Here is a 575,134-nt window from a genome sequence, read left to right as displayed (position 1 = left end):
ACCTCCCACAACTCGCCGCCACTATAGGCACTTCCTTCATAGGGAATGCGGCTTTGGGGAATTTGGTTGTACAGTTCTTCTTGTACTATTATGGGTTGTAGAAAACAGAGCAAGACCACCCCGAAGGAATATTAGACAGCATCTTACTGCCGGAAGCCACACCTGTCCCCAAACAAGATTCAACATCAAGCTCTCATAGCATTTCTGTCACCTCTGCTTTTGGTAGACAAAATTCTGCCTTGCTAGGTGGTAAGTGACAACCCCCGCTACGATGGGTTTTCCGGTAGAGCTCCTAGGAGAAAGGTGTGTGTGTGTGTGCGTGTGTGCGTGTGCGTGTGCGTGTGTGTGTGTGTGTGTGTGTGTGTGTGTGTGTGTGTTTAGTGAGTCTACATTTGGGTATAGTGGGTCTACATTTGGGCTGTCCACATCTAGCTTGAGTTCACAGGTAACATTCTAGAATGCCAGCCTGTTTGCTTGGGTATACGCAGGCCCATAGCCCTTGGCAGAGGGTAGAAAGGAGCAGGAGGCATCTTGCTTTCTTCTGCATGCAGGACTGTGAACACACAACACAAAGAACAACACACAAACATGATCTGAATTCTTTAAACAGAGACCCAAAATAATTTTAATGCAAACGCCAAACATGGGTTAGTCTGTCTCTGTCACATGCCCCACCCCATGAATTACAGTACTTTATAAAAATGTTGTAAGATGCGCAAACTAAAGTTCCTTTAAACACAGTGACAGGTTTGGTCCTAATACACGCTTCTTGGATATCCCAGCTGGCTTTGTCATTTGCTCTTTGGTAACTAGTGATAAGCACCAATTGAGAGCTGATCCCACATAGGAGAAAAGTGGATCTGTTTTCCCTCACACCCTCATCTCTTTCTAGCATCCCAAATGCAGGGCACAGAGCAGGAGAGAGGCACCTCTCACGTCACAGGTAGATGTGAGCACTGAATGTTGGCCACAGTGTAAGCAGCCAAGACAACCCAGGGGGCCATTCCCACCCCATCGGATGGTTCACTTCTGCAGCCCTGGGTTTTCTGAGGTGGGAGTTCATGCTGGCTTGGGCCCTGCTTTCATGTCTGTGGTTTGGTCTGTTTGTTTCCATCATGACTAGCAGAATGTTATGACAGAAAAGTCCCCAAGGGGAAGGTGCAGAGGACACTTTAGACAGGCCTCCCTCTGTGAGCCTCACAAGGCATTGAGCCAACCCTACAGTCTAGCCAACAGTGAGCTGTGGGAGTTCTCCATCAAGGCAAGAGGTGGTCATTTGCCATCTCTGCCCCAGGCCACTGTGGCTTCGCTGGGTCTGAGCTAGTGGTAAATGACCCCTCACAGAAGCGCACATGCAAATGTGTTTAAACAACACAGATTTACACACCCTGTCCCAGAGTCACCTCTCCAACTTGATGCTCAAAAATGGAAAAGGTTACCAAGGGAGAAGGACGCCATCATAGAGCTCTTGAATCTTTGGTATGGCACGTCACTCCTCCAGTGCTACTAACAACCTTCCCATGGCCACATTTATCAGGACATCCTCAGGACTGACTGGAGTACGGCTGGGTTCTCCTTCGATACCCATCTTGATAGCCATGGCTCTGGGAATCCTTTCCTGCTGTCTCACCGTGGGAAGTGTAGAATCCTCCACACTGTGTGTAGAGAAACCAGAGGGCACTACCCAACAAATGGCATCTGTTGGAGCTGAATGATACTCTGTTTGGAGCAGTGCAGACACCTCAAGGCACTTAAAGGCCGGCATGCAGAACATGGGCTTCCTCTCACCCTGGGAGGTTTTGAACCTCTGGTGGCAGCCCTGCTACTCCATCACAGTTGGTAGTTTTTCTAATTGGTTTCTGATGTGTGTTCTTCACTAGCCTGAGTCTCACAAGGAATTGTTTGGAAAGGTATCTCTTGCACCTGACATGCGGCAAGACCCATCCATATTGAATGATGGGTGGATGAGTCAATGGAAATGGATCTTCTGAGGCTCCAGAAATAGAGCCCCATTGGAAGCACCCACCTCAGAAAGAAGGCAGGAAGAAAAGGGGAGACCTTCCAGGACAGGGCAGGGAGGGGGCTGCCCAGGCCGCCTCCCAGGGATAGGCCTAAGGCTTGGGAGTGGGGCATGGTGGCCCAGATAAAAGCAGCTTTGGGAGAAGCAGCAGGAGCTGGCGGAGGCCAAGATGTGGCTGGCAGTGGGGCCATCTCGGTGTGAAGAGACTGCTAACATTTACAGGGTGGCTCTGCTCCCCTGGATCTAGGACTATGACCCCCCAGCTTTAGTGCATCTAAGCATATTTCAGGGAGCTCATCGCAAGTTCAGACATGCAGGCCCACCCCTTTGATGAAGGATTCTGAGGGTCTGCGAAGTGGACTTGAGAGCCCGCATAGGACAGATGTCCTGAGGAATTACCTATGGAGACTCAACACCTAAACATGACACCCAGGTTGAGGGTCACTGTCCTTAAGGCCAACAGGAGACTGTCAGAAAGTCTGTACGATGACCTAACGCACTGAAGGGGAACTGGGACTCTGGGTCCCACACAGACAGAAACCAGGCCTCTTCTTACACGAACTAGGGGTTAATATCTGAGGCTAGAGATCCTTCACTTGGGCCCCTCATCATCCCACCTGTGGTTGTCAGAGTGCAGTGGGCAGGGGAGTGGGCAGGGCAGGAATCTACAGAGAGCCTCTCCCCAAGACAGGCTTTTCCCGCCTTTGGCCACACCCCACCCCAGGTCCTTGGGTGAGAAGCATCCTGTGGATTTCCACATTGCTGGATCTTGCTGGGCCTTGCTGAGACTTTGAGTGGCCTTGTATTCTCAGTGCCAGCCATTGTGGTCTGGTCTCTGATCCCAAGAATGCCGAAACTTTCTCTCTCTCTTCTCTTCTTTTTTATAAAAGCTTTTAAAGGAAACAATACGTTTGCTAGAAAAACCACAAAAAATGATTATATACAAAACGGTTACATGAACGTGTATGCCATACTGTGGGGAGAGTGGCCGGGCTCCTGAAACCTATTTGCGCTTCCTCAGGATCAAGTACATGAGGCCGCTGATGAAGGTGAAGGAGAAGGACACCCAGGCTAGAATGAAAGAGTATCCATAGCTGCCTTCTTGCGTCAGGTAATAGACTGCGTAGTTCTGTTGGTGAAGGTCTTGGCGCCGGTCTGTATAAATGGAAGCCCCGATCATGACACACAGACCTGTCAGGAACCAAGCCAGGGGTCAGATATATTGCCAGACCATGGTGTATCCTGGAACTAGCCTAACACTTGTTAATGGATTCCAGCAGTTTAGGATACAGACCTCAAGTCCCTCCCACAGCTTATGAGACCCCATTTAGCCTGGCTCCTCCTCATTCCAGTTCTCACAGCTCTGGGTTCTTCATCCCAGGACTTCTACCTGGCACACTGTTCCTTCCACTGTGTACCCAGACAACACACTGTAGACTGCATTGTTATTCTCATGAAACCCAAACTTCATGCTTTGGGGATACCTTCCCTTTCTCCCCAACTAAATCCAAACTCGTCCACATTAAGCGTGTGGCCAGCTTCTCCCTTCCGGGTATCCCCTGACTTCCCTCCTTCAGCCATTTTGATGGGAATACAATGCAGGGCCACAGCATAAGCTCCATAAGAAGAGCATGTTTGAGCTTCCTTCTGCAGGAAGGAATCGGTGTGGACATGCTGCTAATGGGCTGCTTGTTCTGAGTTAACCGTCAATCTAGATGTCATCCAAATTGGTGACCGAGAAGGAATGCAAGACTTCGTGGCCTTGGTGTCTGCAAGAGAGATGACAAGGGAAAGGGGAACCCCAGAAACAAGAGCTACCCAGCCAGAAGGATATGCCTGACTTTGGAATTGACTTTTTGTTTGCTCTGGCTCTCCACAAGAAGGAGCCCGGGAAAAAGGTCAGGAGGCAGGCTTTGCTCTGGCTCCCAAGACTGCCAGCTACCCAAATAACGTACGATTTAAAGATTCGGTTCTTTTTTTTCCTGAGACATTTTGTTTCTGTGGCAGGCAGCAGATGGCTTCCGGTTTCACTTACATGACATGAGCTGAATGATGGCCGTCAGGATGAACCTCTCTCCCTGCTTGAGGCGGAAGAGCTGGAGCAGAAAGATGAGGAAGGAGATGCAGCAGAGGATGGTGGAGAGGATCATGGTGGCCTGCACTGCCTGCATGATGGAGTAATCTGTGGGTAGAAGGCGAGACATGGCTGAGGACTGAGGAGGCATCACAGAGGGGGTCACAGAACTGACTGCCTACAGTCAGGCATGTCCATCCAACCTTTGGACCTGGCAACACAACACTGTCACCTATAAACTTCACACTGAGATCCTCACAGTCAAGGGAAAACTCACGTCCTAAGCAAATTTACAGCATTGGTCGGGCCCCCTGGACACTAGTTGTGGGCCACAGGCCGCAGATTGGATACACCTGGCCATCTGGCTGCTCGTGCTGCTGTGGATTTTCCAGACCACCTCCCTCTAGTGGCCAGCTAGGCACGTGACCAAAATACCAACGTGGCCAGAAGATGGAGCCAGAACCTACCACTCTGACTTCTTCCTGCTCTGGGCCACAGCTCCAACCTGTCTGGCTCAGGAACAGGAGACTTTGAAAAGTACAACACCCCAGAGCTCAAGCTGCAGCTCCCAGTCTGCCTGAAACCGGCTGGAGGGAGCAGAGCTTGTAAAGGCTCCTGAGACATTTACAGCGACAGATCCTAAGGGCATCCCAGCTGCACATCAGGGCCCAACGCCTGGCCCTGCTTCCTGGTTCTTTATGGTGAACAAGCATATTCTCCAACACAAATACATCACCTGACTCCATTCCTCAGAGGCCAGGACCAGGTACAGAGAAGATACTGGGGAGAAGTGAGAAATAGTTCTGCCGGGCACGGTTCCCTGGGGACGAATGGGCCAAAGGACCTTGTGGGGTGTTAGGAATGTTCTCTATTAGTTTTCAACTGTGGTTTGCTAGGAGTATATTCAATTGTCAAAACTCATTGAGCCAAGGAGCCCTTAAGAAGTGTGTATTTTTGTATGTTTGTAAATGACAGCTCTATTCTAAAAAATACTACCAGACTTCACTGAGACAAAATGAACCAGCGCACCAGATGCTGAGAACACTCATTTGGGGGCTTCTAGAGCCCCCTGGGGAATTTCAAAGTGGGCCAAGGTTATGACCCTGTGGCTCTGAACATTACTTATTAAATTTTCCAAGGAGCCATCTAGGACAGCTTTTTTAAGCTGCCATTACTCTGGGGTGGGGACCAAGAATCTGTATTTTTAGCAAGTATCCCAGGTGATTCATGGCTTGTGATGAGGCCAACGTAGAAACTGGTTCTGTGAGGGAAAATGACTCTGTGCTTTTAGAACAGGGTTTCTTGGCATTGAGTTGCAGAGTGTGCCACTGGTGGCCCATGCTGTCAGCGGGGGTGGGTGAGGGGGTGTTGGGGGGTGTTGGGGGTGGTGGTGAGCCCGGCAAGGCACCGAGAGCAGAAACTCAAGAGTGGTGGGAGGCTGTGACCTTGCTGTGTTTCAGCATTCCTGGAGGCCTCATAACACCTGCTAAGATAGTCCTCCATATCCACAGCTTCTGCATTCTTGGACTCAACAACCATTTTTGATGTATGTAGATTGGAGGAGAGCCCAGAAAGTTCCAGAAAGCAAAATTTGAATTTGTTATGTAGCAGACCAGATCCACACAGATGAAATGACATACAGAGACTGTATTTGATGTCATAAGTCATCTAGAAACTAAAGCATAGAGGAGGGTGTGCATAAGTTCCATGGAAATTTGTGCCATTTTACATCCTCGTGGGGTCTCAGAAGCAGTCCCCTGCAGCTCCAGAGGAGCAGCTACCACTGCATTTGGGTTGTTTATATTTTGTTTTAACACAAAAAGAATTGGGGAGGGGGCGGGCTGGAGAGACAGCTCGCCACTGTGCTGGACAACCTGAGGTGGAAAGAGCTCACTCCCACGGGTGGTCCTTTGATGCCCACGTGTGTGCCATGCCCTTTGATGCACAGGGCCAGAGGGAGCCGGTACGGTCAGACCTCACTGAGGGTCTCTGGCTTTTCATCTAGCATTTTCTCCTGCTTTCATGGCACACGATACCAGTTTACCACTGATGGCAGGACTCGAATAAATTAACAATAAATTTACGTGTGGGAAAGTCTGAGCTGGCAGGATTTTTTTTTTTTTTCAGGAAAGAGTCGGACAATAAATAATTCAGGCTTCTGGTCACATTTCTTTTTTTTTTTTTTTTTTTGCTTTGTTTTGAGAATTTTGTTCCTTTCACAACTCTTTTAAAATGTCAAAACCATTCTTAGTTCATGGGCCATCCCAAACAGGCCTTGGGCTGAGTTCAGCTGGTAGTACACAGCTCCCTGATTTAAAGAGCAATAAGACCGAAATAATCCCACATGGAGAGCATGGAACACAAACAGCAGAGCCCCCAGACCACTGCCTCTGGGCACAGCCACTGTCCTGGCTGACCCTGGTTACCACCACAGCCGACTCTTCCCGGGGCTCACGTCAGCATGACATACAGGGAGCAAGAGGAGCGACCCAGACTTGCAGAGGGGGTCCTGCCTGGGTCTGCTCTGGGGGACACGGGGCCCCGAAGCTCCGCTCACCCACACTCACCTACATACTCACTGTCACTCAGGTCACTGATCTCTGTACAGTTTGTGCTGTTGGTGCACACTCTCCAGATGTCCGCTGAGAAGTCTTCTCCTACCCACCAGGCCTGCAAAGGGAACAGGAAGCTGCTGGTTAAGGACACAGAGCCTGAGTCCTGCTAGGCTGAGGAGTAAATGTGAGGCCTACTCGAGACTCACTGTTTCTCAAAGGGCAGACCACAGGTCTGGAGACTTGGCTCAAATGTGCACTCAGTCAAGAGGCCTCAGGTCTGTTCTGGGTCTTTACTGAGTCCCATGGGATTCCAGGCTGCAAACCTTCAGAAGGATCTGAGGTGGCCCATGCTCTCGTGACCCATGGGGGACACATACTGAGTTAGCAGCCATCAGAGTAAATGGAGAACAGTTCTACCAGAACGGCAGGGACAATGTGTAAAAGAAATGATGGCACCAAAGGGACAGCCTGCCACAGTAGCTGGGGAATGGAACCAGCCTGGATACTAAAAATGTGGTCCATGCACACAATGGAACTAAAATAAAACCGCAACATTTGCAGGGAAATAGGTGAGCACACCAGGCTCAGGAAGACAAACACCCGTGGTTTCTCTTATATGAAGAACTAGATTCCCAATTGTGTATCTGTGTGTGTGTGTGTGTGTGTGTGTGTGTGCGCACACGCGCGCGCATGGGCCATGAGACCAGAACTGGGATCAGAGCCAGGAAGCAGGACTTGAGAGAGGTGGGGAATAGAAGGTAATGGACTTCACGTGGTAAGAGAGCAGGAGACTAACTGGGGAAGGAGACAGAACCAGCTGGAGGGCAGGGGCCAAGGGAGGGCAGTGGGGGAGGGGACCAAGGAGAACAAAGTATGGCATCACATGTGTATGACCATTCCTCTGCATGTTAACCTAGAAATTAATTTCAGAAAAGTATCCATGGGCTGGCAAGATGGCTCATGAACGAAGAAAGGCTCTCGCTCCTGAGCCTGATGACCTGAATTAGGTCCCAGGACCCACATGGTGGAAGGAGCGAACCAAGTCTAGAAAGTTGTCCTCTGACCTCCACACATGTACCGCAGCGCCCCACAAAAGGAATGAAAAATACGAATGTTTACATTTTTAAGTACTCAAACAATAAAAAAAAAAAAAACGAAAATGAAAATTAGCAGGGGCGTCCTGTGATGAGCAGAGAGGAGGCTGTCTGCCTTAGCCCAGTGCCTTCCCTTTCCTTGAGTTTCTGTCCCTGCCCCTTCTCTTGGTGGCCTACCTTCTGCTTTCCATCTCTCAAACGCTCCTTCCCACCCACTGGGCCCACAAACACCCTGGTGTTCCCACCTCACATCCAACCTCAGGGCAAGCTCGATTTCAAGCGCATACGGAACACGACTGACTCACTGGCTGGCACGCCTCCGTCCATCCGCCCTAGTGAGTGCTGTGCTAATATAAACACCTGAGTGTGGGAGCACATTCCAGCCCCGTGCCCATCCAACCCTTTCAATAAGCCTCGGACCTCTCTGGGATCCTAAAGGACCAGATGCAGGAAACACATACATACATACACACCCCAACTCTAGAAGAACCTTCAGTCCATTTTTTCCACACTATGGGCCCTTTCCTTGGAGGCTCCAAATACTTCAACGCAGCACTTCTATGTGACCACAGCCTGGGCCACTCAGCAACTCGGCAAGACCCTCTAGAAGGCTAACTGTGTTCATCTCTTCTGGCAAGAGTCTAACCAGGAGCCTCAGGGATGGTTCAAGTCCTGACTCTGCCTCTTACTACAGTGTAGACTCCGGCAAGGGCCAGAACTGACTGGAGGTTCAGTCCCTTCTCCTGGGAACCACCAGAGGCCAGCCCCTGCCTCCCAGATAACCCAAGATGATGCATCCACGAGGGCTGAATACTGCCAAGGGGATCCCTGGAGTGACAAGTGTAATAATTAATGTTACCATTGTTATGATTAATCAGGAGGTGAAAATGCAGGCAACACACGGCGGCACCGGGAACCATGCGCACACCGTGGCACGGGGGTGGGGGGGTGGGGGTGGGGGTGGGGGGGTGGGGGTGGGGCGCGTGCGCACACCGCGGCACCGGGAACCATGCGCACACCATGGCACCAGGGGGCCTGTGCACAGTGCTCTTGGGCTTCGTGAATGTGGCTGTCCACCTGGTTAGACTAAGAGATGACGAGAAGAAGCTAAACACACCTCTGTGTGTCTAGGAGGGTGTTTCCAAAGGGGGAGAGTAACGGGAGAAGACATCACTCCTCTGAATACGGGCAGTACTGTCTACCCAATGAGCTGCTGGCCTGGATGGGAGGAGGCTGGAGGAAGGCAGTGTAGTTTGTGTATGCGTCTGTCTGGTGTGTGGTGTGTGGTGTATGGTGTGGTGTGTGTGTGTGTGTGTGTGTGTGTGTGTGTGTCTGGTGTGTGGTGTGTGGTGTGTGTGTGTGGTGTGTGCCTGTCTGGTGTGGTGTGTGTGTGTTTGTGTGTGTGTGTGATGTGTGTGTGTCTGTCTGGTGTGTGGTGTGTGGTGTGTGTGTGGTGTATGTCTGTCTGGTGTGGTGTGTGTGTGTGTGTGTGATGTGTGTCTGTCTGGTGTGTGTGTGTGTGTGTGTGTGTGGTGTGTGTGATGTGTGTGTGGTGTGTGGTGTGTGTGGTGTGTGTGTGTGTCTGTCTGGTGTGTGGTGTGTGTGTGTGATGTGTGTGTGTCTGTCTGGTGTGTGTGATGTGTGTGTGTGTGTGGTGTGTGTGGTGTATGTCTGGTGTGGTGTGTGTGTGTGTGTGTGATGTGTGTGTGTGGTGTGTGTGATGTGTGTGTGGTGTGTGTGTGTGGTGTGTGTGTGTGTCTGTCTGGTGTGTGTGTGTGGTGTGTGTGATGTGTGTGTGGTGTGTGGTGTGTGGTGTGTGTGTGTGTGGTGTGTGTGTGTGGTGTATGTCTGTCTGGTGTGGTGTGTGTGTGTGTGTGGTGTGTGGTGTGTGTGTGTGTGGTGTGTGTGTGTGTCTGTCTGGTGTGTGGTGTGTGTGTGTGATGTGTGTATGTCTGGTGTGTGTGGTGTGTGTGTGTGATGTGTGTGTCGGGTGTGTGTGGTGTCACATTGTGTGTGTGTCTGGTGTGTATGTGTGTGATGTGTGTATGTGTGTGTGATGTGTGTGTCTGGTGTGTGTGTGTGTATGTGTGTGTGTGTGTGTGTGTGTGTGCAAGTGCTTTTCTTCCTGGGTGATGCTGTCTATCACTGACACCATCCTTCACTGCCATGGGAATGCAGTGTCTTTGGCCATCCATCATGGACTGAATAGCAGCAGCTCTCCAGGGTCCTCCAAACTTCAGTGCCAGACTGGGGCTGCTGAGCAGCTACGGGGTTCTTCACCTCTCCAGTGTGAGAGCTGCTGTTGGACTACTCGGCTCACGTCAGCCCATCTAAATCACACACACACACACACACACACACACACACACACACACACACTCCTAGAGATCCCCAACTGACTTGGCCTTCTGAGCAGTTTTCTTCTCCTTAACGGTCTCTGTAGTTTGAAATGACCAGATGAAGCCAGGCCTTGGGGGCAAGACCAGGTCTCCGTTAGATGCATCGCCTCCTGCCTGGGCCAAGGGGGTATCAAATGCTCTCTTGCTAATACAGCTCCAGCTGGACCCTGAAGGGGCAAGTTACATGTCAGGGGCCTGTGGAGAGTTTAGACATCTCCCCTCGTGAAATCTGACAGGTAGTCTGTGAGTGAGCTGGTGACTCGGTGCCTGGCTAGTAACACAGGTGCCTGGCTAGTAACACGGTGCCTGGCTAGTAACACTGGTGCCTGGTTAGTGACTCGGTGCCTGGCTAGTGAGAAGATGCAGCGGACAGGGAGGAGGTGGCCTCGATGGGTCATTTTGACCTCTGTAGGACAACTATCAACATCTGGAGAAAACACCCCTTTAACTTTGGAAGCAAGACTGACACCTAGTGACAAAGGCCAGGGATGAGGCTAGGCCACTGCAAGGTACAAGATGGCCGTTGACACATAGGAATAATGTCATTAGCCACCGTGAAGAGAGCAGCAATAAGCACGGGTGTGCAAGCAGACCTGTGGTCGGATACAGGGCCTTTGGGAACACACCCTCCTGGGTGTATAGTACAGTTAGGCATGTAGCAGTTCCATTTTTAGTTAATTTTTACCTCATTTTAAACATGAATCAGGACACACAGGATCAGGTCCCACTATGCCACTGTCAAAGTAAATTTGTTCTTGCTCCTTCTCCTCCTCATTTTCCTCCATCCCCCTGACCTGCCCCTCACCACACCACAGCCTCCTTCCCCTCCCACCTCACACATATCCCATCATGGTCCTCCTGACCTCCTCAGAACCTTGAGGGGGGGGGGGTTGTTGCTTGTTTTTAAAAAATTAGTTGACTATTTCATACATGTATACATGTATTTGGGGTCCTTAGCCTCCATCACCGTCCCCCATCACTGTCTCATCCTCTTCCATGCCCACAGAACCCGCCTTCTTTCCAGCAAGTCCCTTCATACTTTCGTGTCTTTCCCACTGAGTGTAATTGGTGGTGTCTGTGAGCGTGGGTCATGGTTATTTTCTGGAACACAGGCAACTTGCCAGCGGCTACACCACGGAAGAGAATGTTGTCATTTGTTTTCTTGATGGTAGTCATTCTGATGGAATCTCACAGCAGTTTTAATTTGCACTACACTGACGGCTAAGGATGCTGAACACTAAAAAATATTTACTGGCTGCCTACATGTATTTCTTTATTTTGAGAACTATCTGTTCAGTTTGTCGGCCCATTTATTAACTGGTTGTGTGTGTGTGTGTGCTCCTGTGTGTGCACTGCATGTGCACGTGATTGCTTGTGTGGTGTGTGTGTGTGTGTGTGTGTGTGTGTGTGTAAGTTTTGCAGCTCTCTCTCTCTCTCTCTCTCTCTCTCTCTCTCTCTCTCTCTCTCTCTCTCGCTCTCTCTCTCTCTTTTGGTTTTTTGAGACAGGGTTTCTCTGTGTAGCCCTGGTTGTTCTGGAACTCACTCGGTAGACCAGGCTGGTCTCGAACTCACAGAGATCACCCGTCTCTGCCTCCTGAGTGTTGGGATTAAACACCACTGCCTGGCAGGTTTTGCAGGTTTTTTTTTTTTTTTAATGTATTTAAGATATTAACTCCTTGTCTAAAGTATAAGAGGCAAAACCTTGGAAAACATATTTTGTATTCTTATTTTTAAAATAAAATAGGAGCTGGAGAAATGGTTCAGAGGTTAAGAGCATTTGCTGCTCTTACAGAGGATCCAGGTTCGATTCCTAGCACCCACATGGTGGCTCACAACTACCTGTAACTTCAGTCCCAGGGGTCCAAGGTCCTTTTCTGATCTCTTTGGGCAGCAGGCATTCACAGCATGTAGCATTCACAAGCATGTAGGCAGAACACCCATACATACAAAATAAAGGAAATAAATGTAAAGAATAAAATAAAAACACTCAATAGAAAAAAGAAGAAATATCTAGCTCTGAATGACAATGGTCCTGAGGCTGAGCGCCGCAGGGAGCTGGACTTACCCTCAGGGGCTTCTGGCAGGCAAGCATCACATCACCTAACCGTGTCTCACCAGACCTCATCCAAACCTGAGCACAGGGTGCTCCTAAAGTTCCAATCCCAGGATGGGAGCACCCAGGTCTGGGCTGGGGAGGTGCCTTAGCAAAGAGGATACCCCCAGATCACAATCACACCCTCCCCGTTCTCCACCCTGATCTGTGGTCTCCACTGCCCCAGGACTCCCAGGTGGTTGACGAGAACAGGAACGTACATTGTCGATGGCTGAAATGAACAACAGCACCAGAGCGACCATGTGGAAGACGATGATGAAGGCGAGAACGGCCAACATGTTCACAGCGCAGTGAGGGCCGATGGGGCAGCTGGACAGTCCAGAGAGGGATGAGGAGCCCAAGAGGATGGGAGAGACAGACCCAAACCTGTCAACAACAAGACAAACTCAAATCAACAACGTTTAACAGGATCTCAGAAAATTTAGGACAGCTCTTCCCATCTTCCTGCCTCACAGGCCAGATGCTCTGCCCTGCTGGGTCTAGGTGGAGCAGGAGGGTGAAGACCAATTAAAATCTCTAATTCAGAGGCGGGACAGTAGCTTGACTTGTAGAGTGCTCACTTAGCATGCATGGGGCCCTGGGTTCGATTCCCCACCATATGTAAGCATGGGGGCACATGCTTGTAATCCCAGCACTTGGGAAGTGGATAAATCCACGTACTTAGCAACATAGTGAGTTAGAGACCAACAGGCCAACCCGAGTTACGAGAGAACCTGTCTCGAATGCAACCAGGGCCAGACACATGGGTCTACAAGTACTTGTCCCATCAACAATGTAAGCCTGATGACCTGAGTTCAATCCCTGGAACCCACTTACAGGTGGAAGGGGAGAACAACTCCACAATGTTGTCCCCCGACCAACACGTGTGCTGTGCCATGCACACCCCCACATGTCACACATCATATTGTACACATGTACATTTTGTTTTGTTTTGTTTTTTGAGTCAGGGTCTCATTATGCAGATCAAGCTAGCCTGGAACTCACAGAGCTCCACTTGCCTCTGCATCCCAAGTCCACTGATTTCAGTTTACTTACACATTTGAGCAATGTTGGCTCCTGAAAGATACATACAATGTATGGCAGACAGGTGTGATTTCATTTCCTCTCTGATCCCACAGGATGACTACACTCTCAGAATCCCTTGCACTTAGAGTAGGCCAGTGCAGCCAGATGATAAAGCCTCACACCATGGACTGAAATTACGACTGACAAGACTTTGGATGTTCCACTCCTGAGATTTCTGGGTAATTTTTTAAAACTCTAGTAGGACAATCTGAATAACATAGAACAGGAAGCAACTGCAAAGTGAAATCAAAGCGCTGTGCCACACTCAGGAAAGGCAGGCCTGCTCAAGGGTGAGGAAGACACTGTGTGTGTGAGAGAACCTGTCTGAGCCGGGCGAGAGAGTAGACGCAGGTGCTGTGTGAAGTGGAAAGAAAAAAGTTTTCAAAGGGATGATTTGAGTATTTCGGGGTTAAAGGTCACATGTGGGAAAGCCGATGAAACCTTTGAAGAGTTTTACAAACACGATCGTTGTGTTGGTCAACAAAACTCAAATGTCACGTGAACATGTCACATTAATGGGGTTGGAAAAGTTCACCCCTCAAATCAATACATGGCTCCTTCTTTCACGTCAATAATTTGCTACCTGATTCTATTACTAAAATCTGTAGGAAATAAAATTAACTTCTAATCTCATTGTTTAAATACAATGCAGACCAGGCCTCGTTTATGCTGAGATGAAATCTTAGTTTTTAGTGAACTAATACACACATAAGTGTGTATACACCTAAGTGTGTGTGTATGCACACTTGCATATACACACTTTTTCTGAAATACTTGAGAGTAAGTTGCTTAAACCAAACCTTTTTATCTAAATACTTTACTGTGTATTTTTGAAAAATGAAGATATTTCCTTACGTAGCCAAAGTGTGATGGTCATAATTAAGAATTTAATACAAGGGCTGAAGAGCTAGTTCTGTGTAAATGTGCTTGCCAGGCAAGTGTGAGGACCTGAGTTCAAATCCAGATCCTAGAAGCTGGACGAAGTAACACAGCATCTGTGCTCTTCCTAGGGGATGTGAGGCAGAGACAAGGAATCTCTGGAAGCTCAGGAACTAGTTAGCCTGGCAGAAAATCAACCAAGAGACCCAGTCGCAAAGAAGGTGGGAACTGAGGACTGAGAGCTGAGGTGGTCCTCTGACCTTAGCATGATATGGTGGCACACATGAACTCACGTTCACATACACAAAGCCTGCACATGTATGCACTCACCACCAAATCTACCGTGACACAATGACATCATCTCATTTATCATCCATACCATACATCTCCAGATAGCCCAGTCACATCTCTGTAAGTTTTTTGTACTCCAAGATGATGGTCTCCATTTTGCCCCTCAATCTCTTCAATCTAGAGTGGCTCCTCATTCTTTTTCATGACGGTGACAGGATTTAAGAGCACTGGCCATTTTTGTGGGATGTCTGCCATGCTGGTTGCTATGGTTTGAATATGAAGTGCTTGGCTGCCAGCTGGGAGGCATTTGGGAAGTGACTGGGTTTTAAAACCTCTGGCCAAAGGAATGGATTCATAGTAGATGGCATTGGGATATGGAAACTTTAGGAGGCAGGGCCTAGCTGGAGGAGATCTCAGGGAGTGTGTCTTTGGAAGATTTACCTGTCCCTAGTCCTCTCTCCTCTGTTTCCTGTTTCTGGAAGATCCTCTTCCTCCATACACCCTTACTGCCACAATGTTCTGTCTCACCATGGACCCATAGTCAACAGAGCTACAGACAGAGGACTACATCCTCTGAAACCAAGCGCTCAGATGAAGCCTTCTTCCTTCAAGCTGCCATCTCGGGCATTTGGTTACATGCCTGACCAACACTCCTGACGCTTCTCCAGTTTAGTTCCTTTTCCTGTTGCTGTGATAAAATAACAAAAGCAGTTGATATGGCTCACAGTTCAAGGTTGTAACCCATCACACAGGTAAGCCAGAGGCAGGAGCACCAGGGAAGGAGCAGAGAGGGATGGATACCGTCCTTAGCTCACTTTCTTCTTTTCGTGCAGTGGAAGATGCATCCCAGGGAATGGTGCCACCCAGAGTGGACACCTCTTCCCACCCCAATTAACCTAGTCAAGATAAGCCCCACAGGCACTGCCAGAGGCCTGTCTCCCCAGTGATTCTAGATGTCATCGAGGTGATAGAGAAGACTGCTATCACACTCAGGATTCAACCAGGCTGTTTTCTTAGCAGGAATGCTACATAAGGGATGTGGCTTCAGTACACTCCACCAGCAGACTCAGAGTGTCAGTCTGTCCCACGGTTGATGGGGCAGCTGGTGAGCTGGTTATGGCCTGTCACATTCTCTTACTTTTCCTTTGTAATCATAAAGTCTTCTGGGGCTGGAGGTCTAGCTCTGTGGCAGAGTGCTGACCCAGATGTGCCAGATCCTGGAGTTTGAGCGCTAGCACTGTGTGTGTTTGTATGTATGTGTGTGTGTGTGTGTGTGTGTGTGTGTGTGTGTGTGAGAGAGAGAGAGAGAGAGAGAGAGAGAGAGAGAGAGAGAGAGAGAGAGAGAGAGAGACAGACAGACAGACAGGCAGACAGACAGATAGAAACAGAGAAACAGTGAGAAAGAGACAGGTATAGAAAGACACAGCAAACAGGACCAGGAGAGGGAAAGGAGAGAGGAGAACAATGAAATGCTCCAGGAGTCATCGTCAGCCAGGGAGCTGCACAAGCTTGAGGACTTGAGCCCAGATCCACACAAAAAGGTGGGTGTGGTGAAGTGCACCTGCTAACCCCACACCCCCACACCATATAATGGGAAGGAGAGGGCCAGATCCTGAGGGTTTCCTGGCCAGCCAGCCTAGCCAAAATGGTGAACTCCAAGTGTGAGAAATCCTGTCTTGGAAAATAAGGTGGAGGAAGACAACTGATACTGACCTCCGGCCAATACATGTGTGCACATACACAGGTGAGTGGGTTCACACACACATGCGTAACACACACAATTATTTTCAGGGAAAGATGCTTTATTGTATAAAATATGAACAAAATATAATTTGCCCCTGGTGGCATTGCTGTGGGATGGTCTGTATGTCAAATGTGTTGCTGATTGGTCAATAAATAAATCACTGATTGGCCAGTGGCCAGGCAGGAAGTATAGGCGGGACTAACAGAGAGGGGAATAGAGAGAACAGGAGGGTGGAAGGAGACACTGCCAGCCACTGCCATGACAAGCAGCATGTGAAGACGCCAGTAAGCCATGAGCCACATGGCAAGGTATAGATTTATAGAAATGGATTAATTTAAGCTATAAGAACAGTTAGCAAGAAGCCTGCCACGGCCATACAGTTTGTAAGCAATATAAGTCTCTGTGTTTTCTTGGTTGGGTCTGAGCGGCTGTGGGACTGGTAGGTGAGAGAGATTTGTCCTGACTGTGGGCCAGGCAGGAAAACTCTAGCTACATGGTATTATGTCTAAACACCATGTCTCCATTACCACTACTCAGTTCTAGCATGGCCCGTCACTCTAACAGGAAACTTAGCCATTATGCAGCCATCCCTCCCCACTCAACCCCAAGTCTCTGGACTGGTCTCCTGTGGACACTAGATAATGGAATGGAACAGTTTGTGAGCTTTTGTGTCTGGCTTCTCCCCTTGGCTTTGTATTTTCCACATTATAACGTGGACACAGAGGTATTCAGAGATAAAGTAAGGACCCAGCTTTCATGAAGCTTCCACCTCAATAGTCCGAGTGCCCACGAGTGTTTGTGGAACGGAATTGTTCAAAACTGTACTTTTCTGGTACCACTCTCCTGCTGCCTCCTCGGGGGACACACCTCAGAAAAGCCCTCCACCCAGCTCTGACAGCCCTCCTCTCCTCCATCAGTCCCTCGGGGACTGACCGAGGGTCATGGGCTCACACAGGGGCTTGTCTTTGAGAGCAGAATTCAACACATGAGTCAGGAGTTGTGTGGCAACAGACACATTTGGGGAGGCCCAGGCAGCCATTCTTGAAGCAGCTGGCTCACCAACTCAGAGATTCCTCCAATTCTTTACTAAGGGACAAATTCCCCTTTGTTGAGATCTGCATCATGGCCAGTGCCACCACACACTGCCTCCAGAGAACTGCACTTCTGACCTTCCAATAAAAGCTCACTAGCCAGACTGAATGCCACAGAACTGTCATGCGCCCAAAGGCCCGTTCACCAGGACAAAAACTTGAGACTGTAATGGTGGTCTTCAGTGTTCTGCTCACAACATACATACATACCAAGCTGAAAACTCCTAAAAAAGAACGAAAGCTTTAACCTGTATCCTTTCAAACAAACCCATTCAGGTTTTAAAACAACTAATTGAAGAAAACAATGGATGTTAAGCTTTTCATTCAGGTGAAGGTAGGAGGACCAGGAGTTCAAAACCAGCTTTGGCTGCATAGATAGTGAGTTCAAAGCCAGCCTGGACTACAGGAAAGCCAGTCTCAAAAAACAGAGGAGGAGGGGGAGGGGGTAAGGAGAGAGGAGAGAGAAGAAGGGACTGAAGGAGGAGAGGAGGGAGGGAAGGGAAGGGAAGAGAAGAGATAGGGGGAGTGGAGGGGAGTGGAGTGAAGGGGAGGGGAAGGGAGGAGAGGAGAGGGCAGGGGAGGGGAGAGGACTGGAGGGGAGTGGAGGGGAGGGAGGGGAGTAGAGGGCAGGGCAGGGGAGGGGGGGACTGGAGGGAGGGGAGTGGAGGGGAGGGAGGGGAGTAGAGGGCAGGGGAGGGGAGTGGACTGGAGGAGAGAGGAGGGGAGTGGAGGAGAGTGGAGTGGAAGGAAGGGGAGTGGAGGGGAGGGAAGGGGAGAGGAGTGGAGTGGAGGGGAGAGGAAGGGAGGGGAGGGGAGTGGAGTGGAGTGGAGAGGAGAGGAGGGGAGTGGAGGACAGGGGAGCGGAGGAGAGGGAAGTAGAGTGGAGGGCAGGGGAGTGAAGTAGAGGGGAGTGGAGTAGAGAGGAGTGGAGGGAAGTGGAGGGGAGGGGAGGGGAAGGGAGTGGAGGGGAAGGGAGGGGAGGGGAAGGGAAACTGCTGAACACTGGGATTACAGCTCCTGACTGGTTTTTCTGTGATTCTGGGGATTTGAACTCAGGTCCTCATGCTCGCAAGGCAAGCTCTTACCCACCGAGCTGTCTCCTCAGCCCCCTTATTAAATTAACTTCCTTTTTAAAATGCTTGTTACATTTATTTATTTACTTTATGTGTGACTGTGGGCATGTGCTTGTGGAGATGAGAGGGTAATTGTGGTGGGCGGCTCTCTTTCCACCATGTGGGTCCTGGGCTCAAACTCAGGTAGTCAGGACTGGAGGCAATCACCTTTACCCACAGAGCCATCTTGACAGCCTGCTGACTTCTTTGTGTTGCTGCTGTCTGTCTGTCTGTCTGTCTGTCTGTCTATCTATCTATATCTACGTAGTGTATTGGATGCACATATGCTGGTCAGGGACAACTTTCAGGAATGGGTTCTCTCCCTCCACTGTGCTAAGTCTGCCTCATTTCTGCTGCACTCAATGCCCCGCCCCTACACACACCCTTATTAACTTCAAGGCCCCGCCCCCTACACACACCCTTATTAACTTCAAGGCCCCGCCCCCTACACATACACCCTTATTAACTTCTTGCTTAAAGAAGTGCTCCCCTCTCATCAATTGTCCCCCCTTCTCCTGTCACCTAAGTGTCTCTATGTAGGTGACAGTCATCATTGTCTGGTCATCATGTAAACATTCTGCCCTCTTTCTACCCGAGAACGCTGTCCCCCATCTCTCTGCCTCTGTACCCCATCTCTGTTCCCCCATCTCTCTGCCTCTGTCCCCCATCTCTGTTACCCCATCTCTCTGCCTCTGTACCCCCACTCTGCTTCCCATCTGTCTCTGTACCCTGATCTCTGCCTCTGTACCCCATCTCTGTCTCTGTATCCTCATCTCTCTGTCTCTGTACCCTGATCTCTGTCTCTGTACCCTGATCTCTGTCTCTGTACCCCATCTCTCTGTCTCTGTCCCCCATCTCTGTTGCCCCATCTCTCTGTCTCTGTCCCCCATCTCTGTTGCCCCATCTCTCTGCCTCTGTAACCCCATCTCTGTACCCCATCTCTCTGTCTCTGTACCCCATCTCTGTTCCCCCATCTCTCTGTCTCTGTCCCCCATCTCTGTTGCCCCATCTCTCTGCCTCTGTACCCCATCTCTGTTCCCCAATCTGTCTCTGTACCCTGATCTCTGCCTCTGTACCCCATCTCTGTCTCTGTATCCTCATCTCTCTGTCTCTGTACCCCATCTCTCTGTCTCTGTACCCCATCTCTCTCTCTGTTCCTTCTATTTTCCATGTTTCTTTCTATGTTCTTCCTACATTTCTTTAAAATCACCCCAGGGCCTCGGTTGCAGAGCCCCAGATACAAATCCCCCTCACACAGTGCATTCCCATTCTCCCTGTTCCTCCCCTGGCTCCGCCCTCCCAGGCTCCTCGCCATTTGCAGCCTCAGCAGCTGCTGCTGCCTCAGGCTGAGCCATCCACACATGGCATTCTTCAGGGAAGACCAGCAAATCCCACTGTAGGCGGCTAGAACTCTAAGATCTGTAGGAGCTGGAGCAGATTCCAGGAGATGGGTGCCCAGAGGGGTCACCTCCATGAAAAGCAGACGCACTGTGATGAAGGGAGATGTGTTTACACGGCGTGTCTTGGTGTTAAGCTTCATGAAGCTAGCTGAGCAAGGGCTCATTATCCCCATTTCACAGTTGACAAACTGAGGCTTCTGAAGGCTTCAGAGCAGGACCCAACTCTTGGTTTTCCAATTCTAAATCCAGGGCATTTTTCTGCCCTTCTGTCTTCTGCTCTTTCACATATTCAGGGACTAAAAGGGCTGCTGAGTCAGTGGCCCTCCCATGCCCAGACACCACACTCATCTTGCCAAGAATTGTGGGATACTGCTAGCAGGGTTCTGAGGAGGAGGAGGGTTCAGGATTGGCCTATAGGCAGCCTGGAGTCCCCTCCTGTCCTTCCTTCACATAATCCCCAGGGCAGGAACCCAGGACCTCAGCTTTCGCCAAGAGGAAGTGGCTTTGGCACAGGCCGCATCCGCTCACAGGAGCCAAAAGTGTAGGGAGGTCCTGCTGTTTGGATGGCTGCTCTGTCCATCCAGCTCCATTCTGCCACACCTTCCTATAACTGACCCTGAGGCCTGGGCTAGGGCCAGTCCCAGAAGGACAGACACAAGGACAAGCCAGAGGTGTGGGGCCTTCTGGCAGACCTGAGCTACTCAGTCAGGACCCCTCGACCCACAGTCCTGGGCACTGGCCTAGCTGGGGAGATGCTGGGCCACACTGATTGAGGAAATCTGATACTCACCCTGGAGCTGGTGCCTCCACCCATGTCTGCCTAGAACCCAGGCCTCTGCCTTTCCTTCAGTATCCAGCCGAAAGTAGCTTGGGCCTCTGTTTTCAGGAAGCCCGAGATCAACTCAGCCTCCTGTCTTGGTATTTGGACGCCTGCCAGAAGGGAATACTGAGGCTTCCGGGATGCACTAGGGACAGTGGAAACCCATGGATCCTGGGCAGCCCAGCTTCATGCTCAGGCTTCACTCTGGGGCTCTGGGCTAAAGGCCAGCACTTGGCTGTGTCCGGAAATGGCCACAGGCAGGACACTGGAATTTGGCAGAGCCCCAGAGCAGAGGACATAGAGAATGAATGACTTGTCTGCACCCCTGCAGGTCTTCCAACCCAGTGGCATAATAACCAGGACATCAATGATAAAGGCAGCCAGTGTGTATTGCCTAGAGTGTACCAGACTCCCTCAAAGGAGCCATTACCCACTCAGTGAGCACTGATGGAGTACCTGCTGTGTACCAGGCCACTGGGACACATGGATACCTGAGTACAGTGCATCCTAGGAGCGTTTGGGTCCAGGAAGTTCAAGGGTGTATAAATACACAGATGTGGCTTGGCAGCATGTGTAGCGGTATGGCAGGCCTGGGTGAAATAAAGAACACTCCAGCACGGTCTCCGAGGTGAGCAGTATTCCAGGCAGAAGCAGAGAATGCCCACGATGCCAAGACGTACCCATGCAAGAGGAGCATGTGCCCAACAGGAGCTGAACCTTCTGTTGGCAGAAGCGTAATAGGCCTGAAGAGCTGTGGGGCAGGCACAGGGAGAAAGCTCCAGCCCCAGACAGCCTCACATTTAAAGGAGAATAACCATAATTCCAGGAACCTGAAGAGGGGTCAACAACCCTCACTACCCACTAGTCAGTCTGTGAGGCCAACACGACCCTGATCACTAACCAGACAAAAACATTACAAGAACAATCAGCCCTTAAAACATACATATACAAGTAAAACTATATGGGCTGAACAGGTTATATTCAGGAATATATGTATATACATATACAAATACAGTAACAATTAGTGAATAAAGAGGCTATGAATTTGAAGGAGAGCAGGGAGGGTTTAGAGAGAGGAAATGAAAGAGAGAAATGTTGTAATTAAATTATAATCTCAAAAAAAAGTGACAGGCCAGAATCCCTTACCTTCATGAAGGAAAAAGGTGAACATTTCTGTTGTGTGATATTTCGATTTCATCCTGACACTCCCAAGACTGATAAATGAAGCTTGTTTTGAATCAGAGGACAGAGCTAGCTATTAGCTGACCAAAATTAACCATAGAGGTTTTGGAGGACTGAGGACAGATAGAGACTGGAAGTAGTAGGGCGGGACTTAGAGAGGGTCTCAGCCCTTTTGGATGGAAGAATGAGGTGGCAGGGGTGGGGTGGGGTGGGGGGTGGGGGGTCATGGGTCACTTTCCTGCCACTTTTCTGATCATTCAGGTTCTTACCCTGACATCTGACTCCTGAGTTTTTATTGATAAAGGATAATTAGATAAACACATCATCTGGTGTCCAACTCGGGGCACGAACTCACGAGGTGGCAGCTCACCCCTGACTTGGCAGCCACCAGAGCTGCCACTGTGGCTGGCTTTCTCTCCCTCGCCCCAAGCCCTCTGAGCAAGCCTGGGACTTTCCTGCTGCAGCCTCTCGACAAGAGCTTCCAGCTGCCACCCAGCCCCAGCCCCAACCTCCACAGGCCCTCTCCATAGTGCCTGGGCTCCAAACGCTGCTGGAGTTAGCCACCCACCACTGGCTGGCTCTGCCTTCAGGCGGCCCTGTGCTCTCACTTCCCACCACACATGCTTCTTCCTCATGTTCCCGTGGCCACTTTTCAGGCAGCTGACTCCCTCTCCCCATGGGTTGAGGGCTTCCCCTGGACCTCCTTGGGCCTCTGCCACACAAGGTCATCCACTGCAACACCCACTTGGGCTTCTATTGTTACTGCGACTGCCACACACTCTCACCCCCTTACTATGTGTGAGCTGCTGCAGCTGTCAGTCAGGCTGTGCAACTTCTGTGTTCTCTGCCCAGCCATGCTACATAGTGACAGCCAAACTCACACTTCACTGTCATCATCAGCATATCTTGTGAGACACCTGGGAATTCTTAAAGGGGAAAATTAGTTTAAAAAAAGAAAAAAGAAAAAATTTTCCCCACATTGAGAAATAATATGATGCAGGGAGTTAGGTCTCTCTATAGTTCTACAGTGGATGGTTTGAAAATGTAACAATTAAATGAAGAGATAATCAACTTAGCTGAGACCGTCATAGTATCAATTATAATCATTATCAGTTTTGTAATTCATGTTTTATTCCTAAAAAAGTTGTTTGATATTGGTGCCAAATATGAAAATTGACTGATAAGATACAATCTTTAGAAAGACATACTAATAAAACTAGGAAAAATATTCACACAAGGACAGAAGAGTTTAGAGCAGAATCTACCACACCATCACATTATGAAACAGAAAAAGAGAGGCCCAAGGCTATTAGAAACCAACCTTAATTTATCCAGTTACCATTCAAGAATGACCACCAGATGATAGGCACCCAAAAGGCTATTCAGAAGTTAGCTGGAATCCTACAGAAATGTTAGATTTGAAGAGATTTAAGGAAGCAATAGTTTCATACGGTATGCATTCACCTTTTGTAAAGCAGTTGTTAAATTCATGGACCATTCAGAACAGAATTATTTCACAAGACTGGAAAGATTTAGTTATAGAAGTGTTGGAAGCTGGTCCTCAGTTACAAGGGAAGACATGGTGGAGAGAGGAAGCTAGGGTCATAGAACAATGAAGTAGGGCTAGAGGTATGGAAATTTCCCAAGAACAGCTTCTCAGTGAAAGCCAGTATGCTGATTTGCAAAGACAGATTACATTTGATGATCACACCTTGGCTCTATGCCATATAGCAGCTTTAATACTTAAGACAAGGTTGAAGAATCAGGAAAGACTGAGTCATTTACTAAAATTATACAAGGCCCAAAAGAAGCCTTCACTGACTTTTACAAAGATTTGACTTCAGTTGTAAATAGAATGATACTAGATCCAGAAATTAGACAAATATTAATTGAATCTTTGGCTTTTGAAAATGCTAACTGAGAATGCAAAAGAGTGATTAGGCTTTTAAAGGCAAGATCAACACCAAAAGATGAATGGATTAGAATACAGCTGACATTGGATCTCATGCTTATGATGATACTTGGATAGGAGAAGTGATTTTAAAATTTTTTTTTTAAAAAAAAATCAAAAAGTTAGATGTTTTAATTGTGGTAAACCAGGTCATCTGAAAAGGGATTGTAGGCAAGGCATTCCTAGGAACAATGTTTTTTCTAGAGATAATCTAAACAAAAGCCCCAGCCTTCTGGAATATGCAGAAGGTGTGGCAAAGGCCGGCATTGGACCAATGCATGGAGATCAACATGAGACAGCAAGGTAACCCTTTGCCATTGGAAAACAGTCAGGGGGCCTCTTGAAGGCCCCCGTGTCAAATTTGGTTCAATCGTTCCCTGTCAACATTGGGGAAACTCCTCCACAGAGCAATTAAAGACTTAACAACTGTTGTTAAAAGTCATACTGCTCTGAATGACAGAACAGCTTCATTTAAAAAAACAAAATCTACAGGAGAGACCATAAAACAAGTATTTTGGCAAAATGCTATGAATGATCAAAGACCAAAGTTAAAAATACAAATAAATGGCATTGAAATTGAGGGCTTAGTAGACACAGGGGAAGATGTAACAATAATTTCACCAGAATCTTAACATCCAGAGTGGCCTCTTCAGGAGGTAAATGTCCAACTTCTAGGAATTGGAACTTTATCTCAGGTAAAACAAAGCACAAGATGGGTTGAGTGTATAGGGCCAGAAGGACTGAGAGAAAAATTAAAGTCGTATATGGCTAACATAGCAATGAATTTATGGGGCCATGTTTTGTTACAGCAATGGAAAACTCAGATTAACATTCCTCCAATCTCAAAAACAAACATAAAATAAAGAATGCTTCTGAGAGAAATACTAAAGGTATTACAAAAACAGTCATAGACTGTTCAGGTTGTACATAAATAGGACAAAATAGCTGCTGATTTTTCAAAGGTACAAACAGCCCTACCTTTAAAATGGTTAACTGATAAACCTGTACTGGCCTTTGACATCATAAAAATTACAGGTATTAGAAGAGCTAGTATTAGGAACAGCTAAATGCTCAACATATTGAAGAATCAACCAGTCCTTGCAATTCTCCTATATTTGTCATTAAAAAGAAATCTGGAAAATGTAGAATGGTAACATATCTAAGAGCTTTAATAAGGTGATTCAGTCAATGGGCTCTTTACAGCCTGGAATTCCCTTGTTTTCTCTATTACCTAAAGGATGGTCTATTATAGTGATTGATTTAAAAGACTGCTTTCTTACTATACCTTTACAAGAACAGGATAGAGAAAAATTTGCCTTTACAGTGCCTACTTATAATAATTCCCAGCCTGTTAAAAGATCTCAGTGGAAAATTCTTCCACAAAGGGTGTTAAACAACCCCACTTTTTGTCAATATTTTGTATAACAGCCACTGGAAATAATTTGTAATCAGTTTCCTCAGTCTATAATTTATCTTTATATGGATGATATCTTACTAGCTGATTCAGATGCAGATACCTTAGAGGAAATGTTTGAAGAAGTAAAGAATATTTTGCCTTGTTGGGGATTACAAATTGCTCTTGAAAAAAAATACAAAGAGGATATTCTATTAATTGTCTAGGATATAAGATAGGCTTACAAAAAATTCAATCACAGAAAGTACAAATGTGGGGAGATCAACTATGAACTCTTAATGATTTTCAAAAATCCTGAGAGATATTAACTGGCTATGGGTCACAATTGGATTGACAACTCAAGAACTAAGTAATTTATTTCAAACCTTACAAGGTGATAAGGACTTAAACAGTCCAAGAAAATTATCAGCTGAGGCTAACAGAGAATTGGATTTTGGTAGAAAAGAAATTACAGGATGCACATGTGGATCATTTGGATCCAGAGCTTGGCTGTACTCTGGTTATTTTACTTTCTACACATTCTCCTACAGGAATTCTTATGCAGAGGGACTATTCTATTGCCATTAATCTCATAATCCTTTTGTTTTAATTTGACTCTTTAAAACTTTTCTTAAGGTATAAATATTATCTCAAAATTTATAAGATTAATATATATATATAAACTTTCTGATGTAATATTAATGGTCATATAGAGTACTAATTCTAGAAAAAGGCTTAACCTAGCTTCCTGTACATGATTTTGAGCTTCAATCTTTATCAGGTAACTAGGAATTAAGTTTGTGTACTCTAGATGTACTTAACAAATTGTGGTCCTTTAACCACTATGAGATCTGCTCCATATGACATTTAAAATATTTAAGTTTTCTACAGTGAACCATGACTGTTCCTAAGTCTCCAAAAGGATGATGGGGCCCCACAACAACAATTCCACCTGGATTGTGGTAACACCACTAAGCTGACAAACACCATTCAAAGATGAGCTTCAGACTACAAACTTCTCAGGATAATTTCAAGGTGGCTAGCTGAAATGATTCAGCCTCACAGACTACTCCAGCCAGGACTCCAGATGAGCCCTGCATTTTCCCATTACACAGAGACTGGCAACAAATGATACAGAAGCTCTCCCAGGACTTGACTATTATCTCAATTTTCTCAGCATCTGCTAGAGATGCCATCGCCCCCGAGACAGCAGGAAGCAACCTAGAGAACACAATACCACCATTCCCAAGAGGTAGGGTGGGTAGGTTTTTTTTTTTTTTTTTTTTTTTTTTGGTTTTTCGAGACAGGGTTTCTCTGTATAGCTTTGCGCCTTTCCTGGAACTCACTTGGTAGTCCAGGCTGGCCTCGAACTCACAGAGATCTGCCTGGCTCTGCCTCCCGAGTGCTGGGATTAAAGGTGTGCGCCACCACCACCCGGCAGGGTGGGTAGGTTTTGGTTACTCACTGGGTAATGGATATTTGTCATCATTTAGGGAGGTTGGTTACAAGTTGTCATTGGTAATGGTCAGGAAAAAAAGCTGAACAAATAAGATTAGATTCAGGGATCTCATTCTGAAAAGAAAAAGGGGGATATAGAAATGATAGAATAAAAGGGTAGATTATTGAATCTACTTTTAAACTAAAAAAGCAACTACTAGTCTTAAATATTTCATAATGGTATGGATTTTTATATATTGATACAAATTTAAGGTTATTTTTGTTATACTGTATATACATTTCTATTCTTGTTTAAATATTTTTGTGTATTGATACAAATTTAAGGTTATTTTTGTTAGAACATATTGTACATACACTTCTACTCTCCTTTAAGGTATTGTACCTATGCGTCTCATTTAACAATGAAATGTAAATTTCTAGTCCTTGAAAGTTATTATTACAAACTATTTAGGATAATAAAGAAATGCAGGTTGGTAGTTAGTCACCTATTACAATCAAACTTGTAGTCATGTTAGGTAAGTTTTCAAGATCAAACAGATGTATTTTAGACAGGTGGTCTTCAAACACTTCAGAGATCTACAGAATATGACATTTAAGATGTTTAATAACATAAGACTTTTCATGACAATGAGACACGCCTGCTCCTGGCAGCACTGATCTACTTCAGATGAGATGATGGGCATAGAAGAATCTCCACATGGAGCTTGCTTTCTGTGTGGCAAAAGTTAAAAGCCACTGGGCAAGAAACTGCCCCTGCCTCAACTGCTGACAGTATAGTGTCCAAATTGGACAAGCAGGACATAAATGAAAGTAACTGCCGAATGTTGCTAAGACAAGGTAGGACAGTCCTTCAAAATTCCTGCTTCACAGAAAGTCTGTCAGATATTCTAGGCCTGTAGGTTGAAGGTAGAGGCCCCAATGTTACAGAGGAACCTTAGGTGACTGTCCAAGCACCCAGCTGTTTCTGTCATTTCTATAGTTTTGGAAGTTGTTTGCTCTGCACTTCCTGTTTACTCAGGTAATATTATATCCTTCTCAGGTCTGTGACAGAGTTGAAGACTAGATAGTTATAGCTTTCCTTATTACCAAATTCAGAAAAGAAATTCACAAAAGAGGTGTAATGTGTATAAGGTTAAGAGACATAAAAGTTTAAATTGTTTATCTAAGAAAATGTTTGAGGTATAAAAAAATAGTTTGTGGTTGGTAATACAAGTTAGGTTAGAAAGTGAAGTAGGTAAAAAAATTTTGGACTCACCAACACAGGACAGATAATGGAGTATTTTCTCTGAATTTGCCAAATGCAAATGGCAAATTTGTGACTCGACATTGTGAATGTAATTCTTACCTGATAATTGTTTTTCTTGTATATATTTTTTCTATGTCAGAGTTAAAACCTTCTGTTTTTATTTACACAAAAAGGTGGAAACATTTTGTGATACTTTTATTGCATTCTGATGTTCCCGAGACTGCCAATAAAGTTTGTTTTGAATCAGAGGGCACAGCTAGCTATTAGCTGACCAAAATTAACCATAGAGGTTTTTGGAGGACTGAGGACAGATAGAGAGACTAGAAGTAGTAGGGCAGGACTTAGAGAAGGTCTCAGCCCTTTTGGATGGAGGAACAAGAGAGAGAGGGGGTCATGGGTCACTCCTCTGCCACTTTTCTGACCAATCAGGTTCTTACCCCAATATCTGATGCCAAAGTTTTTATTGATAAAGAATAATTAGATAAACAAATCACATTTCAGAACACTGCAAGTGTGTTGGGGCTACAGCCTGGATGCTGGAATGCTTCTTAGCAGTGCACAGAGCTCTGGGTTTAACCCCAGCACTGTATAACTGGATGGGGTGACACCCCTGGAAGCCCAGCACTCGGAAGATGGAAATGGGATGATCAAATGACCCTGCCCCCATGAAAAAGCAGCACTATTGATTTTATTAAAACGGCTCTCACAAGCCCATATTGCAAATGTTTGGTCTTGAGCTAGGGACATTGTTTAGGTGAGCTCTCTGTGTGTGTGTGTGTGTGTGTGTGTGTGTGTTTATTCATTCGTTTGTTTATTTATTTATTTAGTGTGTGTGGTGTTTGCATGTACCACAGTGCATGTGTGGAAATTGGAGAACAACTTTTGAGTCAGCTCTCTCTTTCCATTGTTGGGGCCTGGGGATCAAACTCAGGTCACCAGGCTTGGTGGCCAGCACCTTTACCCACTGTGTCACCTCGCCGTCCCCAGCTGCGGGATCTTTAGAAGGTGGGTCTGGCTAGAAGAAGGTAACAAAGGTGGACCTTCATAGGTGAGAGCCTGGCCCCTGGTTCCTCCACTCTGTCTGCTTCCTGGTCCACTAGGACCGAGGAGGCCTGCCCTGTACAGGTTCCTCCTGCCATGCCCTCCCCTCTGCACAGGTTGAAATCGCTCTGACATCGTGGGCGGGACCTTCCTCCCCTTAGGTTGTTTCTGTCAGGAACGCAAAAGTAGCTGAGACAGGTGGGATGTCTCCCACCACTGAACCCCGCTGACGGTGTGACTTGTTATATCAACAAAAGCTGACAGAAAGAACGCTGCCCCAGTTCTGACGGACAGCTTTGAGAGGTGCACATGTCCCCACTCCTTGCCCTCTGTGCAGAGACCACAAGAACAAGACCAGACTGGCCGGTTCACAGACAGGCTATTCCAGAAAAGACTACCCAGCCTCTATCTGAGCACAGAGACTCAGAAACTGCCCCCTAGCTTTTCCCCTCCCAAGAGACCAACTGAACACAGTCCAAAGTGGCCACCTGGAGAATCATAAACTGAAGCCATGTTCTGTTGAAGCTGTAAATTCCAGGAAGCTTTGAATACAGCAAGGCCTGAGTGATACAGTAGAGACAACACCGCATTTTATAGTCAGAGTTCCTCAAGAACAGAAACCACTTCTCATCTCCTCCTGTGTCAAGGTTGCTCAGGAAATACTTGTTGAGCTTATGTGGAGGTTCCAGCAGGGAGCACAGCTACTTTATCCTCTTAAGTGAAGGTCAGCCTTCCTCCATCAAGGAAGAATGTCCTCTTCTAATACGGGTGAAGCTTCGAGGGGGTAGCATGGAACACGAGGGAGGAAGGGGATCTCCAGCAACCCAGGATGACAAGGATTACAGCCAGATGACCTCACATGCAATACTTGTCAAATGTTCGTGAGTCTGCGCAGAACAACTAATTACTGTTATTCCACCAGTAACTGCTTCCTGCCCCAGACAATGACAGAGCTCATCCCTGGCTGTGATCATCCAAGGGGGCTCCCTGTAATTAACACTACTCAGTAAATCCACCAGACAGCCCAGAGAGGGTGCTTATAGCACACAATGTGTGTGTGGGGGAGCCTGACTGGGAATAGGTTACTAGGGGTGAGGAAAGTGTCAGATTCAGGACGCTCTCAGTCCGTGTACCCATTAGCAATATTCTTTTCTTTCTAGAGCATTCTGAATTAGTGACTTGGAAGTAATCCCAGATGAACTCAATTTAATGGCCACTTTCTCTTTCATACAGACAAGAGCTGTCACTTCTGTAGATGGATTTTTCAGGCAACTCATCCAGGAAACCAAGGTCCCATCCGATTAACTAGTAAGTTAACAGAGGACAGAGCCAGACTAGGAGCAGGAAGTAATTTTGGCAAAAAGAGGTACGAACATAGGCTGGGCTGGGGATTTGGCTCAGGAGGAAGAATGCTTGCCTAACAAGCACAAAGCTCTGGGTTTGGTCCTCAACACCACACACAGCTGGCCATAGTGGCACATGTCTGTGAACCCAACACTTGGAAAGGGGAGGCAGGAGGATCAAGGACTCAAGGTCATCCTTGGTTACATAGCAAGTTTGATGCCAGCCTGGGCTACAGGAGACCTGTCTTTAAAAAAACAACAAAAAAGCCAAAGGCTGAAGCCAAGCAGACTGGATGGGTCTAGCCGCACAATCGCTGTGCCTTAGTTTCCCCATTCAGAATAGTGGGGATGGCATGAGTACCCACACCTCCTGGGACTGGGGGATAACGAAAGTGTTTTGACTAGAGCCTGGTACAGTGAGGTGCTATGGGCCTGTGCTCATCACCAGTCAAGGGGTACACCCTTGTGAGCAGAGGGCCTGTGCTCATCACCAGTCAAGGGGTACAACCTTGTGAGCAGAGGTGCCAGAACAAGGCCACCCCCATGGTAAATATCCCACAAGGCTGATTGACAAGAGTGTAGAGAGTAGGAATGTGGCAGGTCCAGAGCCAAATTACTTTGCTGTCTTTAGTCCCCTTAACCATTCATTGCCACCCTCTGTGTTGGATCTAACATCCTGTGACCATCAGATAAATCTTTTTGGGACATATAAGCTTACCAGAGCACTAGCCACCAGCCACACAAGCTAAGATTGTCCCCAAGCAGCATTCGAAATCTCTGCTCTGGCAGAGATTTACTGCCCCCTCCCCAAGCACCCACCTGCTGCCCTCACCCGTGTACCTGAAAAAATGCCTTGACGTATGACCTTCTGTTCTGTGACTACAGAAAGCGTACTAACTGCTTCCATGGGGAAACATTTCCTCCAGGGCAGCTAAGTCTGTGTTCCCTGGGCCGTGGCTCCCATTCCCTTTGACCTAGACTCCTCAGAATCTCCCTTCCGCACCCCACCCCGTCTCCCCTCTTCCCCACCGCCAATGTTCTCTCCAGCCAGCCACCACCACTCTTGCAGGGCAGTAACCAGTAGACATAAACCCCGTGAGCTGTCTCTAGGAGGAAGAGAAACCGGCCGCTGTTGGATAACGAGGGTGTTTAGGAATTACCCAGGTGGCACTGCTGAATGAACAGTCATTTGCTCACTTTAAACCTGCAGCCTTGGAAGAAGTGTCAGGTCCCTGGAGAGTCAGTCTCGGCCACCATCAACAGCGTGTGCTGGCAACGTTACATGGAAGCAAGCCACCTATGGGCATCTGGCCCCAAGCCCTCACTGTTGAAGGCTCCAGGTGCAAGGCCACCTAGTTCTCTGTGTTAGCAAGAAGCCAGTATTTCTTCTTGAAGGGGTCGAAGGGGAATTGAAAAGGGATTTTGCTTTATTAATGCCATGTACATGGTCCCACCGAAGTGCTTGCTGGTGGGGGGCCGGCGAAAGGGCTCAGTGGGTGAGGACACTGGCCCCATGCCTGACCGTTCTAGTTCAATCCTCAGAACCTACACAGGGGGTGGAGAAGAATGACTCTTACAAGTTCTTCTCTGACCTTCACACATGTACCTTGGCAAACATGCACCCACCCATCCACATCCCACACACATAAATAAGTAAATGTAATCAAAGCAATGTAATCAAAGCAAGTCAGTGGGAATTCAGTTTCTGATGTTATTTTGTGGTACTGGGGACAGAATCGACCCTATGCATGACAGGCAAGCACTCTACCACTGAATTACACCCTCAGCCTCCCCCCCACCCCCCCCCACCCCCCCCCCACCCCGGCTTAAAAAATTCTGAGATATGGTCTCACTAAGCTACTTAAACTAGTCTTGAACCAAAGCAGTGCGTCCCCTGCTTCAGCCTCCTGAATAGTAGAATTTCAGGCCTGAGCTACCAGGTCTGGCGAGAGCGTGCTACAGGTCAGTCTGGCTGGGTGTTGCTGGGAAGTACTTGGGATGAGAACCATCACATTGGAATCCATGGGCTTTGGAGCAAACAGATGGCCTTTCCTGATGTGTGTGGGTCTCGTCCAATCAGCTGAAGGCCTGAGTAGCCCAAAAGGCTGACCTCCTCCAAGAAAGCAGGACATCTGCCAGCAAAGAGCTCTCAAAATCAGCAAAGGCATAGGCTCCTCCCTGGGTTTCCTGCCTGCTGCCGCCTCACCCTGCAGACTTACATGCAGGTCCTAACCATTGTGAGCCAGATCCTTAAAGTAAATCTCCGTCTCTCTCTTTCCATGTATACATACAGTAGACCCGCCCTTACCCATAATTCCACTTGTACTTGCAACTACCCTATCAACCAACCACAGCTTGAAAATATTAAGTGGGAAATTCGAGATATAATTCATGTTTTTAAGCTTGGGCTCCCCTCTGAGAGGCTTGTTGAAATCTTAAGCCCTGTGTCCAAAGTGATTCTTCAAATCACCCAGCAGTCATTTGGAAAGCTATTAAAGGAGAACTTCTGTGAGTTCAAGGCTAGCCTAGGCTACAGAGTGAGACCTTGTCTCCATACCCCCATCCTAATATCACTAAACAGTAAACATCCATTGCTATTTTCTTTTTCATCTTGATCTGTTTCTCCCGGTCCCGTCTCTCTGGCCCAGCAGCTCCCTAAAGGTGACACTCACATCCATCTGTTTGTCTGGTCATTGATGGTTCTCCAGGGCTTCACACACAGCACATAGTCAGGAGCACTCTTCTTCCCACTCAGGCCTCCCATGAGGTGCTCCCATGAGGCAGCCTCACGGCAAAGGAAGACACTGCTCTAAGAAGCCCATGGCCCGCTGCTGAGACATGCCACAGAGTGCATTCAAATGCCCTCAACCCATGCCTGCACAGGCAGTGACGTTGCCCAGGATGGGGCGGGGCTCCAGACGGCACACCAAGGCCAGTCCACAAATAAGCCCTGAGGGAAGAGCAGCAATGGAGGTCCAGGCCAGCCTCTGGCAGGATGGAGCCCTGGGGCTCTGAGATCTGAGTTCCTGTGAGGACAAAGATGAGGCACAGAGAGAAGGCTGGGTTCTGTGTGGAGGACCACAGGCTAGACCCATTCACACAGCAAGCAAGGGTCTTAGTTCACCATCACCATCACCATTATTTTATTTTAAGACAGAATATTGTGGTGGCGCATGCCTTTAATCCCAGCACTCGGGAGGCAGAGCCAGGCGGATCTCTGTGAGTTCGAGGCCAGCCTGGACTACCAAGTGAGTTCCAGGAAAGGCGCAAAGCTACACAGGGAAACCCTGTCTCGAAAAACCAAAAAAAAAAAAAAAAAAAAAAAAAAAAAAAGACAGAATATTATTTTATTTTAAGACATCTGGCCTTAAACTCACAATCCTGCCTTAGCCTCCCAAACGATGAGATTATAGGCTCTCACCACTACAGCTGGCTCAAAGGTCTTCTTTTCTTCTTTCTTTTTCCTTGAGCTAACGTCTTATTACATAGTCTAGGCAGGTTTCCACTCCTCACATTGTGGTAAGCCTTCTGCATCAGCCGCCCAAGGTTAGGTTCACAGGTTTAAGCCATCGTGCCTGACATCAAGGATTTTTTATTTTATTTTATTCCCATCCTGATGCCTACCAGGACTGTATGTGGGCTTCTCCTGTGTCTGGCATGAAAATCCAGAAAAACCAAAAGGCAAATGAAGAATGGAAGCCCTAAGGACAGTGTTGAAACTGGAATCTCCTGGGGGTCATTCCCACACGCAGTTCATTGATAAGAAAACAGAGGGGTGCTGTGGATGGGAGTCCAAGGTCAGGCCAGTGTGCATGGAAGGAAGGGCTGGGGCTCCGCAGTTAGACCCTGGACCCCCACAGGGCTGGGACTCCGCAGTTAGACCCTGGACCCCCACAGGGCTGGGACTCCGCAGTTAGACCCTGGACCCCCACAGGGCTGGGACTCCGCAGCTAGACCCTGGACCCCCACAGGGCTGGGGCTCCGCAGTTAGACCCTGGACCCCCACAGGGCTGGGACTCCGCAGCTAGACCCTGGAGCCCCACAGGGCTGGGACTCTGCAGCTAGACCCTGGAGCCCCACAGGGCTGGGACTCCGCAGCACCCTGAAACCCCACAGGGCTGGGGCTCCGCAGTTAGACCCTGGACCCCCACAGGGCTGGGGCTCTGCAGTTAGACCCTGGACCCCCACAGGGCTGGGACTCCGCAGCACCCTGAAACCCCACAGGGCTGGGGCTCCGCAGTTAGACCCTGGACCCCCACAGGGCTGGGACTCCGCAGTTAGACCCTGGACCCCCACAGGGCTGGGACTCCGCAGCTAGACCCTGAACCCTCACAGGGCTGGGAATCCCCAGTTAGACCCTGGACCCCCACAGGGTTGGGATTCCGCAGCTGTACCCTGAACCCCCACAGGGCTGAAATTCCGCAGCTGTACCCTGGACCCCCACCTCTCCTACAGAAGTGAAAGGACAAAGAGAAAGACTCAGCAAGCAGCAAGGCCTGGACCCCACCAATGTGTGAGTCAATAAGAGTTATAGAAAAGCCAGGCTGGAGCCAGAGAGATGACATGGCAGGTGGGTGCTGCCACCAAACCTGAAGAACCGAGTTTGGTCCCTAGGAGCTGCATGCTGAAGGAGAAAACTGACTCTACAGGTTGTCCTCGGACGATACTTAAAAAGCTTATTACATTAATTACCGTGTATGTGTGCGCGCGCCACAGCACACGTGTGGAGGTCAGAGAACAACTTGGTGGAATCACTCCTCTTTTACGTAGGATCCAGGGATTGAACTCAGGTCACCAGGCCTGTTCAGCAAGCGCCTTTACCCACTCGGCCACCTCACTGGCCCTTACGCAGTAATATTTCAGTATTGTGAACTGAGGTTGAGTTTAGAACGTGTGTACAAAAATAAACAGAATACGTTTCAATACGCTATATATAAAAGAAATCTCACTTTCTAGGCATAGTTTTCTCTTGAGACTCAAGGAAGGAATGCTGCCTTCTGGGAGAGGAAATGGGTTTCTTTGCAAGGCAGCGGGTGGAATTCCGGGCCTTCCCTTGCTAAGCAGGTCCATGTCTGCTGAACTGTATTCGTAGCTCGTCCCACTGTTTTACTACATCGCCCAGGCTGGCCAGGAATTTTCTCTGTAGCCCAGACTGGCCTTGAACTTGCCATCCTCCTTGTCTCAGCCTCTTAACAGCTAGAATTACAAGTTGGTACCACCAGGCTTGGCTTGGTTTATGTTTCTAATACCAAGACCCATGGATAGGATGGTGCACACCATACCATTAACACTGTCAGGGGAGGCAAGCTCGTTATCTGGGCTTCCTTCACCTACTTTTCCCTCCAATCAACTCTGTCACTGAGCAACCTGTGCAGACTGCATCTGCTAAACTAAGTGGGCCTGGACTCCTCAGCAGAATGAAGGGCTGGAGGCAAGCGGCATGTCCGCACGGCAGTCCCTGAGAGGCAGCAGAGACTGAGGCCATGGAGGCAGCCCGTGAGATTTTTCTCCTGGTGGCTGGCTTTTTGGTGAAAAGTGACAGGAAGCGAGGAGAAGGTTGGGCTTCCTGAAGATCTCCCTTTGCCAACCCTGCAGGGGCTCCAGAGGTGAGGAACACCGGAGGTTTGTCCTGCCCTGAGACCCAGTGCCTGGGCCTTACTCCTGTGTCCCACAGCAGTTTGTGGAGGGTAGACCTGGGTCAGGGAATGACAGTTTCCCAGAGGGTGGATGGGTGGCAGGGAAGCTGTGAGGCACAGCCCTGGCCCTGGCTGTCATCTCTTAGGTCTTCCCAGCGTCCCCTGCTCCTGCCTCCCCTCCCATGCCTGCAGCCTGCAGCCGGCAGCTTCCAACTCCCTGTTCTCCCAGCACACACAGCCTGTCTTCTGAGACTCCTCTCCACCGACCCGTACAGGCTGGATACCTGCGAATCCTGTGAGAGCTATTGGGATGCAACTCAGCGGACAAACAAGGTCCCTGTGCTTGTCATCCCTGGCCACTCTTAAAGCAATGCCCCTGAAAGTGACCGCAAAAGAACGGGTCTGAACTGACCTGGGAAGAAGGATGCCACGAGGACGGTGAGCCTCAGAAGGAGAACACACTGCTCACAGAGAGGAGGGAAGGAAAGCAAACAGTAGAAGCAATGGGAAGAGGGATCAAGACTTGCGGGAGGGGCTGATTGGACAAAAGGGTGTACTTCGGGACACACCACAGCTCCCAATGCCACTAGGGCGAATTAAGAAGTACTGGAAAGGCAGGAAAGAAGGAGGATTGAGGTGTTTTTGTTTGTTTTGTTGCATTTTTAATTAATTTGGGGAAGTTCTTTTGGGAGGGGATGATGCTGGGGTGAGGGGCAAATATGGAGGGACTGAGAGGTGAGCAGGATTGGGGTGCATGATGTGAAATTCCCAAATAACCAACAAGGAATTATGTTATAAAAGAAACAAGAAAAGAATTGAAGCCTGGTGGTGGTGGCACACGCCTTTAATCCCAGCACTCGGGAGGCAGAGGCAGGCAGATCTATGTGAGTTCGAGGCCAACCTGGTCTACAGAGCGAGTTCCAGGACAGGCTCCAAAGCTACACAGAGAAACCCTGCCTCGAAAAACTGGAAAAAAAAAAAAAAAAAAAAAAAAAAAAGAGTTGGAGAGCCTGCAGGGGCCTGTAGGGTCTGGGGATGTGACTCGGTGGTAGAGTCCTTGCCTCATTAGCATATCCCAGGTATAGTGTACATGCTTGTAATCCTAGCACTCCAGAGGTGGAGATCGGAAGATGACAAATTCAGGGCCATCTTCAGCTACATTGGAGTTTGAGGGCAGCCTGATCTACAGTTGAATTCCAGACACCATAGACTACAGGACACCTTAAGAGTTAGACCCTATAATCTCAGCTCAGGAGGCTGAGGCAGGGGACTGACAGTTAAAAACCAGCCTGGGCAACTTACATCCAGTGTCAATTTTTTAAAAAGCAGAAAGAGGGCTGGGGACGTAGCTCAGTGACAGAGTCCTTGTCTAGCATTGAGGAGCATTGGTTTGATCCCCAGCATCACCAAAAAGAGTCAAAGGAACTAGGTGAGGCCAGGTGGCCAGAGCGAGAAGAAGGTCAAGGGTAGAATGACAATAAAGCTGAGGAGTTTGGGGAAGGAAGCAGTCCTGTGCCCAGCCACACTTGGGGGACCTGAAAAACTACCTGTGAACGGCCCCACCCTCCTGCGAGGCTGATGTCATTCTCTCCAGGTGGGGACTGGGAATTGTATTTTATCACAACTCCTTGGGCGGTTCTGATGGGCAGCCAGCCAAGGACCTTGGCGCCAGATCATGCAAAGCCTGAGATGATTTTTTTCCTCTTTATTTTAGGAGCAATTGAAACCACTGAAGAGTCTTTAAGTAGGGTAGGTGAGAGCCATCTAGCTAGTGTGGCTGCTGTCTGATCCTTCTGGATGAATATGGAAAATGGATTTCAGGGCCATAGTGGCTGAGGAGACAATGGTCAAAGAGTTTGGATGGTTATCAATAAAAAAGACCATGGTGGTCTGGGCCAAGATGGTGTCCAGAGCATCTCATCTAATGACATTAAATGTATTCAGACATACATGAAGGAGAGACTGGGAGATGGCTCAGTCGGTAAAGGGGTTGCTTTGCATAGGAGGACCTGAGTTCAATCTCCAGAATTTGTGAGGCTGTTTTTTTTGTTTTGTTTTGTTTTTGCTTGTTTATTTGTTTTAAAAAGCCTCAAATACTGGTGCATGCATGTAATCCCAGTGTTGGGGAGGCAGAAACAGGTGGGTCCCTCGAGCTCTCTGGCCATCCAGCCCAGCCTCCTTGGAAGGTTCCAATCCAGTTAGAGACCCTGCTTCAAAACCAAGGCAGAAAACAGAGAAGCAGCAATAGCAGAGGCTATCTTCTGGCCTCTTGTACATTTCCAACATGAACTCACACACACTTTCACCCACAGAGTACACTAAGGAGCAGGGGAAAGAGGTGACTCATGTCATCTTGTCATAGAGGGCCTTGGAGGATTGAGACCACCAATTTTGAAGGAAGCATATTCAATATCCAGAAAACCCATCAGGACTTCTGGACCAAAAGAACCTTCTGGACCCAAAAGACCAGGATTATTTCAAGAAAAGAAAGCATATGTTGAGTTTTGACAAGAAGAACAGAGGGGTTCGGTGTAGCTAATGATGCCCAGGAGTTCCAGAAGCAGATCCTAACTTGCAAGCTGTGAGATTGGAGCACGTTCCTTAACAGGCTCATTTATCTCTGAGAGCAGAGATAATAACAGTTTCTACCTTTAAATGAGTGCAGGGAGGTACTGCACGTGGCCAGCAAACTGCTCCAAAAACAGCGATGGTAATTACTGTCATTACTGCTGATAACACTGCTAAGTAGGGGCCATTTTCTCCTGCCCTAAGTAATGTCAAGCTAATGCATAGTGAAGACTCAGGTCTTCACCCATCTGCTTGAGTTCTCCGCCAATCCCTGGATACCCAGTCCTGATGTTATCACCTGCCTGGATGACCGCTCATGACCATACTGCTTGGTCTTTTCCGAACTACTGCTAGCATAACCCACAGCACCCAGAACAGAACTTATTTTATGCATTGGGCATCCACTATGTGCCATTCCACAGAGTGGATAACACCTCAGCTCACTGTCTTGTACCTGGATGACTGTGACTGCCTGTGGTCCAGCTGATGCCCCAGAGCCATGAGCACCCTGTGAAGCTTCCACCCTCACACCTTCGAAACACCACAGCTTCCCCAGTGAAGGAAAGACAAACTCATTGTTACTGCAGTTCAGACACAGAGGTAACTCATGCATTCACTCCCTGTTATAGATGAGCTGGGAAGTCCTTCACTCGTTCAGGCTACACCAGTTCCTTGGCCTCCCCTTTCATCAGTGGTAATCATGTTCATCTAACTGATGCATCCTGTGGCCATTGTTCCTTAAATGAACACAATTCATATGGGGACACAGAGCATGTGAGGAGACTGTTGTTTTTTTTTTATATAAATAATACATTTTGATATACAGCTTTTTTTGTTATTTTCTTCGTGTGTGTATGTATGTTCAGTGAGGTGGGTATATGCATGCCACAGCATACATGGGGAGGTCAGAAGTCAACTTTCAGGGTTGGTTCTCTCCTTCCACCGTGGGTTCTGAGCATCCAATTCAGGGTGTCAGGCTTTCACAGCAAGTGCTTCTCCCAGTTAGCCATTTTACTGTCCCTCACATGTAGTTTTGATAATCTGCATATGTGTGTTCATATGTGTACAAGTGCAAGTGGCTCATGTACACGTGAAGGTCAGAGGACCTCAAGTGCATTTTACTTCTTTCTCCTCCCTCCCTCCCTCCCTCCCTCCCTCCCTCCCTCCCTCCCTTCCTTCCTTCCTTCCTTCCTTCCTTCCTTCCTTCCTTCCTTCCAGGTCTTTCACTAGTCTAGACTCAGCAGTAGTCTAGGCTGGCCCACCAGCAAGCCCCAGACATCTATTGCTGTCTGCCCAGCACTAGGATTGCAAGAACACTCCATTTGGGCTTTTTTAAAAATCATGAGTCTTGGGGGTCAAACTCAAGTCTGTTTTTGTTTTCTTTTGTTTGTTTGTTTGTTTGTTTTCTGACCCAGCTATCACGACTACATCCCAGTAATTTAAAAAACAAAAAAAAAGATTTAATAATGCAGGCCAGTGGAAGAGCACCTTTCCCCATGAATCAACTTGACATCCCAAACCTTGTTCTTCTTAATGCTATAAAATGTTCTGCAGAATGACTGAAGGATATTACAGTAACTTCCCCAGAAGTGTGGCTACTGGAGAATACTGAAGGGCCTTCCAAGTCCATGCCCAGCCCCACAGGCTTAAGGCAACCCTTCCCCACTGTACTCCAAGCTTCTCAGAAATGGAGCCCAGCAGTCAGTCCTGGAGCAGGTACATTTGGACTCAGCACCCCCGACTAGATGATAATCACCTTGGAGGACAGGGACTCCCCTCCTGCTCATAGCAGACAGTTGCTTAATAATATTCGCTAAGACTGACGTGGACAAGCCCGTCTTCCTCAGCCTCACAAACATCTCAAGATGCTTCCTCAGACATCTACAGACCACCTCCTCTGACCCCAGAGCAACCAGTGAAGATCATGGGACCCTCACTGAAGATGGCTCTGTCGGGCACTAAGTCGGTGGTCCCTGTCTGAAGCTGAGTGTGGGGCTTTGCTGAAGAGGAGAGTGTATGGTAGCTCCTGGGTGTGTGTGGGTTAGTTCTCTCATCAAAAGTGTCTCCAAAAATATAAATAAGCAACATAAAAATGTGAAGTGTGAAATGGGGCCATGGGATGACTCCCTAAGGGGTGAAAGTGCTCGTGGAACAAGTCTGACTTACCTGAGTGTGATCCCCAGAACCTATGGTAGAGAGAACCAACTCCCAAAAGTGTTCCTCTGCCACATGCACATGGTGACATGTATGTGCCTTCACACACACACACACACACACACACTCACTCTAATAATAATAAATAATAAATTATTTAAAGTGTGAAATGATCAAAATACAATGTATGCATGTATCAAATTCTCAGAAAATTAGTGCAAATGCTATATTAAATATGTGTGAAATGCATCCATTCCAGTCCTCATTGGAAAACACTTTCCTAAAAGGCAGTCAGTTACCCTGCTACTAAGATTTTTGCCAAACTTGAAGATCACCTGTGGCTTATTGGTTATTTTAATTAAAAAAATGTTTTAGAGTTTAAAAACATTAAGTTTTATTTGACCTTAGACAGCAGTATCTGTGAAACTATAGGTTCATGTGCTGTTTGCAATTTTTTTCAAATGCCAACCAAGGAAAATACATAATTAATCTTTCTTCTTTTATGTCAGGCCATAGATTTTTTATTTTAGAATCAGCCTGGGCACCAACAGAAATGCATAACATTTGCAAGAAAATTCATTAATTCAAATGAACGAGATCATCTCATGCCATATTGACTCGGTGAAATGTTTAAAAATTCTTTCATTTTCAAGAAAGACAGGGTCACAAGACGAGTTTGCGGCAGCACATCAGAAGTGAGCATTGAGAGCCGGCATGGTGGCTCAGTGGGTAAAGCCCTGAGTCCAACCCCCAGGAGACGGGGGCAGAAGGAGAGAACCGACTTCTGCAAGTTGTCCTCTGACCTCCACACATGTACGCCATGGCATGTGTACATGCCAACACATACATACATACATACACACAAAATAAACAATAACATTTTCTAAAAGGAAGAAAAATCTTACTTGAGGGACTCTGCTACCGGGGAGATCGTCTTAGTCTCTGAGCAGTTTGCAGTGAGGAACCAAGCTGTGCACCTGCATCCTGCATCATAACAGTTCTTTTGCATCCCAGATTTCTGAGGACAGTATTAATACCAAATATCACACTGGTGACTCTTCACTCAGCTCTGAACCCGAAGTCCTAGGAAACTTCTAAAATCTGGTGCAGTCAAACCTGGCAGGAATGCAGTAGCCAGGCTAGGCAGTGGTGGCGCACGCCTTTAACCCCAGCACTCAGGAGGCAGAAGCAGGTGGATCTCCCAGCTTGAGGCCAGTCTGGTCTACAGATCAAGTCCCAGGATAGCCAGGGCTACAGAGAAATCCTGTCTCAAATAAAGAAACAAACAAAGAAGAACAGTGCAGGCTTCTCTTCCCTGTAGAGCCCTCAGCCCCCATGAACAGAAGCCTGGCTGCCCAAGGAAATGAGGGCCCGGGAGCTCAGGTCCGCATCTCACGGGTGCTTACTAAGCAATAGGTATCTCAGCTGGGAAGAAGAAGGACCATTCACTTGGCTTCTTTCCAGCCTCCCTCCTCCCTACATCCTGCCCCAAGATGAGCCAGCTAGCTTCTCTAGAGCCCAGCAGCTGGGTCTGAAAGTCCCCAGATGCTCTAGGGAAAGTGACCCGCTCCTTGAGAGTGTCTTGCCCAATGCTCGCTCCTCTGCCAGAATACTAGATACACGACATATGACATACGCTACAAAAGTCCCTCAACCCAGGAGGCTGGAGCCCCACTGACACTTCCTGATCTCCGTCCAGAGAGGCCTCGGCCTGCCACCAGCTTGCTGTACAGCCTTGGACAACTCACGGCACCTCTCTAGGTCTGTGCCTAGCTCTAAAAAATGGAGCTTTCTAAATTCTTTAGGTTCCAAAATTCTCCAATTTTTGCCCATGCCAGTGAACGCAGAGAGCTCTCGCCCTTTGCAGGCATCTGTCCCCAGGTTGGCTAGCCTGGAGGAGTCCAAGTGGCTCTAGAATCCAGAGGTCCTATGTTGTCATCACCATCTGTCACAGCCACCAGCCACACTTGGGGTGTTAGGTTACTAGCCGTCATTCTGGCTGGGTGGCAGCCCTGCCTCTGATATTTTTAGAGTCTTCCTGGGCCTGGCCCTAACAAGAGTCAGATGTGTTCAGTCCCCGACTCTGCCAAGGCCTGCCTCCATACCACCTAAATCATACTCTCAGGGCATCACCTGCAGGGAGCAAGACAACAGCTCGCCAGTGATGGGGTGAGGAGGGGGTACCTCCTCTTCCCACCCTCTCACAGGTACTCCTTCCCTTCCCAGGCTCAGACGCCTCTTCTTTCTAGCACATAGGAGCACGTGTTCCTGCACAGCCTCTCTCTCTCTGCCAACCTTTGGCTCACTCTTCTAAGAGAGTTTCACTCCCCAGTCCCAGGACAGGGACCCAAGCCCACATTTGGGTCTCGAATGCCCAGCCCCCCACTTGAGTCACCCTTGCCTTAAGCACCTGCCCCTCCTAAGCTCTTGAAACGTGTGTCAGAGCCCCCACCGGACAGCAGACATGGGTATCAGCCACACATGGCAACATACACGTATACAATTAGCTGTCTCCTAGGAGGTGACTGGCCTCCGGTTTCCTAGTCAGCCTCAAGCCATCCATGTGGCCTGGAGAGGTATTTATATAGTTCTGTCTCGACAGACTTCCTTTCCTGTAGTGTCCCTTGGAGTTAAGTTCACTGTGACAAAGAACTGCCTTCCAATTGTGCCTTACAGATGAGCAGAGAGGCTGTGGGAAGAGGAGAGGAGATCACAGGCAGCAGAGTATTGGTTTGTACCTGAGCATAAACAAAAACACTGGCAAACTTTCCCACTGTGCTTAGTACCTACTATCAAGATAAGACAAAGGGAGAGAAAGAAATCTAGATGCCATTACCTGTAAGGAGGGTGTGTGAGTGTATGTGTGAGTGTTTAAGTGTGTATGTGTGTGTCTACGTGTGTGCACACGCACTCCCAAGTGCATTTGGGGGCTGCTAAATAGACACGCTCTGTATTTCCAATTAAATTCTCCCTTGGGGCAGTGTCAGCTTGAGAGGGGCCTCCCCTGTAGGTGGGGCAACGCCACCCAAGCTAACGTCTTCTCAGGACTGTTTTGCCCAGCTTTGCCTTCCCTTCCTCCTCCCTGCTGGCTCCCTCCCCAGCTTCCCACGCAAACACCCTTGCCCAGATTGCAGGCCAGCCTCAGCTTCTGCATTTGAGGGACAGAGAAGGCTCCGGTCTGTGTGACCTGCTCTTTCTGCCTCCCAGTCAGACTCCTCAGTTCCTGTGGGGGTGGTGGTGGTGGTGGTAAGGATCCAAAACCCCTTGGAGGAAAAACAGGTTGGGCACCTTCTGGCCACCCCTAGTGCCTCCCTAGGCTGTGGGCTGGGCATCTATCTGCCCACATACCTTGGAGGGCACCCACACCTCTTAAAGGGTCTCTCCCCACTTTCTGCAGCCCACTGAGGTATCTCCTGGTGGGAATGAAGGAGGACACAGGGAGACAGAAGTTCTGGCTCCACTGCCTTGAGTACCTAACTCTGCCAGGTCTCTGGGCCAGGTTTCTCCACCGCGTGTGTGCTGTGCTGTGAACAGCCCAGGATAAGGCTCCCTGGGAGGAGGGGAGGAGGAGGCGAGGGCAGGAGGAGGCGAGGGGAGCCCATGGCATACCCCCACGGGCTTTCCACCTCCTCTTCCCCTGGGTTTCCCCAGTAACCTGCATGGATCTATTCAATGGAACTTCCACCCTTACTTGAAAGTGACATTCCAGGGAGAGGTGGGCAGCCTCCATGCCTGGGTTTTGGGATTTCTCTTTGATTCAGAATGACCAAGCAGAGGTGGCTAAAGGTGTCTCTCATACCTCTCATTGTGGTAAAACACACATGGTATTTATGATTTAAACCATTTGTAATTGTACAAGCCCATGGCCCGAAATGAACCAGCAATATTGAGTAACCCTCACCACTACCTATACTCAAAACTTTCCATCATTCTCAACCAAAACTTTACCTGTTAAACATTACCAAATCCCACTCATTTCCATCCCCTGGCAACCACCACTACCCACAAGTCTGTCTTTGAAGTTGCAGATTCAAGGTGCCTCATAAGTGTGGGGACCTCCTGAACTGAGGCTAGAAGCTTCAGCCCTTCTCCAAGACCGACATGCACATTCAGTTATACCTCCTCTTTGCGTGGAATCATGGATGGCATGCCTCCTTCCCTTTAAAGTCCTCAGATCTGCCACAGTAGGTAAGAGCAGGCAGAGGGTCGTCCTTGGTGCTTCCCCCCAGCCAGGACACGGTTAAGAACCCAAGGAAGCTGCCCCTCGCCGCTGTGGGGCGCCACGGAGCCCAGGTCCGGAGGAGCGAGCGGCCCACGGGGACCCACGGACCCAGGATCTGTGCGCAGCAGATCTGCTTGATTAGCACTGCTTGGAGATCTGACGCTGAGTACCACAGGCGACAAGTGGGCTGGCTACCCTGGACTTTCAGAGCGTTGGGTCAGAGGTGGTGGAGAGGGGAGCCGCCCTGACTCTTCCCCAAACTTTTCCCGCCCGCTTGGGCGCAAAAGGCGACGGATGCCACCCAGGAGTGGCACGGTGGCCTTGGGGGTCCGAAAAGGGAGGCCTGCGCCCCATAGGTCTAGAGAAAGAGCAGCGGGGCTGCCGCACAGACCGCACCCCGGCCCCTCCCTGTCACCCACGGATCCCCGGGCCTGTCCGGGTGCCTAAAGAGGACGGACCGCTCCCCTGTCAGCCCAGAACCCCGACATCACTGCTGTCCCCGGGTGCGCCCCCAACTCACCGGGCGCGGGCGTCTGGACGCAGTGGCGGGCTGTGCGCGGGGTGAGGCGCCGACTGTTTTGAAGCCCGGGCTGGGACGGCTCGGCCTCCTCCGCCCTCCCGGGCGCCGAGCCTCCTCCCCGCCGCCCTCTCCGGAGCCCGCCTCCCGGGCCGTGATGTCAGGAGCCGGCCGATCCGGGGGGCGGGACCGCGGGAGACTGCCGGGGACCCCCAGCCCCTGCCGGCCGCCCTGCGCCACTCACAAAGTTCACGGGAGCTGGAAGTCTCCTCCTGGAGACACCGCTCTCCTCCTCATCTGTCCCCCTTCTCCTCTGTCAAGGGTTGGGACCCCGTGATTCCCGCTTCCTCCCTAGCACCCCTCTCTGTTTCTCTTACTAACTTACCGTGCTGTTTGTTAATGTCTCCTGCCTCAGTTTCCTCTGATGGAAACGGAAGGCATGCTGGGAACTTGTTCTGAGGCCTAAAAGCAATACTTATGCTTCCCTGGGCTCCTGGAGAGGCTGCGTAGCTGTAACTGAAAAATCAGAGTTCCTCCTCTGAGGTAAGACCATCATCAGGACCAATCTTAAGATTTTTGCCAAGTCGGGCTGGAGAGATGGCTGAGGTTAAGAGCACTGGCTGCTCTTCCAGAGGACCTAGGTTCAATTCCCAGCTGCTGCTCACAACTGTCCGTAACTCCAGTTCCAGGGGTTCTGACACCTTCACATAGACACACGTGCAGGCAAAACACCAATACACATAATAAAAATAAATAAATCATTTAACAAAAAAAAAAAGATTCCTCCAAGTCTGGCCAGGCCTGTAAATCCCAGCTACTGAGAAGTAGAGGACCCAAGTTCAAGGCCTGTGTGGACCACACAATGAATTCAAAGCCAGTCCTTGATACTTAGTAACCCTGACTCAAAAATTAAAAAGAAGGCCGGGGATGGGATTTCATGGTCCCAGGCTTGCCTGGAACATGGGTTCCACCCCAATAACCCCTCTTCCAATTCCTCTCTGCAACCTCCCCAAACTAATACATGTACATACACCCTCACACAAATCACTCCCAAAGAACTTACTATTCCTGAAAATAACCAAAAGACCCATAAATGCCTCTTTTCTTTGCCTTAGTTTCTCATCTGGACAGTCCAGAAGGCTCTTAGGAGGCTCTGTAAATAAGCCAGGGGCCTGAGCCCCATTCTATGTGTTGAAGGGGATGTTTTAAAATTGAAAACATTCAGATTCAGGGTCCGGATACAGCGTCGTTTTAGATGTCTAATTTCACAGGTTTGTGTTCCTTGTACAAACCAAAAATAAAAGACATCTTGATTTTGCCTCTGACAACAAACGGGATCTTACACATGATTGTGTGGTCTCGATTGTCACTGTATTCTTTTTCTCTTTTTCTTTTTAACACCTTTTTTAAAGCTCTGTGAGTGTGTGTGTGTGTGTGTGTGTGTGTGTGTGTGTGCTTACACATATAGAGGACAACTTTGTAGAGTTGATTTTCTCCTCTATGTTGTTTCTAGGTGTCGTCAAGCTCAGTGGCAAGTGCCTTTACCTGCTGAGCCATTTTTCTGGTTCACTTATTTCTACCTGTTTCCGATATTTTTATTACATTTACTCATTTATTTATTCACTTGTGTGTGTGTGTATCTCACACATGGAGATCAGAGAGAATACCCATACAGATCCTGGGTATAGAACTCGGGTCCTCACACTTAGTGGCAAGTGCCCTTAGCCTGTTGCTGTGATAAACACCAGGACCAAAAACAACTTCCAGGAAAGGGTTGGTTTCACCTTACACTTCAGGGACCAGTTCATCACTGAGGGACACAGGAGTTCAGGGTGGGAACCTGAGGGCAGGAACTGATGCCGAGCTATGGAGGAACCCTGCTTGCTGGATTGCTCAGCTACCTTATTTAGCCTAGGCCCACCTGCCCAGGGATGGCACTGCCCACAGTGATGGTCAAGAAAATACACTACCAACATGACTACAGACCAATCTGATAGAGGCAATTGTCCAGTCACTATTCCTTTTTCCCAGTTTTCTCTGGGTTTGTGTCAAGTTGACAGCTGAGCTAACTATGACAGCCATCTTGTCATCCCCCTAATTTATTTTATTTGTTTATTTATTATTTTTTGAGACAAGGTCTTGCTATATAGCCCAGGCTGCCCTTAGACTCTCAATCCTCCTGCTTCTCAACCTTCTAAGTGCTAGGGTTACACATGGCAAACACCACCACCCCTACCACCCTAAGCCAGGTTGTCACGTTTCAGTGTTCATGAGTATCGTTTTAAAATCTGGTTGCAGAGCTCTGTAGAGGGAAGCTCTCACTGGGTCTAAGTTAGGGATCCTTGCAGGACATGAGACCCCACATCCAAAGGGTCACTCCTTCGGGCCTCCAGCTGATACAGTTGGTCTAGGATCTCACTTGCATGGGCAAGGCCAATGAACTCATTCCCTAAGTAAGAGAGTCCCGCATGGGGGTCAGGAGGCCCTGCTTAGAGCTGAGCCACAGTCATCTGGAAAACAGAAAACCCAAAGGTTTTACCAGAAGGGAGAGTTCCCGTGGTTACTATCATTTAATAAGCATTAGCCATGTGTCAAATACTTTACCAACATTAGCTTATTATTGTTGTTATTGAGACAAGGTTTCATGTAGCCCAGGCTGGTCACCAACTTGTTACTATGTAGCCAAGGATGACCTTGAACTTCCAATCTCCCAGCCTTTACCCCAGAATGATAGGCGTGCACCCCATGCTCCGTTTATGTGCTGCTGGGGATGGAACCCAGGGCTTCAGGATATTAGGCAAGCCCTCTGCCTGCTGCTCTGTCCCCTGCCTGGCAAACATCAGCTGTAATGCGACACAACAGCCCTGCAACAGACAGGCTCATTTTACCCAGGAAGCTGAGACTCGGGGGGAAGCTATAGAAGGACCCTGTTCAAAGGCTCTATAGGAATGACAGAGTGTGGATCTGAACCCAGGCGACTGCATCAACCCCCCTTTTACCCTTTCTTTGCCAAATAACATAAACTGTTTATTTGAATATATTGATTTGAAAGGAAACTCCACGTTGCCAAACAGGAAGCCAGTGGCATCCTCCAAAAATAGAGGAGAAACTTACAAATATAAACACACCAAAATAAAAGTGTTAGTAAACTGTAGCCAGATGGTGTTGACTGGAGGACTACAAGCCCAGGCGGGCCTAGCTATCGGAGCTCAGGCAGAATCGCTGCAAATGGACCAAGACCTCACCGTGAGAGAGAGTTGGGTGTTGCCTCCTCCCTGTATCATCTCCAAGGCCTCCCGCTGATGGGTGTGCCCTGAATTGGGAAGAACCAGAACAGGATGGAAGAAAGGAATGGGCGGGCTGAGTCTCTTGGCTTACTTTTCCGGACCCTCCGAGGAGACCCACCCACCCGTTTCCTTCACCTGCGGCTTGCTGGTCTTTATTTTCTCTGTAACCACACAGCTCTCTTCAGGGGGCAGGCAGAAGCCTGCCTTATAAAGGCTGTACACTTGCTCCTGGTATTTCAATAACGAACCTGAGACCACAACATGGTGTGGGGGAGAAAGTGAAGGTGTGTTCCAGAGAGTTCTCACTCCCAACACTGATGATGTAGGACACATGCCCACTCTCGCTGCCTTAAGTGGGCAGGGCACATTCTTCCACCTGTGACTTATGCTTGAGCTCCAACTGGACCACGTGATTTACTTCAGCCAATGAACAAGTCACTTGGGAAAGCTGGCAAGCCTTTGGGCAGTAGATTGCTCCTGTCAGATTTTTGCCATCTTCATGAGTAAAATAGCATTCTGGTACCCAACTGACCCCAGAAAAATGAAAGCTGCTTGGAGTATAACTACCCTGGGTAAGCTGCAGGGTTCCCCACTGAGGCCCAGAGCTGGAGAGAGGTGGGTGACATTCACGCAGCCATTTCTGTATGCCGCTACGGCTTCTTGGCTACTTGTCAAGAGCTGGTTAATAACAGGATCATCTTGCTTGGAGATAGGGCATCGAAAGATGTGGAAAGCCGTGGAGAATGACAACGTGAGATGTTGGCTCAGAGTTGGGAAAAGATAGAGAGACGAGAGATAAGGCTCAGTGGTAAAGGGCACCTAATCTACAATTATGGGGACGGGAGTTTAGGTCCCAGCACCCATGTAACAAGCTGGGTATCTCTGGAAACGCTTATAACCTAACCCTAACCCTGCAGCGCAGAGGGTCAGAGACAGGAGGATTGCTGCGGGTTGCTGGCTTCTAACCTGGCGAAAGCTCCAAAGGAATAGTGGAGAAAGATAGAGGAAGACATCTGACAGCCTCTTCTGGCCCCTCTGTGTGTCCTTACACACACGTGCACATACACATACAGAGATAGATGCACACACCACACACCACACCACACACACCACACCACACACCACACACCACACACCACATACACACACACAGAGCACACCACACCACACACACACACAGAACACACCACACCACATCACACCACACACACCACATCACACACACACACACACACACACACCACATCACACCACACACACACACCACACACACACCACACTACATCACACACACCATACCACACACACCAAACACATATACACACACACCACACCAAATACACCACACATATACACACACACACTACACCACAGCACACCACACACACACACCACACCACACACACACACACACACATACCACACACACACCACACACACACACACCACACCACACACACCATACCACACCACACCACACCACACACACACCACACACACACACACACACCACACCACACACGCCACACACATCACACCAAACCACACCACACACACCACACACATCACACCAAACCACACCACACCACACACACACCACACACACACACACACCCCACACACACACCACACCACACCACACCACACCACACACATTTTCTTCTTAAAGAAGGGACCATTCGGGCTTGGTGGTTCATGCCTCACATCCCAGCCGTCAAGAGACAGAGGTAGACGGATCTCCATGGCTTTGAGGCCAGTCTGATCTACATAATATGTTCCAGGCCAGACAGGGCTACATAGTGAGACACTATCTCAAAAGAGAGAAAGAGAGCTAGAGAGTGCAGCGGCCTCTCACTAGTCGTGTTCCGGCTGACACATGGAAGAGGCCTGTCAGTTTCTTGTCCGTGTTTCTGTTGGCTCTTCTGCACGGAGTTATCCACGCCTGGGGCAGATCTGATTATGGCCTTCAACAGCCCATATTAGTTACTTGTCTTGTTGCTGTGACAATATGTGACAAAACAACTTAAGGAAGAGTTTGTTTTGGTTCCCAGTGCAAGGTAATATTACCTACTAAAACAGGAAGTGCAAACAAGCGACTTCCAAAAAAATGTGAGTTGACAGAAATAGCCAGCTGCCTGGACAGTCACCCGAGGTTTCTCTACACCATTGGGGCGTCATCTTCAGCCTATAGGCTTAGCATATCTGACAGACTCATTTGTGAAGTAGGATGTACACAAGGCCTACAATTCGACCTCACATTCGGTGTGAGTATTCCATGTACCAGATAAACCTGAATTCCACCAATTCCACCAATGTCCTGTTATGATTCAGGATTTTAAATTCTGAAAATTGTTGGTGTTTTTGGAATTCTGCTGTTCATTCTTCTCGGCTTATGGGTAGCTTCATCTCTTTTATTAAATGCTAGTCTACCATTGAGAGGTTAGGCTCCATTAGCCTAGTTACTCTTTCAAGAACAACTGTTTCAGCTTCTGTTCCACTGCACACCAGAAGCCATCGGTCCATTGCCTGTTCAGCTGCCTTCGAAGAAAGGGGCACTGTACCTTTTCCGAATTGCAAAGCCACACAGTGATGGTGCCATAGTGTCCTGGCCTCAGAGAATGCCTGTTGCTAAAGCCGCAACCACACTTGTCTTGGCAAGGATCAGTAGTCCTTTGTTTTGTGTCCTGTCTGTCCATTTTGGATAGCATACTGTCAGCAGTCGATTCAAGGGCACTTTATTGCCCAGTGGCTAACTTTTGCCACAGTGAAAGTTAACTCCAGATGCAGTTTTCTTCAATGCCCATATCTTCTCTGAAGTAGATTGGTGCTACCAGGAGCCGATATGTTTCATAGTCATAAAAAAGAAAAAAAAACTAAGTTATTAAAACATTTTAAATGTCATATTCTGTAGATCTCTGAAGGGTTTGAAGATGACCCATCTATCTAAAATACATCTCTGCTTAACCTTGAAAACACCTAATGTGACTACAAGTTCAATTGTAGTGACTAAACACTAACTTTGATTTCTTTATATCCTAATAGTTGGTAATAATAACATTTAAGGACTAGCAAATTGCATTACGTTGCTAAATGAACTGTCTAAGTACAATATCCTGAACAAGATTAGAAAAAAATACATACAGCATTTTCTAACAATATCAATCTCAATATATAATTTGTATACAATACATAAAAATCCAATCCAATGTAAAGTATTTAAAACTAGTAACTGTCTTTTAAAAATAGATTCAATAATCAACCTTTTATCTATATCACATCTATATCCTCTCTTTACTTTTCAGAGTAGATTCAATAACCTACCCTCTATTCTATCATTTCTATTTATCTTTTTTTCAAACAAGAACCTTAAATCTAATCTCCTTTGTTTAGCCCTTTTCCTAACCATTAACAACAACAACTTGTAACCAACCCTCCTAAACAATGAAAATTATCCCAAATCCAAAATCCACTGAAAGACCAAAAACCACCCACCCCACTCCACCTCTTTGGGAATGTGGGTGTCGTGTTCTTAAAATTGCTTCCTGCTGGTTGTGGGTGAAAGCATCTTTATTCTGAAAAGAAAAATGTTGGGTTAATTGTCAAGTTCTAAAAAAGGTAGCTATATCATTTGTTGTCCAGTCTCTGCATAATGCCAAAGTTCAAGGCTTGTCTCAAGTCCTTGTTCGAGGAGCCTGTGAAACTGGATCATCTCAACTAGCCATCTGGAAACTGCCATGATGGGGAGTCATGGCAACAGGAGCGTGAGGCAGCTGGTCACACTGAGCCCTCAGTCAGGAAGCAGCAAGAGGTGGATGCTGGTGCTCAGTCCCCTTTCTCCTCTGTATTCAGTGTGGGACCTCAGCCCACCAAGAGGTGCTGCCTACATTCAGTGTGGGTTTTCCTGCCTCAGGTAACACAATCTAGAAAGTCCCTGACAGGAATGCCCCGAGGTTTGTGTCCTAGATGGTTCTCAGTGCCATCAAGTTGGTCATGAGTAGGAACCATCACACAGACTCACTAGCAGACTAGCTCTTGGGGAAGACAGCATAGGTCCTTGTCAAAAAGGACGGATTTTAAAGTAACTGGGACTTAGGTTCATAATGTCACTAGGGAATAATCAAATATGAGTGTGGGTCAAGCATCATGGTTGGGGAGTTGAGTCCTCGCAGTTGCCATGCAGGGACCATTTCTTTGGAACAGTTTGGTGTCTAGGCTGCTATGCTGACCTCTGATGCCCAAGGTGCCTGGTATTCATGTCCATGTGCATGCATCTTCCCCAACAGCAGACTGGATATTATGACTTAGTTCTAGTGAGCATACAAATGTGATGGGCGTCACTAGGCTAAGTTGCAAAACACTGTGACATCTGTCTCGCCAGTCAGCTCTCTGCTGCCTTCTAGGCTTGCATGCTTCTGAGCTACCTTGTTAGTGATCCCTCTTGGTAAAGATTGATGGATGCTTCAGCCAACACCTAACCAAGAACAGTTAACCACCCTATTCCCTTTTGTAGTTTTTTGAGACAGGGTTTTTCTGGGTAGCCTGGCTGTCCTGGAACTTGCTCTGTAGACCAGGTGGTCTCAAACTCACAGAGATCTGCCTGCCTCTGCCTCCCAAGTTCTGGGATTAAAGGCGTGCACCACCACTGCCCAGCCAGCCCAACCCCCTTAAAGGACCACAATGCCCCAACATCATGTGAGCTTTGGAGTGAATCCTTCCCCACCTGAAACTTCAGATAAGACCCCAGCTGTGGCTAACATCTTGATGGAACCCTTGTGAGAAACTGAGGTAGAGGGCTCAGCTAAGCCCTGCTCACACACTCAAACTGTGAGATAATGGACATGTATTGCTTGGGAAATACTAAATTGTGGGGCAATTTGTTACACAGCAATAGATAACTGACACACAAAGAATAGAATAAACCCCAGTGACTCAGATCTGGAGGCTGAGTTCCAGATGTTGCCTTTGCACCCATTGACATAAGCAAGATTGTACATCCCAATCCTAATCGCTCACGAGTGTCCATACCTCCTGCATGTGTCATGTGTCCCATGTCATGGATTGAATGAGACACATGGTCGATGTCTACTTAGCTTGGGAGCAAAGGCTGGTTGTGTCCATTACTTCTCTCTTTGCTGTAACAAGATGTCTGACAGAGCAGCTTAGTGGAGGAAGGGTTTATTGGGATCACAGTCTGAGGTATGACTGGGACATAAGCCGGCTGCCGGTCACCCTGCATCCAGTCAGGAGTGTGAGAGAGAAATGCTGGCACTCGGCTCCCTTTTCTCTTTTTAATCGGCCCATGGGACAGTGCCACCGATTTTAAGGTGACTCTTCCCACTTCAGTTAACCCAGTCTAGAAGGTCCACCACAGATGTGCACAGAGGTTGGTCTCCTGGGTGACCCTAGAGTCTGTCAAGTTGACAGCTGTTCTCAATTATCACATGATGGAGCTACCTCTCTCTGAAAGCCACCCAGTCTCAGGGAAGAGGGAAGCAGAGCTGAGGAACCACCCTCTGTACACTCACGTTTCCTCAGCCATGCTTGCACAGGTCTCCCACTAGCTCTGGTCTTTGTTTATTTGTTTTTGCTTTTTTGAGTAGGGACGCACGTAGCCCAGGCTGGCCTCTAACTTCCTCTGTAGCCAGGGATGATGTTGAGCTTCTGACCCTCCTGCCTCCACCTCCGGAGTGCCAGGATTGCAGGCAGGCATGAGGATGCCCAGTTTCTGTGGTGCTGGGTATGGAACCAGGGTCCTGTGCGTACTAGGAGAGCACTCTACATGCTGCGAGGCACTGTAGAGCTGGCAGTTTAGGTAACACTCATGGGAATGGGCGACTGTGGGGGTTTGGTTCTGAATGGCTGTTTTGTGATTTCCCCCCCCCATAAAGTTCAGAAATTCAATCAGAAAGATTAACGGTATGATATTGCCTGCTTGACTTATGACAAAAAGGTTTGATAATTTTCAAAGACAGTGATTGCAGAATTTCCCAGCTCCTGGAGACATAGCCTCAAAGCATGCTGCCTTGGGCTGGTTTGTGTCCTCTAAAGCTATGACAGTAACAGATACAGGACACACGTTTACTGTGAAATGCAAGCGGTATCCAGGGCTTCCCTGGTGTCGTCACTGGGCACATGTACCCAAAATACCTGCTGCTCTGACTCTGGCTCCCACATTTATCAGCATCTTTGGCACCATAGGGCCAGAGCTTAGACTTCTCCCTGACTTCAAGTTCTCTGAAGTAGAGAGGATAGCAGGAAGCAGGCAGTGGGTCTGAGGTGGCCTGTCCACCACCATCAACCTCACTACGACACAAATATCTGGAGACCAGGATGGCTTAGGATAGGGAGCCCCAGTGTGTCCCTCAGCCCAGTGAGAAGGCTGTTTCTTTGAGAAAGAGCAGAGTACAGTGTGATACTTAAAGTCTTGAAAAAGAAAAGAAAAAAAAAAACCTAAGCTGGGGATGTGACTCATTAATAGAGTACTTTATCTGGCATGCATGAAGCCCTGGGTTTGAGCCCTACAGCCCATAAACTGTGTGTGATGGCACATGCCTGTAATCGAATCCCATAAGCTGTGGGGTTTGGTGCATACCTGTAATCACATTCCATAAGCTGTATGATGGTACATGCTTATAATTGCATCACATAGGCTGTGTTCACATGGTGCATGCCTGTAATCTCATCTCATAAGCTGTGTTCACATGATACATGCCTGTAATCTTAGAACTTGGAGGTGGAGGCCTTAGGATAGAACCAAATGGACATTTTCTGCTACATAGTGAGTTTGAGTCCAGCCTGGGATCTGGGATACATGAAATTCTGTCCAAAAAAAAAAAAAATGTCCAGGAGTGGGCAGTTGCCATCTAGACATCTTTGGTACTATCGTGAATGTACTTCCTTCAGCCTGTGAGAGTATCCTTTGTGTTCTGTAAATATTTCTAATTTTTCAAAACAAATACTTCCGTCTATCAAACAATGTCTCAAGGAAATGACATTTTGCCCACAGTCATTCACTAAATGTATACCTAGTGTGACTCCTCTGTGTGTCTCACACTGGGACCACAGTAGTGAATAAATGCATCCCCACATTTCTTATCTCATGGAACAAGGTAACCAATGCCGGAAAGTTCTACTTGTTACCCTGCTTGTTGCTACATGTGTTTTCTTTCCAAGATCACTGGGGAGCTTTGCATTATCTCTTAGGCTCTAAGGCCATGGAAATCTCCCTCAAACAGCCAACCTCAGGTCCCCTGGGCAAATCTAACTGTAAGATCTGGGCTGGACTCATGAGTCCTAATGAAGCTTTGGATATGAGCAGTGTGCTGGTAAGTTTTAGTTGTCAACTCAACACAACCTAGAGTCACCTGGGAAGAAGGAACCTCAACAGAAAGATTGCTGCAATCAGGTTAGCCAGTGGCTGTGGCTGAGAGAGACTGTCTCGGCTGATGATTGGTGTGGGAGGGCCCAGCCCATGTAGTGCCCTAGGAAGGTGGGTCTGAGATTTATAAGAAAGCGAGTTGAGCATGTGCCATAGAACCTAGTAAGAAGCCTTACTCTGTGCTCCTACCTGAGTTCTTGCTCCAACTTCCCTGAATGATAGACCTGGAAGTGAAAGCTGAAATAACACTTCTCCCCATCAGCTGCTTTTACCACAGCATTTATAATCAAATCAAAGTACGAGGCAGGTGGGGAAGCCCCTCCTTTTCAACAGGAGTCACCCTCCCAGCCCACTTGAGAGTTCAAAGGTCACAGCTTTCCAGGGCTAGATGAGATCTATGTGTTCTCAGTTCAACCATCCCCATGCTTCTGAGCAAACAGCTACTGAAGCCCTGATGACGAACTAACCCCTTGATCTGCAAAACATGTCTGCGATCCATTCCTGGATGGGGCTGAAGTACTTCTGTTTACAGTCTGGATCTGTTTGCTTTCTTTCATTCCTTCCTGAAATGCTTTCTCCACCGCACCCAGAGGTTAGGGATCCAGAATTAGGTAGCCTTGGCCTCCAGACTCCGGCTTCTGTCTCCAGCAGCTGGCATATGTAGGGTGCCCATTCAAAGGACTTTTCTTCTCTAAAACTTGAACTCTTCCATTTTTCACAACTATAACAAAGTACCTGAGGTTGGATAATTTATATTTTTAAAAGATTTATTTTGCTTGACTTTTTGTCAACTATACCTGTATTCATCCATTATTCATAATTTCATGAACCATCTGAGTTTGGGTAACATAATGAAAAGATGGTTTATTTAGCTCACAGTTCTGGAAGTTCAGGGCACATACAGGTACCAGCTTCTCATATTGCCACACTGGGGTTAGAACATCTGAGACTTCATCTCTTGAGGGTACAGACCACATCTGAACATGGCAACACTGTTCACAGCCTGTAATTATCTACATGATGTCACACACACACACACACACACACACACACACACACACACACACATCATCTTCACTCCCCAACAGAAAATGCACTTCCTGAGAGCAAAGGCCTTGTTTATCTTACCATTTAGTCATCAACATCTGATGCATGGTGGATGTCAAGGTCCCAGTCATCTTTAGATAGAAGGATGATGGATGGATGGATGGATGGATGGATGGATGGATGGATGGATCCATGATGGATGATGGACTAATGGTGGATGGATGATGAATAGATGATGGATGAGTAGATGGATGATGGATGGATAGATGGATGAGTAGATGATGAATGGGTGGATAGGTGGATCGACAGACAGATGGGTGGTTGGTGGGTAAATTTCAAGTTCTTGGGGATATGTGATTGTTTTAAAACGTGTCTTCATGTTCTCTGACATTCAACCTATTGAGAGGTATGCTATCAGTTGGCTTCTGGTCTACCAATAGAATATGGTTGATATGACCATATGGCTCTCTAAGACTGAGTCATAGGAGGTGAAGCAAGCTGATCTGGTTCTCTGAAGGACTGCTTACTGGGCACCTTCCTTCTGGCACCAATCCAAGCCTGGGACTCAGACAAGGATCCCTCTACTGCCTCGTAGCTGGACCCTTTATTGGACCACAGGTGTGTGCAGAAGTGTCCAGGGAAACTGAAATACGTACTCACCCCAGAGGTAATGAATGATAATCCCTCACCTACACATGAACACAAATGACAGTGTGCATTGACAAAAAGGAGCCCAGCAGTTTATAGGATGATGTTAAGAGAATTTCACTCCCTGTGCTAGCTACCTGTCTCACTGCTGTGATAAAATAGCCTGACAAGAGCAATTTAAGGAGGAAAGATTTGTTCGGGCTCACAATTGGAGGGGAGTGTCCATCCTGACAGGGAATTCATGGAGGCAGGAGCATGAGGCAGCTGGTCACATTGGATCTGTGGTCAAGAAGACACAAGAATGCTGGCACTCTGCTGGCTGTCCCCTTTTATTCAGCCCTGGACCCCAGCCCACAGAACGGTGCCACCCCCATTAACCCACTCTGGACAGCCCCTCACAGCCATGCTCACGTTTGTCTCCTAGGTGAGTCTAGATCCTGTCAAATTGACCAGTCAATATTAGCTGTCAAACCCAACTCTCCATAGAATATTAGGGCTTCCTCAAGGCAGCTGTGCTGGAGGTTAGGTCTGGCATCTGAAGGGTAAGTGGGAGTTGGTTCAGAACAAGACGCTGTGGGTGCAAAGGCCCCGTGGGAAAAGGTGTGGTCGATAGACCAGAGGGGACACAGCAAAGACAGGGCTGCAGAGATGATCAAGAGAAGGGAGGGTGAGCAGCTTGTCCCAAGTATGATGGATCTTCACAGAACTGCTATGAAGAGAAGGCTAGTGGGGGGTGAGCTTGGACTCATGGAAAACTCTAGATGTCTGAAACAATCGTAACCCAGAATTCAAGATCCAGTCACACTTTATTTCGCTTACTTTAGGTTTGGTTTTTTTTGTTTGTTTGTTTTAAGGCAGAGTCTCATGTATTCCAGGCTGGCCTCCTACTCTCTGGGCAGCTGACGATGACTTTAAACTTCTGACCCTGAGCCTCTACCTCCCCCATGCTAGGATTATAGACAAACATCACCACACCAGGTTTATGTGGTGCTAGGAATTGATCCCAGGGTCTCGTGCAAACACTGTCAGCGGAGCTACATCTCTAGCCCCCATTCACACTTTGGAATGATTCTGGGTCTGGGAGAAGAATAATACAAAGAGATTCAAAGTTCTCAGTGACCAGAATGTCTAGAGAAAATCATATTATTTGCTGGGGGTCAGATGCAATGGACACTTCTCTGGGGCAAATGTGAAGGCATGGCTCTCCTTTGGGTGCGTCTGATGGTGTAGGATGCTTCTTGGATTCAGGTCTCAAGACCCACTGGCTTAGCGGAGGCTGTAGGGAGATGTGTTTTGCTAGTGGCTTAGCTGACAAAAACACAAGGTTCAGGGTATCTCCATGCAACACCTGGTCACATGAGAAGCTCATGCATTCACTCCTGTCTAGACTCCAAAGGGAAGCTTAAGGCAGCTTATGATCAAAAACAGAGGCACAATAGAGTGGACACAAAGGGAACACAACCTGAATAGCAGGGAGGAAAACTATAAGCGCTACACACCTACAAATGCTCCTATGAGTCATCAGCCATGCAAATTTCTCGAGCCTGTTTCCAAGGATGCTGCTGAACTTTCCAAGAGTCAGGGGTGAAGCTCAGGGATCTGCATATCTAACAAGCCCCTCTCCTCTGCAAAGAGGGATTCTGATGTGGTTGTGCGCTTGAGTGTGTGAGTGTGTGTGTGTGTGTGTGTGTGTGTGTGTCCATGTGTGAACAACTGTGCACGTGGAGGCCAGAGGTCGAGATCTGTGTCTCCCTCAGTCACTCTCCACCTTATTTACAGCATCTCTCATGTAACGTGAGCTCACTGGTTCAGCCAGACTGGCTGGAAAGCAAGCTCTAGGGATGCTCCTGTCTCTCCTCACTCCCCAGCACTGGGATTACAGGCCCATGCCACCCCTGGCCTTTTCTGGGTACTGGGGATCCAACTCTGATTCTCATGCGTGCATCTTCCCAGCCCCTAGGAACATTTGGAGGAAACCTTGATTTAGTCCTTCAAACAAATAGGAGCACAGTGATTGAGCATCAAAAGTGACATGGGGAGATTGACACTGGAGCTAGAATTCCAGGGAAAAGGGTTTCTTAGAAGAAGAGGGGTCAGTTACCACACATTCCCACAGAGGTGGGTGATGGGGGATGGGCCGAGTCATCTGCTGTCCAGCTACCTTAAACTTGGGTTGTATTTCATTACTGCTGGGGAGAGCTATGAGACTGGGGACAGGGGTGAAGGTGGGGATGGGCTGTGCACGGTGAGCCTGGCACAGGAATGATGATGACCTGTTAAGGGGGGAAGCCAGACAGTCCAGCCCCGGGAACAGTTGGTCTTCCTCCATGCCGGAATGGGAAGCTCCGGAAGGTGAACTGTTAGGCTCAGGTCGGCTTCCAGGGCCTCTGCTTTGTGCTCCGCTGCCTCTCTTGCTACCTGGTTAACTCCATTTGGGTTTCAGTAGCCCATCTCTTGCTTTTGGAACTCCTGAATCTTCTGAGCAGTGGGAAGGGAGAGAGGAGGTGGTGAGATGGACAGCCAGGTAGGACGAACTTCACCCAGGTCACTAGCACTGAGGGTGGGATCTACAGGTGGACGCAATGCATCCTGGGCCCAGTTATGCTGCATCAGAATTTGCTTTTTAATAAAATCTTCAGATGACTAGTGTGCACACAAAAGTTTGAGAGGTGCTGCAAGTCAGTATTTCCTTATCCAACATCTAGTTAGGGTTTTCGATGGTCTATGTGAGTGTGTATGGGTGCCCACAGAAGCCAGAAGAATGACCGACACTCTGGAGTGGGAGTGACAGGCTGTTGTAAACTAACTGATGTGGGTGGTGGGAACCGAACCCAGGTCCTCTGGAGGAGCAGAAAGCACTTTTAACTGCTGTCATTTCTCCAAGCCCACCAACACCACTTTCATTTTGAGACAGGATCTCTTCTACCCCAGGCTGGGGTAGAAGACGCACAGTGCAGCTGAGGATAACCTCACATTTCTGATTGTCCTGCTTCCATTGCTCAAGGGCTGATATTATTGCTGTGAGTTACCACATGCAGTTTTTGTATCACTGGGAATTGAACCCTGCGCTTCTGGCAGGTGAGGATTCTACCAACTCACTCGCACCCCTAACTGGTTAGTTTTGAGGTGAGGTCTCTGTTTCTCAGGCTGACCTGGAGCTCCCGCTATAGCCCAGATTGGCATCAAATTCATGATCCTCCTTGCCTCCGCCTTTTGCATGCTGGGATCACAGGTATGTACAACATACCCTACCCAAAAGCAGCTGTTTATTGAGGGCTCCTCCAAAGACTCAGCTTTGTTTTAGTGCGAGGAGTCTAGTGATGAATGAAAACTATTTCATCTCTGACCCAGTGGAAGGTACAGTCGGGCAAGGGAACTTGAGCAAAATAAGTAAAGAAATAAACATACATACACTGGCAAGAATAATTTATGATAAAGGTTACATGATAAACAATAGATGTGGGAGAGATTTGTAGTAGACAGAGTAGCTGCAAGGTTAACAGGAAGGAAATGGTTCCTGATATTTAGGGAAGTCTTTTCAACTTGGAAGGTGGATTGCCCTTGATGGGGTGGTCAGAGAATTCTAGAATGGATGCCTTAGTCTTGTCCATGCTGAACTAGAACCTGAAATGACAGGCTCAGGACTCAGGTAGAGATCCCTGGAGAGACTACATGGGCTATTCAGCAGTGGTGGTCCATACCTTCCATCTGTATGGAGCAACCCTGTGTCGTACCCACTGCCCCCGTCATCATAGTGTTGACATCTGCGCAGGCTCCCCAGGCCACCCACTCTTGGCTCAAGGGTTCTCAAGGATGTGACCTCTCAAGGAAACAATGACCCCAGGAAACTGTCAAACAAGCTTTGAGTTAAAGATAAAAGAAACAGAATATTGCTTGGTTTCCTGAGATGACTTCTAAACACTCTCATTCCCAAGGTTCCTGGTCACTTCTTGAAGCACCTGCTAGAAGTACCTCTGTATGTGTGTCTTCCTGTGTGTTCAGGTGCACGTGTGTATGCTGGTGTATTTACGCATGTGCAGAAGTCAGAGGATAACTTGGAGTCACTTCTTGCCTTCCACCACATGAGTCTGTTCCCAGGACTAGAACTCGGGTCATCAGGCTGAGCCACCCTGCCAAGCTGCTGTTGTGGATTTGCTGTTGTTGTTGCTTGGTTGTTTTCTTGTTTTGGTTTTGAGAGACCGTCTCTGACACTGAGTAGGTTAGCATGGCTGGACGACGAACCCCACGGAGCCACCCTGTCCACCTCCTCAGAGCTGGGACACTGGCACACACTGCCGCACCGCCTTTTTATATGTGCTTTACAGGTGGAGTCATCTTCCCAGGCCTGTACTGTTTGCTTTTTGATCCCCGGGCCCCAGCACTAGGCAGGAACAGCTCAAGGGAGCAAAGATTCATTCGAGCTCAGAGTCTGAGAGGGGTTTCAGTCCATCGTGGGTGGAGAGGACATGGTGGAGTTCATGGCAGAGGGAGTGTGTGACAGCGAATCCTTGTGAGCAGAGAAGCCGAGAGTGGCTGGAATTCTGCAGTTCCAACCCTCCGAGGAGGCCCACCTCGTGATCTACTCCTAGCAGGCCCCACATCTTAGAGGTTCCACAGCCTGGAAAACAAGCACTGTAAACATGAGTCTGTGGGGACACTCCATCCTCAAACAATAACAGAGGGCTTGGCCGGGACCAGGGCACCTGCTGTCTCTTCTCTGCGCTCAGACGGAATCAGTCCCCTCTGCTTACCTCAAGTCCCCTGCCCAGAGTGACAAGGCATTGGGCAGGAAGCGGCACTCAACGCTAAGGGAAAACAGTGAGGCTGGAGGGGGGACAGGCGAGGTTCTAGAGACCACAGTGAAGGGTGACCACCTGGTAAGGCTGAGAGGTGGGAGTGGCCAACAGCTCACCTTCCACATCCCAGGACTGCCAAAGGCAGGCGCCAGCGGTTAATTTTTACACTTGTTCATGGAGCCCCAGGTGACCCTGTGACCAGATGAACTGGATCAACATTAACATGGAAGGAACAAGCCCAGAGACAGGGCTTCGCTTGCTCACAGCTGCAGGGCAGGGCCAGGGTGAGAGCCAAGGGCCTCCGTGCTCCTGAGGTGCTCTGGCAGCTTTGAGAGCCGTGCTCTGGAGGAAGGACCTGCCAGCCTCAGCTCAGCGGCTGGCTGGCCTGCAGCCTCCAGATGGAATCGAGGCTCATTGTTTTGCTCTGGTTGTATTTACTTTTCTGATTTCCTCCCATTCAGGCTGGATTTCTATGTGGAACCTGACGAAAAGTTTCATGTCAGGGCTGGCGATGCAGCTCAGTGGCAGAGCATGGGTTCCGTCTTCAGCACCTTCCGTAAAGAAAAGAAAACGGTCCATTTTAAAGGAGAGTTTTTTACATTAAAAGCATAAGCTGGGGCTGGAGAGATGGCTCTGTGGTCAAGAGCCCTGCCTGCCCTTGTGTTCCCAGCGCCCTCTTGGGTGGCTCACAACCACCTGTGACCCCGCCTCCTTCTGGCCTCTGCAGGCACTTGCATGTGCTGCAGGTACACATACCTAAAAACAAAATAAAGTGTTTTAAAATCATATAAATCCCACGGCCAGGGGCTGTTTTGTTTTGGTTTTCCTTGGTTCAGGGTGGTTTTTTGAGACAGCATCTCATGTAAACCAGGCTGGCCTTGAAGTTGGTATGTATCTAAGGCTGGTCTTGAACTCTGACTATCCTGCCTCTACCTTCCATGTGCTGGGATTTTAATTATGTGTTACCACACTCAACTACCCCAAGCTGGCTTTGAACTCTCAGTCTCCTGAGTATGGGAACTACAGAGGGGCTTTTGTTTCTTCAATAAAGTAGAACTAAGCATCAGCTCATTTTTTCTGAAAAGGGCCAGAGGGCAAAAACAGCCTTAGCCACAGACAAGCTATAAGGAGTGGGGGAGTTATAGTCTAATAAAATAAAACTCTTTGTAGGGCCTGAGGATGTAGTTCATTTGGTAGAGTGCTTGCTTAGCATGCAGAAGTCGTGAGTTCAATCCCCAGCACCACATAAAACCATGGTGGTACACACATAGTTCCATGTTTTCATTATTTTTTTTATTGCTGTGACACCATCACAAGGCAACTTCTGAAAGAAAGCACTTAATTGGACTTACCATTCCAGAGGGTTAGAGTCCATGATGGTGGAGCAAAATCATGGCAGCAGGGGCAGCTGACAGCCCACATCTTGATCTGCAAGCAGGAGGCCGAGAGTACAGTGGGCATAGCTCAAGTCTTCTGAAACCTCAAAGCCTGCCTGCCTCCTGTGACATACACACCTCCTTCAACAAGGCCACACCTCCCAATCCTTCCCAAACAGTTCTGCCAACTGAGGAACACACATACAAACATACCAACCTTGCCTGCCTCCTGTGACACACACACCTCCTTCAACAAGGCCACACCTCCCAATCCTTCCCAAACAGTTCTGCCAACTGAGGAACACACATACAAACATACCAACCTATGAGGGCCATTCTCATTCAAACCACCACATCCTAACACTAGGGAAAGTGGAAATAGGAGAATCAGGAGTTCAAGGTTATCCTTGACTATGCAGTGAAGCTAGCCTGGGCTACACGAAACCGTGTCTCAAAAGTAAATAAGTAAAAAATTAAAAATCTGAAGCTCTCTTTACAAAAGCAGACATGGATTCAGCTGCAGCCTGCAGGCCAGTTTTGCAATCTCTGAAATCATCACGGAGGCAGACGGTCCTCAGATGACGCTTCCCGCAGCATCTGTTCCCATTCACTTCAAATAGTGACAGTAATGTCAGACCAAAGAAGCCATTCTCTCCAAGCCCAGCATGGGGAACTAGTGAGCTTGCTGAGATGACTTATGGGAACATGGTAGACTTGAGCCTCAGCACCACCAGACAGCGCTCTCCAGCGTGGGTAACAGTGCAGAACCTGCATGCAACTGCACTACCCAAGAGACCCTTTCCTGCACTTGTTCCTGCTCTTGCGTCCTCAGGGAGAGGGCTAGTGAGTCCTGTGAGTTTCGTGAGCCAGGAGGGATGTTTCAGACCCCAGAAAACAGCTCCACGACAAAAGCACAGATACAGGAGCCTGAGAGATAGCTCAAGTGGGAGACGGGAGTTTGGATCCCCAGTACCCATGCATGGCCTTGCCTGTAATCCTGACACTTCAGAGACCAAAACAAGATAGCCCAGAGCAGCTGGCTAGTCGAGTCGAACCACAGAGATCTGGTTTCAGCAAGACCATGTCTCAATAGATAGGGTGGAAAGTGATCAGGAAGACACCTGACATGAACTTCTGGCCTCCACATGTATGCATGCACACTTGCACATGCATCTAACACATATACACATGGGCTCATACACATGCATATACAGCCCTCCACACACAAGTACAGACAGTGCCATGAAGATGGTACTGTGGGTTCAGTCCTCAGCTCCGGAGAGGAGGAGGAGGAGGAGGAGGAGGAGGAGGAGGAGGAGGAGGAGGAGGAGGAGGAGGAGAAGAAGAAGAAGAAGAAGAAGAAGAAGAAGAAGAAGAAGAAGAAGAAGAAGGAGAAGAAGAAGAAGAAGGAGAAGAAGAAGAAGAAGAAGAAGAAGAAGAAGAAGAAGAAGAAGAAGAAGAAGAAGAAGAAGAAGAAGAAGAAGAAAGGACCCCCTTCTGGATACATTATGAGAAAAGGCCACATAGAAGGAGGCAGGAATCTTGGGGCCTCTTCCCATGCAGAGCCCTGGGGACCTTGTCCTTCTGTGGAGGCTGATGAGTGAGTCATATGATTCCCAAGGAATGTTAAGGCTTTAATTCCCATCATCCCTTTTCCAGGGTGTCCAACAGTGCTCCGTCTAATATAACCAAGGCTGAATGAAAGGGCCATCAGGAGAGATGGGGGGCTCAGGACACCTCCTTTAGCTCAGACTTCCTTCTCACGCTGTGGTCCCCTCCTCACTTTTAGCTTCTACAAAAAATGTTCCTTTGGCTTCTCATACTTTATTCACTGTTTTGTTGGTTGCAAGGCAGCCATTAATACCTTAAACATTCTCATAGCTTGGCTTATTTTTTTTGAAACAGGATCTCACTGTGTAGCCCTGGCTGGCTTGGAACTCACTGTATAGATCAGGCTAGTCTTGAACTCACGGAGATCCGCCTACCTCTGCTTCCTTAGTGCTGGGATTAGAGGCGTGCGCCACCACACCTGGCTGATGCAATCAGCTTTTAAGTAGACGTAACAGATGGGTCTAGAGGGTACTGGCTCATCTCTGCATTTCTTCTTTCTCTTTTTCTTTCATTTTGCTAAATCTATCTACGAGGAGGTCAGAGGGCAACCAGCAGAAATAGGCTTTTCCTTCTGCCACGTGGGTCCTGGGGATTGAACTCAGGTCCTCGGGCTGGCGGTAAGTGTCTTTGTCCACTGAAGCATCTTGCTGGTCCACCATCTGTGCATTTTCTAGAAAAGTGAACCTTAGCAAGGACACACGGGAGCAATGCAGTCCTCATATTGCCCTTAGCTCCTCCCTTTTATGAAAAAATATGTGAACCACTGTTAGGCACTAAGTACTTTTCATGCCCAGGTTCTTAAATCTGCACAATAGCCCTCGGAAGGAGAACCTATGATCTGACAGAACCAGGATTGTAAAAGCCAGGCCTCCAAGACTGTGGCCCTACATTCCTGATGACCACACCCAGCTCTCTCACCGCCCCCCTTTGGGGATCTTCTTCTAATGGCCTCCAGGTCCATTTCTCTTGACCCAGCTTCTGCCTGTCTAGCCCTGAATGTCTGACCTCATCCTCCACCAAAAGGACAAAGCTGTTGGGAAGTCCTCGATCTTGCTCCGGGCACCTCCCTGGGCTTGGAAGGATGCCAGGGTTCTGTGGGGGCTCTGGAGTGGGTGACCCCAAACCCAGAATCAGTACTGACAAGAGCTGAGGACAGCGCAGGAAGCAGGTGTCTATATTGAAGGCCCTCTGTCTCCACAGATCACTGGTTTCTACTCTCACCAGGCCACACCCTCTACTCACCCGACCAGTCAGGCCACACCACCCACATGCCAGCCTGATCCGTTTGGATGGGCACAAGGCATGACCCAGCCTGTCTGACACCCGGGCCAGTTGCCACTCCCTGCCCTCCTCCTCCCAGGCCTCCAGGTTCAGGTCTGCGAGGGCATACTCGTCCACTCATGGGGGTGCTCTGGGCAACTCAGAAAGACAGAAGCACAGGCTCCATTCGGAATGCACTGTGCAGGACAAAGTGTGGCTTATCAGAGCCTTCCCGGCCCCCTGGGTTGCCTTGGCTCACAATATGGGAAGTCACCCCAGAGCCCAAGCACTCTTGCGGCTGTGGTGGCAGGGGGGTGGGGGGGGTGGGGAGGGGGGGACGTTGAAGAACTGTCCCACAGGAAGGCAGACCAGTAGGTTTATTTCTCCACTGCAGAACAAGACAGCGAACTCCTCGCTGTCACTCTGACATACCCGGCAGGAAGATTCTCTGAGCACTCCATAGTCACTTATTTACCTCCTGCCCCATATCAGCCAAATGCCAGGAACTCTGCCCAGCCCAGGGAGGCGACAGAACAGAAGCAAAGCTCTCAGAGAGGGATGCATGTCTATGCTGGATAGCTTTACATCAACTTGACACAAGGTAAAGCCATGAGAGGAGGGAACCTCAACTGAGAAGATGCCTCCATAAATCAGGCTGCAGACAGGCCTGTGGGGCGTTTTCTTAATTAGTGACTGTGGGCGGGGCCACCCCTGGGCTGCTGGTCCTGGGTTCTGTACGAAAGCAGGCTGAGCAGCCATGAGGAGGAGCAAGCCAGTAAGCAGCACCCTGCACGGCCTCTGCATCAGGTCCTGACCCCAGGCCCCTGCCCTGCTTGAGTTCTGTCCTGACTTCCTTCAGTGCTGAGCAGTGCTGTGAAGTGTAAGCCAAATCCACCCTCTCTTCCCCAAGTTGTTTGGTCACGGCGTTTCATCCTAGCGACAAGAACCATCACTAGGACAGTGTCAAAAAGAGGGGTCGGTCAGCATAGCCAGTGAGAGGGCTCAGTGGGTAGAGGGTCTTGCTGCCAAGCCTGGCGCCCTGAGTTTGACCCCCAGAACCCACATAGTGGAAAGAACTGACTCCTGCCAGTCCTGGGAGGGACATATGCCCAGTTATGTTTCCCCCTCTCTGCTGGTTTCCTGGGACGGTTTGGAGAGTTGTCTGGAGACAGCAGACCCCCCTGGACAGGTGTCGGACGGGCAGGAGACAGACCCACAGATGGGCACGATGAACCGATGCACTGTGGTGCTCCTGGGCCCAACCCCTGCTCTGACTCCTGTCTCTGCATCGGAGCCCCACCTCAGCCATGGCCCTCCTCCACCCCACAAACGTCTGTGACGTTTTGGTGTCACTCAATAGAGCCCATCCTGTTACACTTGTAGATGGGGAAACTGAGACACGCTGTGAACCCAGAATTCCGAGGGACACTTAGTCCTGTCTCCAGCCTTACTGCCTTCTAGTGGGTGTGGCCATGATTTAATACCCTTTTTCTTCTCTTCCAACTCAACTAAGTAGTGAGCCTAAGACTCTGCATTTCCCCACACAGGGAAGCTGCCTGTGCCCAGACTAGATGGGCTGTGTGACCCTGAACAGGTGGTTGAACCCCTCTGTGCCTTCACTTTCTCACCTGTAAAATGGGAATACTCCTGACTAGCTCACAATTAGGCCCACATCCATGAGGCATTTAGAATGACCTTTGCCACATATCATGTTCGGAATAGTGACATATAATTTCTGGACCCCTTCGGGGCCATGCATTTCCGTTGTTAAAGTGATCTGTCCACTTCTTTTGTTCGTTCATTCATTCATTCATTCATTCATTCAACAAACACTAACTGAGCTCAGCCAAGCCCAGATGAGGAAAGACCTGAGGTACACAGGAAGGATGTAGGCAAGGCACACAATATCCTCAGTGGCAGAGCCCTGCTCACCGGCCAGCATCCGCAGGGCTCTGCAAAACCCTACGGTTCTGGGCAGATAACTGAAGCCCAAGTTGCCCCACCCGGAACTCCAGGCCAAGACCATCCGGGCTCCACCAGCCCTGCCAGAGCCCAGCCTCAACCCCACAGGCTGGCCCCCTTCCCACCTCCGGGGAGGGCCCAGGACAGAAATCCGGCCCTGCCCACCTGCCTGTGACCCGATAACCCCTGTGAAGGGGAAGCCGGTTGTTTGGAAGGAAACGGTGCAGAATGAGCGCAGCCGAGCATCAGATGGACTGTGCTGGGGGCACAATGCGGTCCTGGCCTGAGAAGCTGCGGAGCCTGACTCCTGCCACATAGACACTCGGGCACAGGATGCTCCCCCCCCCCCCTGCCCCCCGAGTTCAGCGGGGCTTCGGGGTGGGTGTGGGCACAAGCCCGCAGAGCACCAGACTGCACCAGACCATGGTCCTTCAAAACCCCTTATAAAGAAGAAAACGGCCAGCGGTGCTGTGCACACCTTTATCCTCAGCACTGGCAGGGTGGTGGTGGTGGAGGAGGTGAGACCCACAGACAACAGGCGCGTCCCCAGAGCTCGAGAGTCAGCCAGTCTAGCCAAACTGTCCAGATCTCAAATAAATAAGGTGGAAAATTAATGGAGAAGGCATCCTAATGTCAGTGCCTACACTCTCACCCACACAGATAAGGGCACCTGAGCGTTCAGGAGCATGCGCGCGCGTGTACACACACACACACACACACACACACACACACACACACACACACACACACTCATGAACACAGGCTAGCCTTGAACTCACTCTATAACTGGGGATAACCTTGACGTTTGAATCCTCCTGTGTCCTTCTCTCAAGTGGTCGGATTACAGGTGTGTGCCTACCTACTACTACCTATGTCTCTCCCTCCCTCCCTCCCTCCCTTTCTCCTTCTCTCTCTCCCTCCCTCTCTCCCTCCCTCCCTCTCTCCCTCCCTCCCTCCTTCCCTTCCTCTCTTCCTGCCTCTTTCTCTTCCTCCCTCTTTCCCTCCCTCTCTCCTTCCCTCCCTCCCTCCCCCACTTCCCTCCCCTTTCTCCTCCTCCTCTCTCTTTTTCTTTTTCTTCTCTGTCACTAGGTATGGTAGTTCTGGCCAGCTTAAAATTCCCAGCCATCCTCCTGCCTCAGCCTCCCATGTGCTGGAATTATAAGCATGTATCACCATGCCGGGCTTCCTCCTGGCATTTTCTTATCCACAGTCTACAGGAGTTGAGGATTTTAACTCCCTGGCTGCACATTGATAGCACTTGAAGGATATTGAAAAGATAAAGCTGCCCGAGTGTCACCTCTGGCCCCTTCCATCAGGCCCTGGGGAGGGGAGCTGGGTCAGGGCCTTAGAAATAAATGGTCTCCTCAATGGTCCTCATGGTACCCATGTTCTTGCCTGGCCACTTTAGGGAGTTTCCAGTCTCATAGCTGACAGTCTCCTGGATGGCTCTGTGATAAGTCCTGCTCAGGCCCCACCCTGGAGTAATGGAGCCTGGGCTGCTATGGCTTTCTAAAGTATCCCAGGTGATCCCCAACGGTGACCGCAGTGGAGAAGCTCCCATAATCCAATCTCCCAGGTGTGCTAATAGGGAAACTGAGACCCAGGGGAAAAAAGCAATAATCTGTCTAGGGTCTGTGGCCAGCTACTGGACATGCAGAGTTCAAAGCCAAGACCTCAGATTCCCAGGCTAGCTCAGCCCTGATGGGGAGATGTCAGACTAGAGCCGTGTGAACGTGGGGGCAGAGCTGCCAGTCTGGAGCTGTGTGAAGACCCTCCTCACCCCCACTGATACCCTGCACAATTCCTGGAGTGGGTGGAGCTTGTGGGTAAGGTGGAGGTTGGGGCTCTGGGCCAGCACGTTTTAGTAGAGAGTAGGGACCGGAGATTGGATGACGGGAAGGAGCTGTCGATCACAGGGTCATGACAGACAGGAAGAGTACGGTCAAGAGATCTGTGCTACCAGGCCTGGGAATGGGCCTAGAGTGCTTGCCTAGCATGCACAAAGCCCTGCATTCCATCCCCAGCACTGCAGAAACTGGGCGTGGGGACACACACTTGTGAACCCAGCACTCTGGAGGCAAGAGAATCAGAAGTTCAAGGCCATCCCTGGTTACATAGCAAGCTCCAGGGCAGCCTGGACTACATCAGGCCCTGCGTTAAAAACAAACAAAGGAGATCTGTGGTACAGAAGGGCAACTAGTTAATGAAAATGTGTTGGCTACCTCTGCCCTCCCTCTCTCTCTTTCTATCTCTCTTTGCTTTGATCTCTTCCTTGCATATCCTAGGCCAGGGCTCTAATATGCTCTCAGTCTTCTCCCCCACTCTCCCTTTTAACTTTGGGAGGAGGTCTCACTAAGATGCTTGCCTGGCCTTGACTTCATTCTGTAGCCCAGGTCAGCAAGGCCTGCTTCAGCACAGTGCATTCCTGCAGTGTGCTGAGAGAGCAAGTGTTGTTTCCACCACAAAATCAATGCCTCTGCGAAATGAATAGAAGGATTTTACCATTCTAATATATATAAGTACTTCAAAATATAGGATAAAATGTGAACTGTTTTGTGTATCAGTTAAGTAAGTAAATTTGGGAGGGGTGAGGTAATGTCTCCTCTGGCTGGTGGCAGGAGAAATGAGAGGCAGGCTCAGCAGAGGGTTAGGCGTGGTGGCTGTGTGGAGGCTGAACCAGAGCACATGCACCTGGAGAGGAAGAAGGGGAGGGGAGAGGGAGGGAAGGAGGAAGGAAGGGTAAGAGAGGGAGAGAAATATGAGACCAGAGAAGGACTCTATGGGCTCTTTGAAGGTGATAGGTCCACATGAGAAGGCATTCTAGAAGGTTCCATGAACAGAGAGTGGCTCCCACTGAAAGGGAGTGAGGAAGTGAGGTCTTCAACCAACAACTGTAGCGAATGGGGATCTGCCAACAATCTAATGGTTGGCTTTTTTTTTTCCCAAGACAGGGTTTCTCTGTGTATCCCTGGCTGTCCTGAAACTTGCTTTGTAGACGAGGCTGTCCTCTAGCTCACAGAGATCCTCCTGCCTCTGCCTCCCAAGTGCTGGGATTAAAGGCGTGTGCTCCACCACTCCCAGCTTTCATTTATTTTTTAACAGCAGGAATTGAGCCTTGCATGTGCTAGGAAGTGCTCTCTGCCACTGACCTGCAACCAGCCCTCGGTCTCTTTTTCTTTTGAGACAGAGTCTCAGTAAGTCTGGCCTTGAACTTGCCATCCTCCTGCTTCCAGAGGTAGGGCTGATGAGCTTGTGCCATCAGTCTAGGCTCTAATGGCTGTCTTTGGAAGCAGATTCTGCCCCCAGATCCAAGGGACAGGAAGCCCAGTGACACCCGAGGAGCCTTGCGAGGGAAGAGCTGCACCCCCAGGCACAGCGCTCAGACCTGAGGCTTACAGAGCTGTGAGCTAACGTGAGTGACAGACACCTATACACTTGTACTAGCTGAAGAGGGCTGCAGGGTCAAACGCAGAGTACCCCATCTACCCAGGGAGGTTGGAAATGCCCCCAAAAAGCTGAAGCCTGGTGCCCTGGGAGGCGAGGCTGAAGGACCTGCCAAGGGGACAGGTGCAGATGGGGTCAGAGAGTCCAGCAGGACCCTAAACTGAGTGGTGCCACAGCATCCTCCACTGCCCGCGTGCCCACCTTGCCTGGTGACCTGGGAGCCCTCTTGGCTCATAGCATGCACACAGGGTTCTGCAGGCAGGGCATGAGGAGTGAAGAAGAGATTCGGGATTCTTACCATAGACCACTGTGTACCAGTGGAGGGCAAGACCCAGCATTCCCCTGGGAATAAAGGGTCCCAGAGTGCAAGGTGTGCAGAGTAAGCTGCGACCTCTCAAACTCTGTATGGCATGAAATGGTGGCTTTCAAGACGTGTCTTGCCAATGGGTGACTCTATTTTCCAAAGCAGCATTTGACTTGAGGCAAGATTGCTGTGGGATGGTCTGTATGTCAAATGTGTTGCTCTGATTGGTCAATAAATAAAACACTGATTGGCCAGTAGCCAGGCAGGAAGTATAGGCGGGACTAACAGAGAGGAGAATTGAGAGAACAGGAAGGTGGAGGGAGACACTGTCAGCCGCCGCCAGTAAGCCAAGAGCCACGTGGCAAGGTATAGATTTATAGAAATGGATTAATTTAAGATGTAAGAACAGTTAGCAAGAAGCCTGAGCCATTAGGCCAAACAGTTTAATTAATATAAGCAGCTGTGTGTTTATTTTATAAGTGGGCTGTCGGACTGCCTGGGCTTGGCGGGACCCGAAGAGAAAACTCTCCAGCTACACAAGGTAATTCTGCATTTGTTTGTGCACACCGACATCACCACCTGTCCAGCACCTCCCACAAGGCACTGTTGTATGACTCTACTCCTGAGGAGACATGAAAAAAACTGGAAACTGATGACAGACTAAAGTAAAAATACTGCTGAAGCCCAACGTTGTGAACCAATGAGTTTTATTGGGGTTACTTATCCGAGCAGAAATGACACAAAGACAGGGCGTCATCAAACACCACAAACACCACAAATCTGGAGCACACACCTGCAGGCAGCTCAATAGACCCAAGAGCATCGCTGGTGGTCTGAATGGAAACGGCCTCCATAGGCTCAGAGGGAGTGGCACTGCTAGGTTCGATCCCCAGGACTTACACTGTGGACGGAGAGGACTGATGCACAAATGATTTAGAAATTTTTTAAAATTAAAATCGAACCCTATTGGAAAAACTTTTCCTGGCACCCACTGAACACAGAGTCTGACGTTAGCAGTGCTCTCATCCACAGTTTGATGACAATGGCCGTAGACCCGTCAAATGACGACCCCGTGCACACATGTAACCACCAAGTGATGCACTCCCTTGAATCGCCTTTGTCTGTCTGAAGTCTGTCTGGACCCAAGCTTGCCCTTTCCAACAGTGCTGCACCTCCATAGTTCAGCTACGGGAGCCCCCGCAGCTCTCCACCTGGGCTTATTACTGTCTAACTACTCAGTAATTCTTTTTGACTTTTGATTTTATTTTTTTTTTTAAGACAGGGTCTTGCATAGCCCAGGGTGATCTCAAAACACAATATGCATCAGAGGATGGCACTGAACCTATGATCTTCCTGCCTCCACTTCCTGGATCCTGGGATCGCACCGGTTTATGTAGCACTGGGGCTGGAACCCAGAACCTCATACACACTAGGAAGCACCTTACCACTGACTCAAATCCTCAGTCCTGCGTTGACTCTTCCATCTGTGATGGTTTCTGTCTCCGCCTCACTCCAACACATACTAACATTGTGGACAGGAGACACAGGTGTGTCTTTCCAGCATAGAGCACTCGGGACAGGGTCACTGGCAAGAAGACAGTTCTCTGCTGGGACATCCCCTTTGTGTTTCAGCCGAGGATCCTTAGCTCCACTGAAGCATGCTGGGATTCCCAGGACTTCAAAGAGACACACCCACACCGTAATCCGAGGAAGCTGGTAGGTCCCCAGTGCTTTTCAAGGTCCGAGACAAAAGGAAAGAGGTAATGCCAGTGGCCCAGACACATCCAGCTCTGGAGAGCGCTTTCCTGTTGCAAAGTTCCTAGCTCAGAGTTTTTTAGACCATTTGTAAGGAAGGGCTAGAAACCCAGCTGTCTGTGTTTAATTTCAGTTCTTCCTTACTAGGCAAGAGCCATCATGGTGCCTGCACCACCAGTACAACAGCCAATCCCATGAAGATGCCCCATGACAACAACCAATCCCATGAAGGTGCCCCATGACAACAACCAATCCCATGAAGGTGCCCCATGACAACAGCCAATTCCATGAAGGTGCCCCATGACAACAGCCAATCATATCTTTCTTCCTTTTTTTTTTTTTTTTTTTTTTTGAGACAGAATTTTACTACGTAGCCTAGGCTGGTCTGGAACTCATAATCCCTCTGCCTCGGCCTCCTAAATGCTAGGACAGCAGTCGTGAGCCTCCATACCCAGCTGCCATGAAGATTCCTAAGCATTTGTTCTCTGGGTCAACTTGGCTCTCCGTGAAGAACAAAGAGATAGACAGAGTCACAAATGGGTGTGTGAGTGTTGACTGCTACAAGGCCCAGCTGTCTGCCCCAGACAAAGTGCTGGAGCAGAGGGTGTGGGGGGCACCAAGGCAAATGCCTACTGTACAGCTGTGCCCCCTGACATAAAGTGCCAAGCCTGGGAACCAGGAATGGGAGGGTCCTTGGACCACAAAGCCATTGAGGGAGGCAGTGGTGAAGACCTACCCTGGACCTGGGCGCTGGGCCTTGGACCTTCTCTTGTTCAGGATCACCTCACTGTGGGAGGGGAAAATTTGTTTGACTCAAGGCCACACCTGTCACCACCATGCCACTCTGGACTACACTTCTCTTGAGATGTTTGTGTTGTTCCTGTTGCAGATTCCAGCAGGGAAGGAATGCACTCTAAAAGCATGGGTCAACGTCAAGGGCCCCAAGTCTGTGGACCCAGCCTGGGGACAGCTGGCCTCAGAAGGCCAGGCATGAAGTGATGACAGGGTGGGGCAGTGATACTGTCCCAGCCCAGCATTCAAGAGATAGCAGCTCAGATTGCCTGGCCCTGCCCCTCTCAGGTCCACAAGGAGCCCACAAGGAGGGAGTGGAGGGAGTGGAGGAAGTGGGGGCGAAGTGCCTCCATTCCTTGTAGAGTAGGCCCACGCATGCTCCCTGGGTTAGTGCCACAGAGCTTCAGGGCTAGAGTTCAGGAATGCTTCAGCCCCAAGTCCTGCACACAGTAGGGTGTCCCACACACAGTAGGCACTGAAAATATTTGCTGAGGACATGTACCCCAGCAGGCCTTGGCTAGACTCCTGACACCGCCCACTCTCCAGCCTCATCTCAGGCTCGCATTGTTACATTCCTCCAGGTTTGGAATGTCTCTGCTCACAGTCAATGTCCGCTGGTTCTGAGGACACCCAGATCCAGAGCTCTGCTAGGGCCTTGTAAAGGACACAAGGCTCATCTAGAGAGGAGCAGATCACATGTCGTCCTCCCAGACCCCTTCAGTGGGTGCCATGAGAGAACCCCAGTCCAGGTCTGTTGTACTCTGAACCCTGGAACCCCATAATTAGGTGGAGGTTGGCCAGCAGAAGCAGAGGTGCTGGAGCCTGCAACCTCCCTGCCTGGCTTCCCAGCCCCGTCCTCCACACCCTCGAGGGCCCTCCCCTAATTCCTGTCTCTACTTCAGCAGACATCTGCCTGACATCTCAGCTTTGTGTGAGATGATGAGTTCGAATCTTTCCTCTGTCTAAGGCTGTGCTACCTTTGGTGGAGTCACTAAACCTCTCTGTGCTTCTGTTTTCCCATGTGTAGATTGGAAAGTCAGGAACATGTCCCTTATCTTCATCTTGGAAACATCGTTCTGCCTCTGAAGATTTCCCTGGGAGGCTGTCATGTGACTTTGTACTTGCTAATGTAGAAGAATTCGGAACTCAACTTCTCAGCCCCACTGCTCCGTGCCAGCTTGTCCTTCGGTGAACATGGCAGCAGAGGCAGCTGGATCTTTGGGACAGTGCCCACTGAGCTCCTGTATCTGCAGGGACAGTAGTATGCTTACTAAGCACTCCCAAAGAACAGCCACAGTGCCGCCTCTAGCCATCTCCCATGTGTGTCCTTGTCCTCGAACCCTGAATTCAGTGTAGTGTGTGTGTGTTGGCGGGATTGGGGGAGCATGCCTACATGCTTGCTTCAGTGTAAAAAACAGCAGCAATCTGGGGAGATAGCTCAGTGGTTAGTGTTCTCTGCACACGCATGAGGACCTGAGTTTGGCCCCCCAGCACGTGTGTAAAAAGTAGTGTATGGTGGTGCACAACTGTAATCTCAGCACTGAGAGGTCGAGGCAGGAGCCTCAGGCTTTAAGCTGATCAGTGAGCTCCAGGTTCAGTGAGAGACCTGTTTAAATAAAATAAAATAAAATATGATTGGAGAGATGGCTCAGTGGTTGAAATCACATGCTGTTCTTACAGAGAACCTGAATTCAGTTCCCAACACCCACATAGTGGCTCACAACCATCTGTAACTCCAGTTTTAGGGGATCCAACATCCTCATCTGGCCTCCCTGGATACCAGGCATGCACATGGTACACATATGTGGTGGTTTGAATGAGAATGGCCCCCATAGGCTCATGTGTTTGGTCCCCAGCTAGTAGAACTATTTGGGAAGGATTAGGAGGTGTGGCCTTGTTGGAGGAGGTGTGTCACTGGGGGCAGGTTTTGAGGTTTCAAAAGTCCACTCCAGCCTCTCTCTCTCTCTCTCTCTCTCCTGCCCACAGATCAAGATGTAGCTCTCAGCTACTTCTCCAACACCCTGCCTGCCTGCCTGCCACCATGCTCCCCACCATGATAATAATGATAATAATGGACTAACTCTGTGAAGCTGTGAGCAGCTCCAATGATATGTTCTCTTCTATAAGTTGCCTTGGCGGTGGCTTCTCTTCACAGCAATAGAAAAATGACTAAGACAACACGCATACATGCAGACACTCATAAACGTGAATTTCTTTTTAAATGTGACGTGCAGTGTTCACATCCAGCCTTCACAGAGGCACGTATGAACAAACATATCCATATATTAATGTGCACGCCCATGCATACACCACACACACACATCCACAATATATAAATACACTTATATACATCTCTCTGTGTATATTTATGAATATACCAGACAGCAATGAGATCAATCATGGGTAAGAAGTCTCAAATAGGCCAGGCATGGTGGTGCACACCTTTTATTCCAGGACTCAGAAGGCAGAGGCAGGTGGATCTCTGAGTTCAAGACCAGCCTGGTCTATAGAGTGAGTTCTAGGACAGCCAGAGCTACACAGAGAAACCCTGTCTCAAAACAAACAAACAGACAGACAGAACCAACCAAACAAAAAAGTCTCAAAGAGGCTCGAGGTACAAGTGAACCAAAAAAACTGTAGCTGCACCTTGGTAGCTGTATCTGCCAGCAGTCAGAATGCCCCTCTGTGGTTAAGTACCCTTGAGGCTGCAGACTAGCTGTCCCATCACATCAGAAACTAAGGTGCCAGGACATTCACCCACACATGTGCTCTAGTGAACAGCCCGCATCCTCAAAAACCCCGGCTTCTTTACAGTATCATTTACATTGTGGTTGTGACCCTCCTTGTGAGCTATACTAGAGGATCATGGGAGGAAATACTCTAAAAGGGTGATACAGTCCACCATGGTTTGGGAGGGAAAAAGAGTCACTTTATTTCATGAATATGCCACCCACCTAATAAATATTCATAAAAATCTTTCTACTCCACAGACTCACAACACAGATCCCACTGTGCTGCCCCCACGGTGGAGCAGCCCACTCCCGTCTCTCTGGAGAACTTTACTAAAGAAACTCCTTAGACTGTCTACATTTCTCGGCTGAATTCTTCCTTGTGAAGAAACAGGAACAGAGAATTTCCTACAGCGCCAGTACTGGGTTGAACAGCAGCCCTAAATGTCGCTTAGACTGTCGAGACTTGTCACAGTGGTTGGCGCCTGTCTTCTCTTATTTGCATTTCGTTCTTGCCTCACACACACTGGGCAAGCACTTACCCCTGGCTCACAGCCCCAACCCCTGTTCCCGTCTTGTTAGGTGATGGCCAAAGACAGTGCAGGTGTTGTCTTTCTAACCTGGACCCTGCATGCAAAGGAAGACGAGTCACCTGTCCCTTCCATCCATGCTGTGTGTAACTTCAAGGCAACCAGGAATACAGTTAGGAAATTTCCCATACGGAGGTCCATGGGGCAAGTGATGTCAATAGGAAGAAAGTGCCCGTCATAAACGTCATTTTATATTTTCTAACAGTCACAGTAAATAGGCAAATGGGTAAGGTGACTTCAGTTCCTGCTTTTGGGAGCCTAAGGCAGGAGGATCAAGGGTTCAGGGCCAGCCTGGGCTATATATTAAGATTTGAAATTAATTTCAGTGTGTTTTCTTTAGCTCATTATATCCTGAATGTTATAAGTATAGTATATAAAAAATACAGAAATATATTCTTTTTTATCTGACAATAACACTTGAAAACCTAGAGTTAGTTTAACACTCAGAGTCCATGTCAACTCCAAATGGTGCCCAATAGCTGTATGTGCTGAGTGTCCCATATTGGACAGCCAGGCCAGGCCTTCTTCCTAAGGGCCAAAAGCGTCCCAAACTGACTGGGGCACACCCAGTTGTTTGACCAAGGATCTTCTGAAATAAAACTCACTAGGACATGAAAGAGTCTAAAGTAAAAACCCTGAGGGACCCCTTATGCACTGTTTTCCTCATCCATGAGATAGGTCCATTTCAATATCCCACCTCGGGTATTTTTGCTTGTTTGTTTTGAGATAGGGTCTTGTGTAGCCGAGGCTAGCCTTACTAGATAGCCGAAGATGACCTTATTCTCCTCTCTCCACCTTCTGAGTGCTGGGATCACAGGCCATGCACCACCACACCCACTTTTATTTGGTGATGAGTACCAAACCCAAGGCCTCATGCATTCTGGGCAAGTACTCTACCAACTGAGCCACATCCCCAGCCCACCCTCAGGGCTTTGTGAAGACATACTGTGATTTGAGCATGTGAACCCTAGATGTTAGGAGCAATAAATGAAGGAGCTGACACACATACACAAAATACCCTTTAAAATGACCAAAATGATTATCGTTAGGAAAGAGATCCTCATCGTGGTGGGGACATTAGTATCATATCCAAGGTGGAATAACAGGATTGGAAAGGAGAACGAGCCTTCCCTTCAAAACCCAAAGAGAGATGGCTGCCATGCATAGATGGGGATGGAGCAGGATGAAGGGAAGCCTTCAAGTCCCTTGAACAACAGGCTTTTCTGACATGTTCTCAGAAGACGGTGAGAAGCTCACACCACGTGACTCAGCCCGGCTTAGCTCATGTGCCAAGGGGCACAGAGGCAGGTACTAGGAAGGACTATAGAGTGTGCAGTTGCAAGAGAGAAGAGCTGGGCTGGCATTTCCCTGGAGCCTAAACATTCTAGCATGTGCCTGTCCTTTGTTGGTCTAAAGACAGGCTGCAGAGGGCTGTGGTCATACTTTTCCCAGACTGCCACACCTGGTCTCACAGTGTCAGGTCCCTGATCTTAATGAGATCTTAAAATCGGGCCTGGAGAGATGGCTCAGAGGTTACAAGTGCTTCCTGTTCTTGCTGAGGACTTGAGTAGTTCCCAGAACTCACCTCAGTGACCCTCTACTGTCACAACTTCACCTCCAGAGGAGTCAACATCCTCCTCTGGACTCCAGGGGCAACTGTACTCATGTGCACACGTGAACACGTGTGGACATGCTTGTGCATACACACACACAGTTAAAAATAAAATAAAATGTAGAAATATTAAGAAAGTGAAGAAACTCAGTCTACGTTATGATGGGCCCAAGGGCAGCTGATATCAGAGAGTGCTTAGGGGAGGCAGCCATGTAGTCTTCACTTCTATCTACTTAAGCACGGTGGCACACAGATGCAATCTTGGCACTCAGGAGGATTTCAAGTCTGAGGCTAGCCTGGGCTATGCAACAAGATACTGTCTTACAAACAGTGAGCTTTTCAGTTCTCTTCTGCAGTTAGGGGCCTAATCATGTACCCAGAATCCAGCTCTTCATTTGGTGGCTTTATCTGATGACCTATAGTCATCACAGGAGAGTAACACAATACAATACCAAGGGTGTGTCCCGTGGGCGTCCTGCTCCACCATGCTCTGAGTTTGAGATTGAATCTCCTACTCACACCCAGTGTGACTCCTCTTCCAAACTCAGTGTGTCTCGTCCAGCAGTAACAAGCCAGTTCCTCTCCTCTGGGCCCATGAATTCCCTCAGCCACAGCAAGGCTGCGTGCAGTTCTGTGCAGCACCACAAACCAACCCTTTGCGTTGTGTGGGTGTGATGGAGTGCTGGGGTGAGCTGTGGCCAGTGGGGCTCTTGGGAAAAGTGAATGGTAATTTCCCTCCTCTGACATCAAGCCCAGCCCAAGCCATTTCATTCAAACCTGTGTGATAAGCAGGGAAACAGGTTTCACTCAGGCCTGGCACTGTCAGCTACAGGGAGAGACTGAGCAGCTGTCCTTAAATCTGTTGGGACAGAAACCCAGATGTGTGAGCCTTGGCTGAAGCCTCCAGGAAGACACAGGATTTCATTGTGCAGTTCAGGCTAGCCTGCAGCTCACGGGCAACCCTGCCTCAGCCTCCTGAATGCTAGGATTGCAAGTATGAACCATCAGGCCCAGATTCTTAAATTGGGTGCATTTGGGACAGATTTGTCCGTGGTCAACAGGACTCATGGGTAAGACCTGGGCCTTGAACTCTCTTTCGGGCAGCACCCGTTAGGGCACCACAGTTATTCTGAGTGTCCAGGGACAAAGGTCACATTCCTGAAGTGTGGTTCAGGAGGAGACTATACGGTATGACACAGTGCATTTGATTCCAGGGCAAGACTCCTGGGAAGGACACAGATTCCTGGCCCTCAGGGAAGATCCTGCTTTGGACCCCCTGAAGAGAGGTCTAAGAAGCTGCACATTAACTAGTTCCCCAAATGATAGTCAGACAGAGTGACAATCCACACAGGAAAATGTATAGATTTTCAGCATGCAATTTATCATGTGACCTTTGCTGGCTTCTTCCTGAGACTCAAAGTCCATGTAGGGTTAAAAAAATCTGTTAGAATCAATTTCTAAATGGCTTTCTAATCATATTCTCCCTTTCTTTTTTTCCTTTAACATTTATTTATTTGTTTGTTTGTTTGTTTGTTTATTCAGTGTGTGTGCGTATGCTATGTCACACTGTGGAGGTCAGAGGACAGCCTGTGGGATTGCTCCTGTCCACCCACCATGTGGGCCACAAAGACCAAACTCAGGTCATCAGGCTTGTGAGCAATTGCCGTTATTCAGCCAGCCATCTCAGAGGCCTATCTAACTCTATTTTCTATGTCTGTGTCTACAGAGCAAGTATCCTCCTGGAGTATGAGACCAAAGTGATATGTAGCCAGCAGGAAATGGAGACAGTAGCCATTAATGAGACATCTGTTGTTTCCCTGGATGAGTGATGCCTTACTGGGACCTAAGGATGTGGACCCAAGCATCAGTACTTCTGAATTTACAGGAGAGAGCCACAGAGCCAGGTTTATATGGCAAATCTCTGAAGTTATACATTAGCATCTGTGGTGGTTTGAAAGAAAATGGCCCCCAAAGGGAGTGGCACTGTTAGGAGGTGTGGCCTTATTGGAGGAGGTGTGTCACTGTGGGGGTTGGGCTTTGAGGTCTCATATATGCTCAAGCCATGTCCAGGGTCTTAGACCACTTCCTGTTGCCTGAGGATCAAGATGTAGGACTCTCAGCTCCTTCTCCAGCACTCTGCCTGCATGCCACCATGTTGCATCATGATGATAACGGACTAAACCTCTGAAACTGTAAGCCACCCCAATTAAATGTTTTCCTTTATAAGAGTTGTTGTGGTCATGGGGTCTCTTCACAGCAATAGAAACCTTAACTAAGACAAAAATCTTTAATTTTAAGCTTTGTATAAAGAGTCTCTAGATGCTGCTATCCTCGTTCTTTCTCTCTATATATAAATATATATTTATTTATGTAATATATAATATATATTAATTTGCATGCGTGTGTCTGTGCATGTGAGTTCAGATGATCGCAGAGGCCAGAAGAAGGCATCAGGTCCCCTGGAACTAGAGCATAAGTGGTTGTGAGCAGGTGGCAGAAACAGAACTCAGGTCCTCTGCGGAGCAACATGCAGTCTAACCAACTCTCCAGCCTCAAACCTCACATTCTTACGACGTGATTGTCTCATACCTGATGGAATGATCATCTCCAAGGCAGGTTCCCTTTGCTCTACTCTGTGACACACTCCCCTTGGTTTTTGAGGAGTTGAACCATGACTCGAGTAAGTGACTCAGACATCTGGAGCGTCATTTCCTCATCTGTAAAATAGAAATAGTAGTAATTCCTGCCTCAAAGGGCTGCTGTGAAGAATGAGTGAACTGAGAGCTGAAGAGATCATTTAGCTGGTGAGGTGTTTGACACACAAGCGTGGGGCCTGTGTTCAGATCCCCAGCACCTTCTTTAAAAAACACACTTGACTACATACACCTATAATCCTGGTAGGTGGAGACAGGGGGATTCCTGGGGCTCACTAGCTAGCCAGCCTAGTCGACCCAGAGAGAGACCCTGTCTCAAAAAGACAAGGTGAAGAGTGGTTGAAGAAGATACCTAACATAGACCTCTGACCTCTACATGTGTATGCATGCACATACACAAACATGGAAACGCTTTATACAAATTGAAAAGACTCAGTGAATTAATATGGAGAAGTTCACAGAGTGCTCGGTAAATGTTAATCTATTCTTAGTTGCCAGGGTTTTTTGTTTGTTTGTTTGTTTGTTTGTTTGTTTTTTGCCCAGGCAGCTTGAAGTGGAACATTCCATACCATAAGATACCTTCAGTGCAGGCCCTTTGGAGTCCCGTGTCCCATTTCTCTATCCCCAGGTCCCTCCTCCCTCTGCAGGCTCAGCCAGAGACTTTAGTCTTTGCTCAGCCCTCCAGCTCCAGCAAATGGGTTCAGCTGGTCCTGATCCTGCCCAGCCGGGTTCACAGCCCTCACAGAGGGCATGGCATCCTGCTCTTGGTGTGGTCGGGATACAGCCTTCCTGAAAATGTGCTCCAGATCTACATTTGCCCGAGCAATTGTTCAAAGCTAAGAGTCTGGAGGCCAAATGGTTCAGGTTCTCTGTTGAACAATGGATGGGGGAGGGGCGGGCTTCCCAGAGGAAGGGGAAGAATGGGCTACGGGTGAGTTGGAGGTATGGCAGAGACTGAGAGCCAGCTGACTGGACACTAGCCTTCCAGTGGCCCACCTTCCCATAGGTCAGCTCTCCTCACAGTAAAATCTTAGGGCTCTTGTTGGTCACCATTTTCTCACTCCATTGGGTGGAAGGAGACACTCCCGACCCCCCTGGGTGCCTCTGCCCAAACTGCCCCTTCCTAAGCTGACGTGCCTGGAGCTGCCTTCCAGAGAAACCTTCTCCTCTGCAGCCATCTAACTGCACCTGCTTCTCACCCTGCATGGAGCCACCTGCCCGCCCTGGGCTGCAGCGATGGCCCCGCTGTCAAAGTGCTCGCCAACTGTGAGGACTTGGCTCCCTGCCTGTGCTGTAGCGCATCCTCAGAGACTAGGGTTGCATCTGTGTGAATGCTGCCTGCAGACCGGGGAGCACTGCCCTGCTTCTGGGGTCCAGGGACCCTTGCCCAGGTTGCTTTGTTCTGCCGAAGGACGCAGAATCTAAGAGGATGGGAAGAAGGAAGCATGCTAACCACGAGGGGACATTGTTTATAAACAGAGAGTGGAGCTCGGGCCTGGAGGGTCTCCAGACCCCGCTCTGGACTCCTGTCAAAGATCCAAGGCCAAGCCCTGGGCCAACAGGGAACACCCAGACAATGCAGGGTGTGTGCGAAAGCACAGTCCAACTGCGTTCCACAGAACGGCCCTGGAGAGCAGACGTGGGATGCCCTGCCCTTGGCATTCCACACCGCGAGATGGGCACTGTGAGCCCTCCTCCTGCTCTCGGAGTCCTTCCTCCTGGGAAGTGGGGAATGAACAAAGGAGGAGCCAGTGGACAAGGTCAGAACTCCAAAACTTTTTGTAGTGCACCTCATCTTCATTGGCCTCCAGGAAGCATTCGCCGCCCCCCCCCCACACACACACTCACACACATAGTAAATAAAAGCACCATATAAAGTGGGACTAAGCCAGGCGTGGAGGCCCATACACGTAATCCCAGTGCTCAGGAGTCTGAGGCAAGAGGATTACCATAAATGCAAAACCAGACTGGGCTATGCAGTGAGACCCTGTGAATGTAAGACAGTTGGTAGACCACTTGCCTATTATGCACAACAACATCTCATCCCCAGAACACCATAAACAAGCACGTGGTACACACCATAATCCAGCATGTGATACACACCTGTAATCCAGCATGGTGGTACACACCTGTAATCCAGCATGGTGGTACACACCTGTAATCCAGCATGGTGGTACACACCTGTAATCCAGCATGTGGTACACACCATAATCCAGCACGTGGTACACACCTGTAATCCAGCATGTGGTACACACCTGTAATCCAGCATGTGGTACACACCTGTAATCCAGCATGGTGGTACACACCTGTAATCCAGCACGTGGTACACACCTGTAATCCAGCATGTGGTACACACCATAATCCAGCACGTGGTACACACCTGTAATCCAGCATGTGGTACACACCTGTAATCCAGCATGGTGGTACACACCTGTAATTCAGCGTGTTTGGACAATGTGGCTGAGGGCATTCCCAGCTCACAGAACCCTAAGAACTGGGAAAAGGAATGGCTGCAATGAGCAAACAGAATCAGCACCAGCGTGGTGTGTTGGCACAGCCAGGCTGAGCAGCAAACAATGCCGCGGAAGAGCCACACCTGCTAAGAGCTGCCCACCACCTGCTTTCTCTTGGTCTTGGAATAGGTTTTCCAGAACCTCTCAGGAGCAGACTGGACTGAGAGTTGCTGTGCTCTGGGAGGATATGTTTGGGCCTGCCCATGCCCTCATCCCCTTGCCACCTCAAGTCACCCTTGGCCAGCACCCTGCTTCCAGGGGGTGGGGCTGGCAGAGCCTTAGCCTTCCTTACCTCGAAGGTACTCTGTTTACCAGACCTGGCAAAGTCCAGGGGTTCTAGCTCACCCTGGTCCCTCCCCACTCTTCCCTAAAGGTCACTACCCAGGGACCCATGCCCTTGGGGGCATGCGCACAGTGGCCACAGGGATGTGCGGGGAGGTGCCTGGCATAGGCATTTGCATAAGGGAGTAGCCGCAGGGTGTTCAGCAGCCCAGGCCTGTGGGCGTCAGACAAACAAACCATCAGTGTCCAGTGCAGCCCACCCAGCCGAAAACAGTCCCTTCTGTCCCCTGGAGGTGGAGCCTGACAGTAACCCTGTGGTAATAGGGGGCAAAGGCCACATGACCATCACCCCCTCCTCCCACCCTAGCCCTCTTTTGTAAACCTACCCTCGCACACCCTAGGATGAGGAACCTTAGTGGATCCAAGTGTCTGAGTACTGGCTGGCTGGTTTTTGATGGTAAAGACAGCATCCATTCAGTCAGGCAGGGCACTGGGAAACCCTTGGTCCTTCCCTCCCTCTCTGTCCATTCCTGACCCCTGCATAGTAAACTCCAGGCAGGCAAGCAGGCCAAGCAGGCAGGCTTGCAGCCAAGTTCAAGATCCAAAGAGGCAGCAGCACCCTTGTGGGTGCCCAGCCTGGGGGAAGGGTGCCCAGGAAGAGGAGAGCTGGGCTGGAGTCACTGTTCCCTCCTGTCCCCGCCCTTGCTCTGCCACTCCACTCCAGTCCTCCAGGGCATTCAAAATGTTTGCAGAAGTCTAGGCTGGGGAGGTTCCTCTGTGGAGAGGTGAGCTGTTAGAAAACCATCCCAGCTGGACAGAGCGGGATCACCGGGCAGCATGTCTGCAGCAGCCGGGGGAGGGGAGGGTGCAGGTGGGAGGCTGTGCAGGGGGAGGTGCTCAGGACTGCTGTTGGCTGCACTGATTGTGCAGGGCTTCCAGCAGCACCTAGTGTGGCTGGATGCTGGAAGTGTCCACTGTGATGACCATGGAGATGGGGGGGTACTCACTCTGTGAGCTTGGTTCCCCTGAGTGTAAGCAGTTTCCCAACCTCCAAAGAGTTGGGGGACATTTGCCTTTCCAGAGGAAGAGGTCCATTTGGCTTCAGTACAGTGCCTACCACCTAAGGAGAGTTCCCAGCCTCCCCTTTGCCTCCAGCCTCAGGTTGGGTTTTATTAATGTCCTGGTCCCTCTCCTAGCTCCAATTCCAAGGGACTCCCTCTCTCCATCCTGCATTCTTGTGGGATGCTTGTCTCCTGTGGGCAAGGTAATAATAAATGCACCCAGAACGACTGTACAATTACCTAGTACGTGATGCCGCTCACCCTGGACATCCATTCATCTAACAAGAATGTCCTGGCTGCCTGGCTGGAGTGTATGGCTGTAATGCCAACATGCAGAACTTGAGGCAGGAGGATTGCTCCAAATCCAGGGCTAAACTGTGCTATATAGTGAGTTCAAGTTTTGCCTGAACTACAAAGTGAGTCCAGGACAGCCTAGGCTACATCGGGATTTCAAGGCCAGTTTGGTCTATAGGGTGAGATCTGTCTCACTTTCCCTCTCCAGATCTCCGGAAGTTGTACAGGAGGAGTAGTTGCAAAGTGAAAGAAAAATATGGCCCCAGGCTCACGGCACTCACATTAACCGAATCTGGCCTTTGTCCTGGAGTTTCTGACTCTACAGATGGGAAAGGCTCAAGAACTTTGCATGTGTTTGGTTGGTTTGGTGTTTGAGCCTGGGTCTCGTGTAGGCCAGGTGGGCCTCAAGTTCACTATGTGGCCGAGGCAGGTCATTCATATGTGTTTGTATGTGTGTATATAGTTAGTTAGTTAGTTAGTTAGTTAGTTAGTTAGTTAGTTAGTTAGTTAGATAGAACGGGTAATTTTGTACTAGAGTAACTGACTGGGAGCTAAGCAGGCAGTTTTGGGCAGGACCAGTGTTACCGGGGAAAAGCAGAGCATGCGCAGCTGGTGTGGTGGCAAAGCAGAGCCCAGAGGAACTGGGGCAGGTCAGAATTAAAGCCTCGGAGTCCTGCACAAGAAGCTGCGATGATTGCTGTGTGCAAAGGTTTTAGACTGAACAGAGACCAGCTTTGAGCCTCAGGCTTCTTGCCAGGTTTGGGCAGATTCAAACCTCTCTCCCAACTCCCTGCTCCAGCTCTGGGCCCAGACAGTTGGGAGGGGAATTCCGAGACAGGCTTGAGTCTGCCCAGCTTCATCGGCTCGGAAGCTCCATCATGCCTGTGGCTCCTGTCTGCTGAGTATCTTAGCTTCCCTTCACTCCCAGTGGTAGCTGGAAACCTGTCATCAGATGCCATGGCCAAGATGTCAGTGCCTTCTTGCCACTAGAAGGCAGGATCAGAACCTCACAGGCCCTCCACCCACCTCTTCCCGCTCAGGAGTGTGTCTGCCTAGATGCTGACAGAGAAAGCACAGGGACCTGAGAGCAGAAGAGCCGGGGCCCTCCAGCCATCCGAACACATGGCTCAGCCAGGATCCCCATCCGCACCGGATCCCCATCCGCACCACCTCACAATCCTGCAGCTCCCCTACCCCTGAGGCTGCTGGGCAGTAAGAGGCAGTGCAGGGATCCATGCCCAGGGCCCACTGTGCTGGAAAGTACTCAGCTTTTACTCCAGGACCTGTCAGGGTGTGGTGCAGGGGCCAGAAGAAGAGGGTACAAGGTGTACTTCATTTGTGTACAGTGAGGAAGGCCGGGGCCTACTGACGCCATTCTTTTTTTTCTTTTTTAAGGTGATGAGTGTGTGTGTGTGTGTGTGTGTGTGTGTGTGTGTGTGTGAGAGAGAGAGAGAGAGAGAGAGAGAGAGAGAGAGAGAGAGAGAGAGAGTAAACCAGAGAATAATGAAATAGGTCCTCTCCTTAAATCTTTACGTAGGATCCAGGGATTGAACTCAGGTCACCAGGCTTTTCAACAAGTGCCTTTACCTGCTGAGCCATTCTACTGGCCCCAAATGAACCATTTAAAAGTATGTCATTGAGCCAAACCTACAAGGTCATGTGAGTCACTTCTAGCCAGCAGCAAACCCCACTCATCACCCAAATACCCATACCTGTGCCTGGTGGACAGCTGTCCTCTACCTCCCTGCAGAACTTTAAGAACCAAATGAGGTTTGGGCCAGAGAGTTGAAGTGTTTGCTACACACGCCCAATGATCTGAGTTCAGTTCCCAGAACCTGTGTAAAGGTGGAAGAGAGAGTCACTCTACAGAACTGTCCTCTGACCTCCACAAATAAGCCACGGGCGTGTGCTCCCCCCATTAGTAAATAAATAAAACAAACATTTAAAAATGAGCCAGGTGAACCTGACCCCAAGGGACAATAGAGTACATTGTGTGAACAAGGTGTCTGACCTCCCTACCTGGTTGTACCAGGTCTGTCCCTTCGTGGCAGGTAAAGACAACCCCAAATGTGGAAAATAATTTTCTCTTCTCACTCGTAAATTCTCAGCTAATGGGTCTCCTTCACCAGACATCACTGAACCCGAGCCTAGCACGGGCTTATGTGACACCCCTATCAGGACACACATGCCACCAGCTGCAACCTCACCAGCTGTATGGCGCTGAAGGGATGGAGCCAGCAGCTCCTTACATGCCCATCTCAGCTGTCCTGGGTTCTCTCCGTGAGTGCCCACACCCCAAGCTTGCCCTCAGAGGAGTGCCAGGAATGCCAAGTAGTACTGCTGGGTGGAGGGAGAGTTGGCCACATCTCGGGGACACAGAGAATTCCATCCATGGGCACGTCTGAGATCACATGATACCGAGAAGGTGCAAGCAGGGACTGGAAGCCCAGCCCCCCTCCCATATCAGACCAGGAATGTTCTGTATGTCTTCAGAGAGGAACAGAAGGAATCCGCAGCAGCCCTTAGGAATTTCAATTGTGTTCTGACCCCTCCATCCAGACTGCATGAGGGGGGCACTTGTCGAGAGCACTTTCTGACCCACAGGAGTGAACAGCTGAGACTTTGTGTGACCGTGACGCACTGGCATTTCTGGGCCAGGCTAAACAACGCGGGCACTTTACTCTCAAAGCCTATACCCCAAATAACTAGACGCGGGGTGGGTATTTGAAGTACCCAAGTGAAGCCACGGCCAGCTCATCTCCATTGTTGCAGTGGGCAAGTGGTCTCACCTCCCTGTGCCTCAGTTTTCTGAACTGTAAAATGGGGCGGACAGTGCCCATTTCATGGGGTGAGTGTGGGGTTACCTGGCCGAGTGCAGCCCTTGGCATCCTCCTCAAAGTCTGGCTGTTATCACTGCTGGTGACTAAGGCCTCTGGAGGCTGGAGAAACACTTTCTCAGGTCAGCGGCTGGGTAGGGCTGTGGTGCCCTGCTCCTGTAGGGAGCCTGTGTAAGTGCAGGTTGTAACTGTGTAACAAACCGTGTGACTACAGTCTGCCAGCAGCCTTGCAGACGGTCGGCCGCTGGCTTTTATTTGGGAAGCTGAGATCAGCGGTTTAGATTGCGGACACGTGTATCTAGGTTGGACTCTTATCTCCCTCATTTATTTACTGTGACTGTAGGTGAGTTCCTTGCTATCTCTGTACTTTAGTTTCTGTAGTTTTGTTTCTTAATTACAGTTATCTATGTGCGTGTGTGTGCATGTGTGTGTGCCAGAGTACACATGTGTAGTGGTCAGAGGACAACTGCAACCACGTGGGTCCAGGGATTGAACTCAGGTCATCAGGCTTGGCAGCAAGCACCTCTGCCAGCTTAGCCATCTTGCCAACCCTCTTTTTTTTCTGATTTACCACCAAGTTTTACCAGTGTTCACTGGCTCTTTTCCACGGCACTACGGAGAGCTTGGCTTCCTCCTGCGGGCTCAAGAGGGGTGCAGGCTCCTTCTGTCTGCAAAGGCTCCTCCCACTGCTTGCTTTCTCGTGCCTGGAGAGTTACAGGAACCTGTTTTCTTCTTTGACTTTAGGTTCTGCAGACGGCTTTGTGGAATATTGGACTTCTGCCCTCTTAGTCTGTCCTTGGCCACTGTCTTCACAAGTGCTGCACGTGGCAGCTCAAAGAGGACACCGGCATGCACACGGTTTCACAGAGGCGCACCTTGTAAGCATGCTGGAAGTCACCGTCGGGTTGGCTCGCCTTTCCCCTTCATTCCCATCAACCCAGGGAGAGAAAAGGTGTTTGTCCAGACGGGCAATGGAAAAGAGAGTGAATGGTGGCCAAGTTCAGGAAAGACAGGAGGGCAACGCCAGTGGGACTTCTGACAGACTGATTCCATTAGGGTGTGAGAGAACCACAGAGCACTCCACACTGGACGGAGTGACTAGGCTGCAGTGCGTTTTCGTCACTGCTGTGATAGTTTGTGAAATGTCCCCTCCAGGCTCACGTTTGGAATGTTTGCTTCCCCAGTTGGTGACAATATCTTGGGAGGCTCTAGAACTGTGGGAGGTGACACCTGGTTGGCAGACATACATCATTAGGATGAGACCTTCCAGTTTGGCTGGCTCCCTATTCCCAGGTCCACCATGATGTGAACGGCTGCTCCACAGGCTCCCGGTCCGGGCCGTCTCGTCCCTGCCATGACGGGCCTTCCCTTCCACGAGTCAGCCTCTTCTCAGATGTGTTCGTCACAATGGTGTAAAAGTAACTGATGCACAGCACACAGGAAGGGACTCTGGGTCAGGGATCAGATGTGAAGGCTAGGCCTGGGTTCACACTGGGTCCGGTGAGGCTTCCCTGGAGGAGAGCAGGCTGAAACACATCGTGGAGTTTCAGACCTGGTGTCTTTCCTCTGACTCAGCCATTGACAGAAGAAAATTCACATCACCAGGAGATGTGTGTGTGACATCCATCTGCAAGGAGAGCCCCAGGGTGCCCATGAAGTTCAAAACAGGGCATCACTTCCCCTCGAACTGGAGTTATAAACGGTTGTGAACCACCATGTGGGTGCTGGGAACCAAACCTAGGACCTCTGGGAAAACAAGCGCTCTTAACAGCTGAGCAGTCCCTCCAGACCCTTAAAATGTCTTGTCTCAACTCTCAGGACTTCAATTTTCCAGAGGGACCAGGGGTTTCCACTACTTCTCTCTGCCTGCTCTTTGAGACAGGAACTCATATAGACCAAGCTGGTGTCAGACTCCACGTGTAGCTGATGATTTTGAACTTCTGATCACCCTACTTCTACCTCTTGAGTGCTGGGATTAAAGGCATGCTCCCTACACCAGCCCACTTTGTGGTGTGTGTGTGTGTGTGTGTGTGTGTGTGTTGCATGAGTTCATGAACACCACATGCCCTCAGGCAGAAGAGGAGGACATCAACTCCCTTGGAACTGGAGTTACAGACCCTGAACCTCGATGTTGGTCTGGGGAACCGAGCCCCTGTGCTCTGCAAGAGCAGTATGCTCTCTTAACTGCCGAGCCATCTCTCCAGACCCAGCATCCCCAGTTTTATGCAGTGCTGGAGGATGGAACCCTGGGCTTCATGCATGCTAGGCAAGCTCTCTACCGAGAGAGCCACATCCAGACTCAGAGTTCCGAGTTCTTATAAAACCACAGCAAGAAAGGCGTGTGCATGCCAGCGAGTGAGGCCTCTGAAGCAGGACAACCGGGAAGCGTAAGAAGTGGGGAGGCCCACGGCAGAAGCAATGCTGCCGACCCTATCAGCCACGCCAGAGAATGTGGCTGGAAGGTAGACAGGTAAACCCTTCTTTCCCCGCCACAGAGCCCTGGATAGCCTGGAACTCGCTCAAACTCACAGAAACCTGTCTGCTTGCCTCTGCCTGGAGTACTGAGATGGAAAGTGTGGGTCACCACAACCAGCTCCTTCTTAAAAAAAAGGAAGAAACTCAATGTGCGTATACATGCACATACATGCAGACTTCATTATTCAAGTGCCAGAAGGGATGTGATGGCTTCTTAAGCCTCTACAAATAGGGCCTGGTCCCATACCCACCAGCCTCCTCAGTCCCCATACTGTGGACTTCGTCTCTTTCCTCATGGTTCTTCACTTTTCTCTCTCACCAAAATCCCCTTGAGTTATAGCACCAGTTCCAGTCTTCTGGACATGCTAAAACACTGGGTTCAGACACACACACACACACACACACACACACACACACATACACACACACACTCCTTAGAGACTGGTGTTTCTTGGAGTCAGCTGGACAGCAAGCACCCCTCCTGAGCCAACTAGGAAAGTGGGTCAGCTGGGAATTCCTCTATAGCCTGTCAGCCTGTTCTTGGGCCTGGCATGGGGCCAGCTTTGGGGTTGTTGCTGAGATTTCCTGCCATAGGCCCTGTCAGCAGCAGGGGCACCACCCTGTATAACTGGTTAGCAGCACACTAGCTTCTGAGAGCCACAGTGTGTGTGTATGGGGTGGGGTCCACCATTATCTGGTCCTTCACTGTATTCGGCAGGTGGGTCTGGGGCTCACTTTGCCCACCCTCAGTACGACCACACTTCTTCTCAGGTATTACCTACCAAACGCAGGATGGAGTCCTATACATTTGTATACACTGACTGGCCACTTGCTAGTCACTCAGTGAAGTATTTCTGACACACCACTGTGTGCAGGGACTGAGGTCCAAAGATGACAGAAGTCTCAGGCACCCTGGCTCCCTCTGCTTGGTCTTTTCCCAAGTTCATCCAAAACCTCCTAAGCACCTGTTTCTCAAAACCCTTATGCACAAGCCTCACACTATGGTTTCTACTCTATCATCTACTAGATCAGTGGTAACCCTGCGACCCTTTAATAGAGTTCCTCATGTTGTGCTGACCCCAACCATAAAATTATTTTATTGCTACTTCATAACTGTAATTTTGCAACTGCTAATAATGTAATATTTTTGGAAACAGAGGTTTGACAAAGGGGTCAAAACCCACAGGTTGAGAACTGATGCATTAAGGATGCTTGACTCCCAATCTATAGGACACAGCATCAGATTAGAACTCAAGGTGTACTGTAAAAACATGGTCAGTCCATGCTGCTAGTGCTAAATTGAGGAATGGATTCATTAGGGGAGCCAAAGGGGATTGTGCACATACACACACACACACACACACACACACACACACACATACACACACTAGCACTCAGGTGGCAGAGACTGGATCAACAAAATTTGAGTCTAGCAAGGGCCACATATCAAGACCCCTATCTCAAAGAACAAAACAAAAATTTGTCAAAATAAATAAACAAATACATACATAAATAAATAAGATAGATCCATTCTAACCCAGTGGAATGTGGATTGGATTCTGGACCAGAAAGAGAAAGTGGATGAAAAAAATCGGTGTGAGCTAATAAACTCCGGAATTTAGTAGATTGAAATGCATGGATATTAACTTCTAAGTTTGGCAAATTCTCTGTAACATCTAAGATGCCAGTAATCAGAGAGCTGAGTGTGGTGGCCCAGCCTTTAATCTCAGCACTGGGAGGCACAGGCAGGAGAATCTGTGAGTTAAAGACCAGCCCAGGCTAAACAGCGAGACTCTGTGGCACCACCTCGTCTGGCTTTTTAACGTCGGTCCTGGTGATCTAGCTCAGGGAAGCAGGCTTATGCAGCAAGGGTTCAGCTGAGCCATCCATCTCCCCTGCCCAGCTCTGCTACTGTGCACTTGTCTGTATAATCTGAAACTACTAGGGATGAACCTGGCATCTTAAGCATGCTAGTCAGAGAAGTCTGATTTTAAGGACCAAGTCTGATTGATCCCCAGCTCATATTCTGAATTCTTAATAGTGAGGAGAGGAAGGACACAGAAGGGAACAAAGGAGAGAAGAGGGAGGAGGAAGGACGTCTCCTGCATTCTTGGGGATGCCCCAAGGTTCCAGGTTCGGTCCTTGAGGAATCCCATCCTATCTCCCAGGACCTCCCACCAAGCCTTAACCCCCGGGAACTAGCTCAAAGAGTTTTGATTTACTTCGGTTCTGTATCTTCACATTTTCATGAAGACAGGAAAGGGAGAAAACCACTCTTTTATTTTCTTTTTCAGCTTTTTTCCAACGTTATGCCATTTAACACACCTGCGTAGAGCAGGAGCCTGGGCAGGAACAAGGTGCAGAACCGCCACGGCCGGAACCACATGGGGCGGAACCACCGCAAGAGGCGGGGCCTCCACAATGTGCCGCGCCTCCGCAGGAGGAGGACCCGCCGCAGGGGGCGGGGCTGCCACAAGGGGCCAGGCTGGCGCAAGGGCCAGTGCAGGTGTAGCCCACCAGGCGAGGCGTGCTGGGGAAGGTCTTGCGCATGCGCATGCATTTCTCCTTGTCGATGCATAAGGTGTTGGCCTTGATGGCCAGCTCGTGCTCCAGCCGGGACTTGGTCATCACCAGCAGCTGTAGCGTGTCTTGCGTCTCCCGAAGCCTCAGCTTGAGAGTCTGTAGGGTGTCGTCTATGGTGAAGACCTCGTTCACGAGCCTGGGGTGGGGCAGAGAGAAGCCTTCGTGACACACCTTTCAGCACAACCACCCCCCTGCGCGGCGAGGAAGGTTCCCCTGGGTGGCCACAGAAGTGCAGTCCTCAGTCCTGGAGGGGAGGACAGATGGACCAGCACCTCTGAGAGGGTCACCCAGGCTGACAAAGCATGAAGGAGGCAACAGATGGAACGAAGGGCAGAATTTGACAATAATGTAACCCCGAGTCTGCCCCCAGGACGGGCAGTCCCGCCCCTGCTTCTCCAACCCCAACTGAAGACAGGTGTCCACACCAAGGGTCCGCAGCAGCGCTGTCCACCATGGCCCAGAAGAGGGAAAGACAAACTGTGGCACAGTCACACTGAAAAACTACTCACTGTAATACAAGGAACGATTCATTCTGTGTGGTTTTGTCTCTAAGATTTGTCATTATGCTGGCCGTAGTACATTGTCTCCACTCTAGTGCTCAGGCTGTCCTCCTGTCTCAGGCACTCAAGCACACCTGGCCTATTATGTGACGTGTTTTGCCTTGGCCACCCCTTTCCTGTCCTAGGCCCGCATAGTCCAGGCTGACCTCAAATTCTCTACACACCCTGAACACCTCATCCTTCTTCCTTCGCCCCCAAGTGCCACCACCACCTGGCCATGTCAGGTGTATTTTAAATGAGTGTTGGCTACTTTGAAAACATGGTCTCTGCTGGTAACAACACTCAGGGCTAGCCTCATTTACATATGAGATGGGGTATACGGTGGCTTTTGCTCAGGTCCCTTTTCCAGCTGGAGCACACATCCATGCTGTGTTAGCTCTTCTTGGCTCATAGGTTCACATCTCAGAGAATTAGGGCTCCTAACCAGTGGAAGCCACTTGTCCTGGAAGAGAGACCCTCCCAGCAACCCACAGCCATTGGCCATCTGACTCGGATACTGAAGACTTTCACTACAGCACAGTGAAAAGACCCCTGGAGTGGACTGTGTGCCTCCGAGATGTGAGGGGGTGGATCTGAGGACAGCCCCCACATTGTCCCATGCCTTACCCTATACCCCAGGATCTGCCTCTGCAGAACTTGCCAAAAGTACTGGAAGGGGCTCTGAGGGGGGAGTTTGGAGTACAGAAAAAAAGATGAGATGAATGGGTCGTGTGGGGACCAAGGAGGAAAAGTTTCAGGGCAGTATTGCCAAAAGGGACTCTGAATTAGCCATGCTGTCTGTGTATGATGAGCCCAGGAGCCACAGGGGCTGAAGAACACCTGAAATGTGACCTCTTGATTCAGAAACTGATAAAACAAATAAAATAAAACTCTCTATTCACTCTATTCATAGTCTACATTTTCAATTAAACTTTAAAAACTTTTCAAGACAAGGTCTCATGTAGCCTAGGCTAGCCTCAAGCTCTATGTAGCTAAGGAAGACCCTGAACTTCTGGTCCTCCTGCCCCTACCTCCTGAGCATTCTATGCATTGTGGTGTTGGGGCCCAAACTCACTAGGCAATCACTCTACTGATTGAACTACATCTTCAGCCCATTTCATTTAGTTTAGAATACGTTCAATTTAAGGGGACGTGGTTTAGTTGGTCAAGTGCTTGCCTAGCATGTGTAAGGCCCTGAGTTCAATCCTCCGTTCCACATAAAAAGAAGAGTAAGCAACCAAGCAAGCAGGAAACGAAGAAGAAAGAGGCCCAGGACAGAATGATAGTCTCTGATGTCATGGGCTCCAGGACTGTGGAAGCCACTGGAAGCCAGAGAGAGGCATGACCCCCTGCCCTATGCTCCTGAGCCCCCTTCCTGGAGACTCCCATGAGCTTTGCACCCTCTCCTGTTGTCCACAGAAGCAAGTCCACTTAGTTAGCAGGGTAGATGGGTCTAGCCAGCCAGGAAGGACTTGGGCTCTTTGCAAAGAGAGAGTTTGGAGAGGAACAGGGATGCAAGCAGGCACCTCTCCCATCAGATCCTGGAGTGAGAGATGCTGAAGGAATGAGAGGCCAGAGCTGTGTCTGTCTCTGCTGGCAATGTCTTCTTGGCCTTTCAGAGGAGGCAGGAGGTTCCTGAGCAGACATGCAGTGCTGAGGGGTGGAGGAGCTTCAGAGAGAGACAGTCAGGATAGAACCCTGAGATAGAAAGCTGAGATGTGGGACTGGGTGTCCTAACTCACGCAGGATCTGGTTCTCAGACCCAGGGTTCCTACTGCAACCATATTCTAAAGAGATGCTGCATCCCTCACTTTGGCTACCACACGATTAAATTACAGTTCCCAAGAAACTGAAGTCCCCTGCCCTAGGAGTTCATGATGAGGGAAGGAAAAGGCTGAAGACAGAGGAGGAGCACAGGACATTTCCCGCAGTTCCAATCATCTTATCAGACCACCTTGCAGGAGAGATAAGAGCTCAGTGATGGGTCAGACCACACCGTGACCAGGGCTGCTATGCAGTCCTCTTGTCCTCTATTTAAACCTAAACCTCATGACGGGACCAGAAATGGGCACACTTGGTAAGTCTCCCGTCTAATTGGCCTGTTAGATGAGTAGACAAACCCAGCTTGTTAGAACTGCCAGGGTGAGCCCAGGCTCTGCCACCAACTCCAGTAACAGTGACGCTTCTGAGACCCCACTCTTCTCTTCCTGGACTCCAGCAGTCCCACCACAGCTCCACTCACTTGAACTGTGGTATGTCCCTGCAGAGCTCCACGTTGGGCCGTCGGGTCCTGCATGCCAGCCTGGTCTGGGCCACCTTCAGTGGACACTCCTTGGCCATGATGGCCCTCTCCAATAACATGATGGTGTTCTCTGCCTGGAAGATCTCCTGCAGTATCTGTGGGGACCAGAAGACTGTTACATCTCCCAGAATTCTCTCACTTCCTCCTCTTGGGGAAGGCAGGGAGCTGAAGTCACCTCAGGGACCTCTAACCTAGCCTTTAAATTCTTCCTTGTCCAACCCTGAATGAACACCTTTGGGGCAGGGACTGGGACTGGGATGACCTTGAGAAGCTGTTGCTGCCATTACTGCCTGTCACCATGACACTGAGCGCTGGTGCTGGCCCAGTACCAAGAGGAATTTGGGTTTTGAAACTCTGCTGGAGTGAGCCAATCATTGTTCAGAGGGAAAAGAGGGAGGGAGGGATGAGGGAGGGAAGAAGGGGGGACGGAGGGAGGGAAGAAGGGAGAGAGGAGGAGAAGGGAAAGGAAATAAGGAAGAAAAGATGTGTACTTGGGGGGGGGGGGTTCTAAAATCTACGCATAGACACAGGTTCCCCATATAATGCCGCCTTTGTCCCACTCTGTGGAAAGGTGGATCCCAGCAGAGGCAAGAGGGAGCCCGTTGGGATGAGAAATGTTTCATGTCTTGATGTGTGTAGAGGTTTCAGAGGTGTGAAACTGGAAATCTCATTAAAGCTCACTGGCTGTACACTTTCTTTTATCAGACTGTTACACCTCAGTAGAGAGGCTGGGATGTAGCTCGGTGCTAGAGGGCTTCCTCAGCATGCATGAGAAAATCAGAAAAAAGCCACACAGGAAAAGATTGGTGAAGAGCTGACACTGATGGTGGGTTCGTGGAAGTCATTCTGTCTCTTTCTATACTTCTATGTGTTTGAAAATTTCCACAATGAAAACAATAAAAGAACAGGAACTGAAAATGTACGTGCAAAGCCCTGGCTTCCATCCCCAATACCACATAAAATGGGTGCTAACACACTCCTGTAACCCTGGGGACTCAGGAGATGGAGGCAAGAAGTTCAGAAGTTCAAGGACATCCTTAGCTACAAAGTAAATTTGAGACTAGCCTAACCTAAAAAATTAATACACAAATAAAAATAATATAAACTAATGAGTGTGACAATAAAGAATGGGCATACCAGGCTGGTCTATTACTGAAGGAACTTGACCTTGCCCGGGCCATCCTTAACCTGGCTTGGACTGAACGGATGGTAGTACCTGCAATCTCCTCACTGATGGAAACAACCACCCTCCACCCTCAGTCACACGCAGTCCTAGATCAAAGCGCAGCTGTTTCCCATGGGCCCTCTCCTGTGAGAAGGCTCTCTGGGGACGGGTTGTACTGACACCCACTCCAGCCCTGGAATTACCCAATGCCAAGGATGCACTCATTCTATTCCTGCCAAGCCTAAAAGCAATGCTCTCCATGATGGCTTTATTGCCAGAATGTTCTGTAATTGCTCATCACCACAAAGAGTTCAGTTTCATATGGCCAGAGATTCAATAATGCTTAAAGAAAAACAAACGCAACATCTCTGCCACTAACTAGTCTCAATCAGGACATTATCTGACCCTGCTTGATCCAGCTTTACTGTAAATAGACGTTGGCTTTGTGTGGGGCCATCTTGAAATCAGACCAACTGGTAAGGGCTGTTTACTGTTCTTACTCTGCCAGTCTAATGCGTGAGGCGCATAAAAGCCAGAGGAACTACTAATAAAACAGGCTGGGAAAGTCGTATCATCCAAACTGTGGGGTCTGGGAAGACACAGACAGAGAATCAGTGCTGGGAGCTGACTTCAAGAAGAGTGGCCAGCTAAAGCACAGGACACCTGGTTACATCTAAATTCTGGATACACAATGGCATGTGTCCTGCAGCAGAGTGACTGACTGCCACCACTTTCCAAAGTGCATGTGTATGGAAACCCTCTCATGGTGTGCTGGCTGCTGAAGGGGCCCATTTGGAGACTGAATAGGTCACCTTTCTGTCATGCAAGAAACAAGAAATCAACAGTTTTCTAATCCACCGGACCGTGGCCAGGCTGACTTTCTGATACAGGCCTCCCAAACTGTGACTTTCATTGTTTGGGTGTGATTTTGTTTATTTGTTTTGTTTTGACATAGGGTCTTACTATGTATACTGGCTAGCCTGGAGCTCACAACCCTCCCATTTTAGCCTCCCAAAGGCTGGGAATACAAGCATGTGGCACTGCACCTGAGTAAAATCCACTGTTTATAAAGGACCCAGTCTATGCTACTTTATAACAATAGCCCAGTACAAGACATGCCCCAGTGACTGCTGGGACACTCTGACACTCAGACACTTAAAGTGACACACTGTAACATTCAGGTGTAACAGGGTGTCCTATGCTTTCATTTGCTAAATTCGAGAAGTCCACTCAGAATGCAGACTAAAGGAATGACTGTAGGTCTGAAGTCTAGACTTGTTGCCAATGATTCCCTCTTCTGTTTTTACCTTTAGCAAGGTCTTAGCATACAGCCAGGGTGGGCCTCGGATTCATGATCCTCCTGCATCAGCCTCTGGAGGGCTGGATTACAGGCATATTCATGCCACTGTGTGGGGTCTTCCTTACACATCCTCTTTTAAAGACAACCTCACTATGTAGCTCAGGCTTCCCTCAAACTCAAGACAACCCTCCTGCCTCAGCCTTCAGAGAGCTAGGATTACAAGCATGTGCTAGTGCACCTGGCCCATAAACTGGCACTTCTAAATAAATTATTAGTTTAAAGGTTGAGGTTTATTTACACTATTTAAACTGAGGTGCACAGTAGTTAACAATACAGATGGTATGACAAAACAGGTAGAGTGGCTGGGGTGGCTGGATCTGGGACCCCTTTTCATGGGCACATAAATAAGGCAGGAACAGAGTCCATCAGTGATGACGCCGGAGACAAGGGTGTGAGTGATAGGAGGGTGTGTGGATCGCTTTCCTCCTGTCCCCTCCCGTCCCCTCCTGCCCCCTTCTGTCCTTCCTCAGGATCAAGCCTGGAGCCCACGGTTGCTCATTTCTTCATATACCTCTCCCCCTCCTGGCTACATGTCTTGATCAGACCTGTCTGTGGGTTTTCCAGAACACTGGGGTTTTCCAGAACCTTCTGCTACGGCCCACTGATGATTCACACCCAGGGCACATCTGCCCAGGTCCAGGTGGGTGTTCCTGCTGCCAAAAATTGTTCCCCACAGCCTCTTATCTAGGTTGTCTTCATCCAAAGGGAGAATAAAAGCCCCGCAAGTTCCACTGAGGTACAACCCCTTCCCAAGCCCTAGAAGCCTGTGGGTCTCCAGAATCCCCAGTGGGTGATAGAACCTTTAAAATCCATGGACTGTGATCCCCAAAGGCTGGAAGGTAAGCAGCAGTGTGGGCTGGCCAGTGGCAGGGCTTTCTGCTGAAGAGGAAGCTATCAGGGCCGTTACCCAGAGCAGGAGAGGGTCCTGATGCGGCCTTCCTTCCTAGTGAACCAACTACTTTATCAGAAGGTCTGTCAAAGGTAACAACTACAGTGCCATTCCGCTTGAGATCATCACCAATCTAAGCATGAAAATATCATGTCTATTTGTAATGACATATTAAATGAAGACTCACATATCAATAATCAAAATGGACATCCTGGAGCATAGAGAGAGAAGCTAGTACTACAACACAGTGAGAAAGACGTGAGCTGTCAGGTGCTTCACATGAGCAATGTGTGCCAAGAGTACATACAATAATAAAAACATCATGGCCAAAAGAAAAAAGCCTCCCACGGTCCCAAGAGTTTCTTTCAGCTGGGTGTTGTGGCCAATTCCTGCCATTGAAGCATTGAGGAGGTGGAGGTGGGAGAATCAGGAGTTCAGGGTGATCCTCAGTGAGGCCAACGTGGGCCACTGGGCTACACAAGACACACACACACACACACACACACACACACACACACACACACACACACACACAGGTTCTAGCCCTGAGACCCTCACAGGGTCCAAAGGGAACTCGATCCCCAAGCCCTCTGATCTCCACACATGCACCATGGCATGTGCACACATACACACAAAATAAGATGAATGTAAATGAAAGTTTCCTTTTACAAAGAGTCTACAGTACAAGGGGGAAATACCATCTAAACAGTAAGTCAGTCCTGGCTTCCCTGGCTGAACACTGGGATGTTCTAGAGAGTCTTCAGAACCGGTGTTCAGCTCTGAGGCTCTGACCTTGTGGGTGTGGGACTTCACAGAAACCCGAGTGACTTAGAAGGTGCAGAACCACAGGGGTGAGGAGGCCTCAGCAGGAAGGGGCTGTGTTAACTGCTTCGCTGCAGGTGGGGATGTGGTAGTTAGCCTAGGCTGTTTGTCCCAGCACGGAGTCCCAAGCAGGGTAGAGTGAGTCGTGATTTTCTTTTTCTTTTTTCTTTTTTTTAAAGATTTGTGAATGGGGACCCAGGAGGTCCTGCAAGGGAGCTGGCCCTACCCAGGGCTTGCAGGTTTCTGGAGAAATGTAGACAACTTTGAAAATGAACGCCCAGAGTTGTGCTCTTTCTCCAGTGGCTCAGACTCTGCAGACACCCCCAGCACCTCTGGGAACCCAGGAGGCTTCTAGAGAGGAGAGCCTGGGCAAGTTGGCACATGCTCCTGAGTGCAGAGCCTCAAATTCCAGGTACTTGCTAAACATATGTAACATATGCACACGTACACGCAAAGTGAGCGTCTCAAGCACTACCTCCTCTGAAGCCACCCACCCACCTGTCCCCAGAGCTGTGATATCCCCACATTATGCAGCAGGTAGCAGGGCGCTTCTGCAGTCCCAGCACTCCAGATGATCGCAAGTCTAGGTTCTGCCTGGGCTGTTCTGAAAGCTGGTCACAACAAAAACAAAGAAAAACCTAGGCAGGCATTTATCACCGGGCCTTTGCAGGAACTGTCCCCTCGCCTGAGGGATTCCTTCTCAGATACACACAGGCTCTCTTCGTGCATCTTATTGAAGCTGTGGCTAATATGCCCAGGAGGCTTCTTATGCACCCCTTAAATAAAGCATCAGAATTTTAACAAATGTGAGTCGCTTTCTTTCAGATACAGACGTGGCAAGGTCCACTTGGATTTACAGCCATACTCAGAGCAGAGGTGGATGCCCAGCAGTTCCCACCCCCGGCCCGATTTTACTACATACACGTGTGTGCACACCCACACCCACATGCACGCGCGCACAAGCACATACACTCTCTCACATACACATGCACGCACACACATACTCTCTCCTCTCTCTCTCTCTCTCACACACACACACACACACACACACACACACACACACACACACACACGTGCGGCTGGTTGTCTGGCATCTTGGCCCTGAGGGGCTCTGAGGGGCTTCCCTGGAACGTTCATCTTTCCGTTCCCAAAGCTGGGGAAAGAGCCTCCAGGGCCCAGTTTGGCTCATCCCAGAGGCTGGGCGGGGCCTCTGGGGATTGGGCTCAGGGGGTCACCCCATGGGAGGAGTCTTGGCACACTGGGTCAGGCGGCTGCCAGGCCTTTCTGGCTCTGGCTGGGAGCGGGAATTCAGTTGGGAAAGGGCGGTGTGAGAGAAAGGGCCCTGCTTCACTCCTCCGCATCCCCAAAGGCAGGGTGCCTGCAACTCAAAACAAGGAGCCCAGGAAGGGAGTGTCCTAAGTCTCATCAGAGGGTGGACCACTCCATGTCTCTGAAACTGCGAGGTGTTGCAGTCACACACAGCTTCATAGCCCAGCTGCTGCTCTTACTTGCTGTGTGACCCTGTGGGGTCCCCAGCCTCTCTGAGCCCAATTCAATCTGCACTCAACATCTGCAGAGCCCTTCCAATTGCCAGATCCTTCAGGGTTCCTTTTCTTTATCAGCCTCATTACAACCCACTCAGGTTAGTGGGCTAAATGAGATAATCTGTGGTGTGGTTAATTCTAAGGCTGATGGGTCTGGACTGAGGGTGTTCAGAGAGCTGATAAAAACATCGCAGGATGTGTCTGTGAGTGGGTCCTAGAAGACAGTCCTGGGGATCAGTGGGCCCCATCTCATCCATCAAAACCCAAACTGCATAAAGGTACAGAGAAAGGGAGCGTTCCTCCTCCTCTTGAGCTCCGAGGCCGGTGTCTGCCTGCACCACAGGTCCTTGCTTTGAGACTCAAGTGGGATTTTCATTGGTGACACAAACCCATTTCTTACTTGTAGGGGAATAAAAGAGGGTTTACTCTGAGCTAAATATCAAGTGACCACGGGCCGGGGACCATGAATTCAAGTTACACAGTGGAAGAAGTGTCTTCATAGTCACAGGACAAAATAGTCATGAATGTTATTGTCAAGTTCATCGCTGGGGACACCAGGTTGGCAGGTCCCAGCCCAGAGGGAAGCCTCCCCTTGGGTTTGCAGACGCTGCCTGAGGGCCACTTCAGCGGCTGGCCTGGGAGAAGCTGGAGGTTTGCTAAGCTGGTGCATTCCGAAGGCTTCACCTGATCGTTACAAGGATGTTAGGTCAGACGCCTGCTAAGGGATTAAAGATAGTCCAAGATTATTGGGCTCTGGACCTGAAATTCCAGCTCTCCACAATCACAGAGCTCCAATCAATCCGCCAGGTGTGGCTGTGCTCTGGGAACTCCAGTGCCTGTCACCCTCACCCGGGGTAAGCTAATCACAGTGCTCCTGGGCAGTTCTCTTTTTCTCTCTATTTTCTTTTACACTTTTTTTACAGGGTTTGGGGGCGACATTGATGTGAACCTCAGCACTAATAAACAGGGAGGTCAGAAGACAACTTCTGGGAGTCAGTTCTCGCTTTCCATCATGAGATCTTGGACTTGAACTCAGGCTGTTGGGTTTGTCCAGCAAGTGTTTTGCCCACTGAACCATCTTTCTGGCCTTTCTATTTTGAGACAACAGCTCAATTCTGTAGTGTGGGCTGGCCTCAAGTACTGAGGCCACAAGTATGCACCACCATATCTGGCTGTATTTTCTTTTTAAGTCTTCAAGTCGGCCCCCTCCAGATGGCTCAACTTGGCCTGTGTAGTATAAGGGCTGCCAGACTGCTTGGAGATGGGTGTGGCTGTGTTCTAATAAAACTTTACTTATACAACCAGCTAGGAGCCAGAATTTAGCTCTTGGCCTATTAGTTTGTAACTCTCTTACTACAAACCATCACAAAGGGGGTCATGACCCCCCTATGCCACAAGGCTGCTGCTCCTCAGGCTTCTGAGATTCAGAGAACAGTTTTTCTAGAACAGTGGTTCTCACCTTCCTGATGCTGCGACCCTTTAACACAGTTCCTCATGTTGCAGTGGCCCCTCAATCATGTAATTATTTCTGTTGCTACTTCATAACTATGATTTTGCTACTGCTATGAATCATAATGTAAATATTTTTGGAGCTAGAGGTTTGCCAAAGGGGTCACAACCACAGGTTGGGAACTGCTGCTCTAGAGCCTTGCAACTCAAAGTGTGAGCTAGAGACCATCGAGCTCTGAAAGCTTGCTGGAGAGGGCAGACTGTCTGACCCCAGCCTAGAGCTGCGTCAGGATCTGCACGCTAACAAGGCCCTCAGGTGACTCACCTGCAGGTCCAAGGAAAAGGACAGGGTCTGGTGTGTGGTTTGAGGCCAATCTCTGGTTACATTTGCCAGACAGAGGGACAATTCAGGGACAGGAGGACTCACACCAGCGTGGTAAGGAGAGGCAGGAAGAGTAACAGAATGTCTGAAAGGCACAGACTGCAGAGTGAGGTGGGGCTGGAATCAGAATGATTGCAGCTTGCCTACCTACCAAAATCCAAAGGAACCTTCTAGAAGAGAGGCCTTGGAGCCAATAAACTATACCTATATGGGCACCACTTCTGCTATGTGTGGTCTTGGCAAAACCTGAACTTTTCTCAGCCTCAGTTCCTCCGTCTGCACCTGGGCAACAGTGACAAGGCTAAGGAGTCTTTGTGTTCTCCCTGTCCCCAGCAGGAAGACCCACCAGCACCCTGTAGGGGATCGGCTGTCGGCAAGCTCCCCAGGAGTGGGAAAGGCGGAGTCAAAAGCTGTAATTCCATGGCAGAGTGCTTGCAGAGCATGCACAAAGCCCAGGTTCCATCTTGGCACTGGGGACACTGTCCGGCCCTGTACAGTGTGCAAGGCAGAAATCCTGGCAGCCTTAGATGAAGCAGACCTTGCTGGGTAGAAAAGTGCGCTGCTCTTCCCAGCTGGAATCTAACCTGCGGCACTGGCTTTGAAGGGGTGGATGCGTGTGGTAGAGCTGCCTGCCTCCTAAAGCTCTCTGTCTGCATCTTGTCTTGTGACAGCAGAGCAAGCCTCCAAGGTCAGAACTGAGTTTTAAAGTGGAGAGAGGGGCAGGTCTAGATCCAGCTGGCTTTTGGCCTCCACCAGCTTTGCGCAACCTCACAAATTTATTGTTTTCTAAGTTGCATGAAGCCAGGGGTTTCCAAGGAGATGCCAGGCTTGATCCAAACTGACTCCCCAGCTCCAGAAAGGGTAAAGAAACCTGGAATAATTGGGGGGTGTCAAATAGTGGGACATTTTCAATTTCACCCAAGCCTGGGAGCAAAAAGTGAGAGAGAAGGGTTCAGGAACACTGCCAGGAACTCAGGACATGGATGGTCCTGTACCAGGGTCCTCCAACTTAAGTTCTTAAATGTGGGCATTCAGGGGTAGGGGGGAGGTGACTCAGTGGCACTTGCTGCATAAGCCCAAGGACCTGAGTCCAGATCCTCAGCACCTACGCCTCCTGTAAGCCCATGCTGAGGTGGGCGGAGACAGGAGGCTCTGTGGGACTTGCTGGCTGTCATCTCAGTGTCAAGTCAGTCAGAGACTGTCTCAGGGGAATACAGTGGATGGTGACAGAGCCAGATGCCCTCAGCAGTTGTGACAGGACAAAACGTATCCACACTTTGACAGGCACGGCCAGGAGTAGATTTGGGTTGTAAATGCCTGCTCAAATGGGCATACTGAGAAAGCCCTGACCACAGCAATGCCAGCAAAGCACAAATGTCAGCTGTTAATAGAGTCTCCGGTAGGGGTCCCCAAATCCCTGGGAGACTTTGGAAATGAATTGGGGTGGGGCCCTACAAGAAGGTTTAGCAGGTAAAGGTGCTTGCACCCAAGGCTGAGGACTGATTCCCACAAGTTTTTCTCTGACCTCCTTAGACATGCTATGGTGTGCCCCCTCCAATAAATAAATATAACACCAAAAAGAAATGGGATGAGGGTGCTTTCTACTGCTCTGGAGAAAATTCATGGAAACTCACTATCTCAAGCCTTCAAGAGAATCTCCTTAACATTTTCCTTCTCTCTCATCTCCCTCCCTCCTCTCTCTCTGTCTCATCTATCTATCTATCTATCTATCTATCTATCTATCTATCTATCTATCTCTTTCTATCTCTCCAGGATCTCACATAGCCTAAGATGGTTTCAAACTTATACAAACAGAATGATCTTGAACTTCTGATCCTCCCAAGCGCTGGGATTACAGGTATGAAAGCGCCACCCCATCCCCCCCACACACTTTGCCTAAGTTTTTTGTAGCACTGTGGATCAAACCCAGGCTTCCGTGGACACTGGGCCAGCACTCCACCAACTGAGCCAAATCCCTGGGGTTTGTGGAAGGACTCCAGCAGGCCACACCTGCCCAGCTGTGGTGGTTTGAATGAGAACAGCCTCCATAGGCTCACATTTGAATGTCTGGTTCCCAGACTGTGCCCTACTTAGGAAGGATTAAGTGTAGCCTTGTTGGAGGAGGGTGTGTCACTGAGGGGTGGGCTTTGAGGTTTCAAAAGCCCATGCCAGGCTCAGTTTCTCCTCCCCTCCCCTCCCCTCCCCTCCTCTCCCCTCTCCTCCCCTCCTCTCCCCTCTCCTCCCCTCCTCTCCCCTCCCCTCCCCTCTTTTCTGTCTCTGTCTTTCTGTCTCTCTGTCTCTCTCTCTGCCTCCAACGTGCAGATCAGGATGTATGCTCTCACATGTTCCAGAGCCCGCCTGCCTCTTGCCTGCCGCCATGCTCTCCACCCAATTAAATGCCTTCTTTTGTAAGTTGCCTTCGTTATGGTCTCTCTTCACAGAATAGAAAAGTAACTGAGACACCGACTCAGTGAGACGACTCAGTGAGACTCCTGGAGGTAGAGCTGGCCATCTTTATTCCTCCAACACATCGTTGCCTGTCTGTCATGCCACCTGCCTGCCTGTCACCTGCCTCCAGAATCTTCTCTTGGATTCCTATTCTGCACAGCTAGTAACATTATTCTTTCCTGCTTGTTCCCCACTTCCTCCTCCTCCATTTGGGCATATATATGTGCATGCAGTGTGCGCTTACATGGGAACGCTCATTCACATATGTGTGGGTGTATGGGTGTGTATGGTGGCCTGAAGGTCATGCTAGGTGCCTTCCTCGATTGTCCTCTACTTCATTCATTCATTCATTCGGGTGGGGTCTCCTGCCACATGCTTTCATCACTCTGTGCCAATTGCTACCACACAGATTTGTCTTTCTACCTTTTTATTTATTTTTTAACCTTTGTGTGCATGGGTATTTTGCTTGAATAGATGTCTGTGCACCACATGTATGCAGTGTCTGAAGAGGCCAGAAAAGAGTGTCAAGATTCGTTAAGTCTAGAGTTACAGATGTTTGTGAACCAGCAATGTGGGTGCTGGGACTTGAACCCAAGTTCTCTGGGAGAGCAGCCCATGCTCTGAACCATTAAGCCACCTCTCCAGCCCCTTTCCACAGTGTTTAGAGCTAAGACTCATCTCATATGGAGTGTGGTGTTTAGAGGCCAGGCAGGGCCAGGCCAGCAGCTCTGCTTCCCAGGACTTGGCCAGATTTAGAAAACAGCCGTCAGTAGTTCGGCCCTTCACCCCAGTGCTGGAAGGGATCGGGCTGCTCAAAGCACACAAGCATTTCCCATCCACAGAAATCTTGCTGTCAAACAGAGGCCAGCAGCTAGAGCTGGGCCTCAGCTCCCACTGACTGTCAGCCCTCAGACTCCCCACTTTCCCGCCCAGTTCCCCTGCAAAGAGGTAGTTTTGCTGATGCTAATAGCCATTTAAAAGTCAAAATGCCAAGGACTTCAGCAGAAAAGAAAGCCTTTTAGGGTTTAAACTCACAACCCTCTGTGGTCTGGTTAAACTCTTTCCATGACGAGTAAATTTCTTTCTCCTTTGCTTCCTCCCTCTCTCCCTCCCTCCCTTCCACCTCCCGAGTGTTGGGAGTGCTGGAGTTGTACCACTGTGCCCAGTTTATACAGCACTGGTGACTGAACCCAGAACTTCATACATGCTAGGCAGGCAGTGTACCAATGGAAGCACACCCCCAGGCCTCCGTCAGAAACTAGCAGAGCTGAACATTTTCTCTCTGCTACATAGCCATCGACTCAAGGCTTCAAGGCCCTCCAAACTAATGGCCAATTGATCAGTGGACTCTAAGGCTTGAAATAACAAAGGGGGATGATCTCAGAAGTACACAGAGGAGGCAGGAGACCACAGCAGTAACCCAGGCAGAACAGGGAGGTGACCCCTTCTTCCAGAGTAGGGGTGGAGGACTGTGTGAGCCGGAGCAAGATGGGATTTGGTAACGAGGGCATGCAGGGTGGGAGACAGAGGCAGCCAGGCAGACTCTAAAGTTTGCACCCAAGCCCTTGGAAGTTGAGGCCCCAGGAAACTCCTGGAACCATCTGGAAGTTTTTACTACTACATAGAGATGGGGAAGGCTCTCAGGGGAGCGAGCAAGAGGGTGAACGTCCTGGAGACGGGTTTGGAGCCTGTTAAGTAGAAAGGCCTCTTAGACATCCAAGTGCAGGTGTGGGGTGGTTCAACGGGCAGAGTGTTGGTCCACAAGCATGGGACCTGAGTTTGGACCCCAGCACCCAAGCAAAAAGGTAAGAATGACTATAATCCCAGCACTGGGGAAACAGAGAGGGGAGGACCCCTAGGGCTTGCTAGCTGAATAGGGGAGCTCCAGGTTTGATGGGAGGTCCTGCTTCAAAAGGTAAGGTGGAGAGTGATCCAGGAAGATACCTGATAATGACCTCCAGCTTACACATGCACGTATGTCTGTCCATCTGCACACACACACACACACACACACACACACACACACACATACACACGCACACACATACATGCACACACACAACACACTACACATATGAATGCACACACTATACACACACACACCATACAATACACATACACACAAATGCACACACTATACACACACTGCACACACCACACAGACATACACGTAGAAAAAGACATCAAGTGCAGGTGTAGGCATGCAGCTGGGTGTGGGACTTGGCAAAGCAAGGTCTGGCTGGAGATGATGTGACTCAGCAGCCAGGGCTGTAACAGGCTACGGAAAATAATCTCCTTAGGAAGCAGGGAGAAGGATGTAAATATAGTGCTTATACTAAAATTCTCAAAAAATAAAGGAAAAAGGAAAGACTCATGCAAGCCTATCTGTGACACATGCCCCGGATTCTAGAATTTGGGAATCTGAGGCAGGAAGATCATAGTTTAAGGCCAGCCTGGACTACATAGCAAGTTCTAGGCAGCCTAGGCCGTACAACGTATCTCAAAGAGAAAAGATCATTTCTCTTTTCCCTGGTCATCACATGCTCCCCTCAGTGATGGTCACACCTATCTGTCTGTGTCTCCTCTGTGTCCACTGACTATAGGCAAGCAGCAGCATTGTCTGCTGGGAGGGAGCCAGCAGAGAAACAGCCTGACCTCTGACAGTTGATGGAGGCTGGGGAGCCGGCATGCCTGGCTCACCTTTGTGCCCACCTCCCGATGCCACACCTCTGACCATGGCAAGGGGGGAGTGATGTTTAGATCCAAAGGCTGCAACATGTTCCGGGCAGCAGAACCCAGAGGGGCATTCCGCATGTCTGCACAAATAAGGCTAGGTCTACGTGGCAAGATGGCCTGGCCTGGTCCCTCCAGGAAGAGCGAGAAGGTGAAGGGAGGGGAGAAAACAGTTGCTTTGAGTCCATCCAGGTCAACACATATTGCTCTTGATCTTCCCAGGCAGAGCGAGCAGCGGAGGTGGAGGTGGCAGCCAGCAGTTCAAGAACTCATTCAGAATGCAGATTCCCAGGCCCCCCACTGGCTCAGCTGGAACCACACACAGGGAGTGCACAGTGCGCAAGTCTGTGCCACCTGTTTCCACCTCCCCCACACTTGCGCCTCCATTTTTGCCTTACTGTATACAAATGAGGGTTAGGGATAGCTTAATCTTTCTCCAAATCCATTCATTTTATTTTATATGTCATTATTGTTAGGCTTTTTTGGTTTTGGTCTTTATTATTTTTAATAGCATTTATTTGTGTATGTGTGTTGGGGGGAGGGGATACAAAAGCATGTGCCACAGCCAGCTCCTGTGGATGTCAGAAGGCAGCATCAAAGGTCAGCTCTTCCTTCCACCATGTAGGGCCTGGAGATGGAATTGGGTCAACAGGTTAGACAGCCTTTACTCGCTGGCCATCTCCTTAGCCCAAGTGCTTTGTTTTTGTGGGTTTTGTTGTTTTAAAAAAAGGGTCTCTGTATCCCAAGCTGGGCTTGAACTCACAGCAATCCACTTGCCTCAGCCTCCCATGCACTGGGGTTACAGGGATGAGTCTTCACACCCAACTCAATTAACTTTAGAAAGAAAAGAAAGTCTCTATTTTAAACCGAAACTTTCTATCGCTATCATTGGCATAAATCAAATAGCATTGCTGCTTGTCAAAAGAACATTAACAATGCATAAAATGAGACAAAGGCTGTGTGCCGCTGGAACTCCAGCCGGGTACTGTGGCCTACCTGCACCTTGAGAGGGCTGCTAAAGGATGGAAGGGGCCACGTTCTTACTACTAAGCACACTGATACTAATGGTCCCCTGGCAGAACACATCAGATGTCATCCTGCCTACCAGAATCTGCCTTCCACACCTTCAGAATAAGCACTTTTTGTTTTTCTTGTGAAGACAGAGCCTCATTAGCCCAGGCTAGCCTCCAACTCCCTATGTTACCCAAGGATGACCTTGAATCTTTGATCTTTTTGACTCTACGTCCTGACTGCTGGGATCTTCACACATCGAATAATGGAATAGCGTGCCATCGTGCCTGGTTCCAAACAGGCACTTTCTATACCAGGGTCCCTGCCCCCAGACACCCTCCTCATAGCACAGCTATGGACCTATTTCCCCTTTCCCTGCATTGAGTTCTACCCTAACACATTCGTGTGGATAACTGGATGTTGGAGAGGGAGCTATTTACACGTAGGCTCCCAGGGCCTTGGCCAACAGAGAACTCAGCCCACTGAGGCCAGTACCCTTTCCAGCTCTGGGGCCAGCAACTGCTTTCATCCAGAATGGTCTCTAATCCCTCTCCTAGCAATGGCCCAGAAGATGGCTTAAAACCTCAATGTCCTCCTATAAGGAGCAGACCCCAGGGCAGGTCACAGGTTTGGGGCATCAAGATGGCTTAGCCAGTGCAGACATTGGTGCAGAAAGCCTGGCGTACACACTTAAGCACACATTATATATGTGTATATATACACACACACACACAGAGAGAGAGAGAGAGAAAGAAAGGGAGATGATAAACGAAATAAAAAATACCCAAGCACTCAGGCTCGAAGTCCACACTCTACAAATAGTATAGGGAGGTGAGAGCAATGGATGACAGTCTCTACTGCATCTTGCTTTGTTAAATAATGTTTTATCATAATTTTTGCTTCAGTGACTTCAGGGTAAAATAAAAATCCTAAACTCTGATATCAAATTAAAAAGAAAAGAAGTCCCAAATTCAGTAGCAACCCAAGGACAAGTGATCCTAAGAGGTCAGGAAGGAGGAAGTGCCTCTTGAGATAAGTTCCAGGGTATGGATGGAAGTGCAGCCAATTAGCCAAACTTGGTCCACAGTACCACTGTGTAAATAAAGTTTTATTGGAAAACAGCCATGTTCATTTGTGTATGTGTTATCCATAGTTGCCTTCATACACATCCTCAGGATGCAGTAGCTGTGACAGCAACCGTATGGTCCACAGACCTGAAGCTGTTCGTTATCTGGCTCTACAGGAAAACTGAAGATTCATAGGGAGATGTTCTGAGATTGGGGGTGGGGTTGTGCCAGCTCTGCCTTCTCAGGCATCTAAGCCTCCCCTTCCCCGGTCGTCTCCCATGTCACCCCTTGTGTGGGCAGCCATTCTCTCTCACCAATGCCTCCCCGATGATCTTCCTATGTCTGTTCTTGACCTCTGAAGTCTTCTTCTACCAGAGTGAGTCTGGACCCAACATCTTTCTCTCAATGCTCTCTGCAGGCTCCCCTGCCTCAGAGGAAGCCACAGCCTTACTCAGGTCCTTCTAGGACTTGAGTGTTCTAAGCCTGTTTTCCTCCAATGTCATCCCATGTATCTTCTGAAATTCTTCCTTCTCCCTATCCATCTTTGGCCTGCTTGACTCCCTATCCATTTGTGTGTGTGTGTGTGTGTGTGTGTGTGTGTGTGTGTGTGTGTGTGTGTGTTTCACATCTGTGCAGGCAGGCACAGAAAGGCCAAGGGAGGAAACTGGGTGCCCTGCTCTATCACTCTCCACCTTATTCCCCTGAGACAGTCTCTCACTGAGCCCCGCACTGGGATGACAGCCAGCAAGTCCCACAGATCCTCCTGTCTCTGGCCCCTTGGCACAGGGTTACAGCAGGGAGGAATTTGTATGACTTGGGATGTTCAGGGTAGGCTTTGATGATAAGTGATAGTTGAAGCAAGAGTTAAGGGTCATTTTAAGAGGTTGTCCAAGAGGATACCTGGGGAAGAGTACTCCAGGCAGAGGAGAGAGCATGCAAAGGTCCTGAGGCAGGCAGTGAGCAGATGTGTCTGGGGACACCGGGGACGTGGGAGGGGCTGCAGTAGCCAGGCCGGGAATGAGGCCAGAGAGATGATGAGAGCCAGAGTGTGGCAGGCCTGTGTGCTGTCATCCAGATTTTCCTCAGAGGGACACAGGGAGCCAATTCAGTGTCAGAGCAGTGAAGGGCCTAGATCATTCCCAAGTGAGTACAAAACCCTACACCAACAGCTTCCCTCTTGCAACATCATGTTGAATTCAGCCACATTCTGGAGCCAGAAGTGGATGTTGGGTGTTGTCCCCAATCGCTCTCCACCTTAACTTTTGAGGCAGGGTCTCTCATTGAACCCAGAGCTCAGCCGTCTGGCCACACTGGCTGGCCTCTGCTCTGCCAGTGTTGGGGCTGCAGGCACTCACTGTTGAGTCCTGTCTTTTTACGTGGTGCTGCAGACTGAACTCAGACCTTCACTCATACAGCAAAGCTTTGCTGACTGAGCCACCCCCCCCCCCCCGCCTCTCAGTCTGTTTTGCTGTAAACACCCCTCTCTTCTGCTGCATCCTTGGAGGACCCCCATTTCTGACTCATTCCCTGCTACTTCCTTCATTACAACTTGCAATTATTTTCTAGAAATTCGTTTTGTCTGCACACCTGGGCCAAATGCATTCAGATGTGGGCGTAAATTGCCCCAGTAACCCCCATCAAGCTCTGTCTGCAGCCCACTACACGCTGGCAGAGAGGTACAGAGCAAAAGGGCTGCTTTGCAAACAGAAATTCAGGGCTAGTCCCTCCTGCTTCCCCACACCCTGCAACAAGATTGATACCCCTAAGTCATTCTGTGTAAATTCCATACCCACCACTGCTCCCCAAATTGACATAAGCCACCTGCAGATAGGCAGCATGTTTGGAAACCCACCCCCTGCTTGCTTTATCCCTAAGGTCCAGTGTGGCCTCCAGCAGCCAGGCTGCAGAATGCATTTGTGTTGAGCAGGGGATATCTAGTTCATGCAGGAAGTATACCCCAGAGGTGTGAACTGACATGATGTGGCCCAGTTACAGAGTAAATAGAGGGTGTGTTGTCTTGGAAGAAGAGGAGGTAGTGGGCAAATTGGGCAACCCTCTAACTCAGAAAGCACCCCACCCCTCTACAGGGGGACATCATGCCACAGAAAGCCAAAAGTTGTCTTTTCAAAGATGTGCTGTGGCCAACAGAATGTGCTGGGACCCTCAGGGACAATGCTGTCCTGGTCAAACTCAGCTACACGGTCTTCAGACAGAGAAGGAAGGGTGCCAGGAGCCACAACAGTGTCCCAGGTACGGTGTCAACAGCCAGGCCAAACTCCAGTTTCCATCATCAGGTACCAGGGATGCTACAATCACCTGGGAAGCTCACAGCCCTCTCTTGGATTAGACAGGCTGCAGCCCACAACAGGCATGGACCATTTCAGCACCTTGGATGGACAATGCATCTGGATGCAGCACCTGCTTACCTTAGCCAGCTGTGTCTGCAGCTTGTTCTTCACATCTGTCTCCTCAGAGATACGCGCATTGAAGGCCAGGTTGGTGTTGGTGAATTGCCTCCACATCTGGTCCGACAAGGTCTCGAACAGGTGCTCTGCCTCCTCTCGCAGCCGGATGGAGTTGGCCCGCATGTTCTGAGAGTGTCTGATGTTGTCATTGCTGAACTTGGCCCAAGTTTCAGGAACAGAGACCCTGCAAAAGTCCAAAGGCAAGCTGAAGTCAGGTGGGGAACTGGGGAGCTGCTGACAGGTCTTAGAGACCTCCTCATTCAGGGGATCCTCAACCTTGATGTGAGGTTCCTTGATGTTCCTGTGCATCTGAGGGTAAACCTGACCTTCACTCTTACCCCTCCAGGAGCTCCCACACACAGCCTCAATGACCATAAATGTCCCTGAGGCCAGAGGAACATGTCTATTCCCTGTTGAGGACAGTTGCCCCAATCCATCCCTTGTTTTACAGGGGCTCCAACATTTTCAATAAGGCACTCAAGAGTGGATGGACTGGTGGTCCTTCAAGGAACTTTGCCCTCTCACTTCTACCAAAGACATAACCAGGCCAAGAAGCAGACAGGAGGGCCCAGACTGGCCCAAGTGCCCCCAGCCCAACGACAAGCATGTGGCTATGTTCACTCCATTCACTCAACACATGTAGGGTTTAGTTGGTGGGTTTTTTGTTTTGTTTATTTGTGTTGCTTTCTGGGTTTTATTTTTCAGCACCAGGACAGAGCCAGGAGCATCACACATGCTAGGCAAGCATTCCGCTGCTGAGCCACACCCCTGTCCTAAGCATTATGTTTTCAAAGTCCACCATGGGCCAAGCCTTATTCTAAGCACAAGCAATGGAGCTGTGAGTAAGAGTGACGGCATGCAGGCCCCTGGGTCCAGACGAGGAAAAGGAGGGTAAACTAAGCGGGTACTCACACACTCAGGTGTGTGCCTGCAAGGACTTTAGAAGCAGGTGACGGTGAGGCAGGTCTACATTTCAGTCACTGAATTCAGCAGAGATATGGAAACATCACATGGAAACTTCCAGAAACAAACAATTTATAAGTTTTACTTTATTTATCAACACCTTTTAATTACATTACATTTATTTATTTATTTATTTATTTATTTATTTATTTATTTATTTATTTATTTATTTAGTGTGGGCGTGTGGAGCCAGAACAGTCTGCAGAAACTGATTCTCTCCTTCCACAGTGTGGGTTCCGGAGATCAAACTAGGGTCATCAGGCTTGCTGGCAAGAGTCTCACCCCTGAGCTACCTCAATGGCCTCAATTCATCAGTTTTAATGACTTTCACTATAACATATTGTTGTGATTATTCTATTTTATTAGTGGTTATTGTTAACCTTTGCCTCACAAGCCAATCCTTATCATAAGTATGTATGAATGCATTGAAAACAGTTGTCTAGCCAGGTGTGATGGTGCACAACTTTAATCTCAGTACTACTGAGGCAGAGTCAGGCAGGTCTCTGTGAGTTCAAGGCCAGTTCTAGGACAGCCAGAGCTGCACAGAGAAACACTGTCTCGAAACACCCTGGAATCCTGGGAGGCTGAGGCGGGAGAATTGTGACCAAAATCAAAAACCAAACAAGGACCTATTATGTATAGCCCTTGGTCTCCCCACGTTCCCAGGCATGAGGAGGTGTGTGTGAGAACATAACCCATGAATCTTCAAGGGCTGGACTGGGAGACCCTGTCTCCACAAACCAAATAACAAATGTCCCCGTGAGCATATACTAAGAGAATGTACTCCTGCTAAATGAGACGTAATCACTGTCACCAGCAGTAGACGCCACACCCCTGCCTTCCCCTGGAGCAGGCAGCCGAGAGATTCCCCAGGGAAAACAGCAGCCTCACCTCCCTCTCCCCGGAGGAAGTCACCACAGGCGGCTTGTCTCCTCATAGGTTGTGCACCTCAGTATCAGGGGTGTACTTCCCTGGAGCCCACGTCCTCTAAAGGCAGAAGGTGGGGCAGGCTTCGGTGCAGAGGCAGGATCATCACTGGACAATGTAACATGAATCTTAAAAGATCTTATTAATAAAACCCCAGGAGCCAGATATTGGGGTGAACGTTGAAAGGTCAGAGGAACAGAACAGGCCACAGCTACCTCACCTGCCAGTTGCTCAGCTGATCCTGTTTCCTCAGACTGGAAGCCTATGAGTCCTCATCCAGAATGAATCTCAGCTGAACTACTGCTAAAAGCCTAAAAGCTTAACCAGACCTAGTTCCTGGTCCTCACACCTTATATTCCTTTCTGTCTCCTGCCATCACTTTCTGGGATTAAAGGCATGTGTCATCATGTCTGGCTGTTTCCAGTGTGGCTTTGAACTCACAGATCCGGATGGATCTCTGCCTCCCAAGTGACAGGAGTAAAGGTGCGTGTGCCACCATTTTCTGACCTCTATGTCTGTCTAGCGGCTGTTCTGTTCTCTGAGCCCAGATAAGTTTATTAAGATGTACAATATATTGGGGAACACAATATCACCACAGGACAACACCTAGACTCTGTGTCCAGTGTGGACTCAAAGCTCAGTTCTGCCAGCCGCTGTGTGAGTTGAGGTCAGCTGCTCATCTCTCTGAGCACTGGTTTCATCAAATGGGGATAATTATGGGGCCTATGCCCAGGGTAAAATCCCTATCACACAACCAGACACTCAGGAAGCATTTGTCAAGTGATTATTATTCATAAGATGTTGCATGCCAAGCTCTGGACACAAAGTCTAACATAGCAAATGTCACCATCACCACCATCACCACCATCACCACCATCACCATCATCACCATCATCACCATCATCATCACCAGCACTGTGATTATCACTACCATCACCATCACCACCACCATCATCATCATCACCACCATCACCACCATCACCACCATCACCATCATCACCACCATCATCACCATCACCACCACCATCATCACCACCATCACCACCATCATCACCACCATCACCACCACCATCACCACCATCACCATCATCACCACCATCACCACCATCATTGTCACCATCACCACCATCACCACCATCACCACCAGCACTGTGATTATCACTACCATCACTGTCATCATCATAACCATCACCATCATCATCATCATCATCATCATCATCATCATCATCATCATCTGTTAACCCAAGCTGCTGAGAACTGCACTGAACAGAGACACTAAAATCCAGTCAGTCACTAAACATCCTCTCTTTACTCTGCCTCAAACCTGGAAGACAGCGTCCTGAGTTCGAACATCTGGGGAGTAATTACTGGCCACAAAGAGCAGCTCTGAGAGTCCAGTCAGATGAAGTAAAGCAGCCTCACCCAGCAATGAGCAGCTTGGCAGCCAGGCTTAGGGGAGGCGTTCACACAGGTGGAGGGACCCCCTGGGTCTCCCTGTGCAGCTGGGCAGCTGTGGCTACAGGAGCAGAATTCCCGCCTTACTACTCCAAGGCCTCAACCCTGTGGAAAGAGGAGCAAGTCCCAGGAAGTGACATGACCAGAAATCCCAAAAAGGTGGGATTTGCCATGTGGCTAAATTCAGAAGATTACTCTAGGGATGGTCCACAGAGCCTACCCAGGGGCTTCTCCCCTTCTCTCTTCCTCTCCTTGGTTCTTTCATTCCAGAAATACCTATTGTGCACATAGTGCCCAGTACAATTCTATCTGCTAGAGATAAAAGGTAGATAGTGCGGAGTAGACCCAAAGGAGACCCCACCCTGTACCCAGAGCTTCTCTCCCGACCCTCTTCTCAGACCCCAGGCTGTGGACAAGGAAAGCATGTATTATTCTATCTGACCCTCCATGATATGGACATGCCCTCCAGAGTGTTATGCACACAAGAGGCACCTGTGCTACTCATAGCTGCCAGGGTGAAAGAAATTATGCTACACAGCTTCATCCAATCAATGTCCTGTCAAACACTAGGCTCTGTGTTCCCCACATCCTGTGTCCATCTTTTCTTCCTCACAGAAACCCAGGGAAGTAGACACTATTTTTCCCCATGACGTTGATACAGAAATGTGGCCCAAAGAGTTTAACCTGCCTTAACTTACCCATAGTGTGTACATGGAGGCTGGAATACAGCAAGCCCAGCCTGGCTGTAGAAGCAGTGCATGCGTGTGTGTGTGTGTGTGTGTGTGTGTGTGTGTGTGTGTGTGTGTGTGTGTGTGTGTTAGTACTGAGAACTAAAGTTGGGCTTCACACCTGCTAGGCAAGTTCTGAGACGTATTCCCAGTCCCTAAGAACCTACTCTCTCCCAAAAATCCCAGTGCTGGTGGACACTACTGTGTTGGGAGCGGCCTAGTTTCAGGCCAGTATGTGATTGCTTGTCTAATGGGTCTCCAGATGAGGCAAAGCCCACAGGGACAGTCTGACTTGGCAAGGACCAAGGACTTCAGGACAGTGCAGAATACCGCTGGGCCCGCACGCATGCGCGGCCAGCACGCTCTCTTTTCTCTTGTAATGTTGATGATTCTCTTGGCGGTGTTAGTGTCATTTTGTCAATCATGCATGGGACAGACATGATCATTCCTGGAAACCCCTTTTTTCTCTAGTATTTTTCCCTAAAATTCCTTGGGAGCTGATGCTCCTCAGCTCCTCAGCTGATGATCCTCCTGAGGATGGCAGCTGTCACATCAGACCCCGGGAGCTGTTCTGATTCGGAGCCGACAGGAGGCAGATCACCCCTGTTTCTGTAAATATGTTCTGAACGGGATTGTTGTTCTTGCAAGTGTGTGCCCATGTCAATCATCTTTAGTTTTGTAGAGAAAGGATGTACCTGGCCAAGCTAGCAAAATAAGTGTTGCTTTGGGTTTAAAGATGTTTTGTTGGAGGCCGGGCGGTGGTGGCGCACGCCTTTAATCCCAGCATTCGGGAGGCAGAGCCAGGCGGATCTCTGTGAGTTCGAGGCCAGCCTGGGCTACCAAGTGAGTTCCAGGAAAGGCGCAAAGCTACACAGAGAAACCCTGTCTCGAAAAACCAAAAAAAAAAAAAAAAAAAAAAAAAAGAGAACTGCAGTTTTGCCGGGCGGTGGTAGCGCACGCCTTTAATCCCAGCACTTGGGAGGCAGAGCCAGGCGGATCTCTGTGAGTTCGAGGCCAGCCTGGGCTACCAAGTGAGTTCCAGGAAAGGCGCAAAACTACACAGAGAAACCCTGCCTCGAAAAACCGGAAAAAAAAAAGATGTTTTGTTGGGAAAAAACATATTTGACCTATTTGGTTTTTGCCAGGGGATGGGAAAAACTTATTTGTTAGTATGGAAAAACATGCTTGTTTTTGATGTATAAATAAAGATGGCTGGAGCTATTCGGGGCTGGCCACTTGTGTGAAAGTCATCTGGTGGTTGGACACTTCATTTCTTTGCTCTGACACCCCTTCCCTGTTTCAGGACCTGAACCCAGGCTGAGCACTACTGAATGGAGTTCCTGCTCCTATTGGTGCAACTGCCATTGGAAGTCTCCCAGCATGCCCTACCACTGTGGCAGTGGCCCTGGGACTCTCAGCTAAGCCAATCACATGATTTGGATCTTGAGAAAGGTGGAACATGGATGGAAAGATGGCCATGTAGACATGTAGCCAGTGCCTCCCACCCGAGGCCACACAGCAGGTGGGTGCAGAGCCAGAGCTGCAGGGCAAGCACACAGACCCCCCAGGACACAGACCAGTAGCTCCCACTCCCTGGCTCTCTCTGACAGCCAGAGCCTTCCCCTGCAGCCTTCCACTTGACTCTGGTGCTCCCTACAGACTTCCAGTAAACTCTTCTCTTAACCTGCTGGCCAAACCAAGATCCAGCCCCTTGCAACAGAGGATCCCATTCAAACACCACTTGACCAGCACACAACACCCTTTCTACACCTTGCCCTTTTCTCCCACTGGACCTGGCCAAAGACAAGGAGAGAGAGCTGGGTACTTACGTTCCGTCAAACTTTTCCATGCCGTGGAAGAAGCTGATGCTGTCAGATGTGTTTCTGAGATTGAAGCACCTCTCGTCAATACACTGGGCTGAGCTCTTGTCCTCAATGTCCCGCTCTAGGGCGTGTTGAGCATCTCGGTTATCCCTGTAGGAGAAGCAATGTGTGGTCACCGCATCCTCCACCCACAGCCATCGCTATGCGTCAGGTGGAGGCAAAGCCCAGGCTGCAAGCCCAGACTCCCAGGAAAGTGCTCTGTGCACACTTAGAGGTTGCTCATCTCTGTTTCCACTTGGTGTCAACACCTCCTACTCAGCCACTATGGCTCACTCCAGGACAAACACACCTGTTGTCTGTAAAAGAGACGTGAGCCAGGCCAGCAAGATGACTCTGGAGGTAAAGAGCTGCCACTCAAGCATGATGGCCCGAGTTGATCCCTGAAGTCACAATGGAAGTAGAGAACTGACTCCTGAAAGTTGTCCTCTGACGTCCAAATGGCATGCAAGTGTATGCACGTACACACACACACACACACACACACACACACACACACACACAAACACGAGTAAAATACACATTAAAAAAAAAAAGGCTAAGTGGTTAATACCTCAGGCTCTGAGTGATGGGCATCTCAGTTGCATCCACTCAACCAGTCACAGGGAACCTGTAGGTTCCTGGCATGACTTTGTTTTGGCAATAAAGAACACTGACCAGAGGCTGAGTTCAGTTCCCAGCACCCACATGGCAGCTCACAAGCATCTGTAGCTCCAGTTCCATTGGATCTGATACCATCTTCTGGCCTCTGCAGACATCAGGCACACTCCTGGTACACATATGTACATGCAGGCAAACACTCATATACACAAAATAAAAATAAGTCTTTAAAAATCTCTGTATTTATAAGAACAGATTTAGAAGATACCAAACCATCTTTAGACAAAGTCTGTATGGAGTCACTTCTATCACAAACGCATCGCTGTGCAATGGAAGGTGCTTCTGAACACAGAGTTAAAATGTAGAGAAAGACACTCACTGCCTTCAATTTATATAACTAAATACAACAAAAATAAATATGATGAGCATGGTAAGGGGAACTGTGGGGGCTTTAAAAAGACAGCAAATAACACAGTGGAGGGAACCATCAAAGCAGGCAGAGAGAGTAAATACGGAGGACTTCCCATGTCTGAGTCCATGTCTGAGCTAGGTGCTCCTATCAAGTAGGAAAAGGCACTATGGACAAAGCTGCAGAGGTGATTTAGAATTTCAAACTAACACAAAAGCAGAGAAGCTAGAAATAACCAGGTTTTCAGGGGTCAGGGACCAGCTCAGAGTCAGGGGCTGGGTGGAGGGGGTTCTGGGTGGAGGGGGGTCTGGGTGGAGGGGGTCTGGGTGGAGGGGGTTCTGGGTGGAGGGGGTCTGGGTGGAGGGGGTTCTGGGTGGAGGGGGATCTGGGTGGAGGGAGGGGTCTGGGTGGAGGGGGTTCTGGGTGGAGGGGGATCTGGGTGGAGGGAGGGGTCTGGGTGGAGGGGGTTCTGGGTGGAGGGGGGTCTGAGTGGAGGGGGTCTGGGTGGAGGGGGATCTGGGTGGAGGGGGGCCTGGGTGGAGGGGGGTCTGGGTGGAGGGAGGTGCTGGGTGGGTCAGAGACGGATCAGGTGAAGAGGAGACAAGGGGTGGGGAGGGACTTGAGCCTGGACTGTTGGAGTCAGAGCTAAGAAGCCTGGCTAAAGCCACCGTTTCCGGGCTCCAAACCGCTGGCAATGGCAATCACCTTCAGAGTTCTCACCAAACTCCAAGTACCTGCTCCTTTATTTGCTGTTTTCCATCTTTTCAAATGATGTCTAAAGTAAGAGTGAATGCATCTTGAAAGGGAAATTCAGATTTTGGTCTTTAAAGGAAAAGAGTAACTCTTGGCTATTAATAGGTTGTTTCAGACCTAAATATACCAAGTAGACACTAATTCTTAGCTTGCATCTAAGAAGCCTCTAAGCCTAAACCTCTCCCTGGGTTCTCTGTGGGGCGAAGGTGAATTCTTGCTGATTGCTCGCGGGCAGGGTCAGATCGGTAAGGCAATGACTTCACTTAAGTCTTCAGCCAGAGACCAGCTACGATGGAGGGCTGGCTCCCCCTTAGCCTCTCCGTCTCCTCCCTTCCTCCCTTTCCTCTCCCCATGGGTCTCTCTACTCAGTTTCTCTCCCTTTGTTCCTCCTCTCCCCCTCCCTTGTGGACACGGTTGCTGTTGGGGTGGAGGTGGGGCTCTAATGACTCAGAAGGAAGAAAATGGATGTCCCCAATAGTGGGTGCTCACCTGTGAGGACACACAGGAGATCCTGTCGGGACCCCCCACCGGGACCCACCCTGAGGCCTTCAACATTGAGCTGGATAGAGAAGTAGGGCTCTGTCTCAGCTGATGCACTGGGGTGTCATGAAAGCCAGAAGGTGAGAGGTCAGAGCACTGGGGTCAGAGCACTGGGGTCAGCGGAAGCTCAGAGAGCAGCTGGCAGTACTGCTTGGTACTGATGAAGCCTGGAGGAGGAGGAAGAGGCCCGGTTCCCCTTTTTGTCATCCCCTCACCCTGCTGTCAACCCACCAGGAAGGACCCAAGCTTGGCTCCCCCCAGTCAAGAGGAACCTTTTCTATTCTTTTGGGGTGCCTATACCATAAGAACACCCTTCTTCCTGGAAGCAAATCTCAGTCCTGGCCCAGAAAATCACAAGCCCTCATCTGTGGCCACCTGAGCGGGTCAGCCTTAGAGCCTCTCCAGCAAGCTAGGTCTGAGCATTTCCACACTGCAGGCCACCCTGCTGGCCATATCAAGAAGGGCAGCCCCAGCTGTGCCCTCTGTGACAAAGAAGAAAAACCAGCAGAGCGGCGTGCCCCGGGACAAGGAAGGGTAAATGCTTAGCTCTAATGCCACGGGGAACCGTCTCATGGGAGCCGAGGGGCCCAGGGGCTTAGCTAGGGGGCCCAAGCCCAGCAAAACACAGACCTCCCTTTAATTACGCGAGGGGCCCTGCCTTGGCATGATACCAGTTTACATCATGGTCTAGGAACAAAAGCCAGTGCCTTTTGAAGACTCTCTGCTCAAGCGTCCACCAGCACCCTTCCGGAGATGTCCCAGTCCCTTGCCTTATTGCCTAATGTCACCACGTGCTGCTCCTCCCAATTTCAGACATCGCCTGGGGAAGCCGTGAAAGCTGGGTGTCGGGAGGCTGGTGCCTTCTGTCGGGGCCAACAGCAGCTGGGGATGAGCTAGCTCAGGAGAGCAGACTAGCATCCCTGGATGGACTGGTCCATTGACAGAAGCACCTTCTGTTCATTGACAGAAGGCAAATGGGGATGCACCTTCACCCTTCCCACCCCACAGAGCTGGTGTTAAACATCTAACAGCACACTAGGAACCTCAAGAGCTGCTCAGAGACAAGTGGATCCATCTGGCTGTTCCCCAGAAACCTGGTGAACCCACAAGCAATCCTGAAGGAGAAAGGCTCCCTTACCGCATCTGGAAATCGATTCGTTTAGCTAATTTTCTCATCTGATCTTGGCAACATTTTAGTAAATCCACTTCCTGAAATGAAAAAAAATGTCAGACATGACAAGAGCTGACATGGTTGGAAATTCACTGGTCAGAGCCCTCATGCAGGAGCCCCATGCCAGGAAATACCCGAGTGGGGATCCCAGGACCACTGGGGCCAAGAGTAGATGATAGAGGCCTTGAACTCCGGATCCTCCTGCCTCAGCCTCCATAATGCCTTCTTATTTTTCCTTCTCTTCTCCTCTCCTCCCTTCTACCCCCATTCCCTTTCTCCTTTCTTTCTTCTTTCTTTCTCTCTTTCTTCTTTCTTTCTTTCTTTCTTTTTCTTTCTTTCTTTCTTTCTTTCTTTCTTTCTTTCTTTCTTTCCTTCCTCCCCCTCCACTCTCTCTCTTTTTTCTCTCCCTCCCACTCCCCTCTCTCATGAGCTAGACAGGCAATTCTACCACTGAGTTATCTCATCCCCTCTTCTTATTTTGAAACAGGAGCTCACCGATTTGCCCAGACTAGCCTTGAACTCATTTTACAGCCCATGCAGGCCTTGGCTTGGTGATCCTCCAGCCTCAGCCCCCTGAGTAGCTGGTATTACAGGCATGTGACACTATGTCTGGCTTCTTTTCTTTTTATGTACTTAAAAATTAAAATAAAACTTAGCACCCAACTATGTGTAGAGTGCTCACAGATAATTTTTTCATTAAATTAAACCATGTACTGGAAGTGGTATACATATACAGTGTATATAGTATATGATTAATATACGATCAGGAGTGTGGTTTGTCTAGCACATATGAAGACTTCAGTTGGATTCCCAGCTGTATAAACTGGATATGATGGTGTATGTCTGTAATCCCAGAAATCAGAAGGTAGAAGCAGGAGGACCAGGGGTTCAAGGTCATCCTCAGCTACATAGTAAACTTGAAGATAGCCTGGGATACATGAGACTCTGCAAAAATGAGCAAAAATAAATATACATGGGCCTTTACTTTTATTATCATGGTGCCATCCATATGGTCATTTTGAAAATAAAAAGATTGAGATCAAATTATCCCAATCCATTCCCGTTTCCACTTCTCCCCATTCCTACATGAGGACATCAGCACCCTACAGTGTTCTCTGAGCTCTAACTCTATAAGGCATCATATGTGACTTCTGCTCCGGACAAACCACTCAACCTTCTGACCAGCCAGCTACCCTCTCACCCACTCCCAGAGGGTACTTTACCCGGATAAGGTTTTTCTCCACGCTGTCATGGACCAGGTCAATCCCGATCCTTTTCTCCCGATTGTACAGACACTCCAGGGCCACCTATTGGAACAATGGGAAAGACTGTGTCCTGTGGAGGCCTGGGCAGAACCTGAGTGTAGGCAAGTGAGAACCTATGCCTCATCTGCTCTGTTCTGTTTGGTACCTGGGTGTCCCATGGGGCCTCATTACTGTGCTTTTGTGCCAGGGCCACTGCAAGCTCATGCATTCAAATCAGGACAAGGATGTGTCCCAGGAAGCAGTATAATTGGGAGGGAGCCTGTGATGGTTCACCCTGAACTCACCTTGATGGGGCTAAGAAACACCTAAAAATCAGGTGTGGTGTCACATGCCTTTGATCCCAATACTTGGGAGGCAGAGGCAGGTAGATTTCTTTGAGTTCCAGGCCAGCCGTACATAGTGTATTCCAGAACAGTCAGAGCTATATAGTGAGACCTTGTCTCAAAAGAAAAGAAAAAGAAGCAAAGAAAGGTGGATGGATGATGGATGGATGGATGGATGGATGGATGGATGGATGGATGATGGATGGATGGGTGGATGGGTGGATGGATGGATGGATGGATGGATGGGTGGATGGGTGGATGGATGGATGGATGGATGGGTAGATGGATGGATGGATGGATGATGGATGGATGGATGGATGGGTGGGTGGGTGGATGATGGATGGATGGATGGGTGGATGGGTGGATGGATGGATGGGTGGGTGGATGGATGGATGGATAGATGGCCCCTTGTTCCATTACATCTTCACCAACTTTCTACTTTTGATGGTTGCCTTCACTGACTAAGGTGTGCTGTTCTGAAACTTGCTCTGTAGCCCAGGCTGGCCTCAAACTCAGAGACCCACCAGCCTCTGCCTTCCCAGTGCTGGGATTAAAGGTGTGCCCCATGACACTCGCTCTAAACTTTTCTTTGATTCCTTTCCACAAGTTGGAAACTTAGCTGGGTGGGATCTTGCCCTGAGGTAACCACTCCCTTTATTCCATTTCTTAATCTGTTTATCTCCTTAACCACAGGACTTAGCTCCATTCCACTTCCTGGTGCTCCTTTTCTCCTCAAATTTTACATTTTCTTGTTCCTTTTCATTATAAGTCTGTATAAGAGTGACCAGTAATAATCACATGACAGAGTCTATACTAGGCTGTTTTGAGATTTCCTCTGCCAAAGCAATTAATCCAAATCTCTTCACTTTCACCTCAGGCAGACTCTTTGAACAAGGGCAAAAAGCCACCACTTTCTTTACCAAAATATCACAAGATCCATCTCTAGGCAACATACTAAAATTCTCTAAAATTTCTTGAGCCAGCCCTCTACAGTTCAAATCACACTCAGCACCACTGTCTTCCATGCTCCTACTAGTATGGCCCATTAAGTAGCACTTAAATCATTCCACTGCTTTCCAAGCCCAAACTCCCAAAGTCCAAATTCCTCCAAACAAAACATGATCAGGCCTATCCTAGCAATATTCCAGTCCCTAGTACCAACTTCTGTCTTAGTTAGGGTTTCTATTGCTGTGAAGAGACACCATCACTATGGCAACTCTTATAAGGAAAACATTTAATTGAGTTAGCAGCTTACAGTTTCAGAGGTTTAGTTCATTATCAGCATGGAGGGGAGCATGTTGGCTGGGAGAATGGTGGCATGCAGGCAGACATGGTATTGGAGAGGTAGATGATAGTTCTACATCTTTCACAGGCACCAGGAACTCAGACATTGGGTGGAATCTTGAGCATATATGAGACCTCAAAGCCCACCTCCACAGTGACATACTTCCTCCAACAAGGTCACACTTCCTAAAGTGCCACTCCCTTTGGGAACTATTTTCTTTCAAACCACCCCAAGGAGTATATCTCACAAGCCCTGGTCTCTTCTTGTGTTTTTTTCTTTGCTTCCTGTCTGCCAGGAAGTGAGCAGCCTCTACCACACATTCCCACTGCCATGGTATTTGGACCAGGTACATGGGGCCAATCAATCATGGTTACAACTCTCTGACACTGTGAGCTGTTATTGATGGGTATTTAAATACAGGGGTAACACCCCTTCCTACAATCTCTGCAAGTTGTCCCTAAGCTTTCCCAAGCTATATTAATAAGTAAAGCCAAGCTATCATTGTGACATGATGTGTCAGCTGCTGTCCTCCTATTTCTTGGTAGTCTATTTATTGGGTTCAAATTCAGGCTTAGCCACTTCTTACTGTGTGCACTTGGACATGCTGGGTTACCTCTCAGATCCTCTGTGTCTTCATCTATACATGGGCTCAGGGTTGGTGCATTATCTCACCAATCAGGTTTGTTAGCAGATTATGTTCACCAGCAAGTGTGAAGACCTCATGTAGAACCCCATCTGTGATGGATTGTCTTCACTGTCAGCTCTGAGTGTGGATGTCAGATCCTGAGCTCGAGTCTCAGACTGAATACAAGGAAAAGAGAGCTGAGCAACAGCATTCATCTCTCTCTGCTTCCTGGCTGCAGACACTGTGTGACCCGGTGCCTCACACTCCTCCACCGTTCCCTCCCCACCATTATGGGGACTATTCCTTCAAACTGTGAGCCAAAACAAACTCTTTCCTCAGCTGCTTTTGCAAGGAATTTTGTCATAGCATGAAAAAAGTAATTTGTCAATGGACCCTGAGGTGCTTTGAATGAGAATATCCCCCACATCCATAGGCTCATATATATACATATATGCAACTTAGTTCCCAGCTGGTGAACTATTTAGGAAAGATTAGAAGTGTGGCTTTGATGGAAAGCCACTGGGGGTGGGTTTCAGAAGCCCACAACAGGCCAACACTCTCTTTGCCTCCTGCCTGTGGGTCAGGATGTAAGGCTGTCAGCTACTGCTCTGGCGCCATGCCTATCTGCTTCCCACCATGATGATCATGGACTACTCCTGTAAAACTGTAAGCAAGCTCCCAATTAAAGTCTTTCTTTTATAAGATTTGCCTTGGTCAAATCAGAACAGCAGAATAGTAACTAAGACAGTCCCTACGATTATCTGTGTACATTTTTCTTTGTTGCTATTCAAGTAGAAGGCAAGCCATAGGAAGGGGGTGGGGCCTTGTGAGACTACCATAGTATAGCCACAGTTCCTGGCCTTCTTTCCAACTGTCTCAGGGACCTGAGCACAACAGAAGGTAAGAGAATGAGCTGTTTGCTTATGGATGTTCTTATGGAGCTGAGGGACAATGGTGATCAGCCACCAGTCTGCCTGGGACATCATAAAAGCCAAAGGAGCAGAGGGTTCTGGGAGTAAAGGCACCAAAGAACGCAGAAAGGAGGGGGATCCGGTGACTTTCTGCTCAGGCGTTTGGAGGTCCTCCTCTGGACTCTGCTTGATTGAGGTGCTGGAGTAGAGTACAGTAATTGCACAGACAGCCCTGCCACAACAAAGTTTGCACTCCATAGAGTGAAGAGAACACACCTAAAGAAATCTGAGACGGTTTAGCAGGTAAAGGCACTTACTGCTAAGCCAAATGACCAGATTTAATCCCCAGGAACCACATCGTGGAAGAAGAGAGACAACCCTTGCAAGTTGTCCTTTGACTCCACATGTATATCATGGTGCACACTCATGAATACACACAGACACACACACAAATATAAAATATAAGATTTTCATAAGGGGTGCAATGAAATAAGGCGTCCTTGGTGGGTGGGGGGTACCCAGTGGTCAGGGAGGGAAAGACAAGTAGGGACATGAACCACGAGAAGGAGAGGCAAAGGTGAATAGGAATGATGAAGAGGCTGCTGCAGGTGCAAAGGAATGGAGAGAGGAAGGCCAGAGCTTTAGTACAGGTTATGGAGGAAGGGTTCAGGAGTTAAGATGTAAGTGGGTCTGGGGAAATCGCTCCCTTGGTAGAATGCTTTCTTCACAGTTCCCAAATACAGCAGAAACCTAGTATGGTGGTGAATGTCTAATCCCAGTGCTTGAGAAGTGAAGGCAGGAGAATCAAGAGTTCAAGGTCATCCTGGGCTATACAGTGATTTTGAGGTCAGCCTAGGCTACATGAAATAGCACCTGCAGTGGTTTGAATAGGAACGGCCCCCATAGACTCATGTGTTTGAATGCTTGGCCCATAGGTAGTGGCACTATTAGGAGGTGTGGCCTTGTTGGAGGAAGTGTGTCACTGGGGGATGGACTTTGAGGTCTCAGATGCTCAAGGTCAGGCTCAGTGGCTGACAGTTCTCTTCCTCCTGCCTATAGATCCAGATGTAGAACTCTCAGCTCCTTCTCCAGCACCATGCCTGCCTGCATGCCACCATGCTTCCCACCATGATGATAACGGACTAAACTTCTGAACTGTAATCTGGCCTATGGTGAACCACAAGAATATGAAATAGGGAGTCCAGCTGTATATAATAAACTATACTTTGACCGACCAAGGGTCCGTCAAATAGGAAGCCATTTAAATATGGTGTTATACAGCTTTAATATTCAGCTGCTCCTCATTATGAATTTCTTGTGCTCATAATTCCCATAGAACGTGTATATGTGAGCATCCTGCTTGGGCCAGTACTTGGATAGGTCATGTAGGCAGGGCCTTCTGCCTCTGAGCTCCCTGCTCCCTTTTCAGCATTTGAATTGGGTATCTGCCTTTTGCCTGAAGCCCCTGAACTAAGGTCCTTTGAAGCAACCTGGCTCCTAGATCATAGCTTTGTTTCTTGTGTAATGAAGCTCAGACCCTCCCCTTCCCTCAGGCTAGGGCATGGCAGACAGACTGACTGAGGACAATAGGGTGTTTTACATAACCAGGTGCAGTAAGGACTGGAGCGGAATTCCAGGGGCAGAACCACGTGGCCAGAGAAAAGAGGAAGACAGAGGTTCTGTAGAGGGTAAGGCAGATCTCTTGTAGAGTTTATCAGAGCCAGGAGTAAGGAGCCAGGAAGGACAGATGGAGGACGAAGGAACAGGGGACGAAGATGAGACCAAAAGCGTAAGGGCTCAGTTATTACCAGGCCTTGAGGGGACAGGAAAAATGGGTACAAAGAGGAACTGAGACTCAGGATGGAACTGAAGCTGTGTAGACAGAATTGTGTCATAAAGGAATAAAGTAAATGGACAAAAGAGCATGGTGTATGTAGATTCTTTTCCCTCAGATAACCCTGCTCCGGATGTAGCATCTTCCCTAGGACTCTGGGAGAGATTTTCTCAGGGCAGGTACTTGGGAAAATCCCATTACTAACTAAGACAGAAGTTGGTACCAGGGAATGGGGTATTGCTGTGATAGGCCTGAACATGTTTTTGTTTGAAGGAATGTGGACCTTGGGACTGAATTAGAAAAGCAGTTGAAGGCTTTAAGCCCTGTTTAGTGGGCCATCATAGTAGAATCATAGAAGACAGTGGTGCTGAGGGTGATTTGAACTGTGGGGGGCTGGCTTAAGAGGTTTCAGAGGAGAAGAATATTAGTATGTAGCTAGAGACTGTTCTTTTGCTATTTTGGTGAAGAATGTGCCTACTTTCTGCCCTTGCACAAAAAGTCTGCCTGAGGCTAAATTGAAGAGCTTTGGATAAATTGCTTTGGCAGAAGAAATCTCAAGACAGCCTCGTATAGACTCTGTCATGTGGTTATTAGGGTTCACTCTTATGCAGATCTACAATGAAAAGGAGTAAGCTGAGGAAGTAAAAATACAAAATGCACTGACTGAGGAGAAAAGGGGCACCAGGAAGTAGAATAGAGCTAAATCCTGGGTTCAAGGAGATAAACGGATTAAAGAAAATCCTGATGTTAAACGCAATAAAGAGAGTCAGGGCAAGACTCCACCCAACTCAGCTTTCAATTTGTGAAAAGGAATTAAAAAACAGTTTAGGTCCAAGCACGGTGGTGCACACCTTTAATCCCAATATTCAGGAGACAGAGGCAGGCAGATCTCTGAGTTCAAGGCCAGCCTGGTCTACAGAGGCTTCCAGGACAGCCAGGCCTAGGTAGTGATGGAAAACAGAAAGCTGGTGAAGATGTAATTGAACGAGGAGGCCATGTTCCAGCCCCAGCAGGCAGCAGAACTCGGCAGCTTCAGCCATGTGGTTCTGGCTTTAGAGTCAAGGACAGAAGAAAGGGGTTATGGAACATTCCTCCTCGACTAAGGAAAGCTGCTGAGGCCAGGCATGTGTCAGGGGTGTCCCTGCATGGAGGCCTAGAAAAGCTATTGCCTTGAAGACCCCAAAATATTGGAGATGCCAGAGCCATGAGACATCTGCTGAGGAGAGCTGCTAACAGGGAGTGAAACCAGCCCGAGAGAAAGAAGTGTGTTGCAGTCAACAAAGCCGAAAGGAGTTGGAGATCTGAAGAGTGGTTTGACATCAGACGTGGAGATGCAGAGTGTGGAGTTTGCCCAGCTGGTTTTCAGTCTTGCTTTGGTCCAGTATTTGCTCCCTTTCCTCCTGTTTGGAACTGTAATGTATATCTTGCACCATTATATGTTGGAAATATTTGATTTTATTTATTTATTTATTTATTTATTTATTTATTTATTTATTTATTTATTTTTGGTTTTTCGAGACAGGGTTTCTCTGTGTAGCTTTGCGCCTTTTCCTGGAACTCGCTTTGTAGACCAGGCTGGCCTGGAACTCACAGATATCCACCTGGCTCTGCCTCCCGAGTGCTGGGATTAAAGGTGTGCGCCACCACCGCCCGGCTTGATTTTTTATTTTAATTTCATAGAGGATTACAATTAAGAGATTGCCATGAGTCTCAGAAGAGACATTGGACTTTGTACTTTTCAACAGGGTTGATAATGTGATAGACTATGTGAACTACTGAAGTTGGACTGAATACATTTTTGCATTATGATATGGCTACAATCCTTTGGGGGCTAGGGAGTGGAATGTGGTTTGAATAGGAATGGCCCCCATACACTCACACACTATTAGGAGGTGTGGCCTTGTTGGAGGAAGTGTTTCACTGGGGGGGGGGGGGGCTTTGAGGTCTCAGATGCTCAAGGTCAGGCTCAGTGGCTGACAGTTCTCTTCCTGCTGCCTGCCAATCCAGATGTAGAACTCTCAGCTCCTTCTCCAGCACCATGTCTGCCTGCATGCCACCATGCTTCCCACCATGATGATAACGGACTAAACCTCTGAATTGTAAGCCAGCCCCATTAAATTTTTCCTTTATAAGAAAGAGTCACAGGGGCTGGAGAGATGGCTCAGAGGTTAAGAACACTGGCTGTTTCTTCCAGAGGTCTTGAGTACAATTCCCAGCAACCACATGGTGGCTTACACCCATCTATAATGAGATCTGGTGCCCTCTCTGGCATGCAGGAATATATGCAGTCAGAACACTGAATATATAATAAATAAATAAATCTTAAAAAAAAGAAAAAGAAAGAAAGTTGCTGTGGTCATGGTGTCTCTTCACAGCAATAGAAATCCTAACTAAGACGCCACCCCACGAAACACTCCCTCCAAAAGACATTACATTTAAGGATGCCATTTAGGAGCCATAGGAGAGAGGTTCAATCTAGTTTGATATTTGGTTGCTGAGGGTAGAGCCTGGGAGAAGAGGTCATTTCTGCCCCTAAGAAGCAGCCTGGACTGTGGTAGTCCAGGAGACAGGGAGAAGCAGATAGAATTCAGGTGTGTCTGATTCCTGACTCACCCACGCACAGGCAGAGCTGGGCTTCCAGACAAACAGAGAGAATACAAAAGAGAAAAAGATAGAGAACAACAGACTTCCCTTATCTTGGGTGTCTCTGCCCAACTCCTTGGTAAGGAGTGAGCCGGGGAGGGAGGGAAACAGTGGAGCACTCCCCAAATCCAGAGTGATGAAACCTATACCATGACCTTTCCTGTCGATGTCCCAACATTGAACATTGGTGCAGATACAGCTGTCAGATGTAATAGGTTTCCAGACAACACCCCCTGTATGCTCCAGCGAACCCCAGAACTAATTCCCACAACTGTAGGCAGATATTGTCCCTACCCTATACCCAGCTTCCCTACCCAATAACCACTTAATCCCCTCCAAACTTTCTCCAGAAAAACTTTCTCTTACCCAGATTCCTCCACAGCCAGGAGGCCCCTGTGAGTTCTGGCAAATAGGCTAAAAAGGAAGACATGGGACTCTTGAAATGCGGCCATTCCTTGCTAGTGTGAGACAGAGTTGATGGTTTATCCTTAGTCCTACCTCATTTCTTGCCTCACATGAGAATATCAAATGCTCCCTGCATGCAGGAGCTTGTCACTCAAATATGATCCCTCCTTTTAGCGTTAGGACAAGAGCCGCATGCTGTGGGTGGCAGAATGGAGAGAGAAGAGCCTTGTCCCTGGCAGAGTGTTGGGTCTGCATTTGTCTCTGGAGTCCTCATCATGACAGAAACACAAACCATGTGGCTAAGCCACAGCTGCTGAGTATCTATTACCAGACATCCTAAGGGACTCAGGGCTAGGAGTCTCAGAGGCCAAGGAAGGGTCAGGAATATCCACATGAAGATATATATTTACTTATTCAAAGGCATTCATTGACTCCTACAGCCACCATGGAAAGCAGTATGGAGGTACACACACACACACACACACACACACACACACACAAAACAACAACAACAACAACAACAACAAAATAAAACCTGGAAATGGAACTAACATGTGATCCAGCTATACCACACTTAGTATACACTTGAAGGACTTTAACTTAGCATCCCACAGAGATACCTACATCTCCACGTTTATAGCTGCATTATTCACAACAGTTAAGAAATGGAACTAGCCTAGATAAAGAAAATGTAGTATATTCCATGGTGGAATTTTATGCAGCCTAAAGAAAAATAAAATTATAGCATTTGTAGGGAGATGGTACTAGAAATCAGGCTAAGTGAAATAAGCCAGGCTCAGACAAATAGATGTTCTGCTATATGCTAGATTTGCAATTACATGTGGGGTGTGTGTGTGTGTGTGTGTGTGTGTGTGTGTGTGTGTGTGTGATCGGTATTTCTACTGTGTACTGAGATGAGCTAAGATGTAAAAGAGGATCATGAGAGGTAAAGAAGAGGTCTTAAGGAGGTGGGAAACAGAGGGCAATGGCATATGTTTGATAGGAAAGCTGAAGGGGACCATGAGAAAAAGAAGGGGACCTGATGGAGGGGGAGGAGGCACGAGGGACGGTGGTTTACAAGAGGGCTGCTGTGGTAGTTTAGGGCTAGGAAGAGTGTCCTTGGAGGATGTGTCACTGGGGGTGGGCTTTGAGGTTTCAGAAGCCCACAGCAGTCACTTTCTCTGCCTGTTGCCTGTGGATCAGGATGCAAAGCTCTCAGCTCCTGTCCTAGTGCCATGCCTGTCTGCTTCCCACCATGATGATCATGGACTAACCCTCCAATTGTAAGCAAGCCCCAAAGAACTTCTTTCTTTTATAAGAGTTGCCTTGGTCATGGCATTTCTTCATAGCAGTAGAGCAGTAAGTAACAAAGACAACTAGGGACCACAGATCAGTGGGTAGCTACACTTGACCAGTACATATGAAGTCCTGAGTTCAGTCACCAATAGCAACACACACACACACACACACACACACACACACACACACTCACACACTCACACACTCACACACACTCACACACTCAATCTTAGCCTGGGAGTTTATCCAAAGGATTGGCTGCACAGCAGTCAATCAGTACAGACATAGGTTGCTAAGGACACAAGCAGACACCAGGGCAAGCAGCAAGCAGGTACCACTCCTGAACACACCAGTGAGAAGGCAAAGGTTCTCTGCTCTGGTGGAGCCTAATCCAGTGGACACAGAAAACCAAGCAATAGAGACTGTGGAGACAGCTTAGTCATGAGATTACCGTGCAAGCCAGAGGACACACAGTCTGATCAGAACTCAGCCAGACACAGCAGCACATGCTGTAATCTCAATGCTGGGGAGACAGAAACAGCATCCCCAGAGGCCAGTGTCTCAGAAAATAAACTGGAGAGCAACTGAAGAAGAAGGAACCCGATATCTGGCTTCTGACGGAGACCTCTGATCTCCATGTGTTGTACACACAACCAAATATACACATGTACACATATACGCACACCATAAAAAGACAATTATAGTGTCAGTTAGATGTTATCTTAAATGTCCTAATGACCACAGTGTGTGTTCACATGTAAGCACAATCAGGCACACAGTGTTTTGATGGGACCCCTAATGTGTTGATTGATGCTGGTTGCCAGCTGGCTCTAGCATCGGCTGAGAGGCTCTGGGAAGGTGTGTGAGAACACTGATTAACCGAAGAAGGGAACCTTCCCCCGGAGTGGGCAGCCCCTGGCTGCTGAAGACCCGCATATGAAGAGCATTGGGAAGGGAGCAGCTTTTGCCTGCCTTCCTTCATTCCTTGCTGGTGGGTCCATCTGTGTCATCGAAGACGCTGTCGCTGCTGTCCTTTGCTGACATCAGAACTCAGCTCCTTCAGCCCTCGAACGTGGCCTGGAGGCCTGCAACTCTCCCGGACCCCTCCAGGCACCCATCACCAGACCATGAAGGCTAAGGTATCCAACCTATTGCTTCCAGCAGCTACAGGGTTACCGGCACCTTCAGACAGCCATTGCTTCAGTCCCCAGCATGAATCATGTCAATCACTCCAATAAAACCCTTTGTGATCTTTGTGATCTATATTCATTCTGCTTGCTTTGCTCCACTAGAGAACCCTGACTAACACACCTAAGGAGAGGAGAAATTGATCCAATATGGGAAACCCCATCTAACTGAGGCTATTCTGAGTTGCCTGGGTTTTTTTTTGTTGTTGTTGTTTTGTTTTTTTAAAGATTTATTTATTCATTATGTATACAGCATATGTGACTGCAGGCCAGAAGAGGGCACCAGATCCCATTACAGACGGTTGTGAGCCACCATGTGGTTGCTGGGAATTGAACTCAGGACCTCTGGAAGAGCAGGCAGTGCTCTTAACCACTGAGCCATCTCTCCAGCCCGCCTGGGTTTTTTTTTTTTTTAAGATTTATTTTTATTGTATGTGTATGAGTATTTTGCTTGCTTCCATGTCTGTATGCCACATGCGTGCAGTGCTCTAGGAGGCCAGAAGAGGGTGTGTGGTCCCCTGAAACTGGAGTTACAGGCCGCTGTGAGTTGCTGCCCTGTGGATGCTAGGAACTGAACCCACAGGTCCTCTGCAAGACTAACCAATGTTCTTGCTCCTGAGCCATGTATCTCTCCAGGCTCCGATCATTTTCACCTTAAAAATCTGATCATGGGCTGGAGAGATGGCTCAGTGGTTAAGAGCACCGACTGCTCTTCCAGAGGTCCTGAGTTCAATTCCCAGCAACCACATGGTGGCTGACAACCATCTGTAATGAGATCTGGTGCCCTCTTCTGGCCTGCAAGGACACATGCAGGCAGAATACTGTATACATAATAAATAAAATAAATCTTTAAAAAAAAAATCTGATCATAAAAGAGAATGCAATTCAACCCACCTGCAAGGTGCCTGTCACCCTGACTCAGTGACAGTAGGGACAGCAGTGTCTCCTTCCCCTACTCACCTGCAGGGGACAGTTCACCTCCTGGGCTGCGCACTCCAAGCGCCTCTTGATGGTGTCCATGCCGTTGTTCTCTGTCAGAAGCCTGTCCAGCTCATAGCACAGCTCGGACTTCCAGAAGCCGATGTCCGACAGCCTCTGGCCCAGGTTCCGGGAGGTCCCTTCCTGCATCTGACGTGTCAGCTGGTCCTTATCCTGCATAATCCGCAGGGAGTCGCTGGTCAGTCGGCTGGCCCAGAGCCGCGAGGCCTCTGCGCCCCGGAGCTGCAGCTCGTTGGAGCGGTCCCAGTCGCGTGGGGTGTAGCGACAGAAGAGTGCGGAGCGGAGCGAGGGCAGGATGGTGGGGGGACGCCGGGAGCCTTGGCATTCTTCTGGGCATGTCTGGGTGGTGGCGATCTTGTAGAAGACGCTGGGTTTCCACGCATTCAGGTAGCGGTACCCGGGCAGATGAAAGGGTTGGTAGCACTCCTGTACCACAGGAGCCTGCCCACCAGGGGGCGGCCCCTGCAAGCCACAGTCTTTCTTGGGTCCACAGTAACTGGCTGTCTGAGTGGTTCCAAGAAATTCCATCTTTCCCCATCAGCCCCACGCGGGCAAAACTCCGCCCAAGGAGCCAGGGCATCCCAGGAGCCAGAAGCCACAGGGCCTCTGTGACTCAGTGCTGGTGTCATAAAGCGCGGGAGAGGGTCTTTGTGCCAGGTCCTCCTTCTCCAGGTAGTTGGAGGCCCTATGATCCAAATAAAAAGCAGTCAACAAAGAGAAGCGCGTTTAAGGGACTGGAGAGACTGCTTGGCGGTTAAGAGCAAAGGACTCGAGTTCCCAGTACCCACGCACGTCACAGCCGCCTGTAATCTAGCTCAAGGAGATCTGATTCCTCTGGCCTTCACGGGAACCCACGCACACAAACACAAATGCACATAACCAAAAAGAAAATAAAAACAAGCCCCCTCCCTTTTTTTTTTAGTTTGACAACCCACAGGTTTGGGGTTGAAAGAAACGGCAGGTGTCTGTCATTCTGGAACAACAATGTCTGCCTTTCTAGAGCTGGATCAGTGGGGGTGGGAGGGAGCGGGTGGGGGAGGGGGTAGTGCCCCACCAGCTGAGCCAACATTAACTGGTTTTCTCTTTCCTTGTTCCCAAGGTAACATGAAAATGGCCCAACCACGCCTGCAATCCCGGCACTTGGGAGGTGGAGGCAGGAAGGAGATGAACACATGGCCATCCTCAGTTATATGTGCTTTTGTTTTGTTTTGAGACAAGGCTCTGTGTACCCAGGCTTGCCTCAAACTGGCTATGTGGCTAAGGACGACCACGAACTTCTGATTCTGCCCTGTGGCTGTCCTAAATGTTGAGATTATGGGCCTATGACACCGCAGGGTGTGTGCGGAAGTTTGAGCCCAGGGCTTCCTGCATGCTAGGCAAGCATTCTACCACCCACATCCCAAGCCCTTGGTTCATGAGTTTAAGGATAGCCTGGGCTACATGTGACTGATTCCAAATATCAGATACTTTAAAATGGCCCGTGCAGAGCACAGAGTGGTTCTCAGCAGGTGTGTTCACACCAGCAGGAATCGTCTTGGAGGTGCTGGACTAAGTGTGAGCGAGCATTCAGACTGTAAAACCTAACTCGGAGTGACGGCTTTTGCATGACATTCGAGCAGGTAAAACAGATCAACAAAGACAAGCAAAAAAAAAAAAAGGTCCTTTCCCGGTACAGTGAATGGGAGAAGGTGGGTTAAAAATTGGGGAGATGGAATGGGGTGATTGAGTGCTCTGTGTCTTTGATTGTGGAGGAGATATACAGCTATTCATATTGTCAATCCCCATGAACACTCCAGTAAAACTGAATCAGGGCCCGCGAGAACGGCTCAGTGGATGAAGACATTTGCCACCAAGCCTGACGACCCAATTTCAGTTCCCAAGATCCACATGATGGAAAGAGGGAAGCAGCTTCTGAAGTTGTCCTGTGACCCCTGCACAAGTTTTGTGGCATGTGTATACACCCCACCCCCCACACACTTTAAATTTTTAAGTGAATTGTACATAAATTATACTTCAGTGCACTTGAATTTTAAAATATGGAGGGAGGACTTTGAGCCTTAAGATGCTAAAGCTGTGCTTGTTTTCTTTATAATTAAACCCCTAGCATCCTGCACACTATCAAACATCTAAAATGAGACCCTCACTTCCCTGTTTAATTCTATTCTATGGCAATTTTGTCCCATCAAGAAAACTCCTCCACTCTTAACTATTGAGTTTAACAACAACATAGTATTGAACCTAGAATGAGAAGAGTGCTGATGGGTTGGGCCTTACCCTCTTTGGGAACATAGAAGAGGAACCTGAACCTCAGTGGTTCTGGTTAGTGGGTGTATCAGTCAGCTTCCATGGACTACCTCAAATAAATGCCCGAGACTGTGGATGGAACAGAATAGGAGGTTTATTTGGGCTCATAGTTCTGTAGCTTCCAGTAGATAATTAAGTATCCCATTGCTTTGGGCCCCTGAGAAGTGGTACCTGAAGAAGTACATCATGGCTACAGCGAGTGGTGGAGGAATACTGCTTATACCATGAGCAGGGAATCAAAGGGAAGAGAAGAGGCAGGAGCATGGGACCCTCTTCAAGTACCGCCCCTGTCCCTAAGCACCTTTCGTTAGGCTCCACCCCCTGAAGCTCTCACCGGCTCTAACAGTGATGCCCTGGGTACCAAGCCTTCACCGTGGGCTTTAGGGAACAGTCAATATCTGAAATACAGCAAGTGAGTTTGAAGCTGGATGGTCTGCCCCAGTTCCCGGTGAGGAGTGTACATGAGCAGCTGAGGATGCCGAGAAATGGCAGTTATTAGGCACTTGTGGCAGCGGAATGTGCTGTTTTATATTTGCCAGTATAGCCTTCCATGGTGAACCACAAGGAAAGCTCAGTGGGATGGGCCAGCAGGCTCTGGTCTGTTGCATTTACAGAGTGGGATCCTCTAAGGCAGTGGTTTTCAACCTATGGGTCGTGACCCCTTTGGTGAGGTTTAAGGACCCTTTCCCAGGGGTCTCCTAAGACCATCAGAAAACAAAGACATTTACATTATGATTCATAACAGTAGCATAATTACAGTTATGAAGTAGCAACAAAATAATTGTATGGTTGGGGGTCACCACAACATGAGGAACTGTATCAAAGGGTCACAGCATTAGGGAGGTTGAGAACCGCTGCTCTAAAGTGAACTGTCACTTATGATAAGTGCCTCACAAGGACCAGGGGCCCAGCAAATACACTGAAAAGATTGTGAGTGTGAGCCCAGGCCTTGGAGGACGCTAGGGACCCAGAGAAGAGACACACTGTGGCCTCCATGGAGCAGCTGGGGCAGATTCCCAGAGCTGTAGCTGATGACCCATGGGGGGTGTTGTCTGTCACCCTGCTTAGTGTTGCAGGGAGGGGCACTTCCAGGGCCCTGCACAGAATGGGAAATGACTGCAGTTCCGCCTCATTAAACCTGTCCCAGAAGCACCTGAGTGGATAAAACAAATTTAAAGCAGAGTGTCCAGGATGGCTGCGCTAGCAGACCAGGACATGTGTCCCATGTGCTCAGAAGCTGGAAATATTCACACCCTAAGAACAGACACTTTCCCCCCAAAATCCAAAAGGAAGAGACAGAAGTTTCTCTAACCACTCAGCTCAATTTGATTTCTTTTTCTGATTACTTTGATGATGTCGGGGAACATCTCCACCTAGTGGCTGATTCCAGGATTCTATCCCTTCGAATCCTTTAAAAAATTATACCAGGACTTATTCCGGATGCACGAACTGGCTTTCTGGAGCCCATTCCCTGTGGAGGGACACCTTGCTCAGCCTTGCTGTGGGGGGTGGGGGGAACAACACTTGGTCCTGCCTCAGCTTGGTACGCCAGACTTTGTTGACTCCCCAAGGGAGACCTTACCCTCTCTGAGGAGTGGATGGGGGGGGGGCAGGAGAAGGGGAGGGAGGTGGAACTGAGGTTGGTATGTAAAATGAAAAACATTTTTAAATAAATAAATTTACACACACACACACACACACACACACACACACACACGCACACGGATGGTGATGAGGAGGACAGAGTATCAGGCACCATAGGGCACACAGAGAGAGGTCAAAGAGCAATTTGCTGGAGTCTGTCTTTCCTCCCACTCTGTGGGTCCTCGAGACTGAATTCCAGTTGTCAGGTTTGACGGCAAGGGCCTTTACCTGCTGAGGTGTCTCAGCAGCAGCCTTTCCTTCCTCGGTTTCTCTCTCTTTCTTTCTTCCTTCCTTCCTTCCTTTCTCTCTCTCTCTCTCCTTTCTTTCTTTCTTTCTTTCTTTCTTTCTTTCTTTCTTTCTTTCTTTCTTTCTTTCTTTCTTTCTTTCTTTCTTTCTTTCTTTCTTTCTTTCTTTCTTTCTTTCTTTGTTTTTTAAAACAGGGTTTCACTCTGTAGCCTTGAACTAGTGCCTCAAATTACAGGCACCAAGCACCACACACCAGATCTTCTCCTCCTTCCCCTTACGTATCATCTTTCTCTTACTTTTCTTCTTCTTTTTAAAAGATTTATATATTCTTATTTTATGTGTCTGGCCGTTTTACTTGCATATATGTCTGTCTGTGCACCACATGCATGTCCGGCGCCCTTGGAGGCCAGAAGAGGGTGTCGGGTCCCCTGCAACTAGGGTTACAGATGGCTGTGAGTTGCCACGTGGGTGCTGGGGATCGAACCTGGGTCCTCTGAAAGAGCAGCCAGTGCTCTTGGGTGCTGAGCCATCTCTCCAGCACTTCTGATCAGCACTTCTTAACCGCCCCTATTCTGCTGCCCCGGAAGCTGAATCTTGAGCCTTTCTGCCCCGGCTTCTAGCCTTTGTTACATCCACTCATTGACAGTGTGATCGGTGAGCCTCCTGATACTGGCCCCGGTTGGTTTCCCCTCTGTAAATAGGAGTTCAGGACTTGATCTCTCCACAGTTCTCACTTACACTTGCTCCTGCTAGCTCTGGCTTGATGTCTTTTTAAATTTTTTAAATAATAAAAAACACAAAAGTATTTTAAATTATATTTACTTAATGTCTGGGGGCACACATGTGCCACAGTGGGTATATGGTGATCAGAGACAACTCGTGACTCTCTCCTTCCACCATGTGTGTCCCAGGGATAGAACTCTGGTCATCACACTAGGTGGCCAGCACCTTTACCCATGAAACTATCTTGCCAACTCCCTGTGTTTGATGGTCCCCAGCTGACTTCCAGAGCAAATACATTTGAGAAGACTGAGGCTTAGAGATGGGAAGTGGTTTATATTATCCAGCTTCAGAGAGCTGGGGGTCAGTCTTGCATACATGTCTGACACTAGATGTGAGCCTGCAAACCCTGAATATTCTTCCCTCATCCTCTTTACCTATCTTCACCCAGAAGTCTTCAATGTCACTGCCCCAAACCCTCAAGAGTTTTGTGGTTATGCCCAGACTCTACTCCAAGATTCTGGTTGAGAGGTTATGCAGTAGGAAGACCCAAGGCCTAGGATAGGACTTGCAAAATTACCCAAGTGACTATAGTGTCTGTCTGGGTAGGGAAGCCCTGCTTACTACAGAAGGTAGATCCAGGTCCTCTAAAACTTTGAACACAAATGAAAGCTTTAATAATTTCAATATAAGTCTAGGGGCGTAGCTCAGTTGGTAAAGTGCTTGCCTAGCATGCGTGAAGCCCTGGGTCCAACCCTAGCACCACAGAACCTGATGTCTGTAATCCTAGCATTTGGATGGTGGAGGCAGGAGGATCAGGGGTCCAAGAACATATTGAGTTCGAGGACATGTGAGAGCCTATCTCAAAACAAAACCCACTACATAGCAGGTTAATTTGTTACACAGCACTCGGTGACAGCTGCAGAGGAGAAAGAGAAATCCAAGAGAGGCTGATGGCTTGACATGTTAGTACCGGAGTGCTGTTTTCAGGATAAGAAATCCAGGAGCAGGAAGCAGCTTGAGAGTTCGTGAGCGCTGGTTATGCGTGCGGGTCACAAACGACAAAAGATCCAATGGCAGGGAGATAAAATGGAGCTGGAGCTGGAGGCCAAGAACCATTCACCCAGGATAGAGAGGCTCACCCAGACAGGACACGACAAGTGCCTAGAAGTGACCCAAGAACAGAGCCTCTCGTGGGCACAGGCCTTCAGATAGCCCTGACGATCTGGGAAGATGGTTCAGTTGGTAAAGCGATTGTTACCTGAGCAGAGGGAACTGAGTTTAGAATAACCACGCTTGCCTGTAATCCCAGCCCTAGGGTGGGTGGAGACCAGAGGATCTCTGGGCTCACTAGCAAGCCAATCCAGCCAGCTCAGTGAGAGACTCTGCCTTAAAAACTAAGGTGACAAGCTAGTGAGGTGGCTCAGAGGGCAAGGGTGCCTGCCACCAAGCCTGACAACCCGAATTCAATCCTGGGAATCATGGTGGAAGAAGAGGGTTCGTTTCTGAGAGCTGTCCTCCGACCTGCCCACTCGGCACACGCTAAATAAATGAACGCAAAACCTTGAAATAAAACAAGGTAGAATGTGAGAGACGACACCTAATGTCAACCTCGGGCCTACACACACACACACACACACACACACACACACACACACACACACACACACACACTGCTCTGCCCTGCTTGAGAGAGTAAGACACAGACTTACACAGAAAAAACACTCTGCTTCCTCTGACTTGCACACCTAGGCATCTGCTTTGAACCCTAGGTTCTGTGTGCCCTTCTGCTTGAATAAGAAAGATGGAAAATTCCATTCCAGATGGCACAGGCATTTGGTGGGAAGAGGACACTTGGGGCAAGACTAAGACAAATATTTCATTTTCTGCTACTTTCTAGTGCATCACACTTGCTCACTTTTCCAGCCTTCGAGGAAGGAGGGAAGAGAGAAGAGAGATTCGCTGATTGCTGCTGAACGGGTTGGAACATGATGTGTCCTTTGGCTCCACTGAAAACGGACAGTTAGGTGGGCCTGGTTCTGTGCCCAGGGACATCAGTGAGAAACAACCCAAGGGGTCCTGTCTCTGGGCTCTGCAGTGTGGAGGAGTGAAATCATCCCATGGTCTGGATAGTTCCAGAAGAGCCTGCTGTCTGTGTGACAAGCCACTAGTCCTTCTGAGTCTTGTAGTAAAAGGAGAACAGCTTGGACTTTCCCCGCAATAAAAGCAGTGTTAAGAGCGCACACCCTATGTCAGACTTGGTCGGAATCCTGGGGTCTTGTCACTTCCCTTGATGATAGATGAGTCCCTCTCTGGCCTCCATATCTCTGCTGATGCTGTTTGTTCATTTTGAGAAGCCCCCGTCACTCACCTGTCCCACGCAGAGAATGATCGGAGACAGCTGTGCTTTTGACTTTGAGTGAGTTTATTAAGTATACAGCAAGCAGGAGTTAAAGACGAGAAAGCATGGGATCAGGCAGCAGAAAGCCACTGGAGAAGCCCTGGGAACCCAGCAGCCAGCTGGAATTGACAGTCCTGGTTGACAAGAGGGTCCCTGAGGGAGACTTCCAATCAGCACTGTCCCCCACAGGCATTGTTTTATGCCACACAGCTGAGTCTTCTGCTTTGGAAGGAAGACACTGGGAGTGATTTGTCTCCCAGCTGTGTTCAAGGACATGTTTTACTCTATTTACCTGGCTTCTGCCCCCCTTTTCACCCTTGGGCTGTTTTACCATGCCCATTCCCGCTGCTCTCAGTGCTGGGCGTGGGGTGGGAGGCAGCCCATCTCCACACAAGCGGTCCGGCAGACACTCTGAGATACACATGCTTGGGTCTGAAGTACAGGAGAGGCAGAGCCACCTGCAAGCCAGCTTCTGCAGCTCAAACAACCTGCAACAGGATACTAATACACTGTGTATCGTGCACCCTGACACTGTGGCTCCTCTAGGAATCTCTCCCTGCCCCCATCACCCCGTCCTTTTCTGTCATAGCATTTATCACACTGCAATCACACAACTGTCATGGTGACTGCACCCAGCTCTTTGCTCAGTTTGAAAATTATTGATCCTATTAGTCTCGTGACCTAAGGGAGGAAGTTTGTTTTGTTGTATTTGAATGAAAATGAGGACATGATGCTCCTAGGTACAGTTAAGGGGAAGGTTTTATTGTAGATGTGAGGGAGAGAGCAGCCAGAGGCATCGGGAAGAGTCCAGACTGAGCCTGACCATGAGAAGAGGGAAGAGAAAAGAGAAGAGAGATGGAGCCAGAGGAACCAAGAGCGTGTAGCCGAAATGACTGAGTTATATAGCAATCTGAAGGTGGAGGAAAGGAAGACCAGCCTCCGGGCTGAAGAGGTTTAGGGTGGGGGCGGGGTGAGAAGTGCTGGGAGGGGCCACAGGTACCGAGTGAGACTGGTCCTGGGTTTCTGTGGGGCCTGACAGTATTTTATATTTATTTGTATGTATGTTTGACATAAGTGTGCTTGCCTGTGTGTGGTGTGTGTGTGTGTGTGTGTGTGTGTGTGTGTGTGTGTGTGTGTGTGTGTCCATCCCCACAGCGGTCAGAAGAGGGGATTGGATCCCCTGGAGCTGGAATTATAGGCAGCTGTGAGCTAGCTGCCTGACAAGGGTGCTGGGAATGGAACCCAGGTCCTCTGACAGAGGAACAAGTGCTCTTGACCGTTGAGTCTCTCCAGCTCTTTGTTTTGTTTTGAGACGGTCTTGCTACACCCTGGCCAGTTGGACTGGCAATGGAGTCTGGCTACCTTCAGCCTACTCAGGCACTAAGGATTATAAAAATCCATTTTACCAATAGCCTCTCCCCACCATTACCAGCATTTTGTTGCACATAGATTTGCTGGCTGTTGTATGTATGTTTTTATGTGAGTTTCCTAATCTGTGCTTCTTAGCAATCCTTTGTTCTGGCTCCCGCTGCCCCAACTTTTGGATGATAAAACTGGTGTTTAAGATAATTAAACTTCCCAGGTATGGTGGCACACACCTTTTTTTCCCCCTAATTTAACTTTTTTTTTTTTTTTTTGGTTTTTCGAGACAGAACTTTTTATTGATTCTTTATGGATTTTACATCATGCATCTTGATCCCATTCATCTCCCCATCCCTTCATATCCACCCTCTGCCCTTGCAACCTCCCCACCAAGATAAAACAAAATAATATTTAAAAGAAAAAAAAAAAGAAAAATCTCATCATGGAAGCTGTAATGTGACACAGTGAGTCACACAGTGTACACTTTAGTCCATACATCTTTACTAGCAAGTGTTCACTGAATGAGTCATAGGTCTAGTTCGAGGCCTCTGGCTTCTGCTACACTGTGGACACTGGGCCCTCACTGAGACTCCTATTGGATTTCCTGTTGCTGTCCTGTGTCCTGGAGATCCTGTAGCTTTGGATCTGCAGGTTCGGCCCCTTCATGTGCTCCAGCAGATCATAGATGGGGTGAATATTGGGATGGGCCAACTCACAGGCCTGGTTCTGGGCCTGGGTGGTAGGGACAGACTATTGATGATATGGGTTTCTACATCCTTAGTGTCTGGGCAGGTAGAGTTTGTACTTCCATTAAAACTGTGTCAACACATACACTGGCAGTAATCAACAGTTCTCTAATTGGAATTAAGGCTCACTCAGCAAGAGGGAGACTGTTATGCCCAGATCATGACCCCAAAGAGACCACCAAAGACCATAGGTGTCCAGAATGCAACAGCAAGGTTTATTCTGTAGATACAAGTCTAGACAGGGAACTCATTCCTACACCCAATACAGTGAGGCAGGGAGGAGTTGCTCTTTCTTTGTGAGGCTAGCTATTTAAAGGCAAAAACCGCAAGCCCTTCAGGGTGGTTGGGGGTTTTGCATGGGTGCAACTCGGATTGGTTTATTTTTATCTCTGTTCTCTTTTAATTGGGTGAGGGTATGTAACCTTTGAATTTACTGGTTGGTGGTTACAATTATCACTTTGGGGGCAGTCCAGCACAAGTTCCAGGCTTTGTCCTTGAGCCGCCATGGGGGCTGGCTGGCCAAGCACGTACTGACTGTGGGGGCTGGCTCAGTGGTCCAGGCTCTGTCCTTGAGATGCCATGGGGGCTGGCTGGCCTAGCACGTCATGCACATAACTCTAAGTTGGTGAGGGGCCCCAGACAGTAAATATCTGGCTGAACTTTGAGCAGTCAAAGTACGTGCAGAAAGGGAGCTACTGCAAGGACTATGTCTTTTGTTCATGGCCCTCCCAGAAACTGCTTGCTCAAGTCTCAGGAAACTGAAATTGAGGCCTGATCTCTGAGAGAAGACTGAGCAGCCTGTTATGGCATCTACTTGGTCCTTTCAAGACCATGCCTGATACTGGAAACCTAACCAACTACCCAGGGCTAGTGACGTCATGGATCTTAGAGGACAACCTACAAGCGCTGTCTTACTAAAACCAGCACAATCACTAAGAACAGTCTAATATCTGTCCTTATACCCACAGATAGTGTAGTTCTCACCCTTAATCAAGGAAATTTCTCTTTTCAACAGATGGAGACCATTACAGAAACCTACAACCAACCAAAATGCTGAGTTATGGAGCCTGGTCCCAGTGGATACATTTACAAGACACCTCTGCACCTAAGGCTCAGGAAGTATTGCAGAAGAGGCAGCAGAAAGATGTTAAGGGCAGGAGGATCAGGGAGTTTGCTGTGAGACTGTGTCTGAAAGGGTTTTTCAGTGCAAGGGTATCTTAGCAACCTCACTTCTTGTCATCACTAAAGGCCAATTCCGTGTTTCCACCATCACCACTGTGTCATATTTTCCCTATGCTCATGTTCCATATCCCCAATAAAGCTCACGTTGTTAATGTTAGCATTTCCGGCATCATTTAGCCAGCTCCAGGGTCCTATGGCTGCATATGCATTGTCAATACTCAGTACTTAGTCAGCCCAGGGTCTTATGGCTATACATCACCACATAATCTGCGCAATCACTGCGTGGCTACTTAAGCCTCTGTACACATGTGCTAAGCCCCTCTTTAAAAGCTAGTGCCACCCGCTCCTTGGCTCTGTCACCAATAAACTTAAAACGTGGGGTTTGTTGTCATGGTTCATTCCTGCCACTGTTAAACTACAATTACAACCTGCTCTCTCCTCCTCTCCGCTCTCTCTTCTCTCCTCCCTCTTTCTCTCCATCCTCACTCAGATATGGCCTTTTGCACCACCCCCAATCATTCTCTTGCATGAGATCTGTTGTGTTATGTGACCCTGATCGCCAGGATACCCTTTGCCACAAAACCCTTTCAGGCCTGTTACCCTACAGTATTTCCTACTGATGTCAGAAGCCACACTCACAGTCCCACCAACATGGCTGCCTAAACTTGAAGAACAAGGGTGACACCAAGAGACATGAACTATAGCATTCTACAGGAATGCTGAGAGTGGGAGAAATAGTCTTCCCCAGGGAAGAGCACACTAATTGATTATCCAATACCAAATGGTCATCCTTAAAAACAGACATACAAGTAACATTATACAGACTGTCTGAGTTTGGGATTTTATTGCTGTGAAGAGACTCCATGACCACAGCAACTCTTATAAGGAAAACATTTAATTAGGGTGGCTTGCTTACAGTTTCAGAAGTTCAGAACATTATCATCATGGTTGGGAGCATGGCCGCATGCAGGCAGATATGGTGCTGGAGCTGAGAGTCCTACATCTTGCAGGCAACAGGAAGTCGACTGAAAGTCACACTGAGGGAAACTGAGGGAAGCTTGAGCAAAAGAGTCCTCAAAGACTCTTTTGTCACCCTCACAGTGACATACTTCCTGCAACAAGGTCACACCTCCTAATAGTGCCACTCCCTTTGGGGGCCATTTTCTTTCAAACCACCACACAGATGGAACAGGTTTTGTGTGTGTGTATAACATGTATGTATGTAATATATATGTAATAACAATAAAAAAAGATGCCATGAATTTAGTAGACAGCAAGGAGAGGTAAATGGCGAGGTTTGGAGGTAGGAAAAGAAAGGGAGAAATGATGTAATTATAATCCCAAAAATAAATGAAAAAAATTGTTTAGAATTCTTCAATTAAAACAACAACCACCACCTTGTGCCGAAGGTGGCTCCCATGGCTGTGAGCGTACACAGGATGTCTGCATGGTGCCAAAAACACTGCTGCCCTGAAGCAGCCAGGCTCCTGGGGAGATTGTTACAGTAAGGACAATGGGAGCTTCAGCAAGTGAGGAAAGCTGGGGAAAGCCCCCAGAAGCTGGGCTGGGCATCCAGAGGACACAGGAGTGGGTTGGAAAAGGTTTCACTGGACAAATTTAAAGGGAACATAATAAAACAGAACAGATTATTATCATTAATAGCATAGAGATTGTAAGAGCGTCTTTTTATTTTTTTAGCCCAGGAGCCAGGAGTGGTAGTGCACATCTGTAATCCCAGCAGCTGGAAGATGGAGGCAGGATGATCAATGAGACCTTGTCCTGCTGGGGACTGAATTTATGAATTCAATTTATGAATAATATGAATTTATTTCTCAACTTGTTAAGACAGGTACTCTACCACTGAGCTACACCCCTTGGTACAGCCTCACCTCTTGGCCAAGCATGGCAAGAAAATCATTAATTCAGGTCAGCCTAAGCTACGAGAGAAAGAAAGGGAAGGGGAGGAGGAAGTGTTTTGTTTTGTTTTTGCCGTGATGGAGACTGACTATAGGGTCTCAAACATAATAGATTAAGCACTCTACTAACTGAGCCACGGTCCTAGCTGGTAACAGAATCCAGGGAAGAGCAGAAGGTACTTTTTTAAAAAAAGATTTATTATGTATACAGTGTTCTGCCTGCAGGCCAGAAGAGGGCACCAGATCTCATTACAGGTGGTTGTGAGCCACCGTGTGGTTGCTGGGAACTCAGGACCTCTGGAAGAGCAGCCAGTGCTCTTAACCTCTGAGTCAACTCTCCTCCACCACCACCACCCTTTAAAAGAAAAAAAGATTTACAGACTGTACTTTTACTAGTAGTAATTGCATCAACACTGAGGTCATGGAGAATAACATTGACAGAAGTCATACTTTAAAAAACCGTATTACTGTGCGTATGTGTATGTGTCAGAGGACCGCTTTTAGCGTCCGTCCTCTTTCCACCATGTGAGTTCTGGGAATCGAACGCACGCCGTCAGACTTGCTCAACAAGCGTCTTTAATCGTAAAGCCACCTCACCTGGTCAGACGCCGTACAATTTTTACGACTGTCTCAGCTCAGTTTTGGAGGGAACCGAAATCGGAGCCCCACCCACTGTGCACAGGGTTTTGCGCGTGCGCGGTCCTAGTCTGGCGAGACAGTTCACACGGCCGGAGGGTCAGATTGGACCCGCGAGGCGGAAACCCGCCCCCGGAGTTCCGGCTAGCGCAGCCCCGGCAAGCGTGGCAGCATGGAGGAGGCGCCCCACGGTGAGCTGGCGCGGGCCGCGTGGGTGGCGGGCCGCTGGGACCGAAACGCTCTGACTGTGCCCTTGTCTCCGCGCAGGCTGCCCCGGGGCCGACAGCGCCCAGGCGGGCCGAGGAGCCTCGTGCCAGGGATGCCCCAACCAGAGGCTGTGCGCGTCGGGCGCCGGCGCCGCACCGGACCCGGGTGAGGAAGTGGCCGGCGGACCAGGAAGTGGAAGGGGCGGGACTTGAAGGATAAATGACAGCGGCTCGCAGGCCGACTTGTCTGGGGCGGGGGGAGGGGGGGAAGGGGGTGGTGTAGTGGGCGGAGCTTGAGGAGCGAGGGGCGGCTTTAAAGGTCAAATGGCAGAGGAAAGTGGTGGAAATGGAGGCTGAGTCTGACCTATGACAGCCAGGAAACCAAAAAGGGCATCAAAGTCAGCTTGGTGGCTCAGGCCTGTTCCCCCGGCACTCTGGGGGTGGGAGGTAGAAGCAGGAGGATGACCACAAGTTAGAATCCAGCCTGGGCTACATGATGAGACCCTGTATAAATGAATGAACATTGGGCCGAGTGTGTTGGCACATGCTTGTAATCTCAGCACTTAAGACGTTTTCACTTTTAGAAAAGAATCATGAGTTCAAAGTCATCCTTGATTATATAGCGAATTAGAGGCCAGCCTGGGCTTAGATGAGACCAGAGCCAGGCGGATCGCTGTGAGTTCGAGGCCAGCCTGGGCTACCAAGTGAGTTCCAGGAAAGGCGCAAAGCTACACAGAGAAACCCTGTCTCGAAAAAAAAAAAAATCAATAACTGAATAGGACTTTAAAGAAGGCTAGGATAGGAAAAAGTGATGTAGGACAGGGCAAGGGCCTGAGTGACAGACACTGGCCTCACTATACACAAGGCCAAGCACAGGACAGATGCTGAGGTCTGTGACAGATCACTGGGGCTCTGGCTGTGGTAGGGAGAAGAACCCTTTCATGGAGTGAGTCCACCACTTGGCAGAAATGAGTGTTCCTTATTGCAGTGGAGAGACAGCTGTGAGAATGAGACCAAAGTGGGGGAGAGAAGCAGGAGCAAACAGATTAAACCCTTCAGGGCCAGCTCCAGGTGAGGAGGGCTGAGGTCCCACCCAGAAGGGGCTTGGAAAACAGGAAGCTGGGAGAAGGAAGGCCCTGGTACTGATTGTTGGGTTACCTGCAAACTGTGGCATTGAGCGAAGTTCCTGATTGCCTTCGTCATGAAAAAGTTACCCCACTGTGTCGTTTTTAAAGATTTCAAGGGGATGAGATGTTAGTTATTGGGATGGGTACTCAGCTGTGAGCCTGTCTGTCAGGATTTCTTATCCTCAGCACTAGTGACGTTTGAAGCTGATCATTCCTGGTTGTTAGGGCTGCCTGTGCTTAAAACACCTAGCATCATCCTACACGCCACTAGTGGTCCCTCCTTGTGACAGCCAAAGAATTTCTGCAGATGTTGACAGATGTCCCCTGGGTTGTAAAGCTTTGCTATCTGCAAGGTTCTGATCAGGAGTCTGAACACCTTACCCTCCTGCGAGCCCATGTTCTAGTAGATGAGGCAATGCATAAATCAAACAAGACACTCTCAGGGGTGGTGGTAGCCACATTTTCTTCCTAGCATTTATTATTATTTTGCTGAAGTGGTATCGCACAAGGAGTGTTAGAAACAGCTTAGAGAGTGACCTTTCCAGCCCTCTGGGAAGAAGGCCACTCCAAGCCAAGGCAGGGAGGTCATCGCCTCAACTGCTTCTTTGCAGCCGTGGAGGAAATCAAGGAGAAAATGAAGACGGTGAAACACAGAATCTTGGTGCTGTCTGGGAAAGGTGGCGTCGGGAAGAGCACATTCAGTGCCCACCTCGCCCACGGCCTGGCAGAAGATGGAGACACGCAGGTACGACTCTGGGCTGTGTGGGAGGTGCTCTTGTGTCAGAGCCCCCGATGGCTTTAGGGAGTGATTCTCAGTCTCCAGGGAACCAACCTCTTTGACTGTCTTGACTCTGCAGAGAGAATGAGGAGCTGCCTGGCCACCGGGTTCTCTAACCAAGAGGGCAGCTGGTTGTCACGTTTCACTGGGGCCTCTTCTACCTGCCCCTCGTAAAGCTCTTTCTGTTTTCTTGAAGTCCATCTCCTGTGAGTGAAGATTGGTATTTACATATTTAAATGGTTACTTCCCAAGTCACACAAGCACCTATACATTATTCTTGTTTTTGTCCATAAAGCAGGAAACATTTTCTGTGCTCGGTCATTCATCTCAAGTGTACAGACATGAAATTGGAATCACCTCACCAGGCCATGTGACACATGCTTGTAAATCCCAGTATTTTGGAGCCTGGGGGCAGGAGGATGTTTGAATTCAAGGCCAGCCATGTCTACAGAGTGAGACCCTGTCTCAAAACAGACAAAACTAACTCAGATCCCCAGCGCTCTGCAGGAGTGCCAGCTTTAATAAAGGGTGGTGCTAGCCAAGGGCAGCGCAACTTCATGTCCCAGCTCTACCCACATCACTGCTGATGCCCAGGCTGGTTGCCAGACTCTCTGCCTTCATTTTCTCATCTGTGAGATGGGGCTCAGAGGCCTGGGTGAGAGGGAGCAGTTAAAGTCAAGTACTGCTCCTCCCGCACAGTGTCCTGGAAGTGTCCCCGACATCCGTCCTCATCATGGCTGCACTTTGCTGACTGAAATTCAGAGGAGGATTGCTTTTAGAGCAACCTACCTAACCCACAGGCCAGAGCAGGTCAAATGTTCTGTTAGGGGATAGTCTCTTGCCACCAAAGGGTCAAATTTATATTGCCTAGTACAGTGCAGTCTTTTTGATCACATTGCATTTTCCATAAGGGGCTGGGACTGCAGCACAGTGGTGGAGCATATGTTTGAGAATCAGTCCCTGCCTCCCACAAAAAAAAAAATTCTAACAACAAAAATTGACCTGTATTGGCCAGAATAAGTTTTGGCTCTAGAGCTGTTGGGAATATTCTTAGGCAGCTGTGTCTACACAGCTGTGTCTACAACAGCCTCTGCCCCAGCCAGGCATGGGGAGCTAAGTTCATGTGCCTGTCCTCCATACAAGTGTCTTGCTACACACCTGTCAAGACCTTCCAGTATGCAGTTCAGTGTGGAGACAGGACCTGACAAGCTGTATTTCTTCATGCAGTTAGAGTTATTTAAAAAAAAAAAAAAAAAAAAAGACGGTGAGCTGGGTGTGCTGATTCACACCTGTAGTCTTGGCACTTGAGAGGACTGCCACGAGTTCCAGGCCAGCCTGTGCTACAGAGTGAGCCCCTGTCTCAAAACTGGAAGCAGGCTTTAGGGAAGCCTGCATTCTCTGGGCGGCGTCCCGGCAGTGACTGTAGGGCCATCTGCCGTGCGCAGTGTAGACGTGGTCACACTGGATGGAGCTTGATGAGTGTCGGGAGCGCAGTCTCTCCAGCCCTCAGGCTGCCTTCTGTGACCAGTAGAAGCCTGGCACTCGACTGCTCCAAGCTGCTGTTTGTCATCTTGTTTGGAAAAGACCTAGGGTAAAGACAGCAGAAGTGGAGTTGAGTCCTGACATCAGGCAGAGGAAGGAAGGTGTATGTAAATGAGGAGCCTTTGTAGTCCAGGCCAAGGGCCTAGGAGGATCGCTTGCCAGCTTCCATTGCACATGTCCAACTCCTGCACAGTACCATGGATGATCTTGGGCACCATGGATGAAAGGTGAGCAGCATTGGTACTGTCAGTTCAGGGCGTGTGAGGAAGCACCTAAGACCCTTCCCTGGGTTTGTAGACTCCACAGCTGGAGGAGCCTTAAACCCTCAAACTCATTTCAAAGGCCAGCAGCTCGGATAGGCAAAACCGAGGCAGTAGCCTTCATGTGAAGTGGCTTGGAAGGCCCAGAGTTAGAACCAGGACCCTGTTAGGGAAGAAAGTTCACATTTTAAGGGGGGCAGAGTTGAAGGCCACAGCATGTCCACTCCCCATTTACTGTGAGAGGGACTCCTCACCATCAGCCAGCTGGGAGGTCCTGTGGATGGACAAACAGGCCTGGTTTTCAGCAGGCACTCACTAGCCTGACCTAGGCTGAAGAGGGAAAAAAATCAGTGATGGTGATTCAGGTGTCATCTGCCACAGGGAACAGCCCAGGGAGATCCTGAGCACAGCTCTCACTGCCTTCCTGGACAGTGAGGTGACTGTCAATGTGGGTATTGCATCCTGGTGTCACTTGGCTCAGTTCCTTCTCTGGCTTGTGGGGAAAATCTTTCCTCAGAATGAGCTGGTGAGACAGGTGGCTGGAGACCTGCTAGAGCTGCAGAGGTTCTCTGCTTTCCCATGTCATGGACCCAGGTCCCATCCTCAGGTGGCAGATGTCCCTGTGCTGCACTCTGGGGCCAGGCCGGCAGAGGACGCAGGAGGCAAACAGGGATCTCAGTGATGAAGTTCTCTGTGTCCCGGTACACACCGGTACCACAGTCAGCCAGCATGTAGAGGAAGTAGGATGGAGAAGGAGGAGAGAAGAGAGCATGGGGCAAGTTCCAAAGTTCCCCAGGGGTGCTTCACTCCAGTTTCCAGACCACCAGTTCTCAAGATGAATGGCTGCCCTTCACAAGGCCAGCGCGTGCCGCCACGGGCCAGTTGTCAGGAAGGGTGGGGACAGACTTAGGTACAGTCTCTTCTGAGACTGCCTAAGTCCCCAACAAGAACTTCCCAGATTCCTTTCATATTTTTAAAGATTATTATTTGCATATATATGTATCTGTGTGACTGCCATGTGTGGCCAAGTGCCTAGAGAGGCCAGAAAAGGGTGTTAGATACCCTGGAGCTGGAGTTACAGGCAATTTTGAGCTGCCCAACGTGGGTATTGGTAACTGACTGCCTTTTTAGAGGACCAGGTTCAATTCCCAGCACCCATATGGCAACTCACAACTGTCTATAACTCCAGGGGATCTGATGCCCTCTTATGGCCTACATGGACCGGGCATGCATGTGGTGCACAGATACATAAAATACAATTTTATGTACACATAAAATACAATTAAAAGGATGTGTTTGTGGGGAGTGTGCATGAGTGCAGTGTCTGTGGAGGCCAGAAGGGGGCACCAGATCCCCTGAAACTGGAGTTCTGATGGTCTTGAGCTGCTGGACATGGGTGCTTTGAATTGTGCTCTGTTGAAGAGCAGCGTGGTCTCTCAGTGTCTGAGCCCTCTCTCCAGGATCTCCTTTCTTACTTTAAGGCTCTTTGGGAAGTTTGTTGTCAACTTGGTCACAGGAAAATGGTGCTTGCCTAGAGGTCAGCCAGAATTTCTATTCAGACCTCCTCCCCTCCTCTGTAGGCCTGAGAGTGTCATGGGAAGAGCACTGGCATTGGGAACTTTGACTTTGTCCTGTCTCTGTTCCTTACACACTGAACAAGTCCCCAGACCTCTGAATCTCATCGTCAGTGACCTTCCTCTTCTCATTCCCAGGTCGCCCTTCTGGACATCGATATCTGTGGGCCGTCGATTCCCAAGATCATGGGCTTGGAAGGAGAGCAGGTGATGGCTGTCAGAGAACTTGACTGGTTCTCTGTGGGCGAGCACATGCAGTAGCCCCTGTCCTTCCTCAACGGCTGTGGATTTGGGGGTGTGGGATTAGGCATAAAGTGCGTCCACGTCTGTGAGAAGCATTGGTGCCTTCGTGGATGGGGGAGGGAGACAGCCAGCAGGATGCAGACGTGAGAGGTGGAAATTCAGCTCTGAGCGCTAACTCGGGGCTTGAGTATGCATGGGTCTGCATGGAAGCTAGGGACCCTCAGTGCTGTGGTCTCCTCTAGGGAGCTGAGACCCTGCTTGTGGGACTGGAGAATGACAGGGCAGGAGGGACCCTTGGCGGTGTGCAGAAGCAGGGCAGGGGCTCAGAAGCTCCACGTTCTCCTCAAGGCACACAGTGTCAAGCAAGGCAGAAAATGGGAGGGCAGAGTGGAGGGGCTGGCTCCCCAGTACGGAGACCTAGCGGAGAACACTAGCTGCAGGCAAGAGCAGGAGCCTTCAGCCTCAGTAAATCGGAAGGTCACCCAGGCTACTCTTGGTTGTACTGCTGAGGCCTTGGGTGTGCTCGAGGATGTGAGTGTGTGCAGGGTCACCCATGTTGAAGTAAAACGGGATTCTTCCCTGGTCAGTGAGCCCTTGCACAATACACACCCCAACCTAGGTGTGAGCTGCTTATAGTACAAGCATGATTTATGAAGTAGAAATTTGGCCAGGCATGGTGCTACAAGCTGTAGTCCAGTCACGTGTGAGGGTGAGTCGGGAGGATCACTTGGTTAGGGGGCCACGGGGTGTTGGACCCTGTCTGGAAAGAGGAGAAGCACCGTCTGATGTGTAGGTGGAAGTTGCTTAAGTTCAAGTTTCATAATAAACAGAACAGAGCCCAGCCCTGGGGGTCCAGGTCCTGAAGTAGCCCCATGGGACTTCCTGGTGACTTTGGGCCCTTGCCCTCTGTGGATAGTATCATGGAGTCAGGGCTCAGGCCACTTACTGGGGCAGGTGTTTTTCTTTCTTTCTTTTTTTTTTTTAGACTTTTACTGGGTAGCCCTGGCTGGCCTGGAACTCACAGAGATCCACTTGCCACTGTCCCCTGAGTGCTGGGATTAAAGGTGTGTGCTATCATGCCTGGCCTAAGGGCAACTTTTAAAATTGTATTTCATTTCATTTTGTGTGTGTGTGGGGGGGTGTTTTTCCTGCATGTATGTCTGTGCACCACATGCTCACATTGTCCATAGAGACAAAGAGGGTGTCAGATTGCCAGAAACTAGAATTACAGACAGATGTGAGCCACCACCAATCAGATGCTGGAAATTGAACCCAGGTCCTTTGAAAGCATAGCCAGTGCTTTTAACTGCGGAGCCATCTCTGCACCCCTTTTGGGTAGCCTTGAATCAACCGTGGCACTAAAGGTCCCAGGTAGTAGATCCCTTCTGCTCCTGCATTGTGACCTGGCTGCCTTCCATGTGCCTGAAGAAGCAGCAGCTGGCCAGCCTCTCACTCTTTTTAAACACCTCAAAGTTGTGCCTGAACTTGAATGGTTTTGGTTCCTTGACAAGAACAGACAGGGATAGAGGGTTTGTGTCAAATAAGGTCTTCATTTCTCAACCCTCCATTAAGAACTCAGCAGCTAGCAGATGAAGGTGCTGAGGACTGAAATCTGTTCTTGGGATCCACACAGTGGACGGAGAGTCCTAAAGGTTGTCCTCTGACCTCTGTGTGCAGTCAGGACACATATACACACACATGCATGCACGCACTAAATAAATATAATTTAAAAACCTTTTTTATTGAGTGATGCAGTACAGGATGGTGAATCGCACTGTGTGAAACCATCCTCTTTGGACACTTTGTCAGTGATGATGTGACCAGAGTGCACAGTGATAAGAATGACTGCCATGTCCCCACAGGTTCACCAGAGTGGCTCCGGCTGGTCTCCAGTGGTGAGTTAGCCTTCTTGGGGGGCAGGGTGTGAGATAGGTGTATCTGATGGAGGTGGGGTTGGCAAAAATATTGCTCAACTTGAACGTTTACTGAGGCTGTTTTCCAAGCATGCAGATAAGATCAAGGACCAGCAGACTTTGTCTGTATGGGGCCGATGGACCCATGCTCTCTGGTTCCATGGCTACGAAGTGGTGTTGTGAAACTGAATGACCAGTGTGTCCCAGTCAAACCTCACCTCCAAGACCGGACTGTGAGGTCTCTGCTCATCCAGTTAGGACACCTGAGGAGACGGTGTTTGTTTTAGCTTCGTTAACCTGTCGTTGAGGCACAGGCCAGACATGGCCTCTTGTAGATCTCACCATGGCCACCTAAGGCTGCAAAGGCAAGCGTAGGTGTGAGGCACATGATACCTTCATCTTGAAATTTTTTTCTTTACCAGATCCCCTGGGAAGTACCCACATGTGGTTTGTGTAGGTGTGTTGTGACCCTGTTCCCACAAGCAAACGTGTTTCTCCCCATTCCCTCTGCAGTACGTGGAGGACAACCTGGGGGTGATGTCTGTGGGTTTCCTGCTCAGCAGCCCTGATGATGCTGTCATCTGGAGGGGACCAAAGAAAAATGGTTTGTCACTTTGCTCCTCTGGCTCAAATTCCTGGTTCTGCCTACATCCAGACTAGACTGTCAGGGAGACTGCATGCATGGCTTCAGTGGTATTTAATGCTATTGCTTTGGTACCGGGGACAGAGCCCAGGTCCTGCATTCTAGTGCTTGACCTGGTATGAGAAATGCCAGTTTTCAGTGTAGACATTTTAGTATCTGTTACGAGCTCTTCTGTTCTTAAGACTGAGAATCCTGAAGTTATTCGTAGTGTGGTGTCACGTGGCTGGTTTGTGTCAAGGAAGGAAGTGTGAAGTGAAACCCCCTTGCTGGGTCAGTGTGGGGGAAACAAGGGCATACAGAAAGCATGGCCTGGGGCAGCCACCTTCTCTCATTACTGACACTTCGGTCACATGAGTCTGTTGGGGCAACATGTCCGTACCATATATAACATAATGATAGTAGTACTCCTGACCTCATGGCCACCCAACATGTCTGCAGGCCTCACCTCTTGCTCCCTGGGGACAACAGTATCACTTGTTGAAGGCCCCTGCTATGAAGTATAGGAATGCTCCTGCAGACTGAAAGATCCTTCTGGACATGTGTACAGAAGGAGGGCACACACTCAGCCTTGCTCCCTTCCAGGCATGATCAAGCAGTTCCTCCGTGATGTAGACTGGGGAGATGTTGACTACCTCATTGTAGACACCCCACCCGGCACATCCGATGAACACCTCTCTGTTGTCCAGTATCTGGCTGCGGCACACATTGATGGGGCGGTGATCCTCACCACCCCTCAGGTGAGTGATCACCAGGCCATGGTCACGTTCCCCAGCACTTGATGGTGTGCCCACAGTGTCACGGCCATCCCCTGGACCACACGTGTCTTCCAGTGCCCTGTGGCTGTGGGATAACTGCTTTGTGAACTTTGCCAGGAGGTGGCCCTCCAGGATGTCCGGAAAGAGATAAGCTTCTGCCACAAGGTGAAGCTGCCCATTATTGGTGTGGTGGAGAACATGAGCGGCTTCATTTGCCCCAAGTGCAAGGTGAGGGTCCCAGGGGTGGGGCCACTACACACCCCCGTCTTAGTGGGGAAACAGCAGGGTGCTTCTCTAGGCTCTGCTCTCCCTGCTGTGTCAGGAAGGGAGGGGTCTCCGTCAAGCCCTCCTCTGCCTGAGTGAAGATGCTTTGGAGTTTCACATCCAAAAATCAGCCACTGCTTTAAAACATCTGGAAACTAGTGTGTCCTAAGATACAGAAGCAGAGTAAAACTTCCTCCTTTTTCTGCTTCACAGAAAGAGTCTCAGATTTTCCCTCCCACAACTGGGGGTGCAGAGGCCATGTGCCAGGACCTGAAGATCCCTCTCCTGGGCAGAGTGCCGCTGGATCCACTCATCGGTGAGTCTGAGGGTTTATGTTGTTTGCACAGCTGTCACAGGAGCTCGAGGGCTCGGAACAGCTGTGGTGGGTCAGAGCGGGACCCACAGAGTTCCTTAGAGGCTGCAGCCACAGTGAGGCCTGGGGCAGGTACCTCAGATCCCCCTCCATGAAACCCCAGCCACATGCCCCTAGGACTGCAGGACCCCTTCGTCACCAGCAGGCGCTGAGACAGCCCACTCCATGCCACTTGGGTGGGCACTGATAGGCTATAGGGGACCATGCTGGGTATCGTAGGATCCTGACATTTGCACTCTGAGTGGCTTCAAAACTGGAGAAGGAGTACACACTTATCTCCATCCCAGGCTCACCCAGGATATCAGCTTGCGGAGGGAAGAGGAGACAGGCAGGGGCTCAGCTTCCCCTAGATTTCAGTTCCCCAAGATAAAAGTTGAGCTTGTGTGAGTGCTGAGTGCCTGTGACAGGACTCGCCTGTGAGTGGAGCAGTGCCGGGTGCCTGGGTCTGAGAGGGAAGAGCCTGACCAGATTGGGCTCAGCTGCAGGTGGACGTGCGCCCAAGTGTGGGAGCTGGCCTTTCCTGGCAGGGACGCCGGGACTGGGATGTTTGAGCAGGGCCTGGTGTATGCCAGGCAGCAGCATGGGGACCTGGGCACAAGGGAGGTTCACAACCAATGAGCTATGTCTCCCTGGGTCACATATGGTCCGTGTGTGTGTGTGTGTGTGTGTGTGTGTGTGTGTGTGTGTGTATGTGTGTGTGTGACAGATCCACCCCAGTGTGGATGACCATAAAAATGAACTGATACAGGGAGAGAGCAGAGGGTAGGGTGTGTGCACTGTGAGGCCTGTTCTAAGCACGAGAGGCTGTGTGTGTTCTACATTGACATGTGCATTTCTGGGGAGATGCTCCGTTCACCCTGCCTGCATTTCCTTTCTTAGTCCTTAGGTCTTGCTACACACACACTGTCTCTGTTGATTCCCTTCCCTGTATTCTCATTTTCCTGGGCTGCTGGTTAGTGGATCTAATGCAGATTCCTGGGCGCGCCCAGAGCAGCAGACACAGTTCTTTGGACCTGGAATCTGCATTTGCCATGTACTGCCCGGCTGGCTTGCGGCAGCAGCAAAGGGAAGTGAGGGTTGCTAGGGGCGGGACGCAGCCGAGGCCTCAGTTGTGTTCCCCAGCTCTGCTCTCCTTGAGTGTGGAGCCCCAGGTAGCCATGCCACAGCAAGCTCCAAGAGTGGGGCTTTCACAGGGTCTCGTGTTCTGTCTCTTTAAGGTAAGAGCTGTGACAAAGGGCAGTCGTTCTTTGTTGAAGCCCCAGATTCACCAGCCACAGCAGCCTACAGAAGTATAATTCAAAGTAAGTGTTTGAGACAGCTACTGGCAGGAAGTACCTAGAGGGGTGAAGTGAGCAGAAACAGAAGGGTGCTGGCGCCCAGAATGATCAGCCTGGCTCCTCGGGAGACTTCTCCCCATGTGTCCATGTTGTGTTCTTAGTTTGAGAAACAGGGAGGGTGAAGTTGATAGCATGGGAGGTACAAGCCGTAAAGGCCAGTAACACTGATTGAAATCCTAGCTGTGGAAGGCCAGAGCGAGCTATGGCAGCTGTGGGCCTGGTCCTGCAGAGGGGACAGGTGAGAGCTCACCCCTCACTTATTTTCTAGGAATCCGAGAGTTTTGTGGTTCTCATCAGTCACCTAATGCGAACCTCATCAGGGGACAGGACCTGCAGGCACAGGTCAGCGGGGGACAGGTGGGGCCGTGGCCAGCAGATGCTGACAGGATTTGAAGTCACTTCCTTAAGACTTTAATCACCTATCTGCCTGTCCTCCAGATCAAAGGTATAGGTACTCTGCATACAGGTGCCATTCATCGTAAAATAAAACTGTCTCCTTGAACCGGTCCCTTAGGGGCTGCTTTCTGGAGTCCAAAGACTCCCAGGAGCTCTTTCTGCCTCAAGTATAAACCTAGGGAGGGACAGAGGGAGGCCTGTGGCTCCCTCGGGTGGACGGAAGTGACAGCGGCCCCAGCCCACTCCAGCTCTGGGATCATGCTTTGGCTAAGGGCCATCAACCCCCTACCCCCAGAAAAGCCCAGAAGTCACCCATAGGGTGGTGAGTACCCTCAGGACATCCAGTAATTCCCAGGGTCCCAGGCAAACTCTTTCCTGGTGCTTCTGAGAGACTGGTGTAACTCTCCTGACCTGAGACTGAGTGAGACATAGGAACTGAGAGCTGCTGAGGGAAGTCATTCCAGATTTCCACACCACTGTGGTGTGGCAGGAGAAGGTGGGCAACCCCCGCCCCTGTCCTCTCCTTCCCCTTTACACACGTACTGTTGGAATGTGCTGGGGTCTCTGTGGGGAAGGTGTGACCTTTCTGAAGGTCAGTGGTTCTGGACAGGCCTAAACTTCAGGGCTCCAGCTTGGACTTGCTCCAGGTCAGCTTAGAGGACTGAGGAGAGTCCCCTAGACCTCGGGCATAGCTGCCCAGGGGCTGCATGTCCCATGAGTACCCAGGCCTCAGGCCTGCATCCATTGCTCACCTAATGCTGGTGGATGTCCAGTCCTTCAAGCCTGGGCTTCTGAATGTCACCTGGGGATGCCTACGAGGCAAGAAGAGCCATGACTGCCCCAGTGAAGAGCGGCTGACTGACAGAGCCATTGCCACAAGCAGCAGCATTGAGACCACTGCACACTGAACCTGTCAGACCAAAAACTCCTCCGTCCCTCCCTTCCAGAAATATTCCTGGGGCTGGAGAAATGGCTCAGCAGTTAGGAGCACTGGCTGCTCTTCCAGAAGACCTGGGTTCAGTTCCCAGGACCCACATGGCAGCTCACAACTGTCTTTGACACCCTCACACAGACCTGCATGCGGGTGAAACACCAATGCACATAAAATGAAAATAAATTATTTTAAAAACTATTTCCTGGCTTCAAAACAAAACAGATGGCTTCGTCACTCTTTCCTCAATTCTGCGGGGTGGTTTTTCTTGTTTTTTCTTTTTTGTATGTGTGTGTGTTTAGGTGTGTGCAGGTTTGTGCATTCCATGATGCACCTATGGGAATCAGAGGACAACTTTTGGGGAACTAGTTTTCTCTTTCCACCCTGTTTTTGAGGCAGGGTCTCCCCCTATCTCTGCACTGTATACTCCAGGCTATGCCCATGAACTTCTATATCTACCTTTCATCTTACTCCAGAACTATCATGATTATAGATGTATGCCACCACATCTGGCTTTTGTGGATTCTTGGGATTGAATTTAGGTTGTCAGGCTTACACATCCAGTGCTTTTATCTACTGAGCCATCTCCCTGGCCAATTCTGTAGGTTTTTATTTTAATTTCATGGGTGTGAGTGTTTTGCCTGAGTGAATGTATGCATGTATTAATGTGTGTGCTTGGTGCCTGTGGAAATCACAAGAGGGTGTCAGATCCACTGGAACTGGAGCTACAGATGACTGAGCCACCATGTAGGTGCCGGGAACCCAGTCTGGCTCCTCTGCAAAAGCTTTGTTCTCTAAGCCGCTGAGCCATCTCTCCAGCCTCCAATTCTATAGTTTTAAATATCACTTAAAACTAAACAGTAGGACTGGAGAGATAGCTCAGCGGTTAAGAGCACTGGCTGCTCCCCCAGAGTTCCTGAGTTCAATTCCCAGCAACCACATGGTGGCTCACAACCATCTGTAATGAGATCTGGTGCCCTCTTCTGGCGTAGAGGTGGACATGCAGATAGAGCATTCATATACAAAATAAATAAATCTTTAACAAAACAAAACAGTAGTCACAAACTCAGATTCTGACTGTGCTGATTGGAGCTGTCAATCCCTTACAGACAGGATGGTGGTGCCAGCAGCTAGGGACAATGGAGCTAGTGTCTAAAGGACCAGGCTCCTGTTGGAGGTGAGAAGGTTTTGGAGCTAGACCATGGCATCTGCACAGTGCTGTCCTAGAACTAATTTACCTATTATGCTTTTTATTTATTTATTTGCTTATTTATCTATTAAGACAGGATCTTACTATGTAGCCCTGGCTGGGCTGGAACTCATTTAGACCAGGCTGGTCTCAAACTCAGAGATCCACCTGCCTCTGCTCCCGAGTACTAAGATTAAAAGTGTATACCATCAGGGGCTGGAGAGATGGCTCAGAGGTTAAGAGCACTGACTGCTCTTCCAGAGGTCCTGAGTTCAATTCCCAGCAACCACATGGTGGCTCACAACCATCTATAATGAGATCTGGTTCCCTCTTCTGACCTGCAGTCATACATGCTGTATACTAAATAAATAAATCTTTTTAAAAAAAAAAATATACCATCATGGCGAGCTAGAACTATACATTGGAAATAGTCAATATGGTAGATTTTACATATACACAGTAAAAACCATGGTTAGCCAGCTGGTAGGAAGACTGTTAGGAATTGCAGTTGCCAACAGATGCCCTTCACTTTGAGCACCTGGGAGGGAAGAACTTGGTCACTCACCATCTGGAACACCGTCTGGGACAGAAAGCTGGCCGCAACTGTACTGATGTCACCCTCGCCCCCCATCTTACAAAGGATGTAGCCATAGAGGTTGGCAGCTTGGAGGGAAATCCCAGCGATCACAAGAGCCTGTATTGGGCAAAGCAAAGGGAAGCCTGCTGAGGGTGTGGACTGAGTGGGAAAGGGTAGCCTAAGCAAACGGGGAGGAGACAAGCTGAGAGACAGAAGCTGCCCAAAGCCATGGAGCTGGGGGGGGGACGACCTGGAGGGGCAGTGTGGAAGCCAAACCGTGGAACCCACTTACCATCATGGTGCTGCTACTGTGACCTGTGTTCTGTGTCCCCAGTGAATGGACAGCCCTCCCAAATAAAACCTGAGTACTGTCAGCCTTCCCACCCAAGAAAGGTGGTCTGTTAATGGATACTGTACTTTTTAATAAAAACTCCTTCCTGGGGGGTCGAGGATGTAGCTCAGTGGAGTACTTGCTTAGCATTCACACAGCCCTGGGTTCCTTCCCTGGTACCTCAGAAACAACAATTTCATATCAGCATTATTCCCTATCCTCTAATGAATGAAACAGAATGTGGTATACTCACTATGGATACTAACCATGCAAAGAAACAGTGTACTGATACACGCTATAGTTTGGTTGGACCTGAACGTGTGCCAAGTGAAAGAACAAATATATTATTTCACAGGCAAGTCTGTCTAGGAAGGTGAGTGCCAGGGGGCAGGAAAACGGCATAGAGGGCAAGGTCTACAAAGTATAGATTTTCTTTGGGTGGGGGTGATGAAAATAATTCTAAAATGGGCTGGAGAGCTTGCTGTTCTCAGAGGACCCGAGTTTGGTGCCCAACACTCCTGTCAGCAGCTTACAAAAAGGCTTGTAGTTGCAATTCCAGGGGAACCCATGCCCTCTTCGGGGCCCTGAGGGCACCTGCACTTGCTGCACACACCACACACACACACACACACACACACACACACACACACACACACACACACACTTATAATAAAATCTTTTGAAAACCCTAAGATTGGCTGTGATGGTTATATAACTGGAAAAATGACAGAAGCCCCAAATATACCCTCCAAATGGTGAATGTATCCACTAAGTGGCCATCTCCACCAAACTGTTAGGATGACCACCGGGTCAGACCACTTCCAGCCCCTGTTTGTCACAGCAGCAGGGGGATCAGGGTGCATCTTACCAGCCACTTCAGCTTCAAGGAGAACAAGGTGCTGAAGAAGAACACGATCCAGATCACTGGGCAGATGATGAGGCCAAGCCAAAAGATGCGCGCCTCTGCCTCAGTGGCGGCCATGTGGCTCGGAGAGACCTGTTGGGGAACAGCCACTGTCCTTTTTCAAGCAGTGACTGTAAGATGAATTGCTTAACGGTCTTATTAATAAAAAAACCTGGAGCCAGATATTGGGGTGAAAACTGAGAGATCAGAGGAATAGGACAAGCCACAGCCAAACTCACCAACTCTCAGCCTTTCAGAGAGAGTTACTTTCTGTATACTCACGCCTATATCCTTTCTGTGCCCTGCCATCTTACTTCCCCTCTCCGCCCAGCTACATCACTTTCCTCTTTCTGCCCAGCTTTATCACTTCCTGTCTGTCTGTGCAGACCTCCAGACCTCTATGGTTAGTGCTGGAATTAAAGGTGTGTACCACCACACCTGGCTCTGTTCCCAGTGTGGCCTTGAACTCACAGAGATCCGGATGAATCTCTGCCTCATGAATGCTAGGACTACAGGCGTGTGCTACCACTGCCTGACCGCTATGTTTACTATAGCGGCTGGCTTTTTCCTCTGATCCTCAGATAAGCTCTACTGGGGTGCACAGATAAAATACCACCACAAGTGACTTTTGTTTTTCTTTACTGTGCACTGTTGCTGTGTGGGTTTCACAGAGGATTTGTGTAGGGCAGGGTCTGGTTTGGCACACACGCGGTGCTCAGGGAACCTGTGTAAGCTGCACACAGCCTTGTCCAGGTTCTTAACAGTTTGTCTTGTCTCAGAGAGTACCTTTCTGGCTTCAAATATCCAGTGGCTTTTTCCGTCTTCGTCTATCTGGTTCCACCATCGAAGACCCACCATGAGTCTTCCAGTTACATTCTGAGGAAAGTGGGCAAAAGTGCTGTGAGCACACAAGGAACAAAATGGCTAATTGTCTCAAGCCTCCTGCCTCGGCTTCCTGAGTGGTGAGCACTGGGTGTGTGCCAAGGCACTGACTAATGTGTGTTGTGAACTGCAGAGGACATTAAGAGAAGGGGGTGGGCTGTAAGATGACGGGTGTGTGTGTGTGTGTGTGTGTGTGTGTGTGTGTGTGTGTGTGTGAAGAGGCTTCTGCCAAGCCTGCTGACCCGAGTTCAATTCCCCAGGACCCATATGGTGGAATGAGAACTGACTCTGCAGCTTGTCCTCTGACCACATGTACATTACAGCACATGTGCGCATGCTCACACAAAAAAGAAAAAGGGGAAAAGGATGTTGAATTGTAACTGTTCCTCAAGTGAGCTTTCCAGGCTTCTTGTCTTTAGCAAGCTTACTTTTTTTGTTTTGTTGTATTTTTTCTGAGACAGGGTCTCACTTGGTTGGCCCAGAACTTACTAGGTATACCAGGCTGGCCTCAAATTCACAGAGATCCACCTGCCTCTGCCCACCTACCCCCTTCCCTCCTACCCTCTGAGTGCTGATATTAAAGAGGTGTGCCACTATACTGGCCCTTATCATTTTAAAAAGTAGAATTCTGGCCAGGTAATGGTGGGCAGTGCACACCTTGAACCCCAGTCCTCAGGCAGATCTCTGTGAGCTGGAGTTAGCCAGGGTTACATAGTGAGATGCTGTCTCAGAAAACAAAGACCCTGCCTCAAAATAAAACAGATAGTCATATTATGTGTTTATATGTGTGTGTGTATCATGAAAACTGTACAAAGTCCAAAGCCACATGGGGTCGTCACCCCCATGATGCATTTGTGAACCTGTGACAACTGACCCTGGAAGTCACTTACTGAAGCATTTTTGCTCTCTAATTATAAGTGACATGGACCCAGTAATCAGTAAAATTTTTAAACATTGATTTTGTGTGGAAGAGAAGGGCACTCATGTGCCACAGCATACTTGTGGAGGTCAAGGGACAAGTTGTGGGGTTTGGTTCTCTCCTTGCACCATGTAGATTCCAAGAATCGTACTGAGGTCCACGCTTGACAACAAGTACCCGTCACCTGCTGTGCTCTCTTGCTGGCCCCTCGGTGTTTAAACAGTTTAAACCAAAGCAGCCCTGCATCCCCTATCACCGTCTGGGAGCAAAGCCCACATGTTTCTGGAGAGGGAGCCTTACCTTCACAGACCAGAAGTCAAAGGACAGAAGGAGAAGCACAGTGACGAAGCAGCCCACGAAGCTCCTGCTGAACCAGTCACAGCACACATAGGTGACGATGGCGCTCACGCGGAAGAACAGGTGGAAGAAGGTGGCCAGGGGGTGCCTGGGGAGAGGTGCCCCGACTCAGACTCAAGAACAAGGTCATGAAATTCACTTTGGCATCACCAGAGGGGCATTTGTCTCTGGGTGGTTCAGCTCAAAACTCAGCACTGTTCACACACTTCAGCATTCCCCAAAATGACAAAGTCTCACACATCCTAGGCTGGCCTCAATGATGACCAGTGATGTCCCCAAATTTCTGATTCTCCTCCCTATACTGCCTGTGTGCTAGATTACAGATGTGCACACCTGGTCTATGTGGTGCTGGGGATCACACTTGGGACCTTGTGCATGTTATGCAAGCACTGTACACCTGAGCTACACTCCAGCCTTTGAAACGTGTTAGGACACCACTCTGTTTTCTCCCTCGAAGAACCCAGGACTTTCCCCTAATCTGACTCCAAACATCATTTGCCCTCTTGGAAACAAGGTCACCTCTGAAGTGAAGTGAGACTGATTTCTGTCTTCCTGCCCAGTGGTGACAACAGTTCCCTAAAAGTAAAGTTTGGGTCATTCCACCAGCACACGTGAGCTCACAGGGCAGAGCTCACAGGCCACTGGGCAAAGCATCTTCCTGGAGAGTAGAAATAGTGATGAAACTAATGGGTATCCAGCTCATGCCAGTTGCTTGGCAACGAGTGGTAACTAGATGCTGGAGTTTCCTCAGACATTGGTTCCTGAGCACTATGCTTTCAGATGGCAGCCTGCCTCAGAAGAGCCTGAGCCGTGGGAGGCCCTCAGCCTGCAGCAACAGCTTTTTAGAGAAACCAGAGAACTAGAGCTGGGGCTGACTGCGAAAAGGATCACCAACCCGTCCGGAGCAGACAGCAATGGCCACCGAGGACACACTGATGGCAGTGGGTGACACTGAGAGGATGTGGCTTTCAGATTCTTGCTGTGGTGTCCCAGTTCCAAACAGCACACATGTAGAGTGCAGATAGGTGAGCTGGAGCAAAGACCGCAGCAGCAGCTACGTGACAATGGCAATGAGAACAGCACTCTGAGTGACTGGGGTGTGGCTTGGGTGACAGTGATCACCTGGCCTGCACAAGGCACTAGGTGGGATCCCAGCACGCCATAGACCAGGTGTGCTCCGCCACACCTGGAATACCCACCCTTGGAGGTAAAAAGCAGGAGGATTAGAGGTTCAAGGTCATCAGCCACATGGAGATGGGAGGCTAGCCTGGGATATGTGAGACCTTGTCTAAAAACAGACAAACAAAAACAGCTGATTCTTTAAATAAAGTATCACAGATTATGTTCCTCGCTAGCCTGTTGTCTGTCCACATGACACTTCCGTATTAGTTATAAAACATGGATTTAAAAAAATGGCAGGCAGGGCTAGAGAGACGTCTTGGAGGTTAAAACACTTGCTGCTCCTCCAGAAGACCAGCGCTCTTGTCCCAGTACCCATGTCTGGCAGCTCACAACCCTCCGCAGCTCCAGCTACAGGGGATCCAGTGCTTTTTTCTGGCCTCCAACGGCACTGACCTCATGCATGTGCATGTGTGCTTGCTCACACTCACATGCACACACACACAAAACGTCTTTTTAAAATGGCAGGTAAAAGGGGGTGATGAAAGAGACCACAGCAGAACTGCAGGGGAGGCAGTCAGGGAGCGAACCAGAGGCACCTATAAAGTTGTGTCTGGCTCACAGCGGGATGTTCAATGAGATCCAGAAACATGATCGAATCTTCCATGCTTTGTGCTCTGCAAGGCGAGGCCGGTTGGTGCATAGGAACAGCTGTGTGCCAGAACACTCTCCTCTGACTGCAGGTGAGGGCTGATTCTGTGCCCAGGAGATGTCCCTACCATTTCATATTGGACATGATTATGTGGCACTTCAAGACTTCCTAGAATATTCCAGAAGATAAGATTTGTGGGGACTCACGCTCCTTTACCCTGAACCTGGTTAGTGATTTTCAGCTAGCTGTAGCAGCAGTTTGCCTCTTTACCCAGGTAATGCTAGAGACAGACTCACCCCTGGACATTCTTCCAGGCTAAGGTCACATCCAAGACATTTTAAATAGATCTGGAAAGATGTCTCAGTGGAGAAATGTTTGCCATGCAAGTGTGAGTACTGGAATTTAGATCCCAAAAATTCACAGAAAAGGTTGGGTATGGTTGCCTGCTTCTAATCCCAGCTCTTGAAAGGCAGAGACAAGATTCCCTGGGCAAGCTGGCTAGTCAGTTCTTTTTTTTTTTTTTTTTTCCAGACAGGGTTTCTCTGTGTAGCCCTGGCTGTCCTGGAACTCACTCTGTAGACCAGGCTGGCCTTGAACTCACAGAGATCCGCCTGACTCTGCCTCCCCAGTGCTGGGATTAAAGGCATGCGCCACCACCGCCTGGCGGCTAGCCAGTTCTTTATGGCTATCTCTGAGTTCAATGAGAGGCCCTGTCTCAGGAGTGGAGATAGACTGAGGAAGACACTTGACATCAACCTCAGGCCTCTACACACAAGTCCTTGCACTCATATCTTCCCACACATGGGAACGCACATACATGTACACACATACATGTACACACACACATACACATGCAAAAAATATTTTAGTAGTCCCTGAAATAATTCCTGGAATTTAATGTATTTGTTGTGTTAAATATTGTGATTGAAAGCCGGGCGGTGGTGGCACACGCCTTTAATCCCAGCACTTGGGAGGCAGAGCCAGGCGGCGCTCTGTGAGTTCGAGGCTAGCCTGGTCTACAGAGTGAGATCCAGGAAAGGTGCAAAGCTACACAGAGAAACCCTGTCTCGAAAAACCAAAAAAAAAAAAAAATTGTGATTGAGTCGATTGAGATCATTGGGAAGGGCTGCAGAGATGACTCAGTGGTCAAGAGCACTGGCTGCTCCTTCAGAGGACCTGGGTTTGATTCTCAGCACCCATATGGCTGCTCACAACCACCTGTAACTCCTGTTCCTGGAATTCAGTGACCTCTTCTGGCCTCTTCAGGAACTGCATGTGATGTATAGACATACATGCAGGCAAAGACCTGTACATGTGAAATAAATGAAATCTTTTTTATTTATTATTATTATTATTATTTTATTCTTCTCTCATATATTATATCCTGACTGCAGTTTCCTCTCCCTCCTCTCCTTCCAGCTCCTCCTCCCTACCTCCCCTCTGCCCCCAACCCCATCTGCTCCTCCTCTGTCTTCCGTTCAGAAAAGGGCAGGCCTCCCAGGGATATCAACCAAACATGGCATAACAAGTTACAATAAGACTAGGTACAAATCCTCATATCAAAGCTGGATGAGGCAACCCAGTAGGAGGAAAAGGGTCCCAAAAGCAGGCAAAAGAGTCAGAGATAGCCCCTGCTCCCACTGTTAGGAGTCTTACAAGAACACCAAGCTACATAATCATAACATATATGCAGAGGACCTAGCACAGACCCACGCTCATTGTCCGTTGAATCTCTGCAAGCCCCTATGAGTCCTGTTTAGTTGATTCTGTGGGTTTTCTTGTGGTGTCTTTGTCCCCTCTGGCTCCTACAATCCTTCCTCCCCCACTTCCAAAGGATTTCCTGAACTCGGACTAACGTTTGTCTGTGAGTCTCTGCATCTGATCCCATCAGTTGCTGGTTGAAGCCTCTCAGATGACAATTATTCTGGATGATTATGACACTTTTTTTTTAATCACTGGGAACACACGAAAATGGAGGTCTGAGGACAACTTTTCAGCTCTCTCCTCCCGCCAGGGGTTCTAGGGTTAAAACTCTGGTTGTCAGGCCTGCGCTTTTACTCTGGACCATCTTGTCCACCTGCTTCCTTAATTCTTATCGGGAAGTGTTTTGATTATTATTATTCAAGCAGAGCCTGATGCACGTCAAACCATGGTTCGAGTCCTATTCTGCCCTCTTCACCTCTCCAGCGCCTCTTTTGTTTACAACTGGAGTTGGCCCAGCTTGTCAGTGCCAGGCTAATACTCAGGGGCCAGAGACTAGCTTCTAAGCTTTGAAGGCTGTGGCTCCAGCCTTGAACACATATAGGTTACTCAGGGCAGCAGGCTTCCTGATGCATCCCTTGAGAGGCAAATGGCAGGATGATTCTGGGCTGGCTGGGGGTCAGTCTTCCAGGTCCTACTTTTCTTTGTAGCTCCATCGTCTTTCCAATGCTGTACAACTTGTCACGGCCTCAGGCTGAGAGATGGCTCAGTGGGTAAAAGTACTTGCTCTGCAAAGGTAAGGGCCTGAATTTGATTCCCTAGAACCCAAGTAGAGTAGGACACAAATCAGGAACATCTGAGCTCCAGGCATTCTTATGGATAAGGAGAGGCAGAGACGCTGAGATTCCCAGAAGTTCTCAGGCCTGCTTAGGCTGGCTTGTATAGAGGGAAAACAGAGAGACTCTCAAAATAGGATGGACACTGAAGATCAGCCCCCATGTGTTCTTGACCACACATGCACTCTGACACACGAGTAAGCACAGGGGCACAGAAAGGCCTCACTCCTCCTCTGTAAACAGGTGCAGTGTCCCTTTCTAGGACTCTGAAGAAATGGTGTGGTGGTGGTGGCATCCTCAGTGTTCTGCAGCACACACTGCTCTGTGATTGAGAACAGCTGTTACCTCAGCCCAATGTCACTCAAACTGGTCCCACCACCAAGGAGCCACAAGGAAATTCCCCTCTGACCTCAACTTTCTTTTTGTCATGCTGTGGGGGGGCATTTTTGAGGGATCTTCCAGGATTCCTAATCCCCCCACAACCCCCAAAAGGTCCCTCTTCATGCCCAACTGATAGTATTTTCTACTCAGTATCCAACCCTCCCCTCAAAGAGACACCTAGAAGCTTACTATCTCAAGGGCAAGTGTGGTTGGTTTTTTTTTTTAACCCTTGGTAGCCCACCATCCAGCTCCCAAATAAATACACAGAGACTTATTCTTACTAATGAATGCCCGGCATTAGCTTGGCTTGTTTCTAGCCAGCTTTCCTAACTTAAATTATCCTGTTTCTCTTTAACTATATTTTGTCTCTGGGCTTTTTACCTTTCTTTATTCTATATATCTTTCTTTCCTTCTTACTCTGTGGCTGGCTGGGTGGCTGGCCCCTATCTTGAAGTGGACACCCATTTCCTGGGGAACACAAGGTAGATTCTCAACTTGAAGTGTGTGTAGGTCTCACTGGAGGTCTTAACCTGTGCCTGATAGAGGAACGCACAGGCTGTAGAACAGCCAGGCCATGGGAGGTCAGTCCCACCACAGAAATGTACTACTCCAACACCAACAGACAGGAGACATGAGAAGCACACACTAAGTGAATTCCGCTGTGTGAAGAGGCTGTGTCAGCTAATCACAAAATGGCAATGTTCTGGAAGAGACAAAACTAGAGAGATGCTGAAGAGGCCATTCTGCCAGGGGTTCTGAGAGCAGAGAAGGGGATACAGGTGGTGCACAGGGGCTTTGGGTCAGTGAAGCTATTCTTTGTGATACTATAATGGAGGGTGCAAGTCACCACACACATTTATCAAATCCCATGGAATATATGACCAGAAGAGAGAAAGCCCTATGGAAAGGCTGGACTGTGCTTGGTAAGGTGTTGGTTCAGTAGCTGTAACAAGTGTGCCACAGTTGTGGGATGGGAATCAAAGGGGAAGTGTGGGAACTGCAGCTTCTGTGCCTTTTTTCTTTTTTGAGACAGGGTGTTGTGTATCCCAGACTGGCCTCCATTCACTGTAGCCAAGGATAACCCTGATCCTCCTGTGTTTTGGGGTTGCAGGAACCCACACTCATTTCTGGGTTACGGAGTGCTGGGATCAGACCCAGGGCTTTGCACATGCTTGGTAAGCACTGGGCCAGCTGAGCCACACCCCCAGCCCTCTGCTCTGCTTTTCTGTAGACCTAAAACCCCTTAGCACGGGTTATATAATAAGGGGGATGGGCACCTGGGTGTGGGCTCTGTGTGCGTACACACAGGAAGCAGCCAGTAGCCAAGGCTGAGCGGCAGACCCAGCACTACTCAAACGAGCCAAGGTGGTCTGTGCAGAAGGCAACTGGGCTTCTCAGCTTGGCACACACAGCCCCTTCGCACTACCTTTCACAGCAGCTCTAAACAGGAGGAAAGGGCACTGCCCTAAATGTAACAGGGATCTAACATGTGTCTTTAAAAACTGTTCTTGGGCTGGCAAGATGGCTCAGGTGATGATCTGAGTTCAGTTCCCAGGACCCACATGGTAAAAAGAGAACCAACTCTTCCAAGTTGTCTTCCAACCTCCACACATGTCTGCACCCTCCCTTACACACATAAAGGAAGGGAGGAAGAGAGGGAGGGAGGGAGAAAGAAAGGGCTATTCTTCATTTGCTTACTTCCAAAATTGTGCTCAGGGTTTATGCTTAGTTTTCTTTGTGCATATGCAGATGTGTGCGCGGGTGCACTCACCTGGGTGAGATTCTGGGTGAGAGGTCAGTGTCAAGGTCCTTCTTCAATAACTCTCTATCCCTTTTCACAATTTTTAAAAAGTGTTTATTTATTTATAGACAAGGTCTTAACTATCTAGCCTTGGCTGGCCTGGAATTAACAGAGATCTGCCTGCCTCTGCCTCCTAAATTCTAGGATTAAAGGTATGTGCCGCCACACTCAGCCTCCCTCCCCTACTTTGGAGACAAGGTCTCTCAAGGACCCTGGAACTGGCAGTGGTGGCTAGGCTGGCCAGCTAGCGAGCCTGCCTCTGTGATCCAGCATTGGCATTACAGGCGTGGGCCACCATGCCAGTCTTTCCCATGGGTGCTGGGGATCAGAGCTCAGTCACTCCTGCTTGTACAGCAATCATGTTATTCACTGAGCCACAGCAATCATGTTATTCACCTCTGCCCCAGTAGCCCAAGCTGGCTTAGAACTTGTAATCCTCCTGACTCACTCTCCAAGTTCTGTGATTATAGCTGTGAAGCACCATACCCGGCCTGCACTATGGCGTGTGAGTGTGTCTATATGTGTGCACATGCGTGTGCACATGAGTGTGCAGGCCAGATATCAACTTCCGATGTTGTTCCTGAAAATCTGTCCACCTTGTTTTCAGAGAAAAGGCCTCTCACTGGCCTGAGGTAAGCTGCTGAGCTAGGCTGGCTGGCCTAGCCGCCTCCACAGCACTCACCGGGAAGACCTGACTTTTTCACCACTCCCCAGACCCGCACGTGGGCTCTCTGGCATGAATTCCACACCACACATCCTATTTCAGTTTCTGTTGGCCCTTAGGCATTCTGGAATGTTCTCATCAGTGTAGCACAGGCATGAATGAAGATGGGCACTGCTCCCTGGCATAAGTCCACCTTGTCCCTTCGCAGCTCTGTGTCTCCCTCTACCTTTCTTCTCCAGTCACCTTGGACTTCAGGGACTGACCTTGGTGGCAAGTGACTCAAAACTCCGCCCAGCTAAGGTGAGTCTGTGCAACAGGCCATGTCCACATTCACCTGCCCTTGAGAGACTGTAACCCCGACTGCTCCTTGCAAGGCCATGCTGGTGGTGGCTTCTTCAGGCCACTTTTACCTTCCAGAAGGAGATAAAACAGTGCTCTCAGACGACACCTTCATCAGAACTGCTTAACCGTGTCGAACTCTTGCCTGATCTGTCTCCATCCTTTCTCCAGTTAAACCCAACGCTCCTGCTAAAACCCTGAAGACAGACTTAGGGGCCCTGGACCCACCTATCTGGTCCTTTTCCCAGTGTGGCCACACTAAACACATCTCTCTTTCTTGTCTCTTTTAGTTGGCGTGTGGGGACAGTGGCCCAGCTCAGCTGGCTGAGACATTGTTATCTTCCTTTCTCAGTCACCTTCCTGCTATGCACCCTTTGAGAGGATGCAGGAATCTGTCTCAGATCAGCCCAGGAGCTGGAGCTGGGGACAAGACAGCTCAGCCACAGGACAAGGACCCCAGCGAGGAGGGCGCCAGCTCCACTCTTCTCGGTCCTGTGTAAAATTTGAATGAAACAATAGACCAAGAAAGACCACAGGAAGCTGGTCTGGATTTTGCACGGAGACACAAGAGACACAAGTGCCTTCCAGGGCAGACCGACTCACAGGGTGATGTTCTGGTGCCTTGGGTGGCTTGTCTGTGGTTTAAAAAAATCACACCTAAAAATCCCCAACTATAGTTGGTCATTGCAGCTGGATGCCTGAGGAAAACTCCAGAAAACAAGTCCTTTTTTTCTGTGTTCATCAGTTCCTCTTTAAAAGAGGGGAGTGGGATGGGGTGGGACATCGCTGTGAGGCACAAATGTCACCCTCCTAATGACAACGTGCGCGCGTGCGCGTGCACGTGTGCATAGGCACTCTTGTGTGTGCAGGCATGTGTATGAGCTTGAGGATGTTGGGGGTACAGAGGAAAAGCTCAGTAGCATCTACCTTAGTTTTTGAGAGACAGAGCTACTCACTAAACCTGGAGTTCTCAGGCTAGGCTGACCAGAGCCCCTGGATCCTCCATCTCCACCTCCCAGTATTGGGGACCCACATGTGTGCAGCCATGTCTGGCTTTTTCCTGCGGGTTCTGAGATCGGACTCGCTCATAAGGCTCTTCTGACTGAGCTGTCAACCAACCAACTCCCTACTTCCTTTAAAGTTTTACGTCTGTCCGTCCTTCCTTCCTTCCTTCCTTCCTTCCTTCCTTCCTTCCTTCCTTCCTTCCTTCTCTCTTTCTTTCCTTCCTTCCTTCCTTTTTTCTTTCCTTCCTTTCTTCCCTCTTTCTTTCCTTCCTTCCTTCTCTTTCCTTCCTTCCTTCTCTTTCCTTCCTTCCTTCCTCCCTCCCTCCCTCTCTCTCTCTCTCTCTCTCTCTCTCTCTCTCTCTCTCTCTCTCTTTCTTTCTTTCTGTGAGCAGAGACAGAGGACAACCTCAGCTGCCATTCTTCAGAAGCCAGTACCTCATTCTCATGAGACAAGGTCTTTCCCTGGGACCTGGGACCACTGAGGAAGCTGCTGGCCAGCAAGCTCCAAGGACCTGTCTGTCTTCCCAGTGCGGGCCTTATAAGTGTGCACCACCATGCCCAGGTTTTCCCACGGGTTCTGGGGGTTGAACTTAGCTGTTACACTTGCAAGACAAGCACTTTGTAGATGGAGTACTCTCTCTGGTCCCGGGCTCAGTCATCTTTCCACCTGCTCACTCCTGGTCTCCTGGGAGTCCGCTGGGACTGCAGTACCTCAGCTTGTCATCAACAGCCCTCTTCTACATTGTCTCCAATGTCAACTTGGGGCCAAGAGTAAAACGGGGGGGGGGGGCACACAGAAGGCACCCAAGTCTAAGGAAGCAGAAATTTCTCTCACCCTCCACGAGCCCGGGGCTGTGCATACTCAGGACCTGCCAGGAGGCTCCTGTATCTCATTCTTCTGTAGAATGCTCCAGGTGCAGTGCCATCTCCGTCATGACAGATGACAATGTGGCTTCCTGCACCCATCAGAGCCTGGACGGGCAGATTCTGGGGACATCAGGATGTTGAAGTGGATGCTGGTTACCAAGCACTCACAGTTCCCACTAAAAGTCTGCGCAGCCGAGGTTTGTGTGTGGAAGTGAAGAACAGCAACTTCCCTCCGGCCACCGCAGTTTTCTCCTCTTGTTTCTGTTCTTTATTTTTTCTTAAAGACATAGACCAACTTTAGAAGCTGGTTGGCTCAGTATCAAATAGAGGGAAGCTCATGGGGATGACTCAGCAGGCCTGTTTGCTCAGCCCAGGCTGCAGGGAGTCACCAGGCACCAACCAGTCTGAGTTAGGCCTGATCTACTCTCTGATGCCGCTGGAGCCCAGACCCATCCTTTAGCCAAGGCTCTGGAGTTTTCTAAAAACATAGACACCAAAGAATGGATATCAGAGATTCAAACAAAACCATGTACTATATACAGCTATTCACAACAGTATTAATCACAATGGACCAAAATGGAAATACCCCAGATGTCTACCAATAGGTCACTTGATAAATGTGCTGTCAGCACACAGTGGAGTGTCATCAGCTACACTAACGTGTGGCACTTGCTCTAGGTGGACCACCCTTGAAAACCTGATGCTCTGGGAAGAAGCATCAAAAGGAGAGGTGTCCCACAATTCCGCTGTATGTGGGGCCCGGAACAGCCAGAGACAGAGATGGAAAGTAGGACTGGGGCTGGACTGCTCAGTGGTTAAGAGTGCTTCCTGCTCTTGCAGGGGACCCCCCTTTGGTTCCCAGCATCCATGACAGGAGGCTTGCAATCGCCTAACACAGCACCAGGGAGTTGGACACCCTCTTCTGGCATCTGAGAACACCAGCACACGTGGCATACACACACACGCGCGCACGCACGCACGCACGCACGCACGCACATGCACACGCACACATGCATGCATGTGCACTAAGAAAAGAAAAGGATAGCGGTTCCTGAGTGTTGGAGTAGGGACAGTGGGGACTGTTTTCTGAGTACAGTTGGGAAGATGAGAGAATTCCTGGAGATGGGTGGTGGTGGTGTCACACAAAATGAATGTTGTTACTACCACAAAGCTATGCACATGAAAAAGTTAAAATGATCAGCCAGACCATTCAGTAGGTAAAGGTGCCTGCTGTCAGGCCTCACAACCCGTGTTCAATCCCTGGGACCTACGTGGTAGAAGGAGAGAACCAACTGTTCACATTATTTATTCAGTGTGTGTGTGTGTGTGTGTGTGTGTGTGTGTGTGTGTATGCCACAGCACAGGTGGGGGTCAGAGGACAACTTTTGGGAGCCCTTGCCTTCCACTGTGGGAGTCCCAGGGTCTCTGGTTGCCAGCCCGGGCAGCAGAGGCCATAACCCACTAAACCATCCCACTAGCCCAATAAATAGAATTTTAAAAATCGTAAAAAAGAGAAAATGGTTAAAATGGTCAATTTATCACAATAAAAACGTGAAGAAAAATAATGAAGTACCTTTGCATAAGTGGCTGTGTTCACCTCAACTGCGAACCAAGCACATTCAAGCATGAGGCCCAAGTTCAGATCCTCAGGGTCCAAATAAAAAGCCAGGCATGGTGGTTTGCACCTAGAATCCCAGAGCTACTGAGGTGGAGACAGGGGCATTCCTCCAGGGTTTGCTAGCCAGCCAGCCTAACACAATCAGCTCCAGGTTCACTGAAAGACCCCGTCTCAAAAAATAAGTTGGAGGATGTTTGTCCACATGAATACTCATCCCCAGCCCCACCCCAAACTTACATGCCAAAATATTAGAGGGGAAAAAAACCCTGCTATAGGGTTGGGGAGTTAGCTCAGTGGTAGAGCGCTTGCCTAGCAAGCGCAAGGCCCTGGGTTCGATCCTCGGCTCAAAAAAACAAAAACAAAAACCCTTCTACTCTATTGAACATGACTTTGCAATATGGTCTAACACCTGTGTAGGTGACACTGTCATTATATCAGATGTTGCAAGTCCTCTAGATGTGGCTGACGGTATATGGGAAGATGTTTATAAGTTGCATGTTAAACTATGTCTGTTTTATATGGGGATGTGACCATCCTCATATTTTGGTACCCAAGAAGAGTCCTGACACCAGCCTCCTTGGGTGCTGAAGGATAACTATCCAACCATGTGGATGAGCCTTGAAAACACCATGTTAAGTGGAAGAAACTAGACACAAAGGGTCACATGATGATTTAAGCTCTATGGGCTCTCTAGAATGGGCAGATGACACAAGGGTGTGTCAGTGGTTGCCAGAGGCTACCAGAAGGGGACTCAGAGTCTCTGTGGTGGGGTTTCCCTTGGGGTGATGAAAATATTCTGGAATTAGTAGGAAGGGTGCATGGCACTGTAAATGTACTAAGTGCTGCTAAAAGGAAGGAGGGAGGGAGGGAGGGAGGGAGGGAGGGAGGGCCCTGATGTCACTGACTCTCCTTCAGAAAGAAGGCAACAGAGTGGGCAGCCATGAGAGGGTCCTCAGTACAAGCTCAGACTCTGAACTTGGCAGTTGCCCTGGTTCAAGTCCCAGCTCCTCCACTGAGGACTTGTGTGATCTTGGACAGAAGAATGGACCAGGGTCCTATCTGTGAAATGGGGTGAATCAGAGCTGCCATGACGCACACCTCCAGGGGGCACTGTTCGACCAGTCTGTGGAAGCTGCACACCTGGCAGCAGTGGAGGGCGTGTAAGTGCAGCCACAGCAGCACCAACTGCATGGAGTTCTGGGACAATCACATGAGAAATGTGACACACTAAAGGGCCCGGTGGGCGGTGACCAGGGATAACGAGGCATTGGTACTGGGCAGCACAGACAGACTGCTCTGCCATCGCCATTTGTTGAGTTCAGAGCTTCTCCAGGTAGGAAGGAGCAGAGTTGTGGTTGTGGCTGAGGGGTGTGGGCCAGAGACACAGTTCCACAATACTGCCTCAGCAGCCTGAGGAGCTCTGAACTTCTGGCCCTCCTGCCTCCATCTCCCAAGTGCTAGGATGAGGCATGCTGGGGATGGGCCCAGGGCGTCAGGCATGCTGGGGATGGGCCCAGGGCGTCAGGCATGCTGGGGATGGGCCCAGGGCGTCAGGCATGCTGGGCCAGCACTGTACAACTGCACTCCACCTCAGCACCAGACTGAAGAACGGATGGTCTTAGGAAGAAGGGGCTCTGGGAAAAGAGGGTCCTTACTCAATCGTACATGTGGGCTCCAAGAGAAAGCCGTACCCTCAGGTTTTAGCACAGAAGCTAGGTATGCAATTTTGGTGGCCTCTGAAAGAACTTGTTAAAGGGTCTGTAAAGTCCTCCCTCTTCCTTTTGCGTCTGATAAAGGAATGTGTTCACACACATTTATTTTTTAAACATGGCATTGCTGTTTTAACATACATACCTGTGTGCGTGCGTGCGTGCGTGCGTGCGTGTGTGTGTGGGGGGGGGCAGAGGTCACCATCTGGTTCTTCCTTATTTCTGCACCTTATTTTTGAGACAAGGCCTCTCACCAAACCTGAAATGTTCTATTTTAGCTAGACTAGCTATCAAGAGAGCCCGCTGGGATCCTCTTGCCTCTATCACCCACCCCCGCTCCCTACACCGCCTCACCATACCTGTCTTCCGCTGCCTAGCAATGGGGTCACAGAAGTGGGCCACTATGCCTGGCTTTTATGTGGGTGCTGGGGATTGAACTCAAATCCTCATGTTTACACAGCAAGCCTTCACCCACTGAGGCGGCCCCAACCCTCGTAACATTATAGAGAAGGAAGACTGTGTCTTGGGCAGACAACCTTCACAGTAACTTCTGTTAACTGTGCTGTCATTCTTGGTTCTCAGCTGGCAAGATACTTCAGTCAGACTCGGGGGTGAGGGATTCCCAACATTTCTTTCAGCACAGACTTCATTCAGCCCACAACACTTATCTTGAACCCAGAGAAAATACGTGAGGGGGGAACAGTGAGTCTTTTCAAAGACAAGGCCCCTGATGCTCAGAGGGGTGAACTGCCTAGACTCAAAGCGAAAGAGCAATTGTGATCCCAGGCGACCTGCTGCAGAGGGCTCTGGGTGGGGGTGGGGCGGGACCTCAGTGACAAATCCACTCCCTAGTGACGCTGGGTAGGCCTCCATGTCTTCTGAGCTTCTGTCCTTTGGTTTGGTGACAGATGGTGTCGTAGGCCGGCAGTCGCCTGAAGCTGGAGGAACAGTGGCCCACCCTGACAGCCCTGGGCATTGCGGCTGCCTCCATGTTCCCAGAGCATCAGGCTTAACCTGCAGGCCGGAGCTAACAGCACAGGTAAATGCATCATACATGGTCTCCAAATTCCAGGAAGAGATGGAGACAAGGCTATGATGAGGCTGGCATTTGGGATACTCTAGAGAATAGCGAAACTGCTACACCGTGAGAGTAAACTCATAAGGACAGAGGCACATGGGAAGAGGTTCACACCAGGCAAGGTGGCTGAGGCGGGATGCTTGCTGTCAAGCTCACCACCTGAATTCAGTCCCTGGGACCCTCAAGATGGGAGGAGAGAACCGACTCCCAAGGGTTGTTATCTCACCTCCATAAGCTAGCGGTGACATGTGCTGCATCAGCCAACCAACCAACAAATAAATTTAGAAAATGGAATCATGTCTTTGTGAGTTCACAGGTCACCTACTGGAGGATGCATGGAACTAGCTCATGACTTTGACAAAATTTGGAGGTATACTGAAGAATTCAGGAATGTGTTTATATTTCCTCTATGATGTATACCTTCCAGTAACTCGATGTCTGATGGGAGGCTGTTAGGTACTGTCTCTCTATGACCACAGTGCGTGACAGAGACTGGGTGAGGAGAGGGTCATTCTGGCTCACGGTTTAGAGGGTTTCAGTCCATTTTGATGGACAGGGCATAGTGGCCGGGGCACGTGAACGGAGACTGTTCACGGCAGACCAGGAAAAGATGGGGGAACCAAACTCAGGGCGTCTGCAAGAGTAGACGCTGTTTGCCGGAGCCATGTCTCCCACCCGCTTCCAGCCACTTCAGTGTCCTGTGATGGGAATGCTTCTCTGGATGCTGAAGTCTTCCACCTCACGCTCAGTCCTCAGCTCTGTCTCCCCAAAACAAAATTATTGGCACAGCTCCCTGTGTGGGGACCAGAGACAAAGGCCATCTCTGGGCAGGAGGTTACATAACGGGAGAACTGAGTGACACCCTGTCCAATCAGGCAGCATTGATTCCTCACCTCTACCCAGTGTGGGAGTCCCACAGGCTGGCTTTTCTAATTGTTCTACAACCACGTGTGGTTTTCAAGGTGTCCCTCCTTCCTGGCACTGAAGGCTACTCAAGAGCCAGTCAGACTGGTTTCTGCCTCAAGTTTTGAAGTCCTCCTAGATATGCCACCGGGAAGGAGGTCTAAGCAGAAAATCAAAAGTTCATTTCTTTCATTTCTTGACTGAGGTCAAGGCCATCCAGGCAACTTGGTGAGTCTGTGTCTGAAAATAAAAAGTGGAAAAAGAGAGCTGGGGATAGATAACAGTTTATCCAGCACACACAAGGGCTGGTGGGCAAGCACCAGTCCAGAGGGGAAAAGCAAAGATTTGAAATCTACTTCCCTCTCTTGAAAGAATCCTGGGTCCTTTGAGTGGCAAAGATAATTAAGAATCCCTATCTGGGAGGCTGAGGCAGGGGCATTGTGAGTTCCAGACCAGCCTGGGCTACACAGCAAGACTTAGTTTCGCAAAACCAAAACCCAAACTGGGATAACAGGTAAACAGGATCAGAGGGGAAGAACGGGCCATCTGTGGTGGTGACCGGGTTCAAGAACAGAACACACTTTTAGAGATAACACTAGTGGTGTTTCTGCCAGGCGACCTTGCCAGGACTGATCCCCGAGGGCACAAAAGCTGCAAAGGACCTGAGGAAACAAAGTGTACTTAGATAAAGCCTGGGGTTCTCATCCTGTGCTCTGCTTCTGGAAGAATGTCCTGTTCTTAATGTACAGTGAAGTACATTAAGGCATATGTCAGCTATTTGTGCCTCTCTTTTGTTGTCGATTCCTGATGGACTTACTCTGAGATAGGGTCTCATGTAGCCCAGGCTAGCCTTGAACTCCCTATGTAGATGAGAATGACCCTGGACCTCCGATCCACCTGCCTCTGCCTCCCACGTGCTGGGATCACAGGAGTGTACCTTCATGCCTGGCTTCGTAGTGCTGTTCTAAAAAACAACACTTTCAAAATGCTTCTGCAGGGCTAGAGAGATGGCTTGTGCATAAGAGCACTTGCTCTCCAGGGGACTGGGGTTCATTTCCCAGCACCCACTTTGGCAGCTCCGAACGGTCTGTAACCCCAGTCCCAGGGGATCTGATACCCTCTTCTAACCTCCATGAGTATTGGGCACACACGTGGTGCACATATACATGCAGCCAAAACACTTTTACACATTCAAAATTTACATTTCTTAAAGAAAATCTTTTTAAAAAGATATTTTAAAATTCTTTTATGGATATTAATTCAAAGCATTACTTTTCAAGTTAACGTATCTAGTGGCTACATTTTACAGGGCCTTTATTTGGAATTTTATTGAGCATTAAAATGTCCCACCATACTGAAAATAGCACACTTTGTATTTGAGGTCTATGTGTATTTTTGTTTGCAGGCGAATTTGGCATTCAAAGTAACCACAGATAGGCCAGCATGTCACTGACAGGCACCTGCTGCCAAGCCTAATGACCTGAGTTCAGCCCCTGGGACCTACATGATGGAAGGAGAGACTCCTCCAAGTTGTCCTCTGACCCCCGCAACTGCCATGACATACATGCACCCACCTCTACACACACATCTGTTTTTAAGAAATGCAAAAAAAAAATCACTGATCCTAATTTGACCTTGTTTAAACTGCCTAGAGACATAGAATTAATTTTATAACAAAATATTTTTCAATTTATCTTCAACATCATTCCAGAAATATAACTAAATAAATTGAGCTTCAAACAGTAGCCCATTGACTGGGTGCCTACTGATTGCCAGGCACAGGCTGGGCCAGAGTGCTCTGAACGAAATGGAGTGCCACACCCTTCTACAGTGAATCACATGGATGCCAACGTGGGACTTCTCCATAGTGCGGATGGGCCAACAGAGCCGTCAGAATACCGCAGCACCACCGTCCATCAGAGTAGACAACGGTGCACAGCGTCACCAGCCAGCCCTGACTTCAGAGCACTGGCCCCTTCAGTCACAGAGGCTTGTCCCAGGGCAGACAATGCTCAGAGATATTTTAATAACTGTAGGGGCCCAAGCTGTGGACACAGCTTCTGGCCCATGGGCCAGGATCAGACAGGGGGCTCTAAGGAATCTGGGGTTCAACCACAAGTTCCGGAATGGCACTTTACCAAGACAATGTCGCCAGACACATGAATGAGCTTTGTACCAGTTTTTCAACATTTACTCCTCCCAATCCAAAACGAAGCCCCTTGGACCTCGACTGATGCCCATTCCTCGTCTCCACACACTTTCCAGACGTGGTGGTCAAAGTCCAGGGCAAAGTCCTTCAATGGCTTTCCTGCTGACCCAGCTCACACAGGCAAGTCCATGTGAACAAGAAATACACATGTAAGGGGAAGTGGAGCTGTCAGAGATGTGAGGAATTAATTTCAAAATAAGCAATGATGTGCCTGATCAAAGAGAACTGAAATCTCACTAGTTCCTCCATTTTGAGGGTTATTTTCCTTGGAACCTTCCTTAAAATTAAACAACCTACTCTTGATGGAACTGGCTTGTGTGTCTGGGGTTTTTGTTTGTTTGTTTGTTTGCTGTTTGAGGGGGTAGATAGAGTCTGTAGCTGAGGCTGGCCTCAAACTTACAAACTTGCTCTGCTGCCCAGGTTTGCCTCAAACTTAGAGATCCCTCTGCCTCTGCCTCTTGAGTGCTGGGATGAAAGGTGTACTCTGTGATGCCAGGGTTTAAATTTTTTTATTTATGTGCCTTATTTCTCTATTTTTCTAAATTTATTTTAGAGAGCTAGGGACAATATAACTTGTTCTCCAAAGGTACGTGGGAGTCTTGGTGAGGGTCCTCATCAACTGAATAGACAGATACTTTGGGTTAATGAGAAAATGAAAATTATTGTTTCCTTAGTATTCTGGAACATGGTGTGTGTGCTGTGTGTGTGTGTGTCTGTATGTGTATATGAGTGCTTGTGCTTGCGTGTGTGTGCGCGTGTGCGTGTGTGTGTGCGCGTGCGTGTGTGTGTGTGTGTGTGTGTGTGTGTGTGTGTGTGTAGTAAACCGAGTGTGTTTATACTGTTTTACAAGAGTGACTTCTCACCAAGCCATCTCAAGTGCTGTCACCACCCCTTTGCTTCCCTTTCCTCTATCTCCAGCTTCTCGTGTATCAGTGTCACACACAGAAGTAATGAAACAGCTCCAAGTTCTCCTAAACACCAGTTTTAACTTAGCTAGACCCAGACTCTAGGTAGAAGCTGGGCCTAGTGGACCCCGTCTATAATCTCAGCCCTCAGGAGCTGTCCAAGGGAATCAGGAGGACAACATCATTTTGGCTAAATAGAGAAGTGAGACCAGCCTAGGCCTCAAAAAGCCTGACCAACTAACTGAGGAGCAAACTCCTCAACTCCCAATAGAGAATATTCTAAATTCCAAATTGGTGATTTTGTCTACAGGGGACATGTCCAGTGTCTGAAGACGTTTTCAGTTGCCACCAAGTGATGGTTTGGATGGTCCTGGTGCCTAGAGGGCAGAGCACAGAGACGCTGCTAATGACCTGCTGTGCACAGGTCACCCCACCAAACACAGCGATCTGGTCACCGCAATGGTGCGGTAATACTTGTAATCCCACTAGAGAGGTAGAAATCAGAGGATCAGGGGTTCAAAGTCGTCATTGGCTACAATGAGAGTTCCAGGACAGTTCAAAAGAAAAAAAGAAGGAGGAGAGGAGGAGGAGGAGGAGGAGGAAAGAGAAGAAGAAGAAGAAGAAGAAGAAGAAGAAGAAGAAGAAGAAGAAGAAGAAGAAGAAGAAGAAGAAGAAGAAGAAGAAGAAGAAGAAAGACTGGCCAGAAGGAGAAACTGTGAATAGCTAGCAGAGGCGATTCCATAATATCTATATTGACACATAGAACGTAGAAGTCTTCCCCAGGGAACAAAGATAGATGCTCTTAATCCAGTGTCCCCCCATAAGTCAAGTTCATGCCCATACCCCCACTAATGAAATATAATAAAACATGGGCTTGAGAGCTGGTCAAGTTCAGATTCTTGACCTAATACCACTGTGATGTTGAGCAACTTACTCACCTCTCTGCCTCAGTTTCCCTAATCTTGATCTGACCATATATTAGTAGCCATACCACAGGCTGACCATGCAAAGGCAATGAACCTTTATACACAGACCACAGAGTGGTGCCTGCATGTGGAAAGTGCTGGATAACCTGTTCCTGGTTCTTGGGCATTCCACATGACTTCATCCTGAAAGCAGCCAATATCATTCAAGTCTCGCTGTGAGAACAGTTTCTGTATTTCCACTGTGGATAGCTTTCATTCATGCGATGCTTGCCTGCATACCTGCTACCCACTAACATGTGACTTGCTGTGGGTCCAAGAGCAGAGGGCAGAGTTCTCAACTTCATATTCATGAGATGGGCATGTCTCTCAGTCTATAGATTGCTTGCTTCACATGCACAAAACTCTGGGTTTGTCCCTAGCACAACATAAACAGGGTGTGGTGGCACACTCCTGGAATACCAGCACTCAAGAGGTGGAGGGCAAGAGGATCAGAATTTCAAGGCTACTGTTGGCTGCATGAGGAGTTAAGGCCAGCTTGGGATCCATTAAAAAAAATCACTTTGGACTGGAGAGCTGGCTCAGGCCTTAAAGCACTTGTTGCTCTTGCAGAGGACCTGGGTTCGGTTCCCAGCACCCACATGGCTGCTCACAACCATCTGTAACTCCAGCTACAGGGGATCTCATGCCTTCCTCTGACCTTCATGGGTACCAGGCACACACATGGTGCACATACATACATACATACATGCAGGTAAAACAATCATACACATAAAGTAAAATAAATAAATCTTTAAAAAAATTCACACATGCTTCCCCAGACTGACCTTACTGAGAAGCTTTAATCAAACCCTGCAAGCAAACTAGCTTTGACAACTGGGACAGAGACCAACCCCCCCAAATCAGTGTGGGGAAGGAGAACACTGCTACACCACAGGAGACAACACCTGAGACCCACGGCACTTGGATTCGCTGGGACTTCATGCAGACAGTGCCTTGAAAGCATAAGCATGCTGGGTACACGCGCATGTGCACACTTGAGCACACATGCACACCTTAAAAAAATAAAAAGAAATGTCTTAAAACACAGAACACTTAAAAGAAAGGAAATGTGAAAGAGTGAGCACAGCTTTCCATGGAGAGGCAGCAGCCGGCTTCAGGAAGACCCTCAGTACAGCATCTCATCCCACCAAGGGCCTGTGCGCACCCCAGGCCTGTGCTCACCCCAGGCCTGTACAAAGAGGCTAGGCCCGGAAGCCACAAGATCAATAAATAAACATTTTTATGCAGTCTTGAGTAGTGCCTCGGAACCCAATGCCTCTTTACATACATCACCCACTCATGGCTGCCTCTTGTGGTCCTCACAGGACAGTACCAGGAAGCTGCCACCACCCCATCTCACAGATTAGAAAACTGAGTGAGTAAAGACCTGGGTTGACACAGGCCAGTCTTGGAAGGATTTGGGTCTCCCAAAGTCCCAGGGATCCCTGAAATTGTTGAACCCACTACTTGCCCTGGGAAGACGGGAACTACAAATTGGCAGGAAGACCTTGGGCCCAGGAGGATGGAACCATGAGGAAATGTTGGTGGGAAAAAAGACAGCCTGCTGATTTAAGTTAGCCTACCACCCCTGGCAGCAAAACACACCCCAAATGAATGGCAGAGGCCAAGGCACTTCAGGGGGAGTGGGGCTGCGTCTCCTGACGAGAGGAGCCCTGTGTCCTTCCATAGAGCTCAGGAGGCAACTTGACACAAAAGCCATTCATGCCTCCAAAGGCATCTGAGACTCAAACTCCGGGGTGCAGGTGCTTGGCGTGGGGATGCTGAACTGAGGTCCAAATCTAGGTCTCCCTGACCAGAAGCCCAGGACCCCATGCGTTCTTCAAGGTGGCTAAAAGTCTCCCCACCGGCAGTATAGTGGAGCTTCCACAGCACTCTGGGGGTTCCCTTCTAGGTGAGTACCTAAGAGAACCAAAATGTATGTCCTACCCCCACACATAGACACAAATGCTCATAGTAACATTACTAATGAGAACTGAAAAGCAAAAATAGCTCAAATACCTATCAACTTATGAATGGATAAACAAAACGTGGTACATTCACACAATGGTATTTGGTTATAAAGAGGAATTAAATGTGGCTAAACACCCAGACAGAGACAAACCTGGAGTCCGTGATGGCTCAGACAGTGAAGTACTTACTGTGCAAGCGTACAGACCGAGTTCAACCCCAGCAACCACGCAACCAAACCAACCACGTGGCAGTCCTTGCTCATAACAGCAGTGCGTGAGAAACAGACAGGCAGCTCTCGGGCTCACTGGCCAGCTAGCCTAGCCTAAGACACAGGTCCCAGGTCCCTGTGAGAGACCCTGTCTCAAAAAACCAAGTGGGTGGGTGGGTGCCGAAGAATGAGAGCCAAGGTTGATTTCTGGCCTCCACATGTGCACATATACCTGCGCACACACATGCGTGTGCGCTCACACACACACACACACACACACACACACACACACACACACACACACACACGGGGGCGCGGGGGGTGGGGCACGGACCACACAGTGTATAGTTTCATACGATAATTTCACTGGGCTAAGGGATGCCTAGCTGGCTGGTAAGACACTATTTGTGGGTATGTCTCTGAGAATGTTTCCAGAAGGGTCTGGAATTTGAATGGAGGACCATGGAAAGGAGCACCCCCAGCGGGTGGGGCTCAGACCTCTACCAGGGCCTGAGCACAGAGCAACAGGGAAGAGGAAGAGGGGTTCACTCTCAGGCTGAGCTGGGACACTAATCTCTTCCACCCTCAGACATCAGAGCACCCAGCCTAGACATTCAACACAGACTGAGCTGTGCACAGAGTGGAGCCCTGGGATTCAGACTGGGCCTCATGTCACTGGCCCCAGCTCTTCAAAGACTTTGGACTGGGGCCCTCACCAACTTCATGGGAGCTCCAGTTTGTTAATAGATCCTGGGATTTCTCAGACTACAAAATAATGTGAACCAAGCTACCAATATATATATATATATATATATATATATATATATATATATATATATATATATACACATATATATATATATATACACACACACATATATAACCAAATATATATAATGTTCAATTTTTCATTCCATATATACACACAGATGAACACACACACATAACACACCTACACACACATACACATATACACACATACACTCACAGATACCCATAACAATCCTACATATACACAAATACACATGTACATATATATACACATACATGCTATTTCTGTATTTCTAGAATATCCTGACACATACCATTTATAACAAACATCCAGAATAAGCAATTTACTAAGTATACTGGTGGCAGCTGGGAGCTTGTGGGAAGGAGAAATGGGAAGTGACCGTCTAATGAGTACAGGGTTTCCATCTGGGATGGTGAAATAATTATGGAATGAGGTCATGGTGACCAAAGCCACACTGAGCCTCAGACTGTCTGAGTTGATGGCATGCCAGCTGCACTTTAATTGAACATACACATGACATGGCTCTGTAACACATGAGTGATATATGAGACCCGTGTGGTCTGCAATGAGAGCCTGTCTCAGAACAAGACAAAAATCTCTTGGGCTGGGGATGTAGCTCAGTTGGGAGAGTGCTGGCCTAGCCTGAAACCTTAGGCTCAGTCCCAGCACTGCACACACTGGATGGAGGCACGGTCCTGGAGTCCCAGCACTGCACACACTGGATGGAGGCACGGTCCTGGAGTCCCAGCACTGCACACACTGGATGGAGGCATGGTTCTGGAGTCTCAGCACTGCACACACTGGATGGAGGCACGGTCCTGGAGTCCCAGCACTGCACACACTGGATATGGAGGCACGGTCCTGGAGTCCCAGCACTGCACACACTGGATATGGAGGCACGGTCCTGGAGTCCCAGCACTGCACACACTGGATGGAGGCATGGTTCTGGAGTCTCAGCACTGCACACACTGGATGGAGGCACGGTCCTGGAGTCCCAGCACTGCACACACTGGATATGGAGGCACGGTCCTGGAGTCCCAGCACTGCACACACTGGATATGGAGGCACGGTCCTGGAGTCCCAGCACTGCACACACTGGATATGGAGGCACGGTCCTGGAGTCCCAGCACTGCACACACTGGATATGGAGGCACGGTCCTGGAGTCCCAGCACTGCACACACTGGATATGGAGGCACGGTCCTGGAGTCCCAGCACTGCACACACTGGATATGGAGGCACGGTCCTGGAGTCCCAGCACTGCACACACTGGATATGGAGGCATGGTCCTGGAGTCCCAGCACTAGGCAGGAAACCTAGAAACCCAATGTCCTCCTTGACTACATAGGGAGCTTGAGGCCAGCCTGGGCTACATGACACCCTGCTTCAGAAACTAAAAGAACAGCAACCCCAAACAAACAAAAAGCCCTACAGAAAACGCTGTGTTAGCAAGGGTGTGGAGAGTCCATTGACTGTAAAATGGTGTGGCTGCTCTGGGAAACGGTTCACAAGTTCCTCAAAACATAAAAAGAGAACTTCCATCCAGTCCACAGACCTGCTGCTGTCACTATATGTAAAAGAACTGGGGGTATGGTCTCTACGGTGGGGTGTGCAAACCCATTGGCAGGACAGTATTAGTCACAAGGGTCGAGAGGTGGAAGTCAACAACTGTCTGTGAGTGTGGCAGACTCACAACATGGGTTAGTATTCAGCTTTAAGGGAGGAGAAAATTCAGGGATAAACCTTGAGAACATTGTAGTCAGTAAAAGAAGTGGCCATATAGAGCAAATGCTGTGATTCAGATTTGAGAAGACAGGAAATAGACGGGTGGTTAGCAGGTAGTTAATGGGAATGCAGAAAGGTTTAATGGGCACAGAGTTTCACTTCTGCAGGATTAAAAAGTTCCAATTTGCAGCGATGTGAAGTTACCCAAGCACCACTGCCCTGCACAAAGGGAAAAACAGAGCTCGGATACATTGTAGTCTTTTTTAAAAAATCACAGTAAAATAAAATAAGCAGACTGGGTGTGGTAGCACAGCCCTGTAATGTCAGCCTGGGCTACATATGGGGACCCTGCCTCAAAAAACTAACCAAAAAGAAAAATGCAAAACAACCCAGGGAACATACACACTTGCATGTGCGTGCGCATGCACCCCCCCCACAGACACAGACACAGACACACACACACACACACATACACACACACACACTTGCATGCACACACAGGATGGCAGGTATGTCCTCTCCAGCTATGCTGTGGAATGACATCCTCCACTGGTGCCCAAGGAACTCTGCCTCAGCACTGTACCTCCCCCACCTGGAACCACGGACAGTAACTACAGGGCACACATCAGGCACCCGGTAGCTGCTTAGCAGCCACACGTCAAGACCAAGCTGGTCAAACCTCTGCATGTTACAGACAGGTCAGTGGAGGCAAGGCATGGTGACTCAAGGCCACTGAATGCTAAGGGAAGAAGTGGACGATGGCTACAGCCTCCTTCTATGACAGCATCTGACTTTAAAGTCAACATGCAATCAACAGGCAATCAACATGGGTTTAGGAATTCCCTACTGCAAAATGAGAAGTAAACAAGAAACTCCCCAACAATGGTCTTCAAGCTATACCAGTGATTCAGAACTTTGGCAGACCGTGGCTTCTTTGATAACTCAGAATGACCTATGTGAAACTCAGATAAGAGTTTTCAAAGGTTCCTGGACCACCCCCCAAAAAACCCACTCAGACACCCTAGTTAAGAATCTCCTTGATGCAAAATAAAAATTTAAAAAAAAAAAAAAAAAAAGAATCTCCTTGAATGCTTGAGTAGGTACTGAGTTTGAGCTCTGTGTGGTTAGTTTTATGTCAACTTGACACAAGCTAGAGTCACTTGGCAAGCAGGACACTCAAATGAAAAAATGCTTCCATAAGGCTGGCCTACAGGCAAGTTTGTAGAGCATTTTGTTGATTGATGATCTGTATGGAAGGGCCCAGCTCAATGGAGATGGTACCACCCCTGGACGGGTGGTCCTGGATATTATAAGAATGCAGGCTGAGCAAACCATGGAGAGAAAGCCAGTAAACAGCATCCCTCCACGGTCTCTACTTCAGTTTCTGTCTCCAGGTTCCTGCCTTGAGTTCTGCCCTAACTCCTCAGTGATGGGCTGTGACCTGAGAGTTTTAAGTCCAATAAACCCTTTTCTCCCCAAGTTGTCTTTGGTCACGGTGTTTTATCACAGCAATAGAAACTGTAACTAAGACATTCTAGAACCACATAAACAAGTGTGGTGACACACACCTGTAATCTCAGCACTTGGGAGGAAAAGGCAGAAGAATCAGAAGTTCATGCTCATAGCGAGACCAGCCTGGGCTACATACGACCCTGTCAAAAAAAGTAAGCAAGCAAGTAAGTAAATAGGATCCACTTTGTGCCGTGTGTGTGTGTGTGTGTGTGTGTGTGTGTGTGTGTGTGTGTGATCTATAGTCATAGCACTTGGGAGGTGGAGGCAGGAGGATCCTAGAGTTGGGTTATATAGTGAGATCCTTACTCAATAAACCACACTAAAATTAAAACAAAATAAAGAACCTAATTCTTCACACTGCTGAGTGTGCTAATTCTCCGGATTGCCTACACATCACATCCCCAGTGAATCCACTAATCCCTGGGCAGGCTGATAAATCAGCACTGGCACATCAGAGGATTCTGGGATCGGCAGCTCTCAGATTGGTGAGCCTGCAGATCTACAGTGAGTGTAATTCCTCCAGCTCCGAGGTACCCCTCCCTGCTGTTCCATGACAGTCCATCAAGGACCATTCAAAGCTCAACATCTTTGCTCTACAAGCGCTCCTTTAACTTTGGGCCCCAGACCAGAAGCATGAACACCATCCCTGACTACCTGTCCCCACCCCACAGCTGTGTGTGTGTGTGTGTTGCTAGAGAAGGGCATTAGCCTTGGGACAGGGTCTCTTACTGAGCCTAGACCTCACCTTTTTTTTGGCTAAGCTAGTGGACAGAAACCGAAACCTTGTCTCCAGTGCCGAAGCACTGGGGTTATAGACACAAGCAGACACATTCACCGTGTTATGTGAGTGCTGGAATCTGACTCGGGTCCCCAGGCTTGCATAGCAAGTGCTTTATCCACTAATCCATCTCCCCAGTTCCCTGTCCATCACCCACACCTCAACTACCACACAGTCAATGTAGACTGTACCTTCCAAGTGTCCTGGCCACCCTCCTTGCCTCTGCTTTCTTCTGCTCCTAAATCAGTCTATGATACGTAATCTCAATTGCCAACTTGAGGAGATCTAGAACTATCTGAGACACAGGCCTCTCAGCACACCCAATGTGGATTATCTTGAGTAAACTGATGGAAGTAGCAAGACCTGCCCACCATCGGCAGCACCATCCCCTCGGCTTGGATCCTATATCATATAAAAAGGGAAACGGACCTGAGCACAAGCATTCCACTCCACTTCCTGACTAGAGATGCACTCTGACCAGCTGCACCAGCCCCTGGCATGGTGACTCCCACCATGCTGTACTTGGCTTTTGATCTGTGAGCCACACAAAACCCTTCCTTCCTTACACTGATTCCTTTTTTAAGTTGTCAGGGTTACCACAGCAACAGGAAAGAGGCTAAGGCAGTCTTCTTCCTGCAGTCTTGACCCCAACACTGCCCCCAACAAAATCCTTCTAGGGAAAAAGAGCTCTAGATCTGATTCATCCAGGACAGCAGCTGCACGTGGCTGTTTAGATTTACACTAAAATTAAATAGAATCAAATTCCATATCACTAGCCACAGTTTCAATGCCCAACAGCCACAGGTAGCTAGTAACCACCACAATATAGCTGGTGAATACATCTGGGTTGGCTGGCTTTACTGTCAACTTGATACAACCTAGAATCACTTGAGAAGAGTCTCAACGTGGAATTATCCAGATCAGGTTGGCTTGTGGGCATGTTTGTGGGGGACTGTCTTGATTGTTAATGTAGGAAGACCCAGTCATTGTGGGTGGCACCATTCCCTAGGCAGGGGCTGTTGAGCAGCATAAGGGAGGAGAAAGCTAGTGAGAGCTAGCAAGCAAGCAAGGGTTGCATAGGACAGCCCCCAGCAAAGCAGGACCTGACCCTTACATGGCAGAAGTGTCCTTATACTCTAGCCTGGGCAACTCCATAGGCAGGGGCTGGGTCCTGCACACTGCATAACGTGATGACCAGCCCAGTGTCAAGCCCACAGGTGATATTCACCAGGTACTGAACACATGATTGTCTGCATGATCTATAAACTCCTCCACTTAGGACTCCAGTTCCCACAGTACGGAAGGATAAATAATGTGCCTTCAATATCTGGAACCTGTCTCTGAAACCTGTGGATGTCACATTTTTTGGACTTGGCATCTTCATTTAGTAAAGGATCTAAGAGAGACAGACAGAAACAGAGAGGCTCATGCAGCCCAAGCTGGTCCTGAACTCACCATGTAGCTGAGGATGACCAAGATGCCTCCACGTCCCTTGCACTGGGATTACAGGTGTGTGCCACTATGTCCAGTTTATTTAGTGCTAGGTATGGACTGGAACCCAGGGCTTCCTGCATGCTAGGCAAGCACTCTATACCAGCTACATCCCCAGACCTCACACAGTAAAGGATCTTAAAGTGTAAATTACCTGAGATTGCTGAGCAGGCTTGTGATGTTGTCACAAATACCTTTGTTAGTGAGAAGTATAAGGAGTATGCACACACATGTGCGAGTGTGCATGTGTAGACGCATGCACCACCATGCCTCATTTACGCTATGTTTAGGAAGGAACCTACAGCTCTGTGCATGCTAGGCAGGAACTCCACCAACTGAGTTACATGAGGCCAGCATGTTTGTGATCATTTGTGATAGAGACCATGGGGGGGGGGGGGTTAGGGAACGCAGTGTGTTCCATTCTAAGGACGAGCTTATGGGAGGGGCGATAAGAGGAACGGCTGAGGATTCAGCAGAGTGGTAGCGCTCTTACCAAGGGTGCACAAGGCCCTCAGTTCCATCCCCAGCACCAGAAAAAATAAAGGAAGGTACCAGGGACCGGTTGCCAAGTATGCTAGTTGAAAGAAGAGATGAACAAAATGGACAAGTGGTTGTGGCTGAGCTGGGAATGTTTCTAGAGGATCGGGTTCTCAGGCCACTGGCCAGCATGCTTCCAAGTCACTTCTCCACCTTGGTCCTGCTGCCTCCTGGCTGCTGAAGGTGCCAAGCAGGTCTGGGATCTGGCCGAGGATCAGTCTGGCTGGTTAGAGTGGCAAGCACTTTCTCATCTGCCCAGCTGCCCACTGACTCCCTCCTACACTGCCATACAGCCACAGTGCTCTTCTCTGACCTTCCAACAAGGCTGCAGGACCCCAGCACGCGCTCTTCCTTCAGCTGGGAACTCTTCCTCCAGAGTCTCCTATGGCTGCCTGCTTCTCAACCTTGATTCTCAGTTTAAAAGTGAGAGAAACACCCCCTTGCTGTGCTACAGCGTGGGAGCACCTCTTGGAAACGTCTCTTGCCTCACCATGCTGGTTTCTTCCTAACCCTGTTAATATATTTGCCTCATAAGTTAGCAGTCCAAGGGGGCAGGGTCTGTGTGACTGCACACAGTAGTTGCTCTGTGTATTTTAAATGAATGAATTTGCAGTTTGGGACCACTGGCCCAAGGCCTGGTCTCAACATACCTGATCTTGGCCTTCCTAAAAGCCAGCTCCTCTTCATTGCCGAAGTCCAGGGACACATCCTCAGTATCGTCCACGAGGGCCTGGGGGACACCAGGTACAGATGGCAGGCCCCACCGACGCACACCCGGCCTCCATTCCTAAGGGCCCTCTCTTCCTGGGCACATCTCTCTGCTTCTCCTAGCGTTATTCCCTTACCACTCCAGGCTTTCCCCTCCCTCTTTACATTGGGCCTAGCTCAGCCTTAGGCTCCAAGGCCAGTGCATTTATCTTCCTCTCTTGGTCTCTTTGCCATCATCATCCTCAGGCAGGGCATCCCCACAAGCCTACCTGCTTCATTCTCCTGGGTACCACTTGACCCTACAGCGCAGGCTCCAGCTCCGCCCTTTACCGCCCAAGGTTTAGGATGCCTAGCAAGCAGCCGCCAGGAGGGATGCTAGGAGCTGAGGCTCCGCAGCTTTGCTTTGGTTGTCTGTGGGGGAGGGGCTCTGCGCAGTGCGCAGTCTCGGGCTGGGGCGGGACCAGAGAGGATCCCCAGGGAAGCTGTGGCAGAAGCTGAGAGCAGCAGGGAGCTGTGGCAAAGAGAGGACAGACCTGCAGGACCCAGGACAGTGAGGGATGGTGGCAGGTGTGTGTGTGTGTGTGTGTGTGTGTGTGTGTGTGTGTGTGTGTGTGTGTGTGTTAGGGAATGTTGTGGAGATTCCAGAAGGGATGAATGTATCCAGAAGCCACACTCAGGTTGGAAGGAAAGTTTTCAAGCTCCATGAAAAGCAGATTTTTCTGGGCCAGGTGTAGTAGTACAGGCCTGTGACCCCAGCACCTGGAAATCTGAGGCAGAAAATGCCTGGCTGCATAGAAAAGCAAACAAACCAACCAACCAGGTGTGATCAGGATCATGTTGCTTGGCTCGGGGACTGTGGTATTGTTATAGAAACAGGCACACTGAGGAGAGTAGCTATTGACATGGGAAGGCCTTACTGGTCTTCTCCTGGCCCGGGACAGAGTCATCCACCTCCTCTGTGGCCTGCCCCTCCCATTTCCCAGTTCCCACCCCACCACCTCTACAGTCTTCCTCAGCCCCACATCCCTGCTCTACTACCCTGGGTAGAGAGCTCAGTGCCAGGAAGCCAAGGCTGTTGGTTCTCCTTTGCTGGTTCGAGTTTCTCCCTGCCCCCAAGCAGGTGTTAGCCTGACTCCTGGTGACCCCGTGGGGGACACTGGACCACAAGCTCGCGGCAGCTCCTACCCTGCGGCCCTGGTTGGGGTGCAGTGAGGAGCTGCCACATGTCTGATCCTCTGGCTGTGGCAGAGGCTGCCAGCTGTATGCTCCATTTTTTTAGGCCACAGAGATGCTGTCTGGAGGAAGGGTGGAGGCCATCCTCGGGGGCTGAGCCTTTCAAAGTATTTTTCAGACCATGCCTGACATGGTAAAATTGGCCTGAAATCAAAGTACTTAGGAAGGCTGAGGCAGGGAGATCACAAGTTTTAGGCTAGCCTGAAATACAGAACAAGTTCAAGGCCAGCCTGGGCAACTTAGCAAGACCCTGTCTCAAAAAGTTTATTGGAGTGCATGTATGTGTGTGTGTGTGTGTGTGTGTGTGTGTGTGTGTTTGTGTGTGCCCGCGCACACACGTGCTTTTGAAAGAGTTCTAGATTGTTTGCCTTGCATACAAGAGGCGCTTGGCTCAGTCCCCAGTATCATATATGTATTTCCAAGCCCAACATCAGTTCTAGTGGCTTCTAAAACCTCTACCATTCAGCTGCCACGATAGTCCACTGGAATCAGTCCAACAGAACTGCCAAAGCTCGCAGGGGTCAGATCCAGTGCCTTCTCTTGGGCCTCCACCTGGCGATGTCTGTGGAAGGGCCAGGGCTCTGCTGGAATAGAGCCTGGCTCCGCTATCTGGGCAGCAGCGAGTTCAGTTCTCTTATGACTCCCATGTGAGACCAAGGTCGGGATTGCCTTCGAGGCATCAGGATCTATGATCACCGAGGCTGGGCTTTCTGGAAAGTGGTGTTGGCTCGTCCCCAACCACAGCTGGCTCCAGGCACAGATGTGACATGGAGAAGCCACCAGGAGTGGATTGGGGAAGTGTCCACAGTGGAGGCCAGGTGGAGGTGAGAGGCCGTTGCAGTGCATTTAGGGGCTTTTCCTCTGACCCTGAGCACCTGCAGCTGCTGGTGTTTGTTGAGTTGGGGACAGTTGGGAAAACCCCTTTGGAAGCCCCACTAGGGCTAACTAACACTCTCGGGGTGGGGAGCCTCAGGAACAACCACTGCTTCTGCCACAAAGGTCACCCCATGAACACCAGTTGACTTTGCTCCCCACCTGCCCTGGCCTGTCCTCACAGGGCAGAGGACGGGAGGGCAAAGACCAAGAACTGTGCAGGGAATTTATCATCCACCTTGAAGCTGGCTCAGCTACCCGTCCTGTACACCAACAGGAGAGGCGAGGAAGAGTGAAAACAGAAGAGACTCAGTCAGCACACTGGGAAGAAACAGATGATGAGGCCTAGGGACCCTGAGTTCATCTTCAGAGCACAGATACAAGCTTTAAGTTTAGTACAGAGAGAACTGAGATGGGGCAAGAGGTATTCTGTCCAATGAAGTGGTCCTGCCTGAGATATGGTCCTGCCCCTCACTGTTCAGCTCAGTGTGCCAGTTGATCTGAAATACTGTTAACCTCTTCACACTGATATGATCGGGGAACTAATCTGGTTCTTCCAAGGTGATCTGCTCCGGGGTGCAGCTTCACCATCAGGGATGACTGACGTCATCCGCAGTTGGCCTGCTGGGGAAGTCAGCTGATCTGGAGTCTTGGGCGATGGCAGGTACCACATACTGACCTGTCTCTCTTCAGTCTTGAGGGGGAATGAAGGTAGACAGACAGGTTTTTGTAATTCCCGTGTCTACACAGAATCAGGCAGGAGTCCGAAGCAAACACAAGGAGAGACACAAAATGGAGGGAGAGATGCCAGGCTTTCCTCCTGCTTTTAGTTAGTGAGGAGTCACTTGTTACTAGGTAGGTTTGAAGAGTCTGTTCCAGGCCGTTGGAATCTCCAGGGAGGAGTTTGGAAACCTTCTTTCCATAAGGGAAATGCTGGGAGTATTTGGAATATAGGGAATGTTAGAGCAGAGACTTGTGGGTAATGCTCCCCCTTTTTTCTGTGCTCTCTGCTCCTCTTAGCCTACCAGGGGCAGGGAGCAGAACGTCAAGGTTCAGTCTTCTCCCTGGTCCTGTAGCCGAGCCTTGGAGCCTGAACAGCCCCTGGAGGGACTGCAAGTTGTGTGGCCACTGGTCTCTGGAGACCCCCCGGAGCTCAAAGTCTAGTTGTCAGGAGGCCTGTATGGGTGGCCTGTGCAGGAAACATCGTCTCCCTGGTCTCAGTGTCCATATTTATAAAGTGGGACCACACTTCCCCTGTAGTGGGTAGCCATTCCAGCTTTGATCTGGAAGTTCCAACCCCCATTGAGGCTTCAGTAACTGTCACGCCTACAAGGCGGGGCCAAGAGAGGGCCCAGAAGACCTGAGATCCGGATGTGCCACCTTCTCTTGGTTCCTGGACCCTGGACTCTGGAGGTAGACTGAGCAGAGTTCTCCAGAGAACACCTCCAGACTGTGCTACATCTTTCCCAGACCCTGCAACCTACCTATCCCTTCATTTGTAAGTTATGCCACTAAATCAACCTCCCTTTTAACTACATGGAGTGGCCTTAATAATTTCTCCAATATCTGGCGCCCAACGTGGGGCAAATTCCAAAGGCCTGGGTGGCTCCCACCTTCAGCCTCCTTCCCGGCTGGCAGGTACCTAAACCTGCCTGCAAAGTTCCATATAACCAGGGAACGCCTACATGGTTCCATTCCCGAAAAAGGGAGCAGCTAGTCTGGTCTCAGTTCCCTAGCTTAGCCCCCAGACCAGCAAAAAACCACTGTGAGTGAGGCATTCCCCTCCTCCCTGAGTGTCGGCTCCCTGCCATCTTGGCTTCTGCCTTCAGCTGCCGCCAGCCAAGGTCACCAGCAGGCCCTGCTTTGGAGCTGTACTAATGCCTCCTGCTGGCTGAAGAGTGCTACTACACCCCCCCCAAAACCACAAAAGGTAAGCTAGGCAAACAAGCATATTATTTCAAGTAAAAGTACTTGATAATTTTACACCTTAAAATTGACTAACAAATTTTGAGTAATTCTTGTAATATGGCCAACATCATTACCTCACAAGGATTTAAAAACCTTTTTGCCTGTATAATGAATGACATTTTCCTGGAAATATATGACCTTCCCAAGGCATATCTGGCCTCTTCCATTTTGGCATTCATTGTAATAATTCACACAGTGTTCAAACACTGGTTTAATAATAAGAACAAAGATGAGTCATTATTGGGACTGATACAGGCTTTAAAAGATAGCAATTGAAGCTTACAGAAAAAGATTCTTTCTCTGGAATCTGCTAATCAGGATTTACAGGCTTTCAAAGATAGCAGTGAAGGCTTACAGAAAAAGATTCTTTCTCTGGAATCTGCTAATCAGGATTTACAAAACAGGCTTGTACCCAAAATTGATCTTATTGATAATAAATGTGAATATTTAATGGATAGAACACTAACTCTCCAGACACTATATAAGGAAGAAAGATTATCATTAATTGATAAGATAAGGTCCATGGAATCATGTGTTTCTGAAGAACATAAAAAAACTTCCATGATTCCATGAGAAATCTGGAGTCCCTTGCAAGAGAGGAGGTTCACTCCATAGAACAGACCCTAGGTGCTCGTTTGCAGGCCTTAGAAGAAACTCTCAGTAAACATGACAAGGGACCTAATAAGCAGAAGGGCAAGACCATAGAGGTTGTAACATCTCCAAATGGCTTTCATACAATGGCTTATCCTGTTATCATCCATGAGAAGCCAGCAGATGACACACACCCCAAGCATTACATTACAACCAATTTCAACAAGGGACTTTAAAAATATAAAGGAAGCAGTAGTTACGTATGGGATACACTCCACATATGTAAGACAGATGTTAAATTTGTGGTCTACCTCACATAGAATCATTCCAGATGACTGGCATCAGTTAATTTTGGCTGTTCTAGACTATAGCCAGCAGTTACAGTGGAAAAGGTGGTTGAGAGAAGAGGCAAAAAATTTAGAACAACAAGGTAAACTCAGAGGTTTTGTGATCTCCCAAAATCAAATACTTGGTGAAGGTTGTTTTGCTGTACAAGCCACTTATGATGAGCATACAATAGCCCTATGCGGTACAGCAGCTCTAAATGCTTGGGAAAAAATTCCAGAACCTGGAAAACCAACTGAGGTATACACAAAGATATTTTAGGGACTTAATGAACCCTTCACTGATTTTTTACAAAGGCTGAACACAGCTATAATAAAAGCTGTGTCAGATAAAGAATTAAGAAAAGTATTAATTGAGTTCTTGGCATTTGACAATGCTAATGCAGAATGCAGAAGAATACTTACACCATTAAAGATCAGATCAGCTCCTTTGGAAGAATGGATTCAGTATACTAATGGTGTTGAGTCTCTTAACTACAGTAATGAGGCTTGGATAGGAGAGACAAATCCCAGAGGTGAAAGAAGGCCCCGTGGTACCAAATGTTTTAAATGTGGTACACCAGGTCATATAAGTAAAAACTGTACATAGGGTACTCCTAGAAGTAATACTCCTTTTAGGAATAGCCTAAACAGGAGACCCCAACCACCTCCTGGATTATGTAGAAGGTGTGGCAAAGACCGACATTGGACCAATGAGTGCAGATCAAAAATAGATATACAAGGCAACCCTTTACTGGTGGGAAACACCTCAGGGGGCCTCTTGCAGGCCCTTAAATCAAACGTAGTATGAACATTCCCAGCCACTGCGGAAGAAATTCCTTTCCAGGACAACTGAATAAACCAATGCCTAATGTAAAAACTGATACTGCAATGGATGATAAAACAGCTCTGATAGATGAATCACAGTTTACAAAGAATACAATAAAACAAATATTTTGGCAGACTTCCATAAATGAACAAAGACCAAAGCTTAGAATTCGAATTAATGGCCTGGTTCTAGAAGGCCTGGTAGACACAGGTGTGGATGTGATTATAATTACACCAAAATCATGGCATCCGAATTGGCCTCTTCAAGAGGTAGATGTCCAACTTTTAGGGATTGGCACCCTATCTCAGATAAAACAGAGTTCCAGATGGGTTGAATGCATAGGGCCAGAAGGACAGAGAGGAAGGTTGAAGCCATATGTAGCAAATGTAGCAGTAAAACTTTGGGGCCGAGATCTGTTACAACAGTGGAATACCCAGATTAAAATTCCTACACTCTCAGAAAAGGAATACAGACCAATGCATGTTTCTAGGAATAATATCATAACATGCTATAAAAAACAGTCACCAACCATTCAGGCTGTATACAAACAGAGCACAACTGCTGTTGAACTCTCAGAAGTACCAACTGCCTTACCTTTAAAATGGCTAACTAATAAACCTGTCTGGGTTGGACAATGGCCTTTGACAAAAGAGAAGCTACAAGCTTTAGAACAGCTGGTTCAAGAGCAGTTAAATGCTCAACACATTGAAGAATCTACCAGCCCTTGGAATTCTCCTGTATTTGTTATTTAAAAAAAAGTCTGGCAGTTGGAGAATGCTGACAGATCTGAGAGCTATTAATAAAGTAATTCAGCCAATGGGCTCCCTACAGACTGGGATGCCCTTGCCCTCTCTGCTACCCAAAGAATGGCCTAATAATAGTTATTGACTTAAAAGACTGTTTCTTTACCATACCCTTACAAGAAAATGATAGAGAAAAATTTGCCTTCACAGTACCTAATTATAACAATTCTCAACCAGTCAAGAGATATCAATGGAAGATCCTCCCACAGGGAATATTAAACAGCCCTACCTTGTGCCAATACTTTGTGCAGAAACCATTGGAGATAATTCGTGTAAAGTTTCCACAATCCATAATTTATCACTATATGGCTGATATTCTATTAGCTGATCCAAAGTTAGACACATTAGAAAGCATGTTTGAAGAAGTAAAAAAAGTTTTGCCTTGCTGGGGGCTGCAAGTTGCTCCTGAAAAAATACAAATAGGAGATTCTATTAATTACTTAGGATATAAGATAGAGCTACAAAAAATTAGACCCCAAAAGGTACAACTAAGGAGAGATCGATTGAAGACTCTTAATGATTTTCAAAAGTTGTTAGGAAGCATTTCCAACTTACTGGGTATCATGGGAATACCCAAAGATGGACTACAAAATTTGGCTAATACTCTAGAAGGGGACAAAGATTTAAATAGTCCAAGAGAATTATCAGCCGAAGTTGAGAAGGAATTGGCTCTAGTAGAAAAGACCATTCGAGAAGAAGGTGTGGATCATGTGGATCCAGAACTTAAATGCATTCTTGTCATATTCCCCTCCAGACATTCCCCCACAGGTATTTTGATGCAGAGGGAAGATATTATATTGGAATGGATATTCCTACCATGTAAACCAAATAAGAAATGAAAAACTTATATAGAAAAGATCTCTGATTTGATTCAAAAAGGTAAATTAAGACTTCACCAGTTGACAGGAATGGACCCAGCAGAAATTGTAGTACCTTTAACTAATGAGGAAATTTCATCACTATGGAAAGATAATGAATACTGGCAGAGAGCCTGCAGTAACTTTTTGGGAGAGATTAACAACCACTATCCCAAAAGCAAGAGAACGGAATTCATAAAGAAGACTGAATGGGTCTTTCCTCACATTGTATGACAAAAGCCAATTTCTAGAGTCCTCACATTCTATACTGATGCAAATAAATCAGGGAAAGCAGGATACAAATCAGGAGACTTAAGTAAAGTGGTACAAAGTCCATACAGCTCTGTATAAAAGGCAGAATTGTATGCCATTCTTCTGGTACTGATGGACTTCACAGCACCCCTCAATATAGTCACTGACTCTCAATATGCAGAGAGTTGTTTTACACATTGAAACTGCTGAATTTATTCCTGATAATACAGAATTAACTTCATTATTCATACAATTGCAGAAAATCATCAGAAAAAGGGAACATTTTATATATATATATATATATATATATATATATATATATATATATATATATATATATAATATATCAGATCCCATACAGGTCTGTCAGGACCTCTAGCACAAGGTAATGATGAGATTGATAAGTTACTAATAGGTAATGTGCTAGAAGCCTCAGAATTTCATAAGAAATACCATGTAAATAGCAAAGGTTTGAAGAAGGATTTCTCCATCACTTGGCAACAAGCTAAGGATATTGTGAAAAAATGTCCTACTTGTTCCGTCTATAACCAAACTCCATTATCTGCAGGGAGCAATCCAAAAGGTATACAAAGAAATGAAATTTGGCAGATGGATGTGTTTCATTTTGCAGAATTTGGAAGATTAAAGTATGTACATCATACCATTGACACCTAATCAGGATTTCAGTGGGCAATTGCTATGAGGTCTGAAAAGGCTGACTCTGTGATTATACACCTATTAGAAGTTATGGCCATCATGTGAATACCTGTACAAATTAAGACAGACAATGCCCCAGCATATGTCTCCAATAAAATGAGACAGTTCTTTGCTTATTACAATATAAAGCATGTAACAGGTATACCACACAATCCCACAGGCCAAGCAGTCATAGAAAGATCCAATCGAACTTTAAAGGATATGCTAAATAAATGGCAACAGGTAACAATGACTCCTAGAAATAGATTGCATAGTCCTTTATTAACCTTGAATTTTCTCAATGTTGATGAGAAAGGAACAACAGCTGCGGAGAGACATTGGATGAGAGACAAAACTCCTGAGCTAAACCAACCGGTTTATTTCAAGGATGTGCTGACCTCAGAATGGAAACTTAGATATGTTCTACGGTGGGGAAGGGGTTTTGCTTTTGTTTCTGCAGGAGAAGAAAAGCTATGGATACCAACAAAATTAATAAAAATTCGATGTGAACAGGAGAAACCCCTTGATGAGGAGAAGTAAAAGATCATCCACCAATGTGACATCTCTACAAGTTGTAAGAGAAATTTAACAATCAAAGGTCAGGATAGGGTTCTGTTTTTTTCTTTCCAGGATAATAGAAAAACCCATCTTTCAGAAATCATAAGGCCTTGGATATCCAGATGTTTACAGCAGAAAGAAAGAATCTATTGGTACCAATCTACACAGGGTAAAATCTCGCTGTCTAACATCTATATCTCTATCAATCTAGAATAGTTGTGGTTCCAATTGATATTATAAACCAAGCTGGCTTTGGAGATGGAATTGGCTCACTCCTTCTCTAAATCCAAGCATATTGATAAAAGAAAAGGTTGAGAGATTCTTTAGTCCCATATCAGAAGAGCCCTCTGGTGTGGGACAGAAGGAAACCAATAAAAAGGAACCATTGTCTTCTAATTCTCTCCATGCTTACTCTTGATCTCTCAGAATCCTTTTTTACATGATATGTCCTCTTTAAATCCAAACTTTCCATTTTGATAAAAAAAGTTTTTCCAATAGCAATCTCTGGAGTCTCCAGAAGGAAGATTGGGGCCCCAACAACAACAACTCTACCCAATCCATAATGATGCCATGGTAATCATCATCATACTACACTTCTTGCCAGACTTTCAGACAATCTTACCCATTACTCTAAGACTTTCTGCGGAACCTAAAGTTAGTCTAGCTGAGATTCAACTATCTGAGCTTTCTCACAGTACCCAACAGAGATACCATCACTCCTTAAACAGCAGGAAGTAATTCTAAGAAAACGACGCCCCTTCTCCCTAAGGTTTCATATTTCTCAAGGTTATGGATGATGGTTATAGGGTTGGAGGTGGAAGAAAATATTAAACTCAGTATTCTCCTTAAGAAAAGAAAAAGTGTCTCAAAAAAAGAAGAAAAGAAGAAATGGAATGGATAGGTATAAGATATTATGGTAGATTATTGTATATACTAGTAAACAAATTCAGTAAAATAGCAGCCTTAGATAATTTGCACTGTAATTTGCACTGTTATGGATTCTTATATGTTGATACAAATGTAAACTATTTTTACATTCCTGTTTAAGATAATTTGTATATTGATACAAATACAGAACTATATTTGTTATAATGTACATATATTTCTACTCTTATTTAAAATATTTGTATATTGATGCAAATGTAAATTTATATCTGTCATACTTTATGTATGTTCTACTTCTATTTAGGATATTCTACATATTGATATATATTTAAGATTATTGTCATATTGCATATTGCACTATACATTCCTACCTCTATTATAAATATCTTGTGTATTGTCACAATTTTGAAGTCATCGTCCTTTACCGTACATTTGCTTATAGACTGTTTACCTTGTTTACATGAAACCTTAGTCCTTAGGTTATTTTGGTAGCTAAGACTTATAGATTTATAGTCACCTATGCTTGTCATCTCTATAGTTACATTAGTTAGGTTATCCAGATTTACAGATTCATAGGTCGGATGGACAGGTAATCTTCAAACACTCCATAGACCTAGAGAATATGGCATTTAAATAACTTAGAATTCTGTTGATGTGAGACACAATTGCTCCTGGCAGCACCAATTTGATCCCAAGAGAACGTTGGGCTTCTAAGACATTTCCATTTGGAAGTTTGTCTTCTTGGCACAAAATGGCCTACTGGGCAAAGAACTGCCCTTGCCTCGACTGCTGACAATATGAGTGCTGTCCTTCTGAACAAGTGGGACACAAGGAAAAGTGACTTCTGAACTCTGTCAAGACAGGGTAAGATGGTCTTTCAGAATTCCTGCTTCTGAAAATGGTCTGTCAGATACTCTAGGCCTGTAGCCAATTTGAATGCACCAACAATGCTGAGAAACATTAGGTGACTGTCCAGGCTGCCAGCTGTCTCGGTCTACTCTTGCAAAATTCCTGAAAGTTGCTTGCATCCATCTTCCATTTCTCAGGTACCATTATATTCCTTCTCAGGTCTCTGATGGGACTGAAGACTAGCAGTTATAGTTACAACTTAGTATATATATAAAATCTTAGATAGAACACATTAAGTATTAGATTCAGGTTCTTTAGAATAGGACACCTTTTGAAATGATCTTTGTAACATGCCATTTACCTACGCTCTAGACTTCTCTGGATTTTAGTATGTGTATCTTGCTTGATAATGTTCACATTGATTGTAGTTCCACCTTATCTAGGTCATTATCCCTCATTACTCCTGGACAATATTTGATAACCATTCCTATGTATATAGTCTTGTATTAAGTTAGAACCTTCTTATTTAGACAAAAGAGGGAGATGTAGTGGGTAGCCATTCCAGCTTTGATCTGGAAGTTCTAACCCCCATTGAGGCTTCAGTAACTGTCACGCCTACAAGACAGGGCCAAGAGAGGGCCCTGAAGACCTGAGATCCAGATGTGCCACCTTCTCTTGGTTCCTGGACCCTGGACTCTGGAGGTAGACCGAGCAGAGTTCTCCAGAGAACACCTCCAGACTGTGCTACGTCTTTCCCAGACCCTGCAACCTACCTATCCCTTCATTTGTAAGTTATGCTACTAAATCAACCTCCCTTTTAACTACATGGAGTGGCCTTAATAATTTCTCCAATATTCCCCATCCAGGATGACCAGGACTAGACACAGTACATATAAAGTGCCCCTCTCAGAGTAGAGGCTTAGCAAGCTATGCCCTGGTGATGGTGCTTTAACGGTCATACACATAGGCCCTGGGACCTGAGGGACCCCTGTGGTCCCACGGCACAAGGACATGAGTCTTATGTCTAGCTCATCCTTCCATGACCTGTCCATCTTTGCAGCAGGATCAGTGAGTGACAGACTTCAGAGGCATGAATCTAAGTTGGTGTTTTGTTTTTTTGTTTTGAGATGAAGTCTCGTGGGTTCCAGGCTGATGTCAAACTCACTCTGTAGCTGAGAATAGCCTTCCACCAGATTCTCCCAGTTCTGTGCCCTGAGGGCTGGGATCACAGCTGTGTGTCACCATGTCTGATTTTATGTGGTTCTGAGAATCAAAACTAGGGCTTGGTGAATGCCAGGCAAGTGCTCTACCAGTTGAATAACATATCTAACTCTCATCTTGTGTGTGTGTGTGTGTGTGTGTGTGTGTGTGTGTGTGGTGTGCATGTATGTATGAATGTGTTCTTGTGGGTGTGTGCAGCCTGGGCTGGTCTTGAACTCACAGAGATCCGCCTGCCTCTGCCTCCCGAGTGCTGGGATTTAAGGCGTGCACCACCACTGCCTGGCTGTTACAGTAATAGCCTACTTCTAACTTGAACTTGACCACAGTGCCACGTGACCTTCAATGTCAGGTTAGAGAGCCTGTGTCCAACTTTTGTCCCCACCTGGAATGACCTTATTATTCAAGCCTCTCCCTCATGGAGTCTTGTAAAGATCTAAATGAGTGGTAGGAGTGATTCACACAAGGCCTGTCTGGAGGCGGGAGGTGTGTACTGAAGGTCACGGCCAGGGTGCTATTTCTTGTCCTCTCTACCTGGTCATTCCTGTCTACCAGATCCTGCCAAGACCTTCCCTTGGTTGAGGGGTGGGGAGCACAAAAGAGCCAAGCCAAGCTCTGATGTGGTGTTTGGCCTCCCCAGCAACACAGCCATGGTGTGAGAATTGGTTAACAGACCTAAGAAAGCCACATGTCCTTCCACATCCAGGACAAGACACAGGAGTGTAAGGTGAACAGGCCTTCTGCATTTGGTTGTGAGTGTGGAGCCTGTCACCCCACGAGCAGGTGCTTCCTGGACCTCTAGTTTCCTCTGAGTAGCTGGGGTCCAGCAGCTCCTCCGTGGCTCCTGTGCTGGGGAGCACATAAGAGCCACGTCTGCCCTAGCAGCTAGAGGTCTAGTTAAGTTATCCCCATAGAGAGCCTATGTCAGAGCCTTTGACCTTTCTCCCCTTCCACGACCCCTAGCTCTTGCAAGACTCTGGTAACATCCACCAGGCTGAGATTCCTACAAAGTCCCAGACTTCCTGCTACCTCAGGGTTCCTGCACCTACTGTTCCCTAGTTGCACGTTCTGCCCTTCCTGAATCCCCCGGGGCCAAAAGTAGGAAGTTCCTCCTCAGGAGCCTTCCCTCACCTGGCTCACATCCTGCAGGCTAAGTCCTCTTTAGTTTTAGGATCTAAACCACAGCTGACTTGTTCCCTTTCTAGTACTTTCTGGTGATCTTTAACCCTCTTGTCTTATTGGCCTGCTGACCTTTCACCTCCCCACACTCTCTCTAGGATTTACTTCTAGACCTGCAGTTCTCAACCTGTGGGTCTCAACCCCTTTGGGGTTATTGAACAATCTTTTCACAGTGGTGGCCTAAGACCATCAGAAAACACAGGTATTTACATTATAATTTATAATAGTAGCAAAATTACTATATGAAGTAGCAATGAAATAATTTGATGGTTGGGGGTCACCACCATATGAGGAACTATATTAAAGTGTCGCAGCATCAGGAAGGTTGAGAACTATTGTCTAGAAGAATGGATGTGACTTTTGAACGATGAAGGATGCTCCCTGAACATTCTGGGCACTGGGTGCTGTGTGGTTAGTGAGGAAAAGGTGAACAAGCCTTTGAGGTATGCCCAGCAGTGTCTCTGCCCAGCCTAGAGAGCTAGAGATGGCACAGCTATAGAAGAAGTAGGGAGCAGAGAGGCATGGACACCACCCACTTCCTGTCTGAAGCTCCAAGCCCCCTCCCCACACACATACTACTAGCCCAAGGGTCCCGCTTCCCTGCCAGCCCCAGCTCCCAAACATTTGCTCTGTATATCCAGGGCACATTTAAGTCATGAGGTTCTGGGCCTGAGGCAGTGGAGGCTGGTCTGGGCTGAACTGGGGAGCAGAGTCCAGTTCCGGGCACTTTTTCAAGATTGTTGTTATTATTTGGAAACAGTTCAAAGGCCCTGGCCAGAGGCACAGAGCTTTGCTGTCCTTGGCGAGAGCGAGTTGGCAGGTCTGACAGCAGACAAGAGTCACCACTTACGGGAAATGCACCCGCTGAGGAGAAAGGCCCTGGCACCTATCCAAACTGGATGAGGAAGCCTCGTGAGCCACACCAGCATTCTCTGGGTGGCATAACAGCTCCATGGAATGGTCCAGGGCATTCACCCTGCCCCCTTTCACTAAACACAAAAACAAAACAGAAGCACTAATGTTGTGAAGAAGGCAATTATTTGGGTGACTGAGAGTTCACACCCACATCAGATTGTTTGAAGCTCATATCCACCGGGATATCTCCAGCAAGTTACTAAGCCTTCTGAGTCTCAGGTTTCATGCAATAGGTGGGATTGATGGCGGCTACTGCTGGGGGCAATTGGATGGAATAAGAATCCCTAGTTGCCATCTGCTAAGAACATAGATCATATATACCAAGTCTTTGCTAAGTGTCTTAGTTAGGGTTTCTATTGCTGTGATAAAACACCATGACCAAAAGCAAAATGGGAAGGAAAAGGTTTATTCCATTTTACAGCTCTTCAGATCACAGTCCGTCATTAAAGGCTGTTAGGGCAGGAGCTCAGGGTAGAAACCTGGAGGCAGGAACTGAAGCAAAGGCCATGGAGGGGTGCTGCTTAATGGTCTGCTCACTCTTGCTCAGCATGCTTTCTTGTACAACCCAGGACCACTTCCCCAGGGGTGGCACCACCCACAGTGGGCTGGGCCCCCCATTATCAATCACCAACCAAGGAAAAGCCCTACAGACTTGCCTACAGGCCAGTCCTGTGGAGGCAGTTCCTCCACTGAGATTCCTTCTTCCCAGGTAACAGCAGCAACCAAACCTGACTGGGACCGTGAGCGAACCACAGCTGGCTGCTGTGTTGTCATTCCAGAAGATTAGAGAGGAGGACAAGGTGATGTCCGCTGCGGAGCCCAGAGACCTGGGCTAGGAGGGCTCTTTAGCAGGCCACACCTAAGTGAGGAGGTTCAGAAGTCAGGGAAGCCCCAGGGTAGTGAGGGTCTTGGGTCTGTTGCCTTCTCCTCCTGGCTTTTTATCACCCAAAGACGGAATGGAGGTGGGTGTCTCCGCCAAAGTGACTCGTGCAGTTGACAGCCAAAGCCACGCTGATCTTCAGGCATGTTTGAATTAACTGGAAATTTAAGCCATCCAATAAATAAGTAAACAAGTGAAGTTTCTGGCCAATATCCAAGTCAGATGTCACCATGGTGATACCCTCTCCCTGGTTTCTCTTAGGGACTGGAAATGGAATCTGTCCTGCAGACGGAGTGGCCCAAATGACAGACTTTGGTCTCCCAGTTCTGGGGTCTGGAAGTCTGAAGTCATAGTGTCAGCGGGCCGCCCCCCTTCAGCCCGGTCCAGCCTTCTGTTTCCGTTGCCTCCATGTTTGTGTGCATGATCCTCCTTTGCCGTCTGTGCCGATTACTCCTTTTGTAAGGACACTAATCAGACTGATGAGGGGCCCGTCACACTCCGGGAGGACCTCACTTTAATCACCATTGTCAATGGCCCTAACAGGATCACAATGAGGACTGGAGGTTGGAACATCAATATATGAAGAGTATTGGTTACTGTATGTCACTGGGACCAAAAACGGTTAGACCCAAAGTTAACCTTTAAGCCCCACCTGCCCAAGGACCAGGTAACTTCCTGGGATTCTGGAAGTTGGAGATCTTGGAAACCAACCACAAAGCCTCATGGGAAAGTACAGTGGCCTATGGGCTTTGCCCATATAAGCTCTGCCAACACATGGAGGCCACTACCTGGAGAATTTCCAGGTGATGGTCCTGACTAAAATTCTATCTTGGCCAGTATTTAATTTTTTAAATAAAAGCTTGCTTAAACTCGGCCACACTGGTGGAATTGTTTTTCTGGTGAATTTTAAGATTAACAGACTTCACAGAAAAACCTACAGGAAGGGAAGATTTATTGTGGGAGGGGTCAATCCAGGGTCATTTGGTCCCATGCGTTTGGCAGCAGGAACATACAGTGGAATACAGCTCTTCCTCACCTCTTGACAGAAAGAGACAGGAATAGGTCAAATACCTCTGTGGCTGTTACAAACACCATGCCCAAAGCAACTTGAGGAGAAAGGGTTTATTTTGGCTTACACTTCTAGGTCACAGTCCCATCACTGAGGGAAGTCAGGAAGGAAACTTAAACAGAAGCTGAAGCCTGGAGGAATGCTGCTTGTAGCTAGAGTTTTCCTGCCTGGCCCACGGTCAGGACAAATCTCTCTCACCCACCAGTCCCACAGCCGCTCAGACCCAACCAAGTAAACACAGAGACTTATATTGGTTACAAACTGTATGGCCACAGCAGGCTTCTTGTTATCTAGTTCTTATATCTTAAATTAACCCATTTCTATTAATCTATAAGTTGCCACATGGCTTGTGGCTTACCGGTACCTTTTACATGTTGCTTGTCATGGTGGCTGTAGGGAAAAGGGGCTGGCTAGAGAAACCCACTCTGACCCTGGAGCCCAGAATTAGGGAAGGATGGCTCAGATAAAGCCAGTGAGAGAAACACAGTTTAGCTCAGATCAGAGCCATCTCTGCCCCTGTCCAACTGACTTGTGAAATCAACCAATCACAGAGCTGGACAGTAGAATCTTGGCCCTAGGGCCCAGGACCAGGGAAAGAAACACAGCCTGTGTTTGGGACCTGAGCCAGAGAAGTGAACACTTTATCCCTAAACCCAGAACCCAGGAAATATGCCCTGACTCTGAAACTAGTACCAAAATAACACTCTTGGTCCCTAGAATCAGAGTCAGTGAAAGAAATGTGCCCTGGCCTTAGAGGTAGTGTCAAAAAGCCAAGAAAGGCCAGTGAAAGAAACACAGTTTGGCCCTGAAATCAGGGCCATCTCTGCCCCTTGCTCACAAAACTGGCCAATCCCTGGGCAGAAAGTAAACTAACCAATCAGAGTTGACTCTGCCCCCTAGACATCCTATATAAACCACCCTGCCCTGTCAGTTGTGAGCTGTTCTCTCCACCCTGGTAGAGGCAGCTACTCTCCTGGACTCCTCCTTCCCAAATAAACTTCTTTCTCAAAAGAGTTTTGAATGAAGACCTTCATTCACTGGTGCACAGAAGAACCTTGCTGGGACGTCCCATAGTGGACTTGAGCAAGGGGGAGCTGAACAGAAGAACCTTGCTGGGATATCCCATAGTGGACTGAGCAAGGGGGAGCTGAACAGAAGAACCTTGCTGAGACATCTCATAGTGGGCTGAGCAAGAAAGAGCTGGTAACACTGAGCCAGAGATTGTGGCTCTCCAGGAGAGGAGCAGGATTGCTGTGTCCTGCAGGGAGAACATCCCCCATCACACCAGGTATATCCTGACTTTCCCGAAGAGTCAGGATACCCTTCCTTGCTGAAGCAGTTCCAGGCCTGACTCTCCCGAGAAGTCAGAAAACCTTCCTTTCCTAGGTTGGGCTGTTTCTTTGCAGTGCCAGCCATCAGAGCTGTGCTAAACAGCTTCAGGTGTCTGGGACACCTTCAGGGCAGAGCTCTTGTTCTAAGTAGCTCAAGGTGTCCGGGATACCTTGCTCTCTAGGGCTAAACTGTCTCCTTGCAGTTTCAGCCATCAATTTACTAACATTTTGGTGCCAAAACCCAGGACACCAAACCCAGAGTTTTTGCAGTTTACTTATAGCGGCGGCTGGCAGTGTCTCTCTGCCTCAGCCTTCCGCTTCCCAGAATTCTCTCTCTGCTTGTCCCTCCTATACTTCCTGCCTGGCTACTGGCCAATCAGTGTTTTATTTATTAACCAACACATTTAACATACAGACCATCCCACAGCAGCTGCTTGCGGACTCTCCCGCTGGCTGGTACTCAGCCCAGGGGGTCTCTGCAGGGGTCCAGGCAAGACAGCGAACCATGAAGAGATGAGAACGGAAACATGGTTCAGATTGACTTCATCAACTTGGATCAAGACTTTGAAAAGTCTGATATCAGGCAGTTTATTCCCAACAAATTTAAACACAGTATAATTTGGAAAAAAGTTTCTTGGTGTAATACAATCCCCCCACCCTCCCACCCTGTGCACAAAGAAGTGAAATTCCATCAAAACTTGGCCAGGGTACATGTCATTTCCTCCAAGAAGATGGGTCCTAGGGACATAAGGGCCTAGGGAGATGCTGGTCTGGTCTCTGTCATACAGATCGTGTAGAGGTCATCTGGGCTGTTAGCTACCTCTGGTCCTGGCTGTGGGAGCTTGATATGGCCTGACCCAACAGAGAACACGGCTATTAATCACCTCCAATTCTCAGATTTCTGGATGGAAGAACAGGTGTTTTTGTTGTTGTTGTTGTTATTGTCTTGCTTTGTTTTTGGTTTTTTGTTACATCTTTCCCATTGGAAAGACAATCCTGTATTCTTAACATTCCTGGTTTCTATAGAGACCTGTGGGCACAAGGACCTTCATGCTGTGCTCCCAACACTCAGCTACTTCAGACGGCTCAGGACCATCTGAAAAGACCAAAGGTACAACCCAAATTATAATTAAATTAGTTTATTACTACTGCTAGCAGAACAGCAGCCTGGAAGTCACGTGGAAGGTGTGCCGTACAGGAGGAGGCTGGAGGAATGTTTGGGTTGTTTTTTTTTATGTTTAAGACTTTTTTAATCAAGAAAAATTTTTCATTCATTTTACACACCAATCAAAGATCCCCCTCTTCCTTCCTCCCACCCCACCCCCAGCCTCCCCTCCCAGCCCATCCTTCACTTCCCTCCTTCCCACAAGGCAAGGCCTCCCATATGGAGGCACCTTCAGTAGAGGCAAGTTCAAGCCCTTCCCCCTGCCTCAAGGCGGCAGGAGGTGTCCCATCAAAGGCAGTGGGCTCCAAAAAGCCCGCTCATGCACCAGAGATGAATGGGACTGGAGGACGGGTTTTTAAAGGTAGGCACAATTATCTTATTCTCTGTGGAGTCAGCAGCTGCGTGAGAAATTGACTTTACTTCCCTCAGCTGTCTCTCACTCCCAGTCACACAGCATTAATAATAATAAAACAACAACAACAACAACAACAACAAAACCTGGGTCCCTTGTTGTCCCATGTCCCCTGTGTGGCGCCCCATCAGGAGCTTGGTACAGAGTCTAGTTTTCTTAGCCATCACAAAGGAGCCATGTGAAAACTATTACACAAACCAGGCCACTTTGGAGAAAGGAAAGAAGTGCCGTTAATGACTGGGCGAGAGTGGGGTCTTCCTGGGCTAGCATAGCACGGTGCCACCAGCTTAGGGCTGACGGTCACAAAGATGCCACTTGTGGTGAGCTGGGCCCTCCCACATCAATGTCAATCGATCTCACAGATCTGCCCACCAGCCATCTGATCTGGGAAATCCCCCAGTTGAGACTCTTCCCAAGTAATTCTTGGCTGCGTCAAACTGCCAATAAAAATGGGCCAGCGTAGATGAAGAGAAAGAGAAAAAGGTGTTTTTTGGATGGTGAGATCAGAGCCCCAGGGATAACGGGAGGACAGAGAAAGAAAAACAAGCAAACATACAGACATAAGAGAAGTTGACCGAGCTCTACGGTCAGCAAACAGACCTTGAGGAGGACTTCCAGAAACCAGGGAAATGGCTGGCTGGAGGGAAAGCACCACTTGTGCAGCTTCTGTGGTACATGATCATTTTGTAAGATTGCTGTCAGCCTGTATTTGCTGTTTGCAAAGATGGTAAGGCAGGCCCTGGTTCCTTGTCCCTGAAGGGATTAACGCCTTGTAAAGTGACCCAGCATGCTTTCTGTTCTTGGCAAAATTCCCCAGGGATCACACTAAAGCCAGACCTCTTGCTTACTGCAAATGCACACTAGTCCCAGCATGGTGCAGTTGGCGCTTCAGGATGTCTGGGAAAGGCTTCAGTGTAAGCTGATAGCCTGCTATGAAGGCACCGGGTGGCAGGGCCTGGTCACCTGAGGAGTGCACAGTGTTCACAGTCTGCTGTTTTCCTGGGGTGCAAGCTCTCCCCAGCTTTCTCCTCTGCTTCCACACATGGCTATAAAACAAGTGAATATACACATTTGGGAAAAAAATCACACCGGTGACGAAAAGACATGCTAGAATTTGTTCTGAGCATGAAGGACATTTTAATTTCACAGTATTGGGAGTAGTATTACTGTGCTTTTTAAGACAGGTTCTCATGTAACCCAGGCTAGCCTCTATCTTGCTACATGGCTGAGTTAGGCCTCAAACTCTCCATCTCCCTGCCTCCACTTCCCAAGCACTGGGATTGCAAGCATCCAACCCACCTCTAACACCTGGCATGAAGCCCATTTAAATCAGATTTCAGGAGACACTAGACAGGCTTTCCAATCTCCCACCTGCAAATATGCTGTTAAATTTCTCCATATCTCAGCCGCTGTTCAGATCCAGCTGATTCTCCACCTGGGGTGATGGCAGAAACCTTTAAGGGATGGCCTTTTGTGGTGTTCCTTCCACCATAAAGATTATTTCTCTGTGTTGAGAGCTGGAGGTGCAGTATTATAAAAATGTCCCTTACAGTCTAGGGACTGAAACTTTTCAGGACCTCACAGTTGAGTTAATAATACACCTAGAGATCACCCAAGACTGCTATCCTAGTCAGACAGGGTGGCACATGCCTGCAATCCCAGCACATGGGAGGGCAGAGGCAGGAGGATCTCTGAGTTTGAGGCCAGCCTGGTCTACAGAGCAAGTTCACTCTATTCTGTACTTAGTCTATTTATTTAACCTGCCTTTAAGAGAAGATTTCCTGCTGTGGGATGGTCTGTATGTCAAGTGTGTTGCTGATTGGTCAATAAATAAATCACTGATTGGCCAATGGCCAGGCAGGAAGTATAGGCAGGATAAGGAGGAGAATAAAGCTGGGAAGTGGAAGGCTGAGTCAGGAAACACTGCCAGCTGCCATGATGACAAACAGCATGTGAAGATGCCGGTAAGCCATGAGCCATGTGGCAAGGTATAGATTTATGGAAATGGATTAATTTAAGCTGTAAGAACAGTTAACAAGAAGCCTGCCACGGCCATACAGTTTGTAAGCAATATAAGTCTCTGTGTTTATTTGGTCGGGTTTGAGCGGTTGTGGGACTGGCAGATGAGAGAGATTTGTCCTGACTGTGGGCCAGGCAGGAAAACTCTAGCTACAATTTCCCATGTTGTCAACTTTTTGTTTTGTTTTTGTAGACAAGGTTTTACTGTGCAGCTCTGGCTGTCCTGGAATTCACTCTGTAGACCAGGCTGACCTCAAATTCAGGAATCCACCTGCCTCTGCCTCCCAGGTTCTGGGATATGTAATGTATAATCTTAAATTATGTACTCCACGTTCCTGACACAGAGTAATGCATGTGTGTATGTGTATATTTTATGATAATCATTTGTTGCAAACAGCAAATACAGGCTGAAAGCAGTCTTATTAAAATGGTCATCTATCACAGTGTTAAACATAACATGCAGAAACTGCCTGATAAACACAGTGTTTGTAGTTGTGTTTGCTATGCGGGTCAGTTGCAGTCAGTGATGTCATCCCTTGTGAACTCTGTTAAAGACTTCTGTGAAGTGTCCCATTTCTTCCCCATGTGACACTTTCTGTGCTGTACAGTAAAAACGGGGCAAAGGCCTTTGTTAGGGACAGACACATTCAGACAGACAGACACAGACACACAGGAACACGTTTACCAGACAGCCTTAAGGCAGCACAGATTCAGACTCATACAACGGACAGACAAGAGGACAGAGACAGAGGGAGCATGAAGCAGAGTGTTGGACTCCGGCTCACTCTCAGCTAAATGACACCAAGGGAAAGAGCTTTGACTTCTCCTCCATGAGACACTGATGCATCACTGTGACTCAGTTTATTACTGTGCTCATATGAACTTTGGGGAAACTTCAAACTCTGCTCTGCAGGCTGTTTTGAAACACGGAATACATTATTGGAAACAATTACTGAGACGAGTGACCGCTAGCGCTTCTTCTCCCTAACTAGATGTTGACACTCATCAACCAATTCCTCTTAGTCCCTCCTCCCACCGGCCTTCCTCACCTCCAGCGACCACTTACAATGTTTTTTACATTTATTTATGTATATATTTATCATTTATTTTCTTGCATGTGACTCATGTGGAGCTCAGAAACCAACCTTTGAAAGTTGCTTCTTTCTTTCCATCATGTGAGGCCTGGGATCAGACTCAGGTCCTCCAGCTTGGCAGCAAGCACCCTTACCCACTGAGTCCTTTCAGCACCCTCCATGTACGAGTGACACATGACCTTTTCTTTCTGTGCTTGGCATATCACATCCAATATAATGACCCGCAGTTCCACTCATGTCTCATAAACGACAAGACTTCATTTTTATGGCAGAATAATATTCTGCTGTGGATATGTTTTCATCTATTCATTTGTTGTGACTGACAAGACTTGATTTGTTTGGTTAAGACAGGGTCTCCTTAGCTCAAGTTGTCCTCAAACATGATATGTAACTGAAGATGCCCTCTAACTTTTTAAAAATAAATAATATATTTTTTTTTTTATTTTTTTCAAGACAGGGTTTCTCTATGTAGCTTTGTGCCTTTCCTGGAACTCGCTTGGTAGCCCAGGCTAATAAATAATATTTTAATTAATTCATTGAAAACTTAATAAATGTACACAGGTATTGATCATATTTTCCTTTTTCTTCCCCTAACTCTTCTATGACCCACTCCAACTTCTCACCCCTCCCAACCTCATTTTCTCCCTTCCTTCCTTCCTTCCTTCCTTCCTTCCTTCCTTCCTTCCTTTATAACTCACCAAATTCAGTTTGTGCTGTTGTACAGTCATGGGGGTGTGGGACCATACATTGAGCATGGTCAACCTACCAGGGACCACACCCTTAAAGAAAACTGACTCTCCCTCCCCTAGAAGTTATCACTAGCTCCTTAGTGAGGGATTTTTTTTAAAATAGATTCCAATGTATTCCAACTATAGTTTCCTCTTCCTCCACTCCCCCCAGCTCTCCCCCCACCTCTCCTCTCCCCCAGACCCACTCTCCCTCCATTTCCTCTTCAGAAAAGAGCTGGCCTCCAAGAGATAACAACCAAACACGACAAAACAAAATACAATAAGACAAGGCAAAAGCCCTCATTTTAAGGCTAGATAAGGCAACCCAAGAGGAGAAAAGAGTCCCAAGAGCAGGCAAATGAGTCAGAGACACTCCTGCTCCCACTGTTAGGAGTCTGACCAAAACACCAAGCGACAGTCATAACATACTTGCAGAGGACCTGGTGAGGACTCATATAGACTCTGCTTGCTGTTTCAGTCTCTGTGAGCCCATATGTTCTCTGCTTAGTTGATTCAGTGGGCCATGCTCTCCTCATGTCCTCCATTCCCTCTGGCTCCTACAGTCTTTCCTCCCCCTCTTCTGTGGAGTTCCCTGAGCTCTGAGGGGAGGGACCGGATGGAGACCTCCAGTTTAGACTCTCTCTCCCCATAATGTCTGGCTGTGGGTCTCTGGGTCTCTGCACCCACTCCTACCTCCTGCTGGAGGAAGCCTCTCTGATGATAACTAGACAAGGCACTAATCTATGAGTATAGCAGAATATTATCAGGAATCATTTTATTTGTTTATTTATTTATTTTTTGCCAGTAGTGTTTGGTTCTACCCTAGGTCTCTGGGCTATGCAGTCTCTGGTTCTTACTCATCCAGGCAGTGTCAGGCATGGGCTCCCTCTCATGGTGTGGGCCTCAAGTTAAACAAGACATTAGTTGGCCATTCCCACAAGTTCTGTGCCACCATTGCCCCAGCACATTTTGCAGGCAGGACAGATTGTAAATTGAGGGGTTTGTTGCTGGGTTGGTGTCCAGGTCTCTCCTTCCACAGCCTGCAAAGTACCTTCCCACACCAAAGAGACTAGAACATATTGGTGAAGGCTCCATGCAGACACCAGCTTGACCTCTCTGTGTTCAATGAGCTGTGTGGAAGTTGTCCTTGGCAATGGGGCCCTGCTGTCAGTTTTCAGAAAGCAATCTCCTGTCCTAGCATCAGCCTGGGTTCTTTAGAGATCTCCACAGAACCTCTTTGACCAACAACTCAACCAAATGCAACCCAATCCCAACACTTGAAACCTTGCCTGGCTATGAAAGATGGTCAGTTCAGATTCCATATCCTGCTAGGAGTCCTCACTGGGATCACCCTCATATTCTAGGAAGTTTCCACTGTGCTAGGTTTCCATACCATCCCCAAATGCCCCCCCAATTATAGCTGTCTTTCCCTGTACTCTCTCCTTCCACCCCTCCCACCTCCTGCAAACCTGATCCCTCCCACTCCTGTACCCATGTACACCTAGTCCACCCACAAAATCTATTTCTTCTTCCCAGGGAGATCCATGTGCCCCCTCCTACAGCCCTCCTCTTTACCTAACTTCTATGAGTCTGTGGATTGCAGCTTAATTACTTACTTAACAGCTAATAGCTACTTATAAGTGAACCCATACCATATTTGTCTTTCTGGGTCTGGGTTACCAAACTCAGGATGATTTTTTTTCTAGTTCCATCCATTTGCCTGCAAATTTCATGATGTCATTTATTTTAATAGCTGAGTAATATTCCATTGTATAAATGTACCATGTTTCCTTTATCCATTCTTTGGTTGAGGAACATCATAGCCAGTTTCTGGCTATGAATAAAGCCACAATGAACATAGTTGAGCAAATGTCCTTGTGGTACATTGGAGCATCCTTTGCATATATGCCCAAGAGTGGTATAGCCAGGTCTTGAGGTAGATTGATTCCCAATTTTCTGAGGAACCACCACATTGATTTCCATAGTGGCTGTATGAGTTTGTACTCTGCGAGAAATACCACTTCCTGTTGCCTGCAAGATGTAGGACACTCAGCTGCTGTGGGATAATGCTTTTGTACACTGGTTTACTAAAATGCTAATCAGCCAGTAGCCAGGCAGGAAGTATAGGAAGGATAAGCAGACAAGAAAAATTCTGGGAAGAGGAAGGTTGAGTGAGAAGATACCAGCCCACTGTCCAAGGATGCAGCATGTAATGGCACACAGGTAAAGCCACAGAAAACATGGTGACATAGATTAACAGAAATGGGATGAGTTTAAGTGTAAGAGCTAGTCAGTAAGAAGCCTGCCATGTGCCATACAATTGGTAGTTAATATAAGCCTCTGAGTAATTATTTTATAAGCGGCTGTGGGACCACGGGCCAGGCAGGAATGGAGAAAAACTTCTGACTACATTTGGCGCCCAATGTGGCACATTCAGCTACTTCTGCAGCACCTTTCCTGCCTGCACACTACCATGTCACACCATGATGATAATGGACTAAACCTCTGAATAGTAAGCAAGCTACCACTGTTAGGATATATTATGCGTGGACCCTGAGGGTATCCCACGAGTACAGGGAAACATGCTTGCATGCTGGGCAGATTGCAGTGGCTGGCTGGCGGGTGACCCACTCCATGCAGGCATGGTGGCAGGGTGCCAGGTAGACATTCCCAACCCAGATGTTACATTCATGTGGAAATGGTTTATTATAATAGAGAGATGGAGAGAAGATAGGAAAGAGGGAGAGAAGAGAGAAAGAAAGAGAAGAAAAAAGAGAGAGGGGGGTCAAGGGTGTATATGGGAATGGAGAGAGAGAGAGAGAGAGAGAGAGAGAGAGAGAGAGAGAGAGAGTTTTTCCTTAAGAAGAGGCTTCTACATCAGGATTCAGGGCAGCCCTAAGGGAAGCGATTTCAAGGAGGCAGGTCAGAATATTAACATTCTTCCATTTTGATTATTATAAAAAGAGGTGATTTATGGGAGCAAGTAGGGGAACAAGGGCACTGAATTCTCAAGGCTACTTCAAGCTGACAAGGGGCAAAGAGGGGAGTAGGGAACCAGGAGAACCACCTTCATGCATGGCGGAAGATCTCAGAAACGTTCCTTAAGGGAGCTGAAGAGGCAGGTTGCAACACTGGTGTTCCAGGAGCTTGGGGAAAAATGACATGCCAAATCAGGAGTAGAGAAGCCATGGCATCTGCTGTTTCTGTGGAGGTGAAGCAGGAACAGTGCATCTGCACAGTATGCTCAAAAAATAGATGGGGTCGAAATGGGCTCTGGAGATTGATAGTTTTCATCAGACCAGATGTCTTCATGCAGTAGCAAAACTTTTCCTAGGAGCCTGTAGGTAGCTGTAAGACAGCTGGAATAGATTTATATTATGGCAAAAGGGTTAAAAATCCATTTAAAGACTCTTAAGAACTCTTTGTAGTCAATATTCTATCAGTTTATCAAAGCTGCATTTATCAGTATTGAAACTTTGAACCTGTGGAGTTATATCTGAAACCAGTCTATCCTGTACCATGAAGTCTGTGAATGAGGCATAGCTGTCTGTAATTTTAATAGGAAACTTGTTAATGAGCTCTCTTTGGATTGGGGCTGTTAAACTGATATACCCTAGTCATCAAACATTGTCAGATTTGAGAAGGTTAAATTTGAGAAAACGGGGCTGGAGAGATGGCTCAGTGGTTAAGAGCACCAACTGCTCTTCCAGAGGTCCTGAGTTCAATTCCCAGCAACCGCATGGTGGCTCACAACCACTTGTAATGAGATCTGGTGACCTCTTCTGGTCAGCAGGGACACATGCAGGCAGAATACTGTATACATAATAAATAAATAAATCTTTTTTAAAAAATTTAAGGGCTGGAGAGATGGCTCAGAGGTTAAGAGCACTGACTGCTTTTCCAGAGGACCTGAGTTCAATTCCCAGCAACCGCATGGTGGCTCACAACCATCTGTAATGAGATCTGTTGCCCTCTTCTGGTGTGCAGGCATACATGCAGATAGAATACTATATATAATAAATAAATTAAAAGACCCTAACCCTTCAGGCTTACACCCCCCCCAAGCCCCAGGAGAATAAGGAACTAAAAAGAAAACTAGTTCCAAGGGCAACCTGACTCAGCCATCATTCAACCACCCCTGCCACAATGTAACAATGTAAAGAGATCTCTGTTAAGAGATGTGTTCAACTGTGACTGGGATAGTTGCAAGTGTTCCAAGAAGGACCACTGTGACCTTTGTGTAAACTCCACTCCCGCTCTGATACCCCCCTTGAGGTTTCAGAAAGAATGTGCATGCCGACGTGACTGTACCCACTCTGTGATCAGACCATGATCTTATAAAATTAGCCTCTAGACATAAATCAATCGAAATGAAATTGTATAGGAATTGTAATCTTATGGCTTTTGTGGGCTTTTCCTTTAAAAGTACCTATGTGACTGTAGTGCGATGCGACTCTTGCTCTTTGGAGCAGAGGAGCCCGACTGTACAGCCGCATTAATAAACACCTCTTGCTGTTGCATCAACTGGATTGGAGTCTGGGTTCTTGGGGCACCCCTCGAGAAGGTAGTACCCTAGGTCTGGGGGTCTATCAAAATAAATCTTTAAAAAAAGAAGGTTTTTTAAAAAATTAAAAAGACAGCTTTCCAACTACCTAGGCAGCAATCCCAAGTCTTTCTGTGGTCATTGCAGGACGGGGGGGGGGGGGGGGACAGAAGCCCCAAAGAAAGCATTTATTCAGCTGATAGGCCAGAAGATCAGACAGATTTTTTTTCTGTGGAGTAGAAATTTAGGGAGACTGACCCACCTTGACTTTGCAGTATGAGGTAATTGGTCCTCTGTTGTTCCACTTATTCACATTCTCGGCAGGATCTCAGCTTTTCACTGAGTGGCTTGCCTTGCCATTAGCTTCTGGGTAGAAGTTCTTCTGTGGCCATCTATTTTCTTGGAGAAGATACAGGATGCTGCCAGGAGCTGACATGTCTCTTTATCATAAAAAGGCTTTTATAATAAATGCCATGTTCACAGATGTCTACAGGTGTTTGAAGATGAGAGAACAAAGTCTGTTAGGTGTGTTTATAACTTTGAAAGCATATATATATATATATATATATATATATATATATATATATATACACTGAATATATAGGTTTCCCAGTTAGTTACAGCTTAATGAAGTTAGCAAGGACAAGGAGGTTCACATTCTTAAGCCTGAATAGATCTTGAGTAAGGAGAGACATTCTTTAAGCTGTTGGCAATGATATCTGAATCTATTACTATTTTTAAGGTCCTGTAGCTGTAATTCTGATCTTTTAGCCAGATTATAATCCTGAATGACTTATATAGAAATAATTATTTTTTAAGCTGTCTCTGGAGAAGGCAAAGAAGAGTGACAGGGGAAAGATCCCAAGGCTGAATGAGAACAGGAGAAAAGGGGCTTGTGAGTCAGGGTGCAGTCCCACTGTGAGTAAAGGACCCTCTTGGTGGACCAGAAACTCCATCCTGAATGATTTATATAGAAATAATAATTTCTTAAGGTCATACAATACCTCCCTGGTTCTGTATAAGAAAGGTCAAATGTCTTATCTTATTGCAGAATTATTTTAATTAATAAATATCAATGGGCATTAGATATCCAATTGGTCCTCTATGCCAAGGGGTTTCCTTTTGACCCAGAATTTCAACCTATTCTGGACAGGGAACATGGAACGATGTATTCTCTTCTGGAACTGCTTTGAACTGGTTTCGGGATGTTGTTGTCAGGGCCCCCAAAAATGTTGAAAGGCCAGTCAAAGGCTGGGCAATGGGACATTTGTCAGAAGCATGTGGTTATCTGACCTGGCTATAGAGGCAGGGAACAATTACATTTGGCTGGGCTGGTCTCCATCACATAGACAAGAATCTCTGCAGGGAAAGTGCTGCAGATTGTGGACCACAACTGCTGCTTTGATGTTTCTACTAGCCTGCTGAAATACAGACTAGAGATGAGAGTTAAAATTTATAAATTTATTTGGAGCCTTATGGCCCACAGTCTTAGTAATTGGGAAGAACAAGAGTCCTAAGGCCAGGAGAGGAAAAAATACCATCCTTAGGAATAGACAAGTGAGGAAAAAAATTAAAAGTTTTAGATAAATTAGTACTATCAATCAGTACTGAAATCCATATTGTAGAAAAAACAGGTAATGAGTAACCAAGAAAAACTTACAATCCTGAGATTGTGACCCAAAGTATATCAGAATTGTATTAATGTTAAAATCTGAAATTTAAAGTCTTAATATAATGATACTGCCTGCATGTGGTTCCGCTGATGCCTCAGAAGAGAGTGCATATGTCTCTGGACCCTGCTCATACAAGCAGCTGTGGAGGAACTAACACCAGGCCATGACTAAACCTCCACTCCACCCAGATGGCTGGAGCCTGAGAGAGGCAGCTAGGGAATGCCAGGCCATGGCTGTAGGACTTTTCCTCAACTCGTAAAACAATGGTAGAACAATGCACGGTGGGAGGTGATTCCCTAACATCCCTCCATACCTATGTCCTGAGCATCGGGTGCCCTGCCCATGCTGCCTTTAGTAAAGATGGTGGTGTGGTCATATGACCTGCCTGTTTTGACCTTAGCTACCAGAATTTTCCCAAGGGCCTGCCCTGAGAAAATCCCTCCCAGAATCCTGGGGAAGACACTACATTCAGAGTGGGGTTATCTGAGGAAAAGGAATCTATGTATACCATGTTCTTTTGTCCATTTACTTTATTTCTTTATGATAAAATTCTATCTACACAGCTTCAGCTCCATCCTCACATTCAGCTCCTCTCTGTACTTACTGCCCTGTCATAGACCTAACTAAGCTCCCATGCTTTTGACCTCATCTTTGTCCTCTGTTCCTTTGTCCTTCATCTTTCCTTCCTTGCTCCTTACCCCTGGCTCTGAGAAACTCTGCCCTCTTTTCTTCTCCCTAGCCATGCAGCTCTGCCTACCATCTGTAGAACTACCTTGTTCTTTCTCTCCCAGCCGTGTGACTCTGCTCTGGCCAGGAATCCTGCCCCAGTCTTTATTGCACCTGGTTATGCAAAAAGCACTATTCTTCTCAGTCAATAGCTCTGCAAGGCTACTAGGCCTGAAGGCAGGGGGATGGTCTGAGCTTCATTTGTACAAGAAACAAGTCTATGAATCTACAGCCTACCTGTCTCCTAGGCACTGTTGAGGTATTACCTAGTAGATCAGCAGTAGGTCTGAGAAGCTTAACTGTTTGGTCTAGTAGTATATGGGCCCACAAGAATTTCATAGCAGAAGACAGCTGATATATTAAAAACTGAATAACACCAAATATTCCTTGATAAATGGCTTTCTGTAGAAAAATGCCTTGACTTTTCTAGGTATAGCTTTAATATATAACTGAACCTCTGCAATATGTTTTTGTGGCCCACTGCACTTAACCTAAGTATCAGATAGACCACGTGGCTGCCCTTATTTAAGATGGTGCCTTCATCATGTGATTTTCCCTTATTTAAGATAGTAGTGAGGTCAGATGACCCATCACTTCTGACCTTAGCCAAGATGGCACCTGACCACATGGTCATGTGGGTATTTTTTTTTTCTTTAAAAAATAAACTGGCTGGGCAGTGGTGGCACATGCCTTTAATCCCAGCACTCAGGAGGCAGAGGCAGGTGGATCTTTGTTAGTTCAAGGCCAGCCTGGTCTACAGAATGAGATCCAGGAAAGGTGCCAAAGCTACACAGAGAAACCCTGTCTCGAAAAACCTAAATAAATAAATAAATAAATAAATAAATAAATAAATAAATAAATAAATAAACCTAAAAAGATAAGGAACATATAAAGTGAAGTATTTAAAAGTCAGAAGAAATATAGATGGCCATATCAATCATTCTTTTCCATTTGCACATAGGAAATAGACTTTGTGAAAGAAAGAGGGAGAAAGGTTTTTCTGAGAAACTTTTATGCTTAATGAATTGGAGCTCAGAGATGGTGCCGTGGAGAAGACTGGGAAATGGAGTAGCAATGCAGCTGGGTAAGAGAGAGGGACCTAATAAGAGAAAGCTTGAAAGTAGAGCTCCCCCTTCCATCTATTTGGATCGGTGGCAGAAGTTGCAAAGGTCCTGTAAAATACCAGAATGTGGAGTGCTGGAAAGCAGCCATTTTTATTAGCATATGGGATCAAGTATGACTGCAAAGGCAGATAAGTTAAGCCCTTATGGAGGTAGGCATATTTTCCATGAGGTAGAGAATATCCAAGGGCTGAAATCTCTAGCATTCCAGAAATTCAGTGAGGACCGATGAGAAAGTACAAGCTGCTCAGTGGACTGTCATCCAAGAAGCAGAGGCTGATGGGCTAGGAGCCCGAGTGAGACACAAACCGTCTCCATATGCTGTTGCACAGGGAGGGGGCTGAAGGGCTTAAAGCCCAAAAGACACATGGTACTAGAATGAGATGAATCTTCACTTGCAGGAAAATGGCCAGAAGTGAAGTGAGGAATCTTACTAATCTGATAGGGTTAAGAGTCCTTGGAAGTGCTGCAGTCAGAAAAATGGTGGGTGGTACAGGGTGCCAGAGCTCCTCAGACTGCCGGTGGGCAGGAGAAAGCAGTGAGATTGCCTGGTGATGTTGGGTGCCATGTTGTGAATTATCATTGGGGGCCAACCTGGGGGTATCCCACGCATGCCAGGAAACATGCTGGGCAGATGCATGCGGGCATGCAGCAGTGGCCAGTAATTCACAACCCAGACTCTGCATCCACATGAAGAGTTTATTATAATAGAGAGATGAAGAAAAGAGATGATAGGAAAGAGAGAGACTGAGAGAAAGAGAGAGAAGAAGGGGGTGTCAAGGGTGCACACCTCATGGGAGGAAAAGCAGAAGAGAGAGAGAGACAAAGAGGAGGAAATTTTCCTTAGAGTGAGGCTTTATGTCAGGACATAGGGTGGAGCCAGGGGATAGGATTTCAAGGGATGGATTAGAATATTAACAACCGCAATGATCTGTTTTCCTTTATAAGAGTTTTTGTGGTCGTGGTGTCTCTTCACAGCGATAGAAACCCTAATTAAGACAGAAGGTGGTACCAGGGACTGGGGTATTGCTGTGATCGGTCTGACAATATTTTTTGTTTGAAGGAATATGGACCTTGGGACTGTGGATTAGAAAAGCAGTTGAACACTTTAAGTGCTTCTAAATGGGCCATACTAGTAGAAGCATGGAAGACAGTGATGCTGAGTGTGAATAATGAATTGGGGGGCTGGCTTAAGAGGTTAAAGAGAATTTTAGTATGTTGCCTAGAGATCAATCTTGTGATATTTTGGTGAAGAAAGTGACTACTTTTTGCCCTTGTCCAAAGTCTGCCTAAAGCTAACGTGAAGAATTTTGGATTAATTAAGTTGGCAGAGGAAATCTCAAAATAGCCTAGTATAGACTCTGTCCTGTAGTTATTAGTGTTAACTCCAACGAAGATATATAATGAAAAGGGGAAAGATGAGCAAGGAAAAATATTTGAGGAGAAAAGGAGCACCAGAAAGTGGAATCGAGCTAAATTCTGTGTTCTAGGAGATAAACAGATTAAGAAATAGAATAAAGGGAGTGGTGACCTCAGGGCAAGATCCCACTCAGCTAAATTTCTACCTTCTAAAAAGGAATTAAAGAAAAGTTTAGAGCAGAGTGTGGTGGTGCATACCTTTAATCCCAGGACTCAGAAGGCAGAGGCTGGTGGATCTCTCAGCTCGAGGCCAGCCTGGTCTACAGATCCTGTTTCAGGACAGCTAAGCTTAGGCCGTGAAGGACAGAAAGCTGGTGAAGATGTTATTGAACAAGAGGGCCACGTTCCAGTAAGCAGCAGAACTTGGCAGCTTTGGCCACCTGGTTCTGGACTTAAGGATAGAAGAAAGGGGCTATGGAATTTGCCTCTGCAACTAGGGAAAGCCAATGAGGCCAGGCATGTGTCAGGGGTCTCCCTGAATTGAGGCCTAGAGAAGCCATTGCACGAAGCTATGAAGTTGAAGCCTGAATTGCCTTGGAAACCAGAAGATATTAGAGATGCCAGAGCCATGGGATACCTGCTGAGGAGAGCTGCTAACATGGAGTGGAACCAGCCCAAGAGAAAGAAGTGTAGTGCAGTCAGCAAGGCTGACTGGAGTTGGAGATGTGAAGAAATTTTGACATGAAACATGGAGATTGGAGTTTGCTCAACTGTTTTTCAGTCTTGCCTTGATCCAGTATTTCCTTCCCTGTGTTTTGGAATGGTAATGTATATCCTGTGCCATTATATGTTGGAAGTATGTGATCTGCTTTTTGATTTTGATTTTATAAGGGATTACAGTTAAGAGATTGCATGAATCTCAGAAGAGACTTTAAACTTTGGACTTTTAAACATTGTTGAGACTGTAATAGACTATGGGGACTTTTGAAGTTGGACTAAATGCATTTTGCATTATGATATTACTACAAGCTTGGGAGTAGAATGTGGTAGTTTTAATGTAATTGGCCCCCATAATCTCATAGCAAGCGACACTATTAGAAGGTATGGCTTTGTTGGAGGAAGTGTGTCACTGTGGGGGTGGGCTCTGAGGTTTCCTATGCTCAGGATACCTCCCAGTGTCTCAGTTCACTTTCTGTTGCCTGCAAGATGTAGGACTTTCAGCCACTTCTCCAGTACCATGTCTGCCTGCACACCGCCATGCTCCCCACCTTAATGATAATGGACTGAACTTCTGAAACTGTAAGCAAACCACTCCAATTAAATGTTTTCCTTATAAGAGTTGCCATGATCATGGTGTCTCTTCACAGCAATAGAATCCCTAACTAAGACCCATGCCTACCAGCAATGGATGCTACACATCCTCTCCAGCATGAGCTGTCACTTGTATTATTGATCTTAGCCATTCTGACAGGTATAGGAAGGAATCTCAAAGTTTTAATTTGCATTTCCCTGATGGCTAAGGATGTTGAACATTTCTTTAAGTGCTTCTCACCTATTTGAGATTCCTCTATTGAGAATTCTGTTTAGATCTGTACCCCATTTTTAATTAGATTATTTGGATTTTTTTAAATATCTAGTTTCTTGAGTTCAGGAGTGGCTCTGTGCAACATTTATTGGCCTCTTGAAATTCATCTAGCCTCCTTTGAAGATACCTTAAAATTTGTGAGTCTTGCTGGGCATTGGTGGCACACGCCTTTAATCCCAGCACTCGGGAGGCAGAGCCAGGCGGATCTCTGTGAGTTCGAGGCCAGCCTGGGCTACCAAGTGAGTTCCAGGACAGGCACAAAGCTACACAGAGAAACTCTGTCTCGGGGGAAAAAAAAATTGTGAGCCTGAATGTAGCCATTATGAGACCATTAGTTCTGCTCCTTGTGTGCTGTCTGTTTTTGCTTTGTGGTTCTTAGTTGTTTTTTTACAGAGCTGCCAGCTTAAGTCATACTGGGATCAAGAAAAATGGGCCTTGGTGGTTTGTGTTCCTGGAGTTGTGTCCATGCCAGTGGACCGTGGCAGTTAGACACAGATGGTGCTCACATGCTCCAGAAGAGAATTTGACTTTACTGCAGCTGTTCTTGCTAATACAGTGGTCACAGCCACCGCTGCTACTGTTTCTGGGGTTGCCTTTTCATAATTGGTTACTACAGCTAGCACAGTGGAGACCCTGGCAGCAAAAGTAGCTGCCACAGTTAATTAATCCTTCATTCTATTGGGCATGATAAATTTAATTCAGCAGTTATATACATTTCGATTGGCTTTGAAAGTTATAAAATTTATAAACTCAAGTTCCACTTGCTTTTGGGATACCATCTTACGAGGACTCCAATTTGCAGTAAGGCTCGTTAAGGAAGGGAATGGCTCAATTGCCTTTAGCCTACTGGCTATCAGTAGGTTAGGACTTCTGTTGGTCTTTTCTGTGTCGAACGCACAGATTGCAAGCCCACCGCCACTTTGAGATCTTTGGCAGTGGTTAACTCTGCAGCTCACACAAGGTTGAGCCTGTATGATAATGAGTATTCAGTAACAGGTAATGCCTGGGAGGCACTCATCAACCTAAGACAGAGAGCCTGTTTGGCCTGGGCAGGTGTCTCCATGACAGGTAAGGTGACCTGCTGACTTCCCATGCAACCTAAGTCAGAAGCTTATTTTTTAGTAAAAAGGGGGGACCTGTAGTGCCCTGGCCCCCCATTTTGGGTAGCTGTTGCCTTGCTTGCTGACCTTGACCTTGATGTCCTCCCTATGCTAATCCCCTGCTGGTTTCCTTCCTCTTGAATGCTTATGGGAGGTTCCTTGTTTGCGTATCCTGCATATTGGGCATTAACAGCTTAGATGCAAGAATGTAGAACATCGATAGGGAACTTCTGCCCTCCGGGGTTCTCCCATGTGCTGTAAGCCTGTATTTAAGGTTTCCTCCCTCCTTCAATAAAAGGCATTCAGCATTCTGCTGAGGCGAATGACTTGTCTCTTTTTTTGATCCACAGCCCCTCTCTCAGACATGGTGAACAAGTGCGGGCGTTACCACTACAAAGAAGGTCCAGGGTCAGCCTACCTGGTTGGTCTTCTGGCAGGCATGGCCTGTGGTTGAGTCCACTGAATTGGGGGCTGGGACACAGTGATGAGGTGGGAAGGGAAAGGCAGGGGTGGGGATGGGGGGTTGGGGTCTGTGGGATCCACAGGAGGCTGTAGCTGGTGTTCTATTGTAATGCTAGTTGGGAACCTAAGGATTGGGTCTGGGGAAACAGAGAGGGGATTTTTAATTTTTGTTTTTGTCTTTTGATACAAAGTACCCTGGAACTCATGGTATAGACCAGGCTGCCCTTGTACTCACAGAGATCCACCTACTCCTGTCTCCAAAGTACTGGAATTAAAAATGTGCCCCACAATGCTCAGCTCAGACTCTATCTTCTGATCCTCCTGCCTCCACTTCCTGAGTGCTGGGGATTATAGGCATGCATCACCATTTGAAGTTTTATATGATGCTAGGGATCAAACCTGGGCTTCCTGTATGCTAAGCAAGCATGCTACCTAACCAAGAATCACATTCATTTTTATAGCCGAGCAAGGTTCCAATAAGTGTGTGTGTAGTGTACATGAGTGCGTGTGTTTACATGTGTATAATGAATTTTCTTTATCCATTCATTCATTGATGGACATCTTAGTTTATTTTTATTTTTATTTTTATTTTTATTTTTATTTTTATTTTTATTTTTATTTTTATTTTTATTTTTATTTATTTATTTATTTATTTATTTATTTATTTATTTTCTGAGACAGGGTTTCTCTGTGTAGCTTTGCTCCTTTCCTGGAACTCACTGTGTCAACTAGACTGGCCTCGAACTCACAGAGATCTGCCTGCCTCTGCCTCCCAGGTACTGGGATTAAAGGCATGCATCATCACTGCCCAGTGGACAGCTTAGTTTATTTATCTTGGCTAAACAGTCCTATTTTCTTTTTTTTTATTTTGCATGTGTGTGTATAGTCACATGAACATGGGCACATGTGTGATGCAAGTGTGAATGCACGTGTGTGAGTATTTGTCTGGAGGCCAGAGTTGGTGTCACTCTCTCCCTTATAATTTCAGGCAGGATCTCTCTTGTACCCAGAGCTCACTGATTTGACTAGTCTAACCAGCTAGCTTTCTCCAGGGATTCCCTCTCTCTGCCTCCTGTGTGCAAGGATTCAAGACAGGCTGCCACACCCACTCAGCATTCATAAAGGTCTGGGGACCTGAACTCCAATCTCACCCTTGCAGCACGTATGTTTTACCTACAGAACCATGTTCCCAGCCCCCAGTCCTATTTTTCATAGAGGATAGAGATCATGGGTCTCAGTGGCTCCCTGGCAGTATCTTCCACAAAGCGTCACATCTCAGAGGCCGGCCTCCAGAACTCTGACAGGGGAATGCTGCCAGTCCACTCTTACTTGGCACAGAACACGGCAGACTTAAATCCTTGATGAGCTAGCATCCATTTGTCACTGGATCTCTGTGATTGCCCTTGGGTCTTGGGGCTGAATTTGGGGAGGAGACCCATGAACAAGGTTGGACAGGATACACTGAGATTTGGGACCAAATTTTGATCCCACCTGAGGAAACCCAGGTAGCTACACAGCTTCTCAGACTCTAGAGCAACCTTGCTTCAATGCAAAGGTTGAGTGAGTACTATGATGCCAACCACATAGACTCAGTAGCTATATTACCTGCTCCCAGGTCCCTTAACCAGATAGGCCTACCTTAACCATCTAGGCCCTGGGCTAGGTGCACACTGCCAATCACTTCCAGGTTGAGTTTTCAGTTCTCAGAATCATCTCCAAACATGGCGCCCAGGATTCTTCATTTTAATTCTTTTGGAAAAACCCCAACCACACAGTGAGACTTTGAGAGAGGCCACACCCCAAACTTGATGGGCCCAGGCATGGCTACTTCTGAGGAAGGCTACTACACCTGGGAGACCCTCCCAGCTGTACTCTAGGGATTTCCACTCACAGAAGCCTAGCAGGCACCGTGTCCTTTAGAAATTCGTGAGGCAGGGCTTGCCAGCCTTAGCCCCATGTGGGAAGCTGCAGCTTTCAGAAGGGAAGGAGAGGCTGGGAAAGACTCTCCAGGCAACTGGTGCTTCCTTCCCAGCTACATCACACCTGAGGTGAAGTGGGTCCAGTAGCAGGTGGCCCAAAGACTACCCGCAGGATTGACCCCCACTCTCCAGGACTCAGCCCTGGAATCTTGGCCATCTAGACTTCAGCCTGGTTGTGTGACTCTGAAATGTCCTGCATGGACTCAGGCATTAAAAATTGTTTCCCAGTTGATGATGCTGTCTTAGGAAGCTATGGGATCTTTAGGAAATGGGGATCTACTAACAGAAATGGGTAACTGTGAGCCCATGAAGGTTACACCCACCCCACTTCCTGTCTAGCCATCTGCTTCATGATCTACCATGATGAGAACAGCCTCCTTCACATGTTCCCACTGCTGCAAGCTGAGGTTCTCTGCATCTTCCCACCATGAAGCACTGAGACCCTCTGAATCATCAGAACAAATCTTCCTCCTTTTAAGGCATTGCCAGCAGACGCCTTGTCATAGTAACACAAAGCAACCAGTACAGGTCCTACATAATCCATTCTGAGTGACTGTCCCTTACCAAGCCGTGCCCCTGCCTGTAGACTTTGCTTGGTGTGCCTGTCACATGCCCTGGAATGCTCAGTACATGCTAGCCCTTTCATACCCTTCAGATGGCAGCTGTCAAGCCATTTTCTAGAGTACTCAGTTGGTGGCCTTCCAAGACTTCTTAGCACTCAAGATTCTCACGTCCACAGGTGTCTTAGACTCAGATGGAGAACTTTCTGTACCCTCCAGATGCTACCAGACCCAGCAGCAGTGTCCAGAGGCACCAGGGTGGTATGGCCCCAGGTGCTTCCCACCATCTCACAGGAGGTAGTGTTCACATTGTGGGTTCCCTCAACTTTTAGCAGGTGGGGGACTAACAGAAATTTTGAGGTCCAGCCTCTTAATTTCCTTCGTAGGGTGCCCAGGAGAGAAGCTACCAACTGCAGGGAAATGAATCTAGATACATGGAGCTCTTTCCTTCAACTTGTTTATTTGTCTGCAACCATAATTCTCTTTGGTTCTCTCTGAAGTCTATATCTTTCCCAAGACATCAACACCTTCATGTTTACAATACAATACAAGAATTGCAAAGTCCCCACCAGAAGCTTCCTGGTTAACTTCTTTTGCAACTCCAAAAGGGAGAATAAAGGCAAAGTTAGATAGGAGCTGGAATAAATCAGAAAAGGAATTTATGTGCTAGGAATCTATCCTTACTGTGGTTAGGTGAAAACATTACAGGTCCATCACAAATGTGCTCAAACTACAAACTCACAGGTGATAGGGTAAAGAAATCTATAAGTCACTAAAATAAAAACTGCCTCTATTTTTCTCTGCTACCAGTTTTCTGACAGGGTGGGGGAGAAGTACTGGTAGCTAGTCAATCTGCATCACAGCTTGAAGCACCTGGTGAGAAGAAAACACTTTGTTCTAAGAAGTTGCTCTGGGGCAGTGAGAAGAGGGGAGATCTGAACTTTATTTGCACAAGAAGCAAAGCTATGCACCTAGGAGCCAGGGACTAGGCCTAGAAGCCAGGCTGTCTCCAAAAGGATGTTTTACTTTAGTTCAGGGGCCTAGTGGGTGGTCTGGTCAGCTATTCTGTTCCTTGCTTGTCCTTGTATGCTTTGTTTGGAGCTGGCCCTATCTTTGGTTCTAGCTAAAGGGGATATTTGCAAAAGGCAGATACTCAATTCAAATGCTAAAAAGGGAGCAGGGAGCCTGGAGGCAGAAGGCCCTGCCTATGTGACCTTATCCAAGTACTTTGAGTGTATATACCCAAGGAGGTTCACACACCATTCTAGGGGAATTATGAGCACAAGAAATTCATAGCAAGAAACAATTGAACATTAAACTTTAATAACACCAATTATTCATTGATAAGTGGCTTCCTCTTGAAGAACACCTTGGTCAATCAAGGTATAGCTTATTATATACAGCTGGACTCCTCTATTTTATATTCTTGTGGTCCATAACAGGGGACATTCTGAGGCTCATGTTCCACAATCTCCCTTAAGTCCTTGGGAGGCTGTGTTCTAACCACTAACGTGTTCACTGGTATATTCCAGTGCCTCTTTCTCTGCCTCACATCCCATCTCCCTCCCAGAGCTTCCCATGATCCTCCCACATCCTGCTAGATAGTTGGCTTCTACAGTGATTTTAATCAATGCATATCCTTAGAGTTCTGCTCTGCCATCTACATCTGTAGCAGACTGAACTGTGGTCACTAAACATGATATGTTCATATCCTAACATGGCAGAATGTGGCTTCACCTTGAAAAAGGATCTTTGCAGATATATTTGAAAACCTGTTTACAGGTGTGTGCACCCTGTGGCCTGCAGCTGCATGTGTTCCAGGGCACTATGAACAAGATCCATTGCATTTGCAGATCTCTGTTGCAATATCAGTTTTCCTGGCTGGACATGGCAGTGCATACTTGTGAGCCCAGTTCTCAGGAGGTGGAGGCAGGAGGATCAGAAGTTCAAGGCTATAACTTTGAAATTACCTTTTCATTCAGACCAGGATGTTGTATCCATTTCACAAAACCCCCAGAGACCACCAAAGAGCCGGTGATGGGTTCACAACATGCCCCCACGGTTGGGCGTGTTTGCACATGCCCGGAGGACCTGGACACTTCCGCCTAGCCAGTTCCAGGTCAAAATAGCCATTTCCAGGTCAAGGCATCTCGTGTAACCAGGATCCGTGACTTTGCATGGTTGCATAAGAGCACACAACGCAACCATGTGATCTGAGCAGGCGTGGAGTAGTTACGTCAACCTGTATATGCACGTACGCCACCCAGCCTTTATAAGCCGGTGCCATATTCCCGGCTCCTTTCTCTTCTTCTCTACGCACGTGTCTTTTCCACAGGCCTGGGCACTCGTCTGTCCCTTTCATCTTAATAAAACTCTTGTTAGCGAATTCTGTCGTGTTTCCGTGACATTTCCTCGCAGGGTAAGAGCGCCGCAAAATAACTAACATCTGGTGCCGAGACCAAGCGGGCGCTTCCGGGTGCCCTGTGCCTGGAAACCTGGAAACCAAGGACTGCTGCACACAAACCGGGGACTCTGCTCCGTAAGCGACAGACCGCTGTCCATTTCGCCTGGCCGCACCAAAACTACATCCAACACCGCTTCTCCAATTGGTGAGTCCCCCACTTTTCGGCCAGCGTAAACGGTTTCCTGAATCTGTGAGAATGACCGTTGAGTGTCCGGTGCCTCATCAAGTATTCTTGAAACTGGGGGAACCCCCAGCCACGGTCTTTATTGGCTACGGTCGGCCCCTATCGCAGGCCTAAATTTCTAGCCATCTCCCACGTCTGCAGCCTGAGATATTCCTCGCAGTGGGACCACGGCCATTGAGTGCGTCCTGGGGGCCGCGTGAGGGCGACATGTTCATCCAGCTTGAGGAAGCAGCAGACACTGTCCGGATTCCCAGGGAATCCTTGCCTCACATGGCGGGGCCCCTGCTTCTCTGGCTGATGAGCTGAGTATCGGCCTGTGCCCGGTATCTGTCCTTGGCCTTGGGGACGCCTGGGCCTTAGCTCCGGATCACGTTTGTTTTTTTATTTTTTTATTTTTCTGCCTCTCTGCTGCAGACATGGGAAACAAGGCTTCCAACACCATTAGTCCTTCCTCTCCGTTAGGCTGTCTTCTTGAAGCTTTAAAACCTCTCAGCTTAATGCCTTACATAAAGATTCCTAAGCTGATCCGTCTCTGTACTAAGAAATGGCCCAAATATGCTTTAGAAAACAACAAAAAATGGCTGCCGAGCGGCTCCTTAGATCTTGATATTTTACGGGAGTTCTCTAATTTCTGCAAGCGAACAGGCAATGGGGCAGTGTCAGTCCTCACTGTAGGCCAAGCCTAGAAAGTCAGCTGGAGGATGGTCTTTGTCTGGCATTCCTATGTCGCTTGGAACATTAGGACAGTCAGCGGACCAGTGACCCTTTTGGCAACACTTTGGACAAGGCCTTGTCGGTGCCCTTCATGGAAAAGAGTTGCTTTCTTCTTTCTCAGTGCTAAACCGTCTCTTCTAGATTCCTTCTCTCCTGCTCATATGCTCCTAGCTATGCCTAAACTGGAGGATTTTCTGACTCCAGAATCTCTGACTCTAGATCTTGCTAATGAACCTCCGATTAAAGTTCATGTTCCATTCTCTCTAGCAGAACTCTCTCAGATAGAAAGTAAGCTGGGTTCTTATACTTCTAATTCTGCTTCCTTTATTAAACAGTTTCAATATATAACTCAATCTTACAGTCACACCTTTCATGATATATACATGATACTTTCTAATAATTTACTTCCTGAGGAGGGCAAGTGGGTATGGGAAGAGGCTAGGACCCATGCAGACGAAATTCATCAGACTAACCTTTCACATTCCCCAGGAGCTGAGTTGGTTCCTGACCAAGAACCACACTGGGACTATAACACCCAGGGTGGCTGTCTAGCCAGAGATAGGTTTATTACCTGTCTCCTGACAGGTGGTCTCTGTAAGGCTGCCCTAAAACCAGTAAACTATGAAAAACTAAAAATGGTGATTCAGGATAAGGATGAAAATCCTTCTCACTTCTTAGAGCCGCTCACCAAAGCTCTACTTGAGTTCACTAGCTTAGACCCGGAGAGCCCTGAGGGCAGGCAGCTGCTAATGACCCACTTTGTCTCACAGAGCTTCCCTGACATTAGAAACAAACTTAAACGTTTGGAGAATGGCCCTCTGACTCCACAGGCAGATGTGCTGGTGATAGCATTTAAGGTGTACCATGGGAGAGATGAAAAAGGCCAGAAAAGGAACTGCCAGATGCTGGTAAGCACCATCTGACTGGCTCCCCCAAAGCTGTCTGGTCCCTGTTTCAAGTGAAGGCCATTAGGCCCGGGCTTGCACCACCGCCCCACAAAGGGCACCGACAAGGCCTTGTCCAAAGTGTTGCCAAAAGGGTCACTGGTCAGCTGACTGTCCTAATGTCCCAAGCGACATAGGAATGCCAGATGAAGACCACCCTCCGGCTGACTTCTAGGCTTGGCCTACAGCGAGGACTGACGCTGCCTGGTTTCTGCCCCGGCCACTCCCAAGGGAACCAAGGGTAATAATAAAAGTAAATGGGTGCCCCATCTTGTTCCTTTTGGACACCGGAGCTACCTACTCTGTCCTGAGAGAGTTTTGGGGGTCCACCTCTCCTGTTGGTCTCCCTATTGTCAGGGTTGGGGGACAGCCTTACCTACCTCATCAGACACTACCACTTAATTGTATTTTCAGAGGCATCCCTCTCTCACACACATTCTTAGTGGTGCCAAGCTGCCCTGTACCTTTAATGGGGAGAGATCTTCTAGCTAAGGTAGGAGCATCTATTTCTTTCACTCCACACATTTGCCTCATCCCAGACGCGCCAGCAGCTCCTCTTGTGGAGGCATATCCGGTTTCTAATAAGCAGACCTCCTTCTCCAAGAAATTATTCCTCGGTTTGGGGTTCCTGCTTCTCTTCAGTCTGACAATGGCCCAGAGTTCACCTCTCAGATTTCTTAGACACTAGCTAAGGCTCTTAACATTCCTTGGCATTTTCATATCCCATACCATCCTCAATCCTCAGGAAAGGTGGAGTGTACCAACCGGTCTTTAAAAACTATTCTTACTAAGATGTCACAGGAACTTCATCTCCACTGGGTAAGACTATTACCTCTAGCTCTTCTCAGGTTCAGGGCTCTTCCTAAAAAGCCTCTTTCAATTTCTCCGTTTGAACTAATGTATGGAAGGCCAGTTCTAACACCAGGTCTTCTGTCCAACCCTCCACCTGTTCCAGATAGCCTGTTAACTCCCCTTTTATGTCACCTAAGGTCTATTCTATGGACTATGCAGACTGTTCATTACCTCAGCCGTGTGACAATAATTGTCCACCTCCAATACACATAGGGGATCAGGTTCTTCTCTTTCCTCCAGGCCAGCGCCCTTCACCCCTTTCCCCCAAATGGCAGGGATCCTTCAAGGTAATTCTTGTGACTCCCACAGCTGCTAAACTTGAGGGCTTTCCTCACTGGGTCCACCTGTCTCATCTAAAACCTTTTATCTCACCTCCATCCCAGAAAAATCTCTCTTCATATACAGTGAAACAAACAGGGCCTCTCACTCTCAAGCTCCAGAGGACATCAGGATCCACTGCCTTGTCACCAATTCCAGAGGAATAAGGTATCACCCCTTCCTTTCCCAACCTGGGCCACGCAGAGCCGGAGGCAAAAAGGACCATCCAGGCGGTAAGGAAAAATATAATACAACAATCTATCATTGTTCAATACTCAGCAACTGATCACCTGCGTTTCCTAAATGCTAACCTAATAAGGGAAACAGGTGCCTTAAATAAACTACATCTAATAAGGCTTGTCTCAGATAAAAATTAAGCAGAGTACTAAGGCCAGATCTACCTCAGATAAATGTCACATGTCTCCATCTGGGCAGGCCAGATCTACCTCAACTCCAAAAATAAAATAATAATGATTCTTTTTTCTCTAAGCTTTTTCTATGTCAACAGTAACTTGTCAAACAGAAGGTTCCCAGCCACAGCACGGATGGACAGCTGCAGAACAAGGGGACGGCAGAACGTCATTCCAGGACCCCTCCCACCATCATCCCAGGACTTCACAAGCTACCCTTCCCATTTCCCCCAAGAGCCAACCGACGCCCACTATTCAGCCAGAAGCAGTCTTTGAGAGAAACGTCGCCCCATACCCACTCAACCACAATTTTTTTTCTTTTTTAAAAGGAAGAGTCAGGAATGATGGGTTCACAACATGCCCCCACGGTTGGGCGTGTTTGTGCATGCCCGGCAGACCTGGACACTTCCGCCTAGCCAGTTCCAGGTCAAAATAGCCATTTCCGGGTCAAGGCATCTCGTGTGACCAGGATCGGTGACTTTGCATGGTTGCCTAAGAGCGCACAATGCAACCATGTGATCTGCTCAGGCGTGGAGTAGTTATGTCGACCTGTATATGCACGTACGCCACCCAGCCTTTATAAGCCGGTGCCATATTCTTGGCTTCCTCTTCTTCTTCTCTACACATGTGTCTTTTCCATAGGCCTGGGCACTCTGTCCCTTTCATCTTAATAAAACTCTTGTTAGCGGATTCTGTCATGTTTCGTGACATTTCCTCACAGGGTAAGAGCGCCGCAAAATAACTAACAGCTGGTTTCCGAGGCACATAAGGGTCCTTTTATTCAGGTTTAACCTGAGCCACTGCACGCAGAGCACATGGAAGGAAATGTGGCGGCAGCCATGAGCCCAGGTATAGAGAATTTTTTATAGGGAAAAACCAGGAATTGGCAACTTGGGGTTGGGTAGGAGGGGCAAGGTGATTTTTTGAAACTATTGGTCCAGACTTTGGGAGCGAAACCACATTTGAAACCATTGGGTTAGACTTTGGGCGGGGAACCACAACCTGCTGAACAGGATTATCTGGATTGCTCAGCAAGATTATCTAGATATCTTCAAGGGCCTAAACTACAGACAGGATGTCTGCAGGAGGACACTGCTCTGTATCTGTTCCAGTTGTCATGGCACATTCCTTTCTGGAACTGAGTACAGCAAGAACCTGTAAAGTCAAGTCTAGGCCTTCACAATTTCTTTTCTGGGGCTATTATGAATAATTCTCTTGGAACGTTCCTGTCCAAGATCTCATACACAGATCTCCATTCTCTTTTCAGGAGAGGGGTATTAAGATAGGGTCACCTTTAGCTCAGGATTGCCTTGAACTCATGTAGCTCAGGCTGTCCTTAAACTTCTGATGCCCCTGATTAGTGTGTGTGCTTGTGTGTGAAGGCATGGGAGGATGAACATGTGTCATGGCTCACTGTGGAGGCCTGAGAACAACTTTGTGGAGTCATTTCTCTCTTCTACTTTTATGTGAGTTTCTGGAATTGAACTCAATTGCCAGGTTTGTAGGATGGTTACTTTGACCAAACAAGTAATCTTGCCAGTTGTCTTTGTCCTTTTCTTTCTCAGTGCAGGGGATGAACTAGGGCCTCATACATGCTGTGCAAATACTCTGTTACTGAGCAATAGCCTTGCCTTTTTGTATATTTTTCAAAAATTTACAAAATATAGTTTCCAAACCTTCCTGAATTTTCTTTTCCAAGCTAGTTAGACTCATACTCCCTATGTAGCTGAGGATGACCTTGAACTCCTGATCCTCCTGCCTTTATCTCCCAAGTGTCCAGTTTAAAGGCATGTACCACCATGCCTAGGGCTGAGTTCAGGGTTTCTTTCATACTTGGTAACCACTCTACATCCCAGTTACATCCCAGCCACTAACTAAATTGTGTGTGTGTGTGTGTGTGTGTGTGTGAATTCATTCTCTGGCTATTTACATACACAAAGAATTTATATGAGCATACATGCATACATACCCAGTGAAGTTCACAATCCCATTGCTGGTCTGTGGCTGCAATCCCAGCATGGGAAAGACTGGAGCAGTTCAAGCCCAGCCTCGGGGGCAGGGGGAAATGCAAAATTACAGACCCAGTACACAGAAAACAAACCAGGTCACTGCCAGCACCCAGAAAGTCCCCCGCCCCCCGCCACGGTCACGCCTGTTCCAGGAGGACCATAACCCTTCCTTCCACAGCTGACTGGGCAGCCCTCCCAGGACTGGGTTCCATCAGTGGTGGGGGTCAGAGAATGCCTGCCTGCCACAGCTGCAGGTGTGAACGCTCCTTCCCCTGCTTCTCAGTTTCCTCCAATTTGCACAGCAGGACTAACCAGAGAAGCCTCCGAAAGGAAACTAAACTCCTTCTGGCCTCCCAGCATCTTTTCTTCTAGCTCTGCCCTGTGGCAAGAAGGTCAAGGAGGCTGGGCAGACAGCAGTCATAGAGAAGTCCCACTGTGGGGCCTAGACTTGAGCAAGGAACTATTACAGAGCCCCAGGCTTCCAGCTGGCAGCTCCTCCAGCCTTCCCACCTGCTGGGGGTTTCCAGAGGCTGTTGAGCAGGAAAGAAGTATTTTCCAGTCTTTGGTTTCAGCTCTGACTTTGAGATCCTACCCTCACCTTGAAATCTAAAGCTGGACCTCCAGTCTGGGCAGTAGCTTTCCTCACAGGTATTTGGGCCAAGGTGCACACAGAGACTACAATCACATGGCCCTGAAGATTGCCAGGCCTGCCCATGTGGAGGAATCCTAATGACTTAAGTATAGCCTGGGGCATGACAGTGCCTTCTCAGGACTGTTGTAGGGACACAGGCAGGCATGGACCAGCTTCCTTGCCCTCCAGAGGGGATCTTTCCCTTCTTCAAACTCTTTACCCACATGATGTCTGCAAGAGAGTGGTACTAGTGGCTACCTCATGCCCATCATCCAGAGCACCTATTGGCCAGCAAAAGGCCTCAGAAGGGGACTAGTGGATTAAGGACAGTGGACAGGGATGGGCACATTGATATTTCTGTCTTCCCCATCGAAGAGGATGGGGGACTGACAGGTAGAAATTGATATCAACTCATTGATTACTGCTATCCAGAAGAGTCTAGTGTGTTTCAGTTCAGTTCTTTTGAAGAAAAAGCTGAGCCAGAACTGGTGGCCATGCCTATAATCCATGCTATTCATGAGACTGAGGCAGGACAGTATTAGTCAGGGTATATATATATATATATATATAGAGAGAGAGAGAGAGAGAGAGAGAGAGAAAGGGGATTTATTTTAATGGCTTACAGGCTGTGGTCCAGCCTGCCGCGTCCGCCTCGACCAGCAAGGAAAATGCAACACCAGGCTCTTCTCCAAGCAGTTTATTCAGGAACCTTGAACAATCTTCTGACCCCGGGGAAAGCCTTCTTCTCTCTCTCCCCTCCTTCTTGGGGAAAGCCAGCCCACGCCCTTTATAGCCACTGGGCAATCAACCCCGTAGTGCCACGTGGACAATGCCGATAGTGTCAGACATACGCAAGCAAGCCAGATTAGGTCCAGGTGCGCGGAAGCAAGCCAGATCCTAGCCTTAGCCAAATAAGGAGTACCTGCCATCGGGAAGGCGGAAGCCGGACGCCGGCGCCATCTTTGCAGTGCGGTCGTGCGCGGCTCTCTACACCAGCCAGTCCAACAATGGCTGTCTACCCACAGATGGTCCAAAACTCAGTAGTTCAGACCATGAGGCTGGATGTTGCCAGTTCTCTTAACTCCTGAACCATCTCTCCAACTCCTGCAATTTTTTTTTGATAACTCAATTGCACTTAGTAGGTGATATCATGTCAAAATGTCAAATGTGCCTGGTCTACCTGGATTTGTTAATTGCCACATATCTAGAGAGGTGGAGACAGGTCCGTGTGTTCAGGACAGGAGGCAGCCATTCAAGCTGAAACAAGATGACCTGCTGCTATGTGGCCTCTTACCTGCAGAGCTTGGGGCTCAGTGAATTCTCTGCTGCTATGTGGCCTCTTACCTGCAGAGCTTGGGGCTCAGTGAATTCTCTGTGAGTATTTGCATCCCAGGGAGATGCTCTTAGGGCTTGGAGGCAAGTGTTTGGATGGTAAATTCACACCTCAGTGAGACAGGAGGGATTAGAATTTCAAAATGTTTCAGTACATATGTGAGTGTACATGTATGTGTGTTTTCATGCATGTGGGGGTCCAAAAACAACCTTGGGTATTGTTTATTCTTCAGGAGCCCTCCATCTTTTGAAAACAATTACTACATTCATTTACTTGTTTTCCTTTCTCTCTCCCCTTCCCCGTCTCTGTCTCTCTCTGTGTCTCTGTCTTTCTCTCTATGTGTGTGTCTCTGTTTCTCTCTGACTCTGTGTATGTGTGTCTGTGTCTGTCTTTCTGTTTCTCTGTGTGTATCTGTCTCTGTGTATGTGTCTCTGTCTCTATCTGTGTGTGTATATCTCTGTCTCTCTGTGTGTAGTGTGTGTGTGTGTGTGTGTGTGTGTGTGTGTGTGTGTGTGTGTGTTGCCCTGGTGAGTGTGTAGAAGTCAGGGCACTACTTTCAGGAGTTGGTCCTTGCCTTCCACCATGTAGGTCCCAGAGACTGAACTAAGGTCAATCGAGTTTCACAGCAAGCACCTTTATCTGCCCAGCCATCTTGCTGTCCACCTGAGGGGAGGGATTTGACTGAGACACACCATTTAGGACCAAGTGTTCCAAGGTCTTTCACTCTTGTACATTGTCCAGTTGTGGGTCTCTGTATTGTTCCCATCTGCTGCAGAGGAAGCTTCTCTGGTGATGACTGGGCAAGACACCTATGAGTATAGCAGAATGTCACTAGGAGCTGTAGTATTGCTACATGTCTTTTTTTTTTTCCATGTCACCAACTTTATTTCATGAGTTCATCTATGCACCATGGATTTCAGTATCATTTGAAGATGGTTGAAAAATAGATGAGAGTGAAAAGTGAAACAATATCGACATCTCCAATAACAAATAATTGTCGGAAAGGCTAGTTCACTCTTTAAAATGTGGATGCACGAGGAAATGCTGACTGGATTGTTCTTTGACTTCTGAACCTCTGGTTATATGGTTTGCCATGTTGTTGTCCTCTCTGGTCCCCAGTCACCTTCCCTGGGACCCTACATTTTGTGATTTCCTTTCTTTCTTTCTTTCTTTCTTTCTTTCTTTCTTTCTTTCTTTCTTTCTTTCTTTCTTTCCTTTCTTTCCTTTCTTTCTTCCTTCCTTCCTTCCTCTCTCTCTTTCTTTTTTAATCTATTCTTTGTGTCTTTCACATCATGCATCCCGATCCCACCCATCTCCTACCCCCTCACTTCCACCCTCTGCCCCTGCAACCTCCCTCCCCCAAATAAAACAAAATAAAATTTAAGATAAAAAGGAAAAAAAAGGAAATAAAGGGAAAATCTCATCATGGAAAGTGCAGCAGCGGGACACAGTGAGTCACGCAGTAAACCCCTTTACACGTATATTTTTACATGCAGGCATTCATCACAAAGAATCCTTGGTTTGACTGGAGTCCCACAGTCTCTGCTACACTATCAATGCTGGACCCTCACTGGGATTGTTCCTGGACATCTCTCTGCTGCCCCGTGTTTCGGAGATACTGTAGGCCTGGGTCTGCAGGACCACCCCCTCCCATCTGTGCTCCAGCAGATCATAGATGGGGTGGATATTGGTGTGGGCCAACACTTAACATAGGTTCTTGGCCTGGGTAGCTGCAGGACTGGTCAGCCCACCAGCTCTCTCCTGTGTTCACCACCAGGGTGAGCTCTCCAGCATTGCCCTGGCTAGTTCATCTCTTGCAAAGCTGAGTAAGGGGTGGGGACGGTTCTCCTGCTTTCGCATCCTCAGGGTCGGTTCTCCCACACCTACACCTTCAGGGCCAGCTCTACTGTGTTGCCCAGTATTTTGCCCAGATGTAGGGACCACTCTCCCTAGTGCTACAGCTGATGAGGGGCAGGGACAGCTCTCTCTCCTGCTTTTATGCCCTCAAGGCCAGCTCCCCCTCCTCAGGTGTAGGGGGTGGATCTCTCCCTTGACACTGCCACATGACAGATGAGCACTGGGGACTTACTGTTACATTTCTTTATAGAACAGTAGTATTTGGTTTACCTCTGGGTCCATGGCCTATCTGGTTTCAGGTTCTTGGCTATGCAAGCAGCGTCGGGCAGGGGTTCCATCTCACAGAGTGGCCTCCATCCAATGAGATAATGGTTGGTTACTCTCATGACATTTGTACCACCGTTGCACCAAAGTGCCGTGTAGGAAGGTCACCACTGTAGATAGAAGGGTTTGTAGTTGAGTTGGTGCTCAGTTTTCCTCTGTTGGTATAGAGAATGCCTTACATAACACTTTCCAGTAGGGGTGAAGGCTCTAGGCACCAACCTGGATTTCTCTATGTTCAGTGAGATATATAGGTCTTACCTTCAGTTTATGGAGAGCAACCAATAGCCTGAGTTGTTTGGGGGTCCACTTGGAAGATTTCTAAGGATAAAGATGTGTTGCAGGTGACTGCCCAATACCCTGGATGGTGACTTACTTGCTTTGGGGTGGGGCTTCTAGATTTACCAAATAAAAAGACAGATGCCTTTTGCTAGAATGGGACTTGCCTGCACTAGATAATTATACATTCATCTCTCTGACATTCAAATCAGATGTAACCAGCCACCCTGCGTCTGATTTGATCGCCTCAGTCCCAGGTGTCTGGAGTATGTAGTCAGGGCAGGGGGCATTGACAATGGCATCACCATCCAGCCTTTAAGAACCCTTCCCCCTTGCGTGTCTGGAAGTTTCCATGGATCTGGTGTGAAGGCTATTCTTGGTTGTTAACTTGACTATATCTGGAATTAACCAAAACCCAAACTGCTTGGTACACCTGTGAAGGGATTTTTCTTGATTGGATCTTCCAAGGTAAGAAGACCTATCCTAAATCCAAATCATTTGAGGTGGGAAGATCCATCTTTGATCTGGGCCATACCTTCTGGTGGCAGCCTATACAAAGACATGGAAGGAGGAAGCTTTTGCTCACTGCCTACTTGCCCTCGCTCTTGCTGGCAAGTCCATTCCTTCACTGGCATTAGAACCTACTTCTTCAGGATTCTAGCGTCTACTGAAGACCAGCAGAGACACCCAGCCTTGTGAACCAAACAGCTATTGGATTCTTGGAGACAGCCATTGTTGTCTCCTGCACAGTGAGATCACTGTGTGTAAACCACTTTAATTAATCTTCTATTGATTCTGTCTCTCTAGAGAGCCCTGACTGACACATCTGGATGATGCATACCCCCATAGTAAAGACAGAGGTTCCATGTGGTCCAGCCTTGTGAAAGAAGTATCCAAGCAACGAGTATGACAATAATTCTGTCCTCAATAACAGCTCTCAGAGGGCATCCAGGGAGGCCCAGAGGACCCAGGATGGCCCCAGCTCTTCAGTCACCTGTGCCTGCATCATGCCTGGCTGTGAGCCTCTCAGAGAGGTGGAGTCTCCATCACGTGCCAAGGCCTACTGCCCTAGAGTCAGTGGTGTATAGAGGGTGATCACTGCATGAACAAAAAAAACATTCTCAGCTCTCTGGGCCAGTCTTGGCTGCTCACCGGAATAACCCAGCTCCTGAGCTTCTATCCCAGTCTGATGAGGTAAATGTTTTGGCTTGAATCTGATATGTCACCCAGGTTTATGTTTTGAGTACACATTCCTTAGCTAGTAGTGTTTCAGGAGGATGTGGATCTAATTGGTGGAAATAGGGCATGAGGGGGTGGGTCTTGGTTCCCTGCTTTTTGATTCCTTGTAGGCCATAGTACAATCAGCCACTATGGCATGCCCTGCGGCTGCAGACTCAGCCTGGACTTCCCCACCAGGCTAGACTGAGACCCTCTGAAATGAAGAACCAAATAAAGCTTTTTTCCCATACACTGTTTCCCTGGAGTTTCCTGTTACAGCGACACTAGAGTAACTAACACAGGAGGTGCAGGCTGGGCAGCAAGCCTTTGAAAAACTCCCAGAAGATCCCCTTACATGGACATGTGCAGACCTCAGTCCATTAAGCCTGTTTTCCAGCCTTTGTGCTTTCCCACATCTGGGCCAAACGCTACCTCAATGTGAGGAACATTTTGCACACACGCTCAGTAGCATCCTTGGCCTCACCTGCTGGAGCCTACCCACTCCAGACAGTTTCAGTGTCCCCCAGGATGCAAAATCACTGTGATTGATCCACTATTCTAGTAGAGTACTTGCCAATTATGCACAAAACCCTGGCTTCAGTTTCCAGGGCGACATAAACCAGGCATGATGACTTATCCATGTAATCCCCGCACTGGCGAGATAGGTAAGACAATCATTGTAAATTTGAGGCCACCATAGGCTACAGAGTGGGTTCCGGGCCAACCTGGCCTACAGTGTCTCAAAAAAAAAAAAAAAAATGCCTGTTTCCTGGCATCAGGAACTGAAAGACTGAGTACATTTTCATGGTGTCATGAATTTAATGCAGGGCCGTGGCAATGGAGAACTGCATGACACACGGTGCCAGACATGATGCTCCACAAAGTCTGCAAGGGAGGATGTTCCCTGGCCTGTTAGAGCTGCTGGGGCCTGCAGTCCTGTTCCTCAACATGTCAACACGGGCCTCCCAGTTCACTTCTGCCTTCACACGGCCTCCTCTTCTGGACCCACTGGTCTGTGTCTTAAACTCTGCCATGTTTGGAGACACCACTCATTAGAGGTACAGCCTAACAAACTTATCTAACAATTTAGTTGGGTGTGGTGACTCTAAGGGAACCAGCTGCCTGATTCAGGGGCATCCGGAGTTCAAGTCTGGTTACATAGAAAGACCCTGTCTTCATCAATCAATCATCAATCAATCACGTAACAGTTTGGCTCCTGTGCCACTCACACCTGCTCCCCAGAAAGCAAATTTGCTGTTTGTTGGTTGCTGCTGTCAGTGACGAAAGCCGGTACCTAGCTGGCCTGCCCACATCCACTCTGCTCAGATTTGGAGAAGTGGATGAACGTGTTTATTTGGAAAGAAGAACTTGCTCCTGTGGTTTCTTCATCTTGTGAGGAAGTTCTGTGAAAAAAAAAAAAAAACTTTTTGAAATACTTTTTCCCAAAATATTTTGGATACTTAGAATTAGTCTCTATCTGATGCCCCAATGGTGCCTAATGTGGGGACAGTGGGAGCTGAGTCAGCCTGAGCTGGCAGCTGGCCCTCGCCCACTGGTCTTCCTCTGTGGTTCTGAAGATGATCACCATACATGTCTATCCACGATCTCTCTGGGCATGGCAGCTTCAGATAAGCACAAACTGAGTGCTTAGCTGTGGGAAGGACGGGCCGGCAGGCTCCCCAGACAGGACACGAAGAACAATGGAGGCCAGCCAAGGCTCTGAAGTGGAGTAGTACACTGACAGCAGGTGGTTGCCTCCAGATGAGCCAGTTCAGGGCCAGAAACAGATGTAAGGGACGAGGCAGGACAGTGGTCCGCACTAGCTGAGTCGGAGTCCAGAAACTGCAGGACTCGCTGTCCAGGAGAGCATGTACAAAGTACTGGTGCCCTTTCCCCTAGTGAACTTTTCAACTTTGGGGACACTTCAATTTTAACCTATACATAGTCTTGCATCTTATGTATCTTACATAATAGACCGAATTCTGGGTAAAATGGGCTTCTGAGAGAAAAAGCACACCTCTTTTCTAGACGTGCCCACTCTGGGAGAAACACAGACAGAGACAAAGAGAAGTTTAAGCCTCTCACTCTCCAAGATGGCGTCATTGCTTGGCTCTGCCCCCTCTTCTGAGGAATATATTTCTTCCACCATTGCTTGCCCAGGTTGAGCCCTTCACTGCTTACTTAACTATGGTGCTCCTTCTGAAGTCTTCTCTTTTAGACACATAAGAGCTGAGATGTACCTGAGGTTGTCTGAAGACTTCCCTGTCCTAGGACCTCCTGTGGTAGGAGGGAGAAGAGAAGGTTCTGGATTCCCAAGGATGAATGCTGGGTTAGCACATGGCTTGTTTTACTTTGAGACAGGGTCTTCTCATGTAGCCCAGGATAACCTCAAACTCACTAGGATGACCTTGAATTTCTGATCCTCATGCCTCTGTCTCCCCAGTGCTGGATTATAGTCACGAGCACCACACCCCATTTAGCACAAGCACTCTGGTGGTGGCTTTTGCCACTGCCTGCTGGGGGATCAGTAGCAATGAATGTGTCATTAGGAGTCTCAGTTCTCTCTGGGAAGTGATTGGAAATGCCTATGTCACATTGTGGGGTTGCTAAGAGGGTAGACAAGTGAGAATACCTACAAGGACGCCTGTCCAGAAGCTGTGAGGGCACAAGGATCATTGTCATTGTGGGTGAGGCTGAAATGAAATTTGACGTTGCTCCCAGTGAAGGGTATTCATACACACTCAACACAACATTTATCTCTCTAGATCATGAAATAAAGGAACTTCATAAGAAAAGGAAAGAGTACCTCTAACTTGGAAGCATTGACCTTTCCTTACTTAGTCCAAACTAGCTGCTTTGATCGTTTAATCTAGGCCCCATTAACATTCCTGGGCAGGGAGTCACTGGGAGCTGGGCGTCAAGCACTCTCACTGAGTTTCCTGGTTTGCCATTAACTAGAGTTGTTTTTGTCTCAGAGGCCATGTCCATGGTTCTGGTCACCTATATTCCCCTGTCTCAAAGGACACTTAGCTTGTTTGGTTTGCCTCTGGTAGGAAATCTTCAAGGATTGCAGCTTTAGCTTTAGCTAACAATGTAAATTCCACATGGCCAGGGACTTCTTCTGTTTACACATACTCCATCCCTCCTCCCACCCCTTACCCAGTGCACACCATGGCTGGCATATTTGAATTGGACACTGAATAAATTAATAAATATGCCAGTGCCTACCTACTATGTGCTGAGTCTTGGGGACATGGTGTGTGTGTGTGTGTGTGTGTTTGTGTGAAAGAGACAGAGGGACAGAGAGAAAGAGACTAAGAGACAGAGACAGAGGGTGTGTACATGTGTGTGGTATATGCAGGTGTGTGTACCTGTGCACACACATGGAGGCCATAGGAGAACACTGGTGCCCTGCCCTATCACTCTCTCCACCTTATTCCTTTGAGGCAGGACCTCTCGCTGAACCTGCAGCTAGGCTGATGGCCAGAAAGCCCCAGTGGCCTCCTGCCCCCACCCACAACAGCACTGGTTGTAGGTATATGCTTCCACACCCAGCTTTTTGCACAGGTTCTGGTGACTTGTGCTCAGATCCTCGTGTGTGTCCAGCAAGCACTCCTACCATCGAGCCATCTTCCAAGCTCCTGGTTGTTGTTAAATGATCAACACCATTTCTCAGGTGATGAGGTACAAGGGTGCTCAAGGTACAAACTTGTTCATGATAAATCAGGGATTAAATCCATGTGCATCCACCGAGTCCAGCGGTGTGGGACTGTTAACCCAGATCTTAGGAAGGCAGGAGGGTGGAAAGTTCAAGGCCTTCCTTGTTTGCAGAATGAGTTTAAGATCAGCCTGGACAACTGAGTGAAAGTCTGTCTCAAAACCAAAAGTTAAAAAGAGGGCGGGGATGGGGTGGGCAGTGGAGCACAGTGGTGGAGCACTTGCCTAACCTGTTGAAGCCCGAGTTCTATCTTCAGTACTCTAAACAAGAAGAGAGGGGGACTGAGGGAACTGCTCAATCTTACGGTCATGCCCTTGCCTTGCAAGCATGAGCACCTTAGTTTAATCTCCAGAATCAACGCAAAGAAGCCCAGAGTGGTGGCAAGGTTTGTCATCCAGTGCTGGGGAGGTGGAGACAGGCAGATTCCTGGGGCTAAAAGTGAGAATTCTGGTTTTAGAAAACCAAAGTGGACATGGACTGAGGAAGACATTCAAAGCTAACCCCTGGCCTAAACACACACACACACACACACACACACACACACACGTGTAGCTAGAGTTTTCCTGCCTGGCCCACAGTCAGGACAAATCTCTCTCACCTGCCAGTCCCACAGCCACTCAGACCCAACCAAGTAAACACAGAGACTTATATTGGTTACAAACTGTATGGCTGTGGCAGGCTTCTTGCTAACTGTTCTTACAGCTTAAATTAATCCATTTCTATAAGTCTGTATCTTGCCACATGGCTCGTGGCTTACCGGCATCTTCACATGCTGTTTGTCATCATGGCGGCTGGCAGTGTCTCTGACTCAGCCTTCCACTTCCCAGCTTTATTCTCCTTGTCCTGCCTATACTTCCTGCCTAGCCAATGGCCAATCAGTGTTTTATTTATTGACCAATCAGCAACACATTTGCCATACGCACACATGCACACACTTGACAGGTGCTAGGAACAAAGCCCATCTCTCCCTCCTCATCCTGGCTGTTTCTTGGTGTGAGGCGTTATACCACTGTAGTCCACTTACAGTAGATTATAGTTGCAATAGGGTACCAATGTGTTGCAGGATCAATCCGCTGAGCTGAAGAGTGTCTGGCAGAAGTCCACACTGGGGCCTAGGGAGCAGTTCCCTGCCTGCACTGTAAACTTTTATCTTCATGTCATTTAAGAGTCTCCAGCAAACAAATACCAAGACAGAATTGGGGTACCAGAGGGCTTCAGGCATAATGTCCCTGAAGGACAGTGGGGTTGAGGGACACTCCAGGAGTGTGGGTAGGTCTGATATAGGAAAAGAGGAAAGGAGGGGGTGGGTGTAAGCAAAGCTTTAGCTGGGTTGACCGCCAAGAATGCCACACTGTTTAGGCATGTCCAGACCTGTGTCTTCTTCCTTGTCCAAAGCTGGTTGGGAAGCACCTGGTGTCTACTTACAAGCTGTGGAAGAGTCCATGTGCACCTGCAGGAGGCTGGAAGCTGCCACCATGGCAGATTCTCCCCAAGGGACCACTGAGTCACATCTCAGAGGCCATAGCCTTGGTTGTTTGAACATGTGTGCACTTGTTCTGGTGTGTGTTCTTCTTGTGTGACACGCCTGTCCATCTTAGGTGCCTTCAGGTGTCTGAATTTTTACCTGGAGCTCACAGAGCTGGCTAGGTTAGCCAGGCAGCAGATCCAGAGATCCGCCTCCACAGTGCTGTGATCACCAGTGTGTGCCACTATCCTGAGATTGTTTTGTTGTTGTTATATCATGGGTTCTGAGAGTCCAACTCAGGCCCTCACTGCTTGAGAAGCAAACATTTGCCAACTGAGTCATCTCCCCAGCCCCACACAGCCTTGATATTTCACAAAGGACTTGAAGTCTAGCAGGCCTTGATATCCATTCTCTGCTTGAATCTCAGAACATGTGGGCTGTGTGAGCTTTCACAGGATACTGACATCTCTGCGCTTCAGGTTCCTGTAATGCGCGGGTTCCTTTATTATGTCTTGACTTCTTGTAGAGAAAACTGATTGGCTTCTCTGTGTATCCAGACCTGCATCACACACGAAAAAGTGGTGGTAATGGGTCTCCCATACTTCCATGTGTAGAGGATTTAGAGGAAACACACAGACACTTACGACCTTGAATCCTCTTCACATTTCTTACGTCACAGTGGAAGCAGGACTACAGTATCCCTGGCTATGGTAGAGATTGTCCCATAGACAAACACGGGGCCAGGGGCCAATGGAGGGCTCATTGTGGGGTCACTGCTGACCATGACGGAGAATGGGGCTAGGGAGGCCATGGCCATCAAGAAGGTAGGGAAATAATTATGGAGATAGTGAAACTGGCAAAGCCATGAAGGGGCTCGCAGAAATGACGGAGGTGGGAGGGATGGTGGTGTAGCTGGCAGAAGGGGGCAGCTAGAAATGCTGGAGCCCAGAAGATGAGAGCAGTGGCGGGGGTGGGGGGGTAGTGGAGGAGGGGGAGGTGGAGGTGGTGGAGGAGGGGGAGGGGGTGAAGGTGGTAGAAGGGGAAGTAGTCATGAAAACGGCAGTGGTGGATGTGGAGGTGGTGGTGGAGGTGGTGGAGGTGGAGGAGGTGGTGGATGTGGAGGTGGAGGTGGAGGTGGTGGATGTGGTGGAGGTGGAGGAGGTGGTGGATGTGGAGGTGGTGGTGGATGTGGAGGTGGAGGAAGTGGAGGTGGTGGAGGTGGAGGAGGTGGAGGTGGAGGAGGTGGTGGTGGATGTGGAGGTGGAGGTGGTGGAGGTGGTGGATGTGGAGGTGGAGGTGGTGGTGGAGGTGGTGGATGTGAAGGTGGTGGTGGAGGTGGTGGATGTGTGGAGGTGGTGGATGTGGAGGTGGTGGTGGATGTGGAGGTGGATGTGGTGGATGTGGAGGTGGTGGAGGTGGAGGTGGTGGTGGAGGTGGTGGATGTGGAGGTGGAGGTGGTGGTGGAGGTGGTGGATGTGGAGGTGGAGGTGGTGGTAGAGGTGGTGGTGGAGGTGGTGGTGGAGGTGGTGGTGGTGATGGTGGTGGAAGGAGAGGAACAGTGGTGGTGAGATTGACTCTGACACCCCGTTGGCATTCTGTCTTCTAACTCCCACACCGGCCTTCATGCACTATCACAGACCACGCTGTCTTTCTGTGGACTACCAGTCTGTTGCACCCACTTGTCCTGTGCCTCTTCAGTTACAAGGCAGGAGCATGCTCCACAAGCCTTTGCGGGGGAGGGGTGGCATTCAAGAAGAAGAGGCAGCAGCACATGTCCCTAAGCAGTGGCCAAGGTGACTCAGGCTGAGAAATAGCAAGGTATTGGCCTGGCCTGTGGGCAGACATGAAGCAGCCACAGGGACCTGCCCAGCCACGCCTGTAGACCTGGAGAGCATGTCTCCTGACCTCTCAGAAGGAAGCAGCAACTCTGGTGAATGCTAAGTTCCTGGCCTTCTTCTCCTTTGCAAACCCACAGCGGGCCTCCTTTGGGTCTCTAGACAGGTTCTGTGACTACACAGCTTTCATGCAGGGCTTGGTGAATGCCATCCTTGAATCAGTGTAGGGATGACAGGACCATGGAGAGAAAGCATCCCCCCGCCCCCCCAACTCTTCTCACTGGGGCAATCACTTAGGTTTTTTTGTATGTGTTTTTGTTTTTGTTTTGTTCTGTTTTGTTTTTTGGTCTTTTGAGACAGGGTTTCTCTGTGTAGTTTTGGTGTCTGTCCTGGATCTTGATCTGTAGACCAGGCTGGCCTCGAACTCACAGAGATCTGCCTGCCTCTGACTCCCGAGTACTGGGATTAAGGTGTACACCACCGCAGCCCGGCCACTTGGGTTTTTCATCATCTTTGATTTCCAAGCCACAGCAGGAGGTAGAGAAGGACAATTGTCTCTCGTTCAACAGGTAGATGAGTTCAAAGACAATATGAACCCAGAGAGTACAGCGTGAACACGTGGTGGCCAGACGGTCCCCTCTAGAGTACCCTCTGCACCGCTTGTTTTCCCAGCCACCAAGCTCCTCCTCTCTGAGTCTCCTAAGATTCTATAGATCAAGATCCAGGTCTCGTTTTATGACATAGTTATGACTACAGGCACTACATCAGTGTTTCTCCAAGCAGAGTTCTTGTGCCACCCTGCTAGTAACCAGATACGTGGGGGAAGAGGGAATCACCTGTGTGTATTAAATAGCCAATCCCTGACAAGAAAAAGAGCCAGTTTAAATCACCATCATCATCATCATCATCATCACTACCATCACCACCACCACCATCATCACCACTATCACCACCACCACCATCACCATCACCACCACCATCATCACCACCATCACCACCATCACCACCATCATCACCACCATCACCACCATCACCACCACCATCACCACCATCACCACCATCATCACCACCATCACCACCATCACCACCACCACCATCATCACCACCATCACCACCACCACCACCACCACCACCACCACCATCACCATCATTACCACCATCACCACCATCACCACCACCACCACCATTACCACCACCACCACCATCATTACCACCGTCAATATCACCATCACCACTACCACCACCATCAGCATCATCACCACCACCACAACCATCACCACCACCACCATCATCACCACCATCACCACCATCACCACCACCACCACCATCATTACCACCGTCATTATCACCACTACCACCACCATCAGCATCATCACCACCACCACAACCACCATTTTGGGTCTCACAGTATGGAAAGATAATTTTAAACAAATATTTATTTTTAAATTTTTATTTATTTGTGTGTGTGTGTGTGTGTGTGTGTGTGTGTGTGTGTGTGTGTATCTGTGGGTATGTGCACATGAGTGCAGGTGTCTACAGAGGTCAGAAGGTGTCACATCCCCAGAAGCTGGAGTTACAGATAACAGTTGTGAGCTGCTTCCCCAAAGTGAGTGTTAAGAACTGAACTCAGGTCTTCTGCAGGAGCTCTTAACTGTCGAGCCATCTCTCCAAGATCCGGAAAAACGTTTTTATAAATCAAGAGAAATAGCAATTCCATGTGACTGGCTAGTACAGCTTTAGACACAGGAGACGTTTTAAACAGCCATGGAGCAGCTTCTTACCTCAGCTAATGAAGTGAGGATCAGCGCTCTCTCCAAGCCCAGGGGCTCCCTTTCCCAAGATCCTCCATCGGAAGGTTTTCCCACATGTAATGTACTACTTGGGTTTTGCAGCTGTCAAAGCTTTTCCCTTATCTGTACATTTCAACAGTTTGGTGTTATGTGTCTGTATTGGTTGCCTTTTTGTTGAAGTCATAAAACACCAGACAAAAGCAGTTTAAGGAAGGATGGTCTGTTTGGGCTCACAGTTTGAGGATTGGTCCACCATGGTAGAGAAGGCGTAACAGCAGGAGCTTGAGACAGTCATTCCCATGGCATCCTTTGAAAGGAGGGGGGGAGAGGGAGGGAGGGGGGAAAGGAGGGAGGGAAGGAGGGGGAGGGAGAGACAGGTGCTCAGCACCTTTTTCTTGTTTATTCAGCCCAGGCCCCTGGCCCCTGGGATGGTGCTGCCCACATTCAGGGTGGCTCTTTTTTCCTCAGGCAAATCTCTCCGGAAACATTTTGACTGAGGTTCTGGATGCCATTGTGCAGGACACGTGCTAGATGTCCGAGAAGTTCAGCCCCAGAACTTGGAACCACGCGTATGTCACTATTCTCTGTCCACTCCACTTTCCAGCCACCTTTTTAAAAGACAGTGTCTCATATATTTCAGGCTGGATGTGAACTTATTAGGTAGCTGAGGCTAGCCTTGATGGTCCTGTGTCCTTCTCCCAACTACTGGAGTTTCAGATGTGTACCAACATGGCGACTCCAGTTTCCATTTTTGTGTTCTGTTTATTCCGAGCTTCAGAGAAATGGAATTTATACTTTTCTTTTTTTTTTCTTTCTTTTTGAGGCAGTCTCATATAGCTCAGGCTAAGCTTGAAGTCACTGGGTAGCCAAGGATGACCTTGAACTCCTCACCTCCTTGCCTTTACCTCTATTATGGACTTGTACCACCACACCCAGTGTATGTAGTGTTGGGAATTAAAACCAAGGCTTTGTAGACACCAAGCCTTCACTCCACCAAGTGAGCTACATTTTTTTGTATTTTAATTTTAGGTGCTCTTCAACAACACTGACTGGGATCTGCCTACAGGCTGACCTCACCACCTGGGGAATTCACCAGTGATATTTGCGTTATCGTGGACCAACCCTTCCAGTATCTGCCCCTCCATGTCTCCCCTGCCGCTGTTCTCTGTATTTCCCTGAGTTTAGAGTTTCTATTTGTAGTAGATTTGGTCCCACGGGAGTCACTCAGCATCTTAGAACCAAGCAAATAGCCTCAGTGGATTGATGCTAAGGCTGAGGTTGGGAAGAAAATGAAGATCCAGTGAGCTTCAGGATGGTAGCAGGGGCAGTCTGCTGTGATTTAAAAACTGGACTGGGTGGGGAGCTCACAAAACGTCTCAGCTGGTAAAGGTGCTTGCCATCAGCCTGATGACTTGAACTTGAGTTTCACACCCAGACCCACGTGGGTGGAAGGAGATAAGCAACTCTCAGAAATTGTCCTCTGACCTCAGACAGAGGCTAAGAAAGTTTGAAATCCTAAAACAGGCTGGCTGACATGCAAATTCCTACTTTTGAATATCAGCAACTTGGTGATGTTAGAGACCAACCAGTGCCCGAGGGCTCCCCAGTCCAGTGTCAGGTGCCTTGGAAGCATCACCTCCCTCACAACTTGAGATGGGTGTGTTTAATTGCATCTTTATAGAGGAGAAAGAGGTTAAGTGGGTTATGCTCAAGATGACAGAGTAACACGTGTGGTTAATCAACAATTATTGTCACCCTGTAGGGAGCCCCAGGCAGAATATTTCATTCAACCCTCCCAGTGCTGAGCACTATAATTATCACTTCACCTTTTCAGATAGAAAAGGTCAAGTTAACTTACCTAGAATCTTATATTCACACATGGGGGGCTCGGGGACTTGAGCCCTCAAAGCTTAGTTCTGAAGGCAGCCTTGACGCCACAGAGCCTTCCCTCCATGAGGAAACATGGACAAGACCCATCACTTTAAGGGATGTCACAGAGGCAGGTTTCTCTCAGTGTCCTGGCTTAGCTCTCACAGGATCCCCAGGCTAGGAGGCTCTTGAGCGTCTGCACACAGGTGGTAGGTACCCCGAGTCGAAGGGGAGTGTGACAGCCCGTTATTGGTTCAGGTAAGCTCAGCCCAAAGAACCGGGGTCTCAGAAACTCAAGTCATTCTGAGTTCCCAGGCTGGTTGTTTCAGGGTCTCAAAGAAGAAGTCAGGACAGTGGAAGGCAAGGAAGCTCGATTGAGAAAGGGAGCCAGCTCCCTAAAAGGGATGGGGTTGGAGGGGCCTCCTCTGGATCATTCTTATGCCTGGTACTAAAGCCTCATTGACTAGAGCCTGTGGGTAAGATGAGGATGGAGCTGAGAAGCTTCTGACAGGCTGAACTGGATGGATGTGGGAGATAAGGTAGGAGAGTGCAGGTTTAGGGGAGGAGGAAGACCACCAAAAGTTTCCAAAGGGAGGAAGAACCGGGAAGTGAGGAGAGCGAGAGCTGGTGGGCAGCCATGATGCAGACAAGGTAAGGCCTTTTAAAATCCATAGCTGGTGAGCTCAACTGACAGAGTGGACTTGTCAAGCAGAAGCTGCCCTCTAAACACACGCCTGTGCTCACCCAGAGGAAGGCTTCTGAGCTAATTCACGGTTTTGAGATCTGCTGTCTCCACTCACTCTCTACAGAGTCCGTCGGGAAGCCTTGTGCTGGTTTACTGATAAACTTCAGACTTCTGCCTGAGTGGCGCTTTCAGAGAAACACCCAACCACAGTGGTTTTTCCCACTCTTCAGGGGCTTCTTATCTAACTTTAAAAAAGATAAAATAAGCCGGGTGGTGGTGGCGCACGCCTTTAATCCCAGCACTCGGGAGGCAGAGCCAGGCAGATCTCTGTGAGTTCGAGGCCAGCCTGGGCTACCAAGTGAGTCCCAGGAAAGGTGCAAAGCTACACAGAGAAACCCTGTCTCGAAAAACCAAATAAAATAAAATAAAATAAAATAAAATAAAATAAAATAAAATAAAATAAATTAGCCGGGTGGTAGTGGGTTGTGACTTTAATCCCAGCACTCGGAGGGAAAGGCAGGTGGATCTCTGTGAGTTCGAGGCCAGCCTGGTCTACAGAGTGAGTTCCAGGAGAGTCAGGACTACACAGAGAAACCCTGTCTCAAAAAATCTAAAAAAAAATTAAAAAAAGACAAAACAAAATTTAAGAGCAGGAAGAAAAGCAGAAATTCCCTCACCTCTATCCGAATCACCCCGCACTCATTTCCGCTCGCCAGGCACCCTGGCCTGCTCACAAATGAGGAAACATTCCTAAGAAGGAATAGGCAGCAGCACTGACTGCAGAGGTTCCTTCATCCTGGGTCTCACTTCATGTTTTGGATGCTGCAAGGCTGGGTGAGAGGAGACTCCTGGCGGGGGCCTGCCTCGGCACTGCCATGAACCACTTCCAGGCCATTCTGGCTCAGGTGCGGACACTGCTCTCCAACCAGCAGCCCAGGCAGGTTCGGGCCCTCCTGGATGGCCTGCTGGAAGAAGAGCTGCTGTCCCGGGAGTACCACTGTGCCCTGCTCCATGAGCCTGATGGCGAGGCTCTGGCTCGCAAGATTTCCCTGACGCTGCTGGAGAAAGGGGATTTAGACTTGGCTTGCTCAAGCTGGGTCTGCAGCAGGCTCCAGGCTCCGGTGGTAGAGAGAGGCAGCAGCTACAGGGACCATGGAGGTAAGCTGGCATCCCTTTGAGTCAGGGCAGTGAGGTGTGGCCAGCCCTAAGGTGTCTTTTCCTCTCTGAAAGGGAAATCTGTGTACAGGATGCAGGGAGAGCTCCTGGAAAACCTGGGTGGCTGGGTGCTGAGGGCATGCAGCATGCTTCCCACACTGAGCAGAACATCCTCAGGGCATACTGCTAACTACCTGCTTGGTCCATGCCTAAGCTCCATCAATACTGGGCTCCATGGTGGACAGAGGAACTTCTGCTTCCAGCAGACACCCCATCTAGTGGGAAGAGGTATAATCAGTCACTTCAGGTCAAAAACAGAGGAAATGTGATCCAGTTGGTAGAGTGCTCGCCTAACACGCACAAAGCACTAAGTTTGATCCCAGCATTCTTAAACAGGAAGTAATAGAGCACTTTTGTAATTTCAGCACTTGGGAGACGGAATCAGGAGAATTAGAAATTCAAGCTCATCCTTGGCTGCAGAGTGAGACCTGGGCTACATGAGACCCTGTCAAAAAAAAAAAAAGATGTAGAGAAAAGGGGGTCATGGAAATGGGGGGCTAAAGAGCTGGAGATCAGAGGGCGGTGTGTCTGTGTGTGTCTGTGTCTGTATCTGTGTGTGTCTGTGTGTGCCTGTGTGTGTGTCTGTGTGTGTGTCTATGTGTATGTCTGTGTGTGTATCTGTGTGTGTTTATGTGTGTATCTGTGTGTGTGTGTGTGTGTGTGTGTGTGTGTGTGAGAGAGAGAGAGAGAGAGAGAGAGAGAGAGAGAGAGAGAGAGAGAGAGACTGACAAAGGAATAGAGAAAAAGAAAGCCAGAGATGCCCAAATGGATCAAGAAGGAGAAGGGAAGGAGAGGAGAAATAAGAGAGCCGGAAGGAAAAGGAACGAAAAGCTGACAGGAGATAGAGAAATGGAGAAACAGAAGCCAGCCCACGAGGAGAGAGAGAGGAGTCTTAATTTTTTTTTATTACATTTATTTCTTTGTAAGAGAGGTCAGAGGACAACTTATGGGAGTTGATCCTCTCCTTCCATGTGGGTTCCAGGGATTGAACTCGGGTCATCCGCACCTTTGCCCCGAGCCATCTCACCTGTCCCAGTGTCAAGGGTACTACTGATAGTCGAGTGTGTTCTTTGTTTACTTTCTTTGGTGCTAAGATTGGAAGCCAGGGCTTTGTGTGTGCCAGCTTGTGCTCCGTCACTGAGCTCCACCCTGGCCTGCTTCTGCCTCTGAAGTCCAGAGAGAAGCCAGTGCTGCTGTCTCTGCTCCCATCCCTCTCTCCTCAGCGTGTCTGGCTTCCTTCTCAAGAACAGAGATGCTCATTGAGACAGAGCTTGTTATGTTCTCCATGCGTGTTGTTCTGGTGTCAGGATTGGGGCCACAGAGTCTAGCCTCTTTTGTCCCATCATGTTTCCGACTTGGAGACATAAATTACCCCCTGCAGTTGGTATCTATGGAGTCCTCACAGTGTGCAGGGGACAGGTGAAACAATCCTCACCCTCCCTAGGTCTTCTACTCACCCCAGCCCTTTGAATGGACGTGTCCCTCATCTAATGCACAAAGCAGAGACTAGTCAGAGACCTCAGGGTAGAATGTGGCAGAGGCCAGTTTGGAAGATAGACAAGCTGTGCTCCTAAATCTGACTGGGGTAGGGGGTGTTCAATGTTTTTTGGTCCCTATGAAACACCAGACAATGCTGAACTCTCCCATGTTCCTGAACTCTCCCTCCTAACATGGACACAGTGGACCTTTACTCCCCATCATCTTTCTGGATTTCCAACAGGGTGCAAGTGGCCAGTGTCATCCTACTGGGCAGTTGTTCACCTGGGGAAGCAGTGAAAGCTCCTCTTTCTCCTGACTGCCACCAAGAGCAGCTCCCTCCCTCCACTGATGCCCACACCTCAGCCTCTGCTATCCCTCTTTCTGAGTGCACTGGTTCCTGTTTTTAACTCTATTTCCTTCCTGGGGGTGTAATATTTTGTTTTGGATCTCACATGACTTCAGAAAGTGGAAGTGGACTCAGGGTGTGATCACCAGGGACTGGGAGACAGAGGGGCATGGTCCTTGCTCCCTCTCCCTGCCCTCCAGGCCAGCTCTGTCCCAGACTGGGGCTATAAACACACACACACACACACACACACACACACACACACACACACACACACACACACACACCAGACAGAGATAGAGAATGGGGAAGGGAGACCCCACAGGGAGGAAAGCATGAGATTGGAAATGAAGAGCCCTGCATGAATTCGTCATGATGTTGCAAGAGGGAAGCTGTTGGTGTAGGGTTTTGTACTCACTTGGGAATGATCTAGGCCCTTCACTGCTCTGACACTGAATTGGCTCCCTGTGTCCCTCTGAGGAAAATCTGGATGACAGCACACAGGCCTGCCACACTCTGGCTCTCATCATCTCTCTGGCCTCATTCCCGGCCGTTGGCTACTGCAGCCCCTCCCACGTCCCCAGTGTCCCCAGACACATCTGCTCACTGCCTGCCTCAGGACCTTTGCATGCTCTCTCCTCTGCCTGGAGTACTCTTCCCCAGGTATCCTCTTGGCCAGCCTCTTAAAATGACCTTTAACTCTTGCTTCAACTATCACTTATCATCAAAGCCTACCCTGAACATCCCAAGTCATACAAATCCCTCCCTGCTGTAACCCCGTGCCGAGGGGCCAGAGACAGGAGGATCTGTGGGACTTGCTGGCTGTCATCCCAGTGCGGGGCTCAGTGAGAGACTGTCTCAGGGGAATAAGGTGGAGAGTGATAGAGCAGGGCACCCAGTTCCTCCCTTGGCCTTTCTGTGCCTGCCTGCACAGATGTGAAACACACACACACACACACACACACACACACACACACACCCTGCCCAGACTGACTTTAAAAACATCTATATGATTTATTTTTGTGTTTGTGTATTTATGAAGAAGCTCCACATGGACACAAGCTTATATTTTAATCATGATATGTCTCAAATGCCTAATATGGTATCATTCTAAGGACACAGTAGGCATGCAATATATACTTGTTGAATGCTGGATGGTTTGTATAGGGATTGATGAATGGACAGTAGATGGGTGGATGCATAATGGATGGGTATGTGAGTAGATGAATATGTGGCAATAAATAGGCTGGTAAGGAATGGTGGATGAATGAACAGATAGGTGAGGAGTGGGTGAATATATGGATGGATGGTTGGATGGGTGGGGTGAAAGGTAGTTAAATGAGTGAGTAGATTATAGATGGATGTATGGTTGTGGGGGTAAGTTTTTGGATGGATGGATAGGTGGGTGGTATGTAAATAGGTGGGGTGGAAGATAGGTTGATGGGTCAGTGGATGGGTGGGTAGGTGAGTGGATGGGTAGATGGGTAGGTGGATAGACGGATGAATGGATAGATGTATGTATGTATGTATGTATGTATGTATGTATAGATGATTGGGTGGATGGGTGGATGTATGGATGGATCAATGATTGAGTGGATGGGTGAATGGGTAAGTGAATAGATGGATGAATGGATAGATGTATGTATGTATGTATGGATGGATGTATGGATGGATGCATAGATGATTGGGTGGGCAGGTGGGTGGGTGGATGGATGGATGGATGGATGGATGGATGGATGGATGGGGTGGGCAGATGGACGGATGGATAAATTATTGGGTAAGTGTGATGGTGGGCAGACAGATGGTGACCATATATAGTCATGTACTACCACTATTATCTCTTTACAAATAAATATGCTGAGGCCCAGAGAATTTAAGTGACCTTGTGCCTTGGAGCTAGGGAGGGTCCTATTTCATCTAAAGAGTATGGACCCATTCCAGCCTTTTCTGCTTGGCTTCCTTTTCTGAACAGCCCCAGGATCCAGGAAATCTACCAGAACAGGCTGAGCTATGATGGGCTGATAGCAGGTGGTGCCCTCACTGCAACCATACAAGAACGCCCTGTCTGGGAGAAGACCCTGGGAGCTGGTGCTGATCTGCAGAGAGCATCCTGTGTGCACACAGCCCCAGTAGCACTCCAGTCAGTCTGGAGCTCATGGTTTAATCCCAAGGGAACTCAATGGGCTCAATGGGAAATCAAAGCAGACACTGACAGAAGCTAGCCAGCCACAGCTGATAGGCCCTGAGAGGGTAGCCACAAGGGCAAACTGGGAAGGGTCCTGATGGAGAAGGAACTGGCTGTAAAATGGAGGTGATGGGAGTCACAGAGTCACTGAGAACAGTGAGTTTGGGAACAGCATCTGATGTGAGATGTGAACATCCCCAGTCCCAGTCAGCTGCTTCTGATTCTGAGGCATCCAGCTGGTGTCTTAGGTGGTGGTCTGGCGTGGAGAGGGCAGCCTCAGGTTTGTCGATGAGCTATGAGGTCTTTGGATCTCTTTTCTCTGGGCTGCAGGACATCCCTTCCAGGCTCCTGACTCCAGGCTATGTTTGGTTGCACTATACTCATTTTGACTACTATATTACTACACACTGTTTGGGTGCCTCTGGGATTTCCTCATGTGGATTCCATTCTGGGAAACACAGCAAAGTCTCCCTCTAGGATGCCACTGATTTATTGAAAGGGACATTCGCCCCAGCTTCCTTCCCCATTTGGGGGTTAGGATGAAGGGACTGTCCGGACTGGCTCCTCCTCCAGCTGCCTTCCCCAGTTCCTGCCCTGCTGCTCCCAGCCACAAGCTTCCTTAGTTCCCGGAAGGGGGTCGGCTTCAAGGAAGACTAAGTTTTCCCCTGGCATGCCTCCTGGCACTTAGCCTGTGCTTTTTTCACTCCCAGGAGCCACAAAAGGAGAAGTGCCTGTACCAGGAAGGGGAAGTTGGCACTTCCCAGAGGATTTTCCCAGCCTGCTCTGTGTCCTCTTGCCTCAGAACTTGGCACCTGACCCAGCCAGGGACTATTTCTGATGCTGTTACTATTGCCATGAGTGGCTCACCTGGACCCTCCCTTCTGGTCACCTCCTGGCACTTCAAGTCTCTCTCCAGCACACCTTCTTCATCCCCCAACCTTCTCCAATCTGCTTCTCAGTGACTCCATTTATAACCTATATTGACTTACCAAATTCATCAGTTTTTCTATTTGCCTATCACTCACCTGTGTGTAGTCATATAGCAACTTTAGCCACCTACTTTCCTGCTGGTGGGTGAATCCATTTACATACCATCCGTCTGCAGGTTGCGTTCTCAGTAACTTCCTGCATTCCTAATCTGAACCTTCATGCTACCTTCATCCTATCTAGTCACTTACCTTTTAGTTTTTATTTCCTCCCCCTCAGTCACTTATTCAGCTCCCACTGGGAGTTATGTGCTTACCCAGAAGCATGAGGCAAGGCACGCTAAGAGACAGTCTTTATCCACTTAGGACTCAAGCCAGCCTTGATCACTAAAACAACAACTGCCATCCATTCATTCAGACAATTCCAGAACGGGGTGTGTGTGTGCATGCATGATTCCTCAATCACTCTTTATGTTTTGTTTTGAGACAGTCTCTCACTAAACTTGGAGTTTACTGATTGTTCAAGACTAAGGCCAGCAAGCCCCGGTGATGCTCCTGCTCAAGAATCACGGTGCAGGACACCACGCATTTTTAACTCGGGTGCTGGGTCTGAGCTCCTCATGTTTGCACAGCAAACACTTTGCCAGCCGAGCATCTCCTCAGTTCCCAAACAGATGCTTTACAGAGAAGAATGCCCAGGTTGACCCTTCCTTCCCATTCTTGTCTCCATTCACCTCATCCTGAGAGGCTATGATGGTTGTCTGTGCTATCCTGAACCCTTCCTCAGGTTTCCTCATCTCCACTGACCTCTGACAGGTACCAGCACTGCTCTGTATCTCCAGCACTGTCCTTCTGGGTGCTGACATGGTACCTTGTCATGATCCTGCTCGGAAACCGTCAGCACAGGCGTGAGCACACTTCTGCTTCGTTGTTGTGGCACATAGGTCTGAGATCCAGGGGTGTCGGGGAGGATGTAGAGAGACCAGGTAAACAGCCCAGGTGCGTGGTGCTGCTGCCAGCCAGGTGTACCATGGCTGAGCCCCGCTGTAACACAGACCAGGCTTGGTGATGTGCCTCTGGGCTGGTTGGGAGCCATCAGAACCAGCCGCCTCTAAAAACAAGAAGGAGCCTCACATGTGTCTCAGAAGAGCAGAGGGTCTGACACCAGTACCTCGACTCGCACTGGGTCAGGAGTCAGGAGGTAGGACATAGTGAGAGTTCTACTGCTGACCGTCTTTCCCCCACCGAACAAAAGCTGTTTCAAGTTGACTCCTAGCATTTCTCATTTGTCTGTCTACTTCCCTCTTGGGACTTTAGCAAGCAGAGATGATGGCTTGAAGACTGTCACCACGCAAAGACAGTTACTGCGCACAGTTTACACATGGGGAAGCGAAGGCGCCCACATGGGAATTGAGGGGTTTAAGGTCACCCGCCTGCCAGGAACAGCCACGCCAGCCTTTGCCTCCCAGGCTGACCCCCCGAATTCATCCACTTTGGTGCCTCCCTCACAGCCCTCACCTTTCCTGTATATCATCCACAGTAGTATTTACTTGACATATTTTCCCAAACCATTCACATTTGTAACTCATTTTCAAAGAAAGTTTTATTTCCCGCCACAAGGAGGGGAAAGTGCCCAGAGAGCAGTGTTGTTTGGCTTCAGACTGGGTCTTATGTAGCCAGGCCGGCCCCCAATTCTCTACAGCACTGAGGGTGACCTGTAGCCAGGCTGGCCCCCAATTCTCTACAGCACTGAGGGTGACCTGTAGCCAGGCTGGCCCCCAATTCCCTACAGCACTGAGGGTGACCTGTAGCCAGGCTGGCCCCCAATTCCCTACAGCACTGAGGGTGACCTGTAGCCAGGCTGGCCCCCAATTCCCTACAGCACTGAGGGTGACCTGTAGCCAGGCTGGCCCCCAATTCTCTACAGCACTGCGGGTGACCCTAGAGTTTTGATTCTATTGCCTCTACATCCTGAATTCTGGGATTTCAGGTGTGCACCACCACATCTGGTTTGTAGTAGTTAAACCCAGGGCCTTGTGTATACTAGGCAAGCCCGTTGTCAACTGAGCCAAGGAAAAAATAGAGCAATGTTATTAGATTCAGGCCAGATACTCCCTGATGGGGAGCTGCCATCTGCAGGAAGGAGACATCTGTGTTAGAGAGGTTTAAAAACAGATTCACCCCAGACCAGAACTTTCTCACTGCTGTCACCTGAAGGATGGTCCGAGCGGAAAGGTACTCACTCTCTCCCTGTGTGAGTCAATGTTACTTATTACCACAACTCAGTCACCCTGCACCAGCCAGCTCCCAGGCTACTAGAGTTAACATTCTGTGTGCAACTTGGGTTTTAATTCAACATGTAGGAATAAAAATGATGGACCTTCCAGAGAAATTCAAAGTGACAGTGAGGGTGACAGTGAGGGTGACAGCAGGGAGCAGAGGCTAGCACTCCCCACACCCCTAACAGCTATTTGTTGTCTTGAGGGGCACACATGGGAATCTGATGCAAGCCCTGTCCTGCAGAAGAGGGCAGAGATGGTAGCTGGCACCAGTGTGGGTCAATAGCAATCGTCATTTCGGAGTGTCTTAGTCAATGTGCAGCCTTCTGTGGTCACCCAATTTGGCTTGCAATAAGGAAGTGAAATTACCATAAGAAGCTGTGGGTGGCTAAGGGAGCATGGGCAAATTAGAAGGTATCCAAACACAGGATATGAACTGTTTGGGCTGCATTGTCGTTTTCAAGTGGTCCCTTACTTGCTTTCTTTGCATGCTAGCTGAACTTGGTAGGCTCTGGGCTCCCGACTGGTCTAGGGAGGCAGGTGAGTGGTGAGGCCACCTGCTTCTCACCTGGACATCTAAGAACCTTCTTGGAGAAGTCTAACACACCAGGAGAGGCAGCTGAACCCCAGGCATTGTGCATCTCCGCCCTCCACATCATGCGCTGCCTGGTTCCTTGCCCCTCTGGGTCCTGCCTGCCGGAGTTGCAAGGTAAAAGACGGGATAGAGAAAATTGATGTGATTAGAGTTTTCATAAGGTCTTGGCTGGTTCTGCCGAACAGAGTCCCTGCTGAATTGGTGGTGAAGGTAAGAAAAAGTGTCTGTGTCCCCTTGGGTAGCCTAGTGGGAAGTCTTCTTTCCTCTTGAGAGACACTGGGAACGTCTGGGTGCCTGACAAAGAGGCTTTCTCAGCACTCAGCCTTCCAGGGGCCATGCCGGCAACTCTTGGCCCCAGCTAGGTTTTGGGGGCTACTTGGTCTTGCATCTCCTCTTCTTTCTCCTCTTTCTCCTTCTCTTCTTCCCTAAGGCTATTGAACCCAGGTCCTGTGCATGCTAAACAAGCTCTCTACCCCTGAGCTACAGCTCAAGCCCAGGTCTGTCTTTGGGTAACTGAGGTGTACCCCTATAGGAGACTTCCACCCCATCCCTGGGAGGCTTGGCACTCCCAAACTGTAATCAAGCCTGGGAGTATCTAGTAAGCATGGAGCTTCTGGCAGGTTCTACTCTCTCTAGTCTCCAGGTGGTTTTTGAGAAGTAGGCACAGGGGCAGATGGTGAGGACTGACTGTATCATGTGGCTCCTGCTTTGAAGACAGCGCAGTGAGCACACCACACGGCTATACTCTTGGCTGCATCTGTATTGTGCCTTTGAAACCATTGCTAACTTCTGAGTTTCAGTTTTCCTCAGCCGTCACCCAGTGGGCTCAGAGGGATGTCTGTGTGGCAGGGGAATGGTGAGAATCAGAGTCCAACGCAGCACTTGGCACTTTGTAGTAACTGACTGTCATCAGAGGTCCCCAGTGAAATGTTACTGTTATTGTGTGGTTAAAAGGGGTGGGATCCCTCTTCTCAGACTACCCTGAAATGTACTGCCTCAATGGTGGTGGCAAGTGTCCCAGCTCAGCACCATGCAGCTGGACGTTCTGGGTGGGAGGTAGTGTTTTAGGTGGAGAGAGAGGTCAGAGTCAAACTTGACCCAGTCCCTCAGCTGCAGATGAGGAAATCCAGTCATGAGAAGGGGAAATGACCTCTCCAAGGAGGCATGTCCTGGGAAAGCAGATGGTCTAAGAGCTTTACTAGTGGGTCTCAGGTCTAAATGCCCCAAGGAGCAGCTTCTCTATCTTTGTGGTTGTGCTGAGCTGGAGAGAAATAGAGGGCCACCAGGGTTGTAGGTGAGAAGGCCTGTAAGCCAAGCACCTGCACTGGAGCTCAGCTCTACTGCCTCCAATCTGGAGCCCTCTCCTCCTAAGCAGGGGCTGGCCTAATTGAGATCTGTCTGGAGGTTGGGTCCTTTGGAGACCGTCAGTCCAAGCAAACTTGGGTTGCCATGTGGATGCTTTTGAGAAAGCACGTGGTGGATGCTGCGTGGGGGTGGGGTGGAGATTGCTTATCTCTGTCTTAGGCCCAGAGCTGGAGGTGCAGATAGAAAGTGAAAGGGAAAAAAAAAAAAGCCACCACAGAGCAGGAGGTTAAGTAGCCGCCAGGAGACGGCCCGCCCAAAGCTCCTAGGAGCCGCTGAGGAGCTGACGATAAAAAGGACCAGCGGCACGCAGGAGCTGGGGCTCTGCCACGGTAGGTGTCTCTAAGGTCCCCTTTTGCAGTGGCTAAAGTTAGATGGAGAATCTGAGGCTTGGGGCTGGCAACTATTTGCCAGAGGTCAGACAGCTGGAAAGAGCTGGATGGGTGTGCAGACTGTAGAGAGGCTTCTCGGATCCTGGACCGGCTGCGTGCGGGACCTGGGAGCTGGGACCCAGAGCCCCGAGGCTATGCGCAAAGCTGGAGGTGAGGGCGGGTTGGGGCGGGTGGGGATGGGGTGGTGCAGGGGAGAGGGGTAATCTCACAGGAGAGTCTGCCGCTCTGGGACGCAGACGGGGCAGGTGTGCACTTCACCAGTCCTCGACATCTACCCAGGGACCTACCCAGGGACTCGGAACCTTGGACCTTCATTTGCCTGTTGGGACATACCACTCTGGAGTCTTGGGTACAGGCCACTTCTTGTGAGGACTTTTGCACATAGGGTGCAAAGGTCTGGAGATGCCCTCACCTGTTTGACCCTCTAGGGGGCGAAGTGGAGGCGTCTGCCTTCCTTTGCCACATCCCTTAAGGAGAGTTGTGAAGAGTGCCAAAAGCGGGTGGGTAGAGTTCTCCCGAGACCCAGGCAGTTAGAATTGCAGCCACTGTGCCTAGCTTTGTATGGGATCCTAAGCATGTACCCTTCTCCGTCAGAGTCCCACAGCTCCTTTCTCCTCCGCAGGCCTCACGCACCTAGTCCCCCATAGGGCGGCCCTTTTCCTTTCAACGCTAGGAGTTCCTTACTTCCGAGCCAAGTCTTAATCTGTGCCTCCAAATAAATAAATACGATTTCTCATGCAGATTAAGGAAACTGGGTTTTTCTCCTTTGTAGCCTGGTGTAGCCAAAGGACGTCCCCTTCCGACTGCAAAACTGCTTTCCTGGAGGCTCAGAATGGGGGTGGGGAGAAGCCCTCAGAGATGCCTGAGCAGGACGTCCCAGCAGCCCAAGATTGGGAAATCTTCTGGGAGGCTGTTGATGACAGGTCCCCGGGCCACCTGGTCCTCAGCCCCAGTCAAGGTCCCTAGCTCTGCCCCAGGCCTGGTTCTCTGGTACCAGGCCCCTCCCCTAAGGTCTCAAGCAGGCCCTGGAATACCAAGCCCTGCTTCTGTCTTACCCATGTTCCCAGAGTGCATGGCCTGTGAACCTGGGTTAAACCACCTCTCCGGGGTGATTGCAGTGACTTTCGAGGAGAGGCACTAATGTGATCTGGGGAAACTGAGTCTGGGGAAGTGGTCTTTGGTTGTTGTTTTTAAATACATGTTAATATATTCACATATGTTAATTTATACTCATAATCAAGTAATATATAATAATTTATATATACTTTTACACATAACCTGTAATGGTATATATAATCACATTGGTAATTGATATGTTTATGTTTGATTTTGTTTTGCCAAAGACCATATAGCAAACTGTTGAGAGGGTCAGGATTTGAACCCAGATCTCCTGAGAATCCTGCTGCCTAGGTAGCAGATGTGAACTTCCATGAATGCTGGTGGGTTCCATGACAGCTAGCAGGCTGGTAGTCATGGCGCAAAGGCCATCTGGCGGGAACAGAACTTCGATTTGGCATACATTCTGGAAATTAACTGGAGGATGCTGTGCCAAGGCCTTGTGGCAGTCTCAGGCAAGCAGAGGAGTGGCTGGAGGGAGGGGAAGCTTCTAGATTTGGCTCTCAGGCTTGCCTTCAGTCATCCTGGCTGGTAAGTGGCTTCCCTTCTCCATCACTCCTCTGCAAAATGGGCAAAACATGAGAGACTCCTGGACAACTGACTCACGGCTTTGGAAACCCGCCAGCACGCAGGAGCAAGGGGCGTCCAGAGAGCTGATGCACCTAAGGTGTGTCGCAGAGAGGCTGTGGCCGAGGGAACTTCGCACTCGGGAACAGTCCAGCTTCTACCCTATTCACGAGAGAATCTGGGCTTCACTGTCAGTGTCTTTAACAAGACTAGTGACTTCCTCTTCCTCCCCTTGCTTTCTCCACTTCCTCTCTTCCTCTCTTCCTTCTCCTCCTCGTCCCCCTCCTCTTAAAAAATGTAGTTGCATTTTGTTTATTTATTTATCTAGTTATGGTGTGGAAGGGGCAGCACATGTGCCAGCATGCATGTGTCGAGGTCAGAGGACAGGCCTGTACCATGTGGGTCCCGGGGTTGAATTCAGGTTGCCAGGCTTGGCCACAGGCACCTTTACCCACTGAACCATCCCATTAGCTCTCTGTCCCCTGTTTTAAGACAAGGTCTAGAATGTAGCCCCGCTAGACTCAAACATGATGTTCTCTTGCCCCAGGTCTCCTGAGAGCTGGAGATTGGGGGCGAGGGGTGTCACTACTTTAACACAGTGATAGAGAAGTTGATGCTATTTCAATAGCGCTGTTTTGTTTTGGTGGCGGGTGGCATCATCGTTTCCTGGACGTTCAAGACAGTGATAGAAAGCATTTTTTGTAAAATCATGGTGAAAACATGCAACATAAATTTACTACTGAGCACGTTCATAGTGTTCTGGAACCATTGCTACCTCTGTCTCTAGAACTTTCCCATCCCCTCCCAAACGACAATTCTGGGCAATGACACAGTAACTCCCTCCTCCTGGTTCTAGTGACTTCCATTCTGCCACCCGGTTCTCTGATTCCGACACTCAAAGAGCTTCGGGTAAGTGCAGTCCTTCAGTGCCTGGCTTCCTTGGTTAGCACATCTTCAGGGTTCATCCCCAGGGCACCCCTCTGAACACAATGACAGAAGAATGCGCTAACACAGAGAGACCATGTGTTGTGTTCATAGGCAATGTTGATGTGTACCCAGCCTGTTCCTGCCCTTCAATATGTCTTATTTGGGTTTTTTGTTGTGTTTGTAGTTGTTTGAGTTATAATTTTGAGACCTTGGGAGTAAGGTCCTCACTCTGTACCCCAAGCTGGCAATCTCCTGCCTCTGCCTCCCCAAAGTGCTGGGGTCACGTGAAGTGTGCACCACCATGCCCAGCAGCCTATGGACTATTTTATAATGTTGCTAGCTTTAAATATTGATGTCAAAGAATCTGTTTGGTTACTTGCTTTTGATTTCAAAAAGCTATTTCTTTCGTTTATGTTTTAGTCTTATTTTAACCCCAAATGGCTTCACATTCACTATCATTATCTGCCTAAACCTCCAGAGTGCTGGGATTGTGGGTGTGAGCCACCATACCAACTAAATTTCCTTCATTTATTTATTTTTACATTTATTCATTTATTTGGCTGCATAGGTTTTGGGGCCAGTATCATGGCATGACTGTGCAGGTCAGAGGACATCCTGTGGAAGTCAATTCTCTCCTTCCAGTGTGTGGTTCCTGGGGATCCCCTGTACCTGCTGAGTCATCTCTACCACCCAAGTAGCTCTCTTTTAAAATAAGTATATTTGACCCAGACATAGTGACACATCTGTAACCCAGCACATAGGCGGCTGAAAGATACAGTGAGACCCTTTCTCAAACACACAAATAAAGACCCCAAACAACCTTGTGTGGTGGCACATGCCTTTAATGCCAGCTCGTGAGTGGCAGAGACAGGCAGATCTCTGAGAGTTCAAGGCCAGCTTGGTCTATATAGTGAGTTCCAGGCCAGCCAAGGTTAAATAATGAGACCACATCTCAAAATAATAACAATAATAATAATAATAATAATAATAATAATAATAATAATAATCCCAAACAATAAAACCTACATGTATGTTTCTTCAAAATGTTAGTATAAGGAAGATACTAAGGTAACCACACACATGTAGGTATGAGCATATGAGTATAGGTGTCCGCAGGAGGCCAGAGGCATTGGATCCTCTGGAGCTGGAGTTACAGAGACAGTGAGCTGTCTGCCATGGGTGCTGGGGTCCAAACTCAAGTCCCCTGCAAGAGGGTCAAGCGCTCCTAACCATGGAGCCGTCTCTTCCAGCCCCAGCTTCACTTCTTCTTCAGCATCAGTAGAGAGTAGGGTGAGAAGAGGACCATTATGGGGGATGCTGGGCTTTAAAAGTAGATTGCTGCCAGATATAGTTAGCGCACACTGGCAACCAGCACTTGAGAACTGAGGCAGGAGAATTGAGTTCTTTGCCAGCCTGGGCTACACAGGGAAACCCTATCTCAGAAGAAAAACAAAATGTCTGCCCCTACAAGAAAACCAATCACATAAGCCAAGGCCTGGTATGTAGCTCAGTGACAGCTCTTGTCTGGTATACACGACTCTAGATTCTCTGTCTCACCACAAGGGGGAGAGGCTGGGGACAGTAATTACATCCCCAGAGGGAGAGACGCATATTAAATGGCAGCCAAACAGTCCCAAACTCTCCAGATGAAGCTTTGAGACTTGTCGGGCATCAGAGTCCAGAGAGTATCCCCTGACCACCAGAAAACATCAGATCAAGTGCCAGGTGTGTCAGTGCACGCCTGTAAGCTAAGGCTGGAGGATTGCTGTGAGTTCTAGACCAAGCTGGCGTAGAACATAGCCTGACCCTATCTTCTAAAACAAACAAACAAACAAACAACAAAACCCCCCAAAAGTGCAGCTCCAGGCTCAGCTGCAGACCCTGCTGGGTAGGAGCACAGGGTGCTGTTCCTGGGATTCCCGCCCTTGAAAATCTGTTCAAGGCCAAGGCGGGGACCTCACAGTCTACACAGAATACACCAGACCCCAAACTCACAGCACAGAGGGGATTTATTTATCCTGGAGGGAACAAGGGAGAGAGGATGCCACTCCAGACAAAGACAGCAGCAGGTGTCTCACGGGAGCAGTTTGAGAAAGGGGGAGGTCTGCATTACCCAAGTCCTGACTGGACGTGTTAGTCAGTGTAGCCAAATAATGAATTTTGGTTGCTGGACCTTGACATTTTGATAGCTAGACCTTGGTGATCATCCTCAGGAATCAGTCAAGCATAAGGAAGTGGCCAAATAAGGCAATGGACCTGGGTGCTCGCTTTAGGAATGTGATCTGATGGTTTAGCATGGGGGAGGGGAGGGGAGGGGAGGGGAGGGGAGGGGAGGGGAGGGGAGGGGAGGGGAGGGCAAGACCTGCAGGCGCCATGTTAACCATGCTCTGGCCTGTGAGAGCCCTGCAGTGACATCCTTGGCTCTCCACCATCAGCTCCCTGAAAGCAGGGCCACTCCTAATTCAGGTCAGGTTGGGGCTGGAGTTTTGGACCCTACTTTGCTAAACTGCAGCTATAAGACCTTCCTTCTCCCTGCTCAGCATCTGGCTTGGGTTTCTTTCTAAGAAAATAAGCTGACTTTTCTTTCCAAGTCACTGACTGCCATGGGAACGTTGAGACTTGTTGGGCTGCTGGAGCTGGGGAGGAGGTCTTGTTATGGACAGGGTGCTGGCACCCCTGGTCTCTGCCTGCAGCTCTCCCAGTGTGTCCACTTTCTCCTTTCCTGGACTCCAGATGCCTGGCGTTTACCAGTACCTGAGGAGGCTGTCCTTGCTTCATCTGTGGCTAGGACCACAGGTGGAAGAGGCTTGCTTGTAGTAGTCACAGTGGTGTCTTTTGTGGGTTTCGTATGATTTCCAGTTCATATTTGGAAAAAAGTATTTTAAAAAATCATCAGAGGTGAGGCTCCCGTGGAACCCAGCACTGAGTTGGAGATGTCCATATCAGAGGCTGCCTGGGCTCGGAGTGAGGTGCACTGGGGGACAGAGGCAGAACCGGATAGAGGGGGACGAGGCTACAGTGAGGTCACCTTGTAGGTCATAGCCGATCCTCCTAGGGAGCCTAGGAGCTGACTCTCTGAGGTGTCTCAAATTAGTGAGGAGACGACAAAGAGACCTTTGTGCCCTGTGTGGACCTGTGCTTGGATGTAGGTGGGGTCTTTGTCCACGTTCCGATGCTGTAACTGAGTGTCACGGTTGGGTGGAAGCAGGTTGAGCTTAAATTCTGAACTCTGGGAGGTTCAAGAGCTTGGCTGTGGACCCTGTCAGGGACCTTCTTGCTGCATCTTAGCATGACAGATGTCATGTGACAAGATGGAGCCAGTGTACCACCCAGGAATCTTAAGCTTTTGAGGAAGTCGCCAACCCAACCATGAGGTTTCCACCCTAGTGACATCATTTAACATTAATTTCCCCACCTCTGAGTATCAGCAAGCTAAGGTTAGGTGACTGGCACATGAATTCTGAAGACATCATCTGGGAGAAATGGCATGACTTTGGTTATTCCCAGGGAGACCTGTTGGGAACCACAAGCTGCTGGCTGACTAATAGACTGGTCTGTGGGGTGGATCAGGATGGCACTCCAGCATCCGCCCAGGCTGAAGTATCTTCAGAGCAGTCTGGAAGCCACACTTGAGCTGTTGTGTGAAATGGTTGCTGGTCTTCCTCCCTCCCTCCCTCCCTCCCTCCCTCCCTCCCTCCCTCCCTCCCTCCCTTCCTTTCTTCCTCCTTTCTTTCCTTTCTCTCCTTTTTTCTTTCATTTCTTCCCTCTTCCTTTGATTTCTCTCCCTTTCTTCACTCTTTCATTTTCTTTCTTCTTTCCTCTCTTCCTTCCTTCCTTCCTTTTTCGTTTGCTTTTATTTCCTCTTTTCTTCACATGCGCACATGCGATGCATGTCTATACTGGCAGTGTCTTCCAGAGTGGTCTTGCCGCCCTGTAAACTGCCCCACTCCACCCATTCAGTCCTCCCTGGCTCTGCCCAGCCGCTGGCAGCCCCCCTTTGCCTTTTAGGGAGTGATGTGTAGTCGGAACTACACAAACTGGGTTGGTGCCTTTCACTCAGAGGAGTTGTTGGGTGTTGTTCTGTTTGCTTTTGTCTTGTCGTCCTGGGGATAGGACTTGGGGTTGCCCCATGTTGAGTGACTTCTCTATATACCCAACCCTGGTTTTACCTTTTGTTATACACCCTGAGACCAGCCTTGAACCTGCAGTCTTCTTCCAGCTCCACTTAAAGCTAGCATTACACAATCTTCCACGAGGCAGGAGGCCTGGATCTCGGTTTTGTTGTTTTGTGTGTTTGAGACAAGGTCTCACTATAAAGCCTAGGTTGCCCTCAAACTCATGATCCTCCTGCCTCAGCTTCTTGAGCAGCTGGTGTTGCAAACCTGTATGACCACATCCAGCTACAACTGTCTTTTTAGGTTATTCTGTGAAGCCCCTTTTAGAAAAAAGAGGTTCTGGGCTTCTCAATGCCCTTTCAGCCAACAACTTTTTCTCACTTGTTAAAGGATCTGGAACCTTTGTAAAATGTCACTTGAAAGGCACTGTTCTCCTACAACCCTCTTATTTAACAGATGACAGCCTTGGGAACTGGAGGTGGAAGGGGTTTTCCCAGAGTCACACAGCCTGCCAAAGCAGACAGGGCTTGGATCTCAGGGCCCATGACTCTTGTATTGGTCCTGTGCCATTGGACTGTTGTGAACTCGGCTGTCCCATGGCCGGGCTACCCTTGCTTCCTCTGCCCCACCTCCACCATGGAAAAGCCCTATGGGTTGCTGCCAGAGACCAAAGCCAAATCTGTTTCCAGTTTTTCTAATTACTGTGTCTTGTCATAGGCTGGCTGGCAGCTCTGAGCCAAGAGGAGCCAGGGAGCTGGGACAGAAATGCCAAGATGGTTGAGGGTTCTGGGACAGAGAGCACAAGCTTGGCAACAGGATGAGGACAGTGTTTGCATCTCAGATCACCTTTCCCTAATGAGCTGAGGGTGGGATCCCAGCACCACACAGCTGCATCTCAGATCACCTTTCCCTAATGAGCTGAGGGTGGGATCCCAGCACCACACAGCTGCAGCCTTGTGTTCCCTGTGACACCCCCTGTAGCTCAGGGACAGTTGTGGTCCTCAGGCTAGCCGCCTCCCAGCTTCAAGCATCTCACTCCTACTGCCCCAGTCCCAGTGACCCCAAATCATCTTCTGCAGCAGGCCAACTCAGAAGGACCTCTACAGCCTCCAAGGCAAGAGGTGCAAACCAGGAGCTGAAGAAGTCATAACTGTGAGAGGCACTAGGCTGCAGAGAACAGTCGGGAATATTGGCAATAGCAGGTCATACGCTCTGTATAGAAGCATTGTGATGGTCACATGCACATACATGTGTACACACACACTCAAATACACTCATTAGCTTGGGAAATAAAACCACTAATGTCATGGACCTGATTCAAGGCTCAGGTTTGAAGCCATATTTCAACCTGCCAACTTAGAGCCAAACAATAGCAGTGTTTCCAGATATTCCTGATGTGAAACTTCTCACGCACGGGTCTTCCAGTCTTCCTGCTTCCAGAGGAAATGTCCAGACCTCCTGCTCCCTTCTAAGCTCTAAAGCCCTCGGCACCGCTTTTGTGTGGTGTGTGCGTGCGTGTGTGTGTGTGTGTGTGTGTGTGTGTGTGTGTGTGCGTGCGCGTATGTGCGCATGTGTAAGTGCATGTGCGTGTGTGTAAGTGCATGTGTGTGTGCGTGTGTGTGCGCGCGTGTGTGCGTGTGTGTAAGTGCATGTGCGTGTAAGTGCATGTGTGCGTGCGTGTGCGTGCGTGTGTGCGCACGCGTGCGTGCGTGTGTGTGCGTGCATGTGTGTGTGCGCGCGCGCGTGTGTGTGTGTGTGTGTGTGTGTGTGTGTGTGTGCCCTGGGGATGGAATCCAAGGTCTCTCACATGCTAGGCAAGTGATCTAACACTGAGCTACATCACAGCCCAGTATCTCAATATTACTTACGTGCCTCAGTTCCCCTTCAGTCTCTTGTGATCACACGAAGCCCCTGAAGGAAGTGAAAGTCTTAACTGAGACTAGAAGTTTCTTAGCAGTTTCTGCCAGCCTCCTTTGTGGCATGTTCTGCCGCCTGCCCACTCTGAGGCACAAAGCCTGAAAGCCATTTCCTCCTTTGTCTACGGCACTGGCCTCCTGCCTAATCCTAAATCCTCATCTTCTTCCATGAGCTCTTGGACCCCTCCCCAATTCCAGACAGCTTACACAGTACTGTTCATTTTTAAAAATCATATGGGGCTGGAGAGATGTCTCAAGTGTTAATAGCACTTGCTGCTCTTCCAGAGGACCAGAGTTCAGTTCCCAGCACCCACAGTAGGCTGCTCACAACTGCCTGTCTCTCCTGCTCCAGGGGCTGCCACACCTTCTGACCTCCATGAGCACTTCCCTCACATGCACAGACATGTACACATAAAATACCATCATCTTCATAACTGAACCACAGCAGCAGCTGCCACCACACTTGGAGCTGCCTATACTTTGACTTTCATGCTATCACTTTGTGGACACTTTGGGAACCTTTAAATCTTGAATTCATTGAAGACTTCATCTCACAGAATGATCATTAACCCTTACATAAAACAACAACAACAACCCACAAAACCCAAACCCTCCACTGTGGGGATGGAGATGTCCCCAAAGGGCTCATGGTGGAAAGCACCAGTGTGTCCTCTCAGGTGGGTGTGGAAACCTCAGGGAAGGGCAGTTTGCCAAAGCCCATTCACCAAAAGGCAGCTCCCCCTCTGGTGTGCCCAGACATTTCTTCAGAAGAGGAAATTGTTTTGTCACCCACGTGTTCTCTTCTCAAGTGACAGCACCTTTCTTGGTGGCAGCACAGGATGTGGCCTGCCACCCATTACACTAATCCGGTTCTTCATCTGAGAGACAGGAACATAACTAGTTAAGATGTGAGTGAAACCTGAGGGGTGACATGCGTGAAGCTTGTCATCCAACCCCCGGAACTCAGGATATCTGGGAGCTCCTAGGTGAGGGGAGTGTCTGGCGTGTGTGGGACATGCTGCAGGCTTGGGCCAGGGCACTGTGTTAGTGACTCGTCTCACTGGGGTGAACTACTCTGCAGAAACAGCTTCAGGAGGCTTTGGCTTGGGCTCACGGTGTGAGGGTACAGTCCGTTGTGTAAGGCAGGCGTGGCGACAGGAGAGTGAGGCAGCTGCTCACGCTGCAGCTGCAGTCAGGAAGCAGAGAGAGGTGCACGCCGGTGCTCAGCTCACTCTCCTTTTGGCGCAGTTCTGAACTTCCAGCCCATGGAGTGGTGTTGCTCACATTTAGGGTGGGTCTTCCCACCTCGGTCAATGCAGTCTAGAAACTCCCTCATAGGTGTGGTCACAAGCTTGTCTCCTCGGTAATTCTGAATTCTGTCAAGGTGACAATCAAGATTAACCATTACAGGTGGGAAGCTGAGTGGACAACCCCATATGGCTTGAGCTGGGCAAGGGCAGGGCAGCTAAAGAGGGCCCTTCTTCACACTGGGGTGACCAGGGTCATCTCTGCCTCCCATCCCTTTTGGAACTGCTGGCAGAGGAGAAGGTCTATTTGAGAGACTTCTGAAGGAATTCCCAAGCAAGCAAAAATATGGGGAGCATGGCCCCAGGGGCATTGGGAAATCCTAACCCCATACCTGAGGAGACCTGGGTGTAAGTAGAAGCAGGTTTAGTGTGGTGTGAGAATCCAGACTGGGAGAGGAAAGCCCCTTCTCTGATGCCCCCCACCAGACATAATGAGCTTTCTTTGACTGGAGGCTTCCATGTGACCATCACACTACACAGGGCCACCCCTGGCCTTTCAAGGTTCCACAGGGCTTTCCTTCCCCATGTCTGCAGAAAACAGATACATAGAGAGGGTAAGTCACGTGCCTAAGGCCCCACAGCTACAGCTCAAACTTCTGTCTCAGTCCCTGGTGCCCCTTGCTCATGTCCCCCAGCCCTCAACAGTAGTGGATGTTCATTCTCTGCCTTTTCCTACCACCTGTGAGATATCTGAGTGTGTCTCTCCACTCAGGCCATAGTCTGTGTGCCACCATGGAACTGGGGCTTCCGGAGGGCAGCTACCTGGAGCTCCTTAACAGCGATGCCGACCCCCTACACCTTTACCACTTCTATGACCAGATGGACCTGGCTGGGGAGGAGGAGATCGAGCTCAACTCAGGTGGGCCTTGTTCCCTGGGGCCTCTCCGCACCTCCATCCCTCTGGGGCCGAGACAGTCAGCAAGCGTCAGGACCACGGACAGCTCCCCGCCCTTGATAATTGAGCTGACCTTGATAATTGACTGGAGACTGCCGCCCTCCTTCCCCATCACCCCTCCTCCCAGACTCCCAGGCTTCATCCTAGGGCTTTCCCTTCTAGAGCCGGACACAGACACCATCAACTGTGACCAGTTCAGCAAGCTATTGCAGGACATGGAGGGGGATGAAGAGACCCGGGAGGCCTATGCCAACATTGGTAAGAAGGTGGTGGAGGCTGGAGAAGGTCACATCAAACAACAAAAAATCCCTCCCACCAAAATCATAGCTAGGGATAGCAGCCAGGGCTGAAAGAGGAGGACTGCAGGGGGGGAGGAAGGAGGGAGGACTAAGGGAGTTAGGTTCCTTCCCTGATGACTATCAAGCCAATCACGTCCTTTACTGTATTTCTCTCTTGCTTTCTTTCCTTTTCTTTCTGCTTTTTGTATTATATTTGTTTTATTCTATTTTTGAGACAGGGTCATATCTAGCCCAGGCTGGCCTGAAACTATGTATCCCAGGCCAGTCTCAAACTCATGGTGATTCTCCGGCCTCAGCCTCCCAAAGTGTGGGATCATAGGCATGCACCACATCCAGCTCTACACTTCCATTTCCATATTCTTTTCTGGTTTCTGCTCCTCTTTTCCACAAAGCCCACGCCACATATCCTTCCCCAGCACCTAAGCCAGCAAGTGTGGCTTTACAGCAGCTGAGACTGGCAGTGTGTTAATTGCTACACCTTGTGACCACACTGAAGCCTTGGAGCAATCAATGAAGTCCATGATGTGAAAACCTCCTGCTTACAGAAGAGGAAATGGAGGTCGAGAGAGCAGAAGCAGCTCAAGGCTGAGTCAGATGGCAAGAAGCAGATCTGAAATCCGCTGCCAACACGTCCACACTTCCAAGTCCTGACTTAAACATGAAAAGGAAGTGCCTGAGATTGAGCAGATTGTCCAACTTTAAAAAGAGATTCAGAGACAGCCAGATAGCTCTGTGGGTTAATGATACTTGCTACCAAGCCTAATGACCTGAGTTTAAGGCCCAGGACTCAGGTGATAGAAGTAGAGAACTAGACTCCTGCTAGTTGCTCTCTGATCTCAACACACATTCCATGGCACTGGAGCATGTGAGTGCACACACATGCACACCACACACTCACACACACACACACACACACACACACACAAACACATGCACACCACACACACACACACACACACACACACACACACACACACACACGAACAACACACATACATAGTGAGTTCCAGGCCATGAAAATGTCTTCCTACTAGCTCCAAGTCATGTACCACTTCATTTAATTTACCATCATTTATGGGGTGCCTACAGGCTACTGTGGTGAATGCTCTAAACATGCTTCTAACCATTTGTGTTCATCTCTGGATAGTATGTTATTTGTTCTCTTCACTGAGATGAGGAAACAGGAACCAGAAACATTAAGTAACCAGCCCAAGGTTGTCCAGCAAATGGAGCTAGTGGAGAATAAAGACAGAATTTAAACTTAACCCCAATGCCAACACTACTGCTCTGCTTTGAGCTACTTTATGATGGTAGATATGTTTACCTATTTAATAAAACAAAAAGCACGTGGAAGGCAATGTCTGTTTGTTCTTTCATTCAACTTATTTATACTCAGCAACATTTATAGAGACCCTACTGTGCACCAGGCCCAGGAGGTTGCAGCTCCTAGGTACATGGTCGGAGACTTGATGCACAGTAGGACTTCAGGAGACCTTTTGACTAACAGTATGCTTCCTCCCCTGACAGCGGAACTGGATCAGTACGTGTTCCAGGACACCCAGCTGGAGGGCCTCAGCAAGGACCTCTTCAGTAAGTCGGGGGAGGCTAATCTTGGCTCAGCCTCAATTTCTTCCTGACCTGAAGACATGTCTGACAGCCACACCTCCTCACTGTAGAGACCATGGTGGCTTTACTGGGGTCTCTGTGATTGTGATGTGGGTCTCTGGTGTTTCTCCAAAGTAGAGCACATTGGAGAAGAGGAAGCCTTCAGTGAGAGCGTGGAGGTCCCTGTAGAAGCAGGACCGAGGCCTCAAAAGAGACGTGAGTGAGCCCCTTCTTGACCCAGCCTGGCCTTTCTCTGATCTAGTCCCTCCTTACCTCTGTAACCTGCTGTGATCCCAGTTGCTTCCATTAAGTCCTGTCTGCATCCCTGCCACAACCCCCTGCCACTGCATCTCAACAGCAAATGTCCCTCCCCTGTGTGGGCTGCTTTGATTCCTGTTCCTCAGTGACCTGAGTCCTGCTTCCCCTTCCTTTTGGGTCTCTGAGGGAGGTCTCTTTAAGGAACGAGTATAGCCTCAGCCAGGACTGGGTTGAAATCCTGGATATGCTGTTTATGGGCTGTGTGACCTTGGCTAGGTACTTGCCTCTGAGCCCCCTACCCTGTCTCTTGCTTCCTTAGTCTGTCCTCACCTGGTGGCCATCGGTGCTTTGCCATGCTGATTAGGGCATCCTTGCCTTGCTGACCCTATAGCTGTCACAGAGTCCATTCTGGGAGGCCTGTGTGGGCTGTCCCTCCTCCTCTTGTGGCCCCCCATGGAGACACACTACTTTGGCTACACTCACTTTCCTGCATGCTGCAGCCCATGCAGACTGTCCCATTGTCCCTCTTCCTGAAGCACCTCCCTCTCTTCCCATCGTTAGGTCCCGCAAAGCCTTTAGCTCACCTCATCCAGAAAGCTCTCCCTTTTTATGTATATTTATTTTATGTGTATGGGTGTTTTACCTGCATGCATGTCTGTGTATCACATGTATGTTTGGTGCCTACAGAGGCCAGAAGAGGGCATAAGATCCTCTGAGACTGGAGTTACAGGTGGGTGTGAGCCATCATATGGGTTCTGGGAATTGAACTCAGGTCTTGTGAGAGACCAGATGGTGTTCTGAGATACCTCTCCAGTATATATGTGTGGTTGGTGTGTGTGTGTGTGTGTGTGTGTGTGTGTGTGTGTGTGTGTGTGTGTGTGTTGTGGGGATGAAACCCAGGCCTTTTGAATGCCAGGCAAACACTCTACATTAAACTGCATCCCCAAGCCCTGCATATTTATTTGCTTGTGGGCATGGGAATCTGGTGTGTGCTGGACCTCTAACATGCTAAGAATGGACAGTGGCAACACTGGCCTCCAGCCTTATTCCTTCCATAGCACCCCTCCCCAAAGGCAGTTTGTGTCCACCACTCCCTCTGAACCTTGTCAGAAATATTCTACTCACCTGCTCCACCCCCACCACACATTCACACATATCAGCGTACACTTACATATATGTACATATGCATATACACACAAACATATATACAAACACACACACACTATTTCACTCTGCCCTTCCCATGTCTGGAAGGGCATTTCTAGATTGCTGCTGGAGAACACAGGATCTGTCCTCAGAATGCCCTCATCCTGTCCCCTCTCCTCTTCCTCCTCTCTCCTTTCCTTCTTATTATTGTGTACGGGCACGCACATGCTACAGTGAGCATGTTCATGTCAGACAGCTTTCCAGACTCACTTCTCTCTTTCCGCCTTTGCATGGCTCTGGGGCTTGAACTCAGGTCTCCCGGCTTGCATCACAAGTGTTGTGCCCACTGAGCCACCCCACAGGCCCCTCCTCTCACTTTTCTTCCTGCCCCTTCTCTCCCTCTTCCCTTCCTCCCTCTCTTCTTTCCTTCCCTACACCCCACCTGCCTCCACGCCTCGCTCCCTCCCTCAACACTGAGCTAAGGTATGAGTCCCTCTGTGAGGGAGCATATCTCCCCTCTTCTTGAATTCCACAGTTAATATTGGGATCTATTTGCCTTGAGCTGCTCCACCCATCGGCAGATTCTGTGACCCATCTACCCATCTCCTTTTGGTGCCTTCCCAGGAAATGGCAGCCTATGACTCCCTTTGCCACATGCCCTCCAGCATCCTGGCCCTTTCACATCTGGCCCAAGCTGGATCCCTGAGTGGCTGCCCCACAGTCCATAGGCCTCTTGCTGAGGGACATGACTTTTGCCATTGATCTGTTAAGACATTCTCTGCTTTCCACCGTTGTCTACAAGTGGACACGTGCACTCAAGGGTGTAGCATCCACAGAGGAAGTGTTAAGCTCTGTGGCAGGTTATGGGGGCAGCCTGGGCAGAGCCCAGAGCAGTTGGCTCCAGTGGTTTTGTGGCTCCAGTCTCACCTGGTCTGTGGTTCTGTGGCTTTGCCTCTCTCCTACTGTCACCTACCTGCTGAGATTCTTGTAGCTGAGACTTGGGCTCAAGCACTGGAATAGGCCAGCACCTTGAGGAGTAGGGGGGAAGTGGGGCATAGTTCCTCAAGTCCTCAGGCAAAGTCACATGACCTGTTGGGAACCAAGAAATCACCATGGTTGGGGATATCACAACCCACTAATCTCAGGGTTCTCTCTGCAGGCTCCCCAGAAGAGCACTCTATGGACCCAAAGCACAGGAAGCTAGGTGAGAGCTAGCCAGAGAGCCCCATTTGGAGGAGCCTCCTTAAATTAAAGGAGCCTCCTTAAATGCAGCACAAACTGGCACTGAACATTGGGGATTAGTGTTGGGAGTAGTTCAGGGGTAGAGTGCATGCCTATTGTGAACAAGGCTGGACTGAATTCTAGCATCATGGAGGAAGGAGGAAAGAAGGAGGGGACGAAGAGATGGAAGGGAGGGAAAGCCAAAAAGAGAGACCAAGGGAGTGAGGGAGGGAGTGAGGGAGGGAGGTAGGGAGGTAGGGAGGGAGGGAAGGAAATAGGTAGCTCAGAGAGGTGAGGTCACTTGCCCAAGATCACACAGCTAAGAGAGAGTGAGTGGGGTACAAACTGAGATGGTGATTCCTCAGCCTGCACTGTGGTGGGAGATTCATCTCCCCCCAAATCTCTCTCCTAGCAGATTCCCCAAGATGATGGAGAGGTAGCCTCAGTCCTTAGGGAGCCCCAACCTGATGAGGGAGGCAGGATCCATCCCATCTCCCATTCAGTAGAGAGTGCTGTATTCACTCTCGTGGAAGCACATGCCCTTTGGACAGGGCCTGAAGGCTGAGGGAGGTGCTTAGTACTCCCAAGGGCTCAGTGACTTGCTGGGGAAGATGGGAGCTATGGGCCCAGTTATAAGCTTCTCCAATCTGTTCCAAATTCTTTTTGTGGGGTTCCTAGGGAGGCCCCCGAGCCCAGCCACAGGGAGCATGGTTGGCATGGATCAGCAGCTGACCAACCCATTTACTTGGGGCCCAGAGGGGGACAGGCATTTCTCTAACTGCCAAGAGAGAGATCCTTGCTGTCCTAGGAGGCCTGCCCCACACCTGGTGCCCATCCAGCCTCTAACTCACCCCTTCCCCACAGCTGAGCCCTCTGTTGTGCCCATGCTGACCGGCAGCTTCCTGATGGGGCCAGCAAGCCTCTCCACCATGCCCTACCTACCACCTGCTCTGTCCAATCAAGAGCCAGTACCCAGGCATACATACCTGGAGGGAGCTGCTCAGACATCCGGTATGTTGAGGACCTGGAGAAAATGTGCCCCCTCTCTTCTGGCAGATGGTTGAGGAGTTAGCACCAGACAGGGCCTGCTGAAACAGGAACCCCCTTACCTATCGGGTCATCGTCAAGGTCCCTTCCCACCCACACCCTGATGGAGAGCATGTGTGGCTTATGCTGGGGGGATTTTCCTGCCAGCCTTCTTCACCTGTCCCCGCTTATTGTCTCTGTCAGCCACCCTGCTAGGTGCTAGGGACACCACCATGGGCAAGACAGGCTCAGCTGCTCCTCCTGGAGAAATGAGAGCCCCTTGAGAGAGAGTTGAACATTCGCCCCACATTACTAAACAGAAGTACAAAGATGGGTGATGTAGATGGCCCCTCCTCACTGCCTCTGTCTCCTGCAGTGCCCACCTCTACATCCTCACTGAACTGTTTGGATCTCCCCATCGGACACATCCAGCTCCTTCCCACTCTGACACAGGGACTCTGGCAAATATCAGGGGCTGGCACAGGGCTCCCCAGTGTTCTGATCTACCATGGTGAGTGTACAAGCCAACATCACAACTAAGGGTCTCCCCTCCCTCCCAACCCCTGAGCTGTTCTCTCCCATTGCAGGCACTTGGAATTGTGACATAGTACCTATTCATGAATCCTCCCTCCCCAGAACACCTTTTTCTGTCGAGGTGGTCTGCATATGTGATCAGTCTTGCAGCCTTTGTGGGTCACTATTTCCTCTCCCCTTAGTCTTTCCTCCTTTAAAAAAAGATTTTATTTTAATTGCATATGTGCACACGCACGTGAGAATTCGCAATTGCAATGCCTGAAGAAGCCAGAGGTGACAGATCTCTCTGGGGTTGGAGTTACAGGTTGTTGTGAACAGCCTGACATGGATGCTGGGAGCCAAACTCAGGATTTCAGGAGAAGTAGTACATGCTCTTTGCCAAGGAGCTACTTCTCCAGCCCTTAAACAAGCAAACACCCCCAGCTTTATCCTTAAACTCTGACATCAGGAACACTCATTATTAAGCTAAACAAAAGAGATTCAGGGTTAACTATCTCCTTACCTCTCTTCAGTGTGATGTGAACAGTCTTGGGTGAATCCTTGCACAGCTCTCTCTAATCTGCCCTTTTTTCTGATTAGTTAAATGGCGCCTGTTGACCCACCATACTGAGAGGCTTCCAATAAGCCCCGGAAAGGCATGTCTGGGCTCTCAAGGATGAGGTGGAGGATGCTTCCACTACAGTCCATAGCCTCCTTCTGTTTAAGACAATGGTGTCCCAGAAGCAAGGGAGCAACTTCTAATGTGTAGGGAGATAAGTTCTGACCATACCATTGGAGTGCCAGGAACATCTGTCCTGAGTACTCTGTGAGCTGACTGTGTTCACTTCACGGATGGGAACTGGATGTAACTCAGAGTTCCCGCCCCAGTTTCATCCTGAGATGCCTTCATTAGCAGGTTCCCTCTCTCCCCAAACTCACTGAGCTCTCACCTCAAGAGCAATAAGAGATCATTTATTCTGAAGCCAGATCTGAGTGACCATGACCAGGAACACAGATTCATGATGCTCCAAATACCACGTCCCAACATGGCAACAGCAAATGAACTTTTAATAGTAACAGAACAAAGAGAGTTATAAATCAGGGCATCTTCCAAATACCTTGGTAGAAACCTCAGGCAGGTTACAGCAAAGTAGGGTACCTCTGCTAGAGTCCTCGGACGCTACCTGATGGCGTTCTCAGCCTTTAATTTGGTAGAAATAGCATCTCCTGGTACATTGCCAAAAGGATTTTTACCTGAAGTCTTAAGGATGTTAGGTCAAGCACAGAGGTGGGAATTAATGTCTATGGGGGTGGGTGCTAAAGACACCCCAAGACAATTTGGCTCTGGACCTGCAATCTTCCAGCTCTCCATAGCCACAGAAGTTCTGGTTAGGCAGTCGGCCTCTAATACAGATGCAGTGCCTCTACCCTGGGAAAACTCAGGTCACACTCTATAGTTTGGTTGAAGTGACTCAGTGCACTCCTGGACGAGTTCCTAGTGGTTCTTACACTCCTCTTTTCCTTTGGTGTAGGTGAGATGCCCCAGGTCAATCAAGTGGTCCCTTCAGGCAGCCCCATTGTCCCCAGCCTCCCCAAGTCCCCAGACAGGCTGGGCTCCATCAGCCCCTTCGCACCGTCTGCAGCTGACCTACCCAGCATGCCCGAACCTGCGCTGACTTCCCGTGCACACGAGACGGGTGAGAACTGGGGCCCTGAAAGAGGCCTTGGGCACAGGACGGAGGGCTTGAGGAAGGATGTTTCTCAGACAGTCAGAGCTGCCTGAGCAGATGGGCAAGGCACGCTCATGAGTGACTGGTCATGAGGGAGGGTGTGTGAGAGAAGGTGTGTGAGGACTAGTGAAGCAGGGAGTGTGACTGAGGGTTGGGTGACAGCTGGAACATGTGTGTCCATCCGAGCAGAGCCACAAGCCACAAGCCTCCTGTTGATCCTTAGGGTGTGAAAGCAGATCCGGCATGACTGGGCCTTCCGAAGCTGGAAGCCCGGGCTTTACTTGCATCCCATGCTTTTAATTTTGCTTTTCTTTGTTTGGAGACAGGGTCTTGCTTCATAGCCTCAGCTGGCCTGCAACTCAGTATGTGCCTATTAGATTGACTCTAAACTTGCAAAAATCTTGAGCTGCCTTCTTGTAACCTGGCCTTGGAGGCTCAGGCATGTGGTTCTGTCCTCTGGATGCCCCCAATACTGACAGGAGCCCATGGGGACCCGCCAGACTCTAATTGACATTTAATTCTCCATCCTCAGAGGACACAACATCCCCTTCCCCATGCCAAGAGGATCCTGAGTCTTCCATCAAGCTTCCAAAATGGCCAGGTGAGTGACTGTTGAGCCTTTCTGTCCTGGAGACCTGATATGAAAGTTAAAATAGCATTTCACTTCATTCATGCAATGCTTAGTCAGCCCCTTGTCAGCTCACTCACTCATTCACTCATTATTTATTCATTCATCCATCACCCAGTTGATTTCCCCACTGTTACAACATCTGTTCGGCCATTCAAGCAGTGGTCCACAGGACATAAGTGCCTGTTCCTAGGAGTCACCTGTGGGAACTGATCGTGCATTTGTGAGGGAGAGGATGAAAGAGGGGAGAGTGAGTGAGTGAGTGAGTGGATGAAGGAAGTGTGGAGCAGTAGAAGGGAGGATGCCAGGGGAAGTGAGAGAAAGCTAAGCCACTGGGTGTTCCTTTCAAGTGCACCCCTAAGCTTTGCATCAAAGCCTTCCCGGCTCCAGTATCACCTCCACGTCACAGATGAACTAGCCTGAAGTATAGCAGGGCATACAGATGTTCATGGCCACACAAATAGAGGAGCCAGGATTCAACTCAGGCATACGGGCTCCCAAGTCTCAACTCTTTTGTTGCTGTTGATGTTATTTGTTTCGAGACAGAGTCTTACTATATAGCTCACACCCTTGAACTGACTCTATAACTCAGGCTGGCTTCAAACTCCCATCCCTACTGTCTCAACCTCTTGAGCACTAAGAGTATAGGTGTGCAACACCATGCCCACTGCCTTCACCTGCCTTCCTTCCTTCCCTCCTTCCTTCCCTCCTTCCTTCCCTCCTTCCTTCCTTCCTTCCTTCCTTCCTTCCCTCCTTCCTTCCCTCCCTCCTTCCTTCCCTCCTTCCCTCCCTCCTTCCTTCCTTCCTTCCTTCCTTCCTTCCTTCCTTCCTTCCTTCCTTCCTTTCCAACTTGCTATGCAGCTAAGGAAAACCTTGAACTTCTGATCTTCCTGCCTCAACCTCCCAATCCCTGGGACTACAGGCATGCACTACCACGTTCCTGGCTTTGAAACCCAGGGCTTCACACTCACAGGGCAAGCTAAAACCTCACCAGCTGCACTGTCTTTCAAAGGCCTTAAATTGTATTTATTTATTATTTGTTCAGTGTGGGTGTGCATATGTGTGTATATGTGTGTGCATGTGTCTGTGCATAGTACACATGTCAGAGGACATCTTGCAGGAGTCAGTTCTCTCCTTCCACCATGAGGGGCCAAGGGTGGAACTCAGGTGTGTAGGTTTAGCAGGAAGTACATTTGCCTACTGAGTCATCTCATCAACCTCCCCTCAAGTCTTTTTAAACTTTAATTTTAACTAGTATATACGCATTGTCAAAATGATGGATTTCATCATGACAATTTCATACATACATATATATATATATATATATATATATATATATATATATATATATATATATATATATATATATATATATGTATCTGTCTGTCTGTGTGTTTCCAGGCTCCACACAGGAAAGGAAACATATGATATACGTCTTTCTGAGCCTGGCTCATCTCACTTAACATGATGAATCCACAAATAACCAACTCCCCTTCCAAACCCCATAGAATGAGTGGCCTAGCCTAATGAGTAACAGAAGGGGCTGGGGAGCAGTTTAGTGGCAGAGCATGAGCCCAGCAAGCTTGACACCCTGGGTTTCATCCTCTTACACACACACACACACACACACACACACACACACACACACACACACACCCCACACACAGGGTAGCCAGATATAGTTGGGTTTGAGGTCATTCTGGGCTACCAAGTAAGGTTCTGAATCAAAAAGCTACACAAAGGGCTGGGAATGTAGCTCAGATGGTTGTTTGCTCAGTTAGCATGAGTCAAGCTCTGGGTTCAACCCCAGGACCACAGTGTTCAGGAGTTGGAAGCAGGAAGATCAGAAGTTCAAGGTCATTCTCAGCTATTTAAATAATTTAAAAAGCAGAAAGGAATGAATAAATGAGAAAAATTAGTGGGTGTGGGTGGATGAATGAGCTGGTGACCAGAAACAGTGAGCAGTAGATAGAACTGGTGAGGGAGGCCCTGGCCACCCTCCCTTCCCCAACTCCTCACTCTGCTAACACACTCTGGCTCACCCTTGGCTTTTGTAGAGTCTGTGGAGCGGTTCCAGAACTCCCTGAAGGACAAGTACCAGGTGGGGCCCGAGAGCCTGAGCGGGCCCCTGGTAGCCATGGAGCTGGTGCGGGCCAGGTTGGAGAGAGGCAGCAACAAGAGCCAGGAAAGGGAGCTAGCCACTCCAGACTGGACAGAGCGCCAGCTAGTCCATGGTGGCCTGGCTGAGGTGCTTCAGTCTGTTGGCAACCGCCGGCGACCACGAGAGACACAGGTGGTCGCTGTGCTGGGCAAGGCTGGCCAGGGCAAGAGCCACTGGGCCCGGATGGTGAGTCAGGCCTGGGCCCATGGCCAGTTGCCACAATATGACTTTGTCTTCTATGTCCCTTGTCACTGCTTGGATTGTCCGGGGGACACTTACCACCTACAGGATCTGCTCTGTCCCCCAAGCCTGCAGCCACTGGTCATGGATGATGAGGTCTTAGGTCACATTGTGAGGCAACCAGAGCATGTCCTGCTCATTCTCGATGCTTTTGAGGAGCTAGAGGCCCAAGATGGCCTCCTACATGGACCATGTGGACCTCTGCCCCCAGAGCCCTGCTCCTTCCGGGTGCTGCTAGCTGGGCTTTTTCAGCGGAAGCTGCTGCGAGGCTGTACCCTGCTCCTCACAGCCCGGCCCCGGGGCCGCCTGGCTCAGAGCCTGAGCAAGGCGGATGCCATCTTTGAGGTGCCCAGCTTCTCTACTGAGCAGGCCCAGACGTACATGAGACACTACTTTGAGAACTCAGGGACAGCAGGGGACCAAGACAAGGCCCTGGGCCTCCTGGAGGGTCAGCCTTTTCTCCTCACCCATAGTCACAGCCCTGCTCTATGTGGGGCTGTGTGCCAGCTCTCCAAGGTCCTGCTGGAACAGGGCACAGAGACCCAGCTGCCTTGCACACTTACAGGACTCTATGTCGGCTTGCTAGGCCCCGCAGCCAGAGACAGTCCTCCAGGGGCCTTAGTTGAACTGGCCAAGCTGGCTTGGGAGCTGGGCCGCAGACACCAAAGCACCTTGCAAGAGACCCAGTTACTGTCAGTGGAGGTGAGGACCTGGGCAGTGACCCAAGGCTTGGTGCAATCGGCCCTGGGGACCACAGAGGCCCAGCTGGGCTTCTCCAGTTTTCTGCTACAGTGCTTCCTGGGTGCTGTGTGGCTGGCACAGTGCAATGAAATCAAAGACAAGGAGCTGCCACAGTACCTGGCCTTGACCCCAAGGAAGAAGAGACCCTACGACAACTGGCTGGAGGGTGTACCACGCTTTCTGGCTGGGTTGGTTTTCCAGCCTCGAGCCCACTGCCTGGGAGCTCTGATGGAGCCTGCAGTGGTGGACAGGAAACGGAAAGTTCTTACCCGGTACCTGAAGCGCCTGAAGCTGGGGACTCTGCGGGCCGGGCGACTGCTGGAGCTGCTGCATTGTGCCCATGAGACACAGGACCCTGGGATGTGGGAGCACGTGGCACGCCAGCTCCCTGGGCACCTCTCCTTCCTGGGCACCCGGCTCACACCCCCAGATGTGCACGTGCTGGGCAGGGCCCTAGAGACGGCCAGCCAGGACTTCTCCCTGGACCTCCGTCAGACCGGCATCGAACCCTCTGGACTGGGGAACCTCGTGGGACTCAGCTGTGTTACCAGTTTCAGGTGTGGGCAGGACACAGGGCAGCACGGACTGTAGCTCTGGGGACCCCTATTCCATGAACACAGTGTCAGGTGGGACAGTCCCCTCCAGTGTTAAGATGATCATGCTGAGGGTCAGAGGAAGGTAACTGTTGCCACCAGCCACGCAGCCCGTGGGGGGAGGGTGTCGTTCTTCCAACCAACACTTGAATGCCCACTGTGTGCCAGGCACTGGAGCACATCTAGACTCTCAGCCTAGCCTGAGCTCAGGCTGTTTTTGTCCTTCAGGTACCACTGTGTGCCACCATCTCCTCATGCCCAAAGACACAGCCTCCCTCTGCTCCTGGGCCTCCAGTCTCCGCTTGCTTTCTCACTGCTCTTTGTATTCAGGCAGCAGAGCAACCTTCCCAGAATGTGGGTGTGGTCAGGCTCCAGCGGTGCTTACAGCCCTGCAAGGACACCCTGGACCTCAGGATGGGCTCTAAATTCTTTCATTTGACTCGTTCAAGATCATTTTGAAGTGTGCTTGAGCACTTCAGGGTATCTCCAGAAGCCTTCTGGCCACAGGTGTGGCCAGAATTTAGTGCTGAGCTTCCTGGCAGCCAGAGAAAAAGTGTGCCTTTTCAGTAAGGGCTGATGAGGTCATGAAGGTGGAAATCAAGCTAAGAAAGGGAAGGATCTGAGGAGGTGGGAGGTCCCTTTGTGGAGCCACACCTCATTGCGATCTAGCCTGGCCACTGTGCCTGGGTCTGAGGCCCTCCCTCCACAGGGCCGCCTTGAGTGACACAATGGTGCTATGGGAGTCCCTTCGGCAGCGGGGAGAGCCCCAGCTACTCCAGGTGGCAGAGGAGAAGTTCACCATTGAGCCATTTAAGGCCAAGTCTCCAAAGGATGTGGAAGACCTGGACAGCCTCGTGCAGACCCACAGGTGAAGGGGTTGGAGGTGGTTGGAGGCTATGCAGGTGGGCTGTCTGTCAATGTATGTTCTGTCCACAATGTATGTTACCCACTCTTGGAAAGGCCACCCAAGCCCTCTGCTGAAGTCCCACCCCGGCAGGGACCCTGAATTTGCCCTTTGCCCCATTCTAAGCCTGACAACCTGTACCAGCTCCTTTGCTAAAGCCACGGAGACACTGGCTGCCAGGGGTTAACAGGATCCCTTCAGTGTCTGCTAACTGAAGGGACCCTCACAGCCCCTCAGGCAGCCTAGACCCATTTCAGCCATAACAGAGCCAAGGTGCAGCGGACAAAGAAGAGGTTTTGCTGAGTCAGTCTCTCTCTCTCTCTCTCTCTCTCTCTCTCTCTCTCTCTCTCTCTCTCTCTCTCTCTCCCTCACACATGCTATGCAAGTACTCTACCACTGAGCTCCATCCCCACTTTTAGTTTTTATTTAGAGACAGGGTTTTACTAGGTTGTTCAGGCTGGCCTTGAATTGGATGTGTGGTCGAAGCTGGCCTCCAACTTATGATCCTCTCAAATGGCTGGTAAAATGGGCTCGTGCCACTCTGCCTGGTCCTAAGCTTGTTCTTTTTAAAGCATTTTATTTTTAACTATGTGTACATGTGTGTGTCTGAGTGCAGTGCCTATGAGGCCTTACACACACTCACACATCAAACCCCCCTTTGGAGCTGGAGTTACAGGCAGTTATCTCTCCAGCCCCCAAAAGCTGTTCTTGTCAGTGAAGGGTCAACAACAGCTCCAAGGAAAGCAGTGCTGGGTGCAGAATGTGGGCACTGGGGCATACCGATGGGGCTACACTTACTGACCGAAGCCCTGTCTCTGTAGGCTGAGAAACCCCTCGGAGGATGCAGCTCCGGATCTTCCTGCCATCCGGGACCTTAAGAAGCTAGAGTTTGCGTAAGTGAAGGGTGGGCGATTGTCTCAGTGACCCAAGGTTGTTTCTGCCATCTTAGCTGATCTTGGGCCAGAGGCATGGTGCAAGGGAGGGGAGAGCCTGGATGATTTCTGCCCTCTCTTACCACTGAGAAACCAGCTTCCACCTGCTGAGTGTGGCCTGTCTGGGTGAGTGCAGGAGACGCTCAGAACAGCAGAGAACTGGCTCATTTGCAGGACAACACACATGCACCCCCCCCACACACACAATGCACGCACTCACATGCTCACACACTCACATGCACATGTATAACATACATACTTGCACACACATGCCTTACACACACTCACACATGTACTCACATACATATAACACACTCACGTACATTTGTACACGTACACATGCCTCACACACATAACATCCACACATATACACACACACTCACATGTACACTCAGACACACATGCATTTGAACATATACACTCACACACATGCATACATGTGCATGCACACACAGGAGCTCATGCCTATTCACTTGTCAAAAGCTCTTTGAGGAGCAGAGACTGCCATACATGATAAGCATATGCCAGCAAGTTCCCATACAAGTTAGGCTGGGGGACTTTCTGGAGGAGGTGACATCATCACAAAAGCTTGAGAAATTGGGAATGAGCTCACAGGGGCTAGAGAGGAAGTCTTAAAGGAATACAATATGGAGTCAAGAGCCCAGTGTGCCCCAGACCAAGACCTCACACAGAGGGTGTCCCCAGGGCCTCAGTTTTGGTCCTTTCCCTGCTGAGCTAGGAATTGCACCCTGCTCCTGTGCCTGGGCTGATCACTCTCCTGGCCACATGGACTCCCCCAGGAGAATACATAGCCTGGCCACTGTCCTCTGAACTCAGGTGTCCTTACCACCTGTAGGGACTGAGCACAACCTGAGTGTTGAGTAGGCTTACTAGAGTTCCCAGTCATGCGCATGCTCAGACCCCACCCTGCCTCATACTTGCTTCTCTGGGTCTTCCCTCAGTTAGAAGGATCCTTCTTGAGAAATGTGGGTGTGTAACTCCAGTGGACTAGGGTCCATTTTGCCCAGGTCTGGTCTGGTTGGGCACTGAGAGTCTTGGATGCTTAGGAACCACTCCCTCTCAGCAAATGGGGCAGTTGGTCCCCCAGCTGTGCAGCCAGGCCTTGGAGCCACCTCCTGAGCAGTGCCACCAGGGTAGGAGGAACAGATGATAGGAATCTAGGGTGTCTGGGTTATGACAGGGCCAGAACATAGGCTCTGAAGAGCCCCAGGAGTTATATTTAGGTCTGGCTGCCTGAACAGCTCTTCCCCGCAATGCTGGGGATTGAGCCTGGGGCCTTGTACATACTAGGCAAGCACTCTACCACTGAGCTAAATCTCTAACCCATTTATTTGCTTGTTTGTTTGTTTATTTATTTTTTTGTTAGAGAGAGTTTCGTGTATTCCAGGCTGACTTCAAACTTGCTATATAGCCAAGCCAAGCTGTACAACCCTGAACTTCTAACCTCCTGCCTCTGCCTCCCAAATGCTGGGGTTATAGGCATGCTCCACCACACAAGCTTATGCAGCACAAGGAATAGAACCCAGGGCATTCTAAGCAAGCACTCTACTAATTAAGCTACATTCCCAGTCCATGTGTTTCCTATTCTGAAAAGGGGTTTTAATATTTAGCCCAGTCTAGCCTTGAACTTTTCTCCCCCTTGCCTCAACCCTGCCAAGTACCCAGGATTGCAGGATGTTCCACCACCTGGCTTTAACATGGCTTTTCAACTGCAAAGCATTTCCACTCCATTATCTAAGACAATGGGAGAAGGGTACTGATGTCATCTCTCATTTACAAATGGGCATAGTGAGACCTGAGAGATGATGTGGTTTCCTCACAGTTATAAGCACCAGGTTAGCCTGCCTAGCCAACAAACAAGCTCTGTCAGTGTTTGGTCCTGTTAGAGATGAGCTCCTTCCAGCCAGGTCTGGTTGCACACACCTGTAACACCAGCACTGGGAAGCTAAAGTCTGAAGATAACAAGTCCAAGGCCACTCAGGACTACATATGGAAACCTTGTCTCAAAGAGAGCCACCCACAAGATGCATGGTGCCTTTTACATAAAGTCCCCTTCGTGGGAAGAGTTGCCCAGGAAGACAGTCAGTGGACAGATTTGGAAACTGAGGCTAGGTGATGTTAGTGATTTGCCTGCAGTCCCAGCTGGTCACCCACTCACTGCCAGCTCCCCTGTACCCCCACAGATAACCAAGTCCCTCTTGTTTTCAACAGGACATAAGACACCAAATTTGTACAGAGGTAAAAATATTGCTGAAAAGAGGAAATGTCTGAAGACAGCCACAGGGTGCTTTCTGGCTTTGAATTATTTTCAGCTTAAAAAGCCCCTCCCTGGAGGTCGGAACTGCGCTCTGGGTGCCGGAGGCTGTAGAGTGGAACAGGCTAGAGCCAGACAAACAGCCACCTACAGGCTGGAAGCCCCAAGATGGTTCTGAGGAAGAAAGGAAGGAAACAAAGGACTATTTTGGGTGTCTAGTGCAACCACCTCCATGTTCCTCACCCTGCAGGTCTCTGTCTGATCAGTCCACTTGAAAACCCCCACCTGTATGTGAGGTGGGGGTGGATATATGTGGCTCAGTTGGTAGCATGCTTCTTAGTATGCATAAAGCCCTGGTTCAATCCCCAGCATGACCTACACGGCATGGTGGCACACACCTGCTGTCCCAGCATCTGAAGGCAGAGGCAGGAGAACCAGGAGTTCAAGGTCATCTTACACAGCAAGTTGGAGGCCTAGGCTAGAGAGCTTGTCAAAACAAACCAACAAATAAACAGGCCCAGCTTCATCATCCTTTTCCCTTATCTCCTCTCCACCCTCTTCCTCAGTCCCTTCCTACCTTGTGTTCCTTCTGGCTTTCAGTCTCCTGACAGGAGATGAGCTCTAGCCCCAGGCCTTTGTCATGGCTGCACCTCTGCCCTGAATGCTCCTTCCTTACACAGCAGATCCACCCAGGCCCTCGCTTCCCTCTGCCCATCTCCTTTTTTAAAAATTACATTGTTTGTTTGCTTACGTATTTAGATATGTGTGTCTGCACGCATGCCAGGGTGTGCTGTGGCGGTCAGAGGACACTTTGCAGAGTTGGTTCTCTCTGTCATGCCAGTCTGAGGGATGAAGTCCAGGTTGCAGACACACATTGCCCCACTGACTGTGTATCCCAGGGTTCTGAGGCACTTTCTGAACTTCCACCCCGGGAGTGTGTCTGTAGCACTTCGTATCTCTCAGTCCAGACCATGAACTAAGTTCTTTGATTGTCTGTGTGCCCTCAATGCCAGCTCTGTGCATGGGAGACCTTATATTTTGCTCAGGGCTTTCTTGCCCTGGTCTGGCACCTGGCAGACAAGCAGTGAGACTGGGGGATGAAGAATGAAGTGATGACGGCTGTTCTCTTTCCGACAGCCTCCTGTGATCAGGGCTAAGTACTGAAGGACCCAAGATCCAAAGGTGAAGGGATCACAGGGGCCCCCAGCACAAGGCTGAGCCCAGCTCTCATCTGTAGCTTTTGCCTAAAGCTTGAGGTCCCAGAGTTTGGGTCCCAGACGTGGAGGACACTCCAGAATTTAAGTTACTATGTACAGTAATCTTTTGATTTTTCACTAAGTATGTTCCTTTAGACAAACAAATCTTAAGTGGCAGTGTGCCTGTCAGCTTAGTACTCAGGGAGCTGAGGCAGGAGGATGGCCAGCCTGGGGTGGGGGGGGAGAGAGAGAGAGAGAGAGAGAGAGAGAGAGAGAGAGAGAGAAGGAGAACCCCCACGGGTGTTGTCATCATTTTATCAGACAATGACTGTTTCAAAAGAACTCCGTGCTGGTGACGCGACCAAGCAGAGCCGCGTGTCAGGAGGAGAGAACCGTCCCTGCAGTTGTCTTGATCTTGACATGTGTGCCATGACACGTGTGCATGCACGCGTGTACATGCGTGCAGTGAATAACCAAGCAAGTAAGCTCACTCCTTATTAACTAAACAAACTGAAGCCAAGGGCTGGCAAGACGGCTCAGAGGTTAAGAGTGCTTGCTGCTCTTCCAGGGACCCGAGTTCAGTTCCCACATCAAGCAGCTCACCACAGCCTATAACTCCAGCTCCAGTGGCTCCAGTCTCCTGGCTCTGACAGCCACCACCACCCCACCAAATTGTGACATACACTACACAGACCTTTACATTTACATAGAAATAAATCCTAAAGGTTCAAAAAATGTAATTTCAGGCTAAAAGTAAATATAAACCAAAGTTTTTATTTCTATTTTTATAATTTTAACTAAAATTTAGAATAAAGTGCTTTACACTGGATATATTTAGTCATTTTTAGAAATCAATCATGATCACTGTGCTGTCCTTATCTAATCGGTTCCCTTGAAATCTAGTCAATCAGGCTGTGTGAACTTGTGTGAGTTACCTAACCTCTCTGTGCCTTGGCTTCCTAGTCTGTAAGATGGAGGTAAGAAGACTCTCAGAACTGTGATTTGTATGAGACCTAGGTTGACTAAGAGGCTAGCATGTGCTAAGTGCTCAAGAAATGGTTCTCTCTTCTTCTTTTGCTCTCACTCTTTTTGAGACATAGTATCGCATAGTCCAGGCTGGCCTCAAACTCCCTATTCAGCCCTGGATCCTTCTGCCTCCATTTCTAAATGCTAAGAACTCCACCAACTGAACTGTCTCCCCAGCCTCCACCCAGTGGAGCAAAGAAAAGGTCTGGAGAGAGAGAGAGAGAGAGAGAGAGAGAGAGAGAGAGAGAGAGAGAGAGAGAGAGAGAGAGAGAGATCTGTGATAAGGTGCTTGCCTTACAGAGTTTGGGTCCCCAGAACCCACAGGAAAGCCTGGTGTGGCAGCATGGATCCTAGCATCAGGGGAGAGAACTCCCCAGTGTACTGAATCAGTGAGTTGTAGGTTTGGTGAAACCCTGTCTGGGGGGCGTGGGGAAGGTAGAAAGAAATTGAAGAAGATCCCTAACCCTGACTTCTGACCTCCACACCTATGCATAGGAACACATACACACGGGGTTGGGTGGGTGGCAGATATTTAAAAATGCAAAAACAAGCTGGGCAGTGGTGGCACATGCCTTTAATCCCAACACTCAGGAGGCAGAAGCAGGCAGATCTCTGAGTTCAAGGCCAGCCTGGTCTACAGAGAGAGTTCCAAGACAGTCAGGGCCACACAGAGAAACCTTGTCTCAAAAACACAAAAAAAGTATAAAAAATAAAATGCGAAGACAGGCAGCCTGGTGTGACACTGGGAACAGACCTTGGCTGGTACTGGGGAGGCACAGGGTAAGGGTGAGTGAGTGTGTGTGGACATCAGCAGGAACAAGAAGTGAAGTTGAGGAGTCCCAGCAGGCCTCCCAGTGGTCCTCAGCAGGAGCACTGGGAGCCCAGCAGGAGGGATAAGAAGCTGGGGAGGCAGGGAAGTGGCCTCAGACTGTCCTTCCGGCCTGCTTCCGGCCTGCACTCCACTGTGGCTGGTCCAGTGTCTGACCTCCGCCATTGCTTCCTAGGTTGGGTCCGGTCTTGGGTCCCCAGGCTTTCCCCACACTGGCAAAGATCCTTCCGGCGTTCTCATCCCTGCAGCACCTAGAGTGAGTTTCAGACCCTGGTTCCCCTCACCCTGCGCTCTCACAAGTCCTGGCCCCCTCACCCTGCGCTCTCACAAGTCCTGGCCCCCTCACCCTGCGCTCTAAGAAGTCCAGACTTTGTCTCTAGGGCACGTTGGGGGTTTTTCTCCTTGTCTCTTTTCCCCTCTGCTCCCCACTACTTTCTCAGCAGGGGATCTGTGTGGGGGGCCAGATGACCTCATTGTGAGGACTTGTGACCCCTAGTACAGGGAAGGGACAGAGGATGGGAATCACCAGATTTAAAAAAAAAAGTTTGGAGTTGTTTTGCAAGCTTTGAAATTCTTTTCCCCACACAGTCCACTTCACTGCTCTTAGCAACCCTAGAGGGCAGACAGGTGGGGGCAGGAAGCTGCTCAACAGTTGAGGTCCCAAGAGGTTGGGGTAGCTGACCAGCTCAGGGGGCCCCTACAAAGCCAAGCTGAGTTTCTAGTCCATGGTGCTAGCCATGGCCCCTGGCCTGCTGAATGGCGCCCCCAGGTGGTACAGGCCAGCTCCCACACGCTCAGAGTTAAGCTAGTGTGGTGTCACTAGAGAGGAGGGCAAGGAGGGCCAATGACCACCATCTGATCCCACTTGCAGCTTGGATTCACTTAGTGAGAACAAGATCGGGGACGAAGGTGTGTCGAAGCTCTCAGCCACCTTTCCTCAGCTCAAGGCCCTGGAGACGCTCAAGTAAGTACAGTGGACCCGCCTCCCCACAGCTTCAATATTCTGTCCTATATCTGCCCTCCACTGTGCCGTTCACTCGTTCTGTTCTGGGTCATCACGCACTCTCCTCTCCAGCCACTGCTTATCCATTCAGTCTTCTTCCTCCAGGGACCACCTCAGCAACACCGCCCACCTCTTTTAAGACAGCGTCTCTCTCTGGTTTGGAACTCACCAGTTATGTCAGATTAGCCAGCCAGGGAGCCTCAGTTCCACATGTCTCGACCTCACCTGTGGATTACAGGCATGCACCACCATGCCTAGATTTCCATGTGGGTTCTGGGGATCAAACGCATGTCTTCATGCTTGTGAGACATGCACTTTACTGAGCTGTTTCTCCAGACCTCATTGATTGGATTAATGAACAGACTTAAAGAACCCTTGCTATCACAGGCAACAGTGGAGACCCTGAAGATCCTGCTCTCAGACCTCAGGCATCTTCCCATACAATAAACCAGAAGCAAACAAATAAATAAGTCATACTTACAATGCAGTAATCTGGGCATCATAGCAATGGGGAGCCTGAGACAGTAGGATAACCGTGAGTTAAGGCCAGCCTAGAGAACCAGAACCAATCTAAAAAAAAGTGGGGGAAAGCTGGCAGGTGGCTTAGCCAGAGAAGGTGGCTGCTGCCACGCTTGACAATTTGAGTTCCAGCCCCAGGAGCCACACGGCAGAGGGAGAGAACGGACTCCTGCACGTGGTCCTCCAACCTGCACACACACTAAAAAACAGAAAGAGAAATACTGATTAAAACAAAACACTGTAATAAAAGTTTAATGAGTGAAACCACACTGGGATGCTAGAAGGGACGCGACAGGTTAGGAATTAGCAGTAAAACCTTATCTGGCGACAGTTTTTTAAACCGTTCTGGGCTTTGGGAAGTTAAAGGGGAGTGGGTACGGGAGGTGGACATGGTTTCCCGTTGAACCTGCATTGTAATGAAACCTGAGGAACTTGGTGATCCCAGGAGGGACTACAGCAGGAGGCTCTTGAGTTCCAGGCCAGCCTGGGCTACATAATGAGACCTTGTCTCAGAATAAAAACTTTAAAGGGGCCAATAAGAGGACACAGAGGGTGAAGGACCTCTAAGTTTTACACCTGGAGACCTGAGTGTGGTCTCCAGAACTCGTAAAAGTGTGTCAATGCAAAAACATTGCTCTCGTCCTAAAAGCAGTTAAGAGTTTATTTGGGAGCCATTTTGAGTGACTAATGCTCAGGAGCTCAGATTTAGATTACCACAAATTCCGTGTTCCAACATGGAAGCAGCTTCATGAAGTTTTACAGTTTTACAGAACAAAGGAAATCATAAACCAAGGTATGGTGATATTTTATTATATATTTATTATAATAAATATGTATAAATAACCTATATTTATTATATAGGTTGGTTACATCTACACCAAGGCAAGTTTAAAGTAGGTTGGTGGTGTGGGGTGTGTGTGTGTATGTGTGTGTGTGTGTGTGTGTGTGTGTGTGTGTGTATGCACGCGTGTGCTCGTGCTCAAACCTTTAATCCTAACACTCCGGAGGCAGAGACAGGCAAATCTCTGAGTTTGAGGACAGCCTAGTCTACAGATCGAGTTCCAGGCTAGCCAGGGCTACACAGAAAAATCCTGTCTCAAAACACAAAACAAAACAAACAAACAAGACACACATTAGTGGGTACATTAGGATGGGGGAAGCTTTTCTGTAGGCCCGAGATGCTGTCCGATGGCAGTCTTTCTTCTGGGTTGGTGGAAGCTAGTGGTCAGCTAAGTTAATAGAGTCCAAGAGGTTTCTATCTATTGGCCACAGGAGGTTTGCTCTGTTGCAGAGGTGGGCAGGGGGTGTGTTCCCGGGGTGGCTGTTCCCAGGGTGGCTGTTCCCGGGGCTTTCCACCCCTCCCCATCACTGCAGGTCTATTCCAGCTCTGCAAACACAGCTTCTCTCCAGGAATTCTAATTCACAACTGCACAGCGTCGTCCTCGGCCACACGTACACAATGGCAGCACACCCCTCCACACACATACAACAATAATACATTTTTTAAAATTTAAAAGCACTGGCAACATAGCAACAATAGAGCACTTGTCTAGCATGCATAAGGTCCTGGGTTCAATTCCCACAACAAAACAAACAAAACATTTTTTAAAAAAATTTGTCAACACTCCATGTTATAAACTAAGAAGGCTGAAATGCTCCAAGAATTCCTGTGGCAATTTCCTTGATATACAGTGTAGGGGTCTCCATAATTTACAATAGTCTAGGTATACCACAAGATAGATTTCCCTTCCTCTCACCTGTCTATTCCTGGACATGTACACATTTATTGAGCACCTACTGTGTGCAGTTAGAGTGCTGGAAAACAGTCCAAGGGAAAGTATCACTATCAAATCAGAGAGCAGGTGGAGGAGGGGAGCGGTTTCTCTGCCATCTACCTCTCAGTCTGCCACCCACCCTCTCTGTAACAAAACCTTCATATTTGTAAGTGGTTCCCGTGGGTTCATCCACATGACCCATGACCCTCCCTGAAGCTGGCTGTCACAGGTCTGTGGCTACAGGCCATCTGTGAGGCAGTACATTCCTAGCCTCATGATGGAGGCCAGTGGGAAAGGGAGATCCTTCCACTCCTGAACTGTTTCCTCCCTGTGTCCCTGTAGCCTGTCCCAAAACAGCATCACCGATGTGGGTGCCTGCAAGCTTGCAGAAGCCCTGCCGGCCCTGGCCAAGTCCCTCCTGAGGCTGAGGTGAGTGGGGTGCCCCGCTGAGAGGGGTGGGGAGATGGAGGGCAGGAAGATGGTCCCCTCTTGCTGGCTGCAAGGTCTGTGTCACCTACCTAGACAGAGCTGAACATCACCAGAGCCCTGGGGCAAGTTGCTTACTTGTTCCAAGCTTCTATTTCCTCATCTGGAAAATAAGAATTGTGTCATTGGATCATATGTCATACCTCAGTCTGTCCCTAGTGAGCAATCTGTCCCTTACGCATCTACCTGCAGCAGGAGAGTCCCACAGTGCAGGCTTCTGAGAGGTCCATCACCATTCCAGTCAGCGCTTACACTGCCACCTCCTGGTGGGCCTCGGTGTAGCAGCTCCAACTCTTTCAGCAAATCTTCCCTGTGGTTCTAGGAGCTGAGATGGGAACTGAGCTTGAACCAGAGTCCCAGTCATTCAGCTCAGCACTAGCAGCTCTTGGCTAAGCAGCTGGGAAAGAATTTCCTTCCCCCAAGCCATCTTCTAGGAAAGGCAACTTCTGACCATCTCTACTGGGGCAGCTACTTCTACATCCTTCCAACCAGGTCGTCTGTGCGGATGAACAGGTCGTGCACTGCACACTTCCTAATACATGTACTTGGTGCTCACCTAACACCCTAAAGTTGTGCTAGGTGTACAGTATTCCCTCACTTAAACTGTAGGGTGTCCTTACTTTTGAGTTGCATACTAAGACGGAAAACACAGACATAAAAAAGGTATTTTTAAGACCGTGATTTATTCTAGGAAGGGAATTGGCATGTACCAGGAGAGTAAAATGGGAGTGTCACCAGTTTATTTCAGAGAGCAGGGGTGCTGTGACACGCTGAGACATGGCCCTGTGTGGGGAACTAGAGGTGAGGAGCTCGAAAGGGCAGCAGGCACAATGGCCTCAAAGCAGGAGAGAGGATGGATTTTCAGGGGCAGAAGGGCTCCCGAGGTGGCTGAAGCTTCCTCAGGATGGAGGGATGGGAGGTGAGATGGGAGGGTGGGAGGTCAGGAAAGTCCAGATCACACAGGCAGGTGCTTGTGGGCCAGGCAGGCTTGCTAACTACCATCTCCAGAATCCTAACAAAGACCACTTAAGGAAACAAGAAGTTACGAGGACTCACAGTGTGAGGATGCAGTCCTTCATGGCAGGGAGCATGGTGGTGGGGTGTGAGGGTGCAGTCCTTCATGGCAGGGAGCATGGTGGTGGGGTGTGAGGGTGCAGTCCATCATGGCGGGGAGCATGGTGGTGGGGTGTGTGTGAGGGTGCAGTCCATCATGGTGGGGAGCATGGTGGGGTGTGAGGGTGCAGTCCATCATGGTGGGGAGCATGGTGGTGGGGTGTGTGTGAGGGTGCAGTCCTTCATGGCAGGGAGCATGGTGGTGGGGTGTGAGGGTGCAGTCCATCATGGCAGGGAGCATGGTGGTGGGGTGTGTGTGAGGATGCAGTCCTTCATGGCAGGGAGCATGGTGGTGGGGTGTGAGGGTGCAGTCCTTCATGGCAGGGAGCATGGTGGTGGGGTGTGTGTGAGGGTGCAGTCCATCATGGTGGGGAGCATGGTGGTGGTGTGTGTTAGGGTGCAGTCCATCATGGCGGGGAGCATGGTGGTGGGGTGTGTGTGAGGGTGCAGTCCTTCATGGTGGGGAGCATGGTGGTGGGGTGTGTGTGAGGGTGCAGTCCATCATGGCGGGGAGCATGGTGGTGGGGTGTGAGGGTGCAGTCCATCATGGCGGGGAGCACGGTGGTGGGGTGTGTTAGGGTGCAGTCCATCATGGCGGGGAGCATGGTGGTGGGGTGTGTGTGAGGGTGCAGTCCATCATGGCGGGGAGCATGGTGGGGGTGTGTGTGAGGGTGCAGTCCATCATGGTGGGGAGCATGGTGGTGGGGTGTGTGTGAGGGTGCAGTCCATCATGGTGGGGAGCATGGTGGTGGTGTGTGTTAGGGTGCAGTCCATCATGGCGGGGAGCATGGTGGTGGGGTGTGTGTGAGGGTGCAGTCCATCATGGCGGGGAGCCTGGTGGGGTGTGTGTGAGGGTGCAGTCCATCATGGCGGGGAGCATGGTGGTGGGGTGTGTGTGAGGGTGCAGTCCATCATGGCGGGGAGCATGGTGGTGGGGTGTGTGTGAGGGTGCAGTCCATCATGGCGGGGAGCATGGTGGTGGTGTGTGTTAGGGTGCAGTCCATCATGGCGGGGAGCATGGTGGTGGGGTGTGTGTGAGGGTGCAATCCATCATGGCGGGGAGCATGGTGGGGGTGTGTGTGAGGGTGCAGTCCATCATGGTGGGGAGCATGGTGGGGGTGTGTGTGAGGGTGCAGTCCATCATGGTGGGGAGCATGGTGGGGGTGTGTGTGAGGGTGCAGTCCATCATGGTGGGGAGCATGGTGGTAGGGTGTGAGGGTGCAGTCCATCATGGTGGGGAGCATGGTGGTGGGGTGTGAGGGTGCAGTCCATCATGGTGGGGAGCATGGTGGTGGGGTGTGTGTGAGGGTGCAGTCCATCATGGTGGGGAGCCTGGTGGGGTGTGTGTGAGGGTGCAGTCCATCATGGCGGGGAGCCTGGTGGGGTGTGTGTGAGGGTGCAGTCCATCATGGCGGGGAGCCTGGTGGGGTGTGTGTGAGGGTGCAGTCCATCATGGTGGGGAGCATGGTGGGGTGTGAGGGTGCAGTCCATCATGGTGGGGAGCATGGTGGTGGGGTGTGAGGGTGCAGTCCATCATGGTGGGGAGCATGGTGGTGGTGTGTGTGTGAGGGTGCAGTCCATCATGGTGGGGAGCATGGTGGTGGGGTGTGAGGGTGCAGTCCATCATGGCAGGGAGCATGGTGGTGGGGTGTGAGGGTGCAGTCCATCATGGTGGGGAGCATGGTGGTGGGGTGTGTGTGAGGGTGCAATCCATCATGGTGGGGAGCATGGTGGGGTGTGAGGGTGCAGTCCATCATGGCGGGGAGCCTGGTGGTGGGGTGTGTGTGAGGGTGCAGTCCATCATGGCGGGGAGCCTGGTGGGGTGTGTGTGAGGGTACAGTCCATCATGGTGGGGAGCATGGTGGGGGTGTGTGTGAGGGTGCAGTCCTTCATGGTGGGGAGCATGGTGGTGGGGTGTGAGGGTGCAGTCCATCATGGTGGGGAGCCTGGTGGGGTGTGTGTGAGGGTGCAGTCCATCATGGTGGGGAGCATGGTGGTGGGGTGTGTGTGAGGGTGCAGTCCATCATGGTGGGGAGCCTGGTGCGGTGTGTGTGAGGGTGCAGTCCATCATGGTGGGGAGCATGGTGGGGGTGTGTGTGAGGGTGCAGTCCTTCATGGTGGGGAGCCTGGTGGTGGGGTGTGTGTGAGGGTGCAGTCCATCATGGCGGGGAGCATGGTGGTGGGGTGTGAGGGTGCAGTCCATCATGGCGGGGAGCCTGGTGGGGTGTGTGTGAGGGTGCAGTCCATCATGGCGGGGAGCCTGGTGGGGTGTGTGTGAGGGTGCAGTCCATCATGGTGGGGAGCATGGTGGTGGGGTGTGAGGGTGCAGTCCATCATGGCGGGGAGCATGGTGGTGGTGTGTGTGTGAGGGTGCAGTCCATCATGGTGGGGAGCCTGGTGGTGGGGTGTGAGGGTGCAGTCCATCATGGTGGGGAGCCCGGTGGCGGGGGTGTGAGGCAGCTGGTCACATCGCCTCTGTGGTCAAGAAGCAGAGAGCAATGAACAGTGTTGCTCAGCTCACTTTTTTCGTTTTTTTTTTTTAATATTATTTTTATTTTATGTGCGCAGGTGTTATGTCTGTGTGTACACCTGTGTGCCAAATCCACACAGTACCTGCAGAGGCCAAAAGAGGGTATCAGATCCCCTTGGACTGGAGTTACAGATGGCTTATGGCTATCTCATAATACAAAATACTTCATTCTAACTTCAAAGTCCCCATAGTCTTAGCAGTTTCTAAGTTTTCTTTTTCCCATGGCCAACACAGGTGACCCCTTCTGTGGTGTCACATGTGGCCCTAGTGGTTTCTGTGAGTGTGTCACACTGTGAGATCCTGGCTAACACTTAGTCCACCGCACAAACCAGCAAGAACCCAGCTGCTCTCCCTACAGTGACCCCCTCTTACCCATTTTACAAGTGAACAACAGCATGGGGAGAGAATCGAGTGAATTCCCCAGACAGAAGAGGCCTGTCTTTGAACCTGGGAAGTTGTTCTCTGGAGTTTCCAAATGCTTTGGGGTGGGAAACACCTCTCCTCCCCTCCTCCCCTTCTCTCTCATCTCTCTCTCTCCCCTTCGCTCCCCCTCTCTCCTCCTCCATGACTCCATGAGTGTGTGTGTGTGTGTGTGTGTGTGTGTGTGTGTGTGTGTGCGTGTGTGTGTGTGTGTGTGTATGTTACTAGGGATGGAGCCTAGAGCCAGTGCATGTATACCAGACAGGCACTCTATACTGAGCTCTAACCCCAGCCTTCTTTTAACTTTCTGATTTGAGGGGCTGCAGTTAAGAGCACTGGCTGCTCTTGCAGAGAACCTGGATTCAATTTCCAGCATCCACATGTGGCTCACAACCATCTGGAACTCCAGTCCTAGGGGTCCCTTGCCCTTTTCTGGACTCCTCAAGCACTGCACACACATGAAGGCAAACCACCCATACACAAAAATAACAAAAATAAAAAAAACAAAACCAACCTTTCCATTTTGAGACTGGGTCTCATGTATCTCAGGCTGGCCTGAACTTGTAATTCCTCTGCCTCAGTTTCTTAAGTAGCTAGAATTACAAACTGAGCCACCAAGCCCAGTGTACAAATTCCTGTCCATGCTGTAGTTTCTTGAACTCACTATGGAACTACAGAAAAGTGGCCTTAACTCTCTGGGCCTCAATTAGTCCATCTGTAAAATGGGACAGTAGGGCCTGCCTGGGGATGTAGTTCAGTTGGCAGAGTGCTTGCCTAGCATGTATGAGGCCCTGGATTCATTCCATCCCCAGCACTGCATAAACTGGGTGTAATGGCACATTATAATAATCCTAGTACTCAGAAGGTAGAGGCAGGAGAATCAGAAGTTCAGAGTCATCTTTGACTATGTACAAGTTAGAGGACAGCTTGGGGATACATGAGACCTATTAGACAGATAGATAGATAGATAGATAGATAGATAGATAGATAGATAGATAGACAGATAAAGCGGAGCAGTCATTTCAGTTGCGTGTGGATCCCACCTGGCCCTGAGCTAGCTCAGCACCCCAAACCTCTTCCTTCCCCCTCTGTCGCCGGCAGCTTGTACAATAACTGCATCTGTGACGCAGGAGCCAAGAGCCTGGCACAAGTGCTTCCGGACATGGTGTCCCTGCGGGTGATGGAGTGAGTGTGGGGGTTCAGGGGGACTTGGGGAGGCAGGGGGTCTCCCACCTGCATCATGGGAAGGGTTGGGATGGGAGTAGCCAGGCCTCAGGATGGACCTCTCTCTTCAGTGTCCAGTTTAACAAGTTCACGGCTGCCGGTGCCCAGCAGCTGGCCTCCAGCCTTCAGAAGTGCCCTCAAGTGGAAACACTGGCGTAAGTTGCATTGACCCTGGGGTTGGAGATCTGCGTGTAACTCTAGACTTCAAATCCCACCCCTTCTGAGCAGTGTATGAGCTGGCAAGTGATTTGCCCTGCAGACCTTAGCTTCTCCATCTCTGAGACCATGATGTGGTATTTATAGAGAAGACTTGAGATGGTCATGTTAGGCAAGACAAAGAAAGATGTTTTTGTGGGAGCCAGGGTCTCATGTAGCCTAAGTTGGCCTGGAACTCACTATGTAGCTAAGGATGACCCTCTTGCCTCTATCTCCCAAGTGCTGAAACTATAAGCATTTACTTCCACATGCAATCTCACATGGCAACGGGAATCAAAGCCAGGACTTGGTGTATGCTAGGCAAGTGGTCCAACACCTGAGCCATGGCCCCAGTCCTAAACTTTTAGGACACTGTTGCCACATAAAACACTCAATAAATATTTCATCAGGGTTAACCATATGAAATTGCTTAATCCAGTCATTCTTAGAACATAAAAATAGCAATTTCATATAGTTAGAACCATTTTTATTTGTTTTTGAAGCAGAATTGCACTTCAACTCATGATCCCCCTGCCTCAGCCTCCTGAGTGCTGGTACTATAGATGCATGTATTGTGCCCAGCTTTAAACTTATTCTCAAAGCCAGTGTGATGTTTGATGTCCAGTACCTTTTGTCTTCAGATGGCTTTGATCTGCAAAGTTGTGCCCGTCTTCTCGGATAGATATCGGCATCTCTAGATTCTTTTCTCATTGTGACCATGACACCTGGCAGGAGCAATGAGAAGGAGGAAAGGTGCCCTGGCTCACAGTCTCACAGGGTGTCATCCATCGTGGCGGGAAGGCACTGGTTACAAGAGTTTGTGCCTGCAGCTGCTCACACACTATCAGGAGCAGCTAGCTCTGGAACTGGCCTGGCTATTGCCTTCCCAGTTCCACCCACAGTGACCTACTTCTGCCATCGAGGTCCCACCTCCTAAAGATTCCACAGCCTTCTGGGGGGAAAAGCATTCAAAACGGGAGCCTGTGGAGGACAGACCACACTGAAACCACAATAGGATCCACTTTACAGCTAACGAGACTATGGCAGAGTAGATCAGGATTGAAAAAAGGCCTCCTAGCATCCTGGTCACCCACGCTGACCTGTATGCTGCCAGGTGGGGTGTGGTTAAGGTTCCATGCAGAGTGGGAGGCGGGGCTGCGGGTAGCTTGCCCTGGGGAGTCCTGGCTGCCTTCCCTCTAACCTGGCCCTGGGGTCCCTTGTCCCCTCTGTAGAATGTGGACACCCACTATCCCCTTTGGGGTTCAGGAACACTTACAGCAGCTGGATGCCCGGATCAGCCTGAGATGACCCTGCTGTGCCCTGGACAAGGTAACTGTGTTGGACTCCAGAAAGGGGAACCTCAGGGACATCTGGGTCAGTGTCCTCATAAGGGGGGACCAAGGGCATCAAGCAAGGCTGGGACCACGTGTCATCTGGAGCTATCCTGTCTCCAAAGTGGCGGGTGTCCTCCAGACTTTGGGGACTTGGGCCGAGGAACCTCCCTGAGATCAGGCTTAAGGACTTAGGAAAGACAGGCAGAGCCAGTCACCTATCACCCCCTCTTGGTATTGGGAAGTCCTTCCTTTGAAACTTTAAGTCTTTCTTGTTGCTGTTTCTCTTGGGTTCATCTTCATAGGAAATTAATACATTTCCTGCCCACAGCATGAAGACAGTTGTCCCTCACCCACCCCTGACTTGTGTTGCAGTTGCCCTCCAGTCCCTCCTTCAGCCCCCCACATTCTGACATCCCCTCCTCTGCTGTCAAGGCTTCCCCATGGAAGCTCATTGGCTCACCTGTCTCTCCTGATCTCCCACAGCATGGACTCTGGGACACTGACCACGCTGGACCTTGAACTGGGTACTGTGGACTCTGCTCTTCTGTGGGCCGTATTCCATGAGAGTCGGCCTCCGGTAACCCTGCCCCTGCAGGCTCGGAGTTGGGCTCTGCCTAGATGAGGAACGGACACATGTCTCGCTCTTCTCCAGGCTGCAAGAGCAGCTACAGGCTCTTGAGTGCCAGGCAGGAAGCTGGCCCCATTCAGTGGCTGTGAGCAGTGGCGGGCAGGCTGGGGCTGCATTCAGTGGATCCACCCAGGAGGCCGAAGGCCTTCTCTTTGACGGTCCAGGCCAGAGCACGGAACTGAAGCAGCCAAGCACCTGCCTGGCCAGGCCAGGGCCAGCCTGGTGAGAAGGCACTTCTCCCCTGCCGCTCCCCTGACAGGGCCTGCTGTGCAGACACTAAGTGTGGCCCTGGCCTGCAGACCTCTAAACGCAGCAGGGAGTCTACGGCAGCTCTTTCTACTTGTGGTACTGTTTCCACAAACTTTCAGTCAAGGCCTGAGCTGGCTACGACCCTGGATGTGAACCAAGAGCCAGGAACGGTAGACTGCAGGACAGGAGGGCTGCAGCCGGGAGCTGCTCTGCCTCTTCACATACTCACTACATTTCAAACGCACTCTCACTGCAGCTCTGGGGCTTGGTTCATCCCGCAAGTTCCATCTGGGGGATCCCTTCTGTCCTGGTATCCAATGCAAAAGAAACCACCCAAAACACAAGAACTTAAAACAGTCCACACTTCCATTCTGCCCCAACCCCTGTCCTTCAGGCAGGCTCAGAAGAGACAGCCCACCTGGCCCCACCAAACCTCTGAGTCAATTGGGGCAGCTAGAAGCCGGACTGGAATCATCTGAAGGCTTGCACCTGTATGTCTGGTGCATGACATGGGAGCCCTGAGTCCATAATAGACAGCTGGCTGGGGACTTCTCCAAGGGGAGCTGGCTTGCCTTCCTCATAGCACCGTGTCTGTATTATAGGGTGACTCCCCAGTGAGGGAGAACAGAGAGGAGAAAGTGAGGAGACACAGGCCAGCAGAGACCACCTCATAACAGGCTGCATAGCATTGTTCCTACCACATTCTGCAGTATAGAACATGCACGGAGCGCATGTGCACACCATACAGTCCGGCTCTGCCCAGATCCTGCACCTTCTGCAAGGATCTTGGTAGATTCTAAGATTCAGTGAAAAGTTATTATTCCCAGGCCCGAGGGCTACAACAGTGACCACTGGTACAAAGGAGTGTTCTCTTCTACTGCCCCACTGCATCCTGGGAGCAGTTCCCAGAACCAAGCTGGTCGGCCTTAGCTGCAGCCAGCCAAAAGGAGCAGGTAGCACCAGTGCTGCCCTTCTTGTTTTCCCTGGGCGCTCTTGCTTTGAGGTCAGGAGCCACTGATCCTTCCATCAGGACAGTGACAGTGTGCTTTCTTGCCTTGGCAGAGGGAGCTGTCTGTGTGGCTCCAGCATGCCAGCCCTGATGCCAATAGGACTGGCCCGCATCCCAGTGAGTGGGAATTGGGCTGGAGGGCCCAGGGAGGTGGTCTGCATGGTTGTTTGGGGGTTATTCTCAGAGACAGGTCCAGCTGCAGAGGGCACCTGTGCAAGGCATCAAGCTCAGGGGTGGCACATGGAAGTCCCACTTGTGTGGCCACAGGGGAGGGTACTGAGGCACTCTCCAAGGCAGATATCTGCTGCACTTACCAGTCAGGTAGGCAGACCTTTACCTCTGCCTTTGGTCTGTCTGGAGATGCCAAAAGTACCTCTCCTTACTCTGCTGAGGGCTGTCACTTATTAATGGGTTGATTTATGTAAGGCACTCACTATAGTGCCAGGGACACAGTAAATGCTCAACAAACCTCACTGGTTCTAGATCCTGTGTGCTGGGCAGCATCTTAAGCCCTCTGGCTCCTGAACGGAGGTAGCTTAGGACTGGGTGACACCAACTCTCAGTTGGGCTGCCTGGTCTCATGCTCCATCTCACCATATATGCAGAAGCAAGTGTGTCAGGAATCTTCTGTGCCTTAGATTCCCCATCTGTAAAACGGGCAGAGCCGTGGGATCATCTTCACTGGATTATGTAAAGACTCAATGTGGAAACAAAAATATTAATAAAACAGGTCAGCAAAATGGCTCAGGGGTAAAGCAAGCCCAGTGATTGGAGCTTGCTCCCCAGGACCCACATGTGGAAGAGAGAACCATCCCCTACAAGTTGTCTTCTGAAGTTTCTGTACACATACATATACACAGGCAGAACACTCCTACATATAAAACAAGGTCATGTGTGGTGGCACACGCCTTTAATCCCAGCACTTGGAAAGCAGAGGCAGGAGGATCTCTGTGAGTTCAAGGCCAGCATGGTCTACACTGTGAGGCCGTCTTAACAAACCCCTAGCACACAGCTTAGTGTAGGAGCTCTCCTTTCATCCAACCTGTGTTGCATTCCTGCCTCTGCCTGGAATGTTCTTCCCCAGCCTGTATGTGACTTCCTGCAGGACTCTACGGTTCCTCAGGCCGACTGTCTGTCTCTCATACCTCTGTACCCTACTCTCCAACTCCATCTCAATATTCTCTTCTGCTGTCTAAATGTGAGCTCTGGGGAGCAGGGGGTTTGTCTGCTTGATCACCCTTCTGCCCTCTCCACCCATTCAGGTGGAGCACCCATAGTAGGTGCTCAGTAAGTGTGGTATGGATGGCTAATCCTCAGCACCAGCTCACTTAGTCATTGTGCAACTAACTGCACTGAAGACACGTGGGTGAACAAGACACTCAAGGCTCCTGCGCTGGAAGTCTTGCATCTTAGCAAATTTAAGACAGAGTGGCCAGGTGTGTCTGGCCAGGCTGCACACTGCACAAAGGCTCCTGGACAGTGGATACACGAGGGCTGTACACTAGTGGAGCCTGGAGTGGAATTGCATCATTTTAGAAGAGAATCTCTTGGTAATTAGCATGGTGTCATCTCAAGAGGTGGGTAAGTTGTGGTTTCCATGTTAGAAACTTGGCATTACAGGGAAGGAGTCAACGTATCAGCTTGGCCTGTGACCCCTTTGAAGGATCTCTGTGGGTATGGGGTATGGCGCACAGTAGGCTAGAATAGGTTGCTGGCCCCCTTTGTGATTTGAGAAGCAGTTCTGGGGGAATTGGCAGGCTGCACAATCCAAGCCCCTATTCAGCCATCAACTTCCCTCCAGGCCTCTCTCCCAGGAAGTATGTCTGTCTTCCTGTAGTATATATCAGAGCCAAAAACTGCCATCTTGGAGAATTCAGCTGCACCCTGTTGCAAAAGGATTATCCCATCATGGAGAGGTGGGGAGTGTCACAGGATCTTCCCATGAGTGTTTGATGGCTCCCATCTGTTGTATGCCATGCTGCCCTAACTGCTCATGGCTTCAGGGAGGGGCTAGAGCTATACTCTAGGGAAGACCAGGGAAGAAGGCTCCATTTTTTTGTGGGGTTTGGAGACAGGGTCCCATGAAGCCCAGGATGACCTTGAACTTCTGATCTTTGTACTTCCATTTTTGAGCTTCTGATACATTTGTCTGTCTCTGGAATGCTGGGATTATAGGCACATACCACTGTGCATGATTTATGTGCTGCTGGGGCCAGGGCTTTATGCAAGCCAGGTAAGGATTCTACCAAGTGAATTACATTCCCAGCCTCTTCCCCATTCTTTGCTTTTTAGGGCAGGGTCTCACTGTGTAGACCTGGCTAGCTTGGAACCTACTTTTTAGACCTGGTTAGACTTGAACTCATAGATATCTGCCTCCTCTGCTTCCTGAGTGCTGAGATTAAATGTGTGCACCTCTCTCATCATTTATGGAGGTGTATCAAATGCTGTGTGTGGGGCTCAGGCCCAAGTTCCCCAGGCTCCTAAGCTTTCCCTACTGTAACTCAGGCTTTCAGAAGGTGGGAGCATGTGGCCTCTCTAGAGTGAGTTCCCTAGTCCCTGCTGCATCTCCAGAATGGGCCATCTGACTTTTTTGTCAACTGTCAGCCATAATGCCCCATTTCCAAAATTCAAAACAAACAAACAAAAACCAGCAACCAGACAAGGGCAAGAGGGGTTGGCATTGCTTACATTTTTTAATGAAATAAGTCAGCCTCTAAGTATTGCTTTTACAGGTTTATGGAAATCAAGTATCTGCACCACTCACACTTCCCACACCACTCACACTTCCAAAAATAGATTTCTTCCCCATTGCGGCATCTCAGTTCTGTCAACCTGGAGAGGCTAAACCCCGCCTGGGCCCTGGCACAGCCTTCTTCAGAGTGACTCCCTGAAACTATGATCAACAGTCTTGGGTCTGAAGCCTACCCAGGCTTAAGGCTCAACCGCACCAAACGACGCTGGAGGGAGTGGCCTAAGTATGAGTCTGTTTGCATCCCACTTCCGCTCTCCGTGTCCTTCCCAGAGGTTAAGGGAGGGAGGCAGGTGCAGTTGGGGGGTGAAGTGCAGAGAGGTGACCTCTGGCTAGGTCCCTGTGAACATCCATCACAAAGGTGGAGAGTCACAAGCCAGATCCAGGACGTCTGAGAACGGGGTGGTAGGTGAGGCCTTTGGAGCCCTTCTCCTTCCTGTAGGGCCTGGCAACTCTCCCATCTTGGCACTGGGTCCCCACCTCTCCTGGCATACTCCTTGGTTGGGGCGGGAACCCGGGTGTTGGCACGAGCAGGCCTAACCAAAAAGACAAAGGACAGTCATCAACAGGGCCACTGCACCACTGGCCCCGGGGGTGCCTCCCCGAGGCTCGGGTGGGGCGAGGAAGCCTTGTTCTGATCCTAAGGTCTCGGACTCTCCAGAAGACCCATGCTCAGGCTGCCGATGCTTTTTTCCCTCTCTCTTTGCTGAGCAAGCATTCTACCAACTGAGCTACATTCCTAGCTCCCTGTAGCTTTTATTCCAAGTTCTTACTAATGGATTTGCTTCTCTTCTGAGATCCTGGGGAGCGAGGGTAGTTTTCCATGGGAGAGAAGGGCTGTCCAGGTGATCAGGAGAGGGAGAGAGATGCTGGGGCTGGAGGGGGAGCTCAGCCAGAAGGGAGGTCAAGCAGGGGCAGCTGAACAAGCTCCAGGGAGTGGGCGGTGCCTCCCATCTCACCCGAAAAGCACTGTGCTTACAGGAAGGCTCCCTTGATGCAGCTTGTCAAGTGACATCTCTTGTCCCCACTTGGCTCCTCTTGCCATGATACAGCATCACTTGTAAGTCCTGGCCCTGCGGCAGGCTCTCTCCTCCAATCCCCTCAATCCCATGTTTAGCTGTCACCAGCATCTCTACAACAGTGAGGTACCCAGGTCCCTGTCTTTTCGGTCCTCAGATTCTTCCCTCTACAAACACCACTGATCATCAGATGGAATGATCACTGCATGTGAAACACGCAGTGTGTACTGCTGAATAACACCCAGGGCTGTGTGGGGCTACCACGGGCATCACATATTTAGCTGCCACCAACCAGATAGCACCTCCAGTCACCATGGCTGCTAAAATTGTTGCCCACCTGTTTCCAAGAGCCACAAAGCAGGCATAGCCATTCCACCAGGAACCATGCCTCTCCCCACTTTATAGACTGCAAAACAGAGGCTCAGAGAAGCAGGGTGAGTGGCCTGCAGCTGCACAAGTAGGACAGGCAGAGCTGTCAGACTGGTAACAAATGGGGACAATCACAGTCTGGTTGTCACCACACCTGGCGCTCTTGTCATGTGACTTCCTTCCACCTACCTTCCCCAGCCCTGGGTGCCTTGGTCTGCTTCCAGAGAATGCCTGGCTGTGATCAGCTGCAAGAACTGGATCACTAATGCCTTCCACAGCAAGTTGCTTTCCACCAGGGACTGCCAGGAAGGTAGTGTACCAACATCCCAAACCCTCACCAGTACCTGGGGTGACATGAGGCACATCTTATGCCCACTCTGGCTCCCGGGGCTCCTGAGCAGGACTGAGCCCCAGACTACAGTGGCAGCCTGCTCAGTGCCCATCTGCTCCACCTTGCTGGTCTCACTTCCCAATCTCCACACGAGTTCCTGAGATCTCCTCCCAAATAAGCACTTAGGCCCATGGCCACCTCTACCCTCCTTACCAGCCCATGAGTTGGTGTTGTTATGTCTTTTGGGCAGATGAAGACATCAAGGCCCAAAAGCGTAAGATACTGTTGAAAGATGCTCAGCTCTGAAGCACTGAAATCTGCCCAGGTGTGGTACCCTGGCCCTGTGATTCCAGCACTAGGGAGCTAAGGCCAGAGAATGCCGGTTAGAGGCCAGCCTGGCTACAGAGTAAGGACTGAGTGAGTCTGAGGCCAGGCTGGGCCATCTAGTATGAGCCTGTTTGCACACCAGTGTGTTCCATGCTGGGCCCCAAACTAGAAGACAGGTGCCAGGCACTGTGCTGAGTTGTGAGCAACTTCAGCTTGAAGTAGTCCTACCAATGATGGGACAAGGCTGTGGGCATGGGTGGAGGTCCACACAGGGCTGTGCTCGCAGGAAGGACACCCATGGGGAGACTGGGCTTAGCTGCCTCCTCAGTTCTGAACAGGGTACGGGTAGGAGTCATATGCTGAGTCTGTCAGACTCATTTACTAAAGGCCAGCTGGGGACACATTCTACCATGGCTCAGAAACCTCCCCTAGTTCCCGCTGCCCCTCCACAGACAGACCCTCCTCCCCTCTGGCCCCTTCCCACCTGCCCACAGAACCCGTGGGAAGAGGGGCTACAGCTACGCTGGACCTTCTAGAAAGACTTTCTGAGACTTGTCCTGTCACACCAGAGCCCATGTAGCTGCTCTTCCAGCTCTTCCCTCCAAGGACCCTGCGGGAGACATGGTGCTGTGGAAAGCCTTCAAGGTCAGAAGCCTGAGGCATAGTAGTCTACTGAGATTCACCCTCCTGGAGGCCAAATGCTGGGTGCCCCAGCCAGGTGGGAGGAGCCACCAGGAGGCCTCACTCCCTGCCAGTCCTTGTGACTACACAGTCTCAGCATGCTAGTATGACTGAGCCTGCTGTCACAGGTGCTCTGTCCCTGTACCCACACCTTGCCATAGGTTTTAGTGGATACTGTTGACGTCAGTGCATCTGCTGAGTCTCTTAGTTACAGCCGATGATGATAGGTGCCTGTTCACACAAGCTCCTCTCCTCCCAAAGAACTTTTTAACTCTTAAAAGCCAATTTAAGGACTGGAGAGATGGTTCAGTGGTTAAGAGCACTTGCTGGTCTTGAAGGGCACCCAAGTTCTGTCCCCAGAACTCACATGGTGTATCACAACTACCTAACTTCAGTTCCAGAGAATCCAGGGCCCTCTTCTGACCTCCCTGGTCTCCTACATGCCATGCTCTCAAATAGGAACATACACATAATAAACAAATCTTCTAAAAAGTAGATTTAAGCCGGGTGGTGGTGGCACACGCCTTTAATCCCAGCACTCGGGAGGTAGAGGCAGGCGGATCTCTGAGTTCGAGGATAGCCTGGTCTACAAAGTGAGTTCCAGGAAAGGCACAAAACTATACAGAGAAACCCTGTCTCGAAAAACCAAAAAAAAAAAAAAAAAATAGATTTAAAGAAAACAACTATATAAAGAATAATTCAGGGGCCAGCAAGGTGGCTCAGCTGATAAAGGAACTTGCCACCAAGCCTGATCTCTTGAGTGTGACCCCCAGGACCCACATGGTGGAAGGAAAAAACCAACTTCTACAAGTTTTCCTCTGACCACCCGTGCACCATGGCATGCACATGCCCACCCCTGCACACACCAAGAACTGTAAGAAATAATAGTTGAGGGAGTAGGCGGAAAGAACAGAAATCAGCCTTCTTGAGGCTATGGACTTAGTGCTTCTCTTACAGACAGCCTTCTAGAAACTCACTGTGCATCCCTCTTTCTCTACATGCCCAAACGCTTGGCAGACATCCGGGATCTCTGCACTGGAGGTAGACTGTGCAGCAGGGGGCCATCTGGCTCACGGCCAAGGGTGTGGTGGCAATCTGGCCACTTCCTTAGCAGCTGCAAAGACAGAAGAGGAAAGGAACTTCCTGTCTGCACACACACAGGTCAGTCCCTGATGAGAACCAGCTTCTTGGGCCTGAATTCCAATGCCGCGTTGGCTGTGAGTGCTCATCACTATGGGCCATCTACAGTGTGTCTGAAGTTGTCCCTGACTCCCCTGCGTTTGTCTGCCCAAAGCTCCTAAGGCTTGTGACACATCACCTGGACATCACTTATTTAGACAGGTTGAGTATCTCATATCTAGAATGCCTGGACCAGAATGTTTTGGATTCTACAATATTCGAGTACAGTAATGAGATGCCCTTGGGAACTGGTGCAAGACTAAAATGGTTTTCATCTCCTGCCTTGGCACGAGTGCAGAGGGCAGGGATAACTCACGAGTCTGGTCTCTCCTTCCACATGTGTGTTCTGGGGCTCTAATCAGGTCACCAGCTCGGCAGCAAGTACCTTTACCAGCGGAGCCATCTCACAAGCCCCAACAATGTAGTTTTTCTGCAGCTCTTTTTCCCCCTGAGACAGAGTTTCACTGTGTAGCCTGGCTGCACTGGAACTCTGATGCTTCTGCCTCTGCCTTCCCAGTGCTGAAACTGGAGTTACTTGCCACTTCACCTGACCCAATTCAAGAGCATTTTTATTGTTTTGATGTGCAGTCCCACTATATAGCCGTAGGCTGGCTTCAAATTCGTGATCCTCTTGCCTCAGGCTCCTGTGTACTGGGATTGGCATGTGCTACCACAACTAGAAGTCTCAAGGGGAATGTTTATATCATAACTATGGAGAAAAACAGCACTTGTCATAACAAAGGTAACGTGGACATGCTAAAGAGCCAGAGGAAGCCACTCATCTGCTCCATGCCTGGAGCAGAGAAAGGCAAAAGCAAGAAGGTCAGGGCACCATGAGCCTGACTCCTCTGGTACCTTCCTGGGCAAGTGGGGATGGCATGAGGGCCAATGCACTACCTCACAGCTGGGCATCTAAGATGAGTCACTGAACCTTCCTCCAAGCCTCAGTTTCCCTCACTATTTAATGAGCCCTTCCTAGACAACATCACCAGGTGACACTCCAGGGAAGCTATGAAGATGTGGGAGGGGCACCCAGTTCTAACCTCCCAGTCAAGTTTCCTACCAGGCAGGAAGCCTGGGAAGGCCTTCCTTTTGGGACCCGAGATGACGGCTGCAGGGCACCAGCATCAGTTAACACTCAGTGGGTACCAAACATCTCCAGCTGTTTCACAGGCAGTCCACAGTGATGCTCTCTACTGGTTACTGGTGCCAGAAGAGCAAGGAATGCCAGGAAAGGGGGAAGGCTTCTGGAACTAGGGGTCCCCTGGGTCTAACACACCATATGGTGCTGCACACAACTCTACATCAGTCTCCAACCCACTGAGTCACTGCAAGCCCCTAAGCAGGTACCATTATTCCCTTTTCACAGAGAAGGAAACCGAGGCCTGGGGGAGGTGATGTCACTTGTCAAAAATGTTTGTAGAACCGAGACTTAAACCCCAAATGTGACTGCAAAAACTCTAGGAAACAATTTTAGGGGTCACATGAGCTGGCGGGAATCACCTCACCTCCATAACAAACACACATTGCTCTGCACTCTTGGTCAAGCCTTACTACTTTGCAGAGAAAGTTCCACTTTGGTGCCAGGAATCTTTAGCCAGTAGTAGTAGTTCAAAGCATAAAGCTAGTCCTGGCCTTTGGCACTGCCAGCTTTACCACTTGGCCAGAAGTTAATGACTTTGGTGCTTATTTTCACCTTGCCAGGAGAGGGTGGCTTTCTTCTCACAGTGACATAGCATTCTTTTAAAAATAGATCCATAGATCAGTCTGGGGGGTGTACCTTAGCAGGAGGGTGTGTGTTTAGGATGTGTGAGGCACAGGGTTGGATCACCAGAAACACCAAAAAAATAAGTCAAATTAAGTCCAGAGGGTCTAGGGCTATAGTCCGGTTGGTAGAGTGCTTTCCCAGTATCCACGAAGCCCTGGATTCTATTCCAGCACCACATAAACTGGGTACTGTGGTGCCCATCTATTAGCACAGAACAAGGGTAGGGACCCATGACCAAAATCCCAGTATTTGGGAGCTAGAAGCAGCGAGATAAGAGGTCCAAGGGCATCCTTGGCTAAAGAGTGAGTACAAAGCCAGCCTGAACTATTTGTCTCAAAGAAACAAAAACAAACAAAAAGCCCACATAAAAAAGGAGACTTTTTTTTTTTTAAACAAATGAAGCACTAAAACTGGCATTATTAAAGTTAAACTATAAAAAGAAAAGCAGTAACTCAACAGTGGAGAGGCCGGGCTGACATCACCAAGGTTAACAGGACTGCAGAAATAAGGCAGGTGATGTGTGCCTCTCAAAGTGCTGTACCGAGGACACTCTTCTGTGGCCTTCCTGCTAAGACTGCATCACGCATCACTTGAATGGAATCCAGAGCATAGACACTTGATGATCCCAGGCAGAGACAGCCCACAAATGCCAGTGTCTCTCGAAACTGCCAGGGTCACCAAGATGTAGACAGACTCAGGAGCTGGTCCAGAATAAAGAAGGCAGTGGCCACAAATCCCGCATTTTTATCATTAAAGGACATTTCTGGGACAGATATATTTGTGAATAAAGCCATGGATCAGAGTGCTCCCAGGGTTGGATCCCTGTTGAAGTTTCTGATTCCAGCCAGGCGTGGTGGTACCCACCTGCCATCCCAGGGTTCAGGAGGTAGAGCAGGGGAGCCAGGAGTCATAGGCCAGTCTTGGTTACAGAAGCAGTCCATCTCAAAAACATTTTGCTATTCTTGACAATGGTGCTATGGATGCCAAGTACATCCTTGTTTTAGGAAAATAGAGCAAACCATTCAGGAACAAAGGAATGTCATGTCTGCAATGCACTCGTGGTTTAGGACATGACTGTCCACATGAGTATGTGTGTGTGCAGGTCCATGCTTGTGTGTGCACAGAGAAGACGCTTGCACTCAGCACATGAACAGAATGCTGGCTGGCAGGCTCTGTGAGGGGAGCACAGAAGTTCTTTATACTTTTCTTGAATCTTTGCTGTGAGTGTGGAATTTTTACATTTTTCTAAGTCTTTTCAGGAAAAAAGGAAGAAGCATGTAGAGGAAATGGGCTCAGAGAGACTGTAAGTTGGTGCTGGAGGGGGACATGGGAGACAGATGCTCATGGGAGGCTCTTCTGCTCCCTGGTGGCCATTGTGCTGTGCAGGAGACACTGCTGTCTTATTTGGCCTTGTTCTCTGGGCCATTCACTTTCTGGTCTTCAGTTTCTTTATTTGCAAGGCTGGGTTAACTCAGCAATCAGGAGGCAGAAGCAAGAAGATCCTGAGTTTGAGGCCAGTTGGAGCTACATAATGAGACCCTATCTCATGCTCTACCGACTGAGCTAGCCGGGCACATGAGACCCTGTCTCAAAAAAAAAAAAAAAAAAAAAAAAGTCCTTCTCTTTCAATGGGATTTGGTTTCCCGATGCAGCTGGTGCTCTTTGCCATCCAGGATGAAGGCAGCAGTGATGCTGACAGGAGCCTACCTGTTCTTCATCGAGCTACACAGATCCCAAGGCAGGGAGGAGGGTGCAATGTAGGCCCCACTTTTCTGGCTGGACTCTCAGAGCCAAGAGCATGGGACCATTGGATTCTCACTGGATTCTCAGCTGGCCTGGAGTCCTTTTCTTCCCAAAGGGATGGCCAGAACTGCTGCAGCACTGTGACCAGGGAACCCTCTGGTTGTCTCACAGCAGATCAGGGCATGCACCTGCATCCCACACCTCTACATCCTCTTGTCTAGACAATAGCCTCATCTTCCTTCCTGCTGACCCTCACCCTGACCCAGCTCCACAGGATACCTGTGGGTCTGAGTATATGGGTGCCCCCATGGAAGTAGTGGGCATCCTAATTGGGCAGTGGCATGCTCAGCTGGGTATTCTGTTGATAGTACAGGTTACAGTCTGCCAAGGGAGGCTAAGAAAGCAGCTGTGGTCCCCAGTTGAGCCACCTGAGCTGGCAGGAAGCCAGATCAAGGAGTCAGTCATCCTTATTCCACAGTCACACTCTACCAGGCTACACACACTCTACAACATCCCCATTCCCAGGCCAGAGACAGTGTCTCTTCCACAGCATCTCATGTGCCAAGGGAGGTCCAGTAGGCACCTGCCACCTGTCAGGACTCTGAAATAATCAAGCAGGCTAAGCTGCCCTCTCTAACCTGAAGATGAACTGTCAGCACCCCCAGCCCCACACCTAAGGCTCCCAGGCATGTACCTAGTCTTCTCTCCCAGCAAGCAAGGAGCTTCATTCCCTACTCCCCTGCACCACACTTGAACACTCTAGAAATCACTCTCCAGAACTCCAGAACCAGTGCCCTGGGGACTATGGGCATGAGGAAAAGTCTCTAGGGCCCGGATAGGCAGGAAGGCAGAGATCGACTCTGTGTGTGTGTGTGTGTGTGTGTGTGTGTGTGTGTGTGTGTGTGTGTACACCAATGGGCATGTTCCCTGATCCAGTCCTTTTGTTAGTCATGGGCCATAAATATTCATGCCCAAGGCGGTTGAAGGCAGTTGGCTCCAGAAGGCACCTATCTGTCAGTAACAGAGGCTGATGTTCATGGGCCAGTTACCACATGGGGGACAGGGGGAGGTCCAACTCTTCGTCCTCTCAACAAGGTAGATTTTTATTACTCCTGTTTTATAAAAGAGGCCACCAACATGTGAAGATAAACGGCATTCCCAAAACTGTGGCTAGGCCTGCGATTTGAATCTAGGAAATGTGGATTTGGAGTTACTGCTCTTCACCCCGACTCTACATCGACTCCTCAAATAAGTGCTCAATAAACGTATGAGAAGCTGAATTACGTGGGTAGACTCAAGAGGTGGGGGACCCAAGGAGCAAAAGTGGGTGTTCTTTGTCATGCTGACACTACCTGGCATGTCCTGTGTGCATGCCCTTTCCTACTGTTTCCTGATGTCATGTGAGCATGAGGGGGAACAAGCATGCCTGGTCCCCGGGGCTCCTCTGCTTATAGAAAGGGGCCAGGAGTTGAGGCTGGGTCTCTTCACTCCAGGTCGCTACCGGTCATCCCTCCAGCAGCCTCTGGGTCTGGCCCTTCTGGCCCTGGGACCAAGGTCTTCTAGCTTGGGTTGGGGGACACATAGTGTAGTGTGTGGGTTTCATTAGTCTCCGGCTCTGGGTGGGGGGATTTTCTATAACCCTCATCCTTCCTACCCCCAGGGTCAGGCAAGAGTGTCCCAAAGAAATGCTTCTTGGTGTTTCTGCTCAGACAGCTTTTGCTGCAAAATATGTCAAAGCATTTGGGCTTTGGTTTTCAGCTTAGAATATGCCAATGTTTTCATTTGGAGGCAGGAGTGTTTCTGTTGATATAGTAAGAAGATAAAATAAGACAGTTTTTTTTTTTTTTTACCAAGTTATACTGTCAGAGAGTCTATTTGGCTCAGGGACAGAGATGCAGCTTAGGACCACAGGGGCACAGCCTAGACTCTGTGAGAAAAGAAGGGCCAATGCTTGTTGAATGACTACATGAGTGAGTGAGCACAGAGGGCCTAGAACCAGGAGTGTATGTGGTCTCTACTCGGGTTCTGAATGGATCCCAGAGGTTCTCTCTGTTAGGTATTGACGGTGTGTGCTTGTTTCCCCATGTCATTAGTGTCTTGTCCAGTCCCCCGTCACCTCTGGGTGGACAGCCTCCTCACGGCTTCCTTGCTCCTACACTTGCCCTTTAGCGCATTCTGCTCATGGCTGCCAGTCATCTTCAGAGAACGAGACGGACACACTGTGATGTCACACCCTGCCTGGGACCTTCACTGGATGCTAACTGCTCTTGGCCATGACGTCTCAGGCCCACCATTGCCCTCTTTGATGCTTCTGTGACGCCAGCCTCTGTTTTAGCTGCTCAATGAGCCATCCTTCTCCTCTCCCCAGGTCTGGGCACTAGCAATTCCCTCTGCTCAGACTGCTTTGCCCCAGAGCTCTCCGTCTGCCTCCTTCTTTCAATTTGGGGCTCAACTCATTTTTCATCCCTTCAGAGAGGCCTTCTCTGACCCTCTAATTAAAGCAGCTCGTCCCTAGTCTCCTCTCACGGTCAGTCCTCACAGAGCATCTGCCAGAGACCAGATGCTGTGCGACCAGCAGTGAACACAGCAGCAGAGCCCCTAAAGCCCTCCCTGCGTTTCCGGGTGCCCACTCGCATTCCTCATCGCAGGCCTGTGCCAGGTTCCATCTGTCTTTGCTCACCGATTACTCAACAAATCGGCATTTGTTCAAGGAAAGACTGGAAGTCAGGTTGGCAGGAATGTGGAGCAGCGGGCACATGCCCTGCCTTGCACTTGGCTCCTGTGAAGCTGTCACTAAACTGAACCAAAGAGGTCTTCAAAGATATCTCGCTTTGTCCCCACTATCTCCTGCTAACTGTGCACTCTCTCTACAACAGACAGACTGAGTGTTCTCCAAACTCCACCGCTGAAACCCTGGTCCTGAAGTGATGGTGTTGGGAGTGTTCTCCAAACTCCAACGCTGAAACCCTGGTCCTGAAGTGATGGTGTTGGGAGTGATTAGGTCACGAGAGTGGATCAAAGTCCTGTGCCTGCAGTGACGGTGTTGGGTGATTAGGTCACAAGGGTGGAGTCCTCTGGTAGGATTAGTGCCCTTTGGAAAACTATGAGAATGAAATGTTTGCTGTTTGAGCCGTGGTATTCTGGAATAGTATCTCAAATTAAGATACCCTCTTATGGCAATGTTGGCAATCAGGTAACACAGGAGAGGAGGGGTGACTGCCTCTTTGGGGTGAGGGATTTAGTGTCTGTTATCTAAAAGGATCCCCTGCCCACCAGCTCCATAGTCCCTCATTGCCATGCCAAGTCCCAGCACTACCCAGCTATAGGCTAGGCCTGTCCTACAGCTGGACCCAACAGCTTGCCTGGCACAAACGTTCTCTCTCACATAGCCCAGCTGTCCCCTTTGCTTGGGAGACTTCAGCCAGTCTCACTCCTCCCTGGACTCACATTACTCTACCTCTAGCTACAACAAAGCTTCTGGCAGAAGGCCAGAGGCAGGTCTTTAGTGCCAACCATCCTGTTGTTCCTTCTGTTGACCCTATGGTCCCTCCAGGCCTTTCAAATTCTACAGACAAAGTCAGCTGTAGCTTAGGACGGCCTGCCTGTTCCACAGAGGCAGCCTACGAAACTGACAGTCTCTGCAGTTCTGAGCTGCGGATCAACCCAGGAGCCCTGAAACCTGACTCCAAATACAGCAGCAGCCGCACTGCCAAAAGGAAGTGCGGCGTTGTTTGCTGAAGGCTTCCATTCTCCCAGCCTTTTTTTTCTGAGGCCCCTGAGTTTAACTAGTCCCGCAGGAGGCCACAGAACAAAAGTGACCAATGCCTCTTATGACAGCAGTCTATCCTTCTAGGACAAGTAAGAATTCCCCAAACCCCAAGGTCACCAACCACAGGCTGAGACTAGGGAGAGCAGCTGACATCTCCACCTCAAAAGGTTTGGGTACAAATCCTTTCGCACAAGTTATGAGGGTAAATTGCAAGATTACTCCAAATGTTAATGTAGATCCTGGGTCCCCTTCCTTGGGGGAATCTCTCCAGACTCCACTATTCCTAGCGTTCGAGTTAGACCTAGAGGAGGTGGCCAGAGAAATCAGAGGCTTGAGGAAGAACATCACCTTCTCCCTCCCGTACAATACATCCCCATCTCAAGGGCACTTACGGGCCTCTTCCTGGGGTCCCATCCCGGTCCAGATGGTGCCCCCAACTAGTGGCAGTGGCATGATATGGAGGGCTGGTCCAGGCCAAGAGTTACGGATGGTGGAAGGCAAGTGGGGCACAGTAGTCAAGACCTTACTCCAAATATCCATCAAAGACGTCGAGCTCCGAGTCGGCATCATAGAGGCCAGAGCCGGGGTCGGAGAGTACGCCGAGGTCCACCAGAGCCTGGTCCAAGTCCTCGGGCAGGAAGACGAGGCCCACGTTGAGGACGATGTATTCCATGAGGAAGGCGTAGTAGAGGATCAGCACATTGACGAAGAACAGGCCCACGTAGAACATAGAGGGCAGCAACGGTGGCTGCACGTAGGAGACCAGAGGGCCCAGAGCGTCCAGGTGGGCTGCGACCCGGGCGCCGGGCATGCAGGGGCCGGCGGTGGGGGCGGCTGCCGGGCGATCCCAGCGACCTCAGCCGCTGCGGCGCCCGGGCGGCCGGCGAGGGGGCAGCTCGGCCATCCAGGGGGCGCCCCGGGGCTCGGTGGCGGCAGCGCTGGGCCCCGGGCGGCCTCCGAAGACGCGCCTTGACCCCCGAGATGCTCGGGGCCGGGTCACAGCGCCCCGGGATCGGGCCGCTCGCCCCTCAGGGCGCCCCCAGAAGTGGCCAGGGGCTCTCTCAGTGCGCCGCACTCGCGCACGCCCGCCGCAGCTCAGAGTCGAGGCCGGGTCCCCGCTGTCGCCCCGCCTGCCTCTTCTCCAGCCGGGTCCGCGCCCCCGCAGGCTCTCTGCCCGTCGCTGCGGCCGCGGCGTAGCTATGCAGCTGTCCAGCACCGCCTATCCATAGGCTCTGCGCTCATTGGCCAGTCGCATGCTCACCCGCATTCATTGGCTAGCTCAATGCTCCACGCTCATTGGCTCGAGCGGTCCGGGGGCGGGTACTCGCTCCGCCCCAGGGAGGTGCATCAGTCTCTAAATTGCTCACCTGAAGCTGATGCTCCCCACCCTCTGCACCTAGCGCTTAGATACTGAGCCTCACCTCTTTGGAACTCAGTTTACCCATTTTAAATGAAGCCAAGTAGAGAAGGGATGTCGGCAATTCCACTGAAAATCTTAGATATTTCCAAGGCGCTTTTATTTATTTATTTCCTTTTCACGGTAGAGTAAGAAAAACCAGTGAATGCTTCTGAGAGCTGTCGCAAGATCTGCATTATTAGGGTTCCTGACTCCCGAATGGAGAGCACCACAGGCAGGTTCAATCTTCCGCCGGCAAGGTTGCTTATTGTTTCTTTTTACTTTGTAGTCCATGTTAAAAAATACTAAGTTAAAAACTAATGCTAAAGTAATTGAAAACGTCTGTTCAGATTCCTCTGTCACAGACAACACCTGTGCCTTCCCTGGGAGTTTAAACAGCTGGAGATCAAAACCAGGGTCCTGTGTGTGCAAGACGTAGGCAAGAGCTACATCTTCAGTTCTTGAAAAAACAAACAAATGAACAAACAAACAAAGAGGCTCACTATGTAGCCTCTGGCTGGCCTGAAACTGGCTACAGACCAGGCTAGCCTGGAACTCACAGCGTTCCACCTGCCTTTGCCTCCCGAGTGCTGGGATTAAGGCCTCTGCCACAATGCCCAGCCTATCCCCAGCTCTTAATAAGTCTTTAAGGTCACAGTTAGCTTCATAGGAACTGGACAAGGCAATGCATTATGCAGGAGGAAACCAGATTCCAGAGAAGTGGATCCTCAAAGCTGCTGAGCCTGGTTCATTTTCTTTGGGGGTCAGACTTGCTCTTGTTCTTTCATGGCTGTTATTGCCTCTCTAACTCAATTACAGACGAAACCATTAACCTGGCACTGGCCTCCATTTCTCCAATTCTTGGAAGCAAAGCAAACCATCATTTATTCACTCTATCGATGTTTGTTAAAAACCCACTATGTGCCAAATCTTGTTTGGCACTGGAGAGAACATTGGCCCCTGACTCAATTCCTTTCTTCGGACAGTTAATGAGCTACCACAGGAATTAAATAGCTATGAGCTACAGAAATGAGCAAATGAGTGGGTGCTAAGCCACAAAGTCTTGCTTCCCACAGAGGTCCCCACTTTCAACATGAGAGGGAAATTCAGGTTTGTGTAAGCTCACATAGAAAGCATGGAGTTTCCTTTCTTTCTTTTTTTTTTTTTTTTTTTTTTTTTTGGTTTTTCGAGACAGGGTTTCTCTGTGTAACTTTGTGCCTTTCCTGGAACTCACTTGGTAGCCCAGGCTGGCCTCGAACTCACAGAGATCCACCTGCCTCTGCCTCCCGAGTGCTGGGATTAAAGGCGTGCGCCACCACCGCCCGGCTCCTTTCTTTCTTAATGTGTTAGTTTGGGAAATGGCATGGATTTTGGATGAAGACCAGAAGAAGCCTCTGAAAGTACATTGTGTTTAGCTTTGGTACATTGCTGTTTGCACCTTTCCAAAATGTTGTAAGACTGAAGTGCAAAAGGAAAAGGGTTTTATGGATAAACAAAGAATGCTACTGATTTGTTTTGTTGACAGAAGCACATAAGCACACCTGGGCTTGAATCATGCCTCTGCCAAATGGTAAGTGTCTGGCTGTTCCACAGTTCAGTTTCCTGGATTGTAAAATGAGGTTAATAAGAGCATCTACCTCATAGAGTTGTGAGCATTAAATAGTAAATCACTTAGGATAGTGACATATAATATGCACCACCCAATGTCTTTATTTTTATTTAATTATTACTATTGTGATATTGAAGGTTGAACCCATAATGCACAAGCCACATTCCAATCCTTTACAAAACTGAAAGAGAATTAGGACCTTCAAAATGACTTAGAAGTTAAAAGATACTTGTTGCCAAGTCTGAAGACCTGAGTTCAATTCCCAGAACCCAAATGGTGGAAGGCAAGAACCTACTTTCGAAAGTTGTACTCTGACTTTCACACACACACACACACCACACACACACACACACACACACACACACACACACACACACAAATAATAATAATATTTTTTTTAATTTAAGAAAACTAAACCTCGCCAAATCTCCAACTTACACCTCTTGACTCAGAATCTCTAGTAACTGGGGTTTCAGGGCACACTCTTCTTTTTCTAATTACGAAGAGTGTTTTCTCCCACTTTCAGCAAACTGTCCCCCAAAGCTCTGCCCACACGTTTTCCGTTCCCGCCCCCCCTTCACCGCCCCCTCCCACTCCCTTCACTGTCCCTCACCCCACCCCCGACCCGTGTCCCGCCTCCTCACCGCCTCTTGCCCTGCCTCTTTTGGGTGGCCGCGCGAGTTATGCCGGCCCTTGTAGTCCGTTCGCAGAGTCCTGTCGCCCGGTGCCTCACTCGAGAACTTCATTTCCCAGAGTTCCTCGCGACGGCGGCCGTAAAGCGCGGCGGTCGAACGGCCGGTTCCGGCTGAATGTCAGTGCCGGGCTGTGGGCCGGGGAGGAAGGTGCTTGGCGGTCTCTCCGCCGCCCCCGCCGCTGCCGGCTGAGCTTGAGATGTCGCCGCGGACGCCGGGCCGCTGGGCGGATCGGACATGAAAACCTGAGGCGGGCGACGGGGCTGGGCTGCGGACATGTTTGGCCGCTCGCGGAGCTGGGTGGGCGGGGGCCACGGCAAGTCCTCCCGCAACATCCACTCCTTGGACCACCTGAAGTGAGTGTGCGGGGCGCGCGGCGGGGAGGCCGCGGGGCCGGGCGCGGACGCCCAGACGCGGGCTTGGCTCGCTGGGCACCGAGGTACGAGGTGGACAGGGTCGCCGCCGGAGGGTACTGTGCTGGTTATCCGCGAGGCTTTGGAGTCAGGGCACCTGGCTTCGAACCCTGACCCTGTCGCTCCTGGCCCTGTGACCTTGGACAAGTCGTGTGACTTTTCAGTCTCTAGACCCCCAACCTGAAAAGTAAGGGCATTGATGAGTTTTCGGTTTGTGGACTGGAGTTGTCCTGATGGGGGGCAGACGGTGGCCACTGAGCGTCTTGGGGTGGCACTTCTTCTTGGATGGATAGTTTAAAGGCCAGAGGCCCCAGAATCGGCCAGATCTGGGTTCGAATTTAGCAGTATGCATTTAAGCTTCAGTTTCCTTAGCTGTAAAACGAAGAGTGACAGTACTACTTTCTGTGGTTATTTTTAGGATTGGGTGGATAAGAGAATGAACAAAACGCTCGGAACATATACAAGTGCTCTAAAAAGAACAGTGATTAAAAGAACGAAATATTTTCAGAAGGAACTCTAGAGGGATAGTCAGCAGTAGCACTTAGGGAGAGGACAGGTGGCTGACAGAGTCCTGGGGATACAGGAACATACGCAGAAGAGGCTAGCTTAGGAGTTAGACCTGTGTTCAGATTCTGACTCGGCCACTTAATGACTGTGGCCTTGGTCATATTTTATCTCTTTGCTTTTCCAGTTTACCATTACCAGTTGGGAACTATGAACTGTAGAAGGATTGGATGATGCTGTGCATGCAAAGTGATTGACCCAGTATTGATACACAGCAAGTGGCTAATCATGGTAGCCAAGCCTTCCCAGCCCACCCCAGTTCCTTTCTGTCTAGTGGTTTCATTCATCATACTCCTGCTGTCTTCTATGGCTCTGTGGTTTCTTTCTAGCTTTTGTTAAACTGATACTTCCAAGGCGTAAGAGGCTGCTTGGTTTCTTTGCAGTTGTATTTCCAGGATGTAGCACGTGCCCAGTGCACAGTAAGAACTCAGTGGATACTTAAAGAATGGAAAGGAAGAAGAAGAAAAAGAAAAAGAATAAATTGGGCAAGAGTTGCAGAATATTCAGGCAGAGCCTCGGGATTGGGGGGGGGGAGCGCAAATTGAGAGAGTGGTAGAAGATAGAGACCTTCGAGGAGGAGGAACTTCAGGGAGAGAACTGGAGATGGGGGGCTAAAGGGGGGGTAAGGAAACAGCTTCTTTTCAGAGGGGAGCCCACAGGGTTTTTAATGCTAAGTAAAGGAGGGGATGGGAGGATGGTGAGGTAACAATAGAAAGGAAGGCAGGGGTCCCTAGAAAGGATTGATGAGCTAAAAATTAGATGGGGGCTTCTCATTTGATCCCAGGGCTATAGAATGGCTTCTGTCATAGAGCAAGCATTTAGTAAATGTTTATGGCTCTCCAAGTGTGGAGAGCAGGATGGTTTGGGGGTGGAGAGAGAAGCCAAGGAGAGGAAAGAGGTCGAGGGCAAAAAGGGGGGTTGGTAGGGATACAGAAATCTTAAAGGAAATGGCAGATGGCCCAGAAAGGGAGTGTGGTGTGGATGAGTGGCTGAAGGATTTGAGGAATGTGTGGGTGGATATGGCTGTGAAGGGGAGGGTGCATCCTGAGGGGCTGGGCCTGCCCAAGCACCTGCAGCTGACTCTCCCTTAGCTCTGGCTGTAGCCACTTTAATTTCCCATTTATTGTGTTACTTTGTCTTGCTAAAGAGTTCCTGTTTTCTTTTATGGTTTCCATTATATAGACACGAGGGCCAAGATTCAGGAAGCTTAGATCACCTGTCCCAAGGTGGAACAGCTGAAGACTGTCAGTCAGATCTTGATTCTAGTTTCCTTGTTATACTGTCTTTCTGGATAAAACTCTCAGTTTGAGGACACTTTTAACTGGGCTGCATGTCATAGTCAATGGGCATCTTTGCTGTCCAACCAGTGCACATCTGGGAATGTAAGGGGCCTCAGGTTTCTTCCCAATATCCCAGGAACTTCTCAGGTTCATTGTGAAGGCCACTGGAAAAAGAGCTTGCCTGCCTTAGGTCAGGCTGATCTGTTTAATTGCCATCACAGGCTCAGGGACCTGAGAATTGATTGGCACGGAGCTTAGAGCTTCCAAGGTGACTTGCAAAAGGGTACCACAGACAGCTTGTGCCTACCCCAGTGCTTGTGCCACCCTTGGTCTGGCTGTGGTAGTAAGACTCTGGGGTACAGAGCAGCTAGTTCCCTGGGGGAGTCTGCTGGCTGCCCCTAGAAGGCCACAGTGGAGTCAAGATTCTACAGTATGGCAAATGCAGGAACTGCAGCAGGCCCAGAGGTCTGTAGAATCTCTTCTTAGAATCTTTCTGGAGGAGGAAACACTAGCTCAGAGTCCCCCAAAAGGGAAAGAATCATCATATGGCACAGCCACATTGTGGGCACCATAGTCAGGTTTGTGGCAGATCCGGCTCGGGTTGGTGGCTATAGGAAGCAAGGCTGTGAATAGGAAGAGGCTTTCTGACATGTAGGGTGATGGACACTAAAAGTTTGTCCTGCACTGGGAGATACTAGGGGGCGTATCCCAGGATATAGGACTTTCAGTGCTAAAACCAGGAAAGATTTGAGGAATCCATCACAAATCACCGTCCTAGTTATAAGTGATAGTCCCAAATCCTTTAAAACAAAGCCAAACCAAAACAACAAAACAAAACAAAACAAAACAAACAAACAAAAAAAACTGTGGTCTTTCCATAGTCCAGGTTGGTCTAGAATTCATGATCCTCCTTCCTTAGTCTTTAGTTAGATAGGGATTCTAGGCATGCACCACCGAGCCTGGACTCCAGTACATTCTTCCCCTGATCTAGCACAGTCTTGGTGGAATGAGATGTTAAGATTTTGAGAAAATTGAGAATAGAGTTCTTTAGTTGTTGGTTTTTATATTTCTTTCTGCAGGGGTACAGAGGTGTAAGGGGAAAGAGACAAGGTCTTGCTCTGGCTGTCCTCAAACTCTTGCTCCTAAGTGCTGGGATTACAGACATCACCATGACATACATGCCCAACCTCTGCTTTAAAAATACTCTTTTCAGCCAGGTGGTGGTGGCACATGTCTTTAATCTCAGCACGTGGGAGGCAGAGGCAGGCGAATCTCTGTGAGTTCGAGGACAGCATGGTCTACAGAGTGAGTTCCAGGAAAGCCGGGGCTGTTACACAGAAGAACTCTGTCTCAAAAAACCAAAAAAAGAAAAAAGAAAAGAAAAACAATACTCTTTCCGTCACAGCACACCCATCTTACAAACTGGAAAGAAACTTTGCTATGTCACGGGGTTTTACTTTTGCTAATAGTGAAAAACTGTACCTGAGCTATTTACCTACCAAGTTGGGTCAGTCATTTAGTGAAGGGCAGATGGAATAGTCAGGTAGTTATTCCAGACACCTCATTGGCCACCTTATTGCCCAGACTAGTGACAAGACTGTGACATTAACTGACAAATGTTTATCACTAAGCAGAACCTCTACTGATGGAGTCCTTTGACTGCTACTGACATGTTATTTGGAAAGCGGGACTGTGAGCCCACAAACTGATAGAACCTTGGTGGTTCTATCATGGCCTTCATTCTAGTCACTGTGTAGTGTCAAGAGTCCTGGTCCAAGTGATGGATCCTGCTAAATTGCCTTAAGTGCTAGTGGAGTCAATCGGCTCTTGTTACTGAGTGGTATGTTCTAGCTAGACCATGGCAGAGGGCAGGCGCTTAGACCCAGCTGTCAGGAGTCTGCCTCCTTCCCCCTGCTCTCATTCTCAGCAGGTTCTGGGCACTGTCTGTCTGTGAGCCGAGCCATCCAGATGGGAATAGAGTTCCCTCTCTTTTCTAAGCTTTTTGTCAGTTTTATACATGATCCCAATCCTATTCACCCCCCAGTAAGACCTCCTTTTCTCAATGTTGTCAGAAGTCCCGAATGTCCCTTTCAGTCTAGGGCACATGCCATCTTTGAGCTAAGGCCAAGGGTGCTTGTTGTTCTCATTGTTCAAGCCCTGCTCACTTACTTGCCTTGCCTGTTCGCTCACTCCCTGGGTCCTTGGATGAAACCAGCTCTACTCTTGCTAGAGCGCAGAGAATGAGAAAGCATCTCTCACCCAAAGAATGGGAGCTGTGCAGCTGGCCCCAGCCTGGGATACTCACCTTTGGCTGAGACAGCACTGAGAACTTGGGGATCTCAGGTGCCAGGTCAGCCAAGTGTCCTATGTGAAGGCTAAATTCTTATAGGCCTCAAAGTACTTTAGACTCTGTCCCTGCGCATTGAGCAGACAGACCCCACCAATTGCAGCCCAGCAGGACCTAAAAATTGAGTAGTTACCTCCAGGTAGTGGGGTGGCAGGGATGGGTAGGAGGGGAGGGAATATCTCAGACTCAGGAAACTGCCTTGAGAAAGTCTCCTGAAAGGTTGGGTGAGTAGCTTGTGCTGGCAGAGAGCCAATTGTTCAGTAAGGTCTAGGACCCTAGGCACCAGGGCTAGATCCCAGTGAGCCTTAAGAACCACGCTAGGGAATTGAGACTTTATGCTGCAAACAGTAAGGGTCCTTTATGATCAAGGAAGGTGAAGAATTGGAGAGGGTAAAGGAGGGTCACCCTGGAGGGGGCAGCCGCTCAAGACAGCTGCCATACCCTGGTGGGTTACTGTGGCACCTGCTGGAATCCGAGGTTCTTACCATGATGGCCCTTCTCTCACTCACCAGCACATATCCACGTGCCGTCTGTCTGTACCTTTGCTCTCTTCACTTCAGCTCCCCCTCCTTTTCTTCCTGCCCATTCAAATCCCTAGCTCTAGCCTTAAGTTATGGCTGCTTTGATACAGATTGCCCCAGTGGCTTTAACCAGTGAGAGTCTCATGCTATTATGTCCTCTCTGTTCCTTCGGGGAGTGGATTAGTTACCGGGTCTTGTAGCTTCTCCAAGCTTCATCCTCATTTTGAGTTAGATCCCCAGGGAGCTGGCCAGGGTTCCATAGGCTTGTCATTTTGCCCTAAGAAATTGTCTTAGGGTTGGAGAAAAGGCTCAGTGGTTAAGCGCACTGGCTGCTTTTCCAGAGGACCCAGGTTCAATTCCCAGCATCCACTTGACAGCTTCACAACTGTCTATAACTCCAGATCTGCATGTATATCTGATACCCTCAGATATACATGCAGGCAAAACACAAGTGCACATAAAAAGAAATGATTCATTAAAAAACTTTAAAAAAAAAAAGAAACTGTCTTAGTTTGTGTCCATCTGCTTGTCTTTCCTCATGTGTACATATGCTTCATGAAGGCAGGTCCAGTGTACAGCCAGACACATAGTAAGTGGTCAGCAAATACAAATCACAGGGGAACCAAAGAGGCACTCCTGGCCAGACTTTTTAAAATAGAGCCCTATGCAGGAGCTGTGGCTTTTTCTAGGGCAGATGGCCCTGCCTACACCCCCACCTTGTATCCTAGGCCCTGTCCCACTCTCTGGCCTGGTTTGGTGTCCCTGGGGGGTGATTCACTAGAATCACGCTGTCAAAACCTTCCCCTAATCCTACAGGTGGCCTCTTGGTTCTACTGGCCAGAATGCTGGACACTGACCAGATGAGTTCAAGGCCTAGAATGAGACTTTCTGATGACTGTCTCGAAGATCTCAGGTGCCGAGTAGTCCAAACAGACACAGTGTCCCTCACTTCTCTCCCATACCTAAGATGTTAGGATCTGGAGGTGAATGTGATTTGGGGATGAATTTCCAGTTCTCCTGTCATGCTGTGTACCCCTTCTCCCAGTCCAGCTTGTGGACAAGTTTCTGGATTTCCCAATAGAAACATCCCAGAGGCATGTAGAGTCCAAGGCATCAGACTCACAGCCAGCCCTGGAAACTGCCTGCTGAAGAGAATGTGGGCCTCAGGTTTCTTTCTCTAAAATGGACATAACCTAATTGATTTCCTTTGACACAGGCTTTCATGAACTGCTGGGGTTTGACTTGTGAAATAAGACTCTTGGGAAAGCAGGGTCTAGGGAGGAGGCAGAATTGTTTGCATCCACAGTCCTTGGTGATGAACCTCTGGTGCACTGGTTGCATGATGCAGAAGGCTACAGGTTTTCAATCTAGGCATGAAAGCAGGGGTCTGATATTGGGAGTCCACATCTGCTGGGCTTCTCTTAGGGATTGATGACTTTCCTTACCTAAGGTTCTTCCTTACCATCAGATACTTATTTTCATGCTTCTTTTATTTTTCTTGTTGAATATCTTTATTCTTAGGCAATTGCGTACGTATATACAGTGCATCTTGAATATATTCACTCCTGAGTTCTTCCTCCCATGCCCCTTCTTGTCCCCCCGCACAGCCTCTCCCACCTTTGTGTTCTTTCCTTTCCTTTGTAACCGACTGAATCCAGTTAGTACCGTCTGCTGGAACGTTGACCTATCTTGTGGGTTAATCTTGTGCAGGTGACCATAGCTACAGAGGCCTGTCATGACCAGAAGAGCATTTCATAGAGTCCCCACCCTCAAGGGTGTTCCCTTAGCAGGGAGGGAGTTCATGGCTTCTGGGTTTTTTTGTTTTGTTTTTTATGTATTGGGTTTCCCGCTGGGCCCTCATAAGTCCATGTAAATGCAATAATTATAAGAATACTGCTTCGGTTTACTTGGTTGCTTGGGTTTTTCTTTTTCTTGTTCTTGTTTGAGTTTTTTTTTTTTTTTTTTTTTTTTTTTAAAAAAAACCAAGTTCTTGTGTATTCCAGGCTGACCTCAATCTTATTATGTTGCCAAGGATAGCCTTGAACTTCTGATCATCCTGTATTTATCCCCCAGGTGCTGGGGTTGCAAGTATGTGCCATTGTGGCTGTTTTTATGTAGTGCTGAGATTGAATCAAGGCTTTGTGCATGGTAGGCAGGCACCCTCCCCCTGAGCACAGACCCAGCCGTTGTTTACATTTTTCTGTGACAGACTGGGATCCAGTTGCCTGGTTTTGATCATGGCTCCACCCATGTGGTGTAGGGCCCTGAACCTATATCCTCCCTCAGTTCCCCAGAGGACCAACTCCAGAGCTTGCACTAGTAAACATACTTGTCTTTAGAATGTACACAGAGTTCAAGGGGAAAACACCACTGTAGCAGCTGCTATCTTCATAAGAGAATGATCTTTATTTGCTCTAGTTAAAGCCCAAAGTTATGATTTTGTCTTCTGAAACTGATCTAGATAAGGACTCTGCTTGTCACATGAAGTCTTTGTAACATCCATGTTCATCTAAGGGAGGGAATCTTAATGCTACTGAAGATGCAACTACTTACAAATAGTTGTCAATAGCAAACACGCTTTTATTTTAGCATCAAGTGGGGAAAAAGTGGCACAAAAATGGACTTAACACTAACTACAACTATATAAGCAGAAAAAAAGTTCCAAAGAGTCACCTCTGAGCAACAGAGCAACTGACAGTTTCCACTTCTCTTTTCCTGTTGTCAAAGTTTTCAGTCTCTCTAATATGCGCATTACATTACAAAATAGGAAGTTATTAAACTTGGCATCTTTAAGATACTTTAATGACATACTCTCTCAAAGCTTAGGAATGAGATGCAGCATTGAAGTACTAGGTCTTTTTTTTTTTTTTTTTTTGGTTTTTCGAGACAGGGTTTCTCTGTGTAGCTTTGCGCCTTTACTGGAACTCACTTGGTAGTCCAGGCTGGCCTCGAACTCACAGAGATCCGCCTGGCTCTGCCTCCTGAGTACTGGGATTAAAGGCGTGCGCCACCACCGCCCGGCTAGAAGTACTAGGTCTTAATCCAGCCTGCTCCCCTAACTATTCTCGGCTAAACATATTTTGAGGGTCTCTTCCTAAAACATTACCTAAAGCCATGTGCTAGACACTGCAGAGACAGAAAGTTGGGCAAGGTACAGGTGTAACTGTCACAGGGCTTTAGCACTAGTGGGCACATTTGTGTATCAGCAGCAGACTTGTGGAATGTGGACATGCTGAACAAAACTGTATCCACACTATGCCAAGGAGCTTCTGGAGCTCAGTGGTGGTGTGCGCAACATCCTGAGTTTGACTGAAGACAGCAGGGGAGAAGAAGAGAAGGAGTGTAGCTGGAGAATTTTTCTCCAGCTCCCACCGCCAAGTCCTGCCAGTCCCAGAGCCCACTTATAAAATAAACATACAGACTCTTACATTATTTAAACTGCTTGGCCATTAGCTCAGGCCTATCATTGTCTAGCTCTCACTCTTATATTCAGCCCATTTCTATTAATCTTTACTTTGCCACGTGGCTCGTGGCTTACCAGTACTTTACATCTTCCTTGTCTTGGCGGTGGCTCCAGCTGCTCTCCCTTTCCTTCTTCCTTCCTCAATTCTCCTCTCTCCTTGTCCCACCTATACTTCCTGCCTGGTCACTGGCCAATCAGTGCTTTATTTATATAGAGCGATATCCACAGCACTTCCCCTTTTTTTCTTTTTTAAAAAGGAAGGTTTTAACTTTAACATAGTAATATTACATATAACAAAATAATTATCGAGTAAGAATTATAGTTACAATATAAAAGAAGATATCTATCTTATATTTGTGAGTTTAAGGTTTTATATCTAACTTATCTTTTACCATAACTAAGGAAAATTGTAAGTATCTAGTCTTACACATCAAAGACCTCAGAAGGATATAATACTACCTGAGAAATGGGAGAAGGATGTAAGCAACTTTCAGGAGTCTTGTAGGGTAGACAGAGACAGCTGACAGCCTGGACAGTCATTCAAACTTCTCTTGTAAAGTTGGGGCATCAGTCTTTAGCCCACAGGCCTAGAGTCTCTCATTTACTTTTTTTTTTGTGTCCTGTAGAATGTCTTGTAGTTTTCCCTGTAAATCAGGAACCTGAAGGACCATTTTGTCAAGCAAAGTTCAGTGGTTACCTTTCTATGGGTCCTGTATGTCAAGTTGATCAAGAAGTCCAGGCAAGAACAGTTTCTTGTCCAAATGGCTATTTTGTCAAGGTGAAGATAAACTCCATATGGAGTGTCTTTGATGCCCATACTCTTCTCTGAAGTAAATTGGTGCTATCAGGAGCAGACATGTCTCACTGTCCAGAAAGTCTAAATTTTTAAAACATTTTAAATGCCATATTCTGTAGGTCTTTGAAGTGTTTGAAGACTACCTATCTATCTGAAATATATCTATGTATACCTAGAAGACTTAACTAACATGGCTACAAATATGATTATCATAGATGACTATTAATCTATTTTTTAATTATCCATTACAATTTTAAATGAGTTACATAAACATAATACCTCACACAAGAATAGAAATATATATACAGTATAACAAAATTAAGTTTAAATTTGTACCAATAAACTAAAATCTATAGCAATGTAAGACATTTTAAACAAGTTGTTACTCTTTAAAAGTAGGTTCATTAATCTACCCTTTTATCCTATCATATCTAAACTATCCCCCCCTTTTTTTTAGAGATTGTATTTATAATCAGCCTGTTTTAAATAAAAATATTGGTTTTTCTCTGTCCCATACCAGAGGGCTCTTCTGATTTGGGACACAAGAATCTCTTAACCATTTTTTTTAAGCAATATGTCTGGGTTTAGAGGGGGAGTGAGCCAATTCCATCTCTAAAGCTAGCTTGGTATATTTGGGAATTTGGGCGTAGCTTTTCTTACTACTTCCTGCTGGAGGGTACCATTATATTCCTTCTCAGGTCTTTGATGGGATTGAAGACTAGCAGTTATAGTTACAACTTAGTAGATAGAACATATTAAGTATTAGATTCAGGTTCTTTAGGATAGGACACCTTTTGGAATGATCTTTGTAACATGCCATTTACCTATGCTCTATACTTCTGTGGATTTTAGTATGTGTTTCTTGCTTGATATTGTTTGCATTGGTTGTAGTTCCATCTTATCTAGGTCATTATCCCTCATTATTCCTGGACAATATTTGATAACCATTCCTTTGTATATAGTCTTGTATTAGGTTAGAACTTTCTTATTTAGACAAAAAGGGGGAGATGTAGTGGGTAGCCATTCCAGCTTTGATCTGGAAGTTCCAACCCCCATTGAGACTTCGGCAACTGTCACGCCTACAAGGCGGGGCAAAGGGAGGCGCCTGAGGACCCGAGATCTGGATCGGGGAGCGCTCTCGAGTCTGGGACCCTGGATGGTGGAGGTGGGTCAAGCAGAGCTCCAGAGAACACTGCTGGACTGCGATACACCTTCCCCAGACTCCGCGACCTACCTATCCCTTAATTTGTAAGTTATGCCATTAAATAAATCTCCTTTTAACTACGTGGAGTGGCCTTAATAATTTCACCAATAAAGGAGGGGACGGAAGAGGAGGAAGAAGCAGCATCTACCTGGGTGTAAATCCAATAAAAGAAACGTGAGGCGACATCAGGTTCTTGTAAAGATGTCAGCTTTCTAAATTTAGCTATAGATTTAGGGCAGTGTCAAGGGGAATCCTAGCAGCACTCTTGTGTAAATTGGGACAGTTTTGAAATATTTGTGGAAATGTAGAAGGTTGAGAATGGTCAATATAATATTGACAGATTGGAAGGCAAGAAATTGGAAGTTGTATAGTGCCACATAGCAAGACTTATCATGAAGCTGCAGTATTAGACAGCATAGGATTGGCCCAGGGTAGACAAACTGATGAACAGAATTAGAGCAACCACAGAGACTCACATATGTGGTCGACACTGGAGTGCAGACGAGAAAGAAGTAAAGACCTCCTAGTAAGTGATGGCAGGCCAACTAGTTATGCAGTAGTATGGGCTGAAACCTGTTACTATCCACCAAAACCACTTCAAATGTACTCTTAAGTCAAAATGCAAAGGATAATTTTGTTACAAGATAACAGGACCCTTCGTGAACTTAGCATAAGAAAGGATCTCTTAGGATTTGTGTGATAAGTGCTGTCTAGAGGTCAGCAAGATGGCTTAGTGGGTTGAGGTGCTTGCTGAGTAGCATTATGACCTGTGTTTGAACCTTGGGATCCACACGGTGGAAAGAGAGAACCAGGTCCCTAAAGTTGTCCTCTGATTTCCACACACATGTTAAGGCATATGTGCACCCATTCACATGCACACAAACACATATACAGTTAGATAAATAAATATGTAAACAAACAAATAAAATGATGTTTCAAAGTGCTGTCTAAAGGAAAGATTGGTAAATCATGTCAAGGACCCCAATTTCTCAAACCAATGGAAATGGCAAGTCTTTCCTGGGGCTTAGGAGAATGGCAAAGCCTTCCCCTGTTTGGAGTGTGGATGTTGACAGTGTGTGCAGAGAGTATTAATTAACACAGCACTCTCCTCCCAGATAATTGTAGCATGAGTCTGCTGCCCTATAGTGATCCCTACCAAGATTAGCTAATCTGCTTCCTCATTCAGCTGTATAATAACTGGTTGCTTAGTGTCTCCATCATAGTGCACTGGCCACCCAATCCTGGCTTTTCTGTAGATACATCTGTTGTTTCTTCATTCCTGGTCTCCTCAGTCAGTCAATCTCCAATCTGTGGTCGAAGTACCACAGTTGAGGAAAATAGCTGGAATATTTATTATCTGGTAAAGGGTTTATATATGAAGTAAATAAATTATTGATATATAGGATAAATAAAAAGTTCCATTAATAAGTAAAAGTCACCAAGGATAATAAAGGGGGTAAAAGTATTGTAATTGACCTTGCCCCAAAGATAAAGTGCAAATTTCCATAAATGTGTGAGAGAAGGCACCATCTAACCTTGGTCTTCCTGAGGTAAAACCTCCACACAGGATACCATGGGACTCCACAGAACTGCATCATCACAAAAGGCCAAAGCAAGTGTTGGAGAGGCTGTGAGATGTGAACTCCCAGCCATGGGGCTGACCAGAGGACTGGAGGTACCTGAGCCCCATGTGCTGCCTAGGCCTGTGCAGTGGTAACAATGGGCACATCCTGTGGTTGGGTCATTCGAGTGTCATGTGAAGCCTTCACTTGATGCCAGGCTCATGGGAGCTCTTAGAATCCCCTCAAAAGACTGCCTGAGTGACCTGTCCTTCATATCTGAAAAAGCCCTCTAATAGATTTTTTTTTCTTTTCTTTTTGAGGTTATAGTTTAATTACAACATTTCTCCCTTCCTTTCCACCCTCTAAACCCTTACATATACCCCTCTTCTCTCCTTCAAATTCATGGCCTCTTTTTACTAATTGTTATTGCATGTATGTATGTAGATGCATATATATGTGTGTGTGTATTGTTACATATAATGTGTTCAGTCTATATAATATTACTTATATGTATGCTTTCATGGCTGTTTGGCAGCAGACAACCAATTGGTGTGCTCTTCTCTGGGGAAGGCCACCTCTCCTGCTTCCAGCTTTCCTTAGTTGCCTGTAATTCTTTGTGCAGGCTTGAGGCCCCATGGGCTATTTTCCATCCAGGTCATCCATGTCATCCTCGTTCAGCTCATGTTTGGGAAGTCATGTTATGAGACTCAGTGGATATAGCTTCTGATATTACTAGGTCTCTTAGTTAGGGTTTCTGTTGCTGTGAAGAGGCACCATGACCACAGCAACTCTTATAACAAAAACATTTGATTAGGTGGTGTTATTCCCAGATTGCGGGAACCCCCAAAAGACCACCACGGAGACTGAATCCCACATGTAAAAGCAAAGAGCCTTTATTTCAAGCTTCAGAGCTTGGTCCCTCTGTCTGTCCAACACAGCGGTGAGAGCAGAGAGCCCTGAACTCAGGTGGGGCAGAGTTTTTATCATAGCAGAGGTTGGGGTGAGGGGATATCCAGGGTCCAGGACCCTGATTGGCTGACAATTGTCTAGGGGCATCTGTAAAACAAAAATACGTGTGTGCTAGACTCGGGGACATCTGGCCACCTTATCTAATGGTTGGAATGTTTGGGATGTCAGGTACTTCCTCACCCCTGGGTGGATCCCTAGGTGGTGTCAGCTTAAGGCTTTTCCTGGATCTGGGTGTTGCCTGCCACTAAGCCTGTCACAGAAGCTGTGCCTAGGCCCCTAAGCCTGTCATGGCTGCTGTGTGGTCAAGGGCCCCTTCACAGGTGGCTCACTTACAGTTTCAGAGATTCAATCTGTTATCATCTGGTGGGGAGCATAGCAATGTGCAGGCCGACATGGTGCTGGAGGGGAGAGTGCTACATCTTGCAGGCAACAGGAAGTTGACTGTGACACTGGGTGGTATCCTGAGCATAGGAAACCTCAAAGCCCGCCCCCACAGTGACACACTTCCTCCAATAAGGCTATACCCACTCCAACAAAGCCATACCTCCTAATAGTGCCACTCCCTATGAGATTATGGGGGCCAATTGCATTCAAACTACATTAGGAGACACAGTCTCACAGCAAACTCCCTGATCCTCTTGGGTCTTAAACTCTTTCCACCCCCTCTTCTGTAATGTTCAATGAGCCTTAGATATAGGAATGTTTTGTTGATATATCTGTTGGGACTGTCCTCTGCATTTTGATGTGATTTTGTGTAGTGGTCTCCTCCTTTGCAAAGAGACATTTACTTGATGAGAGGTGAAGACTGCACTTATCTGTGGGTATAAGGACAAATGCTAATAGATTGTTAGGGATTGTGCTGGTTTAATAAATTAGTGTCTGTAGATTCTCCAATAACCATGAGTTAACTAGCACCGATTAGTTAGCTAGGTTTGCAGTACCAAGCATGGTCTCCCTCTTGCTGAGCAGGTCTTAAGTCCTATTGGAGAGCTGTTGGTTACTACTAAGGTGTGTGTGCCGCTACTACACCCTTAGGGTTATCATGATATGCTAGTTGTTGATGTGGTTCATAGGCCTTATAGCTGATAGGACTGTTCGTTGTCTCCCTCCTTTGCCTTCTGATACCATGAGAGCTAGTTCTCAGGGAGGAAGCATTCAGGTCAGTTCCAGCTTCGGGGTCTTTGGACCCTGTTTCTGAAGTGTGTGGTATCTTCAGCAATAGAAACTTACCTTGTACCTCTGGGGATAACCAAGGGCAACAGTAATAGGCTGTATGTTTTAGGAGTCTCTTGGATTGCCCTGGATAACAACTCAAAGAGGGCTTCTCATGTCTGGTGTTGGAATCTTTATTAGGTGATCATTGGCTCACTGTGGGTGCACCATCCGTCCAGATGAGAAAAGTTCTCTAGTAGAACTTTTTGTTGTTGTTGTTTTTAAGACAGGGTTTCTCTGTGTAGCTTTAGGGCTTTTCCTGGAACTCATTGTGTAGCCCAGGCTGGCCTCAAACTCACAGATATCTGCCTGGCTCTGCCTCCCAAGTGCTGGGGTCTAAAGTGTGTGCCACCACCGCCTAGCGAGCTAATAGAACTTTTAAAAAAAGTTATTACATAGCAAAAGAAGCCATTATGATAAAAAACGAGTGTCACTTGAGTTTTCCTGCCTGGGCCACAGTCAGGACAAATCTCTCTCACCTGCCAGTCCCACAGCCTCAGACCCAATCAAGTAAACACAGAGACTTATATTGGTTACAAACTGTATGGCCATGGCAGGCTTCTTGCTAACTGTTCTTACAGCTTAAATTAATCCATTTCCATTAATCTATACCTTGCCACGTGGCTCGTGGCTTACCAGCATCTTCACATGCTGTTTCTCATCGTGGTGGCTGGCAGTGTCTCTCTGACTCAGCCTTCCACTTCCCAGCTTTATTCTCCTCCTTGTCCCGCCTACACTTCCTGCCTAGCCAATGGCCAATCAGTGTTTTATTTATTGACTAATTTGCAACACATTTGCCATACAGAACATCCCACAGCACTTCCCCCCCTTTTTTTTTTTTCCAAAAAGGAAGGTTTTAACCTTAACAAAGTAAAATTACATATAATTTGGGAATTTGGGCGTAGCTTCTCTTACTACTTCCTGCTGGAGGGGGGCGCTGTATCTTATGGGGACACAAAGAAAATTTTAGGATCATGGAGTAGTCCATGAGGCTGTATCATCTGAGCCAGTTGCCTTGAAACCATTCCGGATGTTGGATCATCTGGGCCATGGTGTCATCGGAGACCTTTCAGGGGGTCTTGGCTGGTCAAACCTGATGAATCTTAATCTTGAACAAATCCATAGCCTCTGGCTTTCTGTGGAAACAAAAGAGACTCTTTTCCAAAGCAACATATCCTTATATCCAAATTTTGAAGTCAAGCTATCTTTAAAATATACATTTTGGCATAACTCAACAGCTTTTACAATCAAATGTTTTTCTGCAGTTAAAAATCCCAAAGACAACACAATCCAGATTCTCTGTGTAATATTCATCTTCACGTGGCTTACTTTTTATATTAATTTTACTGTCCCTTTAAAGACTTTATTTTTTAAAACTGTATTTGTTTATATAACTGTATATATCACCTTTTTTGTCTCTTTCAAGCCTACGTATATTTTACACACATTGTAAACTATTACACCTGAATCTGTCTTATTGTAAATCTGTTGCCTTAAATTGCAGCAGCTGTAGCTGCTGGCTCCGCCCACCTCAGCTTCCCAACATGGCCATAGTACTTTACCACCGGCTCTGGGAGCTATCGTGGGTCTATGCTTTTTATCCAAGCAGCGTGTAGCCCAGAAACCTCTTTGCTTTGTACCAGCAAAGGCTAAATCCACCACGCAGCTTAATGTGCCATTTGCAGAGGCCTCATTCCCTCCATACTGCAGGTCGAGCAGCGCACACTAGGAACCCGCCAGTAGCTCAAACTGGCAGCTGCCGCTCATTTGAGAGAGACAATTAGGAAGCTGTTTTTAGCTCCGTTTTAGAATCTTTTTTCTCAGTTTTTAGGTGGAAACTCTTGCCACCACGTTGGATGCCATTTGTCACTTGAGTTTTCTTGCCTGGGCCACAGTCAGGACAAATCTCTCTCACCTGCCAGTCCCACAGCCTCAGACCCAATCAAGTAAACACAGAGACTTATATTGGTTACAAACTGTATGGCCATGGCAGGCTTCTTGCTAACTGTTCTTACAGCTTAAATTAATCCATTTCCATTAATCTATACCTTGCCACGTGGCTCGTGGCTTACCAGCATCTTCACATGCTGTTTCTCATCGTGGTGGCTGGCAGTGTCTCTCTGACTCAGCCTTCCACTTCCCAGCTTTATTCTCCTCCTTGTCCCGCTTACACTTCCTGCCTAGCCAATGGCCAATCAGTGTTTTATTTATTGACTAATTTGCAACACATTTGCCATACAGAACATCCCACAGCAAACGAGCACTTTAGTATCCCCTTCCCCTTTAGACAGGACAGGGTCTCATTATGTAACCCTGGTTGGCCTGGAACTCACAGAGATACACCTGACTCTGCCTCCTGAATGCTGGAATTTCTTCTAAATTTTTGAGAGAAGGTATCACTGTGTAGTTCATCCAGGCTGGTCTTGAATTCAAAGTAGTTCTCCTACCTCAGCTTCCCTAGTGCTGGGATTACAGATGTGTATACCACACCCAGCTTAGTTATCCCTCTTTTTTACTTATCTTCTCTTTCCCATGCCACCAAGCTTAGTTACCTCTTATCTTCTCTTTCCAGTGCCACCATAATGACAGGTGCTCCCTTCTTACAGGGGAGGTCAGTAAGGTACAGAGAGATGAAGTAGCCTGTATCGATCACTGAGTTATTAGTAATGGAGATATCACAAGGTATGCTAATGTGGGCGTCTGTGATACCCCACATACTTTACTGCTTCTCCAGAAGTGACCCACAAGCTCTACTTCCTGCTCTAAGTTCCTTGGACCTTTCCACCTCATTTTTTTCCTTGTGGTCCTCTTTCCCTGACTATTTGGGACCAGCCTGATATCACCTTCCAAAGTCTCTGGTATTGTACAATCTAATAAGGATGTTCATAACATCCCTCATCTTTTTTTTTTTTTTTTTTTTTTTTTGGTTTTTCGAGACAGGGTTTCTCTGTGTAGCTTTGCGCCTTTCCTGGAACTTGCTTTGGAGACCAGGCTGGCCTCGAACTCACAGAGATCCGCCTGACTCTGCCTCCTGAGTGCTGGGATTAAAGGCGTGTGCCACCACCGCCCGGCTACATCCCTCATCTTAATGACCATAGTATAACAGTAACAGCTAAGGCTTCTTATGTGTTGCGTACCTCGTATGCCAGGCACCTTGCTTGGCTGTTCATATCCTTTGTGGTTATTACTATGTTTAGACAGAGCTGCAGAGAGGTGAGGTGAAATGCCTGTCCTAGACTACACCTAGGAGGTGCCAGGGCCAGGGGTCAAACCCAAGATTGTTGCATTACAAGGCCTGATGAGCTCTTTATCACAGCTCTGTGCTATAACTTGAACCCTTACTTTACCTAGTCTTGTATATTATATTCCAGCTTATATTAGTGGAGACTGCCTCTGCCTCATTCAGGGTTTATACAGATAGCACTTGCTGTGTACCAGCTATTCTGGAGTGTATTGGAGTCACCGAGATCATTAAGATGGTTTGCCTGACCTGGAGGTTCCAGTCTAGTCAGAGAGACCAACCATTGAGAACACACTGCTCTGTGAAGTAGCGGGACTGAGATGAGAAGATCACAAGTTCTGGTTTACCTGGGCTAACAGAGCCAGTTCAAGGCCAGTTGGGTTAAGTAGCAAGTGCTTCACAGAGAATAGAGGTGCCAGTGAGGAGGGGACAGCCAGGTCCATGGGGGTTAGAGGTTGGGAGTGAAAAAGCCTTCTCCAAAGAAAGCTTCATTTAGAGATGGTAGCTTGAGCCTTGAATATGAGCAACAGTTGCTGACAGATAAGGCAGCAAAGGCAGTCTGTTCAGACAGCCCACTCAGTTGAAGTCGAACCCTGTCGACTGTAGTTGGAGGCCCTCAGAGTAGATGTACTCACCCATGTTGCTGCTTCCCAGTGAGCCAGGAGTGTGATGTGTGATGCCACTGCATGTATGTTATCTTCCTGGGTATGTATGTTCTATCTCCAGAGTGGGAAGAATCTGCTCCTCCCTGGCCTACACTGCCAGCATTACCTTGTCCCTGGGAGTGTCAGTTCTTGTGTGGACTGTGTGGAGAGTGTCACTGATAACCACAGTGGGAGTGGTATAGTAGCCATCAAACTTTTCAGGGGTGGGGGGCACAGGATATATAGCTCAGTTGTAAAGCATGGGCTTAGCGTATGTGAGGCCCTAGGTTTGATCCTCAGCACCACACGCATATGCACATGGACTCATCATTTTAACCCATTCACCCAGTAGCCTAATTCAGTGGGGCTGCATAGGAACAGCTTAAACAGGTGAGGCAGGTGCAGGAGGCCTGTGAACCCCAATTTGGAAAAGTATTTCTTGCGCCTTGTGGAGGGTCTGTACTGGAATCACAGTGGACACAGATTTGTAACTAGGTCCTACAGTGTGTCCCAGGGCTGTTCAGGTTCTTTAGTGTAGAGGAGAGTGGGCCTTGTGTCCTCCTCCTGTGCAGCACTGTGGGTGGACAGGGGTTCCAGGGTTGCATGACCTATCTTTTTGGAGGGCTTTGCTGCTTGGTGCGTGCAGGCCGGATACGGCTGTAATCCCACTTGCGTGGGAGCTGAGATGAGAAGATCACAAGTTCTAGGTTTCCTGGGCTACAGAGCCAGTTCAAGGCCAGTTGGGTCAAATAACTTAGATCCTGTCTCAAAATAAAATATACTGATGAAAAACGAGGAGGTGGGGGTTTTATGGCTTGGTGACAGAGCCTTGTCTAGCTAGCATGTCTGAGGCTGTAGGTTTATTCCCCAGCATAGTGAGAACACAGAACAGGAAACACTTGAGGCTGTCCTTAAAACTTAACAGACAGCCACAGTGTTACTACAAGAAGCCAGCCCCGGGTTTGGGGATTTAATTTAGCTCAGTGGTAGAGTGCTTGCCTAGCAAATGCAAGGCCCTGGGTTCGGTCCTCAGCTCCCTGCCCCCCCCCCCCCAAAAAAAAAAAAGAAGAAGAAGCCAGCCCTGCTGGGAGAAGCTAGGTCTAATTACTCCACCTCCAAGGTTCTGTCTCTTTGTTCCCTGCTTTTCTGGACTGTAGGAGGGAAGTCCCTCTACTCTCTTCCTGTCTTGCTCTCCCAGCCTCATTCGGAAACTGAGTGTGACCCTGAAAGATGTCTCCAGCCACCTTCTATTGAGCTTGCTTTTCCTTCCTAAGTAAGCCTGAGGCCCTGACAGGTGGGGTTGCCTGGACTGTGGCCTCTCCCCCCCTTTCACTCTAGATTTTAGCAGAGGAGTTGTTCCCCTTGGACAGGAGCTGCTCATTCCGTCCCACTTTGAGTCCTGCTTTCCGTGGGTGCGCTGCACTAGAGAGGAACTATAGGCATTCCAAAAGTAGTGTTGAGTGCCTAGGCTCTGATGTGGGGTCCACTGTCCCTGAACCATGACTCCGTCTCTTGGAATCTCAGCGCCGGTCTTGCTTTGAGTCCTATGTCAGGTGCTTGGCACTGACTACTTCGCTCTTGGCATCCATCACTGTGGACTGTGAGGCATGCCACGCTTGCTCTTCCTTCGGTTCTAAAGTGGAATCCCCACGTGTGCCCCAGGAGCCTCTGTTTTGCCAGTCTGTGGTTCTCTTTAAAGTGTTCAGGTGCTGGTTTCAGGGCTTGGCAGTGGTCTTGTCTCAGTTTGGGCAGATGTCTCCCTGGCATGTAATGCTTCAGAGCTCCTTCTGCCATTTTTCTTGGGTACTGACTTCTGTGTCCTCTGAATGGGAAATTGTGCTGACAGAAACATAAATCCATGGCTGTGCTATGAGTGTGGCCAGTGGCCCTTGGGCCTGGCTTTCAGCTCAGTTTGTGTAAGCTCTTGTTTCTTCCCTTTCTTCTAGGTACCTCTACCATGTTTTAACCAAAAACACCACCGTCACAGAACAGAACCGGAACCTGCTGGTGGAGACCATCCGTTCCATCACTGAGATCCTGATTTGGGGCGATCAAAATGACAGCTCTGTATTTGAGTAAGGCTTGTAGTGCTTTTGTTTTCCAATCCTTCCTCTTCCTTTGAGTGTTTTCCCAAGTGCACACTATGAGTCAGGAACTGATGCTAATTCCATCTTGCCTAAATATCTATAACAAATGTCCTTGAGAGACTGTAGAGGTATAAGCTAAAAATGGAAGAACTATGGAATTGAGCTTCTTTAGAAAAGCTGAAGATGTTGTAGATTGCATTTCAAGTTGTACCCTATTATCTACTCCATGGCATGAGGAATGTCCCAGACAGTTAGGTTCCAAATGAACAGAAAGGTCCTACCCCAAGGGAGTTGCCGAGGGCCAGCACTTAGTGTGTTTATTTTATTTTACTTATTGCTTTGCGTGTGTATATATGTGGTGTGTGTGCATGTTGGAACATGTGTGGGCATATATGTAGGTGGGTATATGCATGTGTGCACATTCATGTGCATGTGTGTGGAGATTAGAGGTTGATGTCAGTTTTGTCCTCCCATCACTCTCCACTTAATTTACTAAAACAAGGTCCCTTGCTGAACCCAAAGGTTGTTAATTCAATCTAGACCAGTGGTTCTCAACCTGTGATTATGAGCCTTTGGGGATCAAATGACCCTTTCACAGGGGTCACCTAAGACCATTGGAAAACAGATAGTACATACATTCATACAGTAGCAAAACTGCAGTTATAAAGTAGCAATGAAAATAATTTTGTGGTTGGGGGTCAGCACAACATGAGGAACTGTGTTGAAGGGTCACAGCGTTAGGAAGGTTGAGAACCAGTGATCTAGACTAACTACCCAGCTTGTCCTCGAGATCCCCTGTCTCTGCTTCCTGAGGGCCTGAATTACAGGCAGGCTGCCATACCCACCAGGTTTCATGTGGGTTCTAGGGATCTGAACTCATGCTTTTGAGGCAAGCCCTATATCCACTGAGCCATCTCCCCAGCCCCTAGTGTGTTGACTGAAGGTAGGCAACAGTGCTGAGTTTTGAGAGGACAAATCTCTCCACCCCACCCCCAGCCCACATGTAAGCCCTGTTGGTGTCCCAATATGTAGCTGGTAGACAGTGAGAGAGCCTGTCTTACCCAGAGTCCACAAAGAAGTTTCTTCCCATCCTTATAGTAGACCAGCAGGCTTAGGCCAGGCCATTTGCCTTCCTGAGCTTCAGTTTTCTTGTCTTTAAAAAAGATAGAAAAGGGGGCTGGAGAGATGGTTCAGTGGTTAAGAACATGTATTGTTCTTACAGCAGACCCGAGTTCAATTCCCAGCACCCACATCAGGCAGCTTACAACTCCTCGTAACTCCAGATTCAGGGGGTGGCCCTAACTTTAGATACATGCACATATACAGACAAACACACATGTACACATAAATAAATAATAATAAAATATTTTTTTTAAAAAGAGAGAAAATGCTCCCTGTCTAGTACCTGGCAGCATACAGGCCTCATGGATGATACACGTGATAGACAGAGGTGTTTCCAATGGACAGCTTTTTAGGCTGGAAACCAGGGTTCCTCTGTACCTGTTTTGAAGTCTTAATGTAAAAGGACAGCCAAGAACACAGATTTTATAAGTGTGTGCTGGGATGGGGGTGGTGAGTGTGAGTACACGTACACCAGGGTGTTCACGTGTCATGGTACATATGTGAAACCTCGAGGGCGGGTTCTTGCCTTCCACTGCTGTGTCTGCCAGGCTCGCTGACCCTTGAGCTTCCATTGAGTTCTGTCTGCTGCCCCTCACTGTAGGAGCTCTGAGGTTAAAGGTGCACACTCCCACATCCGGCTCTTATGTAACTCCTAGGGATTCAGGCTCAGGTCCTCATTCTTGTGTGGCAAACACCCACTGAGCTACCTTCCCAGTCCGGCTTCTTATAAGTTATCTTGACTTGTTTGCAGGACAGCTCTCTGTGGAAAACCTGTAACCCTAGCTCTCAGGAAGCCATGATAGAAAAGTTTTGAGTTCAAAGTCATCCTGAGCTTAGAGACCCTGGTTCAAAAGGAAAAAAAAGAGGTGCTAAGTGCTTCAAGTTTAGTGTTACTTTAGGTGAGGACCCAGGACTATTTGTTACTCAGCTGTGCTAGCTTTGGGCACTAGGGCCTCTGCTCTGTTGGCTCCTTTGTCCCTTGCTTTTTGAACATTGCCTTATTTCCTGGTACTGTAAGATACTCCAGACTCATTTTATAGTTTTTTATTTATTTGTTTATTTTTTTATTTATTTGTTATGTATACAGTGTTCTATCTGCAGGGTATCCCTGCAGGCCAGAAGAGGGCACCGGATCTCATCACGGATGGCTGTGAGCCACCACGTGGTTGCTGGGAATTGAACTCAGGACCTCTGGTAGAGCAGCCAGTGCTCTTAACCTCTGAGCCATCTCTCCAGCCTTCATTTTATAGTTTTGATGGCCTAGACTCAACCGTTTTCCCAAGTATTCTCCCATTCCCCTAAGAATTTTTCAAAAATCCAGCCTTGAAGCTGGAAAGATACTTGCCATACAAGCATGAATTTGAATCCCCAGAACTTATGTAACAGAGTGTGTGATAGCACATGTTTGTAACCCTAGCACCTGTATGGTGAGATGGGAGGCAGAAACAAGAGAGTGCCTGGAAGATGGAAGGTGGGCTAGGTAGCCCGATAAATGCAGCGGCAATGACACTCTGTCTCAAACATGGTAGGAGAGGACCAATGTCCAAAGCCTTCCACTGATTTCCACATTCGGCAATGACACTCTGTCTCAAACATGGTAGGAGAGGACCAATGTCCAAAGCCTTCCACTGATTTCCACATTATTGCCATGTATATACATGCCCCAACACAGACATACATCATACACACAAAGATAAAAAGTATCTAGCCTTGAGAGTTTCACACCAGATCTACTAAGTCACCCCTTCACAAAATCTAGGCACAAATGTCTGGCTGCTTCCCCCACTGGCCATTGAGTGTGCTGATGATTCTAGCGAGTCACTGCTCTGTATAACCGAAAGCAGAGGCAGACAAAGTAGGTCAGATGCCAGAAAGGCTCTGGGGGTCAGTAGGAGCAGTGTCTACAGGCAGATGGGATCCTGGAGTCAAAGTGGGAAAAGAATTTAGTTGTTTGTTTTTTAAGATCATATTTTATCATTCACTTATCCTTTTATGGATTCAAGCAGAACTGTGTTATGTGGCAGTGAGTGTCAAGCCACTGGTCCCATCCCTATGGAGCTGACAGTTGAGGGGAAGAGGCAGCTAGAACTGAGCCACCCAGGGGACTCGTGTGACTACAGGACTCGTTCTCTATTCTCCCTTCCCCTCCCCTCCTCTGCCCTCCCTTCTCATTGTCTTTTTTTCCTTTTCATAGGCAGGGTCTCCTATATTCCAGGCTAGCTTTGAACTTACAATGTAGCCAAGATGATTTTGAACTTCTGATTCTTCTGCCTCCACTGTCCAAGTGCTGGGATTATATAGGTGTGTGCCTGGACACCTGCCTGATGTGATGCTGGGCAAGCGCTCTACCAATTGAGCCGTATCCCCAGCCTTGGATTGCTGACATTTCTTCTGACTATTCCAAACTGATTTTGCTCAAACACACTGAACAAATAAGTAGAAACAACATCTTTCTTAAAGGAAGGGCACTGAAGATCCTATTTTTCCAATGTACCACCACACAGCCCCAGGCCAATGCCCCTGGCCATGTGTAGGCAGATGCCCTTCCAACACAAGAAAGGCAGAAGCAGATGCGGGGGCTCTGTAGGGTCCCTCCACATCAACACCTTCACCTTTCTTCAAGTTCTTTGAAGAGAGGTAGAAAAGCTGCAAACTTGACAACAGAAGTGAGAAGCTCTGCTGTCACTCAGCATCTTTGGGCCCTGCAAGGAAACCCAGTTCTTGTGTTTTTCTGCCCTTGAATATGGGAGTGCAAAGGAAATAGGTTTTGTCGGGGAAGCTAAGGATACAGGTTGTGTATGTGCTGGGGAACGATGCTTGTAGGGTACACCAGCATAGGATGCTGTGTGATCACTTAGCGGGTAAAGAGCATCCCCATTCTGTTTCATGGAACCAGCACTGACCTCATATGCTGAGACAGGAAGAGAGACAGTCAGAAGGCCATGTGTTGTCCTCAGTTGCAGGTGGCATCATGGGCACTGAGACTATGCAGTCTAATCTTGCCACTGGTGGCCATATAGGGCGAGCCTACATATATGAGCTGTGAGTATATCCACCCACTGACCCTTTCTTGTTCTCTCCCCAGCTTCTTCTTGGAGAAGAATATGTTTGTTTTCTTCTTGAACATTCTGCGGCAGAAATCGGGTCGTTATGTGTGTGTCCAGCTGTTACAAACCTTGAATATTCTCTTTGAGAACATCAGCCATGAGACGTCGCTCTGTAAGGATACTGTTTGCCATTTGCTGTGTACTGTCAGGTGACAGGTGGTTTCATATGTCTGCTTCCTGAGTATTTCAGTCTGCTCAGGCTACCCTAGTGGGCTTAATGGCTTGGACAGTAGAAATGTGTTTGCTTACTGTTCTGGGGGATAGATGTCCAATTTGAATTTGAAGTCAGGGCTTTCTTCTTAGCTTGTAGACAGCTACTGTATCAGTCTGTTTTCTGTTACTATAATTAGGTAGTTAAAAAATCTTTTTATTTCCTATGTGCATGGGTATTTTGTGTCCCATTTGAGTGTCTGATGCCTGTGGAGGCCAGAAGAGGGCATCAGATACCCTGGAACTGGAGTTAAGGATGGTTATGAGCCACCATGTGGATGCTGGGAATCAAATCCACATCTTCTGGAAGAACAGCCAGTACACTTAACCACTGAGTCATCTCTCCAGACCTGAGAAACTAGGTCATTTAAAGAAATGAGCTTTATTTTGACTTAAGATTTTGAAGGCCAAGAATTTTAAAATTAGGCATCCATACCTTGTGAGGGCCTTCTGCCGTTTCAACTCAGGGCAGAAAGGCTGTGAAAGGGACCAAATATTTGCTTATTAATCACATAGTATCCTGATTTTATTTTTATTTTTATTTATTTATTTATTTATTTATTTATTTATTTTATTTTATTTTTTTTTGGTTTTTCGAGACAGGGTTTCTCTGTGTAGCTTTGCGCCTTTCCTGGAACTTACTTGGTAGTCCAGGCTGGCCTCGAACTCACAGAGATCTGCCTGGCTCTGCCTCCCGAGTGCTGGGATTAAAGGCGTGCGCCACCACCGCCCGGCCTGATTTTATTTTTAATTGTGAGCTTTAGAGTATAGGTAATTCCCTACATTGCAAAGCTTCGTTTCTTTTAAAAGTTTTATCACATTTATTTATTTGTGTGCACTTGTGCACTTGAATATATGTGTACATGCACATAACACAGAATACATGTAGAAGTCAGTGAATAACTTATGGGAATCAGTTCTCTCCTTCTACCCTGTGGGTCCCAGGATTGAATTCAGGTTATCAGGCTTGGTGGCAAGCACCTTTACTTGCTGAGCCATTTTGCAAGCCCACAGTAACTTGCTCTTAAGGTAACTAACTAGTTCAGAGCCAGGAGAGGGAAGACTCATGTTGAGAAAGACGTGGACCCACTCGAGACAGCTTCACCCCGTCACCTAAAGACCACTCGCTAAGCCTTACCTCCTAACACCTAATGCCTCAATTCAGGAACAGAGGTTAGGGCACATGAACCTTTGGGGACACATTAGACCTTAACTACCTTCTCACTGTACCTGGCCCTCATGTGAGAAGTGAGGTCAAGAGAGAGCTTAACCTTTGGTCTCTGACTCCTGTGGGACACTCACTTGTCAGGGTTGAACCCCACCTTGCAACATCCTTCAGCCTTAACTGCTCTTGAAAGCCCTGTCGTCACCTTCAGGTACACCGGAAGTGACAGCTGCAGTCTGGGAGTGTGCTGGGGCAGTTTACTATGGTGGGGTTCTCTGAAGGACTAAGAGAGGGTTCTTCTCTGCTGACTGAATTTGGGGTGTGTGTGTGTGTGTGTGTGTGTGTGTGCGCGTGCGCGTGCATTCATTCCCTCTGTATGGCTCAATTTGACTACTCATAGTCCACAGACGGGACTCTGGTCCATGCACTCCAGCCAACACTTTTCAGAGCACTGGAGGAGGCCAGAGAGGTTTTACTTCTACCTCTCTGCTTCAGTTTTGCTGCCCAAAGAGCAAGAGTTTGACTCAGGCCTGCCCTCAATAAGCTCAGTTTATTCATCTGTAACAACCACCCTGGGAGGTAGGGTTCACAGGGCTCTCTTTCATTGTAACTCCAAGAAGGTTTGAGTCATGGGCCCAGAGTAGCCATTCTATCAAGTCCAGAATAGAGGAAATGAGCTCAGTGGTCCTCAATGGGCTGCTGGTATTTCCTGGGTACACTGCTGGCATCTGGAGCTAGTCTTGGTTGCCATAGTCCTTCCAAGTACAGAGGGGCTGCTAAATATCCTGAGGTACCCAGAACAGACCTTCAGTAGAGCATCACTTAGCCCAGATCCTTATCAATGCTGGGACTGAGCCAGCCTGACATCATTCTGTGCTAGCTTACTTACTCCAAATGCAGCAGAGTCCAGGTCCTGCCCTCGGGAGCGAGAGAAATGGTGGAGTACCCGGACAAAGGCAGGTACTGAGTTCCTGGGACAAGTTTGGAAAAGGGTCTGGTAGGTAAAAAAGGGTAGCCCTTGTATGGGGCCTGGAGAACTGCTGTGTGGTGACTTCAGCAGTGGCCGCTAGATGGTGCTGCCGCCACAGACACCTCCTCCTTCCCCTGACTGCAGTCTGACAGATGGGGCTAATTCATTCTCTCTGCATAGTTTCCCTTGTTATTAGCTTCTGTTTCGCTGGATGCAAAACAAGTGTGGGTTTCTGAGCTCTGAGGGGAAGATGCAGCGCCCAGGCCCAGGCCCAGGCCCAGGGCTCAGCTGAAACTGAACACCCAGGGATGTTGCTGAGGCTGCTGGGACAATTCCAGAGTCTTGAGTATTAGGATAGGGTCCCCTTGAGTTTTATTCTGGTGACCCTTTTGAAACCTGTCTAGGGCTAGGAATTAAAAACAGGTGCTTTAGAAGTCTTTGCTTCTTAGTGTGGCAGCTTGAAGGTCTGACATGTACATGTTGAAGTGGCCTCTGCTATACAGCTGGCCTGTCCATCACTTTCTAGGACCTAGTATCTTAGTAGTCAGTTTTAGACATCTAGTACAGGGCTGGTAGCTGTCATGACCAGTCACTGTTGTGTATATTGAGACTTTAGCTAAGGCCTTGTGACCTTTAGCTAGCACCCCCACTTCCTCCACCCACAGCCTCCATGACCCTTCCTTCCTATTCTTGGCATCTGTGTTGACTATGTTAGATCTATACTAAAGTGATTTGACATGCACATGTGTGGGTGCCCTGCTGTGAGAAGCTCGGACATCTGGACTTTCTGGACAGTTTATTAAAACATTTTTCAAGACAGTTTTTCTCTATGTAGTCCAGGCTGGCCTCAAATTCTTGGTCCTCCTGCCTTAGCTAGGATTACAGTTATACAACACTATGTCCAGTTGCTTTTATTCTTCATTTTAGAAAAAAAGGAGTCATAGTAAAGCAACAAAACTTCATTACAAAAGTTGGTCAGGCCAGGTGGCAGTGATACACACTTTTAATCCCAGCACTCAGGAGGCAGAGCCATGTGAATCTCTGTGAGTTGGAGGTCAGCCTGGTCTACAGAGTGAGATCCAGGACAAGCACCAAAACTACACAGAGAAACCCTGTCTCAAACAAAACAAAACAACAAAAACGAAGTGTGGTCAGGTGTCTGTAGCCTCCCATCGTACACTCAGCTATATAGGCCATCTGTCCACTCTGCCCCCACCACGTCCATCCCATGTTCTGTCGGTCCTGTATGTGGCCCTCCCTGGTCTGGCTTACAGCTGTATTGTTACCAAAGAATCGGACTGTGGGCATCGAGGTGCTTTCCAGGTTTTCGCTATTACACTGCTACAGGGAGCCATTGCGCAGAGGCCACTGCTGCCTGTGTGGTGACCTAAGTGACAAAGGCCCAAGAGACTGAGATTACTTACTGACTCCCAGGTTTATTATGACAGAATACCACAGGATGTCAGCCACAAGTGATGGGGCAGAAAAATCCCAGCCACGTAACAGGCCCCTCCCCTGATCCCTGGTGGTTCCCTAACCCCACAGAGCTATCTTTTGGAGGACTTAGAAAAGTCCCTATAGGGAGCAGATGAACTCTGTGTCTGTCCCAGAGGCTCTTTTCACATATCTAAAGCTGCTAGCTTTGATGCCATTTGTGTGGCCCAGGGGCCACTGGCCTATGAACACAGGGTTCACTAAGATGTCCTCCATCCTTTCCGGTGTCAGCCCATTGTCCTTCCCCCCGTTGTCCCTAGCTACATGATAACAGTATTCCAGTTGTCAGAAGCACCTGGGTTTGATGTCCATGGTAAATCATAGGTGGATAGATGAGTTTGGACAGTTTAAAGAATGGAATGCTAGCAACGAAGAGGGAGAGGTAGTGCAGGGCCACACACAGCAGTGTGACAACACTGGGATGTGGCGATGAGCGAGAGGCCGGGCACAGGCAGCACTCATCCTGTCCGATTCCTCTGTGTAAGGTTGTGTGTACAGATAGGTACACAAGTCTATAGAGATGGGGCGTTAGAGTGGGTCCTACCTTGAGAGGAGATGCTGACAGGGCAGGGCTATGAAAGAGCTTCCTGAGGAACTGCAAATGGACTGGGTCTCACTGGAGTGGCCTCCAAAGCATTCATCTGTAGAATATCCCTCAAGCCGGACACCTGAGATTCACGTGCTTCTGTGTTAAATGCCCGTGCGCAGGAACTTGAGGTTATATAGTATTCCATTTCCACATACAGCAGACTTACCCATACATAGCACTTGTGACCATGACCCATTTTACAATGTGTTAAGATTTTTAGGATCCCACCCCACCCTCCTGGCCTCTCTTGGAGCTGGCCCTAAGAGCTGCCTCAGGAACTGTCACTATCAGGGACATGAGGTCAGTCTGACTACACTGTCTCACAGCACGGTGCTCACTAAGGCTGGTTTGGCTGATCTTGCTGGCTGGGTGAGTGGTGATAGCACGACACCTTCACCACCTTGGGTGTATCCCTTCCTAAGTGCATGCTCTGTTGACAAAGCCAGCCTTCCCAACAGAGTTGGAAGATCTTCAGTCAAGGTGCTCCCCATAGAACCACCGGGTGAACGTTGGGGAATTAGGATCTGAGGTGGTTTACCTGGCCCTGGACACATGATAGGGATGCAGTGACCTTATGAAATTGTCACTAGATAGACAGATTGAAGACATGTGCAGCCCTTCCTGGCATTCAGGCATGACAATGTCTTTTGATGGCCATGTAGGGCAGCTCCTTATTAAAATGAGGTGCCTTTTACCCTTATTTGCAGGTGGCTTGTGATAGTCACCCCATGCCTGTCCTTCTTGCCCTCAGCTTCACACTGAACTTTGCTAGCAATGAACAGAAAACATACATGGGTTTGTCCCTTTTGGTTCACAGAGGAAGCCGCAGGCTCCTCCCTGGCAGGCCCTGTGTGCTTGCAGGTGGTCCTGCCTACCTAGTACATGATTTCTTTGAGGGGTAAAGGCTAAGCTGCCCATTGTGCTCAGCTGGTTGAGTTCCTGTGCTTATTACCCCACGGCCTTTGCTGGCGTTTTCCTCTAGCACAAACTCACCTGTTTCACTCTGTGTTTTCTCTCCTAGATTATTTGCTGTCTAATAACTATGTAAATTCGATCATTGTCCATAAGTTTGACTTTTCCGACGAGGAGATCATGGCGTATTACATATCGTTCCTGAAAACACTGTCGTTAAAGCTCAACAACCACACTGTCCATTTCTTCTACAATGAGGTGAGTGTGACCCCAGCAGAGTAGCCTTTGCTCTGCATGGTCAGAAGTTTGTCTACAGAGCACTTTCCACAGCACAGGCTTTAGCATACTTGAAAATAATTTTTTGTTTTGAAATGCATGTTTGTGTGTGCATGTGTGTGTGAAGAATGTAGATGTGTGTTCTGGGTGCATGGAGGCCAGGTGAGGACTCTGAAAGTCCTCTGTCATTCTCTGCCTGTTCCTTTGGATCTCTTCCTGAATCTGGAGCTTGTGTTTTCAGGTAGGCAGGCCTGATCTACCTCTCTGTGGGTGGGCACAGCATGAACCTGACACAGGTGGTGGACATATTTGGGGGCCGCCTTGGAGGCTGACTGTCACATAGCCACCTCCTGAGTGGTTGTCACACATGCCCAAAGCCTGTTTTTGGCTCAGGTGTCCCCTGAGCAGTGGTGGGAGAGCAGAAGCCATGGCTCTGGAACAGCTGGTCATCCCAGGAGCCTTGTGTTTGTCTGTAAAAAGGTGGGTTTAGTTTCCTCTTCAGTCTGAGCTAGGATAGTAGTTGCCACTTTTTAGGTTCATACTCGAATGCCAGTCCTCAAAATGACATTGCCCTTATAAGACAGTTGTTGCTTTGAGCCTCCAGCTCCATTCCAGGAAGGGCTGGCTTGGAGGATCTCCACCAGCATGCCTACCCTGAGCCACTGCTGAGCTGGTGGGTCCCTGAACTGTGTGGAAACAGTGGCCGCAGGAGGGCAGCGAAGCATACCGCCAGGTCGCTCTGCGCTGTCGTCTTCTCAGGCTAAGGCATCCTTTTTGTGAACCATTTCATTGGTTCTCTTTGTCCCATTTTAACAGCAGGAGGGAGACTCCCGAAAACCTCTGCCTCCCTGATACCGCTCCACTTTTAGTATTTCCAAATGGAGAACGGTAGAGCAGCCAAATTGCTGAACTTAGTCCAACTTGGTCTTTATTCAAGCAGGGTCTGACATTACTAGTGCTGTGTTCTGTGCTCTGTAGGTATCAAGTGCTGGGCTGCGCACTGGACCAGAAATGACCTCATTTCATCCTAGAGGCTAGAAAGTGGGTGCTGTTACCCCTGGTTATAGATGAAGAAATGGGCTTGGAAATACCTCGTCACACAGCTAAAGGTGATAGGCCAGATCAGGAGACTATGTGACATTCTGTGGACCCTTTTCTCTCCCCTGGCTTCCTCACCTGCCATCATGGTGACATCATTTTATTTTTCTTTTATCACAATCTGACAAATTTCAAAAAGGTTTGGGAGCAGACCTGTCTTGTGGATTTGTAACTTTTGGGTCCATTTTCTGTTTTAGCACACCAATGACTTTGCCCTGTACACAGAAGCCATCAAGTTCTTCAATCACCCCGAGAGCATGGTTCGAATTGCTGTGAGAACCATCACCTTGAACGTCTACAAAGGTAAGTTTCCTCATGCACTCAGGCTTCAAGTGCTGGGCCAAGTGCTGGTTCCTGTGCACCTGAGCACAGTTCCTGAGTCAAGAGAGACTGCCTACTATGAGCCATGGCTGCTTGTCTCACAGTAGGCTTGCAGGCATATCACTATTCCTTATGGAAATCTTTGTACTGCATGTTCTAGTATTGCCCCCTGCTGCTGCCACACAGGATATCCCGAGAAGTCTGTGTGGGATTTGGAGTGGCCATGGAGTAGTTGGATGAAGCAAAACTGTCTTGAAATTTTTTTGCTTTCAATTTTTGTGTTTTGGCTTATAAAATATACTGTATCACACTGATTTACATTTTATCTTAAAATATGCATGAGAGCATTTCACATCACAAGCAGCAGGGGGCAGTATTGTATTCCCAGCCAGCCACCAAGGCCAGTGCTAACAGATTCCTCCTTCCTCTCAGGATGTACTAAATGCTCCATACTGTCTATGGCAGGGAGCCTTTCCAGGAGCCCGCTTGTGCTGGCATACAGGCTGGCTGCAGGTTTTTGGAGCTGGAACTGCCCCTCTAAGACAATACCTAAAGCCTAATTAATTTCCCTCTAGTAACCACAGTGGAGCTGAGCCCCTACTTCTTGCCCATTCAAGGGCTTTGACTTGTGTTACTTGAGATGCTCAGTCGGGGGCCAGGGGAGGCCAGTCCTGGGATTACTTTAAATTTAAGAGCCTTTCTCAGAGCCTAATTGGGTCCAGCCAGCAGTCGCAAACTGAGAGTCTGTGACCCACACCAGCCCTCGGACACGTTTTAGATGCTCAGGTGGACTTGGAAAAAAATATGCAGACTAGCCAGGGCTTCATAGAGAGGCCTTGTCTCAATAACAACAAGAAGTATGTATATATATATAAAATTGTACATATTTCAAAATTTGGAGCTTTTGCACAGTGTGCATTTCTGACCTGAAGCTGAGCATTTGGCTGTTCTGGGCTCACACTCCCATGGGGAAGTGGTCAAAGGCTGAGAAGCAACTGCTCCTTTCTGGGCTGGTCTGACGCCCCAGTCTGCACTCCCAGCCTTCCATCTTCACTCACTGTGCAGCCGTTGACCTGGCAGACTTGTGAGTTTGCGACCTTGCTCACGCATAGCTGGTTCCACTGCTTATGCTCTGTTTTCTCTTGCTCTCTTCTAACTGTGTCTTTTGGTTTAGATGGCTCCCGCCTAGGCCCTGTCCCTCTGGGCTGCTGTCTCACCTTCCCAGTTCCTAACCCTGTTAACTGTTGTCTGTTTTTTGCCTTTCCTCCAATGCCGATTCCTGTTCCTTATTCCAGTGTCATGTAAGTTATTAACCTCTGGTTTTCCTCTTTCTGAATTTGCCTTACAAGTAAACCCAGGAGACTTGCTTGAGAGTGCTGCATCCCAGTGTAGTCAGGTCTTGCCCATTGCCTCTCCAGTGCCACCTGCAATGATAGCAATAGCAATTGAGTGTGTTAACTGAGAATAGTACCAGCACTGCTTTGTTTGATGAATAAAATAAACATTTCCAAGTGTTTCCAGGAAAGACAGAGAGTCTCAGATGGTAGCAAGGCTTTTTCATGATGGGTTTTGGTTGTTTGGGTATTTTGTTTTGTAAGACTGTCCTTGCGTTATTTTGGTAGCTCACTGTTTCTTCTTCTGTAAATCTTCTCAGTGGATAACCAGGCCATGCTGCACTACATCAGAGACAAAACTGCTGTCCCATACTTCTCCAACTTGGTCTGGTTCATTGGGAGCCACGTGATCGAACTTGACAACTGTGTGCAGACAGATGAGGAGTAAGTAATGCTCCACTGGTCTCATCGGATAGGGTGGTGAAGGGAGCATTCTGTGTCCACCAGGAGAAATGGAGAGTAGAGCAGTACTGACCCAGAGACTACAAAAGGTTCTGCCCACCTGTTTAGGATAGTGGGAATGTGGACTTTTTCCACGTGCCTCTAGATGGGCCCTGACTGGGGGTAGTACCTCCCTAGCTGGGGCTGCTTGGTTGCTCATCGGATGAGGATGTGCGAATCACCAAAATGTCGAGTGGGCCAGATGGTTCACTTGCTAAAGCACTGGCCTCATAGACCTGAGTTCTATTCCTAGAACCCACATGAGAATGCTGGGTACAGTGGCAGAGGCAGGCAAGTCCCTGGAAGCTTTTTGGCCAGCTAACCTACTTGGTGAGTTCCAGACCAGTGAGATACCCTGTCTTACATAAAGGTATCAGTGTCCGAGGTATGACACTTGATGTTGTCCTTAACTTCCAAGCCTGCACACACATGTGTATCTACACACAAATACATGCACATATACTCTATCCTCCCTCCATACAGACACAAAATGGTCAAAATGTGGTCTGTCCATGCAGTGGAATGGTATTTAACCATTAATGTCCGAAGTGCTGACACATTGCTATGCTATGGATAAACCTCAAAAACATTGCCCTGAGTAAAGGGAGCAGACACACAGCCTGTGATTTCACTGAAATGCCCAGAAGAGGCAAATCTAAAGGCAGAGTAGACTGTGGTTTTCTAGGGCTGGGGTACAGGATGAGGGAAGTGTTTCTGAGGAAGGGACAGAAAGCCATTCCTGATGAGTACAGAGCTTTTGGCAGACGAAATTAAAATTGTTCTTAAGTCAGGTATGATGAGCATACATGGGGTCTTGTAGAATACTTGCTAGGCGTTGAGTTCAATTTCTAGCACTCTAAGAACAAACAAAAGTGTTAAAAACCCATTAAATTATGTATGTGAAACAAGTGAGTTTTATTGTAAGTGAATCATATCTCAAGAAAAAGTTTTAAAAATAGTTTAAGATGGTAGTGGTGATTTTGTCCTCAGAGTGATGACTTGAAGTTCCACATTGGGCTCTTCTCTCTTAGTACTATTGACTGTCTGAACTGGGTACTTCATGGCTGTAGTTCCCTCTTTGCCTTGCAGAATGTTCAGCAGCCTGCATGGCCTCTTCTGTCCGTTAGTGGCTAATGGCACCTCTCTAGTCAGGACCACCAAAAGTGCCTCCTGACATTACTTTACCTCAGCTGAGAACCACCGCCCCAAATAAAGGTTTCACCTAACCTTGTAAAAGGTCTACTTGGAGGGATCCAGAGAGGAGCTCTCCTAGACAAGGAGCTAGGCAGCATGTGCAGTTAACACTGGGAAAGAAGCAAGGCTACAGAAATGGGGCTGATGGAGCTTTCTGGAAACCGAGAACCCGTGTGGATAAGAGCCTCAGATGTGAAACGAGGCACTGTCTGTCCTTCAGAAGGAACGATGTGCTTCAGGGAAGGACGTGAACTCGTAGTCTGTAGATCTTCAGGGACCAGTATGATAATGTCAGCTCTAGTTACAGCAGGGAGTCAGTTCTGTGGCAAGGGGAGCTCAGTGGGCGGCATCTAAAAAGGGTCAGGAACAGAGTGGAAGTCAGTGCAGGTTTTACAGAAGGTGGGCGGGGCTGCCTGCAGGAAGAACCAGGGATTGAGATTTCCTCAGCTGGGCCTGGTAGCTCAGATACTCAGGAGGCTTAAGCAGGAAGATCAAAAGTCAAGGCCTGTCTTGGCTACATAGTGGGTTCAAGGCCACCAGCCTGGGCAACTGAGTAAGACTCTATCTCAAAATAAAGTAAAAAGAGGGCTAGGGATGTAACTCAGTGGTAGAACATGTGCCTAACACACATGAGGCCCCAGACTTAGTCCCTAGTATCATACACACACTTCCTTCTCTGGGTTGGGGAGCTGCTGGGTCAGATCTGACGAAGGCTGTTAAACCCACCCATTCATATTACTTCAGTAAAGTTCTAAAGGAAAACATCAAAAAATGAGGTATGGTAAAGCCCACTAAAGCCAGTTTTTGATGGTATCTTAAGGGTAGAGTATGGAACATTTTGTGTGTGTGTGTGTGTGTGTGTGTGTGTGTGTGTGTGTGTGTGTGTGTATGTGTATGTGTTCTGGGTCTCTGGTGGGATGGTTCATAGATTCTCATTATATTTGGGCTTTGCAGTGTGGATTTCCTATCAGTATCTAGGGAAAGTGTTTATAGTATGGAAAAACTGCCCTAAATTATGTGAAAGCAAATCTGAGCCTGCTCTAACTTCCCTGCCTGATACATAATACTTCTAGGATATTAAGCACATTTTAGATTGACTGGGGGTGGGGGAGAAAAACATGCAAACCAAGCTGTCAGGTGGTTAGTCCCAAATGTCAATAGTGGGTGTTCATTAGTAGTGACCCCATTGGAACCTTTTCTTTCCTCTGGCTTTTATCTCCAAGTCTCCTGTCTTCTGAAATGGCCATCTGTAACTTGGGTAGTAGTAATGCTGATACAAACACAATGCCCCTACTTCCCGGCTGACTGCTCTTTGCCCACCTTCTGCTTGGAGGTGGTAAAGTCTGTTTCTGGCTGCTTTGACTCTGTCCTTTTGACTGCACCCTGAAAACATGGGCAGCATGGCTGTTGCTTATTGCAAGATCACAGAAGCCACCAGCGTGGACTTGAGGAGGAGTGTGTGTCTTTGTTCTGTGTCTCTGCCATGTGGTGACTGGAGCTGCAGAGTAAGGCCTTCTTTGTCTACAGTTCTTGCCTCTGGAGCACTTGGCTTGGCGGGATGTCTGGCTCCCTTAGTACTGCTCATCTGTGGATCTGAGAAATCTTACTACGTTGTGCAATGACTTCCTACAAGGGCATCACTGTTTTTCTTTGCTTAGCTTACCCCCACTTGTTTGAAGCTGTAGTTGTAGGGTGCCTGTGCCAAGGCCATGGGGGAAAAGAGCCCTAGGAGTTATAAAACGTTTTTTTCAGTGGTCCCATGTATTATTCTTTTGTCTGTCTTCCCTCATCAGGGACAGTAGCTACACTAGCTCACCTGATTGACTAGCTTACCTAAATGGGTGTGCAAGTGAATGTTTAAGCTGAAGGCCCCAAACCTTGGCCTCTGGGCTGAGAGGAACATTTCTCTCACAGGCATCGGAATCGGGGGAAACTGAGTGACCTGGTGGCTGAGCACCTGGACCACCTGCACTATCTCAATGACATCCTGATCATCAACTGTGAGTTCCTCAATGATGTGCTCACAGACCATCTGCTCAACAGGCTCTTCCTGCCACTCTATGTATACTCACTGGAGAACCCAGACAAGGTGAGTCTGCAGCTGGCCCATTGCCTCCTGTAGGTGTCTTCCAAGAGGGACAGTGCTGCCTTCGGCTGGAGCAGCTTTTGTAGGGAGTGAGTAGCAAAGCCTCACACCCCAGGGGAAGGCCTTTCAGAGCCCCTCCACCCCCAAACTGGTCCTCCCATCTTGATGAGAAAGTGACCAAGAAATGTCAGATCCCTGGTATCGGGGAAGTGAGAGACCCTAGAATCAGCCTCTGCACTCTGGTGAGCCCTTCTCTGAGGTGCTGCTGTCACCCTGGCTTTCTCTGGTGCTCATTAGAGCTTATTCTCAGACCATTACCAGGCAGCACTAGAACCTTCATGGGAAATACATAGGAAGTGCTGGAGCATGCTCAAGGAGAGGTCCCCTAATAAAACACAAATTGTCAGCCTGAGTCCTCCACAGGGCGGGGATGGGGTAGGGGACGGCAATTTCCTAGGATACCGTCTGCCCTCAGGGGTTCTGGTTCAGTGTGCATAGGTTAGGACAGGGAATCTGCATGTGTAACCCATCTCTAGGTGATGCCATGAGTGACTGGTTCCGGGATCCCCAAGAGAAAAGCTGCTTTAGGGAGAGAGGCCTCAGTTGTCCCTTCAGAGTTAAGGTTGGAGTGAGAGGGGGCGAGAGAATACAGGTGTACCCATCAGAGGCCTTATAAGGAGCAGAACCGCCAGCTGTCTCCCTGCAAGGGACCTCATTAGATGTGTCCCAAGGGCATGGCACCTTTTTGGGCCTAGAGCATGGGCATTCTTCCAGTTAATGAGTAATACAGCACAGGGAAGTCGCAACTCTGACTCACACTGGAGCAGCTCTAAGAGAGAATCACTGAGACCTGAGGTTGGAGTCATTTCTACTTCTTTCCTTGGATGGGGCACGAAACCAGGGTCCTGAAGATCCCCCCACCCTCCTAGGACTGGTCTGACATGGCCATTTGAAGCTGAGGGCAAACAAGGAGCTGGCTTTGTCGTTGTATATTTGTTTTGTTTTTTTGAGGCCAGAGGGCCCCATGTTGTGAAGGCCTCTTCCTGAAATAGGCCTGGGGCCCTCAGTGCCCAGCTGGGGAACGAGCATTCTGTAACTCTGGAAGTAAGCTCCTGCACTGGTTAAGCTGCCAAGCCAGGCCTCTGGTGCAGGATTCTTAGGGGAAAGGCTAGCCTCTGTGTGGATTGGGATCAAGCTGAACCTGTCTACTCCAGAGTAGGCTCTTGACTAGTGCAGTGGGGAAGGGGTTGCGCTTCTCGTTTGAACTGAGGACTGGGGTCTTCTGTGTTTTGTGTATGCCTTTGGTGACCCGAGCCACCTCTTTCTCTCTGTCCTTCACTAGGGAGGAGAACGCCCCAAAATCAGCCTTCCAGTGTCCCTGTATCTTCTCTCCCAGGTATGTTTGTTCTGTCTCCAGTATCTCCTACACATATGGGGTCCTGTGGTGTATCCAGGGTGCTTATTTAGCTCTGTGGCCCCCATCTTGAAATAATGGGTGTTGTGTTTTCCATACAGCGAGTAGCACTCAACTTCATGGTAGAAGGTGAAAAGGAAAGGGAAATGATTCCTGACATCCGTGCTGTTGACTTCTAGATGAGGCTTTCCAAACAGCTGGCTCGTGCTTTCCATACCCTGGAGATGTGGCTCGTGTGGCTTTTGTTCACAGTGCTTAGAAATGAGCCCCGGTTGCTGGACAAATGCACACTCACAGCTGTGGTCTAGCACACAGCCTTGCCAGGGCTGTCTGCAGAGGGTCTGTAGTGGTTCTGGTTCCAGAACACCGTCTGAAGGGATCTTAGAGCAGCTGTAGCCTGAGATTGGAGTCTCAAGTCGGTTTGCCTGCCTCCCTCCTTAAACAACTGTTTCTTCCTTCACGTCTTATAATTACGTAATATTTACAAGAAGGGGGAAAACTCCATGGTGACCCAGTTACATAACTTCAGAAATATTTTTATTTCTAGCAGTCCAGATTTGTGGGCCACTTCACCCGGCTGTCATGTAGCCAGATGTTTGCGTAGAGCTCTGTTTCCATGTCTGCCGTGGTACCAGGGTTGATTCCCTTTAATGAGATTTCCTTTTATTTGGATCCCCACTGTTTCAAGTTTGGGGTGATGCTGGCACCTGCTCAAGTGAGAAGAGGTCCAGTTACCATCTTCCCACAGTGGGGAGGTCAATTGGGTCCAGATGTAGCCTGACTGCTGCTTGTATCCTGGAGCCTTGTTCTGGAGGCCCTGTTTGCTCAGAACTCTGCCTGAGGCCTGCTCTGTCTCAGGCCCCTCTGTGCCACCAACCTCAGCACAAGGCAGCTTCTCCTGGCAGACCTTTGTGCTGACTCACTGCAAGCCTGTTGGCATCTCCTGCTGGGAATTCTGGGAGTCTGGCAGGACCCAAACAGGTCAGTTGCTCAGCTACAGGGGTCTAACCAAGAAACTCATTCTCACGACTCATCAGCTATTGGAGCATCACATAGGCAGATTTCCCTCTGAGGAGTGTGGTCACCAGCTCTTGGGCTACTCCTTCAGCTTCTTCTTTGAGAAGCATCTCTTAGTGTCTTAGAGAAGGGCTGATGGACCAGGCCACTCATCATTTGATCTTTCACTCTCTCTCAGAACACAACTTCAATTCATTGTTCCTAAGACTCATAGCCCTTAAAAAGATCTCTTCTAAGCTCAGACTCTCGGGCTAGCAAAATGACTCAGCAGGTAAAGTGCTTGAGGACAAGTCTGACACCCAAGCTGATACCTGAAACCTACAAGGTAGAGTAAGAGAACCTCCTCCATCTACCTGTTCTCTGATGTCCACATACATGCCATGATGCTCACATGGGCACACACATACACACAAAAATAAACAAATGTAAGACAAAAATTAAATTAAAAGTCTTGAGCCTTAGTTGGGTGTGGTGGCTCATGACTTTAATTCCAGCACTCAAGATACAGGCAGATCTTGTGAATTTGTGGCCAGCCTGGTCTACATAGTCAGTTCTAGGACAGTTAGTAGTACTACACAGTGAAACCCTGTCTCCCCCCCCAAAAAAAAAGAAAGAAAGAAAGGAAAAACCTTTAGCCCTTCTTCCTTCTCCCCCTACACTGTCATTTAGCTTAATTATAATGTGGCCTAAATGTGTGAAAAGTCCAGTTTAAATGCTGTGTCCTTAAAGCATCTACATCCCTGTAAAATTGACGCATGCTTACAAGTATTGCCAGCATAGCTACCATGAAAACTCACATCTATGGTAGTAATTTAGTATAAGAAGTGATGCCATCCTCTAAAACTAAGCTGCCTTCCATCATAAGAACATGGTGCAGATAGCCTGGCCTGGGCAAACTTCTACATCTCTCCTGTGGGGATCCCTCCCACCATGCTCCTGGTTCAGAGCCAGGAAAATGAACACTATATGCAACCACCCACAAGGACCTGTCCACCTGCAGGGATCCATCCACAGGCAGAAATCCATCCATAGCCAAGAATCTACCCATAGGCAGGGATATGTCCATGGACAGAGATCTATCTATAGATAGAGATCTGTCTGCTAGAATCTGTACACCTGCCAGGGATCCATGTATATGGTGGATATACCACACACTATACTACATCAATTGCCTATATTTTTAAAATTTATTGTTAGTGTGTATGTGCATGAAGTAGGGGTTAGCACATGTACCATGGTGTGCATGTGAAGGTCAGAGGACAACTTTGTATAGTCAGTTCTCTCCTACTGTAGGTTGTGGGTATTGAACTTAGGTTGCCTGGCTTGCAGAGCCATCTCACTGGCCCACTTCTACATTTTAAAACAAGGTAGTGAATGTGTCTAGGCCAACTTGACAGGTCAGTTTTGAACACCCTGATTCCTAAAGCCACTCTTTGAGCATGAGGCAGCAAAGTGGGTGACAACCAGAGCTTTCTGCTGTACATCCCAGCCTGACTGGACCTACCTCTGGCTCCTGTGACTTCCACCTACAACACTGCTATAACCCAGCATGCTGACACCCACACCAGGGCTTGGGGTAACTCCAGTGTTGGAATCTCAGCATCACTGCCCCTTACCAGTCCTGGTGCCGTGGAGAGGGAGGAGTGTACTGATCGGGCTGATCCTTTCCCACAGTGCTCCACTGGAGCAGCAGTGGTGTTGATGCACTCCCCAAAAAGAACAGCTAGCCAAACAGGCAATGGGGGTTGGGGGGAGAAGAAGCCCTCTGGAGTTGAGGGGCTACTTTCTCTTTGATGGGACCCATCCTCAGCCTGGGTGTTTTGGATCAGGGAGGAGGAGAGTGGAGGACTGAGCTCCTCAATGCGTATCCCATCTTACCCCTTTCACCAGGTCTTCCTCATTATACATCATGCCCCACTGGTGAACTCTCTGGCTGAAGTCATTCTGAATGGCGATCTATCTGAGACATACACAAAGCCTGCACAGGATGTTCCCAGAAGTTCTGTAAGTCACCCTGGGCTGTGTCCACACTTTGATAAGAAGAAGTACTTGTTTTGTTAATTCATATTTCTCTGAAGTAAGAAAATAATATTTTTATTATACATAAGTGATGATATGTAAGGTGGTCTGAGACACAGGAATCTAGTTAGAGTCTTTAGATATGCACCTGGGGAAATCTGGAGTCCACCATCAGCAGTGGATCTGATCAGTTGGGTGTTGCTGAGTGGATTGTATAACTCATGGTGCTTAGATTTTATGTGTACAAGGCACTATTTCTGGGACAGAATGCGAGTTGAGAGAATAACCTGTATAAGACATGTATATCCGAAGAGATTAGGTAGTGGCCATCTGTGAGTGATGCAAGTCCAGTGTCAGAAGAGGAGGGCATGCCAGTACAGCAGTCTGGACACCTTCTCCTTGTGCACTGCTGCTGTCCCACCCAGTCTGAAGGCATTCTGGGGAGTCTGGATGTCATAGTCTCCAGTTGTCTTGTTTCCAGAGAAGCAGAAGTTCTTGACTTGTAGGTAATTACCGAAATTTATGGACTAAGTATGTCTAGTCATGTTAGGTTTTGTAGAGCTTAGCATTACACTTTGCACACCAAGGAAGGGCAACACCTGGGGTCAGGACTGACTTCCTGGACTCTTTTCCTGCTTGTCCCAGTGGGGACTGTCCCAACTTGTTCTTTCTCCCCCAACCCACCCGTGTCCTTACCACATCCATTGCTGGAAAGGGCCTCACACCTAGCTCCTCCGAGGTCTCATCTTGTTGAGTTCCTTGTGGCTGCTGTCATGTTTGCGGCTGTGTAGGCTGTGACAGGAGTTCCTGCGGGCATCTGAGAGAAGCAGGGAGCATCTTGTACGAGGACTGTTTCCTGAGGTCTTATCTTCATTACTGATGCTGCAGCAAGAGGCCCACATGAATATGTAGGGCATAGTACAACCTGTGTTGTCCACCTGCATATATGAGTGCAATGTGATCCTGTAGAAGGAAGGCTTTTGTGTATGCACATGTGTGTGCAGGTGCCTGTGGAGGCTAGAAGATGGTGTTGGATCCCATCGAGCTGGAGTTACAGGCGGTTGTGAGCCACCCACCATGGGTGCTGACAACTGAATCCTGGTTTCTGCAAGAGCATCAAGTGTTCTAAATAGTTGAGCCATCTTTCCAGACCTTTCTATAACTTCTTAAGTAGGTTTTGCTGAATGGGTGCAGTAATGCAGAACCAATGCAACAGAAGGAGCAGAGCCTCAGCCAGCTGTTCAGCCCTCTACTGGCTGGATAACCTTGAACAAGTTGTTTCTTCTCACTTAGAAAATCAGGGAGAGTGAGCTGGGTTCCAGGGGCTGTCAGTAAGGAGAGAGAGAAAATAGATTCTAAGTGCTATGCAAATGCCCAGCAGATTGCAGCCTGACCCTCCGTCCACTTGGTTTGTTCTTGAAGTGGTCAGAAGAAAGTCTTATGAGTTACCAGCATTGAAGTTTAGAGTTTCATTTATGAGTTCAGAGTTGGAGACTAGTGAGTGGTCAGACAACCTGATCCCCCTTATGCATATTTCTGCAGGAACCATCTCAGAGGCTGCCCGCAAGAGACATGTTTGTTTATTTTGCCTTGTCCCGACCCAGCCTGCTGCTAATTGACACTCCGTTTGTATTAATAACAGTTTATAATATCTTAGGTCCTTTTTGAATCTTTTGTGTGACACTATTTTCAAGCCCCTATAGCTGCCCAGGCTCCTCACAGAATGTCTTCCATCAGCAGTGCTGAAGTTAGACTAGGAGTTGTAACAGATGAACCCAGAGTTCTTGGGGTGCTGCTTCTTACAGGTTACTTAACTTTTTTTTTAAATTTTTTTTTTTTTAATTTTTATTTTGCAATACAATTCAGTTCTACATATCAGCCACGGATTCCCTTGTTCTCCCCCCTCACCTTCCCCCCAGCCCACCCCCCATTCCAATCTCCTCCAGGGCAAAGCCTTCCCCACAGACTGAGATCAACCTGGTAGACTCAGTCCAGGTAGGTCCAGTCCCCTCCTCCCAGGCCGAGCCAAGCAATCCTGCATAGGCCCCAGGTTTCAAACAGCCAACTCATGCAATGAGCACAGGACCCGGTCCCACTGCCTGGATGCCTCCCAAAGGTTACTTAACTTTATGGCAAGAACGTTTAACATGAGTTTCACCCTCTTAACTAATATATGTGTGTTCCTGTCGAGGTCAGAGGTTAATGTCATATGTCTTCCTCCATTGCTTACCACTTTCTTATTTTCTTTGAAACAAGTCTATTACTGGACCTAGAGTTCATTGATTTAGCTAGATTGGCAGGTGGTGGGCTCCCAGGAACTGTCTTTGTCTGCCTCACGGCTCTGGGAGTACACACACCATGATGCCTGTTTCTCATGTGGTGCTGGGGACTCATATTTAAGTTCTGGTATTTGCATGGCAAGCACTGACGGAGCCATCTCACAGCTCCCTTATCAAGCTTTTAAATGCATGATGCATTATTGTTGCCAATAGACCGGTGCCTCACAGATCTCTTGAACTCATTCATCTTGTAGGCCAGCGTGCTCTCCATGTGCTCCAGAGCCACCTGCAAAACCGAAACTTTATTCCTTTTGAATTCTTCCCCTTCTGTCTCCCTGCAGACATTGTCCCACCCTCTGCTTCTATGAGTTTGATGATTTTAGATGCTTCATAAAGAAGTGAAATCATGTAGTGCTTCTTTTCTTTTCTATACCCATTTCATTCTACTACATGTAGAACGGTGTCCTCAAAGTTCAACCATTTTGCTATCTATTGCCAAATTCCCTTAGATTTTAAAGGCTGAATAATATGTATATATACCCATTTTCTTTTTTAATTCTGCATTTCTTATTGGCATGTATTGATTATACATAACAGATTTCACTATGACATTTTCATACATACATATAAACTATTTTATCATATTCACCCCTATTATACTCCCTTGTCCCCATTTCACTCCTGATGATCTGCTTCCTTTTCCCAGCTTGCTCTGCTCTGCTTTCATTTCCTTTTTTATTTTCTCTAATAGCCAGGGAGTTTCAGTAGAGCTGCGTACAGGAGCAGAGGCCCCTTCTCAGTGGCTACACCACTGAAGAAGATGTTTCTCTCTTTCCTAGAACATTACTGCCAATAAGTCCTCATAGAGGACTGTGCCCTTTGGAGCTGGGGCCTCTCCCCCAGCCACCATTAACTGTCTACATGTCATCAGGGAGGGGTGGGGCCTCGGGAGTCCCTCTGACTCCATGGTAGACTGTTGGTGGGTCAGGTCTTATGCAAGTCATCACAGCAGTTATGAGCTCATGAGTGCGGTGGCCATGTCACACTTGGGACATGGTTTTCCATATCAGACCACTCCATCCTCTAGCTCCTAACATTTTTCCTGCCTTCTCTGTGATGTTCCTTGAACTTTGAAAGGGATGATGTAAATGTCCCATTATGACCAAGCATTCAGTAATCATTTATTTATACCCATTTTCTTTATTAATTCATCTGCTAGTGTGCAGACTGCTAAAGGACATTTTTACCAAGGTAATTGTAGATTTGCATGCAGCTGTAAGAAGTAATACAGAGAGATTGTCCCTGTTTTTATCCCATGGTGATGCCTTCAGAACTACAGTACCCGACCACAAGCAGGATACAGCAGACAAGTCCTGGTTTGCAGCTTAAGCAAAAGCACAGAACAGATGGTTACTGGCCACCTCTGAGAGGAGCCCTCTGTTAGATGGATCTCAGGGGGTCTACCGTTTCTCCCCATGGCCTCCTCTTGGGGCAGAGGCCCAGCCTCCACTGTGGGAGACACACCCACTTATATTGTGGTTGTATGAGTGGCTGAACTAAAAGAGCTGGCACATGAGAGGCTGGCTTCTCTGTGGGTGTGAGATCAAAGCCCCACCCTCTGATGCCTGCAGTTGGCAATCCTGGAACAGTTGGGAAGATGACAGTCATTTATGATTTGTTTATCATAGTCCTGTGTGAGTGGCCCTCCTTCCCTGTGAATGAGAACAGTCTCCTATTGTTTCCTGCCTGGCTCGGATGTGGTTGATCAAACTTGTTTTAAGTTTCTTGGTCTTTTTTACCCTACTTTCTTCTTCCTGTAATTTGTAGATAAGTTACTGGTATTGCTTCATTTTTACCAGCAGACCTTTCACAAACCCAAACCAAAATTGGAGAGAAATAGAGGGGAGACAGAATTATTCTGAAGGCTATAATTTAGGGTTAAATTTAACACACATCAGCATAGGCATATGAATGTCTAATTGACATTCCTGTATATCACCATCATATGGCTCCTACTGAGGACCAGATCTCTCTGGGATGCTGATGCAGAGCATGCAGTTCCTCTTAGAGGACACATGCTGTCTTAGTTACTTTTGTGTTCCTGTGAAGAGACAGCACAGCCAAGACAACTTATAAAAGAAAATGTTTAATTGGAGGCTTGCTTACAGTTTCAGAAGGTTAGTCCATGAACATTATGGCGGGGAGCAAGGTGGCAGGCAGGCAGAGCAGGAGCTGAGAGCTTACATTTTATCTGCAAGTTGGAGGCAGAGAGAATGAGACAGGGCCTAGTGTGGACTTTGAAACCCAAAGCCCACTCTCAGTGACACACCTTCTCCAGTAAGGCCACACACCTCCTAATCCTTCCTAAATTGTTCCCCAACTGGGAACTAAACATTCAAATACATGAGCCTATGGGGGCCATTCTCATTCAAACCACTGCACATGCCCAAGAAGTTAGCCTCTTCCAACGTTTGCAAAGTGAATATGGGTTGGAATTGGGGATATGCTTCATGATCTGTAGGTGCTCCTGCCGCCCAAAGACAGAGTTACTATGTAGTCCAGGCTGACCTTTAACTTACTGTGTAGCACAAGCTGGTTGGTCTTGGATTCATCATCTTTCTGATTTAACCTCGAGTGCTGGAATTACACGTGTGTGCCCCCATGCCCTGCAGAGTACATTTTTTTTTTTTTTTTTTTGAGACAGGGTTTCTCTGTGTAGCTTTAGAGCCTGTCCTGGAACTCCCTGTAGACCAGGCTGGCCTCGAACTCACAGAGATCCACCTGCCTCTGTCTCCTAAGTGCTGGGATTAAAGCCTTGCACCGCCATTAAAGCCTTGCGCCGCCGCCACCACCACCACCTGGTGCTGCAGAGTACTTTAAGAAAGATCTTTTTCCATCTTTTTTCAATGGCACAGCTTCCTTAGTCTTTGCATTCCTTATGCATGCACCCCATGACCTCACTGGCTTCCCACCCTTGTGAGCACAGAGAGGCCTGTGCTGTTGTATGGCTTGCTAGATGGCTTCAAGGGTACTCAGTACAGGAATAAATGAGGCAATGACTACAGAGGTAGCAGAGTCACAAGGGCTCTTATGGCTTCCTTGTGAAGACTGTCAGAGCAGGGAATCACTTTTGAGTCCACCCTGTGAGGTTTGGAAGAGCCTCAGCACAAGCTGTTTCTTGTGCTAGTCGCATGCTACAAGCAGAGGTAGCCAAGGGCTCTGGGGCAGAACAGCAGTCCTAGGTGTCTCGGCTTGAGTTAGTCTGCATCTCCAGGCCTCAGTCTCATTGCCTGTACAAGTAGAGTTACAAGCATGGCTTTGTAGTGAGGATTCCTTGCTGTGAGCAGTGTTTGTTCTTAAGTCTAGCACCAATTACTGCGGGCGTGGTAGACGAGGCTGTTCAATAACCTCACCCCTTCTTCGGGATCTACCTGCATGGACTGGCACTCTGTTGTCCAAACTGGAGCGTTTTCAGCAGGTACCTGGGGAAGCACTTCAGAACCAGGCAAAGGCAGGATAGGGAGAAGCATCAATAGTGACAACAGTAACAGAGGCCGCCAAGAGTAAACACTGGTGACAGTGAGCTAAGCCCTCAGTGTTCCCTCTGAGCTCTCCAACTTAACCACCAGGTTTCACCTCTAGATGGCGCAAATATTTTACACTAATGTATGTGCCAGGACTGGCTAGCTGGGAGTTCAGAACATGAGCTAAGAGACAGAATAGGTTTCCCTCTCCAAAATAGTCTTTGACTATCTCTGTAAGTGTCAGATGAGCCAGTTGGGATGGTTCCCGGATAATTCCCTGGGGGTCCAAGAGTGCATGTGCACCTACATGTCAGCTACACTTCTCTCTGTGGCTCCTGCCATTCCTAGTAGCTGGGCTCTCTGCTCAGCAGAAAACTCCACCAGGATAAAGGTGTAGAGGACCAGCATCTGAAACCACAGGAGCCTGGTTTCTCTGGGTCATGTGCTTGCTGGCTTAGAGTGTCAGTGACCATCCTGGGGACCCTTGGCCTTTCTACAGGGCCAAGGGTGTCCTGCTGTGTGCCTTTGCAGGAGTTTGCCCTCCCAGCTGAGTTTGGACCTCCAAGGAGCACATGGACTTTGGGGAAAGGGCTGTGAATTCCAAAAGGAGCGAACAGACCTCTAGAGTCCAGGGCCTTCACTAACTCAGTCACATGCACTTCTCATAAGAGAGTTGGACCTTAGAATGGTCTTGTTGTACAGCCACTGTGGAATCCCAGCTCCTGGACATCCTCTAAGAAAAGGATCTGGGTGCTGAAGGAAAAACAGAGGGCACCATGTGCCATGTATCAAGGAGGAAAACATTGCCTTAGCTAACTTTAGGGACTCTCCCTGGCAGAAGTTGGGCTGGGTAGCTGACAGGAATTCCTATTGTATTGAGATTCTAGACAGCAAACCTCGGCCAAGGCTGAAGGTGACTTGGAATGAAGACCAGGGCCCTGTTCCTGGTCCAGCAGGGAAAACCTGAGTGGCCAAAGTGGATAGGGATAAGGTAGGGGATTCTAGGCAACTTTTCTGTGTTTTCTTGTGATATGATGCAATAGCCTAGCGACAGCCACACAGCTGGTGAGGCTCTGCAGTTGGAGATGGGGTCACATTCCCTGCTGAGTGGGGACGTCCCCTGGTCTGCACTGAGCCATTGGCGATTTCTTCCATGTGATACCTCAAGTAAGAGACCACGGTGGGGACAGACCCCCAAGACACTGACTGCTTCGGTGTGTATGTGCTGGGCTTTGGCTGGGTTTTATTACCGGAGTGGCCTCTCTGGGTGCTTACAGTTTTTAACAAGACTTTGAGTTATTCTAATATGGGTCAGTGTTTTTTATCCATCTCCTCAGAAGGTAACTATAGGTGTCTGCCCATGTCAGGGGTCATTCTAGGCACTGGAGATACACCAGTGAGTAAATCCAGGACCCTGCCTCATAGGAAGAGAGAGAAACAGTGCCTCTATAGCAGCCATCACAGCAAGCAGAAAGGAGGCTCCAGGAAAGCAGCAGCCAAGGAGACAGGACAAGTCACAATAGGGTGTTCCTAGCTGGCCCTTCAGTGGTAGGAAGGTGACCTGTGAACCTAGACTTGAAGGATAGGAGAGAGGGAACCATGGAGGTACCTGGAGGAAGAACACTTTGGTCAAAATGAATAGCCGGTGTAAAGGCCCCAAGACATGATGTATCTGGAATTGGAAGAACAGTGAGTGGTGTGGCAAGGTGTATGAAGTAGAGATGAGGTTGGTGAGGGCATGTGGCACCTGTGGGCCACTAGAGGACTCAGATGCTGGTGCAGAGTGACCTGGGGCCCTTTCTCTATCAGTATGTTCCCAGTGCTTGGCATGGTTTCTTCGAGGAAGTGAATTGAGATAACAGCTCCCAGGGAAGGAATCAGACACCACCTGTAACAAGCCACAGACATCTTACTTGTCAGTGCCAGAGTTCTTGAACAAAGAAACTCCTGAGCTCTGGCTTGGTGTCTTACCTTCTAGGGGACTGGGGGACAACCACTGGGTGAGAGGGGCCCTGCTTCCTTTCTAGAGACACATGCCCTTCTGGGCACTCTACAGACCTGGTGCTTGGTTGTAGAGGGCCATCAGTTCCTCTTCATGCCTGAGGGGAGTGCAGCTCTCCTGGTTGGGGATTGAACCAGTTTCTAGAACATTCTGATGCCACATGGTCAGCAGATCCTAACTGACTTGAGATTGTTGTTGCTGACCACCTGCTGGGCTCACAACACCTCATCCTGGAATGCCTTTTTTGTAGCCTGCAAACAAATTTTGAAGATTTGTTGGTGAAGAGATGTTCTTTATGGTCCAAAGAATGATCTACAATGCCTTGATTTCAGCTTTGGATGTGAGAATTTGTTAAATATATACCAAACAGAATTAAAAGAATCAATAACCAGTAGTAGATAGAGAAGCATCAGATAGATGGCAAAACATCATCTAGTCAGGGACTTACAACATCCAGCAGAGACCACTGGAGTAGCCTAGTTGTGAGAGCAAACAAAAGCAACATCAAGTTGAGGACTTAAAACATCCAGCAGAAATAGACTGGGGAGGCCTCATTGAGGTAGCCTGCAGGAGTTTCCTGTTGAGAGTTCTGGGTGGAGCAGAGCATCCCCTCAGGTGAGGCTTCCGAGTAAAAGAAAAATAGTAGCAGATAGTTATGAACATCATCAAACTGAGTACATACAGTCATCCAGCAGAAGTGACTTGGGAAGCTTACTGAAACAGACTAGAATTCCCAATTGAGACTTTGGGGCAGAGGGGAGCATTCTCTTCATGAATGAGTCCCAGCTTCCCATTCCTTTTGTAGGCACTTTTATGTCATGGGATAAACAACAGTAACTGTGGTTGGAAATAGTTGTCTTTTTAGCTGTTCTCAAGGGCACAGTATTCTTACTCTCGGGCTGTTTTATTGTCCCTCTCTGTCCCTGATAGAGAGACAAGGGGCCTTGGAGAACACTTGAAATAAGCGTACTGCAGTCTGGGACAGGAGAGCCTTCCTCGCTCCCAGAGCTGGCTTTCAGCAAGCTTAAACAGCACATAGCAACTCACCAACATGATGTAGAATACAAAGGTCACATTAAACAGCTGCATTTGCTGGGACTCACATTGCAGGCCTGCAGTCGCACTTCTTCTAGATGCTTTGAAGCAGGAGGATCAAGAGTTCAAGGCCTGCCAGGCTGCAGAGTAAGACCCTGTGTCAAAATAAAAGGCAAAAAGAGGACTGAGAATATAGGTCGATGCTAAGAAGAACTTTACTCACTCAAACTGTTTGAGTGGCTGGGTAGTTATAACTGAATTAATGTCTTGGGGTATCCCTTCTGCAAGGAGGGCCCAGATGCATGCTTAGTCTTACTTTGAGCATTTACTGAGCACTTACACAGTATAGGCTGCTGCTGTGCTGGCCACAGGAAACCCAGAATGAATGAGAGTCCGTCCCCATTTTGACTCTCTGGGATGAGGGACAGACAGCAAATGAGCACACACTTGTAGATGTAAGACCTGGATCTGAAGGACTGGAGACAGCTTCAGGAAGAGACTTAGGGAAGTCCTCCCAGAGGAGGTAGCCTTGGGCTTACAAACTTAGGTCAGGGAGCTGAGTCTTCTAGGAGCTGGTAGGTAAGGGAGGTAAGTCAAACACTGGGATAGAAGAGAGGCTAGTCTGTGGGGCTGGCAGAGGGGCCACTTTTGACTTCATAAAAGGCATGACACTTCTGACTCATGCTTCCCTCCTGGGGAGCAAAGTAGTGCTATGTCCCAGTCTCCCCACAAGGAAGTCCAGGATTATAGAGGTTGAATGTTTGTCCCTTTGGGACTGCTAGTGTTGAGCTTGAACCCTGGGCAATTTCCACCCAGGCTTTTTCATATGCTGTGATGGTCATGCCCAGTTGGATGAGATAGAAGAACACAGTGCCCTGGGCTGACAGAAGTAACAGGCAACACTGTCCAGGAGTTGATGATGCTTTCTTAGAGAGCAAGAGTAAAAACACTCTTCCTAAAGAAATGCCAATTAACCACTTAGCATGCCATTCTTTAATAAGGGGATGTGAGATATTTTCTTGGATTAATTGAAGAGGCTGGTTTGAAATTCATTACTCTCACAGGCATTTATTTGCTCTTGTTTGAATGCAAGACACAGTGCCAGGCAGGGCACTAGAGCTAGGCTCAGAATGGGAGGAAGATGAGAGTGCAAGAGATGGGGCTGGTCCCCTGTAGTTCTGATCACAGGTCCTAGGCTACTTCCCAGGAAGCATTGTCTGATATTATCTGTTGCCTATGTGAGGGCCCAGGTGCTAAGCATGGAGCCTGGAGTCCCTGAGCTCTGCAAGTCTGTTCTGATTCCAGGTGAGTGCTGCATCCCTGCTGTTAGTGGACATAGCTCCCAATAAATTCTCCAGCCTTTTCAAATCATCTCCCTGATGTAGCTGCAGTCACACATTCTGGATGCATGATAGGGCTTGGGTTCAGCAGCCTCCTGTCCTTCAACCTCTCAGCATAGAACATGTTAATGCTGTTTGATGTCTGCTTGCTAGTCACCTTCTTCTGGAATGAGAATAGTCTTGCCACGGCCAGTAGCAAGTCAGATGCTGTGGTACCTTTGGTTACAGTTGGTATAAACCTAGACCACTGTGGCCTTTGTGAGTTTTAGTCTCTGTATATATTAGATTCAAATGCAAAATGAGGACTAGAGTGTTGTTAGCTCAGTGGTCAAGCATTTGCCTGGCATGTATGAGGCCCTGAGTTCCATCCCAGCTCTACAAAAATAATAAATAAATAAATGAATAAATAAAAAATTCACAAGCTTTTGTTCTACATAGTACTTGCTTTTCCTGTTAACCAGATGTGCACTTGACTTAAGCTGTTTATTGGCTTATAGACCAGGTCTCTCCAAGTGGCCTAGGCTGGCCTTGACTCACAGTCCTCCTGCCTCAGCCTCCCATGTGCTGAGATTATAGGTATGTACCCCACACCCATATCATGGCTTAGTCTCTTTCAGTGCTTCTGAAGGCTGGCCTTTTGGGTAGCATAGCAAGTGCTATGGAAAGGAGTGGAGGTCTGCTGGGGCCTGGTGCCAGGCTTTCTGGATTCGTTCTTCCTGTTAGAGTGTGAGGTGACTGAAGGCAAGTGTGCAAAGTGCTCAGAACAGTGTGGAGCTCAACCAAGTACTCACTAGCATTAGGGGAGAGGCACTCCCTGGAAAGAGTGACAGAAGATGTGGCTGCCTCTTGTACTTCTCAGCAGTCCTCAAGGGAGAAGCTGATGTGATGGCCGTTGATGGATGTGGAAACTGAGGCCCACAGAGGGCATAGTTGCAAGCAGTAGCCAGGACTTGGCACTTACCAGGGAGGTGGACCTGAACATGTGGTTCCCTCCTGGCTTTGCGTTCTAGGACCTGTCAGTCCCAGCCCAAAGTGGGGGTCGTGCAGGTCAGTCAGCAGCTCAGGAAGTGCATTACCCAATGGGCCATCTCACTAACCTGGACCTCACTCTTTAGCATCTATATCCACTGTTCTCAACCTGTGGGTCGTGACCCATGGGGGGGGGGTCAAATAACCCTTTCACAGGGTCACACATCAGATATCTGATATTTACATTATCATTATAATATCAGATATTTACATTACAATTCATAACAGTAACAAAATTACAGTTAGGAAATAGCAAGAATAATTTTATGGTTGGGGGTCACCACAACATGAGGGACTATACTAAAGGGTTTCAGACTTAGGAAGGTTGAGAACCACTGATCTACATGGATTCCCACTCCAGCAACGGGGCTGACGAGAGTTCCATAACTCTTCCTCATCCATGGACCTTTAGATGTTTCTAGCAATTGCTAGATGACTGCATCTGTAAGGGCTTGAAATTTCCCCACTCCCTGCCCCCACACTCAATACTTGGCTATCCAGAGAAGTAGATTCCCTTGGAAAGTTCTCAAATTCATTATTTTTTTTCTTTTTAAAGACAAGATCCAGTCGGCCCAGAACTCACTATATAGACCAGGCTAGCCGCTAACTAACTATCTAACTCATAGAGATCTGTCTACCTCTGCCTTCTGAATATTGAGATTAAAGGCATGCACCATTACACCCATCTGAATTCATCCTTTAAAAAACAAAAGCTTTTTTTTTCCTCTGAGAATTTCACACGGTGATTTTGATCATAGTGAGCCCTGCTCCACCCCTCGCAGTAATTCTTGCAGGTGATTTTTCTCTTTGTTTTTCTTTTGAGACTGGGAAGGCAAGGGTGGTTGTTGTGCTGCGTGTGTATTGTTTGTTACTCTTTGCAGGAACTTCTCGCTGTCTGCCTTCCCCAGCCCACCCCCACCCCCCCACTCCCCCCCCCACCCCCCCCACCCCACCCCCCCCCTCCCACCCCCCGCTCCAGAGTGGGGGGAATCCAGCCACGAGTACTCACTCAGGCATGCTGGGCAAGGGTTCTACCACTGAACTGCAGGCCCAAATCTGAAGGAACTTTTTATCCATAATTTCATTTGATTCTAGAAGGCCAGAATTCCTCTGCATGAGTTTTAGACAAAGAGATGAGGCAGTTGTGTGGCTTCTGGCAGCCCCAGGCCCTTTATGTTACTTTCCTCTACTCTTGGCAGTTAGAGGAACTGACTGAACGTTAGAGCCTTTAGAGCTTAGGGAAGACTTGCCACAGCCATCTGTGGGGACCTCTGTCCTTAGCTTGTAGCATACAGGTGTTGGTTGTGTGCTTTGGCCTCAGTGTCTGTGTCTGATAGCCGTCTGTCTCTCTGTGTGGCGTGGTCTAATACTCACTACAAGCAGATGTGATGGGTGGAAGCAAGCCACTTCATCTTGAGATCATCTCCCCCAGCATCTTGCTTGAGCTCTGATAGATGCTGTCTGTCAAGCAGTGCATGCTCAGAATGCCCATTTTCCAATTCTGCAATATATTATCTGGGTTTCCTGGATAGTAGAATCATGCTTCAATTTATCTGTCATTTTTGTGGTTGAATAATCCAAAATGGGCAAATAAAAATGAATGTTTGTATTTGGATTCTAATTTAGCTCTCAAATGGGTTTTATTTTGGACATTATTGAAATTAATCTGTTTTCCTTGAGCACATTCCACTTATTGGCAAGGTACAATGTCCCTCCCCCTCCAGAATATACTTGGTGGCTCTTGGGGCAAATTCATAAGATAGATAATCCATGCCAAGATAATGGAAAAGTTTATTCTAAAACTTGTTTTAAATGACAGATTGATGTCTGAACATTCAGATCCTGGAAAGATAACACTTCAATCAAAATCCTGACCCAGACAAATCTATTTCCTTTCATCTTTGCTCCTTTTTAGATGAGTGTATTTGCATGGATATACTACTTTTTTTTTTCCCTCCTGAGATGGAATCTTGTTCTACTCAGGCTGGCCTTAAGCTCCTGAGTTCAAGTGATTTTCCTGCCTCAGTCTCCTGAGGTGTGCACCCCATGTGCTCAGTATCGTGCACATACCCTACCCACCCTACCCCCTTTCTGAGAAAGCGTCTTTGTGTAGACTGGGCTGGTGTAGCAGGAATCTTAAATGTTTTTATTAATAAAATCAAACCTGAGGCCAGTTATTGGGGTGAATGCTGGAAGATCAGAGAGACACAACAAGCCACAGCTTCCTCACCTCGCTGGATCCTCAGCTGGTCTTGTTTCCTCAGACTGGAGGCCTCTGAGTCCTTATCCAGAATGGGTCTCAGCTGAACTGCTGCTAGAAGCCTGAAAGCTTAACCAGCCAAATGCTTAACCAGGCCAAATGCTTCTAGTTCCTGGTCCTCACACCTTATATATCTTTCTGCCTTCTACCATCACTCCCTGAGATTAAAGGCTCACTTTCTGGGATTAAAGGCGTGAGTCACCATTCTTGGCTGTATCCTTGAACACATGAATTTCTGCCTAGCTCTGCCTCCCAAGTGCTGGGATTAAAGGTGTGTGCTACCACTGCCTATCCTCTATGTTTAATATTGTGGCTGTTCTGTCTCTGACCCCAGATGAGTTTATTAGGGTACACAATATTTCGGGGAACACAATACCACCACAGGCTGGCCTTGAACTTGCATTGTAGCTGAGAATAGCTTTGAACTTCGGGTCCTCCTGCCTCCATCTCTCAAGTGCTGGCATTATTACGTGTGCCACCATCTCCAGTTTATACATACACATTTTAAAATACTCTAAACGTGAAACTGCAGTGTCTTCTGGGGAAGGTACTGCCATTTGAAGAAGCACTTGGGCTTTGGAGCTGACAGAGTCTCTGCAGTTCCAGAACTAGGAGTAACTGAACAGATTCAACCCTTCCAGGCCTTGATCTTCCTCACCTGTAAAATAAACCCGTAATTTCTGTATACCATGGTTATAAGACAGAGATATGGGAGTATGGGACATGAACACTGGTGACAGGGGCCTTTCTTATTTCTCTGAGACCTCTGCCTTTCTCTGCCTAGAGAAAACATTTTCCTTTGGAGCGGGTCTGCCTTTGGCTCATTGCTGACACTTAGCAAGTTCCCTTACACAGAGAGCTGGCACATGACCAGTTTGCTCTTGTAATAGCAAGGCATGCTGCTATCCTCCTTCCTTAGACGTGTAGCATTTTACTCACTACAAATAAAAGTCAGTAAACTGGCCACAGTGATGCAAGCCTGTAATCCTATTGCTTGGGAAGTAGAGGAAGAAAGATCGGGAGTTCAAGGTTATTGTCTACTACATAGCATGTCTGGGGCCACTTGACACCTGTCTCAAACCTTCCCTCTAAAAAACGTCACTAACAATGCCAGTTTGTTGTCACTGTGATAGCAACTATGCAGGTAGTGTGTAGATCTGAGGCTCTGCCACCTCCTGGCTTGGTGACCTTGGGAAGATCGTTCATTATTCCCAAGCTGCTTCCTCATCTATAAAGTGAGGACAGCAGTGCTGCCTCACAGGGTTGCTGGTGACTTTGAGTGAGATGATACAGTCTGAGCTCTCAGAACAGGTGGTACATACAGAGCACACTGGAATTTTCGCTGTGTGGACAATTGATGCTGGTGTGGTAAAAGGTAGCATTTCTTGTGCACATGTGGACATTCTGAAATGCGATACTAAGGAGGGGACCTAGGGCCTCACACATACCAGGCAAATCACTGAGCTATATTCTAGGCCTTCCTTTTTCTTGAGATAGGGTCTCACTGAGTTGCTTAGCGTCTTCTGGAACTCACTCTGTAGCCCAAGCAGTCCTTGAACTTGAGATCATCCTATCTCAATCTCTTAAGCAGCCTGGATTATAGGCTTTCACCACCAGGCCTAGAATAGCAAGTCATAAATGGTAGCTGTTGTTTTAGCCGCTTCATAGTGAAGGAGAGTGTTGGGAAAAGTCCTGCCACGAACTCAGGAGTAGTGTTAATTGTTTTGGAAGTAACTTGCTAAGGCAGGACCTCTGGCAATTGTGAACATCCATTGAGATTGTAGCATCCCAGTTCATTCATTGCCTTTCTTGGACTCACCCAGGCCAAGCCCAGCATCCGGTGCTTCATTAAGCCCACTGAGACACTCGAGCGGTCCCTTGAGATGAACAAGCACAAGGGCAAGAAGCGGATGCAAAAGAGACCCAACTACAAAAACGTTGGGGAGGAGGAGGATGAGGAGAGAGGGCCCACTGAAGATGCCCAGGAAGACGCTGAGAAGGCTAAAGGTACAGAGGGTGGTTCAAAAAGCATGAAGACAAGTGGGGAGCGTGAAGGTGAGTGTACCCAGGAATGGCCCTTTCACCCACGCCAACCCCTGCAGTCAGCGAGGCTTCTGTGTCCTCTGTCTTCCTCCTGCTCTTTGTGTGTTCCCTGGGTGCTCTGCTCATCTCAGCACCCACCAGTGCACCTCATTCTGTCTGGACAGCCCAGCCATTCAGAGGCAGCTGTGGACTGTGTCACAGCAGACCTAGTGCAAGTCCTACCCCATGTGACCTGGAGCAAGGTTTCCTACATGTAAAAAGATAATCACACATCGTGGCCACTTTATAGTGCATTGCCAGAGTTAAATCACACAGTGCATTTGGCCACCTCAGAACAGTACCAGACCCTTAGGAAATGTTCTAGAGGTATTTGATGTTGCTGCTGCTGTTGTTACTGTTGCCATCTTCATTCACTATTATGACTGCTGTTCTTACTCCTGCTAACTTGGGAGTATGATTTGTGTCCAGTGCACTATGGGAAGGGAAGGGAGCCCAGGTTTGGTAAGATGATATGTCTTTAATTGCTGATGGATCTTTGGAGTCACATGATTAAATACAGCCTCCATATTCTCCAACCGGATTGTACAAGTCCCATCTGTTCAGAGTGAGGTATAACTGTATGGTGTATATACCCTCGGTGAGCAGAAACCTGCCTTCTACTCTTGCCCTGGCAGGGTTGATCTGCCTTCCTCTCTTCTCCTCTCTTGTGTAGATGCTAAAACCCTCTGGAGCTGGAGAGCATTTGGTCTGGGATTCAAAATACTTGAAATAGTCTGTTGTTTTTATCTAGACTAGGCTCACGGCCACTTAGATGGAGCCTCCAGCCAGAGCCCTTGGGTGTTGGTGTTAATGGGACTGCTTGGTGGTGGTGGAGTCAGAATTCTACTGGCTGGAGGGAAGATCCCACACCTCCTGGGACAAAAGCAACCTCTATGGAGCATTCCAACTGAAAGCTATGAGATTGGGGGAACATTGTGCTGACCAGCCTTATGGACCCTGGGGCTAGCAGTGGTGACTCTAAGCCTCCCAGTCCTAACCTAAGTGGCTGACACAGTCATGCAGAGCTTTGCACCAACCACTGACTAGGGCAGTGGTTGTCAACCTTCCTAATGCTGCAACCCTTTAATACAGTTCCTCATGTTGTGGTGACCCCAACCATAAAATTACTTTCATTGCCTCTTTATAACTGTAATTTTGCTACTGTTATGAATGTAATGTAAACATCTGATATGCATGGTTTTCTGATATGCAACCCCTGTGAAAAGGTCATTCAAACTCCCAGAAGATCGCAACCCACAGGTTGAGAACTGCTGGACTAGAGGCTTGTTTGCTTTTGAGAACTGCGTGCTAGTCTACAGCTAATGTGTACCCTGTCATCCCAGCCTGTTGACTCCCATAATGAATATCATGGCAACTGTCAGTGAATGCCATAATCATATGTCAGTGAGTCTTACCAAAATGTCCCCTGGTGGCCCAAACTTCCTAAGGCCAAGGGCTCTGGCTGCTTTTATTTATGTACATTGTGCTTTTTGGTTTACTTGGCATGTTTGGTTCCTGGAACCCTTTGCTGTAAGTATCACTTTGGTGGGAAGGTTGAGGGACAAACACAAGGTAAGTCATACTCACTTGTACTTGCTTATATTAGGTTATGTTATGGATTTCACTAGCTGGGAAGAAAGTTATCAGTTCACACCCCAGGTCTAGCTAAGGTGCAGTGGCATAGGGCAGGATGGGTACATGGATGTCTGTATCTTGTTTTGCACACTGTGTTCTTGTCAATTTCATCTTGGAAAGATACTCCTGCTTCTGTTCCAGGCCTTTTAAGGGATGTTCTTCAGTCAGCCATGGCTGTGACCAGCAGTGGTATGGATAGGTCAGGTTTGGCCCCAGACCCTAATATAATTGTCAGCCAGATGACCCAGTCCTGATTGAAGCTGCTACATCCTTTAGGCTGCTGGGCTTAGAGTGTGGGTCTGGCACTGAATCCTGCCTCTGCACAGGGGAAGACACTGTTATCAGCCACTAGGGTTTCCCAGGCTACCCAGCCAGATTGTGCCAAACAGGGCCCCAGGGTTTCCCCAGAGGCCAGCTGAAGCAGCTGACGCAGACTTCATAGCTCAGCCAAGCGTGGCTTCCAGTGACCCCCTGGCCACTTTGCTGCCCTTGAAATTTCTCAAACACACTAAATCATTCTAAAACATGATGGGCTGTCATTTCCCACTCAGTTCACCCTAAATTATAAAGTGTCCACAGGCCTGGCCAGTGTACTGACATTCTGAAGCTTTCTAAAGGATATATCTGATTTTTTAGTCTCAGGTTTGAAGGTGCTGCTAAGGAATGTTTATCCTTATTCTGCATCTATGTTTAGACAAAAACTACAGCTGTTAAAATCCTGTCACTTGGAAAGGTGTCAGTTTCCTTCATTCTTATTGCAAACCAGATGTTCATTCTTATAGATTATGCAGGGACCCCTTGCCAGGCCTGGATCCTGTGTCTACAGTGCCTCTTTCCTAAGTTCAGAGTGTGTGGATCAGCAGTAGGAATGAGAGTGTTGGGCGCTGTGTCCCAGCTTCTCTTCTTCCCCCTTCTGTGCTGAGGTGGCTAGGGCACTTGCTTCTTCCTCGTGTTACTCCTCCTTTCATTGGGCCTGCATCTAGGAGGTGATTAACAGTAGGGTTGTGGCAGACACAGATGTTGGCACTCACCACCACCTCCGTGTCTGGTGCCCCTGTTGAATTCTCTATATAGAAGGTAGGGTAAAGCAGAAGAGTAAAAAGGAGCATCTCACGAGACACAGTTTGCCACAGCTTAATTTGAATGTGGCATCAATGGGTTTTTTATAACGTAGCACCCAGAATTCACACTTCCTCTGCACTTAAACCCAGACAATGAAGGTGTGTGAAATGAATGTGTATCTCTACCCATCCTCCTCCATCCCCAGTATACAAAGAAATTTGCCACCCCTTGGTTCTTGAGTCCTGGGTTACTTGTTTCAAGGCTGTGAGATCACCAGTACCTCCTTTCAATTTCTGCAGAAATGGACTGTTAAAGAAAGACAAAGGATGGCATCATCCCTTACTTAGCTGGAGAAGCTCTGCCCAAGAAGTCAGATAACCCCAGCACATGCTTGTTTTTTAGCTGGCCCTTCAGCTGGAAGGGACAGCCATCTGCTTTTGGACTTGCTTAAAGCAGTATCTTAATAATGAGAGCTGCCAGAGAGATGGTCTCTCTCTACCTCCTCCTGGGAACAGCAGGCTGTGCTGGGGTTTGCCCATGGAACGAATAAGGATTGGCTGGCTAGCCCGACCTTTCCAGCTCTCTTCCCCGAATCTCACAAGGGCCTGCAGTGAGGGCAGAAGGCAGCACTGATAGCACCTGCCTAGTCAGGTGGGGTTGGGGGTCCCTGGGGCTTTGATCTTCAGCTTTGCCCTTTTTCAAGATCTCTTCTGAAATGAAATGGAACCTAACCTCATTCTTGACTTGTCTTTGAGATATTCAAGTCTTAGTCCCAGTCCTGCCCTTGAGCAGCATGGTAATTTTGGGTAAGTTGACACTTTACTACACATATCCACCTGTGGAGGGCCTTCCTGATGCTCAGCCTGAGGCTGTTACAGTGAGAATTCCCATGCTGCAGCATTCTGCTGGTAACACAGTAGCAGCCCAGGTTAAGATGGAGGGCAGAAGCATAGAGGACAGACTGGGTACACTCTGGACCTACACCCTCCACAGTTTCTCCAGGCCTTTCTTCTTTCCTTCCTTCCTCTGTTCCTTGTATATGTTCATGTATATGTCTCTGCATGCAGACCACAGCACGCATGTTGAGGTCAGAGGACAACTTGGGTGTCTCTCTTCACCTTCCACCTTGTGAGACAGGCTTTTGTGTTTTGCCACTGTGTACACCAGACAAGCTGGCTGGCTAGAGAGTCTCCTGTCTCTGCCTCTTATTGCATGATGGGAGCATAGGCATTATAGACACAAGCTACAGAGTCTGGCTTTACATGCACTTTGAAGTGTGCAAGTCAGCAGTGTTAAGAGTGCCTGTCTTGTGTATCATCATTATCTCCAGTATTCTTTGCATCCTGCAAAACTGAGGGATTCAAACTCGGGTCCTCACACTTGCATGACAAGTGCTTTACCCACTGAGCCGTCTCCCCAGCCCAGCAGGGCTCATTTCTGTCACTAATGAGTAAGATGAATGAACATAGATGGATGGGAGTGTGAGTATGGGGGCTAATGGGAGAGAAAGAGACTTGGTGGGCCCAGGTTCTGTAGTGGAGAGAGTCTGCTTGTACTTTTCATGCCGACTTAACAGAAGAGTTGAGAGTTGTTAGGGCAAACCCTCTGAAAAACCCAGAAGACCACTCTGCTGAGCAGTACGAACGAGCGACAAGCAAAGGAGGGGTACACACTCCTACCTGCTCCTGCCATTGCGCTGGTCAAGTTCACCTTGAAACACTGCTCCAGAGCCAGCCAATCACAGCTCTCTCTGGTTTCCTAGGTAACCAGGAGCATGGCTTTCCCCTTCCCTTGACCTTCTTGTGAAGGCCTTCCTCCCTCCCCCTCCATTGTCTGTCTTTCCGTGGTTTCTGGAATAGAGAATCCAGATTGCAGAAATCCTTGGATTGTGAAGTTAAAGACTACAGTGATATGCTGCCTGCCGTTTCCCCGAAAAGCACTTCCTCTACCAAATATTAATCAGATTGGGGTGTACATCATCCTAGGCGAGTCAGGGAAATACTGCTATTACTTGAAAAATCCGAGTGTCAGAGGCTGGGGGAGCTCCAGGATGTGGCCAGAGTTGTCATATCAAGAAATCAGTGTCTTTGTGTCCTGACCTTCACAGCCCTCCCAGTACTGCCGTCACTTGCATGGTACCTGGGAGATAAAGATGTCCTTGCCTGTTTGGGGTTCCTTTCTGTCTATCTTTTCTCTTTCTACTTCCTCCTCTACTTTTCTTCTCTTCCTCCTCTTCTTCTGTTTCTTTTTTATTGTGGTAAAATAGTGGAAATTGAAACTTACTATCTCCACCTCTTTGAAATGTACAAGTCAGCAGTGCTAAGGGGGCCCATCTTGTACATCCATCATTGTCATCTCCAGAACTCTTTGCATTCTGCAAAACTGAGACTCTACCCCATTAAACAACTCCCTATTCTCCCTGCCTCCCACTCATGGCAACCAATCTTCTGTTGCCTGTCTTCATGGGCTTGACTACTCTCCTATAAGGACCCATATTGGAATCCTACAGGGGTTGAGGACATAGCCCAATTGGTGACAGGCTTGCTGAGAGCTTAACCTCCAGAACCCCTGTATTTTACTTTATTTTATTTATTTTTGAAAATGGCACTCTTGTAACTCGACCATGAGGGAGGCAGAGACAGGCTGGCTCACTGGCCAGTCAGCCCAGCATACAAACAAACAAACAAACAAAAAAAAAAAAAAAAAAGGACAGCTCGATGGTGGCACACGCCTTTAATCCCAGCACTCCGGAGGCAGAGACAGGCAGATCTCTATGAGTCTGAGGCCAGCCTGGGCTACAGAGCAGTTTCCAGGACGGCCAGGGCTACACAGAGAAACCCTGTCTGAAAAAAACCAAACATAAATAGTATACTGGTGCTCTTACCATTCAAACAGTCTAGACATATACAAACTAGAAAAATTTGAACTACCTTTTCAAAGTATGGGAGAATTTCATCATCAAATAAAAGTAATAAATGCCTGAAATGAAAAGATAAATATAAAATAAACAATGACTATGGATTCAGCCGAGTTATCTGACAGAGCCACATTAGAAAGTGGGAAGGAGACTGTCCAACCCTGCTCAACCCTATTTAGTCAGGATACTGACTGTGTACTCAGCTGTGGGCCGGGTGCTGCTGGGAACACACTCAGCTGCTGGGAACACACTCAGCTGTGGGCCGGGTGCTGCTGGGAACACACTCAGCTGCTGGGAACACACTCAGCTGTGTGCCAGGTGCTGCTGGGAACACACTCAGCTGTTGGGGACACACTCAGCTGTGTGCCGGGTGCTGCTGGGGACACACTCAGCTGTGTGCTGGGTGCTGCTGGGGACACACTCAGCTGCTGGGGACACACTCAGCTGTGTGCCGGGTGCTGCTGGGGACACACTCAGCTGTGTGCCGGGTGCTGCTGGGGATAGAGTTTGGTGCTATAGACAGGGCAGAAAAGTAACCGCTGGGCTTGTCTCTGCTGGGTTTGTCAGAGCCGGGATAGACTCATGCTACGTAGTTACTGCTTCCCTGACTGGAGCAAAGCTAAAAGAAAGATGCACACATCTGTTCCTGAAGAAGTTCTTTTTAGTAGCAGGAGTAAGTCACTACGCTTCCCAGTCCGTGTAAGAGTTTTTATGTAAAGGTTAAATTTATCTCAGAAATCATTGTGTAAAACAATCAGACATGAAGAAAACTTTTAGAATGAGCTTCTAAAATAAATAATTTAAATAGTTTTTTTTTAATAGGAGGACAATAGCATTACTATAATAGTGCTAAATTTTCCTGTTCTAAAATTAACTCTCTCAAGATTGTTACTGATACAACTTTGTTTTTAAATTTTATTTTTATTTTTTATGTGTATGCCTGTGTGTCTCTGTGAGGGGTTGTACTAAGGAGTACAGGTGTCCATGGAAGTGAGTAGAGGGTGTCTGATCCCCTGGAGCTGGAGTTATAGGCGTTTGTGAGTCCCTCCATGTCAGTGCTGGAAACTGATCTCAGGTCCTCTATACAAGTAGTATGACCTTTAAACGTATGAGCCAATTCTGTGCCATTTTCTTTTTAAAGAATAAGTTGAGGATTTTTTTTTTCCAAAATGCTTTGGATGACCAGCTTTTCGTATTTTGAAATAAATATTCCAAATACTGAAAATAATGAGTTGTTCTCTTGGGGATGGGACCCAAATATAAATGTGAAATTCACTTGTTTTTCATATATTCCTTATACACAGAGCCTGAAGAATTTTCAGTTTTCTGTATTTATTTAAGTATAGGGTAGGTGTGGGTGGTGTATGCAGGTGCATGTACCACACAGTATGTATGTAGAGGTTGGAGGACAGCTGTGGAGTAGGTTTGTCCTTCCACCTCTTTATGGGTTTTTAGGATTGAACTGCCAGGCTTATGTGGCAGGCACCTTTACTGCTGAGCCATCTCACTATCCCTAAAGATAGTATTTTACCATGATGTAAATAATGTTCACATGAAACCACTTTTCATAGTATGGAATTTCCCACATGATGCATTGTATCAGCTCTCAAAGGTTTGGATTTGGGAACGGTTTGAATTTTGCATGGTTGGATTAAAGACTGTGCTAAAGCACGTTAGAAACTTGATACTTTAATTTTTTAAATTTCCATTAATTATTTTGTAGCAAAAACAAACAACAATGATGACAAAAAAAAAAAAAAAAAAAAAAAAAACAACCCTGTTTGTTGTTTTCTGGTGATTCTGGGGTGAGCCCAGGGCCCTGCATGCATGGGCAAGTGCCTACCCTGATGTGTGCCTCCTTGCCCCCAGAAGAGCTGTGAACTCTAAATGTCCTTGTTTAATGATACTCACAGTAACATAAAGTTCATTGCGGAGTTCGTCAGCACCAGTGAAACATGTGCCTGTCCTCACCCTGGGCATCTGGTATGAAAGGACCCTGTGAGCAGGCTTCTGTCTGGGCTTGCAGGAATGCCGTGGCCAGCAGGCTGGCAGAAGCAGGCTCCTCCCATTCTCACCATCCCCTTGGTCACTGTCTCTTCCTTTGGCTCAGATTTCTTTTGTTGTCTTCTTTGGCAGTCGCCTTCTCTTAGCATCAGGGATTTCTGGAAGCAGTTGCACACAGATGGACTCTGCCACTCTTCCCTTGTCAGCGACAATACTTGTCTTAGCTGTCCACCAAGTAAATCTTGTTTACTGTCCTGATGCACTCTTGTACCCTCCTGGGAGCTTTCCTTTCCACGTAGTTCACTTTACAGCTTTACAGCTTTACTGTACTTGAAGTGCCCCAGCATGTGTCCTAGTGTCCCAGAGAGACAGCAGGATAGACATACACTCTTGCTTACAGCCATGCCAGCACTGTTTCTTCAGGGGGCCTGAGAGACCAGTAGTCCAGGTCCCAACTTAAGATCTCCTCTTTGTGATCTCTCCCAGGGCCCTCAGTGTCAGGTGGACTCAGATGGTAGCAGTGGCTGTGCAGAGCTGACTTTGTATGCTAGGTTTCAGGACCTCTTAGATGCTTACTGACGGAGTTACCTTCTAAAATGCACATTACTAGATCTCTTCATTCATCATGTATATGTTTGCAGAGATTTTGTATTTATACTGGTTTTGAGTATATAGTGGTAATTTTCAAATGTTTTATTTAAAAATAATTTCAAATTTAAGAAAAGTCATGAAACAAAAATAGTATAAAGAGTACTTTTACCCTTTACCCAGTTTCCTATTTGCTCTTTTCTACCTTTTGAATTGTTGTGTTCTCCCTCTGTCTTTGTCTCTGTCTGTCTGTCTGTCTGTCTCTGTCTCTCTCTATCCTCCCAACCCCTTGCCCAACACACACGAATGCACGCACGCACACTTGTTGAAGTCATCTAATAGCCTTTTCCCCCCAAAGCCTTAGTGTGTGTTTGCTAAGAACAAGGGGTTCTTAACCCCATTACCATCAGTTCATAGCTCTTTCCCGTCTGTGCTCCTGTTATCTCTGTTGGCCTAAAAATGTCCTTTATTGCACATGCTAAGTACGTACTTCATGTTTTTGAGACAGGATTTTGCCAGTGTAACACAGTGGCTGTAAACTCAGTCTGCCTGCATCGGTCTACCTGGGTTGAATGGTAGAACCATTCACTGGTTCTAGTGAAATGGTCCTCATTGGCTCTCTGTCTGATTGAGGGTCTGCCTTCTTGGCTGAAATGTGGATTAGGTGATACTATGGCTTTGTCAGGATGTCACATTGGTTGTCCCTCTAACTTTCCCAAGCAGTATTTATTTTAGTCACCTAAAAGCTGGCCTACTTCTCCACTGTAGAATTACTCTTTTTAAGTTCCACACAGCCCCTAGGAAGACACTTGTAGGTCATGAACTTCTTCAGAATTCCCCTAGATTGGGCATTTATTGCTAATTCTTACCTGATCCAGTGTTTACCATGATTGTTACAAAACAATGGCTTTGTGGCAGCAGCCTGGTGTCCATGTTTAACGGTTAGTCCTTGTCATTCCACTGTAACAGGGTCCCTTCTTCCCATCCAGTGGCTTATTTCTTATCAGCATGGACTCACTTTTTTTAATAGTTTATATTCCACTAGTATATTTAATTACTCTGATGTTCAAATTGTCTCAAAGTTGGCCCTTGCAAATCCTTTCAAGCTGGCTGTGGTGTGAAGCCCCTGTCATTTTGGGGTCAGTTTCTGATACAAGAAGATACTTATTTGATGCTCATCTCATCTCTGCCATGCCTGGGGCTGGCCAGTCTTTGAAAAGTGCTGCTTCTCTGTGGCCATGCCTGGGGCTGGCCAGTCTTTGAAAAGTGCTGCTTCTCTGTGGCCGATGGTTTGCAGGACTGAGATCTGGACACTGAGTGGCCTCGTTACTCCTGTGATGAATTTGGTTTTTGGTCCTTTCAGTGATCAGAGCCAGGACATATACGCATCATCATTTATCTATCTATCTGTCTGTCTATCTATCTATCTATCTATCTATCTATCTATCTATCTATCTATCTATCTTGGTTTTTGAGACAAGATTTCTCTGTAACAGCCTAGGCTGTCCTGAAACTCACTTTATAGACCAAGCTGGCTTTGAACCCACAGAGATCTGCCTTCCTCTGCCTCCCAAGTGCTGGGTTTAAAAGTGTGCACCACCACTGCCCGGAAATGCATCATTATTTTAACTCGCACACAAATACACACATACAAATATTCATGTACATGTTTTAGAGAGTGTAAAGAGTGTACTGATTCTCAGTTTTGGCCTATTTCCTCATTTCTTGGCTTCCCCATTATATTTTTGTCCACAGTTAAATCCTTGGTCTTCTCTACAACACAGTTATTTTCTGAGGCCTGTAGTAAGCCAAAACAGCTTCAGAATTACATCACTCAATTATTTGTCATTCTGTAAATAATCAGGGGAGCATTTGTTTGCAATACTTCTCCATCTGCCACCCCACCCCAATATTTTACGTGTCTCCCAAACTTGTGTGTATAGGCAACTCTTCGTCCATATGCTACTTGGATTGACCCACCCCCTTTCTACCTTCAGGGTAGGTATGGCATTCACTTTAAACAAATTTGACATTTTTCTTTTTGTTCTATTTAGTATTCTTGTTGATACAATTTCATATATATTTTTGTTTTTCAATTTAATACATTTGTACAATGTATCTTGATCACATCCAACCCAATCCCCCCCACACATAATTTCCTTTTTAAAATACATAGTGTTTTAACACTGAAAACTTCCATTGCACCTTATCTCTCATCCACTTTGCTAAATTATCTTCTCTATCCTCCCTCCCTCCCTCCCTCCCTCCCTCCCTCCCTCCCTCCGTGTGTGTGTGTGTGTGTGTGTGTGTGTGTGTGTGTGTGTGTGTGTTGTAAAAATAAGCAGATTTAGCCAGGTGTGGTGGCACACACCTGCAGTCCCAACACTGGGGAGACTGTAGCGGGATGAGCTCAGGTTTGAGGCCAGTCTGGGCTACATAGTGAGACACTCTTTCAAAAAAAAAAAAGGTCAAATTTGTGTTTCTTTGCCTTTCTTTTTGCTCAAGGGGCAGGGCAGTGTGATAGACACATTTCTGATACCTTCCTCTCTTATGAATGAAAATCCGTCACCGTCCCAGTGGTTCTGAGGAAGTGTCATAGCAAGCAGGCATGGCAGCAGAACAGCTGAGAGCTCACATCTTGAGCCCCAAGCAGCAAGTGGAGAGAATGAACTAGAAATGGCAGCTGGTTTTTTAAACTGGGAGGCAGAGGAAGGCAGATCTCTTATAAGTTCAAAGCCAGCTTAGTCTACAAAGTGAGTTTCATCCCAGTGACCTACTTGCTCTAGTAAAGCAACACTGCCTAACCCTGTCCAAACATGCCACAGACTAGAGACCAAGGATTCCAGTGCCTGAAACTATAGGGACACAGTTACCACCCCCCCACCCCCCCACCCCCCGCCAAGTCCTGTATAGTCTCAGTACCTAATAAAATCTTCCAGGCTCCAAGGACCTTATCAGGTTAAATGATGGCACATCTTTAAAATGAGCCCATTAGGGCTGGGAAGATGGTTCAGTAGGTACAGGTGCTTGTTGAGCAAGCCTGAGGACATGAATTTACATACCCAGTAGTCAAGCAGAAGGCCACGTGTGCTTTTGCGAATGATTGTAACTCCATTGCTGTGCAGGGCAAGGCAGGGGGATCAATAGGGCATGAGACTATGTCTTAAAGAAGTGAGGTGGAAAGTGACAAAGCATAATACCCAACATCTTCTTCCTGGTTCTACTCATGCTCATAGGCACACATGTACCCCCACCACGCACGCGCATGCGCACGCACGCACGCACGCACACACACAAATTAATTTTTTAAAAAAGAGCTATTACTTCAACATAAGCCATTCTCATTTAAACAGAAGCCTGGCTGGTGGGGCTGGGGATGTCTCAAAGTATAACTGAGGTTCAATGGAGCTCTTTGTTACCGTTAGCATAATATGTGGCCATTGGTAGCTCCTGAGTCACATGAGCATATTGCATGGCCTATTGGTGGAATCTGGCTGCCCTAGAATAAGTCCAGCATCAGCAAGGACAGAGCAGGGTGGGACTGGAAACAGCTCAGGACCACTGGAGGCATTCTGGTATGGCATCAGAGGGCTTCACAGGAAAGATCACAGCCTCTTTAGTATCCTCTTAAAGATGGCTGGGAAGTCTATTTCAGAGCTGTGACAAACTGAGGAGACCCTCCCCCCAAAAGCCACTTCTGTTCCCATCTCATAGGGGACAGGGAACTGGTGGAGCTCAGGTGAGAACGCTCCCTGTAAAAGTTTTCTGGATAAAATTGATTGCAAGAAGAGGAGAGCTGTTCTACAGTCATCTGGGAAATTATTAACCTGATCAGAAAGTCTGTTCCATGGTGGTGCCGAATCAGGGAGAGCTCAAGAGGGTGGGGTGAATGGCTGGTGACAGGTGGCACAGCCAGGATTTAAGGTGCTTCTGCTGCCACATTTCTCTGCGGGGAGCTGGAACCTGTGCTGGCTTCTGCGCATGTTCTAGCTGTACAGAGAGCTCTTGTGCTTCTGAGTTGCTCTTTTCTCAGATTTGGTGGCCAGATTTGGAACAGACAAGCAGATTTCAGGAGTTTTGTTTTGTTTTTGAAGTGCTAGAATTCCAGGAAGGGGCCTCTACAGTACCCGAGTGACCACATGGGTAGACCGTTGGTATTTACCCACTTTTACCTGGAGCAGCCCTGTGCTCACCTATCCACTATGTTGGCATGCCCTGGGAAAGTCCCTTCAGATTCATCTTGATGGCTAAAGATGTGGCTCAGTGCCAGAGTACTTGCCTAACATTCACAAGGCCCTGGGTTCTATCCCCAGCATTCCAAAAAGCAAAAAGTTATGGAGTCACTTGGAAAATTGTCTGACAAGCAGTGGACTAGTCTGTCTTGAACTCTTCTTTTGCTCTAGAATCCTGATGGTGTCCAGTGACATGGAAAGTCTGGGAAGGGGACTAATGTGATATGCTGGCTTGTCCTTCATACTCTGCACTGGAACTTGGCTCTGTGACCTTTGGGAGTCCTGGGAGCAATGTTCCCACCATGTCAGCCAAGCAGGGTGGAGCTCTGCCAGGGGAAGTGAGCTCATAACATGTGCAAGTTGGGCCTGGGATCACCAGGCAGAGGTTATAGGCCAGAGCCAAGGGGAGGCATGGCCGACTTTAAATGTTGTGGTGACATTCTTTATCAGTAAACACAAACAGATACAAACAAAATAGAAGCCTGCACCTACCAAGAACACATTTATTATAAATCATACATATTCACATTACTATGTTAAGTTATATACAGTATAAAGCAAACAAAATAGATACTTAAGGGTAAGAAAATGACCTACCTAGCAAATCATCTTGCACCTCACTCTGGGGAAACCTAAGATGATGACTAGGAAGAAGCTGGGTGTTGCAGAGAACTGGTAGAGCAACAAGGAAAGGAAAAAATGGCACCTAATACAGGGTTGGTGCCGTCTCCTGTTCAGCCATGACTGAGTACTGTCTGTTCTGTTGTCCGTTGAGCAGCTTTCTGTGAACTGAGTCACTTGTTTGTTTCTTAAACTTAGCCTCACTGCACAAAAGAATAAGCTTTTTATGTGGCTGGGGTTGTCACCCAGTGCCTGTGAGATACCTACAAAACAACCAGAGAGAGTTGTCACATACCCCCGAAAGTTACTTCATTGGTCTCTGCCTGTGGGATGGGGACCACCTTGTGGGAGACTTTCATCTAGCATCTGGCTTCAGATTATGTGGGGAGAGTAGGAGGCTCCCCCAGAGTGAGCCTCCAGAGGCCCTGGTCCCAAGGGAACATGTGTGGGATTGCCTCCATCCCAGGGGCTGGCTACAAGTTGATCATGCTAAGAGAGCCCAGAAAGTGTGTATGTGGGGGAGGTGTGGTCAGACATCTCCCCATAAGAGAACTTTATGAACATCCGCTATAGACTGTCAGGCTCTGGACCACCCCAACCCATGCCACACTGCTACAACCTGTAGCTAGTCCTGCCTGCACCAAACTTCCCATGTTGTGCTGGACCTAGGCAGTGATCTGTTCACATATTCAAGAGGTACACTCTGTGCTAGGGAGCTAGCTATGCTTACGAAGCTCATGGCCTAGTGGAGGATGGCCAAGAGTAAGCAAGTAAAACAATAGGGAATATCAGTGCAGGTGGTTAGAGAGGCTGTAGACTGAAACAGAAAAAAGGTGAGGGGCAGGGAAGTCATATTTGCTGTGAAGAATTCCAAATCATTTATGCAAATAAGGTTGAGGGGTATGGCTCAGTATCTAAGGCAGTGGTTCTCAACCTTCCTAATACTGCTACCCTTTAATAGAGTTCCTCATGTTGTGGTGACCCCCTAACCATACAGTTATTTTCACTGCTATCTTATAACTATGATTTTGCTATAATTATGAATCATAATGTAAATCTCTGTGTTTTCCTATGGCCTTAGGTGACCCCTGTGAAAAAAAACCATTTAACTCACAAAGGGTTGCGACCCACAGGTTGAGAACCATTTGTCTAAGGTCTTTGCTAGTGTGCCCAGGGCCTCGGATATGAGCCCCTGCACTGCTAACAGTAACAGCAACAACAGTACTTTATGTGGAGACTTCTTCCACAGAACAGTATAGAAGGAGGAGAATAATTTGACCACAAAGAAGCCTGATACTAGCATGGCCAATACAGGACTGAACTATGTCTTAAGATCATGTTGCCGGTGTGTGTGTGTGTGCAGGCTCAGATGTTACAAAAAGGATGCTTCTCATTTGTGGTCTTCCTCTTCAAAACCCATAGTCCCAGCCTAATGGTTGGGGGGAAAAATCAGTCAAACTTCCATCCTGGGATTCAAAAAATTTCTGACCATGACCCCACACACTGCCAAGTTCATCAAAAGTGAGGAAAGTCTGAAAAACTCTTATGGCCCAGCAGAGCCTAAGCACAGTGGCTGGAGCTAATAAGATCCTAGAACAAAAAGGACATTAGGGAAGGGAGTGAAATCTAACCAAGTACACAGTTTAGCCGGTACTCACTTAAAAAGAGCTAAGAAAAAAAAGAACAGGTGAGGAGAGTGACCATGGCATCTCCAAGGGGGTGACATTTAAGCTGAGCACTGGAAGATGTAACTGAGTAACACCCATGTCTGAGAAAGTGAGCCATTTGAGAGCTAGCCATCAATAAGCCAACACGGCCAGAGGGGGAGCCTGCAAGGCAGAGAAGGCCAGAGGGTGAGATCAGAGGCAGATAGGGCCAGGCGTGGGAGGCTTCAGGCCGTGGTCTGTACCATTTGGATTTCATCCTGAGTGTGAGGAGAAAGCGTTGGGAGTTTGGAACAAAGGAGGGACATGAGTTTATTTCCAGTTACTGTCACGTGGGTCTGTGTGGTGAACAAATGAGGACAAGAGAGGAAGTGAAGCCAGCTGAGAGATCTGTATGTGCCCGTGGAAAGCACAGGGGAAGGACATCCAGCCCAGGGGTCCTCACCACACGACAAGGACTCCTGATGGGAAGGAACCCCAGGAAGCATAGCATCGCTCTTGACTTCCAGGTCTTTCTGCTCAGTGGTTCTTAATGTTTGGGCAAATAAAAACATATATGGCACTTTAAGTCGGTTGCTGTAAATTGCTCTTCCAGAGGTGGAAAAAACAAAATGAGGTTCCTAACTTGCCTCCAGCTTCCAGAGGTTGTTAATGGAAAGGGGAAACATGGCCTCTGTCCTGTGAGAGCTGTCTCTAAAGTGTAAAGAGCTTCAGAGCACTCCAGTGAATTAATTAGCCACATGTTATGGCTTCTGAGCTGCCCCCCACCCCTTTGAAAAAGAAGTGTGGTAACAAGCAGAGTCAAGTATCTTTAAATCAGGAAATAGAACAAACGACTTCCTTGTGTGTTTCTCAGAGGGGTGGACAGAGGGGCCTGGCCTAGACGGCTTCTGCCCACATGTTGCTGGTGTCACTCCCACTGTTGAGACTTGGCTTGGCATGTCTGGGGTGCTTTACACGTGCGTGGTCTAGACCTTGAAGAGGCTTCTGAGTCTCGGTTATTGATGCCAGCTGAGCTCACCCGTCTCCATGTTTGCTTCCAGAGATTGAGATGGTGATTATGGAGCGTAGCAAGCTCTCCGAGCTGGCCACTGCTGGGGCCTCAGTGAGGGAGCAGAACACCACGGACGAGGAGAAGAGCGCTGCCACAGGCGCAGAGAGCACACAGTGGAGCAGGTAGGCAGCAGGGCACTGCTGGGGGCTCTAGACAGCCACTCAGCCTTGGCAAAGGTAAACAACCCCTCACAGCTACCCTGCACACCAAATGGCTGCCCTGTTCGCCTTTGTTCCCTCTGCTTCAGCCTCTGGCCACCCAGAGGCATGAGCTCTTGAGGTGCATGAGAAAAGAACTGACCCTTGACATGTGCTCATACCCTTATCCTTTGGAAAGGTGGCCAGGACAGGACACTGCCACCGTGGAACACTTGGCAACTAGGCTGGGTCTAACGAAAGGAGGACCCTCTTGAGAGCCAGTGGGCATGAAGTTCCCATCTCTGTCCTTGATTGCCGTGCTTGCTTGCATCTGTAGGGCCTTTGGCACACGATGAGATCTACTGCTGCCGCCTGTCCTGGCCCACCTGACACTCACACTCACTGGCTCGTGGAGCTGATCTTGAACCTTACCCTGCTTATTTCCTACAGTTTTGCTGAGGCTCATCAACTACAGCACAGGATTGTTCCCACAGTCTGCAGGGAGCAGCTAGAGGGCATCTTCATGTTAGGGTTGTTCCCTGTCCTGTTAGGCAGCCACACCACACAGGCCTCAGCAGCAGGTTAGTGTGTTAGTGCAGGTACACTGATGTGGGTTTTTGGTCTCCCTGCAACACACTGACTTCTTGAAGCCTCAAGGTGTGGCCAGGAATGTACTCCCTCCACACAATCACCCCATTTGTTAACCCAGTTGAAAGCACTGAAGTGTACTTATTTTCAGTTTTTTTCTCCATGTCTTATTGGTTAGTGGGTGTGTGGGTGGTGCTGAGGAGGGAGGCCAGGCCCTCCATCAAGTAGGCCAGTATCCTGCTGCTGGCGAAGCCATGTACATTACTAGTTCTTATTTTCTTCTTTGTTTGGATGGTGTTTGGTTTTCTAACAGAGAGGATTAACTTGTAGCAGATGTACAAGAGAACAGTTTTTTGATTTTGTTAACTAAAAATCATTGGCTAACACATGGTTGTCAGTTGTAACCTGTAAAGGAAGCCTTTTATGATTTTACTTAACAATATGTAACCCCTGAGCTCTGAAAATGAAGAAATTCATTCTAAGCATAGAAGAGACAGGTTAGAAGCGTGGTCCAGCATTAGTTAGACTGTGAATAACTGGAACAACCACAAATGACAAACAGTAGAGGATGCTTAAGCAGATGAGATCTGTGTGCTTACAGAACATTAGCTGCTGCTCCTTTTCCTGTGACACCGCCATGGTGATGTGCAGGTTTTAGGATCCAGTGCATGGATTCATGATCCTGAAAGAGTAACACTGTAGCTTTGTGAAAGTGAGAAGGAAACCAAGACGTTCTGTGTGATTATTGGACTGGATGACTCCTTTTTCCCTGCATCTTAGGGGACAGTTAATCGGGTTCTTTTTAACCTCAGATGACTAACTGGTAACTCTGACTGCATGGCTTTCCAATTAGCAGAACTTGGCTCGGCTTGGGCGTGGGCTGCCTACAGGCCTGAAGCAGCAGCCCATCTCCCAGCACTGAGGCTGGGAGCAAGTGAGGAGGAAGATGGCCATTTGTTCCCCAAAGCATCAGTTGAATCTTGACATCTTTCCCGCTACTGTGAGAACTGGAGCTACTGTAGTTTTCTTTGTATAGTGTCCTGCCTGCAATTGGGATCAAGTTAGATACCCCCCTTCCCCCCCCCCCAAAAAAAAAAAGAACCCTACAAAAGCCATTGTTGTTTTGTTTTGAGACAGTCTTAGTAAGTAGCTCTCCCTGGCTGGCCTGAAATCCACAGAGCTCCTCCCCCTGCCTCTGCTTCCTGAGTGCTGGGATTAAAGGTGTGCACCCAGGCACAGCTCAGCAACTTTTAAAAGGTATATAAATTTTTATGCACATCCTAAAAAATGTGAAAAGTCTTCAGAAGTACAAAGAAGAAATAAAAGTCAGTGATCCCAGATGTTCCTATTTTGATTATTTCTTACAAACTTCTTACAAAAAGCCACTTTTCTGGGCATTTTGTCCCCCATCCCCAGCTCATGCCTGTCATTTTTTATTTCTCCTTTTGCTGTTTCATATCAAATCCCAGCATCTTTATCACATCATTGTCCTTAGTAAACGCGTGCTTAGTAGCTTCTTCACACTACTCCATATCAATATGTAAAAGCAGCACACACACAGCAAGCCCTCCCTCTGTTCCTGTGCTTGGTTAGTCACGTGATTCCCAGTGCAAATATGATCCAAATTGTGAGAGCTGCTTTACAAGAAGGTTTTACAATTTATGCTGCTCTCACATTTGGCAGAGTTGTTGCTAAAAAAAAAAAAAAAAAAAAAAAAATACTCACAAAACCCAAATCTACGCCGGGCGGTGGTGGCGCACGCCTTTAATCCCAGCACTCGGGAGGCAGAGCCAGGCGGATCTCTGTGAGTTCGAGGCCAGCCTGGACTACCAAGTGAGTTCCAGGAAAGGCGCAAAGCTACACAGAGAAACCCTGTCTCGAAAAACCAAAAAAAAAAAAAAAAAAAAAAAAAACCCAAATCTACACACAAAGCTGTGGACAGGTCTGAATGGAGGAGCCCCATCCTGGGCACTAGAAAATAGAGACTGAATGTCAATGTACACATTGAGGTTTTTTCCTTTTAATTTTTGTGTGTCACATGTTTATTTGAAACATGACAAATACATTTTCACTACTTTATTTTCATTTTTCAGCTTAATATTTTGTGTTGACACGTGAGGATTTGAGGACTTAAATGAGGAGCTAGGAGTGTAACTCAGTAATAGAGCACTTGCCTGGCATGCTCAAGGTCTTCCACTCCATCTCCAGACTGCCCCCTCAAAGGCCTAAGATATTCAAGATTGTATGGAAGACTCTGCAGCAAATGGTCTCCTTTGAACAGTCCTATTTTCAACCCTCAAAATAGTCCATTGCCAATACCCATGTGACTTCTGAGTGTTAAATACATCCTTGTTCACTCTCTGGAGTACTTGGCTTTCTTGACCTCAGCCTGGCAGTGGGACAGCCTCAGATGGGGTCAGAGTCTCCTGCCCCCAGGCCTGCCCTGTGCTTATTCTGTTGTCTGTTACTGAAGAGTCTTGCCAGGCTAGGCCCCACCCTGGGAAGGACAGCACTTGGGATGTGGATTCCCCAGGTTATGGCAACTCTTTATATCTTACCCACAAAGTACAGGGGAGATTGGTGAGAGACCTCACCATCAATTCTTCTAGTCAAGGAATATTAGCCTAAGAAATTGCTGAGCTAGGACACTGCCAAAATGAAATCATGGAGAAGTATCCTTGCAATATTAAATATAATAATCAAATACAGTGCATGACCCTATGCCGAGGCCCTCCAGTCAGCCTTCTGGGCTGGAATGCTTCTGTGCAGTTAAGGAACTCAGCAGAGGGTTTGTAACAGGAAGAAGCCAGATCAGCATTTGAACCCGGTCAGTCTGACTCCATAGCTGTACCTTTAAACTCACTCATGTGCTGTCTGTGCCTTGCCAGGTAGTGTCGGTCCATTATATTATCCTGTGATGATGTGCACCTGTGCTGTCTCTGCCAGCTGGCAGAGGAGTGCAGAAGAGCAGGGACTTTGTACCTATCATCTCCAGAATCTGAGACACCCAGTGAGTGACTAAGTGGTCTGTTCCTTGGTCACTTTCCCCTCTAAATGACATCTTTCCAAGGTCAGAGCCCAGCTCTCATTCATTTGGATGTGTTCCCAGTACCTGATTCTGGACCAGGCACATACTGCGTTTACCACAAACTAGTGGCCTTAGAGCCCAGACCTGTGAGAAGCAAAGACAGCTGATGCTGTCAGGTGAGAGGGAAAATATGCACTTGTGCCAGAGGATTACAGACCTCTCCTCTTTTCCAGACCCTTCCTGGATATGGTCTACCATGCCCTGGACAGCCCTGATGACGATTACCACGCCCTCTTTGTGCTCTGCCTCCTGTACGCCATGTCTCATAACAAAGGTAGGCATGCTCCTCACCGTCTTTGATGTCTGTGACACAGCACTGCGTACGCTCTGTGCATCCTTCCTCTTTACTGATGCAGAGGGAGGGAGGGCACTTGGGGAAGGAATTTCCTTTATGGCCTCTGAGGTAAGTCCTACAATGCTCTTCTTCAGCCTCATTACAATTTCTCAGGTGTTTTTCTGCAGACTGAAGCCACAGGCATTGGTGACTCAGGCGTGGTAGTGGGAAATTCAAGTGTGGCTGTCTAACCCAATGAGGCTGGCTTCCCACTGTGGCTTTCTACAGACCCCTTTCTGCTTTACAGCTAACCTAACCAGCGACCACTTTCCTGACATCAGAGAAAACCAGTCAAATTGGAACCTTGGTTTTGCTATTTATAATACTTGGTGTTCTTGCCGTGGGCTCATTGCTAAAATAGACCTGGGTGGAAGCGTAGGTTTCCTTTCTAAAGAAAGGTGTGGTTCTCCAGCTTCCCTTGCTCAGGCTGTGTGGCCAGGCTCCAGTTCCAACAGAGCTGACAATTCCCTGGCATGCACCAGTCCCTCCCTCAGTGCCCAGTGCCGGGAGCAGCTTCTGCTCTTGGCCCACCTGGCTCCCCACAGCCAAGTTTGGAGCTTTTCCTCAAGAATATTCACAAGAACTGGAGTTGGCGTAGAATGACACATGGTGTCAAGTGATACTACAGGAGCTTTACACTAAGCTTGTTGGGAGTAAATGTCTACTAACTGATGCTTGCTGAGACAGCCTATGGCTAGAGTCATTAAAGCAGAACTAAACCTCCGTGACTCTTCAAGCCTTAGTCATGGAAATTAAGTCAGTTGGCACACGAAAACATCTAGTGGCAAATGCCTCCCCTCTGCTTTGTCCCTAGCCTTCCTCTTGAAGACAGCGTCTGCATCAGTTTCTCACATGCCCTCTAAGGAAGCTGTGCACTCTCAGTTAAGAGAGCCAGCTGCACCTGGAGCCATCAGTGGGTGTCCATGTGACCTGCTGCTGGGCTTGCCCTTCTCTTACCATCAAGGCTTGACACAGTGCTTGTCATCTGTGTGGAGGTGCCTGCTGCATGTCTGGGCTGTGGGGCGTTTACCCAACCACCCCCACAGTTCCCCAGAGTTTTCTTGAGTGCGAGCAGCAGGAAATATTAGATAGAAGGATTTATTGCGGAGAATATCGCGGAGATAAACAGATAGAAAATAAAGGATAGCCTCGAGAGGGCCTGGAACCTATTCCAACGGGCCCCGACTGTCTCTGCCCCAGGGTTTTTATAGAGACACCAAGGGGTGGAGCAAAAGACCTCCTCCCAGCACAGCCAAGTGCAGACCATCTCAGACACCTGCACTTAGGCCCGTGGTCCTAATCATCCTCTATGCGGACCTGCTGGGTAAAGCCACAAGGAACCCGAGAATGGGCTCCCACAGGTCCCCCTTTCTTAATATATAAAAAAAACTATTAATGGCTTACAGCAATCTCCATAGCTGTTACACCTCCCAGTATGGGAGTAGAGGATGATATAGATGGCATTTCTCTTTTGAATTAGGTCCAAGGTGACTACAGCAGTCTTAGCTGCCTCAAGCCCTTTCTAAGCCAAAACTCTTAAGGCGGCTACAAACTTAAAGAATCCCTTAGCTTCATCATTACCATTAACAGGTTAACATAAATATTGCTATACATAGTCACAATTCTCTCAATCTTACAACTCAAAGCAAACTCTTAACAGAACCATTTGAATTAGCATATATGGTGCTATATATAGTTAACAATTTTCTCCATCTTACAACTTTAACTCAATCATTTGAATTTTCTTGTTAACAGAACATAGGAAAAACTTCGATGTATTCACATCAAACTTAAATATTTCCTTAACTCCACAAAACCAGGGTGCATTAATATCAATAGGGTTCTGCAAACATAATTCAATCTCATAGCTCCTCCTTTTCTTTATAATTTTTTAAAGAAAACCTCAAACCTAGTTAGAAGAACCCAAACTCATACAATTCCTACAAACCCATATTGAAAAGCAATCTTCTCAATCTAACCATTAACACTTTGAAAACTTAGCAAAACATCCAAAAGCAGTTTCTTAATAAAACTCTTTACACTTTAAAAGTAGTCTCTTAATATACCCCATTTGCATTTCTTACTAACAAAAACATGACATTAATCCCTCAAACAACTTTTGAAATTAGACTAAGGAATATTAACTCTTCCCCCTTTCTTTATAATTTAAGCAAAATCTCAAGCCTAGTTAGAAAACCCAAACGTTTCAATTTAAACAGTTCCATTTGTAACACAAAACCAGTTCTGTAAGTAATTTCATTTTTACATAAACAGTTCCACAAAACAATTCATGAATCACCAATTAATAAAGCATATATGCATACACAAAACTGCATCTTGACTCTAGGTAGAAATAATAAATTTCTTCATTTAAACAGTTCCATTTTTTTATGAATAAACTCAAAATTGTCCCATTGCAATGAAATCTCTATTGTTCATTTCATTTCTTAAGTCCCAAAATTCAAATGATAAATTCTGGTATGAGCCTTCCAAATATGAAGAAATCCATAACCAAAGTCTTTTTGTAATTTTATCTCATTTTAAGTTCAAAAAGTTCAAACAAGAAATAAATTCTGGTATCAGGCTTTCACTTCCAAATATGAAGAGACTTTTTACAACCAAAACTTTTTGCAGTTAACAATTTTAGTTCAAACAAGCGTCTCTGCAACTTTTGTTCTCACAGACCGACCTTTTTAGACAGTAGTAGTCTAAACTGCACCATTTTTTGATGTTAGCTCAGGTTTTTCTGTGTTGCGTCGATTTTCCACGGATCTCAGCTGCGGATGCCTTGTGCTGGTTCTGGCGTCCGCCATTCTTAGCTTCTTAGCGGCTTTTGGAGCTTTTGAAAAACCGCTCAGACTGCCTGCTTTGCAGTCTAGTAGGACACTACCTTCTGTGTCTCAGGTTCTTTCACCATATACATTAAAAATAGACTCACACTTAACATTTACACTTTACAAACTCACATATAACATTTTTTGCATTTAGATTCACATTCAACATTTACATGTTTTTACAAACTCACATATAACACATTAACATCTACTTATTTATACTCCTTAAGGAAACTACAGAACTACTTTAGCAAATATATTTCTTATATACTTATCATATTTCTTATTTAAACTTACATTTACAATTAGTATCTTTACTTCTTACAAGCTTATTACTACACGTCTTAGACTACCTTAGATATTTCTTGCAAGCTTATTTTCTTAAAGGAACTCTATAGATCTATTTTACAAACTTATACAGGGCTACCATTAGCATATATTTAACTTAGCAAACACCTAAAGATTTCTTAACACAGATCTAACAAGGTAATTTTTACAAACTCACATATCTTATTTTCTTCTTTTTCTATTTCTTACTCTTAATTATTAGTACTATCTCTATTAGACAGATTCTCTTAACTAGACAGGAAGTACGTACATCATTTCTAAAGTTTAGAGTTTATAGTCAGCTTTGTTATAAAGCACTGGGATTTAGTGAGTGTTGTTGTTATAGAATTGTGATAGTTGTTGCTAGGGGACTGTAACCTTCCCAGGATGACGCCACACTCCAAAGTTGCCAGTTCTCTCAGCCGTTCCGGACCCAGCAGAGATGCACTGTCAGCGGTAGACGGTGTTTAACTAGAGGCTGTCCCTTCACCCAAATTCATAATAGCTCCCGTAAGTGCTTCAATTCAGACAAATGTTTCTATTACAGCAGTACTCTTGGTTTGTTCTACCGAAAAACTTCCCTTCACGCTGACGGTGAAATTACCGTATTTAGCTGCTGTAAGCTCTTTGCCAAATATCGCACAGTTATTAGGTGATATAAAGTATTTTTCCAAAGGAGCTAGTAAAGCCAAAAGCGGCACAGCTCTGAACTCTATTTCCTCACTGTTTGCATTAACCAGTGACAAAACCTCAGAAACACTAATTGAGCCACTTTCATTCTGGTTCCATTGTAGGATCATCATTGGAGCTGACCTTTCTTAGTTCCAAGCTCCTTACGAAACGCTCCGGTAATCACCGAGCTTCATTCTCCTCTTGTGAAAAAACACAAACATGTCCTCGACCCCATATTAACACAGGATCGGGACCCTTCCACAATCCCGAGCAGGGATCTTTCCATTTCGCATTACCCTCAGCTAAAGGACCAGGAAGATTGGAGTGAACTCTAATATGGCCCACAAAGCATGGCAGCTTTCTTTTTTTTTTTTGGTTTTTCAAGACAGGGTTTCTCTGTGTAGCTTTGTGCCTTTCCTAGAACTCACTTGGTAGCCCAGGCTGGCCTTGAACTCACAGAGATCCGCCTGGCTCTGCCTCCCGAGTGCTGGGATTAAAGGCGTGCGCCACCACCGCCCGGCTGGCAGCTTTCTTTTGTAGATAGCATAAGTTTCCTTCATATCTAAGACAACGTTCAGTGTATAAACTGCTCTCTCTTGCTTTAAGGATTTTAAAGTGGCTTGTTTGATCTTATAGGTAGCTTTCTGTCATCCAACTACCGTTAAAACTTTGCACAGCTATTAGGGTAAATAAGTCATTTTACCAACCCCCAAACCACGAAGTGCCTAGTTCCATATCCTTTCAATGTTTCGTTGGAACTGACACTTAAAACTCTTAGATGATTTTCCTCCTTATTCTTTTAAAAGCTGTATTTTAAGTTTACCATGAATGTATTTTCGAGCTGACAAAAGTGTTTCAGGGCAATGTCGCCATCTTTAGCAGAAAAACTACCTTTCCCAGAATGCATTTCCCTTATATCAGTCCATAATAGTATCAGTCCCTTAAATCAGTCCTTTATATCATTTCCCTTATATCAGTCATTTCCCATAGTTCTTTTTGGGTCTAAGAGTCAACTTTTAAGTTCTTTTTTACCAGACTTGCTTACAAATTCTTGCCCGGGAGGTTTGAACAAAGTTTTTTGCTTTTGCAACGGGAGATTTGAACAGGCATTTTACATTTTCAATTATGGGACATTGGGAGGTTTCTGGTCTCTCCTCAGCTGGCTTTAACAGGTGTCTCTCCTTTAATTGACACTGGCCCCCAAATCAGAACTGCACCTGCCTCGTTAGCGCGCATTGAGGTGGGCAATTTCTGATAGCAACTTTCCTCGGGGCTTGTGTTTGTCTTAGCCAGTCAGTGAAAAACATTCACAACAGAGTTTTTTCATAGCTCTTTCAGAGAGATTTTCTCCCACTGATCTATTTCATTTTGCTTGTTCCTTCCTTCCCCAGATGCAGAGCTTCAAGTATCTGCGGCTCTGTACCTCTGCTAGCTGCCCTTGGAAGTAGGGGCTTTTTTTCTCCCCCCCGAATCTGCCTCAAATTCTAGCAGCTTTTTCAGGTCATATTTTTCTGGGGAGGAATCGGTCCCTTCTGTTTTAGAGTCTTTCTCCCAGACAGTTCCCAGTTTGGTCTCAGTTTATCCCCTCTACCCCAGAAACAGTTTCCGACACTACAGTGGCGGCTTTCCCTGCTACTGAAGGTAGGGGCTTTTTGTCCGTTTCTGTTTTCGGGGTCTGTGTGGTTTGCGTACAGACTGAAAATCTAACAAAGGAGGTTTTTGCCATTTCTAAACTCCCATTAGGATAGGCGTTTTACTTCATCAGGCCTTCACCTGACCCAGTCCCCCAGTGGGTTGCATTTGCTTGTCTGGGTGCTCAAGGACAGAGCTTATGCCAGAGACAATCACCCCTTAGGGCTACACTCCCCCTCATCTCACGGAGTCAGTTGAAACAAAGCTTTTCTCAAAGAGGTGCTTTCTCTGACAGAAAAGAAAGCATTACTCCTGGACAGTTCTGTTCTGCCCTGGCTGGGCTCTTTCCCCAGACAGCGTTCTGACTCAGCAGCACAACTGCTTCAGACACAGTTCAGCTTTACTGTTTTCTCAGAAAGGTCCTTACTCTGATAGGAAAGCTTTTTTCTCAGATTTCTTTTTGCAGCTGTGGACCTACCAACTCGGGATTTGTAGGAGAGCAGGCAACTGTGCTGTTCCCACTGGCTTTAGTTTTGTTTGTTCATTAGCAATCTTCCCCTGGGTCCTGCACCTTCCTGCCTCAGCTCTATGCTCCAGGAAGTTTACAACTGCAGGAACCCTAGTATCCCCGAAATGCACCCCAACTCAGAGATGCTGGCCAGTCACCTCTGGGTTTTTGGTCAGAAGCGAGGATACAATGCTAACAGTTTGCATGCTTCAGGGGATCTTTGCATTAGGACGATTAGGAGCACCTTTTCATTCTGAAATGCTCAACTCAGAAACAAAACCCTTGATGCCTCAGCTCCACTGTAACTGAAAAGCTTGGCTTTTTTGTTTTTCTCAGGTAAAGTTTCTGGCCCTTTTGGGCTCTCTGTAGCTCTTTACCCACACTCTCCCAAGCGTTTCCCTCAGGGTACTCTGACCCACTGTCTTTTACTAGCTTGAAGAGACACAGCTTACAAGAGGTTTTTAGGAACTTGTCCCTGCCTCCTGCATTGCAGGGACAATTTTTAAGGCTTGAAAAACAGAACTTAGAGGTTTTGCTGTCTTAAGAGGTTTGTTGTTTTTCCCTTAGAGCTAATCACAGGTGGTCCCCATACTAATATCTTCAGGTGATTCTAATTTTTGCCCTTGAGAGAAAGTTAAAGGCTTTAGTTTTTAAGTTTGAGAGCTTTTGAGAAAGATGAAGGCTTTTTAGAGTTTTTTCCCCCAAATTTTCCAAGAAAAGCTTTAAGAGAAAGGTTTTTTTTCCCCCCAAGAGAAAGAGCAACTTTTCCCAAAACTTCCCAACTTTAAACTTTTTGGCTTTTTACATCCCCATTTTTGCCTCAGGGAGAAATCACTTTCTCCTGCCGCTTGGACTTAGCATTTCAGCTGCCCCAGGTCAAAAGCTTCCATAGGAAACTTATTCTTCCCCATAAGCTCGAAGAAGAGCTTTTTTACTACCCAAATAGCCCAAAGAAAGATTTTTCCCCCAGTTTGCATTCAGAGCCCCCAAGTTAGAAAATTGACGAGTTTTTCTGTCTAGTTGCCTTACTTATTTTTTCCTACACAATCTTACACTTCTAAGTTTTCCCTACACTATTTTACTACCCTATGCCTTATACTTATTTTTCACAGATAGAAATTGAGAAAGGGATAGAAGATAGAAAATTTTGACAGAAGAGAATTTCGCTGCAGCATCGGACATCCTTCCAGTCCGCTTTCCTTTTCTCTCGAGGATAAAACCCCTGCCTCTCAAAAATATATATATAAAAAATATATATTTTCCATAACACCGGCATGCCTCATCCACTGGCAGGGCTGAACTCAGCACTTTCGCCAAAAACTCTGTAATAAAACTATTATTTTCCTTTATCTTTAGTCCCTATTACTTTGTCTTTAGTCCCTGTTCATTTGTCTTTAGTCCCCCCTTCTTTTTAGTCCCCCCTTTTTTTTCTTTAGTCCCTTTTTTTCTTTTTTCTTTAGTCCCTGTTCATGGCGCCATTCTGTGGGGCGTTTACCCAACCACCCCCACAGTTCCCCAGAGTTTTCTTGAGTGCGAGCAGCAGGAAATATTAGATAGAAGGATTTATTGCGGAGAATATCGCGGAGATAAACAGATAGAAAATAAAGGATAGCCTCGAGAGGGCCTGGAACCTATTCCAACGGGCCCCGACTGTCTCTGCCCCAGGGTTTTTATAGAGACACCAAGGGGTGGAGCAAAAGACCTCCTCCCAGCACAGCCAAGTGCAGACCATCTCAGACACCTGCACTTAGGCCCGTGGTCCTAATCATCCTCTATGCGGACCTGCTGGGTAAAGCCACAAGGAACCCGAGAATGGGCTCCCACACTGGGCCATAACTGGTTAACTAGCAGGAGGCAGCTTCCAGAGTTTCCTTTCTAGAAAGACATTCTCGACAGCTCTCCTCAAAGTAAACCATTGTGCTCATAATGAAGCTAAAGACCTAGCCTGATGCCACCGCCACCTCCTCCCTCTCTTCCTCCTCCTCCTCCTGTGGTGTTGGGTAGAGATGGAACCCAGAGCCCCATGTATACTAGCCAAGCCTTATAGCCTGAGACTTTAAAAAGCATGACAGGCTCCAGTTCCTGCTGATGTTGTGTCTCATCCCCTCCCATACATGCAGTCTCCTTCCTTCCCCTGTGACCCCTCCAACACCTGGCCCACTGCCTCTCACATGGATGCCATCCATTACCGGGAGCCAAGCAGCCCCATGACAGCTACTGCCTCCCCACAGGCTGTAGTCAATTCCTGCTGGTGGCATGCCGGGTTCCTCAGCTCTGGGTTCCAGCACACCTTGTCAGGTTGCATTCATCCCCATGAGTATACACTCCCTGCCATCCTGTTGCTGTTAGCATTGCCATCCAGAGTTGCACCTGCCATGGCCATTGGTACTTTGCTTCCTTTGCTCCTGACAGTTTCTCATCAGCTTGTCTGTTCTCCCTTTCTGGCATGTCTGATCAGTTAATTTCCCCAGTGTCTCTGCATAGGGCTGTCTCCAGCCAGGGCTGAAGATGGAAACCAAGGCAGGAGCAAAGAGCAAATGAGGCTGGGCTGCTGTTCAGTGGTCATTATCTCAGGCCCGCGATGGGTCAAGGATATTGCTGTTTTGTAGTTCACCCCCCATAGCACCCCTTACAGTGAGACTGCTTTGCCTCTCTGGCCTTTGCTATTCAGGAACATTTAGTTTCTCCCTTAGCCTCCACCCTTCTAGACTTGCTCTGTGGAGTAACAGACAGTACCTGGTTTTCCACCTTGGTTTGGTTTCTAGGACTCCCTTCTCAGACCTTGGGGCTAAGGGCTAGGGTTCACACTCAGGTGCAGCAACAGAACTCTGGTAGAGGTAAGCTTGTACTCACTGAATTCATCCATGTTCTGTGGATGAGCAATGGAAACTGCCTCTTCTCCATGGATGCCAAAAAAAAAAAGTCTATGAGAAGGCCTGGGTGGCACCTCATAGGAGACAGGAAGTTGATGAGAAGGACTGGAAAGGACTGTTAGAAACCTTGGCAATAAGTATTGATGAGCCTTCCCTCAAGGACTCCAATTTGGTCCTCGTCAGTCCCGAAATGGCTGCAGCTTGGTGCTGTGCCTGACTTTGGAATATAGAGGGACTTTTTTCTGCCTGCCAGTTCCCAATTAACTGACATAGGGACTAAATACGAATTATGAATGCTCAGCTGATGGCTCAGGCTTATTACTAACTAGCTCTTACAACTTAAAATAACCCATTTCTATTAATCTATGTGCTGCCCTGAGGCTCATGACATTTACCTCTCCTGCATGTCTTGCTTCCTCTTCATCTGGCTGGCGACCCCTCTGACTCTGCCATTCTTCTTCCCAGAGTTTTCTGTGTCAGGCTGTCCCACCTATACTTCCTGTCTAGCTACCAGCCAGTCAGCTTTTTATTAAACCAATCTGAGTGACAAATCTTCACAGTGTACAAAAGGATCATTCCATAGCAGGTCAGTGTTGGCTGGGGATGGTGTCACAGCACATAGTGGTTCTAGGCCCCAGGCCTGTGTCTGGGACTCTTCTTTGGAAGCCTAGGAGCCACCTTAGTTAGTGCCAACACAGCACCTGTTACCAGAGAGTTTGTACCTTCTTGGGCTCACTCGTAGTCTTTCTTGCTGTTTTCTCTTTTCCTAATCACCACCTGTTGAGGTTCCTCTCAGAAATCACCTTCTCCAATGTTCTTTCCAGCTCTCCTAGGTGACACCCCGGGTTAATGCTACCTGTTGTGAAATTTTATGGACATTGTAGGATTTGACCTGTTTCTTTTTTTTTTTTTTTTTTTTTTTAAGGACTTTTTTTTTTTTTTTTTTTTTTAAAGGCAAGGTCTTATGCATCCCAGGCTAACTTGCAGTTCACTTTGTAGCTAAGAGTGACTGTGAACTTCTGATTCTCCTGCCCCCACCTCCCAAATGCTGAGATTACAGGTATGCACCATCATTCCTGGTTTAGGCAGTGCTGAGGCCTCATCTGAGTTAGGTTAACACTCTGACAACTGAGCTAGATATGCATCCCTCCCTGTTACGGATTTTTACGTCTGTGTCCATGAATAACACTGATCTAGAGACTTCTTGCAATTCTCTTATCTAGCTGCACTATAGTGATGTACCTTAGAGTGTAGCCTGGGAGGTAATTCATCCTCCTTTGTTTCTTGGGAGATTAAAAAAAAAAAAAAAAAAGCTAGCATTATTTCTTCTGTAAGTGTTCCTTGAACCAGTGGAGCCATCTGGACAAGGTATTTTCTATAAGGAAATTTTTTTTAGTTTTGATATCAATTATGTAGCCTAAGCTAGCCTCAGACTTGCAACCCTTCTTCTGCCTTAGCCTTCCAAGTGTTAGGGTTACAGGTGTGCTCCACCACACCCGCTGAAGGACAGATTTAACCACCAGATTTCTCTGTGGAGATGGTAGATTATCTCTTTTCTTTGAAGTGAGTTTTGGTGGTTTGCATCTTTCAAGGAATTTGTCATTCCATCTAAACTGTAAACTTTACGATTATAAATTTGTGGGTAGCTCTCCTCTGTCATCTGCATTGTCTGTAGGGTCTCAGTCTGTGGCCCTCTCTAGTCTGATAGTCTAGTCTAGTATTGATAATTTGGGCATCATCTATTTTTTCTGACCACTTTGGCTAGAGGATTATCAACTTTACTGATATTCTAGATGTTTTTATTGTTTCACTGATTTCTGATTAAATTTATTTCATACATTCTGCTGCTTCCTGCATATTTAATTTCTCTTTCTTCTATGGCTTCTTAAAATAGAAGCTTAGATTATTGGGGTATGTGTGTGAGATACACTCACCTTCCACCTTGTTTGAAACAGGGTCTTTTGTTCAGTGCTACATATGCCAGGCTGACTGCAAGCTTCCAGGGTTTCTCCTGTCTTGGCTCCCGTTTTGTCCTAGGAACACTAGATTACAGATGGGCCCTGCTGCACCTAGTTTTATATGGACCTGGGGAGCCAAACTCCAGATCTCACACTTAGACTGCAAGCACTTCCACCTTTGAGCTGTCTCCTGAGCCCTATAGCATTGACTTTGTAAGATAATTTGTTTTATTTCTTACATTAGCGTAGTGTGAAATGAACTGATTTTTTGCATGTAAGTTGGTGGATTTTAGTACATCTTGCCACAATCAGGATGCCTTACACTCCAAAACACTCCTTTTCTCAGTCCTCTTCAGCCATCTTTCCAAATGGTCATTAATTTTTAACTCTTCTCTTTTAAAATAAGAGTTTATATTATAAATTTTGATCTATGTAATCTCTATGCATTCAATTTGGACACTATAATTGCCTTTCTGATTTATTGTTGTTTCTCCTGTTGTCTGCAGAACTTCTGGTTGTTTCTATCATTGGTTTGGTTTGGTTTTAGATCATGCTGTCCCTTACCATTTTTGTTGCTGTTCTGCTTCTGGTAGTGTTGGGTTATTTGGCAGTTATTACTAATTTTACTGTAAGAAGAATTGCTAAACGGTCTTATTAATAAAAAAAAAAAAAAAAAACCTGGAGCCAGATATTGGAGTGAATGCTGAGAGATAAGAGAAATAGGAAAAACCACAGCCAGCTTCACCTTACCAGCCCTCAGTCTCCAAAGACACCTACTTCCTGTATACCCATGCCTATGCCTTTCTGTTCTGCCATCTCATTTCCTCTCTCCACCCAGCTACATCACTTCCTGTCTGTCTGTACAGACCTCCAGACCTTCATGGTTAACTAGTGTTGGAATTTAAGGCATATGCCACCATGCCTGGCTCTATTCCCAGTGTGGCCTTGAACTCACAGAGATCCAGATGGATCTCTACATCCCAAGTGATAGTATTAAAGGTGTGTGCTACCATTGCCTGACCTCTGTTTACTATAATGGCTGACTTTTTGCTCTGATCCTCATATAAACTTTATTAGGGTGCACAATATTTGGGGAGAAACAATATATCACCACATTTCCCCTTTTTGTCTAAAATTAAAAAATAGAAGTTATAACTAATATAAGAAAAACTATATACAATAAGTACAATAACTATATATAATATATACAAGCAATAAATACATCAACAATGTCTAGTCCATTTGCATTTGACAAATTTAGAGAATATTCCACTATCTATCCTATTTTGTGAATCCAATACAATCCAATTTTGTATTTTGTGAATACAAAAAATTGTATCTAATTCACTTTCTATCCTAATTTGCATTATAAAAAGTATCTTTTGATGTCTTTCAAACTTACACACTTAACACCTCTTTAATGAGTTTCTTTTCTGAATTCTTAACAAGGAAAACTATAACTATCTAATCTTCAGCTCCCTCAGAGACCCAAGAGGGAAATAATATTACCTAGTAAAACAGGAAATACAAACAAGCAACTTTCAAAAATTGTGAGTGTGACAGAAACAGCCAGCTGCCTGGGCAGTCACCCAAGGTTTCTCTGCAACATTGGGGCATCATCTTCAGTCTGCAGGTCTAGAGTATCTGACAGACTCATCTGTAAAGCAGGATTTTCTAAAGATACTTCCTACCTTGTCTTGGCAAGTATTGGCAGTCTTTTGTTTTGTGTCCTGCTTGTCCATTTTGGATAGCATACTGTCAGCAGTTGATGCAAGGGCACTTTCTTGCCCAGTGGCTAACTTTTGCCACAATGAAAGTAAACTCCATATGGAGTTTCTTCAGTGCCCATCATTTTCTTTGAAGTAGATGGGTACTGCCAAGAGCAGACATGTCTCATAGTTATGAAAAAAAATCTATGTTATTAAAACATCTTAAATGCCCTATTCTGCAGATCTCCAAAGTGTTTGAAGATGACCTGTCTATCTAAAATATATCTCTGCTTGACCTTGAAAACATACCTAGTATGACTACAAATTCAATTGTAATGACTACTAACTTTCATTTCTTTTTATCCTAATTATTTGTTAATAACAACTTTCAAGGATTAGCAAATTGCATTATATTGTTAAATGAACTGTATAGGTACAATACCTTGAGTAAGATTAGAAATATATGTACAATATATCCTAACAAAATTAATCTCAAATTTGTATCAATATACAAAATTTATATACAGTATACAAAAATCCAATCCAATGTAAAATATTTAAAATTAGTAGTTGCCTTATAATCTACCCTTTTTATCTTATCATTTTACATTGTTGAATTCTGGGTTTTTTCTTCCTAAGTATTCTTTTGACTTATGGTTAAGTTATTTGGACTCAATATGTTCTGTTTGGAGGCCTGCCTTTTTTTAAAGTGTATATGTATTTGTTTCTATGAGTCTGTGATATGTGTATATACATGTGAGTTTGTGTGTGTCATGCTCATGGGTGTGTGCATTTGTATGCAGATATGTGTACAGCTGGAGGTCAGAGGTTGTATCTTCCTCAATTGCTTTCCAGCTTATTTTTTTTTTGAGATGATGTCTTTCACTGAAACTTGAACTCACCAATTCAGCTCAACTGTCTAGCCAGTGAACTCTAGGGATCCACCTGTCTTGCATCCCCACCCCCTAAGACCTCCAGCACTGGAGTTACAGGCATGTGCCACTGGGTTCTGGGGATACAAACTTAGGTCCTCATGCATTTATAGCAAGCACTTTACCAACAAGCCATCTCCCAGCCCCTTTGAAGCTTACTTTTAAACTTGGATAGGACTGATCCAAACAGCCATTAGCCTGGACTAACTTGACTCCCCTTACTGAGGCAGTATCCTCTTGAGACCCATGACAAGGTAGCTATTCTCCCAACACTGTATGTGCTCCAGGATCACTCCCTGCTTCATGCCAGTAGGGCTTACATCTGTTTGTATGTTCAGAATCATGAGCTTAAGTGAACCCTCAGGAAGAAGCCCTGCCTATCTTTGATTCTCTCCCTCTCTATGAGGCTTCCCAGAAGCCCCACAGATTTCAGCCTCTTGACCTCCCAGCATTCATACTCTGCCTTCCCATCTCAGAGACTGTTGATTTGTTTAGGTTTTCTCTCCTTGTGCTGAAGCCTGGACACCCCAGATAGGAAGCTGGCTTGGAAATCCAGCCACTGCCATTGCTCTATCTCCCAGGGTTGGTCTCCTATGTACCATGCAGCCTCTTGTCTTGACCAAAGTCTGCTGAGTCTTGTTTTCTATGTTGCTTGAATCAGGAGGATATATCTACCTGTATTTGCTGTAAACCATGGTATATTTTTTGTCTTAACAGTTTTATTAAGACATAATTTTTAAAAATTGGGCAACAGAGTCTTGCTATTATAAGCAAGAGCTTGAACTTATAATCTTACCTCAGCCTCCCAGGGGCTAGGATTGGCATGGGCCACCATCAGACTTATTTGACGTATATTCAGTATATAATAATGTGTACATATTCAAATGAACAACTTTATACATTGAGACAAATGTGAGCACTCATGAAACCTTCACTAAAATCAGGACAGTGACATATCCATCAATCCCAAATTCCTTTATGTTCTCCTTACCTCTCATACTCTCCTCCTCAAATAACAGCTATCTGCCTGCTCTCTACCAGTGTGTGTGTGTGTGTGTGTGTGTGTGTGTGTGTGTGTGTGTCTGTCTGTCTGTCTGTCTGTAAAACTTTGCATTTTCTGGAATTTTATATAAACAGAGTCATGCAGTGTATACTCTTTTCTTATATGGCTCCTCAATCTGCTTAACTATTTTGAGATTCATATTACCATGTGTGTTTATTTCTTGTTGAATAGTATGCCATCATAAGAATGTACCCTAATTTGCCTGTCCATCTGCTCATAAGCTTTCTGTTGTTTCCAGGTTTGATATTCTAGCCAAAGTTGCTCTGAATGTTTGCATGCAAGTCTTTATGTGGACATGTATTTCCTTTTCTCTTGGGGAAATACCTAGGAATAGGATAGCTGAGCCATATGGAAGGTGTATGTTTACATTTCTAAAAAGTTTTATAGCGAGGTGTGGTGGGGTACAGCTGTGTTCCCAGCACTCTGTAGGCAGAGGCAGAAGGATGGTGAGTTTGAGGTCAGGGCTGCATACCCTGGGGGTCTGTGGGTTGGAGATGTAGCTGGAGTAAAAGCAAGTGTAGATCCTTAGCTTAGTCGTCATCAACCAAAACAACAACAAACCAACCAACCCACTATTGGAAGTACACTATTGGAAGTGCACTGACCTTTGTGAAGCCTGCAGGCTGCTAAGGAAGGCAGACAGTAAGCTACTAGCAAATGAGGATGGTGAGTGGTAACAAGCTTGATGAACTGGTGACAGTGGCAGGGGCTGGAGAAGACCCACAGTGACAGCATTGGCATGGGCAGAGACTCATCCTGGTAGGAATGCAAACCACAAAAGGGACCAAGACTATGGTATGCAGTGGGAAGCTCTGGAGGTTATAGAAACCAAAGCTGTTGAATCTGTGCAGCCTTCGTCTGTGTTTGCCTTGGTTCTTCTGTTTATCTCCAATCTCCTTAGTCTAAGTGACTGTGTTAAGAAGTTCATGAGGGAGTTGGAGAGGTGCTTCAGTGGTTAAGAGCACTTGTTGCTCTTACTGAAGACCCTGGTTCAATTCCCAGCACCCACATGGTGGCTCACAATCATTCATAACTGTGGTTCCAGGTTCATCAGTCATGCATTTGGTACACATACATACATGCATACAGGTAAAATATGCATATATATAAAGTAAATACATGGGAAAATTTTAAGAAGTTCATGAATGGCCAGGTGATGGTGGCACATGCCTTTAATCCCAGTACTCTGGAGGCAGAGCCAGGCAGATCTCTGTGAGTTCGAGGCCAGCCTGGTCTACAGAGTGAGATCCAGGACAGGTACCAAAGCTACACAGAGAAACCCTGTCTTGAAGAAAAAAAATCATGAACATACAAAAAATTTTTAAGAAGTTCATAAACAGTTTCTTCAGGGAGTTATTGAAACCAACACATGCAGAACATGTGTGCTAAGCAATGCACTTAGCCTGGCATTTGTTGCTCTATGTACAGACACCAGGCAGACCAAGGCCCTGGCCCAGGCAGCATCCATGTAATAGGGAAGCCCCACAAGGAGGTAAGAGCCTGCTTACAGGAGTCAAGGATGACTTCCTGAGGATTCTTGGACCGTGGGTGTTGTTGGTTGTTTTTGCTGTTTTGGGAGGCCCACCATCCAGCTTCCAAATAAATCACATGGAAACCTATTCTTAATTATAAATACCTGGCCTTAGCTTGGCTTGTTTCTTGCCAGCTTTCCTTAACTTAAATTATCCTGTCTACCTTTTGCCTCTTGACTTTTCCCATTCTCTTACTTCTGTAAATCTTACTCTTATTCCATGGCTTGCTGTGTAGCTGGGTGGCTGGCCCCTGGAGTCTTCCTCCTTCTCTGGCTATTTCTTTCTTGCTCCTCCCAGATTTCTCCTTCTATTTATTCTCTCTGCCTGGCAGCCCCGCCTTTCCTTTCTCCTGCCTTGCTCTTGGCCATTCAGCTCTTTATTAGACCATCAGGTGTTTTAGACAGGCACAGTAACACAGCTTCACAGAATTAAACAAATGCAACATAAACAAAAATAACACAGCTTAAAAAAATATTCCCCAACACATGGGTTCAAAGAAGTGTCCAAAAGGAAAACTGGCAAAGGACAGAGCCACAGGGTGCATAGAGCCTGGGACAGGTCTGTGATGGTCACATGTACACTGGTGTAGGGAAGCAACATGCTAAGTAAGCCAGATGCTTCAAGGGGCCAGAAGGCAGGAGCTGTCCTAGGAGGAAGTACAGTGGCCCTGAGCTGTGTTCTTGTGAGCTGTGGTGGCTATAGAAAGACAGTTGAACCAGGAAGTTTCATACCTACTCTACATCCCTCAGGATGGATTCTAGTAGTCTAGCACAAAGACATAAGCCATGGGAGACGTGGATAAGGTAAGGATTGTTGAAACCTAGCACACGCCTTGTGCAAGGCACTGCTGAATGAACTGGGACAGGTCTGACTAGTCATATCCAAAACAAGAAGAGAAGTTAAGATGATGGGGAAGGGAGGACGGGAATGAGAGGTTAGAGTGAGGAGTGGTGGAGGGGGAGCCAGGTTACCCTCCAGAGCAGCTAGGGGAGCTTTCTCCTATGGACGGGATGACATGGGACAGAGCAGAAAGTACCACGGAGTTAGCTCTGTGAGGATGAAGCAGACTGCTTCAGGTAAAGAGCCTGCAGGGAAGAAGTTCATACGAATTCGAGGAGCAGGGAGTAGGCCTAGTGAGGCTGGCCAGGGAGCCATGCAAAGAGATTTCAGGTTTATCCCGAATATCGTGGGAAACCCCTAGAGAACTGAGAAGTAGGAAAATGTCCTCAGGAAGTCTGGAAAGGTGGCTTTGGCTGTTAAGAGCACTGACTGTTCTTGCAGAGGACCCAGGTTTGATTCCCAGCACCCACATGGTGGCTCACAACCATCTGTTAACTATGTGTGTAGTGCACAAACATATATGCAGGCAAAACACACAACACACATACATATAAAATAAGTAATTTAAAAAAGCAAGAAAAAAAAAAGAATATCCTCAGATGCAAGTTTCCAGAGGAGCGCTGGGTAGAGAGCAGGGTGGGGAGTGCACTGCCAGAGAGAAGCTGAGCAGCTCAGTGTGGGGCAGTGGAGACAGGTGAGCCAGAAGAGCTGTGACATCAGGTTTGGGAATCAGAGCTGAAGACGCTGACAGGCTGGACATCGGGGTTGAATGCGAAGGGTGCAGGTCCAGCAGGAAGATGAGCCAGTGGTGACTCCTACAATTGGCTAAAGTCCCTTGTGCTAATGGTCAATCACTAAGGGAAGACAGGAGAGGCTGGGAACGAGGCCTTCCTTTTGATGTGGATGGGAGAGATCTGGGTGATGACCGAATTCCTGACTCCTGTTTCTCTGTGACAAAGAATGTTTAAAACCAGTGGAATGGGCCATTTATACAGGCAAATTAAAGAAAAATGGGAAAAGCTCAAGTTTGACACCGAGACCAGGCCTTTGGGAAGCCACTGGTGGAGAAGCCGTGCACCTGCTGTGCCAGCCTGTCCGCTGAGCACAGGGGCTCCTTTGCTGCCTTTGAAGGATGGCTGTTGGGTTGGCTGGCTCTCTGATTACTACACTTGATTCCAGCTTCTCTTTTCCATATCCTTTCCCCTGAAGCAGGCCCTGAACAAGATACTCTCTTCTTAGGAGATATTTTTTCCCTTATAAGACAATTTCAGCCTAAAAGCCTTGTTAATAGAAACCAAATGTGAGCTGAGGCCTTCCAGTAAATCTTAATAGATGAGATACTGCACTGAACCGAGCAGCCCACAGTGGGAAGGGTTGCCTGACGAGGAAGGCGTTGTCATGATTCAGCTGGCCACATAATGAATTCTGGTTAGGATCTGCGCTTTTGGTCAAGTCTGAGCGGAGGCTGTGCGTTGAGCAGCTCTGTATTCCTACGCCTCTCCAGTTCACTCATTGTCCTCCCCAGCCCCCACTGTACCCAGGAGGCACTTGGGACTTGTTTTGTTTTGTTGAGAAGTTCCTGGAACACCGCTAGCGGTATGGGAACACTGAAAAGTAGGTGACAAGGCTCTGGGGGTGAGAAGCAGCGAACAACAACAGACAGCAGCTGACACAAGCTCAGCGCAGGAAGCACGTTGGAAACCGACCTAGCATCTGCTTAGCTCTCAGAGCGGGCAATGCCTGCAGGTACAGCCCGAGAGGACCTGTGGCCACAAGAAACAGAAAACTGTCTTCAGTCAGGTCTCCACTCCTACCTTTATATCACTTTGCTAAGTATGTCTTCCACCCTTGACATGAGTGTGCACCGCAGCTGAGAAGGAAGAATCTAAAAATCAGAGTTGGGAGGGAGCTTTAGTCACTAGTTGCAGTGTGGAACCATGTCTTTCCTTTCTCTTCCGGGTTCTTTGAATTAGTTCGTTGGAAGTGACACACTCCACACCTGTATGGACTCTTTGGACCAAGCTAGGCTGTGACCTTGAGTCCCTCTACCCCCACTTCATCCTGACCGTGGGCAGGAAGGGAATGAGGAAGCACATGGCCTGTTGGGAGGCAGATCTCAATGGGCTGTGTGCTACATGTGACAGTATCTTTGGAAATTGTCTCAGGGAACTTGAGACTTGAGCACATAGGACAATATATTATTCCAGAGGCTTACTTCAGACAGTTGAAAATGACTGGCAAAGAAGCTGTCATGTATTTGCCACAGAACCTGCCTTTCTGTAACTGAAAGCCACAGTGCTTGCGTGTCACACCTGTTGCCATCTTACCTTTTACATGCATGTCCCTGTCATGTTGTAACATTGACAAAAACAGTGAAAGGGAAGAAGGATTGACTTGGGTCATGTTTTAGAAGGGATGCAGTCCATTGTGAGTGGACCATGAAACAGTGAGTCACATGGTAAACTCAGTCCGGAAGCAGAGTGATACATTCGAGGAGGGTCTTCCTCCTCTGTTAAGCCTCCATGGAAGCACCCTCCAGACACACCCACATCTTATCTGCTATGTAATCCCAAATCTAGGGAAGCAGACGGAAGGTGAGCCATCCTAGCCTTATTTCTTCACCACTCTCAGGCAGTATTTTCTTTCAGTCAGGTAGTTACAAAACCCAAATCAAGTGCTTCTCTGCACACTCGCTTCCAAAGAATGCTGGTAGTGATGATGCGCTGCTTGTCACAAGAAAAGCAAAAACAAATCCAGGCATCTGTCTCTTAGCCTGTGCTTGAACTGTCCTCAACTCACCAACTGCTCAGGATCTTGGCTCCTCCAGCTGCTCCTGTCATAACTTTTTCTTCTATTCAGTTGTCATACTGTAGAACTTTCTTCTTTCTTTGGTTGTGTTTTTGTTTTTGTTTTGTTTGTAGTGGGCCAGATTTGATTAAAAGTAAATCTGGCAAGGTGATTCAGCAAGTGAAGGTACTTGCTGTCAAGCTTGACAACCTAAATTTGATTGTCAAGGAACCTACATAGTAGAGGGAGAGAAACAACTTTCATAGATTGTCCTCTGCCCACCATACCTATGCCCCCATAAATAAATACAATTAAAATTTTTAAATAATAAAATGAGTTAATTCAGTGAGTATGGTGGCACATAACTGTAATCCCTACCTACTATGCTCAGGAAGGTTGAGAGAGGCCAGCGGTAGAGAGTTGTAGGTCAGTCTGAGGGTACATGTGAGAGAGACCCTCCCTTTTCAAAAATAAAAAAATTAACTCCATTAAGATCTAGTCCAGTGGACTTTGTGTTGAGAACTCTGCTAAAGAGCATGACACACATACTTGGGGCAGGTAGAGGGAAGAACTGACAAGCAAGGATCTTGTGAAATGGGACAGAAAGGCAGAAGATGGAGTTGGCTCTGGGTTTTTTGTTACCTCTGTGGCCTTGGGCAGGCTTCTTCTTTGAGCTCACATTCTGAAGACTTACTTTTTTATTCATTGTGTTTCCTGTGCAGGCACTAGGGGAATGTCTTTACAATAGGATCCTACCCTTCCTCCAGAAAATACCATCTTTCCCTATAGAATTTGAGCTTTTGATTGGTTGGAGGTGGTGACTGTTGCTGAGCCCTGGAATGCACAGCCCTTGAATGTGGCTTTCATAGTGAGCTCCCCATGTGAGTGGTGGCACCACCCCTCCCTAACTCGATCTCAGATACCTCTGGAGTCATCTAAAGGTGGTGCCACTGTGCCTCCAACTTGCTCTATGACCTTGAGAAACCACGGAGAATCACATTGAGCCTCAATTTCTTCACCAAAGGCAGGGGCCTCAACCTGCTCTGTGGCCCAGAGTGAGGGATTCAGGGCTCAAAGTGACTTCAGGGGTTTCTTTCTGTCTCCAGAAGATTTTACTCCAGATTTCTTCATGTTCCAGAAAGTCTAAGGAAAGCTAGGGCAATCTCAGGAAAGAAGCAAAGGGCCTCCCTGTGGAAATGCAAGCCCTGGCTCCAGCTTGCCTGCATTCCAGGCAACTCCACTTCCTGGCTTGTTACTGTCCTCTGTGAACTGGAGGAACTGATGGTATGGCACAAGTGCAGGTGTGCTAGGGAGGAAGAGCAGCTAGATTTTTGAGCAGCAGTCCTGCCCTATGTGTCCCACCCCTCAAGTGGAAGGAAGAAGAGATGGTGGGACAGGATTGATACCTCTAGGAAAGTAAAGGCCAAAAAGATTTGAGTTGCCATTTTTGCCATGTAAGCCAGAGTTCTTCCAAGTCAGACACTTGGCATCAAGATGCAGAATCTACAAGTTCAGCTTCAAAGCCACTCTGTGGGTGTGAGAGTCTTACACGACAACCCTCAGGCCAAGTCATTTCAACAAAGCAGAGCACTGCTTTATGGCATCTGTGCTGTGTACCCAGCAGGGATTCCTTGGGAACTCCTCTGTGCCACCTCCACTGTTTTGTCAAGATTTGAGATGAAGCCCCACCTGGTACTCAAGAGACCCTACTTCAAGAGTTCTGAGAAGTGCCACCTCCCCCAACTAGAATAACAGGAAAAGCTATGCTTCAAGGCATAAACAGTGCACAGGGGTCTCCATGCTTGGGTCAAGCACTATGTTTATTTCTGCAAGTATTTCTCAAGCACTGTGTCAGATGAGAGGATAGGAGTTAGCAGAGCCCTGCCTCAGGCCTGGACCATTGTAGCAGCACTGGCAGGTCTTCCTGCCATCCCGGTTCCTGGCACTTCTTTAGGAAAAATAACATCATGGCCTGTGGCTACAGACTTGCCCATTCCCTTTCCTTATCCACCCTCCACCTCGCCCTTTCTTTTGTCTTTAATAAATACTATTCATTTCCCCTGAGGAAAAAAAATAATTCCTTTGTGTCTTAGTGATAGACTCACTTTATGAGTTTTATTATTTGTGCACCTGCTTAGGCTAAAGGTTTTAATTTAGCCTCTCTCTGCTGATCTACTCCTCAGGGACAGGACTGGCATCTGCCCTACTCAGCCCAGAATCTGCTGCCAACATGTGTCAGGCATCCCACTCGACTCTTTGAGTTCACCAGTGAGAGCTTAAGGCTGGGGTTGTTGGAACCTCCCATGTCTCATCTCTGACTCTCTGGGTCTGTGTGTCTGCAGGGGTAGGAAGTGCCCACCACGGGACTGCCCTTGTGTGAGCACACAGCTATGGCAGAGAACAGCAATGAGTGGCTCCGTGGGAAAGCTATTCCTTGTTGGCTTCTGCTTCATCTATCAGACGTGACACCACTGGCACCTGCTAAGTGCCTGCCAGCCCTTGTTTCTAATAGAGTAAGAGCAGGCCTCGGGCCACAGTGAGTTCAGTCAACAGTCATTGGCTAGAATGTGAGAACACTGTTCCATCTGGCTTTCATAGTTACTTTAATTCTCACAGCAAGTTGATGCCCCATTCACAAATAGCAGTAGAGAATATATGTTGTATGGTTGTGTTTGTGTGTGTGTGTGTGTGTGTGTGTGTGTGTGTGTGTGTGTATGCATGTGTTTGGAGGCTAGAAGACAACCTTGGGTGTTCCTTAGACACCATCCCCCTGTTTTTTGTGACCAGGTCTCCTGCTGGCCTGGAGCTCACCGATTGGGCTAGGCTATCTGGCCAGTGAGCCCCCAGGGTCTCCCCAGTGCTAGAACTGCAGTATGTGCCACATACCATACATGGCTTCTGGGGACTGAACTTGGGCACTTTACCAGCAGAGCCATCTCTCCACCACCAGAAAAATGTATATATGTATCTATGCATGTTCAGTGTGTACAGAACCCAGACAGAGGCTATCCGAAAGCAGTGACTAGGCCTGACTTCACAGAGAGGAACCTAGGCGGACAGTGAGGACCCTGCCTCCAAAAGGTCTTTAGGAAGAAACCACTGATGGCAATGGCCACTTTTCTTCTTTCTCCATTGCAGGCATGGATCCTGAAAAACTAGAGCGAATCCAGCTCCCAGTGCCAAGTGCAGCTGAGAAAACCACCTACAACCATCTGCTGGCTGAGAGACTCATCAGAATCATGAATAATGCCGCCCAACCAGGTACTCCTAGCTGAGGAGTATTAGAGGGACTAGATCCCTAGCCAGATACTGTGAGCCCTGGGTTCTGGATCTGGAAAACCCCCAGCGCTTTCTTTTGCCCCTAACCACCAACCAGCATCTGCCATCTGTTTCTCTGGGGCTGTCCCCACCCTGGTTGTAGTCACCTCTCTTTCTCCCGATGCACCAGCCTTTCTCCTGCTGCTCTTGTCACAGCTGGGACCCTCCTCTAGGAAGCCCAAGGCCATACTGTGGAAGGCACGAGGCTAAGAATCTGAGTGAGGGCAACAGGTTTGTGCCCAGTGTCTCCAGTGGTTTGACCCAACACCCATCTGCAGCCAGATGACTAAGGCAGTGATAGCAGTGGAGTGAAGCTCTGGGCAAGGCTGTCCCAGCTGGGGTCTTTTTCCTCCAGGATGTATGTGACATTGGCTGCAGACATTTTGAGCTTAATAACTAAGAATGTTCCTGGCCTCCAGTTGGTAAAAGTCTAGGGCACTGCTAAGTATCTCAGGTGCACAGGACCTGTATAGCACAGAGGTATTTGGCCTGGAATGTCAACAGCTGCATGGCAAGTCCTCTGCAGAGACAGGAGAAAGGTTACTAGAATGAGTGAATGCATGGGAGACAATCTGGCCACCTGCTTGCCCAGGGAGGAGGAGTATGGTCAGAGCAGCCTGGTATGGTAAGCCTGGATCGGTTGACCAGAGTTAGACAAGCAGTGACTGGAGTAGTGTGTGGCTGTGCTAGCAAGTGGGAGAAGGACCTGGAAAGCCAGGTCAGTGGCCTCAGGGTGACAGCAGGTAGCATAGCAGTTATCCACAGAACAGATGCTTTCTGATTACATCCTACATACCAGCCAAGAGCCACAGCTGATAGTCTTCAATCATCCCAGAAGCTATAGACTATAGAGATGGGGGTCTTCCACTCAGAGAAGAGGTCAGGACATGGCCAGCACTGGGGCCCAACATACATGGTCTGTAAACGTCTAGATGAAGAGAAAGGGGTGTCATGGATTGAGCCCTTGAGACAACTGCTCCTATCTAGAAGTGGCAATGGAGAAGAGACAGCTCAGGACCCTGAGCCAGGAGAAAAGGGACACAGGGTGTGACTCGGGACATTGGGTATTCATTGGGGTCAGTTATTGCTGAGAGCTCCATTTAAAGGAGGCAGGGCCTTTTCTGAGGCTGGGGTCAGGGTCAAACTTTGCCAGGGACCAGTGGGAGCCACATGGGTCAGGGCATTGAGAGAGCTGTGCTGTGTGTGGCCAAGGATAGGGTCAACTGTGCCTGGAACTTGGAAGGCAGGAGCTTGCTGGCCAGCAGAGGGCGTAAGACTGCTCTGGATAGGCACATAGATCTCAGAGTAAAGAGGGGATGGAAGGTCTGGAGTGGGTGGGGTTGGGGCTGCCTAAGAGAGCAGGGACCAACCTTCCCTAGGCTTTTATCATGCTAAGCAATACCTGCTTTGAGTGTATATAACTAAGCACAAATTTTTCTTCTTATCTATTTCAACCTCACCTACAGGGCATTAGCAAAAGGGTTGGTGTCTGGGGTATGTCCCTGGTGTGTCTCAGCTTGGACTCCAGTGTCTTAGACCTCAGGGACAAGGCCCAGAGACTTTCTGCTCCCTCATTCTTGTTCTACACTTCCACCTTTCCTTAGGAAGAAAGTGCAAAGACCCATGGGACAGTTGCTTAACAGTAGTTGGCCTTATGTTGGGGGATGGCTGTCTTCCCTAGGAGGAAAGAGATGGCTTCCAGTAGCAAGTAGTACCTTTCCAACCCAGAAAGTAACATCGAGTCCTGAAAACATTATTTGAGACCCTGGCCTCAGCTGTGCCTAAAACCAGTGCCTCCCCGTCCCCCGTTACCCTAACATTTTATAAGTCAGCGTTGTGTTTATGTTTGCTTGTCTGTCAGTTTCTGCTTATATAGTGTAAGCTAGTCTGGGTTGGGTTTCTATTAACTGTGAGCAAGTTTGGATGAGCTTCATGCTGTGCTAGCCTGCTAGCATCTAGGCCTGGAGCCTGGTGCTATGTGAACACCCCCAGGAGGAAATCTCTACAAACACCCAGTGTGCTCAAGCCACGTGGGAGGGACGCTTTAGGAAGACTGACAGGGTCAGCAAGGGAATGGAGGTGGCCAATGCTGGTTATCACCCTGTCCATTCAGGTCCCACCAGTGTTCCTGTCCTTGGCACACCCTAGAACATGGAGAGCCTGTGCCCAGCATTTCTGGCACACTGTAAAATTGAGCCTCACTGGCTCTACTGGGCCCCTTTGCCTATTGGCACCTGATCCCTTTGAGCAGGGGTGCGAGCACCTAAGGCACACAAGCTTGGGTGGTAAATGAAAATGTGAAATAAAAGGAGGAGGACTTTTCTTTCTTGACTACTCCTAAAGCACAGAGAAGATTTTTATTGTAGATATAAGGGAGAAAGCAGCAGAGGGGAGGTCCAGGATGAAGATGGCCAGCAAAAACAGGTAGTATGTTCCTTCTAGAAGTGAGAGAAGACCCAGCTCCACTGAGTCACATGATGTAGAGTGGGCTGCTGGTTTTGTACCTGTCTGAACAGGCACAGCTGCAGCACAGCCTCCTGCCCTCACTCACCTGCTCAGCTGATAAAGGGACTTCAGGACAGATGCGAGCTGAAAGGCTTGACAGGGAGTGTTGACTTGTGACTTAATGGGAAGAGGGTTGACATGTGTAGCTCCCTCTGGGTCCCCCTGGACATGAGAGCCCTTGGGCAAGACTGTCTGTCAGGTGATGATCATCCTCAAAGAAGGAGAGCAAGAGCCTGTGTCTGGGGTGGGCACTGGGCTCAGTGGTACTGGGCTGACCTCTTATGTCTGAGGTGGGCACTGGACTCTGGGGTGGGCACTGGGCTGACCTCATGTGTCTGGGGTGGGCACTGGGCTGACCCTGGTGTGCTCTGCAGATGGCAGGATTCGTTTAGCCACACTGGAGCTGAGCTGCCTGCTCCTGAAGCAGCAAGTACTGACCAGCTCTGGCTGCATCATCAAGGATGTGCATCTGGCCTGTCTGGAGGTGAGTCCATGCCTTCACCTTCCCTTCCTGTGCTGTCCCTCAGCTGAGGAAGTCAGTTAGGAGGCTGCTGGTACTGCCTGTTCCACAGCATCCCTAGCATAGCTCAGAGAAGCTGGACCTAAGACACCTGTGACCCACCCCAAGGTCCTACTCTAGCCCACATGTCCAAAGGTGCCTTCCTCTATCCAGACCACAGTCTTCCATTGCAGTAGCTTCTTTTGGAATAATCTGCTTCTGGATTAGCTCTGGGAGTTTTCAAATGTTCCTTTTGTGTGACAAAGATTTTATACATGTAGAAACGTAACTACCTACAGTGTTGGGTGTTTCGGGTTTTTTTTGTTTTGGGGTGTGTGTGTGTGTGTGTGTGTGTGTGTGTGTGTGTGTGTGTGTGTGTGTCTGCTAAAATAACACATTTACTAGGTTCTCAGTATCCTTTTTCATTTTTTTGTTCCCCTTCATGATTTTTAGAAAATGTAGGAAATGCAGAGGTGAAAAGAACAGTTGAGGGTTTTACCTTTGGATGTGTCTGTTCTGATCCACTCCTACACATATATAATTACACACTGGTGAAATAACTTTTGTGTTTTATTAAAGTGAAGACATAGCTGTATTCAATAACCTATTCTTCTGTGTACTTGAGTCACCCACCATTTCACCTCAGAGTTGCGTCCCTCACATCTTCCTTCTGTTTTTACAGGGTGCAAGAGAAGAGAGTGTCCACCTTGTACGGCATTTCTATAAGGTACTTGGCAGCACAAGTGGACAGCAGCATGGGGTACTTCTCATGGAGTGTAGGATGGTGGGGTCTAGTCCTATACAAAATCTTCAGGGTGTGTGTGTGTGTGTGTGTGTGTGTGTGTGTGTGTGTGTGTGTGTGCATGCATGTATAAGTATGTGCATTCTAAGGTGTGCAGACAGGTTAGAAGAGAACTTTGAGGAGTGGAATCTGGGGATCACACTTGGGTCATCAGGTTTCCTGCTGAGCCGTTTTGTCAGCCCTCCAGTTTCTTTCTTATACCTGTGAATATTGAGCACACATGCTCAATTCTGTAGTCTCCAGAGCTGTGGTCTCTAAACTATTGGCTGTAGTATTAAGGCAACTCCAAATAGTTAAAAGGGAGGTTTATTTTGTGGGGTAACTTACTAGTAAAGGGATAGGTTACAGGGTCTGGGAAAGGTATAGCGCAGTCCAGCGGTGTTCTCTAGAGAACTCTGCTTGGTCTACCTCCAGCGTCCAGGATCCAGGAACCAAGAGAGCCGGCACATCCGGATCTCAGATCTTCAGGGTTCCTGTCTTGGCCCCACCTTGTAGGCATGACAGTTACCCAAGTCTCAATGGGGGTAGTACTTCCAGGTCAAAGCTGGAACAGCTACCCACTACACTAAACGTTTTGTGCTTTCTTGTAAGAACAATACAATTTTTGAGGACTTACTACTAGTTTATGGCAATATGACAATCAGTTACTTGTGAATTACCATAATTTTTGAGATGTATGCATATGACAAAGTCATATGTTTGTGAGTTATGTATCCTAATACATAGAAAAGTACTATGAATCACCCATGATTTTATCAATTATATACATGTGTAATGTCTATAAACATGCATGCTAAGAAGTCTCATGCAGGCATATGAAAAACTATCTTGAGTTTAGTGAGATGACCTTTAGGATCTGAAGGACTTAGAGACATTTATCTTTAGGTTCCAAGTGATTGCTTTAAGATATCTAGTTTGGCCGGGCGGTGGTGGCGCACGCCTTTAATCCCAGCACTCGGGAGGCAGAGGCAGGCGGATCTCTGCGAGTTCGAGGCCAGCCTGGGCTACCAAGTGAGTCCCAGGAAAGGCGCAAAGCTACACAGAGAAACCCTGTCTCGAAAAACCAAAAAAAAAAAAAAAAGATATCTGGTTTGAACAGTTTTGTTTGGGTTTGTTTAGCTGGCATGTTTTAGTATAGTTGGGCTGCCATGAGAAAACACTATCAGCAGCAGTTATTCCAGAAACTACGAAGTCCATGATTAAGGCAGATTAGGTGTGTAGTGAGGGCCCACATGGAGGATGAGTTTGGGGTGACTGATGTTCAGCTGTAGTGGGTTCATCCACATGGCTAGTCGTCTTAGTCATCCTAGTGAGCTCATCTTTTGATCTCTGTAAATCCTGGTCCTGCTCCCCCTGAACAAAGCTCAGAGCTCTTACTAAGGAAAGTAGCAACACCACCCCACTTCCTACTGCCTGCACTTGAAGTGCTGCAGCTTTGCCCACCATCTGCTGCCCTTGTTGTCAGTTCTTTTTTTTTTTTTTTTTTTTGGTTTTTTGAGACAGGGTTTCTCTGTGTAGCTTTGCGCCTTTCCTGGGACTCACTTGGTAGCCCAAGCTGGCCTCGAACTCACAGAGATCCACCTGGCTCTGTCTCCCGAGTGCTGGGATTAAAGGCGTGCGCCACCACCGCCCGGCTTGTTGTCAGTTCTTGACTGAGCTGAAGCCCAATCCTGTAATCTAGGACTCTGCCTTGCCAGGACCAGGTGACCTGATCCAACTGTAGTTGTAGACATGCCCAAAGGAGCACCATTGTGGGCCCCCACACCCTGGGCAGGAAATCCCAGCTGCCCTTCAGAGAACCATACTAGGCCTTTAAGCAAGAACATGCCCCTCTAGTCAGCCCAGAAGAAAGAAGAAACCTGGGGCTGCCCTAGTCCTCTTTGGGCCTCTTCCCAATAGAACTGCTCTAAGTCTGTCTACCCCTTGAAAGCAGTGAGGTTGTCAACACAGAAAGGCACAGTGTAGCCATTTCCCAGAAGCTGCCTCCTGGTCCCAAACAGAAGAAACGCTGCATTTGCATTTTATTCCCAGCCCAGAAAGGCAGGATGGTTCTGACTTCATGAGGCAGAACAGTGGCCGCACTGACATCTCCCAAGCCCCGACTGATTGTCAGGCTCTGTGGCCATCCTTTTTCTGTGCATTATTTTACCTTCACAGTGAGTGGCCTGACAGACATGGGCTCCAGCCTATTCTTTTCTGGCACATAACACCTTTGCCATCTCACTCTTACAGTAAATCAGGAGGTGCTGGATTTTGACCAAGGTGAAGTCCTGGGCAGTCACTGCCCCTAGCAACCAAACCTCAAGACTTTCCTCAAAAACAAATGGAGCAAGCAATATTATTATCTTAGTGCTAAGTATTGGTAGTTATGCCCTTCCCCCTAGGCATGAATGGGCCTTACATGTCTACCTCGGTGGCTTAATCAGCATTTCCTACTTTTCCAACCATTCTGGAGAAGTAAATGATGCTAAGCACTTGAAATATTAACCTGTCTATGTTTTAATTATGTATTACGTTATTTTTTGTTATGCTCTAATTAACTGATCTGACAGAAGAACTCTAGCTCAGTGTGCTTTCAAAGAAGAGGAAAATGTTGAGCAGTGCAGTTTGATATTTGATACTCATCTGCGCATGTGTGCTCACGTTCACATGTGTATTTTACTTTCTGGTGATTTACAAGAACTTGTAATGAAAAACAGATGGCCTTAAAAGTCAAGCACAGCATTTGCAATGCTGTGTGTATGGGATAGGAATAAGCTTCTCTTCACTCCCTTCTTCTCTTTGCAGGGAGAAGAGATTTTTTTGGACATGTTTGAGGATGAGTACAGGAGCATGACAGTAAGTACAGGGTCAGAACATATGGAGGTTAGTGTGTCCCTTTGTGCCTGCCAAACTCACAGAGGGCTCTGCCCCATCTGGAGCTTTCTGATCAAGTGGCAAGGACTGGGAGTGAGGTAAATTTGATTGCCACCACCACTAAAACTTCAGACAGTATCTGCTTTTATCGCTTCCTAACAGTGAGCCCTTGTGCAGTTACTTAGGTTCTAAGCCTGGCTGTTGGTCATCTGTGCAGTGGGGCCCATACCTCTGAGTTGCCCCAGCCAGATGTGAAATACCCAGCAGCAGTCCTCATGCTAGGCTCACATGAAAAAGTACAAAAGTTCACTTCTCCCCCGCTTCCTCTTTTTTGCTTGTTGTACTCCAGTGTTTATAGCATGTCTTAAACAATGTTTAATATTCCCTAGAAATACTAAAGTGACACACCCTGGGCCCTGCAACAGATGTCAGTCCTTAGCTGGTCCTTAGGAAATCGGCCTCTTCCCAGCCGAGGTGGGACAGGCCCTTAGTGCTGCTCCAATGCTGCAGGAGGTGACAGCACTGTGTCTGTAAGGTAGTCAGGGACACCTGGGTGTCAGTCAAAGAGAGGTGTCCTTTTATTGAAGACTGACTCCTGCTAGGGTGGAGAGCATGTTGTATGTATTAAATTTGACACAAAACACAGTTCTCACCTTAAAGAGAATAAGAGAGTTTATCTCAGAGCCAAATATAAGTGACTATGTCCAATACTCAGGTTGCCCCAAACCTGTGTGACAAGGAACTGATTTCATGTAGTCACAAAACAAAATCCTAAGTCTAAGCACTTTTCAAATGCATCAATAGGAACATCAGGTGACAGGTTCCAGCAAAGTGGGGGAAGTCTCTACCATAGGTCTCAGATGCTGTCTAATGAAGTGCTGAGCTTTGAGGTTAGCGGAAGCTAATGGTAGGTTAGATTAACACATCCCAAAAAGTCACCTGGTAGTCACAAGGGTGTGTGGTCAGACAGAGGTGAGCAAGGAACAGCTATTAAGGAAGCTAAAGATAAATGACTCTAAATCTACAACATTCCAGTTCTCCATAGCCAAGAAGCTCTAAACAATTCAACAGTGAATTCATTTCAAAAAAATGGATTTGCTCTCTTTTTCTCTCTGTCTCTGTCTCTGTCTCTCTCTGTCTCTCTCTGTCTCTGTCTGTCTGTCTGTCTCTCTCTCTCTGTCTTTCTCTCTCTCTCTCTCTCTCTCTCTCTCTCTCTCTCTCTCTCCCTCTCTCTCTCTCTCTCTCTCTCTCTCTCTCTCTCTCTCTCTCTCTCTCCCTCCCTCCCTCCCTCCCTCTCTCTCTCTCTCTCTCTCTCTCTCTCTCTCTCTCTCTCTCTCTCTCTCTCTCTCTCTCTCTCACACACTTCCTCACCAACCCTGGGAATTTCAATCCAGAATTTTTACCTATGGAAAGAGCTGTTGCCATTGTCTCCTCTGTGCAGACGAGGAGAATGGGAGTCAGAGGCTGAGTAATGTCCCTAAGTCTGTCCAGTCTGCTAATGGCAGAGCCAGGCTTCCATGGTGGAGTGGTTCTCTCTGCTGCTCCTCTAGAGCAGTAAGCTTGGGGGGTGGGGGGGTGCCCCTGCAGTCCATGCCTTTCCCTGGAACACAGACGACAGAGTGTGGCGATGACACTTTCTATTTTGTTTGTCTCTCTACAGCCACAGAATCAGCTCCAAGTAGCACTCGATAAATAGATGATAAGTGAGCTTTTTCATGGACATAACTCACCAAAGCATGAAGTGATGGGGACATTTATAATGATCCTAAGTGTTTAAAGTGTCAGAAAGGAAAAGGCAGGCACACAGCTAAGTGGCTCCCTGGCTTCCAAGCCTGTCTCCAGGGCTCCAGCAGCAGAGCCCTCACCACATCTTTGTCACGGCACCCCTGAGGCATCAACGGAGTCTTTTCAAGGTCATACCTCCTTGTGACATATGGGTTGCCATGACTGTGCCTGGACCTTATTGGCCTACACAGACTGTCCTGCTTAGGGCAGCTCAGACTTTTCCCCTTCAGACCAGCAGTTCCAGGTGGGAGCTCTCCATAGATATCCATCTTCCCCTCCTCTAGTGCAGACTCCCTGAGTGTGATCCTCCACAGTACTCTTTTCAGCTTGGAAATGAAAAGTCTGCATGTTATTAGTGAGTTGGAAAAGTCACGACTCCGAAGTCCCTGTGATGTCTGCTTTTATTGCTTCCTAACTCTGTGACCTTGGACAGGTTACTTACATTTTGAGCCTGGCTGTCATCTGGGCCGTGGGGCCTATACTTCTGAATTGCCCCAGCCAGATGTGAAATACCCAGCAGTAGTCCTAATGCTAGGCCCATAAGCAAAACCTCTGTTCTCCCTCATCCCACCCCACAGGAAGCTTCCTGAGGTTTGCTCATTTTATTCTAGTGTTTATGGTGGGTTCTGCTACACAATCCTTGACATTTTCCCCAGAAATACTAAGGTGACACACCCCAGGCCCTGCGACTGAAGTCAGTCCTCAACTGCCCCTAGGAAATTGGCCTCTGAGCTCACTAAAGTGAAGTTGTCCTGAGTGCTGCTCTTGGACTGCAGGAGGCAGGCAGAGACGAGGCTTCCAAGTCTGACTCTTACATCCCTTAGCAACTCAGGTTGATTGCTAAAGGGATAGTGGGCCCTGAGGCTCACCGCTGTCTCCCACCCTCATGGCAGAATGGAAGGAATTGCCTGGAGAGGTTCTGGCATTGTAGGAGCAGTTACAGCCAATGGGTACTGTGAAAAGGCCCTGCTGGAAAGCCAGCACTAAGAGCAGCCTGGAGTGGGAACATGGCTCTGCCATCCTGCTCTGAAATCCAGGGATTTGGAGAAGGGTTCAGGCCTCTAAAAGACAGTGGTTAATGTGTCCTACAGAGGAAGGCAGGCAACTAGCACTATGTGGCCATAGGACCCTCTGGCTTACATGAAGGGAAAAGCTGCAACTTGGAAAATGGAAAAAGCCTGTCACTCATCTGGCAGACTGGAAGCATGGTCTCAGTCTACACTCAGATCTGACACTCACTCGTGGTACAGGTACAGATAGGCCCTTCTCTGAGGCTTCCTGTGCTTTGTCTCTCCTAGATCAAGCCCATGAATGTGGAATATCTCATGATGGATGCTTCTATCCTCCTGCCCCCAACGGGCACTCCACTGACTGGTATTGATTTTGTGAAGCGGCTGCCATGTGGTGATGTGGAGAAGACGAGGAGGGTGAGTGTGGTCCTGCCTCTCCTGGGCCATAGAGAAAGGAAGGGTCTCTAGGTCAGTTAAAGACTGCCTCCAATATATGCTTAGTCACCTATAGAGACTACCACCTCACACACACCTACGACCATGCATGGCTTTGCTTTCCATGTACTACCATACATGGCTTTCCAGAGCCTGTTGCCCTTGGAAATTGGAGCTTGGGATTCTTTGACAACTGGTACCTCTGTGGGCAGCTGTCAGACCACCTGCACCAGGGCAGAGTGTAGCCAAAACCCTGAATGGAAGCCAGGCCAAGTTTCTTTTAAGCATGGGGGAGCAGAGCCTAGAACACCCAGTACAGAGGAGATGGGTGTGAACCTCAACTCCAAGGTCTCAGAACCCCAGGCAGTACACTAGCAAGGTGTCTGGTAATGAGAGGATGATGCTGGCCAGGAGTCAGGCAAGCACGTGTGCAGAGCCAAGTTCTCAGAAGCAGCAGAGGTGATCCCCTTATCAGCACTTTTTTCTGAGGTGGCCACTCTAGGAAGCAGCCTCAGTCAGGCTCTTCACAGTATTTTATCTCCTGCGTAAGATCTCGGTTTCTTTCTTAGAAAGCAATGCTGCCTTTTCCTAGAAAATCATTCCCTGGAGACGTAACTATGAATAGATAATTTAGAGGCATTCATGACAGCTCCCCAGCTGACTACCACATCTTCTTCCTTGGTCTGCTTGTGGCCAGAGAAGCAGAGGGGTTTCACTTCAGGATTTCAGAAAGCACATAAAGTGGTGTGTGCCTCAGACAAGAAGCCTCCTTCATCTTGCTGGCACTTTTAACCACGTGCTCAGGGGCAACAGAGGAAGTGGGGACCTTGTATCTTCAAGCAACACACATTCCCAGTCCCCTGAGCAAACCACAGATGCCTGCAAGTTGTCCTCTGACCTCCACATGTGCACACAATACAAATACTTTTTTTTTTTTAAGTGTAAGACCCAAAAATACCAAAAGTGCCCCTGAGTCATGCCAGCCATGTTGAAACAAAAGTCATCAGAGTTCTTGGGGTCCAGGGAGAATGAGTGAACTGGAACTTGGGATGTGGGCTATCCCCACTCCTGTAGGGGCAGTTGGAAGAAGTGGCTAAGAAAGAATACATGAGTCAGGCCCACAGACGTTAAGCCCTATTCTGTGTGACCTTAGGAGCATTACTTAGCCTCCCTGAGCCTGAAGTTCCACCTGTGCCCTCCTCAGCTTTTACCTGAAGTAGCTGGCAGTATGGCTGTGGAGTTCCTGGCAGATAATAAACACCAAAAGGCCATGGGGGGACAGTGGTGGAGTATGCCGGTGTCTTAGATGAGCAAGTTTACTCACAGACTGCTAAACTTAGTGAAGAGGAAAAGACCCAGCCGCGGGCTCTGGCAAATACTGAAATCTGAACTGGAGCACCAGCCACCTTCATAGGCTGTCTGGGAAGCCAGTGCAAAACAGAGGTCCTTGTGCTGGGGTTTGTTTTTGGTACTGGGGATGGAACCAGGGCGTGGACATGCTCAGCAAGTGTTCTGCCTTTTCTAAATTTGGTTTCGAGACAGTGTCTCATTGGGAAGTCCAGACTGGCTTCAAATTTGTGATCCTCCTACCTCAGCTTCCCAGATATCTGGGATTGTAGATGTGTCCTCACTTCTGTTTCCACGTTCCCCGTAAAGGACAGCAGTTTTTGTGTTTGTCACCACTGACTTCCAGGAAGTGGTATGCTTTGCTCCGTTCTTTGGCTATGTGTTACACTTTAAAGAAAACGCAGCCAATCTCAGCGTTTTGAAAGGAAGGAGAATTGTCTCTCTGATTTCAGCACTTGAGAGGCTTTTCCTTCCCTCCCGTCTCTGCCTCCAGACTCCTCCTCTTTTGATGGCGCGGGTGTCCTTGCCGCGGTCTCTCTCACCCGCTCGCCTCTCCTCTCGTGGGTCAGTCCCCGTTGTGATAGTGGGCTTGTTGTTGCCATTGTTCTGTTAAGGCTGTTTAGTAGACAATTTTATTTGACGCATTGGAAGTCCTGTATTGTGAAGATAATCCTTTTGTCTGATGGCAAACAGCAACCACGGTGATCATTCTGGGCCTCCACGCTGGAGAAATTCCATTTCTTCTTGAGATATAGTTTTCCTTCTATGTTTCTGAGGTAATGTTTTTATTATCACTGCAGTGTCTGGTGGCCTCGGATGCATCAGCAAATCTGGGGATGTATTTCCTTTAGAAGACTGTGAAATTATAGATGAGTGGGAGGGTAGTCCACCAGATCCCATAGCTTCAGAGGCATTAAGGATTGTCTCTTCTGTCAGGGAACCTTATTAATGGAGCGTATGGCTTCACTGCCTGCATGACCCTGCTGGCAGAAGCCATCTTGCTGCCCTTCCTGACCCCTGAGCAGGGGCAGCTTCCGGGGCACAGGCGAGCTGCAGAGGTATTGGGAGTGGACTGTGATAGTGTTTTTGAAGCTCTGGCTATGCTTCCCAGAGCCTCTTGCATGCCACCAGTGACGTCACCCCCAGCCCACAAAGGAGAATTTTTTTTTCTTTCTTGAATTTGTAAACACTGTCTCTTGTAGCTCAGGTTGGCCTTGAGCTCACTTTCCAGCCAAGGATAACCTTGAACTCCTGATTCTCCTTCCTCTACAGCCCAAGGGCAGGGCATGTGCCACCACACCTGTCTGACAGTTGTTAAGTGACTTCTTCGGACTGCATAAAGATTTCCCATAGACTTCTGCCATAGTTCCCATAGGTGTTTTCCCATTAGTCAGAGTTTGGGGTGCTTCCACTGTATTTCACTCTTTTTCAGCTAAACTGTAAGAGCTACTTCATGAACACAATGTTTTCTTTCTTTTGAATTATTTCTTTAGGAGAAGTTCCCAGAAGCAGAATTTCTGGTTCAAAGGGTATGGATATTTTTTGTACATCTCTAACATCACCACCTAGCTTTCCCTCTAGGCTGGGCCCACATCAAACTGCTTCAATCCTGTTTTCAGGATGACTGACTTTCACAGCTGTTTCTGCCATCCTGGTGGGCTTCTAACCTGAATGACTGTCACCTAACCCCAGCAGCTTGCAAATGTGCCAAGGAAGCTGGCAGAGGTGAACTGAGTACTTGTCCCAGGGCCAGCCCAAGGCTCAGACTACCTACCACCTGTACCATGGTGCACCCTCACTGGGGACTCACCATGCACCCCTCCCCAGAGCTCTAGCCTCGGGGAATTCCTATGTTCTTTCAGCCCCAGTTAGAGATGAGATCCTTCTGACCCCAGACCTTCCCCTCCAAAGCCTTTGAATGGCCTGGTTCTCCAGATACCGAAAATGACTAAGGTTAGCTTCCAGACTCATGGGAGCGAAGAAATGGAAGTTTCTTCTTCACATTAGAGCTCAGTCAACTGCCTTCCCTTTTGAAATTTGATCTTCTGCCTTCCAGGATCTGAAACAATAATCGTTTCTTGTTCCTTTTGGTTATGGCTTTAAAATTGTGTGTCTTGATTTAGCCAAGAAAAGAAGATAAAAATCTGGGTCCCAAGCCCTGAATCTTTTGAAGGCTAAGGAATGTGGTCAGAAGAACATAGGCTTTGGAGCGACCCTGGGCAGCTAGCCTAACAGCCCTGGGCTCTAGTTTCTCTGTCAGATTGGAGCCACATAGGGTTAGTAAGAGGCTCAAATGATAGGCTGGGCTTGGTAGGGCATACCTTTAATCCCAATACTCAGGAGACAGAGGCAGACGAATCTCTGTGAGTTCAAGGCCAGCCTGGTCTACAGAGTGAGTTCCAAGACAGCCAGGGTTACACAGAGAGACCTTGTCTCAAAAAAAAAAAAAAAAAAAAAAAAAAAAAAAAAAAAAAAAAAAGCCCAAATGAGATAATGCCTATGGCCCCACACAGTGCTCAATGGCTGTGAGTGGTAAGAGGGAGCTACTAATGTCTCCAGGGTGGTGGCATGAAGTAGCCATGGTGCAGGATAGCATGCCTGTCAGCCCTTCCAGCGACCTAAGGAGCCCACTTTTGCAATGAGGAACACCCTGCCCTGTAGGACTCACCTCTTTCTGTTCTTGGACATGGGCTACATTTATATGTGACTTTTCTCTTGAAAGTTGCTGTTTGAAATGATATTTTATATGGTATATATTCTATTTTATATTTTAAATGACTATTTTTTATTTGTATTCCTGGGAATATCTTTCATTCAATATTTGTAGAGCAAAAGCAAATATTTTATCAAAAAGCCTACATTAAGAACCAAATTCCCAGCTCCTGGATTCCTTGGAAAGACTCAGTCTTCCAAGGGATAGGCTACAGAAAGCAGCATGTGTTTCTATTTTGCCAACTTAGCCATGGCCCTGCTGGGAGTCTTGCTATCAGCACTGAAAGGAATGTACTCGGCATAGTCTTAAGTCTTGTCCGTGATGGGAAATGGCTGCAGGAGACCCTTTTCTTTCTTTCTCCTCATCCCTAAATTATAACTGCTTACTTGAGACCTCATGATAATCCCAGTGACCCCCCCTCCCCACTTCCCATTTTAGTGCTCTCTGCTCTGGGCTGGCACAGGGATTGGATTTCCTGGTGTACTAGGCTGTGTCATGTGTGCCTGACATTACAGAGGTGCAGCTCCACCTCCTAGCAGCTGTGTGGGCCTAGCTCACTCTGCCCTCTCAGCAGCCATTCTTGCTTCTGTAGTCTTAAATTTATAATACAAAACCCTTAAACCCCAGCACATAGTAGGTGCTTACTAGACAGGAGCGCTAGATTTTTAGTAGAATCACACCTCTGTTTCTTCCAGTCGGTGCAGCTGTCTCTATGAAGACTAGACTTTAAAATCTGCTAAGGACATTCAGGTCAGGTCCTCATGCTGCCCCCACCATCGCAGTGGGAAAGCTGCCTTTGTCCTGTACTCCGCTCTACTCGGAAGGCTGTGTTCCTTCAGATGAGGCCAGGGCTGTGGAGTACTCTTGAAGTTTCTACACGAGGAGCCTGCTCCAAGGCAGGATCAGGGCTTTAGTAGCTACTCAAAGATACTTATGCAGTGCCCCTCCAGCCCCTTGAAGGCAAGAATTTGTCCTCTCTCCTTTCTTGAAAGTTCCCCCTGAATAAAAGGTGTCTTCCCTTCATTTAAGGCAGGACTGTCACCATCTTTACCACAAACAAGAATTCATCTGTGTGAAGCCACAGTGCTTTGCCCTGATCCTCCTTTATGTAGGTAGTGGTATCTATCAAGGGGCCGGGGGCAACCTCTTTCTGCAGTCCTGTGCTGGCTGTGTCCTCCAACCTTGTCTCAGGGCTGTACCATAGCCAGAGAGTTAGGGATTACTGTGTCTTATCCACCACAGTGGGGTAGAGGGCAATGCTGACCTTGTCTGTGTGCCTCTGGGGCTGTCCCGGTGGGGCCCACCATTCCATGTCAGGGAGAGACCTGGAGCAGGGGTACCTTGACCTGTAGCTTGCCCTGTGCTTCTGGGCTCTCTGGTTGGTGGCTGGCAAGCTTGATTCTTGGACTGAGGGCTGCTTCTGCACAGATGTCACCGGCAGCTGGTGACGTGGCCTTTTCTCTGCTCTCAGGACATGCCTGGTGGCCATACTGGATGCTGACAGATCCCTTTTCCATGGGCCAGGGATGCTTGTGCTAGCAAACTGTCTCTGCCCCTGAGATGAGCTGGGAAAGCCTGAGGGGCCCCAAGGACATTGCTGTCCACTTGGCCAGGTATCAGGCCTCACCTGTCTCTATCACACTCCTCCTCCTCCTAAGGCCCAGGCCCAAGAGATGGAAGACTTAAGATGGGAGTTGGACTTTCAGTGAGTCTAGCCAGATCAAAAAGCTCCATGCATGTTACTCTCTTATCTTGTGCCCACATTTACTAGATAGGCCTGGCACACATGCTGGTGATTTCTATCTCTCAGCCCCACTGGCTCATGGAGGAGCAGGCTGGAGCCCTTCCTGGAAGTGCTGTCTCAGGCAGCTCTCCTCACCTCCCTGAGTCTTAGCTCTCTGCTGGCTGTGGAACAGACAAGCTAGCAGGCAGGAGATGTGTGTTAAAGATGTGTCACATGACCCTTGGGGACAGGTCCTGGCAAATGACAGGTGCCCAGTGAAGTGACCCTGGCCTACACCTGTTATGGACTGAAGCAGGCTACTCCCCCAGCCTGAAGTATCTCTTACTGTGACAGCTCTAGGCCACTGTGTTTCAATGCTGGCCTGTGTTTTGTCCCCTTCTTCCTTTCTATTAACCAAGAGTCATCATAAAATGCCTTCATGCAGGGCACCTCTCCAAAACACCCCTGAAACTCCACTCTCCTCTGCTCTCTGCTCTATCTAGGCCATCCGAGTATTCTTCATGCTGCGGTCCCTGTCACTGCAGCTGCGTGGGGAACCTGAGACCCAGTTGCCACTGACTCGGGAGGAGGACCTGATCAAAACAGATGATGTCTTGGATTTGAGTGAGTTGGCCATCTTGGCTTGTACCAGTGGGCTAGGGGACCCAGGACACTGCTCTGTTGAGTCACCTGTTGCAGGGGTGGGAGTGTGCACAGCATGCAGTCTGAACTGCCGTTGACCCAGGACCAGGCTGAAAGGTCAGTGCTGGACAGTAGGAGGTCCAGTGAGAGTGGGCCCTCATTGACAGGATGAGAATAGCACTGGCCTTTCTGGTATTGTGGATTAAAGGGTTTCTGTCTGAGTCCAGTGGAAAAAGGGGTCTCTTGATGCCAAAAGAAAGCCCATAAAAAAACAAACTATCAAAATGAAAAGATACAACAACCCCCAAAACAAGTCACCAGTGTTTAGGTAAGAATGAGGGCTTTGCAAATCAGAAAGACATGTGCTCAGCCTATAACCTTGAACTGTATTGACCATTGTCTTAGTGAGGGCTTCTTTTGCTATGATACAACATCGTGACCAATACCAACTTGGGTTTGTTTAGCTTCCATATTGCAGTCTACCATCGAAGGAAGTCAGGACAGGAACTCAGAGCAGGAACCTGGAGGCAGGAACTGAAGCAGAAGCCATGGAGGAGTGTGCTTACTGGCTTGTTTGTTCCTCATGACTCACTCATTCTGCTTACTTACACAGCCACCTGCCACAGCACCACGTCAGTGGGCGTGACCCTCCACATTCGACCATTAATCGTTAACTCCCTGACAGGCATGCCCACAGGCCCATCTTGTGAGGAAATTTTGTCAATTGAGGTTCCCTCTTCTCAAAAGATTTTAGCCTGTGTGAAGTTGATTTTTAAAAAAGTAAAAGAGGAAAAAAAAACAAATAACCAGGACACCATCATTCGTTGCTTCAAATTTCCCTCTGCAACATAAGGTAAAATAAAATAAAAATTTTATCTTTGAGACAGAGTATCTCAAAATAAGCCAGGCTGACCTTGAGCTTGAGGTCTCCTTGCCTCATCTCCAGAGTGCTGGGATCACAAGCGTGTTTCTCCCTGGCTATTCTGTAATCGAGATTTAAAAGAGATGGTGGTGTTCTGGAGCCGTTCTCATACCTCGGTGGCTTTCTCTTTCCTCCATTGGCCGTGGGGCACACACACACTGAAGGACACAGTTCTCTGGGTCAGAGCATTCTGGTGCATTATTCTCTTTTTAAAAGATCTATTTTTCCCAGCACTTGAGAGGCTGAGGCAAGAGGATCTCTGTGAGTTCAAGGCCAGCCTGCTCTACAAATCAGCCAGGGCTGTTACACAGAGAAACCCTGTCTTGAAAAAAAAAAAAATCTATTTTTACTGTTTTTAATTACATGTGTATGTGCAGGAGATGGGATGGGGGTAATGAGTACAAGTGTCCTGCTTTCATCTCTCCGTGTGTTAGAGAAAGAAAGAAATTATGACCCTCTTTGCCTGTCTCCTTCGACCCTGCACCCTGAAAAATAGCCACGGTGATTTCTGTAAGGCTAGAATTGATCGAGGACCAGTCTTTCTCTGATTTGATCCGTGCAGAGAAGGAGACGGCTCCTTTCAATGTTGTATCCGTGAAATGGAATTAAATTTTATGCTGGGAATTCACATTCCTTCGCTCCTTCCCCTAGGAAGGGCCCTGCTGAAATAAAGGTTAAAAGTATTTCACTTATCAATTTTAATTGATTAGTTGCTAGTTGAGATCACTTAACTGAGCCTTTTTGGGTAGTTGGCCATTAAGAAAGTAATGGCTGGCTGGCTTTTCTCATCCTGACTGCAAATTACATCTTTTGCTAAAGAAAATGACATTCAGAAAACTCGGAGCAATAGGGATGTTAAAACCTGGTGCTACCATGTTGTTGGCTGGCTTTTGTTGTTGCTGTTGTTTGTTTGTTTGTTTAATTATTTTGGTGATTGCAATATTGAAGATCATCATACTTCAAAGTACACAAAAGATTTCTATAAAGCTGACCTTGGAGTGGTTGGGTGGTAGCTGAGGGTTGAAAGTCTGGCATGTTTCTGTCTTCATGACAACCTCAGCTGATGCTAGGAGAGAGGTTTGGGATTGGTGCACTTTTATCTCCATGATAAGGTCTGGTAGACTTAAAGAAATGCCGACTCTACCCAGCAGGAATCATGACATAACAAGTATTTATTGACCTTGTTGCTCTGATAAGAAACACAGTCTTAGAGAACTCTGCTGACCAGTCCCAGGTCTTTGGTCCTGCACAGCAGGTATCATACTAAAGGTGGCTTCCACCCAGGACAGAAAGATATGGTCACACTCTGGGAAGAAGTGTAATACTGGTTTTGCCCTAGTTGAAGCCTCCCTTTGTTGTCCTGAAGAGGAGGAGGCTGGCGTGGAGCAGAGGTAGTGAGCTGTTTGCAGTGTAGGCCATGTCTGGTGAGTAAAGGAAGGAGGGAACAGAGAAGGAAAGAGACTTTTAGGGAATAGCATTCTGGCTCACCAACCTCTAGGCCTCAGCCTCACTGTTCCTGAGTGTGTATCATCTGCCCAAGTCTTTCCTTATACAATGTGCCTGTACCCAGCATACATTATTGTCACGGCTTTCCCAACCCTCTCCAGCAGATAAGGACTTACAGTTTTCTTCCTAGTTGACTGAGTAGCCACCATTTTGTAAATCTCAAGACTCCGGGGTGCTGGCTGCTCTTTGGAGTTAGAAGTGGACCTGCATTCCTCTGCTCTCACCCTGCCCTACTAACGTCATAGGCAGCCCCTGGTAGAGCCAGAAGCCAGCCACCGTGTGACCTCCAGCCATAGCAGTATCTGCTGTGTCCTAAAAGGACAACTGGTAGAGTGTTAGCAAGAAAATTTTGTGTTAGCTACCAACATTTTAAAGTCAGAATATTTCATTGTAGAAACCTAACTTCCTATTCCTTTTGAGTCTGAGAGGATCTAGCCATGTGGAGTCTGCATCTGCCCGCCAGACAGCTAATGGCCACCCCTTTTTGTGTGGGGACACCCTTGTCCCCAGCCATGAGATTCTTCTGAACTCTAATCCTGTGTTCCCAGCAGCATCTCAGGATGCTTCTCTTGTTCTGAAGAGCACCTGGATCCATCTTCCCATAGAACCAGCCTGTAGCCTTCTTGTCTCAGTTGTTCACAGTGCCATCTTGCTTTGGGCTCATCTTGACCTCCTCCTCTTTCTCTCCCACTCCAGTTTCATTAGTCAATGCCCTCAGCTCTTCCTGTCCAGTGTCAATGGACCACCTGTCTCCCTGCACCCACTCCTCCAGCACCGAGGGTTATGCTGCTCTTGTCTTTCACCTCTTGTCGGGGGAGGGGGGGGGGGCGGGACATTTGCTTCTGCCTTGGGGCCTGCAGTTTCCTCCCAGTGTGTAATGTCGGCCTCTCAAAGCGAAAGTCAGACTGTGGTCTCCCATCCCACTCGGAACGCCATGCAGAGCCCTGGGTGACACTCAAAGTCGGGCATCTTCTGGCATCAGCTTCCTCTGTCTACTGCTCTTGTGTTGGCACACCTGGCATATTCCAGCTTCAGCCTCCCCGCCCCCCGCCCCCAAGACTCACTTCTTTCCCAGAACAATCTTGCTGCATGCAACTCAGTAAAGGTCCAGGGAAGCTCATGTGTCACACTGCCCTCAAGTCTTGATCTATGTTTGACATCCAGCCCAAGTCCCTCCTTTTATTCTTTCATTTACTGATGGATATGAGTATGACTGTGGGGTTGTACTGTTTGTTTTTGCAATGCTGGGGATTGAACCTAGGGCCTTGCACAATAGAGGCAAGTAGTCTGCCACTGAGCTATAACCCTAGCCCTCTGTGAATATCTTGAAAGACCTTGCAGAGGATCCCCCTTGTTTCAACAGTTCCCCCATCTGCTGTTTTCTCTAGTTCTCTTGCAGAGAGCTCTTAGGCCCAGTGAGCATCTGGCTATGCTTGTCTGATTGCCTGGAGATCCATTTCCAGAAAAAGTATCACAGAGCTCCCCAAGCAGGTTATGCGGTTTGATTTTAAGTCTGTAAAAATGTGAACTCATTGATTTGTCTTGCAAAGCCAATGACCATTTTGCAATTCTGTCTGTCAGTTCTCGACAATTCTCAGTTGGCTTATTTTGCTGATGACCCAGGCAGGACCATGTGCTTCATACTGGTAAAAAATGAGAAACTAGCACAAACAGTAAGCATAGTGAAAACCAAAGGCAGACATGTAATACCCTGGAAGGGAGCAGCCTGAGCTTCCAGCAACATAGATGCTGGGCTAGCTCAGTGCAAGAGTGTTTGTCTAACATGTACAAGGCTTTCAGTTCTATGCTCAGCACTACAAAAAAAATTAATTAATTTAATATACAAAACATGCAAACAACCCTATTGAAAATGAAAATGATTGCTTAGCATGTGAGGACCTAGGTTCAATCCCCAGTACCACAAAATAATGAATGAATGATAGTGAAAGCTGAATATGGTGTCATATGCTTGTGATGTTGAGATTCAAGAAGCTAAGGCAGGAGGATTATTAGTTCAAGGTAATCCCTGACTACATAGGGAAACCCTGACCCAGAAAGTAAATAATGTGGATATATTTTGGATTAAGAAAATTTTAAGTGGGCTGGAGCCATGGCTCATGGGTTAAGAGCTCACACTAGTCTTGAGAGGATCTGAGTTCCATTTCCAGTGCTCAGGCAGCTCACAACTGTCTGTGACTAACTCCAGTACTCACACACCTCTGGCCTCAGAGGGCATGTGCACTCACACAGACACACCCACATGCAGAAACACACACCTGCTTGTAATCTGGAAACGAGGTTTTAAAATTTTTAGGTAAAGGATCTCTTTCTGGCAGCTGGGGTTTGGAACCTGCATGTGAAGCTGTGATTGGGTAAGATGACTGGAATCATTGTCGTGTTTCCTGGGTGTGATGATGACCTTGTGGTTCTGTGGGAGTGTGTGCTTGTTGTTAGTGAGGAAACCTCACGTTTAAGAGTAAAGTGCCTGGTGCCATTAAATCTGCTGAGTAAATGAAGGACACATGTTGTGTTTATTGTAGCCCCATCTTTAAACTTTTCTGGAAGTTTGAAATTTTTCAGAATAAAAGTTTAAGGGAGTGGTAAGTCCTTTGAAAATTTATCATTTAATAAACAGTGTATGTTGTGTTCAGAAACCAGGGCCCTAAGATTTGGGAAAGCCTGGGTGTGCATTCTAGCTGTGTGATGTTGGGCAAATTAGTTTACCCCATGGGCCTTTTCCTCCTTGGTAAATTGAGTCTAACAGTGCCTGCTTTTGCATTCTATAGGCTAGAAGAGAGATCCCCTTGGAAATCCTCTGCGTGGTATGTAGTGAGTGCAGACTTTGGGAATAAATATAGTCAGCATCCATGTCCTGGCTATATGCTAAGAGCTAAAATAACTTCCTTACTCTCTAGAAGAACTTCTATAGGAGTCTGAGAAAGCATGGTGTCATGAGCATCCCTGTCTAAGGCATACACTGGAAAATGGAAGTCCTACAGGCTTGTTAGAAGGCATATTCCAGGAATGAGGGCACCTGCCAATTTGAGCAGAACCGCCTAGACTGTAGTGGGGGGCCTCAGGTCAGACATCCAGGCTGCAGCCCCAGAGAAGTGGTTTATTCAGTGTCAGACTGAAGTGGGCTGACACTGTTAACATGAAACCCAAGAGACACGTGTAAACAGCATCTGGAGAACTGGGGTTGCAAGGGGACTGTGGTTTAGTGGGTCTTGGGCCTACCGTCCCTGGCCTATTCTTGCTCTTTAAAGAGAGCATAGCCCACACAGGATCTCGTTAGTGAAGCACCCTAGTGGGTGTCCCTACCTTCCTGTCACCCAACAGGTCTTAGAGTTACTCCTGACCCCCACTTCCAGTCCTGTGATCAGAGGCTTACTATCCAGCCTTGCAGCTACACCCTTTACCTCCTCAGTCCAATCCTCTGCGCCTCCCCTGCCCGGGCTGTGACACATCTGTCTGCCTGGCAACATGTGGGCCAACTGCCCATCTCTGCTCTGCTCCTGAGTAGGCATCTGGCCCCACTCTTCAAGCACACCTCAAATGCGTTTGCACCTCCTGCTTAGTTTGTGTCTCCTGGTGCCAGGCCCAGCACCTGTCACACAGAAGGCACTCAGGAAAGGCTTGCAGGATTGTGCCAACTCGGACTTTAGCAGCAGCTTGAATTATATAGAAGGGTGGAGACTTACAAGTGTCATCTCTCATTTAAGGTCAATGGATGTTGCATTGCTGACATTTGGTTCTAGCTGTTTAAATATTAAGGTTTCTAGTTGACACACACACTGATCTAGTGAAACATCTCAAGAATCTTACACCGTTCTTGGTAGTTTCTTTAAACTATGGTTTGTTTTCATTTCAGCAACTCAGTGACCCCAAATCATTTTTCTTCTCTGAGGGCTAAAATCAATACCCTCCTCTCTTTCACCTCCCTCTCTCTTTCCTCTCACTTTTCCCTCCCCTCCCTCTCTCCCTACTTTCCTTCATCCCTTTTTTCCTTCATTCTTACTCTGCTTAGAAACTGAGTCTCTGAACTGGATGGGTCAGGGGGAAAAAGACAGATTTGAATTAAATCCATCCTCTGAGGAAATGGAGACTCGGGATTAGCGCCATTTCCCCTCTCTATGAATTAGACTTCTCCTATGTATACTTGATGAATAATGTTGCTGGCCACTTTTCAGAAATGAAGTCGAAATATGGAGAAATGAAATTTGTATCTTATAAACTGACTGGAAATGTGATTATAATACAGCTGTCAGTTTTGCTCAAGTGGAAAATTTCTAAGTAAATCCAATTGCAGCATTATTTGGTTCTTTTAAAGCAGGGTGATGTAGCGGTTTCCTGCGTATTGATTATTTGATTGGTACCTGTCTGCTGGACCTATTTTTTTCTCAGTAGCAGTCATTGATGTGGTTTAATGTATATTCCTGTAATCTTTCCCTGTTTTATAAACTTACAATCATAATTGAGCTACATTAGAGAGACATGTTCTGCTGAGATCACAAGGACGCCTAATGTTAGACTGTGCCCTCTTTGGTTTGCTATGGACAATTCTGACCAAGACAAAAGCTAGGAGGCAGCTTTCCAGATGGCAGCCTGTGCATGGGGCTGAGGCTCTGCATGAGGAAGGCTGGCTTTGGGACTCTGCCCTTCTTTCTCTATAAAATCATTCTTTCTACAGAAGACACTCCAAAGCTTGAAGCTATTTTCCAAAGTCCTGTCTGTCCCATGCATTTGAACATGAGCCACAGATGACGTCTCAAACGAGGGAAGTGGTTTAAAAGTTAGTTGCCCAAAGAACCATGCTATCTGAGGCCCACCGAAACCCTTCGGAGCTAGGTGAATTCTGGACACTTTCACTGGCAGGGCTGGTGTTTCCAGTGCCTGTTTTGGCATCCTAAGGCATATTCCATGACCTTTCCACCTCAGACTTCTTGTGGCTCTGTGTTGAGGTTGTTAGGAGGGTAAGATGTTGCTGACAGAGCTGAGCAGTCCTGACATGGCCTCATAGAGCCCAGTCCATAGGCACCAGCCAAGATGCCCTGAGGCCTGCCAGGCCGGAAAGCTGGCTTCAGTTCTTCCCAAGCCTACCTCTCCATAAAGCCCACTATTGGCTCTCCTTATCCAGGCTGAAATCCCTGAGTAGCCTTGCCCCTCTCTCCATCTCTCATTTCTACACCAAAGTGCTCAGAAGATTGGCCAGTTCAGGCAGCAGGTGGGTAAAAAAGCCCGACCCTTCTCACTAGCTGTGGTTCCTCCGCTCTCATTGTAACCCAGAACACAGACCTTGGGGGAGCAGCTCCTTTACTTCTCCTCAGCAGACATCAGAAGCTTTTATGGCCACTGGCTTCCTGTCTGGGTGTCTTCTGCAAGGCTTTATCTGCATGTGTAGCACCCTGACTATCCTTTCTAGTGCTAACTAGACATCCACAGTTCTGCGATCCTGGCTCTTCAGTAGCCCTTGAGCCACACATGCTCTGCCTTGTGTCGTTGCTCACTGAACAAGCCAGCTTCCTTGACACCATCTGGCTGACAGGAGGAAACAGGAATCTATAAGAGAGCCTGGTTGAGGGTTAGTGTTGAGTTTCAAGACATCTCTTGGATGGCCTGCTCAGTGATACTGTCTGGGGCTGTGCCCACCCAGGACTCTAGACCCTGCAGCTGCCATCTCTCTGCCCACCACATGCCTATCTCCCCGTCTCGCACAACAAGAGAGGGATCACACAGGATCTAGTGACTGCCCCTTGCCTCAGGAAGGAGGATTGGCGGAATACCCAAAACAAATCTCTGGGGATACTGAAACAGCAACATATACTATGACCTTTATGAAGGTCTAAGTCATAAGGCTGTCTCCATGTGCCTCTCCTCTCCCTACCCAGGAGGCCGCCTGCCACTTTCCCCAGCATCTTGCTTGCTGACTGGCCCCAGTCTGCTTTTAGCCTGTCCTCATTCTAGCCCACTGCAGCTCCACTGGAGAGCAGACTGGAGGAATCCCACTGCTCTTTCCTCCTATATTCTCTTAGGAAGATGGGTTCTGTTTAGGTTAGACGAAGGACTCAGAAGTGTGCCTCCCAGGATCCTAAACTCATACCAAGTAGGAAGACACTAGAATACCATGGGGTAGCTATTAGAATCTCTGTTAAAGAACAAAGAGTGGATGTCCTCACCTAAGACTTAAGAACTCCCAGGTGAGGCTCTCCGAAGTCCTAGTGAGTAGTGTAATGTGTGGCAGACACAGTACATGGTCTGGACCAAGTTTTCAAGTGAATGTCCAGTGTTTTTTGCTCTACTAAGTTTTTAAGAAATATCTACAGAGCTGGAGATGTAGTTCAGTTAGTACAGTGCCTGGAATGTACAAAGCCATGAGTTCAATTCCCATCTTCCTACTTCTCCCATGTCCCTACTCAGTGCTCAGGGCTTCTTCCAGGAAGAGAAACCCATGCTACATCCTACATGCAAGCCACTTTCTCTGAAGTTACCCTCATGTACCCTCAGAACTTGGGACACGGAGACAGGATGATCATGACAGGAAACCGTATCTGAGAATTGAGAGCAAGAGAAATAGAATAGAGTATTTCAAAGCTCAAATTACCATTTCTACTTTGACTTGCCTGGAAATAGAAGTAACTATTGTTTTCCACATTATCCTAGTGTACAGAGCTGCTGTGGAGCATGGAGTCCACCCCTGGCCCTGTGAGCCAGGAGGCCAGCAGTTCTGAGTTAGACAGAGCTGCAGGGGAGCCTCAGCCAGTGCACCTCCAAGCTAAGCCCCTCTAACTTGCTCTAGGGCAAAGCCTTGACCTTTATGCCTTCTGGAGGATTCCATTGCATGACCTGTATTGGGAACCATGGTATTAGGCAGAGTGAAGAAGGCCTTGCCGCTTTCTATGAATTGCCCTTCCCCTGGAAGTTCTTCTTACCCACTTGCCGACTTGCCGATCAGCCAGATATCAGTAGGGAAGTGGCTCTGGGTGTGAAGTAACAGCTATGACTGTCTAGGTCCCAAAATTGGCTTTCAGGGTGGAGAAGATATGCTGTCTAACTCCTCGTGTGTGATGGACCTCAGTGAGCTTGACGCCATCCTAACTGCAGGACTGCAGGTAGTCTCTGTCCCTAAACACTCCACACAGGAGGAGAGGGCTTGCATGTTGGGCGCAACGTGGGTTCCTCTTCCTGTTAGAAGCCTGGGGGCTCTCAGGAGAGGTAGGAGGAGGCATGCTTCCACTGTCCAGCTCCTCCAGTTGGGTATGGACAGCTAGCCAGCCCTGTAACAGTCAGCCATCCCCTCTTCCTCCCCATAGTGACTGCTTGTGTGCAGTTGGGATTGTGTAAAGTAACCACACACAGCTTGCCAGCCATGATCAAGAATAAGTTCACTAGCCCCACTGGGGCCTAAAGTGCCATACCTAAGGGAGGAGAAGGGTTTGAGAGATGGGTTGGTCACTCTTCCTATGTTTCCTGCTGGCCCTTGGTCCCATGTATGAGCACTCAGACAGTGCTGAATCCACAGAGCCCTGCAGCCCTATACAAGAGTCCTCAGGCGGGCTGTGCTTGGCCTTTGTGAGAATCACTTGACCTGGTTCTTCATGAGGTTCCCTTACACAGTTCACAGCTGTCTGCATCCTGGGAACCCGGCCTGTCCCAGTAGTGAAAATGTTCCAGGAGCTAACAGACTATGCAGGCTGGAGCCAGACAACCAGACCAGGGAGATGGAGCTAGCCTCCCCTCCTTCTCACGGCTTCTCCAAAGCATCTGCTTAGAATTAAGAACTAAAGTTCCCATCTCCTCTTCCAGTTCACCTCCCAGTCTCCCCTTGGAGACCATCATTTTGTAGCCCAGGTTAGGCAAACCTTTCTTCCCTCCCTGCCAAATCCTCATGCAGAACACCCCCGCCCCCCACCCCCAGTAACTTCCTGGATCTTCATCTTGGTACATCCAAATTATCTCTTGCATTCTTCACTTTTCATTACCCAGAGCCAGTCCTTTGCATTGTATAATATGCTTTGCATTTTTTAAAATCCAGTCGGGGTTTTCCAGAGCTGTGCAAAGCCAGGAAATAAAGCATGTCATTTAAATGACCCCTGTTAACCTTTAGCCTTTAGGCAGCTTCTCATAAAACTCACTTCTCTCCTGGCTCTGCTTTGCATTCTCCAGGGCCAGGAGCCTGGTGACGAGCCTACAGCTTTCTCTGTCTCCTTCCTTGGTGTCTTCCTCCTGTGATTCCCCCATACTGGACTCTTTTTGAAATCAGAGACAGAAATGTGAGCCTCAATAAGTATACAGCAGGAGGCTTTGAGCTAGAGTTATGTGGCCCTGTTATTGGCATTTCCTGAGGTCTCCCAGTCCCCTGGCTTCAGCTGCTTCCATTCCTATCCTCTTGATGTGTGAAACAGTAATGATCACAGATACCGCCTAGTGACTTTTTCCTAGGGCCAGATACTGCTAGCAGTGTTTCAGACAGCTTAACTCATTGACCCCTACAAGCTGGCCAAGTAGTTTCTGTCATCCTCACCTTTTACAGATGAGGATGCTAAAACAGAGAAGCTCAAGGTTCAGTAGCCTACTCAATGTCATGCTGTGCTGGGGGAGAGGAGGCAGTACTCTGCACAGATCAGCACAGCACTTATACACTGGGCTCTGGAATAGGACTCCTCTATCCTATGCTTACGCACTAATGATCTACCCATCTATCATTGGCTAAGTTGTGGCTCTGGGCCAGGTATCAAAGACAACAGAAAAATCACCAGCCCAGCCCTCCTTTAGGCAGCTGGTGGCATCCAGCAGAGGAAAGACCCACCCAAAGATGGGTTTGGATGCCCCAAGAAAGATGGGGAATAGTGTGTTGAACCTTTGCCAGGGAAGGGAACAGAACTGGTTGAGAGCCTGAATTCTTGAATCCAGTATGTATATATTCTTATGAGTGTTTACCAGGCAGGCAGCTCAGGTGAGGACCTGTAGGCAGTGAGCCATCCAAAGTCAAGTCTCAAGGATATGGGGCTGGTGTCACCAGTCCAGTCCAGAATACCAGGTGGTATGTGTTGGATTCTGGTGGCTGCCCTATTTATGCAAACTTGGGTACCCTATAGCTCTGTGGTCCCAGGACAGTGTGGGTTCACTAGGCTCAAATCCCAGTATGGTTCCTTTCTGAGCGCTCTAGGAGAGAACCTGCCCTCTTTCCTTGCCTAGATTCTAGAGTCCGTTCCTCCTATCTTCAGAGCCAACAATGGTGGGTTTTCCCTTCCTCTGACCATTCCATCCCCACCTTCTGCCTTGATCTTCTACTTTTAAGGATTCCTTCTAATTATATAGGACCTACTTCAGCAATCCCAAAATAATCTCCCAATTTCAAAGTTTTTAAGTTAATCATACTTGTGAAGTCCCATTTGAAGATTCCCTGTTCTCCAGTTCCAGGGATTAGAACATTGGGCATCTTTGGGAGCCATTACTCCATCCCACAGAGATGTGGAAACTGACAGCTTCCAGGGTTGGAGAGGCTGGCAGAGGCTCTCTGTGACATACTGTACCCGAGGAGCCCCAGAGAATGTGTGGGAGATGAGCAAACAAGGATATTAGCTATGAGATGCTCTGGGGTTATGTGACCTTGACTCCACCTCAACCAGGAGTTCGGCAGCTCTTGCTGGACTGAGGTCTACCCAGCAGGCTCTGAAGTCTCAGAAACGGCCCGAGCCTGTGCTCTAGACCCCTCTGCTTTGCCGTGTCCAGCCACAACTCTTCTCTTAGTCCCTCCCTCGCACTCTGCTCTCCTGGGACGTCTTTGCCCTCCCTTAGTCTTAGCCACTCTGCTCCACCTTGCCTTCTTGTCTGTCTTTGTCACCCAGTCCCTGTCCCTACTGCTCACATGGCTTCCTGTGACCAGGGTTCTCTCAAGTAGCTCGTCTCACTTCTCCCAAACTCCCCTTGCCTCTTTGCTCTTTACAGTAGGCTTAAATCTCATCTTCCATGTCGATCCAACCCTCCCAGACCAGACACTCAGGTCTTCTAGCTATGGGGCTGGCTAGTTAAAGAGCTGGCCACCACTTTCCTTCTCATGCCCTTAAATCTAAGCCAACAGTCCTGAGCCAGAGGTCAGTGGAGCTTTTTGAGCTGAAATGCAGCAGGAGGAATTTTAACCAAAGCCCACAATGGGTTCTGAAAGGGACTTTTCTCCAGGGAAGGATTAGAGTTCCAGTCATTCATGGGTCTACTGCAGAATGTTAGTGCCTGACTCAAGTGGTCAGAATTTAAAATGAAATCCAATGTGACAGGGCATTTTGGGTTTCGTTTCTCAAGAAATGAGGGCATTGTTGACCATGATAAAGCATTCTGATTTGGGCCTTAGGTGTATGTACACAGATGGAAAATTTGCCAAGGTCTATAAACATCGCCCTCAATTTTGACAGCTCTTAAAAAAAAAATCCACACTTACTTTAGAAACTGGCCTGTGAGTCTCAGTCTCAGTCTCTCTCTCTCTCTCTCTCTCTCTCTCTCTCTCTCTCTCTCTCTCTCTCTCTCTCACACACACACACACACACACACACACACACACACACACATACACACACACACGGGGAGTCAGAGTAATTTGCTTAGTAGAAATCCAGATCTGGGGCTCAGGAGGGGGCTCAACTGGTAAAGTACTTGCCATGTGCTCATGAAGATCTGAGTTTGGATCCCCAGCACCCACATAAAAAAACAAGCACAGTGGTGCATGCCTACAATCCCAGCAGTTCTGGGGAGGGGCAGCAGGATGATGTTTGGGGCTTGTTGATCAACCACTATAACCAAACTAGTAAGTAACAGGTTCAGTGAGAGACCTTATCTCAAAAGGTCAGGCAAAAAAGCAGTTGTGAATTGTTGATCTCTGGCTTATACTTTTACACATGCATATGTACACACACACCCAGATCCACTTGCTAATGGTTACTCTGCTATGTAGGGCCAAGCTAAAGCTCTTCAGGGGCTGCCACATCCCCCTAGGCTGCCCCTTCCCAGGAAACCCAAGTCCAGTATTTCACTTTTCTTCCTGCTGTGAAGGAAGTATATTTTTCTTGAAAAAAAGTGTCAGTCTGCCCCCAACACTAGACCAGAATTCAGTTATGTTTAAAAGCTAAGGGTTGAGGGTCTTAGAGATGTAGCACAATGGTAGGGCATGTGTTTAACCTGCACAAAGTCCTGGATCAGTCACTAGCACCAAAACAAATGGGGAAAAGACTTGGGCATTCAAAGTGAGACTTGAGCCAGTGATGGTGTAGTCCCAGCACTCGGGAGGCAGAGGCAGGTGGATCTCTGTGAGTTAGAGGCCAGCCTGGGCTACAGAGTGAGATCTAAGACAGCCAGGGCTACACAGACAAACCCTGTCTTGAAAAACCAAGACCAATCGATCAATCAATCAATCAATAAAAAGTGAGACTTGACAAGTCTCAGTGGGCTTGTTGGTGATCTGGGAATGAGGTATGTGCAAGGGCAGCCCAGGGCTCCGGGGACAGAGACAATCATGCCTGCTTCTGCACCATCTCCCTATAGCCTTCTCTCCCTCCTGACAGGAAAGGGATGCTTTCTCCCAAGGCCAGACTCAGTAGTGGCCAGAGCAACAGTCCCTCATGTCCCAGCTGTAAAGGTCCAGCTGCCACATTTGGTGAACCCATATTCTAGTTTTGCCTTTTGGTTGTGTGTAGGCACTGCAGATTGTCAGAGGTAGACAACTGGCTACGTATCCATGACTCCCCACCCAGTTAGAGAGAAACTCAGGGATGCAGCCAAGTTGGAACTCTTCCTCCAGCAGAACTTTTTGTTTGTGCTTCCTGCCCCAAGCCCTGCAATAGCAAGCCCCCTGGTAAGCCAGGTCAGAGGCTCTGAGAAGTCCTGCAGCCCCAAAGCTAGCCAAATGGATGAAGAGGTGAGATAAGAAATGCCTTTACTCACAGCTCACCTGACCCCAGGCCTGTTAGCCCTTGGTCTTACTACCTCTCCGTCCATCCCTGCATTGCAGAGCCATTGGCCACTTGAGCCTTACTCCTGCCCAACACTAGTAGCCAAATGCCTGGTTAAAATGGGACTAGAGCCCTAGAATAACCAGCCTGCTCTAATCCTCTCCCCTGAGCTGGGCCAACCTCTCCTCCCAGCCTCTTGCCTGCCTTCCTGCCCCAAAGAGAGAGCAGGTAAGGCCAGCCAAGGAGGCTGTCAGGGCTGCCTTATGGAGAAGGATGGTGGGGCCAGGCACACAGCCCTGCCTATATTGGTGGTCACCACCAACCTCAAGCCTCCCTTGCTGGTGATCCATCTTTGTTAGCTAGGTAAAGGCCTCATCAGGACCCTGGGGGATCTGTGCGTAGCTGACTCTCTGACCTCCTCCAACTCTGGGTAGGCCAGTCATTTCCCAGCAAGACCTTTTCTGATTACCAGACTCTAGTTCCCAGCATTCTTAGCTGCATATTTTTCTCTGTTTTGGAGTCTCTATTTGTTTGACTTAGAAGGGTGCTAAGGTACTCGGAGGCAGAAAGAAACCCTGCCTCCTGTCCACAGTTGAATTCCTGCCAGTGGAGTAGGTGAATGAGCAGAAATGAGAGAGGGCATTAGGGACTCAGCCAGTAAAAGGAGACATCAGCCTTATTTCGAACAGAGACCCTGAGGGCATGCCTGGGGACCTGGCCATTCTGACCCACATCTGACATAATAGCCACATGAGCTGGCCTTGTTCTTCCCTGAGCAGTTGGAATGACTCCAGGACTGGATTTGAGGGCCCACATTACTCTTCTGTGTGAGTCATCTCTACAGTCACAGCAGGCAATCTGAAACTCTAAAAGTCAATTCTACATCGCTGTGTGGAGTAAATCACCCGCCCTCTACCTGGTGCCCCTTTTATTCCCTCAGCAAGTGTGCCCTCAGCTGGCACCTCTAATAGAGGCTTCTGAGGAAGAAGTGGCTGCGCTGGGTGGTGATTACTTCAAGGAAAAATTAATGCATTGCTATCAATCCTGAAGGCAGAAAAGGCCCATGGCCAGATGCTGGCGCATCTTCCGGAGTAAGTCATGATCCTATTTGGGGAAGCCTCCCCTTGGCCCTGTGCATAAATCAGCAGGCTTCATACAGGGAGAGTAGGGGCCTTTGTCAGGGCTTGAGGAGGGAGCCAGACTCCCCTCCACAAAGCTCTGTCATCCTCTAAAGGGCTATACAACATTTCTCAGATACCCTTCTCAGAAGGAAGATGACAGAAGAGGCTTTTAAAACCAGGGTGTCAGGGTAGACTCTGGCAGCCCCATCTTCCCTCCATGGCCTCAGTTGGATGGTCAGGAGGACAGACATATCTATGGCTTGTCTGACCATGGTCAGATGGTTTTCCTGAAAGCAAAGGAAGAAGATGGGCTCAGGTTGGGGACCACATCCTGGAAACCACAGAGACACCCAACCAGCTCCTGAGCTTGCCACTCACGCTGTAGCTTGGCCACTCCTCGTCTTTTCTGCAAGTGGGCAGTAAGGATAACAAAATGCCATGATACAGCAGAAGACCCTAATGAAGATTGGCAAGATGAGGCTTATGGAGTATTTAGAACAATGTCATGTTTGATAAGCTCTTGGCAGGGGATAGCCAAGAACCGCCTCATTTATTGGTCAGAAGTTACTTTGTCACAAGGTATGTGGGACTCTGCCCTCAAGTACCTCATGTTGTGCTTGTAGGGTCAGGCTGGGCTTGGCAGTCATGCCTGTTTTACCTTGAACTCTCCATGGCTTTACCCAGCAGATTGACTTCTTGCTTGCTATCATGTCCCACATGTCCAGAAAGAGCTTCACTCACCCTGTCATTCAAGGATGTATCTGGTGGAGATTCTCCGGTCCTGCCCTTGGCTGCAGTACCTAGCTCATGCCCAGTTCCTCCGGGTCTACAGCAGGGAAAAGCAGAAAAGCTGGGCACAGTACTCCAGTTCTCAGTGCTTTAGCTCCGGGGCAGGTGTTTTGCCCCTGTTCTAGTGGCTTTAGTGACGGTCAAGACTTGGCAAAGGGCCTGGGTGGTGATTCTGAGCCTGCCCTCCAGCACCCTCTCAGCTTTGGGCCCTCATCCCAAAGCAGGAAGAAATCTGAGGAGCAAACACTAGAACTGAAAGTGAGGGGAGAATGCAGAACATTTGGCGTTTGCTGATTTTAGGACATTACACAAACCCTGGGAAGGCCTATTTGTCCAGGTCAAAGGTTCATCAGCAAATGCTTCATGTCCCTAAACTATCACTGCTGTTGACAAGCACAAGAGGCAGAAGCCCATAAATAATCCTTGAGCTTCAGAATTGCTAGTCTCCTTGTCCCTACTTCACCAATTCCAGCAAAGTGGGCAGCTGGAGAAGCAGGGACATGGACTAGAGGGCTGCAATGTTGGGTCGTAGAACCAGACTGGCTCGGGAGCTCACCTAGAGCTTTAGGAACAGTTACCACTTGTTGTCTTTATACCCATAGGAAGTGACTTGCTGTACCTCAGGCTTCCAGTCCTCTGGGAAGCAGGGGAGAACCATAAGTAAGAGTTGCTCACCAGGGAGGCTATGAGAATAAAGTGAAACCGGATACAGAAAGCATGGGTACTATGTATGGCAAACACAAGTTACTGTTATTGCCAGGGTTGGGCTTGATTTGGGTGATATTTATACCCAAGAAGTATTGATGGCCTTGGGTTCTGGGATGTACATATAAGCTCCAGAGCCAAGGACAAGGCCTGAAGAGCAGTCCCTTGCTCATGCTTAGGATGAGCTCTATCCATGACATGAGCAAGTGATCTAACCTGATCTGTCACTTTGTGCTTACTAGGAGAGTCACTGTGAAGATCCATGAGATTGTCCATGGTGTCTTACTCATGCCCCACTGTAGTACAGACCTGCCTGGGACATTAGCTCATAGTCAGTTTCCCTCTTAGAGACAGCTACCGTGTGAGGGTTCAGGTGGTGGTGGCTGGAGCCAAGCATTCACTCACTACTCAGAAGAGATCACCCAGGGTCTGCCTTTTCAGGCCGTATCTGTGAACTCAGTGTTGCCCCTTCCTTTTCCAGATTCACAGTTTTCACACACATGGGTACCAGGGAGCCCCACAAGAGGCCTTAGAATCCTACCTTTGAGATGTCTGTTATGTCAGAGAACCACTGTGTCATCGTCATTATGTGTTTAATATTTTTCATTGAATTTACTCAGTTCCTCCCCCTCCCTCAGAACAAGACAGGCAGATTAGCCTGTCCTAAACTCTACCCATAACATTGCTGGAGCCAAAGCTCACCTCCATTACTGTTTCACTAAATGCAGAGTGACTGTCATAAAATCTAAAGTCACTAGCATTTGTGCCATCTTGCACCATTGCTGGTGCCAGCAGACACTAGAGGTGTATGTACTTGTTAGGCCATCTCAGGGCCCCTGCAAGTCCACAAGGCTCAACTGTTTCTGAGAACAGGGCTCATTCTGGTGGCCAGGAGGAAGCCTTGCCTCCCTAGGGCCCAACTGGGACTCTTATAGCAGAAGGGTGATGAGATGGTCTTAAGAACATTTAATATGCAGTATTGTCACTTTGTTTTATTGGAATGAGTCTAAATAAATTGATTCTTGTGGCCTATAGATGTAAGTAAGCATGGATAGATTTGTCTAGTGAACTGTGCATCTAGTGGGCTTGTTTAAGCCCCAAGTATGAGTAAAAGTAGGATTCAGCCCCAGGTACTTCTGGGCCATATAAGAAAGTTATATATTGCAGGGCAGAGTGGTGTACACCTTTAATCACAGCACTTAGGAGGCAGAGGCAGGCAGCTCTCTATGAGTTTGAGGCCAGCCTGGTCTACACAGGAAGTTTCAGCACAGCCAGAACTACATAGTAAGACCCTATCTTAAAAAAAAAAAAAAAAAAAGTTGTACACTTCTCCCATCAGTGCCCTGGGAGGCAGGCGCCAGATAGAAACAAATGTTACCATCCCCAGGACTAGAGATTGAAAAGGCCAGCATCTTACCTACTATAGCCAAACTGACAGAAAGTCTGTATTTGTTAACAAGCTCTCCTTTGATATGAGTACACTGAGGCCAACAGGAAGTCTTGGCTAAGTCACATGTGAGGTAAGGGTGCTCTTGCTACTTGAAGTAGATGGCAGGAAAGTTTGAGCAGGAAGCTGGTCAGACAAAGCTCTCCTCACTGAGGGAAGGAACTCTTAGGGAGACCCTAAGGACCTCTCGAGTCTCCGCCCTTGTAGAACAGCCTGTGAGATTTTTCTGTCAGCTAGTGCTGTCTGCCCACAAAGGAAGGGGTCGCAGTTGTGTGGCACTGCCCTGCTTTTCGTTTCAGACCAAAGGCACCGTCCCTCGAAACCCTCCTGTACTGTGGAAGCAGCCAGTGGGTTACACTCAGAGGCCCCAGGCTCTGAGAGGTCGCAGGCACAGTTCAACAGCACACTGCTGAGACAGGCAGAAGCAGCCAGAGAGCCACGAGAGCCTGGTTCCTCAGCAGCCTGCCTTCCCTCCTTATGACAAGCTCTGGTGGTGTCAGATGCCCTGGGCCAGAATGAAAGCCAGAAGGTGTTCTGCTTCAGGACACAGGCTGATGTTCTAGATCCAGACTCCAGGACCCACTTCTAGCTTAAGGGAGAGGCTTTTTCAGTAAAGAGGAGACCCAGAGCAGCCCTACCCCCAGAGAGTGCTACCTAGAGAGGCCACCGCTTCTCCACTGCATCGGCCACCTCAGAAGGGGAGACTAAGAGAAGCCCAGCAGTCCCAGTATAATTGAATTTTGTGTTCTGTTAAGTGTAGCCTCAGGCCTGAAAGTACCCACAACCCCGAGCCATGGGCTAACCTCCCCACAGTGCACTTTGGACTGCTAGTCTTCCCTCTCCAACCCTGTTCTCACAGAGCAGAAAGGATGCCAGATCAACAGCCCCTGACAGTGGTTGGGAAATTGGCTCACTTCTAACACCATCTCTGCTCTTTACACTAGAACAGAAGCCCATCCTGGTGGTGTGAGTTGGAACACGGCCACCGAGTCTACGACTTGGCTTCTCTTTGCTGTATACATGTTTGACTACCAATTAAAAGCTGAACAGATTCACGTTGTAAAAGGCTAAAACTATGCATAGTCCAATAAAAGTGAATGTCATCTTCCTCTCCTGCCCGATGCCCTCTCCAGTCTATCCTGGGGCATGCACCCCGCCAGTCCCCTGCCACTTGTACCTACATACACACTCACACCCGCCTTCCTACAGAGATCTGGTCTCTTGTTTCACCACCGTCACCCCAGCCTTGACATGGGCCTGGCTCTTATTTGCTACTCAGTAAATATTGACCCACTGAATGACTGCCATTTTTACACAATTGGAACTGTATTCATCATTCAAAATCAAACTGCAATTTGATTTTGGCACTTTGAAGTGGGGCTTTCCTGCATCAGGGACATGGGTGGAGCTTATTGTACTTGACTGCATTCAGTGGGAGTGCCCAGAGTGTAATGTCCAATGTGCGAGTACCGTGAACATGGGCACTGTACTATATCTGGTCATTCACTGTCTCAGAGGTCCCAGAGTGTGAGCCCTGTGAGCAGTTCTGTTCCAGCATAGTGCTTTAGTGCAAGGGATTCATCACTGTGCAGTTGCTGGGCTGAGTTAGGTCTAGTGATGTTAATGATAGCTCTTAATCATGAAAAACTGGCTAACGACCATCTTTGTCACCTATGTGACAGAGAAAAACAGCTTCCATCTCAGTGTCCTCAACTCAAAGCCTTTGTTACTGGTCAGGAGCAGCCAGCATGCTTCACTCTTGAGAGGACCAGGTGGCCTGGAAAAGGCTCCTAGCTCAAGGAATGGGATCAGTCAGAAGGCCAAGGCCATTTGCCAAGCAACATAGGACACAGCCCCCTTCATGACTGCATGACTGCCAGACCCCGACTCCAAGCCAGTCAGCCCTGGATGATGCTCTGTTCTTCCCATCAAAGTGGTGCTGGGAAAAGACTTCCTGTAGTTGGAATTTCTGCCTCCATCACGCAGCTGTAGAGGCCACACAGCTGTAGTCACTCAGACCTCCGCCATCCTTTACACTCAGAATGGTTGTTTAGACGTTCCCAACCCTCCACCCTGTCAGTGTTTATTTTAAAATGTCCAGGAACATGCTTGCAATGTTACTTAGCTCCCTGCCAAACACTCCATTGCATCAAATAGTGCTTCATCTGCATGAGTCCAGTTCCTCAGAAGAGCCACATGAGGGGAGACCTGCCTCAGAGGACAAAACTTCAAAAGCCCTTTGAAAGTCATAGCTTGAGGGAAAGCTAGGGAGCAGTTCATCCCTTGCTGTGTTTGTGGGTTCTCTGGATCCGCTTCAGGGGCCAGTCAGAGAAGGGATCACAGGCAGACGAACTATAGTCCTCTGTGACACGTGTCCTTGGGCAGCAAAATGTGATGTTGACAGGCATGGGGTACTGCCGTGGAGCTCGGTCTCCATAGTGGACCATTTATTGCTGCATGTCTTCCAGGAATCCCTCTCCCCAGCCTCCCGAGAAACTGCAGCCCTTGTGCAGTGTGCTTTTAAAGCCCCCCACCTCCTCTCTCTGTAAAGACCTGAGGCAAGCATTTTTCCCCTGTTTATATCTACCCCCACACACTGTGAACTGCTTCTATTAAAAGCAGTCAGAGATTGATAACGGGTGTTGAGAAAGATGTCACTTATTTCATAGGGTGAAAGGGAAGTCGCTGTGGCTTTCAGTAAAAGCTCACGGGCCTAGTCAGTGGCAGCATGCTGACCACTGGGGGGCGGTGGAGCTGTGTGCCCCAGCAGCTTCCTTCCTTGTCCTCCTGGAGTCTTAGGGCTCCCCCCCTCAGAGGACACTTGCCACACAGGGAAGGGCACTGCCAAGGAGGCAGAGAGAAGGGATGGAGGCGCTCTCTGTAATATGATCACCAGCCCCAGCCCAGGGATTGGGGGCCATACCCTTACCTCAAGTTTGGGTTCCTTCATCTGAAAATGGGAAAGCGTCATGCACTGTGTCTGAAGCCCAGTGGGCCTCTGAGCTGTTGTCAGCTGACAGTGGGGAGAGTCCTCTGAATTAACCCCCTTTCTTCACAAGCCAGCTGTGCTCGCCTAACTGGGCCTGAACAGAGGTCGCTGATAGCCTGGCACAGGGGTGGGTGACTTCATCACCTCTCAGCTACCATGGGTTTGTTTTGGCATAGGCTTCCCTACCAGCTGCCCTACTTCTCTTCAGGGTCTGCTTGGGCCTAACAGGCAGGAGCCCTCCATATCCAGGGAAAAGCAACTCTTTGGAAACATACTCATCCATCCTCTGGCATTCAAGCATCCCAGGGTTTTCCTGAAAGTCGTTTTGCAAATGCAAATCTGAACATAGTTGGCTTCAGTTCCTATCCTCCAAAGCCCTCATTCTCCCTCCCACCTTCTGTCTGGTTCTCCGTGTCATGGTGAGAGCAGAACCTCGTTAGAGTTTGAGTCCAAGGCCATTCTCCTTTAACTGTGTGACCCTGGGTATCTCTGCACGCTGATGGCCTCAGTTGCCTCATCTACAAAACAAAGTGGTTGCAGAAACTAAATTACTTTATGCTAAAGGTCCACAATATAATCTTTGGTACATGGCAGCTGCCATGCTAACTGTTATCATGGAGTCTTCAGGCTAGTGTCAGGGGAGGGGTGTCAGGAGATTGGAAGCTCCTCACCCTGTCCTGTTCAGCTTGAGGTCCCCATGAAACAGAGAGGAGCCTAGTAGAGAAACATCTTCAGACACATCCGTGAGTCCCCTTCTGAGCGTCCATGCCCACTTCCTCTTCATCCCTTCACAGCCTTTGCTAGCCCCAGTTAGACCTGATCCACACAGCAGTGAGGAGGAGGAGGAGGAGGAGAACAGAGGAGAGAACAGGATGGAAACCAGGAAGAGAGAGACTCCCACTTCAGTTGAACCAAGTTAATAGGCATACCTGTCGCTTGCAATCTTGTCAGCTGTGGCAGGGAGACATAGCTCAGGATGGCCACCAGCAGCCTGAAGAATTCTGCTCAGGAAAGCCAGGCCCTTGACTACCCACAGAAAGGACTTGCAGGACAATCTAAAGTAAAGCAGACTTACTAAAATAAGGGAGAATGCATACTTAAATGCTGTGGGGAAGGAGTTTTAGGAAAATTGTGGTACACATCCAAGACACAGGCACAGGCCTCTTGAGAGAGTCACACTTAGATGTATTTACACTGAACACAAAAGTACATGGCTTTTTAAGTTACATTGTTCAAAGGGTGTAATTTAGAACAATGTTTAAAGATTAAACAAAGCTGGAAAATCAGACCTTTAAAATTATGTAAAAAATCACATATGAGCTAGTCATTTGTCTTAGCTTAAAGATTTCCTTTTGAAAGGGAAATGTGTGGAGTGGTTATATGAGGTGCATTGTTTAAGACTTAGAGAGGGGGAGGGCCAAGCACAGTTCAGCTCAAGGCCGTACACACTCCGGCCCTCGGTGAGCATACTTGTTGCCATTAATGTCCTCATTAGCAGTGTCTTTAGGAAGACAGACACTATCTCTGTAGACATTTGCATGGAAGTTTCTGACTCCCAGCTAGATTCTGGAGGAGCCCGAAGACCAGAGTTTGGTTCCAGAACCATCATGGTGAAAGGAGAGAACTAACTCCCACACATTGTCCTCTGGTCTCCACACGCCCTGTGGCACACATGTGTATGCACACATACACACAGACACAGTAAATAAAATATAATGGACCCTAGAGTAAGGGCTCCTTTCCCTTCCCATGTCCTCTTAATTCTCCCTGTCTTCTTCTCCTCCTCAGTCCTCACAGTGAGCCTGGCATGAGCACACTCCGACAGGCCAGAGGCCAGCCTGGCTAGACATCACAGTGTTTTGTTGTTTGTTTGTTTGTTTGTGAGATAAAATCGCCCTATGTAGCGAGGCTGGCCTCAAACTCAGTCTTTATGCCAGGTGATGGATGGTATGGGGTGGTTGTGCCTGATTTGCCAAACATACTGGTGTCTTTCTCCTCTGCTTCCTTTTGTTGGAGGTGAGCAGCGATGGACACATTCCCCTCATATCCAAAGAAATATCTTTTGAAATAAAGTGAATTCTGTTTTAAACATAGCCAGCCATGGGACTGGGCCAGGGGTACAGGTACATACCAGGCCAAGGGAAAGGTATTGGCACCAGGGCAAAGGGATGATGGCAGGGAATGAAGACCCTCTGGAGGCAAGGAAAGAGTGCCTCCAGGTGCTCCAGAAAGGCCACTGCCACAAATAGGTCATGGTGAGTAGGATAGGACTGGAAGCAGTAGCTTGTGGGACACACTTTTCTTAGTGGACCAGGATCAGTGCCCCAACCCCAGTGGGATGCTGGGATATGACAGTTGATAGTCTGCAGCTTGCTTCTACCTGGAAGGAGTGGTCAGATCCTTTGGGTGAAGGCTGCTCCCACTGTGCCCACCTGGGGACGAGAGCAGTTTATTTCTTTTGTATGTGATGGCGGCTATAGAGAACAAGGCTGCCCATTTGTCAACGAAGCCCCATCTCAGCCTTTCCCTGGGGCTTTTGCTAGCTCTGCAGGTTCTGTAGCCACATCTATCTTCATGAACCACCTTGCTGTGTCACTTTTAGGTGACAGAAGATGCAGGCTCGGGCCTCAGAGGGAAACGGAAAGGTGGCATGAGTCAGGGGTTCCAGAGGCCAGACCCAGAGCCCTCCTCCTAGCAGTGGCAGGGAGGCCCAGCCTGTGAGGTTTCCAGGCCTCAAGTGTGATTACAGTAAGCAGTCTGGGGCAGGGCCTGCTTCCCCCCAGGTGCACAGCTGTGGGAGGGAAAGGCACTGGGCTCTGTGGCCTAACGATCTTGATGGCTCCAGCTGCTCTTAGGGGAGGCTTGGGAGGCCTCACTGTCTGAAGCAGAGCCTTGCAGACCTGCCTCGCCCACACCAGGCAGTTCCCTTCTTAAGAACTGACCTCATGTGGCCCTTTTGCATGTGAGTTCCTTAGAAAAGAAACCCTTTCTATTGTTTTCTTAGGGGCCTGGCACACCTGCTTGGGCACCCTCTGCCCAAACTGTAGACACACACACACACACACACACACACACACACACACACACACACACACACACACAGAGAGAGAGAGAGAGAGAGAGAGAGAGAGAGAGAGAGAGAGAACACCCTGCCCCTCTCTTTCCTCTTCCATTTCTGCTATACAGTTCATACTGTAACTCAAATGTGAAAAATTAGCTTTGCACAGTAGCCATGAATTTTACATGAATCACATTGAAATCAATAAAGTCTGTAGAATGAATCAAGTTATCGTTATTAGGAAGAAGTGGGGGCTGACTTAAAGGAGCCATGGCCCTCAGAGTACATCATGGAAAAAGTTGTCCAGCAGTGATGAGCCCAGCACAGCATTTAACCTTTGGTAGGTCTGGGCTCCCTCAGAACTGGGATGTCTTTGAAGTGTCTACTTTCTTCTGGGGAGGTGTGAGGATGCAGAAAGTCACATTTTCCATGACTTGTTTCTTCTTTGAACACTTGCTAATTTTTTTTTTTTTTTTTTTTTTTTTTTTTTTTTTGTAAGTAGGTAATCTTTGAAATGACATTCTGTTTCAAGTGTCTAAGTTTGGGATCTTTGCTGTAAGTAGCAGGAAAAAGTGGGCGGTAATATTGTGGAAGGTGGAAAGCCTGCTTTTCTAGGTCATGTTTCAAGAACAGAGAAGTCAGACAGGAAAGGTTACATGAGAGAGAAGGAAAGTAGAGAGTGAACAAGAAACAAGGCGGGCTGGCATGTTGCATGGAGCCTCGGGCTCTATCTCCAGCTCCACTTAAACCAAGCATGGCAGCTCATGCCTAGCCCAGCACACTGGGAGGAGGAGGAGGAGGCAGGAGAATTAGTTCAAGGTCATCCTCTGTGACATAGGAGTTCAAGGCCAGCCTAGGAGACCCTATCTGAGAAATGGGGTCAGGAATCAAACTGTGAAGGCCTTAACCCCAGACTGGCCACATGGCACCGGTTCTGGCTCTAACTCCCGGCCCCAGACTCTCCTCATGAGTCCACTTTGGCGTTTCTGTCCAGGACAGCATGTCCAACTTGGACAGCCAGCTGTGTGCAGGACAGAGGCTGTCAGAGGGAGACAGAGGCTTAGCTCACAGCTCTGCCACAGCTTTCTGGGTCACTGAAAAAGAGAAGAGCTACGAGCAGAGCCAGAGGTGTGACTGTCACCAACCAGACAGAGCCTTTGTGTAAGAGTTGATGATCTTTGCCGCCTTTCACTGCGGACATTTATCCTCCCAAGAAAACCAAGCAGGCAGTCCTTACCTCACCATGATTATAGTTGGACTGTTTCCTCCCGAGTTCTAGACCAAGAAGCACACGGCCTACAGGAGAAGTCAGGACCACTGACATGTTTCTAAACTACAGTATTTATCAGTTCACTGTAGAAAAATAAGAAAGAAAAGAGCAGTATTTTTTAAAGAGATCCTTGTAACCAGGCCATAACCTAATGATAGCCAGGAGGTCATTTGTCACTTTGTGCTTGCTGCTCTGTGATCTTCGGTGTCCCGTCAGGCCTGTGTACACCGCCTTCGTCACTGGCCCACCTGCTCTGCTAAACTCTACACAGCATGGTACCTAAGGCAGGTTTTGTTGGTGCATAGATGAACTATTTTGCCTCTGTGCCCAGTTAAGTCTTCTGTTGACAGATAATGATAATTTTATATTTATATAAATAGTACAAAGTATCCTTTTAAAATAATTCAAGTTGACTGGAGAGATGGCTCAGGGGTTAATAGCATGTGCTGCTCTTCCAGAGGACTTGAGTTCAGTTCCCAGCACCTACATCAGGTTGTTCACAACCACCTATAGCTCCAGCTCCAAAGTATCCAACATTCTATTGTTGCCTCCATGGGTATCTGAACATACATTGACATAGACACATATACCTGGCATACATTCACATAAACACACACATACACATACATTTAAAAATAGGAAAAAGCCGGGCGGTGGTGGCGCACACCTTTAATCCCAGCACTCGGGAGGCAGAGCCAGGCGGATCTCTGTGAGTTCGAGGCCAGCCTGGGCTACCAAGTGAGTTCCAGGAAAAGGCGTAAAGCTACACAGAGAAACTGTCTCGAAAAACCAAAAAAAAAAAAAAAAAAAAAAAAAAGAAAAAAATAGGAAAAAAATAAACTAGCAAAAGTAGGGATGGATATCAAATACATGGTGCAAGTAGTATAACTATGGCAGCACTGTTTCAGTGTCTTTTGTTTTCTTTGTGGACAGGGTGTCACTTTGTAGCCTGGACTGGCCTTGGACTTACTGGCCTTATGCCTAAGTCCTGGGATTAAAGGTGTATAGTACTGCACCCAGCATTATTTGCTTTATGTGTCTGTGTGTATTCTTGGATGTATTGTGTGTGCAAGTGCTGCAGCAGGTGTCAGGCCCCCTGGAACTGGAGCTAGAGACAGTTGTGAGCCATCCCATGTGTGCGTGAGAAACCAGACTCATGCCCTCTGACTCTTAACTGCTGAGCCATCGCTTCTCCAGTTCCTGTCGTTTTTAAAAAACAGACTAAAGTTAAGGGTATGGCTCAGTGGTAAAATGCTTGTGTTCAATCCCCTAGTATTGCAAAACCAACAAACAAAAAACAACTATATAGTGTTCCATTGAGAGTGTCTGCTGTGACTTAGTTTCCCTTTTATCTGTAAGTTTTTCCTTGTTGAGCCTCACTTCCTGGGCATGGACCTCCTGGAACTGCCTCTCTGTACTCATGTATGAGTATGTCCTTAGCATGTAATTCTGCAATGAGCTTCAGGGTTGAAGGGCAAGCCCAGCTTTTGGTGGACATCAGCTGTGTTCCCAGTAGCTGGGTGAGTAACTAGAAGATGTTTTTCTGACTTAAATCCTCAGCTGTGAGCAAACGCCTCTCATCACTTACCAACTACCTTATCTTCAAGATTTAATCAGCCTCCTCATCCTTGACAGATTCTAAGTGTTCTCTCCCTGTTTTCTGAGGACCTCTATAAGTGCCTTTTAATATTTCCATTGTGTGTGTTAACCTTTCATTTGAATTTGATGTATCAGAAATGTTTTTAAAGGCTTAGTTTAATTAATTTCTTTCCCTGGCCTATTATTTTATATCCTCCTTTACCTAAAGCATTAATGGCAAAGAGCACTGACTCATAGGACTGAGTTCAGGGCTGTTGTAATTAACTCCCTGCATGAGGATGCCAAAGTGGTCCATCAGACCTAGGGTTAAGGGCTGCCTCCCTGTTTCCTGGGTTTTTGTCAGTGAGTTCCTCTAAAGCCACATTCTGGCCATTCTGTGTCCTGGAATAAGAGGAAGAAACAGATCCTGTTAGCAACTTAAATGAATGAAAGTGAAGGCCGGATTAAAATTCCATCACTTGGTTGTGTTCACCACATTTCAGGCCCTGTATAGTCATGTGTGGCTATCCAATGGTGGGAAAACAGTTCATAGTTTTTGTATACACTGAATTGTGTGTGTGTGTGTGTGTGTGTGTGTGTGAGAGAGAGAGAGAGAGAGAGAGAGAGAGAGAGAGAGAGAGAGAGAGAGGACAGCTTGAGGGAATCAGCTCCCTCCTTCCTCTGTATGGGCTTCAGAAATTATTCTTAGGTTGTCAGGCTTGGCAATAAGCACTCTTAACCACTGAACCATCTTGCTGGACACTGGAAGTGCATTTTAAATTTAATTTTAATTAATCGAAATTGAAATAGCCACATAGGCTAGGAGCTTTCAAATTAGCCAGTATAGTTGTGGGGCATTTCTGTCTGTGCAGAAAACCCTGTTAAGCAGCATGGTCTACGAGTGAGTTTTAACCAAGAAAGGAGAATAGCACAGGGTTTGGAATCTTTCTGAACCCCAGCTCCTTCACTGAGGGAGAGCCCTGTGTTCACCCTTGCTGAGCCCTAGTGTCCTCCCCAAGCACTAGGACATAGGATGCAGACTCCTCACAGTGATTGTGAATGGGGTGGAGCATGCTGCAGAGCTGTCCACTGGGCACTGACTCGCTGCCAATTCAGTTTTCCTTGCTTGAGAGGCCTGTAGCTGCATTCTGTGTGAGCTCTAGCCTATGGCAGGAAGCAGAGACTTTGGAGACCTTTTTTCTTTCTTTCTTTTTTTTTTTTTTTTTTTGGTTTTTCGAGACAGGGTTTCTCTGTGTAGCTTTGCGCCTTTCCTGGAACTCACTTGGTAGTCCAGGCTGGCCTCGAACTCACAGAGATCCGCCTGGCTCTGCCTCCCGAGTGCTGGGATTAAAGGCGTGCGCCACCACCGCCCGGCTGAGACTGTGATTCTTTTTTTTTTTTTTGGTTTTTCGAGACAGGGTTTCTCTGTGTAGCTTTGCGCCTTTCCTGTAACTCACTTAGTAGCCCAGGCTGGCCTCAAACTCACAGAGATCCGCCTGGCTCTGCCTCCCGAGTGCTGGGATTAAAGGTGTGCGCCACCACCGCCCGGCTGAGACTGTGATTCTTAACTAGCCAGGGTTACACCTGGGGCTCAGCTAGGCATGACTTCACTAAGCTAAGCAACCAGTTCCAGCACCCTTGCTAGCTGCATCCCTCCCAAGTGTCCATCGATTATCTGGAACTTAGATTGACAGCCTGGGGACCACTTGGCTAGCTCTTTCCATTGCCTAACAAATTCAAATCTGTGACATCTTAACTCTGTAAGTCTGCTTCTGTGCAGCAAGCTGGAAAATCTCTCATGGATTGGGTTGGGATGGAGTCTCAGTGTTTCTGTAGACCTTAAGGGGTTTTGGCAACATGGAGACCAGGCTTTCTTGCCATCCATTATTCCCTCCCACTATCATGCCCAAATTTCCTGCTTGTCTTTAACCTAACCTTTCTTTCCCTGGTGGTATATTCCACTGCCAAGAATTTAGCAAGAGTAATATTTATGCAGCCTGACCAAAATGAAGTCACCCAGCTCTTACTTTGCAAACAGCTGATCTCTTAGTACAGGCAGCCAAATGTCCTTTTCCTGGCTGTTCCAGATTTATCTGACTTAATATGACCCACAGAATCTTTCAGGATTAGAGTCTGATGGTTTGATTAGAAGTATATCTGGAGAGACTTGGCCTGAACTTACTGTGGGCCTGGGAACTGACCCTTCTGAAGATCACAATATTGACAGCAGGATCTCAGGCCAGTTGCTGGTCCTGTCACTGCCCTGCTTTCTCATCTGTAAGGTTCAGGTAATTGCACTTCCTGCTTGGATGGCTTAAACTGCTTAGCACAGTGTTGGTGCCTATGAAGTACACATATGCCAATAACTTATTTGAAATTGGCATGGGTGCACCTTTGCAAATGAACAGAATTTTTGAAAATGGTCTATTTGCAGCATTTGCAAGGGCCCTTTTAAAGAATCTAAGCAGGCTAAGCTGAGCGCTGCCTCCTCATTGTGCTCACAGTTTACTATTCCTGATTTACTCCATCCCCTGCCATATGGGCCATCTGTACCCAGCAGACTGGGCCTTCATGAGGGCAGGAATTCATTTTACCCTTGCCTCCCTACTACTTGGCTCATAGCAGACACCCAGTAAATATATGATTAATTGATTGATTAATAAATAATGGAATGGGTAAGAAATCCTGTTCTTTTTTTTTTTTTTTTTTTTTTCAAATCTTCAGTAAACCCCTTTTTCACATTTAAGTTCAAGTCTGGGTCTTAATTATAAACTTAAGTTCCAGGCCAGGATGCCCAAATGCCTGTAGTTACCATAATGACTTTTGCTGTTTGTGTTCCTTAACATGGCTTTAATAAGCTGCCCTGACTGACAGTCCCTACTGGCCCACATATCGCAGCCCTGCTGAAGGACTAGTTTCTCAGTCCTGCCTTGTTTTCTCCTGCCTGTAGCCTTTGACACACAACCTCTCCCCCATATGACCTTGGCCTTCTAGTAGATTATGGAAGGATATGCACACACTCACACACTCTGGTCCAGCAGTCATGCCTGTCACAGTCACACTGGGTATGTCTCCCTTTTCCTCCCTACTGGCCTGTGGGAACAGGGAATAAGTGTTCAGTCTCAGCCTCACCAGTGCCTTACCCAAAGCAGGCATTCCTTCTCCCCGTGCATGTTTATGAGAACTTACTGTGCACTTACATCCAAAGTCTTCCTTCATTATTATTTTAAATTATTATGATTATTGTATATGACACAGCAAGGCTGTGGAGGTCAGAAGACAACCTTGTAGAGTCAGCTTTCTCCTTACACTTTTACATGTTTATTAGGGGGATCAAACTGAGGCCATCAGCCTTTTGTGGCAAGAGCCTTTGCCCACTTAGCCATTTCACTGGCTCCCAATTTATTTATTTACTTTTTAAACATGTGTGTGTGTGTGTGTGTGTGTGTGTGTGTGTGTGTGTGTGTGTACACATGTGGACCATGGTACACTGTAAAGGTCAGGATACCCTTGGATGTAGGCCCTCACTTCCTGCATTAAGTCAAGGTCTTTTATTGTTCAAATGGGTTCCATCTGCCAGACTGGCTGACCTGTGAGCTTCCAGAGATTCTCCTTGTAGGAGTACTGGGATTACAGTCATATGCTACATCATCTGATCCTTATTCTTGCATAGCAAGCTTCCCCAGAGTTGTTTTTTTGTTTTGTTTTGTTTTTCCCAAAACAAGGTTTCTCTGTGTAGCCCTGGCTGTCCTAGAACTAGCTCTGTAGACCAGGCTGAACTCAAATTCACAGATCCGCCTGCCTCTGCCTCCCAAGTGCTGGGATTAAAGGTGTGCACCACCATCGTCCAGCTTCATTTGCTTTTAAAGTGTATTTGTCTGTTGTACCTGTGTAAGAGAGAATGCAGGCTCTGTCCTCAGCTCCACCTGTTGAGACCGTCTCCTGTTTTCTGCCCCTGCAGTGCACTGTCCCACATCTTAACTACAAGTTACAAGTTCCTGAGAGTAAACTCGGGCTATCAGGCTTTCACAGCAAACACTTGGACCAACAGAGCCATTCGCTGATTTCCCTGTCTATTTAGTTAGGTATAAGACATGGTCTTCTAGGTAGCTCAGGGTGGCCTCCAACTTTTAATCTTCCTGCCTCAGTCTTCTAAATGTTGGGATTCCATGTCTGTGTCCCCAAGTTCAGCTAAGAGACAAGTTTGCCGAATGACTAAACTAAAATAAAGAAATAAATGAAGTCCCCTTTCTTGTTTAATTATTTTTAAAGGGTGTATTTATTTTTATTTTCTACATATGGGTGTTTTCCCTGCATATATGTCTGCACACCATGTTTATGCATTCCCTGTGGAAGCCAGAAGAGGGCATTGGAGTCCCTGGAACTGGAGTTACAGATGGTTATTAGCCACCATGTGGGTGCTAGGAATTGAACTTGGGTCCTCTACAAGAGCAGTAAGAACTCTTAACTGCTGAGCCATCTCTCCAGCCAACAAGTTCATCTTAAGAAAAGGGGGGAAAAACTCAGCAGAAAAAAAAAAGTGTGCATGTCAGTATTGATTATGCTGGAGGCAGAATTTAATAATTGAAAGCCATCTGACTGAATGTAGTATTATACTGAGGAATGCTGATAAGGTTGGGTTTATATTAACCATACCAGTTTATATCATATACTTTGAAAGTGCTGCTCTGGTGCCAGAAGCTTATTGGTAACCATTGTGAACACTAGAAATTGAAAATACAAAGCAGGACATTTGGCTTGTGAAGTCTGAAGCTTTTGTTTAAGTCCAAAGGGGTGCACTCGCTCCACCAGAGGTCTCCTATATTTTACTGTTAATGTTGAAGTATACTGAATTCCCACAGCTAATTAAAAATCAGCCTGCTATGCCGGTAAGCATTCACTCTGAGAACTAATTTCTGCCAAACAGCCATAAATGTGTCCCCTGGTACGAAATTTAGACATTCTTTCCCATCAGAAAATAGGCATGTGGTTTAGTGCAAACCTCTTAATTTGAGAGACAAGGAAACCAGCTCAAAGCCCACCTAGAAAGGTCATGTCTTGATGGAGCTACAGAGCCTAGGAAGTAGCACGGTAGGCTGCTGACCCAGGCCCCTCACTGTAGTCCCCACCAGACCATTTTGCTCCTGCTGCTCCTTCTGTGCCAGGCACTGTTCTAGCTCTTTCCAACTTCCCTGAGAGTCCATGACAACCCCACAGGCAAGTTCTATGCTTGTCACTCCATTCCATGAATTCTTCTTATGAAATGTCTACGAGAGGAAGTGTGAAAGAAAGAGTATGTAGTTTGTCTCCAAGAATCTTCCACCCAGAAGGAAAAAAGAAAGGTGTGTCTCCATGTGTCCCTTTAGGAATCTGGTGCTCAGGAAGGTTACCCAGAGCTGGGAGGCATCTTCTAAACCTAGAAGATGCAGAGTGGCCAGACCCTGACCACATCCTCTGGAGGGCTCAGAGCAGAGACTCCAGTCAAAGCTGTGAGAGGCTGGTTGGCCACCAAGCATGACAGCACAGTTCAGGCATTCCAGTCTCTTCTTGGAAATCTGGAATCTTCCCTTCACTACAGGGTTAGGTAACTTTATTTACTCATGCTAAACAGGACTGTTTTCAAAGAGGAAATTATGCAATGTGCTATGCAAATGTGCTATTCTGAGAGCAGAGCAGAGATAAGTGTGGTCACCACTGCAGGAGAAGATGAGATCTGTGCCCCTGGTAGCTGGCTGTATGCTACCCGATAAGGGATTGTGCCATGCTCTACTTGGAAGAAGTGCTGCTCATCTGGACCTAGTTTCTGGTAATTGCATTCTCAGCAAGCAGTCTGTCTGTGAACTTTGTGCTGTGCTGGTAAGAAAAACAAGGAATGACAATGGATTCTGAGAGCTCCCTGCTCTGTAGACTAGGGCAGTTGGGAGGACAGGGTATGCCACCCTGTCTGCGTTTCTGGAGATGTGGAAATGGGGAAAAGGTAAAATTCTCATTCTCGCCTCCTGAGAAGAGTTTCTGGCAATTTTCCTGGGGGGAAACAAACGGGATGGGTTCTTCATGAACTTCGGGAAACTATTTGCATATTTGAGTAGGCAAGGCATGCTGACTAACAAAAAGGAAGTGGCTGTGGGAAGCCCCACCTCTGAAGCAGGTGGAACTGAGCCGGTTCCAACTCTGGACACTGGGACACACGCCTGACACCCTGTCCCAGCCTTGGACACCAGTGTTTCTCCTTCGCATTGTACCTGAGCTGTGTCACAGTTACTCATCACATACTAGCTGCCCAGTGAGCAAACAATAACTATCTGTGTCTGCAGACTGAGTGCTAGTTCAGTGTTCTCAGTGGCACACCAAGTCCATGGAGGGCTACGAGGTAGTGTCTCTGCTGGGGCATCAAACGGGTGTTTGTGATATGGGCATTTTATAGTCATCAGTCAAAGTGACATAAAGGGCTCTTATTTGTAGAGCACTTACTTGCTTAGCATGCATGCAGCCTGATCTCCATTGCCAGCACTGGGGGAAAAAAATGATAGAAGTGATGCAGTGCCAGAGAGATGGTTTATCAGTTCAAGTACTTGCCATAAAAGCATGAGAACCAGAGTTTGGATAACCAGCATCCATATAAATGCTGTAATCCCGCTGCTGTCCAGAAGCTAGCTCATTAGACAAGTTTAGGTTTAGCAAGAGACCTTGCCATAATGTAAAAGGTGGAGAGCGGTTGAGAAAGATGCTTGCCATCAACTTCATGTACATGCATGTATTCCTTCATACATTCATACGTTTGAACATACTCGTTCACATAGCTGCCACACACAAGAAAAAATAATTTTTTTAAGAGGGAATGTAGCTCAGATGGTGGAGTACTTGCTTCCAATGCACAAGGCCCAGGGTTTCATCCAATCACTGCATGAACCAGGTATGGTGACACACACCTGTAGTCCTAACATGTGGGAAGTAAGACAAGAAGATCAGGAGTTCAAGGTTACCCTCAACCTCATACTGAGTTCAGGGCCATTTGGGCTCCCTAAGACCCTCTATAAAAAAAGAAAAGACGGGAGGAGGAGGAAGGCTGGTAACGTGACTCAGTGGGTAAAAGTGCTCATCACAAAAGCCCAAAGCAACCGAAGTGAAATCCTAGGCTCTCATGGTGGAAAGAGAAAACTTACTCCCTAGAGTTGTCATCTAACCTTCACATCAGTGCTGTGGTACACACGTATCCACACTCACACACAATAATAACAATATTAATAATAAATCAAATTTGCTTCTCAAAAAGAAGTGACAGGGCTAGGGAGATGGCTCAGTGGTTAAAAGTGAGTACTGCTCTACCAGAGAACCCAAGTTCAATTTATAGCACTCACATCTGGGAGCTCAATGCTGCCTATGACTCCATCTCCAGGAGGAGCCAATAATTCTGGCCTCTACATACACACATGCAATTAAATAAATTCTCAAAGTAAAGATGAGAAACATAATTAACAATCGTATGGCACAGGTACTGGGTGTTGACCACCTTCTTGGTTAATATATGCTGCTGTGGCTTGTTTGCATGTGATCTAGGAAGTCAACTTTAATTCAGAGAGCCATTTGGAAATCATCCAAGCATGCAACCAAGTGAACAACACCCATGTACCACCTACGTACTACCACTGACATCCTACCATTATTTTTTATTATACATCTACTTCTCTATCCATCATCAGCCCCTGCCCCCTAACTTTATGTATTTGGAAGTACTGGGAATATATGTCACACCTGTTAGGCAAGCACTCTGCCGCTATCCTAAATCCCCAGTCCAGTCCTTAGTTTACAAAATTCATTTCAAAGCGAATTTCAAACCTTCATACCCTTCTCCCTAAACACTCTAGCTTGCATATCATAAAGTACAGCTATAAGTAACTGGATTACCCCAGGCCTGCAGATGAGGCAGCTGAAGGAAGTCACAGCTGAGGGTCTCTACAGCTGGAAGATGATGGAGCCTACATAATCCCTGAGGTCATTGGCTCAGAGCACACAAGGCTTATGCTTACACAGAGCTGTGCTTACAGGAGAGAAGGGAATAGACATGTGTCCAGGAGCAGAGTTCTCGAAACAGTGCATAGACTAGCAGTTTTGCTGTGAGCAAAAGTGAGTGCAAAGGAGGCCCGAGGCCAGGGGAAGGGCAGTGAGGCCACTGAAGCAGTGGCAGCAGCAGCCGAACTGGTTGCTGTTGAAACCTCGAAGCCAAGCTCCAAGCTCAGTTTCCCTTGGTTGACTGCTGCACTTCAGCAAATAGCCTACTCTGTATAATAGTTGATGTTCTCCTCTACAAACCTAAGAAATACCAGGGCACACCTTTCCCCCTTACTCACAAAGAGACGTTTGCAGACCTACTCCATCCCAGAGTGGAGGGGTCATGCTGCATGGCTGCCCCTTGTTGTACTGGGAAGGAATGCTTTAGGGAGCTTCAAAGAAGACAGAGTAATTGATTGCTACTTGCAGCAAATACCCCTTAAGCTGTTGCTGAACTGATGGAGAAATGGTTACTTAATTTTCTTCCGAGGATTGATTTGACTGTCAGGGGAAGTTCTAGGCCTAATTGAGTGTACCCATTCATACCTCACCACTTACTGTCTGGGTGTCAGGAGCCATGTGCTCCCCAACATACATCCTGGCGGCAGTCCTTTGAGGAGGTCTAGTTCCAGCAAGGCTGTTTTGTTGACCTGTAGACTTGACTGGGGCCTGGGCCTTGTCACTTCAGCCTTTCTGGGTTACATTAGACTCATCCAGGCTTCCTATGAGGCACTCATTAGCTCCCACACAAACACAGTGGGAGCAACTTCCATCTATCATTCTCATTGTGGAATGGATTTTTTGGTCCTACAAAACACCAGCTTCTTCACAGTGAGGCCAGTCCCCAAAGCATCAAAGGAAAGATCCACAGGCCCAAGGTATAAACGCTCTCTGGAGGTAGGACTTTGGCCTGTCTTACTAAGCACTGTGGCCCAGCATCTGGAAAGAGGCAGCAGTAAGCCACACAATTTACCCTGCTCACGAGAAAAGAAACTGAGTGGTGGAATACAGATTTTGACTGGAGGATCTGGGTCTTCCAGTGACGAGGGCCCTTACCCTGGGCAGCTTCATAGCACATAGGCGGCTTGGACTCTCAGTCTTCAGCGTTTGCCCTTTGAGGGTTTATGTCAGTCATTTGTCATTTGTCATCCACTGCAGCCAGCCAGCATCTCCCTTTGGCAGCCAGCCCAGGTTGGGGATGCCCCCGTCTCTGAAGGGCCAGACTTCTCTCTGGCCATGTCCAAGGGACATGAATCCTAGATTTCAGTCAGCCTGCTCAAGATAGTGTGAAGGTCACAGTCCACCAGGCTGGGTACCTTCACCATGACCTCTGTTAGTGTGAAGGCCACAGTCCACCAGGCTGGGTACCTTCACCATGACCTCTGTTAGTGTGTCCTTAAGAAAGGAAGTTATTTAACCCACAATTCATTCTTTATTGTTTGTTTGTTTGTTTTCATGTTGTTCAGGGATGTGTCAGAGCAGGAGCTCAGGGCCTGGCATACAGGGCTTTGGTCATTAGTGGAAATTCTGGGGACTAGGGTCACCCTTTAGACCATCTTTGTATGCTAGTTTAGAGAACATGTAAGGCTGGGAATGGAATGACATCCCCACATTAGTGTGCATCAGTGACCCCCTATGACTTTACCAGCCATGTGCTGCCATAGGGCCCTGCAATTTCCTGGTAGCATGTATGCAGAGAAATTGAGCCAGCTTAGATGGATGTGCAGAGGAAACTCTCTGAGGCCCTGCAGTCTTGCCATTCCAGATACCTACTCAAAAGAATCAGAGGACCTCTATCTCAGCCCCTCCTACCTCTTAATAATGTAATGATGTGTTCCTAAAACACATCCAAGTTCCTAAAACTTGGGGGTAGACACTATATTGCTACTCTGAACCCCAGTCTTGGCCTGTAACCTAAGGTATCAGGTTGGAGAATTTCAGAGTGTCCTGGAATTCCACTGGCCTAGAAATCCTGCTGAAAAGGACTTCCTTGATTCTAAATGTAGCTGGAGCCACTAAGGCCAAGAATTAAATTATGTACTGGCATCCATATTTTATTAGGAAAGGATCATTTAAATACAGCTAAAGTCAATCAGCTCCATTTACCATTTACTACTCAGTAACAGGCTACAGCCTGTCAGAGAGAGCTGTGGAAGAGAGCGGCAGCCCAGGGGCTAGAAAGAGCAGTAGATCGAGAAGTGCGGTCTCAAGTGTGAGCACTGGAGACTTGAGCACCCTCCATCCCATCTCCAGGTGTCCATGGTCTCCTGGAGGGGCACCAGAGAATGCAGCAGGCAAGGCCTGCATCTTCGGGGCTAGTTCAACAAGGATGGAGGAGATAGAGAATTTCAGAGCAACAGTCATTGAGGTTGGTTGAGATGTGACTAGGGATTGGGGCAGAAGAGGCCAATGCTGTATGTCCTATGGCTCCACAGGAGTTCTGGGACACAATTCCAAGCCTAACTGCTCATCTCCCTCTGAAGAGACCCACTTACCTAGTATGTGTGAGGCCCTGGATTTAATCCCTACTTTTAGAATTTTAAGTGGAGCTGGATACAGCACCTTTTCAATCATCTCTTGCTCAGTAACAAACCATCTTCTAGCTTAATAGTTTAACACAATGGAGTCATTCATTTTGTCCACAGCTGTTTGGTCTGCCCAGGCTCCAGTGGGAATTGCTCTATATGGCATCAGCTAGATATCTCACCTGGGCACTGGCAGGTCAATGGCAGCAGAAGGGGGGGGGGGTGTTGACAATGGGCCTGGGACATTGGTTGAGAGCTTGCCAGAGCATTCTGATGGCCTTACATCAGATATTTGACAGCATTATTTCTGCTGGTGCCTCTGCTGCTCTGAGGCCCCCAGGTTTGAGGAAGGAAAAATGTAGACCTTGATAGGAGAATCAAGTCCCGTTATAAAAAGAACAGGCAAGGTAGCCATTCTTGGAGGGTATAGCCCACAGAAAAATCTACATCAGGGCTTCTTCGGCCTATTCTGCTACACTAGGAAGAATGCCTTAGGCTAATGTAGGTTTATTTACTTGGTTTGGACTTTTTTTTGCTTTTGTAGTACTGAGGATTGGAACTAAGGCCCAATACATGCTAGGCAAGAACTCTACGATTGAACTACGTTCCCACGGATTGATGTATTTCAAGTTAAGACTCCTAATTTTTTAGTTTCCTTTTTGATAAAAGGAGGAGGCTTGGCAGAGTATGGTAAAGCATACCCATAGTCCCAGCAATTGAGATGCTGAGGCAGGAGTATTTAGAATTCAAGGTCACACAAAAACAGGGCCTGGAGAGATGGCTCAGTCAAGTAAAAGTGCTTGCTATACAGGTATGAGGACCTGTTTGGATCTCCAGCATCCACATCAAAAGATAGGCACATGGCATGCCTACAGCCTCAGTACTGGGGGAGGAGGTATACTGGAGGATGCTTACAGGTCATCATCCAAGTACTGTAGCCCATCAGTGAGCTTCATGTTCACTAAGAGACCTGTCTCCTAAAAAGGTAGAAAACAACTGAGGAAGACATCCACCATCAACCTGTGGCCTACACACATGTGCACACATATGAACATGTACACACATACATAATACACATTGGAGGAGGCATCCTCATGCATACACTCCCTTTCTTCTTTCCTTCCTTCCTCTCTTCCATTACCTTCTCTCCTTTCTCTTTCCTTCCTTTCTTCTTCTTCTGACAGAATGGTTTTTCTATCTAGCCCAGGCTGACTCCAAACTCTTAATTCTCCAGCTTCACCCCACCACTACCAGTGTGTGTAGTCCAGGCACCAGCCACAAGCCAGTGAGTCCCTTTTCCGTATGCAATAGCAACTGATTCCCACTAGAAAATCAGAAGACCGAGGAGAAGCTAGATCACCCCACAGCTGCCTTTTTCCCCTTGGCTGTATGATCTTGAGATTTTCACACTGAGTAAAATGAACCCTTCTTACTCAGGTTCTCTCTTACTTCTGAACATCTGGGTCCTCACAAACCCAGAATCAGCCCTCAGCATCCCAGGGACCAGCTCTTGGCCCACGCAGCTGAGTGTTTTTCTTGGGAACATAGCAATTTCTGGGTCATAGGATGTGAAACTTTCAGTTTTAACGAATGATGCTAATTTGCCCTTCAAAGCGGTTGTGCTCATTTCTCCTCCTCCCAGCAGCCTTTGAGAACACTGTTCTCTGCATCCTCAGCAACACCTGATATTATCAGCCGCTCTTCTTACTGCCAGCCCGCTGGGTAGAAGATGGTATCTTGTTTTGATTTTGTTCCTGGCTTCTCTTGACAGAGGGACCTTTTTGTGTTCATTAGCTGTCCCCATCTCTTCCTCTGTGTCCTTTACAGTCATTACATGGTTCATCTTTTGCCACTTGGACCACATGCTAATCTTCTATATTGTTCTCTACAGTGGTTTCTGTTGTTGTTTGGTTTTTGAGCTATGTGGCCCCAGCCCTTTTTTATACACAGAGTTGCCCAGGGTGGCTTGACCTTGCAGTCCTCCTGTGTCAGCTTCCTATGTAGCTGGGATCACAGGTGTGGTCATGCCATCATGCCTAGCTCCTTCAGTATTTTGTAATTATATTGTTTATAATTATTGTGTGTGTGCATGTGTGTTCACACATAAGTCACAGCACATGAGAAGAGGTCAGAGGACAACTTACAGAAATTGGTTCTCTTCTTCCACTATGCAGGTTCTGGGGATTGAACTCAGGTCATCAGGCTTGGCAGCAAGCACCTTTACCCTCAAGCCATTTTACCAGTCCCTCTGCAGTGTTTCTCAAGGGAGTTCTAGGCCCAGCCCTTCTGAAGTATAGTCAGAGAGGGGTCCAGGAAAGTGAGATGGGCACTGAGATCTGGAACATGGCATGCTAGGGGGACTAGAAGACCTTATGTCACCTGCACTGGGCATCTAGAGAGCCCTCCCTGCAAGGAAACTCCTGAGGCTGCCACACCCTGGGACAGAGCTGCCTGCCACTGAATCCCTCCTACATGCCCCTGTCCCTCACAGGGCCTCAACATACCGTTGCACTGCCTTCTGACTCCTGGGAGAATCCACACCCATTCTTCTGAAGATGGAGACGATGGGCAAACTAGGGCTCTACTCAGCAGCTCTCTAGGTTCTTCCTGCATCTGAAACTTCCACATGAGTTGGCAGGACTTCCTAAAGTGACACCTGACAGGCCCACATGCAAGTCACTCCAAGCCAGTACTTACTTGCTTCCTCAAGTACTGTGCTCCCAATTAATCTCTGGATTTCACTTCTTTTCTTCTTTACCTGTCCCCACTGTTCCCTCACCAGCACACTGTATTCTTATTTCTTATGAAATCTCCCTGTGTCTTCATGGGACTTTGATGTCTCAGTAACATCTCTGAAAGCTGTTCCAGTTTGGGGTTTTGTCTTTCCTTTTTTGTTGTTGTTCTTTGCGGTGACAGTGGTAGGTATTGCTCCCTGAAGCCCCTAAGACAGCTCAGCTCTGTGAGGTATTCAGCTGCCTGTCAGTGAATCCCACCAGCCCCAACAAGCCCAAGTCACCATCATTTGTGACTGGTCAGACCAGATCTTTCACAAGTGCAAGGGTGGAAAAAAGATGTGTTGTCCTCATGATGGGCTAGGAAAAGGAAGAGGGAGGAAGGAGAAAGGAAAAGGGAAAGAAAAATGCAGGTGTGGGTTTTTTGGTTTTAGGGTTTGGGGGCTGAGTGGGTAGGTGGGTGGGTGGGTGGGTTGGTTGTTTGGTTGGTTGGTTGGTTGGTTGGTGGGTTGGGTTGGGTTGGGTTGGGTTGGTTTGGTTTGGTTTTTTCAAGACAGGGTTTCTCTGTGTAGCCCTGGCTGTCCCGGAACTCATTTTGTAGACCAAGCTGACCTTGAACTCAGAGATGCACCTGTCCCTGCCTGCAAGTGCCAGGATTAAAGGCATGCACCACACAATGCCTGGCTTTGTCGAATTTTTAAAAGTAAAAGATTCTCATTGAGGAAATATTTTAAATATTGAATAAAGGAAATAAACCTCACTTAGATACTTCTAAGAATGAGCAAGATAGCTTTCACTCTTGATAGCTAAAAAGACAAGAGAAAGTCATGCAATATCGAGGTCAAGGGACTGGGGAGATGGTAAAATGCTTGCCCTGCAAACGTTGGGACATGTGTTCAATCCCTTGGGTGTGGGTGGTGTCTACTTAAAATCCCAGCCCTGAGGAGGCAGAGGCAGGTGGAGCCCTGGAGCTCGATGGCCAACCAGCCAGTTTAGCTTTATTCATGAGCCTCAGATCCCAATGAGAGACCCTGATTCCAAAAAGAAGATGGGTGTCTCTTGAAGAATGACACCCAGGCTTGACCCTGGCATCCACATGCATGTGCACACACACCCACACATACACACAGATGCACACCACCAAAAGAAAAAAATTAAAGAAAAAAATCAGGGTCAAATATAAACCAGATCGGGTGGCTCATGCCTTGATCCCAGCACTCAGGAGGCAGGAAGATCACCTTGAGTTGGAGGATAGCCTACGCTACATAATAAGTTTGAGGCTAACCTAGAATATATAGGAAGACCCTGTCTAAAAGTTCTATATCCTTGACTGGATAGCTGGGATGAAAAAGGAGATTTTTGCCATAGATAACAAAAAAGGACAAGTGCAGATCCAGACAGTTGCCCCATTTGGGCTGGCATTTGCTTCAGGGAATGGTGTCCCAGGTGTCATGTTCCAAAGAGGAGATGGAAGCATAAAGCCCATATTTAAAAAAAAAAAATAAGCAGGGAGAATATTCTGTAAACATTCACACAGAAGCCAGATTTCCAAGCAGTTTATACCTTAAAGAGCCAAACTAAACTGTATCCTACTAGGGTAGCCTAAAGAAAGAGAAGTGAGGAGATTCCCCTGTTATCACCAGGCCAGTTGAAAAGTGGAAAACTATGTGTATGAGGTGGAATGCCCCTTGGACAATATTCAAGTCCGAGTCTGTTGCCATTTGTGTTTGGAGCTAGAATGTACCCTGTAGCATAAGTTGTTAGAAGGTTTTATTAATAAAATTAATTAAAAACCCAGAGCCAGGTATTGGGGTGAATGCTGAAAGGTCAGAGAGACAGAACATGCAACAGATAACCTCACCTCGCCATCTTCTCAGCCGATCTTATTTCCTTAAACTGGAAGCCTCTGAGTCCTCATCCAAATGGATCTCATCTGAACTGCTGCTAAAAGCCTAAAAGCTTAAAAGTCCCTGGTCCTCACGCCTTATATACCTTTCTGCTTCCTGCCATCACTTCCTGGGATTAAAGGCGGGTGTCACCATGCCTGGCTGTCTCCAGTGTGGCTTTGAACTCACAGAGATTCGGATGGCTCTCTGCCTCCAGAATGCTGGGATTAAAGGTGTGTGTGTGCCACCATTTTCTGGCCTCTATGTTTAGAGGCTGTTCTGTTTTCTGACCCCAGAGAAGTTTATTAGGGTGCACAATATATTGGGGGACACAACATCACCACAGTACCCCCTTTGTTACCTTTCCCTTTGCCCAGAAGACTTACAATTCTTTTTAGAAATACTTTGCTCATATCTCAGAATCACAAAACTAAATGTTCTACCTTCATTTTCATTTAAAATTGTATTGTTTCCCATTGTTGTAGTTTGTAAATAGTCCCTGCCCCATGGCTGAGAATCAAACTCAAACCTAGACAAAGCCTCACACATCCTAGGCAAATGCTCTACCACTGAACTACAGCCCTAACCTCACATGAGCACAGTTTGTACACATATGTGCTAACAGGAATCAAACCTTTGGCCTTCTGTTTTCTAGGCAAGTACTCTACCACTGAGCTACATCTCCAGACTCAGTATGATTTTTACCTTAGATTTTTGTTGTTGTTGTTGTTGTTATTGTTGTTGTTGTTGTTGTTTTTAAAAGCACATCTGTTGTTGTTTGTTTCTTCTCTTTTTTGGGGCCCACCACCCAGTCCCAAATAAATCATACGTGGAGGCTTATCAATGTCCGGCCTTAGCTTGGCTTAGTTTCTTGCCAGCTTTACTTAAATTATTCCATCTACCATTTGCCTCTAGGCTTTACCCATTCTCTGACTTCTGTAAATCTTACTCATACTCCGTGGCTTACTGCGTAGCTGGGTGGCTGGCCCCTGGAGTCCTCCTCATTTCCTGGCTGCTAGATCTCTCCTCCCAGATTTCTCCCTCTATATGTTCTCTCTCTCCTGCCAGCCCCACCTATCCTTTCTCCAGCCTTGCTATTGGCCAGTCCTTTATTAGGCCATCAAGTGTTTTACACAGGCACAGTAACACAACTTCACAGAGTTAAACAAATGCAACATAAACAAAAGTAACACACTAATATTCCCCAACACATATCTTAAATACCTTCTCATTTAAAAGTAATTTTAAGCAATAGAGTGGTATGTGTAATAAAAACATGGCCAGGCATGGTAGCCCATGCCCTTAATCTCATCACTTGGGTAGCAGAGGCAGGTGGATCTCTGTGAGTTCAAGGCCAGCCTGGTCTGCAAATCAAGTTCCAGGTTAGCCAGAGCTAAATAGTGAGACCCTGTCTCAAAAAATAAATGGGGGTCTGGCAAGATGGCTGAGTGGATAAAAGCACTTGCTGCCAATCCTGAGGACCTGTGACCAGTTCTCAGGGCCTACATAGTAGAAGGGAGGAGCTAACTCCCTCAGGTTGTCCTCAGACCTTCACACATATGGTGGGATGAGAGTACATGCACACACATAACTAAGTAAATGTAATCAAAAGCAATTCTTTTCCAATGAAAGTTTCTCCATTAGTCCTAGTGCTCTTTTATACATGCTCCCCTCCCAGGTCCTACTTCCCTCCTCACAGACAGCCACTGCTCAAAGCTTAGTGTTGGGCTACAGCTTTGTAATTTTCCATCTGATGGGAAAAGTCAGGGTCAAGTTGTTCCCCCATTTGGGGGTTTTCCTGGTTTAGCTATCTATTGAAAACATAAATGAAAGAAGATCCCATTGGATGGAACTCAGCCTGGACTGCAGGCATGATTGATGGCTTGTATAACTCAGGTGACTTCAGAGTCATTGGTGCTAAATAAAACAGATTGGGGTATAAATTTCAAGAAGGAGAAGTGACCTGCAATGTGCTCGCTGTGTGTACTATTTCATACTGAATACCTTCTTAGCAGCTGTTGTTTTCTGTACCAAATATCCTGAGATAAGGGGCCTTCTTCCCATTTCACAGATGGAAAGCCCTGGTTCAGAGGGGTCAAGTACCTGGCCCAGGGTCATACTCCACCTAGTTCAGAGCTGGGCTCTTAAGTTGCCAGACCCTGCATTGAGGATTTGTGGTACTGCTGCAAAGAGCAGGGGACCTTGTTTTCCTGTCTTCACATAAGCATATAAATCATCATAGCTATAAACTACCTTTGGCCCCAAAGGAACACTAGAGTGTCCCTGGGATTTGGGCTGTTGGGTGGTGGTTGTTTTGGTGCTGGGGATTGAACCCAGGACCTCATACCTGCCAGGCAGGTTCTACCCCTGAGCGACGCTCCCACTCAGTCGTTAGTTATTTTCCCGCTGTAGCTTGTATACCTATTAGCTAATGGTTTGTGTGCTTTGTATCAGTCCCAATAAGCATTGCTTTGAGAGCCTAAGAAATCTGAGGCCTAAAGAGGTAAAGAAACTCGTAGCAGAATTAGCTTAAGAGGCACTCAGACCCAGTTCTGTATGGTACTGGGCCCCTCAAGAGATGGTTGGATAGCTGAGCTAGGCCTCATTCTACTCTCTGCTCCTCCTCCTAGATAACAGTGACTTGATCGCATGCACAGTCATCACCAAGGACGGCGGCATGGTCCAGCGCTTCCTGGCTGTGGATATTTACCAGATGAGCCTGGTGGAGCCTGATGTGTCCAGGCTCGGCTGGGGAGTTGTCAAGTTCGCAGGCCTTCTGCAGGTGAGAGTCTAAGAACCCATCTGCCTTCTCAGCCAGCTCTCCACAGGCATGCCCAAGTGTCAGCTCTATAATCACTTCTGATGACACAAGAAGGATGTGCACAAAAGCCAGAACACTTCAGAGACAAGAGCCAAGTCCCCTGTACTGAAACCTTGATCCTAACACCTACCCTCCTAACATCCTCCCCTACAGGAGCTAATCCGTCGTCAGGCTGGTCCTTCTAGTTCTGCTTCACTGCTAAGTGCAAGTACTATATGTGCTGTTTTTTAAATTGTGTATCCCACCAACTGTCAGACAAACTTGGCAGGGAAGGACTACATGGTTGTACAGGCCTATAGAATCAGGAAGATATCCACAAATTCAAAGACAGACTGGTCTATTTAGGAAGTTCCAGACCAGTCAGGTAAGTCCATGTAGCAAGACCCTGTCTCTAATTAAAATGGGGGTGGGGGTAGGATGGGAGTGTGGATAGAGTGCTTGGGTTGTAGCTTGGTTGATATGGAGTGCTTACCTAGCAAGCATTAGGCCCTAGAGATTCCATTCCCAGCACCACATAAAACTGGGTATAATCGTACATGTCTATAACCCTGGAAGTTAGGAGGTAGAGGAAGATGATCAGAAGTTAAAGGTCATTCTTGGCTACTTAGAGAGTCTGAGGCCAGCCTGAGCTACATGAGACCCTGTCTCAAAAAAAAAAAAACAAAAAAAAAAACCCACCAGACCAGGTGTGATGGCACATGCCTTTTATCCTAGTGCTTGGGAGGCAGAGGCGGCCAGCCAAGGCTACATAATGAAACTCTGTCTCAAAAACAAACAAATAAAACTTCAGAAAGAAATATGATCAGGTAGTGGTGGCACACACGTGTAATCCCAGCACTCGGGAGGCAGAGGTAGGCAGATCTCCAAGTTTGAGGCCAGCCTGGGCTACAGAGTGAGTTCCAGGACTGCCGGTTCTACACAGAGAAACCCTGTCTCAAAAAACAAAATGCTGTAAACATGCGCAGGCTTTTTTCTTATCTTTATTCTCTAAATAACTATTTACACAGCATATGTATGATATGAAGTCTTATGCATCATCTAGAGAGGATTTAGAGTCTACAGGAAGATGTAGTAGGTTATAGGAAGATGCTGTGCCATTTAAAGTAAGGACTTGAACATCTGTAGATTTTGGTGTTGCAGTGGGTAGGGAAGTGCCCAAGGGATAACTGTACATGTATTTAGAGTGTGCATAGATTTTTATGCTGTCACATTGGCCATATTGTAGACTTGGCTTTTCTCCTAGCCTGTCTTAGAGTGTGTCTAGCCATTTTAGCACATGAATACCTGCTGGGATTCTTTTTTTTTTTCTTTTCATCTATTTATTTTACATCCTGGCTGCAGCCTCCTCCCCATCCTCCCCTCCCAGTCCCTTCTTCTCATCTCCCTGCTCCTACCCCTCAATCCCCTCCTCTTCTGTCTCCATCCAGGAAAGGGCAGGTCTCCATGAGTATCAATAAAACCTGGCATATCGAGTTGCAGTAAAACTAAGCACCTCCCCATGTATCAAGGCTGGGCAAGGCAACCCTGTATGAGGAGTAGGGTCCCAAAGCCAGTAAAAGAGTCAGAGATAGCCCCTGTTTCTGCTGTTAGGAGTCCCACAAGAGGACCAAGCTACACAAATATAACATATATGCAGAATGCCTACGTCAGTCCTATGCAGGCTCCCTGGTTATCTGTTCAGTCTCTGCAAGCCCCAATAAGCCCAGGTTAGTTGATTGTGTGAGCCTTCCCATGGTGTCCTTGACCCCTCTGACTCCTACACTCCTTTCTCCTCCTCCTTCTCAGGATTCCCGAACTCCGCCTAATTTTGGCTGTGAGTCTCTGCACCTTTCTCCATCAGTTGCTGGATGACACGTCTCTGATGACAATTGGGCTGGTTCAGGCTACTTATCTGCTATTGCTAGGAGTCTAAGCTGGGGTCCTCCCTGTAGAGGTTTCCCCTGCGCCAGACTTCCACCCGACCCCAAAATGCACACCAGCAGTCCCCCTCAATACTCTCCCCGCCACATGCCCCCCCCAATCTGATCACTCATGTTTCTATCCCCACCTGCCCTCAGTCCACTCAAAATCTCTTCTATTTCCCCTTCCCAGGGAGATCTGGGTCTCTGCCCCACCCCACCCCCATGAACCCTCCTTGTTACCTAGTCTCTCTGGGTCTGTGGATTGTAGCACAGTTATCCTTTATTTTACATCTACTATCCACTTATGAGTGAGTATATACCATGTTTGTCTTTCTGGTTCTGGGTTACCTCACTCAGGATGATTTTTTTTCTCTAGTTCCGTCCATTTGCCTGCAAATTTTAACAGCTGAGTAATACTCCATGTGTAAATGTACCACATTTTCTTTATTTTCTTTATCCATTCCTCAGTTGAGGAACATCTAGGTTGTTTCCAGGTTCTGGCTATTACAGATAAAGCTGCTATGAACATAGTTGAACAAGTGTCCTTGTGCATCCTTTGGGTATATGCCCAAGAGCAGTATAGCTGGGTCTTGTAGATTGATTCCCAGTTTTCTGAGAAACTGAAGCCACACTAACTTCCAAAGTGGCTGTGCAGAGAATCATTAGGTCATATTTCAAAAACTTGTACTCTACAAAATTGGAAAATCTAAAAGAAATGGGTAAATTTTTTTGATAGATACCACTTACCAAAGTTAAGTCAAAATTAGATAAACAATTTAAATAGACCAATAACTTTAAGTTAAATCAAGATCAAATAAACAATTTAAATAGATCAATAACTCCCAAGGAAATAGAAGCAGTCATTAAAAGTCTCCCAACCAGCCGGGCGGTGGTGGCACACGCCTTTAAGCCAAGCACTCAGGAGACAGAGCCAGGTGGATCTCTGTGAGTTTGAGGCCAGCCTGGTCTATAGAGTGAGATCCAGGACAGGTACCAAAGTTACACAGAGAAACCCTGTCTTGAAAAACCAGAAAAAGAAAAAGAAAAAAGTCTCCCAACCAAAAAAAACCCAGGTCCAGATGGTTTTAGTATAGAATTCTACCAGACTTTCAAAGAAGAGCTAACACCAGTACTCTTCAAATTCCACAAAATAGAAACAGAAGGAACATTGCCAAATTCTTTCTATGAGGCCGCAGTCACCCTGATACCCAAACCACACAAAGACCCAACAAAGAAAGAGAATTACAGACCAGTTTCACCCATGAACATAGATGCAAAAATACTCAATAAAAAACTGGCAAACTGAATCCAAGAACATATCAAAAAGATCATCCACCATGACCAAGTAGGCTTTATCCCAGAGATGCAGGGATGATTCAGCATAAGAAAATCTGTCAATGTAATCCACCATGTAAACAAACTGAAAGGAAAAACCACATTATCTTCTCCTTGGATGCTGAAAAAGCCTTTGACAAAATCCAGTGCCACTTCATGATAAAAGTTTTGGAGAGATCAGGGATACAAGGGACATACCTAAACATAATAAAAGCAAGCTGACTGCCAACATCAAATTAATTTTGATTAATTAATTGCTTTGAGAAACTCAAAGCAATTCCACTAAAATCAGGAACAAGACAAGGTTGTTCACTCTTTCCATAGCTATTCAATATAATGCTTGAAGTTCTAGCTAGAGCAATAAGACAACTAAAGGAGATCAAGGGGATACAAATTGGAAGGAAGAAGTCAAAGTACCATTATTCACAGATGATATGATAGTATATATAAGCAACCCAAAAAACTTTACCAGGGAACTCCTACAGCTGGTAAACACCTTTAGTCAGTAGCCCTCCTATATACAAATGATAAATGGGCTGAAAAAGAAATCAGAGAATCAACACCCTTTACAATAACCTCAAATAATATAAAATTTATTAGTGTCACTTTAACCAAACAGATGAAAGACCTGTATGACAAGAACTTCAAGTCTTTGAAGAAAGAAATTGAAGAAAACAAAAGGTTCTCAGCACAGCATGGAACCTTCTCTAAAACTGACCATATACTCAGCCACAAAACAAGTCTCAACAGATACAAAAAAATTGAAATAACCCCCTGTATCTTATCAGACCACCATGGATTAAAGCTGGATTTCAACAACAACATAAACAACAGAAAGCCTACAAACTCATAGAAACTGAACTCTCTACTGGGTCAAGGAAGAAATAAAGTGGTGGCACATGCCTTTAATCCCAGCACTCGGGAGGCAGAGCCAGGTGGATCTCTGTGAGTTCGAGGCCAGCCTGGGCTACAGAGTGAGTTCCAGGAAAGGCGCAAAGCGACACAGAGAAACCCTGTCTTGAAAAACAAAAAACAAAAAAAAAAAAAGAAAGAAGTTAAAGACTTCCTAGAATTCAATGAAAATGAATGCCCGATATACCCAAACTTATGGGACACAATGAAAGCAGTGGAAAGTAAGAGGAAAGTTCACAGCACTAAGTGCCTTCATGAAGAAATTAGAGAGATCTCATACTAGTGGCTTAACAACACACCTGAAAGCTCTAGAACAAAAAGAAGCAGACATGCCTAAGAGGAGTAGATGGCAGGACATAATGAAACTGAGGGCTGAAATCAACAAAATAAAACAAAGAGAACAATACAAAGAATCAATGAAACAAAGAGTTGGTCCTTTGAGAAAATAGAAAAGATAGACAAACCCTTATCTAAACTAACCAAAAGGCAGAGAGAGAATATCCAAATCAATAAAATCAGAAACAAAAAGGGGGCCATAACAATAGACTCCAAGGAAATACAAAGAATCATTAGGTCATACTTAAAAAAACCTACTGGGATTCTTTTACCTGCTGTGTGGCTACAGTAGGGCATGCTCGGCCAGAGGCATATTCTGCCATCCCCACTTTCCAAGCATGCTGCTGCAAACCTAGTGCTCTACTTCCTCGTGCCCCTGGGCAGGATTTCCCTAGGCAGATAACTAAGAATTTGGAATGTGGCTATTTCAAGAGTTTGTAGCGCCTGCCAACTTCCTCTAGCACCATTGTTGCCACAGGAGTTCCTGAGAATTCCCTCCTTTGCTCTCTGAAACATAGCAGGCTTTAAAGCACCTCATATTAGTGGAGCTATATGGTTTACAGTGGGTGACTAGTGTCTTGCTGTAGAGGGAATGAGACAAAGAGCCCTCAGAATGGAGAGCAGCCTTCCACTTCATCTCTACTGTGCCCTAGCCCTAAATTCCCAGGCTGGGGCTCGCCCTACTTTAAGGAAGTCCATTTCCTTGCTGTGCTGTTCTGGTTCCCAGAAGGACCTTGCCCAGGCTGATTCAACTGCTCACTGCAGCATTGACCAGGCAATTGTTGCCTGCTCTTCATGGGATGCACCTGTGCCTGAAGATGCTGTTTCTGTCTCCTCGTTTTCCCAGACTCCTATCTTTCCAGACCCTCCTGTTTTTCAGTGAGGATGTAGGAGGATCTTCCCACCCACCCACAAAGGGACTCCTGAGTAAAACACCACCCAGTAGATGGCCATGCATCTTATTATCAAGGCTTAGACCAATTTCTTTAGAACTTAACATTAGGAAAGTAGTTTTTTTCTGCCTCAAAGGATTAATGTATGTCCTCCGTCAGACAATGAAAGCCACATAGCCCCACCAGCACCACCTTTTTTGGTTCTCTTCCAGTAGCTACTATTTGTCAGGCTGTTACTGTACACCTAGCTCCCTGCTTTGAATTCATAATAGCATCATCTGATCTGCTGTCAGCCTTTGATACAGACCTTCTTTCCAAAGAGGGAGCCAAGAGCAGTGCCCAAGAGCAGTAGCCCCTTCCTTCTGAACCTCTTTCAGTGGTTCCCACCTCCTCCAGCATGGCTGACCTTTAGTCCATCTTCTGTCTGGTACGCTTTTATCTCATGTGCACTTTAGCCTTTGTGGGCAGCAGACTCGGCGCAGAACCCATCCTGAGGCTTTATGTGGAACCAGTCTTAGACACTCACTGCTCGTCAGTGTCTTTTCTCCCTTTCACATGAAGTCACTGCTAAATGGTCCTGGTGGCCCTCTTTCAGGGACTGTCATCCAAGATGTACCAAAGAACACCAACAGTGCTCCATTTTTAAGAGAAACAAGGTGATGGTGTCTAACAGGACACCAGGTAGTGACAAGTATTGGGAGTTGTGGCCTCTGGTTTCCCAGAAGGAAAGATTATTGGAGTTTTCCTGTTGTGACTGTGGCGGCCCTTGAAGAGGCTGGTGTGACTCTTTAATCATTAGGCATCCCAAGTCCTCATGGAAAGGAGTACCAGCCATGGCAGCATTGACCCCCTTCTCCCTTGTCAGGCCTGCACTGGTCTGCACCTTTGAATCTTTGAGACTTGGCCTCCTTCATAACAAAAGCAGACTCAAAGTGCTGGTGTCTTTCTACATGAGCCACTGACACCCCCCAATCTGCCAGCCCCTTGGCCTGATGAATGTTTTGCCTTTGCCTTCTCACTATGCAGGACATGCAGGTGACAGGAGTGGAGGATGACAGCCGTGCCCTGAATATCACCATCCACAAGCCTGCCTCCAGCCCACACTCTAAGCCCTTCCCCATCCTGCAGGCCACCTTCGTGTTCTCTGATCATATCCGCTGCATCATCGCCAAGCAGCGCCTGGCCAAGGGCCGCATCCAGGCCAGGCGTATGAAGATGCAGAGGATAGCCGGTAAGTGACCTCAAGAGCAGGGGCTCACCACCACAGGGCTGTTCACATTGACCTAGAAAAGTCTCAGGGTTCCTGTAGACAAGGACATGAGAGCGTCAGGATTCATTGTGCTTCAAAGAATGGGACGTCCCTGCTTCCCAGGTGATTGGAATGGAGAAAATTTCCAGGGCTGCATGGAAGAGAAGGGAGCCATCCCTAACAGACAAGAGGCTAGAAACAGGCAGTTGGTAGGAGACAGCTGTCCTCACTCTTCATGCTGAAACACCGAAGTATACAGTCACAGAGTGCTTTGACTGCCCTCTGCCATGTTGGGTATCCAAGCAGCTCTTAGACTGGTAAAGCCTTATCTGCCCATTGTACAAGAGGAAACTAAGGCTGTGACTTTTTAGTCACACAGAGAACAAATTTGCAAAGCTTCCTACTTGGCTTTTTTGTTTCAGTTCTCGGGATGAAGTCCATGGCCTCACACGGCTAGACAAGGGCTGCCTCTGAGCTGCCTTAGCCTAGCAGAATTTCCCTCACCCTTCCCTCCTCTCCTTTACTATCTCTTGGTGAGAAGCCAGCACCCAGCACTAGATTCAGGGGTCATTTCACACCTCACAGGGATGGTGGGGTTTGCATTGTCCACACTGTCTTGTTAAATGAGAATGTTTCTTCATCTCCTGAAGTGGAAGTCAAAACACTGTCCTGGGGCAGGGTGGCATGGGGCAGTCCTCACCTCTCCTTCAGGAATCCCAGGTTAGAGCTGTAACTTGGGTGGTAGAATGATTGCCTAACATATACAAAGCCCTAGGTTTGATCCTTGACACCATAGCAAACCAGTTGTAGTGACACATGCCTATTATCCCAGCACTTGGGAGGTGGAGGCAGAAGACATGCAAATTTAAGGTCATTGTCACTATATAATGAGTTCAGTACCAGCCTGGGCTACATGAGCTCCTGTCTCACAAGCTAGGTAGGTAGGTAGGTAGGTAGGTAGGTAGATAGATAGATGATAGATAGATAGATAGATAGATAGATAGATAGATAGATAGATAGATAGATAGATAGAGCTCCTGTCTCACAAGGTAGGTAGGTAGGTAGGTAGGTAGGTAGGTAGGTAGGTAGGTAGGTAGGTAGGTAGATAGATAGATAGATAGATAGATAGATAGATAGATAGATAGATAGATAGATAAATAGATAGGTAGATAGACAGACAGACAAACAGATGCATACATAGACAAACAGACAGACAAACAGACAAAATGAGTGCCTTCAGCTCAGGTCCAAACATCTCTCTATTGTGGCTTCCAAGAGGATGTCCAGCCCACGTGAAGAGGAGCATTCTGTCAGGGAACAAACAAAGAAGAATCTCTGGGTGCACTTTGTTTCTGGACATGATATGAACCTGAGTCATTCCCCCTTCTTAGTTCTCAGTTAGCTGAAACCTGGCCTGCAGAATCATTACAGGAGTGTTTGGTAACATGTAAAGTGACTTAAATCATTCAGCCCTTCCTTTCAAGATTTATTTCCACACTTTCCCCCTGTAATGTGAAGTACATGTAATGTGCCACTGCTGGCATGAAGGCCAGATATTTCATTTGAAAATTGAGGATTATACTGTCAAGTGTCTGCTAGCATGAACACCTTGGATGTTTCTTCAATTATTTTGAAAAGCCAGTCTGAACTAATATGTCCTGTGAGTTGTTTAAGGGAAGACGACAGCTATGACATGTAAACACACACTCATAAATACAAACATATGCTTTCTTGTACACATATTCTCATGAGCATTTATATTTAAGATTCTACCACCCAGGTATTGAATAATCTGAAATAGGCTGGGGCAGTGGCTCAGTCAGTGAAGTGCTTGCCACACAACCATGAGGGTTTGAGTTTGGATTCCCAGCATCCATGTAAAAGCAGGCTGTTGTTACAGGCAGCTATAGTCCCAGCTAGTGAGCTTGAGGTCGGGGAAGAAACCCCGTGTCAGAAAATAAGGCAAAGGGCTTGCAAGGTGACTTGGGAAGTAAAGGTGCTTACCACCAAGTCTAATGGCCTGAGTTCAATCCCTAGAGCCTATTTGGTACACACAGAGAACTGACTCTTACAAGTTGTCCTCTGGCCTCCACACATGTGCCATGCCACACATAGGTGCCTGTGTGCACACGTACATGCACACAGCCAAACACTCACAAAATAGATGTAGGAAAAATGTTAAAGTTGGATAGCATTCAAGGAAGATGCTCATCATTGACCTCTGACCTCCATATACACATGCACACACATGCATATACACCCACACATATACTTAGATACACAAAAAGAAACTGAAAAAATATCTGCATCTGTATTGAGCATACGCAGAGTTTTTCAATGTGATTACCCCCTAAACAACATAGGCAAGAACTCCTGCCATAGCACTTGGATTGCGTTAAATGTAAGTCATCTAGAGATGATTGACAGTAGACAAGATGTATATAAGTCATGTACAGGTGTAGTTCTATTCTATATAAGGGACCTAACTACAGATTTTGGTGTCTTTGGGGAGGAGTCCTGCAGATACTGAGGAATCACTCATGTGTATAGCTTGCTTGTGTATCCGTGTATGCCTATGCACAAACTCTTGGGGCAGAACTGGCCTCACTTGCTCTGGGATCTGAAAGTGCATGCACACCTAGCCTTTGGGATCTTTTATACAGATTTCAAGATGCAAATTGGCCCAGCATTTGTTCTATCCAGCCAGGTCTGGAACCCTTGCCTTCTTGGCCTGAACCCCTACTTCTAGTTGTGTTTTGACTTCCTTAGGGTCCCTGGCATTCTGCCAGTCTCTCACCTCACGACCGTATGTTGGATTCCCCCAAGTGTCACAGTGTCAAGGCTGGTATCACTCTAGCCTGATGCCCAAGTCATATCAAACTGCCTGTCCCCTGTTCCACATGCTAAGAACAAACTATGGTGCTGTTTGATTATAGCCCTTCTGGACCTCCCAATCCAGCCTACCACTGAAGTCCTGGGATTTGGACTCGGCTCCTCCTCCTCCCAGCACCTGCCTTTCCGTTTCTATGAGCAGTGCCGCAGAGGCAGCAGTGACCCCACAGTGCAGCGTTCTGTCTTTGCGTCCGTAGACAAGGTACCAGGTAAGCCTGCCCTCCTGCTAGGGGCTCAGGGTGCTTTCCTGCTGGGCCTGCTGGAGGCCTTCCTCTCAGAATGCAGGCTGCTGGAAGTCCCAGCTTCGAAGAACACAAGTGAGGCACACACCCAAAAAGCAGTCTTGGCTTTCCCTTCTTTCTTCCGTCGCTTGGGTTTGGTTTTCCAGAGATTTGTTAGGTATGTGAAGAAACTTTTCAGAATCAAAACTAAAACTTTCTTGGAAGTACTTGACTGATTAGTAATGAGGGTTGTGGAGAGATGTCTTCCTTCTCGTAAGATGACTAGGATCGTGTGGGGTTCCTGGTACCCGGACAGGGGTGGACACGTGAGGAAGTCCCAATGCCCACAGGCCTTCTGCTTCTTCCTTCTGGGAGCAGCTCCTCCTACTTCTAACAGCACTGTCTTCAGCCCTCCCCCTCTCACCCAAAAAGAGAAGCTTGAGTGGAAAGTTCAGAGGCGGAAAGAGCTGCTTCTTCAGAAGAGCAGCATTCCTTTCCTGCTCTGACACTTGGACCTAAGTACATCCATATGCAGCAGATCCCACGGGTGGGGGTGGGGCATGAATGACTCTCTTCTCTTGATTATAAACATAGAAAACCGGCCAGGCTCTCCTCAACTCTTAACACTTCCACGTGCAGAGCTCAGACGTGAATTGCAAGTATTCTGAAATAGTCTCAAAAGTGATTGTTGATGTTGGAACAACAAAAAGTAATGACAGCCTGCTCAAATCCAAGACCTTGTCCACCTGTGACTTAGTCTACTTTCATTCATGATTTGATTTATTTATTTCATGCATACCATAATTACATAATTTTTTAAATCCAACAAGATTTGATAAAATGCAAACAAGTTGAACCGGGCAGTGGTGGCTCATGCTTTTAATCCCAGCACTTGGGAGGCAGAGGCAGGAGGATCTCTGTGAGTTCGAGGCCAGCCTGGTCTACAGAGTGAGTTCCAGGACAGCCCGGATTACACAGAGAAATCCTGTCTTGGGGGGGGGGGGGGATATATATACACACACATACACACACACACACACACACACACACACACACACACACACACACATATATATGTCCCTTTTACTCAGAGGTAACATGTGAACAGTTTCTTGCATGTCCTTCCAGGAAAGTTTGTTTGCATGTCATATGTATATCTCTGCATGTATCACATGCAGAGTTATATGCCATGTATGTGATTCTACATGTGATTCCCCACTATTGGTACTTAATTTGAAGTCAACACTATATGTTAACACAAGTAATTGATTCAGTAACTATTGCCTGGTATTCTATTGGATGTCTAGAACAACACCAACCATTTTATGTTGATAGGCGTTCCACCACACCCTGCTAGGGAAAGGTTTTAAATCCTGGTACATACAGTCCTAAGGTGAACAGCAGCAACAAAAAGTCACTATGCAGCCCTTTGCCTGTGACAACTTTCTCTCTGAGTGGCTGGTTTAGACTGAGATGCCTGGCAGCCTGTCTTCATCTTCAGCTAGAAGGTGTGGAGTGGTTCTGCCTTCTAGATCTGGGTTCTCCTTGTTAAAAGTCCTCTGGTCTACCTCCTGGGAAACAGTGGTTGCTCAGTCAATACAAACCACCATGACCGAGTGCAGGTCAACTAACACACCCTGACCTGGTAAGAAATTCCCTCTTTGGGGCATCACACTTCTTTCCATCCCAGAACTTGGAGAAAAGCCTGAGTCCTGTTTCTAGCTAATCCTTAGAACCAGGTGGGATGTGGCAGCCCAGGGCCAAGCATACCCGTCCTCAGGAACTGCACCATCTCTTTGTTAGCACACTGCCAGGTAATAGCAGCCCTCTTCCTTGTCTCTCCAACCCTGCCAGGGCTGCCAGGGCTAGGCTATGAGATCATCAAGCATCAGAGTAGAGCCTCGGCCTTTGCTGATTGGCACAACAAGGACATTGCTGTGTCCTGCTGCTGGTCCCAGGAGCAGAGGATATAAGGCCATACCTGTGAGGGCTAGAGTATGTCCCAGGGAACTGCTGCAGGAGGCCATCCAACCCTTAATTGGCCCTAGAAAAGCCATGAAGCTTGGGCAGGGAAAAGACATTGTCATTTATGTCCCCCATGACCTGACATCCCCTTCCTCCAAGCCCCACTGCATAACTTGATACCAGAGAAAGTACTTACAAGATACTTAGAAATCCTGTGCCCCAAGCTGTTAGAAGGATGAGTGTTATGTAGGAGGAAGGATGGCAGCCCACCACAGTCTTCCCAGCACTTAGCACACCAGCAGCTATTCAAGAACTCTGCTTAATTTCCTCTACAAGTACCCCAGTGCTTGTTCTACCCCAGAAGATGCCCCCTGCAGACTTCGCAGTAGATTACAACAGAAGCAACTTCCTCCATGGGACCAGTTCCCATCAACTGGATATTCCCAGAAGCCTCCACCTCTCCCTCTCATCTCAAGCGGTCACTAGGATGCATTCTCCCCCAGCTTCTCCTCACTGGAGCAGCGCAGCAACCCTCTCATCAATCCTCTGCCTCCCTTCAGCACTCCTCACGGCTAGGGCTTGAGACCCCTTCATGTGCTTTGAAAGTCCCAGGAGTCCAGAGAGCTTGAGTTCTTGTGGATTATGGCTGTCACTGTTCATAATACTAGAAATTGAAACTTTAAAAAAATGCTTTTTATAATTACTTGATAGTCTATCACATATAAAACATCAAAAGTATAACTATCTGTGAATGGTAACTGTTCACATTTTACATTATTGGGATCTTAATGCCTGGCACAGTAGCACTCAGACCTGCCTGGGTGCTCTGCATTGGTCTGTTTAAAGAATAGCTTTCCCATGATCTCTGGAATACAAAGGGAAAGGCTGTCTTACTGTTCACCTGCTCCAGAGCACACCTGGAGAACCACTGCTGTGCCATGGAGTCCTGCCCTGCCTCATGGCCTTTACACTGGCTGCTTTATCTAGGTCTTGGGTACCTGCCTCCCAGTGATAGCCCAAGTCAGTGTGTGGGCTGCTTCCTCCAAGGCCTTTCGTGATCTCTCTGCTGATCAAGGCCACACCCTTCCCCCCCACCACCACCACATTGCCCTGGTTTATTTTCTCAATAGGATTCAGTTCCTTACCTGGCTGACATATTTGTGTGCCTAGGTGTGGTTTCTTTTCCCCCGTGGAGAGTGTCACTGTGTGGAACTGTTCTGCTCACCACTCTACTTCAGTGCCCAGCGGTGGCTTCATTAGTTATTTGTCAAGTGAAATGTAAGCCTGCACTTGATCCTGTCAGCCTTGGAGCAGGTCCCCTCCCAAGTTGTCTTCTTTGTCTGAACACCAAGAAGACAAGGATAGCCCTTCTAGGACCTCAGGCATCTAGGGGCTTAGTCTGCTCAGGCAACATAAGAGGACCAGGACCCGGATCTTCAGCAATACCACCATCTAACTTCTGTTGCCAGACTGACGTGTGTCTCCCAAGCAGGGGTACCTTGGCAATAGTTTAGGGTAGCTGCCTGTTACAGAACATGCCCCTCCCCCAACTGCCTTCCTGGGCTTTGCAGAAGCCAGAGTAAAGAGAGCCAGGTGGAGGGATAGCCATTGGCCTCCTCTCTGCAGCATTCACAGCTACCTTCTGGGGCCTTAGGATACCATGTGTGACCCTTGCCACCTTCTGGAATGATAGCCCAGGCTGTTGACTATGGAGATTCTTACCAATTCAAAGCATAGAAACCAACTCCAGCCTATGCATGGGTGTAGCTAGAGTTTTCCTGCCTGGCCCACGGTCAGGGCAAATCTCTCTCACCTGCCAGTTCCACAGCCACTCAGACCCAACCAAGTAAACACAGAGACTTATATTGGTTACAAACTGTATGGCCGTGGCAGGCTTCTTGCTAACTGTTCTTACAGCTTAAATTAATCCATTTCTATAAATCTATACCTTGCCACGTGGCTCATGGCTTACCGGCATCTTCACATGCTGTTTGTCATCATGGCGGCTGGCAGTGTCTCTCTGACTCAGCCTTCCACTTCCCAGCTTTATTCTCCTCCTTGTCCCGCCTATACTTCCTGCCTGGCCACTGGCCAGTCAGTGATTTATTTATTGACCAATCAGAGCAACACATTTGCCATACAGAACATCCCACAGCACATGGGCAACTCTCAGGGTTCACTTGATTGGGACACATCTGTGTCTGTGTCCCAAGTGATGCACAGACCAGTGTGACTCTCCTTTAGACTCTAAACTTGATTATATTTGATGGAAGAATTTCTCACACTTCCTTGGGGAAAATTGTAAGGTGGAATATAAGCTAGGCTGCAGAGTTATCAGCTAACCACTCTCAAGTGTTTCTCTATCCATTTGGGTAGGAAGTTACAAATCCTGTGTATCTGTATTGATGTATCTGTTCTGTATTGATGGCTCTTGCCACCAGTGGTCAGCTTCTTGGAGCAGAGCTTGGGTCACCTGGTCAGGGAGGGAATGTCAGTGGTAGCCAACATGGGGGCAGCAGCTGCTTGAGGAGTGCCCCAAGCCCTGATGGCAGTAGCTACTTCCAGAATTTGCCATGGCCAGCAGAATATGCACAGCATGCCCTTAGACTGATGTTTTCATAAATGCCAGGTGAAGATCCTAGAGCGGAAGCTCTTCCCAGCAGAACTTTCTTATGACTGAATTATATTCCTTGCATGGATATACCACATTTTGCTAATTCATTCTCCCCACTAAATAGACTTTTGATTGTTGTAACTAGGAATCTTTATGTGTAGGTTTTAGCTCCAAAGCATATGCCTAGCTTGCAGTAGCCAAATGATCATTTAATGTTTTAAGAACTGCCAAACCATTTTTCCTCAGTCTGTTCAACTTTTAGCTGAAATTGTTGTTTCTTTTCCATTTGCACTATGGCTCTGCCTTAGAATGGAAGAGACTTGGAAGGGACCTGTTTCTCTAGGCAGTGCTCAGGGGAACAGCTCAAGCAGGAGGAGAACCCAGAGAATTGGTGTGTGTTGTCTTACCCTCAGTCATACCTGCTGTGGGCTGGCCTTTTTTGTCCTGTACAAGTCTGGCTCTGCACCACTCGGTCATGGTTGGGGTACCAGCGGAGTTGAACTTGGTGCTGTTGGGACCATCCTCTGTTTTCCTCTCCTCCTGCCCCAGCTTCCTGCTAGCTTGAGGAGCTGTCTGCCTTGGGGCAGACCTTTCAATCCCAGAGGAGGGGTTGGTGAGATAACTCAGTTGGGAAAGTGATGGCTGCATGAGCAGTGAGGAGCCAAAGACAAGGCTGTGGGGATGGCACAGGCAGATCCTTGAGGCTCACTGCCTGGCCAGCCTAGTTTACTTGGTAAGATTGAGGCCAGTGAGAGATCCCGTCCCAGAAAACAAGCTGGATGGCACCTGAGGAGCAACACTCAAGAGTGTTCTCTGCTCCACAGGCTTGCACACAAATCAATCCTGAGGATCTGGGGAGGGCTGCTGTCCAGGTGGCATCAAGGCAAACAGCCCAGCCTTATCAGATGCTTGGCCCAGAACACTTAATAGTTCCCTGGAAGAGCTTGCCATTCCAGGGCACCATTGGCAGCTGAGTAACCCAGGAAGAATGTCAGGGTAACAGGCTGGGAGTGTCGATGCTGGGAGCCAGGCACTGAGATTCAGAGTGTTTAATATGTGGACATCAGCCCTGATTCTCCACTCCAGGGACAGTATGTGAGGTGCTAATGTCCTCTTGGTGGGGGTTCCCAGGAAGCTTTTCTTGTTCTGATTATAAAACAGAGCCAGCTCTCTGCTTCAGCTCCCCAAGACAAAATACCCTTTCTAGGGTCAGACCGGAAGGAGGCCAGCAGCCCTGCAGCCTCTCCCACTGGACCTAAGCTCCCTGCCTAGACTGGCCTGCACCAGTGAGCTACAGAAATTTGATTCCTACCCTGTTTTTTATTGTTGCTTTTTAAAAAGCAAATTTGATTGAGCTGCTGAGCACTCTGTAAGTTATTTTCTTCTGATATTCCCAATAATTCTGTTTCCCTCTCTTCATGTGTAGAAGTGACCTGCCCAAAGTCACAGCCTGACTGAAGTCACATACCCTGAGCACCTTAGATGCTGAACGAAGTTTCTCTTAATCCCTGAGTGTGACATATCTGAAATGAACCTCCTGCTTGTCAAAATCAAGGCCTAACTACAACCACCTGAGGCCTCCCTGGTCCAAGACAAGCCCACATTGTCGGGTGTATAGTACACACTTGTAATCCCAGTACACTACAAGTTTAGGCATGAGGATGGAGAGGTTGAGGTCAGTCTGAACTACACAGAGAGACCCTGCCTCAAACATTAAAAGATGATTGCAGAAATCCTGTTTATTTCTAGAAGTATGGGTTATGTTGGGGAAAATTGACTGTACTGGGCATGTTATAAACGTAATTCTCTCCTCCAGACAGCTCTCAAAACTGCATCCCTGCCCTACTCCGCTGATTGGAAACTGAGATCCAGGCTGAGACCTCACAGCTCACAGGAAGTAGATTGAGCCTGTCTTTAAGCCCTGTTTGCTTCAAGGCTGCTTTCGGTGCTGACTGTGCCGGCTCACGTAGTTTTGCTACCAGTCTCGGTGTGACAGAGGGTATAGGGTAAACAGAGAGCAGCCAAGACGCTGTTCAGAAAAATGCTCTCACCAGACCACTTCTAGACCAGGCTAGTGGCTGGCTCACTTGCACAGTGGTGTTCTTGCCTGCAATGAGAAAAAGCAGAAATGACACTAGAATCCACCTTAGCAAACCAGCAGCAATTGAGCTCTGACACTCATCTCTAAGAGATTGATCAGACTTCAGGAGGTCAGCTTAGGAGCTCGGGAGCCGCTCAGTGGGGAGAGCACTTGCTCTGCAAGGATGGGGACCCGAGTTCAAATCCCCAGTCTTCACATAAAAAGCCAGGCATGCCTGTGTGTGTTATAACCTCAGCATTATGGGGCAGAGGCAGGTGAATCCCACAAGTTTCTTCGCCTAGTCAAAAAGATGAGTTTCTAGTTTAGTATGAGACCCAGTCTCAAAATAGTAAGACAGAATGAGAGGCAACAGCATGAAGTGCCTTGCTCTTGCCTCCATATGCATGTCCATAGCATACACCACACACAGAAGAGATCAAGTCAAGGGTGGGGGTGACTTCTACCAAGAAGTCAGCCAGGAGGCAGTCATGAAGAGAAAGCGTCAGAGGCCTAGGAGTGGGAGCCCTAGAAGGAGCTGCTTTATCAAAGCAGAGCCTGCCTATAAGGTTCCCCACATGGAATATGGCCCCCAAAGTCTCTCTGAACAGACACAGGAGCAGCTACTCTTTATAGCGCCCTGTCTCGTTAAAGACATAGGGCTCGGCCGGGCGGTGGTGGCGCACGCCTTTAATCCCAGCACTCGGGAGGCAGAGGCAGGCGGATCTCTGTGAGTTCGAGGCCAGCCTGGACTACCAAGTGAGCTCCAGGAAAGGCGCAAAGCTACACAGAGAAACCCTGTCTCGAAAAACCAAAAAAAAAAAAAAAAAAAAAAAGACATAGGGCTCAACCACCCAGCAAAGCAGCCCCCAGGCCTGTGCCTTTCCTAGGAGGTAGAGGGAGGGAGAAGCTGAGTTCTCAAGAACTGAATGTTGCTTCATTGCTCAAGGGCATGACCTACCTCAGACCTCCCAGATGACTGTGTGCCCTGCAGCTTTCTGCATTGGACAGTGTTTCAGATGCAGCAGACACTCCCTGAACCCATGCAAGTGGTGTGAGAAGAGACTGAAACCCTATATTCCTAGCATTTGATCTTGGCTCTGCCGGGGAATGCTTGGGAAGTAAGCCTCTCTGACAGGGCAGAACAAACAGGCCTATGCTAGCATTATGGCACAACGGTGGCTCTGTTACACTTGTGTGTCTGTACTAAAGCCCTGGAGCCAGAGGCCTGGGTCCTGATCCAGCCTCTTGCTTCACCTTACACTTGATACATAGCCTTAGGGATATCAGTTGCTTAACACTGCTGAACTGTGCACTTACAAAGAGCTAGAGTAAAAAAAGTTTGTGTGTGTGTGTGTGTGTGTGTATCCACAATTGAAAACACAAAACATGGTGGTGGAACATGACTTTAGTCCCAGCAGAGGCAGGTGAATCACTGAATTCCAGACCAGCCAGAACTACCAAGTAAGACTCTTGTCTTGAGAAACAAAACAAAAAGCATGAAAGACATATGTCATCTACCTCCTTAGGTTCTTGTGTGTAAGAGTGCATCCATCCATCTGCCCAGAGTGTGTCTACCTCCCTAACATAAGTGACAAGTATGACAAAGCAGAGCTGCTGTCCCTGTCTGCTGTTGTTAAGGGCTGGCCCTTGGGGCTCAAAATGATTAAACCCGCTTCCTAACTATGAACTCATAAGGAAACTCAAGCATAGCCTCTTTTGGGATACATAGGAATGCTTCTACTTCATAAGACAACTCAGTCAGCCAAGTGCTTGACACACAAGGATAGGGACCCAAGTGTGATCCTCAAAACCCAACAGGAGGCTGTTTGGGTTCAACTATGGGGGTGTGACAGAGTGGGTGAAATTTTTTTTAAAATATATATTTTTGTTTTATGTACATTGGTATTTTGTCATGGTTGTTGGGTCTCCTGGAACTGGAGTTATAGACAGTTACAAGCTGCCATGTGGATTCTGGGAATTGAACCTAGGTGCTCTGGAAGAGCAGTGCTCTTAACCATTGAACCATTCTCTCCAGCCCCAAGAGTGGGTGAAATTTTATACCCTGACTCAGAAAAGATCTACCTGAGAGCTCATGGCTTGCAGAGGGGACGGGGCCAGGGCCAGATAGGAACAAGGGTTTACCCTCTAAGGCCTCACAACAAGCTCTAGGAAGCCATCATCATTCGAAGTGTGCCAATGGGAAATCTGCAATGGGGGAAGAGGGGCATTTTGCTGAAGGTCATCCACCTTCTGAGTGGCCTTGAGCTGGGGCTGTCTGCTTTCCACCCCACAAACCAGCGTGTCTTCCGTTCTGAAGACATGGAGTCATTGTGCTACAGGCCCCCTGAACTATCGCTGCATCCCACTTCACTCTACTCCCTAATGAACCAAGAGCAGGACAGAGGTCTGCAGCCGAAGGAAAAGACAGACTTGTGTGTTCACGTATGGGTTGGTGTTCTAATTTGTTTTCTATTGCTGTGATAAACACCAGACAAAAAGCAACTTGGGGAGGAAAGGGTTTATTTCGTCTTACAGTCCATCATCAAGGGATGCCAGGTCAGGATCCTGGAACAGAAACTGAGGCAGAGATCATGGAGGTTGCTGCTTACTGCCTCGCTTTCAATTACCTTTCTTATACCTAGGGATATCATCACCGACCACAGTGGTCCCCACCCCCACCCCGTATCAACCAGCAATTGAGAAAATGCCCATAAACATACTTTCAGGCCAATCTGATGGAAGCAATTTCTTAATTGAGGTTGCCTTTTCCCAAGTCTGTCAAGTTGAAAGTCAAGATTAGTATAGGTATGTGCATGTAGTGATAATGGTATGGAGGCCAGAGTTCAGCTTTGGATGCCATTCTTCAGAAACTGTTCACCTTGTTTTCTTGAGGAAGAGTCTGTCACTAGGACCTAGCACTTACTAACTGGGCCAGGCCAGTGGCCAATAAGCTTCAAGGATTCTCCCCAACTCTGGGATCACTGGTGTCTGCTGCCACACCCAGCTTTTTTAAATGTGGGTTCTGGGAATCAAACTCAGGTTCTTTTACTGACTGAACTATCTTATCCCTGAGAAAATAATTAATTCTCTTTTGATGTTTATTTTTTTTTGTTTCTGACTCATCAACTGCAGACAAAAAGATTATCTGTTCTTAGCAGATAATAACAGAGACAAAGAAATAAAGTGTGTTTGCAGAAGTATACTGTTCTGGCCCTTGCTTTTATGTGTGAATAAATGAAGGTTCATCAGGATTCCATATTTTGCCTCAGATATTCTCTGAGTAGCTCAAGGAACCCCAGTTGACTTCTGGAACAGGGTCTGAGAAACCACTTTTTCATTTCCCAAGAATTAGACACTGTTCCTACCTTTGCAATCTGAGAGAGTGAATTGCTGAATAAGTAGTATTGCTGATGTTCAGACAGCTGGGAGGAAAGTTAGGTAATTCACAGGAACTCATTAAGAGTGAAGAAAAAAAAAAAAACAGCAGACAGAGATGTGGCAATAACAGTGTCAAAGGTCGGGGGGGAGGGGCAGGCAGAAGTCCTTGACTTTGACGTATACATGTCCCTTTCTGTCTTGGCCTGCCAGAGGAGAAGACTGGCATGTTTTAAGGGGCGTTTTGAATTCTGAAGAAGTCATATGGTGAGTGCACTCACTGTCTTAGGTGAGGAAAGGAAGAGCCTCTGAGCCAGTGTTTACTGAATGCTAGGCTGGCCCTGTGCAGGTGGCCCAGATCAGGGAGGGAATATTCTGCCTGAGCTTCAGCATACACAGAGTTGTGCCTGCCAGGAAGAGGTGAAGAAAGACTGGTTGAGAGCTAGGTAGGGTCAGGTGGATAAGAGCTTTTTGGGCCTGCTGAAAGATCAGATTTGTCCTGGAAGCAACTGAAACCTGAAGGGTTCCAAGGCAGCAAAGAATGACAGACAGAATGCAGGCCCCAGTGGATTTTGGCTTTGACTTGGCTGCAGCTGGGAAAGGTCTGGTAGAGGAGGATCTGGGAAGAAGCCTCTGGCAGGAGCCTTTCCTGGGATTGGTTTGCATTCCTCCTGCAGCTTCCCTGTGCAACACAATGTGCTTCCACTGTAGGATGGCTTTGCTCTTTGATTTTTTTTTTTTTTTGAACTGTGTTTCTGTAGCCTAGACTAGCCTCAGGCTCATAACAATCCAATATAGGTTTATATTGCTTTTATAAAGAAACCAAAATGTCCTCTATTCTCACTCAGCAATCTATCTTAGAAGTTTCTTTACGTTAGTCCGTAAGAGCTCCCTCATTCATTTTGACATTCACAGTCCATCATCCAAGCTGACCACTGTTTCTTAGCCAGTGCCCCTATGGATGGATTCTTAGGCTGTAGCCAGCTTTTTGTCCTTGAACGGATAATAAGCACCTCTGAAGACTCTTGCATTAAGCTTTCACTAGCGACAGTGGTGTTGAGGTAGATCCAGAAAAAGCTGGACAGTACACCTAGCAAGATTTTGAGTCCAGTGAAACCTGTGGTTAAGGCTAGAGAGAAGCCACAGCACCAGCTTGAGCAAAGTGTCAGAGAGCCTCCATTTCTGCTTCCAGTGCCCCTTGTGCAGTTAGCCAGCGAGTGCACTTGCTGAGCCCAGAATCTGACCCAGCAATCATGTTAGAGATTGTTCTCTCTGGGCCTGTGGGAGCTCCAGAGACTGGCCTACCCATGGTTGGGTTTGGCCTTCCAGAGGGAGACTTGAGATAGATTTTCTCTGGTCCTTCTGCTCAGATGGACAGCTTCTTGGGTTTTGTTTTTGTTTTTGTTTTTTGCTCCTATACCATGGAACCCAGAGCCTAATGCTAGATAGACACTGAGCCACAATCCCTAGCCCCATTTTAAATTCTTTCATTTGGAGGTAGGATTTTTTGAAATTGTCCAGACTGTCTCAAACTTGCAGTCCTCTTGCCTCAGCCTCTCAAGTAACTGGGATTACAGGTAGGCTTCACCAGTCCTAGCCTCTCCCTGGTTCTTTTTTCTCTGTAGGCAACATCTTACTGAAATACAAGTGCTTCCATGTGTATAAATATGCTTTTCTTAAAAAAACACACAGGAGTGTGTGTGTGTGTGTGTGTAAATTTTGTTTGTTTGTGTTTATTTTGTTTTATGAAGCTAGGGATTGAACCCAGGGCCTTACACATTACAGACAAGTACTCCACCACTGAGTTATATTCCAGGCCTCTATGATTTTTTTAATATCTCAAATTCTCAAAGGATTGAAAGTCAATATTATCTGAGTATGACAAGTTGTTTCATAGCAGCTCTTCATACTTGAAAAGCATCCTTCAGCCTGTCAACTGGGACCAGTACTCTTTACAGTCTCTGTGAGCCCTGCTGGGGGCTGAGTCCTAAAAAGCCACCTGCTCAGGTTCCACTTGGGAGTGACAAATTAAAAGTACAAGCCAGGCATGGTGGCACACACCTGTAACTTTAGCACTTGGGAGACTGAAGCAGGAGGGTCACACAATTGAGGACAACCTGGACTGCATAATGAGTTCCAAGCTGGCACGGACTAGAAGACAAAACCCTGTTTCAAAACATCAAAAGAAAAACTAGAATAAAATTGAAGGTGTGATTTTGGGAGCCAGTGGTGGCGTGCTAGGTGGGGCTGTGATTTGCAGAGGTCCTTAAAGAGTCATGGGTGTGGCATACATATAGTGTCCCAGAATAGCAATCACAGGCTAGGGATGTGGCTTCCCTGATAGAGTGTCTGTCTAGTGTCCATAAAACCCCAAATCTTATTCCCAGCCTCACATAAACCAGGCATGGTAGCACATGACTACATCCCTATGATTCAGGAAGTAGAGACAGGAAAATTTAAGGTCATCCTCAGCAACATAGTTCAAGGCCAGCCTGGACTACATGAGACCTTCTCTTAAAAACAAATTTATGAATGCCACCTTTGTGCTAAACACTAGGCTACTCATACAGAATAAGGAGAGAAGCTAGGCGTAGTGGCACAGACCTTTACTCCCAGCACTGAGGCAGATCTGTGAGTTTAAGGCTACCCTGCTCTACAGAACAAGTTCCAGGACAGCCAAGACTACACAGAGAAACCTTGTCTTGAAAAGCCAAATAATAATAATAGTAGTAGTAGTAATAATAATAATAGAGAAATACAGAAAAATATAGTGTGAAGGTTAATTTAATATTGTCAACATTACAGGATCTAGCATCACCCTGTAGGTATTCCTCTGAAGGAATATCTAGATTAGGTTAGCTTCTGGCCATGCCTATGAGGGACTATCCAGATTGGACAAATGGACTAATTGGTGAGAAGATCCACCTTAATTGTGGATGGTACCATGTCCATCTTTCTTTGCTCCCTAACTGTGAATCTAACTGCCTCATTCTTGCTGTCATGGTTCACATGTCATGGTGGACTAGTGAAACTGAGCCAAAATAGGCCCTTTCTTTCAATTGCCTGTGTCAGGTTATTTTAATCATGGCAGATGGAAAATGTGCAGTTAATTAATCCCACATGTATACCTGGCACGCAAGACTCGGAATGCAGTGTCAGAGGCTCAGAGCAGGCCTGCGGCTGGTCTTCTCCTGGCTTCCTGGGAAACATCTCACCTCCTGCTCTTTGTTCTTCCCTTTCCTGCTAAGTGGGTTAGAAGGTTCTGCAGAGCTTCTAAGATAAAGTATCCTTTTGTTGTGGCTTTCTCAGCATGGGGACCTCACAGGTAGCAGTTAGTTAGGTCTCAGATGCCAGGTTCCACATATACTCCAGCCTCTTGGATTGGCAGTGTCCTCATAAACCTTGGGGTCACCCAAGTGGCAGGTGTTCATGGAATGAGCCTTCCCTAAACACCCCTGGACCACATGGAAAAAAATGTGTTTGCTTCGCCCCTCCTTCAGACCCAGCCAGAAGCCCAAGGGAACACACATCAGGTCAGAATAGTGCCTAGTTTGGTGGACTGACTGCTTACGTCCCCCTCTCCCTGACCTGTCCTCCCATCTCTGCCCTGTCCAGCAAAAGGGCCATTGAGCTGGCCAGCGGAAAGTACCCACCAAAAATGCTGGACTCAACAACTTGAAGGCTACCACTTGAACACCTGTCTGCACTGTCCCCACAGTTCCCTGCCTCTGCCAAGGAAGCCATGGCAAGAAAGATGACTGAGACCCACTCCCTAGAGTTAGGTCTCAAATTTCAGTCCGCACCTGCCATTAGATGTCCTGTGAAGTTCTGTAGAGCCCTGAGCCCCGTTGTCCTCTGTCCACAGATGTCCTGTGAAGTTTTCTATAGAGCCTGAGCCTTAGCATCCTCTTCTACAGTAGAAATGCAGCTGTGCCAGCGCTCTACAGAACCACTGACCTGAAGTCATAATGAGAAGGCTCAGGTAAAAAAAAGTGGCACCCAGGGTCAAGAGCTCAGTGGGTGACCAGAGCACCCGGGCTTATGCCCTGTCTCCTCCAGGCAGCACCTCAGGTGCTCACAGGGTTCTGGCCGGGGCTCTCTTACTCCACTGGCCATGCTATGGGACCAGGAAAGCAGACTATGAGCATTGGCTTTTCGAGTAGCAGCACATGTGCACAAGGCCTTCTGAAGCCTATGTAAGTAACTCTAGATGAGACAGCCCCATAGGGAAGACAGCATAGTAATAATGGCTGTCATGCCTGAGCTGCTGGACATGGAGGAGCCCAATGCTAGAGCACAGAGAATGGGAGAGGGCAGCCTTCAGACACTTCAAGCAGGAGCACGTGGACCTGATTTGCAGTTGTCTGAGCTCCTTGTTCCTGCTGAGTACGTAGGGGATAGAGACAGCATATGAGACTAATGGGGTCTCCCAGAATCTGGGCAGTTAGGTAAGCCTCCTGATTTGACAGATCTGATCCTGGGAGCACTGCTGGCCCTGATCCCCATGCAGCACCTCCATATTGACGGAGTGTCTTCGATTAGTGAGTAGTGAGTCTGCAAGTCAGTCACATTACCAGGAAGTGGTCATACTTTGCTCACAGTTCTGCTCCCTGCCAACTGTTCTACGGTAGAAACATCTAAAGAACTTGGCTCCACTGGTTAGAGGGTAACGTAAAGCCTACCTGCATTGCCAGTCACAAGCTGAGTATCTCACCACCCCTTAACAGTGACCTGGGAAGAATTGCTATCACTCTCCTCTTTGAGCAGGTAAAGAGAACAAGGCCAGAGAGGCAGAACGCTCACCGAAAGCCACATAGCATTGTGTGGTATTGCTGAAAACCTGCCTGGTCCATCTGCTCCATAGCCTTTGGAGTCTAGGGAGATGCCTCCAGGACAGACCTGAGGAAGTTCAGGCTATGCCTAGAGAGGCTCTAAGGTGGCCCTACCTACTAGGTCCTCACACCTGGCTGCTGGGCCAGGTATGTTTGTCAGTAGATGTGACATGTGAATAACTTTCTTTCCTACTTTTTCTGCAGCCAGGGTGGCTTGCATCCAGAGCTCTCTAAGATGATATTACTGAAAAGGCCCCAACCTGCAGTGAAAATCCAGAAAGTTTGAGAACTGAACAGTGTAGTCAAGACTTTCAGGGGTGGGAATTTACCTCATTGCCTTTAAATCTATAAGAGGGCTTCTGTGAATAGAGTGGAGTTGTATTTCCACTCAGTCCTTCTTCAGCAAGCATTCACTGAGAACCTGTTGGTGTTGGGTGCTGGGCTTGACTTGGTGGCTCTGCCACATGAAGTTTGCTGTAAGCACCATTCAAATTGTCATATCCTCTAAGGAAGATGCCTTGTCTAGTGAGGATGATACAGGCTCCCTGAGCAGGTGGCGAGGCAGAGTCAACAGAAGAGTCAGATGGAGATCAGCATGTACAGCCTACATCAGGAAGCCCTGTGTAGGGGCAAGGCCTCTTGGTTCCCATGCCCTCAACTACCTACTAGATGTACTGTGTTCCACACACATAGTATCATGGGAACAAATGGCTGTGTGCTAATTTTGCATGAGGTTTCTCTGAGGTTCAGGCTGGACAGCTGCCTTACTCTCTGGCTGCCAGGCATGCTCACTCAGTTCAGCCCAGCATGGCCCTCAGGTTAGTTCTCATTCCTCCCAGTAGACACATAAGCCTTCTTCCAGTTTTTCCTCCATGGCATCCTAGGGATAGTCAGCTGGGTGAGCAAGAGGCCCATCAGCTTGAACCCATGGCAGCAAAGAAAAGCTTCCCCTCACTTAACCCTGAGAGCTCAGCCTGCCCCAACAAGGTCCAGGGGGCCAGGTACAGCTGGACCTTAGGAAACATAGAGTCAAACATAGAGTCAAGCCAGGTGTAAAGGCACACACCTTTAATCCCAGCACTCAGGAGGCAGAGACAGGCGAATCTCTAACTTCAAGGCCAGCTTGGTCTACAGAGCGAGTTCCAGGATAGCCAGAGCTACACAGAGAAACCCTGTCTTGAAAAAAAAAGTAGTTCCAGCCTATAGGATGGTCCTCAGCTTGAGGACTTGTGCAGGGCCAGCCAAACTTTATTATTATCATTATTATTATGTGTGCATAGTATATATATATGACTACAGGTATGCTCATTGTAGGCGGAGGTTTTGTGTCCTGCCAGTCAGTTCTGTCCTGCCAATCAGCTCCCAAATAACCACACAGAGACTTATTATTAATTATAAATGCTCAGCTGATAGCTTAGGCTTGTTGCTAACTAGCTCTTACATCTTAAATTAACCCATATTTCTTCCCTACATTCTACCACATTGCAATACCTTTTTTCAACACAGCATGTTCATCTCCTGTTTCCTCTGCATCTGGTTGGCAGCCCCCGTTATGCCCTTCTTCCTAGTGTCCTTTCAGTTTGACTCTCCCACCTAATCTCTTCCTGCCTAGCTATTGACCAGTCAGCTCTTTTATTTAACCAATCAGAAGTTACCTTGGCAAAGATACATCTTCACAGTATACAAAAGGATTATTCTGTAACATTTCCCCCTTTTTGTCTAATTAAAAAGGAAGGCTTTAACTTTAACATAGTAAAATTATATACAACAAAACAGTTATCAAGTATGAGTTATAGTTACAATATCCAGTCCATTTGTATTTGGCAAAATTAGAAAAACTACTTTATTATCTATCTTATCTTTGTGAGTCTGAAGTTTTATACCTAATTTACCTTTTATCATAACTAAGGAAACTTTAAATCTAATTATTTAGTCTTTAACTCCATCAGTGATCCCAGAAGGGTATAATATTACCTAATGACAGGGACATCTGACTGCCTGGACAGTCACCCAGAGTTCTTCTGTAACATTGGGGCATCTGTCTTTGGTATATAGACCTAGAATATCTGACAGACATTTCTGAGAAGCAGAGAATTTTGAAGGACTGTCCTACCTTGTCTTGGCAAAGTTTGGCAATCACTCTCTTTTGTGTCCTGCTAGTCCAGTTTGGACAGTATACTGTCAGCAATTGAGGGAAGGGCAGTTTTGTTTTTAAGTCAATGGCTAGTTTTTGCCATAAAGCAAGCAAACTCTATATAGAATTTCTTCAGTGCCTATCATCGTTTTTGAAGTAAATTGGTGCTGCCAAGAGCAGACATGTCTCACTGTCATGAAAAGCCTTATGTTATTAAAAACATTTTAAGTGCCATATTCTGTAGGTCTTGGAAGTGTTTGAAGACCATCTATCTATCTAAATATATCTGTTGAGAACATACCTAGCATGATTACAAGTTCTGTTATCATAGATGACTAACTATTAACCTGTATTTCTTAATTATACATTACATTTTTAAACATTACATTTTAAAATGAGCTACATAAGCACAATACCCCAAACAAGAGTAGAAACATACATACACTATAAGAAAAATAACTTTAAATTGGTATCAATAAATCAAAATCTATACCAATGTAAAATATTTTGAGATTAATAGTTGCTTTTTGGATTAAAGTAGATTCAATAATCTACCCTTTTATCTCATCATTTCTATATCATATCCCCCCTTTTTTTCCTTTAGAAAGAGATCTTTGAATTTAACTCCTTTGTTTAATTTTTTTTACCATGGCCAATAACAACTTGTAGCCTCCCACTCCCAAATGATGACAAACATCCATAACCCATCTTTTGGGAATGTGGGCGTTGTTTTCTCTAGACTACTTCCTGTTGTCTGTGGGTGCTAGTATCTTTGGGGGAACCTTGAAAAAAAATCAAGATAATGGTTAAGTCTTAGCCGGAGTAGCCTATGAGGCTAGATTATCTTAGCTAGCAGCCTTGAAGCTGTTCTGGGTGTAGAACTCTGAGGAAACTGCAGCAGAGGTGCTCTGAGATGTTAGATCATCTGGGACATCCGTTTTTATCTGTGTCTGGTCCCCTTGCTCTAAAAATGTATAAACTTTTAAAGGTAACATGCATATCTGCATTAATACAAGTACAGACTGTATGTTGTATACAAATTAGGCAAAGATAATTCTTTTGTTTTATGTTTAAGTAGGTAAAATATACATCACGTGTTTGGTAGTTTTTCTAGGTTTATTTCGTTATGTCTGTAGCCAGGATTTTCAGGGGGTCTTCCTCAATCAAACCTGGCCATCTTCAATGAATCCATAGCCTTTTGTTTTTTGTGGGAATAAAAGCATAACCTCTTCCCCAAAGCAACGCATCTTTTGACTTCCATTTTGAAGTTAAGACATTTTTAGAATATATAGGTTGGTTTAATCCAGCAGCCTCCCTAGTCCAATGTGTTTTAGAAGCTGTCACTTTTTCATCAGCAATCAAAAAATTTAAAGACAACATACAGGATCCAGACTCCCCATGTATATTTTACATCTTCATGTGGCTTTTTTTCTTTTATATTACTTTATTCCTTTTTAAGGACTTCATTATTTTTAAACTATTCTTTTTTTTTCTATGGCTGTCTATATCCTTTCTCCTTTCCTTCTCAAGTCTATGTACATTTTTTAACATACTGTAACCTGTTTAGAGCTTTCTTTCATCTGGACTGTCTTTATTGTATATCTGTAATCTTTTCTGCCTGCATGAGCAAAACTTAAACTGCAGCCCAGCTTAGCTCATGGTATGCTGGCAGCTGGCTCTTCCCCTCCTCAGTTCTCTGAGAGCCTATCCTCAAGGCAGAGATACCAGTGGGAGCCATGTTTACCATCCCAACTCCGGGAAATTTTTGAGTCCACACTGCCACCAAGTAGTACACCGCCCACTGCTCATAAACCCCATTTAAGTGCTCAGTAGCAGGGCCCCTTAAAAGAGCCATGCCTCTGTTTACCACTAGCATGGAATGTACCCTAGAGAAGGCGGTCACCAGTGGCTTTGGACTCTCTGTTCTGAACTTTTTTTTTTAACTTTCTCAGGCTTTATGTGGATGTACATGGCCCCAGACATTGAGTGCCGTTTGTAGATGGAGTTTTTCATGTCCCACCAGTCAGCTCTGTCTCACCAGCCAGCTACCAAATAACCACACAGAGACTTATTATAAATGCTCAGCTGATAGCTTAGGCTTGTTGCTAACTAGCTCTTACATCTTAAATTAACCCATATTTCTTATCTCTACTCTACAATGTGACAGTACCTTTTTTCAACACAGCATATATTCATCTTCTGCTTCCTTATCTGGCTGGTGACCCCTGTTACCTGCCCTTCTTCTTCCCAGTGTCTTCTCAGTTTGACTCTCCCCCCTAATCTCTTCCTGCCTATCTATTGGCCAGTCAGCTCTTTTATTAAATCAATCAGAAGGCACCTTGGCAAAGACACATCTTCACAGTGTACAAAAGAATTATTCCATAACAGCTCATGCCCTATGGAGTGCATGTGGAGTCAGAAGGCGCTCCTGCCACCTTTACTTGGGTTCCAGGATCAGATTTGCATGGCAAGTGCTTGAACCTACTGAACTGTCTTGCCAGTCCAGTCCCATTAAACTTGTGAGGAGAAATCAAACAAAGCTGTGACAGGAGTGTCACTGCTGGATTTAGAGGCTTCCAGGTTCTTCTGCTGGCCACTGAAGCTTGAGGACTGGATAGAGAGGGAGCTTTTCCTGAGTTTCTTGTATGTATGTGGCTTCACAAGAGGACTCCTGGTAACAATTGCAGTGACTACACCAGCTGTGGATACCCTGGCACAGTAAATTTTATGACTGAGTTCCCTCTTCCCATGGACCAGCTGCCTTTTTTTGATGGCCTCCCTCATACAGGAGTGTGCTCCCTCACATGCTTGGAATAGAAAGGGGGCTGGGTATTAGGGTGGGACATAGAAACCCTAGATCCAGTTTTAGGAGTGGCCAGTTCAGTGGCAGTTAGCAAACTCCTCATGGGCACAATTCTGTATCACTCTCTGTTTCAAAAACTGGAGAGGGGAAAATCCTAGAACAGTGGTTCTCAAGCTTCCCAATGCTGTGACACTTTAACACAGTTCCTCATTTGTGGTGACTCCCAACCCTAAAGTCATTTTCATTGCTATTTCATAACTGTAATTTTACCACTGTTATGAATTGTAATTTAAATATTTTGGGGAGATAGAGATTTGTCAAAGGGTTCACAACTCACAGCTATTCTAGACGATGCTTCTCTCAGGAGTTGGTGGTTTCTGGGAAGGGAATACCTAAACCACAGTAGCAGTAGTCCAGTGAGATGATGGGGCACACAGGAGGAAGGCTGTAGGTAAATACAGTGTGTCCAGGAAGGTGGCATGGCCAAGATGTGACAACCACATGTGCATGGATCCTCAGAAGGTAGCAGGGTGACGCCTCACAGGAATGATGGCAATTGTTCAGAATCTGTCAGGTCCAGTGAGCCACTGGGGCCTTCAAAAGCCAGGCTGACAGTCACACAGCCCTTTGAGCAGGAAAACAGCTGGCCACCAGGGCCAGTCTCAGGTCAGGCTGCCTATGGGACCTTAGCCCATACTTAGTGGGAAAGGCCAGACAGCTAAGAACATGTCCCTGTGCAGATCAGCTGGTATCCAGAGCCACTGACTGAACATAGAACCAAAGCTAGGCAGCATCCTTGACTGTACCTGTCTGTGCCCGTCTCCTAGGCAAGGACCCAGCTGTTTTCTTTCTTGTTGTTTATTGCTTTTTGTTTGTTGGGGGAGGTGTTGTTTGGTTTTGGTTTTTTGTTTGTTGTTATTGTTTTGGTGGGGTTTGGGGTTTTTTTTTTTTGTTTTGTTTTGTTTTGTTTTGTTTTAATTTATTTATTATGTATACAGCATATGTGACTGCACACCAGAACTGGGCACCAGATCTGATTACAGATGGTTGTGAGCCACCATGTGGTTGCTGGGAATTGAACTCAGGACCTCTGGAAGAGCAGTCAGTGCTCTTAACCTCTGAGCCATCTCTCCAGCCCAGGGTTTTTTTTGTTTTGTTTTGTTTTTGGGGTTTTTTTGTCTTTTGCTTTGGTTTTGTTTTGGAGTTGGGGGGGGTATTTGTTTGTTTGTTTGTGAGACAGGGTTTCTCTGTGTAGCCTTGGCTGTCTTGGAACTCATTCTAGACTAGGCTGGCCTTGAACTCAGAGATCCACCTGCTTCTGCCTCCTGAGTGCTGGGATTAAAGGCATGCCCCCACCACTACCAGGCTTGTTTTTTGTTTGGGATTTTTGGTTTTGTTTTGTTTTAATGTTGAGTTTTTTGAGACAGTGTCTCACTATGTAGCCCTGGTTGGCCTGAAACTCAATATGTAGACCAGACTGGTCTCAACTCAAAGAGATCCCTTGCCTCTGCTCTTTAGTCCTGGGATTAAAGACATGTGTCATCATGCCTGGTCAAGCTGTTTCCTTGAAGGAGTAAATAGTAAATATTTTAGACTTGTTAGAACCATATGATTTCTGTCACAAAGAAATTCTATTCTTGCAGTCAGAAGCAGACATAGCTAATATGTAAGCAGATGGGGAGTTGGGCCCAGTTAAACCTCTGGTGGAGATGGGCTTGGCACCGTGAAAAATAGAAAGCTGGTTAATTGAACAAGCTTTGTCTTAGTTAGGGTTTCTGTTGCTGTTAAGAGACACCATTTCCATGGCAACTCTTACAAAGGCGAACATTTAATGGGGTGGCTTACAGTTCAGAGGTTCAGTCCATTATCATCATAGTGCAACATGGTGCATGCAGGCAGACATGGTGCTGGAGAGGTAGCCAAGAGTCCTACATGTTGTGCAGGCAACGGGAAGTGGTCTGTCTCACTGGCCTGGCTTGAGCATAGAAGACCTCAAAGCCCACCTCCACAGTGACACACTTCCTCCAACAAGACCACACCTACTCCAACAAGGCCACACCTCCTAAGAGTGCCACTTCCTCTGGGGGCCATTTTCTTTCAAACCACCACAGTACCCTGGTGGGAACAATCCTTTTAAGGTCTAAGTCCATCTGTGTGTCTCCTGTACTGGAAGCCACCACAGGTTCCCATCTCACTCGAAGATGGCCTGCATCCTGTTGTTCCCTGGGAGAACTGTGTATAGCATCTGTCTCTTCCTCCTAAGATCCCAGGGATAACAGAATGAATGTATTGTGATCACTGACAGAGCATGGGTGAAAGGCTACTGACAAGTGGGTAAGTGATCTCAAAGCAGCTGCACTGGAAAGCCTTTATCCAGCATGGACGATGGCTTCCTCAGAACCACACAGATAGAGCCCCTTCACCTAGGCTTCTCACAACCTATGTATTCCATCCTCTCCTAAGATCGCTGTGCCATAAACAATTAAGACAGTTTTGCATGCAAATGACTGGGAGGAGTGGCCAGACTCGAAGGCAAGGGTCCAATGGCCCTCCCCTGCCTTTTCCTTTTAGGAGGGAAATGCAGCAGTCTATAGGCCAGGGAAGCCACCTGCCTATCAGCATCTCTGTAGCACTCACTATTCTCCACATTGTTTTCTCCTCATCTTCTCCCCTCCACATCCTGCCCAAACCATTATTCAACTGTAAACTGGAAAAGGCAGATCTGGGCTTTGTATAATGATAAATTCCAGCTCCTAGAATCTAGGACCTAGACTATCACAGGCATCTCGGTGGTGTTTAGTAAACATTGGATAGATATATAGATGTGTGCACTCACATAGAGGAAGATGGGGAGGAGACAGATGGATAGGAGAAGGATGAATGGAATGATAGATGGATATATAAAGGAGGTGGGTGGATAGGTGAGTGGATGAGGAGGGAAGGAGCCAGCAAAGCTTTAATACTCCATTGTATGTCCCTTTGTATGTGCCAGACATTGTTCACTGGGGACTTGGGTAAGCCAAGCAGATCAGTCCCTTTGGATCATGGAGGCTCTGTGGCCACCATAGAGGCTCCAGAATTGTCCATCATGATTGGTGCCCTGAGGTGCTGTTCCAAGAGCTGGAGTAATATTCAGGAAAGCACTGTTACCTGGAGCTAGGGTTCAGGAAGGCTTCTCTGAGGAGAAGGGGCAAATCCAGGCAACATATGTCCCAGACAAGGCCCTGCATACAAGAAAGCTATTAGCTTACAGACTGCCTGGATCCTCAGCAGATGAGAGCCTCACTGCCTGTGTGATGCTCCTGCCACTTTGACTGACCAGAGAACTCTCTTTGCCACCATCACTGTGGCCAGAGAAGCTGGCCTGAGGTAACTGTCCCTCTCCTTCCCCTTCAGCCAAGAGCATGTGAGTACCTCCTGACCTGGTTATGTTCTGAGTCCTGTTGGAGGGAATGTTCCTGGGCTTAGCCTGACTAGAAAAATGAGATACTTGTGCCATATAGAAGACAATGAGCAGCAAAGCAGAGTGGGGAGTGAGAAGGGCATCTGACTTGCTCACAGAGATGGCGCAGTGCCCATCCCCACTAATTACAGCAGAACTGGATGAGTGAAATACCCTAAATGGATTGTGGTGGAGAATACTGTATCAGTTGGATATAGTGGCATGTACCAGTTATTCCAGAACTCAGGAGGTGAGGTAGGAGAATTGCCAAGAGTTTAAAGCTAGCCTGGGCTACACAGTGAATCTCTTTCTTTGTAAAACATTGTGTCAAAAGTACCATTCCAACTAGCTGGACTGTCATGAATCCACCCCCAGGCAGCACACACTCATCTGTGTCCCATTTAGGCCATATTTTTCTTAGACATCCAAATATGAAAAAAGAACTGGGACCCTGCTGCACATGCCAGAACAATCTGGAAACCTTGATGCCGTCCAGACTCACCTGGCATCCTTCCTCTTCTAAATTTGCCTTTTTCCCGTTTCTTTTTGACTAAAGAGAAATCCACTGTTCTGACTGGTAAGAGCCTCCTGTTCCTTCTCCTTCCTGTAAGTCACGATGAGTTTGTATTTCATACCTTTCCAGAAGTCGGTTGGTTGTGGTCTAACCCCAGAAGCATGGCTTCTGGGAAGGGCATTAGCTCTACTTCTGTGAGCTCTAGTGAGACCTCAGAAGCACGCACGGAGCTGTGGATGTGGGACAGGAGGCAGCAGCTGGAGTACCTGCTCACTGCTCTAGAAGCGGCTCCCAGGTGCTGAGACAATGTGCCAGCAGCTCCATCCTGTTCACACCGATGCCATGGAGGCAGTTAGGGCTGGGTGTGCTCAGAGCCTGCAGGACACCCTACCAAGCTTCCAGTGACAGTTTTCTGAGACACTCCTTATCTGCGCAGTGATGTATGGCTTGAATAACTTCAGGGAGGTAGAATTCATTTTGCTAGTGGTTTCAGGGGATTCAGTCCGTTGTGGTTAGGAGGGCTGCTCACCACATGGCATCCAAGAAGCAGAGAGAGACTATCTGGGCCAGGAAGATCACTTAGTGGGTAACTGCTACCAAGTCTGACAATGTAAGTTTGATCCTCAGAATCCACATGGTAGGAGAAAACTGATCCTTCACTCATGCTGCAGCATGCGCATGTGCACATGTGTGCATTTGCACACATACAAATATATAAGTGTAAATGTATAAAAAGAGAGAGAATGCCTGTACTATGGGCTCCCCCCCCCCCCCCGCCCACTTTCCATCTGTACTCCTAGCCTGTGGGATAGAGAATATAGATTTAGGGCACATCTCCCCCTATTACTTAATTATCTCAGAAACATCACAGATCCCCCCAGAGTATATCTTACTGATTGATCTCTTAGGTATTTCTCATTCCTACCAAGATGAACCATCATATGAATACTAAGTCTCAAGGATCCAGCCACTATACATTGTCAGCATAAGTGATAAGCCTAGATCCCATGTCTGTCTGTCCTCCATCATGGCACAGAGTGTTCTGGGTATGGCAAAGCTGTTCATCTTAAGATGAACATCTTAAGGTGTTGGTCATGAGAGAGTTGGGGAAGAGGGAAGAGATGGGATCTACCCACCAAAGGCACATCTCACTTCCTCCAGGCACTCCTCACTTCCTGCAGCCCATTCAGTTGTCAGTTCACTAATGGGTTAATCCAGGGTTGGCGTGAGAGCCCCATCATCTCCTTTGTAGGTCTGCCTCTGACCATGTCTGCACTGCAGACCAAGCCTTCAGTATACAAGTCTGTGGGAGATACTCAATATCCGTGCCTTAGTCTCCAAAGTCCTGCCGTGCCTGTTTCTGTCTATATTCAGCACTTGGACTCCCCTGCAATGCTGTCCTCTCCCTGGGGGTGGCCATGAAAATGCAGTTGTCTCCCAAGACATGGAGTAAAGGACTGGCAGCACCCCAAGTGTAACTAGCAGTAGGTCTCCACATCTGACAGGTGATGTGCCCTGCACACAGGCCCCCAGGAGTCCCAGAAGAAGCCTCTGCTGCTCACAGGAGGCAGGATGTGCTTCTGTCCAAAGAAGTGCTCTGGCGATTATTTATTAATTGAGAAAGGGAAGAAAAAAAATAATAGGGTTTCCTGGAAAGGGATAAAAGTTCAATATGATAAACTCCCGAAAAGCAATCAAAGGCCAGGGAGGGCAGAAAAATAAAGGACAGAGAGAGTAGGAGAGATGATGAATCAGAGTGGGGCATGTTAGCTGTCAGGGAAGGGGCCGTATTTCATAGCCATGGGGTGCGGGGCAGCACTGCTGAGCCGCCAGTGCGAGCATGCCAGGGCTGCAGGGTGGGGAGCAGCTCTCTCCACAGAGGTCACCAAGCCCTGGGATGAGCTGCCATGATAGAAACAGATGGACCAGTCAGCTGTTTCATGTGACTACAGGCCCCATCATCTTTATTTTTGTGCTTTAATGAGTGAACACAGAAAATTACCTATGAAACTGCAGCTCTGGCAGCTCACTCCCAAGCACCTATCATCCATCACAAGAGCTGGTTGGAGACACTGCAGTTCACTTCCCCTCCCTGCCTTCTCTGGGTTTTCTTTTTCTCATTAAACACACACACTTTCTGTATGTGTGTGTGTGTGTGTGTGTGTGTGTGTGTGTGTGTGTGTGTACATGTACGTGCGTGCGCGTGTTGCCCATGTTGCCCATGAGGTTCTTAAAAATATTAAAATAGAGGCTGGGGAGATGACTTGGTGGGTAAAGAGCTTGCTTTGCAACCATGAGGACTGAAGTTCAAATCCATAGCATCCATGTAAAAAGCTGGCATAGTGGCACGTATATCTTTAGTAGCACACAAACCTTAGCATTGGAGACAGCAGGAAGGATAGTGTAGACAAGAGGGTCCCTAGAACTCACTGGCCAGCCATCAGTAAGAAATTCTGTCTCAAAAGATAAGACACAGAACGTAGAATAAGACACCCAGCATCAACCTCTGGCCTACATACATGTATATATACAAACAACACACAAATACATATACTTTATACGTAGACACACATATACACAGATTAATACATTACAAAGGACATGGCAGTCTTTGACTGTTCTCCCCAATGGCTGCTCTACCCCTCAACACCCCTCACTCATGGTTTGGCTGATCCCTTTCCAGATCCTTCTCTATGTAGCTACATTATGTATGAGCACCCGTAGCCTGGGGCCATAAGTCTGTCTCCACAGTTCTGAAATCTAAATAGCTCTGAAAACCAAAATATTTTTTCTAATTCATTGGTGGCAAAGCCAGCCCTGAACTATTTCTGAGCTGTTGGGTGGAGTGGATACCATTTGCTGTGAGTGCACATGCTTATTTCCTATGGAAATTTAATGTTGGGTTGTAGCTGTCCAAAGCCCAGCTGTGGGCAAAACATAATTTGTGTGTATTGCTTGGCTTTTAATACCTAAAGATCATAATTTCCAGACACATCTAGCCGCACAGGCTCAGGCTGAGGAGCTAGGGCCATTACTGTCTGGTGTTCTGGTCCATCTTTGTAAGTTATGTAGTCACACTTGGGCATCACTTTCTACAGCACTGCCATGAATTAGAAATCTGGGTTGTTGTTTACATTGCCTGCATTAGTCCACAGTAGATACCTGAGTCTTTTTATCCAAGTGTTTCAGTGGTCCCGGGCTTTCACTGCCCAGGGCCACAGTGAGCATCACTGAGCACACTGATGTATATGTGTTCTCTCCAAGAAGAAGAACTCCTGGGATAGAGTGGGGGGTAGGGTGGGGAATGGGCAGAATTTTACTGTGTAACCTAGAACTCTTTATGTAGATTAGACTAGGCTGGCCTTGAACTCACAGAAATCTGCCTGCCCCTGCCTTGAAAATGCTAGAACTAAAGGTGTGAGCCACCACGCCCGGCACAAGCCCTTGTTTGAACAGTGCTGTGGCTCTTGTGTCATGACACCCTCTCTTTAACTTCATCTTTAACAGTTGCACAACACCCTGCTGTCTTTGTTTCCTGAGGTAGCTCTAACAAGATAGGAACTGGGTAGCTTCAACAGATGTGTATTGTCTAACGGTTCTGAAGGTCAAAAGTCCGAGGTCAAAGGGTAGGTAGGATTGGCTCCTTGTGAGGCTGGAAGAGGAACCTGCTGCAGGCTTCTCTCTGGCTTCTGGAGATTACTGGTGGCCCTTGGTGTCACCTGTCATCTGCTTCGGCACATGGTATTCTCTCCCTGTGTACTGGTGAGACAGCTTTTCCCTGATGTGACAGAATGCCAGATGGAATCATATTAAGGAGGAAGGCTCTATCATGATCCCTGGTTTTAGGGGTCTCAGTCCATATCACAGAACTCCATTGCTTTCCCGTCTATGGTAAGGCAAGAGTATTGTGGCAGAAGGACATGGTGGTAGACAGTTGCTTATCTCATGGCAGCTGCAAGCAGGGACCAGGGCCAAAGTGCCACTAGGCCACACCCACAGTGACCTTAAGCTAGGCCTCCGCTCATAGTTTGTACGCAGTCCCTGCTAAAGTCATCCCATCATGAATCCATCAATGCGCTCATCCATTAAAAGACCAAAGCTCTCACAGTCTCGGCCCTCCAAAGCTCACCTTTGCACACTGCTGCTGTACAGGAGTTCAGGGGGACATTTCAGAGGGAAGCCACTACAGTGAGTATCACTGGGTCCAGACCTGTGCCTTTCATAAGGCACAATTGTACTGGATTCGGACCCCTCGACCTACCCAGCTCCATCTGCAGAATGACCCTGTTTGCAAACCAGATCCCATTCTGAGGCCCCAGAGGTCAGAACTTCAGCATAAGAATTTGGGAGGGGGCAGAGTTCAGTCCTAACCATCTATCTAGATCAGCCAAAATGTACTGAGCCTCCTCACACTGGTACCAGGGTGGTTTCTGCTGCTCAACAAGTCACATCACAATGATCCATGTTTGGTTACCCCAGTAGAAGCCATTCCATAGGGTTAAGTGGGTGTGTCTAACAGGACCCACCTGGGTCTGGGTTCTCATTCACCCAGCTCTTCAGAGGTGCCACCAAGACCAGGCCCCTTCACATGCTTGCTCATGTTTGCCAGCCTGGGCTTCTAGATAGATCCTTCTATCATGTCTCGCTTCTATTTTCCTTCTCCTTCCTGCCAAGAAGGTTAATAGCAAAATAGAAGCCCTTGATGAGAGTGTCTGTGCAGGGAATGTTCTCTTGCAGACAATAGAGACAAATAGAAATTTCAGAAATATAGGGGGCCTTTGGTCGGCAGACATTAAATCCATCAGTGAAATATCAGTCCTGGGGCAGTGTGCCAGCACCAGGAGAAAGCCTTTTCTGATTTAGTTGAGGCAGAAGAAGCCCGTGTCAGAGCAGGGCAGCTAGAGAACAAGCTGCAAGGCACTCATGAGCCCTGGGTTCGAAAGAGCTGTTTAGCATTGGAGGTTTTCAGGCTGTGTTCTAGAAGCTCGGAAGACACAGCTTCATCAAGGAGCACATCAGAGATGGAGGCCTAAAGAAGCCTGTCAGAGAACCAGAGGGCTGTACAAGGGAAAGCAAAGGCCGGGTGGATGCTTGAGTCCTTGGTCTAGGAGTCAGTGTTGGCCACACTTAGCACAGGGAGGCTCAATGAAGAGACTGGGAAAAGATGCAGGGATGGATAAATTTAGCCCTTAGGCAGGGGAAACACCAACCTCAAGTGTAGTGCTGCAGTGGCAGCCTCAGGCTGGCCATCTAGGACAAATCCCTTGAACAGATAAAAACCCAAGAAAAAGGAATACTGGTAACCAGCCACGCTGCCAATCCAGGTCCAGGAGGGGTCTTCCTCTCCTGCCGTCTGTTGCCCAGGAAAGGCACTGCCTTGTTCTCCAGAAAGAGGTTAGGTCTGTGTTCTCACAGCTGCAGCTTCAGGAGGCGTGGTCCAAACATGACCTAGATGTTCCTGATGGCTAACCTGGGTCCCTGACATCTGCCAGCTCCCTCCCAATTGTCTAGTAACTGAGCAAAGGACATTTGGTGGCTCTGGGTTCCTTTATCTCAACCCAAACACTTGTTTGTTTTCATGTAACATCCTGACATGACTTTCACCTGGACAGGGCTGGGGATCTATAGTGGTCCCAAATGATGGAGCACCCGTCACCATGACATCTCCAAAGCCAGCTGGTCTGGTAATGGCATCATCTTTCCTGTGGCTTCCCTCTGCCACTGCTTTTTGTGGTGAAGGGGGAAATGCCCAGCCTGTCAATATTTGGGGTACTAATCACCAGTGTTCAGGCACCAGAGGTCAGGAAGAAGTTGAAACAATTCCAGGAATCTAAGGCTCTAAAAATGTGGGGCTGACTGGAAAGGATTTCTAGAGAGGGGAATGAAAGAAAGAAAGAACCCCAATCTCCACTCAACCTCGTTCCCAGCCCCGGGCACTGGCCACTGCATCTTGGATTCTTGGGAAGAAATGAAGTCAGTGCACACAGCTATGCAGGTCCCGGTTAATAATGAATGCGGAGGAAGGAGAGAGGATGTTCAATATTTAAACAGTGCAGAGCTCTAGCTGCCTTGCCAGTTACTGCCCTCCACCTGCTTCCTGGATGGCTTCTGTAAAACTGAGCACTAGCCCAGCTCCACTGCTGGCCTCAGCCACCAGCTTACATGAGTAGGGAACAGTAGCTTCAGGGTACTCCAGCCGGCAAGATTTCTGTTGCTTTTTGTGAAAGATGGGATGAGATCTGTGGTGTTGGCTGTGCACGTCCCTCACATCATCCTCTTGGTGCTGCCTGTGTCTCATCTGTGTTGGAATTTAGTGGCCTGACTGAGGAGGACGGCTTTACAGGGTAAAGTGGACTTGGTTTAAGAGCCATCTCTTCAAATCTACAATCTGGATATCTGCCTTCAAAGTTGCATGTAATGCAAAATTCTGTGAATCAATTCCTCTTTTCTTCTTGACACATGTTATATCAAAGGCAAAAGCATCCTTTTGGGGGGAGGAGAAAAGAAAACATTTGGCCCAAGACATAATAAAATCATGCTTAAGGATGCAACAAACTTGAAGTCTCTTAGTTAAAGGAAATCAATACTTTTATGATGAAATATTAATCATCCTTTAAAAAATAAGTCAAAACTAGAGATGCACAAGAGCCAGAGTGATTTTAATGCCTCAGGCATTAGCTTGGCATTTGCAAGGAAGCACAGCAAGTAGGGCCCACTGGAGCCTCTCTGAGGAGCCCTCCCAGGCCTCACAGGCCACTTGTGGATTTTCATTCAGAAGCACACATATCTCTCCCTGATATGTCCAAGTTACTTCCAACCAGTTCCAAACTGCTGATTTGGGGAAATGAGAAATGGGAAAGAGAGGGGCGAGGAGAGGAGACAATTAGAGAAAGCTACTTGTTTGCATACCCACCACCTGTCCCTCCCTCCTTTGGACCAACATTAATTATTCTAATAGTCCTTTTGGTAGGTGTTGAACCATGTTTGACTGTTCGAAACCAGGTCAAACGGGTTGAATTTTGAGTTTCCTATATTAAGCCTATTATAGACAAGTCTGGCAGATATACAGAACAGTCCTGGGCGTATTGAAAGCATTGAATTTGGCATTTACACATCAGGTTCCAGATAACAAGAACTCCCATGTTCTCACTGGTGGCTTTGATACAAAAATCTTAAGTCACACTGGGCATGGTAGTGCACTCCTGTAATCCCAGCACTTGGGAAGCAGAGGCAGCCTCCTGTGAGTTTGGAGCTACCCTGTCTCTAAAAAAAAGAAAAAGTCCACTAGCCTTAGACAGTTAAAGGTACTGTAGGAGAGCCGCCAGGTCTCACGTTAGTAACTAAAGCCGTCAGTCACATGGTGACAAAGCAAGGCTTCAGTCTTGAGTGGCCTTGCTTTGTCAAAAGATCTAAATCATTTCTCCTGCCACACACCCCTGCATCTGAGTCACTAGCGAAGTCTTGCCTCGCTGAAACCAAGTTCCAGTTCAGCAGTCAAAAATGCAAGCCCCTGGACGCTTAGCCTACACTGCTCTCCCCCTCATCAGTTCTGGGGGTGGAACAGCTTTATACAAAGAAAAGACACGGGCTCTCATGTGCTCTCAGGGCAAGCAAGTCCTCTGGGGTCACATCACCCAGGAGCAGCCCAAGCCCTAGGAACTCTCCTCTTCCCCTGTGTCCTGTTTCTGTGTACCCAAATTTCTGCTTTTCTCAGGACTTCTCCCTTGCAGATGACAGAAACTGACCATCTGGTTGGTCAAGTCTCATGGGGCTGCAGGAACAGAAGCTGATAGAAGAGTCCTGTCCATTGAGCAACAGCTTTAAGGTTCTGAAGCATGTTCTGGGATGGTGCTCATCTTGATCTTTGTGTGACTCAGCACACTCCCTGATCCCATCTAACACCCACCATGCAGATAGCATCTTTGGTTCTTTCAGTAGTAAAGTGTAAGGCAACATGGCCCTCTGTCAGTGTGGCCTGACCCCAGTTGGTTAACACACACAGGAAGAAAGGCTTTGGTGAGATGGCACTGCTAGAACAAACCACCCTGCTCTGTCAGTCCAAACGGGAAAGGGACCCCAGGCACATGGCTGTCTGCCCTGGGGGAGTATTAAGTACGTGGTCAACACCACACAGCTTTTGCAGAAGTTCACAATGAATTCCCCAGCTCCTTTGTATACCACCACCTTGTGGAATGCTCAGGGCTGATGCATCCACATTATGAGACCTACCCAACAAGGCTGCTCTGCTTCTGGCCTGAGAGGATAGAGCAGAGCTGATAAGAGACTTCTTAACAAACCTGGCACTCCTGGCCCATCAGAGGCTCTAGGGACATCCCTGTCAGGGAGGCCGTTAGCCAGTCCACCTGCTCTGTATGTTCCTGGGTTGGAAATCCCTTTGCCCAGACATGCCCCATCGCTGTCTAACAGCCCCCTCTCCCTGCTCTTTCAGCCTTGTCCACTGCCTCAGAACACAGGCAGCCAAGATGGCCGCTGGTGAGCTTTCTGTTGCCTTGGCTGAGAGACTGTTGTGGAGCTCTGTGCTCTCTCATGTATACACGGTAATGCCATCAGAAGTGGGCAGGGGCTGGGAGAGGCAAATGCCCAGGCATCCTAGGGAGAAAGCCCATGCTCTGGTGCCCCCCAGTTTGAATAATCCAAAGGCAGAATAATCCACAGAGTGCCTCTCGAGAACCAGTTGCCCAGGTCTACATGGCAGCCAACCATCCATGCCAGGTGCTCCTGTCCAAGGCAGGGAGGACTACCTGACATCCATACAGGTCAAGTCCCCCAGCAGTAAAAGGGACAGCTGGCCCTCAGGTGTCTCCATGGGTGGTAGCCCACACAGCCAGGCCCTCACCTGACAACAGGGTTGAGCTAGAACAAAATGGCACAGGGAGAAAGCAGGATACTGAAAACCTTTTCTCTTTCCTGCAGGTTTTCACGTATACCCCCTAAAATCCAAGAGGATTTGTCCATGGATAAAGAGCTATAGGCTATCAGATTCTACAAGTTCCCAGATATTTTTGTATGTTATCCCTTTAAAACCAACCAGAAATAAAAGTCTTTAAGTGTTTGGAGGCATAGCCAGTCATCAAGTCGCCTGCGACAAGGGTCACAAAGCAGAGAATGGCAGCTGCTATAGAGTGTCCCCTTCCCCTGGTTTACATGTCTGCCCCTCCATCCCTGAGACCTTAGGACGACCCAGAGTTCACAGCTAGGAAATACTGCATCTTTAGTCCCACTAAAGAGAGGCAGGAAGTGACGGCAAGGGGTACGACTGCCCGGGACCTGGGCCACAGGGTGCCGCGTGTCAGCAGACCTTCATTTCTGTGTGGGTCTCTGTGGAGCTCTAGCCCAGCACCTAGGTCTCAAGCTGGTCCCTTGCTTGTTTATTATTATTTGTGTATGTGTGGAAGGAAGAGTGAGTGCCACATGTGTGTGTGCCCACAGAAGCCAAAAATGCTGGATCCCCTAGGGCTGGAGATAGAAAGAAGTAGCTGTGGTCCTCTAGACCTAGGTGCTAGGAACTAAACTCAGTCCTCTGGAAGAACGTTACTTCTTATATAAGTAACGTTCTGTCTTATATAAGTAACGTTCTGTCTGTCTGTCTAACCCCCGTTTTTGTTTTTGTTTTCTTCTTTATTCGTCTGAAGTAGATAGTGTATGTGTACATGTATATGAGGATGCCTGCTAAGAGACCAGAGAGGAGGACACTGGGTGTCCTGCTGAATCACTCTCCATCTTATTTCCTTGAAACAGGCTGTCTCTCTGAGACTGGAGCGAAGTTGTCACCAGCAAGGGATCCTCCTGTCTCTGACCTCCACAGCACTGGGGTACAGGTACACATGCAGCTACACCCAGCTTTTTATGTGGGTGCTGGGGACTTAAACTCAGGTCCTCATGCTGTGATGCTATGCAGCAAACATTCTTACACGTGAGCTCTCTCTAGCCTCCCTTATGGGCTTTTTAAAATATGTTTGAGTGTTTTGCCTGAATGTGTGTCTGTCTGTGCCTGGTGCCCAAGAATACCAAAAGAGAGTGTCAAATCCCCTAGAACTTGAGTTACATGTTTGTTAGCCACCATGTGAGTGCTGGAAATTAAACCTCCATCTTTTGGAAGAGCAGCTAGCTCTTTAACCGTCCAGCCATCTCTCCAGCACCACTTGTGGGCTTTTTTAACAGTGTTGATGGCATCTTCCTAAGGTGGCTTTTCCTCAGTGGCTCCCTGCTTGGTCCCTGGTTTCCCCACATCCGCCCTCATCTTACCCAAGGATGGGCTCCAAAGACATATTGGGTCAGACACATGAGTAGGAAAGTTCCATGTCACCCCAGACCTTCTAAGCATCATCGGTTCATAGGCACAGCAGACAGAAGTCTTAAACTGTCATATCTCTACCCACTTCACCCAAGGGACCTGGCAGATGGCAGTAGCGGTGAAAGGGCAGAGTCAAGGAAAGAACCAGCGAGCGGGGAGTAAAGCCATGCATGCCACCCTGGCTGTCTTGGGGTTTTGCAGGAGGTCACAGGGCTGATTGATTTTTTTCTTTCTGTCTTTTTTTCTTTCTTTCTTTCTTTCTTTTTTTTTTTTTTTTTTTTTTTTTTTTACTGTTTCCCAGCATCTCAGTGTGTGGTAAGAAAATGTGAACACTGCCTGGCCAGAAGTCTGAGCCATGGCCTCTGACTGAATCTGCTAATGAAAGACGAGCTCAGGAGCCTGTGGCCCTCAGCTCCCTATTCACGGTGGAGGCTGTGGCAGCTCTGTGCTTCCTCACCTGGAGCCTCATTAGAGCTTCTCGCTCCCAGAGGACTCAGCGGAGCACCTCTGTCCCAGGCTGAGCCCTTAGTTATGCTTCAGACTCACATAGCACTCATCCCAGGAGCTGTCACAGGGCACCTCCACAGGCTTAAGATGGGGCTGATGACAGAGCTTGTGCCCAGACAAGGGGCAAGCAGGCTTTGTCCCCCACTTAGATAAGCCACTCCTTGTTTTTCAAAAAGAGTGTGAGGACTACCTACTGGTAGTGGTAGCCTGGCATTCACAAAACCCTGCCTTCTGTCCCTAGCACTACTTAAGCCTATCACGGTGGGGCATGCCTGTAATCTTGGAACTTGGGGTAGAAGCAGGAGGATCAGAAGTTCAAAGACACCCTGGGCTGTATAGCAAGTTACAGGCCACCTTGGAGAGACCCTATTTTAAAAAAAAGGAGGGTCCACATTTAAAACTTCAGGCAGTAAGTAGTTTACATCAAAATCCAGATTCCCACTTTCTTTTTAAGAATTGGAAATGTACCCCTCCGGAAGGGGAGCTGTGTTCTTAGGCTGCAGGTCCCAGTCCCTGATAACTCCCAGGGCCCAGGTTGACACACTGTGATTTCCTGACAGATCAGAAGGGCTTCTTAGTCTCCAGGTCTCTGTGGAGTCAGGGGAGGCTCTTGGCTCTTCCCGCCCTCCTTCACTTGCTTTGTCAGCCAACCTTGGAAGGTATGTGATCACTACTGTGGGAGCCACAGAAAAAATCTGGGAAGAAGCAGGGAAGCCCCTCTCTGGCAAGGCTCTGCAGTAGCCAGAGCACTTCCTTTTTCCACTCTTGTAGAAACCAGAGTTCCACTGCTTAGAAAAGGAAGCTTGACAAAGGCCACCGTGTGGTAGCCTCTTGGCAGACTGAGACACTTCCGAAGGCAGGCAGCTGAGTGTTCTCTGCTGCTGCTTCAGGGCCGTGCCTAGAAAGGCTTCCAGGGATGCAGGCCTCTCAGTGATAGTGAGTCCCAAGAGCTCCACCATGCTGTGGTTTTACCCCAAGCTGGAACTCCTGGGAAGCTCAGGTTAAACACTGGCGTCAACATGCTGTGACAGATGTCTACCTGCTGTCACTTCCACTTGGCACGCACCCTGATGAGGGCCTAGTACCAGCTGCTTTTGCTGTAAGGCTTTAGGGCTTGTGTCTCTGGTGGTGGGCTCTGGTTTTCAAAGGGAAACAGTACAGACCCACCTGAAAGCAGTGAGTCCCCGGTGGTCTGCAGGGTGTAGCCCTGTGTCACACGGAGTAAGGGGTCCTTGGAGTGACTCCTGAGCTGAGCAGGCCCTCACACTTCACTTTCCGAGAGGCCCCTGTGGAATCCCCTATACAGAGTCAAGCCAGTTCCACAACTCCAAAAGGGCACGTGCTTGTTAACCTGGAACAGTGACATTTTAGTCTAATACCCGAAAGGCGACATGGGTCTGGGCAGGTCCCAGAGACCAGTGGCCCTGCTTTCTTGGAAGATGAGAAAATGTTCAGCTCACCCACCCCTAGCCTCCAGTGTCCCTCTCTGCATACTCTGCAGTCTCTCATGGCCTTCAGTTTCAAGGTCTTAGTCCAATTTTATAATCTCTGAGTTCTGGTGTGAGCTCAGAGAGAAACTCAGTCCCTCCACTGGATTCTACCAAAAATTCCCCTCTACCACGAAGGAAGAGAACATATCCTGAAGGTCTGAGTTCATAGGTAGGGTCACCTGCCCCTCCCCTTTTCCTTCAGCACCCCACCATGTCTAGATCCCTTCACCCCACCACTACCAGCAGCCCCATAGGCTCAGGCAGTTTTCTCCCTATCAGGTCAGAGCCAGTGCATAGTGTGACCAGGATTAACAAGGCATTCCCCACAACAATGCCAGATAAGGTTAGTTTTAACTACAGAGGAAGTGCTAGAAGAGAGGTTTATATGGCCCTCATGTAAAAGCATCAAGGAATTGGGTAAGTAAGGGCTCCATGAGACATCAGGGACCCCAGCTCCTCCATGCTCAGTGTTCTTCCTTCCCTCATACACAGTTCCCCCTTATAGTCAGGATGACTGCTGGATTCTGGCTATCACATCCGTGTTCCAGGAAGCAGAATAGAGGATGTACCCTCTTTCCTGTTGAAGAGGCTTCTTGGAAATCCCACATGCCACTTTGATGTCTGTCTCATGGCCACAACTCAGTCACATGGCCATGCCTAGTGGCCAGGTTCTGTAACTGCAGGAATAATAGGAAATATAGCAATATTAGAAATATCCAAACCTCCTGGGCTCAGGAGACGTCAGGTGCTAGCTGCTAAAGCGACGAAAGTTGTTCGACAAAATACTAGACGTCCTTGCAGTCAAGTTCCTCATGCACTGCCCAATAGGACAGGTCGTCTGGGGTGGAGAGGGAGAACTTTTGCTCAAACTGGAAGCCAGCACATTAGCTCCGAAGGGCCAGGAAGGAACCTGTACAGACAGAAAGGAGACAAAAGGGAATTGCAGTTTGGAGGAATGGCCCAGTAAATGCAGAGGACTGCAGGCCAGGCTAGGCTGCTGGAGGAGAGGCTCCATTTCCTCCCGATCGGTCTGTGGTTCAGAGTGTCTCTGTGGGTTAAAACTCCCTGTGGATTTGTCTAGGAATCTAAGAATGGGAACAGAAATGAAATTGAATCAAGTCAGGTCAGAAAGGAGAGGGCAGCTCTGTCACCTCACTCTAGTTCGAGCTGTGTCAGGACAAGGCCCTGCAATGCCTGGTCTCTATGTTTTCTAAGGCAGCCTTGCAGGGTTGTGTGTGGAATCTCTCAGTGTTATTGTACACTAGTATAATAAGCAAACACAGATGAGATATAAGCTAGCTAATGCCCTGTAGACCACCACCACTAGCTCAGGTTCTGAAATCTCATGAACCTGGTTATTAAAACTGAGAGCTAAAAGCAGAAGGTAGAGGAAGGGACTCATCCGAGGTCTCAAAGCCAAAGTGGGCAGATCTTGGACTCGAACCTGGGATTCTGATTCCATGCACAGTATTCCTTCTGTCATTGGGCCTAAAATAGAAGGCTGACCTTTTGGTGGTAATTTTGTTCTTGATAAATGCCAGAGAGCTGTTCATTAGTTCCCATTCCCAGAATCATGGCAGAATGGAGTGGAGGAAGACAGGAAGGATACAGGCCCCATGCAGCTCAGGGGTCCTGCAAAGCAAGGGGATGGCTTACTATTGGCATGGGTCCATCTGCCTGGCCCTGCTCTGTGGAAGTTTGTCCAGGTCCCGAGAACTCACAGGAAGGGAGCCAGGAGACCAGAGTGGCTCATAGTGGGTGGTACTGCCAGGCCTGAGTGTGCCCAGCTTCCAGTTGACTTTTCTCTCCTCTACCCTCTTCTTTTCTGACCTGAAATAATATTCATAGGGCTGGGGATGTGCAGTGCTTGTTGAGCCTGCTCAGGACCTTGGGTTTAATCTCAATACCACATAAGCTGGGCATGGTGTCGTAGGCCTGTAGTCTCAGTGCTCAGGGAAGTAGAGACAGGAGGTTTTTTCAGGGAGATCAAGGCCAGTCTGAGATACATGAGACCCTGTCTCAAAACAATAGAACTTAATGGTAAGGAGCTTAGAAAATTCAGACAAGCCCCCAAAGACATTCTAAACCCACCCATTCCTCTCACAGCTTCAGACCCTGCAGCTGTTTGCTCTGCTCTGGGCAGGGAGGAGGAAAACCTGCATTTTCTCAGTAGGAGTATGTGGACATACTTTTGCTAACTTTTCCTCACTTGCCACATCTTGAGCACTTCCCTAGGCACTTAGTCTCGCTTTCTGACAGCGTTTTTGCCAACAGTGGAGGCTTTCATCATTGGCTTTACTCCAGCACCGAACACATCCATGTCTTAACCACTCCCCATATACACTCCTTCATCAGCATGTGCATCCCCCTCATGCACACCCTGCCGCCACCACCAGTTCCTAGATGCAGACTGGGTCCAAAGGCTTGCGAGCCCCACAGCCTTTGGTACACATCCGAGAGCTGGTCTTGAGACAGACACAGGGTGAGCCAAGCTTGTCATCAGTAGAAAAGACCCTAGGGAGCCTGTGTGCCTGTTAACCATCCCATGATCTCTGGCTTGTCCGTGTGTTTGCAAGGGCTTGGCAGCCCTTGTGTGTTGACACAGACCCAGAAGGCCTCTGGCATCTCTGCTGTAGCTAGCTCATCCAGAACTGCCTTGCTGAGATGAAGCAAGAATTCTGAGGTCCAGGCCGCAGCCATGGCATTCATCCGCAGTTCTCTCCAGTGTCCACACAATCCCCCAATATGGCAAGTTAGTGTGGAAGAGAGCCCCCTTGAAACTGCAGCATGTGGGGAGAATGGAGAGGAAGGAAGAGAGATTTGAGCAGCAGCAGAGCGGGAAATGTAAGCCCAGCACTTGTACTCAGTAGATCCTGCAAACTATGACAGATGGGGTTGGGACCCGTAGCCTGATAACATGAGGTCAGTCGGACATGATAGACGGAAAGAGCCATCTCCTCCTCCATAAGCATGCTGTGGCACACACGTGCCCACACAAACACATGCACACACCATAAGTAGATAAATAGGAAAATACTTTTTAAATGACAAGGGTATATGCTGGGGATCTCCTTTTTCTGTCCAACTCTAATTACATGTAAATTTTATTACCAGTCTAAGACTTGATGCCGACCCCCAAATGAAGAACTGTCTTGTCTTCTTTTCAAAAGACCCAGGGCACCCTGCAGGCTAGGCAAGTGTTCTCCCACCAAGCTCTGCCCGACCCAGGAAAGGACATTAGTATCCTGGCTCATCCCGCATGAACCTCACTCCAGATAAGTCACAGTGACAGCAGACCTGTGTCTTTAGAGACCCCCAGGGCCCCAGCTTTGTCACTCTTCATTCAGGAGCACACAAGGCTGAGTCCCAACCCTGTACAACACTCAGCTTGTGTGTATGTGGGATAAATCGGCGCTTGGGAAAAGCCACCCGACACTTTGATTTGTTACAGAGTAATTCATTTTCAGGGCAAGTAAACAGCTTGTAAACTCGGGGGTGGGGGTGGGGGTGGGGGGTTACCACTGTAGGTGATTAAGAAGTAAGCAGCTATAAGGTCATTGTCCCTATGGAAGTCTCCTGAGCAGTGTTGGGATCTGCCAGAGGTTCGCCGTGTTTCCTCTGCTGGCTTCTCCTCCCAGCCCAGGGGCCCTACTGTGCCCTCTGTAACAGCCATCCGAGGTAGACTTTAGATGAGGGCAGGAAGCACCGCCTACCAGAAAAGAGCTCCTGCTTGAGACTGCCCACAAGGCCCCATCCACCTGCCGTTGCCACAGTTAAAGTCGCCTGCCCCTACCTAGAACCTGGCCCAGGATATCGGTGAGCTTGGTCAGTTGAGAACAGTAGTTCTTCATGAACATTGTACAAAAAGCTGCTCTTTGGCTAAGTGCAGGGTCCCAGTGAGTCTACAGGGAAGGGGTGTGTAGAGCAGGGCTCCTGTCTGTAGATGAAGGGATGTGTAGAGCAGGGCTCCTGTCTGTAGACGACGTGAAGGAAGTGAAGAGGTGCAGAGCCTTGCCTGAACCCCACTCCCACCCCCACTGACCAGTAAGTTTCCCCAGGGGCCAGAACCTGCTCTACCCTTTGTACTACATGGGGCTGAACACACTGCTCCCGCGGAAGTATTGTGTATGTTTTCAGTCTACATGGGCTCCCTGACAGTGAGTGACTCTACTCAGTGTAACCAGGCTACATTTAAACCAAGTTCCAAAAGTTTGTCCCCCGAAGACTTTACTTGATGAGTTAGTACTTCTCTTGTTGGTGTGGCAAGCAGCTTAAGGAAGGTTGATTTGAGCTCCTGGTTTAAGGGGATACATCCCATTATGGTGGGGAAGGCCAGGTGAACTGTAGTGGCTTGTCACATTGCATCCACATTCAGGGAAACTGAGAGATTAATGCTGGGGTTCCCCTTACTGTCTCCTTTTTATTCAGTCTGGGCCCCCAGACCATGAGATGGTGCTCTCATGTTCAGAGTGGGTCTTACTCCTCGGTTAAACCTCTCTGGGGACACTCCCACAGATAGGCCCAGAGGAGTTTCCATGGCAGTTCCAAATCTAGTCAGATTTGATGTCACACTTATCAAAAGGCAGTGGCCAGCACCTATGTTCTATGCAAGTAAGGCTGGTCCTGATGGGCCTCCTGGAGGAAGTGTCAGGAGCTGGAGGTTCCAGCAGTGCAGGAGGGGCAGAGTGAGGCTGGTGCTGCTGAGTGTGTTCACTAAGAGTGGCCAGGAATGTCAGGGCACCCTTTCTGTCAAGGGACCTGCCCCTGACCCTGTCTTATTTACTGTAGCTCTGACTGAGGGAGCAGATGCAATAAGGTCCGTGGAGCACCAGCTCCAGAGGCTGCAGTGGAGACCCCATGTCTGCATGGACTCACAGGTTATCAACATAGTTGTTCCTGCAACTTTGCATGTCTGTAGAGAAACAATCAGATGTTGCAGCCCTTTGGGAGGGCTGTAAGAGCTCAGAAGCCCCAGTCTGTGAGGAACGTGAGGCAGGGGTACAGCTCCTGGGCTGGCCAGCAAGACTGAGCTTCATCATAATGAGGTACTTTTTGGGTTTGGAGTTTTTGTTGTTGGTTTCTTTCTTGAGACAGGATCTTACTGTATAGACCAAATGGGCCTCAGATTCAGAGATCTGCCTGCCTCTGCCTCATGAGGGCTGAGTGTTGAGATTAAAGGTGTGTTCCACCACACCCAACATAAAGAACACTTTTCTTTAAAAAAAAAAAAAAAAAAATAAGATTTGCCAGGCAGTGGCGGTGCACTCATTTAATCCCAGCCCTTGGAAGGCAGAGGCAGGCAGATCTCTGAGTTTGAGGCCAGCCTGGTCTACAGAGCGAGGTCCAGACAGCCAGGGCTACACAGAGAAACCCTATCTCAAACAACAACAGCAATAATAACAGTAAGATTTTTTTTTATTTTATGTACGAGTATTTTGCCTATATAAATGTATGTACACCATGTGTGTGCCTGGTACCCACAAAGGCCAGAAGAGGGCATCAGATCCCCTAGAACTGGAGTTACATGTCAGGTTCTGAGCTGTCGTGTGGGTCCTCTGCAGAAGCAGCCAGTGTTCATAACTGCTGAGTCATCTCTCTGGTCACTAAAGAACACTTGTAATGGGCATTTGCCATGCACACTGCCTGTGTGGGGCCTGCTGGGAAGTCTCACGACCCCCATGGTTGAGGCCATGAGAGTAAACAACCAGAAACAGACTGAGAGGCTGCAGTAGCCATTCACCTGCTACTGAGAAGTGGGTTTCACCACCCAGAGCTAAGTATCTCTAAGATACTTAGAGAGCTAGGCCCCTCGCCGTGTTGTGTGGCCACAAACCATGGCGCCTCCACGCCTGTGAGTGGCTCTAGGGTGGGCAGTTTGTGACTGTCCTCGACTCTTCAGCAGACCCCTCCTTACTGCTGAGCCTGCCCTGTCAGGACTGCCAGGGCAGAGGGGGTTCCAGTGAGGGGACGACAGTCAGGTCTCTCCAGTTCCTAGCTTGCCTTCCCTTTGGCAGAATGAGGCCCAAAACTCAGCCATGAGGATGCTGGTCTCCCTGTGTGACCTTTCACAGGAGCCCTGAAGCCCCAAAGCAGAGTCAACCATTGCTATGGCTACAACAGACACCACAGCCCTGCCTTGGCCTAGTCAATGGCAGCTGTTTCTGAAAGCAGCTTCACACATGCCCAGCCAGATTAGCCCCTGACCAGAGAGATCGGCTCATTCTGGAAAATATGTCAGGACGCACAGAGACACAAGTCCAGTCCAGTTGTCTTGACATGGAGGCCCCCATGCTGCCTTGAGGCAAAAGCTAACCTCATGTCTCCAACTCATCACGGGGGTAGCACCCCTTTCTGCGAAGCTTTTCCGCGCTCTTCTAATGAATCCTGTTGCATGCTGCTGTTGTCTTGCAGGCTTTGCTGTGGCCCAGTGCATAAACCAGCATAGCTCTCCGTCCCTGTCGTCACCATCACCACCATCTGCCAGTGGGAGCCCCAGCAGCAGTGGGAACACCAGCCACTGTGACTCAGGGGGCTCTTCCTCCACACCCTCGGCAACCCAGAGCCCAGCAGGTATTGGCCATGAGATATGGGAGGCTTTGGGAGGGCCTTTGGTTGCCCTGGGGACCCTCACCTCTGCTGTGACCTCTGACCCGTAGCTTCTCCTCAATGGTGTTCTTTATGGTTGACCAAGATGGCATCACCCACCAGCTGGGTTAGTGCCTGTTGGGTGGTCTGCTCTGTAGGGCTTTATACACAGAGCTATAGGGGGTGGCACCAGCTAGGCCTGGCCTAAGTGGCATGTCATCACTTCTGTGTCACCAGGAGGGGTCTTGTGGGGCGTTTACCCACCAACCCCACAGCGAGTGTGAGCAGCAGGAAATATTAGATAGAAGGATTTAGATTGTGGAGATAAACAGACAGAAAATAAAGGATAGCCTCGAGAGGGCCTGAAACCTATTCCAACAGGCCCCAACTGTCTCTGCCCCAGGGTTTTTATAGAGATGCCAAGGGGTGGAGCAAAAGACCTCCTCCCCCAGCACAGCCGAGTGCAGACCATCCCAGACACCTGCACTCAGGCCGGCAGTCCTAATCATCCTCTCTGTGCGGACCTGCTGGGTAAAGCCACGAGGAACCTGAAAACGGGCTCCCACAGGCTCTCTCAGGCATGACTGTGTGAACCCTGGGAGAAGGAGGAATCGTGCCCCTGCTGATTGTGCCCCAACATACAAGTTTCCTCCTTCAGTGTTCGGCATTGTCTAGATGTCACACCAAAGGCATACCCTGCCCCTCTTAGGGAGTTCATCAGGGCAGAGCAGGGTCACATCTTGCTGTCCTTTAATATACACCAATTCAAAGGCCATCAAAGAAAGAGTCCATCAAGTGGAGTCAGACTATAATGCCTCAGCCCCACCTCCACCTGCCTCATCCTGGGCTCTTATTTTAATGAGCAGCCTTCACACTTGTGTCTGTCTGTTCTGCATCAGGTCGCAGGGGACAGACATCAGGCTTGGTTCTTGATTAGCACAGCCCAAATGTAGCCAAAAGGGCAGGGCTAAAATAGGGACAAGCCAGTGCAGGGTTTCATACTCAGCAGCACTACCCCATGATCTACAGGGGACCCATGTCTCTAGCCTGTACCTCTCCATGCCCTTCTCTATGCTTCCAAGGTCTTATCGGAGCCCTGCTCAGTATGTCTTATGAGGCACCTATCCCTCCTCTTGTTTAGTTATGGATGAGGAATCATGGGGAGGGCCATGCCAGGCAAAGCCCATGGTGCCATACCCATACCCTTGGGACTAGTGTCTTCCTGGGTATTATATACTTCCCTCCCCAATACTTTCAGTTTTTGTCTTACCAGCAGAGGTTTGAGTCACCCTTATACCCATGCCTGTGGCTCAGGGGATCCTAGCCCACCAGGGCTACCCCCACAAGGTACTTTTTCCCATCTCTATTGATGTCACAAGGCCCAGGCAGGAAGGTCACCCTCAGGTCCACCTCACTAGAACCTCTTCCAACTCACTGTCTGTTCTTATCCCTGCCCCAGGCTAGGGGAAAGTAATTCTGGACTTATTTGGAGGTTAGCTACAGATCCAAGTAGTTGTCTTGCTACTCACAGGCTCACAGTGGGAAATGCACATGGAACATCCTTCAGAGCAAAGAACAGCTCCTGGGGCCCCTGCCTTGGTCTCGCCTTGCTCTAGGACAGGAGTTCAGGGTTGTATGTTCATGTGCTGTATGCATACTTGCTGACATGCACATTTCTGTATCTACATATGAACCCAGACACTCTTGTTTGCCAGCACGCCTAGGGTAAAAGGTCTTTTCCACATAGCTACGGCACCTTTCTTCTGTTTTTAAAGAGGCAGAGCCAGCATCTGAGTGAGCAGGTAGCCACATACTTCTTTTCCAACACCTAAAACCAGAGAGAACCCCTGCTGTCCCAATCAACCCTACAATGTGCACTCGTTTATTTGTGCCTTGGCCTTGTCATCCCTCAGTCCCCACCATTCCCTGCCCAGTGCCAGCAACATGTCTTTGCATCTCACAAATCCAGGGGCCATTAGCCAGGCTGTCAGATGGCCAGGCAATTCAGTGAATAAGTGACAGTCAGGACCTCTGAGGTGTCTGCTCCCTTTCACTGTATCCCAGCAGGCATACCAGCCCCATTTTTTATGTAACGTGACAGTAAAAGCCTGAGATTGGCTACCCATCCACTTCTGTCCATTCCACAGTAGCTCACCTCTTTCAGAAAGCCAACCTGGCCAAGAACTATGCTTCATTCTGGTGGCAGGGATCAGATGCCCTGAGATGGAGCTGTTGACCCTGAGAAAAGCCCACAGGAGCCCATGAGCCTCTCTGCCTCAACACTCCACTTCAGGGTACTCCTACTATCCAAAACCAAGTACATGCTTTGTTCCTGAAGGTCCAGCCTAACCAGATTGCTCTCCCCATGCCTATGCCCTATCAGGCGGTGCTGGGGGAAAGCCAAGGACAGAGAAAGGGGTGGGGGTCCCTCTACCAAGTGTCTGAGTTTGACAATAGCTCCAAGTGGCAGCCCAGTATTTGAGGGTCAGAGAAGATGCCCCTACATAGCCTAGTGGCCAGTTCTTAAACCTGCCAAGGGCTGCCACCATCAGCTCGAGGCACTGTCCTTGGATGTCCAGCTGGTAGTTGGATGAATCTGAGGAGCCTCTCCCCACATCATTCCCCTTCTGTTCCTGCTGCTCAGCTTGTACAGTTATGGCCTTGCCAAGAGTCCATTTGTCCTCAGAGTAGTTTTGAGGGTGTGGTGCTAACACAGAGCATTGCTGACCTTATACTTACTGAACCTCCCAGAGGCCAGGGAGCTCCTGAGTATAGAGAGCAGCAGCCAGGCCCCTCGAAGCCAGGATAGCAAACTCCAGAGACTTAGAGATACCAATGCCCCACTGCAAGGTCAGGTATCTGGTTGGGAAGGTGTATGATTGATGCTATCTAGCTTGTGAGAGTCCAGTTTACCGTTTCTGCTCCATGGTGTTGAATACTAAAAAATGTACAAAGGGCAGATCACAAAATACAGCTAAGTGGGAGGGTTAAGGTCTAGGGCTAAGTAATTCAGCAGGGCAGCTCTGGGTCCCAATACCTCTCTCTCACTTTTAAAATAGCCAGAAGAGCAAATTGAAATATTCCTGATCCCAGAAAAGTGCCTGAAGTGATGGTACTCCTCTCCCTTGACTTGATGACCACACATTATACATGTGTCAGAACAGTACACCAGACCCACAAGTAACAGACACCAATTACACCAGTCTGGAAGGAGTAAAGAGCTAGGGAAGACTCATACTTTTCTGGCATTTCTCATGGTCTGTGTAGGTTCCTCCCCAGCCCATGCATGGTCACCCCAGTGTATGCCACCTATGCCTGGGCACCTTGCCTGGGTGCACTCCCTAGACACCTCCTCCCTGAGGCCTCTCCTCCATTTGAAAACATAACGTCTCTGACAGATCATGTGACTTACCTACCACACTGCCATTAGCAGATGGGAGTCCAAATGTGAACCCTATCCTTGGTGACTCCACAACCATGTTCTGCCTTCCAAAACAATCCAGCAGAGTATGGGACATGGCCCCTGAGTCTCTCAGCTACCTCCAGGGGTGCGCCATAGACCGGGGTCAGAGTTTGAGCCCTGAGTGTGACAACTCTCTCACAGCCGTCCTCCCTCACACACAGTTGCCGGTGGGCACAGCTCCAAAGCCACAGTCCCACGCATGGAGCCTGCAGCACATAGTCCCAGGTAGCAGATGCCTGGGCTACCATGTGGGTCCCAATCAGGGCAATGTTTGCTGGGGTCCCCAAAAGCACAGTAGACCCTAGAGAGCCACATTTTCTTCTGATGCAAGCTCATCCCCACACTAGGAATGAAAGACGGTCATTTCTGTATCTGCTTTGTCCAGCTAGGTCGACCTCACTTCCTGCCTGGGTTTGAAAGAAACTCACGTGTATCCCCAGGATGGACATTCTCAGCTTCTTGTGGGGCTCCAGCCTGTGCTCCCAGGCATCAGTGGTGCAGGCTGCCCATCCAGGCTAGATGGTCTTGAGGCCTGCCCCAAGACCTCCTTCTACTAGATGGCCTTGCACTGCCTTCTTTCCCTGATCTGCTCACTGCACTGTCTTTTTCTAGGCAATCAGGTTCCTTCTGTGCACAGACGTTAGGGACACCGAGTGGCAAAGCAGGGTTCTCACAGGTGAACAGGGCCAGACAAGGCCCATCAGATGACCATAGAGAAATGTGTGCAGTTGGAACTCACAGTGAGGGACCAGGCAGGGGCTCCACCAGCCAGCACAGATCAGCTGCAAACGGTCCTTGTCTTCCTAGAGACAAGACCCAAGGAATGAATGCTGCAAGTCTGGAGTCCTCACACAAGTCCCACTGGGCCCTGTCCCTCTATCTTGTCCGAGACAGGTAGAGTCCTTTCCCCATCTCCCTAAAGCTTCCCTGCGAATCGTGCCCTTCCGAGTACAGAAGCCGGCAGTCTGTCTTTGAGAAACAATTTCTATGCCTCTTGACCAAGGCCTCTGCCCAGAAGTGGTTTTAGAACCTGCAGACCCAGCACAAACTGGGACCTCAACCAAGAGAGGGCACCCTGTGGAGTCAACTGGCGTGCTATGCCCACAGTGCCTGCTGTGTCCCCTCAGACACTGGGTCCGTGACCTACTGCAGTCCTTAAACGGCCCCTTTCGTGTCTGGCATCCACATGAGCTAAGTTTTACAGTTTCTTTGTGAGTATCTTTGAGGAGGAAGACAGAAAGTGTTGATTGGAAATGATCCTAGAGGGAAGGTCAGGCTGCCCTTGTAAATGTAAATGTCAGCCTGTGCACTACAGCCACCACTGGCCATCCTAAGGGCTGACAGGCAAAAGAAAGGGCTGGCTTCTGGGGACCCAGTGTTGAGCGAGCGCCTCCATGACCTCTGACCCCAGGCTCCCTTCTTCCCTGCACCTTCTCTGAGCATCCCTCCTTAATTTTTACACTGAAGTTCTGGACACACAGTCCAGTGGCCCTTTAAGGGCAGGCACTCCAGGGAGAAGGCAGGGTTGTCTTTCCTCTGCAGTGCTCTCTTCCTTTTCCTGCCTTTCTTTCTCTCTTTCTTCCTTTCTTTCTCTCCTTCTTTCTTTCTTTCTCTCTTTCTCTCTCTTTCTTTCTTTCTTTCTTTCTTTCTTTCTTTCTTTCTTTCTTTCTTTCTTTCTTTCTTTCTTTCTTTCTCTTTTAAGTGACAAAATAGACCCAACATGAAATGGACAGGCGTGGCCATCCTCAGCATGGCGTCCTGTGGTGTTCACTTGTCCTCCACTGTGCAAGCTCTACTCTTGCAGTGTCTCTGAGAATATGACCCAAACACACCCTGAGCCGTTCCTGTGTTGCTGTCCCAGCTTGTGCATTCCCACTGAGCCACTGGGTGCCTGTCTTCCCATTTCCTGCTCTGTACACACCCTGGTCCTTGGTTCCCAAGGTGGGGCTTTCCAAGTCCTCCCCTCCCCCAAATGTCACTGTGAGTCTAAGGTGAGTGTCAGCACCTCCCACATCCCCTCCATGCCACCCTCCCCAGGGTCACTGATTTGTTTGGCTCTGATCCTCAGACCCTCTTTCCTGCAGGCATTTCCTCCTGTGTTCCTATCTTTCTGCAGGTCCAGATAAAACTGACAGGCACTTTTGTCCTTTTATCCCTGTCCCCTGATTTTTCTGACAAGACCAGAAGTTATCAGTGACCCGAATCTTTGCAGCAGGATTGGACCTTCTCTGTCTCTAATCATATTGAGTTGAATGAGTGAGGGATGGAGCTGTAGTTCAGTCAGCCACATGCTCGTCTGGCATACACAGTCTGAGTTCCATCCCCAGTACCACATGAACCAGGTCTGTGTAATGGACTCAGGAGGTCGAGGCAGGAGGATCCAAAGTTCCAGGATTCTCTTTGGCTGTGTAGCAGAGTCTGACGCTAGCCCTGACTATGTGAGACCCTGTCTAATAAAAAGAAGAAAAGTTGCATAAGTGAACAATTTTTTTCTTAGATCTCCTGACTTTGGCTCGTCTTGGGGGACAGCATGGATGTGTCCTGTCTACGTGGTGGGCTGGCAGTCTGGGTCACTCCAGCCACAGACTTTCTCCCTTTGTTCTTGCTAATGCTCAGTGTCTGTCACTGCTGTGTCTCTCCACCTCACCTTCGCCGTTCCATTGTTGCAGGCTTTCTATGACCTGTCCTGTGTTTTCCCTCTAGTCGGGAGTGGCAGGGAAGGACGCCGGCGAGTGTTCAGCCTGTCGGAGGCCGACAGTCACGGCGGCCACTGGGTTTAGTGCTTCGACCAGCAGCTGCCACGGCACCTCACGCACAATCAAATCAGGCAGGTCTCCTTCCGGAGCCCCCCTGGGCCCATGATATCCCTGCCACATGCAACAGGGTCGGCGTGAGCAGGGCGGGAAAGCTGGGCCACACCATCCCAATCTTAGCTTCCCTAAAGTCAATTCTCTTCCTTTCTGTCCTCTGTCTAAGGCCACACACCCCCAACCCTCTGCCCCCAGGTCCTTCCTTGGTAACCTAGAGCACTGCAGTTGTTCCTCACGTCCTATCCAACATCAGGCTCAATGTAGTCTCAAAGTAAGCCCTGAGCTGGAGGCCATGTCCACACAAATACCTGCAATTGACTAGAGAATTGTAAGCTTGTAAAAGCAACCTAGAATGTTCTTTCCCAAGCCTTGGCCAAAGCTAAGCAGCAAATGCAGCTGCTATCCAGGCCCAATGCTACCCGCTTGATGGATGCCATCTTTCCAGTGCCCCAATCACTTTAAATATCACTAGGAGAGGGGAGCAGCTGGCCTCTCTTTCCCCAGTGCTTGTTGACGTGCCCGTGTGCTGACAGTGTGTATCAGCAGGAGCCCTTCACTTTCTTTTCAGTTCGCCAGCTGACCCTCTGAGCTTTGCATCAGCGTGCTACATGGAGCCCTTCCTTCCTTCCTTCCTTCCTTCCTTCCTTCCTTCCTTCCTTCCTTCCTTCCCTCCTTCCCTCCTTCCCTCCTTCCTTCCTTCCCACAGCACTTTCGAGCCATATACAGCCAGTCTATATCATTTTTCTGGAAGCTGTCACTTGCTTTACACAGACCAGTAAGGCCCTACTCTAAAGCTGTAGATCACATCTGTGAGGGTCAGCCAAGACACTTCCTAGTGCACTCACAGGCAGAGGCTGGAAGCCCCTCAACCCTCCTCTCTCGCTATGGCCCATGTCCAAACCCCTCCTTTCCAGAGCCCACTTTGTAGCCGTTCTGGAATCAGCAGAAAAGAGATTCCAAAGGTCCAACAGGTCACCTTTGCTGCTCGGCCTTTGAACAGAGAGTGGCCTTGTGGCACTTTTCCCGGGGAAGCCTGCCCCTCTTCTCCTTTTGCCCCTTTGGTTATATGAACTTGGTGCCCATTTTCAAGAAGGATTCCCAGTATAAACAGCAGCAACTGAAGGAGGGAGCAAGAGGGCATTCTCTCTTTCTATTAAAATGACTAGGAGTATTTCTAAAGTAAAAAAAAAAAACCTGCCCTTTTAACAGAGTTGTTACTTTTCTAAAGACAGCCATTTGCCTGTGTAACAGTGTTAGTTGTCTTGTTTTGTTTGATGGCTTTGACTGTGGTCCTTCTGCCTTCCTTATTATTCTCAATAATCAGCAAAAGCCCCATAGAGAACCCGGAAAGAGGTAAGGATCCAGGAGGGCAATGCTTCTGCACCCCGTCCCTCCAATACCAACAGCAGCAGGACAGTTGCATTTGCAGTGAGCCATTTCCAAGCTGCCTGGCCATGAACCCCTCGTGGAGGAGTTCCAGGGTAGGCTCAGACCCCTTTGGAAACTTTCGTAGAGATCACTGAGTGCCACACGGAGACGGCCGGTTCCCACAAGGTCACAACAAGGATCCATGTGAAGCCAGCCCAGCTCACAGGCGTTGGCACACAATGGAACAAGTTTGTGGAAAGCCGGAGAAAGCTGCACCGACAGCTGTGGGAACAGCACTTCTGGGCTTAGCTCGTACCGCTCTCTTCCTGCACCAGTTCTCACTGACACCCACAGCCCCTCCAGCAAGGATGGGCACAGAGCCACAGGGAGTGGCTTTCTCCAGACCTCCTCTCACTCACTCTCTCTCCCTCTTCTTTTTCCTCTTTAAAGAAAGGGCAGGCTATACCTCAGCTCAGTGGTAACACATTTGGCTAGCATCATGCCTGAGGCTCTGGGTTTCATCCCCAGCAGTACAAAAAGCAAAAGTAAAGCCCTTAGGAAAAGAATGGACTAGGCCCTTCTGGATTCCATCCTCCCAGAGTCTGGTGTGCCCTGGGAGAGTTGGTGTGCACTTTCCTTTACCTGTGGCTCCACCCCATTCTTCATGTTGCCTGGTTTTATTTTGTTCTTCGTGCTTCCATCCTTTGGCTCTGTGTTCCGTTAGCTTTTCTGTTTTATTTTGGCTTAAATGAGAAAACAAAAATTAATTCAACCAGAATAGCATTGAAGCAAAACAACATCCCATGTGCCCCCAAGTCTCCTCACGTGGCTCCAGGGGCTGAATAATCACCATCTTCTGTCCAAGGACAGTCAACCCTAAAATCTATCCAAATATAAATGTACAGCCCAAGTGACACTCCTAGCACTTCCTCTCACGGTCTGAAATGCTCGACCTCTGCAGTCCTGGATGGTATTTCCCTTGAATGCCATACATTCCTGGCTGACTCATCATTGAAAAGCAAGTAGCCAGTAGTGTGTCCACGGTCTAATCAGGGTTTGTAAACAAACAAACAACAGCAACAAAAACCAGCTACTGTACCATCTGCTGGAGGCTCATGGCTCCTCTTCATGGCCCTTGTGGGAAACTTGTGACAGTCGTGGCCTTGACCAGCCTATCCCCTTGGTGGGTGCTCAGTGCCTGCAGACGGCAAGGCAATGACAGTTCAAGATTTTAGAAACTAGAAAGTTCTATCAATTCGTTTTTAACCATTGCACTGGACTCCTTGGCAAATATCTCCAAATGTAGCCTCTGGAAATAGCCTGGAATTGCAGGTGCAGCCCAGGCTGTTTGCATCCCATTTACATATTTATCACCAGGCAGTCGGCCCAGACTCTCCCTGCACACCAAGTGCCCAGGCCAGGTTTCACTTTCAGTATCTACCGGTTGGTTTCACAGGAGGCCTGAGTCAGGCACCCAGGGTCCCAACACAATCCCCTAGGCCTAAGTAAGATGAGACTTAGCAGCTTCTGGGTCCCCAAAAGGAGTAGGTGGAACCAGGCCAGGCCCTAATGCCAGCAATCTCCCCACAGGTTGTTTTACCTTGATGCAGGACAGGAGTAGCGGGTGCCAGGTGTTTAGTGTCACCAGAGCTGAGAGTATCTCTGCTTTCCTTCCCTAGATGCCCCCACAACTCCGGAACAGCCTCAGCCTCACCTTCTAGACAAGTCGGTGATTGTGAATGAAATGGAAGTCAACTCCAAGCCCAGCAAGAACTTGGCCAGGAGCTCTGAGGCGGAGACCATGCACCTGTCCCCCAGCCTCCTCCCCGCACAGCAGCCTACCATCTCCTTGCTCTATGAGGACAGTGCTGACACACTGAGCGTTGAGTCGCTGACCCTTGTGCCCCCAGTCGATCCCCACAGCCTCCGAGCCCTCACTGGCGTCCCCCAGCTCCCCGCACTGGCCACAGCAGGCACAGAGCCCCCAGATGAGGATGCTGTATACCCAGAGCCTGCAAGCCCCACAGAGCACTGAGTGGGCACCCAGGGACCTCCCTTTGTGTGTGCAGCCTGCCGGCAGGGACCCCAATGCAGTTTGTGACAGCAAGACACATCAGGAGCACACATAATTCTCCATGGCCTTGGAAACTGTCCCTGACACCTCTTGCTGCAAGGCAGCCATGAACCATTGGAGTTTCTCATTTGCTCTGACCTCTTCTTGAGCAGGCTGGGATCTCAGAGACAGCCTCCTGTGTACAAATGATGGCATTGGCCACCTCAGAGGGGTCTGGGGCCGTCTCTGATCCTGACAGCCCCAGGTGCACCCTCCTTCAGGCAGCTCCCTTGTCTTCACTCCCAGTGTGCACAGAAGTGGACCAGGTTACTGTGGTCGCACTCTATAGAGAAGCACCTGGATAAACATCTCTTTTGGGCTATTTATTTCTGGTTTTGGCAACAGGTGAAGAGATTTATTTAAAAAGAGTATTTGGGGAGAGGGGCAAAGAGAAAAAGTTCTCAAACCCTAAGGCTTGGTGTCACATAAGAAGTGCCAGCCGTTAGGTTCCCCTTGTGTAGAACTTGTTTGTGTTTTTATTCTGAAGGTGCGCCTGTCACTTCCTCTCTTCCTGAGTGATACTTGTTTCTCTGTCTCCAATCCTACAAGTCTGTGGGGTGATAAAGTCTCTCCCTGAAACATTCAGATACTTCTGAACAAAAAGAGAGAGACCTGAGCCCTCTCAGGCCATATGGAGCAAGAAGACCAGCTTCTGTGCTGTCATGTGACCTGAGTGACATCTGCTCCCTGCTCAGGACACCACATCGGCACAGCTTCCAGCAGGCTTGCTACCTTCTCTCTTCATCTAAGAGAGATCCATTGGGACCATGGAGGTCCTAGCCCACGTGGCTATGACAGGAGTCAAAGGCACAGGAAGTCATCCTCAGATGTAACCAGCTTCCCAGTATGCATATGGATGCCCGACCAGAGGCCCAGCTGCAAATCAGATGACCCGAAAGCAGAGTCTTCCTCCGCTGCCCATTTCTGCCACTACCACACAGCTTGTTGCGGTATGAAAATCCCATTCTTCTAGGCATGTGCCAGCAAAACCCATATCTGCCCCGTCAGCCCCCAGCCTGCCTTTGCACGCAGCCAGCCAGTTCACGATTCACGGCTCCATGGGAAGGCCTTCTGTGGATTTCCTGCCGATGTGGCCTCACCCAGTGTCAGTGTCCACTGAAGGCTAACCGCAAGGGCACCCTTGTGGGAGGCACGTCACCATCTGCACATCAGCAGTCCTTGTCACCCCTGTAGGGCTCACTTCCCGCAGCCCCAATGCTCCCCAGGAGGGGAGTGGTGTCCATGTAGACTGGCCTCTCTGGTTTCTAAAAGCACTCTGGTGGGCAGGCCCAGAGGCAGAAGCTCCTAAGGCCTGGCAAGAAAGGATGTCCCAGGAGGTTTAGCAGAGCCCCTGGAAAGGGAGATGAGTGATGGCCACTGAAAAGAAGGGCTCCCTGGGCCCCCACAGCCAGCCCTGGCTACTCCTTGGTCATTTGCAGGGAGGGGTAGACAGAGGAGCAGGCACTTTGGGTTTGAGATGACAGTTGCTAGGACAGCATAAATGTTATAAAATGCAAGTGACTCTCCTCCACCCTGCAGTGTGGTCATGTGAGAAATGCTTGCAGCCACCCTAACCCACCCATGCAGGTGGGTTCCACCCCTCTGTGACTAGCCTCTTCTCTGCACTCAGGAGGTTCCAAGGAAGGGGAAAGGTCATGACCAAGGTGGTCAGCAAACACTAAAGGAGAGCTGCCATGTAATATTCACCAAGGACAAGCCTGTCCCCCACAGCTTGGAAGATTGTCCCCAAAGGCTTCCTGTAGCCAGGCACCCAGGGGTTCCTCCAGGTGAGCAAATGGGAACTTCATGTGAGCGGAGCTCCTTGGCCCATTGCTGATGAGAAGGTCCTGGAGGAAGCAGCTGGCCAGGACGTTTCCTCACCTAGATCTTGGTGGCAATGGGCACAACCCAATCCTCAGGAACACCCTACTGACTTGCCAGCTCCTCCCGAGGCAGACCCAGGCAGAAAGAACATATTAGGTCTCCCACGGTCAGCAGGGAGGTAGAACTGAGGGATACCAGGTCCAGAAGGACACAGAGCTGACCTGGAGGTCCCAGAGTCAGCCTTCAAAACCATTAGCCTTGTCTCTAAGGCCATGCACACCATGCCTGCCCTGGCTCTCTCCCTTCTGTCACTGCCCCAGGGCCTACATCTCTGCTTTGACTATCACCCTAGAGAAACGCAGCACTGCCCCGCCTGTTTGGAGGTGTGGGCATCAGGACCCTTCCCCCAGCTCAGACTCTGTAGTGGTGAGCTCCCTGTATGGTGGAGGTGGTAGAAGAGGCTCCCAGAGCCGACCCTCTGCTATTGCAGCCAGCCTAGCACCCTCCCAAATACTTGCATTGCTGTATTTGGGCTGGATGACAGCATCCCTCCTAAGGACAGCACTGGCTTTCTCTGTGGCCTCTGAAACGCACAGCTGTAAATAAGGCACGGGTAAACCAGGTCTGGTCTTTTGTAGATGCAATAAATATATTTCCCGCAGTAACAATGGGTAGAAGGTTAAATGCGTCCTCCCTCCCGCAGAGCTGAAGCTGGGAAGAACTGTTGCAAAGTGGGGCCAGGGCTGGGAAGCTCTGGCCAGGGAAGTGCCTGCTTCTGCCAGCAGGATTTAGACTTTGGGGACTGAACCCGAGGGGGCCACGAAAGCTAGAACTTCCTTGTAAACTGGAACTTGGCAATAAAAAGCAAAACCAATGGTCCAGGAGTGAGGCCTGCTGTTCTTCGGCACCATGGCAGTAGGCTACGCCACCACGGGGAGGGCCATCAAACGCTGAGCTGTTACCACCCATCAGGTGGAAGGACTAGAGACCTCACTGCCATCTCCAGCTCTGCTGAGGCAGTTCTGGGAACAGTCCTATTTGGGGAGGGCCTACCCACGAAGGGGGACAGGATCTTGGGTTTGCTCTGCCTCAGCTGCTCCAAGCCTTCTGCTCTCTGCCATGTGATATGGGCTGGTGAGGCCCTGCCTGTCCTGATAGGGACAGGAAGGGCTCCTCACCTGGGACAGCCAGGTAACACTGGTGGTCACAATTCCTGCATACCCCAACATGTATCAAGATGAACCCTGGAAATCCCTGGACCTAGAATAACAGGTTTCTTCATAGCTTCAGATGCTCTGGCTTGAACCTAGCCCAGAAATGCCTGGGAAAATAAGGGTCTTGAGAGCAAACCCAAAAGAAGAAGCTGGACGCCTAACCTCATACTGGGTCCTTACAGGAGAAATGCGGCCCACAGCACAGCCTACTTCCTCTTCTGGCCTATTCTGTGGTTGTCCTGTTTCCTTGGAAGCCCAGCCATGATGTCTGGGCCTGGGGAGGCTCTGGGGTCCCTTAAGTGGAGTTCCCAAGTGGCCTCTGCTCACTGGAGCATCATCCAAAGGCTCACCTTCAGCCTCCTTTACCTCACAGCAGCCCTGCTTGGTTCTGTGGGCATTCACATGTCTGAATAGCTTCAGTCTATGGAAGGAACATATTGGAAAGATGCACAGGAGCGGGGGTGACCTAGGGATGGACAGGGGCAAGAACAGCAGTTGTCAGGGGGTTCAGCTATCTCCCTGCCTATCCTGGGTCTCTAAGAGCCAGGCCCTCAGGGGTAGAGAGACCCAGGTGAGGGTGGGGGAGCCCTTACCTCATGCTGTCCCCCGTATACGGATGAGGAAACAGGAGGTAGGCCTTGTGCAGTCATCCTGATCCGAAACCTGCATGGCAGAGGTGCGAGTCCCCAGGCTGGGACAGGAGGGAGAGGGTTCAGCAGCACTTCACCGACATGGATACGTGTTGGAATCATCTGGAATTCAAGTCCAAAACTAGAAGCACCTCCCAGATCTAGTCATCAGAATCCCTACAGTACCCCCACTGAGAGCCCTTAGCACTCTCTGGGCTCAGAGGAAGTGCCCACTCAGGGTGGGCCCAGAGCCCACCTTACAGTGGTGTGGTTGCTACTGAACTAACTGCTTGCTGCTACGAGCACCCACCCACCATCCCAGCAGCCCTGCTTTGGGTATGTGGGCATATGCATGTCTTGGTGGCTTCAGTCTAGAGAAGGAACTCACTGTAAGTAAACTCAGGAAGGTATCCTCAAAGTGGGAAGAGTGAGGTGACTCCTAGTCAGTCCCAGTGGTTGGTGTGTGTGTGTGAACATCCATGCTTGTGTGTGGAAGGCGGAAGCCAGAGTCAGCCATGGTTGTCATTTCTCAGCCACTCTCCAGTGGGTTTGGAGACAGAACCCGTCTCTTTGCCTAGAGTTCACTGTTTGCCTAGGCTGGCTGGCCAGCAGCAAACCCCAGGAATCCTCTCTCCCTCTCCAGCGTCACCTCGCCTGGCTTGCATGTATACATGGGTTCTGGGCGTTGAACTCAGGGCCTCATGCTTGCAAGGCAAGTACTTTCCCAAGCACTTGTTTCCCAGCTCTTTACCAAATGATTCTCTCTGGAATCTGTCTAATCCCAACCAGGACTCCCCTGTGGCTGATGTGGTGGCTCAGGGCCAGGCACTTACCATTTTCCTCTTGTGTCCTCACCCCAAGGCTGGAGGTGTCCCCCTGCAGATCAGCTCCTGTCACTGTCTCCTTGGAGATCTGTCATAGTGTGTCCTGCCCACTGCAGGCAGGAGGGGCAGGTAAGGGCAGGCGGCAGCATCCTGCCTGCCTGCCAGCAGCCTGAGTCCCTCACTGGAGGGGAAGACCATGTCCCAAGCAGCCCGATAAGGAAAGCCTCTTCTGCTTCTGCCTGCTCCTCCATGGCTCTTCAGGGTACTGGGAAAGAAGCCTCAAGGCCTAACATGCTTTTCTCCAAAGGAAGGTGGGTTTGGCATAACTAGACACTTGGGGTTTCTCAGGAATTAATCTGGAGTACATGATGCCCAATGGCAAGCTTGCATACCTTGCTCTCCCCTGGGCAGGCCATGGTGCCCCAGCATCGCCCTGCTCATGGTTCTACCACCCAGATTACCACTGCATTTACCCACAGCTAGAACCCACTGCCATTAAGGCCCTAGGTACCAGGCTCTGCAGTTAGCCTGGCACCTGGGCCCTGCCCCTCTTCTGATGCTCCCACACCCCAGCTCAGCCTCCCCTCCTGACAGCAGCTACACTCATCCAGACACAACCGTGAGCTAGACTCACCTTCTCAACATAGTGTATTGAAGTTGGAGGTCGCACCTGGAATAGAGGACCCTGCCTTGCCTTGGTCCTAGGCTATGCTAACACACTCCTAGCAGGGTGGAAATGACAGGAGTTTGTTCTCCCATGACCATAGAGGCCACAAACGCAAGCTCAGCACAGCACAAGGAGACCCCATTCCGTGCCTCTCTCCCAGTTTCTCATGCTCTGCAAGCCTCAGTGTCCTAATGGGTGAGTCACCAGGCTCTAGGTCCATGGTCACATGGCTCTGGGTCTCCATGCCTCATAACCCTCTCCCTTCCCTGAAGACATCAGTCATGGGACAAGGACCCACCCTGATCCAAGATGACCTCATAACATCCTCAGCCTGCTGACATCTGCAGAGACCCTAGTGCCAAATAGTCATGACCACAGGTTCCAGAGATTAGGACATAGGCATGCCTTCCCTAGACAGTCATGATTCAGCATGCCAACTTGCCAGGAATGAACAGTGCCACACAAACAAGCTCAAAGCCAACCCAGAGAACTCACTTTTGGAGTTGTTGGGGTTTAGCGGTATGTGATATTTGCATTTGTGTATGCTCATGTGTTTGCAGGTAATGTGAATATGTGCATGCGTGTGTGTTTGTGCATGTGGAGGCCAGAAGACAACCTCAGGCATTGTTCCTCAGTGTCTTAGTGTCACTATTGTTGTGATGAAACACCATGACCAAAGCTACTTAGGGATGAAAAGATTTATTCAGCTTACACTTCCACATCACAGTTCATCATCAAAGGAAGCCGGGGCAGGAACTCAAGCAAGGCAGGAACCTGAAGGCATGAGCAGATGCAGGGGCCCCTAAGGGGTGCTGCTTACTGGCTTGCTCATCATGGCTTGCTCAGCCTGCTTTCTTAAAGACCCCAGGACCACCAGCCCTGGAATGGCACCACCCACAATGGGCTGGACACTCCCCCATCAACCACTAATTAAGAAATGCCCTACAGGCTTGCCTACAGCCTGATCTTATAGAGGATTTTTCCCAATTGAGGTTCCCTCCTCTGATTACTCTAGCTTGTATTGAGTTGACGTAAAACTAGCCAGTACACTTAAGTACTGTCCACCTTGATTTTGTGTATGCAGGGTCTCTCACTGGCCTAAAGCTCACCAACTAGTCTAAGATGGCTGACCTGCAAGCCCCGGGCATCCTGCTCTCTCTGCCTTCACAGCACTGGGATTACAGTGCACACCACCATGCCCAGCTTCTTTGTTTTCTTTTTCAATACAGGATTCTCTGTGTAGCCCTGGCTGTCCTGGAGCTCACTCTGTAGACCAGGCTGGCCTCTAACTCAGAGATCCACCTGCCTCTGCCTCCTGAGTGCTGGAATTAAAGGAGTGCACCACCACCCAGCTCCCAGATTTTTTTTCATTTTATTTGTTGTCTGTGAAGAGATACCATGACTATGGCAACTCTTACAAAGGAAAACATTTAATTGGGGTGGCTTACAGTTTCAGAGGTTTAGTCCATTATCATCATGGCGGGACATGGTAGCATGCAGGCAGATATAGCTGGAGTTTTCTCCAGTCCTGCCCAGCACCACGGACCCCACAACCACTTATAAAATAATCACTCAGAAACTTATATTAATTAAACTGTTGGGCCATTAGCTCAGGCCTGTCACTGACTAGCTCTTACACTTAACTCAGCCCATTTCTGTTCATCTATATGTTGCCACGTGTTCCGTGGCTTTACCTGTTGCCTTTACATGTTGCTCCCTGGACGGCAGGCTGGCATCTCCTCCCGACTTCCACCTCCCAGCCTCTCCTCTCTGTTTGTCCTGCCTATCCTATACTTCCTGCCTGGCTACTGGCCAATCAGCATTTTATTTTATCAATCAATCATAGCAACATATATTCACAACATACAGGATATCCCACAGCAGGCAGACATGATGCTGGAGAAGGAGCTGAGAGTTCTACATCTTGATTTGAAGGCAACAAAAAGTGAACTGTGTCACTGGGCGTAGCTTGAGCATAGGAGACCTCAAAGCCCACCCTAGTGACAAACTTCCTCCAACAAGGCCACACCTCCTAATAGTGCCACTCCCTATGGGGGCCATTTTCTTTCAAACTCCCACACTTGTGTTCTTAGGATAAACTCAGGTCCTCATACTTGTAAGGTAAATACTTTACCAACTGAGCCAACTGTGCCCCCAGCCCGTTCATCTTTTTTTTTTTTTTTAGAGAGAGGGTCTCACTGTCTAGCCCAGGCTGGTCTTGTACTCAGGATCTTCCTCACTCCTCCTCCCTGACAGGATCACAGCTATGCCCCCTCCTTCTACCCCCACCTGTTTAAGATTTAACCAAATCTCATGCCTGCCTTGTCTGTTAAAGGGACCCCATGTTGAGAGGTTTGAGAGCACCTCACGAAGGCTTTTCTCTTGGATGAACCAGGTCACAGTGGGACTCCACTAGACCCTGTCCTTGTGGTCCAAGAAGTCAACTCAGGACTACCACTGTGCAAGGCAGTGTGCTGGCACAGTTTGCAGGTCACAGTGTGCTAAGAGAGTTCCCCAATTCTGCAGGCTGTAGGTGACCAAGTCTATTGACAGAATTTCCCAGAGCCTGATGTGTGACACTCTTCACCTGGAAGATGAACGGCAAGGCCAGTCTTGGACTGGGTCCTAAATTCCCAACTCGAGTTCTTATGTTCTTAATACCCAGGGCCCAGCTTTTGGCCTCACCCACTTAGATTAACACTAGTATTATCCAGGCCTTCCCCAGCCCAGCCAACAACTGCTAGAAGAATTTTCCAGGCTCTACTTGCCAGGGAAGATGCATTGGAAGGCTCTCCTTTACTGTCCTTAAAGGTTCTGCGTTCCCCCAACCATGCCCGATCAAATGGCATTACTAGCTCGAGACAGTCAGCGCAGCCCTGTCCCGTGGTAAGACCCAATAGCCCTAAGAAAGTGGCTAAGCCTTGCAAAGATCAGCTCCCTCAGCAGAGGGTGGCTGCTCCCTGGCAGGTCCTTGTTCGTGCATGTGACATGGGGGCAGGTCATTGCCCAGGTTAGCACTCTAACCTAGAACCGGCTAGAATCACATGGGGTTTGAAGAGTTCCTGTTGTTACCCAGGCCTGTGATCCCAGCTACTCAGGAGGCTAAGACAAGGAATCACTGGTCCAAGGCCAGCCTGGGTAACTTAGCAGGACCATGTCTCAAAGAAAAATAAAATCAGTCTGGAAGTATAGCTCATAGCTCAAGTATTTGCCTAGCATGCCCTGGAGGAAGAATTATTCCTGTCACCCAGGGTCACGGTCAGATGGACCCCAGGACCTTTACACTTCTGAGATAATTCTGTGTGGTCCAGGCAGACTTTCAAGTCATAATCACCCCTCCTCATCCCATCTACTGGATGGCTGGGATGGCAGGGGGTATCTGCTCCAGATGGCTGGGATCGTAGGGGCAGCTGTTCCAGTTTCCCTTAGGTGTGACTAGACTAGCTGCCCAGATTTCTGCTGTAGTTTTACTTCAGAGTGCACCTGTGGGAAGCCTCTAGAAAGGAGGAACACTTGACTAAAGGATAGGGTGGTGGTTACCCAATCCTAAGACACAGAGGAGAAATGCCCCCTCCCCTCATCTGGGATATCAGTACTCTTGGGTGCCAGGCCCTTTAGCTTGGCCTGCGCCACCACAGCGGCTCTCCTGGGCATTGCCTTACATGGCTTCTTGGCCTCCATAATCCTGTAGACACTAGTGTCATACCTGGCTGTATATATGCCAGTGTCTTGCCAGAAAAGTACTCACGGTGCAACAGGCAAGGAGAGGACCCCACCCAGGCAGCCCATCCTGGCCACTCCCATCCCACCCTGTAGCACCTGAACCCTGGACTTGAAGACCCCAGCCCATGTCCACCCCAGTACCTCAGCACCTGCCTTTCCTCTCCATCCCCTCTGCCCATCTTCTCCTCTGGTCACAGGTCACTGTCACTTTCCAGAGGTTTTTCTGAAGCCTGGAGCCCCTGTGGGGATCCCCAGCTTTCCTCTTTCACATTTTACTTCCTGGCATCCCTCATACCTCAAAGGGTTTTGTTTCTTTGAGTGTTTGCAGCATTCAAGGCCCTGTTATTTGTTGGCACTGGGTTCCAGAGGACAGAGTGCAGCCAGTTTGGCTCATGGGGGAGATGGTCCCAGATGGCAGAAGTGGGGGCCAGAAGGGGAAAGGCAGGATTCTATAATTGGGCACCTGGCCTCAGCTCGGCTAGAGACCCTCAGTGGAACCAGAGTTAGCTGAAATCCAGCTGTGGGAAGGACCTGTAGAGGTAGTATGCATCGGGTCCCAAGCCCTGCTGTCAGAGTTTGTCCCTGGTAATGTCTTTGTTCCTCCTAGCTGCCCCTGCCTAGGCTGAGTCGGCCCCTGAATGAACACCTTGGATGGAGACCTGGAGACACAGCAGTCAGGGCTGGCATGGCCTGAGAACATGAAGTAGGTTCGGGAGGTACCCCAAGGCCCCAAATACACCTGCCACACATGTCAAACCAAAGGCTGAAAACTGGTAGCCCTCAGACACAGCTCCCCATGTGTTCTGTTTGGCCTGTTCAGCTGGTACAGTGCTTACCCAGCATGAATGAAATCCTGGGTTTGATCACTAGTACTATGTTAACTAGGCATGGCAGTGCACACCTGTAATCCCAGCACTCAGGAGGTAGAGGCAAAAGGAATTTGAGTTTAAGGCTAGCCTGGGATATGTAGCAAACATCTAAAAAAAAAGTCCAACCTTGGATGTGACACAGCCATCACCTGTGTCAAGTTCTAGAACATGTTTATCATCCCAAAAGAGGTCCCTGACCATGAGCTGCTCACTCCCCACTTCTCCACCCCCACCCCATGCCTGACAGCCACCAGTCTTGCTGATCTGCTGGTTCTGGACATGTCATGTAAGTGGCATCTTGCACTGTGTGCTTACACCGCATGTCTGACCTTTACCCTCAGGACCATGCCGCTGAGGTTTATCTGTGTTGCGGCACATATTAGTACCTTGTTTCTTTTCGTGGCTGAATACTATCTCATCCTGCCTTGTCCTGTCTGTTTGCCTGCCCGTCTGTGTGCCTTTGGCTTGTTCCTGATTTGGCACATAGGACTAGGTTTCTGGAGTGAGTTCAGTTCAGCAAGCATGTGACAGCCAGCCAGACAGGCAGACAAACTAACCACTACTGCCCACTACCACCTGCAGTAAAGGTGACTACCTTCTCAACCCCCACATCCTCATCTGGGAAGTAGATCCAATAAGGGTAGGCTGCCCCCTGACACTCTGGGTTCCTCGACAACACAACACAGATTTGCACTGAGAGCCCAGTCTGCACCTTGAGCTCCTGGGCTGGCTGGGCCTGGCTGAGCCAAGCAAACAGAAACGGGTACAGTGAGACACACACCTACATGGTGCTCTTGAGACCAAGGGGTACACTCAAGGGTTCTGGGTTAAACAATGTGGTTGGATTCACATGGTAAGGAGGTTCGGGACCTGTAAGGGAGAGGCACCAGGGTGGCCCGAGACCACGTGGGGAGACAGCTCACGATTGATACAGAAGTTCAGGATGAATTCAGGCAGTAATATCACAGGTAGGAAGAGCAGGCAGGGCTGAGCAGGCTGGGAGGAAGGTCAGGTCTATGTAGGGCTTGGAGAAGATTCCAGTGAACTGCCCCTGTGTTCCACATATGGCCATGGTCACCTGTCTCAGGCATATTCAACTTTTCCCATTGACACTCTCACTCCCACCAGCCCCAAAAAATCTTGCATCAATTGCCAAAGATTTTCCTAGGAAAATCGAGATTCCTGTGACCTCACCATCAAGGAACAGCCCTGGTTGACACCTGGCCAGACTTGTCTTTGCACAGTTTGACAACTGAATTACATAGTGGATGTCTATTTATGTTCTTCTTGGACACAGAGCCTCCTGGTTTCAGCATGGCTCTATTACTGGAAGCTTCCTTTCTGAAGAGCATGACAAGTTCTGAGGCAATGACATGTCCCTTGGGTGAACTGTTGCCCGAGACTGCATGTTAATGTTGCTTTTGCTTCCTCATTCTAACTCAGCCTGGACTTTCCCGGTACTGTGACAAAAGCCTGAAGCAGTCAATTTATGAAGCAAAAAGGTTTATCATGGCTGGGGGCTTTGAAATTCCAGCCCAGGAGGTGGTGGGCCCTATTTCCTTTCTAGCACACTGTGTGAGAGAAGCTTGCAAAGCAGAGCTGCTCATCTCATGCCTGGGAAATAAAAGAGAGCAATAGACCGAGAGCCCCATAATCCCCCTCCAGAGCATGGCCCTGTGATGGAAGAACTCCCAGTTCTCGGTTGTGCCACAGCCCAAGCACTCGCAGGACTCTCAAGGCCCAAAGTGTAGTTACCTTGCCTAGCCTACACCTCCATCTGCTGTTCTCTGTACAACAGAAGCGAGGGTGGAACTCCCAAACATTCATATGGCTCTAGCTACAAATGGGCAAATTGCCTCCCAAAATAAGACCATGGACGTTCCTGCTGGCTGTGTAGACAAGTACTCACCTCATCGCTGCTTCCTGGCCCAAGTGCTGTGCGTGTGTGTGTGTGTGTGTGTGTGTGTGTGTGTGTGTATGTGTGTGTCTGCGTGTGTGTGTGTCTGTCTGTGTGTCTGTGTGTACACGTGTGTGTGTCTGTCTGTGTGTCTGTGTGTACACGTGTGTGTGTCTGTCTGTCTGTGTCTGTGTGTGTCTGTGTGTCTGTGTGTCTATGTGTGTGTCTGCGTGTGTGTACGTGTGTGCGTGTGTGCGTGTGTGTGTCTGCGTGTGTATGTGTCTGTCTGTCTGTGTGTCTGTGTGTACACGTGTGTCTGTCTGTCTGTCTGTGTCTGTGTGTGTCTGTGTGTCTGTGTGTCTGCGTGTGTGTGTGTGTGTGTGTGTCTGCGTGTGTGTGTCTGTCTGTCTGTCTGTGTGTACACGTGTGTGTGTCTGTCTGTCTGTCTGTGTGTGTCTGTGTGTCTGCGTGTGTGTGTGTGTGTGTGTCTGCGTGTGTGTGTCTGTCTGTCTGTCTGTGTGTACACGTGTGTGTGTGTCTGTCTGTCTGTCTGTGTGTGTCTGTGTGTCTGTGTGTCTATGTGTGTGTGTGTGTGTGTGTGTGTCAGTACTCATCTCATCACTGCTTCCTGGCCCAAGTGCTGTGTGTGTGTGTGTGTGTGCGCGTGCGTGCGTGTGTGTGTGTGTGTGTGTGTGTGTGTGTGTGTGTGTTTGTGTCTGTATGTGTCTCTGTGTGTGTGTGTACATGTGTGTACATGTGCCTGCGGGTACAAGTATGTGTGTTCTTGTGTGTGCATGTGTGGAGGGAGAAAGGCCAACTGCAGCTGTCATTCCTCGGTCACATCTTTATTGAGATAGGGTCTCTTGCTGGCCTGGAACTCAAGTAGGCTCTGCTGGCAGGCCAGCAAAACCCAGAAGGCCCAGGGACCCGCTCGTCTCCACCTTTCCAGCGCTGGGATTCCAAGTGTGCACCACCATGCATGCCTAGCTTTTTCTGCATGAGTTCTGGCATGGAATTCAGGCCCTCTGGCTGGCATGGCAAGTACTTGTCCAGCTAAGAATCTCCCCAGCCCTTTCAATGCTGTTTTAAGCCCCTCCCAGTTCTCAGCTCAACCCTCTCTTCTGTGAAGCTTGGCCTCCACAGTCTCTCCTCTCTGCCCTCCACATTCCCATGGTCCCTAGCCACTCCAGCTGCAGGTCTGGTGTCTAAGCCACAGAGAGCCCACCACCCCTGCTTCCTGGTCCCCACCAGACAGAATGCTTTGTGGCTCCACTCCATGCTGGGAAGTTGTCTAAGAAACATAGGAGGTCAGTGGTAGATTCTGTTTCGTTTTGTTTTGAGACAGGGTCTCACTATGCAGCCTTGGCTGGTCTGGAAATCGCTCTGTAGACCAGGATGCCCTCAAAGTCATAGCAGTCCCCCTGCCTCTGCCCCCTGGGTGCTGGGCTCCAAGGTGGGAGCTACCACCTTCAGCTTTAGAAGTGCATTCTTTTATACAGAAGAGGAACAACTGAGGCCCAGACCAGAGAGCCTGGGTGACTTTCCCAGGACCGCACAGTTCTGAGAAGCACAATGATTCCTGCTAACTGGTGTTTCCTACAGGCCAACAAGGGAGTCTCCATGCCCCGCCTTCAGCTGCTTCCTGTCACCGGTGTGCCAGCACACACCATTCGCAGTGGGCCGGCCCTGTCTTCAGCCACCTGCTCTCCCTGGCATCACATGTGAATGAGTCTGCAAGGCTGCTCCGTGCTCCTGCTGCAGGGCCTGTCCTCTCAGAGAGATCTAAACAATGGGGTGGGGCAGGGGGGCTCATGGAGCCTGGAGGCTCACCACTCCTGTCGGCACCGCCCACCACACCCCAGATTGCCAGCAAATTCCTAGGAACTGCAGAGAGTCTGTGCAGCCCTTATCTTATCTGGCACACCTGATCCGTGGCTTTTCCTATCAGGCCACCTGGAGCCACAGTCCTGCAGAGCCACTGCTGCGGTGCCGGTGCCGTGGAGCACCATGCTCTCTGCCTTGGCCTTAGTGTCATTTGTCAAGAGCAGGTGACTACATGCCGACCCAATCCCTGAGCGGCAAAGGGGAAGGGCCTGGATCCTGTGTACTGATTGAGCACCCACTTTACAGCAGGCTCTATATGAGAAGCTGAGAATGCACCAGTTCTTCAGCAAGCCAGGAGTGCTGAGTACAGGAGAAGGTAAAGCCTGGGAGGCAGGGCGAGCAGACCAGGGAGGGACAATGGGGCTGAACTTTCAAACTGGGCAGTCAGGGAGTCAGGGAGTAGGTGCTAAGAAAGGGCAGCTGAGCCAAGGTCAAAGGAGGTGCAGGAAGGGGGCTCTTAAATCTTGGGGCTCAGAGTACCTTGGCAGAGCAAGGGGCCTGGGGTGTGCCAACAGTGCTGGGAGGAATGGCAGCCATAGGGAAGAAGGAATGACGAGATTTGTCAAGGAGACCAGGACCCTGCAAGACCGTGGAGGGGACTTGGGGTTTTCCCTGGAGCTGTGGTGGGGCAGGCTCATGCATGATGTGGATATCCAATGTATGCTTGTAGAAACTAGGGCTAGGCAAGCTTAAGGCCAGGGCTGGCTAGGAGGCCCTGCTATATTCCAAGCTCATCTGTCTGGTAGGGCCCTGCACTGCATCCAGCTCACAGAGGCACACACACACACACACACACACACACACACACACACACGCACACGCACACGCACACGCACACGCACACACACACGCGCACACACATGCACACGCACACACACGCACACACGCGCACGCGCACACACACGCACACGCGCACACACATGCACACGCACACACACGCGCACGCGCGCGCACACACACGCACACGCGCGCGCGCACACACGCACACACGCGCACGCGCACACACACGCACACTCGCGCGCACACACACACACACGCGCGCACACACACACACACACACACGCACACGCACACGCACACACACGCACACGCACACACACACGGACACATGCGCACACACGCGCACACGCACACGCACACACACGCACACACGCACACACACACACGTGCACACGCACACACACGCGCGCACGCGCGCACACACGCACACGCACACACACGTGCACACGCACACACACGCGCGCACGCGCACGCACACGCACGCACACACACGGACACACACGCACACACACACACACACACACACACACACACACACGCACACGCACACACAGAGTGAATTCCACTCTTGCCTCTGCCATCAACAGTCTACGTGGCTCGGAGCAAGTGACTTCATATCTCGGAGCCTCTGCTCCTCCCAGAAGCCAGAGTGCAGAGTCCTTCCCAAAGTGATTGTGTGCAGAATACAGCTGCCAGCTTCATCCGGAGGAGGGTGGCAGATGGTTACACAGGGACCCTGCTGTCCTCAATTGCTGGCCGCCTTGGTTCTGACGTAGGGAACAGCCATGAGTGTGCTGCCTTGGGTACCACAGGCCTGACTGTTCTTGGGCCCCCCTTGTGCACTGATGAGGAAAAGGGCGGGACCAGGAAGTTGAGCCCACACCCTCCTTCCTTCCCTAGTCCACACATTTCTTATAGCTGTCACCTCTGTCTCCACCAGTGCCACCATCCCATCTTTTTGGTTTGTTTGTTTGTGTGTTTGTTTTTCGAGACAGAGTCTCTCTGTGTAGCCCTGGCTGTCCTAGAACTCACTGTGCAGGACAAGCTGGCCCGCAGAGGTCTGCCTGAGTGCTGAGGTTAAAGGTGTGGGCCACCACTCCCGACTTTCCCTGTCCATCATCTTCATCCTTGTCTGCACCATCAGCATCTCCCTCACCTTTACCATCTGTGACGATTACTCTTCACTGTCGATTTGACCAGACTTACAGCACCTCAGCAATACTCCTCTGGATGTTTATGAGGGTGTGTCAGAGGCACTTACCTGACTGAGCAGGGAAGACCCGCCCTGAATGTGAGAGAGACCATCTCCAGGGCTAGGGTCCATGGCTGAGTGAGGAGAGCAAGCTGAACTCAGCGTTCATCTTCCTCTGCTTCCTGACTGTGGATGCGATGTGAGCGGCTGCCTCTCACCCCTGCCACACCTAAATCCACTTCATCACTGCCTTCCCCACAAACGGACTGCACCTTCAAAACAATATGAAAGAAACCCTTCTGAAAGTTGCTTTTTCCGGGTATTTCATCATAGCACCATCATCATCATCATCATCATCATCATCATCATCATCATCACCTTTCCACCTCCATCTTTCCCCTTACTGGCATCTCCACTGTGATCCTCAGCACCACTTCTGTATCTCAGCCTCAGTGTCCTCAATGCTAGCCTCAGCCCTGTGCTCTTCGGGATGTTATGGTCCATCTCATTTAATGGACCACAGATGCCTCCAAGCAGCACAATTATCACTCTTACCTCCTCTGTGCTCAGAGGAGAAAACTGAGGCACACCTGAGTTCCTGGGCGTCTTAGTTCGGGTTTCTATTGCTGTGAAGAGACACCATGGCTATTCTTACAAAGGAAAACATTTAATTGGGGCTGGCTGACAGTTTCAGAGGTTCAGTCCGTTATCATCATGTAGGGAGCATGGTGGCATGCAGGCAGACACGGTGCTGGAGAAGGAGCTGAGAGTTTGACAGCTTGTGTAGGCAACAGGAAGTAGTCTGTCTCACTGGATGTGACTTGAGCATATATGAGACCTCAAAGCCTGCCTCCACAGTGACACACCTACTCCAACAGGGCCACACCTCCTAATAGTGCCACTCCCTTTGGTAGACATTTTCTTTCAAACCACCACATTAGGCTTACCTAAGGTCATGGGTCTGGGTCTGACTGCCAGCCAGATGGTCTATGTCCAGAGGCAACCCTGTGGCCCAGCCAGGCTGGTCCCTTGCACTGTTACCAACAGGCAGGGCAAGGAGGTGTCACTGCAGCTGCAGGCCTGGGGACAGTGGGGTGGTTCTCAGAGCAAGGGACCTTCCCACGCCACACTCCCAAAGTCACCCGGTTCCCCAGGGAGAGAACTGCCAGCAGAACCTGAGATACCTTCAGCCACCAGGAACAAGAGCCACTGAGCCACCTCCTGTAATCACCTCTCAGCCCTTCTCTCTTGAGAGAGAAAGTGTCCCTAACTGGGTGCTAGACATGTTTAACGATGTGTGCGACCATCTGTCAGTTTCCACTCTTCAAAACAGAGTCTTGGGTCTTCTTGGGCAGCTGGAGGCTAAACTCAACCCTATTATTTATGCATTTATGTATTTATTTTTGGTTTGTTGTGTTGACATACTGTCTTGTGTAACCAAGGAACTCACTATGTAGTTCATCCCGGTCTCAAAACTGATAGCAATCCTCCTGCCTCAGCCTCCCAAGTGCTGAAATGACAAGTCTGAACTGCCACAACTGGCTTTCTGTTTAATCTCTACTGTATTCTCTGAGTTACCACCAAAGCCCATCAGAGGGAGGTCCTGCCTGCAACAGGGTCTCAGGACCACATCTGCAGCTAGAACAAGCTTTTCAAAGCTTTGAGTTTAAAACAAACTAGTTAAGCAGGGCAAATTGGTGCATCCCTTTAATCCCAGCACTCAGGAGGCAGAGGCAGGGGGATCTCTGTGAAGAGTTCCAGGACAGCCCAGGCTACATTGGAAGAACTTGTCTCAAAAATAAATAAATAGGAGGTAGGAACAATGCTTAGTGGTTCAGAGCATGTATCGTTCTTCCAGAGGACTGAAATTAAGTCCCAGCACCCATGGCTGTCAGCTCACAACCTCCTATAACACCAGTGCCAGGAGAGCTGAGGCCTCTGGCCACTGTGGGCATTTGTACTCATGTGTACATACCCACCCCACACACATATACAAGTGTCCACAAGGTTAAAATAAAATAAATATTATCGATAAATAATTAATTAAGCTGGTTAAGTAATAGCACTCAGCCTTGATGACCCACGAGGACAGCACCAAAAGACTTGAATTTTGGGAATGGTGACATGTTAGATCCTGCTCTTCAGCCTGGTATCAGTCTCTCAGCTGCTCATTCACTCTTCCAGCCATCTTGACCTTTTCTAGGTAGTTCCTCTGGACCTGCGCTCCTGCGAATGCGATGTGCAGGCCTGAAGCAACCATTTAGGACCAGGATGCAAAAGTATTAAAGATCAGGGGCAAATGAGAGCAGAGAGCTGGAGGACTGAGAGCCTGGGAGTCTGTCATTTCACACAAGAGGAAGCAGAGACCTGGAACTGTCCTAAGAACACGCCCTTGTCTCTCTCTCACACCACGTCCATAGAACGGGTTCCACTATCAGTCGGCCTCACTGTGTTGTGTAGAGGGGAGTCCCAAGGACAAGAGAGGGAAAGTGGCATGTCCGAGGCCCCACAGCTGCTCAGGACAAAGTAGGGAACGGGCCCTCGTCCCCTGGCTTCAGAGCCCAGGCTCTCAGTTCCACAACCTAGAAACTCAATGCCCCCATCTGAATTTCCCCAGCTTAGCAAGGGCTCCAGGATGGAATCCTAATTTGTCCCAGACAGTGGCTAAGGTGTGAGTTCCTTTGCTCTGCCTGGGGACATGGGGTATGGTGTGCTGTGCCCACTTCAGCAAAATAAATCTCCAAGGCACATTCCTAGAAGGAAGGGCCACCGTTAATACTGACCTCCTGGTGCAGGGGGATCTCCAGCTGCGTGTTCACTTCTGAGAACAGAAAGCCAAGGCTGGGCAGGGCTCTGAAAGCCCCTACCTTATGCTCACAGTTTCTGGATTTGGGGTGGGAGTGGGCCAGCCTGGACTCAAAGACCTTACCTGGCAGGGCTCTGCCACAGTGCTCTCTGTGCCTCAGTTTCTTCATCTGTATTATACACTAATGATACTGTCTGCCCGGACTGTGCAAGTGAAAAGTTAAGTCTCAGAGAGGGAATGTGGGGCCCTCCCAGATCCTGGACCTCACCCAGATGAGGCTGTTAGAAGGTGTCTTCAGGTAATCGAGCTAATTAAAGTGTGTATAAGCATGGGGATGTGACTCAGTGGGTAGAGGTTTGTCTGGCATACATGAAGCCCTGGGTTCCATTCCCAGCACCACATAAAACCAGAGCAGAGGTGCACACCTACTTGAGAGGTAGAGACAGGGTCAGATGTTCAAGGTCATCCTTAGCTACCCAGTGAATCAGAGGCCAGCCTGGACTCTGTTTTAGGAAGGAAGGAAGGAAGGAAGGAAGGAAGGAAGGAAGGAAGGAAGGAAGGAAGGAAGGAAGGAAGGAAGGAAAGAAGGAAGGCCCAGTCATCCCTAGAACCCATGGATTCCCCCACCATAGGCTCAACCAACTGCCAATCAGAGAATGTTGGGAGGAAACTGCATCTGCAGTGGACTTGCTCTGACCCCTTTCCTGCCAATAGACCCATGCTGCTGCTCTTTCCCTGATACCTTGTTGTGTTGGACGTCCTAAGCCCGCCAGGTGATTAGAGCCTGCAGAAGGCATGTGTAGCTTCCAAGTAGGTTTTGTACCTTAGAGGAGACTTGGGCATCCTTGAATTTTGTTGTTGGTGTTCTGTGATGTTGGGAATGGAACCCAGGGCTCTAGCACACTAGGCAAGCTCTCTGTCCCTGAGCTACACTCCAGCCCACATGTACCCTTAGATGTGGCTTCCTTGGAGGAGAGTCCCAGAACCAAATCCCATCCCTGGGCAGGTAACAGGTGTTTCCTGCTGAGTTGTCACTGAGAAAAAAGAAAGCCACAGAGGGAAATGAACTGGAAGTTACCTCAAGCCATGACCTTCTGCCCATCCATGGACTTTGACCAGAAGGTGCTGGCATACAGGAATGCATGACCCAGTATGAAGGCAGGACACTGGAGGGCCACCTGTCCAGGAAAGGTACCTCAGCACCCCTCCAGTGAGACTGAGTCTCTCAGGGGAACCTGAGTCTAAGCTGCAGGGATGGGTCACAGGGCTGGGGTAGATCTCAGGCCAAGCGTCCAGCATGAAGCTGAGGACTCTATAGGTTGTCACTCACAGAGTCTTCCACCTGGATAGGGAATGTGTCACATTAAGACCTGTGGGAACTTCAGGTTCACTGGTCTCATGAGTCTCTCTTCTGAGGGAGCTAGCTTGGGGACCACCAGAAAAGGCTGAGAGAAAGTGAAGACTGGACAACTGTGGGCATAACAGGGAGCCATGTTGGCACAGCTCCACTTCCTGCTACGTCTGGAGGCAGTCCCACGGTGCCCATGGGAGGGTTGAGGTGGGAAGACGAAACAAAGTGAGACAAACTGGTTCTGCCTCTGACCCAGGAGCTGCTGCACCAGACTCCTTGAGATCTGAAGGGGATGCTGGCTTTCCATAGTGGATGGAGGGTCTTCTCTAAAGATTTTTGGGGATCTCAAGGGAAGCTGCCTCTTACAAAGAAGGCGGCACTGAGCAGAGGGACACAGGTGGTCAGCTGATGTCCTCGTGGGTCACACTGGGGGCAAGGCTGTCCCAGCTGCACCTGGTATGCATAAGAACACAGCTTTCCTGGGCAACAATACTGTTTTCTGGAAACGGGACTGGGAGAGGGTGCAAATCCTGCCTGTACATAGTGCCTCACAGTGCCCTCTCTGTAACGGGTAATACCAACCCTCCTCTAGTCCCCAAAAGGCCCGAGTGGGAAATACTCACAGCAGGAGGCTAGCCAGGAGGATGCCAGGCAAATGACCACCAAGCTGATTAGTAATGAATGGAGGGCTGGACCCACTGAGGAGTCAGAGGAATGAGCCACCTGTGATCGATCCAGGCAGTGATGAATGGGCAGGTCAAGAAATGAATCAATGAATGAACTAGATGCAGGAGCTGGCGGCTGCCAGCAAAGGGTCTGAGTCAGCTCAGAAGGAGGCCAGAGGTCAGGTGATGCTGACCCGAGGCACATGGGCTCAGGCATGACGCCTTTCTGACTCACTCACGCTAGTGTTGTGCCACCAGGCCTGCTGAACCCTCTGAGTCACCTTCCTCCAGGCCAGCCCTGGGCCCTGCTACTCACGGGCGAGCCCACAGTGAATCAGGGATTTTGCAAAAGAATAAGAGTCAAGACCCAAGAGTGCCCAACCTGGGGCGTGAGGCTGTAGCAAGGGTTAACAGAAAGGATGTCAAAGGCTGTGGGGCTGGGGGGTGGCCCTGGAGGCGGGGCAGGGTAGTCAATGGAGCCTGGCCCTGTGCCAATGGGTGTGTCTTCAGTTTCTTGTAATACCCATCCACCTGCTGGGACAGGCAATGTCTGATGTCCACATGCAAAACTAGCATCCTTGGGGCTAGAGATGTGGCCTCGAACACAGGAAGACTTGGCTGTGGTGTCACATGTCTCAATCCCAGCACTTGGGAGGAGGGAGGAGGGGGGAGCAGGAGGATCAGTTCAAGGTCATTCTTGGCTATGAGTTCGATGACAGCCTGGGTTACGTGAGACCTCATCTAACAAAGGGTCACACTATTGTGTTTTATCCCATCCAGTGTACTCTGTCCTTTTTTTTAGAAGATAATGAGTACGGTGGACTGAGCAATCTGGGGGAGCTGAGGAAGGCCTGGGAGGTCTAGAAGCAATCCTGCCAGGTGGACATGTGACCAGAGCTGAGCTGCACCTTCAAGGACAACAGGAAGGAACAGGCAGTGTTGGGCGTGGTAGGGTACTTCCAGCCCTGTGATTAAAGGCAAGGGCTTTCTCACCTACCCTTGGGATGGGGCCGCTAGGTCTTCATCCATCTGCCCATCCATCCTGGACCACTGTCTCAGTGGTCACCTGAGCGGTCTGCACAGCCATGGTGAATAGGGGGCACCAAGCTCTAAGGAGAGGTTGTAGCATGACTTTTCTGGAGTGCTATGAACCTACATCCAACACACTGAGACCCAGTAGCCCTCAGAGCTTCTAGGCATTTGGAGACAGTCCACCCAGATGGTTTGGAGATGCCTTCTGTCCCTCACATGGTCACAGAGCAGTCTCCTGCGTGAAGAGGCTCAGTGTGAACGAGTCCTCGTGAGGCGGAATCCCACTGGAAAGCATAAGCAAGGACTGCTCCGTCTCCATCTTTTAGGAAATGGAGAAGGATTAGAGAGGCTGAGTAGCCTGTCAAGAGTCCCAAGGTCCCAGGAAGTGAAGCGAGGAGGACAAAGGCCTTCACACACACACAC

General features: G+C 48.2%; 7 protein-coding genes, 1 long non-coding RNA gene and 1 pseudogene across 15 annotated transcripts; 4 read left to right on the top strand and 5 right to left on the bottom strand.

Moving 5' to 3' along the window:
* Nucleotides 1-594: 594 nt before the first annotated feature.
* Emp2 (epithelial membrane protein 2) lies at nucleotides 595-12,616 on the bottom strand. The gene is made up of 4 exons (XM_059269126.1): nucleotides 12,456-12,616; nucleotides 6,662-6,764; nucleotides 4,056-4,202; nucleotides 595-3,211 (listed from the first exon to the last, which is right to left on the bottom strand). Exons 1-4 carry the CDS (start codon nucleotides 12,531-12,533, stop codon nucleotides 3,024-3,026), a joined length of 516 nt encoding a protein of 171 aa, XP_059125109.1. The 5' UTR covers nucleotides 12,534-12,616; the 3' UTR covers nucleotides 595-3,023.
* Nucleotides 12,617-94,334: 81,718 nt separating this feature from the next.
* Tekt5 (tektin 5) lies at nucleotides 94,335-137,628 on the bottom strand. Its single transcript, XM_059270007.1, has 7 exons — nucleotides 136,998-137,628; nucleotides 125,484-125,567; nucleotides 124,228-124,298; nucleotides 120,737-120,880; nucleotides 114,796-115,018; nucleotides 97,440-97,594; nucleotides 94,335-94,794 (listed from the first exon to the last, which is right to left on the bottom strand). The coding sequence occupies exons 1-7, from the start codon at nucleotides 137,562-137,564 to the stop codon at nucleotides 94,392-94,394; spliced, it is 1,647 nt and encodes a 548-aa protein (XP_059125990.1). The 5' UTR covers nucleotides 137,565-137,628; the 3' UTR covers nucleotides 94,335-94,391.
* LOC131916627 (uncharacterized) lies at nucleotides 137,031-147,731 on the top strand. 2 transcript variants are annotated; one of them, XR_009380576.1, is made up of 2 exons: nucleotides 137,031-138,655; nucleotides 147,475-147,731. It is a non-coding gene; the product is annotated as an uncharacterized LOC131916627 (long non-coding RNA). The 2 variants fall into 2 exon arrangements; XR_009380575.1 differs by lacking the exon at nucleotides 147,475-147,731 and adding an exon at nucleotides 143,877-144,193.
* Nucleotides 147,732-150,257: 2,526 nt separating this feature from the next.
* On the top strand, nucleotides 150,258-161,714 carry Nubp1 (NUBP iron-sulfur cluster assembly factor 1, cytosolic). 3 transcript variants are annotated; one of them, XM_059270002.1, is made up of 11 exons: nucleotides 150,258-150,384; nucleotides 150,461-150,565; nucleotides 152,138-152,271; nucleotides 155,819-155,887; nucleotides 157,786-157,818; nucleotides 158,350-158,440; nucleotides 159,062-159,216; nucleotides 159,352-159,462; nucleotides 159,712-159,814; nucleotides 161,089-161,172; nucleotides 161,477-161,714. In XM_059270002.1, the coding sequence occupies exons 1-11, from the start codon at nucleotides 150,366-150,368 to the stop codon at nucleotides 161,599-161,601; spliced, it is 1,029 nt and encodes a 342-aa protein (XP_059125985.1). In that variant the 5' UTR covers nucleotides 150,258-150,365; the 3' UTR covers nucleotides 161,602-161,714. The 3 variants fall into 3 exon arrangements, with proteins under 3 accessions (XP_059125985.1, XP_059125987.1, XP_059125986.1); XM_059270004.1 differs by lacking the exons at nucleotides 150,258-150,384; nucleotides 150,461-150,565 and adding an exon at nucleotides 150,687-150,797; XM_059270003.1 differs by lacking the exons at nucleotides 150,258-150,384; nucleotides 150,461-150,565 and adding an exon at nucleotides 151,126-151,470.
* Tvp23a (trans-golgi network vesicle protein 23 homolog A) lies at nucleotides 157,674-196,562 on the bottom strand. Its single transcript, XM_059270006.1, has 8 exons — nucleotides 196,436-196,562; nucleotides 196,109-196,188; nucleotides 167,638-167,782; nucleotides 166,323-166,412; nucleotides 165,501-165,629; nucleotides 164,290-164,418; nucleotides 162,357-162,416; nucleotides 157,674-158,193 (listed from the first exon to the last, which is right to left on the bottom strand). Exons 1-7 carry the CDS (start codon nucleotides 196,442-196,444, stop codon nucleotides 162,357-162,359), a joined length of 642 nt encoding a protein of 213 aa, XP_059125989.1. The 5' UTR covers nucleotides 196,445-196,562; the 3' UTR covers nucleotides 157,674-158,193.
* Nucleotides 196,563-259,731: 63,169 nt separating this feature from the next.
* Nucleotides 259,732-311,796, top strand: Ciita (class II major histocompatibility complex transactivator). Its single transcript, XM_059270001.1, has 19 exons — nucleotides 259,732-260,055; nucleotides 280,337-280,483; nucleotides 280,682-280,777; nucleotides 282,346-282,408; nucleotides 282,562-282,639; nucleotides 284,987-285,031; nucleotides 286,451-286,585; nucleotides 288,120-288,284; nucleotides 288,850-288,918; nucleotides 291,003-292,644; nucleotides 293,390-293,548; nucleotides 294,406-294,477; nucleotides 300,018-300,098; nucleotides 300,714-300,806; nucleotides 303,482-303,568; nucleotides 308,790-308,873; nucleotides 308,984-309,067; nucleotides 310,340-310,436; nucleotides 310,925-311,796. Exons 1-18 carry the CDS (start codon nucleotides 259,773-259,775, stop codon nucleotides 310,413-310,415), a joined length of 3,459 nt encoding a protein of 1,152 aa, XP_059125984.1. The 5' UTR covers nucleotides 259,732-259,772; the 3' UTR covers nucleotides 310,416-310,436; nucleotides 310,925-311,796.
* A 3,205-nt stretch (nucleotides 311,797-315,001) lies between these two features.
* Nucleotides 315,002-327,103, bottom strand: Dexi (Dexi homolog). The gene is made up of 2 exons (XM_059270000.1): nucleotides 326,655-327,103; nucleotides 315,002-315,612 (listed from the first exon to the last, which is right to left on the bottom strand). The coding sequence occupies exon 1, from the start codon at nucleotides 327,071-327,073 to the stop codon at nucleotides 326,786-326,788; it is 288 nt and encodes a 95-aa protein (XP_059125983.1). The 5' UTR covers nucleotides 327,074-327,103; the 3' UTR covers nucleotides 315,002-315,612; nucleotides 326,655-326,785.
* Nucleotides 327,104-330,038: 2,935 nt separating this feature from the next.
* On the top strand, nucleotides 330,039-553,817 carry Clec16a (C-type lectin domain containing 16A). 5 transcript variants are annotated; one of them, XM_059269996.1, is made up of 23 exons: nucleotides 330,039-330,315; nucleotides 350,122-350,250; nucleotides 354,470-354,603; nucleotides 359,941-360,089; nucleotides 361,403-361,508; nucleotides 363,181-363,304; nucleotides 366,470-366,644; nucleotides 367,984-368,037; nucleotides 370,963-371,076; nucleotides 386,384-386,567; nucleotides 402,409-402,541; nucleotides 406,406-406,506; nucleotides 429,372-429,494; nucleotides 432,431-432,540; nucleotides 433,238-433,282; nucleotides 436,145-436,195; nucleotides 439,297-439,425; nucleotides 445,730-445,850; nucleotides 491,015-491,166; nucleotides 497,609-497,813; nucleotides 500,768-500,932; nucleotides 543,427-543,585; nucleotides 552,921-553,817. In XM_059269996.1, the coding sequence occupies exons 1-23, from the start codon at nucleotides 330,236-330,238 to the stop codon at nucleotides 553,274-553,276; spliced, it is 3,099 nt and encodes a 1,032-aa protein (XP_059125979.1). In that variant the 5' UTR covers nucleotides 330,039-330,235; the 3' UTR covers nucleotides 553,277-553,817. The 5 variants fall into 5 exon arrangements, with proteins under 5 accessions (XP_059125979.1, XP_059125977.1, XP_059125982.1 ...); XM_059269994.1 differs by having other exon boundaries at nucleotides 386,384-386,615; XM_059269999.1 differs by lacking the exons at nucleotides 543,427-543,585; nucleotides 552,921-553,817 and adding exons at nucleotides 533,153-533,261; nucleotides 533,638-533,776 and having other exon boundaries at nucleotides 386,384-386,615.
* LOC131918073 (alpha-ketoglutarate dehydrogenase component 4-like) lies at nucleotides 441,496-442,154 on the bottom strand (annotated as a pseudogene).
* Nucleotides 553,818-575,134: the final 21,317 nt, after the last annotated feature.

This window comes from Peromyscus eremicus, chromosome 8a (assembly GCF_949786415.1).
Source record: "Peromyscus eremicus chromosome 8a, PerEre_H2_v1, whole genome shotgun sequence".
NCBI classification, from domain to species: Eukaryota; Metazoa; Chordata; class Mammalia; order Rodentia; family Cricetidae; genus Peromyscus; species Peromyscus eremicus.
This window is presented reverse-complemented; position numbering and strand designations above follow the sequence as displayed.

What these genes read in the sequence shown, in the direction of transcription:
- Emp2 (XM_059269126.1), bottom strand. Translation starts at nt 12,533, where the DNA reads ATGTTGGCCGTTCTCGCCTTCATCATCGTCTTCCACATGGTCGCTCTG. An exon ending in TCATTTCAGCCATCGACAAT is followed by an intron (nt 6,765 to 12,455) that starts GTACGTTCCTGT and finishes TTCCCTTTGCAG; the next exon opens with GCCTGGTGGGTAGGAGAAGA. An exon ending in CATCATTCAGCTCATGTCAT is followed by an intron (nt 3,212 to 4,055) that starts GTAAGTGAAACC and finishes GGTTCCTGACAG; the next exon opens with GTCTGTGTGTCATGATCGGG.
- Tekt5 (XM_059270007.1), bottom strand. Translation starts at nt 137,564, where the DNA reads ATGGAATTTCTTGGAACCACTCAGACAGCCAGTTACTGTGGACCCAAG. An exon ending in CGAATCGATTTCCAGATGCG is followed by an intron (nt 120,881 to 124,227) that starts GTAAGGGAGCCT and finishes CTTCTCCTACAG; the next exon opens with GGATAACCGAGATGCTCAAC. An exon ending in ATGGAAAAGTTTGACGGAAC is followed by an intron (nt 115,019 to 120,736) that starts GTAAGTACCCAG and finishes GGACTTTTGCAG; the next exon opens with GGTCTCTGTTCCTGAAACTT.
- Nubp1 (XM_059270002.1), top strand. An exon ending in CGGCGCCGCACCGGACCCGG is followed by an intron (nt 150,566 to 152,137) that starts GTGAGGAAGTGG and finishes GCTTCTTTGCAG; the next exon opens with CCGTGGAGGAAATCAAGGAG. An exon ending in TGGGCTTGGAAGGAGAGCAG is followed by an intron (nt 155,888 to 157,785) that starts GTGATGGCTGTC and finishes ATGTCCCCACAG; the next exon opens with GTTCACCAGAGTGGCTCCGG.
- Tvp23a (XM_059270006.1), bottom strand. An exon ending in GGATATTTGAAGCCAGAAAG is followed by an intron (nt 165,630 to 166,322) that starts GTACTCTCTGAG and finishes GTTCCCCAACAG; the next exon opens with GTCTCTCCGAGCCACATGGC. An exon ending in CCCAGACGGTGTTCCAGATG is followed by an intron (nt 162,417 to 164,289) that starts GTGAGTGACCAA and finishes CTTGCCTCGTAG; the next exon opens with GCATCCCCAGGTGACATTCA.
- Ciita (XM_059270001.1), top strand. Translation starts at nt 259,773, where the DNA reads ATGAACCACTTCCAGGCCATTCTGGCTCAGGTGCGGACACTGCTCTCC. An exon ending in CAGCTACAGGGACCATGGAG is followed by an intron (nt 260,056 to 280,336) that starts GTAAGCTGGCAT and finishes CTCTCCACTCAG; the next exon opens with GCCATAGTCTGTGTGCCACC. An exon ending in CCTCAGCAAGGACCTCTTCA is followed by an intron (nt 282,409 to 282,561) that starts GTAAGTCGGGGG and finishes TCTCCAAAGTAG; the next exon opens with AGCACATTGGAGAAGAGGAA.
- Dexi (XM_059270000.1), bottom strand. Translation starts at nt 327,073, where the DNA reads ATGCCCGGCGCCCGGGTCGCAGCCCACCTGGACGCTCTGGGCCCTCTG.
- Clec16a (XM_059269994.1), top strand. Translation starts at nt 330,236, where the DNA reads ATGTTTGGCCGCTCGCGGAGCTGGGTGGGCGGGGGCCACGGCAAGTCC. An exon ending in GACAAGTGGGGAGCGTGAAG is followed by an intron (nt 386,616 to 402,408) that starts GTGAGTGTACCC and finishes GTTTGCTTCCAG; the next exon opens with AGATTGAGATGGTGATTATG. An exon ending in CGCCATGTCTCATAACAAAG is followed by an intron (nt 406,507 to 429,371) that starts GTAGGCATGCTC and finishes TCTCCATTGCAG; the next exon opens with GCATGGATCCTGAAAAACTA.